The following is a 560667-nucleotide window of genomic DNA, read 5'->3' as shown; positions in this document are numbered from 1 at the left end:
AGGTTCTCCCAGCAAGTTCCTCTCCTTGAAGGACTGATGCGCTAGGGCAGTGAGTGGGCCCCAAATTGCTCCCTGACCACACGGGCAGTCCCTAAACAGGGATAGTGCAATCGTCATCCAAAAGTTTTAGTCCCAATGTCCCCAAGTCTCTTCCACATTTCACCTCAAGTGTTCTTCCAGTTAGAATTGCATTCATCTACAGGTACTCAAATCCCCTGAACAGTGGGGATTGTTTTTCTCAGCAAAATCATGAGGTAAGTAGCCTGAGCTGGTGTGGTAGCTGCAGGACACTGTTCTCCAGAGCATTTTGTAATGCCAAGGCATCCATGCCAGTGCTATAGCCTCCCTCCCACGTGCCAGCCATGGACAGAGGAGGAGGAAGCAACCAGAGGAAAGGGCAGGCCTCTTTACAGGAAAGCAAAGTTTCCCTGGAAATCCCTGGCAAGCACCTGCTCATATCTCTTTGGCCAGAACTGTGATATGTGGCCATACCTAGCTACAAAGGAGGCTGGGAACTGATTATCTAGTGGGCTATGTGGCCAGCAAAAGAAACCAGGGTTCTGTTAGTAAGAAAAGAGGGAGATGTGTTACGAGCTGAATTGTGCCCCTGCCCCCCGAAAAAAGATATTGGAGTTCTAATCCCTGGTACCTCAGAATGTGACTTTGTTTGGCGACAGGGCCCTTAACAGAGGTAATCAAGTTAAAGTGAGGTCATCAGGATGGGCCCTAATCCAGTATGACTGGCATCCCTATGAGAAGAGGAAATCTGGGCTGGGTGGTGTGGTTCATGTCTATAATCCCAGCACCTTGGGAGGCTGAGGCCGGTGGATCACCTGAGGTCAGGAGTTTGAGAACAGCATGGCCAACATGGTGAAAACCTGTGTCTACTAAAAATACAAAAATTAGCCAGGCGTGGTGGTGCACACCTTTATTCCCAGCTACTCAGGAGGCTGAAGCAGGAGAATTACTTGAACCCGGGAGGCAGAGGTTGAAGTGAGCCGAGATCATGCCACTGCACTGCAGCCTGGGCAACAGAGCGAGACTCCATCACACACACACAAAAAAGAGGAAAAAATCTGGCCAGGCATGGTGGCTCACACCTGTAATCACAGCACTTTGGGAGGCCGAGGCTGGAGGATCACTTGAGCCCAGGAGTTTGGGATGAGCCTGTGCAACCTAGGGAGACCTCATCTCTACCAAAAAAAATTTAAAAATTGGCCAGGCGCAGTGGCTCACGCCTGTAACCCCAGCACTTTGGGAGGCCAAGGCGGGCAGATCACAAGTTCAGGAGATCGAGACCATCCTGGCTAACACGGTGAAACCCCGTCTCTACTAAAAAAATACAAAAAAATTAGCCGGGCATGGTGGCAGGCACCTGTAGTCCCAGCTACTCGGGAGGCTGAGGCAGGAGAATGGCGTGAACCTGGGAGGCGGAGCTTGCAGTGAGCTGAGATGGCGCCACTGCACTCCAGCCTGGGCAACAGAGTGAGACTCCATCTCAAAAAAAAAAAAAAATTAAAAATTAGCTGGGCATGGTGACATGCACCTGTGTTCCCAGCTACTCAGGGGGCAGAGCTTGGCGGATTGCTTGAGCCCAGGAGGTCGAGGCTGCAGTGAGCCAGGAGAGAAATGGAACATATTCTCTCTCACAGGCCTCACAAGAAATCAACACTACTGATACTACCAGCCTCCAGAACTGTGAGACAATACATTCCTGTTTTTTATGCCACCCAATTTATGGTACTTTTTTCCTGCAGCCTAGGAAATTAATACAAGAGGGAAGACAAAAATTGGGTAGGCAACCTGCAGTCTCTGACACATCTATTTAAAAAAATAGGGTTTATAATCATTCTGAGCAAACTATCGCAAGGACAGAACACTGCATGTTCTCACTCATAGGTGGGAATTGAACAGTGAGAACACTTGGACACAGGGTGGGGAACACCACACACCGGGGCCTGTCATGGGGTGGGGAGAGGGGGGAGGGATAGCATTAGGAGATATACCTAATGTAAATGACGAGTTAATGGGTGCAGCCCACCAACATGGCACATGTATACATATGTAACAAACCTGCACATTGTGCACGTGTACCCTAGAACTTAAAGTATAATAAAAAAATAATGTTTATATTTAGAGCAGATTTAGGGTCACAGAAAAATGGAACAGAAACCATCAAGTTCCCACAGAGCCCCTGCCCATCCACACATACACACGGCCTCCCTCACTATGTACATTTATTACATTTGATAAACCTACATTGAGACATCATAATTATCCAGTACATAGCTAACATTCACTTGTGTGTGTGTGTGTGTGAGAGAGAGAGAGAAAGAGAGAGAGAGAGAGATTGACAGGGTCTCACTATGTCCCACAGGCTGGAGTGCAGTGGAACAATGTCAGCTCACTGCAACCTCTGCCTCCCGGGTTCAAGTGATTTTGCTGCCTCAGCCACCCAAGTAGCTGGGATTACAGGCGCCTGCCACCATGCCCGGCTAATTTTTGCATTTTTAGCAGAGACGGGGTTTCACCATGTTGGCCAGGCTGGTCTCAAACTCCCAACCTCAAGTGATCTGCCCGCCTGGGCCTCCCAAAGTGCTGGTATTACAGGCGTGAGCCACTGCATCTGGCCGAGAATTCTTATCTCAGGCAAGGTTAGTCTTTCTAATTATGACACAAAATGAGAGTCATGGAAAAGACTGCTAAGTTTCACTACATTAAAATTATTTTCATGCCAAAAACCATTAGAAGCAATGCCATTTGGCAAAAAACAAACTAGGAAAAAAAAATAAAACATCACTAACTTACCCAAAATATTCAGTATCCCTACAAAAGGCAAAAAAACAAAACCTGACAGAATGTGAACAGACAATTCAACAGAAAACAAAATGTAAACATTAAATATAAAAAGATGCTCAACCCTACTCATAAGATAAATGCCAGTTAAAACCACAGTGAGATATCATTTTTCACCTATTAATGTTCCTTCCAAATGTCAAAACCTTTGATAATAGACTGTGTTGTGAGTGTGTGAGGAATCAGGCATGCTTTTTATTACTAGTGCAACCTCTGAGGAGGGCGATTAGAAACCCAAATTGCAAACACAGATACCTTTCATCTAGCAATGTCACTTCTAGGAATTTTCCCTTTGTATATACTCACACATTTGAGAAATTACTTATGTAAAATGATATCCATTTTGGTAATGCTTGTAATAGCAAGACTGGAAACAACCTAAATGTTCATCAGTAGAGGGCTATCTAAATAATGGCCAACTAAAGGAATTCCATGAGACCTAAAAGAGAATGATGAAGCTTACATATTTTAACATGAATTCATCTCCAGGGTATACTGTTATGTGAAGAAACAGCAAATTCAGGGGCCAGGTGTGGTGGCTCGCACCTGTAATCCCAGCGTGGGAACTGGGGTGGGAGGCCAAGGTGAATGGATCACTTGAGCCCAGGAGTTCCAGAACAGCCTGGGTAAGATGGCAAAACCGTGGCTCTACAAAAAGTACAAAAAATTAGCTGGGTGTTGTGGCGTGCACCTGTAGTCCCAGCTACTTGGTAGGCTGAGGTAGGAAGATTGCTTTAGCACAGGAGGTGGAGGTTGCAGTGAGCTGAGATCACACCACTGCACTCCAGCCTAGGTTGCAGATTGAGACCCTGTCTCAAAACAAAAACAGAAACAAAAAAAATTCATGGTACTGGTTCCTTGTGATAAGAACTGAGGAGCTGGGAGAAAGAGTGGGAAGGAGAATTCACCATTTACTCTTTTGTGAATGGTTCAAGTATTGAACCATGTGAATGTATTTCCTATACAAAAATTTAACTTAAAAAAAGAAGTCCCATTACTGATCACATTTTATTGAAACATGGAACTCTCCATTTGCAGCAAGAAAAGATTAATAATGAGGAGCTGAGAAGTAATAAAATGGCTCCATATACTCTGTTAAGTTTATGGAATGAATAACCAAAACAAAAGTTGAATTGTTTTTGTAATTTAAAGAATGTTCTGGGACTCAAAAATATACAGAATCTTCTATAATTAAACTACTCAGAACAAGAAAAATACCAAAAAGCATTAGGATATACAACTTAAAAATTTTAAATGACAAGTTTCATCTGACTCAAAACACTCTGAAAAACATATATGTAAATAAATCACAAGAATCAAACTTTTGATAAAGGCAAATTAAAGCAATGTAATAATCTAAAAAATAAAACCAAAGCCTGATATTTTAAAAAAACATTTGGCCACATACATGAGTGCAACTAGCAGCTCTAGAAAAGAATACTGACTAGTTCATGCAATGAAATTCCTGACCTTGGTCTCTAACTCCTGGGGGTTTTAGTTCTGAAATATCTCAAATCTGTATTTTTCTGCCAGTGCTCCAGTTAAAGCTGTTTCTTCTAGGCTATTTCAGTAAGCTGACTGACCATGACTTCATCCCCTCACCCTTCCCATTGCCGCTGGAATTTATGGCATAAATCTAACGGTCTCACTACCTTGCAAAATGCTTTCATTAGTTACCCATTGCCTAAATAGTAAAGTTCAAATGTTTTTGTGTGGCTATCTTCTTTTTTTGCTCCCCTTCCCCCAAAATACCTTCTCCCCTAAATGTGGAAATTGCTTATTTTATCTTTTTTGGCCATTGGTCTTGGGTGGACACCTGGATCTTGCCAGGCCAATTAACAGTCTATGCTGGAAATTTCAACTTGAGACTGAGAGTTCATTTCTCTTTGAATGACTGCAGCATCCAAAAGTTCAGAAGTACTCAGTGGCCATGTTTTCTGCTAATTAAACTTAAAAAATGGAAAAATCTAGTTATAAAAGAAAGAGAAAATGCAGATGTGCAGAGAAGCTGGACCCAGAGTTAGGAAACTGTGTGCTCAATCCCAGCTCTTCTTTTAGTCCAGTCACATCCTTGTCTTCAAGTCCAGTGAGACAAGTCAGACTCCTTACATTAAAATCCCCCTTATAGGCTGGTTCAGACTGAGTTTCAGATACTGCACCCAAGCCAGTCCTAATCCCACTGCTTATGGCAACTTGGCAGTTTAACCAAAATCTACCTTGCTAGCTTCATTTCCGTGTTCTGACCACATCTCCATTCTATCACATACTCACACTGACCTAGCAGTCATTCCCCCCAAATTCAACTCCACTCTTGAGCCCTGCAGTGCATTCACCTGGGATGACTTTCTTCCCTCTCCTTTACATGGAGAATGCCTCACATTTACCCTGAGATGCTGCATAAATGCTTCCACTCATTGTGAAGCTTTTTGATTATCTACTGCTCCCATATCCAAGTCAAAAGACCACTCCATATTCTGTGCTCATTGTCCTTTGTATATGCTTCTTTGATTACACTGATCACAGTATATTGTAGAATTCCTATTTGTTCATATACTATTTTGTAAGTTCTTCAAGGACAGTGTCTATGTAGCTCCACTAACACAAATAGAGAACACATGACCCATACTTGATAAATGTTTGATAAATCAGGTTATTCCAACAAACCAAGTGCATTCGCCCTTGCCACACAGGCTGTAGCAAACGTGCTCCCAAAATACATGACGAACTTCTTAATATCTGATTAAGAAAGCAGTCCTTCATGAATAATGTCAATTTTGTGTTTGAACACAAGGGTAACTTATACGTAAAATAAACTGACCAGGGGAAGCAGAATCAACATCAGAGGCCCCCACATCCCTAATCCTATGGTGTCTAAATCAGTAACTGCAATCTTATACCTGAGACGTAGTTCGTTCTCTTTTCTCATACTTTCTATAGTTATTCATTCTGTTAAATGCTTTTACGTCTAAATACACATCAACTCCTCTTGCACCATTTGCTTTTTGCACTGAACTATTCTAAAACAAGCTGGATTACTAAAACACACAAATACAAAAGCTGTGTTATCAGCTAATTTTAATACTTTGTTGAGTTTTTTTCCTGAAGTGTTCTTTGACCTCAAATGTATACAAGAAAATAATTGTCCAATGGGTTGGGGGCTTTTTGTTGTTTTCAAAAGTGTATCATATATATAATATTATCTGGAAACCAGGAGGAAAAAAAGATTGTTTTATTTTATACTCTACCCAGTAACCAAACAAAGAAAATAAAACACAATTTCTTTGTGGCTAAGCTGGTTTATTGAACTTCATGGGGGAAATGTAACAGTGACACTATTCCACAACAAAATTACTTAGATTTCATGAGGAAACATGTATTTGCAATATACTTTCAATAATGCATTGTTATTAATAGCGAACTACATTAGATTCTGGGGTAGTTTCCTTTGGTGTTCTCAAATTAAGACTTTTCCAAAACATGTCTGATATTTTAATTATTTATTTTCAATTAAAGGTCATAGTTAAAATAAATTCTACAGATTTTTTAAATGTGTGATTTGTTCTTTAAAAATTAGTAATTAGTTGTTAGATAGCTATCATTTTGGAAGTGATTTTGCAACAGTGAAATGTTTTATAAATATTTTAAGATATTGAAAGCTTTAACCCCATTCAACTGGTATGTTTTTTAAAAATAAAAACATATATATAAAAAATTAAAACAAATTGTTACAAATGAGATACAAATATTTTAAAACTAATAAATATTACAGTTAAAAAATAAGTCCTTTCACAGAACTGTAAAGGATATTACTTAATTCCTTACAAAAAGAAATAAAGTTACTCTTTTTAAAACCATAATAATAGTAATAAAAAACCATAAATGTGCTTGGAAAGTCTATAAACTTTCTTCCCCCACTTTAGAAAATATTTTGAAAAGCGATAAACAGATTCCCTTCTTTAAAAAAATGTTGTTACACCCATCATAGTTACTACAGCTGTCATTGTTTTATTACAAAAATAGTTATAAATCAAGGTTAATTTCGATACAAGTAAAACAATTTTTAAATTCCAGCATGATTAAGAAAACATGATCTCCCTAAATGCAAATAAAGCCAATTTGAGCTCTAATACTTAAAATGGAATAATCACTTCCTATAATTATTATTTTCAGTTAGTTCATTTAATAGAATTACTTTGTCTTTATAGTTAAATTATCCAGGTAGGACCACCATGATGATTAAACAAAAATCTTAAACTAGATTAGATTACATTTTTAATTGATTTCCCATATTCTGAAAATACTGTAGTACAATAATCATTTGGCTTAATTTCCTCCAAAATTATTAAGGACAGCAATCTATCAAAATTAGTGAATGTGAACACTTCAGTTAAAGTCATGGCTTACATTCCATTTACGTAAATAGTTTAATATGTAAGCTTGCTATATTTTATGTGCAAAGACTTAAATTCAAAATAAAAGTATTTAGGTTAAAAAACTTCTTGAAATATTCTTTCCATCACTGAAGTTTAGACATTTTTCAATATCTAATTTATTTTTCATACTGAGGAGGGATAACTTGTGACCATAAAATTTAGACATCTTAAAAATTGATATGACACAATACTATTACAGAAATACATGTAGACTAATAGCAATTAGAGTTGTGCCTTCACACCTACAATCCAAATGGAAGTTGATTTGTTAACTTGGCATTTAGTCATTAAATTTATTGGAGTTGAAGGAAGAGCAAGAGATACCATATGGGATACACTGCTTGAAATTAGTAAAGGCTAAGAATAGGTCTCCTGTGTTAGCTAGAAGCTATGTTTACCTATTTTCCCCCAAGTTACAACTCTTCATGTGCTTTCAGTTAGTTTTTCACTGTTTAAATATACCAAAATAAAATATAAAGCACCTTATGTCACTTTATTTGCCTTAAAATCTGACTTATTTTTGCATATTTTAATAGGATTTAGTAAGAAAGCAACTCGGCTGGGTGCAGTGACTCACACCTGTAATCCCAGCACTTTGGGAAGCTGAGGCGGGTGGATCATGAGGTCAAGAGATCGAGACCATCCTGGCCAACATGGTGAAACCCCATCTATACTAAAAATACAAAAATCAGCTGGGTGTGGTAGTGCACGCCTGTAATCCCAGCTACTCGGGAGGCTGAGGCAGGAGAATCACTTGAACCTGGGAGGCGGAGGTTGCAGTGAGCCGAGATGACGCCACTGCACTCCAGCCTGGAGACAGAGCGAGACTCCATCTCAAAAAAAAAAAAAAAAAAAAAGAAAGAAAGAAACTCAAATAACTCTTTTAAAATAATAATGATTTTTGTAGATCTGATAAGTATTAATTAGAAAATCAAACATCTAGAACTCTTGGAAAAGTCATTCTTTATGGACTGGGAACCAGAAAACATTCTATGCCTTCTTATCCCACTGGAACTAAAGTCTTGGCTCTAAAACATACCAATAATAACAAAACTAAATATGTTAATAAAACAAAGAAAGGCCAGATGCAGTGGTGAGTACCTACAGTCCCAGTACTGGGGAGGCTGAGGTGGGAGGATTGCTTGAGCCCAGGAGCTCAAGGCCAGCCTGGACAACATAGCAAGACCCCGTCTCTATGAAAAAACAAAAAAAGTACTCTGGGGAGAGGCAAATACCAGTTTTTATCCTATTAAGAACACTTCCCATTCAAAGGACATACTATTAGGTGTGTCCTAAACCTTTAACATTTTTTTCCAATCCTAGGACAAAAGATTGAATGGTTACTGATTCCATCATGTTCTCATTTGAAGCTTCCTTCATTGGGCTCTAGATGGAGAGATGTTCAGATTCATCCTATCTTTGCTTCATTTTCAATCTCACCTGAAAACCAACTTTTCCTGTGTTGTCACAGTGACAAACTTAAGTAGATACAAAATACAAAAGCGTGACAATGACAAACAGCAAAGTGTCAAGATGACCCATTATAGTTGAGATTAAATCTTATGACTTAATACTGTCATACTTCAAAAGTATTTCTTTAGTCAAAATTAGATAATATAATAAAGACTGTTATTTAGCACCAGCACGTCATTGCAGGCTTTGGTTCAGGCTTCAGGATAATTCCATTATCAGGGGGCTGACTAAGCATTAATGGTTTGTGGCTCTTAAGCTTATGAGCCAAGGTCATAAATATAGCTTCCACATGGTCATTATCATTGGGGTTTTTAGCAGACGTTTCAAACAAAGGCATACTGTGTGTGTCAGCAAATTTTTGTGCCAAGTCTGTGGGTACCTGTATGGCACTTCTCAAGTCACATTTATTTCCAACAAGAATCCGTGGTATATCATTGGCTAGCAAATGTTGTTTGCATTCTTCTATCCAAGATGGTAGGCTATGAAAACTAGCCATGTTGGTCATATCATACACGAAGACAACAGCATGTACATTTCTGTAGTAGTGCTGAACCATGCTCTTTCTGAATCGTTCTTGTCCTGCTGTGTCCCATAGCTGGATCTAAAAATGGGAAGAAAAAGAGGAAAACTGAAAATCCCATTCCAATTATACATATCAAGAAATGTAATCATCTTGCATTGTCTTTATTATCTCTTCACTTAAAATATTTTGATTTCTCCCTTCCATAATGTCTTTTCAGTGTTACCTATGGGATCCAGACTTCATGATACCAGTTACCTCACAATTAAATTATAATACAAGTGTCGGAACTAATATTTCAATACAGGATTTTCTAAATTTCAGTAAATCCAATTTGTTTAAATAAAATTTACCTCAAAACTTTATTTTAAAATGTTAAGAGAAAAATATATCAGGTGTTAACATGTTAAGCATTTAATTCCTGTAAATTTGGTTACTATACACCCCTCTTTACCTTTCACTAGTCTAATTTAAAATATTAAACCTAGGAAAGATGTTGTTATGAGATCCAGCCTCCAAACAAACATATACATGTATGTGTATGTCTATGAAATCCAGGACCCCTTGAAAACTTAAGAAGGCTAGAAAAAAATCATGAATAAAAATGCTCAACATAGAATTAAAATGCTTAAAACTATAGATGTCAAAACTTACTACAAAGCTACAGTAATCAAGACTGTGTGAAACTGGCCTAAGATCAGATACAGAAATCAATGGAACAGAACTGTGGATCCAGAAGTGAACCCATATATCTATGGTCAACTGATTTTTAACAAGATTACCAAGAAAATTCAACAGCAGGAAAGATTAGTCATTTCAATAAATAGTGCTGGACAACATGCAAAAAATGAGGCTGGATCCCTATCTCACACCATATATAAAAACTTACTCAAAATGGATCAAAGACCTAAATTTAAGAGCTAAAACTTTAACTCTTCGTAACCTTGGATTAGGCAATGGTTTCTTAAGATACGATACCTAAAGTAAAAGCAATCAAAGGAAAAAATAAACTGGACTTCATCAAAATTAAAAATATTTGTGCAGCCAGATGCGGTAGCTCAGCACTCTGGGAGTCCAAGGCATCAGGGTCACTTGAACCCAGGAGTTTAAGACCAGCCTGAACAAACAAAATTGGAGGGTGGAGCAAGATGGCAGAATAGAAAGCTCTACCTATCATGTCCCCAACTGCCCCGCAAGGACACCAAGTTAATAACTAACTACACAGGAAAAAAAAAAAAAAAAAACTTCATAAGAACCAAAAATCAGGTGAGCACTCATAGTACCTAGTTTTAACTCATATTGCTGAAAGAGGAACTGAAGAGATAGAAAAAACAGTCCTGAATTGCCAACACCCACCCCCTGCACCCCGAGCAGCAGCGGTGTGGTACAGAGAGCCTCTCTGGGCACTGGGAAAAGGAGAACACAGCAAATGAAAGGCAATGAACTCAGTTCTGCCCTGTTAGAGCAAAAAGGAAAACCGGACCAAACTCAGCTGATGTCTACCCACAGAGGGAACACTTAACCCAGCCCCAGCCAGAGGGGAACCACCAATCCCAGCAGTCCAAACATGAGTTCCCACAAACCTTGCCCTCTGTGTCTCCAAGTAAACTTGAAAGGCAGTCTAGGCCACAAGCATTGCAACTCTGAGGCAACTCCGAGTGCTAAACTGGCCCAGAGACAGTGCGCTGGGGCAGACAGGAGACATACTGAGACTCCAGCTGGGACAGCCAAGGGAGTGCTGCCATCACCCCTCCCCTAACCCCAGGCTGCACAGCTCACAGCTCCAAAAAAGACCACTTCCCTCCATTTGAGGAGAGGAGAGGAGAGGAGAGGGAAGAGTGGGGAGGATGCTCTCTTGATCTTAGATACCAGCTCAGCCACAGCAGGATAGGACACTGGTCAGAGTTGTGAGGCCCTCATTCCAGGCCTTACCTCCTAGACGACATTTCTAGATACACCTTGGGCAGAAGGGAACCTGCTGCCTTGAAGGAAAAAATCCAGTCCTGGCAGCATTCATCACTGCTAACTGAAGAGCCTTCGGGCCCTGAAAAAACAGCTGGCATACCCAGGCACTACATTGACAGTCTTGGGTGAACCTCTGAGACTTGCTGACTGCAAGTGAGACTCAGCACATAATTAGCTGTGGTGGCTATAGGGCAAAACTCCTGCTTGAGAAAAGCAGAGGCAAAAGTAAAGGGGACTCTGTCTTGTACCTTTGGTACCAGCATGGCCACAGGGGGGCCTTTGGGGTCCCAGATTTCAGGACTTGACTCTTGGACAGCATTTTTGGACCTGCCCTGGGCCAGAGGGTACCCCACTACTCTGAAGGGTGAGGCCCAGGCCAGGCAGCATTTATGACAAGGGGGCTTAAGAGCCCCTGGGCCTTAAAGGAACATTGGTGGTAGTCTGGCAGTACTCCTCATGGCCTGGAGTGGCAATGGCTACAAGTGGGAAGCTCCTCTGTCTTTGGAAATGGGAGGGAAGAGTGGGAAGGACTGTGTCATGCAGTTTGAGTGCCAGCTCAGCCACAGTACAACAGAACACCAAGTAGACTTCTAAGATTTTTAACTCTAGTCCCTGACTCCTGGAAGGTACTTCTGGACCAACCCAAGGCTTAGGGAAACTTGCCACCCTGAAGAGAAGGACACAGGCCTGGCTGGCTTTGCCACCTGCTGATTGTAGAGTCCTAGGGCCTTGAGTAAACATAGGCGGTAGCCAGGGAGTAGTTACAGCAGGCCTTGGGTGAGACACACTGCTTTGCTGGCTTCAGGTCTAGTGCAGTCTAGACCTAGTGCAGAGGCAAAAGTAAAGGGGGCTTTGACCTAGTGCAGTCATAGTGGTGGTGGTCACAGGGGTGCTTGTGTCCCTCCACTCTCAGTATTAGGTTGCTCAGAACAGAGAGAGACAAAGAGAGACTCTGTATGTTTGGAAGAAAGTAAGGGAAGGAAGCACGCATCTCTGCCTGGTAGTACAGAGAATTCTCCTGGATCTTGTCTAAAACCATCAAGGTGGTAACTCTACGAGTCTGCAAGAACCACAGTGTTACTGGGCTTAGGGTAACCCCTAAGGCAGATACAGCTTAGATCACAACACTCAAGTCCTTTCAAATGTCTGAAAAGCCTTCCCAAGAAGGACAGCTACAAATAAGCCCAGACAGTGAAGACCACAATAAACACCTAATCCTTCAATGTCCATACACAGAAGAATATCTGTTAGCATCAACACCATCCAGGAAAACATGACTTCACCAAATGAACTAAACAAGGCAACAGGGACCAATCCTGGAGAAACACATATGTGACCTTTCAGAAGAGAATTCAAAATAGCTGTTTTAAAGAAACTCGAGATAACACAGAGAAGGAATTCAGAATACTACCAGATAAATTCAACAAAGAGATTCTTGAAGAATGCATCAGAGTCCTTTAACAGCAGAACTGATCAAGCAGAAGAAAGAATAAGCAAGCTTGAAGACAGGCTAACTGAAAATACACAGAGGAGATAAAAGAAAAAAGAATAAAAAACAAGGGAGCACGCCTACAGGATCTAGAAAATAGCCTCAAAAGGACAAATCTAAGAGCTGCTGGCTTTAAAGAGAAGGTAGAGAAAGAGACAGAGACAGAAAGTTTATTCAAAGGGATAATACAGAAAACTTCCCAAACCTAGAAGAAGGTATCAATATTCAAGTATAAGAAAGTTATAGAACACCAAACAGATTTAACCCAAAGAAGACTACCTGAAGGCATTTAATAATCAAACTCCCAAAGGTCAAGAATAAAGAAAGGATCCTAAAAGCAGCAAAAGAAAAGAAACAAATAACATACAATGGAGCTCCAATAGGTCTGGCAGCAGATGTTTCAATGGAAACCTTACAGGCCAGGAGAGAGTGGCATGATATATTTCCAAGTGCTGAAGAAAAAAACCTTTTATCCTAGAATGGTATATCTGGCAAAAATATCATTCAAACATGAAGGAGAAATAAAGACTTTCCCCAACAAAAGCTGAAGGGTTTGATCAATACCATACCTCTGCTACAAGAAATGCTGAAGGCAGCACTTCAATCAGAAAGAAAAGGACATTAACGAGCAATACATAATCACCCAAAGATACAAAATTCACTGGTAATAATAAGTACACAGAAAAATACAGAATATTATAACACTGTAACTGTGGTGTATAAACTACTCTTATTCTAAGTAGAAAGACTAAATGATGAACCAATCAAAAATAATAACTACGATGACTTTTCAAGACATAATCAATACAATAAGATATAAATAGAAACAAGAAAAAGTTAAAAAGTGGGGAGGATGAAGTTAAAGCATACAGTTTCTATTAGTTTTTTGTTTGTTTGTTTATGTAAAAAGAGTGTTAACTTGTTATCAGGTGATATGGTTTGGCTGTGTCCCCACCCAAATCTCATCTTGAATTCCCACGTGTTGTGGGAGGGACCCTGTGAGAGGTAACTGAATTATGGGGGCAGGTATTTCCCATGCTGTTCTCATGACAGTGAGTAAGTCTCAAGAGGTCTGATGGTTTTAAAAGGGGGAGTTTCCCTGCACAAGCTCTCTTCTCTTGTCTGCTGCCATGTGAGATATGCCTTTCACCTTCTGCCTTGATTGTAAGGCCTCCCCAGCCACAGAGAGAGAAACATCACATGTTCTCACTTATTTGTGGGATCTAAAAATCAAATCAATTCACCTCATGGACGTAGAGAGTTGAAAATGGTTACCAGAGGCTCGGGAAGGGTAGTGGGGCTTCGGGGTAGGGGAGATGGGGATGGTTAACGGGTACAAAAAAAAAAAAAACAGAAAGAATGAATAAGACCTACTATTTGATAGGCAATAGGGTGACTATAGTCAACAATAATTGTATATTTTTAAATAAATAATGTAATTGGCTTTTTTTTTTTGAGACAGGACATTGCTCTATTGCCCAGGCTGGAATGCAGCAGCACGATCTCAGCTCACTGCTGCCTCAACCTCCTGGGCTCAAGGAATCCTCCTGCCTCAGCCACCTGAGTAGCTGGGACTACAGGTGCAAGATAACATACCCGGCTAATTTGTTTATTTTTTTGTAGAGATGGGTTGTCACCATGTTGGCCAGGCTGGTCTGAACTCCTCAGCTCAAGCGATTTGCCTGCTTTCAGCCTCCCAAAGTGCTGGGATTACAGGCATGACCCACTGCACCTGGCCTGAATTGTCTGTAACTCAAAGGATAAATACTTGAGGGGATGAATACCCCATTCTCCATGATGTGCTTATTTCACATTGCATGCCTGCATCAAAACATATAATGTACCCCATAAATATATACACCTACTATGTATCCACAAAAACTTTTAAAAACTAAAAAAAATCAAAATGTTGTTCCATTAAAAAAAAAAAAAAAAAAAAGACCAGTCTGAACAACATAGGGAAACCCTGTCTCTTAAAAAAAAAAAAAAAAAAAAAAAAAAAAAGCGGCGGGGGGCGTGGTGGGGAAAGAGGTGCGCGGCGGAAGGCCAGGCACAGTGGCTCATCCCTGTAATTCCAGAACTTTGGGAGGCCAAAGCAGGTGGATCACATGAGTCCAGGAGTTCATAACCAGCCTGGCCAACATGGTGAAACCCCATCTCTACTAATAATACAAAAATTAGCCAGGTGTGGTGGCAGGTGCCCATAGTCCCAGCTACTTGGGAGGTTGAGGTGGGAAAATCACTTGAGCCTGGGAGACAGAGGCTGCAGTGAGCTGAGATCATGTCACTGCACTCTAGTCTGGGTGACAGAGCAAGACCCTGCCTCAAAAAAAAAAAAAAAAAAAAAAAAAGTTTGTGCTTCTAAGGACACTATCAAAGTGAAGAGACAACTCACAGAATGGGAGAAAATATCTGCAAATAAAATATATCTGAGGCCAGGCATGGTGGCTCACGCCTGTAATCCCAGCACTTTGGGAGGCCGAGGTGGGCAGATTATCTGAGCTCAGGAGTTCAAGACCAGCCTGGCCAACAGGGCAAAACCCCGTCTCTACCAAAGATACAAAAAATTAGCAGGGCATGGTGGCATGCACCTGTAGTCCCAGCTACTTGGGAGTCTGAGGCACGAGAATCGCTTGAACCCAGGAGGCAGAGGTTGCAGTGAGCTGAGATCATGCCACTGCACTCCAGCCTGGGTGACAGAACAAGACTATGTCTCAAAAAAAAAAAAGAAAAAAGAAAAGAAAAGACCCTTGAAATTCTATCTTTAGCATTTAGAAAGATATTTTGGTAATAAATTGGATGACCTATATAAAAGCTATCCAAGGGAACTAGAGCTGATTTTTTTCTCTTCTAATGACATTTTCTGTAACTCAGATGTTCAAGCATCACTTCATCAATGAAAAATGACTTATAATGTTTTAAGCAAATTATATTCACAAGATAAAAAATAAAAAGCACACGAAAAGGAAATATACCAAAATATTAGCAATGGTTGTCTCCAAGGTAATTTCTCCCTTTATTTCTACTTTTCTATTTTCCTTAACAAACATGCATGTCATTTATAAAAACAAAATTAAAAAAAGATGATTACGCAGAATTTAGACCCGCCCTCAAAGAACTGTGGATGTCCTCCACAAATGTAAGCGGTAATGATAAATGTTAACCCCAGGCCGGGTGCAATGACTCACACCTGTAATCCCAGCACTTAGGGAGCCTGAGGTGAGAGGATTACTTGAGCTCAGGAGTTTGAAACCAGCTTGGACAGCACAGTGAGACCCTGTCTCTACCAAAAGAGACCTTGTCTCTACCAGCTTGGGCAACACAGTGAGACCTTGTCTCTACTTTGTTCCTACCAGTGAGACCTTGTCTCTACTTTGTTCCTACCAGTGAGACCTCGTCTCTTAAAAAAAAAAAAGTGAGCTGGGAGTGGTGGCATGCACCTGTGCTTCCAGTTACTTGGGAGGCTGAGGTGGGAGGATCGCTTAAGCCCAGGAGATCAAGGCTGCAGTGAGCCATAATCGTGCCACTGCACTCCAGCCTGGGCAACAGAGTGAGACCTTGTCTCCAAAAAAACAAAAAAAAAAAAAAAAGAAGAAGAAGAAGTTTAATCCTAAGAAAACCCTTTGTTTTTAGATGAGACTGACTAAACAACATTCCTCTTCCCATTCCCTATTTAATAAATGGTGCTGGGAAAACTGGCCAGCCATATGTAGAAAGCTGAAACTGGATCCCTTCCTTACACCTTATACAAAAATTAATTCAAGATGGATTAAAGACTTAAATGTTAGACCTAAAACCATAAAAACGCTAGAAGAAAACGTAGGCAATACCATTCAGGACATAGGCATGGGCAAGGACTCCATGTCTAAAACACCAAAAGCAATGGCAACAAAAGCCAAAATAGACAAATGGAATCTAATTAAACTAAAGAGCTTCTGCACAGCAAAACAAACTACCATCAGAGTGAACAGGCAACCTACAGAATGAGAGAAAATTTTTGCAATCTACCCATCTGACAAAGGGCTAATATCCAGAATCTACAAAGAACTTAAACAAATTTACAAGAAAAAATCAAACAACCCCATCAAAAAGTGAGCAAAGGACATGAACAGACACTTCTCAAAAGAAGACATTTATGCAGCCAACAGACACATGAAAAAATGCTCATCATCACTGGCCATCAGAGAAATGCAAATCAAAACCACAATGAGATACCATCTCACACCAGTTAGAATGGCGATCACTAAAAAGTCAGGAAACAACAGGTGCTGGAGAGGATGTGGAGAAATAGGAACACTTTTACACTGTTGGTGGGACTGTAAACTACTTCAACCATTGTGGAAGACAGTGTGGCGATTCCTCAAGGATCTAGAACTAGAAATACCATTTGACCCAGCGATCTCATTACTGGGTATATACCCAAAGGATTATAAATCATGAGACTATAAAGACACATGCGCACGTATGTTTATTACAGCACTATTCACAACAGCAAAGACTTGGAACCAACCCAAATGTCCAACAATGATAGACTGTATTAAGAAAATGTGGCACATATACACCATGGAATACTATGCAGCCATAAAAAAGGATGAGTTCATGTCCTTTGTATCGACACGGATGAAGCTGGAAACCATCATTCTCAGCAAACTATCACAAGGACAGAAAACCAAACACCGCATGTTCTCACCCATAGGTGGGAATTGAACAATGAGAACACTTGGACACAGGGTGGAGAACATCACACACCAGGGCCTGTCATGGGGTTAGGGGAAGGGAGGGATAGCATTAGAAGAAATACCTAATGTAAATGATGAGTTAATGGGTGCAGCACACCAACATGGCACATGTATACATATGTAACAAACCTGCACATTGAATACCCTAGAACTTAAAGTATAAAAAAAAAAAAAAAAAAAAAAAAAACAGTATTCCTCTTCCCATCAATCCCGTTCAAAATTTTATGCTTTCTAATCATATCAAGTCTTCCAGAACACAGAGGTATGAAATTACCCCTTTTTTATTTTTATTTTTTGAGACGGGGTCTCACTCAGCCCCTCCAGGCTGGAATGCAGTGGCACAATCATGGATCATTGCAGCCTCCACCTACCAGGCTCAATCTTCCTGCCTCAGCCTCCTGAGTACCTGGGACCACAGGCGCGTGTCACCAGACCCAGCTAAGTTTTTACTTTTTGTAGAGACAGTGGGGGGGTGGTCACACTATGTTGCCCAGGCTGGTCCCAAACTCCTGGGGTCAAGTGATCCTCCCACCTTGGCCTTCCAAAGCTTTGGGATTATAGGCAAAAGCCATCATGCCCAGCCTGAAATAACTCTACACTTTACTGTAGAGCCATAAACGTAACTAATAATGAGGCATTTACAAAGGAATATCTAAAAAGAAGCTTCAAAATTTCTCTCATGGAATAACTAAATGATGGGAAGGCTTAGGGCTACTGCTGCCTGCTGCCTTCCAGGCCTGCACACTGAGATGAGAAGGCAAGGAGACAGGAAAGGAGCAGTGAGAGACCCAGCCAATACACGACAGGACAACTGATTAAAAACTGTTGACCATAAAAGGCTAGAGAAAACTTTGAAGGAGACAGACAGACAGACACTAGGCGAAAAGCAAAGCCTAGAAAACTCTTGAGGCTTAGCTATGAGTGGAATGGTTCATGATGTTTAAAAAAGAAGAGAAACTGATACTTTTGGACCCAAGGAAGTGAGACGCTTTCATCTGGTAAATGTTAAATTAGGAAATATTTTCAGAGAAATTTTTCCCAATTTAATACTTAAATATCTTAGGAAAAATGGCTAATATGTGCTCACAGCAATCTTATTGCCATTTTAAACATTATAAAGATAACATAATATATACTTGGCCAGGGGTGGTGGCTCACACCTGTCATCACAGCACTTTGGGAGGCCGAGGTGGGTGGATCACTTGAGGTCAGGAGTTCAAGACCAGCCTGGCCAACATGGTGAAACCCCGTCTCTACTAAAAATACAGAAAAATTAGCCAGGTGTGGTGGCACACGCCTTTAATAGGCTTGAACCTGGGAGGCAGAGGTTGCGGTTAGCTGACATCGCACCATTGCACTCCAACCTGGGCGACAGAGACTCCATCTCAAAAAGAAATTATTATTATCTTTTATGACAGGGTCTCACTCTTGCCAGGTTGGGGTACAGTGGCACAATCTTGGCTCACTGCAACCTCCACCTCCCATGCTCAAGTAATCCTCCCACTTCAGCCTCCTGAGTAGCTGCGACTACAGGAGTGTGTCACCACACCCAGTTAATTTTTGTGTTTTTTGTAGAGATGGGATTTCTCCATGTTACCCAGGCTGGTCTCGAATTCCTCGGCTCAACTGATCGGCCTCCCAAAGTGCTGAGATTACATGCATGAGCCATGGCACCTGGCCCAAATTCTTCATTTTAAAGGCAGTATTCCTTTCAAATAATCACAAAAATTTGTTACTTGTCTTCTTAGGAAGCTAAAATTTATTTATTTTAAAATTTTAACAGGGTTTAAGTGAACACAGACCAATACATGAAATGGCAGCACTCAGAATCAGTAGAGGTTGAGAGAGACTCCAGAAAGCTAAAATTTATTTCAAAGATTTGCCATTTGATTCTGTACACCAGACACACACATTTCTACTCCACATACAAAAAGCAAAGAGTTCTCTTGAGATGTCACTAATACCAGTTATGATGTTGTTTTACAACTTAAATTGTTAACAGAAGCTCTTATGTAGTTCTTATATAGATGGTCTTTTACATGAAATAATAAAAATGTGTTCTTTGAAAGAATAGGGGAAAAGGAAATTTAATAGTTAATCAGGGATGGAAAATTTGGATTAAAACCTTTAACATTTTAGGTCAAGCAAAAAGAGTATTAAATCAATTTAAAGTCAGATCATTTCTCATTTTGGATAATAAAACTACCAAAAGAGCTGTCATGGCCGGGCGCGGTGGCTCACGCCTGTAATCCCAGCACTTTGGGAGGCCGAGGCAGGCGGATCATGAGGTCAGGAGATCGAGACCATCCTGGCTAACACAGTGAAACCCCATCTCTACTAAAAATACAAAAAGTTAGCCGGGCGTGGTGGCAGGCACCTGTAGTCCCAGCTACTCGGCAGGCTGAGGCAGGAGAATGGCGTGAACCCGGGAGGCGGAGCTTGCAGTGAGCCCAGATTGTGCCACTGCACTCCAACCTGGGCGACAGAGCGAGACTCCGTCAAAAAAAAAAAAAAAAAAAAGAGCTGTCATCAACAACAAGAATCTACTATTAGTATTTAGCAGTAGCTAGGTTGCCATTTTTGTTAAAACTTGATATTGGAATTTAAACTAGAGATTCATGAAGTTTTATATAAAGGAATTATACGTATATATGAAATTTTTTTTTTTTTGAGATGGAGGCTTGCTCTGTCACCCAGGCTGGAGTGCAGTGGCACGAAGTCAGCTCATTGCAACCTCTGCCTCCCAGGTTCAAGCGATGACAGGCGTGAGCCACCATGCCTGGTCAAAATTTTTTTTAAATAAAGGATTTAATTACAGAATAATAATGGTGATAAGGAAGAGAGCAAGCAGTGAGAGAAAGCATTAGTTATCACCTTAGAGGAAAAAATACACACAATTTGGAACAGTAATCTTAGTTATCCATCCTCTTTCCCTATTCTTTCACTGCCTGTTTTTTTTCCCCACTACCATCTCTCTCCTGAAGGAATGAGCATTTACTCTTAAACTATTAATATTGATTTGGGGCTTAGCACATTCCATGTATACTCCAGGAACTCTGCTAAGTCCTTTACATGCCCTTATTTAATATATGCAACCCTATGTAATAATTACCCAATCTTCAGATGAGGAAACTGAGGTTTAAGTAATTCACCCAAGGCCACAAAACGAGTAAGTCTTAAGGCCAGAATTTAAACGTGGACTACCTGATTCTGTAGAGAATGCATGTTGTTTTCTCCAGCCTAACCCTCATTCTCCCTTCTATTAATAGCACCCTATTTTCCTTGGGAATCGGCCCTCCCCTGCTTTCCATTCACATGAACCACTGGCTCCCAGGGAGGGCATGTGACCTACGTCTGACCAATCAGAGGTTCGCACCCCCACACTCCCTGTCACTACCATAGTTTAGGAATGGGCATGTAGAGCTGCAGTTGGAACTGGCAGACAGAGAAATTTACTTCTAGGCTTTTTAGTTATATGAAAAAATAAATTCCCTTTCTGCTTAAACTAATTTGCTTAGAGTCCTCACACAGTCTCCAAAGCAAGAGATCTTGACCACTGATTCCAGAGAAGTAAGTAATTCTCTTCTCACCACCTCTGAATATACACACCAATGCTGCCTTCTTCGTCTTCGTAAGAAGTGACAGAAGAGAATCATAGGCTTCTGAAATCAGGCTAGAAAAACAACAGGAATTCTGACCTGGTTCCTGGGATCCTTCAGATAGTAGGAAAGCTTGGGTCTGTGAAAATGTATATTACTTACACCATGCCAGCCCCAGGACCAAACCCCAGCAATTCAAAGTCTTTTTCAGACCAGAAACTGCCCAAAAGTTTCTGAGCTAAGGGATCACAAGATTCTTCAGCATTCTTAGGATACCTGAACTGCGCATATTCTCATTCACTGAATTTCAATGCAAATCAAATCAAATCAAGAGAACCAGTTTGGTATCTCTCCAACCACCAATACCACATTTTAAGAAATAAAGTATCAATTTGATTCTGTTTTAAGGTAGGGTATAAGGTGACTTCATATAAAATATTTTTTGACTTATAAACATTAATTTACTTTTAATGAAGATCAACACAGAACAATAATTAGTAACCCAATTTATATTTTATATTTACACAGCATTCACTGAATGTCATCTTCATCATGCCATAAAAAAATTTAACAAAATTTCTACTATTCTCTCTAGGCATGTTAGCTACATTTTGTTCTATCCGTGCTTCCAAACTTCAACTTCATGTGCATAATTATTTCTCCTGTGTGCCAATCCGGTATTTGTAGCTGCCAATCAGTATTTCCATTTGAATATAGGATCATCTCAATAAACACATGACTAAATCATAATGTTACAGAGCCTGTCCAAATTCAATCTTCCACGTAGTCCCCCTTAGCTCCACTACCTACCTCCTGTCACCCAGACTCACAACCTCACTCATCTAGTCCTCTTCTTTCTCATCACCAACAGCCAGTTACTGAAGACTTTGGCTTTATCTTCAAAATACCTCTTCTATCACCCCTTTATTTTCCCTTATCACCTCAATTCTGGATTTCCAGAGTACCCTACCAACTGATCTCTCTGCCTCTATATATTCAACACTTTTCCCTGAGTACTTACTATGTGGTTTAAGAACTGAACTAGGCCGGACACGGTGGCTCACGCCTGTAATCCCAGCGCTTTGGGAGGCCGAGGCGGCAGATCACGAGGTCAGGAGTTTGAGACCAGCCTGGCCAACATGGTGAAACCCCGTCTCTACTAAAATACAAAAAATTAGCGGGGTGGGGTGGCAGGCGCCTGTAATCCCAGCTACTTGGGACGCTGAGGCAGGAGAATTGCTTGAAACCTGAAGGCGGAGGTTGCAGTGAGCTGAGACCATGCCACTGCACTCCAGCCTGGGCAACAGAGCAAGACTTTGTCTCAAAAGAAAAAAAAAAAAAAAGAACTGAACTAGACACTGAAAGAAGTCTATGGAATTACCAGACATGGATCCTGCCCTGAATAAAACTTAGTAAGGGAGGTAAGACAGGTATGTATGCAATGAGATAGAAATCATCTAAAGGTTCAGGTAAGGTGCTAAAAGAGTTCATAGAAGGAAGCTGACTGGAGGTGTGAGGAGACTCTTTTTTTGTTTTTAAGAGACAGGGTCTCATTCTCTTGCCCAGGCTGGAGAGCAATGGTGTGATCATGGCTTACTAGAGCCTCCAACTCCTGGGCTCAAGCAATCCTCCTGCCTTACCTCCTGAGCAGCGGGGACTGCAGGTACATGCCACCGTACTTGGCTGATTTTTTTAAATTTTTGGTAAAGATGGGGCTTCACTATGTTGCCCAGGCTGGTCTTGAATTCCTGGGCTCAAGTGATCTTTGGCCTCCCAAAGTGCCGGGATTACAGGTGTGAGTCACTGGAATCTGGCTGGCTGGAAGGTTTTTTTTTTTTTTTTTTGAGATGGGATTTGTTCTTAATAGAAACAACCCCATTAAGAAGAGGGCAAAGGACATGAACAGACACATTTCAAAAGAAGATATATCTGTGGCCAAAAAGCATATGAAAAAATGCTCAACATCACTAATCATGAGAGAAATGTAAATCAAAACCACAATGAGATACTATCTCACACCAGTCAGAAGGGCTATTATTAAAAAGTCAAAAAATAACATATGCTGGCAAAGTTGCAGAGAAAAGACAACACTTATACACTGCTGGTGGGAGTGTAAATTAGTTCATCCCTTGTGGAAAGTGGTGTGATTCCTCAAAGAGCTAAAAACAGAATTATCATTTGCTCCAGCAATCCCATTATTGGGTATACACTCAAAGGAACATAAATCATTCTGTCATAAAGACATCTACACATGTATGTTCATGACAGCACTATTTACAATAGCAAAGACATGGAATCAGCCTAAATGCCCATCAATGGTAGACAGGATAAAGACAATGTGGTATATACATACCATGTAACACTATGCAGCCACAAAAAGAACAAGATCATGTCCTTTGCAGCAACATGGAGCCGGAGGCTATTATCCTAAGCAAACTAATGCAGGAACAGAAAACCAAATACCGCACGGACACAAAGACAGGAACAACACACACTGGAGCCTCCTGAAGGGTGGAAGGTGGGAGGTGGAAGATCAGAAAAAATACCTATTGGGTACTATGCTTAATATGTGGGTGACAAAATATGTGGGTGACAAAATAATCTGTACACCAAACCCCTGTGACATGTTTAACTATACAATAAACCTGCACATGTACCCCTGAACCTAAAATAAACGTGTTAAAAAAAAAAGAGAGAGAGACAGAGACAGGGTCTGGCTCTGCTGGAGTGGCTCGATCATAGTGCTCTGTACCCTTGAACCTCCAGCAATGCTCCCACCTCAGCCTCAGGAGTAGCTGGGACTACAGGCACAAGCCACAACACCCAGCTGGAACTTTATAACATAATGGAGAATATAATATAAAGGGCACTTGAGTTAGGGGAGATAAATCTTGAAGTACAACATTAATCGGGCATTTTGGCAACAATGTACAAAATAGATTAATTGAGGACTGGGAGATCAGTTAAGCTGCTGTAACTGTTAAGCTGCTGCAACAGTTCAAAGAGAGGTTAAAAAAAGGACTTGAACTAGAATTTTGAAGACAAGACAGTTAATAGAAAGTGTGCAGGTGGAAAACCAATTGGACTCAGAGCAAAGAGAGGGGTGAGAGTACAAGGATAAGAAGGATTAAAGTAGTACAACCTAGGTGAATTTTGAATTTCATATGATTTTCATGTCATGAAATCTTGATATTTTCCCTAAACATTAAAAAATGTAAAAAATCATTCTTAGATTGTGGCCATGTAAAAACAGGCAAAAGACCATTTTTGGCCCTCAAGCATAGTTTGCTGACCCTTGTGCCGTATCATAATTCTCTGTGCTTATCAAAATGTCTTCTTTCCAGCAATTACTCATTAAATATTTGTTTTACCAGTGTGGGGAGAGGTCCTGATTATTTTCCTTTAGTTAATATTAACATTTTGCACTTAACATGGGAACATTTCATTTCTACCGCTACAAAAAAGTAAGCTACTAAAATGTTCAAGTAGGACCTGCTGACCTCTAATGGGAGGCCGGATTAAATACAACACCAGGCTTTAATGGGTTGGTGTGTCTGCCACTGGAAAATGATTGTGCTAAAGGAATACAATTAGTCATGAAGGGGATATACACACGAGGAAGGAGCATAAGGATTAGAGTTAGGAGTCTCAATTTAAAAGCCGAATGTATTTGTATTTAAGGAATTTAATTTTATAATTTTATTCGACTTCCAAAATTTTGCAAACAAGATTTTCCTCTTTCAACTACCTGCACATACTGCTTAGGAATGGATTAGCAGATATAGGCTTTCTTAAATTTCATAAAACATTTTAACGGATTCTGAAAGGGCACTGTTGTTAAGTCATGCTTTCTGAAAATTTTCTAGTCCATGATTATCAAAACATTTAACGCAATATCTCATTTTTATCAAAGAAATAATGTCTAGAATGGCATTTTACTAGTAAAGTAATAGAGCTTTCCAGCTTTGAGATGAAAAATTAGGAAAAATGTCATTTTAGATCAGGCTACAATTTTCCAAAGACGTAATATGAACATTTCAGCAGCACTCAAGATGTATTACAGGTTAACCAAAAAGCAGCAGAAGCAGCACATAGAATAAAGCTCTTTATATCACTTTTCAGTTTTCGAAAAAAAGGGCACTAAAAAAAATTAAGCTCTGTGGTTTTAAAAAATGCCCAACATAGCTATATCTTTTCCTACTATAGAAACCTCAGAACATGTCTGTAGTCATTTCAACCACAATAAAAATCTCTCTCAAGTCTCACCATTGGTGGCACAAATCAACGGCTAGGGCCTTAGAAGAAAAATGATCTCAGTATTCAAGTCCATATCAATGTAACAAGTTAGGCTAAAGTTCAGTAGAAATAATCTCCCCAAAAAATATCATCTCCTTGCTCTTCCCAACCAGAATTATCAACTCTGTGCTCCCAGATTCGTCATACCTGTGGTTCTGTCTTATTTATCACTGCCAGCACTCACCTCAGTAGTTAGGTAATTGACTTTATACACTGCACATGCTTTATATTTTTTCAATACTATTATCTCTTAAATTTGCACCTGATTCATCTGTTATCTTTAAGTATAAATGGCAACCCAGGAACAGATAAAGGGCCCTCAAATCCCAACTCCTCCCCCACCCTCATTCTCTCCACTTTTGAAAGAATTTCCTACTTCCGTTTTTGTTTTTGTTTTGTTTTTTAAATTTCTCTCCCCTTAGCTGTCTACCTATGCCCTCCACTATCTCTGCTTTCAACTTTGGGTGTACAACTGCAGAACTAATGGTGGCAAACAGGAAAAATAATGTTAAGCCACCAGGAAAGACAAAGAATCTTTTTAAAGGCACCAACTATGAACCAGGTGCTTCATATATGTCCTCATCTGATCCTCACAGCAGCCTGATAAGGTATCATGATCCCAGTTTTTCGGAAGAAAAATACAGACTCTGAGAGGTTAAAGAATCTGCCTAAGGTCCAGGGTGACCAACTATTTTGGTGTGCCCAATACAGGGGGTCCCCGGGATGTGAGACCCAGTTTTAAAACCTGGACAGTCTTGGGCAAAGTTGGTCACCCTAGTAAGGACACGCAGCCCATCCCTACCCTTTCGTAGGTTCAGATATGAATCCAGGTTAGTTGGGCTCCAAAGCCCACGTACTTCCCAGATTCCTGCTTCTCCCAATCTTAACTCCCTTGGAACTTCAGAAGCTCCATTATTTTTCACCCCAAAGGCTTCTGGGCCAAACCTAATTCTGGTGAAAAATGTTTAGCCTTTTATTCTATCTTTTCTTCTGCAAGTATACAAATCTTTCTAAATTCCCTAATACAAAGCAACTCCAAAACCACCACTGAGAGCTCATATGGGACATGAAATACTAATGTGAAAAATTAAAAGACAGAAGCACCAAAGAAAGGTTAATTTCTTTTAACCCAGCTTACTTCACCTCTACCATCATTAGCAGTATAACCCGTTGGGGTGGGGGGCGATGATTAGGGAACTGAAAAATAAATTGTTCTTGCCTCTAAGATACGAGGGTAGGAACGTCTAAAGCAAGCCTGTTCTCCCACCACTCCCCATCCCCACCAAGAGACTGAGATAAAGACGATCGCTGATTTAAAGCAGTAGTATAAGGCAAGGTGGTTCCACCTATGTTTTAAGGAGTGGCATCAACAGGTGGCATTTAGTGGTGGCTTGCTATGAAGGTGTGTCTAAGGTTTATACCATCAAGAGGCCTAAGCCTTGTCATTGATCCTCATTCCACTGTTAGATTCCAACCCCTCAGAACTTCAAACCTGCCCTGGGGCCTATACTACCTTCTCCACTATTACTGTCACTCAGTGTCCCCAGTCCCAGGGACCAAAAATAACGACTTAAAGGGAATAAAGAATTGGGCGTGTGTCTGAGGTGGCATCATGAGAAATGCTTTTGGCAACCTGAGTAGGAACTATCACATATAGAATGTTTCTGCAGGAAAATAGATTTTTCTAAAATCAGTATCATAAAGAAACTACTACAGCAAAACTGTATGCAAGAGAATACCTAAGTACTTCCTCAAAGGCAATAGGCTTTACTTCCACAACATCTAAGGCACTGCTCGAATGAATGTTTAATAACTATTACTGATTAAATGAATTTTCCATTCTCGCGCAATTTCACTGTTTTTCCTCCGTTCATATTTGACTGACTCCCAGCACACGACACACACAGTAAATGGGTCGGTAGATAAGCCCTACACTCCTGAACTCAAAGTGTGGTCCACGGACTAGCTGCACCTGCATCATCAGCGAGATTATTAAATCATAGCCTGCATTTTCAAAAACAAGATCCCCAGGTAAATCGCATGCACAATGAAGTCTGAGAAACGCTGCCTTAGAAGTTTGCAGTATTGCAATCCTTCCAATCCCCAACTCCAATCTCATCAGCGTGAGAAAAAAATGGAGCGCACACACACCGTGCACACGGCCAGCGACCAGCCCACGGTGGGGTTGGGACACCTGTCACCCTGTCCTCCCCAACAGTTCCCCATCCGCTCACCTTGATGCGCTCCCCATCAATCTCCACCGCTCGTTCTCGGAAATCCACCCCTATCGTGGCCTCGGTGCGGTCGGGGAAGCGGCCAGCGCAGAAGCGGTAGGTCAGGCATGTCTTGCCCACATTGGAGTCGCCGATCACGATTATCTTGAAGATGCGGGAGCGGGCAGGAGGCAAAAACCCTGAGGCCCCTGACACTGCCCCGCTGGACGAAAAGCTTGCCTCGAGCGACGACTCCATCTCCTCAGCCATTCCCCCGACCCGCCCCAAACTGAGGCGGAGGAAAGGAGACACAGAAAGGCTGAGAGATTACGCCACCGCAAGAGCGCGCGCCCAGCCGGCCAGTTCGGCTGCGCAACTTCCCAGGAGCCACCGCCCACCAGCCCCGAGCGCGCCTGCGCACCTTCCCGCCCCGCCCTTGCCCGCACAGGTGTGGCACCCGCCCGCCCCGCCGCACGGAGCCGCCTGCCCGCGGCCACACGCCAGGCGTCACTCGGGCTGGCGCCGGTCTACCTAGGCAGGCGTGGGACCTGTCGGGGGCTTCACGGCAGCGCGGAAGGCCAGCCTGCAGAGAGGCTGGGCCCAGCGCCCTGACTGACCCAGCCCCGCCACGTCCAAGGTTCCCGCCCTCTGGAGGAAGCCGCGCAATCACTCCGGGGGCGGGGAGAGACAGACAACTGAGAGGAAGGAGGTACCACGGGCACTCTCTCGCGAGAGGGCCGCAGAGCCGCCTTTGACGGGGGCGTGTACCTGGAGAGCAACGGTAAGGACGGAGCCGACGGCTCCGGCGTCGGGTCGGTTCCGGCATCGACGTATCGTTTGGTCGCCCCAGAGAGGAGACAGGTTTCTTCAGCTTGCCGCTGAGGATGTGGCATCGGCTGCGCTCACCGCCGCCGCCTCTGTGAACTGCGGGAGTTGGGACAGCGGCCAGGGCTAGATGGGTGGGACGCGAGTCCTCGCCGAAAGCTTGCCCTGTGCGGGGCGCACTTGGAGGCGAGCTCTGGGCCGTGGCGAGTTTTGCAGCCTAAGGTCTTGGCAGGCGCATTGCTGTGGGCTGCCGGAGAGCAGGCTGGAGTTCGAGACCGCCCACCGGAGAGCAGGCGAGAGTTCGAGGCCTAGGTACAGCGCATTTCGCTAGGCATCCCCAAGAATATCCGCGTGATCCTTGTGGCCAGAGTTTGTTGAGCTAATATCCCCAGCCCAAACAGTAGAGCACATCACATGTCGGCCACCTGGGAGCGTTGAACCTGGTAGTTACTAGGCGCCCCTGGTGGAAATAAAACTCATTATGCCCTAGTTATGTCTTAGTGCCTGGGTGACGATGATGTAGCGGTTAAAGATTAACTGAGCGCACTTAGAGGTTGTCTTTGTCTACCTAAGGAAAATATCAATAGATTAAACCCCCAACCTTAAAGAATCTCCGTGAATTTTTCTGAGGAAACGTGCAATATTGTCATACAAAAGGCCCCAAATATGCAAACATTGCTTTTTGTTAAAAGTTTGTTTTGTTTTGCAGTGACATCTGTTTGAGCAGATGAATATGCCATTGGGAAAGTCAAGGACTGTCGGAGAGGAGGACATGGCAGACCTTAACTAAAGTGAGGGGGACAGTAGAGCACTAAAAGTTCTAGGAAAGGAGATGAACTGCTTATTCCATCAGATGAAAATATAGTCAGAACAGATGAGTAGTAGAACTTAAACATGCCCGGAGTTGCCAGGAATTTGCAAAAGCCTTGATATAATTCCTGTTGCTGTAGAAAGACTTTCTACAGTCACTAATATATCAAGTTATGTTCACTAGAAAAAAAGTTTACTTAGTTTATAGAAATGGGCTGAAAAATCCTAATTACTTATCTGTGAGGTTATTTTCATGAAGGTTAATCATCCAGAAACTATTAGAGAGCCTCGGAATATATTTCTTCTAATCTGCTCTACCTATCCCATTCAAAGGAGGGAATCTGAAGATTTAAGGACAAAGAGCAGTTGAAAACTCAGAGCTGTGGTTAATGGGAGAATTTCAAGGATGGTGAAAAAAACTAACATCATTGCATCCCTGTTTTTTGTATTCTGGACTTTTTAGTTTAGCTCTTGGTAAACTACATCAGAAATTCTTTATGCTAACTCTAACACACATTTTGGGGTATTGCTAATTTAATCTTTGAATACTGTTTTTGCTGTTTCATGATTATATGTTATGTCCTACCAGCTAGATTGCCAACTCTTGACTACTGACTGGAAGTTTATTGTTTATTCAGCAAATAATGAATTAAGTCAGTGAAGTGAGAGATTTCGTGTGTAAGGATTGTTAACTTGAACATTTCACCAGTTACACACAGTTCAGCCCTACTTAAATTTTAAAAATCATTGTTGGCACTTGACATTGTTATGAGGAGTTTTGTATTTTCAACTTGTATTTTGAGAGTGTCCTCATGTGACTGAAGTATGTGCTACTCTTCTTAATTGAATAACCCCAGAATCTCCAGAATTGATAATTGGAGGAAATTCTACTGTTGGAAAGAATGGATGGATTATACAGCCCTGTTTTTTGACTGTTCATTTTGTCCTTGGAGTCACTACCACTTGGCCTCAAAGTGTGAACATGTAACCCTTTCCTTAATACTTTGCTACACAGCTGAGCAGAAACTGTAAATTTGGATCCTTTGTCAGTACAACTTAAAATGGAACAATTTCAATGGCTTAGGGTAAGATAAGTATGTAAAGATACTTTTGTAATAGAAGAAAAAACATTGGATATTAAAATCACACAGTAGTACCTGGGTGTGGTGGCTCATGCCTATAATCCCAACGCTTTGGGAGGCCAAGACAGGAGCACTGCTGGAGGCCAGGAATTTGAGACCAGCCTGGCCAACATGGTGAAACCTCGTCTCTACCAAAAAATACAAAAATCAGCCAGGTGTGGTGGCACATGCCTGTAATCCCGGATACTCGGGAGGCTGAGGTGGGAGAATCGCTTGAACCAGGGAGGTGGAGGTTGCAGTGAGCTGAAATCGCAAAACTGCACTCCAACCTGGGCAACAGAGTGAGACCTCCTGTCTCCAAAAAAAAAAAAAAAAAAAAAAAAAAGTGGGTGTGGTTGTGTACACCTCTACTTCCTGCTACTCAGGAGGCTGAGGCTGGAGGATCTCTTGAGCCCAGGAGTTCAAGTCTGCAGTGAGCTATAGTTGCACTGCTGCACTCCAGCCTGGGTAGCACAGCGAGACCCCCATCTCTAAAACATAAAAGTAAACAGGCTGGGTGCAGTGGCTTACACCTGTAATCCCAGCACTTTGGGAGGCCGAGGAGGGTGGATCATGAGGTCAAGAGTTGAGACCAGCCTGGCCAACGTGGCGAAACCCCATCTGTACTAAAAATACAAAAATTAGCCAGTCGTGGTGCCAGGTGCCTTTAATCCCAGCTATTCAGGAGGCTGAGACAGGAGAATCGCTTGAACCTGGGAGACAGAGGTTGCAGTGAGCCAAGATCATGCCATTGCACTTCAGCCTCGGGGACAAGAACAAGACTGTGTCTCAAAAAAAAAAAAAAAAGTAGAAAACAGAATAGCATAAGGATAATCTTATATACAAAATAAGACTACTCAATTTCTGAATTTTTTTTTTAACTAGATATGCCACCTCCTGATGACAGTGCCCATTTCGTAACTTGTCTTACTCAGAAACAGCTCTTAGATAATTTTACTCTTTAAGTTCAGGTCTGAGCACAGAGGACAAAGAATTCCCTTGATTGCCTATGAAAGAAAGGATTCTCAACCTTGGCACTATTGACATTTTAAGTCAGATAATTCTTTGTTGTGGAAGGTTATCCTGTGCATTGTAGGATGTTTATTTTATCAGCATCCCTGGCTTCTACCCAGTAAATCCCAGTAGCACCCCACCACCAACCAAAACTGTCTCAAAATGTTGCTAGATGCCCCTTGGGGACAAAAATCCTCTCCCTCCCTCCTCCTTGAATGCCACTGGCACTCCTTGAGCCTACAGAAGGGCTCTTCTCACAAGTTTGATACCCTGTACCTCCCAGTTGATAGTGGGAATTACTTCTCCTTTGAAGACACAATTCCAGTTACCCTGAGAAGTATGGCATTGGCCTTGCTGGCCTCCACCAAATTACTATATCACTGTGTTTGGTAACCCCAGACATCATACTAGGGCTTTAATTTCAGTATATAAATAGTAAATTAGTATCCTTGTATAGGTTAGCTTAATGAGTTTCAGAATTCTTCAAGTCATATCTTCATAGGTAGGATCACTGTGGAGTTAATGGCATTTGAACTATGTACTCAGTACTATGCTAGTGGTTGGTGCAAGGGGAAGATACAAAATAAGGTGTGATTTTAGCCCATGAGGAATTTATACTTTATCTGCAGAAGCAAATTAATATGGAACCGTTAGTGAACACCTGGATAAAACAGAATGCTAAATTTTACCCTAGAGGTGCTTGGCCTGGACTTCAAGAATTCTAAGTGAATTGAAGTATGTTCACAGTAAGAAAGGTTAAAAATGGCTCTGCCCACTTGTAGGCAGATGGGAAGCTAGGATGGCAGACTTGCCAATATTTGATATATGTAAAAAGTGCAATCATGGCCTCTGTTGTTTCCTCTTTTATCTCGTTCTCTTTATTAGTCCAGGTTCTCTAGAGGAATAGAACTAATAGGAGATATATATATATATATATATGGAGTTTATTAAGTAGTATTAACTCACATGATCACAAGGTCCCAGAATAGGCCATATGCAAGCTGAGGAGAAAGGAAGGCAGTCGAGTTTCAAAGCTGAAGAACATGGAGTCCAATGTTTGAGGACGGGAAGCATCCAACATGGGAGAAAGCTGTAGGCTGGGAGGCTAAGCCAGTCTAGTCTTTTCATGTTTTTCTGCCTGCTTTATATTCTGGTCGTGCTGGCAGCTGATTAGATGGTGCCCGCCCAGATTAAGGGTGGGTCTGCCTTTCCCAGCCCACTAACTCAAATGTTAATCTCCTTTGGTAACACTCTCACAGACACATTCAGGATCGATACTTTGCATCCTTTAATCCAATCAAGTTGACTGTATTAACCATCACAAGTCCACCACTTGTCAACTTAAACACATACATATCTCCTGAGATCATTCATAATCTTCAAATAAAGACAATAATAATGTCATAATTACACCTAATACAACTATCCTTTGTACAGCTGGAAACACACCAGTCCCCAACCCAAATGCTATTACATAAAGTTAACAATACTTAAATGCTGATATGAAGTAAATCTTAATGTCCCATGATAAAAGGAGGCTGGGCGCAGTGGCTCACGCCTGTAATCCCAGCACTTTGGGAGGCCGAGATGAGTAATGGCTTTTGACAGTAATAGAGGGTCTCAACCTGATTTTTCTTAAGTTTGCATAAGGCTTAGGAGAGGATAAAATAAGGCAGGATCTAGAGATTGGTGAGGAGAAACGGAAGTCCTCATTCTTGACAGCTCTCAGCACATGCAGCCCTCCCCACACACACAGTCACACTCACACACACTCACAACCAGATTCACATTCCTACCCATGCACACACTAACACACACTTGTGCACTTAAACTCGTGCACTTACACATTCACATTCATATACTCACATGCACACATTCAAAACACACACATACTCTACAAACACTCATGTTGCAAAAGGGGATTTGTAAGCTGAATGTTTAGAACTCAGAACACATATTTTCACAAAAATAATATTATGGTCGGGCGCTGTGGCTCACGCCTGTAATCCTAGCACTTTGGGAGGCTCAGCTGGGCGGATCACTTGAGATCAGGAGTTCAGGACCAGCCTGGCCAACATACTAAAAATACAGAAATTAGCCAGGCATGGTGGTGCATGCCTGTAATCCCAGCTACTCGGGAGGCTGAGGCAGGAGAATCACTTGAACCCAGGAGGCAAAGGTTGCAGTGAGCCGAGATCCTGCCACTGCACTCCAGACTGGGCAACAAGAGCAAGGCTCCATCTCAAAAAAAAAGGAAATAAAATGAAGATATTTTCTTAGTACAAGTGTATATATGCACAAACATGTTTTTAACAAAAGGAGGAAATACTCAGGACAATTACAATCCTCATTTCTGCAACTGTTCACTTGGTTGTAGCTGGTATGGATGACTAGCCTTCTACTACCCATTCTGTATTCCCTTTGCCTTCAGCAAGCACCTCAGCAGGTCGTGGTTTTTTTCCTGGTGGCGTAACCCAAACCTTCATTTCTGAAGGGTCTGGACCATTTGTAGTCCTTTCTGGACTGGGCTTTTATAGTTTCCCATTGACTTCAACCACAGGGCATGGTAATACTAAGAGACACCTTAATAGATCTCTGTATTCCATGCATACTCTTCCTTACCTCAGTTGTGGAATAGTAGACTGATTTCATCTTGATGGTCCAGGTCAATCACCCCAGCCAACACTGTAACTCCCTTCTTAGACTGTTGACTTAAAAGTAGTAGACTGGGCCGGGCGCGGTGGCTCACACCTGTAATCCCAGCACTTTGGGAGGCCGAGGCGGGCAGATCACGAGGTCAGGAGATCGAGACCATCCCAGCTAAAAACGGTGAAACCCCGTCTCTACTAAAAATACAAAAAATTAGCCGGGCGTAGTGGCGGGCGCCTGTAGTCCCAGCTACTTGGGAGGCTGAGGCAGGAGAATGGCGTGAACCCGGGAGGCGGAGCTTGCAGTGAGCCGAGATCCCACCACTGCACTCCAGCCTGGGCGACAGAGCGAGACTCTGTCTCAAAAAAAAAAAAAAAAAAAAAAAAAAGTAGTAGACTGATTTCATCTTGATAGTCCGGGTCAGTCACCCCAGCCAACACTGTAACTCCCTTCTTAGACTGTTGACTTAAAGGTAGGAGGAGCCCCAAGTGTCCAGGTGACAATCTTAACTTCCTGTTTAATGGAATTGCTGTTGTGTCTCCTGGTGGCAGTGTTCCTCCCTTTGAAACTAAGACCTCTAAGCCAGCAGAACGTAATGTCATGGGAACAGGAAGCAAAACTTTTGCTAGTGACTCTCTAAGGGTGATGATGAGTGGTGCCACTTCCACCCCTTGATTCCTGGACCTGTGAATCCTGGCTATGAGAGAAATAGTATCATATATTGGACGCTGATTCAGGGTATACATGGCCTTCTGGAGAACTTTGCCCCAGGCCTGCAAAGTGTTGTCACCTGGTTGATGTTGTAATTGTGACTTCAAAAGGCCATTCCGTTCTATCATTCCAGCTGCTTCAGGATGACGGGGGAACATGGTAAGACCAGTGAATTCCATGAGCATGAGCCCACTGTCACACTTCTTTAGCCATAAAGTGAGTGCCTTGGTCAGAGGCAATGCTGTGTGGAATACCATGACAGTGGATAAGACATTCTGTGAGTCCACAGATAGTAGTCTTGGCAGAAGCATTGCATGCAGGATAGGCAAACCGATATCTGGAATAAGTGTTTATTCCAGTGAGGACAAACCTCTACCCTTTACATGATAAAAGAGGTCCAATATCATCAACATGCCATCGGGTAGCTGGCTGGTTACCCCAAGGAATGGTGCCATTTCGAGGGCTCAGTGTTGGTCTCTGCTGCTGGCAAATTGGGCACTCTGCAGTGGCCGTAGCCAGGTCAGCCTTGGTGGGTGGAAGTCCATGTTCCCGAGCCCATATGTAACCTCCATCCCTGCCACCATGGCCACTTTGTTCGTGGGCCCATTGGGCAATGACAGGCGTAACTGGGGAAAGAGGCTGAGTATGCACAGAAGGGCTCATCCTATTCACTTGATTATTAAAATCCTTCTCTGCTGAGATCACCCATTGGTGAGCACTCACATGGGATACAAATATCTTCACAGTTTTTGACCACTCAGAGAGATACATCCACATATCTCTTTCCCAGATTTCTTTGTCACCAATTTTCCAATTATGCTTCTTCCATGTCCCTGACCATCCAGCCAAACCATTAGCTACAGCCCATGAATAAGTATATAATCGCACATCTGGCCATTTCTCCTTCCATACAAAGTGCACAACTAGGTGTACTGCTTAAAGTTCTGCCCACTGGGAAGATTTCCTTTCACTGCTGTCCTTCAGGGATGTCCTAGAAAGGGGCTGTAGTGCTACAGCTGTCCACTTTTGGGTAGTGCCTACATATCGTGCAGAATCATCCGTGAACCGGGCCCTAGTCTTTTCTTCCTCTGTCAGCTGATCATAGGGAACTCCCCATGAGGCCATCGGTGCAGGCTCGGGAGATAAGTCAGGGTGGCAGGAGTGGAGACCGTGGGCATTTGAGCCACTTCCTCATGTAACTTATTTGTGCCTTCAGGACCTGCTCGAGCCTGATCACGTATATACCACTTCCATTTGATGATGGAATGCTGCTGTGCATGACCCACTTTACGGCTAGATGGGTCAGAAGGCACCCAGTTAATGATAGTCAGTTCAGGTTGAATGGTGACTTGATGACACATAGTCAAACGTTCCGTTTCCGCCAAAGCCCAGTAACAGGCCAAAAGCTGTCTCTCAGAAGGAGAATAGTTATCTGCAGAAGATGTCAGGGCCTTGCTCCAAAATCCTAGAGGCCTCTACTGTGATTCACCTATGGGGGACTGCCAAAGGCTCCAAACAGCATCCCTTGAGGTGTCACTGACACCTCAAGCACCATTGGATCTGCTGGGTCATATGGCCCAAGTGGCAGAGCAGCTTGCACAGCAGTCTGGACATGTTGTAGAGCCTTCTCCTGGACCCCAGTCAAAACTGGCAGCCTTTCGGGTCACTCAGTAAATGGGCCAGAGTAACACACCGAAATGAGGAATGTGTTGCCTCCAAAATCCAAATGGGCCCACTAGGCGTTGTTCCTCTTTCTTGGTATAGGAGGGGCCAAATGCAGCAACTTATCCTTCACTTTAGAAGGAACATCTCGACAGGACCCACACTACTGGACCCCTAGAAATTTTACTGAGGTAGAAGGTCCCTGAATTTTAGTCAGATTTATTTTCCATCTTCTGTGTCACCAGTAAGTCCAGTGTATTTGCTACTTCTTGCTCACTGGATCCGATCAGCATAATGTCATCAATGTAATGGACCAGTGTGATACCTTGTGGAAGCAAAAAGAGATCAAGTTCTCTCCAAATAAGATTATGACACAGCCAGAGAGTTGATATACCACAGAGGTAGTACAGTAAAGGTATATTGCTGGCCTTGCCAGCTGAAGGCAGATTGCTTCTGGTGGGCCTTATGGACAGGAATGGAGAAAAAGGCATTTGCCAAGTCAATGGCTACATACCACGTACCAGGAGATGTGTTAATTTGCTCAAGCAGTGAAACCGCATCTGATACAGCAGCCACAATTGGAGTCACCACTTGGTTAAGCTTACATAATTGACTGTCATTCTCCAAGATCCATCTGTCTTTTGCAGAGGCCAAATGGGAGAGTTGAACAGGGATGTGGTGGGAATCACCACCCCTGTGTCTTTCAAGTCCTTGATGGTGGCACTAATTTCCGCAACCCCTCCAGGGATGTGATACTGTTTTTTATTTACTATTTTTCTAGGTAGAGGCAGCTCTAATGGCTTCCATTTGGCTTTTTCCACCATAATAGCCCTTACTCTACCAGTCAGGGAGCCAATGTGGGGGTTCTGCCAGCTGCTAAGTATGCCTGTGCCAATTATGCATTCTGGCACTGGGAAAATGACCACAGGATGAGTCCAGGGACCCACTGGACACACTGTCAGTTGGACCTGAGCTAAAACTTCATTAATTACTTGAACTTTATAAGCTCCTATGTTAACTAGAGGACCACAGTGACATTTTGGGTCCCCTAGAATCAACGTCAGCTCAGAGCCAGTGTCCAGTAGTCCCTGAAATGTCAGATCATTTCCCTTTCCCCAGTGCACAGTTTTACCCTGGTAAAAGGCTAGAGATCTTCTTGGGGGAGAATGAGAGAAAGATTAACAGCATAAATTGTCGGTAATATAGCGGGGTCCTTCCTCAAGGGGACTGGCCTCCCCTTCATTCAAGGGGTTTTGGGTCTATTTCCTGGACCCTCCCAGCTGGGATGAGTAGGTCTAAAGTGGCTAATCCACTCCACCATCCCAATATCCTTAAGCCTTTGGATCCCTTCCTCTACATTAAATTGAGAGAGATCAGGCATTTCCAGCTCGCTCATAGTGGGCCATTTTTTAATCCATATTTCAGCTAACCAAGCAAATAAACTATTAGAACCTTTTTTAACTCCCCGAGCTGCAACATTAAATGCAGAATCCCCACTTAGTGGGCCCAAATCAATAAATTCAGCCTGATCCAACTCTGTGTTCCTTCCACCATTGTCCCACACCCTTAATATCCATTCCCATGCCTGTTCTCCAGATTTCTGCTTATATAAATTATAAAACTCAAGCAGTTATTTTCGAGTATAGTGCACCTCCTCATGGGTCACACTCTGAACCTCACCTCTAGGGGCCTGCCGGGACTTTAGTCTTGTTATAGATCCAGAAGCAAACAAGGGTATTGGGGGTGGCTCCTGAGGAGAATCAACGTTATCTTGCCTGGCAGCTGCCTCAGGGGAGGCCATCACTGTTGCCTCAGGCAGTGTAGGGTTTATCTCCTCCGACAAAGGTAGAAAGGCTGATGACAGTGTGGGTCAGGGAGGGGATGTTGCCGCTACTTGCTACCCGGGATGGGGAAGCTGTTTCTTTTGGCAAAAAAAGTTCATCAGCGTTTACAAGCTCAGTGTCCCCATTCCAACTTACAGTGTCCCATTCTTTTCCAATCAATGCCCTCACTTTAACAGTAGACACCTGGCAAGGCTGTGCATGCACCTTTTGTTGCAGGTCAGCCACTTGCCTAATAAGAGCTTGTGTCTGTTTTTCCACAATTTCAGTTCTTTCTCTACAGGAGATAAGACTCTCACTTAGGACAGTCTTAGATTTGAGGCTCAGTATCTGCTTCTGGAGCGAGGAGTTAGAATCCCTTTGGATTCACTTTGTCCAGTGAACTTAGGAACAACCAACCAACTTAATTATGTTCCTTTGTTCTCCACATAGAGTCAAAGGTATTATGTATAGAGTCACTAAACTCCTTGCCTCTCACAAGTGGTGAATCAGGAGTGTCAAACGCATTTATTTTTCATAACTCTCTAAAAAGTTCATGCCAGGCCGGGCGCGGTGGCTCAAGCCTGTAATCGCAGCACTTTGGGAGGCCGAGGCAGGCGGATCACAAGGTCAGGAGATCGAGACCATCCTGGCTAACATGGTGAAACCCCATCTCTGCTAAAAATACAAAAAATTAGCCGGGCATGGTGGTGGGTGCCTGTGGTCCCAGCTACTCGGGAGGCTGAGGCAGGAGAATGGCGTGAACCCGGGAGGCAGAGCTTGCGGTGAGCCAAGACTGCGCCACTGCACTCCAGCCTGGGTGACAGAGCAAGACTCCGTCTCAAAAAAAAAAAAAGTTCATGCCAGCGACTATCAGTGTTCTCCATACTATTAGAGTCCTTAGCATTTTGGGGTCTAATCATATTAAGCAGCCAACTTCAGAAACCCCAAAACCAACAAAAGAACTCCATCCTTAATATTCTGTTCCTGTAGAATCACTCCTGGTACCAAAATCTGTATTAGGTTTCTCTAGAGGGAAAGAACTAATGGAATAGATATATATATTTATATATAAAGGAGAGTTTATTAAGTAGTTTTAACTCACACCATCACAAGGTCCCACAATAGGCCATCTGCAAGCTGCAAGAAAGGAAGCCAGTCCGAGTTCCTGAAGAACTTGGAGTCTGATGTTTGAGGACAGGAAGCATCCAGCATAGGAGAAAGGTATAGGCTGGGAGGCTAAGCCAGTCTAATCTTTTCACGTTTTTTCTGCCTGCTTTATATTCTGATCATGCTGGCAGCTGATTAGATGGTGCCCACCCAGATTAAGGGTGGGTCTGCCTTTCCCAGCCCACTGACTCAAATGTTAAACTCCTTTGGCAACACCCTCACAGACACACACAGGATCAATACTTTGCATCCTTCAATACAATCAAGTTGACACTCACTATTAACCATCACATTCTCTTTCTCCTCACCTTTAAATTGTTTGATTATATACCATTCTTTGTATTTGAAACCTCAGCAGGGAAGTAATAGACAATTTTTAAAAGAACCTAAGTAGTAATACAAGATTTAACAGCTATATTAAACTTTATAACTTGCAGATAGAGAAGTTGCCTTTAATGACCAGGAAACATTTATAAAAATTGATTTTTAAAATTACACCCAAAAAATCTCAATTTTAAGTTACACACTCTGTTAACAGCACTAAAAATAATTTTTTAGATAAAAAGATAAAAGGAAATTCATCTAATTGGAAGCTAAAGGGAAAAATGCCTTAAATCTGGGTCAAGGAGAAAATCGCAACCGTGATTGCAGATTTATAAACTATTTAGAAATTAATCACAATGAGAACAAAAAAAATAGAAACATGAGAGTTCAGCCAAAGTAGTATATAAAGTCACAATATTAGATGTTTAATATTAATCAATATAGAATGAATGAAAATGAAACAAATAGGAGAGGATTCTAGGAAAATGGCAGAATAGGAAGCACCAGAAATCTGTCTCCTCACCTAGACAAAAATTACACTGGCAGAGTCTGTCTTATGTACAGACAATCCCTGATTTACGACGGTTTCACTTATGATTTTTCAACTTTACAATAGTCCAAAAATGTTATAGATTTTAGTACGCTTCTCGACTTACAGTGAGGTTATGTCCCAGATAAACCCGTTGTAAGTTAAAAATAATATGTCAAAAGTGTGTTTTTGACTTAAGATATTTTCAGCTTGTGATGGATTTATCTGGGATATAATTCCGTCATAAATCAAGGAACCATCTGTATTTTAGAACTGTAGAATTTATTGAAACTTGCAGCTTCCAGAGGAAGACTTGGACAGTACATTGTGGTTAAATTTTGTCAATTTCTTTAAAAAAAAATTAGTGTAATAGACACTGTCATAGCCTGAGTCCCTTAGAAAATAAAGCCTAAGGCAAAATATATATGCTAATGCTTTGAAGAGGATTGCAGAAATGTCTCCAGTTCTCTGTTCCTCCCTATATTCATTCATTTGCAATGTGTCTCTGTAACTCCCCTCATTAAAGAGTGGAATCTATTTCCTCAACCCTGGAATCTGAGCTAGCCGTGTTATGAAGTTTTGCCCAATGGAATGTGGTGAAAGTGATCATGTAGTTGTTTTAAGCGTAACCTTTAAGAAGTCTTGCATGCTTCCACTTGCTTTTCTGGGATCCTGCTCAGCTGCTATAGAACAAACCTGGGCTAGCCTACTGGGAGATGAGATTATGTGGAGCAGCAGTGAGCCATCTGTCTTAGAATAGCCGACACTTAGCCAACCTAGCAACTGGGGGAAAATATGCGGGAATGAGTCCAACAGAGACCAGAAGAATTGCCCAGCGGAGCCCAGCCCAAATAGCCAATCTATAGCATTGTGACCCAAATAAATGCATGTTGTTTTAAGACCAAAAAAAGGAAAAGAGAGGTGGGGTGCAGTGGCTCATGCCTGTAATCCTAGCACTTTGGGAGGTTGAGGTGGATGGGTCACCTGAGGTCAGGAGTTCAAGACCAGCATGGCCAACATGGCAAAATCCGTCTCTACGAAAAATATAAAATTAGCCAGGCGTGGTGGTGAATGCCTGTAGTCCCAGCTACTCTGGAGGCTGAGGCAGGAGAACCACTTGAATCTGGGAGACGGAGGTTGCAGTGAGCCAAGATCACCTCACTGCACTCCAGCCTAGGTAACAGAGCGAGACTCTGTCTCAAAAAAAAAAAAAAATTGGTCAATTTCCAGTCTTGGCACAGCAGCAGCTAACCATCTCCTACCACTGAATCTCATGGCACGCAGCTGTGCACATGTTCCTAGAGTGGTTTGCACACAGCTTGTAGGAGCTAGGGGGGCAAAAAGTACATTGTCCTCAAAACGTTAGATCTGTGCTCTGATTCCTAACTGCCACTCGTGATCACAGAGGTGCAGAGAGTCATTAGCCATTGTTGCACTTCCATTGTTGCAAGCCCCTCACCTTCTGGTTGAAGTGACTTCCAGGAGAATTAAAGAGCTGGTGTTTCCCTCCCCACTCCCATTCATTTTTCTCATTTTCCCCTTTTGGGAGCCAGACATAAACACAATTGCATATATGAGAGAAATCAGAAAGTCATGGCACAGCCTAGGGGATGGTGCAGGCTCAGAAAAGACCTCTGAGAAGACCTTAGATTTATACTTCAGACTCATCTTAGGCAAAGAGGGCTTACAACAATCAAAAAAACAAAAATAATAAAAACAGTAACAAAAACAGCAAACCCTGGAGAAGAGGAAGAATCTGATTTCCAGAGTTAACACATTAGTAAATTCTAATGTCTGGTTTTCAACAAAAATATCACAAAGGATACAGAGAAACAGGAAAGTGTAACCCATTCAAATGAAACCTAAAGAGACTCAAAAAACAAAAGGAATTTAAAGTCAAGAAAATTATTTATGAACAAAATGGAAATATCAAAAACAGATAGAAAACCTAAAAGAAACCAAAAAGAAATTCTGGAGCTAAAAAGTACAATAACTGAAATTAAAAATTCACAAGAGGGATTCAAAGGCACATTGAACAGTTAGAAGAAAGAGTCAGAAAACTTGAAGAGAGGATAATGGAAATTATTGAGTCTGAGGAACAGAAAGAAAAGAGATTGAAGAAATGTGAAAGCAGTCTAAGGAACCTGTGCGATACCTCAACCAGATCAGCATACACATTGTGATAACTACAGAAGGAGAAGAGAGAGAAAAGGCTGGTGAGAATATTTGAAGAAATGATGACCAACAGCTTCCCATATTTGATGAAAAACATGAATATGAATATCTAAGAAGTTCAATAAACCAAGTAGGATGAACTCAAAGAAACACATACTGAGATACATTATAATCAAACTATCAGAAGAGAATTTTGAAAGCAGCAAAAGAGAAATGACTCTTCGCATACAAATGATCCTCAATAAGATTATCAGCAGATTTCTTATCAAAAACTTTGGAAGCCAGAAGACAATGAGCTAATATAGTCAAAGTGGTAAAAGAAAAAATTTAGTCTATCAATCAAGAATTCCATATCTGGCCAGGCACAGTGGCTCACGCCTGTAATCCCAGCACTTTGGGAGGCCGAGGCGGGCGGATCACGAGGTCAGGAGATCCAAACCATCATGGTTAACACAGTGAAACCCCATCTCTACTAAAAATACAAAAAATTAGCTGTGCGTGGTAGTGGGTGCCTGTAGTCCCAGCTACTCCAGGAGAATGGCATGAATCCAGGAGGCGGAGCTTGCAGTGAGCTAAGATTGCGCCACTGCCCCCCAGCCTGGGCAACAGTACGAAACTCTGTGTCAAAAAAAAAATAAAAGAATCCCATACCTGGCAAAAACTGTCCTTCGAAATTGAAGTAGAAGATAAGACTTTCCAGATAAACAAAAGTTGAGGGAGTTCATTACCACTAGACCTGCCCTACAAGAAATGCTAAATGAAGTCCTGCAAGTTGAAAGGACACTAGACAGTAACTGAACTTGTATAAAGAAATAAAGATAAGTAAAGGTAAATACATGGGAAATTATAAAAGCTAGTATTATTGTAACAATGGTATGTAACTCCACTTTTTGTTTACAACATGACTTGAGACCAATACATTAACAAAAACCAATGATTAGGCCAAAAGCTAGTGTTATTGTAACTTTGCTTTTGTTGGGAAAACTCCCTGCCAGGACTGAGAATTGCCCTCTACAAGTGGAGGCAAATTACTGATTTGCCATCAGACCAAAAAAAAAAGGCAGATGATTCCGGGTTGGCAGGTAGTCAAAGATTTATCCAGGGGAAATTTATAAGGCAGCCTTGGGCAGCAGCAAGACAAGGTAGATTTCAGTGCTTATAGTACATGCCTATCTAGTCTTTTATATCATGAAGAGGGAATGGAAGGGGCGGGGGAAGTCACTGATGGTGTGTTAAGCCGTCTGGTTGTTTTCTTAATCTGTTTACTCTTTGCTTACAGGAACTGTTTGGGTTTTGTAGAGTCTGGTCAACATTCCTAAGGAGAGGAGGGATGTTGCAGACAGCAGCAGTTATTTTAGCACTGGTATGCATTTTTAGGTCACTGCATGCTACAATGCACTTTGTGGTCACATACCCAGAAAACATTTTCACAACAGGTAACTCCACATCTTGTTTTCTACTTAATTTAAGGGACTAATAGATTTAGTTTGTTTTGGACACATGTTATATAGAGATGTAATTATGTGATATCAACAGCTGAAAGGGGTGGGGGACAGGGCAGTTAAGGAGCAGTTTTTGTATCTTTTTCAAATTAAGCTGCTATAAATTTATGTTAGAAGCTTCCTTATTTAGGATGTCAAATGTAATCCCATGATAACACAAAGAAAATAGCTAAAAGAAGATAAGAAAGGAAGTTAAAAGTTTCATTACAAAAATCAACTAAACATGAAAGAAGACAGATAAGAAATGAGGAACCAAAAAAAGCTGCAATATATATAGAAAATAGCAAAATGACAGAATTCCCTCATCAGTAATTATTTTAAATGTAAATGGGTTAAACTTCAGTGAAAAGACAGAGATTAGAAGAATGGGTTTTAAAAAACCATGATTCAAGACTCCTGTGCCACATAACATTTCAGTCAATGATGGAATGCACATAGGATGGTAATACAATGGTAAGATTATAATAACGTATTTTTACTATATATTTTCTATGTTTAGATATACAAACACCATTGGGTTATAGTTACCTACAGTATTTAGTATGGTAACATGCCGTAACAGCTTTGTAGCCTAGGAGCAATAGGCTATACCATACCATCTAGGTTTGTGTAAGTACCTTCTGTGATATTTACATGATGATGAAATTGCATAACAATGCATTTCTAAGAACATATACCCATACATAAATGATACATGACTGTATATGCTGTCTGTAAGAGACTTAAGATCCAAAGACAAAAACAGGTTAAAAGTGAAAGAATGGGAAAGGATATTCCATGAAACTAATTACCAAATATTAAGGATGGCGATACTAGTATACAACAAAATACACTTCAAAGCAAAAAAGATTACTAAAGACAAAGAAGGACATTATATACTAAAAAACGGTTCAGGATGAGCACGTTGGCTCAGGCATGTAATCGCAGCACTTTGGGAGACCAAGGTATGAGGGTGCCTTGAGACCAGGAGTTGGAGACAGCCTGGGCAACACAGTGAAACGCTGTCTCTACAGAAAATTAAAAAATTAGCTGAGCATGGTAGCATGTGCCTGTAGTCTCAGCTACTCAGGAGGCTGAGGCAGAAGGATAGCTTGAGCCAAAGCACTGGAGGCTGCAGTGAGCTATGATCACACCACTGCACTTCAGCCTGGGCGACAGAGCATGATCCTGTCTTAAAAAAATAAAAAACATAAAAGGTTCAATACAGCAAGAAGGTTTAACAGTTGTAAACATGTATGCTCCTAATGACAAACCATCAACATATATGAAACAAAAATTGACGTAATTGAAGGGAGAAGTACAATTCTACATTAATAGTTGGAGACTTTAATATCCCAATCTCAGTAGTGGATAGAACCATCAAAATCTAAGCAAGGAAATATAGGACTTTCACAACACAATAAACCAACTAGATCTAACAACCATATACAGAACACTCTACCCAACAATGAAATACACATTCTTCTCAAGTATACATAGGATAAATTCCAAGATAGGTCATAAATTAAGTCTGAATTGATTTTAAAAGACAGCAAAATATCTTCCCTGACCACAATGGGATGAACTTAGAAATCAAAAACAAAAAGAAAACTGGAAAATTTAAAAATCATAGAAATTAACACACTCTTAACCATTAGATCAAAAAAGAAACCACCCGGCATTGGTTGAAAATCACCCCCCGGCTTTGGCCATGGCAGCGGGTGAGATTCGGCGCCCAGAGCCTCCAGGGGCCTCAGCTCACCGCACGCTGACACATGTGCGGCGGTGAAACCCAGCCCCAACAGGCCCCGCGGCCTCTCCCTGGGTGCGGCCGCTCGCGTGGTCTGGCTCCTGACCCAGGCTGCCGACCCCTAACCCTGTTTTCTCTCCACAGGACACTGGTCTTCCCACACGTGAGACCGATGTCGCCAGGACCACGGGGTCGGGGGGACTCGGCTGTCCTCCGTCTTTCAAATAAAGCTGTTTGTCTAAAAAAAAAAAAAAAAAAAGAAACCACAAGACAAATAATAAAATACTTATAAAGACAAGTGAAAATGAAAACACAGCATACCAAAACTTATGAGACACAACAAAAGCAGTGCCAAGGGGGAAGTTTCTAGCTATAAATTCTTACATTAAAAAATAAGAGTCTGGTCTGAAGAAAGCAAAATTAAAAATTATTTAAAAAATAAGAAAAATATCAAATCACCAACCGGACTTTCCAATTTAAGGAACTGAAAAGGAAGAGCAAACTAAACCCAGAGCTAGCAGTAGAAAGGAAGTAGTAAAGATTAGAATAGATATAAATGAAATAGAGACTAGAAAAATAATATAGAAAAATCAAAATGAAACCAAAAGTTGGTTATTCAAAAATCAAAAAACTTTGCAAATCTCTAGCTAGATCTACTTATAACAAAGGAGACAAGTCAGAAATGAAAATGAAGACATTACTACCATTTCTACAGAAATGAAAAGAGTTATAGGGGAATACTGTCAGCAATTGTCTGCCAAGAAATTGGATAACCCAAGTGAAATGGAGAAATTCCTAGAAACACTAAACCTACCAGGCTAAACCATGAAGAAATAAAAAATATGAGTAGATTTGTAACTACTAAAGAGATTCAATCAGTAATCAAACATCTCCTGTCAAAGAAAAGCCCTAAACCTGATGGCTTCACTGATTAATTCTACCAAGCATTTAAAGAAGAACTGTATCAATCATTTCAGACTTCCCAAAAATTGAAGATGAGGGCATACCCTTAACACGTTCTATGAGGCCAGCATTAACCTAATACCAAAGCCAGTAAAGGTACTACAGGAAAACTACAGACCAGTATCCCTTATGAAGACTGATGCAAAAATCCTCAGAAAGGTACTTGCAAACAGAATTCAGCAGTATAGTTAAAGGATTATACAGTTTAAGTCATCACTTAATGTTGATAGGTACTTGGAAACTGTGACTTTAAGCAAATGATACATCAGGAAGCCAGTTTTGCCATAGGCTTGCCAGGCACACTGCCTCACACCTGTAATCCCAGCACTTTGGGAGGCTGAGATGGGAGGTTCACTTGAGCTCAGGAGTTCAAGACCAGCCTGGGCAATAGAGTGAGCCTCGTCTCTACCAAAAACAAAAAAAAAAGCCTGTAGTCCTAGCTACTTGGGAGGCTGAGGTGGAAGGATCACTTGAATCCGGGAGGTAGAGATTACGGTGAGCTGAGGTTGAGCCATTGTGCTCTAGCCTAGCCAACAGAGGAAGACTCTGTCTCAAAAAAAAAAAAAAAGGCTAATTTATATAAACAAGAATTAAGTTCCTACAGATGTTTTATAAACATCATCAAAGTTCTAAAGAAAGACCCAAAACATCTCCAGTTTTAAACATTGAAATAAATGCAAGCTACATGTACATTTAAAAAAAGATTAATAGAAACAAGTAAAATATTTACCTAATCTCTGGCAAATCTATGAGTGACAAGTGGTTGTAGTAATGGTGAGTTAAATCAAAGAGTAAATGCTTGCAAAGAGAAAATTGTAAAGAGCACACAGTTCATAAACAATAACAGGTCATGCCTATAATCCCAGTACTTTTGGGAGGCTGAGGCCAGAGGATCCCTTAAGCCCAGGACATTGAGACCAGCTTGGGCAACATAGTAAGACATCATCTCTACAAAAAAATTAAAAACACAAATGAGCTGAGCACGATGGTGCACACATGTAGTCCCAGCTACTCAGGAGGCTGCGGTGGGAGAACCACTTGAGTCCCAGAGGTCAAGGCTGCAGTGAGCCATTTTTGTGTCACTGCACTCCAACCGGGGTGCGAGTCTGTCTAAAAAAACAACAACAACAACAACAAAATGGAGGAGGCAGAGCAAGACAGCTAAATAGAAGCCTCCACCAATTGTGGAGGTGTCTCCTGACAGGGACACCAAATTTAACCACTATCTATATTAAAAAGCACCTTCATAAGAACCAAAAATCAGGTGAGCACTCATAGTACCTGGTTTTAACTTCATATGACTGAAAGAGACACTGAGGAGGGTAGGAAAGACAGTCTTAAATTGCTAACACCTCCCCTTCCCCAGCCCCCAGCAGTGGCCACGTGGCACACAGAGAGACTCTACAGTTGAAGGAGGGAGATCGCAGTGATTGTGGGACTGTGTTGGAATTTAGTGCTCCCATGTTGCAGTTGAGAGCAACACTGGGCAGAACTCAGCCAGCATCCTCAGAGGGAGCATTTAGACCAGCCCTAGCCAGAGGGAATTTGCCCATCCCAGAGGTCAGAACATGAGTTTCAGCAAGCTTTGCCACCATGGGCTAACATGCCCTACAGTCCTAAATAAACCTGAAAGACGGTCTAGGCCACAAGGACTGCATCTCCTAGAAAGTTCTTTTTTTTTTTTTTTTTTGGAGACAGAGTCTGGCTCTGTCACCCAGGCTGGAGTGCAGTGGCGCAATCTTGGCTCACTGCAACCTCCGCCTCCCAGGTTCAAGCAATTCTCTGCCTCAGCCTCCCGAGTAGCTGGGATTACAAGTGCCCACCACCATGCCCAGCTAATATTTGTATTTTTAGTAGAGATGGGATTTCACCATCTTGGCCAGGCTGGTCTTGAACTCCTGACCTCATGATCCACCTGCCTCGGCCTCCCAAAGTGCTCGGATTACAGGCCTGAGCCACCGCACCTGGCCTAGAAAGTTCTAATGCTGTGCTGGGCTCGTAACTAGTGGACTTGGGGGACACGTGAGCTAGTGAGACACCAGCCCAAACTTAAAAAACATATCAATATTCAGGCTGGGCACAGTGGCTTATGCCTGTAATCCCAGCACTTTGGGAGGCCAAGGCGGGCAGATTGCCTGAGCTCAGGAGTTCAAGACCAACCTGGCCAACATGGTGAAACCTCGTCTCTACTAAAAATACAAAAATTAGCCAGGTGTGATTGTGCACACCTGTAATCCCAGCTATTCGGGAGGCTGATACAGGAGAATCGCTTAAACCCGGGAGACAGAGGTTGCAGTGAGCCGAGATTGTGCCACTGCACTCCAGCCTGGGTGACAGAGTGAGGCTCTGTCTCAAAAAAAAAAAAAAATCAATCAATATTCAAGTACAAGGTGGTTATAGAACACTAAGCCCATTTAACCCAAAGAAGACTACCTCAAGGCATTTAATAATCAAACTCCCAAAGGTCAAAAATAAAAAAGGGATCCTAAAAGCAGCAAGAGAAAAGAAACAACATACAATGGAGGCCAGGCATGGTGGCTTACGCCTGTAATTGAGCACTTTGGGAGGCTGAGACCAAGTGGATCGCTTGAGGTCAGGAGTTCAGCCTGGCCAACGTGGCAAAACCCTGTCTCTACTAAAAATACAAAAATTAGCCGGGCATGGTGGTGTGTGCCTGTAATTCCAGCTACCCAGGAGGCTGAGGCATGAGAATCATTTGAACATGGGAGACAAAGGTTGCAGTGAGCCAAGATCGTGCCACTCCACCACAGTCTGGGTGACAAAGTGAGACTCTGTCTCAAAGAAAAGCAAACAAAAAAACCACATACAATGGAACTCCAATAGGTCTGGCAACAGACTTTTCAGTGGAAACCTTATAGGCCAGGAGAGAATGGCATGACATATTTTAGGTGCTGAAGGAAAAAAACTTTTACCTTCAAATAGTATACCCAGCAAAAATGTCCTTCAAACATGAAGGAGAAATACTTTCCCAGACAGACAAAAGCTGAGGGATTTCATCAACACCAGACCTGTCTTACAAGAAATGCCAAAAGGAGTTCAATCTGAAAGAAAACGATGTTAATGAGCAATAAGAAATCATCTGAAGGTACAAAACTCACTGGTAACAGTAAATAGAAAAATACAGAATATTGTAACTGTAATTGAGGTGTGTAAATGACTCATATCTTAAGTAGAACAATAAAAATGAATCGATCAGGCTGCGTGCAGTGGCTCACGCCTGTAATCCCAACACTTTAGGAGGTGGAGGTGGGTGGATCACCTGAGGTCAGGAGTTCCAGACCAGCCTGGCCAACATGGTGAAACCCGTCTCTACTAAAAATACAAAAAATTAGCCAGGTGTGGTGGCAGGCACCTGTAATCCCAGCTACTTGGGAGGCTGAGGCAGGAGAACTGCTTCAACCCAGGAGGCGGAGGTTGCAGTGAGCTGACATCACGCCCTGCACTCCAGCCTGGGCGACAGAGTGAGACTTCGCCTCAGAAAAAAATAAAAAATTAAATTAAAAAAGCCTGGGACCTGATGGCTTCACTGCCAAATTTTACCAAACATTTAAAGAAGAGCTATTACCAATCCTGCTCAAACTATTCCAAAAAATAGAGGAGGAGGGAATACTTCCAAACTCATTCTATGAGGCAAAATCAGACAAAGATGAATCAAAAGAAGAAAACTACAGGCCAATATCCCTGATGAACATTGATGCAAAAGTCTTCAATAAAATACTAGCAAACCATATTCAGCAACGCATTAAAAAAATCATTCATCACGATCAAGTGGGATTTATCCCTGGGATGCAAGGGGGTTTCAACAAATGCAAATCAGTCAGTGTGATAATGTGATAACATATCAACAGAATGAAGAACAAAAACCATATGGTCATTTCAATTGATGCTGAAAAATCTTTTTATAAAATTCAACATCCCTTCATGATAAAAACCCTCAAATAACTGGGTATAGATGGAACATAACATAATAAATGCCATATATGACAGACCCATAGCTAGTGTCATATTGAATGGGGAAAAACTGAAAACCTTCTAAGATCTGGAACACAACATGGATGCCCACTGTGACCACTGTTATTCAACACAGTACTGTATATCCTAGATAGAGCAATCACACAAGAGAAAGAAAAGGCTTCCAAATTGGAAAGGAAGAAGTCAAATTATTGTTGTTTGCTGATGATATGATTTTACATTTGGAAAAACCTAAAGATTCCACAAGAAGAGTATTAGGACTGATAAACAAATTCTGTAAAGTTGCAGGATACAAATAAACATACAAAAATAAGTAGCACCCTTTCCACAGCTTCCCATTCTTTAGAAACCAGGCTGCATATTCCCGGTGGTGGCACGCTGGATTCCAGGCTCTCGCATCCCCACCAGCCTCCCTGAAGGCAGACGGGTGGCCATGGAGACCCATCCAGACTCATGGTCTTCAGTGCATTACAGGGTGGGTGATGCCAGGGTGCCAGACGCCATGTTTGACCAGAACATTGGGAAGGTCATAGCCATGCTGGAGGTTCTTGTGAGGAGATGAATTGGTGAAGAGAGAGGCCAGGATGAAGATGCCTCCAGGAGTGGGCCAGTTTGGGACTGGCAGCTCCACCCGGGTTCTGCTCTCACTGCTGAGGGCAGAAGGGTTCACTGGTGAGACCCTTTGGGGGAAGACTGAGGAGGAGGCAAAGCAGCTTGCTGCTTCTATGTCAGCCAGACTGATGACATCTTGCTGCATCAAGATGTGGATCTGGTGGGCATCAGCATCTCCCCTCCACTCACCCAGCAGATACATGTCAAGGCTCTAGATTTGTTGTCTGTGTCTATGATTGTTTCTGCTGCAAGCTGGCCAGATGAGTTCCCCTCCTGAGCCTGTGTGAACAGACTCCATCTTGGTCTGATATGGTTTGGGTCTCTGTCCCCACCCACATCTCACCTTGAATGGTAATCCCCATAATCCACACGTGTTGAAGGAGGGACCCAATAGGAGGTGACTGGATCATGGGGGCTGTTTCTCCCATGCTGCTCTCATGATAGTGAGTGAATTCTCATGAGATCTGATGGTTTTATAAGCGTCTGGCATTTCCCCTGCTTGCACTTCTCTCTCCTGCCACCATGTAAAGAAGGTATCTATGACAAACCCACAGCCAATATCATACTGAATGGGCAAAAACTGGAAGCATTCCCTTTGAAAACTGGCACAAGACAGGGATGCCCTCTCTCACCACTCCTATTCAACATAGTGTTGGAAGTTCTGGCCAGGGCAATTAGGCAGGAGAAGGAAATAAAGGGTATTCAATTAGGAAAAGAGGAAGTCAAATTGTCCCTGTTTGCAGATGACATGATTGTATATCTAGAAAACCCCATTGTCTCAGCCCAAAATCTCCTTAAGCTGATAAGCAACTTCAGCAAAGTCTCAGGATACAAAATCAATGTGCAAAAATCACAAGCATTCCTATACACCAACAACAGACAAACAGAGAGCCAAATCATGAGTGAACTCCCATTCACAATTGCTTCAAAGAGAATAAAATACCTAGGAATCCAACTTACAAGGGATGTGAAGGACCTCTTCAAGGAGAACTACAAACCACTGCTCAAGGAAATAAAAGAGGATACAAACAAATGGAAGAACATTTCATGCTCATGGGTAGGAAGAATCAATATCGTGAAAATGGCCATACTGCCCAAGGTAATTTACAGATTCAATGCCATCCCCATCAAGCTACCAATGCCTTTCTTCACACAACTGGAAAAAACTACTTTAAAGTTCATATGGAACCAAAAAAGAGCCCGCATCGCCAAGTCAATCCTAAGCCAAAAGAATAAAGCTGGAGGCATCACACTACCTGACTTCAAACTATGCTACAAGGCTACAGTAACCAAAACAGCAAGGTACTGTTACCAAAACAGAGATATAGATCAATGGAACAGAACAGAGCCCTCAGAAATAATGCCGCATGTCTACAACTATCTGATCTTTGACAAACCTGAGAAAAACAAGCAATGGGGAAAGGATTCCCTATTTAATAAATGGTGCTGGGAAAACTGGCTAGCCATATGGAGAAAGCTGAAACTGGATCCCTTCCTTACACCTTATACAAAAATCAATTCAAGATGGATTAAAGACTTAAACGTTAGACCTAAAACCATAAAAACCCTAGAAGAAAACCTAGGCATTATCATTCAGGACATAGGCATGGGCAAGGACTTCATGTCCAAAACACCAAAAGCAATGGCAACCAAAGCCAAAATTGACAAATGGGATCTAATTAAACTAAAGAGCTTCTGCACAGCAAAAGAAACTACCATCAGAGTGAACAGGCAACCTACAACATGGGAGAAAATTTTCGCACCCTACTCATCTGACAAAGGGCTAATATCCAGAATCTACAATGAACTCAAACAAATTTACAAGAAAAAAACAAACAACCCCATCAAAAAGTGGGCAAAGGACATGAACAGACACTTCTCAAAAGAAGACATTTATGCAGCCAAAAAACACATGAAAAAATGCTCATCATCACTGGCCATCAGAGAAATGCAAATCAAAACCACTATGAGATATCATCTCACACCAGTTAGAATGGCAATCATTAAAAAGTCAGGAAACAACAGGTGCTGGAGAGGATGTGGAGAAATAGGAACACTTTTACACTGTTGGTGGGACTGTAAACTAGTTCAACCATTGTAGAAGTCAGTGTGGCGATTCCTCAGGGATCTAGAACTAGAAATACCATTTGACCCAGCCATCCCATTACTGGGTATATACCCAAATGACTATAAATCATGCTGCTATAAAGACACATGCACACGTATGTTTATTGCGGCATTATTCACAATAGCAAAGACTTGGAACCAACCCAAATGTCCAACAATGATAGACTGTATTAAGAAAATGTGGCACATATACACCATGGAATACTATGCAGCCATAAAAAATGATGAGTTCATGTCCTTTGTAGGGACATGGATGAAATTGGAAATCATCATTCTCAGTAAACTATCGCAAGAACAAAAAACCAAACACCGCATATTCTCACTCATAGGCGGGAATTGAACAATGAGATCACATGGACACATGAAGGGGAATATCACACTCTGGGGACTGTGGTGGGGTGGGGGGAGGGGGGAGGGATAGCATTGGGAGATATACCTAAGGCTAGATGACGAGTTAGTGGGTGCAGCGCACCAGCATGGCACATGTATACATATGTAACTAACCTGCACAATGTGCACATGTACCCTAAAACTTAAAGTATAATTAAAAAAAAAAAAGAAAGAAAATGTGGCACATATACACCATGGAATACTATGCAGCCATAAAAAATGATGAGTTCATGTCCTTTGTAGGGACATGGATGAAATTGGAAATCATCATTCTCAGTAAACTATCGCAAGAACAAAAAACCAAACACCGCATATTCTCACTCATAGGTGGGAATTGAACAATGAGATCACATGGACACAGGAAGGGGAACATCACACTCTGGGGACTGTTGTGGGGTGGGGGGAGGGGGGAGGGATAGCATTGGGAGATATACCTAATGCTAGATGACGAGTTAGTGGGTGCAGCGCACCAGGATGGCACATGTATACGTATGTAACTAACCTGCACGTTGTGCACATGTACCCTAAAACTTGAAGTATAATAATAAATAATAATAATAATAATAATAATTGGGAGGAAATAAAGTGGTTAAGAAGAGAAAAAAAAAAAAAGAAGGTCCTTGCTTCCCCTTCACCTTCTGGCCATGATTGTAAGTTTCCTGAGCCCTCTCCAGCCACGTGGAACTGTGAGTCAATTAAACTCTTTCCTTTATAAATTACCCAGTCTCGGCCAGGTGCGGTGGCTCAAGCCTGTAACCAGTACTTTGGGAGGCTGAGGCGGGTGGATCACGAGGTCAGGTGTTCAAGACCAGCCTGACCAATATGGTGAAACCCCATCTCTACTAAAAATACAAAAATTAGCCAGGCGTGGTGGTACACGCCTGTAGTCCCAGCTACTTGGGAGGCTAAGGCAGGAGAATTGCTTGAACTCGGGAGGAAGAGGTTGCAGTGAGCCAAGATCGACCACTGCATTCCAGCCTGGGTGACAGAGCGAGACTCCATCTTGAGAAAATAAATAAATTACCCAGTCTCGGGTATTTCTTTATAGCAGTGTGAGAATAGACTAATACACAGTCCATCAGGGTATTGGGAAGACTGTGGTTTGCAAGAACACAGCAACATCAGTGGATGCCTTTTGGATGGTGATGGCCTTGTGTTAACTGCCTGCAGCTGATGAACGTGGTGGGGAACATGCTGCATTTCCTACCTGCCTTTGTGTGCAGGTGAAGCAACCAGTCTCGAAGCACTACGCAGGAGTGATGATGATCTGCGACACCTGCATCTACTCAGGCAGCCTGCTGAGCCCCAGCCATAGCTGGATCTGTGACGAGCTCACGGGCAGCAGGGGTCTGACACAATGGGGACCTACATCGTGGACCTGCTGACCCACCCGACCTTCTGGAGAGATGAGAAGTTGCACACACTGTCAAGACATACATGAGGCAGAGTGCCACCATCTGTGGCATCCAGCATGTCACCATTGATGACTTCTGTTTCAAAAAAAAAAAAAAAAAACTACCTGCCGAAACAGGATTCAACACTGTGTAAAAGAAGGAAACAACTTCACAACATCAAGATACTAAGCAATGTAGCAGTTACAACTATACAATAAAAAATTACTAGACACATGAAGATTCAACAAAATATGATCCATACCAGAAGAAAAATCAGTCAATAGAATCAGAAATGACAGAGATCATGGAATTAGCACAAAAAAAACCATTAAAACAGCTATTACTAATATAATTAAGAATTTACAAGAAAATATGAACATAAGAAAAAATGAAGATATGAAAAACAATGAAATGCAGCTTTTAGACTTATGTAATGCAATATCTGAAAAAAATTTAAATCACTGTAGGAGCTTAAAGCAAATTTAATGTAGAAGAAAAGATTGATGACCTTGAAGACATAGCAATAGAAGCTATTCAAGCTGTAGCACACAGAGAAAAATACACCAAAAAGCCAAACTGCTATGAGTGTCTGCAGAAATAAACTTCAGTAGATGTGTAACTCCAAGGACTGTAGGTAGTGGAATTGACAGATATGAAAAGTATAGAATTTCTGTGTTCTGAATATTTTAAAAGGTAAAGGATGTTATAAAGATGAGCAAGAGATTACCAGGAATGGACAGACAGGTTGGAAGGTAGTTGGGAGATGGGGAGATGCTCTAGAAATATAAAATATAATTGTTAGAATAACAAAACTCAGTGGAAAGGTTAAAGAGCAAATTTGATACAGATGAAGAGAGAATTAATAAATGAAGCCACTGAGGTGGCTCATGCCTATAATCCCAGCACTTTGGGAGGCCGAGGTGAGACGATCACTTGAGGCTAGGAGTTCAAGACCAACCTGGACAACATGGTGAGACCCTGTCTCTACAAAAAAGTTTAAAAATTAGCTGGGCATGTTAGTGTATGCCTGTAGTCCTAGCTACTCAAAAGGCTAAAGCAGAGCATGACTTGAGCCCAGGAGTTTGAGGCTTCAGAGTGCTATGATTATGCCACTGTGCTCCAGCTTGGGCGACTGAGGGAGACCTTGTCTCTTAAAAAATAAATGAGAAGATATCTTTAAAAATTACCCAGGGTATACTAAGGAGAGACAAGGAAGTAAAAATATGAAAACAATATTAAGAGATGGAAGCTTGGATAAGAAAGTCACACATATGACTAATTGAAATCTCAGAAAGAAAGAAAAGAAGGAAAAAAGTAGAGGCAATACTCCCTGCCCCCTAATATTTTGTGAAATTGTTCAAACATACAGAAAAGTTGAAAGAATTACACAGTGAACTTTTACATTTACCAATTAATTCTAGAACATTTTGTTATATTTACTGTATCATATAGCTATCCACTTAACCATCCATCAATCCTATTTTTTATGCATTTCAGAGTAAGTTGTAGACATCACCACTAAACATTTTAGTATGTTCATCATTAGTATTCAGTATTGTTCTATAGCTTTTTTGTATTTAAAATGTACATACAATAAAATGCACAGATCTTAAGTACAATATTTGGTAAATTTTTACAAGTGCATATACCTGTGTAACACAAACTGTCAAAAAAAACCATATACTGCTCTTCAGAAAATTCCCTTATGCCCCTTGCTAGTCAATCCCTGCCCTTTACCTCCCACTGGTAAGAAGTGTTCTAATGAGAGGTATCATTTAGATAAATAGTGCTGTGATTTTTGCAGAAATGATGAAAAAAATGAATTAACAGATCTGGGAGTCACAAGATAATGAAAGCAGGATACATAAACAGAAATGTATAATGACATTGTATAAAGAACCTGCAGAATTTGTAAGATCTTACAAGCAGCTAGAAAGGGCAGATCACTTGCAAAAGAACAGCAGTGAAAATGACAGTGGATTTATTATCAGCATCAATGGAAACCAGAAGTTAATGGAATAATACCTTTCAAGTGCCAAAAGATAATGGTCAACTAGAATTATGTACTTGCCCAGACTACCTTTTAAGAAGAGTGAAATAGAGACATTTAAAGATAAGTGATAATTGAGAGTTTAGCTCAGAGATATGCACAAAACTCCTAAATGACATATAGTCATGCACTACATGACAAAGTTTTGGTCAATAACAGACCGCATATACAATGGTGGTCCCATAAGATTATATTGGCTGAGTATTGCTAATCCAAAAATCCAAAATCCAAAATACTCCAAAATTTGAAACTTTTTGAGTGCCAACATGATACTCAAAGGAAAGGTTCCTTGGAACATTTCTTTGGATTTTCAGGTTAGGGATGCTCAACACTAAGTATCATGCAAATATTCCAAAATAAAAAAAAAATTCAAAACCAAAATTTTCTTGTCCTAAGGATTTAGGATTAGGGATACGCAACCTGTAATACTGTATTTTTACTGGACCTTTTCTATGTTTAGATATACAAATACATACTCGTATTACAGTTGCCTATTCAGTACAGTAATATGCTATACAGGTTTGTAGCCTAGGAGCAAAAGGCTATGCCATATAGTCTAAATATGTAGTAGGCTATACCATCTAGGTTTGTGTAAGTACAGTCTGTGGTTTGCACAATGATGAAATCACGTAAGGACACATTTCACCTTTCTCAGAATGTATCCCATCATTAAGTGATGTGTGACTGTAGTTGAGAGATAGTATTTCACAGGAGTTAAGAATATGCACTTTGGAGACTCCATAGGTGTGAATCCCTATTCCACCATTTGCTAGCTGTGGAACACTGGACAAGTGAGTTAACACCTCTGTGCTTCAGTTTTTTTTCTCACTTGTAAAATTTTGACAATAATTGTATTCATGGAATTGTTATGAGGATTAAATGAACTAATATAAAATAAAGCACTTAGAACCAAACCTGGAATATAAGTGCTTTGTTAAGTCAGAGCTTAAAAAAAGGAAATTATCATAAAAGAATGGTCTGAAGTACAAAATAGAATGGTGAGTGAATAAAATGGTGAACAAGCTTGTCAGTCCAAACATCAGTCTAGAAAAATAAGGTCCGATTTGTGAAGTTTTGAACTAATGCCTCCAATAACAATAGCAAGTAGGCATTTGGGGGAGGGTCAATGTAATTAAAATTATTCTAAGATCATTACTTCGTTTCAAAGGAAAGTTAAGATATGTTTGCCTTTACATTTTGTTAAGTTAGACACTTATAAAATGCAGGGACAGTTGTTAAAAAAAAAAGGAATAAATACAGAGCTATGAATTCCAATTCAGTGGAGGAAAAATGGAATTTAAAAAATCTAACCATAAAGTCAGTTTTTTAAAAATGCAGAAACAGCCAGCGCCGTGGCTCACGCCTGTAATCCCAGCACTTTGGGAGGCTGAGACGGGCAGATCACGAGGTCAGGAGATCGAGACCATCCTGGCTAACACGGTGAAACCCCGTCTCTACTAAAAATACAAAAAATTAGCCAGACATGGTGGCGGGCGCCTGTAGTCCCAGCTACTTGGGAGGCTGAGGCAGGAGAATGGCATGAACCCGGGAGGCAGAGCTTGCAGTGAGCCGAGATCACGCCACTGCACTCCAGCCTGGGCGACAGAGCGAGACTCCGTCTCAAAAAAAAAAAAAAATGCAAAAACGTTGGGGCTATAAAAATAGTAGCTCAGAAAAAGCAAGGCAAATATAAACAAAAAAGATATATAAACAAATCCAACTATATCAAGAATCACAATAAACATAAATGTATGACATTTACCAATTAAAAGATAGAGTTTGTCAGACTGAAATGAAAAGAAAAATCTAGCTGTATGACATATACAAGAATCTGAAAACATACAGGCAAAACAGTAGAAGATAAGAGATAGAAAAACATATACCAGGCAGATCTTAATACAAAGAATTCACATACATACATTAATTTCAGAAAAAAGATTTTAAGACAAAAAAAGATTATTAGAATAAAAAGGTCATTACCTACTGATAAAAGGTTTTTTTCACCAGAAAAAAAACAGAAAAATTCTAATCCTGTTTGTAACTAATAAAATGGACTTAAGCTATATACAGCAAAAAATGTTAGAACTACAGGAGGTGGCAAATTTCTATGCAACTCTCTCAGTTCTTGATAGGTTAAACAAACAAAAACCAGTGCATTGGTCTAGGCCCTGGGAATACAGAAGTGAACAGGCAGACCATCACCTGCATGCTAGTGGGAAGATAAATTAACAAAAATATCAAATTTTGGATAATGATAAATGAATGAAGAAAAAATCAAATATAAAGGTAGAATCTAATGGGAAGAGGTGGTTATTTTATGAGGGTGGTTAAGGGAAGGCTTCCTTGAAGAGGTGGCATTTATGCGGACACATGAATTAGTTGAGGGAGCAAATGATGTGTATATATAGGGGAATATTTTTTCAGACAAAAGGAAAAGCAACTGGAAAGACCCTGAGGCAAACATGAGTTTCACATAATGCAAATATACATATTTAGCTTTTTGAATCTGCTTAGAATGTCTTTTCCCCCCATTTTAAGTAGAATGTAGAAACCTTACATATAGGTCTACTTAACCTGTACCCCTTACGTTAGAGTTGTCATGAATTACGTCTACATATGTTTAAAACCCCATTAGACAATGGTACAGTTATTTTCAACCATCAAATATATTTTTAAAGAACTTAGTACCTGTCAATGATAGACTAGATGTGGCACATATACACCATGGAACACTATGCAGCCATAAAAAAGGATGAGTTAATGTCCTTTGCAGGGACATGGATGAAGCTAGAAACCATCATTCTCAGCAAACTAACACAGGAACAGAAAACCAAACGCCACATGTTCTCACTCATAAGTGGGAGTTGAACAATGAGAACATATGGACACAGGGAGGGGAACATCACACACCGGGGCCTGTTGGGGGATGGGGTACTAGGGGAGGGATAGCATTAGGAGAAATACCTAATGTAGATGATGGGTTGATGGGTGCAGCAAACCACCATGGCACATATATACCTATGTAACCTGCACATTCTGCACATGTATCCTAGAACTTAAAGTATAATTTAAAAAACAAACAAAACTTAAGAGGAGAATAGGAGAATAGACTACTATTTTTACACAGATATTTACCATTTCTGGTGCTCTTCCTTCATTCCTGATGTTTTCAGGTTTCCTTCTGGTATCATTTCCCTCTGTCTGAAGAATTTTCTTTAGCAATTATTTTAGAACAGCTCTGCTAGAAATGAATTCTTTTAGTTTGTCTTCATATGAGAATGCCATTATTTCACCTGAATTCCTGATGGATATTTTCACTAGATGTAGTATTCTGTGTTGACACTTTCAGTGCTTTAAAATTATTGTGCCACTTCTGGCCGGGCGCGGTGGCTCATGCCTGTAATCCCAGCACTTTGGGAGGCCAAGGTGGGTGGATCATGAGGTCAGGAGATTGAGACCATCCTGGCTAACATGGTGAAACCCCGTCTCTAATAAAAATACAAAAAAATTAGCCGAGCGTGGTGGCAGGTGCCTGTAGTTCCAGCTAGTTGGGAGGCTGAGATAGGAGAATGGCATGAACCCAGGAGGCAGAGCTTGCAGTGAGCCTAGATCACACCACTGCACTCCAGTCTGGGCGACAGAGCAAGACTCCGTCTCAAAAAAAAAAAAAAATTATTGTGCCACTTCTGTGGTTTGCATGGATCCTGCTGAGAGATTTGCTGTGATTCAGATTGTTTGTGTGTAGGTAGTACTTTGAATTTCTCTAGCTACTTCCAAGATTTTTTTCTTTGTCTTCATTTTCAGCATTTTGATTGTGATGTGTTTGGGTATAAATTTATGTGTTAAACCTGTTTGGGGTTTGTTGAACTTCTTAAATCTGTAGATTTGTCTTTTGCCAAATTTGAGACCTTTTCTTCCATTATTCTAAATTTTTCAGCACCTTTTGTCATTATCCGAGAGGTCTCTGAGATTCTACTCATTGTTTTTTCAAATCTTTTTTCTCTCTGCTGTTCAGATTGGTTAATTTTTATTGATCTATTTACAAGTTCATTGACTCTGTCATGTTTACCTTGCTATTGAAACCATCCAGTGAATTTTTTTTAAATGTTGGCTATTGTATTTTTCTGTTCTAAAATATCCATTTGATTCTTCTTTATGTCTTCTATTTATTTGCTGATACTTTCTATTTTTTTCTTATTGGCTTCAAAAATGCTTGTGACTGCTTGTAGGAGAATTGTTATAACAAAGTCAAGAACTTTGGAGGGTCTGATATTTTACCTTACTTGCAAGTTAACAAGTTAGGCTGCCACAATTTCATGAATAGTGACAGAAGACACGAGACTCCTGGGTCAGAGACAAAGGACAGTTTATTACCCACACGAATAGCAGGAGGCAGAGTATCAGCATTTAACCCAGTTTTCTGAGCCTCAGTTCCCACACAGTGATGCTGTGAGGGCCTGGTGATACCTGTATATGTAGTGGGATTTATGAATGCTGTGGGAAACACCAGTCTTCAATAAAGGGCCAGCAAACCTGCCCAGCCTTGCCCTGGAGAGAGACATTATCTTTTTTTTTTCATCCTGGAAGGAAAAAAATCTGTCCTTGGTCCCAAAGGAAGACATTCTATCTTCCAAGGATGTTTGCTATACAAACAGCTAAAAAAGATAGTTCAGAGAAAAAGCTGTTAATGCCTTTGCCTAGAACACCTGTAGAAATGCAAGAGACCAATGGAGAATAGACTCCTAACAAATATTAGTAGTTGCTTTAAAGCCTTCATCAGACAATTTTATCATCTGTGTTATCTCAGCATTGTCCTTTTTTTTCCCTATATGAATTGAGATTTTCTTGTTGTTTTTTTTTTTGTTTGTTTGCTTTGTAATTTTGGACCGTATCATGGATATTTTGAATATTCTGTTTTGAGATGCTGGATCTTATTTAAATCCTATTAAGAATGTTGATATTTTTGTTTTAGCAGGCAATCAAGCTGGCTAGGTTCCTGCCACAAGTTCAGACTAGTCTTCTGTAGGTGAGAAAGCGCATAATGATATTAATATCCACCTCCCAAACCCCAGAGTGTGTTACATTCCAGGGTGATAAACCTAGAGGGGCCTTCTTCCTCTTCCCAGAGGAAATTCACTTACATTTCAAGATAATGAATAATTTCTCTCCTGAATGGGAGGAATGGGTAGGTCACCAGCAGCTTTGATAAAAGCTTGGAGGCTTCTAAATTTAAGATTCTTCTCCTGTGATGCAACCCACTGCACAGGAAACATCTGTTGCCTTACGGGAAATGGGGCATGGGGAAATGACACAAGGTGTTGTAAATGCTTTGTGCTTTCAGTAGCAAATCTTTTATGGCACCAGCCCAGCAGTCTGGTGTCTTCTGGCAGTATATGTATATGAAACTGTGGCAAGCTAACCTATTAGCTTGCAAGAAGGACAAACTCTAAGACACTTCACAGTTTCTGACTTAACAGGGGAGAGTGGCAGGATGTGAAGGTGAAGGAGCAGGCAGGGCAAATTACATAGCACCATCCATAGCTAAGGTAATAGATGAATTGTTAATGTTAAAAATAATGACAGCTGGCCGGTCACGGTGGCTCATGCCTGTAATCCCAGCACTTCAGGAGGCCGAGGCAGGCGGATCACGAGGTCAGGAGATCTAGACCACCCTGGCTAAAATGGTGAAACTCTGTCTCCACTAAAAATACAAAAAATTAGCCTGGCGTGGTGGCAGGCACCTGTAGTCTTAGCTACTCGGGAGGCTGAGGCAGGAGAATTGCTTGAACCCAGGAGGCGGAGCTTGCAGTGAGCCAAGATCGCGACACTGCACTCACTCCAGCCTGGGCAACGGAGCGAGACTCCATCTAAAAAAAAAAGAATAATGACAGCAGTAGCAGTGGAAAGGAAAACAAGACACTGCATGCTAAGCTCTTCTGCAATGAGGGTGAGAGACCAGGAAGACAGTAGACGACTGTAAAAAAAAAAAGGAGAATGGATGATATGGTCAAGGGAACTAGAATTTTCAAAGGAGAAAAAAGGTCTGGAATTGGCAGTGGGGAATAAGCAGGACACCTACCTCATCTCTAGGCTCCTTTGGTAAGTGGGTTGAGTAATTTTTAAAAGCAGACACAATTTGAGAGTATTGCAAGGAAAGCAATATTATTAGGAGATGGTTAGGTTTTGGTTAGAGTAAGAAAATGAAAGGAATGTTTAGAAAAGGTGTTAAGGATTAGGGGATTTGACTGATGACAATACAGTGGAAGGGTCAACACAGATTAAGAGGAGTGGGAGCCTGGGCACAGGGGCTCATGCCTGTAATCCCAGCACCTTGGGAGGTCGAGCCAGGCAGATCACCTGAGGTGAGGAGTTCGAGACCAGCCTGGCCAACATGGTGAAACCCTGTCTCTACTAAAACACAAAAATTAGCTGGGTGTGGTGGCTCATGCCTGTAATCCCAGCTACTTGGGAGGCTGAGGCAGGAGAATTGCTTGAATCCGGGAGGCAGAGTTTGCAGTGAGACAAGATCGCACCACTGCACTCCAGCATGGGTGACAGAGCAAGACTCCGTCTCAAAAAAAAAAAAAAAAAAAGGAATGGGAAATTAGGCTATATTAGAGCAAAGCATGATGGTGTTACAATTCTATACAATGGACTTTAAAAGATGCAAATAGGGAAATGAGGTATGATGGGGTTATTTCTATTTTTTTAAAAAAAGGTCTCATTATAGCCTCTTGGGATTGTTCTTTTAAGCAGTTTGTAGCGTGTTATTATAATCTCTTGGAATTGTTCTGTTAGGCAGTTTATAAAGCAGGTGGATATTGTGATGGGTCGGGGGTAGATTTACCAGGATCACATTCAGCTCTTTGTGCCTCTAAAATCCAGCTGGAGTTGTGACTGGGAAGAACTCTGGATGTGTTATTTAAATCCAGGAACACTGGGAATTTTAGAGGCTTTCTTTACAGTCTAAGTCTTTGGTGTTGCTGCCACTGGACAGGCAATCTCCAGGAGCTTGGAAATCCTGCTGTGACTGGGAAAGAGCATAGTGATATAAGTAAATATCTACCAGGAAAATCCAAGAAAAGCAACATCACTTTAGGTGTCTCCTCAAACTTCAGCTCATCAGAGGGGGCTTATTTTAATACATTATCTGAAAGAATATCTTTCCTGGTCACTTTCCATCCTCCTTTCTATGCTTTTCCCGACCACCACCTCCTTAGCACTTATCACCACCTGTCATATATTTCTCTGTTTAGTATTTCCTCTCTGTAGGATATAAAGACCTGGAGAACAGATTTATTACTGCTATTTCCAGGACCCAGAATAGCATTTGGCACATTGTACACACTCAATAAATATTTGTAGAGTGGATGGATAAACTGAAGAATATTAGAACCATTAAACAAGTCTAGTAATGTGACCAATTAAAAAATCAGTAATTCTGCTGGGCGTGGTGGCTCATGCCTGTAATCCCAGCACTTTGGGAGGCCGAGGTGGGCAGAACATCCGAGGTCGGGAGTTCAAGGCCAGCCTGGCAATCAAGGTGAAACCCCATCTCTACTAAAAATACAAAAATTGGTGTGGCATGTGCCTGTAATCCCAGCTACTTGGGAGGCTGAGGCAAGAGAATCACTTGAACTCGGGTGGCAAAGGTTGCAGTGACCCGACATTTTACCACTGCACTCCAGCCTGGGTGACAGAGTGAGACCCTGTCTCAAAAAAACAAAACAAAACAAAACAAAAAAAACAAAAAGGACAAAAAAACCCAGTAATGGTAATAAAAAATATAAAATATTCAGAAGTAAACTAAATGGTAAATAGTACTCAAATTTACCGACAGAGGAAATGGATGAATGGAGGAGAGTACCATGCTGCTGGATGGAAAGACATAATATTGTAATAATGCAAACTCTCTTCAAGTTAATCTATAAAATGGACACAATATCAGTCAAAATTCCAGTGGAATTTTTGGAGGAAAGGAAGGGGCAAATTTGACAAAATGATTGTAAATTTCACCATGAAGAATAAATGCTTCAGAATAGCCAATTCATATTTTGAAGAAAGGCATCGATAAGGGACCTTGCTCTATTAGACACAAAAACCTATATAGGAAAAGACAAATGGGTGGTATATATTAAAAGTTTTTTTTTTAAGTACATACCCTTTGCCCAGACATTCCACTTCTGGAAAATTTCCCTGAGAAATAACTAGATAGTATATGGCTAAGATATTTATTGAAACATTGTCTATAATGTTATAATGCCAATCCAATTAAAAACATTGATTGTTTGACAAGTAGAGGATGGTTTTAACCAAGTATGGTTTAAATAAATTCCTGTGGAATACCACAGAGCTCTTAAGCATGATGTAGAACTACATTAATTGATATGGAAGGTGATCGCCATATATTGTTATGTTTTTTAAAAAGCTGATTACAAAACAGATGTCTAATACTATCCACATTTTTGTAAAATAAAAATTGGCATATACCTGTGAAGAAAAAAACCTAGATGGAAGATTATATATCAAAATGTTAACAATAGTTCTGCATCTGTACACTGAAAAATGGTATGCTTTCCCCAAAATGGGATGGTACTTAAATTCCTCATTACTGCCACCTGGTGGCAACCAAGGGAGATTTCTAATTTCTTTTCTACCACCTTGAGTACAATGCACGTAACATCATAATTATATAAAGTTATAAAGAAATCTTCAGTATCACCTGGTTCTATCCATCATTTTGTAGCTGAAGAAATAAAGGGCAAAGACTTTAAGCCACTTGTCTGAAGTTGCACTGTTAGTGAAATTTAATAATAGTAGCAAACATTTGTTGAGCCGTTTTGCTAAGTACTTCAAATGGATTATATCATTTTATTGTCACAGGAGCCTATGAGGTTGGTCCTATTTTTACTCTCACTTATCCCTACTTACCAGATGAGGATCCTGAGGCTCAGAAAAAGTAAGCAACTTACCCAAGGCTGTATAGTTGGGATACAGCCAGTGATTCTGAGTTTTACCTCCCTCTCCTGAACCTTCTGTACTGTACCTTCTTAGCCCATTAATTGCCCCTGCCCCTTCCACTACGTACCCTTGCCCTTTCCTTGTCCGTTCCTTCAGTGTTTTGGTGACAACTCTTAGCATATGCCCAGTCTTTGTGTTATGTTTCTCATGGATGAAAAGACAGTATAGGCCAGGTGTGGTGGCTTATGCCTGTAATCCCAGCACTTTGGGAGGCTGAGGTGGGCAGATCACCTGAGGTCAGGAGTTCGAGGCCAGCCTGGCGAAACCATGTCTTTACTAAAGTAATCCCAACTACTTGGGAGGCTAAGGCATGAGAAACACTTGAAACTGGGAGGTGGAGGTTGCAGTGAGCCGAGATCACACCACTGCACTCCAGCCAGGGGATAGAGCGAGACTCTGTCTCAAAAAAAAAAAAAAAAAAAGGGAAGGATTGATTGATTTACTGAGAGAAGTATAAGGAAACAAAATGCCCCAAGACCCTTGTCCGGAAGGAAGGGAGGGAGGGAAAGGAAAGGAAAGGAAGGAAAGGAGGGAGGGAGCGAAAAGACAGTAAAGACAGTATGAACATTTACTGAGAGAAGTATAATTATCAGGGGAACCCGCCCCCAATATTTCAACGGAGGTTCTATTTTCCATAAGTGTTGGCCGGCTGAGAAATAAAGAGTACAAAGAGAGAAATTTTACAGCTTGGCCACCAGGGGTGACATCACATATCGGTAGGACCATGATGCCCACCCGAACCTCAAAACCAGCAAGTTTTTATTAAGGATTTCAAAAGGGGAGGGCGTGTATGAACAGGGAGTAGGTACAAAGATCACATGCTTCAAAGGGCAAAAAGCAGAACAAAGATCACATGCTTCTGAGGAAACAGGACAAGGGCAAAGCAGAACTCCTGATAAGGGTCTATGTTCAGCGGTGCATGTATTGTCTTGATAAACATCTTAAACAACAAAACACAGGTTCGAGAGCAGAGAACCGGTCTGACCAAAAATTTACCAGGATGGAGTTTCCCAATCCTAATAAGCCTGAGGGTACTGCAGGAGACCAGGGCATATTTCGTCATTATCTCAACCACATAAGACAGACACTCCCAGTGCAGCCATTTATAGACCTCCCCCCAGGAATGCATTCTTTTCCCAGGGTCTTAATATTAATATACCTTGCTAGGAAAAGAATTTAGCGATATCTCTCCTACTTGCATGTCTGTTTATAGGCTCTCTGCAAGAAGAAAAATATGGCTCTTTTTGCCTGACCCTGCAGGCAGTCAGACCTTATGGTTGTCTTCCCTTGTTCCCTAAAAATCGCTGTTATTCTATTCTTTTTCAAGGTGCACTGATTTCATATTGTTCAAACACACGTTTTACAATCAATTTGTACAGTTAACACAGTTATCACAGTGGTCCTGAGGTGATGTACATCCTCAGCTTACGAAGATAACAGAATTAAGAGATTAAAGTAAGACAGGCATAAGAAATTATAAAAGTATTATTTGGGAACTGATAAATGTCCATGAAATCTTCACAATTTATGTTCCTCTGCCACGGCTCCAGCCGGTCCCTCCATTTGGGGTCCCTGACTTCCCGCAACATATAAGGAAACAAAATACCCCCAGCTCCTTACCCCAGACCCTTGTCCAGATAGAAATTTAGACTTATTAATATATTGAATTGTTCAAGTGTCCATATACTAAGAATTACATCAGCGATGTGGAACTATGGATAGGCTTCCTTGGGTTCCTGGCTCCACACTATAACCACCGCCCCCCACCCCTTAAATTTCTGTATAGCAGACTTAAGAGTGAATATCACCATATGCAGTTGTTCATGTACTTCTTCCCCTTTCTCTTCTAGCTCTTGACAAAATTCTCAGGGAAAACTCTTCAGCTCTGGATGTCTCCCTTTTTGTGGATCAAACACAAAGGGCATCATTCTAAAATATATACAGAACCATAAAAGCCCCAAATAGCCAAAGCAACCCTGAGCAAAAAGAACAAGGCTGGAAGCATCACACTACCAGACTTCAAAATTTACTACAAAGCTCTAATACCTAAAATAACATGGTACTGGCATTAAAAAAAAAAAAAAAATAGGCACATAGACCACCAATGAAACAGTATAGAGAATCTAGATATACCAACTCATCTTTAACAAAGGTGCCAAGAACATACAATGAGGAAACGATGGTCTTTTCAATAAATGGTGTGGGGGAAAGCTAGATAACTATATGCAGAAGAATGAAACAAGATTCCTCTCTCTCGCTATACACAAAAATCAAATCAAAATGGATTAAAGGCTTAAATCTAAGACCTGAAACTACAAAACTAGAAGAACACACTGGAGAAGTGCTCCAGGACCTTGGTCTGGGAAAAGATTTTTTTGTTTAAGACCTCAAAAGCACAGACAACAAAGCAAAAACAGACAAATGAGATTACATTAAGCTAAAAAGTTTCTGCACAGCAAAGGAAACACTCAACAGAGTGGGGGAGACAACCCACAGAATGAGAGAAAACATTTTCAAACTATCCATCCGACAAGGGATTAATGACCAGAATAAAGAGACCAAACAATTTAAGCCAAAAACAAAACAAACAAACACACAAAAAAAACAAAAGCCAAATAATCTAAAAAGTGGGCAGGTTGGGTGGGGTGGCTCAAGCCTATAATCCCAGCACTTTGGGAGGCCAAGGCAGGCAGGTCAAGAGATCGAGACCATCCTGGCCAACATGGTGAAACCCCATCTCTACTGAAAATACAAAAAAAATTAGCCGGGTGTGGTGGCATGTGCCTGTAGTCCCAGCTACTTGGGAAGCTGAGGCAGTGAGAATCGCTTGAACCTGGGAGGCAGAGGTTGCAGTGAACCAAGATCACACAACTGCACTCCAGCCTGATGACAGAGCGAGACTCCATCTTGAAAAAAAAAAAAAAAAAAGTGGGCAAAAGATCCAAACAGACATTTCTCAAAGGAAGACATAAAAATGGCCAACAGGTATATGAAAAAATGCTCAACATTACTAATCATTAGAGAAATGCAAATTAAAACAACATGTTATTTCACCCCAGTTAAAATGGCTTGTATTAAGAAAACAGATAATAACAGATGCTAGTGAGGATGTGGAGAAAAGAGAACCCTCATACACTGTTGGTAGAAATGTAAACTAGTACAACCACTATGAAGAACAGTATGGAAGTTCTTCAAAAAACTAAAAATAGAATTACCATATGATCCAGCAATTCCACTACTGAATATGTATCCAAAAGAAAGGAAATCCGTATATCAAAAAGATATCTGCACTCCCATGTTTATTGCAGCATTGTTCACAATAGCCAAGATATGGAATTAACCTAAGTGCCCATCAATGGGTGAATGGATAAAGTGTGGTATGTATGCACAATGAAATATTAATCAGCCATAAAAAATAATGAAACCCTCTCATTTGCAGCAACATGGATGATACTGGCGACCACTATGTTAAATAAGCCAAGTACATAAAGACAAATATTGCATGTTGTCAGTCATACATGGGAGCTAAAAATGTGGATTTCATGATGACACAGAGTACATTGGTGGTTACCAGAAGCCAGAAAGGAGGGGATGGAGTAGGGGATGAAGGGGGAAAAAGGATATAAGTGTACTTATTACCACTGAACTGTACACTTAAAATGGTAAAGATGGTATGTTATGTATTACCTCAGTTTACAAAAGAAAAAACAAATGGCATCAACGTTAATAAGTGTAAAAGTTGTACTAGGGATAAATCCGCCATTTAAAAGGGAAATTAGAAATCTGAAATAATGAGTGCAGTTAGACTCTGAAACCCTTGAAGTCCCCAAAAGTCTCATTCAGAACTGGTCCCAAAATGAATACGTACTTTTGTATCATTGTCTAATTAAAGCTGCTTTTTTCAAGTATTAGTTTGCTTCAAAATTAATCTTTTTATTTGTACTATTATTATGAGTGTTATTTCCTATTCTTCAGGTATATTTTTTGGAGAACAGTGTTAGTGAAAAGAGCTTGACTGTTAGACAGTCTTGAGTTAAAATTCACGTTAGCTGTGACGAAGAAACTATTACATTAAATTTTAATTACTTAATTTTATTATCTACAATTAAGGATAATAATATCACCAAAGGTTGTGGAGAGGATTTAATGGGATGACACATAAAACTAGGACATAGAGGCATCTAGCAAATACACACTTCCTTCCCTTCTCCCTTGTTATATACTTATCCACACGGGCTAGGATTTCTTTGAAGGAACCATTTCTATCTTAGCCAGTGTTCTATCTGAGGTATTTGATGCTCTCTGCTTTTTTCTTTCACACCCCACTTTCAGTCTCTCAGTATGTACTGTGAGCTCTGCTTTCAGACTAGATTCGTAACTCAGTGATTTCCTACTCCTCCACAACCACCACCCTGGTCCAGGCCATCATCATTTTTCATCTGGACTACTGTAGTCACTTCCTAACTGGACTCCCAACTTCCACTCTTGCTGCTTGCCATTTATTGTTCACATAGCAGCCAAAGTTATTCTTTCATAAATTAGATCATGTCACTTCTCTGCTCAAAACCTTCCAAGAGCTCTCCACCACTTTTAGACTAAATATCTGAAGTCCTTACCAAATCCTACTAGATCTATGTGATTTGACCCCAGCCTATCATTCGGACTTCAGACCTCTCTCCTGCTACCTTACTGTGCTCCAGCAGCACTGGCCTCCTTGCTGTTCTTTTTTTTTTTTTTTTTTTTTTTTGAGATGGAGTTTTGCTCTTGTTGCCCAGGCTGGGGTGCAATGCTGTGATCTTGGCTCACTACAACTTCCGCCTTCCAGGTTCAAGCAATTCTCCTGCCTCAGCCACCCAAGTAACTGGGATTACAGGCGCCTGCCACCACACTCAGCCAATTTTTTGTATTTTTAGCAGAGATGAGGTTTCACCATGTTGGCCAGGCTGGTCTCGAACTCCTGACCTCAGGTGATCCTCCTGCCTTGGCCTCCCAAAGTGTTGGGATTACAGGCATGAGCCACCGCTCCCAGCCCTCCTTCCTGTTCTTTGATGGTGCCAAGCATACTCCTGCCTTGGGGCCTTTACATCTGCTGTTCCCTCTGCCTGGAATGCTCTTTCTAGATTTTTAATGCCTTACTTTCTCATTTTCTAACTCAGAGAGGCTGAACCTAGGTACCTCATTTTAAACAGATACCCCTGCAAGGGTTTCTTCCTCTCCTTATGCTTATTTTCCTCATAGCACTTACCCCACATTGATATTGAGATTTTTTTTCTTTCTTTTCTTTCTTTTTCTCTTTCTTTCTTTTTCTTTCTCTTTCCTTCCTTCCTTCCTTTCATTCTTTTCTTTTTCCTTCCTTCCTTCCATTCTTTTCTCTCTCCTTCCTTCCTTCTCCCTTCCCTCCCCTCCCCTCCCCTCATATAGGGGTCTCACTATGTTGCCCAGGCTCCTGGACTCAAGTGATCTTCCCACCTTAGCCTCCCAAGTAGCTGGGATTATAGGCACACACCAGCACACCTGACTCTATGTAGTCCCACCTGAAATGTAAGTTTCCCTCTGAAATACAGGTTCAATACTTTGTTTTGTTCACTTTGTATCATCAGCATTTACATCTGCCAGGCATTCAAAAATATTCGTTGAATAAGTAAGTGAGCAAACTTACCTGCTTCCACAGCCATCCTTTCCCCTCTCCCTAGAGATGTTTTTCTTCCTGTCTGAGATTATAATGTCTCCCCTGTGTCCTGCCTCCTCAGCATTCCTTAATATTGCCTATCTTCCACATTCAGTTCTCCCTGGCTACATTTTTTGTTTTCTGGCAAGCATACATCTCTCCCATCTTAAATTAAAACAAAAAAAGAGAAAGAAAATTCTCTCTGGGCATCCCCTGTCAGCTGCCAGTCTCTGTCTCTCCTGCTCTTAACAAACTTTTGAAATATTTATTTATACTCTTTGCATTGCCTCAATTCTCTTTCATTCAAGTTTCTCCAAACCCATAGAAACTGTTCACTCCTGCTTTAAACTTTCTTTCCTGAGCTCTTCCAAGATATTACTCTCTTATTGTTTTTTTAATCTTACTTCCCTGATTGCTACTTTTCCTGTCCCTCCCTCAAATTTTGTATATCACAGCGTTCTGATACAAGTTCTTCATGTTCTCCAGATTCTTCCTTGGCAATCTTACTACATCCATTGCTTTAGTTACCACCTAAACCTGGAAGCCCAGCTCAGATTTCTCTGTACTAAGCTCATGACTTATTTGACCTAGTGTCTACTTGATATCCACCTTGATTTCCACAAGCACCTCAAAATAAAGATGCCCTCTTCCATCTCCAAACTTGATTCTCCTCCAGTGTTACTTATTTTAGTGAGTGGTAGCATCATCCAGTTGCTCAAGTAGAAAACATGGATATTGTCCTTGATTTATCCTTCGCCTTCAGCCCCCTTCCCCCATTTAGCCAACCATTGGCTTCCATTAATTCTATTACAGTGAGAGAAATTGTATCCCCCCAGAAAGATATGTGAAAGTCCCAGCCCCCACTGCTTATGAATGTGATCTTACTTAGGGTCTTTGTAGATGTAATTCAGGATCTTGAGAGGTGATTATCCCGGATTAGGGAGGGCCCTAAATCCAATGACTGATGTCCTTAAACATGAAAGGAGAGGGAGATGTGAGACAAAGACACAGGGGAGAATGCCATGTGAAGATCCCTATAAGGCTGGAGAGAGAGATTGGAGTGATGCTGCTACAGGCCAAAGAACACCAAGAATTGCCAACCCCATTGACAGCCTGATTTCAGACTTCTGACCTCCAAAACTGTAAGAGAATAAATTCTGCTTTTTTAAGTCATGAGGTTTGTAGTAATCTGTTATGGTAGTCCCAGGAAACAAATTTTCTACCTTCTAAATAGCTCTGAAATCCATCTATGTTTCTCTACCAACACTGCTGCTAACTAGTTCAGATCATGATTAATCTTCTGCCTCATCTCCCTGCTACTAGTCTCAGCCCATCTTTCTAAAATGCATGAAATTCATTCCACTATTTAAAATCTGTTGAGTAGTTTGCCAGTGACTTGGATTAAGTCTAAATGCCTAGTATCATGGTTTATGGGACTTTATAATTTGGCTTCTGCCTACTTGTGTAGCCTTCTTTTCCCACTCACCCTCAATTCTGTTTTTTGTTTTGTTTTTTGTTTGTTTTTGAGACAGAGTTTCTATTGTTGCCCAGGCTGAAGTGCAATGGTGCGATCTCGGCTCACCAGATCAAGGTTCAAGCGCTTCTCCTCCCTCGGCCTCCCAGGTTCAAGCGTTTCTCCTGCCTCAGCCTCCCAAATAGCTGGGATTACAGGCGCATGCCACCACGCCCGGCTAATTTTGTATTTTTAGTAGAGACGGGGTTTCTCCATGTTAGTCAGGCTGGTCTCAAACTCCCGACCTCAGGTGATCCGCCCGCCTCAGCCTCCCAAAGTCTTGGGATTGCAGGCGTTAGCCACTGTGCCCGGCCCCCACTCACCCTCAATTCTATGCTACAGGCATAGTAATAATTTCTGATATTTCTCAGCATTTATTCTGTGCCAGCCACTATTCTAGGGGCTAAATTGCACAACAACCCTGTAAGATAGAAAACAGGTTTCTTTCAATGTCTCAGCCTTTCTTTCTCTCGCTTCCAGGATTTTGCACACGCTGTTCACACTGCTCTCTGCCTGAAACACTCTACTTTCTTTTCCCTTGCTCTTTGACCCTCTCTCAACTGGCTAATTCATACTAACACTTTAGGCCCCAGTTTATTCAATACTTCCTCCAAGAAGCGTTCCTCACTTCCTAAATCTGGGTATATGTGCCACCCTCACTGCCTATATTCCCATTACACCCTGAACTCCCCCATCAGAATACTGTTTACTGGTCTATACCTCACACTGTATTTTATGTTTTCTTTGGGGAAGGGGTGTATCTCTATTACCATTGTAACTCCATTCCCAGAATCGAGCACAATGCCTGGCATAGAAGAGATGCTCAATCACTATATGTTGAGTAAATGAAAAAACCTTAAACAAAGGTTGCTAATAGCATTATGTCTCTAATACCAGCCAGGGCAGAAAGAAATGCATCCCAGACCTACTTGCCAACTGTCCTCTTCCTCACAATTCTGATGCCTCTGCCTGGACCAGTCCTGAAACATCTTTTCATAGGAATTCCATGAGATCTCTAAGGCCAGTTAATCTTCAGTTCCCTATCATATTCAGCACTTCTCCAAATACAAGCCTCTACAGGTGGCTCTCCTTTCCCAGAGAGCTTTGCAAGCTCTCCCAAACCCTTCTGCTTACTTCTGCTCTCCTTTTTCCTGGGCTTTCTGGAACTCCAGCCTATTCAAAACAAACTCACCTGTATTTTCATCCTTTTTTTTTTTTTTTTTTGGAGACAGAGTCCCACTCTGTCGCCCAAACTGGAGTGCAGTGGCACCATCTCGGCTCACTGCAACTTCTGCCTCCCAGGTTCAAGCAATTCTCAGCTTCCCGAGTAGCTGGGACTACAGGTGTGCACCACCACACCTGGCTAATTTTTGTATTTTCAGTAGAGACGGGGTTTCGCCATGTTGGCCAGGCTTGTCTCGAACTCAAGCAATCCACCTGCCTCAGCCTCCCAAAGTGCTGGGATTATAGGCATGAGCCACTGTGCCTACCCATATTTTCACCCTTTTAACAGAATATTCTTTCCATCTCTGGCCTGAAATAGAAACCTGTTTTCCATTAGAAAAATTATCTTCTTACTTCTCTCTTGGGTGGAAGTTGTTAATTTGTCTCACCCTTGTAGAAAACCCTCTCCTTTCAAGCTTTTATTTTTTTTTTAATTATTTATTTATTTATTTGAGATGGAGTTTCACTCTTGTCGCCCAGGCTGGAGTGCAATGGCGTGATCTTGGCTCACTGCAACCTCCACCTCCTAGGTTCAAGCTGTTCTCCAGCCTCAGCCTCCCGAGTAGCTGGGATTACAAACACCTGCCGCCATGCCCGGCTAATTTTTATATTTTTAGTAGAGACGGGGTTTCGCTGTGTTGGCCAGGCTGGTCTCGAACTCCTGACCTCAGATGATCTGTCCACCTCGGCCTCCCAAAGTGCTGGGATTACAGGCGTGAGCCACCACACCCAGCCTCAAGCTTTCATTTTCAACCATCCATCTCTCTACTGCTTCTTACTGTCATCTACTAAGCTACTAGTTATTCTTCTCTCTGGTTTATGGTCCCATCATCATCTGAGATGACCTCACTGTCCATGTGAACAGCCCTAGTCTCCAATTCCTTGAATCCTCTCAATTTGATACCCTTTAACACATTCCACTTGGTCTATTCTATGGCTGTACCTGTTTGCCAACATTAGGTGGTTTGTCACAACTTTATTCTGTTCTTTGGTCTATTCTATAGCTAAATCTAAGTTTGTTACAAACCAGGTGGTTTATCACCTCTTAAATCCTAAATTTCAATCTCGTTCATTCCTTTAGCTCATCCATTTTCTTGCTAAAAGCCCTCCTCTGCCACTTCCTTATCCTAAATTTCAATCTTGTCCATTCCTTTAGCTCATCCATTTTCTTACTAAAAGCCCTCTTCTGCCACTTCCTTCCTTAAATCAGCCTAGATGCATGATCTAGGTTTCATGATCCAACTTTTCATAAACACCCTCAATCCTTTGTGCTCTTGTTCACCTGGCCCAAATTCGGCCTGGGTTTTACCATGATACTATGCTCCACTACATTCCAAGTTTGTGGCCTAAGTACTAGAATAGGTACTTTTGGTATGGTAGGGGCATATAAGATGAAAAAAATCATCCAATATAAAATGAATCCAGCCAGTATATAACAATATAATCATTTACTTCCTATCCCTGTACCTAGCCTTGTATAGGTAAAAATTCTCTCATCCTCTTATTTTTAATGTTGGTTAGGGGCTTTATGTAAAGCTTCTGTGGCTCCAAATGTATTGAAGTGTTCAATGGATATGCTCCTTTTGAAATCTTATCACTGTTCTCATGTAGGCTAAAAATGGAACTATCTATAACTTTCTTGCTTCTTACTGGTAGGTTTATTTACTCATGCAGCAAATATTTGAGTACCTACTATGTATTTGGCATACACTTTGCCCTTAAAGAGCTTATAACAATATAAAAATAAGACAAATACTCAAAAAAGTTTAAGATAATACTACATATGACTAAAAGAAAGATGGAATGTGTTATGAAAGATCAGAGAAGAAAGAACTTATATCCAGCTGAGAAAATCCTTAAAGAGTGGGCAGAATTTGCTCAGTTGACGAGAGGAAATAATATTTCAGCCAGAGTGAGAGATATAAGAAAAGGCTTTGCATAGGAAAGGATTAGGAATAACCCAGTTCTTGTTTGTTTACAGGTGGATGGAAAGCCGATTTCCAGTCTTTATGATAACGCCGATGTTCCACTTGGGAAAGATACTGTACAACAATGAAAGTAGCCCTTTCTTTTGTCTTTCAAAGAATGTATTTTTAACAAACAGCCTCTGTGTGATCCTTTTGACCACACAATTTGTAGAGTTAACGCTGAAATTTTCATTAGCAACAATGAAAGCACACACAGGCACAATATTAATATAGATTAATATCAGCCTATTTTGGTCAGAAAGGCTCATTTAAATGTTTAAGAGACAGAAGTCCCAAATTGTAGTAATTTCTTCCACTAGCAGGAGGAAGCTCAGAATTAGTTTTTCTACAACACTAGAGGAATACTACTCAAAAATAAAAAGGAATTAACCATTGATACATGCAACAACACAGATGAATCTCAAAGTAATTGTGCTGAAAGAAACCAGACCCAGAAAAAGATAAATTCTATATGATCTCATTTATATAAGACTCTAGGAAATGCAAACTAATCTACACATACAGAAAACTGAGGGCAGGTACTGAGAAGGGTAGGAGGGGGGCGTTACAGAGAGGCATGAGGAAACTTTTTGGGGTGATAGATATGTTTACTACTTTGATTGTAAGGATGAGGTCGCAACTCTGTGCGTGTCAGTGGTATATTTTAATATGAACGGCTTATTTTATGTAAATTCTACCCCTATAAAGCTGTTTTTTTTAAAAAAAAAAACTTCTCTTTGAGAGACATCACCTTTGTCTTTTAAACCATCTAATGTTGAATCTAAAAGTTCAGTGTAAAGTTTAATAAAATCAGAGTGTGTATGTGTCTTAATTTCCAGGACATATAATCATAGTGATTAAGCCAAAAGTGCTTATATGATTACCTATAAACTATCATAGTTAAATGACTAAATACCCTGCATAAGGTAAAATGATTATTTTATTCCTATAGATTGAAATTGCCCAACTTTTTATTAGAGAATAATAGATTAGAGGGCATGTTGGCTCATACCTGTAAGCCCAATGCTTTGGGAGGCTGAAGCGGGAGGATCCCTTGAGGCCAGGAGTTGAAGATCAGCTTGGGCAACATAGCAAGACCACATCTCTACAAAAAAATTTAAAATAAAATGTTTATCCAAGCATAGTGGCACTCACTCACCTGTAGTACTAGCTGCTGAGGAAGCTGAGGCCTGGAGTTCAAACTGCACAACGCTGCACTTCAACCTATGTGACAAAGTGAGATCCTATCTCTAAAATAATTAATTCAGTTTTTATAATTAGGGAACATTTAAATTCAGATTATAAGTAAAAAATGGAATAAACAGTCCTGTTACCTGATATGGTTTGGATCTCCATCCCTACCCAAATCTTATGTTGAAATGTAATCCCCAATGCTGGAGGTGGGGCCTGGTGGGAGATGATTGGATCATGGTGGTGGTTTCTCATGGTTTAACACCATCGTCCCCTGGTGCTGTCGCCGTGATGATGAATTCTCACGAGATCTGGTTGGTTTAAAAGTGTGTGGCACCTCCCCCTTCTCTCTTGCTCCTGCTCCTACCATGTGAGATGCCTTGGTCCCCCTTTGCCTTCCGCCATGATTCAGAGTTCTCTGAGGCCTCCCCAGAAGCAGATGCTGCCATGCTTTCTGTACAGCCTGCAGAACCGTAAGCCAATTAAACCTCTTTTCTTATACATTACCCAGTGTCAGATATTTCTTTATAGCAGTGTGAGAATGGATTAATACACTACGTCATGCAAAATGTAAAAACAGGCAACTCACTGAGAGTAAACCTAATCAACTTGTTCATTTAGATATAAACTGTAGAGACGACACTGCCATCTAGTTGTTGAATACTGAGTATACTGTTGAAACATTCTTGACAATGTTCTATTTCTCTTTTGTAGACTTACAAGGAACACACAGAAGCCCCTAACCAATTACATCTCCTTCCTAGGAGTGTGAATGTGACTGCCATAGTGCAGCCCATGCTGCCCCTGGTAATTATATGCCTCAACCCAAGCAGGTGATTATGTATCCTGTGACTACCTCATGCTCAAGGCTCTTCCATATTACACAAACACACACACTCATACTCAAAAGCAAAACAAAAATAAAACAATCTGCTTGATCCCTGCCCTATAGAGATTAGTCTAGTCAGGGAAACATACAACTAAGCATTCGAATACAGTGTAGTGGGTGCTACGAGAGCAGAAGTACAGAAAATATGTAAGCTCCAACAAGCACCAGCAGGAGTTAAAGGTTTAGGGAAAATTAGTGGGAAGTTTATCTAAAATGAAAGCAGTGGATAAGAGGAGATGAGATTCTGCAGTGTCCTGTAAGCTATTTTATTCTAGAAGCAGTGGAAAGCTTTGAACTTTTTGAAAGACCTTAAGCAAGGAAAGGAAGTAATTAGATTTGTATGTCAGAAATAATATTCTGGTTTTAGTATACAGAATGGATTAAAAGGAGGTAAGATTAGAGGCAGGGAGAGCTTGTTAATTTAAGCAAGAGTAATTTAAGCAAGAGATGATGGTACTAAGCTAGGATTATAAACATGGAAATGGAGAGAAGTTGGAGGGTTTGAAAGATGTTCTGCAGATATAATAAATATGACTTGCTGAAAGCCAACTGTGGAGAATTAGGAAGATGGAAACACCAAAGATGACTTCCATGTTTCTGACTTCACAACTGAGTGCATGGTGGTGTCCAAAAAGTGGAGGAGCAGGTTTTGAGATAATAAAATTCATTTTTACTCCTATTGAGCTGGAGGCACTCACGGTGTATCTAAGAACAAACATCTATTTGACAACTGAATATATGGTGTGATGCTCACTATAGAGATCTGGACGCTTCAGCACATACATTATCGCTGACACACTGGGGTAGACATAAGGCACGCTGAGTCTATTTCAGGAAATGTGCCTAGACTTAAAATAGATATGCACATAGAGTGGAAGGAAGAAGAGTAGAGAAAATTGAGAAGGAATAGTTAAGGAGGCTCCCTACCTTCTCACTCCACCTCAGGCCGGCAAGCAGAACTTACTGTTACCCCCTTGGGCTCCCACTGTTTTCCATCTATGCATCTACCAAGGCATCTGTTATGTCATTGAATATACTTATCTTTCTCTCTCCTTCTACTAAATTATAAGGATCTTAGGGCAAGGATCATGTCATATTCATATTTGGATTCCCAGGACTTAACAACAGTGCTTGGCAGATAGTTTTTCTTACGACTTTTATTTAATAACTAATGATAGAAAAAATTCATTGAGTACTTTCTGTGTTCTAGGCACTTTATATACAAGGTCTGTTATACTTGGGATATATTAAGACTCAGAAAATTTAAATGACTTGTCCAAGAAGCTTCCAGGATTCAGACCTGGCTCTGTATGAGTCCATGCTTTTTTTTCTACTGTATCATACTGTCTACAACAGACTGGTGAATGAAATCTATCTTTAACAAAAGAGGAAAAAAGGAATTGCATCTTATATAAGGCACAGATACTGATTCTTATGCTAAACACAGTGAAGTCCTGTAGAGAAAATCCTTGGGTTCTGTCTCCTGGGGTTACATGCCATGTATGCCAGAAAGTATAGCAAGTAAATGGCTGCATGTCCTAAACCATAAGGAAGTTCATACAGACTAAGCAAAATGCAACTAGTTACCATTTTGCACAGCAGCTCTTGGAAGGATCCAGCAGTTACCACTACACCATGGATCTAAGACACCCTCACAAAGATAGGCCAAACACGGCCTGCGACCTTCACCTTGTAAGTTTTGCTCAAAATAACTTGGCCAAAAGCTGAGAAACTTTAGTACCATCTAAACTTTTCATTCCAATTATGCTTGGTCACTGCTCAGAAGGCAGCTCCCTCTCATCCATCAGCTTCCTCTCAATTCTTGTCTCCAAACTGTGTACTGGATAGCATCCTGTCAACACACAATGCCCTCCCTCCAACCTTTCAAGTATGGGCTTTGGCAACCTATTCCACTATAAATAAATCCACCTATACACTCAGCGCTTATAAAACCTTTAATTCCTTTGAAGTTCATTCCATTCAATTTTGTCACCCTTCACCTTGCTTTGTCCCTAATACCTACATCATGTTATTCCTTTAAACCCCAAATTCATTTAATCATTTCCTAGGAGATTTCAACATTCATGTGGAATGTCGGTTGAACATCCAACCATCACAGTTCCAACGCCAGTTCAACCTCATTCCCTTGGTCACACTCCCCACTTTGTTATGGAGCGGTTCTGGTGATTTTCATACCCTTATGCTTCCATTCATATTACCCACAGTGCACCTGATCATTAACCTCATTGAGACCTCCATTCCTATAATGCCACCTCTTCTTCCAGTTTATTCTTGATCCCGCTTCCTTCTGTATCTGGCCTCAATCTCTTAAATTGGTCATATGACCTGCTCTAGTGCTTTTCTTTTTCTTTTTTTTCTTTTTTTTTGAGACAAGGTCTTGCTCTGTCGTCCAAGCTGGAGTGCAGTGGCCCGATCTTGGCTCACTGCAACCTTCACTTCCGGGGTTCAAGCCATCCTCCCATCTCAGCCTCCTGAGTAGCTGGGACTACAGGAGCTCACCACCACACTTGGCAAATTTTTGTGTTTTTTGTAGAGATGGAGTGTTGTCCAGGCTGGTCTCAAACTCTTGAGCTCAAGCAATCCTCTTGCCTCAGCCTTCCAAAGTGTTGGGATTACAGGCATAAGCCACCAAGGCTGGCCTCGTCAGTGCTTTCAATTACCCTCCATATTTTTCCATCCCTGGGTTATCTCTTCCAACTCACATTTCTATATCCTGCCTGGCACAAATGCTCTCAATTCTCTTCTATCCTTATCTTTCTCCTATATCCATTATCCAAATCACAATTCTGGATCAGTCCTATAATCTACCTGGCCCTGTAAGCCATTCAGATGAGATGCTAGAAACAATCACAAAATCACCATACTTTCATGATTTCCAAATTCAGTTCCATGGTTAACCCTGTTCATTACTGTTTTTGTGTTTCATCAGCTCTATTCCAAACCATCTCTATTCTCTTCAAGCCTCTAAACTAACCTTTTGCACCCTCCTACTTCATAAGTAATATCACCTATCACTTCCTACTTCACAAAAAATTTGGAGAACATCTAATATAAATCTCTCCTTTCACATCTACAAACTTATAACGATTCCCTTCCTTCTAGTTTTGAGAAAAGGTGTGAAGGTGTGTTTTCCTTTTTTTTTTTTTTTTTGAGATGGAGTCTCATTGTAGTGCAGTGGCACGATCTCGGCTCACTCCAGCCTCCACCTTCCGGGCTCAAGCAATTCTCCTGCTTCAGCCTCCCGAGTAGATGGGATTACAGGCGCCTGCCACCATGCCCGGCTAATTTGTGTGTGTGTGGTTTCGTTTGTTTTTTTGAGATGGAGTTTTGCTCTTGTTGCCCAGGCTGGAGTGCAATGGTGTGATCTTGGCTCACTGCAACCTCCGCCTCCTGGGTTCAAGCAATTCTGCCTCAGTCTCCCAAGTGACTGGGATTTCAGGCATGCACCACCACGCCCGGCTAATTTTGTATTTTTAGTAGAGATGGGGTTTCTCCATGTTGGTCAGGCTGGTCTCGAACTCCTGACCACAGGTGATGGGCCCGCCTCGGTCTCCCAAAGTGCTGGGATTACAGGCGTGAGCCACTGTGCCCAGCCCCTAAATCACCTAATTCTTTAATCTGAGCCCCAGTCTCATTTCTCAGATTCTGTTTATACTAGGCTACATAAAGCTCCTGAATACACTATTGTTTCACATACCTAAATTCAACATTCTCTGAAGCTCTTCCTAGCCTATCCAAACAGAGATGAGTGCTGACTCCCAGGAGTTTAGATATTGCTGTTGCATTCACTTCTTGTCTGTCTCCTTTAGGAGCTTGTGAAAAATGTGAGAGAAAGGACAATGTCATGTACCCCCAGTGTGAAGTATAGCACCTGGAGATAGCAGGCATTCAATAACTACTGGATGGATGGAGGCATTATGAAGTTTGCCAAGTTTGTTAACACTACTAAAGGTTTCAATGAATGTAAAAACAGTGGCAGATGGGTGGTTTTCTTGACTGTGGGAAAGGTAAAATAGTATAAAGTACTAGCAAGTATAAACACAGGCATACCTCATTTTATTGCATTTTGCTTTACTGTACTTTGCAGATACTGCATTTTTTACAAATTAAAGGTTTATGGCAACCCTCCAACAAACAAGTCTGTTAATGCCACCCCAAAGTCATGTGCTCATTTTGTGTCTCTGTGTCACATTTTGGTAATTCCTGCAATATTTCAAACTTTGTATTATTATTATTTCTGTTACAGTGATCTGTGGTCAGTGATCTTTGATGTTACTATTTTGACCGTTTGTGGGCACCACAAACTGTGCCCATATAACATCAGCGAACTTAATAAATGGTGTGTGTGTTCGGACTGCTCTACCAACCGGCCATCCCCCTATCTTTCTCCCTCTCCTCAAACCTCCTTATTCCCTGAGACACAATACTGAAATCAGGCCAATTAATCACCCTGCAATGGCCTCCCAGTGTTCAAGTTAAAAGAAGACTTGTACATCTCTCATTGTAAATCAAAAGCTAGAAATGGTTAAGCTTAATGAAGAGGCATGTCAAAAGCCAAGACAGGCTAAAAAAGCTAGGGTCTTGTGCCAAACCATTAATTCTTGAAGGAAATTAGAAGTGTTACTCCAGTAAACACCTAAGAAAACCTTATTGCTGATACGGAGAAAAAGTTTTAGTGGTCTGGATAGAAAATCAAACCAGCCACAACATTCCCTTAGGCCAAAGCCTAATCCAGAGCAAGGTTCTAAATTCAATTCTATGAAGACTGAGAGGTAAGGAAGCTACAGAAGTTTGAAGCTAGTAGAGGTTGGTTTATGAGGTTTAAAGAAAGAAGTCATCTCCATAAATAAAAGTGCAAGGTGAAGCAGAAAGTGCTGATGTAGAAGCTGCAGGAGTTTATCCAGATCCAGCTAAGACCATTGTTAAAGGTGGCTATACTCAGTAACAGATTTTCAATGTAGATGTAACAAGCCTTTTATTGGAAGAAGCCACCTTAGACTTTCACCGCTACAGAGAAGTCAGTGCCTGGCTTCAAATCTTCCAAGAACCGGCTGACTTGTTAAAAGCTAATGCTGCTGGTGACTTTATATTGAAGCCAATGCTCATTTGCCATTCTGAAAATCCTAGGGCCCTTAACAATTATGCTAAATCTACTCTGCCTGTACTCTATAAATGGGACAAAGCCTGGAAGACAGCACATCTGTTTACAGCATGATTTACTGAATATTTTAAGCCCACCATTGAGATCTACTGCACAAAAAGATTCCTTTCAAAATATTGCTGCTCATTAACAATCATCTCGTATCCCAAGAGCTCAGACGGAGATGGACAACGAGATTCATGCTGTTTTCAAGCCTGCTAACACAATGTCCACTCTATAGCCCATAGACCATGGAGCAATTTCAACTTTCAAGTCTTATGATTTAAGAAATACATGTTGTAAGGCTATTGCTGCCATAAATAGTGATTTCTCTGATGGATCTGTGCAAAGTAAATTGAAAACTTTCTGGAAAGGATTCACTATTCTAGATATCAATAAGAACATTCATGATTCATGGGATGAGGGCAAAATATCATTTACTGGAGTTTAGAAGTTGTTTCCTGTCCTCAGAGATGACTTTTAAGGGTTCAAGACTTCAATGGAGGAAGTAACTGCAGATGTGGTAGAAATTGCAAGATAACTAGAATTAGGCCAGGTGTGGTGGCTCAAGCCTATAATCCCAGCACTTTGGGAGGCTAAAGTGGGCAGATCGCTTGAGGCCAGGAGTTTGAGACCAGCCTGGAGTGAAACCCTGTCTCTACAAAAAATGCAAAAAATTAGCCAGGCATGGTGGCGTGTACCTGTAGTCCCAGCTACTCTAGAGGCTAAAGTGGGAGGATCACTTGGGCCCAAGAGGTAGAGGCTGCAGTGAGCTGTGATGGTGCCACTGCACTCCAGCCCGGGGGCAGAGCAAGACCCTATCTCAAAAAGAAAAAAGGCCAGACGTGGTGGCTCATGCCTGTAACTCCAGCACTTTGGGAGGCCAAGGCGGGAAGATCATTTGAGCTCAGAAGTTCAAGACCAACCTGGGCAACATGGCAAAATCCTGTCTCTACTAAAAATACAAAAATTAGCCAGGTGTAGTGGCACGCACCTGCAGTCTTAGTTCTTGGGAGGGTGAGGTGGGAGAATCACTAGAGCCCAGAAGGCGGAGGGTGCACTGAGCCAAGATCGTGCCACTTACTCCAGCCTGGGCAACAGAGCGAGACCCTGTCTCATTTAAAAAAATGAGAGAGAAAACTAGAATTAGAAGTGGAGCATGGACAGGCCTGGTGGCTCACACCTGTAGTCCCAGCACTTTGGGAGGCCGAGGTGGGCGGATCACTTTGAGGCCAGGAGTTTGAGACCAGCCTGGCCAACATGGCAAAACCCTATCTCTACTAAAAATACAAAAATTAGCCAGGCATGGTGGCACATGCCTGTAATCCCAGCTATTTGGGAGGCTGCGGCACGAGAATCGCTTGAACCTGGGAGGTGGAGGGTTGCAGTGAGCCAAGATTGCACCACTACAGCACTCTGTCTCCAAAAAAAAAAAAAAAAAAAAAAAAAAAAAAGAAGTGGAGCGTAAGGATGCGACTGAATTGCTGCAATCTCATGATGAAACTTTAGTAAAGAGTTACTTCTTACGATCAACAAAGAGTGGTTTCTTGAGATGAAATTTACTCTTGATGAAGATGCTGTGAACACTGTTGAAATAACAGAAAATTTAGAGTATTACATAAACTTAAAGCAGTGGCAGCGTTTGGGAGGACTGACTCTAATTTTGAAAGTTCTACTGCAGGTAAAAAGCTATCAAACAGCACCACATGCTAGAGATTCCTTCATAAAAGGAGGAGTCAATTAATGCAGCAAACTTTGTTGTTTTATATTAATTGCTACAGCCACCCCAACCTTTAGCAACCACCACCCTGATCAGTCAGCAGCCATTAACATAGAGACAAGACCCTCCACCAGCAAAAAGGTGACTTGCTGAAGGCTCACACAGTCATCAGCATTTCTTAGCAATAAAATATTTTTAAGGCCTGGTGCGGTGGCTCATGCCTGTAATCCCAGCACTTTGGGAGGCCGAGGCAGGTGGATCACCTGAGGTCGGGAGTTCGAGACCAGCCTGACCAACGTGGAAAAACCCCGTCACCACTAAAAATACAAAATTAGCCAGGTGTGGTGGCGCACACCTGTAATCCCGGCTACTCAGGAGGCTGAGGCGGGAGAATCGCTTGAACCTGGAAGGCAGAGGTTGCGTCGAGCTGAGATCACGCCATTGCACTCTAACCTGGGCAACAAGAGAAAACTCCGTCTCAAAAAAAAAAAAAAAACAAGGTATGTACAATGTTTTATTAGACATAATATGATCACACAATTAACAGACTATGATATAAGTATAACCATAACTTTTATATGCATTGGGAAACCAAAAAAATTGTATGACTTGCTTTAATGTGATATTCACTTTACTGCAACATTCACTTTATCGTAGTGGTCTGGAACTGAGCCTACAATATCTCCCAAGGTATGACTACTAAAAAATAAAAAAGACAAATTTGATCTGTTAGTATCTAGGAAAGAATTATAAAGTATTCCTGGCTGGGCATGGTGGCTCACGCCCATAATCTCAGCACTTTGGGATGCCAAGGCAGGTGGATCACCTGATGTCAGGAGTTTGAGACCAGCCTGGCCAACATGGTGAAACCCCGTCTCTACTAAAAATACAAAAATTAGCAGGGCGAGGTGGCAGGCACCTGTAGTCCCAACTACTTGGAAGACTGAGGTAGGAGAATCGCTTGAACCCGGGAGGCGGACAATCGCTTGAACCCAGGAGGCAGAGGTTGCAGTGAACGGAGATCGCACCACTGCATTCCAGCCCAGGTGAAAGAGCGAGACTCCGTCTTAAAAAAAAAAAAAAGTACTTCCCGAAACACTGGCCAAATGTGCTGCAGAAGACAAATAAGAATAATCAAGTATAACACTGACAAACAGAAAGGAACCTTTTATAAACATAATGACATTGTGCAGATGTTGTGGTAATCACTTTCTATACAGTATATTACTTATCCTTCCAACAGCTGTATGACCTATAAATTCTTAGTATCTTATCTAAGGGACCTGAGCCAGGATTTAAACCTAGTTCTGTCTGACCTAAAAGCTTTAACTACATTATACTACTGTTGTACCAAAGCACCAAGTATTTATACCAGATATTTAACAGCTAAGTCACAAGGATCAAAGAAAAGTAACTAAAGCATAAGGCAAGGCACCTATGTGAAGACAGACTAAAAAATGTAGACCTCCCAGTATGTAAAATTAGAGAAAACCATCAATGTCTATAAATTCAAGAATGGCGATCAACAGTATCAACATAGCCTAACTCATTATCAAATATTCTTTAACCAGTTAAGAAACAAACAAGATTGGACAGATTTGGGAGTTCTATCCAGAATGTTATTTCAACAAATCTCATAAGGTAAATTTTAGCTTGACATACGATTCTGTAGCAAATAAATCTCCTTTCCAGGTTCTACCCTATCAGGCCAACATGTTCGGCTTGAATTCTGTCTGTCCCAGAATTATGGATCCTTTCACATGTAAGATTTGTAATAGTAATTCATTCATTTATGGAAAATGCAGTCTTGTAGGGATAACAAGAGAATATGTATTTGGGGGTTAGGTATGTCTGTATTTTCAGAGTAGTATCTACCGCTGATCCTTATTTAAAAGCCTGCTGAGTCGTTGCCTTGCCCTAATACTTAAAAACTCAAGCATCTATTTATGGCAATTATTATTATTTTTTGAGACAGAGTTTCATTCCTGTTGCCCAGGCTGGACAGCATTGGCGCGATCTTGGCTCACTGCAACTTCCACCTCCCGGGTTCAAGCAATTCTCCTGCCTCAGCCTCCCCAGTAGCTGGGATTACAGGCATGCGCCACCACGCCCGGCTAATTTTGTATTTTTAGGAGAGACGGGGTTTCTCCATTTTGGTCAGGCTGGTCTCGAACTCCCGACCTCAGGTGATCAGCCCGCCTCGGCCTCCTAAAGTGTTGGGATTACAGGCGTGAGCCACCGCGCCTGGCCCCTCTGTCCTCTGATCTTTCTGAGGAGAAAAACCAATAGTATAAAGTATTTTTTAACAACTTCATCATCAGACAATAGCTCTCAATTTTAGATGTACCTTAGAATCACTGGGGAAGGGAGGAAAGGAAGTACAGGAGGGGAGGAAAAGAGAGGACAGAAAATAAAGAAGGAGGACCAATGCCTAGTCCTGATTGCAGATAATTTAAATCAGACATCTTTGCTAGTGAGCCTGGGCATTAATGTTTATTATCTACAGTTCACCTCAGATTCTAATACACAACCAATGTTAAATTTATGACTTAAAGGATTCAATTGCCTAGCCTCAGTAGAGATTAACTGTGGGCCACAGCTATTGGTTGTGATGGACACTGTGAGCCAAGTGTCTAGAAAGAACCATAGCCTATCCCTACCTTTTGTCTTCTCGTAATGATTAAAAGTGGAGACACTGGGCTATGAAAAACAGAGCCTTCTAGTAGTTGTGTATGTTACCAGTATCCTTATATTGTCCGAAAGAGGAAAAACTGAGTGACAATCCTTGTAGTAACTTAATTCCAACGGCATGATGTTACCTGGGTGGCTGGTTGCTCAAGACATAAAGGATGAGTAGATTCACTGCCAACCAATGCCACAATGAACAGGCAACTGAGAAAATTAGAGGATGGTCCTTCCAGGCATCCATTCACAGCCATTCCTCTGACAAACTATAGGAAAAAAGCAAAATTTAGATGTGAGCAATATATTCTTAGCATAAACAGACTAAAATGGATCGGTAGTATTTTGAAGGAATTCCTTAACAACAGAGAAGGACAAAAGAAGATGAATGGGAATATTCTACATCAACAGATAAAGGATAAAAAATTGTGGCTGTGGCAGGTGACCTAAAAGTTAAGTTTTTTTATAGCTATTATACAATCTGTATATACTGTCGTAGTCACTATACCTTTATACCACAATGTACCCAGTGTAAACCCTTAAGATATCATACATCACATTAAAAATAGATGAGTCTGAAACATTTAATTTCATATCGTAAATGGACATTTCTCTCAAATAAAAAGCATCCTGGCAGGTGAATGAGAAATCCGACATGAAATGGAATGCTTGAAATACCAAGTACGCTTTTTAACTAAAACTGTTTAAGTTATAAAAAGGTGTAAGTGAAGCAACTGGCTTATTCGTAGGTCCTTTTCTATGAACTCCCAAACAAATGTTAGTTGTACAATAATGCTAGTTAAATACGTTTCTAAATACTTTTATTGTTAATGCATAGTAAATGCATTAAGTCACTGAAGGAATGAATCAGTATTTAGTAATCCAGAGTTCAGAACTTGAAAGGAAAAGGAAGAATCTAAGAGACAGGTTTGTTATTATCTACTTCTTTAAATGGTTCCCTTTTCATTTTTAAAGATATCAAGTGACAGCATGATTACTTGAAGGCAAATAAGTAGTTCGAAAAGAGATGAGAAGTGGCAGCCCATTTAATTTTTCACTACTGAGGAAGAAATATCAGATAGCTTTGGAAGACCACTTTAGAAAGAAACCAGTTCCTATCCCATTTGTGATGAGGCATTAATCACTGGACAATGAACCTGGTAAATTTGCAGATCAAAGTAAACAAGCAGTACTTATAAAAGCCCAAAGTTGGGAAACCATGGTAGATTGGGAAGATAGCCATAGAATAAGAAGAGAGGCTTCTTGTTTTTGTTAGACAATGCATGGTAACTAAATCAGAAGATAAATGTATTAGCAGAAAGCAAGCCTTGGGATCCAGAACATACTCCAAAAATCCCTTCACTTCCTACCTTGTTTCTAATTGAGAGAGTAATTTGTACTTATTGAGATCTAGTTGAAGATTAAGCAACAGCAGAAACCTTTGTATCACAGAGAAAATTTTCCATCACATCTTCACCACTACCAACTTTTTTTCAGTTAGGAAGAATTATACCACTTTTATTAGATAATGCAGACCCTTAAACTAGGGACAAAGGCCTAATTTTTAAAATGTAAGAACCACAGTATAGTTTTGTTAGATTGCCAAGTAGCAACTTTACTTTCGGTACAAGCACCCTTGAATCAAAGTCTATATTTTGGTTTTGGCACATAGAATTTAAGACTACGAGTTAGTAAAAGTTCTAATTTATATAGTACCAGTTTTTTCTTTCTTCTGGTTACAATCCCAAGAGAGCATTGTTTCAAAGGCAACTGGATAAACTGAGGCACTAGAAACTTTTAGATCTTCTTTCCTATAATATGCTGCTCCCTCTCCCTATCTTCATAAAAGGGGGTGTGTCCTAAGCTGGGCATGGTAGGTTGTTCCTATAATCGCAGCTGTTCAGGAGGCTGAGGTGGGAGGATTGCTTGAAGCCAGGAGTTCACAATCAGCCTGGACAACATAGTGAGATCCCATCTCTATAACAAAACAGCAACAACAAAAGAGGAGGTGTGTCCTGATGGAGGCAGCAGGTTTGAATATAGTATATAACCAAGACAGTACATAAAAGATACTCTTCTGATTTATTAAAACAGCATTATTGGCTGGGTGCGGTGGCTCACACCTGTAATTCCAGCACCTTGGGAGGCCGAGGTGGGCGGATCACCTCAGGTCGGGAGTTAGAGACCAGCCTGATCAACATGGAGAAACCTCGTCTCTACTAAAAATACAAAATTAGCCGGACGTGGTGACGCATGCCTGTAGCCCCAGCTACCCAGGAGGCTGAGGTTGCGGTGAGCCGAGATCGCGCCATTGCACTCCAGCCTGGGCAGCAAGAGCAAAACTCCGTCTCAAAAACAAAACAAAACAAAAAACACCAGCATTATTTTCTCCAGAACCTCCTGTACATTACCAATATTTTAATTTCAACAACGATCTCAGATTGCATACTAAAAGGTAAAAGTGCAATTCAGTAATCTTTTCCAAAAATGTTTTATTGCTACAGGTTGAAATTTTTCAACCATCAAAATTAGAACAAAATTTAAGTTTCTGCTCACTATGGTGTAACACAGCCATTTCGTGGGACTTTGTTTTTAATGTAGGTTGGCAGTAGAGTTCAGCAAAGTTTAGATGATAGCAGAATGGTATCATGAAACTTTGTTTATAACTTAAAGAAGTGGGGCATTAGCTAGAATAGAAAGACCGCCTTCTATTTGAAAGGTCAGTCTTTCTTTGAAATCTCAAAGATTCATTTCAAAATTTAAGGCTTTAATTATCTGACACAAGTATATACCTATCTTGCAACAAAGTCCAATATTTTACATTACAGCTTTTCCCAAATACTATACATGGTAACTGAAATATTCTTAGAAATCATACAAGACTTCCCTGAACTTACCACAACCTACCTGAATCTGGACCACACTTTTTTTGATCTCTTCATAAAGTCACAGCTTTCATTTCACAGCTCTAATAGCAATACACCATGGAGTACAAACAACACTGTGAAAAACAAGGGCCTGATAAAGCCCACAGCAAAGCTATTCACTAATATTGGCATTACCTTTAGCCATGCTATTAGAGATCACACTTTATTTTTGTGCATAATAAATACGATACAGAAAAATGTTGAAAATATATGACTCAACTATCTAATTAAAGCTGAGTAAACTAACCTAGTCAGATTTTAGTTTTTCAACGAGAAATGACAAGAGTAGCTGAATATAAAGAAAAACAAAAAGAACTTTACTTTCCTATGTTAATACAGGTCAAGAGACCCTTTCTTCTCAAAAGGGTTGGTAACACCAGTTCTTAGCAATAAACATAAGGCACTTGTTTAGATTACAACATCACTCCATTTTTTCCACTTGTTTTTCTAACCCTGTTTTTCCCCCACAGTATCATTTGAAATTAATAGGATGAATGAGGCAAATATGAGACGATCCAGTTGATACTACTCAGAGCAAGATAGTACAGTACAGTGTTTCAGGGGTGATGTCTGGACATAAAATGAACCCAGTCAAGGTCCTCTGACACCAATGTATCCACTATCAAGTAAACCTGAAAGAAAATAAAAGATTTATTCAATAGTTCCAGTAAAATTGGGTTGGAATACAATACACATTAGGAATTTAGCTCCTCACGGGTGGCATCTGCATCTTAAGAGTTCTGAGTACTTATGAATATTCATTCTAAGACAATCTACATCATTTGAACATTGTCAAGACAAATAAATGAATTTCATTTCAATATACAGTAGAGTTTAAACAAAATTCACACATACACCCCCTATTATATGGCTGGTACCTCCTCCAAACACCTCATTAGTGGCAGAGGTAGGACTAGTGTTCTTTCCCAACAATAAGAACTTCAGTTGCCACTCATAGGAGTTGAAAAAAAGTTTTTGTTTTTTTGCCATCTGTTAAGATGTTCCTGAGACAGGGCCAGTTAATAAAACATAACAAAGCACTGGAGTTCGGTTTGTACTTCTCTTTACATCACTACTAAACTGTTAGACTGAGATGTGGAATGCAGGTCATGTACTATGAAAAGTTGATTGTAGCACAACTGTTCAATCAGTAAAAGGTCTTCGGCAAATTCCCTTTAGAGTATACTTTCTATAAACTACATGTTCCACAAAAAGGTCAATTATATATACAATTGATTTGTTTTACTTAATCTTATTTGCTCAGATCTTGCAAATGCAATGAGAATATTAAGCCTGAGGCTAGTTCTCAGTGTATAGGTTTAACAAATTAAGGCTCATTTTCCCAAATCAAAATAGTTTTTAGTTTTCCTTTTAAATTATGAATTACATTCATAGTACCTGCCACCAGCCTTGCCCTCAATGAAATCTTAATGCAGGAGCAGCATTCTACTTCATTATGGAATTTCCCTGACACCAGCACTTAGCCCCTTCTAAAAAGCTCCCATCTGCACTAGCCTTACAGCATATTACATTGCCTCTGGCTTGCACCTCTGTTTCCACCTGTGTATTTCACAGAAGCCCAACACAGATTAGTTGAAATATTCACACAACTGTTTTTCAAAACAATTTATTGCATCATATTTGGTACCTTATGTTTGACAACAAAAAGGAAATTACATCTGTAACTGCAAGAAAAAGAAGCTGGTCTGTTATTTGAAAAAAAAAAAAAAAAAAAAAATCTTGGGCCCTTTAAAAATTACAAAGTCTTGGGCTTGCCTGAAACAACTGAGCAAGAAATATATTCTTAGAAATGTAGGGCTTCAAGTATTACAAACCTGTGACACTGTGGAAAAATTCCAGAGGTATCTAAACTGCAGCACTTTTTTTTCTGCATATCGTGAACAAGGCCTGCTGAGGTTTTTAACTATTAGTCTTTTGATCAGTCATAGAATGGTAGTCAGGAGTTCTGCTCTTTAACTTCAAGCCATGGTAGATTTTCCTTTTTTCACTCTTGGGTGAAAAATTCATGCTTGCTAATTAGTTGGTGCCACATCACAGTGCATTTGGTTCTTGCATTACAGTTTTAACAAGTTTGGCCAAACAATGCTGAAAGGTTTGCATTGTTGTTTTAGTTCTTCAAGTTTTAGTTAAAATTGAGACTGTTACAACTGGTTCCTTCAGTTAAAAACTGTGGTACAAGAACACCAAACTGATCATGTACAGTGAATTTTGGAAACACAAGCGTATTGAACACCTTATAGGTTTCTTATAATTTTGCTTGGTATCTATATGTCCCAGTTTCTACAACATCAAGCATCTGTTGTAGGTTTCTCTGTAAATAGTGATTCACATTGCATACTTCCTATGGTCAGAATCAACCCCGTAACAAAATCAGTCAGATGCTAAAGCCCCAACAACTCTTTGTGCTCAGTGAAAGAATCCAGTGCTAAAACAGCATTTATGCTGTCTGAGATATAGTAAAATCTCACAAGACAAATTTAAAGTAATATTTCTGCCACACACCTGCTTTGTTAGCTGTAACAGCCTCCAGATTTTATATAAATTAGTTTAAAAACATGGGTGGGTGGGGAGGAATAGGATAAGGTATCTTTTTTAACCACTCAATTTTAGCAGCTTTAATTTTTTAAGAAACTGAACCTCTATCCTGTAATGTTAGATATTTTATATATACTTTTTCAGCAGGATAAAAAACGTAAAACACTATTTGAAGGCAAGAACATTTACTCCTCTCATTCTGTGTAAGTTAGAGCAATGCAGCAGGTGCGTGACAAAAATATTATATACTAGATATGGTCCAAAGTCATTCCATTTGCTTGTTTAGTGATGTTCAAATTTCATTGGCCAGTTCTTCAGCTTCTGCAGAACTATCTCCATTAACTGTGATCTTCATATCCTCTTCATATCCAGGAGGCATGAAAGCCAAAGCATAAGGGAAAAGCTTATGACAATTTGCTCTATAAATTTCAGCAGCTTCTTTACAGTCTCCTAGGCTACCATCATACAAGGCTTCCAATACCTCCATACATGTCTAAGGAAAGAAAAAAAGTCATGTTGTAACTGGTCAAAAAAAGGTTCTTACTGGGAATTTATTAGACATTTCAACAGCAAGAGATTTCTAAAATAAGAAATAAATACACATATTTAGCTATTTACTCCTGCATATGCATTCTATTAGAATGTTCTTCAAGGCCTAATTTAACCATTTCTCCAGAATTGCAGGATTTATACAAAAGGCTAAACAGGGATGACTGCAGAAACAGGAATGGGACTATGGTGAGGCAAGCAAGGTATATGGAGTGCTACATTTAAAAAGCCACTCACTCTCAGCAAGCGTATGACCTTAGGCAGCAATGTTACCTCAGCCTAGCCTGGCCCTGGGTATAAACATCTAGATTTACAATGCCAATACCAATTACTGCACATATGCCTTCTAATATTTTTGAAAGCTTAGAGCCAGCCAGCAAACTCAAACACTGTATTCAACATTGTGTTCAAATTAAAGAGCAACTTAAGGCACATCCAATAACTAAGCAGAAAAGAGTGTCTCAAACATGAAGTGATTATTTGCAAGAAAAATTAGTTCATGAAAATGAGTAATTCTTTCAACCAAACCCCTAAGTAAGTCTGCTTCTTATCTTTTTTGTTGATTCATGTTGATTTGCATTTCTCATGTTTGCTTTCTTAATATTTTCACTTAGAAAAGCTACTTAGTTTCCACATGCAAAAATCCCTACAAACTTTGCCAGGTTACAAAGCAACTTAAATCCAGGTTACAAAGGACCTAGATTAGAACTTTAAATCCAGGTTCTAATCTAAATGGTAAAACAAACAAGTCTAATTTTTCTTTCTTAAAGATACTGCCTTCATTTGCTATTAAATGAATATATTTATTAATAACTGTCTTTCAGCATATACATGTTTATCTGGCAAATTATAACATGAGGTAGCTATCCCTTTGTTTCTAGTTTAAACTACAGTATTTTACAATACACCCATATTAATTTTTATTTAACTTAATCTCATATTGTATTACAAGTTACAAAATAAGTATTTTTATTTAGCCCCTAGTAAATACATCTTTCTTTATTTTGAGATAGGGTCTTGCCCTGTTGTCCATACTGGAGTACAGCGTCACAATCACAGCCCACTGCAGCTCCAACCTTTCAGGCTCAAGTGTTCCTCATATCTCAGTCCCCCAAGTAGCTGGGAATACAGTGCCACCACATCTGACTGATTTTTTTTTTTAAGAGATGGGGTCTCACTATGTTGCCCTGGCTTGTCTCGAACTCATGAGCTGCAGTGATCTGCCCACTTTGGCCTGCCAAAGTGCTGGGAATATAGGCCATGAACCAAAACGCCTAGCCAAAATACATTTTAAACATGTTAGAATCTCCACTGAGACCACTGCTTGCTCAGAAATGCAGAGATATGAAATGAAATCCAAAAATGACGATGGAATGTATATGATTTTATTAAAACATATTTCTTAAAAAGTTATTCCAAGCTACAGATGTGAAACTAGTTACTGAATGCCAAGCAGCCTAAATAAATTTTAAGATAAGTTGTTTCTGACCCAGATTCATAATGATTTAAAAAACAGTGTGTATAAATACCCAATTATTTCTCTTGGTGAAAAAAGTAGTTAAGTATTCTTACAGAGAGATTATGAAAAACTCTTTACCTGGAGGTTTCTGTTAGTGAGAGATTCATCAAGTGTTGTTGCCAACTCTATAGCTCGCTTCTGACTAGAAGGATCTAAGTAATATACCATTTTGGCAGCTAAATGAGAGGGAAATAGGAAATTTATTTCAAGGTAAAACCAACATCTTATCCTCTACTTATTTAAATATAAAAGGCAAACAAGATATATATGCAGAGGGTGTGGCACTTTATTAGAAGAATGGGAACAGCTACTTGAGATACTGTTATTCAAAAAATAATAATGCTAAGGGGATTAGCTTAACCATCCAAAGAAAGAGAACAATAGAGGTATACCACATATATCTACCCAATAAAATAGAATGTATATGCAACACATGCACAGTAAAGGAGACTATGAAGAAACACAAGCATTCTAATAATACTTGTATTTTTGTGGTAGGACCATGATAGTCTTCTTTCTGAAATAAGCAGAATAATGTGGAGGTTGGGGGACTATCCTATCTCAACAGTGTGAGCCAAAATGCTGAATTCAGGATTCCACAAAGGTATACAAAGCTGCTGGGCTTAAGCCAAGTATTTGAAAAGTACTACCCACATGGTCCCATAAAGGTCAGATTTTGGCTCATTGGCACAGACCCTTGACTTAGATTTCTCACAAACTGTGAAGATAATTTCAGGTGTTTAGCACTGTCAACTCTGATACCTACATAAGAATGAGAAATGGAAGACGATGGTCCTATCTGAGTGAATTTTAAGAGCCCAATGATGAAAAAAGAAATAAAAGAAAGCTCTACCTTCATTTTATGATATACATTTAAGTTTAGTTACACCTGCTTCTTTGTAATGCCAATGCTGAACCAGAAGAGACCACTGACTTTGATTTGTAGTGATTATTTTGCCGTAAGAAATTAAAAAATGTATAGGAAGCGCATATATATATAATATATATTATATATATATATATATTATATATATATATGTTTGGTTTTGTTTTGATTTGAAACAGGGTATCATTATGTTGCCCAGACTGGCCTCAAATTCCTGGGCTCAAGTGATCCTTCTGCCTCAGCATCCTGAGTAGCTGGGACTACCGGTATGTGCCACTGTGCCCAGCTTAGGAAGCTTATTTAAGCTGCCTGTTTTCATACGATCACAATGTAACATATACACACTGCCTCTTCCATTCTAAAAACATGTACCTTATATTATTGTTGATTCATTAAAATTACTGAAGTTGTTTTAGAAGGCTAAGGATAAAATAAAGTGATTACCTGATAATCTGTGTGGCAATGAATCAGAATTCCTTTTCAGAAAAGTTTCATTAAAATTCTTTGGATTCGTTGCTCCAAAAAGACGATTCATTTCTTGTTTTAATACTGTTCTAACTGTATCAGATAAATCTTTACTTTCACACACTGCTGAATAAATTAAAAATAAAATCTTAGCAGTTGAATACTCTGATAAAGTTTACAAAAGTTTATTTTTGTTTGTGTTTGAGACAGGGTCTTGCTCTATCACCCAGGCTGGAGTACAGTGGCACAACCATGGCTCACTGTAGCCTCAACCTTCCAGGCTCATGCAATCCTCCCACTTCAGCCCCCCAGGTAGCTGGGACTTCAGGTGTGCACCACCACACCCAGCCTATAGGAGTTAAATTACCTAATGATGAGGCCAATGAAACATGGCAATTATATACAAAGACAAGATAAAACCTACTGATAATTTAACATTTGCAAAAAGAGCTTACCTATATAAACTGACTGACTGATTGAGACAGACAAGGTTTTACTGCCACCCAAGCTGGAGTACAGTGGCGCAATCATGGCTCACTGCAGCGTCAACCTCCCAGGCTTCAGTGATCCACCCACCTCAGCCTCCTGAGAAGCTGGGACCACAGGTGCAAGCTACCACGTCCAGCTAATTTTTCTATTTTTTTGTAGAGACAGGGTTTCGCCATGTTGCCCAGGCTGGTCTCCAACTCCTGGGCTCAAGAGATCTGTTCACCTTGGCCTCCCAAAGTGTTGGGATTACAGGCATGAGCCATCATGCCCAGCAATACACATTAAAAAGAATGTATGTCAGCAGAACAATCTAATGTTCTAAAGGCATTCAAATAATTTTATTAACACGAGATTCATTTCCAGAAAGGAACTGTAAGCAAAGGAGATGACAAAACAAGTAGTTTCACAGCCTTCTAAACCCCTAGAGCTGCCCCCTCAACCTTAAGGTCTGCAAAGCAGCAACTTGGGAATACCCACCTGGTAAATAGTATCACAGCCAACTATGTAGTGCTGAAGACAACAAATTTTCCTCACCCTCCCTATCTTCCTCTATACCCAAGTAAGGCACACGTTTCAATTAAAAACAAAAGAAAACATGGTTGATGTCATTGACCTTTATTTCAGAAACTATGTAAATTGAGCTATCACTGTATAATAAACTCCCAAGGACCACCAAAGCATTTTCCTATTAATAAATAGGCTGGGCACGGTGGCTCACACCTGTAATCCCAGCACTTTGGGAGGCCAAGGCGGGTGGATCACTTGAGGTCAGGAGTTCGAGACCAACCTGGCCAACATGGCGAAACCCCGTCTCTGCTAAAAATAAAAAAATTAGCCTGGCATGGTGGTGTGTGCCTGTGGTCCCAGCTACTCAGGAGGCTGAGGCAGGAGAACAGCTTGAACCTGGGAGGTGGAGGTTGCAGTGAGCCAAGATCATGCCACTGCATTCCAGCCTGGGTGACACAGTGAGACTCTGTCTCAAAATAAATACATAAATGAATGAATGCACTGTTGTCATCATATTCCCAGGCCTTGGGATTTAGAGATGATTCCTCTGGATTGAATCCAAGTTATACTTTGTTTCATTATCATTTTGGTATAAAGAGAGAGTCTGGAGCTTTGAAGCCAGTTAGACTTGGGTATGGATCCAGGCTTGGATAAGTCATAACCTCTCTGAACCTATTTCTTGATCTATAAAACTGGGGTGATATCTAATCTAAAAGATTTACAGTAAGGAAAAGCTACTGTGTAAAAGTGCTAATTATGTAATAGGTAGTCAATAAATCATAGTTACTATTTTTATCATAGTGTGAAAACATTACGTAGATTTTCCTTATGGCTGGGAACTATGGTGATGACTTTCAAATTTTCACTTTAATCAGGTATTTGTACTGCGACAAATACATATTCCATATCCATAACTTATGTGAAGCAAAAGTTTCACAGAACACTTACTGTGTGCAACATATGCTGATCTTTTCTACACTATTCTATTTTTATTTTGGGTTTTTGAGTGCTGGTAATGACCCACTATCCTGCTAATGGATCATTAATCTAAGTTTAAAAAATATAATGAACTCAGTAGGAAACATTTTCTAAGTGAAATATTCTATACATAATTATTAGCTGAATAATTCACTGACATGCTCTTTGTTGGTTAAATAGCATTTCTTCTATTATTCTATAAAACTGGGTGGTTCAAGTAAATGAGCTATAGTGAAATACTTTAGTTTAACCTCTACTATGGCTGTACTTTCAACTTGGTTTTGTCAATCTATCAATACTTGTTTTTCAGTGGAAAAGCAGGAATAGAGAGGAAACAGAAAAAAGTTATTAAAATAGGTTACAGCCAACTGCAATGACATTAATTATCTCAAAAAGAATGTATCTTCTGTACAATAAAAATTATTTACATAGGCCTTGCTGGTTTGCCTGAAATGCTTTCAGGATACTTTACATGTAAAAAATATCTGCATAGTTTGTATCATAGTTGATGAAGAGAGGGGTAGGCAAGGGGTTTTTATGGTTTTCATTATCTTTTTTTAACTTGTTTTAATCAGATTAAACAATCTCCCAGAAAAATTAAAACTGCTAAAAAAAACTCTACCAAAACTGAAGCAAATAACTTCACTAACAGCTGATTCCAAAAAGTTTGAGGCCTACTAATTTTCTCCTAAACTTTTCTGGATATTTTCCTGGAAATTACAGTTCCAGAAAACTAGAATTGTTAACCTCCAGGAAAATATCAATTACAAAAAGGATAAAAAAATTCTACTGCAGTAAAACCCAGAATGTCCTATGGAATTCTGTGTAATGAAATTTTATGTGTACCCTTAAGAAAAGGAGCAACATCATATGTCACAGATTATCAGATGTCCATTTACTGCTAAAGACTAGTGGGCAGGGGAGAAAAACTCTAAAAAGCCTTTGAATGTGGTAAAACTGACAAAAAACATCAAGGCCTCAGGAAAGTAGCAAATCCCCTACTAACTCAATTACCTTCCATGAAAGAGTAATAAGTCTTGAGAATCAAGGAAAAGTAATAACTGATGAGCGAGAAGGGGAATATAAAACCTTTTCTAAGGGGTTTTTGATTTGGGTCCTTTGACATCTTAAACTGGAATGTTTGGTTCATGCTATTAGCTTATTAACAGAATGAATAAATTAAGCAAGCACCAATGGTTAAAACACACAATGAAAAGGTGGCTGATTCTTAGCAAAAGGGATTGCACAGGGTTCTCAGGCTAGCTGGCATTGTTAATAATTTGGGTAAAAAATGTTCTTATTTTGTGTGAGGTAATGACTGTTCACTACTAGGTTATAGTACAACCGAGTAAGTGATTACAACTCAAAAACGGCAAAATAAATGAGAAAATTAAACAAAGCTTAAAAAAATAAAAAATTTAATAATTTAGTAAGTATTAAACAAGGTTTAATAAACAAATTAGATTATGAAAGAAGGTTGGAGGAGACATACATAAGTATAAAAAACATATCTGCAGATCAAAGAAAAATGAGTTTGTGCAAATGGGAGAGGAAAAAGACCTAAGTTTCACTGTAGATCAAGGCAGCCAAATAGTGCTAATTTTAAAAGCAGTTAGGAGAATATAAACATTTAAGAAAATAATAAGACAAATAGAATATATAAGCACCTATCTTTTACTTAGCACTGACCAGAAATGTAATTGTTTTAAGTCCTACAACTTTAAAATTTAAAATCATAAAAAACTTTAAAAGGGTATTAAATATATCATCCTCATAATAAGAAAAAGACAGTGCTCCTATATGGTAAATAACTGCATGCAGCATTTAGTAATAACATTGTTAGTATAACAACATATTCTAGAGATTTGGAGGGTGCCAGTAACCATGCTAAAATCCATATTCACTCAGCAAAGCTTCCGCAACTGATGAAATAGGTATGGAGGCACTGTTTTCCTCTATACTCTCCAGAAAGGTGTCTGTGAGGGTTTCTTTGTAAAGAAGCAGTTACAACAGTATATCTTAACATGACAAATGTATTCCTGAGAAATTACTTCTAAATTACATATTTTTTTAAAGTACCAAATATTTTAGTTAAAGAAACCCTTGGGGTATAACAAAGATGCCACTATTTGGATATCTGTATTTTCACATATGCCTTTATAGTACACCCGTTTTCAATAAAGGCAATGAAGCAGTCTACCCAACTTCTTAAAGGCTTTTTAAGAGACAGATCTTTACCAATGCAAATAATCACAACCTAATTTCATTGCCTAAAGTCAGTCAAAATTAGATCACTTTGTAAAGTGATGACGATTTCAGCTGAACACAAAGAGCAATGGGTATAGCCAGTATAGATACTCAGTAATTCTAACTAATTATTAATCATTCTAAGCCCATGTGTATTTTAATTTTCTGAAACCAACTGCTGAAAGAAAACACTCATGTTAATCAATCTACATACTGATTATAAGCAAATACATTTAAATATGTCACTTTTAATTTGTATTTCAAAAGAAAGTATCTAACTCAAAAGGATTTAGGTTATTTTACTACCTTTCAGGAAAATATGTATAAAGTATATAACAGTGTGTATGTTATTTTTGAAAATACTTCATTTTGAAAATACATATACTCCATCTTAACTGAGAATAAATTAAAACTATTATTTCTATCCTTAATTTTCTGACCCATGATTGCAAAGTTATTTTTCATACTCCCCCCCCCCAAAAAAACTAAAGAGAAACAAACTACTAAATACAGCAATTCTCTCCTTTACTTTCTACAATATGGTTACATTATTACTTTCATAATTTTTAAAAATTGAGGAAAAACACTTCTACAATTCAGTTTTTGTAACACAAATTAGTTTTTGGACAAGCGTAGTATAATTTAAGTCTAATCTTTCTGGAAAGTCAAAACGATGTTGTTGTTGTTTTTTTGAGACGGAGTCTCACTCTGTTGCCCAGGCTGGAGTGTAGTGGCGTGATCTCGGCTCACTGCAACCTCCGCCTTGCAAGTTCAAGCGATTCTCCTGCCTCACCCTCCTGAATAGCTGGGACTACAGGCATGTGCCACCATGGCCGGCTAATTTTTGTATTTTTTGGTAGAGACGGGGGTTCGCTATGTTAGCCAGGCTGGTCTCGAACTCCTGACCGCAAGTGATCCGCCCACCTCGGCTTCCTGAAATGCTGGGATTACAGGTGTGAGCCACTCCACCCAGCCAAAATGATGTTCTCAATTGGGACAATTTAGCATTTTTTTGGTGATTGGGATGCCTGATTTAATTTCCTCAGTTTTAAATGTATGGAGTTGGCAATGTGATAGTTAATAGTATTTCCAAATTCTATAGATTATTCTGTTAAAGGTTCTATTTCTCCCCCACCAGTCACTTAAAAATCCAAACAACAATACAACCTGACTACAGGAGTACTTTATTATAAATGTACAGTTCTTACAGTAGAAAGAACAATATGAAGATGTGGGCTCTAGTCACTGTTGCGTTACTAAGTTTCTATCTGTTACCTAGAATAAGTCATCTTTTAAGGTCTCAGATTTTTCCCACTATGAAATGAGAGACAATTACTGTAACATTCTACCTTTCAGGGTCTAAAATTCTGTAGTTCTACTTTACATTAAAACTAATATAAAACTGATCTGATTGTCAAAATATTTGAAGATACAGATAATTGTTTTAAAGTAACAAAAAATTTTATGACTCGAATTGTGCTAAGAAAACATAATTCATGCAAATTCAGATCTACAATACAGATAAATAAGGAGAAAACAGTCAATTTCAAAGAGATTCTTCAATTTCAAAACAATTTACTAAGAAGTTTTACATAACAAAATATGGTTCAAAATTTCAACTTACATGTAACTTTTTAGAAACAGAAACAAAGATGATTCTCAAATATCTGGACTGAATAATTCTATGTCAAAATCAGGTAATACTTGTATCCTTAAAATAAAAACCTTCATCATAAAGAAAAAAGCCCTGCTTTTCCCTTAGCTAATTTAGTATGTGACAGCTTTAAAATCATTTGGTTTATGATAAACTTGTACAGACCACTTATACCGTCACCATCAACCACTGTATCAAATACTTAAGTAATGGAAAACAAAAACATACCAGTATTAAAGAGACGAATCATACACTCATGAAGCCAGGGATGACTAGAATCAATAGCAAATGCCCTCTTTACTGATTGTAGCATCAAAAGAAACTTTTCTATAAAAAGAGAAAGTAAGATATATTTTGATCATTGGATAAGAGGCCTCCTTTGGAGGGCCAAGACTTCACAAATAGAAAAAGTAAATTTAGAGTCGATCACATCAGAACCACAAACATACGATTGAGGCAAACGATTTTCCTCAAATTTAGCAACATTAGTTAATATTTTTCACATAACATTAAGAAAAAACGTTTTGTGAAATGTAGAAAATTTAGGTGGCATTTAGCAATATTTAAACTAATGACATATAAGCAAAGAAAATCTGAAGTGCCTTCATTTCCTAACTTCCTTTATTTCAAAATAAAGCAACCTTTCCCACTACTTAGAAAATTTCATTGTGTATATTTGAAGGTATTCTTTTATTTTGTGACATGTGAAACAGCTTCCCTTCTGTTTGACTGTTCCTCTCCTGTCAATCTGTGACTCCTTTCTCCTCTAAAGGTAGAATAGTTACCAAGGTTATCTTTTCAGTCATTCTCTGATCTTTCCCTATGCTATCCCCACACCCATTCCCTGTATTTCCCAAGATTCAGTAGTATCTCCACCTGTTAAATGGAAATTTGCACTTGAATACTCAGTCCACTTCCAAGTTTTATCTATAACCAACCTCTTTGATAAGACTTTCCTAATTTGGTACCATTTTCCCAATGTCAAAGTTCAAAACCCCAGTCTCTTCTCCTAATGCTCTTTCCCTTGTCCCCAATACTAAAAAAGCCAAAAATACTGCCATGCCTTTGTCATTACCAATTTCGTACAACTGCAGTGGATTCCAAATGCTGGGGTCCTTTAGAGGTTAGGACACAGCCAAGAAGCAAACTGAATGGGGCTTTAGATTGCCCTTCCCTACTTTAAGCAGAGCAGCTTTTGAATTTTATACTTTGGGGTTCCATTTAAGAATTTTTTAAAAGTGGGAGTTGTATTAACTGTTAAAGTTTGAGAATTATTGGACTATTTATTAAACTTATTTTCCACGTTATAATAATTGTGGGAAGTAGAAAATACAGTAAATTATTTTAATCACTCAAAATCTATCGAGACAATCTGTTATCTTTTGATCTATTTCTTTCCAGCCACTTCTATATTATATACCTATGTAAATATATTAATAAAATTTCAATTTATAGGTAGTTCTGTGTCCTATTTTGGAATAATATAATATAGCAACTTTTCCCCAACATCATTTACTTTTGATAAACATGACCTTTTTTTTTTTGAGATGGAGTTTGATTCTTGTTTCCCAGGCTGGAGTGCAATGGCGTGATCTAGGCTCACCACAACCTCTGCCTCCCGGGTTCAAGCGATTCTCCTGCCTCAGCCTCCTGAGTAGCTGGGATTACAGGCATGTGCCACCACACCCGGCTAATTTTTTGTATTTTTAGTAGAGACGGGGTTTCTCCATGTTGGTCAGGCTGGTGTCAAACTCCCGACCTCAGGTGATCCACCTGCCTCGGCCTCCCAAAATGCTGGGATTACAGTCATGAGCCGCTGCGCCTGGCCAAACATGACTTTTTAAATGGATACTCATATAGAGAAGTACCATGTTATTCAATTTCCTTTAGTAGATATACTGTTTAGAGCAACAACCTTCTCTTTGATTTTATTAAACAGTTTCTCTTTCCTTTAATATGCATCACCTTTGTGACGAACTCTTTTTTCAATTAACCACTTGGAAAATATTAACTCAGTACTCTAAAATCTTATTATCTACTACATATATATTCTAAGCATTCTAAACCTGGAAACCAAGACCCTTCATTCATCTTTTACCTGCTCCAGGCAATTCAGACAACCTCAACATTATTTACACACTCCTATGTTTTCTTAACAGATACTCTTGCCTTCTATGTATCTTTTCCTTTAGAAATATAATCCATCCTTCAAGATCCAGGCTCAAAATTTTATCTTCTATTTATAACAATAGCTAATAATAGCTAACATTTATTTAATGCTTACTATATACCAGGTACTAGGTCTAAGCTCTGTGTATTAACTAATTTTATCCACATGATCAATTCTTTGAACCATATACATGGTAATTACATCTGACCTGAATCCTAGTTATGTTATGTACATCTATCATTGATTCTAATATCCTAAAAGAAGTGATTATATCATTATATCTCCCTACACATTCTGTTCATAGCAGGCATTTCTGTGAGAAAGCTGCGTTGGCATTTGCTAAATAATCGTACAGTGGTAAGGCTATCAGAGTTGGGTGACTATACCTAAGAAATACAGTGATCAGTTTTGTCAGGGCCACTGTACCCTAATTGCCTACCTTTCCTAAAGTAAATCTCAAAGGCAAAAAGATGAGTCTCTATCTTGTTCTTCACCAAGTTCTTCAACGGTGTTAAAAATTTAATAGCTTCTTCCAATGGAGTTTCAACCTAACAAAAATAAAAGATATTATACAAATGAAACTAAGGTTCTTGGGGAATGTGATTTTATTCTACTAAAAATTCTTATTTTTAAAAAATAAAATCACTTACCAGTCACCCAGAAAAACACTGTCATATTTTAACCTCCTATAACCTAAAAAAGGGGATTTTGAATTCTAGAATTCTTAACTGATTTTTAACCCTAGATACTTTATTATTGCTGGATAGAAACTATCCAAAAAGAAGGAAGTAGATAAAACAGAACCAGAGAAAGAAAGACAGAAAGAGAAACAGGTCAGATAGCCAAGGGGGAAGAAAGAAGAGATGTAAACTAGGACAGGAGAAGTACAAAGGAGACTACAGAGACCATGACAGAATGAGTGAATGTTCTTTATAATTCAAACAAAGTGAAGTATAATCAAGCTATTCAAAATACTACACTATCCATTCTGTCTTGCTTTGTTCTATAAATTCTACAGGAATTCGTATTTATTCAAATGACATATTAATGGTGAGGTGGCATTTTAAAATATTAATATTTATAGAACTGTGTTCCTACCAATTTTTATTAATTACATAAATGTCATAGTAATTATATACTTGCAATCATTACTAGGCAGGTATAATGCAATTGTGCTACTATTCTACTCCTGGACTGAATATTAAGACAAGACTATTCCCTGTCTTATCTCAGGTAGGGCTGGAGACCACCACCATATTTATCAGAAGGGCACTAAACATCTGGATTCTATATTTGCTTTCTCTCATCACAGAGGCAGTAACAATTTACCCTAATGGAAAATGAATTTGCCACATCTGGTCAACGTGCCTCTGTTAGTAGAGTAATTGTGATTTCACCAAAACAGCTTCTGGGCAAGAAAATTGTTTCACTGCATTTAAAAAAAGAAAAGAAAAGAAAAGAAAAGAAAAGCAGTGAAGTGAATTCTATGGGATTCACCACGTCCTAGTGTGTAAAGCAGAAGGCCTTACAGGACAATAAAATAACCCATTAAAAGCCCAGCTCCAGTGCCGGAATGTTTTCTTTTGAAGGATACATGTTCTAAACCAGAACCAGAAATTAATATATGGCTCTGCCACTCTAATAACTGTGGATTCAGGAACCAAGAGATAGAGGAGAAAATAAAGGCCCTCATAGGTACGACTTCCCCACACATTTGTACATATTTTACTTCTTGCTCCCATGACTCCATATTCTACTATATAGGAATTTCTGGTACAAGGGGAGAAACAGTTGTATCAGAGAAAGGCAGAGAACTGGAAACCAAACCTGCCACCTAGCTGTATCATGCCTTTCATGCCTCTAGGGTACAGTAGGGTACAGACTGAAATGAGGGTCAGTGTATTGACCAGGGTAATTTACTATCAGAGACATATGACTGCTATTACAAAGGGAAACAAGGACTATAGGGCAGGTAAATCAATACAAGTATTTATATTTAGTTAAATCAAGTACTCGAACTTGGAGAGAGGAAACAGAGAAATTAATTCTGTCTCCAACTTTAATAAACAAGAACATATTCCCCCAAAGGAGATCTGGGTTGGGTTTGATATTCTGATAGGTAGTCTCAGTCTCTGTTTACTTCTCATAGGTAAGACTTTGTCAGGGTAAATCTAAGTGTTTAAATATACGTAGATAACCACAAGAAATCTACACTCTATATTTACTCATACATCGTGCAGAACAAGGTTTTATATATACATGGAATCATGTAATCAGAAATGCAAGTCTAAAATCAGTATTTCAGGAAAAAAAAGTCAAAATATCCCTTGAAAATCCTTTAAGCTGAAGACAGGCAGATATAAAAATATAAATACTTTGTATTACGTGTATGAAAACCATGTTTTCAATACCAAACTGACAATCACCACAGCAAGATGTTCACACCAAGATAAGCACACAAGAACTGAAATGGACTGTGACAGTCATGCCTCCCATCTCATACTCAGTTGGGGTCCATTGTTCACTGAGGGAAATACTGGATAGAATTAACCATCATTATGCATATTATTCTTTGTCTCCCTTAAAGAAAAAAGTACATCCATCATGAAGAGTTGAGTTCACTTAGGTTAAATGCATGTAGGATGAGACTGCACTGCACTTAATGGGCAATTTAAGACACTTCCAAGGGCAATTTTAATCATATGCAATTTTTAAATTTATAAACTGACTTGAAATCTAATCCTCATATTAAGATATGTTGTAAAGGAGTATATGTCTCTAGCATAGCAACTCCCAGCACAGCAACAAAAAGTTTAAAATGATACAACTTTTTAAAGAAAGACTACTGTACTAAGGAATCATAGCCTTTGGAAGGAAAAGTATATATACAACAGGAAAAAAAATGCTAGGCTGGGCGCGGTGGCTCACACCTGTAATCCCAGCACTTTGGGAGGCTAAGGTGGGCATATCACTTCAAGTCAGGAGTTCAAGACCAGCCTGGCCAACATGGTGAAACTCCATCTCTACTAAAAATACAAAACAAAACAAATAGTGGGTGTGGTGGTATGTGCCTGTAATCCCAGCTACTGGGGAAGCTGAGGCAGGAGAATCGCTTGAACCTGGGAGGCGGAGTGTTGCAGTGAGCTGAGATCATGCTACTGCACTCCAGCCTGGGTGACAGAGTGAGATTCCATCTCAAAAAAAAAAAAGCAAACAAACAAACCAACAAAATGCTGAGTGAAGGCAAGGAGGAAGATAGGATGAGTGGTACAAAAGGGAATTCATAAATACCAACTAATGCCTCATGGTAAGTTGGAGAAACAAGTGATACAGCTTCTGCCAAGACCTGAGATTTATACTCAAGTTCACTGAATACTGACCTTACTAATTCCCATTTTCCTTTTCTCCTTCTTTACTGGAATTACTGCTAATTTATTAATACTTTGATTTTATTTTATATAGTCATGTGCTACATAATGATGTTTTGGTCAACAATGAACTGCGTAAGTGGTCCCATAAGATTAGAATGCCCTATTTTTAGGGCATTTTAGAAACACAACTACTTACCATGTATCACAATTGCCTATAGTATTCAGTATAGTAACATGCTATACAGGTTTGTAGCCTAGAAGCAATCAGCTATACCATAGAGCCTAAGTGTGTAGTAGACTTTACCATCTAGGTTTGTGTACATACACCCTATGATGTTCGCACAACAATAAAATCACCCAAGCCAGGTGTGGTAGCTCACACCTGTAATCCCAGCACTTTGGGAGGCTGAGGTGGGTGGATCCCTTGAGCCCAAGAGTTTGAGACCAGCCTGGGCAACATGGTAGAATCCCATTGCCATAAAAATAAATTAGCCAGGCGTGGTGGTGGGCACCCGTAGTGCCAGCTACTCTGGAGGCTGAGATGAGAGGATCACTTGAGGCCAGGAGGCAGAGGCTGCAGTGAGCCAAGATCATGCCACTGCACTCTAGCCTGGGTGACAGAGCAAGACCCTGTCTCAAAAGAAAACAAAAAAACAAAACAAAGCAAGAAAATCACCCAAGCATGCATTTGTCAGAATGTATCCCTGTTAAATGACACATGACTGAATATTATCCTGAACTAGTGACACTAAATTTGCCATTTACCACATAGAAGAAAGCTGAAATACAGAATCACCAAAAAAAGGGGGGGTTGAAGGGCGGGGGAGATACTATATACTGCAGAACCAGACTTGGCAGGCGGCCTTTAAAATAACCTACAAAGCCACTCCTAATTATGATGGCTTGGTATAATTTGATGTTGTTACCACATTTGGAAATCTTGGTAAGTATAGATGCTTTTAGACAGGGGCATCTTGGAGGAAGTTAGCTGAGGAAGAAAAAGGTCTTATGTACCTAACAGGTAAGAATAATATGTACTGAGGAGCAGCCCATGAAAAAGGGTACCTTGCACTAAGCTTCTTCCAAACAAAGCAGTCAGAAGCACCGTTTGTAGCCATTACTTTGTTCTCAGACTCTACAATCATGGCTACAAATAATTAGACCACAGGTTGTTATCTGGCTTGAAGGCAATTATGACACCCTGGACCCAAGGAAAACCTAACAGTCTTTAAGGAAACCTAGTACAAGAATTCTGCTCTGCAGGTGTACTCTTTATTAAACAGTAACTAAATAATCAAAAGAGATCCTCTCCTTAAGAAATACATGGGCCAGGCGCAGTGGCTCACGCCTGTAATCCCAGCACTTTGGGAGGCTGAGGCGGGAGGATCATGAGGTCAGGAGATGGAGACCATCCTAGCTAACACAGTGAAACCCCGTCTCTACTAAAAATACAAAAAAATTAGCCGGGCATGGTGGCGGGCGCCTGTAGTCCCAGCTACTTGGGAGGCTGAGGCAGGAGAATGGCGTGAACCTGGGAGGCGGAGCTTGCAGTGAGCCGAGATCGCGCCACTGCACTCCAGCCTGGGTAACAGAGCAAGACTCCACCTCAAACAAACAAACAAACAAAAGAGAAATACATGAAAACATGAAGAGTTATAATGAAAAATGTCATTAAGGAAAGTCATGGGATAAAGGGAAAAGTAAGTAGACAAAGTGATGATGGCAGCAGGCTGGCAGTGAAGGTGGTAAAAGTAGTAGTAATAAAGAAAGTGGGGGCATAAAGATGGAAGGTCTAAAGTTTAAGTTCTATGCCCTGAATGACTGAAATTCTCTGAGGCCTCAAAGGTCCATTTTCTGTGCTTTCTTGCTTCCCTGTGCAGTCTTCCAATAAATTCCCAACAATAAAAAGGTATTGTGTTTGTTCCTAGCAGGTATACAATTATTTGTAAAAACATGTCAATAAATCCTTGTAGAATCCAACTGGATTTTTCTATATTTCGTGTGTGTGTGTGTGTGTGTGTGTGTGTGTGTGTGTGTGTGTGTGCTACTTTTCTTTTTTTTTTTTTTAAGAGACAGAGTCTTGCTATGTCTCCCAGGCTGGAGTACAATGGCTATTCACAGGCATGATCATAGCTCACAGTGTACTGCAGCCTTGAACTCCTAGATTCAAGTGATCCTCCCACCTCAGCCTCCTATATAGTTGGAACTATAGGCACATGGCTATATTTCTCATAGCAATATCACTATGTCTACGTGATACTACTGTCCACCTGCTCTGGTGGACAGAATTCAAAACATATTCTCCAACTCTATTTGTTTGGCATTATAATTTTCCTTGGTTATAAAGCAGTCAGGGAAATGATTTTGAGCCTTTCCTTACTAGTGAGGCTAAAATTAAAGTCTGGGGCGACTGCTTCCTATATTGCTTTAACATAACAAATTATGCAATTATTTTCATACAAAGCAGGAAGATGTCTAGGGTCAAAAGAAAGGACAAAGGAATGTTATTAATCAAAATGGTTCATGTGACAATGAGTATCTTGGTTTCAGCTTAATGGTTAAAACCAGCAGGTCAGATTTTGGCCTAGGGAAAATATTTACAGCCTTAGGCTAGAAAAGAAATAATGTAAACTGACAACAGAGGTAAATGGGAGATACACGTATAGTCCTCAGTTTATAACAAACTCAATTTAGCCTAGACATAAAAACTTGCATGTTACCACTGTAACAGACATTAGATGCTTTACATATGTATTTTCTCCAGTCCTAAATAAGGATTTTCTTAGTTCCATTTTATAGATGAGAAAACCATCAGAGAGGTTAGACAAAGTGTCCAAGGGCACACAGTGAAAATATAAGAGCTAATATCTGGACCCAGATCTGAATGACTCAAAAGCCAAAATTTTTTCCACCATACTATACTATATGACTTTGGAACAGGATCATTATTTCAAGTTTTAAACATGAAACACGATCAGAAACAAAATATTAAAGAAAGAATACTAAAAAATAAAATAATTTTTGGCTCTAAAACCTATATCACATAAGGTTATATACTGTCAAATAAGACAGTATAAAAATGACAAGAGCTGGTCATAAAATGTCACTCAATTGTGCTAAACACTATTATTAAGTACCTTGGCCAGTTTCTCTGGAATAAGTTCTTCTTTTGGACCTCCTATCTCCTCATCATCATCATCCTTCTTCTTTTTCTGATTTCTCTGCTGCTTTTCTTTTTCTGCATTTTTTTTCTCTTCTTCTATCTGGGCTTTCTTTTGAGCTCTTCTTTGTTTATTACGTAGCTTCTTTAGCTCTTTGTCAGACATGTTTGCTGCAGGCAATAAGTTAATTAATAAAATTAACAAGCATGTTAATCAGATTAGTAATTTTAAGTATTATTTGATCCTACCAAACTTCCATTAAAAAATATTGCATGAGGCTGGGCATGGCGTCTCATGCCTATAATCCCAGCACTTTGGGAGGCCAAGGTGGGCAGATGACCTGAGGTCAGGAGTTCGAGACCAGCCTGGCCAACATGGTGAAACCCTGTCTCTACTAAAAATACAAAAATTAGCTGGGTGTGGTGGTATGCACCTGTAATCCCTGCTACTCAGGAGGCTGAGGTAGCATAATTGCTTGAACCCAGGAGGCAGAGGTTGCAGTGAACCAAGATCACACCACTACACTCCAGCCTAGGAAACAAGAGCGAAACTCTGTCTCAAAAAACAAATTTAAAAAAATATTACATGGTATGGATGTAAATGTCCCCATATGTATGTAGCCTTTTTTTTTTTTTTTTTTTTTGAGACGGAGTCTCACTCTGTCACCCATGCTGGAGTGCAGTGGCGAGATCTCAGCTTACTGCAACCTCTGCTTCCCAGGTTCAAGCAATTCTCCTGACTCAGCCTCCCAAGTAGCTGGGACTACAGGCATGTGCCACCACGTCCGGCTGATTTTTGTATTTTTAGTAGAGACGGGGTTTCACCATGTTGGTCAGGCTGGTCTCAAACTCCTGACCTCCTGATCCACCTGCCTCGGCCTCCCAAAGTGCTGGGATTACAGGCGTGAGTCACCGCACCCAGCAGTACCTAGCCTTTTAATGGTTCAACATCAGATAGCAAACAACGGAACCACTTCAGAAAACTTTCTTGAAACCATATGGGATATGCATGTAAACAAATGATCACAGCAAAACATACAAGTTAAACAGCAATATTAAACTATTTGCAATCTATGAATATAACAAGCTGTTGCATATCTCTATGGCTTCAGAGGACTATGCTCGCTTAGTTATGCCTTCTCTAACCTGGCCAAACAATTATTCATTCTGTCTGTGCTGCCACTATGGCTAATATATTTTGCTTGACACAATAGTTTGTTTATACAGCTGTCTCTCTTTTAAGCTATGAGCTCTTTGGTAAAGGAGATCCTGTCTAATTTGTAACCTTATTTTCAGGGCCTAGCAGCATGCCAAAACAGACAGACAACACTCAAATATTTGTTAACACAATAAATGAATAACTCTATAGTAAATTAAAAATTTAATATTGAAAATTAACAATATCCCTAGAAGTATAAACTATTGACTGTCTCAAAAGACTGGAAATCACTGACAAATATGCTATAATATAGTGAAATATTTATATTGTTTTGATTTCAAGGAACAAATTTGAAAGCTAAAGGCTCATCCAGTATTTATTTGGATAACATCTGTTAATATAGAGAAATGAAAAAAGTCATTCCAAAATACACTACCACTGTGGTGATTTCAAAATATGCCCACAAGTTCTTCCTTTAAAAAGGCAGGACCCCCCTCCACCCCCGCCACCTCAAACGTGGGCTATATTTAGTGACTCATGTGTAAGGAGTAACATGTACTATACACCAAGGTATGTAACATTAATATTAGGACATAAATGGACTATAGGTTCCTCCTTGCTTTCTCTTGGATCATTCAGAGGAAACCAGCTCCTGTCTTATGAGGAAACTCAATCTTATGGAAAGACCAATGTATGGCCAAGAACTGATGCCTCTGGCCATGAGAGTAAGCCATCATGGAAGGAGATCCTCCAAGCCAAGCTGATCCTTCAGATGCTCCAGCTGGCAACTTTTTAAATTTTAAAATATAAATAGAGACAGGGTCTCACTATGTTGACGAGGCTGGTCTCGAACTCCTAGACTCAAGCAACCACCCGCCTCAGCTTCCCAAAGCATTAGGACTACAGGCATGAACCACCGTGCCCAGCCAACATCTTGACTTCAGCTGCCTGAGAGACCCAGAGTCTTCAGAAACATACAGCTAAGTGACTTCTGAATTCTTGACACATAGTAACAGTCAGATAATAAACGGTTGCTATTTAAAGCTGCTATGTTTTTGAGTAATTTGTTTTGCAGCAATAGATAAACAACATAGATTTTGGTACCTGGACATGAGATACTGCTGTAACAAAAACCTAAAATGTGGGAATAACTTTGGAGCCAGGGAGTTGCAAAAGGTGGACAGACTTTGAGTAGGGCTTTAGTGGAAGTTTGAAGAGCCTTGGACTATTCATAGAAGTCTAGACTTTGAGGAGGCTGCAGATGAGCCCTTAAAATGAAGTGAAGGATATGTAATAGCCACAGAGTAGCAGAAAGTTTAGCAACAGTGTTATAAAATGTGTCAAATGGACTCAGTGAGCTAACTAACTAACTGAAGGGATTTTCAGGCAAAGTGCCCAGGAAAAATGTAAGAGGACAAAGAAACTAAAGAAAAGAGACAGGGGCTTGATGGTTTTGAAAACTCTCAGTCTCTCCAGAAATGGCTTGCTGGGCAAAGATCAAAAAATATGTCAAGAGGGAAGGCAAAGGGGCTTGGCATTACAATCTTTTGTTACTCAGAATATGGTGGTGCCTCACTATTTAGTCTGAAGAAAGGCTCTCTAAAAAATTTAAGAGTATGACTCACAGATTCTCTCAAACAATAAAACTTCTAAGAACTTAAGGGTGTTCTCCCCTCCATAGAAGCTCAAGTATACGTGGATTCCAATAAGACTCACAAAAGATTCATGATGTTTATTCTATGGGCAGAAATAGTAAATCTGGAAGGAAAAGAATGACAGCACAAAATGAAAAGAGGTCTTTAGACTCTCAATATTTTACTGGTCAGAATACTGAAAAACTACTCAGTTGCAAACAACTGTTAACTTCCAAAAGAAAAAAAGGGTAATTCAGAAAGTGGAACCAGGAACTCAGAGGGCAGGGCCAAGAGCCACAGAAAATTATTCCAGTCTTGGGTCCTCATCAAAGAACTATTAAGCCATGCCCCACTGGACTTGAGGATGGACGTGGTAACTCCTGTGTGTCTCCTAATAATGTCTACAGTGGTCATCCTATGCCTGTCTCATTTTATATTGGGTGTGTAGTTGATAAATAACTTGTAATTTTAGTTAACAGGATTTCATATTAAAAGAACTATAATTGAAATGTCACACTTAAGGTTAAAAATAAAAATAAAAAACTATACTCAAGGAGCTGCTTCAGCACCTGTACCTGATTTACATGACAAGATTCTGAACTTTAAGCTAATGTTACAATGGGATAGACTTCTGAAGGCCTTGAAATGGCTAACTATATTTTGCATATAAGAATAATGTAAGCTGGGCGTGGTGGCTCATGCCTGTAATCCCAGCACTTTGGGAGGCCAAGGCAAGAGGATCACTTCAGCTCAGGACTTTGAGAACAGCCTGGGCAACATAGCAAGACCCCACCTCTACAAAGGATTTTTAAATTAGTTGGGCATGGTGGCATGTGCCTGTAGTCCTACCTACGTGGCAGGCTGAGGTTGGGGGACTGGCTGAGCCCAGGAGTTTGAGGCTGCAATGAGCTATGACTGAGTCTCTGCACTCCAGCCTGGAAGACAGAGTGAGACCCTGTCTCAAAAATTTAAAAAAAAAAAAAAACCCAAAAATGATAATGTAAATAATTTGTAACCAAAATGCAGACCACGGCAGTTAAACTTATGTCTACAAATTCTTCAATTCTCCTCCCCTCAAATATAGGTTGTGCTTGGTGACTCTTTTCTGACCAATTAGAATGTGAAGGAAGTAATGGTGTGATGTCAGGAGAACAGAACATTAAAAAGGTGTTGCAGCTTCTTCCTTTCTCTGTCATCATTAGCTACCATGTCTTCAGAAACTTTAGAAACTATGGAGAGACTAAGAACTAAGGTCTCATGCCAACAGCCAGGTTGAGTAAGCCATCTAGGAAATGGATCCCTTCAGTCCTAGCCAAGCCTTCCAATGATGGCATGCCCATCCAAAATCTCAACTACAACTTCCTAAGAGACCCTGAGTCAGAGTCACTTAGACACTTCTGAATTCCTGACCCAAAAAAAGGGTTATTTTAAGCTGCTAAATTTAGGGATTAATTTATGATGCAGCAATAGATAACATAAAGCCAATGAAAACAAATGCATTATTTGTTTATCTTTCTCCTAGTGAAGAATCTCTTAATACTAAAAACAAAACGCAAAAAAAAAAAAAAATTCTAATAGAGACCAAAAAATTACATTCTGGAAACACAAAACTATAAATGGATGGCAACATAAGCACTGACCTTTTTAACAACTGGTAACATAAATGCTACCACTTGTAGCCTTGCTACATGATAGATATAATGCATACCTTATATTTTTTCTCTCTTTCTTTTTTTCTTTGAAACAGGGTCTCACTCTGTCGTCCAGGCTGGAGTGTAGTGGCAAACATGGTTCACTGCAGCTCTGACTTCCAGGGCTCAAAAGATCCTTCCACTCCTGCCTCCTGAGTAGCTAGAACTACAGGTGCTCACCACCATGCCTATTTTGTTTGGTTGGTTGGGGTTTTTTTTGTATTTGTAGAGACAGTTTCACCATGTTGCCCAGGCTGGTCTCGGACTCCTGGACTCAAACGATCCACCTGCCTTGGCCTCCAAAAGTGCTGGGATTACAGGTGTGTGCCACTGCACCCAGCCCATACCCCATACATTGTATTTCATTTGATGTCCTCAACAACCTCACGAATTAGAGTATAATATTATTTTATATACGAGAAAACTGAGGTTTCAGAGGAAAATAACTCAGAGTCATGGTAAAAGGCAGAGCAAGGATGTAAATCTACTTCACTTGGACTCCAAAGTCTAGGCTTCTTCTATGCTATACTAAACTCCAGATGATTAAAAAGACAAATGTAGGCCGCATGTGGTGGCTCACACCTGTAATCCCAGCACTTTGGGAGGCCAAGGTGGGTGGATCACCTGAGGTCAGGCGTTCGAGACCAGCCCGACCAACATGGAGAAACCCCGTCTCTACTAAAAATACAAAAATTAGCCAGAAGTGGTGGCAGGCGCCTGTAATCCCAGCTACTTGGGAGGCTGAGGCAGGACAATTGCTTGAAACCAGGAGGCAGAGGTTGCGGTGAGCCAAGATTGTACCATTGCACACCAGCCTGGGTGAAAAGAGCGAAACTCCATCTCAAAAATAAATAAATAAATATTAAAATTTATCATGAAGCATTATTAGTACTACCTCTATAGAAAAAAAGGCAGCAAATACACTTTTGTTCCTACTAATCACCACTGTTTCAGCAACTCTAACCATACCAGAAGACATAAGGGGGAAAGGTATAAATATTGAAAGAAATAAAACTACTGCCATTTACAGATTAACATACTGGCCTACATAGAAAATTTTCAAAAATCAACTGAAAAATGATTCAACCTAGTATCAGAAACTTTCTGGAAGACAAGCTAATTCTACCGTGTATGCATAAGCAAAAATCTGCATGTAAAAACACGAAAATTCTAAAGACACAGTGTTAGATTGAGAAAAATGGATCATAACAACAGAAACCTATCTGTGTACTGATGTCAATACCATGTAGTTTTAATCATATCTTTAATATATGTTAGACCAAGAAACCATGCCTATGACCTACTACATTATTTTTTTCAGAATTTATCATGATAAAGGTAGCATTTGAAATCAGCGAGGAATACAAAAACCTACTCAATAAATATTACAGAGGAAATAGCAGTCTATTTTGGGGAGGAAGGGAGGTGGAAAGCCACCCTCCACCTTACAACGTATATAAAAATTAACTCCAAATGTTTAAAGAGCCAAATCTAAAAAATTGCAAAGCAGAAGTATTAGAAGAAAAACACAGAAGATATTCATAAATATATTTTAAATTTTTAAGTAGAAAAAGCCTTTCTAAGCAAGACCTAGAAGCCACAAAAAAAGACTAAATATTAAAAATTAAAACTTGTATATAATGAAAGATACTCATCTTAAAGGATAAAACCTAAGTGAAAAAAAGAAAACATATAATCCACTCCATTAAAAATCTAGAAATTGGTCAAACATTGTGGCTTATGCCTGTAATCCCAACAATTTGGGAGACCAAGGCAGGAGAATCACTTGAGCCAAGGGGCTCAAGACAAGCCTGGGCAACATGGCAAGACCATGTCTCTACAAAAATAAATTAGCTGGGTGCAGTGGCACGCACCTGTAGTCCCAACTACTCAGGAGGCTGAGTTGAGAGGACTGCCTGAGCCCAGGAGCTCAAGGCTGCAGTGAGCTATGATCGCACTAGTGGACTCCAGACTGGGCAAAAGTATGAGATCCTGTCTCAAACAAAACAAAACAAACAAACAAATAAAATATATTAATTGTAAACTAGATATTTTGCCCAACATACAAAAATGTAAAAGAACAATAACCTTCAGAGCTGGCAATAATGTAAAATAAAAGAAAATCTCAATACCCATGTTGGTGGTAATAAAAACTGATGAACCTTTTATCCCAAATTCTCATATCCTTCAACCCACCGATTTCCACTTCTAATAATCCATGCTAAATAAATATGCACATAATTATGTACAAGGACATTTACTATAGTACTATAATGGTGAAAAAATTCACATAGATTCCTACAGTCACTAAAATGTTAACAGTGAAAATAATAATTATGATATGCAGACATGGAGCAATACTATTAAATGGGGTAAAAAGTCTAAGTTGCAGAACACTGAGTATGATATAAACCCAATTATGGACTAAAGAAAAACAAATCAAACAAGAAACCCTGCAAAGAACCATCCTGAAATGCATGTGTATATGTACACATAGAACTCTGGAAACTAGTTGTGCATAAAGGGAATTGATCCTTTCACAGGGATAATTGCTGGAATGAAGAATGGGTGGGAGAAAAGTGAAAGGGGATCTTCATATTTGCTAAGTATACTTCTGTATTAATAGTCTCAGCTTTGAAAAGTTAATTGTGTATTATTTGTATAATTTGAAGAAGAGAAGGAGGGAGGCAGAAGAATAGAAAGAAAAACAAAAGAAGCCAGAGGGTCATAGCTCTCAACTTTAACAGTAAATTGTCCAGCAGATTCTTCTTACTGGTGTTTTCTTCTAAGTTGAAGCAACACCAACAGGTAGAAAGAGATTCAAGTGATATCTGTACAAAGGCTTCAGTATGTGACCTTAGAAATTTCTAAACTGTCCTTAGGCAACAGGAAGTAAAACTTAACGACAAATTAGCAAAATAATTCAAAAGCTGTTTAGCAGGAAGAAGGATATAGAAAGTAGCCAATCATATCCTCAAAAAAGAAATAGGCTTAAAAGAAAAAAAAATTAAACACACTTTTTATGCCCCAATTCCTACAACATTTTTGCCATGAGTAAGGCACAAAATTCATATTTTTGTACGTATGAGATCACTCATTCTCAGGTTCTGTCCCAAATAACTGTCTAAGAAAGACTTCTCCCTAGTCATTCCGATACCCTACTATAAAAACGGTACATTAAAAATGAGTCAAATGATAAGTCACTGTGCAATTTTCCTAGCTTTATCCCAAGCTGGTTTTTAATGTTCAAGCAATATTCATTTTTAGTAGGTTAATTATAAATTACTATTAAAAAGAGGAATAGGCTGGGAATAGTGGCTCATGCCTGTAATCCCAGCACTTTAGGAGGCCAATCCCAGCACTCTGGGAGGCCGAGGTGGGCAGATCACTTGAGGTCAGGGGTTCGAGACCAGCCTGGACAACATGGTGAAACCCCGTCTCCACTAAAAACACAAAATTAGCCAGGCGTGGTGGTGGGCACCTGTAATCCCAGCTACTCAGAAGGCTGCGGCAGGAGAATCGCTTGAACCTGGGAGGTTGCAGTGATCCGAGATCATGCACTGCACTCCAGCATGGGAAACAGAGCGAGACTCCATCTCAAAAAAATAACTAGTAATACTAATAGCCAACACTAATGTAGAATTATAATACTAATTATACAATTAGCAATCTAGTACCTGTAAAATAGTTAGCAATTTATAATTTTGGGTAAACCAGATATTAAATGTAAAACTCATAACATGCAAACTTCTTAAATGCCAATGAATAACTGCAAATTAAATTCTTGTTTAACTTTGGAAGCATAAAAGTAAACATTTTTCTTTTGTTGTTTAGAGAACCTTGTATAATATCTTTCCTCGTGGTGCTCAAGACATGGAGCAATACTATTAAATGAAAAACATAATACACATAAATACACATAAACACATCAGAGCACAAGAAGAACTCTGAATATTATACCTGTATCAGCTTCGTGTTCTTTATTCTCATCTGTAAGGGGGTTGTCATGAAGCTTCAAATAGATCTCTATAGCAATTCTTGCTGCCTTGAAGTAAAATGGATGCTGTCGAAGTACATCTTCTAGTTTTAATAAGTCCACATATGATCTAAGGGTAATCTTCCTCATACAGTATGTATGAAAGTCAAACTGGTCATCAGTGATTTCTATAAAATGCTAACAAAATTATCTTTTTATTATTATACCGAAGTACAGCAATGGCTAAGAAAACTATAAAATCAAAGCATTGGAATACTTGTTACTTTGGCATGAAAAAAACTAGTAAAATTTTAAAAAAACAATTACAATTATTCAACAGGAATATTTTGCATTTCAAATAAGCAAATACAGTTAGCCATTGTCTAGCACAGGATATGGCATACTGCAGGCACAGAATCATTTGTTGAAAAAGGAAGCTTTAAAAATGTTTATTCATTATCCCTTCCTTAATTATACTTAAAGCTATTGTGACAACATCAAACATAATTTATTTACATAGTAGTGCAAGTAGACTCACATGTTAAACATTGAGTTTTTATATTTAGAATCATTTGCAAAGGATTATAAGATGTATTTGATAATTTTTTTTTGAGGATACAAATCTGAATCCTATGCAATGTGATGCTGGTATGTGGAAAAGAAATCAATTAGCAAGTAAGTCAAGCAATCAGGAACTTGATGCATTTCAACTAAGCTTTGGTATTCTATACTTGACAATATTGCAAATGTGAAATTAGTTATATAAACTATGTTTATCTGTGTAAAACACAAAAAAGAAAAACCAACCACTAGTCATGGAAATGAGTCAGACGTGAAGAGAATTAAGAAAACAATTTTATCAAACAGCATGAAATTAGATAAGCTACAGAAGAAATATTGTGAAAAGTCTTCCAACATTTATATCTTACCAAGGGTATATGGCATCATCAATAAATTCTACAATGAACAGGGTCCTAGGAGTACTTTAATCAGCTGTGTATGTACTACTAAAGCGGCAGCAGCAATTTGGAAGGTTCAAAAATCAATAAAAACATAGCCAAGATACAAATTTTCCATAAAGTTTTTTAAAAAAGAGTTCTTACCACAAGACAATAGAGACCCTGGCTGAAAATGCAGTCTATATTTCCAGTATGAAAACTGAAAAAAGTGAATACTGATTTTAAAAAGCACCTACTATGAATTATAAAGAAATAGAAGAGAAAAAAACTATGAAATTTGTCCAAAACCATCGACAGAATAAAACAAGAAAACTTTTATGTAGAAGGTACTTACTCTCTCAATCTCATGACATTTCTTAAGTGCTTCACCAAATTTATTCATTGCTTTATAAGCCTGGGCACATTCTGTTTGGAACCACATGCACTGCATTTCATTCAAATTCTCTACCGCTGATGTTCCTTCCTATACAGAAATCAAATATTTTCAAGATCACTTTTTATCATAGACATCATTCTACCACAGAATTTTAAAAAACAAAGATGTTAAGCTGATTGGGACTCTTTCAAAAAAATTTTTAAAACATTCTTAAAGAATAGTTAACATGGGAAAACAACTGATATTCTCTAACTACTAAAAATAATTTGTAGTTTCACAGGTGAAACTGTGAAACTTTTGAACACACACTGTGTGTTCAACACTGTGAAACTTTGAAACACAAATGTAGTTTCAAAGGTCTACATAATTGAGGGTAGGGATTAATACAAGAAAAAGAACACCACCACATAGCAGGTATTCAATAAATTTTAGTTCCCTTGACCCCTAAAAAATTTATCTGAACGTACATGAATATAAACCAGTTTAAAAGTCCATTGTACAACCCTCTAAATGGAAAATCCTTTATATCAATGTTGACTCCAGTATCTTCTGATACAGTGATTTAATTAAAATCTTGGCTATTACGGTGTCAAAAATATTAAAGACAAACTTTGAAAAATAAGCATGTTATACAAGTATGAACTGGCTCATGTCTTCTTTATTCATAATTAAGAACACTAGCTGTACAAACCCTTGTAAACTTTGAGCACATTTCTTCAGCTTCTTTAATCAGGTTGGCTTTTAGCATGTATTTTGCACATTTGGAGTTGATAAATCTGTCTGCTGTGTCCAAGGCCTGGGCCTCATCCATCCACCTTGCAGCTTCTTTAATATTTCCAGCATGCTTATAAGGTACAAAAGCAAAATAAACCAGTTAGCATGCTAAGTTTACTGTGCAGGTAATTCATTATCTGTTGATAAATAATTTAAAAACAAATGAAAGTAAAGGCATTCTTGTGACTCTTAGATGCTAATCAATATAAAGAAATGCATTCTTCCATAATATAAGTTCTGATTCCTTTTTCCAGCCTTCTAGAATGTAAGCTGTCTGACAGTAAAGATTTATTTTAATAGTTTTGTCTACTGTTAATATCGCCATTGCCCAAAACTGCCTGGCACATAGTAAAAATACTCAAAAATAATTGTTAAAGAATAAATAAGGCCGGGCGCTGTAGCTCATGCCTGTAATCCCAGCACTTTGGGAGGCCGAGCCGGGTGGATCACTGAGATCAGGAATTCGAGTCAAACTTGGCCAACATGGTGAAACCCCATCTCTACTAAAAATACAAAGTAAACCAAGGGTGGTGGCGCATGCCTGTAATCCCAGCTACTTGGAAGGCTGAGGCAGGAGAATCACTTTAACCCAGGAGGTGCAGGTTGCAGTGAGCTGAGATCATGCCACTGCACTCTAGCCTGGGTGACAGTAAGACTCCATGTCAATAAAAAATAAATAAATAATAACAGAAATCTTTTTTTTTTTTGAGATGGGAGTCTCACTCTGTCACCCAGACTAGAGTACAGTGGCACAATCTTGGCTCACTGCAACCTCCGCCTCCCGGGTTCAAGCAATTCTCCTGCCTCAGCCTCCCGAGTAGCTGGGCCTGCCACCACACTTGGCTAATTTTTGTATTTTTAGTAGAGATGGGGTTTCACCATATTGGCCAAGCTGGTCTTGAACTCCTGACCTTGTGATCTGCCCACTTTGGCCTCCAAAAGTGCTGGGATTACAGGCATGAGCCACAGCTCCCGGCCAATACTAGAAGTCAAAACATAATTAAATGTGAAAGTCATAAAAGGCATAGCCAAATCTGTACGCTAAAGGAACCATGGAAACATTACTGATTAGGACCATTAGTAGACATTCCCCAATGTTCCTCATTCTAAGTTACCTAACTAGTCCATCTGGCAAAGCTTCAAAACTAATGAGCCATAATCTAGTTTTAAAAAGTGCTTCCTGGCACATGTATACCTATGTAACAAACCTGCACGTTGTGCACATGTACCCTAGAACTTAAAGTATAATTTTTTTAAAAAATCTAAAAATAAAAAAATTAATAAAAAAAATAAATAAAAAATCAAAAGTGCTTCTTTAGCCAGGTGCAGGGGCTCATGCCTACAATCTGAGCACTTTGGGAGGCCAAAACAGGTGGATCACTTTAGGCCAGGAGTTCGAGACCAGCCTAGCCAACATGGCGAAACTCCATCTCTACAAATAATACAAAAATTAGCTGGGTATGGTGGTGCATGCCTATAATCCCAGCTACCACTCCGGAGGCTGAGGCATGAGAATTGCTTCAACCCGGAAGGCAGACATTGCAGGGAGCTGAGATCGCGCCACTGCACCCCAGCCTGGGTGATGCAGTGAGACTCTTTCTCTCTCTCAAAAAAAAAAAAACAAAAACAAAAACAAACAAAAAAACTTCTTAAATATTACTTAATTTCATTATTTTCTTGCTAAACAAATTACTGGTTTATTATCAGTCCCTCAAGAGCTTTCATTACTAAATTTTATTTGCAATATGACAGAGAAAAGCCAACTTTATTTTAAGATGATACTAAAATATATGACTAAAAATTCTCAAGCAAGGCCCAGGAGTTGAGAAGTCAAAAGAGATAACCTGTAGAATTCATAATAGAATCTTCACAGTTTCATCTCAATAACATTGCCAGATACTGATATGTTATCATACTCAAATTTTAATAGAAATACACATTTCACAGCAAATAAAATTTCTTTTGGATTACCTATATACTCTTACTCTCCAAACCCAAGAGAATTACCAGATACGTGTGAATACATATACATTAATGTATGTACGTATGTGTGTGTATACGGATATAGATAAATCACCAAATTAGCATGACCACAAGTCTCAAAGTAATTGGACTGAGAAATGTACTATACTTGTTACTTCATGTTTTTTGAGTTATCAAATGTCACTTTTCCTATATTTAGAATCTATAAAATACAGAGAAAAAGTTCATGACAAGTCTCATTACCTTATAAGAAAATAGAAAAAAAGATTTTTACCTTATAGATTTTAGCTTTCACGAGAAAGAGTTCTATTAATGTAGGTGTACTTTCAATAGCAGTATTTATGTACTCCAAAGCAATAGATGGCTGACCAATTTTGTCATAATGTTGTGCCAAGTAGTACTGGACCCAAAGTAATGTGGTTGGTGGTTCCTCCTTTCCATCATCTTAGGAGAAGAGGGAGAAGAAACCAAGATGAGGCATTACATATATTAAGAGCACCCCCCAAAATGGTCCCTATGTTTATTAACAAGGGAGGTACTATGAAAGGAGTTTATTTATGTATCTAGCTATAAAACTCCTCCTAAGTTTATAAGATCTTTGGAAAGGTCCATATTTTCTTTTCTGCATCCTTATAACCCCTAGCACAATCCCTTTCATATAATAACTTTATGAAACAAACATGGGAGATAAATAAGGTCTAACTACCTAGAAAGAAAACTGAAACAGGTAGGGGGGAGACAAGCTGTACTAGAACTATGAGAGCATACTGATCAGGATGTTATTTATAAAGGGGGAAGAAATTAAAAATGTTCTCTATTCATGTGAGGTTAAAAAAAAAAAAAGCCCTGGCTGCTTAATTGAGTTTCTAGCTAATGCACCAAACTGTTATAAAATATACTTGTAATGTGGTTATTTTGAATTTGGTGATTATATTCTTAATATATTTTAATATGCTGAATATGCAAAGATGCATAATTTAAGTCAAATAAAAACTATACCCCAAAAATGAGATGACAAGTAAAAAAATTTTTATATTTTAGTTCATGATTTAATTTTAATATACTGACAAGAAAATGTGTAAGTTAAATATACAACCCACACGTTAAAAAATTCTTTTTTAATACAAATTTCTAAAATCTGAGAACTGATACGTGCTTTCAAAGAAAGCAACAGATTGCTTTTTAAAAAATTTTTCCTAGTAAAAGCAGGATGGCTCAGTGGACAAATAATAGGAGTGGAACTCACCAACTCCCCATCTGACAGATCTGCAACAAAAGTGCTGCATATTCTTGGGCAAGTCATTGAACCTCTTCCACATTTGTAAAATATGTAGGAAAATGCTGATAATCAAAGGAACATTATGATGATTAACCAATGAAATCATGGAAAAAAGTACTATTAAATTAATCTGAGACCTAGAAACAATGACCAACCCAATAGCAATATGCACCCAGGGTCCCATACCGGGCTTTCCCACTACAGGAACCAGAACTCCTAGGAAAAACAATTGATTCCAGATCTGCAGTGGCAGCAATAAACTGGAATATCTTGTCTTATTAACACCCAAGAAGTTATCAACTACTACTATGGTATGTAAAGAATGGGACCATTTGAGATTTGTAATGTGGTTATTTTGAATTTGGTGATTATATTCTTAATATATTTTAATATGCTGAATATGCAACATCAAATATTTGATATAAAACATCAAATATGCTTAAATCCATGAATTCATAATACTTTTTAAAAACGTATTTGCTGTCTTTGAAGGATGCTATTGAACCAACAATTCATTATTTTGAAAACTGGTAAAGAAATTTTAAAAAGGAGGGAGTGGGGAGAAAAAATCCATTTATCATGCTTTTCCTATGTAAACTGAAACATTGTGTAAACAGGTAATAGAGGAAGAAAATTTTCTCTTTTAAAATAATAAAGAATAATAGAGTATCACCAGTTGGTAATTCTTAACAGTTGCTAACATATAAAACTAACACGTATGCCTACTAATAGAAGAATATGCCACCACCTGTAAGAATCTCACTCACTCCTCTGTTTAAAAAACAAAAGCAAAACCATCAAAACAATATTGAATCTCATCAAATCTCTAGTTGGACCTGTCCATTAGAAGATTCTGTCATGACAGAAGTGTCCTGTATTTTCCCTTTCCAACATGGTAGGCATTAGCTATATATAGCTATTGAGCAGCACTTAAAATGTGGCTACTGCAACCAAGGAATGGAATTTATTTTATTTAATTTTTTAAAATTTTAATTAGCCACTGTGCTACTGGCTATCATACTAGCAACAAACTTCTACACTGAACTACCAGTTTATAGGAAATTCAGAGAGCAAGGAATAATGTGTTAAGCAACACATGGGGTACAGTCAGCAAACTCTAGACTGGGAAAACTGAAAAAAAAAATAAAAAAATTTCTTCAACAAATAAATTGCAGGAAAAGGGATAGGACAGAAACCCAAAAGATAAAAAGAGTTTAAGAGACACATCAACCAAATTCAAAGTACACATCTTATCTGAATCTTCATTCCAACAAACTTCAAAAAAGGAAAGGCAAAAAAAAAATGGCATTTATAACATAACTGGAAATGTGAACATGGACTGAATAGTTATTATTAAGAAAGTATTAATTTTTGTCAGGCGTGGTGGCTCATGCCTATAATCCCAGGACTTTGGGAGGCCGAAGCAGGCGGATCACTTGAGGTCAGGAGTTCGAGACCAGCCTGGCCTGGCCAATATGGTGAGACCCCGTCTCTACCAAAAATACAAAAATTAGCCAGGCGTGGTGGCAGGCACCTGTCCCAGCTACTCGGGAGGCTGAGGCAGGAGAATCACTTGCACCTGGGAGGTGGAGGTTACAGTGAACTGAGATCATGCCACTGTACACCAGCCTGGATGACAGAGCAAGACTCCATCTCAAAAAATATATATATTAATTTTCAGGTATGAGAATGGTATTAGGTTATGTTTTAGGTTAAGTCCTTCTCTTTAGACATACTGAAATATCCATGGATAAAATGATGTGATGTTTGGATCTGCTTCAGAACAATATGGGAGTAGAGAAAAGTAGGAGAAGCTATAAATAAATTCAATTATGAATTAAAAATTATTGAAGCTGAGTGCTGGGTAAAGAGAGGATTATTATACTGTTGCATTTAGTTTTGTAGATGTTTTTAAAATTTTACATAACATTCTTTTCAATAAACTAATGCGAGGTGGGACACAGTGGCCCATGCCTATAATCTCAACACTTTAAGAGGCCAATGCAAGAGGATCACTTGAGCCCAGGAGTTTGAGACCAGCCTGGGCAACAAAGTGAGACCCTAAGTCTACAAAAAATCTAAAAATTAGCCTGGCATGATGGTGCATGTCTGTGGTCCCAGCTACACAGAGGACAGAGGCAGGAGGATCACTTGAGCCCAGGAGGTCGAAGCTGCAGTGAGCTGTGTTCACACCACTGCACTCCAGCCTGGGGAACAGAGCAAGATCATGTCTCAAAAAAAACCCAAAACACAAAAAACAAAGATAATGTAATTCTCTTCTAACCAAATATCATCACACAATGTGCAAATTAATGGATCTCCCTCTCAAAGAGAAAAAAATTTAATGCACTGTGCTTACTGCCTAAGTAATAATACTGACCTTCTGATTAAGAATTTCACAATGTATTAAAATTTTCAAGATGTTTTTAAAACATAAAACTTGAGGACTTACCATTGGGGTTAAATAACCGGCAGCTTTTTAGAGAGGTTTCATAACCTACTACTAACTCTTCTATGATTGCCACCTAGAGTACAAACACACAAACACACTTTAATAGAAAAAACACACATTTACTATTCTTATGCAAAATGTGTTATTTTCTACTAAAACACTAAATAAACACTCCAACACACACACCCTCCTTTATTAAAAATATCTTAACCTCTAGATACAAATTTTAAAATACATCATACTTTTGCACAGGTGTACATTAAGATGTAATTTTATAAAAACTTATTGGTTACTCCTTTTCAGCTGAACCAGAAATCAGGAAGAGTTGGACAAAGACAGGCAATATTGTGGATGATTTATATCTTGATTCTTTTAACAAAGTTTGTATAAATGAACACCCACAGTAAACATTTGCATTTAAGAATTAAATGCTATGTGAAAAGAGAAATTCTCTAAGTAGATGACAGTATTCAACTTTCAATTTCACAATCCAGGGTAAAACATTAGTAAAACTCAAAGAATACTCTGAGAGTTTGTTAGGTCCAGGAGAATGAGTGGCCATCCAGGTTCTGGTTTCTCTTGAGTCTTGACTATACTACTCGCTCCTGGCTTCCTGAGAGATCTCTGAGCATTTTTTATTTACTACTTCTGTTCTTTGTTTAATCCATGTTTAAGGGATTTCTATTACTATTATGGCTTTATTGAATGACCTCAACCTAACTGACTCAACAGACTAATATCAGCTCTTTCCAAAACCTCAATAAATTGTGAGGACTAAAGATTGCAGCTAGGTTATTCTGGTGCACCCATGTTCCCTCCTACAAGCTGAGCTACAAGCCTACTAAGACTGTTTTGTTTTCTCAAACATCTTTGAATCAGTTGCATTTATTATTCTAATGGCAGAATTCAGTATTGTGTAAACTTAAGATGTGAGAATGAAAATGACTGTTCCATAAGTTGAATACCAAGGAAAGACTAAAAAGATAAATTAGGTATTTTTAACCAGTTTAGATCTAAATCAAAATATCTTAAGTAGAAGAAAATCATAAAAATATAGGATTCTATACATAAGACCACTTCATAAACATCAAAGTCTGACTCTTTCAAAACTGGAAACAAAAGATCCTACTTGGCCAGGCATGGTGGCTCACATCTGTAATCCCAGCACTTTGGGAGGCCAAGATGGGTGGATTGCCTGAGGTCAGGAGTTCAAGACCAGCCTGGCCAACATGGTCAAACCCCATCTCCACTGAAAATACAAAAATTAGCCTGGTATGGTGGCACGTGCCTGTAATCGCAGCTACTTGGGAGGCTGAGGCAGGAGAATCGCTTGAACCCGGGAGGCAGAGGTTGCAGTGAGCTGAGATCACGCCATTGCACTCCAGCCTGGGCGACAAGAGTGAAACTCCGTCTCAAAAAAAAAAAAAAAAAAAAAAGATATTTTATGGATGTGATTTATGCAAGAAAAAACAAGTGAAACAGCAATCAAAAAAGCCCATACGTTGGGTCTCCAACAAAAGACCGGCAAATAAATGCACATTATGTAATTCTGGTTAAAGTGTTTCATATGTCTCATTTGCTCCATCTTTGACTCTTCAATGTAACTGATTTTTTAGAATCCAAACAATATGCCTTGATGACACTGTACTTATAACCAAAATAATCTAAAAATTAAAATTAAAATACCCTTGGCCAGGCACGGTGGCTCACGCTTGTAATCCCAGCACTTTGGGAGGCCGAGGTGGGCGGATCATTTGAGGTCAGGAGTTCAAGACCAGCCTGGCCAACACGGTGAAACCCTGTCTCTATTAAAAATACAAAAATTAGCCAGGCATGGTAGTACGCGCCTGTAATCCCAGCTAGTTGGGAGGCTGAGGCACAAGAATTGCTTGAACCCAGGAGGCAGAGGTTGCAGTGAGCTGAGGTCATGCCACTACACTCCAGCTTGGGTGACAGAGCAAGACTCAGTCTCAAAAGAAAAAAAAATAATTAAAATAACCTCTAAAGAAGCATTCTGAATATTATTAACATGTAGCTGAAAGAGTAAGCTGACTTATTAGAACATCAAAAAAACTCTTCTGACAGAACTTTTTGTCTACCAAATTTAAAAAGGAGAAAGAAGACTAAGCTAAAACTTAAGTTAAAAAAAAAACAAAAAACAAGCACACTCTGGCTTCTGACCATGAACAAGATGAAAGAAAATGGTGAAGAAATTATTACCTTATCAACTTTTTATAACCTACAGTGACTCATTAAAAGTTTATAGCAGAAAGGAAACAGAAAACAAGCAATAAGTTACTGGGCTAAAGAAAAAAAAGAGGATGAAATGGAAAAAAGAGGAATCAGAAGCATTTAAACTGCAAACTGGGAAGACTGACATGAGATTCACAAAACACGTACTACTGTGCAGAGATAATCAAGAATCAATAATTCCAAATACCGAGCAAAGAAATGGTAGCCAAAAGAAAGTATCATATTTCACTTTACCTTTTCTTTGTCTTTGTATAATGATCTTAAAGTATTGAAGACTGGTGGGCAACCCTTGCTGAAATTCATCCTTAGGAACTTATCCAAACATTCTTTAAACTTCTCACCTTGGAAGAGAAAAATCCTTTTCGCTTATATTTATCAAGTATTTACTTACATTTACCAAAGTATTTACTTACATTTACCAACTTACATTTAGCAGAGTTGTTAGACAACTCTAACAATGTATAGCTTAAACTTAATATGCATACTCATACTTAAAACCAAGAAAAGAAACTTTAAATCATAAAAGCATTTCTATTCCTTTGCAATTATTCTCACTTACCAGATAAAAAGTTTAACGGCAGCCTTCTTGGCACCAGTCCCCTGGGATATTTAGTCCAGGCTTCCTCATAAATTTTTAGCCGTTCTAACATATTAGCTGCAAACAAAGAAAAATTCTTTGTTATATATAATCATAAATTGTATATTTTTTCTGGAAAATTACGAACTTCTCAAAGTATATTAAAATTCTAATATTTAAAAGAAAATTGGAATTATTTGTAATCTTACATCTACTATTTCAACAATTATTTTAGACTATTTCTTTTCAATTTTTTTTATCTTAAGTACATAATTATCTTTATCCTGTTCTGCTTTAGGTAGGCTTTTAAAACCTGAGAACTTCTTTAGTTCTGAAAAAGCCTTGGTTATCATGTTTCCATATATTGCTTCTCCTACTATTCTCCTTAGCTTCTCCCCTCTAACTCCTCTCCTCTGATTTTGGCCATGGCCTCTCTTCCATTCAATTAAAATTTTTATTTTAGTAAGTAGGTTTTTCATTTCAGATTCCTAATTGGTACTTCTCCTAACTATTCATGTTTCATGGCAGCAATTACGTCTATCTTAGATTCCTCCATCATCTCTACTCTTCCTTTTGCAGACAGTGGTGATTACCATTCCTTGCTGGTGTTCCTAAATCAGTCTGAGAATCTTTGTTACAAAGTAATCTGCAAGAAGGTTTCTCTTGTATATTTCAATGGCTCACAACTAGCCTTGAAGGAAACAAATCAGATCACCTCTGCTGAGGATCCTGCCTATTTGTTTCTGGGCCTGTTCCCACAAGTGGACCCCACTTATGGGAGAGGATGACTGGGGGACCACGTCTGAATCCAAGTTTGAGTGACAGAAATTTAACCCCTCTTCCCACAAAGGAACAGTGATGCTCATTCAGCCTGGCTACATTTACGTGACCCTGGCAAGTCACTTCGATGCAGCCACAGCTTACCACAGAGCTTATTCTTGCTTTTAAGAATATATCTCCGTTTCTGTCAGTGGAAATTTCCTTTTATTTAAGAGGCAGTGTCTCACCATGTTGCCCATGCTGAGCTCAAACTCCTGGGCTCAAGCAATCCTCCCGCCCCAGCCTCCCAAAGTGCTGGGATCACAAGTGTGAGCCCCTACACCTGGCTTCCTTTCATGTTTTTGATGCTACTATGCATTTGTGAATTTTTTTCTAAAGTTGTCTCTAAAATTATTTTCTCAACCATTCTATAAATCTATAAAAGAGAGGTTTCAGAACATGCTCAATCTGTCATATTAAATAGAAGTTTGCAAATGTACTTTTGTATTCAGATTTTTTTTTTTGAGACACAGTCTCGCTCTGTTGCCCAGGGTGGAATGCAGTGGCACTATGCTGGCTCACTGCAACCTCTGCCTCCTGGGTTCAAGCAATTCTCGTGCCTCAGCCTCCGGAGTAGCTGAGACTACAAGGCACACATCACCATGCCAGGCTAATTTTTTGTATTTTAGTAGAGACAGGGTTTCACCATGTTGTCCAGGCTGGTCTCGAACTCCTGAGCTCAGGCAATCCATCCACCTCGGCCTCCCAAAGTGCTGGGATTACAGGCACGAGCCACTGCGCTTGGCCTGTATTCAGATTTCGAACCAATTCTTAACCACTATTATTCTAGTTGTGCTTTTCAATGAGTAAATAAAATATATATTAACAAAAGAAACAATAAAACTTAGTAAGTTTTAAACAATACTACCTGGCTTGAGTGCTTTTTCCAAGCCTTTGTAATAGGCCCAGTTTTCAGGATTTCTCTCTTGCAATCCTCTATAAACATCTGCAGCATCTTCCAAACGACATAGTTGCAACAGAAGTTCCCCTGATTAAAAACAGAAAAAAAAAAAATTTTAATATCTGAGAAAACCTTCCAATTAGAATTTTAACTTTTCCTCAAAATTTCTCTTAAAATCTCATTATAAATCAGTGCTGCTAAGTGGATGGACCTGGTTCCAGTTCCCTTAAGATCATTTACCAAGTTATGTTATGGTCTCCTTCCTTTTTTGAAGTTCACATTATTTAGAAATGCCATCCTCTTCACATCCTCAATTTATTCAGAAAATCTGTCCAATGCCCGGCCAGATTCTCACATTCACTCAACACACTGTCACCAAGCCATCTTCTACTCCTCAATTATTCCTGATATCATATGGAACAACTTCAGCATCAAAATTAATGACTCAATTCAATATCCTAACCTTATGATCCCTTAATCAGCTACAAAACAATTCTGCCATAGCAGCCCTTAATCTGGCTACATTAAAAACTATCTAGACTTTACCTTTTAATGTCTTCCAAGAAGCAATTAAGCATCCTATTTTAAGCTTAACTGTCTTTTCTTTCTGTCTCACTAATCCTACTATTCAACTTCAGAGAAAAAACTATCAACCTATCAGCAACTTGTCGACTCACTGTTGCCTTCCCTGGACTGCATGACCAATCACATCATCCCTGAATGATATTAGCAGCCCCAATTATCAAAAATCAATCTTAAAACCTAGGCTCTTTTGTTTACTAATTTTAAAGCCCAGATCATCCCAACTGTTTATTTGCTCCACATTTTCTTATGGAAGGAAACAAGCCAGATGAAGAGAGAGAGACAGTGGTTTCACTATTATATATGAGCTCCAAAGCCATATAAGCTTCAAATATTCAGGATTCCTTTTCTCTATCCTTAATGTGCTTCCCTTCATCCAAGGTATTATTTTTAAGCCACTACTTCACCCTTGCATCCTTCACTCTCTGTTATATCTTTCGCTCTCATTTGATAATAAAAATGAACACTTACTGAGTACTTACCATGTGCCAGTGACTTTTTTTTTTTTTTTTTTGTGATACAGTCTTGCTCTGTCACCCCAGCTGGAGTGCAGTGGTGCGATCGATCATGGCTCACTGCAGCCTCGACCTCCTAAAGCGATCCTACCACCTCAGCCTCCCTAGTAGCTGGAACTACAGGCATGTGCCACCATGCCTGGATAATTTTTGTATGTTTTGTAGAGATGGGTTTTCGCCATTTTGCCCAGGCTGGTCTTGAGCTCCTAGACTCAAGTGATCCACCCACCTTGGCCTCCCAAAGTGCTGGGATTATAGTCGTGAGTCACCGTGCCCGGCCACCAGTGACTTTTAAACGCTTCACATGCGTTAACTAATTCAATTCTCAGAACTCTATGAGATAGATTACTATTACTTTCATCACTTTAAAACTGAGAGGACTTAAGTAAACTTTCTTTTTTTTTTTTTTTTTTGAGACGGAGTCTCGCTCTGTCGCCCAGGCCGGACTGCGGACTGCAGTGGCGCAATCTCGGCTCACTGCAAGCTCCGCTTCCCGGGTTCACGCCATTCTCCTGCCTCAGCCTCCCGAGTAGCTGGGACTACAGGCGCCCGCCACCGCGCCCGGCTAATTTTTTGTATTTTTAGTAGAGACGGGGTTTCGCCTTGTTAGCCAGGATGGTCTCGATCTCCTGACCTCATGATCCACCCGCCTCGGCCTCCCAAAGTGCTGGGATTACAGGCGTGAGCCACCGCGCCCGGCCGACTTAAGTAAACTTTCTAAGAGTCTTGCAGATAGTGATGGAGTTAGGATTTGAATCCAAGCAATTTATCTGAAAGAGCACATATTCATTCATTCATTCTTTCTTTTTGAAGACAGGATCTCATTCTGTCACCCAGGCTGGAATGCAGTGGTGCAATCCTGGCTCACTGCAGCCTCAACCACTTGGGCGTAAGCAATCCTTCCACCTACGGCAGCCTCCTGAATAGCTGGGACTACAGATGTAAGCCAACACACCCAGCTAATTTTTTTATTTTTATTTTTTGTAGAGATGGGGTTTCCTTATGTTGCCCAGGCTGGTCTCGAACTCCTAGGCTCAAGTGATCCTCTGGTCTCAGCCTCCCAAAGTGCTGGGATTACAGACATGAGCCACCATGCCTTACAAGCCCATATTCTTAGTATCTGTACCAGCGGTTCTCAACCAGGGGCAGTTTTACCAACATTTAGCAATGTCTGAAGACATTTTGCTTGTCTCAGTAAGGGTGTTGAGTACTACTGGCATCTAAATAAGCTAGGAGCGCTACTAAACATCCTACAATGCACAGAAGAGATCTCCACCCTCAACAACTCAGGCCCAAAATGTCAACAGCGCCAAGGTTAACAAAGCCTGCACTATACTAACCAAAAGCCAACTTCATCAAAAACACTAAAAATAACCCATAGCTGAGTACGATGGTTCGCACCTGTAGTGGGAGGCTGGGGGTGGGGTTTGGGGGGAGGATCATTTGAGCCTTGTTCAAGTCCAGACTAGGCAACACAGCAAGACCTCACCTCTAAAATAAAAAATAAAAATAACCTGCACCTTTACTCCCCTCTACACTATACCCATCCTCGTTTCCTTCCCTCTATCTTCTACCTTTTCTGAGCAGAAGGAACTGGTGGTATAAGAATAAACAATAAAAAATTTTGCCTAGGCTGGGTGCGGTGGCTCACGCCTATAATCCCAGCACTTTGGGGGTCAGAAGATCAAGACCAGCCTGACCAATATGGAGAAAGCCTATGTCTACTGAAAATACAAAATTAGCCAGGCATGGTGGCACATGCCTATAATCCCACTACTCGGGAGGCTGAGGCAGAATCGCTTGAACCCGGGAGGTGGAGGTTGCGGCGAGCCAAGATCGCGCCACTGCACTCCAGCCTGAGAAACAAGAGTGAAACTCCATCTCAAAAAAAAAAAAATTTTTTTTTTGCCTAACTGTGCCCATTGATCCACTCTAAGAAGTTCCTGAGTGATCTTGACCATCTTATCTTCTCCCACCAACTATCCCTACCAGCAACACTGCCTTGAATTTCTAAAGATTGCTAGAATTTCCAAAGATTGATTCTACCCTCACTTCCCTTCTATTCTCTTTATACACCCTGTCCCATTACCTAACTCAAAGTAGGTATTCAATACATATTTTGTGGAATGAGCTGATAGCCTTATTTCTTATTTCATGTAGAAAACGGAAGCAATTAGAGGAAACTCCAAAATATGCATTACATCTACACATTTACTTGCCCGCCACTTACACACCACCACTACTTGTTGATGTGAACTATTCATGTTCTTACCTAAATTAATCCTTCACATGACATCAATCTACCACATGACATTCTCTCTACTGTATCAAATATTCTATCTCTATTGGATCACTCCCCAGTCAGCACAAATACACGCTATGAAAAACAAACAAACAAACAAAAACTTTTTGAGCCTGCATCCCATTTCACCTACCGGCACCCCATTTGTTTCATTTACAGCAAAACTCCTCAACTGAGTCATGTGTGCTTCTTATCTTCAGTTCCTCTACTCCCACTCCCTTTTTTTTTTGATACGGAGTCTTGCTCTGTTGCCCAGCCTGGAGTGCAGTGGCACAATCTCAGCTCACTGCAAGCTCCGCCTCCCAGGTTCACGCCGTTCTCCTGCCTCAGCCTCCCGAGTAGCTGGGACTACAGGCGCCTGCCACCACGCCTGGCTAATTTTTCTGTATTTTTAGTAGAGACGAGGTTTCACCAGATTAGCCAGGATGGTCTCGATCTCCTGACCTCGTGATCCACCTGCCTCGGCCTCCCAAAGTGCTGGGATTACAGGGTTGAGCCACCGCGCCCGGCCTCAGTCTCTTTTAAATAGACTTGATGTTTGGGCTTTTACCATCCTTCTTCCAGAAGCTCAGAAAGTGCTTTTGTTAAGGTCACCAATGACTTCTAAATTGCTAAAAATCCACTGGTCAGCTCTGAGTCCTTTATCTAACTTTACCTATCTGCCATTCTTCCTCATTAATGAAGTTATCAAAGGGATCAAATGAAATAATTTGTCATTTATTTCCATAAAGAAACTTGAGGCCCAAGCCTTGACTCTGTTCACAGAGCTATTTAGTGGCCAATGAGACAAGTTTTTTCCAGACTTGCCATCTTTCCAGCAAGTCAGAAATTTCCTTCCTTTGTGATTAACAGACTACTAAAGAATGACTACTTCAAATGAAAGAAGGTTGTCTTGGATCTGCAGTTCACAAGAGAGCTCCCTCCAGAAGTCTTAGAATTCCAGTTTTTCTTATCAGTACCATTATCCTCCGACAAAAGTTTATCTGGCAAACAATGGCTATACCTATTATGCACATGGATGTATATTATACTTTTTGTGTTCAACCTCAAGGTGAGCCAAGGGAATGTGAAACCAGCAAACTTCAGTTCCCTAGACTAGCAAGGACAAAGCAGCATTTCAGAAGGTAATTTTTTAAAAAATCACTTGTCCTTTCATTACTTGTTATTCTTCTTTTATTTTCTATAATCACGCCCTCAACTTCTAAAACTGTTAAGACTCATTTTTCTCAGCCCTCTGCTGAGTGGGATCTACCCCTCCTATCACAATCTACATATTATGAACCCAAATCTCTGGTCTCCCTTTCTTCCAGAACTCATATTCTTTCTGTGTCATCGAAGACATTCAGATTAACCATAAAGACTCTCAGAAATATCCTATATGTATTTTAGTAAAGACTGATTCATCAATATATATTATTAGCAATAAATCTGGCACATACTACATACACTATAGTTTATTAATAAACTGTTTCTAAGAAATGTCATCCTCTGTCTTATAAAACTAATTGTCTCTTGTGTTTTGATCAAATTCCATAATATTTTTAATACAAAGATACTTTATTTAAAGAATGTTATGAGTCATTTCATTCAACTACTTTTCATTGTTCACAATCAACTTTCTCCTCTATCTACAATATTGTTTAAATGTACATTTTCCCACATCATAAACTATTAAAAGTACACGAGTAAGAAATAGATTTCCTATCATCAAAAAGCTGAATTATATGAAACTGTCAGCAGCAACTAGATTTTTCAGCCTTGCTCTGTCATATTTCAATATTAGAATAAATGACAATTCTTTTAAAAATACCTTTGGTTTCTTCTACAGCAAGTTTATCACAAATCTGCTTTTCATAGGTACAAAGATGTTCCAAAGCTTCTCTATAGAGACCTGCTTCCCGAAGAACTTGATTCTGATATAAGAGTAGTTCACTATATTCATAATCCACCTTGTCAGGGGATGTCTGTATATGGATATAAGGAATACTGACAGTAAGAATTTTATTTTCATATCAGAAAATTGTTCACAATACTCAAAAACATGTAAGAAGTCAAAGGATAACATCCGGTTGATAAAACTAATTTTTAAAAAATTCTTAAGTATCTACAGAGCAACTGAGTAAATAATGACAATATTAGGATATAACAGGTTGAATAAAATAATAATCCATAAGTCCTTACACACAATAAATATGGGGAAGAAGGGAAAGCTCTTACTCAGGAGTAGAATGCCAAATAATAAACCTACAAGGAATGACTAGAGTTAAGAGAATCACCATTTTGCGACTATCATAGTAATACTGATTCAGGCAAGAATCATAATCAATGAATGCTAAAACTAGATGGTGAAAGTTTGATGAGCAATAGGCTATTCAGTCTCAAACTGCATATTAAACACAAAGAGAGAAAAATACGTTTACAACTGCAAATACAACTTTCACCATGTAATCAAATGGAACGAACTGATGGCATGTGCCTCTTGATGTAATGAACGCAGAAGGACCCAATATCATTTATATGGTTTCCTGCCAAAATTATAAAACTCTATCTAAGAATGAGGAACCATCAGAAAAATCCAAATTGAGGGACATCCTACAAAAGCACAGCCTTCTTCAGAAATGTCTATGTCATAAAATACAAAGGAAGTTTTCAAAACTGTTTCAGATTAAAAGAGGCTGAAGAGAAATGATAACTAAATGTAAGGTATGATTCTTAATTGGATCCTGCAATGAAATCAAATTGCTAGAAAGGCTATAACTAGGACAATTAGTAAATTCTGAATATGGGCTGGGGATTAATTAGATAACAGTCTATCAGTGTTAAATTTCCTAATTTTTATAATCTATCCCTATAATACTATCTAGAGAACTGAAAACTATACAGTTATTTTTAGAAAATACACACTAAAGCATTTAGGGGTAAAGGAGCATGATGTCTTGCAATTACTCTCAAACATTTAAGGAAGAAAATTAAAATAGATAAATAGATACACAAATTTTAAAGTAAATGCACCAAATATTAACAATTAGTTTAGTATGAATGAACCCCTATGTAGAGTTCTTTGTGCTATTCCTGCAACTTTTCTATAAGTTTGAAACTATTTCAAAATTAAAAGTAAGCCAGACTATGCACATTATTTTTTTAGTTATACTTAGGATCAGACTTAGTAAAATGGCTTCTAGTTATTACCTGTTGTGTTTTCCTAAATTCTTCTAAAATCTTTGCTGCCATTTCATAATCTTCTAATAAATGGTAAGCAATAGCATAACCAATCCATGATGCTCTCTGCGCAGGTCGAAGCTGAAGTAACTGATACCTCGTTTCCTTTAAAAGGAAAAAAATAAACACTTTTTCTTAGGCTTTTAGTAACAGCAAGTGCTCCTTTAAAAGATCTCCATATTAGGCCAGGCGCAGTGGCTCACGCCTGTAATCCCAGCACTTTGGGAGGCTAAGGCGGGTGGATCACGAGGTCAAGAGATCGAGACCATCCTGGCCAACATGGTGAAACCCCGTCTCTATCAAAAATACAAAAATTAACTGGGCATGGTGGTGCACGCCTGTGGTCCCAGCTACTCAGGAGGCTGAGGCGGGAGAATCACTTGAACCCGGGAGGCAGAGGTTGCAGCCTGGCAACAGAGCAAGACGCCGTCTCAAAAAAAAAAAAAAAAAACACACATTAATTTATCCCACAACCCCAAGCATTTTACAACACAATGATGGGAACAATAATAGAAAATACTTCAAACATCCATATTGTGTAGCTTTATGGAGGCAAAGAAATATTTGTTAAGAACATAATGAAGCCTCCAAGCTAATCTTAGAATTTTTTTAAAACTTAAGACCAGATTTAAGTTTTTAAAACTTAAGACCAAACTTAAGACCCTTCTTTATTTCTTGATCTGCTCAGTCCCAGAAAAGAGGCAGGATGGAAAGAACAGCACAAAGGAAAAATATTCAAAAATGTTTTTAAAAATTAAGTGTCCAACTACAGAGTTAACATACATAAAGAGGAAAGAATATGAAAGAGGAACTAAATAGATCTAACACTAATTTAAGGGTTAAAATCGAAGCTACAAAAATATATTAGAGTCAGTGGAGGTAGAAAGAAGAAACAAAACATTTGTTTTTGCCAGGTGCAGCAGCTCATGCCCGTAATCCTAGCACTTTGGGAGAATAAGGTGGGGTGGACTGCCTGAGCTCAGGAGTTCAAGACCAGCCTGAGCAACATGGTGAAACCTCATCTCTATTAGAATATAAAAAATGAGCTGGGCATGGTGGCACATGTCTGTAGCCCCAGCTACTCAGGAGGCTGAGGCATGAGAACTGCTTGAACCCAGGAGGTGGAAGCTGCAGTGAGCCAAGATCATGCCACTGCACTCCAGCCTGGGCAACAGAGTGAGACTCTAATGTCTCCAAGAAAAAAAAAATTTTTTTTTTGTTTTGCTTTCCAGAAAAATGTGGGAAGTAAATGTTAGAGTTACATGTCAATACTAGACAAAGGCATTGTTTATTTGAGGAGTACTGATTTTCTTTTTTTTTTTTTTTTTTTTTTTTTTGAGACAGAGTTTCGCTCTGTTACCCAGGCCGGAGTGCAGTGGCGTGATCTTGGCTCACTGCAAGCTCCACCTCCCGGGTTCAGGCCATTCTCCTGCCTCAGCCTCCTGAGTAGCTAGACTACAGGCACCTGCCACCACGCCTAGCTAATTTTTTGTATTTTTAGTAGAGATGGGGTTTCACTGTGTTAGGCAGGATGGTCTCGATCTCCTGACCTCATGATTCACCCACCTGGGCCTCCCAAAGTGCTGGGACTACAGGCGTGAGCCACCGCACCTGGCCTGATGTTAATTTTTATCAAATTAAGTCAACCCTACACAGTAGGCCAAATCTGCCTCACCATAAAATAATTTATTTTTAAAGATCTGATTATTCCAATCATAAACATAACCACTGTGGTAGGAGGAAAAAAAAATTCAATTAAATTATTTTCAAAATGAAATAAAAAATTTATGTATCTGAAAGTACTCAAAGTTGTACATATTTTCCCCTTAGAATTAAAAAAAAAAGTCTCTATTTTACTTACCCTGTAACCCTCAAGATCTCGCATTTGAATCTGTAGTAAGGAAAGGTCCCTTAAGATTTGAAGATTGTCTTTATCCCATTTTAGTGCATTTCTGTAACACTTAATGGCTTCATCATACTTCTTGTCTGACCTCTGAAGAAGGCCATAAACGTGCCAACCTAAAGAATTTAGTTAAGGGTACAACCTACAAGTCAAAAATTACTATTCCAAACGACCTCCCAAAAAACTTGGAGAACCACAGCCATTTATAAAACTACAAGCTTAAAAAGAAGGGGAAGGGGAGGGGGAGATTGATTTCAAAGATATAAAGCAGTTTAATACAGTGGAAAAGAGCACAGCTTTTGCAGCCAGAGAAAATTAGGTCTTGCCTACCTTATCAGCTCTGTAACCTTGGACAAATCAGTCTCATTAAGTTTCCTCATTACTAAAATGTAAACAAATAGTCTATGCAGCAAATCATACTACTGACAACTAAATGGGATAACATATATAAAGTGCTCACTGGCTGGCACAAAGTCAATATATATATATGTAAACAGTTACTATATTATTAATAGTAAAAGGAAAAAGAAGGAATGGGTCTTCATGGAATCCAGTTATGTAAAGTCATGAAGATTTTATTTTCTTGAACTAACAAGATTCTTAGGACAACCCTTAGTGTAATACAAAGTTTCTAAAACTCAGCCACATATAAAATAAAAACATTCATTCATTTAACCGTAATTATTAAAACTTCTTTCCCTTTTTTTGAGACAGGTATTGCTCTGTCACCCAGTCTGGAGTGTCGTGGTGTGGTCTTTGCTCACTGCAACCTCCACTCCCTGCACTCAAGTGATACTCCCACCTCAGCCTCCTGAGTAGCTGCGACTACAGGCACACACCAGCATGCCAGCTATTTTTTTCTATTTTTGGTAGAGATGGGATCTCGCCATGTTGCCCAAGATGGTCTCAAACTCCTGAGCCCAAGCAATACACCTGCCTTGGCCTCCCAAAGTGCGGGGATTACAGGCATAAGCTCCCAAACCCAGCCTAAAACTTCTTAATAACTAAGACGTAGGTCATCAAAATAGCCTCCTATATTAAAAGATCTTAAAGTCTAGTAAAGGACAGATAAATAAGCAAAATTAAAGTAGGTTGTAAAAACTGCTATCAAGGAGGAGAATATTCCACTTCCCAAATACAGCCCTTTTTCACTTTAGATCTTGATTACTGTACCAGCTACCCAACCCACCTATCTTCAGTCTGTCTTCTTTTATTCTCCTACCAAAGTAATTGGGTTTTGTTGTTTTTTGTTGTTGTTGTTGTTGTTTGTTTGTTTTTGAGATGGAGTCTCGCTCTGTCACCAGGCTAGAGTGCAGTGGCATGATCTCAGCTCACTGCAACCTCTGCCTCCCAGGTTCAAGCAACTCTCCTGCCTCAGCCTCCCAAGTAGCTGGGATTACAAGCGTCTGCCACCACGCCCAGCTATAATTTTTGTATTTTTAGTAGAGACAGGGTTTCACCATGTTGGCCAGGATGGTCTTGATCTCCTGATCTCGTGATCCGCCCGCCTCCTAATTATTGCGTTTTTTAAAAGAGATGGTCTCGCTCTATCACCTAGGCTGGAGTGCAGTGGCACACTCATAGCTCACTGTAGCCTCAAACTCCTGGGCTCAAACAATCCTTCTACCCCAGCCTCCAGAGCAGCTAGGACCACAGGCACATGCCACCACCACATGCAGTTAATTTTTTATTTTCCATAGAGACGAGGTCTCACTATGATGCCCAGGCTAGTCTTGAACTCCTAGCCTCAAGTGATCGCTGCCTCAGCCTCCCAAAGTGCTGGGATTATGGGCATGAGTCACTGTGGCTGGCCCAAAATAATCTTTTTAAAACACACTCAAAAGAAAAACGGAAGTCCACTTCCCTTTCCAGAAACTTATAACGTTTCTTTCTGAGATCAAGCTCAAACTTCAATCTGGCCAGGTACAGTGGCTCACACCTGTAATCCCAGCACTTTGGGAGGCAGTGGTAGGTGGATCACTTCAAGTCACGAGTTCGAGACCAGCCTGGCCAACACTGCAAAATCTCGTCTATACTAAAAATACAAAAAACACCCAGGTATGGTGGCATGCACCTGTATTCCCAGCTACTCGGGAGGCTGAGACAGGAGTATTACCTGAACCCAGGAGGTAGAGGTTGCAGTGAGCCAAGATCACACCACTGCACTCTAGCCTGGGTGACAGAGTGAAACTCCATCTCAAAAACAAACAAACAACAACCTTCAATCTAACAACTTTTAGGCCAGAGGTCCTCAACAGAGTCAATAAAATACAGAATGTTGGCCAGGCATGGTGGCTCACACCTGTAATCCCAGCACTTTCGAAGGCCAAGATGGGTGGATGGCTTGAGGTCAGGAGTTTGACACCAGCCTGGCCAACATGATGAAACCCTGTCTCTACTAAAAATACAAAAATTAGCCAGGCTTGGTGCTGTGCACCTGTAATGCCAGCTACTTGGGAGGCTGAGGCAGGAGAATCACTTGAAGCAGGGAGGCAGAGGTTGCAGTGAGCTGAGATCGTGCCATTGCACTCCAGCCTGGGCGACAAGATCAAAACTCCATCTAAAAAAAAGCACAAACAAACAAAAAAAAACCCCAGAATGTTTAGGATGGCATGCATGAACTAAAAACACATATTTAATATTACACATTTTTAAAGCAAGTCAAAATATTACAAATTTTATTTGAAAAATAATCTTGATTTCCGTAATACAAATGACAAAGTGCAACTGGATCAAATCCTCTCAGCCGTTTGGATCATGGTTTTATAAACTAGGAAACACTACCCATTAAAATCTAGCTCCCATTACCTATCTTTCCACTCCCTCCCATTTCTATCACTAATATCCTGTATTTCAGGACTTTACCTCTCTTAAATATTGCAACAGCCACACAACTGACTCTCATCTTCATCTCCTAAAAATCCCACCCTCAAAGAGTTTAACATTGCCAAATATTTAAAGAAAATTATGTCCATCAAGAGGAACTCAAATAAATCATAATAAAACATTGGCAGAACACTATACAATCATTAAAAATGATGGAAAGACATCTATCTATGACAGTCTTAATAGTTAAGCCTTTGCTTGTCTTTCTAGTCCTCTAGTCACTCTCAATTCACATACTTCTGCTTTACTGGATTAGTGACAATTACTTGAATAAACCATAACATCTTATGTAATACTCCTAAATGTTCTGTAAATGTTTCTAATCAGTATCTTCCTTCACCAGACTGTAAGTTCTTTGAGAGCAAAATCTGTTATCTTTTCTTTGTCTGTACTAAGCCAAGGGCCTGGTAAACATCTGAAAAATTGCTAATTGTTTCAGCACTTAAAATTGTGTCAGCCCACAAAGTTGGTATAGAAATATTTGCTAAAGTCTATCTTAAAAATAGCAACCCACAATTTTTTCTCTATCCTCCCTCAGACATTTCTATTTGCTCTTACTCTTCCTTAATAAACTATTTATCCAATATGGTACTTAGCATTATCAGGGGCTATGTTATATATCTCATCATTAAGTCTTTAAACCAACACAGTGAGGTGGGTATGATTATCCCCATTTTACACATGAAGAAACTGAGCTCTAAGATCACACAGAAAGAAGCTGAAATGGGTTTTGAACCTAAGTGAGGCACACTCTAAGCCTATACTCCAAAAGCTTGTGCTCTAAACCAGGGTATTATAATGCCGCTCTAATATTCCTTATTTTATATCCTTTTTCTTTTTGAGACCCACCACCTACCACTATCACATTGGTGATTAGTTTTCAACAAATGGGGTAGCGGAGTGCCACACAAATATTCAGACCCTAGCAATGCCCCCTTTTTAAGAGTGAGAAAAGCTTTCACAGATATTTTTAAAGGCAAGTTCCATTTATCTGTGAAATAAGAGAATGTTAAAACATGGTTAGGTATATAAAAATGTTCCCTGAATGAAGGCAGTTGCTGTTACCCTATTTAAAAAATAATTTCCTCTGTAATAGCACAATAAGAGAGATCTAAAACTTTGACTCTCAAATTGCTGCCTTAGCTCAAAACACCCCACTCAAACCTTAAATATATCTCAAAAAGGATACACACATGACTCTTCAAGTCATTTCTCAAACCTCTACGAACCAATTCATAAGCTTCTTCCTTTTTCCCCAAACAGTTCAATGTTAATCCTTTCATAGCCAAGGTTTCTATTTTCAAAAACAAAGAAGAAAAGGAACATTTTAAAAAAATAAATATTAAAAATAAATAACAACAGAACCATAATCTCAAAAACAAATGCTACACTGCCTTAAGAATTAAAAATGTCAAGGAGATTACTAAGATACTTTCCACTTTCTTGCAGATTTAAAACATTTTTAAAATTGGCAATCCAAGTAAACACAGATTTCCAGACTCTATTATTGGAAAGAGACTCTCCTTTTTTTTAAGATAAAAGATACAAAATGCATGCTATTTGACTAGAAAGATAATCTAGTAATTCATTCTTCAGGGGAATTCCATGGGATAACCTTACATATCTACTTCATTAAAATATAAAAACTTTATCTTGAAAATATACTTTATTTCTGTGAACCTAGGTTATATACGGGTTAAACTCATCAGTGATTTAAAAAATACACATAAATTTCCTACATTTTTTATTTTCCTAAATTTATTTTAAAATGATTATTTGAGATTACTATTAAATATACAAGAAAAAGATGTCAGAAATCTATCATTGGCAACCAAAAGATTAAAAGAGAGTTAAAAGAAATATTAAGTTTTCAGAAGAGGAAAACTAAACTCTAATTTTATATGTATCCTATGAAGCCTAAAGGAAGTGAAAACATTATTTGCCTAACTTTTTAATTTATTTGATTGATTTCTCTTTTAGACTAAAATTTAGACTTTAGAGAGAAATTAATTAGGCACAAAAGATAAGGATTAAAGATATAATCCTGAGGAAGAATCAACATGTACCGTTTAAAAATACTTTTGGCCAGGCACAGTGCCTCACACCTGTAATCTCAAGACTTCAGGAGGCCAAGGTGGGCAGATCACTTGAGGTCAGGAGTTCCAGATCAGCCTGGCCAACATGGTGAACCCCCGTCTCTACTAAAAATACAAAAATAGCCAGGTGTGGTGGGGGGCACCTGTAATGCCAGCTAGTTGGGAGGCTGAGGCACAAGAATTGCTTGAACCCAGGAGGCAGAGGTTGCAGTGAGCCAAAATTGCCCCATTGCACTCCAGCCTGGGCAACAGAGTGAGACTCCGTCTCAAAAAAAAAAAAAACTTTCAATGAAATTATGACAATTTATATGCAACCTGAATTCAGGTATGTTACAGTGGCAGGGCAGGGAGTTGGAGAATCACATTTTAGAAACAGTGAAATAGGCTGGGCGCAGTGGCTCACTGTAATTCCAGCACTTTGGGAGGCCGAGGTGGGTGGATCACCTGAGGTCAGGAGTTTGAGACCAGCCTGGCCAACATGGTGAGACCTCATCTCTACTAAAAATACAAAAATTAGCCTGGCATGGTGGCACACGCCTGTAATCCCAGCTACTTGGGAGGCTGAGGTAGGGGAGTCGCTTGAACCCAGGAGGTGGAAGCTGTAGTGAGCTGAGATTGCGCCACTGCACTCCAGCCTGGACAACACAATGAAACTCTATCTCAAAAAACAAGAAGAAAAAACAGTGAAATGATGTAGGGAAAACTGCATTTCAGAAATAATGAAATCTGATACTTTTCTGTATTGAACACATTATGAGTATGCCTACTTTAGAAATGAATATCAAACAACATAAAGCTCAGCTGGTCAGCAAAAATAATTTTTAATATGGAAAAAGAGAGATAAATTTATTTCTATTTACTTGTTTTTTTAAATATATGTTTTGTCATAATAAAGACAAGGTCCCGCTATGTTGCCCAGGCTGATCTTGAATTTCTGGCCTCAAGCAATCCTCCTGCCTCAGTCTCCCAAAGGGTTGGGATCATTAGGAGTGAGCCCCAGCACCCAGCAGAGAGATAAATTTAAATACTTTTATCTCCATTGTTTTCCATCTCCAAACAATTACAGTAAAAGAAAGTATAAAGTGAAACACAGTGAAAGAAAGTGAGATTATAAAGATAGGCCAAAAAAAAGGCAAGGAATCTAATGGAGAATTACTACTCTCCCCCTTCTCTTCAATACTAAGAGTGCATTATCAATAGTTACTGAACAGCCACGTTTCTTAACTGTACAAATCAGACCTGCCAAAACTTATTTTTCCTTTGCCTCCTCTCAAGTTTAGCCACACACTCTCCCCTTGCTCTACAAATATCTCACCATCCAATAATCTACCTTCACACAAGCAAAAGCCTATAAACTTTCAGAACATTACAATATACAAATCATGTCTTAAACATGACTTGGTCTTGAGAAACTGAAAAACATAAATAAAAAATATGATAGTTTATGAGCAAAGGACCAAATGGTCACTTTCTGAATAAGATTATAAAGCATACAATTTATACAGCTCAACCAAAGTTCTAAAGTAAATTTTAGCATTCTATCCTATTATTTCTCTTTTCCTACAGAGGTAATATTCAAACTAAGAATAAATCAGAACTCAAGTAAAATGTGTTATCATTTTCTTGATATTAAATTCAAAATTCAGTATTAAATTTCACTTTCTCACAGAAGTCAAAGATGAGAGGGTCTGTTCTCTCTGGAAAACAGTTAAGGCAGCTGGGAAGAATACAATCCAGTAAGAGAGGCCAGACAGGTATGTAGTAAAGCTTTATCTACTTGCACTTACCTCCATGCTCTGCAAATTTGGGATTAGAAAGTATTTGTTTACAGAATTTCAATCCATTTCTATACTGTTTATGTTCATAACACCTCTGTCAAAACAAAAAAGAAAAATTTAAGTTTAGCAAGGAATACAAACAACTTTAAATTCAACGCTAAATTTCTCTACTCTGTTAAATACAACAGAATGCTATTTCCATATGCTTCTAAATCTCGGTAAAATGCCAATAAAAAATACAAAAGGTTCAAATACAGGAAGTAAAAGACAAAGGAACAAAATATAGATTAGTAAAGTCCAACAACTGAGTGATGCAGAAAGAGAACAGAAAAATAAATGGTATAGAATTTCTTTTATTTATTTTTTTTTAAGACTGAGACTCACTCTGTCACCCAGGCAGGGCACAGTGGCGTGATGACAGCTCACAGCGACCATATCCACCTGGGCCCAAGGAATACTTCTATCTCAGCCTCCCAAGTAGCTGGGACTACAGGCACACGCCACCATACCTGGCTAATATTTTTATTTTTTGTAGAGACAGGGACTCACTATGTTGCCTAGGCTGGTCTCAGACTCCAAGATTCTCAAGCGATCTCAGGACTCACTCAAGCAATCCTCCCACCTCGGCCTCCCCAGGGGCTGGGATAACAGGCATGAGCCACTATGCCCAGCTAGTTTTCTAAAGAACATTTTCTTTTTACTGAAGAACGTTTTCTTTTTACTGAAGCTTTCAAGCTGAAAGGGCCAAAAAAAGTCCATGCAAAATACACGGAAAAAATACCCAGACTGTAACATATCATAGTGAAATCTCAAAGCCTGAAAATAAAAAAAAAAGGTCCTTAAAAACTTCCAGAGAGGGGAAAAAAACAAGTCACATAAAAAAGATCTATAATCAGAATAGCAATGCACTCTTATTTGAAAGTAAAAATGAAATACTGTTGAAATCTAGAAGACAAATATACGGCCTTCAAAAGTCAGAGTGAAAATTAAGTTTCAACTTATAATTCTGTACCAGCTGAGTCATCAATCAAGTACAGTCAGGCCCCATATCCATGGGTTCTACATGCGTAGATTCTGCTAACTACAGATAGAAAGTATTAGGAAAAAAAAAAACTGCATCTATACAAACTTACACTTTTCTCTTGTAATTAATGTCTAAGCAATACAGTATAACAACTATTTACACAGTATTTACATTGTATTAGGTATTATAAATAACCTAGAGATAATTTACAGTATACAAGAGGATGTGCATAGGTTATATGCAAATACTATGCCATTGTATATCAAGGACTTGAGCATCCCTGGATTTTGGTACCCAAGGGAGATCCTGGAACCAATCTCGCAAAATGTCATTTTGCTCCCATACATTAAGACTATATAAGAGGCCAGGCACGGTGGCTCATGCTTGTAATCCCAGCACTTTGGTAGGCCAAGGTGGGTGGATCATCTGAGGTCAGCAGTTCGAGACCAGCCTGGCCAACATGGTGAAACCCTGTCTCCACTAAAAATACAAAAATTAGCCAGGCCTGCTGGCGCCACCTGTAATCCCAGCTACTCAGGAGACTGAGGCAGGAGAATCATTTGAACCCAGCAGGCAGAGGTTGCAGTGAGCAGAGATCGCACCACCACACTCCAGCCTGGGCAACAGAGTGAGACTCCGTCTCAAAAAAAAAAAAAAAAAAAAAAAAAAAACATACAAACCAAAATACCAAGACTGTATAAGAGCAAAAAGACATTTTAAAGCTTTGCAAAAAGCTAAACTTTTGTGTCCATGTATTCTTCCTTAGGAAGCCATTAAAAGAAATTAGGATAAATTTTTTAAAAGGCACTATCGAGGGCCAGGCGTGGTGGCTCACATCTGTAATCCCAGCACTTTTGGAGGCCGAGGCGGGCAGATCACGAGGTCAGAAGTTCGAGACCAGCCAGGCCAACATGGTGAAACCCCGTTTCTACTAAAAATACAAAAATTAGCTGGGCATGGTGGCGGGCGCCTGTAATCCTAGCTGCTTGGGAAGCTGAGGCAGGAGAATCGTTTGAACCCGAGAGGCAGAGGTTGTAGTGAGCCGAGATTGCGCTACTGCACTCCAGCCTGGATGACAGTGTGAGACTGTATCTCAAAAACAAAAGCACTATAGGACTTAGTAAATAAGGAATATAATACAGAAAAAAGAACTAGAGAACAGCCACTCCAGAGTGGAGCAGAGTCAAAAGCTACTATGGAATAGGTTTCCAGCAAGAGCAAAAATCGAACTAGTGTGCTTGCTAACATGGAAAATGTTAATCATAAGCTCATGACAGAAATACAGGCACATTTGCAGGAAACGAGCAATAGGTCTACAGAAAACCAGTCAACTGCCTAAATAATAGGTATTAACTCCAGAAAAAACAAAAGCTTGTATAAGACTTGGATTTAGTACAAATTTGGCTCAATACTGAACAATATATGCATAGTTATAAAAATGTAAACATTCTGTACTAGTTTATAAAAAACCTGTGATATGGCCGGGCATGATAGCTCATGCTTGTAATCCCAGCACTTTGGGAGGCTGAGGTGAGCGGATCACTTAAGGTCAAGAGTTCGAGACCAGCCTGACCAACGTGGTGAAACTCTTTCTCTACTAAAAATACAAAAAAAAAAAAAAAAAAATTAGCCGGGCATGATGGCATGCAGGCGCCTGTAATCCCAGCTACTTGGGAGGCTGAGGCAGGAGAATCACTGGAAGCTGGGAGGCGGAGGCTGCAGTGAGCCAAGATGATGCCACTGCACTACAGCCTGGGCAACAGGGCCAGACTCTGTCTCAAAAAAAAAAAAGAAAGAAAGAAGAAAAAAAAACTTGTGATATAATTATGTTGAGGAATGAGGAAGATGAAAGTGGGCAAATGTGTGAATGAGTAAGTTCTGAGTCCTCATTTTCACAAACCAGAGGTCAACAAATATTTAAAAGCTATGTATCAAGAAGAAATAGTGATGTATTACTAAGCAACAAGAAGGCAAATACCAGACAAAATAAAGGGCTGAAGTTGCTTGATTCTGGAGGGGGAAAGCAAGGGGATGGGAGAAAATAGGGAACATTATTTCTTTCATCATAAATCTTTTAGTGCTAGCTGACTTTTAGACATCAACATATGCTTTCACATGAAAATTTATTTTTAAAGCATTGTATTTGTTACAGAAAAAAAAAGTGCTCTAAAAGATACAATTCGTGCCAGAATACATTGATATAAATTTTAAACAATTTTGCTCATAATTTTTGAGGCAATATATTTAAAATCTGGGAAAGAAGTTAATGCAAGTGATGACAAAAATCATGGTAGAAAATGTGTAGAAACAGAAAAATAAAAATGTAAAATTTCACATTTTAGCATGAAGAAATCAATTAAGTTCACACTACAGCAAACTAGAGTTGCTTTACAACCAACTATATACCCATCATCTCCACTTTGTTGTTGCTTTGAGACAGGATCTCACTCTGTGGCCCAGACTGGAGTACAGTGTCTCAATCACAGGCTCCAGCAATCCTCCTGCCTCAGCCTTCCAATGCTGTTGTTTTGCATCTGAAACCTAATATATCCAAATACAACTGATTTTTCTCGCCCAAAATGTATTCTGCACCAAGTCTTCACCATCCTGAAGATAGAGTTGATTCCCCCTCTTCAACTCAACCAGACGATTATGCAAAAAAAACCAATCATCTTTGGTGCTTCTCCTTCCCTTATACTTCTGTCCTCTGGTAGGTCCTATCAGACCCGGTTTCTTGGCAATAGCTTCCTAACTGGTTGAATATTTTCTTTGTCTCCCACAATCAACTATGCATTCAGCAGGCACAGTGATTTCAGGGATAAGAGGAGGAGAAAGCAGAAGCAGTTACTTGAGAGCTATCATTCATCATATGTAGCCAAAGAAACATAGTAAGACTAAGTAACTAAATTTAGTGTTCCCATTTACTTAGCAGAAAGCCTAAAAGTAGCTTGTTTTTCTTATAATAAGAAAGCACTAAAGGAAGCTATGATGTAAAGACTAACATAATTAAAAGGAATATTCTTGATTTCTTGCTGTTTATGAAAATTCATACCTATAAGGAAGAGGGTTAAGTGTCACTGTTCATAAAACCTTCAGCTTTCTGAAATTTTACATGTATAAAAATGTAGTTAGGTGACTTTCACTTTTGGCATGATGGAGTAGGTGAAGCTGAACTTTTTCTTTCATCATAAAGAAAACTGGACAAAATATATGAAATAACAGGTTCAACAGGTGGTGCTAACAGGTGGCGCAAGACTGTGAACCATGAGAACGGGAAACAAACATGATGAGCTCTAGTAATGCCACCACTTTACTCCTGGAGGCACTTCCTAGCTCACAGCACAGGAAGAAGGATCCCAAGCAAACTACAGGAGTCCACAGAGTTAACAAAGACTGATGTTCAACGAGGCTGAGGCACTCTGCAAGAGATGAAACCACCCTGAGAAAGAGATCCAAAAATCCACAGAAGATCCCCATGTGTCTGTTGTTGAAAACTGTTGAGTACTAAGTTTTGCATATGTAGGGTGAAACATAACAAGGCCAGACAAAGAATGATGAGGACGCATTAAGTTTAACAATTCTCACAGCCCACATGGTAGTAAGAGTTCCAACTTGCCAGAATGGAGTGTCAACGAACAGCTGTAGAATTCAGTAAATACTGCAAAAAGGTCATTCCTTAAGAGTAGACATACACTAGCCCTAGAGTATTACTTTAGACCCACCCTAACAAACCCTCAAAAAAAATCAGGTTGACAGACAAGCATCTTCACTGTGCACCACAACAAAGTCCAACACCACTCTTTAAAGACAGTTAAATTTAGTAAAATAATATAAAACCTATAATGTATAACATCCAATAGAAAATATCTAGACACCTAAGAGCAGGAAAACATGATCCATAACCAGGAGAAATTAAAAACGTGATGGAATTACGATAAAGAAGTTAAAACAACTATTATAAATGTGCTCAAAATTTAAGCAATGGATAAACAAATGAAGAGGAAAATGAAATATATTCGAAAAAAACAAATAGAATTTGTAAAGATGAAAATACAGTATTAAGGCTGGGCACAGTGGCTCATGCCTGTAATCTCAGCACTTTGGAAAGCCAAGATGGGCAGATCACTTGAGACCAGGAGTTTGAGACCAGCCTAGCCAACATGGCAAAACCTTGTCTCTACTAAAAATACAAAAAAAAAAAAAAAAATTAGCCAGGCATGGTGGCGCACACCTATAATCCCAGCTACTTGGGAGGCTGAGGCAGGATAATTGCTTGAACCTGGGAGGTGGAGGTTTCAGTGAGTTGAGTCAAGATCATACCACTGCACTCCAGCCTGGACAACAGAGCAAGACTCTGTCTGAGGAAAAAAAAAAAGAAGGCCGGGCACAGTGGCTCACGCCTGCAATCCCAACACGCTGGGAGGCAGAGGCAAGCGGATCACGAGATCAAGAGATTGAGACCATCCTGGCCAACATGGTGAAACCCCATCTCTACTAATATTACAAAAATTAGCTGGGTGTGGTGGCACGTGCCTGTAGTCCCAGCTACTCGGGAGGCTGAGGCAGGAGAATCACTTGAACCCGGGGGGTGGAGGTTACAGTGAGCCGAGATCACGCCACTGCACTCCAGCCTGGCGACAGAGTGAGACTCCATCTCAAAAAAAAAAAAAGAAAAGAAAGAAAAAGAAAAAGAAAAGGAAAAGGAAAAAAGAAAATACAGAATTTAACATGAAACCAGCCAGGTGTGGTGGCTCACGCCTGTAATCCCAGCACTTTGGAAGGCCACAGCAGGCAGATCACTTGAGGTGAGGAGTTCAAAACCAGTCTGGACAACATGGTGAAACCTCCGTCTCTACTGAAAATACAAAAGTTAGCCAGGCGTGGTGGCGGACACCTGTAATCCCAGCTACTTGGGAGGCTGAAGCAGGAGAACTGCTTGAACCTGGGAGGTGGAGATTGAAGTTAGCCAAGATCGTGCCACTGCACTCCAGCATGGGCAACAGAGCGAGACTCCATCTGAAAAAACTAATAAAATAAAATTTTAATTTCAATTTTTTTAAAATGGAACCTTTCCCAGATAAGAGTAAAGCAGATTTTATGACACTTCAGAAGAAGAAAAAAAAAATCAGTGGGCTAGAAGACAGACATAGCAACAGAAACCACCTCAATGAAAGAGAGAGAAAAGATAATGTAGAAAAATATAATTAGTGGAACTACAGTGACCTTTCTTCATAATAAAAAACATCTAAAAACACTGCAGATCTAAATGTGTAAGTTAAAATGAAAAAGCTTCTAGAACACCTGTAATCCTGGAACTTTGGGAGGCTGAGACGGGTGGATCACCTGAGGTCAGGAGTTCAAGACCAGCCTGGCCAACATGGCAAAACCCTGTCTCTACTAAAAATACAAAATTAGCGGGGTGTGGTGGTGCATGCCTGTAATGCTAGCTACTAGGGAGGCAGAGGCAGGAGAATCGCTTAAATCCGGGAGGCAGAGGTTACAGTGAGCTGAGATTGTGCCACTGCACTCCAGCCTGGGCAACAGAGTGAGACTCTGTCTCAAACAAAACAAAACAAAACGAAAACAAATACACATACTATCTGATCCAATCCTTCCAACCTAGGTGTACACACAGAAACGTATATTCACCATAAGATAGGAAAAAGAATGAGAATAAGATTTACTGGTCAGGCTGGGCGCAGTGGCTCACGCCTGTAATTCCAGCACTTTGGGAGGCCAAGGTGGGCAGATCACCTAAGGTCAAGAGTTCGAGACCAACCTGGCCAACATGGTGAAACCCCGTTTCTACTAAAAAATATTTTAAAAATTAGCTGGGCGTGGCAGCGCACGCCTGTAGTCCCAGCTACTTGGGAGGCTGAGGCATGAGAATCACTTGAACCCGGGAAACGGAGGTTGTGGTGAGCAGAAATTGCACCACTGTACTCCAGCCTGGGTGACAGAGCGAGACTCTGTCTCAAACAAACAAATAAACAAACAAAGATTTACTGGCCTGGCACGGTGGCTCATGTCTATAATTGCAACACTTTGGAAGGCCAAGGTAGGAGGATTGCTTGAGCCCAGGAGTTCAAGACCAGCCTGCATAACATAGTGAGACCTTGTCTCTACAAAAAAATCAAAAAATTAGCCAGGCATGGTGGTGTGTGCCTTTAGGCCCAACTACTCAGGAGGCTGAGGCAGGAGGATTCCTTGAGCCTAGGAGGTTGAGGCTGCAGTGAACTATGGTCACACCACTGCACCCCAGCCTGGGCAAGACACAGAGAGACTCTGTTTCAAAAAAAGGAAAAAATATTTATTAGTAACTGGTTAAAAAAAATTAAAACGACAAAAAGGACACCCAAAATTAATGACATACCTAAACTAAAAGTACTAACTTATAGTCTCTTTTAACTAAATAAGACTAAGTAAAAATTTATTTTAATTGACTTTGTATTAATGGCCTTTATGCCAAAGGCTTAAATTACCAAAACTAATACAGTAAATATGATATAAAAGGAAATCTAGGCCTCATCTGTTAAAAGTATAGAATTGATAAAGTATCATCACTGTGTAATAATCCTAGCATTACATTCCAAGGTAATTTTTATATAACAGAAACACTATGAACGGAAAAATTTACTTTGAGGAATTAACGAAGTAGTGAAAAGGGCCACCTTTGGAATCAAAGGCTCTGGTTTCAAACAGTGACTCTATACTTTAATTCTATAATCTTATGTAGTACTTTGCTGAGTATCAAAAAGAATCCTTAAATCATGGAGAGCAATCATGAGAAAAAGACATGTAAAACACTTAACAATAATAACAGCTAATATTTAATGAGCATTTACTGAGTCCCAGGCACTGTGCTAAGTGCTTTACAGGGAAAATTTATTTAATCTTAATGATATGAAGCAGGTAGTCTTACTATCTTCATTTTACACGAGATAACTGAGGTCCAGGAGGTTATATAATTTGGCCAAGGTCACACTGCTATTAAGTGATGGAAAAAGAATCTGAACCCAGACAATCCAGATACAGAACCATAACACCTAACCATTGTAACTACTTCCCTAACCTAGTGCCTAAAACATTTTACAAAAAAACATAAAACTGCTAACACAAGTAATGGCCATTGTAGAAAGCTTTAAAAAAATGAAAAAAGAAAATCAACCCATAATCTCATTGCAGACACAACTGCTATTAAACATTCTGATTTTAACAAGAAAGTTTTCATCCAAAACTTATGGAATAGTTTACTATTCTACAATACTTATGTGAACCTATACAAATATAATTCAAACTAGCATATAAAAACAGACAACGGCTGGGCATGGTGGCTCACACCTGTAATCCCAATACTTTGGGAGGCTGAGGTGAGAGGATCGCTTGAGGCAGGAGTTTGAGACCCACTGTCTCTACAAAAAAATTAAAAATTAGCTGGGCATGGTGGCATGCCTGTACTCCCTGCTACTCATGAACCTGAGATGGGAGGACGGCTTGAGCCCAGGAGTCCAAGGCTGCAGTGAGCCGTGATGGTAACACTGCACTCCAACCTGAGCGACAGAACAAAACACTGTCTCTTAAAAAATAAATAAAATTGATATTCTTACTTGACATGCACAATGTAACTTTATTTTACATAGCTGATTTTTAAAATATTCAGGATTCCAATTGGTATTTTTGGTGGTGTGACTGGAAACACCTTTATTTGTTTATCGTATGTTTTTCAAAGAGACTCCTCGGTAACATTTAATCAGCATGATAATCCCATAAGCACAAAAGGTTTAATCCTTATTGTAGAGGTAAAATTTAGAAAACAAGTAACTTACCCCAGATTACATACCTAACTAGTGGCAAAATTTAAGACTATAATTTAGGCTCTCTGACTCCTGGTTAAAAGCTCTTTCCATCACCTACAGAAATTTTATTAAATGTTAAAGGTTATTAAACCCAAAATTTTTATCTTTTAAAAGATCTTCTAATCAACAAATTCAACTGTTACATTGCTTACCCAGTCTTATAATCAAATGGACAATAAAAATGCCCAAAATAAAGTGAGAAGTGAACATACAAAATTAAACTAGATAATCCCCTCCAAATAACTGACAGGAAAATTAAAAACTAAACCCCCCGCCCCTTGAATGAGATATGTTTACATTACAGCAGTTAGCTTTTTACTTCATCATACTTAGAACAGTAACTGAGTTTTAGATCCTAATGATTATGTTCTCAATTAATGAAATTCAGCTATGTCCTTATTGAAATTATATTCAATGCCATTAATTCAATTATCTCCTGTCAATGTGAGCTGTAAAAATAATTCAGAATGGCAGGCCCCTCCAAATAACTACTACTAATTCATTTCTCCTCAACAAGAACCAACGTGCATTTAAGTAAATAGATCTCAATTTTTTTCACGAAATGCACTACTTCTATAATAGGTCACTTATTACAAAGGAGAATAGAAAGGAAAAAGTAACAAAAAATATCCAATTTGGATGTTGGCCAGGCTGGTCTTGAACTCCAACCTCTGGTGATCCCCCTGCCTCGGCCTCCTGAAGTGCTGGGATTACAGGCGTGAGCCACTGCGCCCGGCCCTAAACTAACTTTTTAGGGAACTTACTTTGCTTTTATTTACGGAAAGTGAAATGCAAAATACTACATATGGTATACTTTCAACATATGTTTTACATTCAATTCACTTAAAACAGGTTTTATAAAGTGACACAGTAGACAGACATTTTCAGTTCTCCACAGAAGAATCATTGCATTAAACAGAAATACAGGTCTACATTCCCTCATCTGAAACTCTTGTGTTTGGGGAGTTCTTGAAATTTCAAAACTGTGAATAAGGATTTCCCTTGCTATGGAAGAAATGCCAGAGTATCTATTTGTCCTCCTACCTGTAACACCTGCATATGTTAGTTCAAAATCTAACATAATACTTTCAAAAATACTAGAAGAATAATGCAGGCTATTGTTTTTCAACAGGAATTAACATTTAAAATTTTAACACTCTGCTATAGAAACAATGAAGCAAAGAAGCAAACCAGGATATAATTAAAACAAACTGGGCTGGACTCATGCCTGTAACTGCAGCACTTTGGGAGGTGGAGGTGGGCAGATTGCTTGAGCAGGAGTTCCAGACAACCCTGGGAAACATGGTGAAACCCTGTCTCTACAAAAAATACAAAAATTAGCTGGGCCTGGTGGTACATACCTGTAGTCTCAGCTACTGGGGAGGCTGAGGTGGGAGGATTGCATGAATCTGGGAGGACAAGGCTGCTGCACTATAGCCTGGGCAACAGCAAGACTTGCCTCAAAAAACAAGAGACTGAATTGTTCTAATAGATAATAAAGTCGCATGTGCTAAATTCTGGCACCATACACTCTGAGACTTCTGCTCCCAAATGTATAAGAATAACTGACACTAGATGAGGTTCCTGCCAACTATAAAACTGGAAAGTAAACATAAAATAGCTGTTTTCAGCTGTTGGACAAAAGCCAATACAGGACTACCGTTTCAGAAGAGAAGCAGGGTAAATCCCAAGAAAAATCCCTATTTGTCTCTAGAAGCATCTTCCAGACTGCAGAATAGGTGTAAGAGGTGTAGGGGTGTGGGTGGGGGACCTAAACAGAGCTTAGCAGTCTCACTGACCTGAGTAGATATGAGAATTAGAAACTGCTGGAATTTATGGGGCAGGGTGCTACAGAGAACTATATATAGAAGAGGCTTCAGAAATCTGCCACAGGAGTTGGACACGGTGGCTCACGCCTGTAATCCCAGCACTTTGGGAGGCTGAGGAGGGCAGATCACTTGAGGTCAGGAGTTCAAAACCAGTCTGGCCAACATGGCAAAACCCCGTCTCTACTAAAAATACAAAAATTAGCCAGACATAGTGGCACATGCCTGTAATCCTAGACCTTTGGGAGGCCAAGGCCAAGGTGCATCACCTGAGGTCAGGAGTTCGAGACCAGCCTGGCCAACATAGTGAAACCACATCTCTACTAAAAATACAACAATTAGCTGGGCATGGTGGCAGGCGCCTGTAATTCCAGCTCCTCAGGAGGCTGAGGCAGGAGAATCGCTTGAACCCAGGAGCTGGAGGTGACAGTGAGCCAAGATCATACCACTGCACTCCAGCCTGGGTGACAAGAGCAAAACTCTATCTCAAAAAAAAAAAAAAAAAAAAGAAAAGAAAAGAAAAAGAAATCTGCCACAGGAATCCTCCATCCTCCGTCAAATACTAAGCTGAGGCTGGGAGCGGTGGCTTATGCCTGCAATCCCAGCTATTGGGGAGGACAAGGTGGGCGGGTCACTTGAGGTCAGGAGTTCGAGACCAACCTGGCCAACACGGTGAAACCCATCTCTACTAAAAATAGGAAAATTAGCCAAGCATGGTGGTGCATGCCTGTAATCCCAGCTACTCGGGAGGCTAAGGCACAAGAATCGCTTGAACCCAGGAGGTGGAGGTTGCAGTGAGCCAAAATTGCCCTATTGCACTCCAGCCTGGGCAACAGAGCAAGACTCCGTCTCAAAAATAAAAAATACACACATATACACACTCACACAGAGTAGGCTGAACAGGTACACAGCAAAGGTCTATGAAAGCTGGGCAAAGAACAATTACCAAGTAGCATGAGCCTAACAACTACTGGTGCTCATGCATGGCTGGCAGACATTTGAATTCCAAGTATCAAGTTAAGAGACTACGTTAAAGACTGCAGAATTCAGCAGAGATCCAGAAAGCTCACACCTTAGGAATAAGATTAATCTAGACCCATGTATTAGTCCATTTTCATGCTGCTGATAAAGACATACCTGAGACTGGGCAATTTACAAAACAAAGAGGTTTATTGGACTTACAGTTCCATGAGGCTGGAGGAGCCTCACAATCATGGCAGAAGGTGAAAGGCATGCCTTATATAGCAGCAAACAAGAGAAGAGAGCTTGTGCAGGGAAACTCCCCTTTTTAAAACTGTCAGATCTCATGAAACTCATTCACTATCATGAGAACAGCACAGGAAAGACCCTCCCCCATGATTCAATTACCTCCTACCAGGTCCCTCCCACAACACGTGGGAATTCAAGATAAGATTTGGGTGGGGACACAGCCAAACCATATCAACCCATCTTTATTAAAACTTAAAAACAAGCCTCAAAAAGTATAAGCTGATAAACAAGCAAATTGTCTGCCAAAACAAAACTCTATTAAGAAAGGCAAGAGGATCCAGACATTAAATATCCTAGGATCCATACTATACAAAATTATGGGAGGAAAATTACTATAAATTCCAAGCAGGAAACTAACCCATGACCTACAGGAGAAAGAAATCAATAAAAAAAGAGTCAGAAATATTAATAACAATGACGTAAGTAGCTGAGACTTCAAAACAAGTTACTATTATGTAACACTAAAGGATTTAAAGCAAAACACAAAGGCAACAAAAAAACAAATGAGGGGGCCAGGCACGGTGGCTCACACCTGTAATCCCAGCACTTTGGGAGGCTGAGGCAGGCAGATCATGAGGTCAGGAGATCGAGACCATCCTGGCTAACACAGTGAAACCCCATCTCTACTAAAAATACAAAAAAAAAAAAAAAAAATTAGCCAGGCGTGGTGGCGGGTGCCTGTAGTCCCAGCTACTCGGGAGGCTGAGGCAGGAGAATGGCATGAATCCGGGAGGCGGAGCTTGCAGTGGGCAGAGATTTCACCACTGCACTCCAGCCTGGGCAACAAAGCGAGACTCCGTTTCAAAAAAAAAAAAAAAAAACAAATAAGGGCCAGGCACTGTGGCTCAAGTTTGTAATCCCAGTGCTTCTGGAGTCTGAGGCAGGAGGATCACTTGAGGACAGGAGTTTGAAACTAGTATGGGAAACACAGTGAGACCCAGATTCTCCACAAAAAAATAAGTAAAAGGCTATAAATTTTTTTTAAGAAGAAACAGAAAATCTCAATGAAGAAATGGAAACTATTTTTAAAATGGAAATGTTTAATAGAAGTCACCTTAAGAAATTAGAAAAAACAAGAGCAAATTTAACCCAACATAAGCAGAAGCAAATAATAAAAACAGAGTCGATTAAATAGAAAAAAATTAGAAATATTTGGCTTTGGCAAAAGAAAAAATACGAAAAAATAAGAAAAACAGAAGAAATTTGTGAAATCAAAAGCTGGTTCTTTGAGAAGATCAAAAAAAAAATGAATAAATCTCTAGCTAGACACAGTCACAAAAGTGCACAGCACAGAATAGCTTATTAAAGGCCCAGCTTTCTAGCCAGAGGATAAAAAGAAGGTGGCTGGGTGAGGTGGCTCCCACCAGTAACCTCAACACTTTGGGAGGCCCAGGCAGGAGGACTGCTTGAAGCTAGGAGTCAAGATCAGCCTGGGCAACATGATGAGTCTCAGTCTCAAAAAACACCAGGGAGGCCAGACGCAGAGGCTCACACCTGTAATCCCAACACTTTGGGTGGCCGAGGTGGGCGGATCACCTGAGGTCAGGAGTTCGAGACCAGCCTGCCCAACATGATGAAACCCCGTCTCTATTAAAAATACAAAAATTAGCCAGGCGTGGTGGCATGCGCCTGTAGTCCCAGCGGCTCAGGAGGCAGAGGCAGGAGAATCGCTTGAACCCAGGAGATGGAGGTTGCAGTGAGCCGAGATCATGCCACTGCACTCCAGCCTGGACGACAGAGTGAGACTCCGTGTCAAAACATAAATAAATAAGTAAATAAAAAACCCGGGGAAACATTCAGGAAGATCACAGAGAAAGAACTGGGAAAAGCAACACCACAAAGTTGTTTATGAATCCCTAGGTTTGCCCCCTAACCTATACATGCAAGAATATGACCCTACTCACAATATTAAAGACTTTGAAAACCGAACTAACAGATACTCCGTTCAGGCACCAGACTGGCTATGAAGTGGCACATACATGGAATAGACCCAAATAGGACTGCAAAGATGTTGAAAAATAAACTGACATTAGAACAACATCCCAAAGAGGAGTTGGGACTTGAAGCTTGAACCTAACCAAATCACTAAAACAAAATTATCAACATTTTCCACAGGATTTAAGTGAGATCCAGAGTCTAATAAAATAGTATGCAAAGAGGAAAATCTCAACTTGCCTGGGAAAAGAAACAGATACCAATGCAAAGATGAAAGAGATATCTAAGACTTTCTATTCAGTGCTATAAAAATGCTCAAGGAAGCAATAGTGAACACTCTGAAACAATTTTTTTAAGGAGAAAATACCTCACTGTATGGACTCAAGAGCAGAAAGAAGATAACAGATAACAGGAAAGTAGCAGTGTGCAATAAAATTTATCCAATCTGAAAAACACAAAGAAAGATGTTTAAAGAAACAGAGCTTTAGGAACCTGTTGGTAAGAGGAATCCCAGAAAGAGACATTCTCAGTCGCCAGGCACAGTGCATCAGCACCACAGCTGAGCTGAAACACCATATCATGAGATCATGGCATCTGAAACCCACAATATTAAGAAATAGAACTTGGCTGGGTGTGGTGGCTCACACCTGCAATCTCAGCACTTTGGGAGGCCAAGGTGGGCAGATTGCCTGAGCCCAGGAGTTCAAGACCAGCCTGGCAACATGGCAAAACCCATCTCTACTAAAAATACACAATTCTCCAGGCATGGTAGTGTACACCTGTAATCCCAGCCGCCCACGAGGCTGAGGTGGGAGGATCGCTTGAGCCTGGGAGGTTGAAGCTACAGTGAGCCATGACCATGTCACTACACTGCAGTGTTGGCAACAGCGAGTGCCTGTCTCAAAAAATAAATAAATAAAAGCAAAAATAAAATAAAAGAAATACAACTTTTGGCTGGGCGCGGTGGCTCACGCCTGTAATCCCAGCACTTTGGGAGGCCAAGGTGGGTGGATCACAAGGTCAGGAGTTCGAGACCAGCCTGGCCAACGTGTTGAAAACCCATCTCTACTAGAAATACAAAATTTAGCCAGGCTGGAGTGCAGTAGCATGATCTCGGCTCGCTGCAACCCCCGCCTCACGGGTTTAAACGACTGTCCTGCCTCAGCCTCCTGAACAGCTAGGATTACAGGCATGCGCCACCATGCCTGGTTAATTTTTGTATTTTCAGTAGAGACGGGGTTTCACCATGTTGGCCAGCCTGGCCTGGTCTCCAACTCCTGACCTCAGCTGGTCCACCAGCCTTGGCCTCCCAAAGTGCTGGGATGACAGGCGTAAGCCACAGCACCCGGCCTACAAAAATGTTTTTAGATATACTGATCCAAACTATCGCCCTGTAACTGGATAAGGGATTATAGCTCTGTAAGAATTCTGTTTTCTTTTATTCAAGCTAAACAGCTTTGTTCTTTTAGCTGTTACTTATATGAAAGTTTTAAGTTCCTTTTTTTTTTTTGAGATGGGGTCTGTCGCCTAGGCTGGAGTACAGTGGCGCGATCTTGGCTCACTGCAACCTCCACTTTCCGGGTTTAAGCAATTCTCTTGCCTCAGCCTCCCAAGTAGCTGGGATTACAGGCACATGCCACCACACCAGGCTAATTTCTGTATTTTTCGTAGAGACGGAGTTTCGCTGTGTTGGCCAGGCTGGTCTTGAACTCCTGACCTCAGGCAATCAGCACACCTCAGCCTCCGAAAGTGCTGGGATTACAGGTGTGAGCCACCATGCCCAGCCTCCTTTGACATTTTAGACCACTCTATGAAGTTGATATAATATTATTCCCATGTTTCTATGTTTTACTTATTTTTTTTATATTTAAGAAAACATGGAATATTTCATGAATTTACATGTCATCCTTGTGCAAGGGCCATGCTAATAATCTTCTTTGTATTGTTCCAATTTTAGTATATGTGCTGCCAAAGAAGCACCGTATATTTAAAAAACTAATAGGGTTTCAAAAAAACAAACGGGGGAACCGAAATGGAATTGCTAAATTTTTATTTTTCCAAATAAGCCATTAAAAAAAATTTTGGCGTTAGTATTTCACACACACACACAAAAAGCATCTTAATATTATAAAGGTAATAAATACTCAGTCTCAGAATAAAAAAGACAAGAAAGATCTGTAAGGAATTTTACACCAATATTTTTGTGGAGTACAAGCATTAGGGCGTCATTGGTCTTTATCTTTGGAAGTTTTGGACACAGAAGTGAAAATTACATATATGGTCTTACTAGCAAGCAAAATTGAGTGCAACAATCACCATCCACTTTCTGAATATTATACTCTTGTAAATGTATCATAAAATGTGCCAGATTTTATATTTCATTTACTTTGTAGCATGAAATTATGTCACTTGAAGAAAGAACATTAAAGTGGCATTTCAGATTCCTGCTTGATAAGAGTAGAAATCTGCAAAACAAGGATTACACACATGATTGACAGACAGCTATAAAATATAACCTCATAGTTATTTCCATGACAAATACTTCCAAGAGAGTTTGAAGAGAGAACAATGGGGTAAAACAGAAGTATAACCAATTATCCAATTATACAAAACCTGAATTGCAAATTATTTTAAAGCAAACACAAATATTTTCAAGCATAGCACATAAAAAACACAGATTAAGTCCCCTATAGGTTAATGGCCATCCTCTAATTTGGGTTTGTTTTGTTGTTTTTTCAAGACAGTGTCTTGCTCTGTCACCCAGGCTGGAGTGCAGTGGCATGATCTGGGCTCACTCTAACCTCCGCCTCCCGGGTTCAAGAGATTCTCCTGCCTCAGCCTTCCGAGTAGCTGGGATTGCAGGCATGTGCCACCATGCCCAGCTAATTTTTGTATTCTTAGTAGAGACGGGTTTCACCATGTTGGCCAGGCTGGTCTCGAACTCTTGACCTCGTGATCTACCCGCCTCGGCCGCCCAAAGTGCTGGGATTACAGGCGTCAGCCACCGCGCCCGGCCCACGATCCTCTAATTTCTACACCCTCCACAAATCCTCATAAAAACCATACAGGCCAAGAAAAAGAGCAAATAAAATCATCCATAGCTGACCCCACAGCATTATAAGGAGATGAAATGACTAAAAACTCCAATTTACGTATAAGAGCATAAACATTGAAGACCAGAAGCTTCAATGGGAACTGTCCAGAAGAGCAATATAGCAGAGTCCTAGTGGTAACCGAATTACATGTAATATGACTGAGGATTTACCATCAGGAGAGGGCCCCATCTGAGAGAAAGTACTGGCACATCTGATACATGACAGTGAGAGCAATGGCTACTGGGAAGTCAAAAATACACTTAGAAAGTATGTAAGATCAAAGGCAACAGTTTTAGCAAGGCACAGTTTCTGGGAGAGAAGGAGGTGTCATTTGGAGGGTTGATGATAAAGGAAAAAAAGGAAGTGACCAGAGCATAGATGGCCTACTAAAACAAGACAGAACTATGGCGGGGGGTGGGGGGAGGTGTTAATTTATTTTTAAAACTACATTTCACTGTGGCAACAAATCAGAATGCTCTTGAACTAAGAGACTGAGAAGGCCACCCTAACCCCATCACCAAAATAAGACAAAATAAGATAACAATATTGTTGGTACAATAAAATCTGGCACAAACAACCTGAACAGAAAAAAGGACTCAGCATTCATACCAAATTACTTATAAGGAATAAAAAGTAAAATACTTGGGCAGACGAAAACACATCAAAAACGCTTACAGAGAAAAGATGTAATATCACCATATCCATCGCAAATTTAAAGTAATTAAATAACAAATGCAGACATAAAAGAACACCTCAAATGAGAAACTCAAAATTTTAAACAGAGTAGACAAATAACAGGAACTTGTAAAACATGAACAAACTGAACTTAAATGAAGACTAAATTACAAAAGATGCCCTAGAGAGAACAGATATGATCTAAAGAGATAGAAAATAGGAATGCTTTCACATAAATGAAAAAGAAATAGATGTGAAAAGAATCAAAGAAAAGTCATACATATAGAAGAGACAGAACAGGTGGTAGATGTGAATCAAATATTTTATATCCAGCCAAGCTGTCCTTCAAATATCAAGGATATAGGAAACAATTTAAACATGTAAAAATTTAAGAAATTGTTTCACAAGCATTCCTGAGGAATCTACTAGATGATGAGCTTTATCCAAGAAGTGATTGAGAACTTCAAGAAAAGATCTGTAAATCTTTAACAATATTGTAGTACTAAATTTAAAACAAAGGTATTGACGAGGAAGAATAGTATGTAAAATGACATACTCTCACAAAGTAAATATAACTTCAAAAAATCACAGGAAAAGAGACAGAAAAAAAAGAAACTGGAATAAGACTTCACACGTAAGAAAATGAAACCAAATGGCTCTAATTTAAAGCTGATAAACCAAATAGAAGAAACCTAAATTTTTTTTTTTAAAAAAGAGAGAGACTAAGAGGATTTTTAAAGGTATAATATAAAGGTAACTAATGAAAATATAAACTCTCTTAAGTAAAAAATAAAAATAAAAAATAAGCAAATAAAAACATCAAACAGAATATAAGACCCAGAGTAAGTATAACATAAACCAAAGATGAGATCAATTCAGTGAAAAAGCTAAGGTTTAAAATAGACTACATCTACAAAAGAGCAAGTACTAATAATACACGTGCTTTACCATTGGGCATGCACTTGTATACGTATCTCACTACCTAATTTGGGAGGTAGTTTAGAAAAGTACTGCTTTTCTCTTTTACTCAGATTTGCCGAGTCGTTGTTGTTGTTGTTATTGTTGTTCTTGAGACGCGGTCTCACGCTGTCACTCAGGCTGGAGTGCAGTGGCATGAACACTGCTCACTGAAGCCTGGACCTGCCACGCTCAAGCAATCCCCCACCTCAGCCTGCCAAGTAGCGGGGATTACAGGCACGTACCACCACGCCTGGCTAATTTTTGTATTTTTGTACACATAGGGTTTTGCCATATTGCCCAGGCTGGCCTGGAACTCTTGGGCTCAAGTGATCCTCCCACCTCTGCCTCTCAAAGCACTGAGATTACAGGCGTGAGCCATCGTCCCTGGCCTATTTCCTGGGTTTTAAAATGTCACTTGGTCTCCCACAGAAATCTTTAAAATGAATTAGCCTCTATCAAAAGCTTCCCTAGGCCGAGGCAGAGCTTGCAGTGAGCCGGGATCGCGCCACTGCACTCCAGCCTGGGTGAAAGAGCGAGACTCCGTCTCAAAAACTAAACTAAACTAAACTAAACTAACCTAACCTAACCTAACCTAACCTAACCTAACCTAACCTAACCTAAACTAAACTGAACTGAACTGAACGCTTCTCTAGGCCGGGTGTGGTTGCTCATGCCTGTATTCCCAGCACTTTGGGAGGCCGAGGCAGGCGGATCACAATGTCAAGAGATTGAGACCATCGTGGCCAACATGGTGAAATCCCGTTTCTACTAAAAATACAAAAATTTGCTGGGCATGGTGGCACACGCCTGTAATCCCAGCTATTCAGGAGGCTGAGGCAGGAGAATTGTTTGAACCCGGGAGGCAGAGGTTGAGGTAAGCCAAGATCATGCGACTGCACTCCAGCCTGGTAACAGAGCGAGACTCCATCTCAACAAAAAAGCTTCCCTAACAAAGAAACAGTTGGAAGATGCTTAAGTCTCCTTGGTTTTCATTTAGTGGCAGTGGCAACCTAAGACGGCAAAGAATGTGGCACTATCTCAGGTATTAGATGCAAGACTAGGGCTCTTAGTAAACAGCCATACTTCAGAGTTAAGAACTACTCAAACACAGGATATATGATCTCTACAACTCTAAGTTAAATCATGTACAGGTAAATTCTGTTACATTGCTTGTTTTGAAAACACACATTGGCTCCAACACAATTCATGGGGAGCATTTTTAACATTTTAAATTTCATGTTTGCTTCTATGAATTTCATCTATTAGAAACTCTAGATGAACACAGAAAACAGCACCTAGCCAAAACAAGTCTCATAGGCATGCACAGCAGCACCCAGACACACACCTCAAACAACTACCTCAGATCCCCTTGTATGTTGTGAGCCACAATGAACCACACCCATCTACATCTGATGTTACAACTTACCATCAGATTTCAGATAACCTGACTTTCTCCACTTCACAATAATTTACAAACTGTAATCCTTCAGATGCCCACTTCTGCAAGCAAGCACTGTCTTTTTCAAGGTAAAGTGCAATATTTACATCATAGTATTATGTATTTGTTAACCATTTAACATATGTAAAACAGTACTACCATTTTAAGTTCTTATCTTTGTTTTTAATCTGTCACTAATAATGTTTTTTAATGTTGTGGTCAAACTCATTTTCCCCATAAGCCCTGTGGTTTTTATTGCGTGATTTTGCAAAGCGCAGCGACTTTTAGGAATCTCCATGTCCCGATACAGTGGAATTACCTGTATATAAAGCATTTAGAAATATACTGTAACAGGCCGGGCGCGGTGGCTCACACCTGTAATGCCAGCACTTTGGTAGGCCGAGGCGGGCAGATCACCTGAGGTCAGGAGTTAGAGGCCAGCCAATGGAGAAACCCTGTCTCTACTAAAATTACAAAATTAGCCGGGCATGGAGGCACATGCCTGTAACCCCAGCTACTCGGGAGGCTGAGGCAGGAGAATCACTTGAACCAGGGAGGCGGAGGTTGCAGTGAGCCAAGATCACGCGGCCACTACACTCCAGCTTCGGCAACAAAAGCGAAACTCCGTCTCAAAAAAAAAAAAAAGAAAGAAATATACTGTAACAATGTAGTCATTAAGTATTGGCTATACTTACAATTTCCTTAAGGGAGTGTCACAAAGTTTATATCAGCTAACATGTAAAAAGTCTAGCATAAAATCTGGCTCAAAATAGATACTAAATAAATACTGCTTTGCTTAATGTTCCCCTTCTTAAAAATTCTAACTTGGTCCTCAAACATTGATAATTAAAGGTAATCTTGTACTACCCAACAAGTTCTCTTTGAAAAATAGAGTAACATTTTAAGTGTAAGCCATTTTAGCCATTTTATTGTGAGAGGAAAAAAAAGTTTTTGAATTTGAACAGCAACCATGTGTAAAAGGAGACAACCAACCAAGGCCAGGCTTTTTTTCCCTAGGTCTACTGTTTTTAAAAGCAAACTTTCACTTCTCCTTTTATGTAATCAGATAAAACAACTCTTACAGATGCCACTCAGGAATGTTTACATAATCTCCTCTGTAATAAAATCAAATGGAATCTTTAAAATTAAAAATAATACTGGCTTCAAATAATATTATTTCCCCAAGGTGTTTCAGTAGAAATTTCACATTATTTCAACTGAAGATTTGTTCATATTATACTAACCAAAGAAAGTGCAGTAGAGCCCATCAGATAACAAAAACATCAACCTGTCCATCATTTAATTCTTACACTGCAATTTTTATTTTACTTTTTTTTTCCCCCCCAGACAAGGTCTCATTCTGTCACCCAGGCTGGAGTGCAGTGGCATGATGATAGCTCACTGCAGTCTTGAACTCCTAGGCTCAAGCGGTCCTCCACCTCAGCCTCCCAAGTAGCTAGGACTACAGGTTTGCACCACCACCACATCCAAGTAACTTTTTCATTTTTTACAGAGACAGAGCCTTGCTATGTTGCCCAGGCTGGTCTCAAACTCCCGACTTCAAGAGATTTTCCACATTGGCCTCCCAAAGCGATGGGATTACAAGCTATTTTACTTCTAAATAACAAGGAAAGAAAAGATTGCTTTAGTTAAAAGTGTAAGGGATTATTTTAATGCCATATTAAGTAGTGAACAATATAATTTCCTATCTTACCTAGGAGGAAAAAAACCACAGGCAACAAGTTAGACTAGTGTTCTTAAAGTTACAACTTTAATACAAGTTTGTACAGCATGTATCATAAAACAACTTAGATGTTTAAGCCTACAGCTGGCATTTCAGGGAAATTTCCAAAAGTCAAGAATACAACCACAGCATAAAATTCCTTCCACACCCTAACATTTACACTGAGAACTATTACTGAATTTAAGCCTCTTCACTCACCCTTCTTACTATCAGAATTGGCAACTGACATTCTTTTCAGAACTATTTCTCACTAAGAATCTTAAGTTTGTCTCCTCAACAGGATATTGCCTGTAAATAGAGAGCAAAATTGTATTTAGATATGAATGCTGATTGCTGGCTAAGCTCACTGTTATGTGACTTGTTCTCTCTTCCACATCAGCTTCCCAGCATACCAAGAATTAAACTTGATTTTTAAATTTTCTGAAAAACACAAAGCAACTCTAACACTACGATTACTTTCCCTCAAATTTTTTTTTTAAAGAGATAGAGTCTCGCTATGGTGCCCAGGCTGGAGTGCAGTAGCAATTCACAGGCGCAATAATCACAAACTATAGCCTTCAACTCCTGAGCTCAACCAATCTTGCTGCCTCAGACTCCTGAGTAACTGGCATGCACCCCTGCGCCCAGCTCTTCTAACATTTTATATTTTAAATTTTATAACAGGTCTATTTCTTAATATCATATATAGTGGTCATCAACCCTGACTTCGTGTCAGAATCGGTTGTAAAGCTTTATGAAATGACGTATGGCTGAGCCCTACTATCTGAAGATTCTAATACAGCAGCAGGCTCCTCACAACAAACTCATTTAATCCTGATACCATTTCTCCTCCAATGCCAAAACCAAAGAAACAATAACAAAATTTTCCTCTTATTATGCTTTTGTGATGAAAGGCTATATAAACAAATACTATAATTCATTTATAAATTAAACTTCAAAGTCTTACCATAATATAGGCTCTGCCCAATATCCTACAATTATTTCATACACTAATGTACTCTGTAATGCCAAAGCCCAGCTTAACTCCCTTCTCCAAAAATTTATGCAAGCACACAATCCAAAGATCTTTTTCTCTCTTGCCCTGTAATCACTATTTTCACACTCACTTCACATAACAAATATTTATTAAACATCTACTATGGTACATCATTTTAACCAATGTGAATAGAGCCATTAACAGACGTCCTTATCTTCATAAACCCTACATTTTAATTGTGGAAAACGTGATAAACATAAAAGTAAATGTATGTCAGAAGCTGATAAATGAGAATAAAGTAAGAAATAAGAAAATAAGGTGAGAAGGACTGACTGCTAGCCAAGGAAGGTCTCTAAATAACATTTAAAGGACACCTGTTTAGCCAGGCATGGTGGCATGTGCCTGTAGTCCCAGCTACCCAGAAGACTAAGGTGGGAGAATCGCTTGAACCCAGGAGACAGAGGTTGCAGTGAGCCGAGATCACACTACTGCACTCCAGCCCTCCAGCCTGGGCAACAGAGTAAGACTCTGTCTCAAAATTTTTTAAATTAGGCCAGGCATAATGGCTCACACCTGTAATTCCAGCATTTTGGGAGGCCGAGGCAGGTGGATCACCTGAGGCCTGGAGTTCAAGACCAGCCTGGCCAACATGGTGAAACCCCGCCTGTACTAAAAATACAAAAATTAGCCAGGTGTGGTAGGAGGCACCTGGAATCCCAGCTACTCAGGAAGCTGAGGCAGGAGAATCACTTGAACCCAGGAGGCAGAGGCTGAAGTAAACTAAAATTGTGCCACTGCATGCTAGGCTGAGTGACAGAGCAAAACCCTGTCTCAAAAAATAATAATAAAAATAAATTTAAAATTAAAAATAAAGGACATCTGAGCAGAAGTCCTAAAACAAATAAGAAAAATGAGTCACACAGGTATCTGGGGGAGAAAATTCTGAACAGTCCTTTGCATATGATCCTTTATACGACATAGCTTTTTATGTCCAAAAATGTTTTTTTTTTTTTTTTGAGACGGAGTCTCGCTCTGTCGCCCAGGCTGGAGTGCAGTGGCGGGATCTCGGCTCACTGCAAGCTCCGCCTCCTGGGTTCACGCCATTCTCCTGCCTCAGCCTCCCAAGTAGCTGGGACTACAGGCGCCCGCCACTACGCCCGGCTAATTTTTTGTATTTTTAGTAGAGACAGGGTTTCACCGTTTTAGCCAGGATGGTCTCGATCTCCTGACCTCGTGATCCGCCCGCCTCGGCCTCCCAAAGTGCTGGGATTACAGGCGTGAGCCACCGCGCCCGGCCCAAAAATGTTTTTATGAAGAAAGAAGATATATTTGAATCAATGCTCTGTCAGAACTTCATTGTCAGAAGCAGAAATATTAAAAGATATAAGACTGCACACTAAGGAGAGGGATCCCTTCAGTTGAGGCCAGCTGGACAGTATCTCTCCAGTCCCCCAATCACACCGAGCACCATGCCCGCCCCTCTGGAAACTGTTCATTAACCAGCGCTCCAATAGTTTGGATGGCAATTCTATTATCATCAAATAACTAGTTTGAGCCCCAATAATGACCCAGGACTGCAAGACTTTGACACATCTAAAAAATGGAACATTAAATTCAGTTCCCTTTTAAGCTTTAGTCTGCTTTTCTGAAAATATAGTGTTGTCCATCTACTACTATTGAAAACTGAACTGTGGTCACTCTGCACAAACAAGTATTTTTAACCCACTCTATTGACGCAAAAGAATTTTTAAAAAATATTTTTTAAAACATTTCAGGTTTCTAACACAATACAGAATTTTAAAAATATATGCTGTCAGTTTAAAACAAAAACATATATTTGTTCATTCATACTGCATCTCACTCCAGAAAGACAAAAATTAAAAAGTAAGCAAACAGGCCAGGCGCAGTAGCATGTACCATAATCTCAGCTACTTGGCAGGCTGAAGCAGGAGGATCACCTGAGCTCAGGACTAGCCTGGGCAACACAGTGAAATCCTGGACACACACACACACACACACACACACACACACACACACACACACTTAAAAAGCAAGCAAAGAATAAATTTACCACATTATTAAAAGATTTTCACTTCTCACTAGATTTTTTTTTTTTTTTTTGAGACGAAGTTTCACTCTTGTCCCCCAGGCTGGAGAGCAATGGCGCGATCTCGGCTCACTGCAACCTCCACCTCCTGGGTTCAAATAATTCTCCCGCCTCAGCCTCCCAAGTAGCTGGGATTACAGGTGCCTGCAACCACGCCCAGCTAAGTTTCGTATTTTTAGTAAAGACGGGGTTTCACCATGTTGGCCAGGCTGGTCTCTAACTCCTGACCTCAGGTGATCCACCCGCCTCAGCCTCCCAAAGTGCTGGGATTACAGGCGTGAGCCACTGTGCCCGGCCCTCACTCGATTTTTACAGAAAAATCATTTTGTAATTTTTATAATAATTATATACACATTATATACACATATATAAAATAGCAAAACTGCATTTTGTTTTCTGGTATACTTTTAAGGGATAATTTATCCGAGTTTAAATTTACGATTACCGGCAGGGTGCGGTGGCTCACGCCTGTAATCCCAGCACTTGGGAGAGGCTGAGGTGGGTGGATCACCCGAGGTAAGCAGTCTGAGACCAGCCTCGCCAACATGGCGAAACCCTGTCTGTACTAAAAATATAAAACTTAGCTGGGTGTGGTGGTGGACACCTGTAATCCCAGCTACTGGGGAGGCTGAGGCAGGAGAATCACTTGAACCTGGGAGGTGGAGGTTGCAGTGAGTCGGAGAGTGCAGTGAGCTGAGATCACGCCACTGTACTCCAGCCTGGACGACAAAAGTGAGACTCCATCTCAAAAAAATAAATAAACTTATGATTAACTACTAAGAGCTGAATGGGATTTCAGAACAGACCAAACTTTGTTTCCATTTTTTGATTTTTTGTTATATTCTAAATATATGAAGTACAAGCAAAAGTATATTAAAACCAATTTCAAAGTTACTGTCCACTCTTAGTTGCAAAACTGGAATTCTGTCACAAAGAAATTAATCAGTTAAACTTTCATGTGCATATGGACACCTACTTGCTAACAATTCCTAATCTAAATTTCATCAGCAACTGAAGCTAAACTAAGTATCATTAACTAGCAGAAACATTAACTTTCCCAAAGAAAATAAATCACATAAAATAATTTACCTATTATACAATGGGCCGGGCGCGGTGGTTCATGCCTGTAATCCTAGCACTTAGGGAGGCCAAGGCGGGCAGATCAGGAGGTCAGGAGATCGAGACCATCCTGGCTAACACGGTGAAACCCCGTCTCTACTAAAAATACAAAAAATTAGCTGGGTGTGGTGGCAGGTGCCTGTAGTCTCAGCTACTCAGGAGGCTGAGGCAGGAGAATGGCGTGAACCCGGGAGGCAGAGCATGCAATGAGCCGAGATTGCACCACTACACTCCAGCCTGGGCAACAGTGAGACTCCGTCTCAAAAAAATAATAATAATAATAATAATTTACTTATTATACAATGTATACAGCCACCTAATAAGTATTACTACTCCTTTGCCTAACAATTCCCTCACCCTCCTCCTACACCCCTCCCCTAAATAGTTAAACACTAGGCAGGTGTGATGTTAAGTGCCCTGAAAAGAAAAAAAGTTTTATTCCAGACTGTAACTAACACTAGCTGTTGACCTTAATCTCAGTCTGTTTGCTTAATAAAAATGTCCCCACCTTGAAAAGTTTTGAGAATTAAGAAAGGACTCTAAATAAAGCATGCTGTGTCCAAAACGGTAACCATTCACCACATGTGACTATTTGAATTTAAATTAAGATTAATTAAAAATTCATTTCCTCAGTTGCACTAGCCATATTTCAAGTGTGCAATAATTACATGTGGCCAGGCCAGGCACAGTAGCTCACATCTGTAATCCCAGCACTTTGGGAAGCCAAGGCAGGAGGACTGCTTGATCCCAGGAGTTCAAGACTAGCCTGGCCAACATGGCGAAACCCCGTCTCTACCAAAAATACAAAAATTAGCCAGGCGTGGTGGCACGCCTGTAGTCGCAGCTACTCGGGAGACTGAGCTAGGAGGATAGCTTGAGCCCGGGAGGTGGAGGCTGCAGTGAGCCGTGATCAAACCACTGCACTCCAGACTGTGTGATAGAGTTAGACCCTGTCTTAACAAAAACAACAAAAAACAAACCTACACATGGCCAATGGCTATCATATTAGAGCAGATAACAAATATTTCCATCATCACAGAAAATTCTACTGTGCAGTGCTATTCTAAAGCACCTAGAGCAGAGCCTGGCAAATGGTAGATTTCTCATTTTACCTGGCAAATAGTGACAAATCACAAACATAATCATCATGCTATTTTAACTTCTCTCACCACTTTTCTAGGAAAGAAAAATTCTGTCCTTTAACACTTACAACTAACAATTTAAATCATTCAGGCTAAAGTCCAAAACTACATTTATTGATGTACAATATTTTAACTATTCCCAACTTAGATTTTTCTTATAACTGACATTAACATTTGAAGAGCAAAAAAGAGAGAAGGAAGCAGCAGCAACAGCAACCAACCTACCAATACTTGATTGAAAGGCATTAGGATATGTCCATCTTTTCCAAGCAGGTTAAAATCTAAGGTGTGGATTTTGTTCTACTCTGGCAACCTCATTTTTCCTACCCTTAACCTAGATCCTAACAAAGTGGTATAAATATCTGGTAACCTCCTCAAACTTTTAGATAAACAAATAGCATCAACAGTAGGCAAAGGCCACAATTTTCTAATGACTTAATTTTCCAAATAAGTTAAAAGTTTGTAATTACAAACAAAACAAAACAAAACAAAACAAAAAAAAAACCAGACCAAAAAAAAAAAAACCAGCTTCTGGCAAACACAAGTCTTCCTTAAACTCTTACATAGGACCAGGTGCAGTGGCTCATGCCTGTAATCCCAGCACTTTGGGAGGCCGAGGCAGGCAGAACACTTGAGGTCACTAGTTCAAGACCAGCCTGGCCAACATGGTGAAACACCATCTCTACTAAAAATACAAAAAAAAAAATTAGCCGAGTGTGGTGGCAGGCGCCTGTAATCCCAGCTACTTGGGAGGCTGAGGCATGAACCCAGGAGGTGGAGGTTGCAGTGAGCCAAGATCACACCACTGCACTCCAGCCTGGGTGACAGAGCAAAACTGTCTCAAAAAACAAACAAAATAAAATAAACTCTTACATAGTATATGTCACATTAAATTCATCCCATCCTTTTTCTAGACAAATTATCAGCAAGAAACATTATGCAAGCATTTTGACTAACTTAGGACAATGCTTTAGTCAGAAAACAGAAGAGTAATATTGGAAAAAAGAGAAAAATATACAACAAAACTGAATTTTAGAGATCAACTAGACTAGATCAAGCCAGGCAAATCCACTGCAGAAACTCTAAAATTTTTGCAAACTTATGTGTAAAGCAGGTTTCCATTAAAAATTTAAGGAAAAAAATGTTTATTTTGAAATACAAACTAACTGTATTTCCTACTTAAGTTTATCATAACAAGTACAGTACAACTAACAAAGTAGCAGCTCAAAAGTTGAATGCTGCAGGAATGATTTAACAAGTTACCAAGCAGCCAGGAGCAGTGGCTCAGGCCTGTAATCCCAGCATTCTGGGAGGCCAAGGCGGGTGGATCACTTGAGGCTGGGAGTTTGAGACGAGCCTGAACAACATGGAGAAACCCCATCTCTACTAACAATACAAAATTAGCTAGGTGTGGTGGCACACGCCTGTAATCCCAGCTACTCAGGACGCTGAAGCAGAACTGCTTGAACCCGGGAGACAGAGGTTTCGGTGAGCCGAGATCATGCCATTGCCCTCCAGCCTGGGCAACAAAAGCGAAACTCCGTCTCAAAAAAAAAAAAAAACAACAAGTTACCAACCTAGCAACACTTGATTACATAGAGCACACACATCACATTATGTCCAACATTTCCTTTATCAGACCGGGCAAAAAAAAAAAAAATCTTAAAAGCACTAACTTACTATCAAATCTCAAGAAACAGAAGCAATTTCAAAAAATCAATACTATCCTTTTGGTCAGTAACACTTTCTTCATTCCTAATGTATGAGAACAATAAGGACATTTTAGCTCCTTTACTCTTCCTTCATTTAGTGACTTCCACATTTCTCTCACATATAACTTATCAATAGATCTTCAGCACTGTGATTTTGGCAATAAACTTACAGGTTTTTGCCCCACTAACACTACCACAAAAAAATTAAGATGTTTAATCAAAAATTGCTATTATATGGATGGTTAAACACACTGTGGTACATCCATATCATGGAATACTACTTGGCAATAAAAAGGAATAAACTATTAGCTGGATGTAGTAGCCCTGTAGTGATCCCCCCTACTCCGGAGGCTGAAGCGGGAGGACTGCTTGAGTCCAGTAGTTTGAGGTTACAGTGCCCTTTTGATAGAGCCTATAAATAGCCACTACACTCCAGCCTGGGCAACAGAGGAAGACTCTATCTCTAAACCCAAAAGAATGGCAAAATTATACAAATAGAGGACATGTACCGGTTGCTGGAGCCTGCAGCGAGAGGGGATGGGAGGGCGGTGGGAGAGATAATGGATGTGGTTCTAAAAGGGCAACAGAGGGGGGTACTTTGGACTGAAGGAACTTGTTCTGTAGCCTAATTGTAGTGGTGCAATCTATACATGGGATAACGCTGCATAGAAGTAAATACAGTCAGCTCTCATTATCCTTGGTGTCTGCATCCATAGGTAAAAACTATTTTTAAAAATACAATAAAAAATACAAATTTTTAAAATACAGTATAACTATATAACAGTAATATTGCATTAGGTATTATAAGTAATCTAGAGATATTTAAAGTATACATTCGCATAGGTTATATGCAAATACTACACCACTTTACATAAGGGACTCAAACACCTGCAAATTTTGGAATCTCGCGGGATCCTGAAATCAACCCCCGACAGATACCAAGGGATGACTGCACCCGCGTGCGCGAGCACTCACACGCGTGTACAAGTAAAGTGGGGAAATCTGAATAAGACTGGTGGATTGTATCAATGTTATAATAATGAACCATGGTTTTGCAAGGTATTAGTGTTGGGAAAACTGAGTAAAGTGCACTGTATTATTCCTTAAACTACGTGATTATTACAGTCTTCTCAAAATTAAAAGTTTGATTTATTTAAAAAGTGCTAACACTTGGCCGGGTGCGGTGGCTGACGCCTGTAATAGCAGCACTTCGGAAGGCCGAGGCGGGCGGATCACTAGGTCAGGAGATTGAGACCATCCTGGCTAACATGGTGAAACCCCGTCTCTACTAAAAAATACAAAAAATTAGCCAGGCGTGGTGGCGGGCACCTGTAGTCCCAGCTACTTGGGAGGCTAAGGCAGGAGAATGGCGTCAACCCAGGAGGCGGAGCTTGCAGTGAGCCGAGATCGCGCCACTGCATTCCAGCCTGGGCGACAGAGCGAGACTCCGTCTCAAACAAACAAACAAAAAAAAGTGCTAACACTTGAGAAAATCTCCATATGAACCAGATATTAGACAATATTAGAGAATGATTGTTATAAGTATACAAGACGATGTCCTTATTCTTAGGAGATGCTTGCTTAAGTATTTAGAGATGAAGTTTTTTGTTTTTGTTTTGAGACAGTCTTCCTCTGTTGCCAAGGCTGGAACTGCAACCTCCACCTCCCGGGTTCAAGCGATTCTTGTGCCTCAGCCACCCTAGTAGCTGGGACTACAGGCGAACACCACCATGCCTGACTAATTTTTGTATTTTCAGTAGAGACAGGATTTCACTACGTTGGCCAGCCTGGTCTCGAACTCCTGACCTCAAGTGATCCATCTGCCTCAGCCTCCCAAAGTGCTGGGATTACAGGCATGAGACACCGTGCCCAGCCTAGAGATAAATTTTACATCTACAACTTACTTTTATACAAATGTATATATACATATACATAGGGAGAGAGAAAGCATATATGGCAAATAAATATAAGTAAAGGTTTATGAGTGTTCCTTGTTCTCTCAACTTTTCAGTTTCATTTTTTTCAAAATAAAGAATTGTGAAAAAGAGATTAAAGATAAATTGCTATTCTAAACTTATGTTACAGTTCTACCTGCACACCAATTAGTCTTTTTAAGGGTTTAAAAGTAACTTTTTTCCTAAAACTATTTTACAGCTCCACCTACACTCTTAGTCTTAAAACAAAACAAAATTCCAGTAAGAATTTCAAGGTAACAGTTTTGCGACACTGCATGTGACTTTCTAATGTTTTTCAAAATGAATTCACTAAATCTGTAGGGCATATGGACACTTTTGTAAAATCAAAGTTAGTTCAAATGGATGATTATTCATTTCTAGAAAAACTGAATCCCCAGAGTTGTTCTACTTTTCAAACAGGTGAAATAAATTATAACTGCGGGGGAAAAGGCTAACACTTTCACACACACATCCCAAATTTTAAAAGTCTTAAATTTGGCAAATACAGTTAATTCTATCATAAGGAAACGTTTGCGTGAAAGGGGGAACCCACATACTAAATGCCAAACAAAAAATGTGCTACAATGTGTTAATTATAGCTCCAAGGCTACAGGACATATTTTACAATGTAAACAGTCCCTGCAAACATCAATGCATTTATGGTTTAAAAAAATACAAACTGCACACATTTGAACCGTAGGGAATAAGTCTGAGCTAGCGTCAACAAAATCCATCTCAAAAGTTCTTATATTCTCATTTCTCTGGTAAGTTTTTGCATGTGTTAATATACTTCAGTGTATAAGAAAAGTCTAGGTCTGCAACGTTTCAACTAAAGACTCAACTTTTTACTTCCTACCGAACCGCCCCCTCGCAATGGGCCCCACCTCCCGAGAAGAGTGACGGGGTGGGGCTGTTTCCCGCTCGGAAACTAAGAAATAAATGCCTCATCCCTACTCCAGAAACGAGAACAACGGAGGCAGAGGAGCTGAAGACTCCAGTATGCAACTGACTACAAGGAGGTAGTCGTTTGAAAAGCTTTCTTTCCTTCTCTGAACTCCTTCTTTCCCTCCTCTCAGGTCATTGGGTGACCCCGGGCCGGGCGGAGACAGGTGAATCCCAAGAGAGGAGGAAGAGGGAGGGACAGATGATGGAGGGAGAACCGCGTTTAGGCAATGAATGAGCCTGCTGCATCCGCACCACCTGTTCCTTCCAAGGGTGCCACCCCGACCTGCCAGCAGGGTTCCCACACCAACCGGGCCGCGACTCCTGCCGGTGTCGCCCACTTGCCCGCCAAAGGCCGGGCCTCTTCTCCCCCAGATCGGGGAGAATGAGAACCGGCAGTCTAGAAGCCGGGAGGTCGGGGCCTAGTCCGGAACCAGGGCCTCAAGCGTGGGGATGGAATGAAGAAGCCTGTGGTCCCTGGCGCGCGGGCCATAGTAGGAACCACAGAGAGGGAGCAAAGCAATGCATTCGGCCTGACGAGAGCTATGAAGGCGGGGTCCCGGGCGGGAGTGGCTCAGTGCCCGCCGGGCCGAGGTTAGGGGTGACAGGCCCGGTTACCGGCTAAATCCTCCCCACCGCTTGCCCGGAGCCTCACACTTACCAAGATCCGCTTGAAGAGCGCATTCTCCTTGGGCGGGAGGCTCACGGCCGGCATCGTTCCGGCTGCTCCCGCTGCTCCCGCCACCACCCGGCTCGGTCAGTCAGTTTGTCCGACCGCCGCCGCTGCCGTTCCGTAGCTGCTTCAGCCTTGAATATCTCGATCCGCCGCCACCACCAGGCCTCGGGTGTCGCCGCGTTGCCCTACCCGGACACCTCCTTTTTCCTCGTTGTCTTTTTTCCTTTCTCACTTAACGCTGCCGCCGCCTCCCCCACTACGGGTCTCCGTCGGCGGTTCACGTGGTAACTGAACAGACCGACAGAGGCAGCCAAAATGGCGGACGCGGAGGGTTTTCCCACCCGGGTCACGCTTCCTAACACGCAGGCGCGGTGACCTCCTTTCCCCACCTCCTCTGGGTTTCGGAGCTTGCCGGGAAACCTGGAGGCTGGCCTGCCTGTGGAGGCCGGGAGGGTCGGGGCAGGCCCCGCCCATCATTTCAGTGCGTGGTACCCTCGAAGCGCCCGCGGAGCTACGGGAGGCTAGGCAAGTACGGTTCAGACCGCCTCCTCATCAAAAACAGCCTCTCTGGCGCCTTCCTGCTAGATCGACCTTTCATTCCTTGGAAAGAGTCTCGCACACTGTGTGATCATCGTTTGAGCCCAAAGTGCTAAAATACAGGTGTAGGTGTTTGAGAAGCGCTGTAGTTGATTATGGACGAAATGCCTAATTTAAGGAGCAGAGGCGGAGTGGAAAATGAAAAAAGCTTCACCGCAGTGGAGACTTGTTAACAGCCCTGGGGAGAAAGGGGCTTAACAGAGTCTGGAAATCGTGAAAGAGCTTGACCGATGAAATGGGCCTGGCTGTCGTATCGGTAATTTGGTGAATGTTGCTTAAGATCAGCCTGGAAAGGTAGTTAGTCAGATCCGAAGTGACATATTTGCACTGCCAAAGGAGGCTCTGGAGGTTAAAGTATGTGTTTTAATTTCGTTGTTGAGGCCATATAATGCAGAGTTGACGGACCGACCTTATGAGTCACCTTGGAGCGGAGTAGTGGAGACTTAAAGACAGACTACCCTGGAGCTGGCTTCAAACTAGTTCTTAATATTGTGACTCGAACTCCCCATCCCCAGAAATTCTCAGATCTTAGAAGCCAAAGACTGGCAAGGATACTAGAGGGAACTACTCGAGTAGGCGAGGTCAGACTACATACCGAATAGGAGTCCTTCCAAAAATGTAAGTCATTTCATTAACAGCTGACCGTAAAACTTTTTCAAAGTGGCATTCCATTGATCTAAAAATTTTCAAGTTATATGAGCCACTTTTAACCTTTGGTTTTTGATTACCTCTTTCCAAATCCTGATTTCACTCTGTAGCATTCTTTGCATCATGAATTATTAAACAATATGTGCGTGTTTTTTACTGTTTTAAATTTATTTGCAAAGATATTTTAATTTTCAAACTTCTCTTAACTGTCCCTGAAAGGTGTGAGTTGAGATACATGTTTCCCAATATAAACTTGGGTTTTGTAGCTGCTATATTGATTGTCCTCGCCCTTCACCGGGGTCATAAATAAGGTTTTTAACAGTCAAATCCTGGAGTTTCCTTAAATTCTGTGATCTCTCTTCAAAAGTTTGAGAAAAATCATATATACAGGAAACTATGTTTCAGTTTGAAATATGGCCAGTATTTTAACCTTAACTTTATAAAACTAAGAACAAGCTTATAATTCATTTTTAAGCTGTTACTTAGTAATAACCTGCAAAATTCACTGCCCCAAGAGATCTTTCAACTGTCTGAACTATTGAAAGACAGAAAAAATAGTCTAAATGCAGTTGATAGTTTTAGCTTGGATTTCCAAATCTCTGGCTTCATATCCAAATTTCTGGCTTCATATCCAAAAATCCCTACAGCAATACTATTTGCTATAGTTCTCTAAATTTCTCCTGTAAAGAATATTCTATTTTCCTTCAGAGGAAGAAAATTTCTGGTCTTTGAAACAATCAGTAGCTTCCACCAGAACCTGAGTACCTGATTAGATGAGCCAGAAATAGAGTTTGGCAAATGTTACATTCTTTTTGGGTGATGACAAAGAAATGGCAATTTTAAAGGCTCGGCAAATACTAGTCTGATTCAACATTTAACTGATTCATTTGCTAGTTAAAATGCACCTACAGATAACAGTCTGACCACACAGTAGCCTGAATTGAATAAAAAAATATATATTTACTCTGATCACCACAATTTCACAAATAGAGATCCCATTTGAGTTATACTGTAAGTAACAGCCATGCTTTCAGAAAGTTAACATATCCAAGGCTATATGCTGCCGCTGCTGCTGCTGATGATAGTTAATTCATCTTACCCCATGTGCTTGCATGTCACTATGTTCCAAATGCTAACTCTAAAAAATATTAACCAAAAAGAAAGAAATAAAATCATTTACCTTGCAAACTTTAATTCTACAAAAGGGATATGTTGAGTGAAATTTCTCCATATATGTAAGATGTTCTCTATTGAGACTGTTACATCTTATTAAGTACTTGGATCTTATTTAAAAAAAAAAAAAAGGCTGGGCTTGGTGGCTCACACCTGTAATCCCAGCACTTTGGGAGGCTGAGGCGGGCGGATCACAAGGTCAGGAGTTCAAGACCAGCCTGACCAACATGGTGAAACCCCGTCTCTACTAAAAATACAAAAATTAGCCGGGTGTGGTGGTGCGTGCCTGTAACCCCAGCTATCCAGGAGGCTGAGGCAAGACAATCGCTTGAACCTGGGAGGTGGAGGTTGCAGTGAGCCAAGATCGCACCACTGCACTCCAGCCTGGACAACAGAGTGAGACTACATCTCAAAAAAAAAAACATAGGCCAGGCATAATGCCTCATACCTATAATCCCGACACTGGGAGGCTGAGGCAGGAAGATCGCTTGAGCCCAGAAGTTTGAGACCAACCTGGGCAACATAGTGAGACCCTGTCTCTACAAAAAAATTTTAAAATTTGCCAGGTGTGGTGCTGTGAGCCTGTAGTCCCAGCTACTTTGTGGGCTTGGGTGGGAAGATTCCTTCGGCCCCAGAGGTCGAGACTGCAGTGAGCTGTGATGACACCTCTGCTCTCCGGCCTGGGCAACAGAGCTGAGACCTTGTTCCAAAAAAAAAAAAAGAATATAAAAGAAATTCATGTATTTGTCACCTAGATTTAACAAATGTTAACAATTTGCTATTGCTTCTGGGTTTTTTTTGTGTGTGTGTATAGACAGGATTTCTCAATGTTGCCCAGGCTACTCTTGAACTCCTGGGCTTAAGCAATCCACCCACCGCAGCCTCCCAAAGTGCTGGGATTATAGATGTGAGCCCCAACGCCCGGCCTGCTGCTGAATCTTTTTTTTTTTTTTTTTTTTTGAGACAGAGTTTCGCTCTTGTCGCCCAGGCTAGAGTGCAATGGTGCGATCTCAGCTCACCGCAACTCTGCCTCCTGGGTTCAAGCGATTTTCCTGCCTCAGCCTCCCGAGTAGCTGGAATTACAGGCATGCACCACCATGCCCGGCTAATTTTGTATTTTTAGTAGAGACAGGGTTTCTCCATGTTGGTCAGGCTGGTCTTGAACTCCCGACCTCAGGTGATCCGCCCGCCTCGGCCTCCCAAAGTGCTGGGATTACAGGCGTGAGCCAGGGCGCCCAGCTGCTGAGTCTTAAAAAATAAAAACTTATAGATACATCTTGGTGTGTGGGGAGGTGGGAGGTTGTTGGTTTTTTTCTTTTGTTTTGTTTTTGTGACAGGGTCTCACTGTGTCACCGAGGCTGGAGTACAGTGGCAGAGTCTTGGCTTACTGTAGCCTCACCTCCCAGGTCCAAGCGATCTTCCAACCTCAGCCTCCCGAGTAGCTGGAACCACAGACATGCACCACCACACCCAGCTAATTTTTTAAAAAATCATTTTGTAGAGATAGTTATCTACCTATGTTGCACAGGCCAGTCTTGACCTCCTGGACTCAGGCAATCCATTTACCTTGTTCTCACAAAGTGCTAGGATTAGAGGCCTGAGCCACTGTGACTGGCCCAAGTCCTAAGTTTGATTCATAGTATTCTCATGCATGCTGTATCAATAAAAATAGGGATTTTTTGTTTTGTTTTTTGCATTTTATACTGTTTTTCAATTCTTGCTCTTTTTTTACCTTCCTTGGGAGATGTGATTTTTTCCCAGTGGAAAAATCTTGGACTGAAACTTTGCTTTTCTAGCTGCTAACTCAAATCCTCTCTCTTTTCACCTGGATCATAAATAAGATTTTAGTGTTCAAATTCTGAAGATGCTTACATGAATGTTATGAAGCAACTTCTAACAAAATATTATAGATATTAGTTCCTAGCTGGAATTACTTAATCAGGATTCTTTTCTAGATGCAGTTTCACATACAGCTGGGTACTCCAAGTGTACAGTTCCCATCAGCTCTAATATGGTGAGAAAAATGTGCTTATACTTCATCACTTTCCCAAAATACACACTAGTAAAAGGATACAAGGGCCAAAGCTCTGAAAAAGAACAAAGCAGTCTTTCTCAATAGCAGTACTGAAATTAGTAATTTGCTTACTGGTTCTGAATACTCTGACTAAAGATAGCATCTGTTTCAACTTGTTGGATACTAGCAAAAGCTTCATCAGGACAAGCTTCCAACGGATGGTGTAGAAAGGATATACAACTGACAGGTTGCTGAGTGGACAATAAGTGGCGAACCAACAACTGGCTCAGCACATTCATTGGGTAGTTTACTTACTTGAGCATGAGTCCAGGAGGCTCAAACTAGGTTACAAACTAAAGTGACTCACAATTTAGCAATCCATTTAGCCACCATTTGCATGTTAAAATGAGCCAGAAAACACAGTGCAATTAATTGACTTTTTGGTCAATAATTTTTGGTTAAAAAAGATCTTAAAATAACATTGCTAAAGAGAATATAGGAGATTTGCTAACATTTATTTTGGTTTTAAAATTAATGACATAAAGTTTAAAGGATTAGTTTTAAAGGGTCAAAATGTATTGTCTGTTACCTATAAATATTTTTACTGGTCTTTAGACATCAGATTGAACTGAATTGAATGTACAAAGATCTGGCTCAACTGTGCAAGATAAAACCTATTCCTCAGAACGATGTCTTTAATAGGCAAAACCAAATAAATTGTTTACTACTACCAGACACTTGTTTAAGCTTCTCAGCAACCCTATAGGTTTTATGTTACAGATGTAAAACTTAGGTATAGAGAGGTTAAGTAATTTGCCTAGAAATCATAGAGCTAAAAAGTGGTGAGCAGAATGGCTTTGAACGCTGATTCTACAGCTTATGGTCTAGGGTGGTCCAAGTCTGTTAGGTGGGCTAATGAGGATCACTAGATCTGGAGTCAGAAGACCTCAAACTGTATCCCACCTCTGCCATCTGTGTGATCTTAAGCCTACCTAAGGCACTAATTCTACTTCACAGGTTTGTGAGGCTTCAGTATGATCGTGAGTGTAAGTGGTAAGTGTTAAGAGATCTTTTCAACTGTAAAATATAATATGTCACCTTGGATGAGTAGCTGTCTTCTTTAAGCTTCATCTGTAAATTGAGGCTTATAACCACGGCATGATATGTGCTCGTTTTGAAGATGAAATAAGACAATGAATGTAAACCATATGATACATTAATGCACCGTGCCTGGACCACAGAATTCAATCCAAATGCTAGTTATTATTCAGCACGACACTTTTCTTTCTTCTGGCTCATGTAGGAAAATTTTAATAAACCTCTTGATGAATAGCCGTAGAGATGGGGTGAAAAACCCCCAGAGGACAGAGAATAGGTAAACTCTTTTTTCTTTTAATTATTTTCTTCCTAATTCCACTGTATAGACAGAAGGCTGAGGCCGGGGTGCTAGAGAACCTTGCCGTGCTGGAATTCACGTTGACGCCCCCACGGAGCTCTGCTGCAGAGCCCTCGAGTCCCGCACTTCCGGCCGCCAGGTGGCGCTGGTTCTGTTGCCAACTCGGAGAGACTGAGCTGGGCCACGCAAGATGGCGCCGTCCGCCTTGCTGCGTCCCCTTTCCCGGCTGCTGGCCCCCGCCAGGCTCCCGAGCGGCCGTGAGTATCCTCCTCGTGCAGGCCGACTCGACCCTCAGATTACCCCTCCTAAGGCGGACCCAGCCCACGGGTGCAGGAGGCGGCAGCGGCCCGGGTTCGTCCTGCAGTGACCTTCGCCGGCAGACGACCCAAGGCCCAGCCCACGCCTGTCCCCTACGCAGGGCTCTCTGCTCCCCATCACCCGCCTCTAGCACTTATCCAAGTTCAACCTGACCACTCTTGGCCTTTGTAAATGGACTTTGGGTCCTTGCCTTCCCCACCTCTGTACGTTAGGTCCCGTAAACCGGGAGAGGAGACACCCTCCCCGGGGCGCCCCTTACATGACCACTCCCGAGTCGTCTGAGGGTCCGCAAGCCCTTAAACGAGGCTTTGAAAGCCTCGGACAGGACAGGTGCGTCCTGTCTAACTCGCCAGTGGCCCTGGGCGAGGTACTTGATCTCTTTGAACCTCTATTTCCTTGGCTGTTTAAGTGGGAGATGGGGGAGTTGAAGGGAGAATTAAATGCGATAATACGCACGTAAATGTTAGGGTTTTTTCCCTACAAGGCAGTAAGTTACAAATTTACAGACCCTCTTCCCCTTTCAGCTTCAGTGCGATCAAAGTTCTACGTGCGAGAGCCGCCGAATGCCAAACCTGACTGGCTGAAAGTTGGGTTCACCTTGGGCACCACTGTCTTCTTGTGGATCTATGTAAGTACTTTACTCCCGGATGTCGTGAGACTACACCAGCGTGGTAAGGGAATGACATAACATTGCGAGATTGAATGGTGCTGTTATATGTTGTATGGCAGTGAAACTCTCATAACAGTAGGATATTTATATAATCGCTGATACGTATTTTTCCATAAGAGAAATCCCAAGGACTAAAAAGAAATTAAGATTTCAGCAACATTGAAAAAGTATGATGGGACTAAAATTTCTGTTATTGTTCCTTAACATGGTTTTGTAAGGAATGGCAGTTTTACTAAATAGTAATTATACTTTTTTTTTTTTTTTTTGAGATGGAGTCTCACTCTGTCTCCCAGGCTGGAGTGCAGTGGCGTGATCTCGGCTCACTGAAAGCTCTGCCTCGCGGGTTCACGCCATTCTCCTGCCTCAGCCTCCCAAGTAGCTAGGACTACAGGCGCCCGCCACCACGCCCGGCTAATTTTTGTATTGTTGGTAGAGACGGGGTTTCACCGTATTAGCCAGGATGGTCTCGATCTCCTGACCTATTGATCCGCCCGCCTCGGCCTCCCAAAGTGTTCTGATTACAGGCGTGAGCCACCACGCCCGGCAATAGTAATTATACTTTATTTCTTAATGAGAATTGAGGCTAATTGGAGTTTTATGAAGGTACCTTTTTCAGATGCTGTAAGGACAAACCAGCAGTGTGCAAGTTGTACAAATTGAATCCCAGTAGACTTCCATTAGGTTTTAATCAATGTTTGTATAAATACATTGTTGGAAATTGTACATAGTGTGTAGCGACCTTTTTAAAAAAATTTTCAGGCCGGACGTGGTGGCTCACACCTGTAATCCCAGCACTTTGGGAGGCCAAGGTGGGCGGATCACGAGGTCAAGAGATCCAGACCATCCTGGCTAACACAGTGAAACCTCGTCTCTACCAAAAATACAAAAAAAATTAGCCAGGTGTAGCGAAGGGCGCCTGTAGTCCCAGCTGTTCAGGAGGCTGAGACAGCAGAATGGTGTGAACCCGGGAGGTGGAGCTTGCAGTGAGCCGAGATCGTGCTACCGCACTCCAGCCTGGGAGATACAGCGAGACTCTGTCTCAAAAAAAAAAAAAAAAAAAAAAAAAAAAATTCACACCACATGCTTTACACATAAACTTGCGTTTAATCATTTCAACAACACTACGTGGCACCTACTATTGTTGACCCGTTACAGATAAGAAACACTTGGAGAAACTAGTTTGCTGAACCCAGTTCTCCTGACTTCAGAGGCCACACTATCCTAGAAAAGACTGTGAAACACTGCCTCTGTTGGGATAAAATTTCTTTTTAAAGTTAAAGTATCTGCTATATTAATATTTAAAATTTTGTTTTTTATCTAATGGGTTTGGGACTTCCTCCACTGTCCCCCAGCTCTAAGATATTTTAAATTTTCTTGTTGAAGTGGTTCAGATTTTTGACTTGGAAAGGGGTGAGAGATTTTGAGTCACTTACAACTTAATAGTAACTCATCTTTTTGAATAATGTTGCTTATAATGAATTTTATACATTCTTAATTTAAGGTTTTCTCTAACAAGAAGCTTAATTACTGCTGAGAGCACTAGTGATTGAACTTGGATCTTTGATTGCCATGAATGTCATCGTATATAAGCCATTTTTCCAGTTGCATATTCTGTCAGACAGTGGTCCTAAAAATGTGACTGTCCTCCATGACATCTAATTAATACACATACAGTTTCGTGATGGGGTTGGTCATTCAATCAAGGTATCCTACTTCTAAGATTAGAAGCATAACACGCACCCACCAACCAGCCTGGATCCCATTTAATAACCAAGTTGTGCTGTATCATATTGATTTACCCCTTCATGATAAGCCATTTCATTACGTTTATTACCCACCAAATGAGGTAAAATTTTTGGCAGTAGTTTAATTTAAATTTTTGGCCAGGTGCGGTGGCTCATGCCTGTAATCCCAACACTTTGGGAGGCCGAGGCGGGTGGATCACCTGAGCTCAGAGTTCGAGACCAGCCTGGCCAACATGGTGAAACCCCATCTCTACTAAAGATACAAAAATTAGCCAGGCGTGGTGGCAGGCGCCTGTAATCCCAGCTATTCAGGAGGTTGAGGCAGGAGAATCGCTTGAACCCAGAAGAAGGAGGTTGCAGTGAGCCAAGATCACGCCATTCCACTCCAGCCTGGGGTGGAGCAAAACTCCGTCTCTAAATAAATAAATAAATATATATATATATATTTAAGGGCTCCCTTCTCAAATTTAGGATGTCACATTGTGGTGAGCAAGTTTATACCATTCCTGGTTTTTGAACTTTTGGATCTCTTAGCCTTTTATTTCTAACTAGAATAGTTGTTTATTTTTTCTATCCTTATTCCTTTACAAAATATAAGTATCCAGGAAGATTACATTTCTAATTTTAACTGTTTAACTCTTTGTAGCTCATCAAACAACACAATGAAGATATTTTAGAGTACAAAAGAAGAAATGGGCTGGAATAAACTTTTGAAACACTAATGTAGTAAGTATACAAGCTTATTGGATGAATAGATTATGCAAATTAACTTGACCTCTTTTTTAAATACTGAAAAACAAGCTTGTTGTTTGTTTTGTATTAGGTTTATACATTTTAGCACCCATATTTCTGTCTGTGACAAATTTATAAATTTGTAATACCTTGCCTCAAGCAGTTGGTTTTGTTTTGGGGGGGATGGGGTTTTTTTTGTTTGTTGTTTGTTTGTTTGTAGACCTGTTGGCCAGGCTGGTCTCACTCCTTGCCTCAGCTTCTGAAAATGTTGGAATTATAGGTATGAGCCACTTTGCTAGCCTCAAGAATCTTTTAGCGTAATCATTTTTAATCATTAGTCTTTGACTCTGTTCAAAGAAAGGTATGTTTAAGAATGAAACCAAAATCTGCCAGGCGCGGTGGCTCACGCCTGTAATCCCAGCACTTTGGGAGGCCGAGGCGGGTGGATCACAAGGTCAGGAGATCAAGACCATCCTGGCTAACACAGTGAAACACCGTCTCTACCAAAAATACAAAAAAATTAGCCAGGTGTTGTGGCGGGCGCCTGTAGTCTCAGCTACTCGCGAGGCTGAGGCAGGAGAATGGCGTGAACCCGGGAGGCAGAGTTTGCAGTGAGCCAAGATCGTGCCACTGCACTCCAGCCTGGGTGACAGAGTGAGACTCCTTCTCAAAAAAAAAAAAAGAATGAACCCAAAATCATATTATTTTCTTAAATCTGATAGTGCTTTACACTTTGCTTTCATAGCACTTATGACAAATTATTATTCTTCGTGTGTGTATTTCTTAATGTCTGTTTGGTATCTTGTACACTTGAGTGTGAATTCCATGAGAACAGAAACCTATTTTATTAATTATCCTTTATTCAGCAACTTGCTCATCTGGTCCATTTAGGAGTTTAATATTTGTAGAAGTGATGAATGTATAACGGCAATCGATTCTTTTTATTTTATTTTATTTTTTGAGACGGAGCCACCAGGCTGGAGTGCAGTGGCACAATCTTGGCTCACTGCAACCTCCGCCTCCCAGGTTCAAGCAATTCTCCTGCCTCAGCCTCTCGAGTAGCTGGGACTACAGGTGCGCGCTACCACGCCCAGCTAATTTTTGTATTTTTGATAGAGACGGGCTTTTCCCATGTTGGCCAGGATGGTCTCCATCTCTTGACCTCGTGATCTGCCCGCCTCGGCCTCCCAAAGTGCTGGGATTACAGGCGTGAGCCACTGCGCCTGGCCAGAGCAATCAATTTTTAAATTTTTTTCTGCATGACTATTTCATTATGATTGTCAACTCAACTAATACCCAGTTGGACAGTTCCTGGTAAAAAACCTAGTTATGAACAAGATAGTTTATTCTGCATGGTCTGTGATTTAAAAGAGAAAGTTTATTATATATATATATATAAAATATATACATCTGGCTGGGCGCAGTGGCTCACGCCTGTAATCCTAACACTTTGAGAGGCTGAGGCGAGTGGATCACTTAAGGCAAGGAGTTAGAGACCAGCCTGGCCAACGTGGCGAAACCCCATCAGTACTAAAAATACACAAAAAATAGCTAGGCATGGTGGTGCGCGCCCGTAGTCCCAGCTACTTTGGGAGGCTGAGGCACGATAATTGCTTTAACCCAAGAGGCAGAGGCTGGGAGGTTGCATTGAGCCAATATTGGGCTACTGCACTCCAGCCAGCCTGGGCAACAGAACAAGACTCTGTCTCAAAAATAAATGAATGAATAAATAATATATTCATCTATAGATATGTATCAAATATATATAAGTATACCATATACAGTGTACATATATATATATATATATGGTGTATTTCTGAAAACCTTTTTTAAAAATCCTATATTAATCCTTTTATAAGTGAACAGTCACTTAAAAATCTCAGCTTTCATAATTGGGTTGATTAAGTAACTTATATCTGCTGTATAATAAACATAGCGATCACAGACTATCCTTTTTTTCCATATTTTATAACTCTGAAACTGAGCTCTTTACTGTTGATTATCCAAATCTTTTGCCTTTTTTCTATTAGCACCCTGCCCATTTCACTACTCTAATCAGCCAATCAAGAGATAAAATGAGTCTGGGCTTGGTGGCTCATGCCTGTAATCTCAGTACTTTGGGAGGCCTAGGCAGCGGGATAGCATATGCCCAGGAGTTTGGGCAACATAGTGACTTTGTCTCTACCAAAAAAAAAAAAAAAAAAAAGAGGTAAAAATGAAATAGGCATTGAAATACAAACCAGATGGCTTTTGCTGTTCTTTCATAGTTAAGGCAAAATATTTTTTGTTAAAATTAAATAAAATAAGGTATTGGTACTCTTTGTGGGTCTTTTCTAGACTTTTTCTGATGTTCTAAGGTGAATTCAGAGTAGTTTAATTTTAATATTATTTCTGCTGGTTAATGCTACAGTTTTTTTTTTCTTCATTATAGGTATGCTCCGTATAGTGATTGTAGCTGTTCCTCTGGATTCACCATCTGTTGAGTTGTAAATGTGAGAGAAAAAGTTATATGTGAATATATATCAAGCCAGCATTTGTATTTTGCATCATTAAATAAAAAGAAATAAAAATACTTCTGTATTCTTCAGATAAAGCATATTGTGACAACTTGTAGAAAATGTTAATTCTAAGGTACATTAATAGAAGTATTTCAATATGGAAGGTACCACCTGATAACAAGGTCAGTGGTAATTAAGGACACTTTGGTAAGAAAAGTTGTTGTGAACATAGATTCAAAAATCAGGGCTGGCTGGGCGCGGTGGCTCAACGCCTGTAATCCCAGCACTTTGGGAGGCCGAGGCAGGCAGATCACCTGAGGTTGGGAGTTCAAGACCAGCCTGACCAACATGGAGAAACCCCATCTCTACTAAAAATAAAAAAATTAGCCGGGCATGGTGGCACATGCCTGTAATCCCAGCTACTCAGGAGGCTGAGGCAGGAGAATCACTTGAACCTGGGAGGCAGAGGTTGTGGTGAGCCGATATCGTGCCATTGCGCTCCAGCCTGGGCAACAAGAGTGAAACTCTGTGTTAAAAAAAAAGAAAATCAGGGCTGAAGGATTTACTCTTGTTATCACCTCTTAATTTCTGATCAGAACATTTATTTAGTATATCAGGAAGGCAGAACTACCTTGTTACTCAGAAAACATAGGATCACAAAGATTGTTTTCTCTAGAGGAGTCATTTTGGTAAGTTAGAAAGGAAGGATGAATCCTGTTACCAGAGTGTTTTCTGACTCCTTTAATTTGAATGATTTTCATTTGGGCGACTACTTTTACACACTGTTATGGCAACACAAAATTTGTTGTCTTTTTTTTTTTGCTAATATGACTTTAAGTCTATGATTTAGCAAACTCTAGCTCTTTTTTTTTTTTTTTTTTTTTTTTTTTTTTGAGACGGAGTCTTGCTCTGTCGCCCAGGCTGGAGTGCAGTGGCGTGATCTCAGCTCACTGCAAGCTCCGCCTCCCGGGTTCATGCCATTCTCCTGCCTTAGCCTCTCCGAGTAGCTGGGACTACAGGCGCCCACCACCACGCCCTGCTAATTTTTTGTATTTTTAGTAGAGACGGGGTTTCACCATGGTCTCAATCTCCTGACCTCATGAGTAGCTGGGATTACAGGTGTGTGCCACCACACCCGTCTAATTTTTTTTATTTTTAGTAGAGACGAGGTTTTACCGTGTTGGTCAGGCTGGTCTCGAACTCCTGACCTCGTGATCTGCCCGCCTCAGCCTCCCAAAGTGCGGGGATTACAGGAGTGAGCTGCTGTGCCTGGCAATTTTTTAAAGTTTTTGTACATGTGGGGTCTTGCTATGATGCCCAGGCTGGTCTCAAACTCCTGGGCTCAAGCAATCTGCCTGCCTCTGCCTCCCAGAGTTCTGGGGTTATAGGTGTGAGCCACCATTCCGGCAAAGCCCTTTCTTGTGAATCACTTAAAACTTGTTTCAGTTGCCACTTCATTAATTTGTAATTTAAACATTTATCTCGAATTATGTAGTTGGGCCCAATGTAATCACAAGGTCCCTATAAGTGGGAGAGGGAGGCACAAAAATGTGTCAGAGTGATGTGATGTGAGTGACAAAGAGTCTTCTTTGCCATTGCTTCTTTGAAGATGAAGCTAACAGCCAAAGTACATCAAGAAAACGAATCCCCCCCTAGAGCCTGCAAAGTGGAACACAGCCCTGCTTGATTTTAGCCCACCTTTGTCAGATTTCTCACCTACAAAACTGTTAAGATAATACATTTGTGTTGTTACAATAGATAGGTTTGTTATAGCAACAATATGAAGCTAATATGATTTGTCACATAGTAACAGAGTAAGAGTTCAAGTATCAACTACCAATTCAGGGCACTTTTCACTAAAACACTTAAAAATTCACATCTCTAAAGGGAACAGAAAACTAAGACACTTGAAATTTTGGAAACTTACAGCCTCAGTAGGTGGAAATAAAGTACACCTTTAATAAACAGAACTTAGTGTACATTGGGCTTTGAGAATATAGCTACTTTGTGTTGTGTGGACCTTCCTCTAATTTTTTTTCTTTTTTTTTTTTGAGACAGTGTCTCGTTCTGTCGCCCAGGCCGGAGTGCAGTGGCGCAGTCTCGGTTCACTGCAACCTCTGCCTCCCAGGTTCACGCCATTCTCCTGCCTCAGCCTCCCGAGTAGCTGGGACTACAGGCACCTGCCACCACGCCCGGCTAATTTTTTGTATTTTTAGTAGAGACGGGGTTTCACCGTGTTAGCCAGGATGGTCACAATTTCCTGACCTCATGATCCACCCACCTCGGCCTCCCAAAGTGCTGGGATTACAGGCGTTAGCCACCGTGCCCGGCCTTTTTTTTTTCTCTTTTCCTTGTCTTCGCACAACTGATGATGGACCTTCCTCTTGATTATGCCCCTTTAACTCCAGGGAGCCATTCATGGAGGACCAGGGCTGTCCAAAAGAACTTTCCAACGATGGGAATGTTCTGTCTGTGCTGTCTAGTACAGTAGCCACTAGCCTCTTGTGGCTAATAAGCATTTGGAATGTGATTAGTGTGACTAACTGTTTAGTATTATTTAATTTTAATTAATTTTTTTTTCCTGGAGACAGAGTCTTGCTCTGTCACCCAGGCTAGAGTGCAGTGGCGTGATCTCAGCTCACTGCAACCTCCATCTCCTGGGTTCAAGGAATTCTACCTCAGCCTCCCGAGTAGCTAGGATTACAGGCACCCACCACCATGCCCAGCTAATTTTTGCATTTGTAATAGAGAGGGGGTTCCACCACGTTGGCCAGGCTAGTCTCAAACTCCTGACCTCAGGTGATCTGCCTGCCTCAGCCTCCCAAAGTGCTGGGATTACAGGCGTGAACCACCGTGCCTGGCCTTAATTAATTTTAAATATATATTTGTTAATACATTTAAGAAAAAATGTTTTGTAGAGACAAGGTCTCACTATCCTGCCCAGGCTGGTTCTCACACTCCTGGACTCAAGCAGTCCTCCTGCCACGGCCTCTGAAAGTGCTGGGATGAACAAACCTGAACCACCGCTCCAGCCTAACTTTAATTAATTTAACTAGCTAGATGGGGCTGGTGGCTGCTGTACTGAACAGCACTATTTAGAATTGTGCCACATAGTGGCGCTGGTAAAAATGCTTCCTAAATTAAATAATTGAAACCTAACTCAAACTATGATTTTTTTAAAAAAATTGTGAAGATAGGCCGGGCGCAGTGGCTTACACCTGTAATCCCAGCACTTTGGGAAACTGAAGTGGGTGGATTACCTGAGGTCAGGAGTTTGAGGCCAACCTGACCACCATGACAAAACCCCGTCTCTACTAAAAATACGAAAATAAGCCGGGCGTGGTGGCCAGCACCTGTAATGCCAGCTATTTGGGAGGCTGAGACATGAAAATAGCTTGAACCTGGGAGGTGGAGGTTGCAGTGAGCCGAGATCAAGCCATTGCACTCCACCCTGGGCGACAGAGCGAGACTACGTCTCAAAAAAAAAATATATGAGGATAGAGTGACTCACAGACCCCAAGAATAGGAGTGGACCTGAGCCCAGGAACAATTGAAGCCTGGGACCCAAATGTCATTAAGATTCTTGCTCTTGACTCAGCTATCTGTGAGTCTGCCTTATCTTCTTGGCACATGGACCTTCTCTTCCTCAATCCACATTGTAAAGAGAAATCCACAGCAAATGGTTCCTGAGTTACTTCTCAATTCAAGAGAGTAGCTGGACTGAGCAAGAATCATTCTGATTCTTCCCCAAAGGAATTTAGAGTTGCCTGTGGTCAAGGGATGATTCTTTCAGTAATGAAAGAGTTTCCAGGCCAGGCGCAGTGGCTCACACCAGTAATCCCAGCACTTTGGGAGGCCGAGACAGGTGGATCACGAGGTCAGAAGATCAAGACCATCCTGGCTAACACGGTGAAGACTAAAAATATTGTATATGAATACTAAGAATACTAAAAATACACGGTCTATACTAAAAATACAAAAATTTAGCCAGGCGTGGTGGTACTCACCTGTAATCCCAGCTATTCAGGAGGCTGAGGCAGAAGAATTGCTTGAACCCAGGAGGCGGAGGTTGCAGTGAGCCAAGATTATACCACTGCACTCCAGCCTGGGCAACATAGCAAGACTCCATCTCAAAAAAAAAGTTCCCATATAAAGGAAGATGCAGACAAAATCATATGTCGAGTATAGTCAAATAGTTTAATAATCAAAATCAGGTAGACCTTTCTTCAAGATTTAGGTAGTCACACTTGAAATTATTAAGTTGCCTTGGAAAAACAGGCTGTATAATCTAAGTTTCTGATATAAGAAGTTGTGGGTTGAATTGTTTCCCCAAAAAGGATATGTTAAGATCCCAACTCGTAGTACCTCAAAAAGTGGACTTAATTGAAAATAGGGTAATTGCAGATGTAATTTGCATTACATACTGGAGTAGAGTGAACCCTTAATCCAGTATGACTAGTATATTTAAGAGAAGAGACACATAGGAGAAGATGGCCATGTGATGACAGAGGCAGAGACTGGCTGAATCTACAGCCAGGGATTGCCAGCAAACAATAGAAGCTAGAAAAGGCAAAGAAGGATTCTCCATTAACTTAAAAATCACAAGATCTACAAGTTTGGAAATGGAAACTTTATTTCTTGTAAAGGGTTACAGCCTACAAGGTGGCCATCCTACAGACTGGAAAATATAGCCTCCAGCAGAGCCCAGAGACAGGCACTTTGGAGGAGAAGGGATTGGGGTAGGAGCTTTATGCTGAACAGTTGGCTAAGCATTCATATTCAACAGGTTACAGGAGGAGCTATGAATATTCACAAAGGTCCTTGTTTTAGCCTGTTCTCACATTGCTATAAAGAGCTACGTGTTGGTCAGGCATGGTGACTCACACCTATAATCCCAGCACTTTGGGAGGCCGAGGCAGGTGGATCACCTGAGGTTGGGAGTTCAAGACCAGCCTGACCAACATGGAGAAACCCTGTTTCTACTAAAAATACAGAATTAGCCGGACATGGTGAAGCACGCCTGTAATCCCAAGTACTTGGGAGGCTGAGGCAGGAGAATCACTTGAACCTGGGAGGCGGGGGTTACATTGAGCTGAGATCACGCCATTGCACTTCAGCCTGGGAAACGAGTGAAATTCCGTCTTAAAAAAAAAAAAAAGAGCTACCTGTGACTGGGTGATTTATAAAGAAAAGAGGTTTAATCTGCTCATGGTTTTGAAGGCTATACAGACTTCTGCTTCAGAGACGACTCAGGAAACTTAACAATTATGGTGGAAGGCAAAGGGGAAGCAAGCACTTCTTCACATGGCCAGCAGGAGAGAGGGTGAGCGAAGGGAAAAGTTCTACACACTTTCAAACATCCAGATCTTGTGAGAACTCACTATCATGAGAACAGCAAGGGGGGAACCCACCCCCATGATCCAATCACCTCCCACCAGGTCCCTTCCCCAACATTGGAAATTACAATTCAACATGAGATTTGGGTGGGAACACAGAGCCAAATGATATTAGTCCTGATGCATGTGTATTGACCAAACATGCATGTAACATACAACTTATGTTCGCTTTGGAGTGGAGACTTAACATTTAAATGTATTATAATTAGGCCCTATATGTCAAAAATCTTTTTAGGATATGAAGGACTCAAGTGTTCAGCATCTGTAAACAGGCCAGAGCCAGTTCCTGGTAGGTGGTCTTTTTTTTTTTCCTCCCCAAAGAAACATGGCCTTGCAGTGCAGTGGCACAATCAGGTCATTGCATCCTTGAACTCCTGGGCTCAAGTGATACAGGTGGGTGCTACCACACCCAGCCATTTTCTTTTCTTTTTTTGTTTTTAGTAGAGATGGAATCTCAACATCTTGCCCAGGCTGGGCTTGAACTCTTGGGCTCAAGTGATCCTCCTGCCTTGGCCTCCCAAAGTGCTGGGATTACAGGCATGAGCCACCACACCAGCCCAGTGGTCTTATCAGGAGAAAGTTACTGAAATCAGTCTCTCGTCCAATCAAAGCTGTAGCTATAGCTTGTGGAACGGGGTCAGTTAGTGTCTAGTGATGAGCGACAATTGTTTTAATATTCCTTATCTGGAGGCCAGTGCTTGTTTAGCTGCTAGAGAAAAAGAAAAACCTGTGGCAGTTAGAAATAGTTTATTCTTTAAGTGTAGGAGTGAGTGACTTAACCCTTGCCTAGCATGGCCTTAAACTTCCATTTATAATTTGGTATCTTATTGCCACAAAGTCTATTCTGTCAGTTTTAGGATCTCTATTTTAACATTTATGCTGGCCAGTTATTGTATCTAAAGTGCAAAAGGGAGCGGGTGTAACAAGAGTTGTCTGACCTCCCATCCCATCATGGCCAGGAACTCAGTTTTTAAGATTTTTCTGGGGTCCCCTTGGCCAAGAGGAGGTCTATTCAGTTGGCAGGGAGCTCAGGATTTTATTTTTAGTTTACATCCCCTATAGGTTTCAGAGAGGAAATGGCCCTGCCAACATCTTCATTTGAGACTTCTATCCTCCAGAAAACTGTTAGAGAATAAATTGTTTTAAATAACATCCAAGTTTGTATCCTTAGGAAAATAATACAGAAGTGTTAGGAAATCTGATGTTTATTTTGTCACAGAAGAGATAGTTAATAGATGGAGATAGTACTGAATGACTTTCAAGAATAGTCAGTCTGGGCACAGTGGCTCACGCCTGTAATCCCAGCACTTTGGGAGGCTGAGGTGGGCAGATCACAAGGTCAGGAGTTTGAGACCAATCTGGCCAATGTGGTGAAACCCCGTCTCTACTAAAAATACAAAAATTAGCCAGTTGTGGTGGCACACACCTGTAGTCCCAGTTACTAGGTATGCCGAGGCAGGAACATCGCTTGAACCAGGAGGCAGAGGTTGCAGTGAGCCGAGATCGCACCACTGCACTCCAGCCTGGGCGACAGAGCAAGACTCCATCTCAAAAAAAAAAAAAAAAAAGTTGAGAATTGACCATCTTGATTATCTTTTCTCCTTCACTTTAAGTAGTTTAAACCATGAAAAATATGCTTATCAGGACTTTCTTAACTGCTTGCCAATTTATCCTCCTAGTTGCTCCTCTAAATTGTTTAAGTGTGTGTCAGTATTTATCTCTCAAAACATATAGGCAATAGCCTAAGAATTGAGTGCTCAGAAAAACTTAGCTGATATTTCTGTGAAATCCAGGAAACCACTCAGACTTTGAAAATTTCTTTTATTTATATAGCTGTTAAGCCTTGAAAGTATAATTAATGTTGCCAGTAGAGGACCTTTATAATAATGTTTTCAAGACTAATATAATCCTTGTCAATAATCACAGTTAGATGGAGGTCATCTAAGGTAAGCCGAGTTATCTCTGACCCTAAATTCTTGTTTTTCCAACCAAACGAAGAAAAATTTCAAGGATGTGCTCAAGGGCAGCATTACGAACAGTATGATTAATAGTTAGGAAACTATTGGCTGAGCCTTACAGAGTCTTCCATAGCAAAGATGTGTTAAATTTATCTGGGGTTTGGAAGAAACAGTCTGCTCTGGAGTGAATTTGACAACTCGAGGGCATGTCCTCTCTTGGAAAATGTTTCATCAAGATTTGAAAAGAATTTGCCATCAAAACGGAAAGCCACAGGAGCAGCTGAGTAGATAGAAATTCCCTTCAACTTGAAAGGCATGAGCTTTTAACTAAGGAAAATAATCTGGAGAAATGGAACTATTTATCTCACAGTTCTTTTATATCCCAGCTGGTATGGCCATATTCAACCTAGAGAGCATGATAACCTCCCACTGGACCGTACCATCTAATAAGAGATGGTGGGATATAATGAATCCGGCCATGTGCCACACTGAAAGGCAGCAGAGTGTAGCAGGAGAGCCTTGAGCTTCACCTTAGGCTGGAAGTCAGAATCTAGCACTGCCTCCTCCAACTAGCTGAGCACATTTTATATCCTTTATTTTTTTTACTTTATTTTTTACATTTCATATCTAATGTGCCTTTTTTTTTTCTTTCTGAAAAAGAAACAGATGAGGTTTTGCCATATTTGCCAGGCTGGACTTGAACTCCCTAGCACGAGCAATCCTTCTGCCTCCACCTCCCAAAGTGCTGTGAGCCACTGTGTGTGATTTTTTTTTTTTTTTTTTTTTTTTTTGAGACAGGGTCTCACTCTGTCACCCAGGCTGGAGTGCAGTGGCAAGATCTCAGCTCACTGCAGTCTTGACCTCCTGAGCTCAATCAGTTCTCCCACCTCAGCCTCTGGAGTAGCTGGGACTGCAGGCATGTACCACCACACCCATCTATGTTGTAAACTTTTTTTTTTTTTGAGACTGAGTCTCGCTCTGTCACCCTAGTGATTAAACTAGTTAACTCTCTTTCTGAGTATCAAAAAACCAATCTGATCATTGGCTTGTACTCTTCTTATGAGAATATGTTAAATATAATTATAATTAGGTTCAGGACTATAACTTCTGAGAAACGTCTATTTACATAGCAAATGAACAAATATTGTGCCTGTTACATGCCAATAGAACTTTAAGCTAGAAGTATTATGTTCATGTCCTTTTTGTTTTTTAATTCATGACCACCAGTAAATCCCTGGACATTCCCACCCACCACCTGGTGGTGGCATTTGCTAAAGGGAATAATTGCCACCTCCCTCAGAGGGTTGCAGTGAAAATTAAAAGAGATAATAGATGTGAAAGTGCTTTATAATCTTTCAAGTGCCAAACACACATAAGGGATTATTATAGTAGGAAATGGTGTCTTCCAAAGAGTAATCATTTAGACAATGTTATAAACGTAATAAATTATTGGTTTCCATATTCAAACCATGACAAGTTCTTGTAGCCACGATGAGACGGAAAACTAATAATTTAGTATTTTTAGTTGATGTGTTTTTTTGTTTTGTTTGTTTTGTTTTGTTTTTGGGGTTTTTGTTTTGTTTTGTTTTGCTTTTGAGACAGGGTCTTGCTCTGTCACCCAGGCTTGAATGTAGTGGCATGATCTCGGCTCACTGCGACCTCCGCCTCCCGGGTTCAAGCGATTCTCCTGCCTTAGCGTCCCGAGTAGCTGGGATTACAGGCCCGCGCCACCACTCCCGGCTAATTTTTTGTATTTTTAGTAGAAACGGGGTTTCACCATGTTGCCCAGGCTGCTCTCCAACTCCTGACCTCAAGTGATCCGCCTGCCTCGGCCTCCCAAAGTGCTGGGATTATAAACGTGAGCCACTGTGCCCGGCCGCTGATGTGGAAATATTAATTTCACATCCCATAGAGGAATATACAGTGTTTTTGATATTTTAAAGTCGTTTTAACAGTGAGCTGTCTAGAAATTCAACCATTGTCTGCAGATTTTCTTACGATTCTGAGCATCACCCAGTGCGCTAATGGAAGGCTGAGGCTACCCCTTCGCTCTTCTCATTTTTAAGAAACTTCCAGCTATCCTTCCCTCTCCTAGGAAAGCTAACGGAATGCAGGAGATAAAATGGTTTCAGATTACATCCAGCGTGATAAACTGTGTCCTTGTCTTAATCTCGTCCAATTCCCAAAACATTTCCAGCTTGCTGTGAGGAGTTACATTCAGTGGTACAGAATGAGCCAGGCAGGCGACGGCGACTTGTAGGTTCCCCATCCCTTTTCTGAGATGCCGCGGTCAGCTCTAGAGACCTCAGGGATAGCAACAGAGCTGGAGATGGGTTAGGGGAGGATGGTGAGGACTACAAAGGTCTCCCCACCTCCCGGGGGCCGCGGAGGCGGGGCTGGATGAAGGTCGACGTGCCTCCTCCGGGCGGGGCGCTGCCAGGCTCTCAGCCTCTCTGTGGAAGGGCAGCCTGCGCCTGGGTACCGAGGCTGCTGCGCGGCGGACAGCGGGCGCGATGTATCTCCGCAGGGCGGTCTCCAAGACTCTGGCGCTGCCGCTGAGGGCGCCCCCCAACCCCGCGCCGCTCGGAAAGGACGGTGAGTAAGGAGGTCTAGCCCGGAGAGGAGGACGGGCGCCTCGGGTGCAGATTTCGCCCGCGCCAGGGAACCGGCCGGCACCCAGTTGGCCAAACCCGACCCAGAGCAGCAGAAGCCTGGATTGGAGGTCGAGGAGACTGGGGGAGACTCCCGGGAAGACGTCCCGAAGCTCCTGCAGACTTTGGAAGTAGGGAACTTTTCCAGGGTGCCTCAGAGTCCAGATTATCTGGGTTCGCATCCTGATCTTGGACAAATGGCTTAACCTGTTTCCTCATCTATAAAATGAGGGCGATGATGGTTTTCCTTTTTAATGAGTTAATGTATGGTTAAAAGCACTTAAAAACGTGCCTGGCTGACAAAGTCGCAGCTTACCACTTTTATTGTTAGAGGCACCATTCGCTCTCCAATCTCCTGAGGAAGCAGAGGAACGGTGGGAAGGTGGACGCCGATCAGCGAGCGGGCCCGGCAAGCGCTGGGAGGCAGTGAGGCAGGGCCCGCTCAGTGGACGCTGGGCGAATGTTCGTGGGGTAAATAAACCTAACCCTTGGCAGGGTCTCAGCAGCCTGAACCCCGCGAGCGCCTGGCTCTGAGATCCACAACCCCCAAAAAGGAAGCGGCCTTCGGGACACTTTCCTTTGAGGTTGCACGTCGTCCTGCAACTGCTTGGCTCTGTAGTCCAAATATCGACACCTTTGGTTCTGAGGATACGCGAGAAAAAGCAGAATACTCAGCAATTAACTAAAGGGGGAGTTGCAGTGTGAACTGGAGGCTTATTAAATAAAAACGGACATATAGGAAAGCGCTTCGTATAGTGCTGGGAACATAGTAGGTGCTTAATAGGTGTGAGCAAGGAAGATTGTTTTTCTTCTGGGACCAGGCTTGCGCTCCAGGGCGGTTCTGCCCCAGCCGCTTTTCCCTAGTCCCCATCCGTCACCCCTCTCTCTTCCACTCACGACTGGGGGACGGCTCTTAGACAATATCGTGAAGGGTTCTTAATGCTCTCTTCACTTAGCCTCACTTTCTGAGCCTTCCGAGATAATTTTACCCCAGAGGGTGGATTCCAGCAGGAGAGAAAGATGTGCGCGGAGAATTCCATGGGCCGATTTTTTTTTCACGTTGATTAGGCCTCTGTTGGTGGTGGTGGGAGGGAAGGACGGAGGTCTAACTAACTCGCTTTATTTTTCTTGTAAAATGCTGGTGGAAGGAAGTTATCCCTCAAGTATCAGAAATAAGACATCTTCGTTTTCCTAGATCTTTATTGCCTTTATTTTTCTAGATCTTTATACCAAATGATATAGAGCTTTTAAATATATATATACACTGATGAAGTAGGGAGAAGCCATTTATTTTAAACTTCGGAAGATAACGGGACTGTTCTGTTGAGAACGGGGAGAAAGATTAGTCCTCTGACCGTGGCCTTTCGTTTTATCTGTCTGCGTTCCCCACCGACATCATGCGCGCGTGCACGCACACACAAACACACACACACACACGCGCACCTTTTTTTTGTAGCTGCAGAAATTCCAAATAATTTTCTTCCCAATTTGCGGCAAAATAGAAGTAGTTTAAAAATTTTAAATACGTATCTAGCAATGCTGCTTGTAAAGGTACTGGTCTTTCTCTGATTTTCATCTAACTATTTTTGCAGCACTTAAAATGTATTTAAGAACTATTATTGATTGGAAACAAATTTGTCTTCAGTCGTGGACATTACTTAACCTTTTGTTCATACTTTCTACTTTGATGAAAAATAATTTTTTTCAGTTTTATTGAAGGAAAAATTTTTAACTGTGTCTCATCACATTTTGTTCTCTCCTTTTTGCTTTTAAAAGGGTAATTTTATTTTTTTGAGACAGAGTTTCACTCTTGTTGCTCAGGCTGGAGTGCAATGGCGTGATCTCGGCTCACCACAACCTCCGCCTCCCGGATCCAAGTGATTCTCCTGCCTCAGCCTCCGGAGTAGCTGGGATTACAGGCACGGGCCACCACACCCAGCTAATTTTGCATTTTTAGTAGAGATGGGGTTTCTCCATGTTGGTCAGGCTGGTCTTGAACTCCCAACCTAAGGTGATCCACCTACCTCGGCCTCCCAAAGTGCTGGGATTACAGGTGTGAGCCACCGAGCCCAGCCTTAAAAGGGTAACTTTTTAATGAATAAATAATTTAGATTTATAATAGATAATTGGGGAAAAACAGGTAAAATAAAAAATGGAATTCACCTGTAATCCTACCACTCAGTGAACACAACTAATTACGTTTTAGTATATTTAGTTTTCCAGACCTTTTTTTTCCCCTCATTCCTTCCTTGTGCACATTATTTCCACAAATCTTGGATAGTCCCAGAGTATTTTGCTATGACTTTTCACCTAATACATTGTAAATATTTTCTCATGTAAGTAAATATTGTTCTGCAAAAGTTATGTCTATTTGTTTCACATTGTATGAATGTGCTAAAATTTGTCTAATTAATCCTTATTGAAAAATTTCTCATTTCATTGTCTTTTTAAGTAACTTGTCCATCATTGTATTTGTATTTAAGTCTACTTAAATCTCTGGTAATTTTAGTTCTATTTAAAAAATATTTCTGATATTTTTGTCTGTTTGAGAAATATGAAGGCTATATATTCCCTATTTGATCACAGATGTACTTTTAAGCCATCAGAAGTCCCACCACAAGTCAAAGCGATAACCTCTTCTCATAGCCTTTGGGGCACATTAGAAGGAAAAAAATTTTTTTCCAAGAAACGGCCATTTATATCCAAACTAAGAACATAAACAGGAAATCGTTGTGATTTTGCTACTATGAAGGTTTGTAAGCATGCCTTAAGATTCGCCCTGTGCAAATCATAGCTTTCCACTAGTCCCTGCACCCCTATACTTTATGTTAGGCCACATCAAATTGCAGGTTGGACATGCTTAATCCAAAAATCTAAAACACAAAATGTTCCAAAATTAGAAACTTTCTGAGCACTGACATGATGCCACAAGTAGAAAATTTCACATGTAAGTACTTAACACAAACTTTGTTTCAAGCACAAAATTATTCAAAATATTGTATGAAATTACCTTCAGGCTATGTGTGTAAGGTGTATACGAAACATAAATGAATTTTTTGTTTAGACTTCAGTCCCATCCCCAAGATATCTCATTATGTGTATGCATATATTCCAAAATAAAGAATATCCAAAACCCAAAACACTTCTGGTCCCAAGCATTTTATTTTATTTTAATTATTTTTTTGGAACAGAACCTTTCTCTGTTGCCCAGGCTGGAGAGCAGTGGTACAATCACAGCTCACTGCAGGACTCAAGTGATCCTCCTGCCTCAGCCTCCCAAAGTAGCTGGGACTACAGGCACATACCACCACTCTCAGCTAATATTATAAAATTTTTTTGTAGAGATGGGGTTCACCACATTGCCCAGGCTGGTCTTGAAATCCTGGGCTCAAGTGATCCTCCCACCTCTGCCTCCCAAAATGTTGGGATTACAGGCATAAGCTACTGCACCCACTGCTAGCATTTTAGATAAGGGATATTCATCCTGTACTTTGTACCTTCTGGGTCACGAATCTCTCATGCTTTTATACGTTACACCTTCTGCCTCCAGTGCCATTCCTCTTTCCCTTATTTTCCTTCAAAACTCAGGTCTCTTCTATTATGACAACTACCTTGGCCAGCTAGTTGAGTTTTACTCTGCCTGTAGCTTGGCTTAACACTTATTACATTTGTCATACTGTATCACAATTATTTGTATGTTCATACCCTCCTTCTAGACTGTGAATGGCTTGAGACTAGGGACCTTATCTGTCTTGTTCACGGTTATATTCTTAATGCTTCTAACAATTCCAAATACGTAGTAGATGCTCAGCTGTGTTAGTTGAAAGAATACATAAATGTGTTTATGTCTTTATTTTTAAAATAAAGAATTTGAGTTGTATATACTTTAAGCTCCTTCCGACTTTAAGTTTATTGTAAAAATTTCAATTCCAGGGCATTATAGGATATGCAAATGTTAGTACTACAAAATAAATGTTTAAATATAATAATATAGTACCTTTATCTGTTTCTATTAGTTTATACAGAATTGTACTTCTATTTCAGATACAACCTTTCTGCAACATTTGGCTTAAAAACGTTTTATCTGCCCATATTTGCTTTATAAGAGAAAAATTGAGATTTCTTTCTATACCTACATGTGTATTATAGATTTATAGAAATATGATGGATTTCAACATAAATGCTTGATTTAACATATAAATACAAATTGTATTACATTTTAGGTATAAACATACTGAATTCATTTTTTAAAAAATAATATTTTCACTGAATCCTGTAGTGGAGTACATATAGTACATGGCTTTCTCTTGCTAATGTGCACTTCATTTGGCTGTTAAAATTTTTTAGTGCTTTTGTCATTTCTCCTTACCCACACCTGCACCCCTTCCAAGAAGGCATGATGCTCAGCATCAAGATGACAGGTTTCATGAGTGTTTATCAAATTAGATTGGGAGACTGTCAAGTGGAATTATTACCCAGCCTCGTAATACTGTATTCCCTTAAGCTAAAATCACTTGATGTTAATAGATTCTAGGTTCACTGAGTAGAAAAATTTTGAAAGATGTAATTATTTAAAATAGTTTTGCTCAACTAGTGAAGCTAACTGTGTTTAAACATTTTTTTCCTAGCATCTCTGCGCCGGATGTCATCTAACAGATTCCCTGGATCATCTGGATCAAATATGATTTATTATCTGGTTGTAGGCGTCACAGTCAGTGCTGGTGGATATTATGTAAGTGATTATATAACCACAGTGCTCAAGAATTCATGTATTTTACAACTCATGGTAAAGCTCAAAGCAACGTCAAGATCAGGACATGAGATTAATTAAATATACAACATAGCAATAGATTTAAGTGTCATTAAGCATACACATCTGAAAAATAGGTGGCAATCATTAGAAATACAGGGTTTTCATAAGAATATATTAGCTAGACTATTATGAAGGTTTTTCTTTTTTAGTTTATTTTTAAGTTTTATTTCATTCGAACCTCAGCTTTCTAAATTATGAAGATTTTTGTATTTGTAAAGTCAGCATTTCTTAATACCATTAATATGGATGATTTTCAGTAAAAATAATTTTATTATAAATGCTAATAGTGATAGCTGATACTTGAGTGTTTATCATATGCCAGACTCCTGGATCATTTAATAATTACAACAAGTCTACAAGGTAGGCACTATTATTAACATTTTAAAAGAATTATTTTGAAAGATTAACTTAAAAATTAATATAGGAGCTGGGTGCAGTGGCTCACGCCTGTAATCCCAGCACTTTGGGAGGCTGAGGCAGGTGGATCACCTAAGGTCAGGAGTTCGAGGCCTGCCTGGCCAACATGAGGAAACCCCATCTCTACTAAAAATGCAGAAATTAGCCAGCATGGTGGTGTGTGCCTGTAATCCCAGCTACTTGGGAGGCTGAAGCAAGAGAATCTCTTGAACCTAGGAGGCTGAGGTTGCAGTGAGCCAAGATCACATCATGGCACTCCAGTGTGGGCAACAGAGTGAGACTCTGTTTCCAAAAAAAATTTAAAAAAATTAATATAACTATTAAAAAAATTAATAGATCTTTTTTTAGAGCAGTTTTAGGTTTACAAAATAATGAGCAGAAAGTACAGAAACTTCCATATAACCCCTCACACCCCCTCCTCCTTTCCCCTATTAAAATCTTGCACTGATGTGGAACATTTGTTAAAACTGACAAGCCAATATTGATATATTATTATTAACTAAAGTCCAGGGTTTACATTAGGATCCACTCTTTGCGTTGTATGTTCTGTTTTTACAAATATATTACAATATCATCCAGAATAAATTATAGTATCATACAGAGTCGTTTCATCACCCTAAAAATCCCTCTACTCCACCTACTCATTTCTCCCTCTCTCCTCCCAATCTTTTTACTGTCTCCATAATTTTTGTTAGTTTTAAATTTTCACACAGTTTTATTATTTGAAAAATTCATATTTGTTCATAAGTTTCTAAAAAATGCAACATAGACATATATAAAGTGAAAAGCATATTTTCCTTCCCAGTCCCCATGTCCATTCCCTCCAGGTAAACCCTGTAAGACAAAGGTTTTAATAGTGAGATTTTGGGACTAAAATGACAGACATTTTTTAGTTAAGTAAGTTAAGACTTGAGTCATTCACCATTTTGTCATAAACTTTCTAAATCAAAATATAATCTTTATTAAGAATAAAAGTAGGCCAGTCATGGTGGCTCACGCCTGTAATCTCAGCACTTTGGGAGGTCAAGGTGGGCAGATCACCTGAGGTCAGGAGTTCAAGACCAGCCTGGCCAACATGGTGAAGCCTCATCTGTGCTAAAATACAAAAATGAGCCAGGCATGGTGGCAGGTGCCTGTAATCATAGCTACTCAGGAGGCTGAGGCAGGAGAATCACTTGAACCCAGGAGGTGGAGGTCGCAGTGAGCTGAGATTGTGCCACTGCACTCCAGGCTGGGTGAGAGAGCCAGACTCTGTCTCAAAAAAAAAAAAAAAAAAAAAAGAATAAAAGTAATGCGGTGGCTCATGCCTGTAATCCCAGCACTTTGGGAGGCTTGAGTCCGGGAGTTTGAGACCAGTCTGGGGAACACAGTGAGACCTCATTTCTACAATAAAAAATAAAAAAATTAGCCCAGCGTGGTGGTGTGTGCCTGTGGTCCTAGGTACTTGGGAGGCTTTGATGGGAGGATCGCTTGAGCCTGGGAAGTTAAGGCTGCAGTGAGCTGAGATTGCACCACTGCACTCAAGCCTGGTCAACAGAACAAGACCCTGTCTCAAAAAAAATAATAATAAATAAAAAAGAATAAAAGTAGAGCCTGTAGTGGTGGCTTACGCCTATAATCCCAGCACGTTGGAGGCCAAGGCAGGAGAATTGCTTGCAGGAGTTTGAGACCTGCCTGGCCAACATAGCGGGACCCCATCTCTACAAAAAATGTAAAGAATAAAAGTAGAATAAGCAGAAATTCTTTGTAAACTCTAAGAGTACACAGTCACTATATTTTGGTTTGGACCTACGGAAATATGAATAAAGCCGGGCCGGTGGCTCACACCTGTAAACCCAGTACTTTGGGAGGCCAAGGTGGGTGGATCACGAGTTCAGGAGTTCAAGACCAGCCTGGTCAAGAAATGGTGAAACCCCATTTCTACTAAAAATACAAAAATTAGCCGGGCGTGGTGGCGGGCACCTGTAATCCCAGCTACTCTGGAGGCTGAGGCAGAGAATTGCTTGAACCGGGGAGGCGGAGGTTGCAGTGAGCCAAGATTGCACCACTGCACTCAGCCTGGGTGACAGAGTGAGACTCCGTCTCAAAAAAAAAAAAAAAAAAAGAAATATGAATAAAGAGATGTTTAGTCATAACTAGAAGCAGTTTCATAGGACTATGTAAGATGGCCAAACCAAACCAAACCAAAATACATATTCTAATCCTCAGAATTTTTTTTTTTTTTTTTTTGGGAGGGGACAGAGTCTCGCTCTCGTCCAGGCTGGAGTGCAGTGATGCAATCTCGGCTCACTGCAAGCTCCACCTCCCGGGTTCACGCCATTCTCCTGCCTCAGCCTCCTGAGTAGCTGGGACTACAGGTGCCCACTACCACGCCCAGCTAATTTTTTTTTGTATTTTTAGTAGAGACGGGGTTTCACTGTGTTAGCCAGTATGGTCTTGATCTCCTGACCTCGTGATCTTCCTGCCTCGGCCTCCCAAAGTGCTGGGATTACAGGCATAAGCCACCAAGCCCGGCCTAGAAATTTTTTTAAGGCTAGTCATAATCTTCAGAATTTTGAGAGCCTCAAGGAGTCAGGAAACTGCAAACTTGTCACTTATATTGTTGTCCTCTACTAATCTGCCAGCTTTCACTTGTGCCCAGATTCCTTTGTTCTGTCATCTTTCTACTGTTTAATGTTGAATTCATGGCTCAAACCCACTCTAGTTGAGGTGTAGGCCACCAAAAAAAAAAAACAGAGATTGAGACTAGGCCATGTGATAGGCTGGGAAGCTAGAAGGATGAATTTCATTTGGACATCACTATACCCCTGATTATATTAATATGTACCAGTGCCAAAAACAAACTTTGCCAGACTGCTAACTCACTGGTTGCAAAAGGAATCTTAAACTAAAAGGTTATACATTTATAAACCAGCCATCCCTGAGAACCCTTTCTGGCCTTGTTCTCTCACAGTAGGGATGGAAGTTGTTCCCTTCCATTTCTAAGTTTATGTGATTTTAATCTCAAATGTTGGAAGCCTTAATTGCCAGGAATCTTAGGCTACTTTCAGGAGGAAATGCTGAATGTAAGGCACTCCAAAACCTGTATACTTGTTCTCCCCTTCCATTTCATGTCCTGTACTAAAATAATCTCTATATTAGATTTTTATGAATTGACCCCACAGATGCTTAGTAGCCAAAAGCAGTTTTCCATTTGCAATCAAAATCCTCGACTATTAGGGGTCATTGGAATCTGAAAGAGGCCCAGATCACTCCAGTTTTTTTGAGGGTCTGGGTATCTCTTGTCCCCCAGGCTGGAGTGCGATGGCGCAATCTCATCTCACTGCAACCTCCGCCTCCCGGGTTCAAGCGATTCTCCTGCCTCGGCCCCCTGAGCAGCTGGGATTACAGGCGCCTGCCACCACGCCTGGCTAATTTTTGTATTTTTAGTAGAGATGAGGTTTCACCATGTTGGCCAGGCTGGTCTCGAACTCCTGACCTCAGGTGATCCACCCGCCTCGGCCTCCCAAAGTGCTGAGATTACAGATGTGAGCCACCATGCCCGGCCTGGTCTGGTATATCTTAAAAAGTAGTACCAGACTGGCTTATAAAAATTGTAGTATATTTTAAATGCTTATACTTAATAAATACTTAATATCATTTGTAAATAACTGCCAAAGTCTAAATTTGAGACCCTCTCTTTTAATAGGCCTTTATTCTACTCTGTGCTCGACTGTGCTGGATTTGGAAAACCTAGATTCTTTGGGCCACACATTAGGGTGAATTATTCTAGTATTGTATCTCTTCAATTCTCCCTAAAGTTAGTCTTTTTTCTTGCCTTGTGTTTTAGCCCCTTGAGCAATGAGACTAATGTCCCTTGGAATGTTGTTCCTGGAATGATCCTTTCAGGGATGTGAACTTGTGTACTGGTTCGGTTTGTGTACTGAGAACTGGGGATACTGACTTATCATATTGGTCCTACAAGGTGTCAGGAACACACACCCTACTCGGAAAATATTCCTTGCTTTTATACAGAAAATGTTGATTATCATTCCCGTTGATCATATTTGCTCTGTATGTTTCAAAGCCAAATGATTCAAGTCTGAGTTCACTAAACCCCGGGAAGTTTGCTATAAAAGGGTCACTTTACATCACTTCTACCCGACATTATAGATTTTCTTTTCTTTTTTTTTTTTTTTTTTTCAGACGCGGTCTCGCTCTGTCGCCCAGGCTGGAGTGCAGTGGTACGATCTCTGCTCACTGCAAGCTCCACCTCCTGGGTTCACGCCATTCTCCTGCCTCAGCCTCCCGAGTAGTTGGGACTACAGGCGCCCGCCACCACTCCTGGCTAATTTTTTGTACTTTTTGTAGAGATGGGGTTTCACCATGTTAGCCAGGATGGTCTCCATCTCCTGACCTCATGATCCGCCTGCCTCGGCCTCCCAAAGTGCTGCGATTACAGGCTTGACCCAGATTTTCTTTTCTTTTCTTTCTTTCTTTTTTTTTTTTTTTTGAGACGGAGTTTCCCTCCTTTCCCAGGCTGGAATGCAATGGTGCGATCTCGGCTCACTGCAACCTCTGCCTACAGGGTTCAAGTGATTCTCCTGCCTCAGCCTCCCGAGTAGCTGGGATTACAGGCATGCGCCACCACGCCCGGCTAATTTTGTATTTTTAGTAGAGACCAGATTTCTCATGTTGGTCAGGCTGGTCTCAAACTCCCGACCTCAGGTGATCCGCTGGCCTCAGCCTCCCAAAGTGCTGGGATTACAGGTGTGGACCATTGCACCCGGCCCCGACATTACAGACATTCTATTTTCACAGCATAATTTTTACACTGTAAAATTGTTTGTAATTAAGTAGTACAATTTTTAAATAAGGTACTTGGTTTCTGATGGTTAAAAATTTAGAAGACACTATATATAAATAAATTTTAGAAATCTATCATCTTACCATTAAAAGTTAAACCACTACCAACATTTTCTTAAAAGCTAAATTAATACAAACAATAGTAACTGAATAATGAGATTTTCATTTTTTATATCATTTTCTAATATGAATACAGGCCAAAGAAGACTACTTAAATATAAAATGAAAGGAAGCCTGCACATTTTGTCTGTGATTAAAATAGCTTTCTTCCCAATACTGTTTCTTTCTTTCTTTTTTCTTTTTTTTTTTTTTTTTGAGATGGAGTCTTGCTCTGTCGCCCAGGGTGGAGTGCAATGGCATGATCTCGGCTCACTGCAACCTCCACCTCCTGGGTTCAAGCAATTCTCCCACCTCAGCCTTCTGAGTAGCTAGGGCTACAGGCGAGCACCACCACCATGCCTGGCTGTTTTTGTATTTTTAGTAGAGATGGGGTTTCACCATGTTGGCCAGACTGGTCTCGAACTCCTGACTTCAGGTGATCCACCCACCTCAGCCTCCCAAAGTGCTGGGATTACAGGCATGAGCCACCGCACCCGGCCTGATTCCAGTTTTTGACTATTACAAATAAAGGTACCATGAACATTTGTGTACAGGTTTTCATGTGAACCTAGATTTCCATTTCTCAAGGATAAATGCTAGAAAATATTTGTATATGCCTGTCAGGATATTCTGGTTGTAGCATAATTCATTTTTTTCTTCCTTGTTTTTAGTTATCTTTGGCTAAGATAGTGCATCTATTTCCTTCCCTTTTTAAAAAGTTTTATTTTAGGTTAAGGTGTACATGTGCAGGTTTGTTAATAGGTAAATTATGTGTCATGGGGGTTTGATGTATAGATTGATTTGTCACCCAGGTAATAAGTATGGTACCCAATAGGTAGTTTTTCTCTCCTCATCCCCTGTCTCACCTTTCTTCCTTTTTAAAGCATTCTATTTAATAACAAAGATTTCCAAAAGGGAAGTAAAAGAGTAAGTGGTGTGCACTGATTTCTCTTCTTTGCTACACTGGGATTATGGTTTAAACTTCTAATGGTGATTACAGGGAGACTTGAGTGTACCTTTGGATGTGGCGTGACAAATCTTAAAGCTCAAGAAATAAACCTAAGCATACATTTACTTTCAGGCTTACAAGACAGTCACATCAGACCAAGCCAAACACACAGAACATAAAACAAATTTGAAAGAAAAAACAAAAGCAGAGATACATCCATTTCAAGGTAAATGAATTTCTTAATTTTTTATTTTTATTTATTTTTTGAGGCACTAATTTCCATCCACTTAGTCTAGCAATGAACACTATTTGCTTTTGGCTTCTTTCCTAGCTTAATCCAGAATGACTCTAGGTATAAGTTCATTTAGAAAGGAAAAGTTCAACTGAAACCTGAAGAACACTGTTACACCTTTTGGATGAATGCATTTGACAAATGAATGTTTTACATTTATATTGCTGACCAGTGACTTTTGACTCCTTTGTGTGGTAATATTATTTTCCCCTGCTCAGGCATCCACCCATGCAGGCATGAGCTTTCATTTTTCTCATTATCTAAAAATAATAATATAACAAATTATCTTTCAGTTTTGGCTAAGACCACCTGTGTGCCTTTGTGCAAACAAGGTACATTTGACATAATAGAATCAGTTGTGTATAATGAGTCCTTCAGTTGATAAAATGGTGACCATGGGAACAGAAACTTTATATTTTCACTCTTTCCTTCCTTCCTACACTTCTTTTTCCCACCCTCCCTTCCTTCCCCCTTCCTTTCCCCCTTCCCTCCACGGGCTCTCCCTCTGTCAACCAGGCTGGAGTGCAGTGGTGCAATCATAGCCTACTGCAGCCTTGAACTCCTGGGCTCCAGCAATCTTCCCATCACAGCCTCTCAAGCAACTAGGACTACAAGCATGCACCGCTACACCCAGCAAATTTATTTTTTATGTTTTGCAGAGACAGGGTCTCACTATGTTGCCCAGGCTGGTCTTGATCTCCTGGCCTCATGTGATCCCTCCTGCCTCAGCCTCCCAAAGTGCTGGGATTACAGGCATATGCCACTATGCCTAGCCACTTCTTGCTTTAAACCATACTTTTTTCCAAGCTATTATTATCAATTACTATGATCACTATTTAGGGATAGAGATATTAGGGGCTTATGAATCAGTTTTAACCTGTCATGACAATAATAAGAAACAGAATATCATCAATACATATTATTGAATATAATCATGCGGTTGTTTATAATACTAATAAGCATTTGCATAGAACTTTTTATTTTAATCCCCTTTTCATATACAGTATTTTAATTAATCTTTACAATAACCCTGTGCAGTAGATATTATCAATACCCTATTTTACAGATGACAAAAATGAGATTGAGAGAGGATTAGTGATTTCTGAGTCACCAGCTAGGAACTTGGCTACTCTTCCATGCTGTCTCATATGAAAGGTGAATAGGATAGCTACTTATTTTTGTATTCTTCATATTTGCCTAAGTAATATATTCAAGTGTGTTTTTTTTTAAGTTCAAAGAGTTTACAGAAAAGCAGATCCCCCATTTTCCCTCCAAGAGGCAACCAATAGAACCAGTTTCTTGGAATCCTCCTGGAGAGTTTTTGCAAATACAATTATCTAGGCATACAACTTACCCCCCTCCTGCTCCAACCTCATTTTGCCCTAACAATAGTAGCAGACTGTATACATTGTTCTTTTTTTGCTGTTTCACTTGAGAGTCTACCTTGAAGACTGTTACACATCAGTGCATGTAGTTCTGTCTTAGGTGTTTAAACGACCGCAGTGTTTCATTGCCTTCCCACGATCTTTAAATTAATACCTTGCTTAATGACTAATTCTTAAAGGTGAAAAGGAGAATGTTGCGGAAACTGAGAAAGCAAGTTCAGAAGCCCCAGAAGAACTTATAGTGGAAGCTGAGGTGGTAGATGCTGAAGAAAGTCCCAGTGCTACAGTTGTGGTCATAAAAGAGGCATCTGCCTGTCCAGGTCACGTGGAGGCTGCTCCGGAGACCACAGCAGTCAGTGCTGAAACCGGGCCAGAGGTCACAGATGCAGCGGCGAGGGAAACCACGGAAGTAAACCCTGAAACAACCCCAGAGGTTACAAATGCTGCCCTGGATGAAGCTGTCACCATCGATAATGATAAAGATACAACAAAGAACGAAACCTCTGATGAATATGCTGAACTAGAAGAAGAAAATTCTCCAGCTGAGTCAGAGTCCTCTGCTGGAGATGATTTACAGGAGGAAGCCAGTGTTGGCTCTGAGGCTGCTTCGGCTCAAGGCTAATCTCCAGCCGGTAGACATTTCAGCAACAAATGCCATAGGGTGTCTGATAAGTGCTTTTGTGTTTTTAGTACACTTAGTTTAAAAAAAAAAAGACTTATTTTCTAGAAAACGTTAATGGGTCTTGAAGATTTTTGGCATCCACTGATAGATTTTAGGACTGAGAGACTTGAGATTGTACATTTCTTACTACTCTTCTACTGTCTGAGATCAGAATATGACATTGCAGTAAAGAGCTTAAATAGTTTCATCTTTGGTTTTTTTTTCTAGACACTTTTCTTTTATCCCAGTCATCTCTGAATTTACATTTTATATTAAAGAAATTGAGCTATCCATACAACCTGTATTTACTTTAATTTCACTATGCTTTCAGCTTACTTTATTGTATGATATGTAGGTCTAAAATATAGTTTGAGTCAAATAAAATTAGAAAAGCTTTGGTGCTTCTACTTTTTTCACTAATATTTGCATGTACAAATAATACATATTAACATACAGGTACATAACATCACATGAGAAATGTAGGCTTTCGTAATATTATTGAAGAAAGAGCATATAATCTATGGAGAACCCTGCATGTAACAATATGTATGCCCTCTCCCATCTATAGTACTTACACAGGGGACTATGTAGATATTTTCTGTTTCAGTTCAGTTCAAACAATATTTATTGAAGATTAGCACTTTGTGCCAGGAATCTTTCATTCATTCACGTGTTCAACAAATATTAGCTGAGCACTTACAACATAATAGGTATTGTTTTAAGTGCTCCCGGTTTATATTCTAGAGTGGAACCAGGTAAGAAGACAAATGAGAAAATGATATAGTGTGTTAGGTACTGATAAGTGCTAAGGATAAAAGTAACGAAAATAAAAGGATTGTAAGTGTTAGTCTGAGGTGGAAGTTGTAATTTTAGATAGGATGGCCAAAAGAGGCCTTACTAGGAAGGTGTCTTTTGCGTAGAAACCTGAAAGATATATAAGGGACCATCTAATGGTAGGAGTTAGGGGAATCAGCCAGGTAAGGGAACAGAAAAGGGCAAAGGATCTAAAACAGGATCCTGCTGGGAATTTGAGGAATTGCGAGGTGGCCAGTGTGGCTAAAGTGGAGTGAAAAAGAGGGAGAGTAGCCAGAGATGGTCTCAGAGAGAAAGGGAGTGGGTAGGCAGGGTGGGCTAGATCATGCAGGGTCATGTAAGGTTTTGGCTATGGAGTAAGTTGGGAAATTGTAGTGGACACTGCCGATGCTCTGCCTAGATCCCCTTAATTGGACCCCTTAACTGGGTACATTTATCCCCAGCTGCTATGAGTGTTACACCCCACACCCCACCCTCACCATAGGCAGTTCACAACCAATGACTGACTGCCATAGTATTACAAAAGATGGCACCAACTCTGCAGTACAATTGAATAGTTCATGCTCCAGCCCACCCCAAGGAGCAGATTGAAGCTGGTCTCCAGCCGAGATGACTTCCCTGCTTAGCTCTTCCCCCTGCCCTTTTCTGCTTTCCTCCCTCCATTCTCCGGGGAATACTCTTCTCATAAAAGACTGGCCAAAGAATCCCTGTTTCTAAGGAATATCACTTTAGATCATTGGTACTGCATGTGATCCTACGAAGCAGGCTCTAAGAATAGGATTCTGGAGTTGTTATCATTCTTCAGCTAGAGGGCAATGAGACCTTGCCCACACATACAAATGCATTTTCCTCCATTTTCTACTAAAAATAACAGAAACATACTCAAAAGGGATTAAATGACAAAGATCATTATTACATAACTAGATAGATTGTTATTATATAACTAGATATCCAGGGTTGGCTTATTTCGTGGCTCAGTCATCAAGACCTTGGTTGTATCTGTTGTCCTGCTCTACCAAGAATGTTTTGGGCAAGGCACAGTGGCTCACACCTGTATTCCCGGCACTTTGAGAGGCCAAGGCAGGAGGATCACTTGAACCCAAGAGTTTGAGACCAGCCTGGGCAGCCTGGTCTCTACAAAAAAATTAAAAAATTAGCCAAGTGTGGTGACAACTGCCTGTGGTCCCAGCTACATGGGAAGCTGAGGCAGGAGGATCACTTGAGCCCAGGAAGTCGAGGCTGCAGTGAGTCATGTTCATGCCACTGCACTCCAGCCTAGGCGACAGAGCAAGACCCTGTGTCAATAAAAATAGAATGTTTTGGCTTTATCCTTCTCATAATCATAGGATGAATCGCCACAATTCTAGGTATTTTACAGAGTCTACTAGGAGTGTTTCAAAAAAAAAAAAAAAAAAACACAGGCCAGGCAAGGTGGCTCACGCCTGTAATCCCAGCATTTTGGGAGGCAAAGGTGGGCGGATCACCTAAGATCAGGAGATCGAGACCATCCTGGCCAACATGGTGAAACCCCGTCTCTAGTAAAATACAAAAAATTAACCAGGCGTGGTGGTGCGCACCTGTAGTCCCAGCTACCCAGGAGGCTGAGGCAGGGGAATCGCTTGAACCCAGGAGGCAGAGATTGAAGTGAGCCGAGATTGTGCCACTGCACTCCAGCCTGGCGACAGAGCGAGACTCCGTCTCAAAAAATAAAAATAAAAAAAAAATAAAAAAAGAGTTTCCTCATCTTAAAAAAACTTCATACTTTTTTATTCTAATGTTTTATTGTATAAAATTTCAAACACAAGTAGTGAGAATAGTATAATGAATCCTCATGTGCACTACACCCAGATTTACCAATTATCAACTCGTGGCAAATCTTGTATTCATATTCCTATCCATTACCTTTGACCACCACGACTGAGGGCCCACCTACAGCTAACACTAATTTGAGACATGTGAGTAAGGTTATAAAGTCAAATCTATGATACTGGATATATGTCTGTAAAATAATAATAATTGTTTACTATTGTTAATTATCTAGTCAATGATCAAATTTTCCTCAACTGCTTCATAAAGGATTTCCCTCTCCCTTCAGTTTGTTTCTTAAGTCAGAATCCAATTAAAGTCCACAAATAGGTGGCCGGGCATTGTGGCTCACGCCTGTAATCTCAATACTTTAGGAAGCCGAGGCAGGCAGATCACCTGAGGTCAGGAGTTCAAGACCAGCCTGGCCAACATGGAGAAACCCCATCTCTACAAAAATACAAAAATTAGCCAGACGTGATGGCGGGTGCCTGTAATCCCAGCTACTTGGGAGGCTGAGGCCGGAGAATTGCTTGAACCTGGGAGGCGGAAGTTGCAGTGAGCCGAAATCACGCCATTGCACTCCAGCCTGGGCAACAGAGTGAGACTCCATCTCAAAAAAAAAAAAAAGTCCACAAATGGTAAATACATCTTTAAGTCTCTTTTTCTACAGGTTGCTCCTCCATCTCTCTTCTACTTTTCTTTGCAATTTATGGTTTCAATAAAGTGACTAATTTGATCTGTAGAATTTTTCACTCTGGACTTCGCTTATTGCAACCACATGTGTTTGTCTTCTTTTAACATGTTCCTCTCCCCCATACTGCCTATAAATTGGTATTTAGATTTAGAGATTTGATCAAAATCCTATTTATTTATTTATTTTAGGGACAAGATCTTGTTCTGTTGCCCAGGCCAGAGTGCAGTGGCACTATCATAGCTCGCTGCAGCCTCCAACTCCTGGGCTCAAGCAATCCTCCAACCTCAGCCTCCCAAGTGGCTGGGACTACAAGCACATGCTAATTTTTAAAATTTTTTTATAGAGACAAGGTCTCTCTATGTTGCCCAGGCTGGTCTTGAATTCCTGGTCTCAAGTGATCCTCCCACCTCAGCCTCTCAAAGTGCTGGGATTACAGGGGTGAGCCACTGTGCCTGGCTTTGGCAGGAATTATTTGTAGTTCATGTTCATACATCCATCAGCAGGTGCATAATATTTGGTGCTTTTCTCTTCATTATGTTAGAAGCCATTGATTCATTATTTTATTAGGAGTTGTTAAATAGTGATACCCTTTCTCTATATTCTTTCCATCTGTTCCTTCCACTTTCCAATACAGAATCATTTTGGCTTATCGTTCTTTCCATTTTTTAATATAAACTAGATATATGTATTTATATATACCATATAGCATATATAGTATATATGTTATATATAGCATATATATAGCTTATACAAAGAAAAAATGGAAAGAACGATAGGCCAAAATCCTTCTTTCTTAGCTATATATATAGACAGAGAGCTTATATATATATATATAAGAATATATATATTTTAAGAATTTCTTATATATATAAGAATTTACTCACAAATTCTTCCCATCCTTTATATATATAATATATATAAACTATATATATTACATATATTATTATTTTTCTTAAATAAACAGTAATTTACTATACGCATACATTTTTCTACCTTGCTTTTTGCATTCAAGTATATGCCTGGAGATTACTCTAAATTATAGATAATAATATTTCTCATTGCTTTTCATGGTTGCATAGAACTACGTTGTGTGGGTACCATGGATTGTTTATTCAACCAGTCTCCTACTGATGAACATTTGACTTGTTTCTAGTATTTGCTATTACAAATAGTGCTGCAATGTATAGCTTCATGCATATATATTTTTGCCACTGTATCATTGGGATAGATTTCTGAAAGAGGGATTACTAGGTCAAATACATTTGTAATTTTGCTGCTATTACCAAAGTCCTTTCATAGGAGAACTACCGTTTTACATTCCCAAAACAACAATGTATGTGAATGCCTGTTTCCTGTTTTACACGCAGTAACAGCAATGTATGTGAGTGCCCTAACATTTGGGTTTTTGCTCATGTGACAAACGAAAAATACCTCAGTGCAGTTAAAATTTGCATTTCTCTTATTAAGAGGGAGGTCGGGGCCGGGCGCGGTGGCTCATGCCTGTAATCGCAGCACTTTGGGAGGCTGAGGCGGGCGGATCACGAGGTCAGGAGATCGACACCATCCTGGCTAACATGGTGAAATCCCATTTCTACTAAAAAATACAAAAAATTAGCTGGGCGTGGTGGCGGGCGCCTGTAATCCCAGTTACTGGGGAGGCTGAGGCAGGAGAATGGCGTGATCCCAGGGGGCAGAGCTTGCAGTAAGCCGAGATCGCGCCACTGCACTCCAGCCTAGGCTACAGAGCGAGACTCCGTCTCAAAAAAAAAAAAAAAAAAAAAAATAGTGAGGTAGGGCTGGACCCCGTGGCTCACTCCTGTAATCCCAGAACTCTGGGAGGCTGAGGTTGCAAATCGCTTGAGCCCAGGAGTTGGAGACCAGTCTGGGCAACATGGTGAAACCCTGTCTCTACAAAAAATACAAAACATTAGCAGGGTATGATGGTGTGCGCCTGTAGTCCCAGCTACTCAGGAGGCTGAGGTGGGAGGATTGCTTAAGCCTGGGAGGTCAAGGCTTCAGTGAGTCATGATTACACCACTGCACTCCAGCCTGAGTGACAGAGTAAGTCCTTGTCTCACACACACACACACACACACACACACACACACACAAGTGAGGTTGGATATTAAAAAAAATTGTCTTTTTTTTTTTTTTTTTAAGATGGAGTCTCGCTCTGTCACCCAGGCTGGAGTGCAGTGGCGTGATCTTGATTCACTGAAACCTCCTCCCCCCAGGTTCAAGGGATTCTCCTGCCTCAGCCTCCTGAGTAGCTGAGACTACAGGCGCCTGCCACCATACTCGGCTAATTTTTTTTTTTTTTTTTTTGAAACGGAGTCTTGCTCTCTCTCCCAGGCTGGAGTGCAGTGGCTCAATCTCGGCTCACTGCAAGCTCCGCTTCCTGGGTTCACGCCATTCCCCTGCCTCAGCCTCCCGAGTAGCTGGGACTACAGGCGCCCGCCACCACGCCCGGCTAATTTTTTTGTATTTTTAGTAGAGACGGGGTTTCACCATGTTAGCCAGGATGGTCTGGATCTCCTGACCTCGTGATCCGCCCGCCTCGGCCCCCAAAGTGCTGGGATTACAGGCGTGAGCCACCGCGCCCAGCCAGTCAGCTAATTTTTTGTATTTTTAGTAGAGACTGAGTTTCACTGTGTTACCCAGAATGGTCTCAATCTCCTGACCTTGTGATCCACCTGCCTCAGCCTCCCAAAGTGCTGGGATTACAGGTGTGAGCCACCGCGCCCGGCCAAAAAAAATTTTTTAACATACTTTTTTTTTTGTAGCTACAGGGTGTGACTATTTTCCCTAGGCTGGTCTCGAACTGCTGGCCTCAAGAGATCCTCCCGCCTCAGCCTCCCAAAGTGCTGGGATTACAGGCATGAGCTACCACACCTGGACTTTTTTTTTATGATTAGGGACCATAAAAACATTTTTTTTAATGGTAAGGACTCTATGCATTTCTTTTTCTGCAATCTGTCTGTTTACATCTCAGTGCATTTTCCTGTAGTGTGTCAGTCCTTCCTTCTTCTGTTTTTTAGAAGCTCTTTCTATGCTAGGGACATTAAACTTTAGTCTGTGATATAAATTACAAATATTCTTCCAAGTTTGTGATTTATCTTTTTATTTTACTTATGGTATGTTTGTAGTATAAGATATTTTTATTTCAGTGTAATCAAATTGATCAATCTTTTTATGTATTGTTTCTGAATTTTGAGCCATTGTTAACATAGTAGATTGAAAAAAAATAGTCACTAATTCTTCCCACCTTTTTGTATACACTCCTGTTAATTGTGACTTTAGGTCAGGCATAGTGGCTGACACCTGTAGTTACAGCACTTTGGGAGGCCAAGGCAGGAGGATCACTTGAGCCCAGGATCTTGAGACCAAGCTGAGCAATATAGCAAGACCCTGTCTCTACTTAGAATTTTTTTTTACTTAAAAAAATTTTTTTAAAATAAAAAAGAAATGTGGCTTTACATCTCTTCCCATCAAAAGATAGAGACTGTTTCTTCATTCCCTTGAATTTGGGCTGGCCTTGTACTTTGTTTTGACCAACAGAATGCTATGGAAGTGACTTTCTGAGCTCTCACCCTTTTGAAATCCTGATACTACCATGTGAAGAAGCCTGAGCTACCCTTCATGAGAAAGAGAGATCATATGGAGAGAGGTGCCCCATCTACAGCTAACACTAAACCCAGATGTGTAAGTGAGGCCATCCCAGACCATCGAGCTCCAGCCACGATGCCACATGACTGCAGTTATATGAATGACCCCAGGGGAGACCAGAAAAGAACTACCCAGCTGAACACAGACCAAATTGATGACCCGCTAAATTGTGAGCAAATAAGATGGTTGTGTTCTAAGCCATGAAGTTGGGGTAGTTTGTTAAGTAGCAATATGTAGTTAAAATACTTAGGAAATAGGGCAGGCTCAGTGGCTCATGCCTGTAATCCCAGCACTTTGGGAGGCCGAGGCAGGTGGATCACCTGAGGTCAAGAGTTTGAGACCAGCCTGGCCAACATGGTGAAACCCTGTCTTTACTAAAAATACAAAAATTAGCTGGGCGTGGTGGTGGGCACCTATAATCCCAGCTACTCAGGAGGCTGAGGCAGGAGAATCACTTGAACCTGAGAGGTGGAGGTTGCAGTGAGCCCAGATCATGCCATCGCATTTCAGCATTCCAGCCTGGCTGACAAAAGAGAAATTCTGTCTCAAAAAAAAAAAAAAAAAGAAAGAAAGAAAGAAAAGAAAAAGAAAAAAATGCTTAGGAAATAAAACAATTTTGAATATGACGCACTTTTTTTTTTTTTTTTTTTTTAGATTTAGTATCATTGCTTTTCACATTCCTCAATGGGAATAAAGAAAGAACTAGCTGTGCCTAACAGAAACAGATTTTGTCTGGCTTAGCCTTGTGGCCGGCCAATTGGTACCTTTTCTAAATTCTTTTCAGAGCTGCTAAATGCTGAAATGTGACTGCATATAGAAGAATTTTTTTTTTCATTTTAAAATTCAGTATTATTTTAATGCTGAGGCAGGAGGATCACTCAAGGCCAGGAGTTCAAGACTAGCCTGGGCAATGTAGCAAGACCTCATCTCTACAAAAAATTTAAAAATTAGCTAGGCATGATGGCATGCGCCTGTAGTTCCAGCTACTCAGGGGGCTGAGGTGGGAGAATCACTTGAACCCAGAAGTTGGAGGCTGCAGTGACCTATGGTAGCACCAATGCACTCCAGCCTGGGCAATAGAGCAAGACCCTGTCTCAAAATAAAATAAGATAAAATAAAATGACGCTTTGAAACAGCAGCTATCAAATCCAAAAGCAGCCTATGTTTTATTGATCTTTTTTGAGTTTAACAACCAGAATAATGAAGGTTTAACAACAGTATTCCATAAAAAGCATTTTTACTCTTATACCATTGACTGATCTTATTTATTTATTTTTTTTTTTTGAGATGGAGTCTGGCTCTGTCGGCCAGATTAGAGTGCAGTGGCATGATCTTGGCTCACTGCAACTTCTGCCTCCTGGACTTAAGTGATTCTCTTGCCTCAGCCTCCCAGAGTGCTGGGATTAGAGGCATGAGCCACAGCACCTGGCCTGACTGATCTTAATATAAAAAAAGTACTATATATTGAAGAAGTCAAAGTGAGATAGAGTGTGAGGTATAGAATATGAAATGATTGCAAAAGATAAAAATTGACACAGAAGCCTGGGTGCGGTGGCTCACGCCTGTAATCCCAGCATTTTGAGAGGCCAAGGCAGATGGATCACTTGAGGTCAGGAGTTCCAGACCAGCCTGGCCAACATGGTGAAACCCCGTCTCTACTAAAAATTCAAAAATTAGCCCAGTGTGGTGGTGCACGCCTCTAATCCCAGCTACTCGGGAGGCTGAGACAGGAGAACTGCTTGAACTCGGGTGGCGGAGGTTGCAGTGAGCTGGGATTGTGCCACTGCACGGCAGCCCAGGCAACAGAGTGAGACTCCATCTCAAAAAAATAAAAAAATAAAAAATTAATTAATTGATTTAAAAAACAGGCACAGAATCAAATAATTCAGTTACTTCTCTTTGATGTAGACAAGAGATATAAAGGAAGCCTAAATTAGAAAATCTAACACATTTTCCAAACACTGACATGACCATAAAATTTAAATATTAATGTATTAATGGCTGGGCATGGTGGCTAATGCCTGTAATACAAGTGGCTTTGGAAGGCTGAGGTGGGAGGATTGCTTGAGGCCAGGAGTTCAAGACCAGCTTGGGCAACAAAGAAAGATCCTATCTTTACAAAAAAAAAAAAATTGCTGAGTGTGGTGGCACACACCTGTAGTCCCAGCTACTCAGGAGGCTGAGTCAGGAGGATCACTTGAGCCTGAGGATTCAAGTCTACAGAGAGTCGATCACACCACTTTACTCTGGCCTGGGCAACAGAGCAAGATCCTGTCTCAAATAAATAGATAAATAAATAAATATTACCTTAATTGTGAAAAAATATATGGAGCAGTCTTTAACAACGGAGCTGAGATAACTATTTTTGTCCATTTTTTAAAGTGTGAATTTTCTATTACAAAGTACAGTATACTCCACAGCCAGTTTTTGAGAGTTCAAGCTGGATTCAGGGGAGATTACGTTCTGAATGTGTTAGTGGTTTTGGTGCCAACTATTTGTCCTGTCAGATAGCATTCATTGACTAGAAACAACACTGTCTAGTATAATAAAACATATTGTATAATGTTTTTCTCCAGTGAATAGAATCACTAAAAGAATTTCTAGAAAAAAATTATTTTATTTAGCTTTTAGAGTAAGATTTTAGTGAACAAGTTGGAAGAATTATGAAAGTTAAATATTATTTGAATTTCACACATGGATATATAATTTCAAATAATCATTGCTCAATTTAATAATTAAACTAATAAAAAACTCATTTTCTGACATTATTTCTTATGGATAGTGATTTCCAGGGGAAAAAATGGATTAAGGGTATATTAGCAGCTCACTTCGGCAGCACATATACTAAAATTGTAATGATACAAAGATTAGCATGGTCCCTGCAGGAGGATGACATGCAAATTCGTGAAGTGTTCTATGTTTTTAAAAACAAATTAAAAAAGAATTAAATTAGCTTTTCCCTTTATCAAGTGGCATGACGATGAGAAGATTGTGGGCATTACTACTTCCCCTTTAGGAATGAGAATTCTTCACATATCAGAAATGCTTTCATTCAGAACTAGGAAAAGGAATGTTCCTTTGCAGTAGAAGATTCTATGAAGATTGTGGTTATATCTATAATGTCTCAAATAGAAAACAAATAGAATGAAAAATTAAACCAAGTTTTAAAATTAATTTTAAGATTAGATGGTAATTAATTAAATTCACAATGCAGTGATTTTATTGTTATTAAGATGTCCAGAATAACAGTTGTTATAAAGTCACAATGCAGATATTTTAGTCATATAGAACCTTCAATAAAGAAAATATGTCACATTTTTCAAAAGAACTAAAGGACCAGCGAAGTATGCTGAGCATTTTCAATTTTACTTCTACCACATCTCTCACTCCTTCCCATTCTCTGCATCTCCAGATTGTTACCTTAGTTCACTTCTTCATACCTGTAAACTCTAAGCGAATCTCCCTACTGTTAAGTTCACAGAATTACTTACCTTCTAAAATGGTAAGTTGATCGTGTTAACTCCCAGCTAAAACTTCACTAGCCTACTATAATCTGATTGAAGACATTTAATTTGTTATATCCTGCCGGGCACACCTGTAATCACAGCACTTTGGGAGGCCGAGGCAGACAGATCACCTGAGGTCAGGAGTTTGAGACCAGCCTGGCCAACGTGGCGAAACCCTGTCTCTACTAAAAATACAAAAATTAGCCGGGCATGGTGGTTCATGCTTGTAATATGCTTGAACCTGGGAGGTGGAGGTTGCAGCGAGCCGAGGTTGCACCATTGCACTCTAGCCTGGGCAACAAGAGCAAAACTCTGTCTCAAAAAAAAAAATTGTTATGTCTTTACAGTCAAAATTCTTATAGTATGACACTGAAGGCAGCCTATGCTTGTTCATTCCACAATCCATACCTGTTTAATCTCTCTCCATACTTATTTTCTGTCCTTACTCTTATTTTCCTGCAGCCTCCAGCTACCTTCCCTCCCCTATAGATCCAGACATCCTAAATGATTTAACAGCATTATTCCTTGAACTTGCCATCCTGTTTGTGCCTCAAAGACCTTACATAGGTAGTTCACTCCATCTAAAAAGACACTGTCCATCCCTCAACCAACCCAACTCCTTTCTAATTACTCAACTAAACATCACCTGCTTTGTAAAGTCTTTCCTTGCCTGACTGAGCTGACCCGATGACACCTTTCTTTGTGCTATCCTGTCCCTTTACTATTGCATTCCTCATTCTGATTTGCAATTATTTGTGTATATTTTAGAATTCCTCACTAGAATGAAAGTTGCCTGAAAACAAAAGCTACATTAGGGCCTTCAATAAATGTTTGCTGAATGAAATTGTGAGACTTGTGGAACTGTGGCCTGTTTTATAGAGCTGAATCCTATGAATCTGCTGGTATTTGGCCATTTCTAACCTACCAAAACAGCCATTTCACAGGGTTCAACCTAACTATTTTCCAAAAGGTAAATCTTGGCCGGGTGCAGTGGCTCACTCTTGTAATCCTAGCACTTTGGGAAGCCAAGGTGGGTGGATTACCTGAGGTCAGGAGTTCGAGACCAGCCTGGCCAACATGGTGAAGCCCCGTCTCTACTAAAAATACAAGGTGGTGGGTACCTGTGATCCCAGCTACCGGGGAGGCTGAGGCGGGAGAATTGCTTGAACTGGGTAGGCAGAGGTTGCAGTGAGCTGGGATCACACCACTGCACTCCAGCCTGGGTGACAGAGCAAGATATATATATAGATATATGTGTGTGTGTGTGTGTGTGTGTGTGTGTGTGTGTATATATATATGCCTATTGTTTGTTTCTCAGTACAAAGTCCAATTGTTATGCTGAATGGAATGTTCATTCCATTTGTACTTTTTTTTTTTTTTGCTGGGGGTATTGGCAGGGAGGTGGGGAAGGAGCATTCTATTTATTGATATCTTGCTCAGGTTTCCATCTAGACTGTTGTCCTTCAAATCTTTGTTAACAAACTAGAGAGGCCAAATGTAGGACTGGGGTTCAGCAGCGCTCTGGGAAGCCTTTTGAGCTTTGGAACAAGCATCATCTCATTAATCAGTTTACATGAGAACTGTAGCTGCAGGCAGATTCCAGTGCAATTACATGTGCCACCTCACATTATTTTAGCTTCACTGTTCATGAAGAGATTGTTTCCCAAGTATTCAAACCTGACTCTTCATATAAGAGTGACTAAATTTCTCCTAAGCTGAAAGTTGACAAATACTCAATATCTTTATATTATTCCTTTAAACCTGCTCAGGAATCAAGTCAGTGTAATAAAGTTGATATGAGAGCTCCTAAAACCACTGTCCTTAAATATACTGCTTGTGAGCTTGTGAGCTGAGGAGGGGAGGCAGATTTGAGCCCATCTTCTGTCTCCTTGCTCAGCTGTCTTGCAATAAAACTTTCTCTCTAAAATAATTAAAATAAAATACATGAATAGAGTTGATATGAGAGCTTATATAAGTTCTTGCAAAGAATTTTCTTATCCAATCATATCTCATTTCAAAAGACTTATTCAGGAAAACAACGGTAATGAAGCAGGGTCCCAGGACCATCTTAACTCCCTTTTACCTGTTGGCTATTTGTTTGCAGTAATATTTCCTGCTTCTCCCTACAGTTCAATTTCCTGTTTCCTCACAACTCAGTATTAATTGGAGGCAGATGTTCTCATATTTTTGTCAGCACACACAGTTGGCCTTCATCTGGACTGTCTGCAATTTCTTCGCATGAATGAATTTTTCGTCTAGTCAAGTTCCCATAGTTTAAAGTCTAATATAAATATAGGGCTAAAATATATACCATTAAAAGCTGAAGAAGCCAGGGATGGTGGCTCATGCCTGTAATCCCAGCACTTTGGGAGGCCGAGGTGGGCAGATCACCTGAGGTCAGGAGTTCAGGACCAGCCTGACCAACATGGAGAAAGCCGGTCTCTACTAAAAATACAAAATTAGCTGGGCATGGTGGCAGGCACCTGTAATGCCAGCTACCCGAGAGGCTGAGGCAGGAGAATCACTTGAACCCGGGAGGCAGAGATTGCAGTGAGCTGAGGTCACACCATTGCACTCCAGCCTGGGCCACAAGAGCGAAACTCCATCTCAAAAGAAAAAAAAACAAAAAACAAACAAATAAAACTGAAGGAAAGGGTGTGTGTAGGGGGGTGACTTACCCTACTAAATATAAAGACTTATAAAGCTATTAAGAATTAAGATAGTTGGTAGAGAAAAAATAGCTAATAGAAAAGAATATGGAACTGAGATAAATGCTTATACATATATGTAAATTAGTATATGACTGGTTACAAACCAGAGAGGAAATGATGGGCTCTTCAGTAAGTGATGTGGAAACTACTGGGTACCCATATGGAAAAATAAAATAAAGTTAGCCTCTTACCTCATAATATAAGCAGAAAAAATTGCAAATGAATTAACAATTAAAAAATGAAAATAAAAATTCCAAAATTTTTTAAAGAAAATACTTTTGTGACTTCAGATAAGGAGGGATATCTCAAGGCACAAAATTACAAAACAGAAGGAACCAATTGATAAACTGGAGTATGCTAATATGAACAATTTTTTTTTTTTTTTGAGACGGAGTTTCGCTCTTGTTGCCCAGGCTGGAGTGCAATGGTGTGATCTCTGCTTACTGCAACCTCCGCCTCCCAGGTTCAAGAAATTCTCCTGCCTCAGCCTCCCTAGTAGCTGGGATTATAGGCACGCACCACCAAGCCCAGCTAATTTTGTATTTTTAGTAGAGACGGGGTTTCTCCATGTTGGTCAGGCTGGTCTCGAACTCCCAACCTCAGGTGATCTGCTCGCCTTGGCCTCCCAAAGTGCTGGGATTACAGGTAAACAACTTTTATCCAACAAAAGTCACCATAATGAAAGTGAAAAAATAAGCCATAGGTAGAAGATATATGCAAGATATAAAACTAGCAAGGACTAGGACTAAGATTCAGAATATTTGAACAATTTCTACCAATGGACAAGAAAAAGAGAAACACTCTAAATAGAAATTCACAAAGAATAAGAATTCATAGAAGAAGAATCTGAATAGCTAATACATATATATGAAAAGATATTCAACTTTACTGGTAACCAGGGCAATGCAAACAAAAAATATGCAATATTTAATATTAATAATAATGTAATATGTAATATGTAAACATTTTATACCCATCATCTTTACAAAAATTTCAAAAATCTAACAATGCCAAGCAATGCATTTGTATATATAGTGCTTATTGGTAGAGCTGATTTGAAAAGGAATTTGACAATATCTAGTAAAGATGAAGATACTCATACCCTATGACCTAACATTTCATTTTTAGGTGTGTACCCTACAGAAACTCTGACATGTGCTCAAGATGATAAGTACCAGAACAGTACCAAAAACATTGTAATAGCAAAAAAATTAGAAATGACCTAAATTAGGCTGGGCACAGTGGCGCACACCTGTAATCCCAGCACTTTGGGAGGCCGAGGCAGGCGGATCACCTGAGGTTGGGAGTTCGAGACCAGCCTGACCAACATGGAGAAACCTTGTCTCTACTGAAAATACAAAGTTAGCCGGGCGTGGTGGCGCGTGCCTGTAATCCCAGCTACCCGGGAGGCTGAGGCAGGAGAACTGCTTGAACCTGGGAGGCAGGGTTGCAGTGAGCCGAGATCGTGCCATTGCACTCCAGCCTGGGCAACAAGAGTGAAACTCCGTCTCAAAAAAAAAAAAAAGACCTAAATTAATATTAATAGAAAATGGAGAAATAATTTATGGTTTGTTGATACAACTATGTCCTGGAAAAGTCAGATTCTACATGGATTTTTGTGTGTTTAAGTCATTTATTTTTCTAGGAAGTCAACTTACTTAAAAAGAATACCCTTATATATTACATAAGGTTTATATATTAATTGTACATCTAAATTAACAAGAAAAAGTTTAATGTTTTACACTAAACTTTTGGTTTAATTATAACATTACTAAGAAAAATCAACCTCCTAGATCAAACATAGTCTATAATTTTTTTTCTATGATTTTTTTTTTCTTCTTGTACCCAGGACAGTGCTGACACATAGTTTATAATTTAAACTTAGAGTAAACAAACTTTCTATAGCAATCATTATAACAAATGTAATTACCTGTAATAAAAAATTATTCTTGTTGAAGCTACTAAAATAAAACTTTTGAGGTTACAGAGAATTTGTTTTTTGCCATTTTTAATAAATAGGCTTAGAAAAGAAATTTTCTATTGCTGAGATAGAATAACCATATAGATTTCACTTAAATTTTGTGGTAACTGGTATGCAAATATAATATTCAGCCTTGTCTTTTTCTAAACAAAAGATAATTGTTAATCTTGTGTTTGACACTCTAAAAATTTCATTTCAATGGCTTCTTAACATTTTTCATTGTGTCATTGAAATGTAGGACCTACAATTTCATTTTTGTTTTAGCTTCACTATTTCTGAAAAATCATTTCCCAGGTATTTTTTTTCTTTTCTTTTGAGATGGAGTCTCCCTCTGTGATGCAGGCTGGAGTGCAGTGGCACTCTGCAGTGGCTCACTGCAACCTCCACCTCCTTATTTCCCAAGCATTTAAACTTGACTCTTCATGTCAGAGTGACTTAGTTTTCTACTTACTGATTATAACAATAATGAATCCAAAAATTGGAGGTTTATATATTTTTATTTTTGTAAGCAGAAAATCAGTAGGAAAAAAAGAAAGAATGGGAATACTATATATCAGTGAAAACAGAAGAAATAGAAGAACTACATTTATCAACATGGATAAATCTCAAAAATATAACGTTGAATGGAAAAAACAAATTGTAAAAGGATATGTAGAGTATGATGCTATATACTTAAAAATAAGAAAAATGTTATCTGTTGTTTGTAGATACCTATATGTATTATAAAAGTATAAAAATATGAAGCGAGGGCTGGGCGTGGTGGCTCATGCCTGTAATCCCAGCACTTTAGGAGGCTGAGGCGGGTGGATCACAAGGTCAGGAGATCGAGACCATCCTGGCTAACACGGTGAAACCCCGTCTCTACTAAAAATACAAAAAATTAGCCAGGCATGGTGGCGGGCGCCTGTAGTCCCAGCTACTCAGGACGCTGAGGCAGGAGAATGGTGTGAACCTGGGAGGCGGAGCTTGCATTGAGCCGAGATCGTGTCACTGCACTCCAGCCTGGGCGACAGAGCAAGACTCCGACTCAGAAAAAAAAAAAAAAAAAAAAAATGAAGGGAGATGATATGTATTTTAGGATAGCAGTTACCTCTGAGGAGGAAGGGAGAGAGGGGAATGAGATGGGGAGGAATACAGGAAACTTTACCTGTATTTTTATTGTATTATTTGTTTTGAAGGATGTGAAGCAAAAAAATGGCAAAATGTTAGGATACTTTCAAGCAAGGTGGTATGTACATGTGTATTTATTATACTATATCTTTTTCTGTATGTCTGAAATATTTTGAAATAAAAATGTTAGATAAAAGTAAGATAGGCCAGGCGCGGTGGCTGATGCCTGTAATCCCAGCACTTTGGGATGCCAAGGCAGGCAGATCACCTGAGGTCAGGAGTTTGAGACCAGCCTGGCCAACATGGTGAAACCCAGTCTCTACTAAAAATACAAAATTAGCTGGGCATGGTGGCAGGTGCCTGTAATCCCAGCTACTCAGCAGGCTGAGGCAGGAGAATTGCTTGAATCCAAGAGGCGGAGGTTGAGTGAGCCGAGAACACGCCATTGCACTCCAGCCTGGGCGACGAGAGTGAAACTTTGTCTCAAAAAAAAAAAAAAAATGTGAGATAAAGCTGGGGATGATGGCTCATGACTGTAATCATGCCACTGCACTCCATCCTAGGCAAGGGAGTGAGACTCTGTCTCAGAAAAAAAACATGAAAAAGAAAGAAAAGAAAAGAAAAAGGCAGGAGTGCAGTGGCTCACGCCTGTAATCCCAGCACTTTGGGAGGCCGAGGCAGGTGGATAGCCTGAGCCCAGGAGTTCAAGAGCAGCCTGGACGACAGAATGAGACCCGTCTCTCTTTTTTTTTTTATTCTGAGGCAAGTCCCACTCTCTTGCCCAGGCTGGAGTGCAGTAGTGTGACCTCGGCTCACTGCAACCTCCGTCCCCCAGGTTCAAGTGATTCTCCTGCCTTAGCCTCCCAAGTAGCTGGGATCACAGGTGCCCACCATCATGCCCAGCTAATTTTTGTATTTTTTAGTAGAGACGGGGTTTCACCATGTTGGCCAGAATGGTCACAAACTCCTGACTTCAAGTGATTCACCCACCTCGGGCTCCCAAAGTGCTGGGATTACAGGCATAAGCCACCATGCCCGACCTCTATTTTTTTTAATTAAAAAAAAAGTGGTATGACTTCACAGTTTTCTGTTTAACATGGCACTTTATCATTTTTTCAAAAACTAGAATAATATTTGGCTAACTGGTCCTTTCAAAATAGAATAAACATACATTTGGCATATTTGAAATAGAAACAAATACATTTGGCAACACTATTGAGAACTTGTAAGCCTGGGTTTTACTCTCCTTCAGCACTAAACTAACTGTATGGCCTTGAACAAATCATATATCCTCTCTAACCTGTAAAATGAGAAAGTTGAACTAGAATGTCTTCGGAGTTTCCTTCCGACTCTAAAAAGTTGAGATTACCACTGTACCTGTGAGAATGGATGGAAGAAAGAATTTGTGCTGTTATTAACGGACCTATTCTGAGGCTAAATAGCTGCTAGGAGACTTGGAAACCCATGTTCGCCGTGAAGGCAGACACTGCCTATGATGTAAAAACTGTAATGCTGCAATGCCTATAAATCCTACCAAAGAGTAAGGCAGATCATGAAATTCATCTTTTAGGAATGCTGAGTCTTATTTTCTGCCCCCTGCCCCTATAGTTAATAACTAAATTATATTGTTGTTTTTCTTCTCTGAACTTCTCATAGCTCTTCTGCCATAAACAGAAGATTACACTTACTTATCAATCTGGCTGATTCTAAATGGTTTATTTTCTTAAGGATCTTAAAATCCTTCTCTCAAATGCCACTTCTATGGTCTATTAGGCCTCAAAAATTCTATAGCACCCTTCTAAATAAAGTTAAAGATATTGACTGCAGGCTCCAGCACTTTCCACCAGTTAGTTCTGTCTTAATGGCCTTCATTACCAATCGTGTCTTTGCTGATTTACAGTCTATAAGTCCATCAGGTACTTTTGTTTCCTTATTTTTCATAAATCATTTCCACAGTCTCCATTTCCTTTCTGCCTCTTGGCCTTTTCAGAAGATGTTCCTAATATTTGCAAACAAATTACTTTCTCCCTTTAATTATCTCTGTTCTTCCTTTCAGCATTATCCCAAGAGAAATAAAATAAACTTGCATTATATATTTATCATTTATCATCATATATCATGCTATGTATTTGTTGATTTGATCTTTGCCAGTTTATTAGAGCTTGGTGTCACATGCTGTTACATAAATTGTTGCAATTAAAACTGGGAAACATGTTCCTCTCTGCACTTGGCTCCCTTCTTCGTGGAGATGTGATTAGCAGGTTAGAGGATGATAGAAATCAGGCCAGGCTTGGGAATTAGAAACCGGTGTGTTCTAGTTATCTCTGTTTTGTTTCAGGAACAAAACCCACAGTCCCTACTCTAAGACTTCTATAAAATGTATGCATGAGTCAAAGAAGAAGCCACTAAGGAGTAAGTGGTTGGTGCAGCACAAGCTCATTAGTACTACTAGAAAAACATTTCAAACGTAATGCCTGACTTGTGGATAAATAGTATAAATAAGGTATCACTCCTTATCTGAGTCTCTGGGTTACAATCTACATAAGGACACAAAATATTCCGAACAATTGGGTTCAGCATAAAAAATAAACAAATAAATAAATAAATAAAGGACCCAAAATATCTTATTAGCCTTTCTCCATAGCATACAGAACAGTGCCAGAACACATAAGCACACAGTGATGATTAAGAAAATGTTTTAGGCCAGGCATGGTGGCTCATGCATGTAATCCCAGCACTTTGGGAGGCTGAAGCAAGAGGATCACTTAGCCCATGAGCTTGAGACCAGCCTGGGCAACATAGTGAGATCCTGTTTCTACAAAAAAAAAAAAAAAAAAAATTAGTCAGGCATGGTGGAATGTGCCTGTGGTCTCAGCTACTTGGGAGCCTAAGGCAGGAAGATTGCTTGAGCCCAGGAGGTTGAATCTGCCATAAGCTGTAATCACACCACTGTACTCCAGCCTGGGTGACAGAGAGAGACCCTATCTCTAAAAAAAAAAAAAGAAAATGTTATATATTAGTTATTTACTTACAATATTTACCCATATGGACTTCAAAAGGTATTGGTAGTAACTTGCAATAAATCACAGGATATAGGAAAATGTAAAACCAAGTAGAAGGAGGAGGCAATTATAGATTTGTGAGTAATTTTTTTTTTTTTTTTTTTTTTTGGAGAAGGAGTCTTGCTCTGTCGCCCAGGCTGGAGTGCAATGGCGCAATCTCAGCTCACTGCAACCTCTGCCTCCTGGGTTCAAGTGATTCTCCTGCCTCAGCCTCCTGAGTAGCTGGGATTACAGGCGCCTGCCACTAGGCCCGGCTAATTTTTTTGTATTTTTAGTAGAGACACAGGGTTTCACCATGTTGCCCAGGCTGGTCTCGAACTCCTGACCTCAGGTGATCCACCTGCTTCGGCCTCCCAAAGTGCTGGGATTACAGGCATGAGCCACTGCGCCGGGCCACATGAGTAATTTTATTAAATATAAACTCCTCTATTGCTTTAAACCTTCCACTCTAAGTGAACCACTCACTATGCTGATTTCAGTTGTAATTTTAGTTTTAAGGAAGCACAAATATTATATTTCTTTAACATGGAAAAGAAACACAGTAATGAGAATTCATTCAACTAAGATCAGAATGAGTCCCAGTTACTACATTTTAAAATCTTAGGATTTAATAAAAGTCATAGGGAGATAGAGAGTATCCTTTTCTGCCTCTGCATGAGTCCCAGAGATTCTGTAAGAGACCCAGAAAATACAAACAAATGACATTTTCAGGAAGGCGTTTCTGGTTCCCTGTTGCATCCTCTGCATCTAGAAAAGATAAAACCAGCTAGGCACTTCCCCAGTCGCTACAGACTCAGAAGAGGAGCTGCAAGTGACAGCCAAAGCATTCCCCATGGCCAGACAATGAGACAAGGAGAAGCAGCTGGCTATCCCCCTCCTTTGGACTGTTGGGACACAGGAGATCAGAGAAGGGCCGGGTATATTCCCAGATACCAATAGTAATAACCCAGTGAAAGGGGCAGCCAAATATGATAGCATAATAGTGGAATAACAGCTGTTTTTTCTCTCTTTGGGCTTTAAATAATTAGACATTACTTGCTTTTTTTCCCCTTTGGCAAGTTTATTTTATTTTATTTTCCCTTTTTTTAAGAGATGATCTTGCTCTCTTGCCCAGGCTGGAGTGCAGTGGCGTGATTATAGCTCACTTCAGCCTCAAACTGCTGGGCTCAAGTGATCCTCCCACCTCAGACTTTGGAGTGGCTACGACTGCAGACATGCACCACCAGGCCCAGCTAATTTTTTAATTTTTTATAGAGATAGGGTCTCACTATGTTACCCAGGCTGGTCTCAAACTGCTGGCCTCAAGTGATCATCCTGTCTCTGCCTCTCAAAGCACTGAGGTTCCAGGTGTGACCCACCATGCCTGGCTCCCTTTGGCAACTTTTAATTTTTGAAAAATTCCATTCTTCTGAATAGTTTGAAAATATTTGCTTTTCTTCCAGGCATTTTCTTGAAGTAATTTCCTGTTTTACTTTCAGAAATGTAAAATATGTGACGGGGATAAAGAAAGATCTGCCTGATTTTAGGACATATAATACTTATATAAGGCCCTATCTAAAGTATCCCAAGAGAGGTGTATATTTGTCATCTTTTATAATTGATTTAAAAAGATTGAACTAAAAAGTAAAAATCTGTCACTTGCTTGCCTTGCGATTAATGTGGGAAAGGTTCCGGTTCTGTGTTGAGGTTGCTGGGCTATAGGGTCAAAAACTGGCCTGTCATCCCCTCTAGGATTTGTTCCTTGTTCTGTGATTTGCTGAGTGATCAAAGACCGATGATTATATGGCTCTGCATCTGTATTTCTGTTAAATGGAAATTTAAAAACAATTTTTTTCTTAGACGCAAGCGTTGCAGATTTGAGGCTAGATCCTCACATTTTGTGGTCAAGAGGGAATTAGGAACGTGCCATCCCGAACCTGGAAGAGAAAGAAAAAGTACAGAGCAGTCGGTACCTGGTTATAATTTCTGTCAGTCATTTTCACAGCCACACAGCAAGAACCCGTGCTGAAAATAGAAATAAAGATGATTGTCCTCATCTGAGATTTTTCTAAGCATAAAAAAAGAGGCATCATTACTTCTTAGTATCCTCCTGGAAAGAAGAAACTGAAAGAAAAGTGAACACTGCTTCTCAGTTTTTTCCTCTTAAAGATCACTGGAAAATTTTGTAGCATCAAAGCTTATTGCAGATAGAGCTATCTAAGCTACTTTTATTTGATCAAATTAATTCACTACTTTTCTTTTCTTTTTGAGATGGAGTTTCGCTCTTGTTGCTCAGGCTGGAGTGCAATGGCGCGATCTCGGCTCACTGCAACCTCCGCCTCCTGGGTTCAAGTGATTCTCCTGCCTCAGCCTCCCGAGTAGCTGGGATTACAGGCGCCTGCCACCACACCCAGCTAATTTTGTATTTTTAGTAGAGACGGAGTTTCACCATATTGGTCAGGCTGGTTTCGAACTCCTGACCTCAGGTGATCCGCCCGCCTCAGCCTCCCAAAGTGCTGGAGTTACAGGCATAAGCCATCACAGCCGGCCAATTCACTACTTTTCAAGACTCTGAATAACATTTCTTAGTGTATATTTGTTGAGCTGCCTACTATAGTAATTGCATTTTACTAGGTGCATGAATAGACTGAGAAGCTTACCTTCTGGGCAGAGGGAAAGACAAACAAAATATGCCATGTAATGTGTTAACTACACAGAAATTTGAAAGATGCTATGGGGGCTTATAGGAGAAGTGGGGAAGTGAATTATGCTCAAAGAGGGCTCCTGGCTAAGGAGAAAATCTTACCTGAGTTTTGAAGGATAAGCAGGGGTAGCCAAATGGAGAGGTGGGGACTTAGACTGATCTAAGATAAGTGGGATTCTAGGTAAAGGGAGCAGTCAGGGTGAATATTCGAAGTCTAAGATCTTCGGGGTCTGCAGGTGATTCTTGTGGACACTACTACAATTATTTTATTTTATTTTATTTGAGACAAAGCCTCACTCTGTCGCCCAGGCTGAGTGCTGTGGCGCAATCACAGCTCACTGCAGCCTCGCTCTCCTGTGCTCAAGCGATCCTCCTACCCTTAGCCTCACAAGACTGAAGGTGAGTGCCACCTCACCCAGCTAATTTTAATTTTTGTAGAGACAGGGTCTTGCGATGTTTGAAAGGCCGGTCTTGAACTCCCGGGCCCAAACAATCCTCCTGCCTTGGCCTCCCAAGGTGTTAGGATTACAAGCATGTGCCACTGCGCCCTGCCTACTATTTTAATTGGAGTTTCATGGCTGAGCACAGTGGCTCAGACCTGTAATCCCAGCAATTTGAGAAGCCATGGAACTGCCATGGAAACTGCTTTAACTGAAATTTTGGTTCACAGCCTTCATTGGATTATCTATTGGGGCAAGCTCGTATTGCCTGGAGGATTGCCTAGAATTTGAGGCTGCAGTGAGTCACTGCACTCTAGCCTGGGTGACAGTGAGACCCATATCTAAAAAAACAAACAAAAAATTAGAGTTTCTGGTTACTGGAGAGTTTCTGCTGGTTGAGTTTCAGTGCTATCTAGAGCTCTAACCCTTTTGAACATAACAACAATGAATCACAGCGTATGGACATGTTTGGACTGGTACATTGCCTTATTGGTCCTATTACAGTTACTGCTGCCTAATGCCTAAAGCATGTCCATGCTTTCACATGAACTAGATTTTTTTTTAAATGTAGATATTATGTAATCAGAACACCAGTACCTGGAGGCAACTCTTATGCCATTAATAAAGTATTTTATTGACTGCTCTTAGTCTCAGCTAACCCATCTGGATTACATTGTACTACTTTTCAATCATGGAAAGTTGCCTTTTTTTTTTTTTTGAGATAGAGTCTCTCTCTGTCGCCAGGCTGGAGTGCAGTGGCGCGATCTCGGCTCACTGCTACCTCCACCTCCCGGGTTCAAGTGATTCTCCTGCCTCAGCCTCCCAAGTAGCTGGGATTACAGGCACATGTCACCATGCTAATTGTTGTTACTTTTAGTAGAGATGGGGTTTCACTATGTTGGCCAGGCCGGTCTCGAGCACCTGACCTCGTGATCTGCCCACCCTGGCCTCCCAAAGTGCTGGGATTACAGGCATGAGCCACCACATCCGGCCCTAAGAGAAGAAAATTTTTAATGTCATTATTATAAAGGCTATTTCCTGACACCTGTCTCCCAAAAAACAACACAAGCAAACAAAGAGAAAAAGCAACTCTAAGCAGGATTACAGCTGTGTTTCTGGACCACACAAAGTGATTATTTCTGTTTCTGAAACTCAGCATATGGTCTGTCTAGAACTCTCTCTATTTGTATGTGGAAAGGTCGCTCTTTTGGACAGGAGTCATGGCTCTAGATTGGCACACATGGAGCAGGAGGATCAGTGAAATCACTCCTGGTCATCAGTGGGGTGACAGAACACCCTCACTCTTGACTTTCTAGATGAGTTAGTGTAAAGTTTTCCTTTTATGGGTAACTCCTTCTAGTCTCATTGATCACTGACTTCCAGATCTTGCCTGCCCTGCCCTGTGGCCCCCGGGGGCTCTGCCTCCCTGCCAGGAGAGCTGCTGGGATGCTGAAACCCAGAGAAAACCACAGGTCAAGGGCTTGGCTGGGTTCCCACTCATACATTCATCCTCTCATTCATTCATCATTCCACAAGTATTTATTGAGTGCCTTCTACATGTCAGGCACTTTTATAAGCAGACACCAAAATAGACTAAAATCTTCGTTTTCAACAGTCTTCTTCTATTCTAAGGTACATTTCCATTAGCCCTGGTAAGGCAGGAAAATAGGGTCTGGAGGCAGGGAACATAAGGCAGATTCACACTTGAGCTATGATAGGAAATATCCTCTCCATAGGGCGAAGGCCAAGTAAATGACTTTGTAACTGTACTTCATCCTCTCCATTTACATAGGGCGTACCCAAGTAGAGGGTATTTCAACTCCCAAATATTCTGCAACAGGGACTTTGAGACTCTATGCTCAGGCCCGCTCCCACACCATGGAGCGTACTTTCGTTTTCAATAAAACCCTTCATTCCTTCCTTTCCTTGCTTGTGCGTTTTGTCCAATTCTTTGTTCAGGAAGCCAAGAACCGGGACACTCTCCACCATTAATATTTCGGCGAATCAGACAGGAAGAAGAGGTAAGCCGAAAAGTTTGGGATTCATTTTACTCCCTTTCCTTTCCGCTCCATACAGGGGCGCGCTCTCTCTTTTCCTTTCCAACTGGGGACCCTTGGTGGGCGGCGTCTAAACATGGAAACAGCTGCAGATTTCTGGCCGTGGTTCGTGAAACTGAAGGGTTTCCATGTTGAGGATGGCCTAACTGCCATCTCATGTTTCGCTTAGGGGAACAGGGTCTTTTTACAGTTAGCTTAAGGAATCTGGGTGTTTTTCTTTCTTTTTTTTTTTCCTTTCTTTCTTTTCAGTCTTTCAGCGGCTGTTTATAATTGCACTGTCCAGAAGGGGGAAGGAGATCTAGGCGATCCCTGATCCCTGCAGCTCAGAGCAAACTCGCGCGTGTTTCAGGGGACTTAAACTTTCTTTTCTTATGCTAAGTTCTTCCCTTACGTACTCAACTGGCTAAAGACAAAAAGCCCACCTGGCATCCTGTTCTCATTAGAGTTCATGGCTATTATAAGACTCATACTAGGAGGTAGGCCTTGGAGGGGAAAACCTGCACGTGGTACCAGTGCCCACCCAAGGTCAGAGACATCTGACACTCTAAGATTGGACCCCACAGGAGGATGCTCCGTGGGTCCTGTGGACCTCAACCTGCTCAAAGGGGATGCTCTTAGCAGAGGCTCTGAGGTCTAGTACTAAATCCTCCTTAGAATTTTCTCTCGCAATTGCAATGCTGTCTGGCCCAAACATTGTTTGGAATCTGGAGTTTACTGTCTAAAGGGAAAGTGGAATGGCATTGCATGTATCCAGGCTTTTGTGCTGCGGTTCTAAGCTGGGAGCCTGGTTAATGTGTGACACGCTACTTTGGTAGGGTTTGGCCCCAGTGCTCTTTGGAGTCTGGGAAGGTTTGGTCTTTAAAAATCAAGCTGCCATGGAAACTGCTTTAACTGAAATTTTGGTTCACAGCCTTCACTGGATTATCTATTGGGGCAAGCTGGTATTGCTATCTCATGGCTAAGGTTCCAAGCTACTGGATCTTCATTTATGTGTGTGTATGCATGTCTAGATGTGTTTATTTGTATGTACACTTATTGTTATATGTTGTGTCTACCAAAATTGGCTTATAAGTAAAAAAGCACTTATAAATTAAGTAAATAGGTCTAAGCAATTTTCAAGTTCACATGATTTAAAGTATAACTTTAGGCCGGGCGCGGTGGTTCATGCCTGTAATCCCAGCACTTTGGGAGGCCGAGGCGGGCGGATCACGAGGTCAAGAGATCGAGACCATCCTGGCTAACACGGTGAAACCCCGTCTCTACTAAAAGTACAAAAAAAAATTAGCTGGGCATGGTGGCGTGCAACTGTGTCCGAGCTGCTGGGGAGGCTGAGGCAGGAGAATGGCGTGAACCCGAGAGGCGGAGCTGGCAGTGAGCCGAGATGGCACCACTGCACTCCAGCCTGGGTGACAGAGCAAGACTCCGTCTCAAAATAAATAAATAAATAAATAAATAAATAAATAAATAAATAAATAAATAAAGTATAACTTTAATAAACAAGCTAGCTTTAAAATTATTGGTGGAATAAAAACAGAAATGCCTTCAGAATTGTCAGCATACATTTTGTCTGAATTTTATGTTTGTCTTTGCTAGGTATTTTAAAATGTCAGTGTTAATTCAAGCTGGGAGCTGCTAGGGGCGAGCCTGCCTCCCGCTCTATTCAAAGTCTCACTGAGATAAATGTATATCTGATTGCTTCCTTGGGAAGGGCTAATCAGGAACTCAGGAGAATGCAACTGTTTGCCTCCCACCTACCTGTGATCTGAAAGCCTCCAAGCTCCCTCCTCACCTCAGAGTCCAAACCAATGTTCATTTTACATATGTTGATTGATGTCTCATGTCTCCTCTGTTAACAGTAAAAAATAAAGTACAGTGAATGGGATAAATGTTTTAGGTAGACATTTTGTGTGAATTAAAATCTTTTTTTTGAGATGGAGTCTCACTCTGTCACCAGGCTGGAGTGCAGTGTCATGCTCTCGGCTCACCGCAACCTCCAACTCCCTGGTTCAAGCGATTCTCTTGTCTCAGCCTCCTAAGTAGCTGGGATTATAGGCACACACCACCACGCCCGGCTGATTTTTGTATTTTTAGTAGAGACTGGGTTTCACCATGTTGGCCAGGATGGTCTCGATCTCCTGACCTCGTGATCGGCCCGCCTCAGCCTCCCAAAGTGCTGGGATTACAGGTGTGAGCCACCGTGCCCCGCCCATAAATTAAAATCTTAAAGTTATTTTTGATGCTTGTGGAAAGTAAAAAGTTTCCTCTTCAAAGTTCCCCTTCTTGTTAAAGCATAAATCATAAGTGTTAGAAATAATAGTTTCTTTTAAAGACTAACTTTCTTCAAGCATCGTTGCTTTGTGCTAATAACTCTTGTTAAGCCCTATCTTATGTAACTGTTGGACATGCTCACAGTCACGTTCCAGCTCACAGCCTATGCCCCTTCCTTATTTGGAAATGTTATTGCTTCCTTAAACCTTTCGTAAGCAACTTCTTTGTTCTTCCCTGCACTTACCTATTTAGAAAAGTTTTAGCTATTAGCAAATCGGGTATCAGTTTGAGTGTGAGGTCCCGCTCCAGTCAATGGATGCAGGGCACAGCAGTAAGGTCGACCCAAATGCATAAGGGATAAATATACCTGCTTTTCCTTTGTTCATGTATGCTCTCGCCATTGTTCCATCTGTGACTGAGTACCCTTTCTGCAGAAAGTAAAGATTGCCTTGCTGAGAGATCTTTTGTCTCTCTGCTGACTTTTCTTTGTGGCACTGATTATCTATTTCTAACATATTTCATATTTCTAACAATGCTTATTTAATATATGAGTCATTTCCAATTAAGAAAGGGTTGTAATATAGGAATATGTTTCTGAAATTGTGGAATTGTTCTTATCTGTAAATGTCCATATCTGATAGTTCAGGATTTCTTGCTTTTTAGGGTTTCACTAAAGTTTTAGGCTAATAAGGATAAAAATTCTAGTTAACACGTAATTCTGTATGTAAAATGTGCCAGAATCAGTTATTAGTGGAAAAATAATAATTTTGTCTAATTCAGAAGTTATCTAAAAGTTAGTTCAAATTACAGATTTGCAAAGGTTATTTATGAAACAGTGTAGTAAGAAGCCATTAAGTAGGGGAGAAAGATGTGGAAAAAGTTTAAATAATAAAATATTCTTTAAAACCTGATAAAAAATTGGAGACATTTGGCTATTTAACATTTTCATAGTTAAAGCTCTTAGTCTTGATTAAAGTAAAATAAGAAGTATTGTAAAAAATGCATTGGCAGTTTGGCAATTTTTTTTTCTTTTATTTGAGACGGAGTTCTGCTCTTGTTACCCAAGCTGGAGTGCAATGGCGTGATCTCACTGCAACCTCTGCCTCCCAGGTTCAAGTGATTCCCCTGCCTCAGCCTCCCGAGTAGCTAGGATTACAGGCACTCGCTACCAAGCCCAGCTAATTTTTTGTATTTTAAGTAGAAACAAGGTTTCACCATGTTAGCCAGGCTGGTCTCGAACTCCTGACCTCAGGTGATTCGCCCGCCTCTGCCTCTCAAAGTGCTGGGATTACAGGCGTGAGCCTGTAACCATGCCCGGCCGCCAATTCTTTTTTTAATATAGTTAAGCATGAAACTGGATTTAGTGTAAAGCCAAATTTCACATACATGCTTGCATTGCTTCACACTATGTTTACTGGTTTGTGTGGATAGTGCCTAGAATACTTATTGGTCATGTGCCTAAAGTGGATTTTTTGATTGCACAGAATGTATAAAATATTGGTGAATATAGGGATATTGAATTGTGTATCAGGAGCAAAATATTCATTATGTGGGTTTTTTGGGGCCCTAGGTAACACCGTAACCACTAAGGTAAATTGAGTAGGAAAATTTAGGGTGGTTTCCTGTTTGTTTTTACTTCTTCTTTTTTTTTTTTTTTTGAGACAGAGTCTCGCACTGTCACCCTGGCTGGAGTACAGTGGCGCGATCTTGCCTCACTGCAACCTCTGCCTCCCAGGTTCAAGCGATTCTCCTGCCTCAGCCTCTCAAGTAGCTAGGATTACAGGTGCCCACCACCATGCCCAGTTAATTTTTTTTTTTGTATTTTTAGTAGAGATGGGGTTTCATTATGTTGGCCAGGCTAGTCTCAAACTCCTGACCTCATGATCCGCCCGCCTCAGCCTCCCAAAGTGCTAGGATTACAGGTATGAGCCACCGCGCCCAGCCTATTCGTTTGCTGCTTATTCACCTCTGACTGGTTGTGTATCAATATATATAAAACCATGATGCTTTTTAGTTTCTAGTAGAAGGCTTTCCTTTGGTTCTGTGAATAGTTATTTTGTTTCCTATGCATTTCTAGCAAGTCATCATTAGTTCCATTTATCTGGAATTCCCAAGCTTCCTTTGTCGGGCCTGCAGGAATTAATGGAGCACACCAGCTTTCTATCCTTAAACTAAAGTTTTGGATTTTAGGCTTCCTGATATTTTAAGTTTGTTGAGTATACTCTCACAAATAGAATTTAACTCTTTTTTTAGTTTCTCCAAAATTTGTAAACTATCTATGAATATTCTTAATTCATAGCAATGTGTCTCTTTGCATACGGTCAAGCAGGGTCTCCTGGGCTGCTCAGGGAGAGAGAACCCAGAAACCTGGCATGCCGGCAAAAGGGTAAGAATTTCTTACCAGTCAGTCTCTCTCTGGTCTCTTTCTCTCTGTGCAAACTGGTTAAATATAAAGTAAAATTCACTGTTTATCTCCTGTGTAAAGTTTTAAATTAATTGGTTTAATAAGAAGAAGAGCTTAAATCAAATATTTTGTCAGAAAACTAGAAAGTATAATGCCTTTTAGTTCACATGACTTTAGCAATCTTTGGGAAATAAAGATGGTTTTAAAGATTATTGGTAAAATACAATATCTTCACAATGTAAACATGTGGTCTAAGTTATATTCAAATATTAGGTTTGCTAAATGCTTTAAGTTCATAAATTGCTTCTTTGGCTTTTGAAAATTGTTTAACTTGCCTGCTTTCCAGCTAGGTAAGGCCTGGGGATGTGTGGAGTTGGCCACGCTCCTAGCTATGCTGAAAATAGTCAAATCTTACCAGAACATAACTTACCAGGTTTTACATTAAAGTTAAAATTGCTAAGAGTTGCCACTGTAACATGCAATTAAGACTACTAGAAACAGTTTTACAGGCTGGGCGCGGTGGCTCACGCCTGTAATCCCAGCACTTTGGGAGGCCGAGGCGGGCAGATCACGAGGTCAGGAGATCGAGACCATCCTGGCTAACACGGTGAAACCCCGTCTCTACTAAAAATACAAAAAAATTAGCCGGGCGTGGTGGCGGGCGCCTGTAGTCTCAGCTACTCAGGAGGCTGAGGCAGGAGAATAGCGTGACCCGGGAGGCGGAGCTTGCAGTGAGCCGAGATCGCGCCACTGCACTCCAGCCTGGGCAACAGAGCGAGACTCCGTCTCAAAAAAAAAGAAACAGTTTTACCTGCAAGATGTGTAAGAACAGTTGAATGTGGCTTTTTTTTTTTGTAAAAGGTTATAAAAGATTTTTACTAGTTTAAAATTTCTGAGTCATTTTGGCAAAATAAATAATTTCTGGTAATCTGGAATTCTAAAATCAAACTTCAGTTTCAAAGTTGTCTTTCCTAATCCCTGACTTTTTGGATGGATAAGAGGGTCCTGAAAACATTCAGAAAAGAGGTAAACAGGATTTTCTGACATGTTAGGTACATGGGATTGCCAAAATGATGTTCAGTCTTCTTTAGGTTTTATTTTTGTGAATATTACTAATATATGTTCCAAAATTATATGGGATTTCTAAAGTAGTATGTGCTATTAATTATAATTATGGTTATTAAATTGTTATTGTAAACCACAGAAATAACCAAATTTCCTTGTATAAAGCTACTAACCCGAGTAGAACAAAAATTAATTAAATACCAAGAAAATACTGTCAGATTTTCATATTAAACCAGCTGATACTGAAATTGTTTAAAACATTTTATAACCAAAGCTTGGTTCCATATTCCTGGGAAGATAAAGTTTCACGTACATTTGGTCACCTGGTGGGCCATTTAAACATTTTATAAAGGGATTTCATTCAATTGTTATTTTCAATGTATGTTTTCTGGTTTTATAAAAGCTTTCCCATGCAAGAGGGCTGATGTTATAACAGTAGACTATTATGCTGCAGTGTGTTTTCACCAGGTGAAAAAAAAGCTTTTTTATGGTTTGGATCTTCTGGAAACATCAGAGAAAGACTGTCCTTGTCATCCACACTACAACAAAACTTCAGAACCTTGGGCTTTGGGTTTATGGTCTCACAACTGAGAAGGGTCCCGGGTCCCTCCACACTTTTGGAACTGTGCATCCATTGGAACCCTTGAGGTAAAGCTGACCAGGGAAATGTTTCCCGAGAAGCAGATGGCATCCTTGATATGAACAGTTTTTCCCTAATTCACAGATTAAGACTTCTACTGTCATGAAACTCTTATCTTTGAATATTTTTTCTTATGCCTCTATGAACAATAGAAGTAGAAAAGGGGTCTGTTATGTGCATTAATGTGGTGTACTTTTATTGTGAAGGAGTTTGCAGCCAGCCTTATACATGGATACCCTTGTACTTTGATAGATAAAAGATGAAGGCCCAATGTAGGTAAGAAACTTTAATGATACATACGTTGCCTCATAATCAGTCAAAAATAAAACATTTATTCATTCCTCTTAACCCATATCATGGGTTAAAGAAAACACTGCCAGGAGGCCTTCACTCTTCTAAAAGGGCATCATTTGTTAGGTCCTTTTTCTGTGGTTTAAAGTAAAAGAAGCAACGATTAGAAATACATCCCTCAGGCCGGGTGCGGTGGCTCATGCCTGTAATCCTAGCACTTTGCGAGACCGAGGCAGTGCAGATCCCAGCACTTTGAGAGGCTGAGGTCAGGACTTAAAGACCAGCCTGACCAATATGGTGAAACCCCGTTTGTACTAAAAATACAAAAATTAGCCGGGCGTGGTGGTGGGTGCCTGTAATCCCAGCTACTTGGGAGGCTGAGGCAGGAGAATCACTTGAACTGGGAAGGCAGAGGTTGCAGTGAGCCAAGATTATTGTGCCACTGCACTCCAGCCTGGGCAGTAGAGTGAGACTCTGTCTCAAAAAAAAAAAAAAAGAAAAAAAAAAGAAATGTATCCCTCATGATAGGCTCTATAGCAAACTCTACTGTAAAGGCTACAGTTACACAACAAACTTTAAATTCTTTTGTGAAAGTAGAATTGGCTGAACAAGGAAGTATCTGCAGCTGCTGGCACTTTTGGCCTATGGAGAAATACATCAAATGAAGATTATAAAAATTCAGTGGTAGGGGATTAACAAAGAGACTGCCTAGTTAAGTGAGTAAACTCTTTAGCTCATTCTTTGATCTATTTGATTTTAGGAGGTTTGGTTTTTGGGGGACCTTGGGTAAGGAGCATACTCCAAACTCTTGCTTTTATCCTCCCAATAGTCATAATAATAGTCTCCCTGGTGAGCTGTTTTCTCTCAAAGGTTTTAAATGCTGCATGCAGCTGTCTCTAGGATGTCATATGGTCTCTTTTCAACTGGAGTAACTGGAGCTGAAAGAAATGTGCAACCATGAGGACACTGTAACCTACAAATGACATGCTGCGACCGGAAACACAAAATGATGGTAACTGAGAGTGGCACTAAGGCCTTAACTTTTGGTCACATTCTTCACTTAGGTGAGAAGGAGGAATTTTTTAAACAAAATTCTGGGAGGCCATCGTTTTGGACTAAGCTCATGCACTAGGCCCCAACAGACCAAACCAAAATAAAGTTGGTTGTGCTAAGACTTTAAGGAAACACATGAATCCTAGAACAGATCAGGTTTTGTCTTTTCTTCTGCAAATCTCTGTAACAAACATTCTTGACAGCATGGGTATCTACCCCTTGAGGTTCCCATTAAATCTTTTAACCAAATTCATTTCCTCTTGCCTAGAGACCATCAAGTTCCAGATGATCATGCAACAAAGGTTCCAGCCAGTTCCAGGTGAAGACACCACCCCTGGTCATCAGGAAGCTACCCTGTCTCTACTAGACAGAACAGGGCGAGAGTTCTGTGATCCCCAATAGGTAGGGACTATGCCCCAAGTCAGCATGAAGAACTTACAGAAAAAAGACCGCCGGTCCCTCTGCTTCCTATAAAGATTTATGAGGATCACATCTCTTAGTGGGGAGTTGAGGCAGGAAAACAAGATCTGGAGGCAGGGAACATAAGGCCCATTCACACTTCAGCTATGATAGGAAATATCCTCTCCGTAGAGCGTGGGCCAAGTAGAAGACTTTGTAACTTTATTTCATCCTCTCCATTTACATAGGATGTACCCCAAGTAGAGGGTATTTCAACTCCCAAAAATTCTGTAACGGGGCCCTTGAGCCCCTATGCTCGGGCCTGCTCCCACACTGTGTAGTGTACTTTCATTTTCAATAAATCCTTCATTTCGTCCGTGTTTTGTGCACTTTGCCCAGTTCTTTGTTCAAGATGCCAAGAACATGGACAATCTCCTTCCTTTTTTTTCTTACTTTTTTTTTTTTTTGAGATGGAGTCTCGCTCTGTCACCCAGGCTGGAATGCAGTGGACCAATCTCGGCTCACTGCAAGCTCCGCCTCCCGGGTTCACGCCATCCTCCTGCCTCAGCCTCCGGAGTAGCTAAGACTACAGGCGCCCGCCACCACGCCTGGCTAATTTTTTGTATTTTTAGTACAGACGGGGTTTCACTGTGTTAGCCAGGATGGTCTCAAACTCCTGACCTTGTGATCCGCCCGCCTCGGCCTCCCAAAGTGCTGGGATTACAGGCGTGAGCCACCGTGCCGGGCACCCTCCTTCCTTAACACTGGTGCCCTGCTCTTTGTTTCTAGGGCAACTGAAACAGGTCTCTGCCAATGCAGCTGGGGCTCAGTGTTTCTTCCAGGTACTTGCTCCAGTGTCACTCTCAGAAGTGGCTTTCTCAGTACAGCACTTCAAACTCTTCAAATACAGACATTTTCTTCAAGACGTTGTATAGTATCTAAGTAGGGAGAAATTTCTAGTTCAACTACACATTGCACCTCAAGGTAACATCTGCCTTCAATGATTCAGGTCCTGCAGAAAGCTCTGGGTCATCCATTCAGATAGCTCCGCCCTTATAGTAAATTTCCTGTTGGGTATTTCACCCCTACTCCACCCCCATTATCATTTTAACTGTCTTATTCCTACCAGGCTCTCTACGGCCGCATTTGTCATCAGATATGTGCTGATGAACTTGAATCTTAAAGATCCCAATTTCTAATCTCATGAATTTTTTTCCCTCCCATCCTATATAAATTTGTAGATGCAAATGAAAATGAGAAAAGAAATACCTGGCTGGGTGCAGTGGCTCACGCCTGCAATCCCAGCACTTTGAGAGGCCCAGGTGGGTGAATCACTTGAGCCCAGGAACTCGAGACCAGCCTGGGCAATATGGCAAAACCCCATCTCTACAAGAAATGCAAAAACTTAACTGGGCGTGTTGGCACGCACCTGTAGTCCCAGCTACTCCAGAAGCTGAGGTGGGAGGATCGCTTGAGCTTGGGAGGTTGAGGCTACAGTGAGCTGTGATCAGACCACTGCACTCCAGCTTGGGCAACAGAGTGAGATCCTGTCTCAGAAAAAAAAAAAAAGAAGAAGGAAAGAAATGCCCTCCAGCTTCACTAGACCACATTCAAGATTAAAGGCCAGTAGATGTTACTTCTTTTTGTTTAAGTGTCTAAACCACAGGTCTTTCTTGAGCTAAAAAAAAAAAAAAAAAAGGTCCTATTGTTGGATGGGCAGGTGGCTCACACCTGTGAGGCCGAGGCTGGGGGATCCCTTTGAGCTCAGGAATTCGAGACCAGCCTGGGCAACATGGTGAAACCCAGTTTCTACTAAAAATACAAAAATTAGCCATGTGTGGTGGTGCATGCCTGTAGTCCCAGCTACTCTGGAGGCTGAGGCACAAGAATCGCTTGAACCTGTGAGGTGCAGGTTGCAGTGAGCTGAGATCTCACCACTGCACTCCAGCCTGGGTGACAGATCAATACTCCCCCTCAAAAACAAACAAAAAAAAGTTCTGTTATCTATGAAATACCATAAATATTGTGCTAAAGTTGACTTTTTAAAAATGATGCAGGCCAGGCGCGGTGGCTCATGCCTGTAATCCCAGCACTTTGGGAGGCCGAGGCAGGCAGATCACGAGGTCAGGAGATCTAGACCATCCTGGCCAACATGGTGAAACCCTGTCTCTACTAAAAATACAAAAAAATTAGCTGGGCCTGGTGGCGTGCGCCTGTAATCCCAGCTACTCAGGAGGCTGAGGCAGGAGAATCGCTTGAACCAGGGAGTCGGAGGTTGTAGTGAGCCGAGATCGCGCCACTGCACTCCAGCCTGGCAACAGAGAGACACTCTGTCTCAAAAATAAAAAACAAAAAATAAATAAAAATGATACAAGGCAAGACTCCGTCTCAAAAAAAATTCAAGGCTGGGTGTGGTAGCTCATGCCTGTAATCCCAATACTTTGGGAGGTCAAGGTAGGCAGATCACTTAAGCCTAAGAGTTCGAGACCAGCCTGGGCAACATAATGAAAACCCGTACAAAAAATACAAAAATTAACTGGGCTTTGTGGTGGGCACCTGTAATCCCAGCTGCTGGGGAGGCTAAGGTGGGAGGATTGCTTGAGCCTGGGAAGTTGAGGCTGCAGTGAGCCATGATTGCGCCACTGCACTCCAGCCTGGGCGACAGAGCGAGACTGTTTCAAACAAAAAAGAAAACAAAAACCTTCAGATGTTTCCTGGCCTTTTATTTTATATTAAACCCATTCAGTTTTTGTTGGAAAAGTAATATATAATCATTTTTAAATTGGCAAATGTACTCACTTCAGCAGCACAAACACTAAAATCGGAATGATACAGAGAAGATTAGCATGAATGACATGCAAATTCGTGAAGCCTTCCGTATTTTCCTGTAGCACTGTAGGATGACTATAGTTAATAGTTATATATTATACAGTTTCAAGTAGCTAGCTGGAGGGTATTGAATGTTCCAACACAAAGAAATCTTAAGTGTTTGAGATGAAATGCTAACTACGCTGATCTGATCGCTATACACATATGTGTCACAACATCACTATGTATCCCGTAAGTATGTAATTATTATGTGTCAATTTAAAAATTTAAAAGTAAAAAAATACATAAAATTGGAAAAGAAAGAAACCTAGAAAGACAAAAAATACAAGCCATATTCTACCATCCAAAGGTAATACTTATAAATGTCATTGCATTTTACACATCTTAACTTCCCATCTATTAAAAATTAGTTTTTATTACATTTTTAAATTTTTCATTATCGTCAAAATAATCATGTAGAAAGACATATAGTATAAAAATTTTCCCAGTTTCCTCCACAGCAGCATTTCTGAGTTAGTCACTGTTATCCCTCTAGACAGTTTTATGTGTCTATTAAACATATTTTCAAACTTTTTGAATAAATAGGTTTTTGTTTGACTCAAAAAATAATACGTTTCTTGTTTTTTTGTGTATTTTTGAGACGGAGTTTTACTCTTGTTGCCCAGGCTGTAGTGCAATGGTGCAATCTCGGCTCACTGCAACCTCTGCCTCCCGGGTTCAAGCAATTCTCCTGCCTCAGCCTCCCAAGTAGCTGGGACTACAGGTGCCCGCCACCACGCCCAGCTAATTTTTTGTATTTTTAGTAGAGACGGGATTTCTCCATGTTGAGGCTGGTCTCGAACTCCTGACCTCAGGTGATCCACCTGCCTCGGCCTCCCAAAGTGCTGGGATTACAGGTGTGAGCCACCATGCCCGGCACATTTCTTGTTTTTTAACAACTTTGTTGAGGCTTATTTTACATATTATATATAATTCACTGTTTCAAGTGTACAATTCAATAATTTTTAGTACATTTATTCTATTTTACATGTGTAGCCATCACCATGTCAGTTTAGAATATTTTCGTCACTCAGTAAGATCCCTCATACACATTTACTGTGAACCCCTGTTCTCTTGAGCCTCTACCCTAGACAATTACTAATCTTTTTTTTGTCTTTATAGATTTGTCTTTTCTGGACATTTCATATAAATGGAATCATACAGTATAGATTTCTTGTCTGCCTTCTTTCCCTCAGCATAATCCATTTATTTCTAAAAAAGAAACTAGAGAAAAATGTTTATGGATGCTTAATAAATTTATCTGAAATGATCTCTCACAAGCAAAAAATACAAAAGAACTTTTATATTCTGGTATAGGGAAAGAACTAAAACCAGTTATCAACTATCGTGAATCTGTGGACGAGATTTAAATTCTTTGACATTCCACTCTTCCCCCTAGTGGCCAGGACAAAAAGAGTACTGTATATTGTGTTTGTTAGAAAGCATCCCAGATTCTCAAGTGCTAAGTGAGAGGTATTTTACACTTGGAGTTTTTATAAGAAAGATATTTCCTTTCTGTTTATTGGAGGCCTTTTTTTTATAAGGCAAATTTGTTGGGAGGCATAATTAATCATTCTCTGTGATTCTTCCCACTGCTGAATCCACCAGCCTCTCCTTAAAGAGGGATTTAGAATAGTGGTTAAGAGCCCGGGTGCGCTGGCTCACGCCTGTAATCCCAGCACTTTGGGAGGCTGAGGTGGGCAGATCACCTGAGGTCGGGAGATCGAGACCAGCCTGACCAACATGGAGAAACCCCATCTCTACTAAAAATACAAAATTAGCCGGGCGTGGTGGTGCATGCCTGTAATCCCAGCTACTCGGTAGGCTGAGGCAGGAGAATTGCTTGAATCTGGGAGGCGGAGGTTGCAGTGAGCCGAGATTGTGCCATTGCACTCCAGCCTAGGCAACAAGAGCGAAACTCTGTCTCAAAAAAAAAAAAAAAAGAAAAAAGAATAGTAGTTAAGAGCTCAAGGTATGGTACCAACTTGCCCACATTCAAATGTTAATTCTATTACTTGCTAGTTACGGGACCTTACTCAGCAGGTATGCCTCTTCTTTTTGTTTTTGGTTTTTTGTTTTTGTCTTTTTTTTTTTTTGAGATAGAGTCTTGCTCTGTTGCCCAGGCTGGAGTGCAGTGGCACTATCTTGGCTCACTGCAACCTCCGCCTCCTGGGTTCAAGAAATACTCCTGCCTCAGCCTCCTGAGTAGCTGGGACTACAGGCGCCGTCCACCACGTCCGGCTAATTTTTGTATTTTTAGTAGACATGGCCTTTCACCATATTGGCCAGGCTGGTCTCGAAGTCCTGACCTTGTGATCCTCCCGCCTCAGCCTCCCAAAGTGCTGGGATTACAGGCATGAGCCACCGCGCCCGGCCTTAAGTGTCTTCTTCTTTTGTAAGATGAGGATGATTATAATAGCTGTTTTATGGGGTTGTTGTGAGCATTAAATACATTAAGATACATGGAACTCCTAGAATAGTACCACTGAAGCATACTGTCATTCAGCAACCTGAGTATTAAAAAAAAAAAAAGTATTTTAAAAACACAAACCAGAATTTGTTTCTGCTTAAAACTAATGTTTTGGCCAGGTGTGGTGGCTGACACTTGTAATCCCAGCACTTTGGGTAGCTGAGGTGGGAGAATCTCTTGAACTCAGGAATTCAAGTCCAGCCTGGACATGCAGTGAGATCACTATACTACAAAAAATAAAAAAATTAACCTGACATGGTGGCACACAACGTTAGTCCCAGCTACATGGTAGGCTAAGGTGGAAGGATTTCTTGAGCCTGGGAGTTTGAGGCTGCAGTGAGCCATGATGGCACCACTGCACTCTAGCCTGGGCAACAGAGCAAGACCCTGTCTCAAAAAATAAAAAACAAAAACTAGGGTTTTGTGTGAGTGGGTTATTCAGATGCTGTGTGTGATGGGTGCTGAAAGACTTTCTACTCAAAAATAGCTCCTTCCTAGGCAACTATTGAAGCTTGACAGTCTGCTTTTCCAGAGCCAGCCCTGTAACCACTGCCTCCCCAATTCTGGAGACAGCCCTCAGCAATAACCTATTTTTACCCACAGGTGGTGTCTGAGATTAATTGGACTGGCAGCCCTGTACTTCCACTACTTCCGCATTCCTGTGCTAGCTTTGGGACCCTAGTACCCACCCTCTAAGTTTCATCCTTCTCATAACCTTCTGTGCTTGCACAGGTTGTATGTCCCTAGACTTTCACTGCAGTGTCTGCTTTAGGCACCAGGATCCTCTACAGGAAGTAGAATCTTTCCTGACTACAAACTTATTGGATGTGGCTATTCATTATATGTTTAAGTTTTGCCACTTTTCTTTCCCTGGGGTTGGACTGAGTCTTCATCACATATAATTGATCTGGGTCCTATTGGAGCTAGACAGACCACCCAATACTGCCATTTACCTAACTCTGAATAACATCTTCCTGCCAGGAGACGCCTGCTGATATGCCCTGCCTGCCAGACTAGAATTCCTTGGGTATTGTGGGGGCTTATGCCCCCTCAATTTAGACATACGTGATTGGGCAAATTCCATGGTGCAGATTTTATTTTGCCACAAAAACATATAATAGGTCTATTTCCTCTCCTAGCCCTGTCCCTCCATAAGTGTTCACACATGGTAAACTGACCAGGAAAGGCTCTAATCCTCCATCCCTTACCCCAAGAGGGCTGCAAGTCAGGTAAGCAGCTCAAGAATTCAAATATGCCGGGTACAGTGGCTCATGCCTGTAATCCCAGCACTTTGGGAGGCCAAGGCAGGTGGATCATGAGGTCAGGAGTTCGAGACCAGCCTGACCAACATGGTGAAACCTCGTCTCTACTAAAAATACAAAAAAAAATTAGCCGGGCATGGTGGCAGGGGCCTGTAGTCCCAGCTACTCGGGAGGCCGAGGCAGGAGAATCACTTGAACCCAGGAGGCGGAGGTTGCAGTGAGCTGAGATCACGCCACTGCACTCCAGCCTGGGTGAAAGCGAGATTCCGTCTCAAAAAAAAAAAAAAAAAATTCAAACATATGCCCACATACTATTTATCTATATATGTGTAAAATGTAAACCAAGTTAACAGACTGTTTAATAAAATCTATCCTCTTTCCATGGAAAATATACCTTCAGAGCAATAAAACTGAAATGTATATAAAGCTGTGGTTTTTCATACAAACAGAAATTGGCAAATTTTTTTTTCTTTTTTGAGACAGAGTTTCGCTCTTGTTGCCCAGGCTGGAGTGCAATGGCATGATCTCAGCTCACTGCAAACTCTGCCTACCGGGTTCAAGCAATTCTGCCTCAGCCTCCCGAGTAGCTGGGATTACAGGCTAATTTTGTATTTTTAGTAGAGATGGGGTTTCTCCATGTTGGCCAGGCTGGTCTTGAAGCCCTGACCTCAAGTGATCTGCCTGCCTTGGCCTCCCAAAGTGCTGGGATTATAGGCGTGAGCCACTGCACCTGGCCAAAATTGGCAAATTATTAGATGACTGAATTTAGTTATTATTGCACATTTGCCATCTAATTGTTATTGTCTGGATAGTCTATTAATAAGTGATATAATGAAGACCATAATAATTCATAAATTTTTATGAATTTATTTCATGAGGTTCATTTCAGCGAATCACCAATTATTTTTTATTATTTTATTTAGAGCCAGGGTCTTGCTCTGTCACCCAAGCTGGAGTGCAGTGGCACAATCATAGCTCACTGACTGTAGCCTCAAACTCCTGTGCTCAAGCAATCCTCCTGCCTCAGCTTGCTGAGAAGCAGAGACTACAGTCAAATGCCAACATACCCAGGTAATTTTTTTTTTTTGAGATGGAATCTCACTCTGTCACCCAGGCTGGAGTGCAGTGGCATGATCTTGGCTCACTGCAACCTCCACCTCCCAAGTTCAAGCGATTCTCCTGCCTCAGCATCTCGAATAGCTGAGATTACAGGCACGTGCCACCACACCCGGCTAATTTTTTATATTTTTAGTAGAGACAGGGTTTCACCATGTTGGCCAGGCTGGTCTCGAACTCCTGACCTTGTGATCCACCAGCCTCGGCCTCCCAAAGTGCTGGGATTACAGGCGTGAGCCACCACGCCCAGCCAATATTTTGTATTTTTTATAGAGATGGGGTCTCTCTGTGTTGCCTAGACAGGTCTTGAACTCCTGGCCTCAAGCAGTCCTCCTGCCTCAGCCTTCCAAGGTGTTAGGATTACAGGCATGAGTCACTGTGCCCAGCCAATTATGTTGTTATAATCAAGATTTTAACAAAATTTGTATGTTAATGATAACCATGATCTAAAAGATTCAAAACTAATGTTGGGCACAGTGGCTCATGCCTGTAATCCCAGCACTTTGGGAGGCTGAGACGGGTGGATCACCTGAGGTCAGGAGATCGAGACCAGCCTGGCCAATGTGGTGAAACTCCATTTCTACTAAAAATACAAAAATAAGCCAGGCATGGTGGCGGGCTCCTGTAATCCCAGCTACTCGGGAGGCTGAGGCATGAGAATCACTTGAACCCGAGAGGCAGAGGTTGCAGTGAGCCAAGATCGTGCCACTGTACTCTACCCTGGGCGACAGAGCAAGACCCTGTTTCTAAAAAAAAGAAAAAAAAAAGATTCAAAATAAAATGTAACTGCATTCAAAGTATACAAAATTTGAGTACATTTGAATCAACAATTATAAATTAAATATACAAATACAGCTTGAGGTTGAGTGCATTTGGGTACAGGCAATCTCACACCTGTAATCACAGCACTTTGGGAGGATGAGGCGGGATGATCACTTGAGCCCAGGAATGATATAATAAAGATAATAATAATTCATATATTTTGTATATTTGTTTTCTGGTGTTCATTTGAGCAAATCATCAATTATTTATTATCATTATTGTTGTTGTTTTAGAGTCAGAGTCTTGATCTGTCACTCAGGCTGGAGTGCAGTGGCACAATCATAGCTCATTGCACCCTCAAACTCCAGGGCTCAAGCAATCCTCCTACCTCAGCCTCTAGAGTGCCAGAGACTATGGTCCATGCACTAGGCCCAGCTAATATTTTGTATTATTGTGTTCAATATCTATTTTCCCATATAAAAAATTGATGTCAGGCCAGGCATGGTGGCGTGCACCTATAGTCTCAGCTACTTGGTAGGCTGAAGACGGAGGATCACTTGAGGCCAGGAATTTGAGGCTGTAGTGCATTATTATGATTGCACTTGTGAATAGTCACTGCATTCCAGGCTGGGCAATATAGCAAGACCTCATCTCTAAAAAGATTTTTTTTAATTGTTGTCATGGTTAATATTGTATCTAAACCTATGCAATAGCTGGCTACGATGGTTAACACTGAGTGTCAACTTGATTGGATTGAAGGATGCAGAGTATTGCTTCTGGGTGTGTCTGTAAGGGTGTTGCCAAAGGAGATTAACATTGAGTCAGTGGACTGGGAGAGGCGGACCCTCCCTCAATCTGGGTGGGCACCATCTAATCAGCTGCCAGCACAGCTAGGATAAAGCAGGCAAAATTTGGAAGGACTTGACTTGCTGAGTCTTCCGGCCTTCATCTTTCTCCCACGCTGGATGCTTCCTGCCTTCATCTTTCTCCCACGCTGGATGCTTCCTGCCCTTGAACATCAGACTACAAGTTCTTCAGCTTTTGGCCTCTTGGACTTACACCAGTGGTTTTCCAGGGGCCTTTAGCTGCAGACTGAAGGCGGCATTGTTGGCTTCCTTACTTTTGAGGTTTCGGGACTCTGACTTCCTTGCTGCTCAGCTTGCAGGTGGCCTATTGTGAGACTTCATCTTGTGATCATGAGTCAATAATAACTCCTTAATAAACTCCCCTTCATATATACATCTATCCTATTAGTTCTGTGCCTGCAGAGAACCCTGACTAATACACCAGCTTCTAAGATGGCTTCCAATTGTCCTTGCCTCCTGGTATTCATACCATTGTATAGTCTACTGCCACACTGATTCAGGGCTGTTCTGTATGACCAATAGAATATGGTGGAAAAGATGCTGCATGACTTCCAAATCAAGATAATAGAATTCATTGAAGCTTCTCTCTTAATCTGGGATTGCCTGCTCTGGGGGAAGCTGGCAAGCATGAAATGAGAACATTCAAGCAGCTCAAGAAGAGAGGCCCACATGCAGAGGAACTGAGGCTTCCTGCCAACAGCCAGCACCAACTTGCCAGATATGACAGTGAGTCATTTTGGAAGTAGATTTTCCAGCCTCAGTCAAACTTTCAGATAACTATAGACTTAGTTGACATCTGACTACAACCTCATGAGACATCTAAAACCAGAATATTGCAGCCAAACGACTCCTGAATTTCTGATGATCAGAAATGGTGAGAGATGATAAATGATTATCGATGTTTTAAGACACTAGGTTACAGGATAATTTTGTCATGCAGCATTAGATAATGAACATAACTCACACATATTCATATATAAGAGTAAAATGAATTTTTTTCGTTGCAAAATGTTTCTCAGCTGCCATTGCAACTACTGCAAATAAAACACCAATTCATGAATAGCTCCAGAGCCACACATTGAAACATGAGTAAAAGCAGGACAAATACATTTTTATTCTATTGTGAACCAATGCTTTTTTAGTGAAAGAATTTACTGCATTCATGCTGTTGAGAAAAAAAAAATCTGAAAGGTAAATTAATTTGTCTTTTCTTTTACTTAAGAACTTTTGTTACTCAAATCCTCCCCACAGCACAGAGCATCATCTCTCTCCAATGTCAGCAGCAGCACCCCATAAATCTGTCAGCATTCTTTTTTTTTTTTTTTTTTTTTTGAGACGGAGTCTTTCTCTTGCCAGGCTGGAGTGCAGTGGCGTGATCTCGGCTCACTGCAACCTCCACCTCCTGAGTTCAAGTGACTCTCCTGCCTCAGCCTCCTGAGTAGCTGGGACTACAGGCGTGCACCACCATGCCCATCTAATTTTTGTATTTTTAGTAGAGAGAGGGTTTCACCATGTTGGCCAGGATGGTCTCGATCTCCTGACGTCGTGACCCGCCTGCCTTGGCCTCCCAAAGTGTTGGGATAACAGGCGTGAACCACCGCACCCGGCCAATCTGTCAGCATGTAGAGGCAGTTGTGTTGTTTCAAGCACATGGCACAAGAGATGCAGAATGGGGACAGAATGGGCCCTGGGGCCTGAACACTGTTGGTCAGAAGAATGGATATTTAGGGCCTGGGTTCTAGTGCACTGAACACTGGATCCCAAGTGCCAGAGGCACTCGTGTGTTCTTTAACAAATACACGTGCCTTTGTGATATGTGAGGTTGTCTAAAGTGCAGGGCCCAGGGCAGAGGCCACCACTCACCTGGGCCTAAAGCTGGTACTGCAAGTGGACTCATTGTCCAGGTTCTGTGAAAAAAAGAATAATAGAGTGAAGAAGATAAACAGGATTGGCTGTATTGAGGAAATCAATGTTTTCATATGCCCTGAGCAGCAATTATTAGCCTTGACATTGACTGTTGCATACCATTTGGGGAACAGAGAAATCTCCTTTCCCCTGACTCCATGTCTAATCTTCCTGGCCTTTCTCCACCTCGTTCACTTACTGGTCCCTAAAGGAGCAGCAAAGGATTTGAATGGAGAGTTTGGGAGAAGGAGCTGAGCACGCTCAGGTTCTTCCTCCTTTTCTCTTTGAGTATTGCCTGTCTGCAGGGTACACAATCTGCTCTGCTTTTCCATGAGGTTGTCCACTACTGCCTGCAATGAGGCAGGTAAGTTCGATTCACGGGTGAGATGATAGGTAGCCCACTTGGCTAACACACCTAATCAACATCCTTCGACTGCTTTTCACAGCAGTAGAGGTGATAGTTTTTGCTCTCCTGTTGCCTTACTCTTTCACGTCTCTCTCAGTTGGTTCCATATATGGACATGAAACAGGGATATCATTCATTGGGCCCTCTAAATCCTAGCATGCAAGGTGGATGAGGTTCACGAGGGCATATGGTTTGAATATTGTACTTCTTTCATAGATGGGGCCACGTTTGGGCACAACCTTTAACTAATTCTCCATAACACAATTTAAACCATGGTTTCACTGGAGGCTCAGGGAGGGAGTGGAAAACAGAAAATAACTTGTAACTATGGCTCAAGTCCAGATATTCCCTGGGAGTCTCTGGCCAAGTTAGCTCTCTGCCTGGCTCTTGCACCATTATAATTAGTCTGAAGCAGCTCGCGCTGTCCCCGCAAACCTACTTTGCCATTGCAATCTCTAGCATCTCTGCCTCAGAATCTAGACCCTCCCAACCAGCCAGACCATTCTGAGTGCCATGGAGAGGAGGAAGACCATCTCTCCTCTGAGCCACAGCTCACCTCTCCAAATCCTCAATTATTGTCCTGGAACTGACCTCTTTCCAAATTGAGTGACAGTGGGAACATATTTTTCTTTCAGAGAAAAATTCATTGCCATATATAAGTGTGAATTCTGGCCCTATAGTTGTTTTGTTTTTTTGTTTGTCTGTTTTTTGTTTGTTTGTTTTTTGTTTTGTTTCTTTTTTTGAGACGAGGTGTTGCTCTGTCACCCAGGCTGGAGGGCAGTAGCACAATCTCGGCTCACTGCAACCCCTGCCTCTCAGGTTCAAGTGATTCTCCTGCCTCAGCCTCCCGAGTAGCTGGGATTACAGGCACCCACCACCACACCTGGCTAATTTTTGTATTTTTAGTAGAAGCAGGGTTTCACCATGTTGGCCAGGCTGGTCTCGAACTCCTGGCCTCAGGTGATCTACCCATCTTGGCCTCCTAAAGTGCTGGGATTACAGGCATGAGCCACCACACCCAGCCCCTGTGGTTCAGCTTACAATGCAGTGTGAAAGTGCATTTTTCAAAAGTCTGGGCTATGTAGTGTTAAATAACATCATGGATGAAAAAACATTTGATAATCCACAGGGAACTGTATCAAGCCTCGTCTAGTTCCTTTCTTTCCCTTTCTTTCTGCTTGAAGACTTTAGGCCTAAATGTTTTCTTTTTTTCGGTGTTTTTTTTATTTTTTGAGACACAGTCTCGCTGTCACCCGGGCTGGAGTGCAGTGGCGTGATCTCGGCTCACTGCAACCTCCACCACCTGGGTTCAAGTGATTCTCCTGCCTCAGCCTCCTGAGCAGCTGGGATTACAGGTGCCCACCACCACACCCGTCTAATTTTTGTATTTTTAGTAGAGGCAGGGTTTCACCATGTTGGTCATGCTAGTCTTGAACTCTCAACCTCAGGTGATCTGCCTGCCTGGGCCTCCCAAAGTACTGAGATTACAGGCGTGAGCCACCGCACCTGGCCTTTTTTTTTTTTTTTTCCAAAGACAGGATCTTGCTCTCTCACCCGGGGTTAAGTGCAGTGGTGCAATCATGGCTCATTGCAGCCTCAACCTCCTGCCTCAACCTCCTGAGTAGCTGAGACCATAGGCACATGCCACCACACCTGGCTAATTTTTCTTAAAAAGTGGTTTTTTTTTTTTTTGGCCAGGCACGGTGCCTCACGCCTGTAATCCTAGCATAAAATCCCAGCCAAGGCTGACGGATCAAGAGGTCAGGAGACTGAGACCATCCTGTTGCTCAGGCTGGTCTCAAGCTCCTGACCTCAAGTGATCCTCCCACTTTAGCCTCCCAAAATGCTGAGATTACAGGTGTGAGCCAGCACCTACCCACAGATGGCTATCTTATTGTATACTCACATGGTGGAGAGCAGAGAAAGAGGATGTTTTCATGTGTCTTCCTCTAAGGGGACTAATACCACTCATTAGGGTTATGACCTAATTACTTCCCAAAGTTTCCATCTCCAAATACCATCACATGAGGGATTAGGGTTTTAACATACAAATTTTGGGGAGACACAAACTTTCAGTCATTAGCAATCAGATATCCTTGACCAGATATTCCTAAGCTCATTATTTACCAGGTGTGTAAACAGGCCTATGGAAATCAGAAAATGAGACAGGAATGAAAGAGGTTTATTGGTAAATTTAGTCTGTGAGAGATAAAAGAGGTAGTAAGCAGGATGGGGCAGAGAGAGACTTGGGACATTGCAGATTTGACAAAGTCTCAGTCAGTTCAGCAGGGAGCTCCACAGCAAAGATTGTTAGAAGAGGCCAGCTTTGGGCAGAAATGACCAGTCCTACTTACCCTTGCCATGCACGATTATTGTCTGGGGCTGCCCATGAAAAGCATGGCCTCAAATTGAAAGCTGAGGTGAATAAGCTCACTCACTCACTTCCTTCCTTCCTTCCTTCCTTCCTTCCTTCCTTCCTTCCTTCCTTCCTTCCTTCCTTCCTTCCTTCCTTCCTTCCTTTCTCTCTCTCTCTCTCTTTCTCTTTCTTTCTTTCTTGACACAGAGTTTCACTCTGTTGCACAGGCTGGAGTTCAGTGTCATTATCTTGGCCCACTGCCATCCCCACCCCCCGGGTTCAAGTGAGTCTCCTGCCTCAGCCTCCCAAGTAGCTGAGATTCTCCATATTGCCCAGGCTGGTCTTGAACTCCTGACTTCAAGTGATCTTCCTGCCTCGGCCTCCCAAGGCCTCCCAAGTGGCATGAGCTACTGTGCCGAACCCAGCATCACTCTTAAAATACACACCTAGGCCAAGCGCAGTGGCTCACACCTGTAATCCCAGCACTTTGGGAGGCCAAGGCAGGCAGATCACCTGAGCTCAGGAGTTTGAGACCAGCCTGGCCAACATGGCGAAACCCTGTCTCTACTAAAAATACAAAAATTAGCCAGGCATGGTAGTAGGTGCCTATAGATAGACCCAGCTACTCTGGAGGCTGAGGCACAAAAATCACTTGAACCTGGAAAGCAGGGATTGCAGTGAGCCCAGATACAGCCTGGGCAATAGAATGAAACTCCGACTCCGAACAAAAAAAAGATATACATCTAAGCTGTTGACATCATCTTCAAGGTCCTGAGGATCACTCCCATCTCCCTCTTCAGCCTAAGTTCATTCCCTTCACTCAACTGTGATCGAACACAGTGGTCTTCCTTCTATTCCTAGAAAACGTCCCTTGTTTCTCCCTTTCACAGGGTTTTGTATATGCATTTGCCTCGGCCTGGGGACTTTTTCGAATCCATTCTATGTCTGAGAAATTCTGCATGACCCAGGTTGGTGTGTGTTTGCTTGTTTTTCCTTATTTAACATAGTCTAAATTTCCATCAATTAATGCAATTCTTCTTTTTAAAAATTAAGCAAAATAGCTGAGTGCAGTGGTTCATGCCTGTAATCTCAGCACTTTGGGAGGCCAAGGCAGGCAGATCATGAGGTCAGGAGTTCGAGACCAGCCTGGCCAACATAGTGAAACCCCGTCTCTACTAAAAATACAAAAAAATTAGCCAGGTGTGGTGGCGGGTGCCTATAATCCCAGCTATTTGGGAGGCCGAGGCAAGGAGAATCGCTTGAACCTGGGAGGCAGAGGTTAAAGTGAGCTGAGATTGCACCACTGCACTCCAGCCGGGGTGACAGTGTGAGACTCCGTCTAAAAAAAAAAAAAAAGAAAAAAAAATTAAGCAAAATATAGGTCAGAGGGCAGAGCTTTTATTAAAATAAAATTTTAGGCTGGGCGCAGTGGCTCATGCCTGTAATCCCAGCACTTTGGGAGGCTGAAGGCAGGTCACGAGGTCAGGAGATCTAGACCATCCTGGCCAACATGGTGAAACCCCGTCTCCACCAAAATACAAAAAATTAGCTAGGTGTGGTGGCATGCACCTGTAATCCCAGCTACTTGGGAGGCCAAGGCAGGAGAATAGCTTGAACCCGGGAGGTGGAGGTTGCAGTAAGCCGAGATCACTCCACTGCACTCCAGCCTGGCGACAGAGCGAGACTCTGTCTCAAAAAAATAAAAAATTAAAAAAGTAAAAATTTAAAACATATACAAAGTATAAATAGGCATCTAAAATACTGAAGGAAAATATTATCACACAAGTCACACATAGAAAAAGTTGGAGACTGGGTGCGTTGGCTCACTTGTGTAATCCCAGTACTTTGGGAGGCTGAGGTGGGTGGATCACTTGAGGTCAGGGGTTCAAGACCAGCCTGGCCAACATGGTGAAACCCTGCCTCTACTAAAAATACAAAAATTAGCTGGGTGTGGTGGTGGGTGCCTGTAATCCCAGCTACTCGGGAGGCTGAGGCAGGAGAATTGCTTGAAGCTGGGAGGCGGAAGTTTCAGTGAGCCGAGATCGCGCCACTGCACTCCAGCCTGGATGACAGAGCAAGATTCCATCTCGAAAAAAATAAAAAATAAAAATAGAAATTTACCTTCGGAGCCTGTTTCATGAAAAAGTTAAAAAAAAAAATCTTTCCTCACAGTTCTAGAGCCTGGAAGTCTGAGACCAGGATGCCAGCATGATGGTCAGGCTCTGGTGAGCGCTTCTTCCTGGCTTCCAGTTGGCTGCCTTCTCACTATGTCTTCACATCGCACAGAGCGAGAAAGAGAGAGATCTCTTCCTCTTAGAAAGCCATTCTTTTCCGATTAGGAACCTACCGTTATGACCTCATTTACCCTTAATTATCTCCTAAAAACCCTATTTCCAGATACAGTCCCATAAGGATTAAGGCTTCTCCATATGAATTTGGGAGGAGACACAAGTCAGTTCATAGCAGGAACCATGAAAAAAATCATTAATACATAATATTCTGTGAAAAAAAAGCAGAATACAAATTGATAAAATTGGACTCTAATTTCTGGCAGTACAACTAACTGTATATCCTGAAAAACTTTTTCCTATAAAACATCTAGAAAATATAATGAATGAGGTGGAGTTTTTTGGGTTTGTTTGTTTGCTTGTTTGTTTTTTGAGAGAAGGTCTTTCTCTGTCATCTAGGCTGGAGTGCAGTGGCGTGAACACGGCTGACTGCAGCCTCAATCTACTGGGCTCAAGTGATCCTCTTTCCTCAACCTCCTGAGTAGCTGGGACCAGACATGTACCACCATGTGCCACCACGCCTGGCTAATGTTTTTTTTTTTTTTTTGTATTTTTAGTAGAGACGGGGTTTCACCGTGTTAGCCAGGATGGTCTTGATCTCCTGACCTCGTGATCCACCCACCTCGGCCTCCCAAAGGGCTGGGATTAACAGGCATGAGCCACCGCACCTGGCTGATGCCTGGCTAATGTTTTTAAATTTTTTGTAGAGATGGGGTTTTGCCATGTTGCCCAGGTGGTCCTGAACTCCTGGGCTCAAGCAATCCTCCCTCCTTGACCTCCCAAAGTGTTGGGATTACAGATGTGCGCCACTGCATTCAGCCAAATGTTCTTTTAAATATGTAGCTGAACTTTTGCAAAAGAAAGAAATATCTGTAAGGGAAAGGAGGTGGCAAGAGAAAGAAGAGTGAGAACATTAATAATTGAAAATTGTTATTATTGGCCGGGTGCGGTGGCTCATGCCTGTAATCCCAGCATTTTGGGAGGCCAAGGCAGGCAGATCACCTGAGGTCAGGAGTTCAAGACTAGCCTGACCAACATGGAGAAACCCCATCTCTACTTAGAAATACAAAATTAGGCCAGGCATGGTGGCTCATGCCTGTAATCCCAGCCCTTTGGGAGGCGGAGGCAGGCGGATCACGAGGTCAGGAGATAGAGACCATCTTGGCCAACATGGTGGTGAAACCCCGCCTCTACTAAAAAAATACAAAAAATTAGCTGGGTGTGGTGGCGCATGCCTGTAATCCCAGCTACTTGGGCGGCTGAGGCAGGGGAATCGCTTGAACCCGGGAGGTGGAGGTTGTGGTGAGCCGAGATTGCACCATTGCACTCCAGCCTGGGCCACAAGAGCGAAACTCTGTCTCAAAAAAAAAAAGAAAAAGAAAAAGAAAATTGCTATTATTAACAATTTGAATTGTAAATAATAATTGAAAAATTAAATGACGTGTATACAGGTGTTCTTTAAACTATTCTTTGACTTTGCTGTGGGCTTGAAAATTTTCAAATAAAAAAATCAAAGTAAAACAGCAACAAAAATGACAACAATATAAACCTCAAATTCTGAACACAATATCACATAAGACAGGAGGAGGATGAAGGGGTGGCCAAGTTAATGAATTTCAAGGCCCTATATTCTGCAAAAGGGGTAGTGATAACTACTTTTTGTAGACAGAAATAGAGAAGCTATACATATTTTCTTTTTAAAAATTTCATGCTTTCATCTGAGATATTTTCAGTTTCTAAGTGTGACTTCATAATTTTTAATGTCTTGTTAGTCCCAAAGACATTAGACGTGCTTATACAAATATTTCTAAAAGTGGTAAAAAATATATTCAGAAAGATGTTTATCTCAGCATTGCTTATAGTAGCTTCACAAATTGTAAATGACCTAATTGAGGACTGGCTAAGTGAATTATGATACATATATTTAGAGTTATTCTGTGAAATCATGAATAATGATATTTCTTCATATTTATTGACTTAGAAAAATTTCATGCTTGTGATTGAGTAAAATAGGTTACAGAATGCATATATGAGCTCTTTATATAAAATCATTTTACTATATCTGTAATTATGACCATGGTTGTCTCCGGGTAATAATACTCCAGGTGATTTTTACTTTGTACTTTATACTTTTCTGTATTTAGATTGGTTTAAATGGGCATGTTTCATTAAAAAAATTAAAGCTATGCTTAAATATAAATGCTAAAAAAATTCAAGGTTTTTTTGTTCTTTCTATTTCCCCCTGGGCTCTATCCATTAGCAAAGAAGTCTATGAAATCATTGCACCTGGAAGCAAAGGGCAAGCAAGGAAAGAGCAGACCATGGTTGTACTTTTTCCTCTTTTGTAAGCAGTTGAGCTCCTGCAATCTGTAGTAGGACTTTAGTATATACGCAAAAAAAATCTGTTGTTTTCTTCTTGTCTGGTAGTTTGGAAGATGTGGTCTATTGCTGCCTGACAAGGAGATACACAGAGAAAGGGGTCATCATTTCCCTGGTTGATTTGAGTAAAAAAAAGATTCCCTAGGGCTCAGCTACCACTAGGGATTAGAAAAGCAGCTGTGATCAAATAAGTACCCAAAGGCTATGGAACTTAATATCAAAGAATTCTTCTCAATCCCAGTACTCAAGATGACTTCTCCCTTCACATTTTTTTAACATTCCACCCAATTCATCTACCAGAATACTTTTTAGTTCCTTTCTCAGCAACTCATTTTCATTTTCTCTAAACCTTGCACTAGGGCACTGCTTCCATTAGGTTTTAGAAAAGTATGTAAGTGCACAGGTAAGCTTTTTCCTAGTTATGAGGCATGGGTACCTCCCAGGCTCAAAGACAAACCAAAGTTCTTAATGTTATGTAACCCACAGGCAAGGAAATGAATCTGAGAGTCTCTAAAGTATTTAATATTGAAATGTTTATCCTGACCCAAGTCACTTAGCCAAGCCTCCTATTTGTACAGTTATGAACATTTGTCCTTGGAGGTCCTCAAAATCCATTTTCAAAATAATCTAGATTTTTAAAATGTTAAAATCTTTGTTGAGAGTACAGGATAGCCACTCTCAAACACTGTTAAAGGGAGTATAAATTTGTATAATCTTTCTGAAAGACAATTTGATAAAAGGTATTGCTATGAACTGAATTGTGTCCCCCTACCACCCCTCACAAATTCATATGTTGAAGCCCTAACCCCAGTGCGACTATATTTGGAGACAGGGCCTTCAAAGAGGTAAATAAGGTTAGATGAGGTCAGAAGGTGGGGCCCTAATCTGATGGGACTGGTGTCCTTGAAAGAAGAGGAAGAGAAACCTGAGCTCTGCTTCTTCCCATGCACCCAGAGGCAAGGCCATATGAGGACACGCCAAGCAGGCAGACGTGTAAGAGCCAATAAGAGAGCCTTCACCAGAACCCGGCTTTTTGGTTAGAGCGTGCTCTGAATGCAGGACCTTGGTCTGTGTTCACAGTAATGAAGCGGATCTCAGAGTGGCCAACAGTGGCCCATGAGGCAGCCGAACACCTGCAGATCCAGGCTCTCTCTAATTCCTAACTATGAGGACTGTTTCTAATGTATTTGTTTCTTCATTTTTTCCATCCCCCAAATAGAAATATCTTGTCAAAAATGATTTTTAAAACAGTATATATGCACCCTATAAACAATTAGAATAATGCAAAAGTATGTGAACTAAAAAGACTGTCTGCTCCTGTCTACTCTCTGTTTCAGTATTCTTACATAAAAATGATACATCCTGGCTGGGTGCAGTGGCTCACGCCTGTAATCCGAAATTTGGGAGGCCGAGGTGGGCGGATCACTTGAGGTCAGGAGTTCAAGACCAGCCCAGCCAACATGGTGAAACCCCGTCTCTACTAAAAATGCAAAAATTAGCCAGGCGTGTTGGTGGGTGCCTATAATCCCAGCTACTCAGGAGGATGAGGCAGGAGAATTACTTAAACCCGGGGCGTGGAGGTTGCAGTGAGCCGAGATCGCGCCACTGCACTCCAGCCTGGGCAACAGAGTGAAACTCTGTCTAAAAAAAAAAAAAAAAAAAAAAGATACAGCCTATCCATAGTGTGGAATAACATGGGTCTTCACTCAATAACATATATTAGATGGCTTTCAATGTCCAACGTGTACTGGGTGTCTAAAAAGTTGGGAAATCTGGGATAAATTTATTTTATTTTAAAAATTGTGGTAAAATATTCATAACCTAAACTGTGCCATTGTAGCCATTTTTAGGCAAACAGTTCATTAAGTACATTCATAATGTGCAATCATCACTCCTAAGATAAACTTATTTTTAGACAGCAGATAATTTACATTTTCGAATAATATTCTCAATATATTTTTTCAACCTCCAGATACCATTTCAGGTAAAGGACCTTTACATTTAAAGCAATGGGTCCAAATGTTAATCGGAACAAACCAAAATAAATATACTATTTTCCTTGTATTTCCAAGGCTTGTGGACACTGTAGTGCTCGAGGCAGTCAGGAGGTGGAGAGAAGTGAACAGGGTTTCTGTAGTCTTAGCTCAAATACATAATGAATAATGAATATGTATATTGAATAATGAATAATGTATATGTAACTTTGGGCAAGTTAAGCTCTCTGTGTTCTATTATTGCTTGATTCTTCTTTCACCCTACATTGTAGTGATCTCCAGAGAGCTTTACTCTTTTCTTTACCCTGGTAAACACAGTTTTATAAGTTGTTTAAACAGAGACTTGCCTATGTGATAGAATTTAACAGATAGCAAAAGAACTACCCATGCAAACCAACTTTTGTAATAACCTGCCATGTTGCATGGCATTCCAACTTGACATCACTCCTCTTCAGAACCGGCCTCATGGGTGTGCAACCTGTGTGGCTGCACATGTCCCCATGCTTAGATGGGCCCTGTACTTGGTTTAGTGTTCTGCTGTTGCCATCTTAAAATACTTTTTTTTTTTTTTTGAGACAGTGTCTGGCTCTGTCACCCAGGATGGAGTGCAGTGGCATGATCTCGGCTCACTGCAACCTCTGCCTCCCGGGTTTAAGCGATTCTCCTGCCTCTGCCTCCTGAGTAGCTGGGACTACAGGTACCCGCCACCACACCCGGCTAATTTTTTTTTTTTTTTTGTATTTTTAGTAGACATGGAGTTTCACTGTGTTAGCCAGGATGGTCTCGATCTCCTGACCTTATGATCCGCCCGCCTCGGCCTCTCAAAGTGCTGGGATTACAGGCGTGAGCCACCGTGCTCGGCCAGCATCTTAAAATTCTTAATAATTTTTGAGTTAGTACACAAGGGGCCCTGCATTTCATTTTGCCTTAGGTGCCATAAATTATGTAGCCAGTCTTTTGGGTGAAAGCATTGTCTTCAGAAGGGTCTTTTTTTTTTTTTTTTTTTTTTTGAGAAAGAGTCTCGATTTGTCACCCAGGCTGGAGTGCAATGGTGTGATCTTGGCTCACTGCAACCTCCACCTCCCGGGTTCAAGCGATTCTCCTGCCTCAGCCTCCCAAGTAGCTGGGATTACAGGTGCCTGCTACCACACCTGGCTAATTGTTTTTTATTTTTAGTAGAGACCGAGTTTCGCCATGTTGGCCAGGCTGGTCTGAAACTCCTGACCTCAGGTGATCCACCCGCCTTGGCCTCCCAAAGTGCTGGGATTACAGGTGTAAGCCACCGCACCGGGTCCAGAAGGGCCTTATTTTAAGAGCAAACAATTTACCTGGAAAACATACCGTATTAATAATATACCAGTTAACACATTCGCATTTTATCACATTAATTAATGTGTTAATTAGTTAATTAAGAAATCAGCACTCTGAAGGATTGAAGCATAGAACCTCTGAATTTTTTTTTTTTTTTTTTTGAGATGGAGTCTTATGCCACCCAGGCTGGAGTGCAATGGCGCAATCTCCGGTTCACTGCAACCTCCGACCTCCAGGTTCAAGTGATTCTCCTGCCTCAGCCTCCTAAGTAGTTGGGATTACAGGCATGTGCCACCACGCCCGGCTAATTTTTGTGTTTTTGGTAGAGACAGGGTTTTGCCATGTTGGCCAGGTTGGTCTGGAACTCCTGACTTCAGGTGATCTGCCCACCTTGGCCTCTCAAAGTGCTGGGATTACAGGCGTGAGCCACTGCGCCCAGCCAAACCTCTGATTTTTGATGTGGAAAACCATCCTGACTAGGTTCACAACATGAATACTACCTGCCTCCCAGGGTCTCTGAGAGCATGGGTGGGAGGAGGTTAATGAAGTGCACTGAACACCAGAGGACTTGACATATTTTTGTTCAATGTCAGTACAAATAAAATGGGTGAATAAATGAATAAATCAATAAATGTTAGGTGCTAAGGGGAAGAATGGGGAAAACACAAGACTCAAATTTATGTGTGTGTGCGTGTGTGTGTATGTATGTATATATATATTCTATAAGGTATAGGCATACAAATTTAGAGCTCCATCCTAAAGTAGAAACTAAATGATTGCTTCCTATCTGAGCTACTTTGGCTTATGGTATGCACTATAAGAAAAGCCATGCCCTGGGTTGGGCGTGATGGCTCACACCTGTAATCCCAACACTTTGGGAGGCTGAGATGGGTAGATCACTTGAGGTCAGGAGTTTGAGACCAGCCTGTTCAACATGGTGAAACCCCGTCTCTAATTAAAAAAAAAAAAAAATTAGCTGGGCATGGTGGCACATGCCTATAATCCCAGCTACTTGGGAGGCTGAGGCAGGAGAATTGCTTGAACCCGGGAGGTGGAGGTTGCAGTGAGTGAGATCATGCCATTGCACTCCAGCCTGGGCAACAGAGTGAAACTCATGTCTCAAAAAAAAAAAAAAAAAGAAAGAAAAGAAAAAAAGAAAAACCATCCCCACTCTCCTAGTCACAGCAAATGGGATTAAGGACTGAAGCACAGGCTGAAGGCAGTAGCATAAAGCATGATGAGGGCCAGCTGGCTTTGCAGCACTCTGGCAGGCACTCTTGTCCAAGGATGATACTCTGCAATAAATGATGACAAGTCCACTCAAATAAAACATCTCTTTTGGGAAATATAAATACTAGATATACCAAGAAGAAGATGAATAGTTTTAGATAAGATTGCTGTTATGAATAAAGATCCTGGTTCCTGTAGTACCTTTTGCACAATCTCATGAAATATAATGCAGCTGGATGAGGCAATTTCCAGAGCTACCTGCCTTTCTTGAAACCCCAAATCCTTATATATCCTTGCAATACACTCTGTCATTGATGATAACCCATGTGTGTGTTCCTTCAATCTTAAACAAGCTAGCTAATTCAGAACACACTAATAATATTGCTATAACAAAAAATTTTACAGCCAGGCAGGCGTGGTACCTCACGCCTGTAATCCCAGCACTTTGGAAAGCCAGAGGTGGGCAGATTGCTTGAGCTCATGAGTTCGAGACAAGTCTGGGCAACATGTGAAACTCCATCTTTGCAAAAAATACAAAAACTAGCCAGGTGTGGTGGCGCACGCCTATAGTCCCAGCTACTTGGGGGGCTGAGGTAGAGGGATCATTTGAGCCTGGGAGGTTGAGGCTGCAGTGAGCCATGATCATGCCACCGCACTTGAGCCTGGGTGACAGAGCAAGACACTGTCTCAAAAACCAACAACAAAAATCCAAAACAACAAAAAACAAATCTTACATAGACCAGGTGAAAGCAACCCCAATGTGCATTAATGGATGAATGGATAAATAAAATGTGGTATATATATATACAATGGAATATTATTCAGCCTTCAAAAGGGAGAAAATTATGTCACATGTTACAACATGGATAAGTCTTGAGGACACTATGCTAGGAAAAATAAGCCAGTTACAAAAAGACAATTGGTGTATGATTCCACTTATATGAGGTATATAGAGTAGTAAAATTCATAGACGCAGAAAGTAGAGGGTGGCTGCCAGAGGCTGGGGGGAGGAGGGAATGGGGAGTTACTGTTTAATGGGTATAGAGTTTCAGTTTCGTAAGTTAAATAAGTTCTGAATATCTGTTGTACAACAGTGTGAACCTACTTAGCCCTACTGAACTGATTAACACTTAAAGTGGTTAGGATGGTAAATTTTATATTATCTTTTTTTTTTACCACAATTTAAAACATTTAAATTATTTACATTTATATTTATTTTATTTTATTTTTTGAGACTGGGTCTTGCTCTGTTCCCCAGGCTGGAGGGCAATGATGGGATCATGGCTCACTGCAACCTTGATCTCTTGGGCTCAAATAATCCTTCCACCTCAGCCTCCCAGGTAGCTGGGACCACAAGCTTGAGCCACTGTGCCTGGCTAATTTTTTAAAAATTTTTTTGTAGAGAGAGAGTCTCACTGTGTTGCCCAGGCTGGTCTTGAACTACTGGGCTCAAGTGATCTTCCTGCCTCAGCCTCCCAAAGTGCTGGATTTACAGGTGTGAGCCACTATGCCTGACTGCTTTCTTATGAAATTGTGGCTTTTACCAAAATATACACTTTAAGATTGCTAAAATGATGTTAACCATTATGTACTATACTTAACTACTTTCACAGTGGTAGAGCTCCCGACACTTTTGGAGGATGAAGCAGGAAGATTGCTTGAGGACAGTAGTTCAAGACAAGCCTGGGCAACATAGTGGGACCTTGTCTCTACCAAAAAAAAAAAAAAAAAAAAAAAAAACCAAGTATGATGGTGCACCCCTGTAGTCCCAGCTACTTGGGAGGTTGAGGATGGAGGATTGCTTGAGCCCAGAAGGTGGAAGCAAAGCTGCAGTGAGCCCTGATCATGCTACTGTGTGACAAAGTGAGACTCTGTTAAAAAAAAAAAAAAAGAAAGCAAACTTATCTCTTAACCATGAGAATCCTATTGTGAAAACTGTCAGAATCAAAATGGAGTCACTTTTGTTAAAAGAAAGAAAGAAAACAACAACAACCAAAAAAAAAAAAAAAAACAAAAAAAAAACCCAAAAAACCAAACCCTGACAAATAGCGCTAGGGAAGGCCGTGAAGGAAGTGTTTTCTCATGAATAAATGCTGGATGACAGAAACTATTACAAAAGACTCTGCAAAAACCACAATCTTGCACAAAGGCCATCATGCAGATGTTCTGTGAGGACATCTGCTCAGCAACTGCCTGTCCAACCTTGGATTGACGTCACCCTTGTTATTGATCTTTGTAGCCAAGGATAATTATCTCAAAACAATTATGTAATCCTTCTCATGTTTTCTTTAAAAACCTTTGTCTTTCTTTATGTGATGGTTAATATTAGGTGTCAACTTGACTGGATTGAGAGATGCCTAGATGGCTGGTGAAGCATTATTTCTGAAGGGTGTTTTCAGAGGAGATTGACATGTGAGTCAGTGGACTGTGAGAGGGTGATGCACACCCACCCACCCACCCTCAATGTGGGTGGGCACCATCCAATCTGCTGCCAGCGCGGCTAGAGCAAAGCAGGCGGGAGAAGGGATGTTCAGCTTGCTGAGCTCTCTCTCTCTCTCTCTCTCTCTCATTCTCCTTTCGCATGCCAGATACTTGCTTCCTTTCCTCCTGCCTTTGGACATCAGACTCCAGGATCTTCGCCTTTAGACTCTGGGACTTGCACCAGTGGCGTTCAGGGGCTCTTGGGCCTTTGGCCTCAGCCTGAGAGCTGCACTCTTGGCTTCCCTAGTTTTGAGGCTTTCAGACTTGGACTGAGCCACATTACCAGCTTTTCTCTTTCCCCAGCTTACAGAGGGCCTATTGTGGCCTATTGTGGGACTTTGCCTTTTAATTGTGTGAGCCAATTCTCCCTAATAAACTCCTGTTTTTACATACATATATCCTATTGGTTCTGCCCGTCTGGAGAACCCTAATACACTTTACTTTCCATGAATATGCATATTGTTTACTATGGCATGCATATTCCCACTGCAATGTCCTATTCCTGAATAAATATTTTCTTTTAGAGAGCCTCTCTCTGTTTATATATTTAGGTTGACATTATCTATAGGAATTACCACTTTTTGGGTATAAGACATAACCAAGACACCTTGGTTCCACTGTTGACAACATAGTTAAATTTGGTCAAGTGTCAAGGACACTTTACAAACTGAAACCTGTAAAGTGATGACTAATTTACCTTCACTTCTCACAGTGCGGATTGTCAGTTCTGGGAGTCTGCTTTGTCCATTTGAGTTTGGGTCATGGAGGACAGAAGTGAAGTCAAAGGCATGCTGAGGAAGGAACTCTGAGTGGCCATTCACAGTGTGTCCTTGACAGCACTTCCGTTCTCTATTTTATGAGTGTCTCTGCCCCACATGCTTCTGAACTAGCATTTTTACCCCTTCCCACCCAGTTATAGTCCGGTTAGAAGGAAATATGTTTTCCTCTGTTCCCCTCCACCACTGCAGCAAATAAAGAGAGGAGGCAATGGGAGTGTCATCAAAAAGACATGGTACAAATTTAAACAAGCATTCTCTTGTCAGAACAACTTTAAAAAATTTCAACATTGGTGTAACAAGATAGGTAGTATACCCTGTTTCAGGAGAAAGCAAGCAAACTTGGTTTTGTTGACCTATAAAAGACTGTTGACAGTCACTAAATCAGAAATATTAGGAATTTAAAAGATATTGGAAAATGAGACAAATCTTTTTCTTTTTTTTTTTTTTGAAACGGAGTCTCATTCTGTCACTCAGGCTGGAGTGCAGTGGCGCGATCTTGGCGCACTCCAACCTCCGCCTCCTGGGTTCAAGCAATTCTCCTGCCTCAGCCTCCCATGTAGCTGGGACTACAGGCACACGCTGCCATGCCCAGCTAATTTTTTGTATTTTAGTAGAGACAGGGTTTCACCATGTTGCCCAGGCTGGTCTCGAACTCCTGAGCTCAGGCAATCCGCCCACCTCGGCCTCCCAAAGTGCTAGGATTACAGGCGTGAGCCACCACGCCTGGCTGAGACAAATCTAATTTTCAGACATGCTGTTGTCAGGGTAATACAAATGAAGTCCTTTTGAATTCTACTAGGTTTGTTCCCAACAGTTTAAAGCTATTTCAGGCTGCTTGAGAATAACTTGCCTAGGTGTGTACTGAAAGATTTAAACAGAAGAGGGGCACCAAGTCAGAGAGCTTCAAACACCATGCTCACCAGAGGGAGGGGAGAGGGAGAGAGAAGATGGCATGAAGGGGAGGGAGAGGGAGAAAACTGAAGCAGAAGGATAGAGGGACAATTGGTGGATGAGAATTTATAATGAAACCCAATTGCAATTTGAAAAGGAAAACTGTAAGTCAGGAAGGAAGTGAATATTTGTGTGATTTCTCTTTCCATGCTGGAAAGCAACTGGGATTTGGTGCATAAGGTAGAATTTGTGAATGATGTTGCAAAGGAGGGGTGGACTTGAGAGGACTGAAAGAGGTAGACTGCATACTAAATATAAGTGCCAAGTGTAAACAAAGGAAAGAAGTAACTGAAAAGGTCCTTTCTGTGTTTCTTTTCTTTTATTCTTTTTTTTTTTTTTTTGAGATGGAGTCTTGCTCTGTCACCTAGGCTGGAGTGCAGTGGTGTGATCTCTGCTCAGTACAACCTCCACCTCCCGGGTTCAAGCGATTCTCCTGCCTCAGCCTCCTGAGTAGCTGGGATTACAGGCATGCATCACCACCTCCGGCTAATTTTTGTATTTTTTAGTAGAGACGGGGTTTCACCGTGTTGGCCAGGCTGCTCTGGAACTCCTGACCTCAAGTGATCCACCTGCCTTGGCCTCCCCAAAGTGCTGGGATTACAGGCATGAGCCACTGTGCCCAGCTCTGTGTTTCATTTTCTAAAGAAATGGACAAAAAGGCTGGACTATGAAGAAGCAAATAGTTTTTGTCTTACTGACATTTCCTTCCATTTTAATTTTTTTAACATGAAAGTCTTTCAATAAATTTTATAAAATTCTATTCTAGAAGGAAAAATATCATAGTTTATGCTTTTTTTCTACATTGGAAAATTACTTTTCAAATATTGTAGGTAAATTATTGGGAGGAGGGTCAGGAATTTAGTTTTTCCTGGTTAAATCAATAAAGTAAAACTTCATAACATGATAGAGCAAATTTTAGGGTCATACAGTTCAAAACAAATATTTCAATATCCCACTGTAAGAATAATTTCTTGATTTTTACATCTGAGATTTTCCTTCTCCAAGAGAACTGCCCACACTCTTCCCCACTGCAGGACATTTGAACAAGGGCTAAGCTCTTCCTGCTGTAAGAAAGCCTGTTCAGAGCAGCACTGTCCAGCAGAAATGGAGTGCCAACTCTGTGGGTAATTTTTAATGTTTTAGTAGTCACATTTTTAATTATTTATTTATTTATTTATTTTTTGAGATGGAGTCTCACACTGTCACCGAGGCTGGAGTGCAACAGCACAATCTCGGCTCACTGCAACCTCCACTTCCCAGGTTCAAGCGATTCTCCTGCCTCAGCCTCCCAAGTAGCTGGGATTACAGGTGCCTGCCACCACGCCCAGTTAATTTTTTGTATTTTTAGTAGAGATGGGATTTCACTATGTTGGCTAGGCTGGTCTCGAACTCCTGACCTCGTGATCAGCCTGCTTTGGCCTCCCAAAGTGCTGGGATTACAGGCATGAACCACCGCACCCTGCCTACATTTTTTAAAAAGTAAAAAGAAAGAGATGAAATTAATTTTTCAAGTATATTTTACTTTACTCAGTAATTCAAAATATTACCTGATATCAAGTCATCAATGAACAGTTATTAATAACCTATTTTACCTTCTTTTTTTAGTACTAAGTCTTTGAAATAAGGAGTATTTTACTCTTATAGCACATCTCAATTTGGACAAGCTACATTAAAAGTGCTCAAAAGCCACATATGGCTAAGTTGCTAGTGGACATCATACATCCAGAACGTATTTTTTGGTCATGGAAAAATACGCAACCAATCAGTTAAGCGGCAAATTTAATAATGTGTCTAAAATGCACAGCCATCTAATTTAAATAAGCCCAATTCTATGTTAACTTTTAAAATAATTTATTAACAGTTACTAAAATTACTGAATATCCTTTTCACTCCAAATGTTTACAGATTCCTTCCCCAGCCACCCACCTTTGGATATAAGAATAAGAAAGGAAAGTTTCAATGTGAAAGTAATTTTATTTTCATTTTCAACAAAATCATTAAACTACTTTTGATATATGTATCTGGGGATCAGGGAAGTCATTTGCACACTGTCTTTAGTAATTGCAAAGACAATATTCAAAAGCACTAAGGGTAAAAATCTGAGAGGCTGGTGTCTGAGGAATAGCAGTTGTTTTATAGCCTTAAAACAGAAGTACAGGAAAAAAATTTTAAGTGATTTACATTACTTTTGTAAATATTGAAATTATATTTTATAGTGACAATGCTATTATGCACATTTTTCCATACAGATCAACATAATGTTGCAATTTTTCTTTTAACTGCTACAGTTTCTCTATTCCAATAACTTAGTAGCATAGCTTCAAAATGCATTTAAAATTATTTTTTCCTTTCTCTCTAGTCTCAAGATGTAACCTTGAAGAAAACTATGGAAATTTTTTTTCCTTAGTCTTAAAATATAGCCATGAAGGCTGGGCGCAGTGGCTCATGCCTGCAATCCCAGCACTTTGGGAGGCTGAGTCGGGTGGATCACTTGAGGCCAGGACTTCAAGACCAGCCTGGCCAACATAATGAAAACCCGTTTCTGCTAAAAATACAAAAATTAGCCAGATGTGGTGGTGCACGTCTGTAATCCCAGCTACTCTGGAGGCTGAGGCATGAGAATTGCTTGAGCCTGGGAGGCCGAGGTTGCAGTAAGCTGAGATCGCGCCACTGCGCTGCAGCCTGGGTGACAGAGCAAGACTCTATATCAAAAAAGACAAAAGAAAAAAGCCAGGAGCAGTGGCTCATGCCTGTAATCCCAGCACTTTGGGAGGCTAAGGCAGGAGCATCATTCGAGGTCAGGAGTTCAAGACCAGCCTGGCCTACATAAAACCCTGTCTCTACTAAAAATACAAAAATAAGCCAGGAATGGTGGCACACTCCTGTAATCCCAGCTACTCAGGAGGCCGAGGCAGGAGAATCACTTGAACCCGGGAAGGGGAGGTTGTATTGAGTGGAAATCACAACACTGCATTCCAGCATGGGTGATAGAACAAGACTCTGTCTCAAAAAAAAAACTATATATATATATATATATATATATATCCATTAAGTGTACTTTAAGTTCCATGTTTCTCCTTTTGCCAGCATACACTCCCTTACACTGTGTACACTTATCTAACTATATGCTTGTTAAGAAATTCCAGGGGCTAATTTTAAAATGAACCCAGCATGGAAGCCCAGCTGCAGAATTTGCTCCCACTTAAAGACTGCCTCAAAATGGGTAATCTACAGTCTGGCCACATGGAGATGGCACCAGCGCATGCTCCAGGTAGACCACAACTCAGGACAGCTGTTAGAACAAGATATGCAGATCTGTATCCTGTGTTACTCTCGGATGTTTCCCATATAAAGGCTTGCCTTTTTAATCCCTTCCCTCAGCCTAACACTTGAAATGGTCATTTGGAGGCATCAGCCTTGCCATTTCTCATCTACTAGCATTTGGATAATAAAGCTGCTCTCCTTTCACTACATCTTTTTTTTTTTTTTTTTTTTTGAGACTGAGTTACCCTCTTGTTGCCCAGGCTGGAGTGCAATGGCGCCATCTCGGCTCACCACAACCTCCGCTTCCCAGGTTCAAGCAATTCTCCTGCCTCAGCCTCCCAAGTAGCCGGGATTACAGGCATGCACCACCATGCTCGGCTAATTTTTTTTTGTATTTTGAGTAGAGATGGGGTTTCTCCATGTTGAGGCTGGTCTCGAACTCCTGACTTCAGGTGATCCGCCCACCTTGGCCTCCCAAAGTGCTGGGATTACAGGCGTGAGCCACCTCGCCCGGCCTCCTTTCACTACATCTTACTTCTCATGTATTGACTTACAAGTGGTGAGCAACCGACTTGCATTTGGTTACATTCTTCTCTTCTTAAATAAATAAATACAAATGAGGCTACAATAGTCAGAGTTTTAAAATTTGGCACCAATAATCCGGTTGACCTTTTTTTTTTTATAAATCCAATTCTATTTTTAATTTTAACTACAATTTTATGCTTAGAATTGAATGAATTATTATTATTTTTTGAGATGGAGTCTCACTCTGTCACCCAGGCTGGAGTGCAGTGCACAATCTCAGCTCACTGCTACCGCCGCCTCCTGGGTTCCAGTGATTCCCCCGCCTCAGCCTCCTGAGTAGCTAGGATTACAGGTGCCCACCACCACACCCAGCTAATATTTGTGTTTTTAGTAGAGACAGGGTTTTGCCATGTTGGCCAGGCTGGTCTCAAACCCCTGACCTCAGGTGATCTGCCTGTCTCAGCCTCCCACAGTGCTAGGATTACAGGTGTGAGCCAATGTGCCTGGCCAAATTGAATGAATTATATGTGAATAATGTAGTAGTCAACTTTATTTGAAAAACAACATATTTTCTGAGTTGTATAAACTTAACTTTCATAAAATTTTAACATTTTTGAATTGTATGTAGTAAGTTTTGCCATCTCATGATGCTCTATGCAGGATGCTATGATTTATGAATCCATTGACCCTAACATTCTAAATAAGAAATTACTCAACATGCTTGTTTCCATTCCCCTCCCTCCACCCTAATCCTTTAGTTTGGACAGATACTTCTCTAATAGCAGGAATCTCTGGGTTAAATATGGTCCAGCACCCCTTCAGCTGGTTGCTCTGGCTTGAAATGAACTCATTGAACTTACATCTAAAAACCAAAGGGGTCAATCTAGAAAGAAATAATTGACTGTACTGTTCATCTGCTTGCCTCTGCTGCCACCTTAACATATCTCTTTTTTTTCAAGATGCTCTTTTGATAATAGCTATTTCATGGATTTGCTTTTTTTTGGTCAATATTCATACTGACCAACAATTTTTTAAATTTGTTACTTCATAAAAATAAAGAAAGAACACGAAGGAATTTCCTTGATAAAAAGAAGGATTTCCTATTTTTCTTTTAGAAGTTTCTTTAGGCCGGATGCAGTGGCTCATGCTTATAATCCCAGCACTTCGCAAGGCTGAGGATTGTTTGAGCCTAGGGGTTCCAGAGCAGCCTGGGCAACAGACTGAGACTCCATTTGAACAAAGGAAATTTTAAAAATAAATAAATAAATAAATAAAATAGAAGTTTATTTGCCCTGTACTTCAATCTGCCTAAAATCTTGCATACAATAAAATAATGTGTTGTTAAAAAAGTCAAGTTAAGATGCCCATCATTGTAAAAGATAACAAGTCATTGTTTCCTTTTTTTGGGCCCATCTTTTCTTCCTTTCTTCTTTCCTTCACTTTTTTCCTTTGCTTTTCTAATCTCCACTTAATTTAAATGCCACTGGATTCAGTAATGTCCAAGCAGTCTCTGAAAAGTTTGGGGCTCAAAAAGTCACCATACGTAAACTGCAGCAACTGTAACCTATCTATAAATTTGTGATTCTTCCCATTGAACTAGGATATCTGTAGACATTTAGAACCTTCATTGTATCCTCTACAAAACTCTCTCCAAGGTTGAATGGTTTAAGTGAGTCTACAAAATACATGCTATCCCTCTCCAGAAAGAAGTGGTCTACGCTCTCAGTGTAGTTTTCCATTTTCCCCTTTTGGACATTCCTTTTGAAGTAATGCTTATTTTTTTCTCCACCATTGTATATGTTGGTGCATTGAGAATATTCAGATTTATTGTTTATTTGTAGGTTGTAATGAAGTAAGGAAATTCATCCATCCTGACCATGAATTGACATGACATAAAGATTCTGGAGCTGGGACAAGAATACGGGTGGCCACATAGTGGCTAGACAAGGAAGTTTTGAAACTGTATGTATGGGATAAAGCGTATGTCTATGAGTGTGGGTGATGGCGGAGGGCGGTGTGCAGCCAAGGAACAAACTTTATTGAACATTTTTTTCCCTCTCTACATTTTTCTTTTCTTCTAGAAACAGCACTCCTGTTTTTGTTGAGAATTGATCCACTCTCACTCTATCCACAAGGTCCATGTGAGGATGTGGGTCTGAGGACTGTAACATCTCTTTTTAAACTTCAAGACTAGTCAAGTGTAGTAGTGAGAAGGAGGGAGAGAGGAGAACAAGAAGTTCGATCTATAACTGCCTCTGAACAATCAGTTGAGATATTAATAACTCACCAGCTTTGGACCAGCCAAGGCTTAACATCTCTTATGTAGCAAGCTAGGTTGAGAGAAAAAAACTGAAGCTATCAAGAGAAGCAGAGAACAATGCGGAGGGAGCAACCTGAAAATGAAAGGTTTTATTACAGTTGTCCTTGCCTGTCCCGTGGTTTGGTTTGTTTTTTTTCTTTTTAGAGACACGGTCTCAACTCTGTCACCCAGGCTGGAGTACAGTGACATAATAACAGCTCACTGCAAATTTGGTTCTTTTTTCTGTTCTTTTTTTTTTCTTTTTTTTTTTTTTTTTTGAGATGGAGTTTGCTTTGTCGCCTAGGCTGGAGTGCAGTGGCACAATCTCGGCTCACTGCAACCTCCACCTCCCAAGTTCAAGTGATTCTCGTGCCTCAGCCTCCCAAGTAGCTGGGACTACAGGCGTGTGCCACCACGCCTGGCTAATTTTTTGTATTTTTAGTAGACATGGGGTTTCACCATGTTAGCCAGGATGGTCTCAATCTCCTGACCTCATGATCTGCCCGCCTCGGCCTCCCAGTGTTGGGATTACAGGCATGAGCCACCGCATCCAGGCTGTTTGGTTCTTTAAAGTAAAAAAAATTCAATGACTCTTGTTAAAGGCAGACTTTATTCAAACCATCACCCTACATGTAGGGACTACTGCAATGCGATTTTTCAGTAGGGTACAGAGATTGAATTCAACTTCCAGTACAGCAAGGACAAGTAGAAATTTATAGCCAAGGAGAAGGGCGGGGGTCAGTGGGTTGAAAATCACTAAGAGGAAACATCAAGGGCAAGGGGGATTTTGGCTAAACTGACCTAACAGGATTCTTGCTGAAGACAGACCAGGGTGATCAGACATCCCTTGCAGGATGCTGAAAGATGAGGAACCCAATATGATATAGAAGTATCAGATATCCAGGGTGGGGGGTTCTTGCTTAACAGACTTAGCACAGTTCTTGCTAAAACTAGATTTCATAAGGAAGTACACAGATGAGCCTAGGAGAAGGTCCAGGAGTTTGAGGATTGGTCAAATAAATAATCTTTGTCAGGTTATGTGAGCCAATAAATTTACATCTTTGACTAAGCTGGCTCAAACTAATTTTTGTCACATGCCAGTAAGAATCCTGATAATTCAACGGGTAAAGTGAAAAATCTTCCTCCTTTTTTCTTTTTTTCCCCTAAAAGTGTAAGTGCCCAATAGGTTCTCCTTGCCTGCTGCCCAGATAGAGCCTATTTATTTATTTTGAAACGGAGTCTTGCCCTGTCACCCAGGCTGGAGTGCAATGCCATGATCTTGGCTCACTGCAATCTCTGCCTCCCAGGTTCAAACAATTCTCCTGCCTCAGCCTCCCAAGTAGCTGGGATTACAGGTGCCTGTCACCATGCCCAGCTAATTTTTTTTTTTAGTAGAGACTGGGTTTTACCATGTTGGCCAGGCTGGTCTCGAACTCGTGACCTCATAATCTGCCCACCTTGGCCTCCCAAAGTGCTGGGATTACAGGCATGAGCCACTGTGCCTGGCTGAGCCAATTTATGAAGACAGGGAAGTTTTAATAGAGAAAGAGTTTCATGTATGCAGAACCCACTAAACAGGAGACCAGAGTTTTATTACTCAGATCAGTCTCCTGCAAAATTTGGAGACTGAGTTTTTAAAGAATAATTTGGTGGGTAGGGGGTTAGGGAGTGGGAAGTGCTGATTGGTTGGGTTGGGGATGAAATCATAGGGGGTCAAAGCGGGTTCTTGCTGTCTTCCATTCCTGGGTGGGATCACTGAACTGGCTGAGTCAGATTACTGGTCTGGGTGGCACCAGCTGGTGCATTAAATGATGCAGACTTTGAAAAATATCTCAAACACTAATCTTAGTTCTTTCAATAGTTAGGCAATCCCTAGGAGCAACTGGAGAGGTTAGGAATCTTGTAGCTTCTGGCTGCATGACTCCTAAACCATAATTTCTAATCTTGTGGCTAATTTGTTAGTCTTACAAAGGTGTTCTGGTCCCCAGACAAGATGGGGGCTTGGTATGGGAAAGGGTTGTTATCATCTTTGTTTCAAAGTTAAACTATAAACTAAACTCCTCCTGCAGTTAGCTCAGTCTATGCTCAGGAATGAACAAGGGCAGTCTGGAGCTGTTAAAGGAAAGATGGAGTTGGTTAGATCTCTTTCATTGTCATCCCTTTTTCACTGTTATAATTTTTACAAAGGTGATTTCAAAGGTGCAATCACAGTTCTATTACCTTCATCACTAATTAATTTTCAATATACACTCTTCACACTGGGATACTATTGTGAGTGATCTCTGCATTAGGGAGGCTAGGGATTAATTTACTTTATAATTTTATTTTTCATTGTTTATTTCTTTTTTATTAGAAACGGGTCTCTCCATGTTGCCCAGACTGGTCTTAAGCTCCTGGGCTCAAGCAATCCTCCTGCCTCAACCTCCCAAAGTGCTGGGATTATAGGCATGAGCCATTGCACCTGGCCTACTTTATGATTTTAAGAGACATAGCTCGGCTGGGCGCAGTGGCTCACACCTGTAATCCCAGCACTTTGGGAGGCTGAGGCAGGTGGATCACCTGAGGTTAGGGGTTCAAGACCAGCCTGACCAACATGGAGAAACCCCATCTCTACTAAAAATACAAAATTAGCTGGGCATGGTGGTGCATGCCTGTAATCCCAGCTACTCGGGAGGCTGAGGCAGGAGAATTGCTTGAACCTGGGAGGCGGAGGATGCAGTGAGCCAAGATCACGCCATTGCACTCCAGCCTGGGCAACAAGAGTGAAACTCTGTCTCAAAAAAAAAAAAAAGAAGACATAGTTCATTCTCTTGCATTTAAAAACTTTTTCAAAATGGACATGTGTATTAGTCCATTTTCATATTGCTGATAAAGACACACCCGAGACTGGGCAATTTACAAAAGAAAGAGGTTTAATTGGACTTACAGTTCCACGTGACTGGGGAAGCCTCGCAATCATGGTGGAAGGCAAGGAAGAGCAAGTCACATCTTCCATGGATGGCAGCAGGCAAAGAGAGAGAGCTTGTGTAGGGGAATTCCTCTTTTTAAAACCATCAGATCTTGAGAAACTTATTCACTATCATGAGAACAGCATGGGAAAGACTTGCCCCCATGATTCAATTACCTCCTAATGGGTCTCTCTCACAACACGTGGGAATTCAGGATGAGATTTGGGTGGGGACACAGCCAAACCATATCACCATATGTTACTTTTATAATGAGAAAAAAGACTAACCTTATTTTTTTTAAAAAAATATATCTCCAGATAAGAAAGGACAAAATTTGTATTTTTGTTTGACAACCTTAAATTTTAGATAGTATGAAAGGGAAATAAAATCTTGGCTCTCCCAAATTCTCTATGCCAAAAGGAATGTTAAGCTTGAGAACTTAGTTATGCAAAACAACAACAGCAATAACAACGACAACAACAACATAAAAACCTGCCTTCCTTTTTGTTCCCACCACAGATAGAAGGTCACATATGTCCCCAGGAGGACTCCCTCACCAATTGCTTCCAAGGAAATTCCTTGTGGGCCCCAAAATCTTTCAGAATACGTACCTCCCCTACAAACTAACCCTAAAACAGAGCTCTGTTAAGTCTCACCCTGACAATGTAAATTAACAGCTTATCTTCATAGGTACAGCACAAAGACAAGACTAGAAATCATCCCACTGCCTACCCTGAGACAAATGCATATTTGGCTTCTTCCTCTACTCTGTTTATGTTATGTAAAATGTAGATTTACTGAGCAGAGATGAATGCATAATTGACTGTTCCTCTACTCCCTCCTTTCACGTGTAAAACATGGATTCAGTGAGCGCTATTCAAAGCCTTACAAGAATATGAAGAGTCACCTCATTGTCTGCCCTTTCCACTTTTTTCCCTTCTTCCCCTCCTGCTCACTTTTTCCCCATTAAATACTGAAGTTCTCAAAACCCTCTTTGGAAAAAGCACAGGCCACGAGTACTACTGAACTTCTGTTTCTTCTTCCCAGGAACATTCTCAACCCTGGCAGAATAAACCTCTAAATCAATTGAGATCTGTCTCAGACACTTTTTGGTTTACATTAGGATACAAGGGGCCTGTCATGGTGGCTCATGCCTATAATCTCAGCACTTTGGGAGGCCGAGGTAAGATGATTGCTTGAGCCCAGGAGTTTGAGACCAGCCTGGGCAATATAGTGAGACCTTGTTTCTACAAAAAATACAAAAATTAGCCAGGTGTGACAGCATGCACCCATAGTCCCAACTACTCAGGAGGCTGAAGTGGGAGGATCACTTGGGCCCGGGAGGTCAAGGCTGCAGTGAGCCATGATCGTACCACTGTACTCCAGCCTGGGGAACAGACGGAGATCCTGTGTCCAAAAAAAGAATTGATAGAAAAGTCACTCAGGTATCCATGAATATACATTTCATTTCTTTATGAACTTGTAAAAGTTAAAATCAATGCATTTCAATATTTGGGTGGAGAAAGGTGATTTTACAATAATTTTTTTTAAATATAAAAAGAAGTCTTTTTTTTTTTTTTTTTTTTTGAGACAGAATCTCGCTCTGTCACCCAGGCTGGAGTGCAGTGGTGCAATCTTGGCTCACTGCAAGCTCCGCCTCCTGGGTTCACACCATTCTCCTGCCTCAGTCTCCTGAGTAGCTGGGACTACAGGCACCCACCACCACACCCAGCTAATTTTTTGTATTTTTAGTAGAGACGGGGTTTCACTGTGTTAGCCAGGATGGTCTTGATCTCCTGACCTCATGATTTACCCGCCTCAGCCTCCCAAAGTGCTGGGATTACAGGCGTGAGCCACCATGCCTGGCCAAAAAGAAGTCTTTTAATTTAAAAGAGTATGGGCTGGGCGTGGTGGCTCACCCTTTAATCCTAGCACTTTGGGAGGCGGAGGCAGGTGGATCACTTGAGGTCAGGAGTTGGAGACCAGCCTGGCCAACATGGTGAAACATTGTCTCTACTAAAAATACAAAAATTAGCCGGGCATGGTGGCATGCATCTGTAATCCCAGCTACTCGGGAGGCTGAGGCAGGAGAATTGCTGGAACCTGGGAGGTGGAGGTTGCAGCGAGCCAAGATCGTGCCACTGCACTCCAGCCTGAGTGACAGAGCAAGACTCTGTCTCAAAAAAAAAAAGGATGTAAGCTTACATTCTGAGAAAAATAAAAAGATTAAAATAAAAAAAAGCATAAGTAAGCAGCCCTGGATACCTCCACAAAATAACAGAAAAGTATAACAGCGAGACTGCATTTGGATATAATTCTATAAGCCACAGGTTCCCAAGCCTCATAGGTTGGCTACTAATTTTTTTTTCTTTTTTAGACGGGGTCTTGCTCTGTTACCAGGCTAGAGTGCAGTGGCGTGATCATTGCTCACTGCAGCCTCGAATTTCAGGGCTCAAGCTATCCTCCCACCTCAGCCTCCTGAGTATCTGGGACTACAGGTGTGAACCACCACACTCGACTACAAAATTTTTTAAACTTTTAAATAATGCAATTGATCCTCTCTCAAGCAAAATACATTTGAAAGGAGGCTGTAGTGAGTAGCAATGATTTGGAGGCTCTTTTGAAGTGAGGTGGATTCTTCTGGCTCTCTCGCAGAGGATGGTGGGATTACCTGAATGAGAGGACACACAAACCTCTAGCAGGGAACGCTGGGCAGCTCTTTGGACAAGTGGGTTCCCAGATCCATCTGTAAGAGATTTACATTTGCTGTACCACCAAGAGTTCAAAACACAAATTGGAATCTTCCTTTTTCCAGCTTGCATCTTCTAATGCATCTCAGTATAGTTAAAATGACCAGATTCCCCTGAAAAACATCTTGGACAAGGCCGGGCCAAGTTCCTTCCACCTTTGCGAGGAACCCCTGCACTTGTCCTCCCCTTGCCACTCTCTGGCCTCAGTGTAAAGGGCAGGATGGAAGGGGAAGCTCCTGGTCCTCTGAGGCCCAGGATGCCAGGGAACAGGTGTTCATTTGGTGGCAGCCACACTGGTGCCTACTGGCTTCTAATCTCCTGCATGCCCGTTTCGTGTCCCTAGGGACCTGCAGCTCTTCCAGCCCCCACTGTCACCACCAGCCCAGTGCCAGCTATCCATGTGGCCTACAACACATTTTTGAGTTACTCCTATGTACCAGACATTATTTGAGTCACTGCTGGACACAAAGTTGTAAAAAGTAATGCTGCTGTCCTCAGGAAAGTTGCAATAGAGAGGACACAATAGAGGCCTTCCTAATAATAATGACCAACCCTTATAGAGCATTTACTTTGTGATAGGAACTGATCTAAGTTATTCTCAGTCAATCCTTTACAAGTATATGAAAAAGGAACTATTATTATCCCCATTTTATAGATGAGGACATAGGACAAGTAATAATAGCTAATATTTATAGAGCACCCATATAAGCCAGGACACTATTCTAAGTGCTTTTTAAATATTAACTTGGCCAGGCACAGTGGCTCACGCCTGTAATCCCAGCACTTTGGGAGGCTGAGGTGGGCAGATCGCCTAAGATCAGGAGTTTGAGACCAGCCTGGCCAACATGGTGAAACCCTGTCTCTACTAAAAATATAAAAAATTAGCTGGGCGTGGTGGTGGGTGCCTGTAATCCCAGCTACTCGGGAGGCTGAGGCACTCCAGCCTGGGCAACAAGAATGAAACTCCATCTCAGATAAATCACTAAATAAATAAATAAAATAAATATTAACTCATTTAGTTTTCATTAAAAACCTAGAAGGTAAGAATATTATTTTACAGATTAATTTAATCTTTACAACAAGCTTATTCGTTTGGCCTTATTGTTGTTCCTTTTTGTAAGCATAAATGGAGATTAAAAAAATATGTGATTAAATAACTTGGCCAAGGTTATGCAACTTTTTTTTTTTTTTGAGACGGAGTCTTACTCGGTCGCCCAGCTGGGGTGCAGTGCTGTGATCTCACTCACTGCAAGCTGTGTCTCCTGGGTTCATGCCATTCTCCTGCCTCAGCCTCCCGAGTAGCTGGGACTATAGGCGCCTGCCACCATGCCTGGCTAATTTTTTGTATTTTTAATAGAGACGGGGTTTCACCATGTTATCCAGGATGGTCTCGATCTCCTGACCTCGTGATTTGCCTGCCTTGGCCTCCCAAAGTGCTGAGATTACAGGTGTGAACCACCGCGCCCGGCCAGTTATGCAACTTTTAAAAGGCCTGAAACCTAATACAATTTAAGGAGGCCCTCTTTAAAAAAAAGAAAAAAAAGAAAAAGAGAAACTACAGTGTCATGGATGAAGTAAGAACCAAAAGCTATAGTGAATCAAAGGAGGGCAAAAATCAAACTTAGTTTGGAGGGTGGGAGGTGTGTCAGAAAATCAGGAAAAGCTTCATGGTGGAGATATATTTGGATGTATAAAAGCTTCATGGTGGAGATAATATTTGAGATGAACCCTGAAGAATATGCAGCTCTGACAGAACAAGAGAGGGAATTTTGTGTAGAAGAAGTATCCTGAGCAAAGGCATATGGGTGGGAAAGTTCAGGCATGATCCGTTTGTAGCCATTTGTGACTGGTGCCCAGACTCCGCCAAGAAAAGTGGTGGGAAGTAAGCCTGGAAAGATAGACATGGGGCTATTGTACAGAGGCCTTCAATGCCAGGATGAGGAGTTTGTACTCAGAGATTCTGAGTAGTAACATCATCACATCTATGCTTTAGGAAGATTAATCTGGACAGCATATATAAAGCAAATTGGAATTGGACACAGAATTAAGCCTACCTGTTACAGGGCTAATGCAGTAATCTGTGAAAAATATAACAGAGCCTTGTTTGAGACACTTTGGTTTGCAAAAAATGGAAACCAACTTGATGTAGCCTATGCTAAAAAGGGAGAGTAGGCCGGGCGCGGTGGCTCACGCCTGTAATCCCAGCACTTTGGGAGGCCGGGGCTGGCGGATCACGAGGTCAGGAAATCGAGACTATCCTGGCTAACTCGGTGAAACCCCGTCTTTACTAAAAATACAAAAAAATTAGCCAGGCGTGGTGGCGGGTGCCTGTAGTCCCAGCTCCTTGGGAGGCTGAGGCAGGAGAATGGCGTGAACCCGAGAGGCGGAGCTTGCAGTGAGCCGAGATCGCGCCACTGCACTCCAGCCTGGGCGACAGAGCGAGACTCTGTCTCAAAAACAAACAAACAAACAAACAAAAAAATTTAGCTGGGTGTGCTGGTGAGTGCCTGTAGTCCTAGCTTCTTGGGAGGCTGAGGTGGGAGGATCACTTGAGCCCAGGAAGTTGGGGCTGAGGTGAGCCATGGCACCACTGCACTCCCATCTGGGTACAGAGCAAGACTATATCTAAAAAAAAAAAAAAAAAAAAAAAAAAGTGTTATTTTTGGTGATTTATTTCCCATTCTAAATAAATATTCTATTTGTACCCATAATTTTCTATTTATTTAAAAAAGAGGGCCTCCCTCAAATTGTATTAAGTTTCAGGCCTTATAAGAGGTGGACTCCCCCCAGCCATTAGAATGATCTGGGTCCGGAAAGCTGCCAGGAACCTACACACTTCTCTCTGCTCTCTAATGTCTGAGTCTCCTTGTGGCAAAGCCACAGCAGAAGGGCTTTTCCTGCTTCTCAGTTTCCATACGGCAGACTGTGATTCTCTCACAACTACCAGCATACAAAATTCCAGAGACATTAAGAGACTGTAGATGGCCTGTTGGTCCCAGTTCCAAATTCTGGAAAGAACAGGTATGATAGGCCCAGCTTAGATGAGGTACACCTTGCTGATTCAATCATTCGGCTATAGCCAAAGAGAGCAATGTCACATGGCAGAAGTATGGCTGCTGGGGCAGAGCCAGGGCCTGGTGGTCAGAGAATGAGGCTGGAGTGAAAGCGTGTGAGAACAGAAGGAATTGGTAGGGAGCCTCAGAACTGATGAGATTAGACTGGGGAGTAAAGCAAGAATGTTAAACAGGAGCAGAACCCTTTTATGGCCCAGTATGGGGGTAGAAGTGATAATCAAAGTGAGGGTCACAGTGGTAGTAGGTAAATCAGTTACTTGAAATTTGCTTTCTTGGGTTAATCCTTGGAGGCTTTGAGTTATATTTATTAAGTGAGGCTATATTTCCTTATAGCATTTCAAGCTCATTTATTGTCTTTTAAGATATTTTTAAAGAGATGTTTTACCTCGTTATAGCTGGTTAAGAAGATTTTTCAGACCTGGCATGGTGGTTTATGCCTGTAATCCCAGTACTTTGGGAGGCTGAGATGGGAGGATGGCTTGAGCTCACGAGTTTGAGACCACCCTGGGCAACATAGTGAGACCCTAACATCTCTATAAAAAATAAATAAATAAAATGTTATAAAGGAGATTTTTCATATGCTACCCTTTTAATGCTATCATTTCAGACTGATGTTAACTTTGTAAGTTCTAAAGCTTAAAAAAATAAAATGTTTGTTTCAGACTGATGTGAACTTTGTAAATTCTAAAGCTTAAAAAAAAAAAGTTTGTTACCTGGTAGACTAAATGGCCTTAAGCCCTGGTAAATATATGTATGTTTATTGTAATCTGTCTTCTCTTTTTTTCCTCTAATCACATCTTCAAAATGTTTATCCTACAAAAATAAAAACAGCTAGAATGCCTGGAATATACAAAAAAGTCCTGCTTTTTTGTCTTACTTTTTCATCCTTTCACTCCATTCATTTCATCCCAAAAATCTGATTCTAGAAAACAGGATCACTGTAAAGATGTTGCAGTGGGAAGAGAATTCCACAAATTCAGTCACTTATATCACAGTCCGTGATACTACTTCTTAATCTCATTTCAAGGTATCTAGACCATTTAGACCAAAACCTTCTGTGTCGTCTGAAAACTCTACACTCAAAAAGCTCAGTGCTGGCCGGGCATGGTGGCTCAATGCCTGTAATCTCAGCACTTTGGGAGGCCAAGGTGGGTGGAGCACGAGGTCAAGAAATCGAGACCATCCTGGCCAGCATGGTGAAACCTGTCTCTACTAAAAATACAAAAATTAGCTGGGCGTGGTGGTGCGTGCCTGTAGTCCCAGCTACTCGGGAGACTGAGGCAGGAGAATCGCTTGAACCTGGGAGGCGGAGGTTGCAGTGAGCAGAGATCGTGCCACTGCACTCCAGCCTGGGGATAGAGCAAGACTCCGTCTCAAAAAGAAAAAAAAAAAAAAAAAGCTCAGGGCTATTCACTTGGTGCTGATAACCACATGTGCATCTTCTGTAAAACTTTTTCCGTTGCTGTTCTCAGCATACTGGCATTTGGGAGTTCAGTATATTAGGGCCTGAGAGGCACTAAATAGTTTATCTAATCTGGATATTCGGGACTGATGTTATAGGCACACCCTAATATCTAGTTCCTGCCTAATTTAACAAGTATTACATTAATGATTGAAGGGCTCTTTGGGCTAATGATAAATAAAAAATATTAAAGACTGAAATTTTTAATACACAATATAAAAATAATTAAATTTTCTATCACATAAATATTAGAAAAATACCAAAATTGGTTAATAGTAAATGTCAACTACCATATAAAAATACACAAGACATCCTGAGGAAAAACTGAAAAGCAAAATAATTTTGAACATACAGACACGGCTAGCTATAGTCAAAATTATAAAGTAGGCTGGGTGTGGTGTCTCATGCCTGTAATCCCAGCACTTTGGGAATCCGAGGCAGGAGGATCCCTTGAGTCCAGGAGTTCAAGACCAGTCTGGGCAACATAGTGAGAACCCTGTCTCCATAAAAAATAAAAAATTAGCTAGGGATGGTGGCATGCACCTGCAGTTCCAGCTACTTGGGAGGCTGAGGTGGGAGGATTGCTTGAGCACAGGAGATCCAGGCTGCAGTGAGTCATGATCGTACCACTGAACTCCAGCCTGGGTGGCAGAGTGAGACTCTATCAACAAAACCAAACCAGAAAACCCCCAAGTTATAAAGTAGATAATTGTCCACATTCAAGTCCACTGTTGGCTAATGAATTTTAGCTCTTTCCTATTTTCCTTAGTTTCCTAATTTCCCCAATCTCTCCCTGCCTCACTAGATCCAAGCCTGCCTCTGTCAATCTATACTTGACTTCCTCTCTTCCCCTCAGCTTCACTAGTTTGCTTGCCTCCTGCCCTGACTCAGCAAGTTAATTAAAGAGAGCCCGTTATTGCTAAATCCCTTCCTCTAGGCTCAAGGGCATCACCTAAGACCTTCCTCTTTCCCACTTCTCACTTCAGTGACCTCAAAAAGGGAGCCTGTGAAAATAAGAAAAACTGGATTCAAATTCCATTTCTGCTCAGCTGTATTAGGCAGAGGTATTATCTATCCTTAGGAGAGCACACTATAGGGAGAGGCTGGCCTGACACCCTGGGGATGATAATGAGGAGGAGGAGGAGGAGGAGGAGGAGGCTGGGCAGACTGTTAAGAACTTGCAGCCTGGAGTCAGCTAGTTTCCCCTGCTCACTTACTGGTGATTCTGGGAAAAGTCAGTTTCTTTTTCTTTCTTTTTTCTTTCTTTTTTTTTGAGATGGTGTCTCGCTCTTTCGCCCAGGCTGGAGTGCAGTGCTGCGATCCAGCTGCGATCCACAGAACAGCTGGGATTACAGGCCCGTGCCACCACACCCGGCTAATTTTTGTATTTTTAGTAAAGACAAGGTTTCACCATGTTGGCCAGGCTGGTCTTGAACTCCTGACCTCAAGTGATCTGCCTGCCTCAGCCTCCCAAAGTGCTAGGATTACAGGCAAGAGCCACCGTGCCCGGCCATGAGCCACTATGCCCAGCCAGGTCAGTTTCATAATCTAAAATATGATAATACTATAGTATCTTCCTGATTGGGTGATTGTGAGGATTAAAAGAAAGTGCATGGCCCGGCGCAGTGGCTCATGCCTGTAATCCCAGCACTTTGGGAGGCTGAGGCGCGTGGATCACAAGGTCAGGAGATCCAGACCACCCTGGCTAACACGGTGAAACCCTGTCTCTACTAAAAATACAAAATATTAGCCGGGCGTGGTGGCAGGCGGGCGCCTGTAGTCCCAGCTACTCAGGAGGCTGAGGCAGGAGAATGGCGTGAACCTGGGAGGTGTAGCTTTCAGTGAGCCAAGATAGCGCCACTGCACTCCAGCCTGGGTGACAGAGTGAGACTCTGTCTCAAAAAAAAAAAAAAAAAAGAAAAAGAAAGGGCACCACCGGACTCGGTGGCTTACGCCTGTAATCCCAGCACTTTGTGAGGCAGAGGCGGGAGGATCACCTGAAGTTGGGAGTTCGAGACCAGCCTGACCAACATGAAGAAACCCCGTCTCTACTAAAAAATACAGATTAGCCGGGCGTGGTGGCACATGTCTGTAATCCCAGTGACTCGGGAGGCTGAGACGGGGCATCGCTTGAACCTGGGAGGCAGAGGTTGCAGTGAGCTGAGATCACACCACTGCGCTTCAGCCTGGGCAACAAGAGCAAAACTCCGTCTCAAAAAAAAAAAAAAAAAAGAAAGTGCACCTATTAAGAAGATGCTAAATTTCAAAAGTATTTCATTGGTATTTAGGCCTCTGACCACATATAAGTATAGATATTATCAATTACTATACCTATTCATTTTTTATTTTTATTTCATTTATTTTTTTGAGACAGAGTTTCATTCTTGTTGCCCAGGCTGGAGTGCAACAGTGTGATCTCTCGGCTCACTGCAACCTCCGCCTCCCGGGTTCAAGCGATTCTCCTGTCTCGCCCTCCCGAGTAGCTGGGATTACAGGCATGCGACATCACGCCCAGCTAATCTTTGTATTTTTAGTAGAGGCAGGGTTTCACTATGTTAGTCAGGCTGGTCTCAAATTCCTGACCTCAGGTGATCCACCTGACTCGGCCTCCCAAAGTGCTGGGATTACAGGTGTGAGCCACCACGCCCAACCTATACCTATTCATGAGCTCTTATATATTAATTTTAACCATAAACCTATTTTCATTTCCCATTTTCCTTTCTATTATGGGAGTTTCCAGTCTGTATGTGGATTTACAGTATTTTTAAACTCTCCTCTCCTCTTCCCATTTATTCCATCCTTTTCTTTCTTTCTTTCTTTTCTTTTTTTTAGATGGAGCTCTGTCACCCAGGCTGGAGTGCATGGTGCGATCTCTGCTCACTGCAGCCTCCACCTCCTGGTTCAAGCAATTCTCCTGCCTCAGCCTCCCGAGTAGCTGGGATTATAGGCGTCCACCACCATGCCCGGCTAATTTTTGTATTTTTAGTAGAGACGAGCTTTCACCATGTTGGCCAGGCTGATCTCGAACTCCTGACCTCAGGTGATCCACCTTCCTCGGCCTCCCAAAGTGCTGGAATTACAGGTGTGTGCTACTGCACCCAGCCCCTTTCCTTTCTTTCTTTTTTTTCTTTTTGAGACAGGGTCTCACTCCGTCACCCAGACTGGAGTGCAGTGGCGTGATCTTGGCTCATGACAACCTCCACCTCCCAGGCTCAAGTGATTCTCCTGCCTCACCTGGGATTACAGGTGCGTACCACTACCGCCTGGCTAATTTTTGTGTATATATATACACATATATGTGTGTGTATATATATATATATATATATTTTTTTTTTTTTTTGAGATGGAGTCTCACTCTGTCTCCAGGCTGGAGTGCAGTGGCACGATCTCGGCTCATTGCAACCTCTGCCTCCTGGGTTCAAGTGATTCTCGTGCCTCAGCCTCCCAAGTAGCTGGGATTACAGGCATCTGCACCATACCCAGCTAATTTTTTTAGTAGAGATGGGGTTTCACCATGTTAGCCAGGATGATCTCCATCTCCTGACCTCGTGATCTGCCTGCCTTGGCCTCCCAAAGTGCTGGGATTACAGGCGTGAGCCACTGTGCCTGGCCTAATTTTTGTATTTTTAGTAGAGACAGGGTTTCACCATGTTGGCCAGACTGGTCTTGAACTCCTGACCTCAAATGATCCACCCGCCTTGGCTTCCCAAAGTGTTGGTATTACAGGTGTGAGCCACTGCGCCTGGCCTTCTTTTCTATTTTAATTAGAAAATTTTTTTTGATACAGGGTCTTTCTCCGTTGGCCACGCTGGAATGCAGTGGCACGATCATGGCTCACTGCAGCCTCCACTTCCTGACTCAGGTGATTCTCTCTTCTCAGCCTTCTGAGTACCTGCAACTACAGGTGCATGCCACCACACTGGCTAATTTTTGTATTTTTTGTAGAGATGGGTTTCGCCATGTTGCCCAGGCTGGTCTCGAACTCCTAGGCAAAGCAATCCACCCACCTCAACCTTCCAAAGTACTGAGATTATAGGCGTGAGCCACCATGCCCAGCCTTCCATCCTCTACTTTCTGGTATTCACATTTTAAAATATTTGTTTATGGGAGGCCAGGTGAGGTGGCTCATGCCTGTAATCCCAGCACTTTGGGAGGCTGAGGTGGGCGGATCACTTGAGGTCAGGAGTTCATAACCAATCTGGCCAACATGGCAAAACCCCGCTTCTACTAAAAAAAAAAAAAAAAAAAAGCTGGGCGTGGTGGTATGTGCCTGTAATCCCAGCTACTCAGGAGGCTGAGGTGGGAGAATTGCTTGAATCTAAGAGGCAGAAGTTGCAGTGAGCTGAGATCATGCCACTGCACTCTAGCCTGGGTGACAGAGCAAGACTCTGTCTGAATTTAAAAAAAAAAAATTATTTATGGGGAGTTGTCTCACTATGTTGCCCAGACTGGAGAGCACTTTAGCACTGGTCATTCACAGGTGTGATCCCACTACTGATCAGCATGGGAGTTTTGACCTGCTCTGTTTCTGACCTAGGTTGGTTCACTCCTCCTTAGGTAACCTGGTGGTCCCCTGCTCCTGGGAGGTCACCATATTGATGCTGAACTTAGTGTAGACACCTCTTGGGCATAGCACACTATAGCCCAGAACTCCTGGGCATAAGCGATCCTACTCCTCAGCCTCCTGAGTAGCTGAGCTTACAGGTGGGCCTCCACCGCCTGGCTGGTATTCACATTTTAATCATGGTCCTTCTATGACCCTTTTACCCTCCATATTGATTGGTTTCTTGTCCTGGCTTTAAATTTCTCTCTCTCTCTCTTTTGCTAAGTAGTCAGTGTCACCAGCAGATATGGAAAGTCTACTCAAACTTAATGTGGCAGACAAGAAGGGAAGCAGGGAGAGCAGGATACAGAAGCCACAGGCTGGAGTAGAGGGAATTAGTTGGCATCTACTAGTGAAGGGAATGTCTGGAGAGTGGGATATAAGGAACATGGTCAGAAGCACCCAAGCACTTTGGCAGTGCCTGGCATGTTAGGCAGAACATAAAGGCCAAACACACCTGGCATGGTGGCTCATGCCTGTACTTTGGGAGGCCAAGGTGGGAAGATCACTTGAGCCCAGGAGTTCAGGATCAGCCTGGGCAACATGGCAAAACCCTGTCTCTACAAAAAATACAAAAATTAGTTGGGCATGGTGGCAGGCACCTGTGGTCCCAGCTACTTGGGAGACTGAGGTGAGAGGATCACCTGAGGCCGGGAAGCCGAGGGTGCGGTGAACTGTGATTGCACCACTGCACTGCAGCCTGGGTGACAGACAGACCCTTCTCAAGGGAAAAAAAAAAAAGCCAAACAGGTGAGTCAGAATAAGAGGTGACAGCAGCCCCCTATAAATTTGGGGGAATAGGACAAGAGGTGAAACAGAGAGCAATGCTTTTCATTCTCTATGTTTGGACATGAACAGTTGGAACAGGACTGCCCTACATGTGTCCAAAAAACACTTTAGGCTGGGTGCCATACTTCACACCTGTAATCCCAGCACTTTGGGAGGATGAGGCAGGAAGATTTTTTGAAGCCATGAGTTTGACTACCAGCCTGGGCAACGTGGCAAGATCCTGTCTCTAAAATAAATAAATACATACATACATACAAATTAGCTGGGCATGATGACCTGTAGTCTCAGCCACTCTGGAGGGTGAAGCCAGTGCACTCCAGCATGGGCAACAGAGATAGGCCCTATCTAAAAAAAAAAAAAAAAAAAAGAAAGAAAAAGAAAAGAAAATGAAAACAGTATTTTAATAATATGCTGTATTAGTGGTTAAGAGTACAGGTTCTGGAGATGGATTCAATATCCAACCCTGCCACCTACTGTATAACTTTGAACAAGTGACTTAACCTCTCTTAGTTTCAGCATCAACTATGAAATGGTGATAATACTCACAAGATGAATAAACACAGAAAACCTAGCAGTATATGAATAGAGGTCAATATTATTGTGTTACTGTCATTATTATTTACTCTTATTAAAATAATGCTACCTACAGTAGTTAGCTGACAAACAGGAAAAACCCCCAGAAAAGAAAGCAAATAAATAATGGGAAAGCCTTTTGGTTTTTCTTTTTTTTAGGGTGATCTGAAAGTGAATGGAAAGACACATTTCTATTAACTCATTTTAACTTAGAAGCATGGGAGAGTCAGGGTTAAATGCCTTTATTTATTTATTAATTTTTTTTTTTTTTTGAGACCGAGTTTCTCTCTGTCGCCCAGGCTGAAGTACAATGGCACGATCTTGGCTCACTGCAACCTCTGCCTCCCGGGTTCAAGCAATTCTCTTGCCTCAGCTGCCCGAGTAACTGGGATTACAGGCACCCGCCACCGTGCCTGGCTAATTTTTGTATTTTTAGTAGAGGCGGAGTTTCATCACGTTGGCCAGACTGGTCTCAAACTCTTGACCTCAGGTGATCCGCCTGCCTCCGCCTCCCAAAGTGCTGGGATTACAGGTGTGAGCCACTGCACCCGGCCAGTTAAATGCCTTTAAAAATTATGCGGCACAAATATGAAAGTTTGTTTCAAGTAGTTTCCCACGGAAGATATTTATATTTGTGCTTTAATGAGCTAATATAGCATTTATCCTGAATTTTATTAAGTAAACTATTCAGAAACTGTAAAGATTAATCTGATTGGCCAGGCGCGGTGACTCACGCCTGTAATCCCAGCACTTTGGGATGCCGAGGCAGGCAGATCACGAGGTCAGGAGTTCGAGACCAGCCTGGCCAACATAGTGAAACCCCGTCTCTACTAAAAATACAAAAATTATCCAGGCGTGGAGGCAGGCACCTTAATCCCAGCTACTCGGGAGACTGAGGCAGGAGAACTGCTTGAACTCAGGAGGCAGAGGTTGCAGTTAGCCGAGATTGTGCCACTGCACTCCAGCCTGGGTGACAAGAGCAAAGCTCTGTCTGGAAAAAAAAAATTAACATGATCTTAAATCACTAATAAAATGTCTTGATGTTCATTTAATTTTGACTTTTAAACTTATAATAAAGATATGAAAGTGAAATCTGCTAACAAAAGTTGGTTTTAACATAAAAAACATTAAAAATTCTAACTAGAATAAAGTGTAATTCATCTTAAACATTTCAAATATTTTAATAAAGCAATAAAATATTCTTTAAAAGTAATTAATTTGTAGACAGAATTAATAGAATTCTTCCAACTAAAGCACTATTTTAAAGAGAAGGTTGCTTTTAAAATATATCAAGAACTGAAATTATGAAATGGTTTTAAGTACTTATTTTACTAGAAAACATTACAGGATGAAGTTATAGGTGCAACTCATGAGGATTTAACTTCCTTCTATATTCAAAAGTTTATACTTTCTGCTTATTTATCTGATTGCATTTGATGGTACAAATTTCTATTTATTTTTTGGATGCTTCAAATTTCATCCTCAAAATTACTTCATTGGATTCTGGAAACTTAACCCACGCCCTCCAAATTATTTTGGGTTTGGTTATTCTAAGGCAGCCCTCTTATAACTTATTTAATATACAATGTTTAAAAGATTCTGATTTCTAAAAGGCAAAACAATACCTAAAACAAAAAGTGAGTTTGGGGGACTAGATTACTTTGCAGACCCATAGCATGGGAGAGGTATGAATAATCTTTGTATGGTGGGTTGGATATAGTTGTTCACAAATAAGATAGGTTAACAACAGAATATTGCTGTTGGATAGCTGTCCAGAACTTCTCTTTCCTTAAGGAGAGGCAAAGAAGAGATTTTTCTGGCTGTTCTTGTAAAATCTACCTAGTAGTTGTCAACCAGGGACTCTGTTGACCTGTGACGAGGGAATCTGTTTAAAGATTGGGTCAGTCACTCAAAATTCACTACTGAGTGAATGCCCTTGTGGCTGCCAGCTTCCAACATGGCCCTCAATGATCCTCATCTCCTGGTATGAATGTCCTTGTGTAGTACTCTCCCACACTGAATTAGGATCAATCTGTGTGACCAAGAGAATACAACAGAAGTGATGGTATGTGACTCCAGAAGTTAGGTCAGAAAAGGCAGCATAGCTTCCACTATATTCTCTTGGACTTGGAATGTCATAAGGGACAATTACCTCATTTAATCAAACATAACTCGTACTTCCAAGGATTTGCCTGAGAATGTGAAGTTGAAAGGTTGGGAGAGGGAAATGACTTACTGGCCACTACTCAGAATTTTGTCTTCTCTTCTGTTCCTCATGTTGATTGTCACTGCCACCCCCATACTGAGCCCTAAAGTGTCATCCTACCATTTAATATTCTGATATAAAAGCAGGAAAATCTCTTCCTTTGGTTAGTCTATTATACTGAAGGCAGAATGAAATTTTATTTGTTTTATTTTGTTTATTTATTTTTGAGACAGGATCTCACTCTGTCACCCAGGCTGCAGTGGGGTGGTGAGAGCACAGCACGCTGCAACCTCAAACTCCTGGGCTCATGTGATCCTTCTGCCTCAGCCTCCCCAGTAGCTGGGACTACATATCCATACCACCACACCTGGCTAACTTTATTTTATTTTCTTTGTAGAGATGGGGTCTCAAACTATGTGATCCTCCTGCCCATGCTGGTCTTGAACTTCTGGGCTCAATGATCCTCCCACCTTGGCCTCTCAAAGTGCTGGGATTACAGATGTAGCCACAGCACCCAGCCAAGGATGAAATAATTTTAAAAAAAATCACTTTCCTATATATTGAAGAAAACAAAGGGAGAAATAACACAGAGAAAAGAAGTATAAAAGCATTATACCTAATATGCATATAATCATTTATATTTAGTATATAAATATATGTATATGTATATACATGCACAGAAAAAGGCCTAGAAGCTTAAAGGCTAAATTTTCATTTATGGTTATCTGTGGAAAAGTAGAGGTAGGGGATGGCTGCGTAAGTGTGAAGGGTAAGTGAGAAGTGGGAAGGGAAATGGAGAGGGAAGGTGAACTTGGGTTTTAAAAAGTTTATTTTGAATTATTTGAAAATTGATGATGAGAATGTATTAATGAATCATTGTATAATTAAAAAATAAACTATAATAAAAATAATTAAATAAAATATAAAAATAATTAAAAAATAAACTATATAACATAAAAAACTATATAACATAAAAAACAGCAAAAGCAATCCAGTTACAACAGAGATTTCCTATTCCATGATCATTAGCTTGCTACTAGGACTACTGGTCACACTAGACTTTTCCTTCTGACCCCTGTTCTCTAGAATGCTTTACTGTAAACCAGGGGTGTCCAATCTTTTGGCTTTCCAGGGCCACACTGGAAGAATTATTATCTTGGGCCACACATTAAATACACTAACACTAATGATAGCTGATGAGCTTAAAAAAAAAATCGCAAAAAAGTATTTTAAGAAAGTTTACAAATTTGTGTTGGGCTGCATTCAAAGCGGTCCAGGGCCGCATGCAGCCTGCAGGCCCTGGGTTGGACAAGCTTGCTGTAAAATTTCTGGGTTCCTTACTCCGCTGGCCTCCATAAGGGATGTGTTTAAGAACCATAGCCAAAGAGCTGCCTGAGACACACCAAGTTAGGCACCTTGCAGGCCAATATGAAGGAAGCAGATTGCTCTTTCTGCTGTTGTTTCAGTCAGCTATCACAACACTAATTCCAGGAACCAACTACTCCAAAACACTATTACTCCAAAACGCTATTACTCCAAAACACGGCTTGAAACAACAATCCTTTATTCTCTAGGTTGCTGACCCCAAGCTGGGACTGGCTTCAGACCTGCTTCATATTTCTTTGACCAGCAAACTAGCCAGGTATGTTCTTCACATTGTGAAAAACAAGAGTGCCAGAGAGGGAAGGAGAAACATGAAATACCTCTTGAGGCCAGGCTCAGAACTGTCACACTCACTTCTGCCTATCTTCCTTTGACCAAAAGCAAATGGACTGATCTAAGCTCAACATGAACAGGATGGAGAAACATCCTATCTCTACTGAGAGGAACTACAAAGCCGTATTTCAAATGGCATGCATGCATGGAGTAGTGAAAAATTGGGAACAATAATGTTATCTACCACTGTTATCCACCTGGGACTTTCCAGCTTACTGCCAATCGGCAGTGGGAGAGAATTTCTTCTCAACGTGGCTGACAACAGAAATTATGTGACTTGGCAGGTGATATCTGTCCCTAACAACAGGAATCAGTCTTTGTCTTTGCCGGCTCCTTAGTATGCTATGTTATGTTATGAAGATGCAATATTATTGATTATTAATTAATTCCTTACAAATATCAAATTGGGCAATGGTTCCCATAAGTGATAAGTTATTTACAAGAAGTGAGATAAAAAGACTCCCTTAGAAAGGGTGCTCTGTTTGCAGAATCCTGTTTATTGTGTATTAAAGATTTGAATGTTACCAAATTGTTACAAATTCTTTAGTTCAAAAGGGTGTCAACAGTCCCATGATTTAGAACTCAGGAATCCAGAAAACTTTGTCAAGAGTTAAGAGGATCTTTGATTAACAGTCACGGTCTCCAGGTTTCCTCTGTGTTCAAGAGTAAAAATTTCTTAAATAAGAATAAGAGCCCTCGGACTTGCTTTTTTTTGAGACGGAGTTTCGCTCTCGTTGCCCAGGCTAGAGTGCAATGGTGCGATCTGGGCTCACTGCAACCTCCGCCTCTCGGGTTCAAGCGATTCTCCTGCCTCAGCCTCCCGAGTAGCTGGAATTACAGGCACACACCACCACACCCGGCTAATTTTTTGTATTTTTAGTAGAGACGGGGTTTCACCGTGTTAGCCAGGATGGTCTTGAACTTCTGACCTCAGGTGATCCGCCCGCCTCGGCCTTCTAGAGTGCTGGGATTACAGGAGTGAGCCACCGCGCCCGGCCTTTTTTTTTTTTTTTTTTTTTTTTTGAGAAGGAGTCTTGCTCTGTCGCCCAGGCTGGAGTGTAGTGTTGCGATCTCGGCTCACTGCAACCTCTACCTCCGGGGTTCAAGCGATTCTCCTGCCTCCCGAGGAGCTGGGACTACAGGCGTGTGCCACCACGCCCAGCTAATTTTTGTATTTTTAGTGGAGACGGGGTTTCACCATGTTAGGCAGGCTGGTCTCGAACTCCTGACCTCAGGCAATCCACCCTCCAGGGCCTCCCAAAGTGCTGGGATTACAGGCGTGAGCCACTGCGCCCGGCCCAGAGTTGCTTTTTAAGAAAGGAAGAGAAGACTCACCCCCAAGAAAATAGAGGCAACAGCAGTATTAACAAAAGAAAGAGATCATTACATTCTTAGGCTCTTCAGGGATTTAAATCTGGAGCCTCCTGCAGCTTTCTGACATTTGAGCCTTACTCTAGGGTGATTTCCACGGTTCCCACGTCCCTTTCAAGAGAACAGCTATCACTTATATTCCTCAGTGTTTCTTCTTTGCTCCAGACTGGTTGTGAAGCCGTAAAAAGGGTAACGCTGGAGCCCAGAAATCAGCTGGTGAATACCGCGCCAGGTGCCAGGTCCATCGCGGCGAGGCTGCAGGAGCCCTGGAGGGGAGCAAAAGGAGCCCCGCGCGCACCGGACAGGCTGTGCTCTTTGTTAAAGAAACAAATACAGAAAACGCCGCGGCGGGGAATGGTGGTGGTGAAGAAATAGACTGAGGCGTTTGTATGCATTAACTGTGCCTACAAAGCCCATTAAAGAGACGCTCCTACACAGGGCAACCCACGGCACCGTGTCATTGGCTTTTGTGCACTTGAAGGCGCGTGAGAGTGCCCCGCTCGAAGGCTCCCCTTTGTGTGAAAGTGTGGAAACCAGAAGCGTGCAGCCACTGCTGGGTTTTCGTTTTCGAATTCGCAGGCACTTGGGCCAAAATACTCCCACACCAGAACACTCTCTCATTCTCGCACCAACAACACTCAGACTTGAGTTACTTCTCCGTTGCGGACCGCGCAAGGAGCGACAATGGCTAGGTGCGAGTGCCCGCAGCTCCCCGGGCAGCTCCAAGGGGCCGCCCGCCGCGCTCCGCAGCTGCGCGCTGGGCCCAGCCACCCGACAGCCAGCAAACGCCGGCACCAACCGCCGCGCGGCCGGGCTGTTGGGCGGGTGGTAATTTCTGGGAATGGGGCGGGGTCGCGGGTGTACTACGCCCGGCTTTTGCTAGCGGGGAGGAGGAGCTGGCGGCGCCGAGGGGCGCGAGGCTGGCGGGGCGGTGCGCCACGTGCGTCACCGGCCGGGGCGGGGCCGGCGTCGCGCTCCTGCCCGAACCCCCACCTTTCACTAAGCCAAGGCTGAGGAGTGGGAACTGGAAAGACCGGGCTAGGAGTTTTTGCAAAACCTCGCCCCCCTGTAACTGTCAGACTGCCCGACTGTGGGGCCGTCTCCGGAGAAGGGCGAGAGTCCTGAGTTGGGGATGCGGTGACGGCGGGGCCTGCGGGGGCCCTGAGTGGCGAGGGTGTGTGCGTGCGGTCCCGGCCGGCGGGGGAAAGCCGGCGGGCGCTGCAGGTGCACGCGCGGCCCCATCGGCCTCACACGCCTGCCCCGTGCGGCAGAGCCCCCTGCACCAATCCGGGGCTGGAGTGGAGAGCGAGATCGGGGAGCCCTGGGCAAGGAGCCGGACAAGTGACGAGCGTCTTTACCTGGGAAGGCGGGTTTGGGAGAAGTTGGGCGAGGAGAAGAGGGCGGGATTCAAGACAGCAAAAGAAGCAGGTTCGGCGGGCTGGTGGGGGCCCGAGGGCGGCGGGGCCCCGCGGGGTATAAATAGCCGGCCCGCGTTTGACAGGCGCTGCGGTGACTGGCGGTGCCGCCCCCGCCCCCCCGCCGCGTGGGGAGGGGAGGAGCACTCTGAGCTGGCGGGGAGGGGGAGGCGGACTCCAGTGTCCTGGTGGAGGCGGCAGGAGGCCGAGGGGGAGGAGCCGAGGCGGGGGGTGGAGGGAGGGGGCCGGGAGCGGAGCGGGGCGGGGGCAACCATTGCTCCCAGCGCCAAGCTCTGTGTCGCCGCCGTCGCCTAGGCGGTTGGGGGTCGGTGGGGCGGCGCGGGCGGGGGTCGCTGCGCGGGGCGGCGAGCCTCTGTTTTGTCTCCTTCTCTCCCTGTGGAGCGGCTCGGGCTGCTGGGGAGGCCCCGGCTCCCTCCGGACGCTCGGCCAACGGCGGCGGCTAGTCCGCGGCCCTGCTGAGAGGGAAAAGGACGCCGCGGTCTTCCCAGGCGTCGCGGAGAGCAGGTAAGAGCGCGGGCAGCCGAGGCTGGTGAGAGGGAGCGCGAAGGGCGCGGCGATAAAGCCTGGCTGTCCCGACTGCCGCCGCCTCCCTCCGCGCCCCCGCCCCGCGCTTGTGTTGTTTGCTTCGGGGTTTGCGGAGGGGTTTTCCGGCGGCTGCGGCGGTGACACCGGCCGGGGGCTGGGGGAAGGGGGCTGAGTGTCCCCAGGCAACGGTCGCGGAGCGGGACTTGGAGAAAGGGGAAGGCGCGCTGCGCGCCTGCCCGCGGGGAGCGCGGGGCGCGGGGCAGGGCTGAGGGAAGAGGTTACAGACCCCGGCGGGGGGGATGGGCCGAGCGCAGCTGGTCTCTCCGTGTTTACATCTCTGCGCGAGTCACCTCTGCCGAGAAGCGGACTGAACTGACCCGCCTCATCCCGCGGGGAGGCCAGGGCGGGGGTCCGGCTCCGGAGGAAGCGCGTCCTGGGAGGGTTTGTGTAGGGCGGGAGTCTGCGGCCGGCGCCGGGGCTGGGCGGCGAGCTCGGGGCGGGACCTGGGAGGCTCCGGCCGCTCTGGGTGGCGGGCAGGCGGGGGGGGGCGCTGGACACCAGTTTCCTTCCCTGTCGTGCCTTATCGCCGCCGCTTACCTTTCCTTCCCGGCGCTGCTAGCTTGCACGACAGGTTGTACTCGGCAGTTCTTTTATTCTCGCTCTCCACGCCGGCACCGTGCTGCCATCTCCCCCTATTCCCCGGGAGGTAGGGAGGCTTTGCTCGGATCGGAATCTGTTTCTTAAGCAAAACAAAAACGGGCTCGTAACAGGCACGTCCAGTGACCGCCTTCTGGATCCTCGCGAAGCTGGTCCTCAGGGACCGCGCGACGGGATGGTCTAGGGGCGCGGAAGGAGGACAGGGAGGGCTCTGCCAGGGCTGGATGCTGACTCTACCCCAGGAGCTTTGTGATCAGGGTAGCCGAGCCCTCTCTTCTGCTCCATTTGGGCATTTTTATTCCATGTCCATAAAGGACTCAAAAAATATTCCGTGACACCAAGAATAATCCAGATCGCACAGTTTCTAATCTTTTTCCCTCTGCCAGCATCCTGGATGGACTCTTTCTAGGAGGCAGATTCGCTGCAGAATAGCCTTTAAGTTTAGTACTTCATTAAATGAGGAAGAGGGGGACACGTCATTGTAAAACTGTTAAAAATTCCCCCCTTTCTTGTGTTCATGAACATTTACTTCAGCTTAATGGTTTAAATTGTAATCCGGTGATGAGAGAATAGTAATCGTGTGTTTGATAATCAGATTTGTTTTCCTTTTTATCTGTGATTCTCTATCCTGAAGTAAATTATGCACTTTCTTTGGTGCCAGAATCACGGAAGGATGTATGCTTTACTAAGAAAGGATTGGATATTTGTGTTTCAGAGTTTCTTCAAAAGGTAGAATGACTTATATAGGACTGGAAACCATTAAATTACATTTAAGGGAATTTAGGAATAATAAAACTTTTTATAGAGCATTACAGTTTACAGAGTACATTCATGTAAATATTATTGAGACGATATCTAGTAGTTAAACACATGAAATAGAAAATTGGAATATCCTGGGCATTTGAAGTTTGAATATTTATGTCAACCTATTTTTAAGTTTAGTGATTTAACTCATTGGATTTATCATTGCCTTTCATTTCAGACATAAATACTCATTTACAAAATAGTCAGCTTGAGTATGGTTGGAAAGAATTTGTAACTTTGGGATTTTTCTGTCCTAAGTAAACAGATTGGTACCTGTGGCCTGTAGGGTCTGCTAATGTTAGTGGCTTTACCTGCTCATGTTGTATACCATTTTTGGAGGAGTAACAGCTTCACGATGATATAATTCACATACTAGTCAGTTCAGTTTAAAGTGTACAGTTTGGTGGGTTTATTAATTTTTTAAAAAATTACTCCATTTTGCAGGTGAACAATTCAGTGGTTTTTACTACAATTGTCCATCGGTATCTGTTGGGGATTTGTTCTAGGGCCTTCCTCAGACACCAGAATCTATGGATGCTCAGGTCCCTAAAATAAAATGGCATAGTTGCTGGGTGCAGTGGCTTGTGCCTGTAATCCCAGTTATTCAGGAGGCTGAGGTGGGAGGATCTCTTGAGGCCAGAGTTTGGACACCAACCTGGGTGACAGAGCAAAATCCTGTCTCCTAGGAAAAATGAATAAAACTGACATAGTATTTGCATATAAACTCTGCATATTCTCTTGTATGCTTTAAATCATCTCCACATCACTCATACTACCTAATACAATGTGGATGCTATGTAAATAGTTGTTATACTGTGTATTGTTTAGGGAATAATGACCAGAAAAAAGTCTGTACATGTTCATTTACAGACATAATTTTTTTTTGAGTAGTTTCTGTACCTCATTGATTGAATCCATGTATTCAGAACTCATGGATATGGAGGGCCGACTGTATATTCAGAGTTGTGCAGCCATCACTATACTCAATTTTACAGCATTTTAATCATCCCCCAAAAGAGCCCCATATCCATTAACAGTCGCTTTTCATTTTCCCTCAGCACTCCCAGTCCTATGCAACCACTGATCGACTTTCTATCATTATAGATTAGACTGTTGTGGACATTTTATGTAAATGAAACCATAAATGCGGTCTTTTGTGACTGGCTTCTTTCGTTTAGCATAATGCTTTCAAAGTATATCCATGTTGTAATATGTGTCAGTACTTCATTTCTTTTTTTTTTAAAATCTATTTTCTTTCTTTCTTTTTTTTTTTTTTTTAAGATGGAGTCTCGCTCTGTCGCCTAGGCTGGAGTGCAGTGGTGTGATCTGGCTCACTGCAACCTCTGCCACCCGGTTCAAGCGATTCTCCTGCCACAGGCGCATGCCACAACACCTGGCTAATTTTTTTTTTTTTTTTGTATTTTTAGTAGAGATGGGGTTTCACCGTGTTAGCCAGGATGGTCTCGATCTCCTGACCTCGTGATCCGCCCGCCTTGGCCTCCCAAAGTGCTGGGATTACAGGGGTGAGCCACCGCGTCCGGCTAATCTATTTTCTTTTTTATAGAGATGGGGTTTCACCATATTACCCAGGGTAGTCTTGAACTCCTGGGCTTGAGCAATCCTCTCTCTTTGGCCTCTCAAAGTGCTGGGATTTCAGGCTTGAGCCACTGCACCTGATCCTTTTTAATTAAAAAAATTTTTTATAGTCTTTTTTTTTTTTTTTTTTTGAGACGGAGTCTCGCTGTGTTGCCCAGGCTGGAGTGCAGTGGCACGATCTCAGCTCATTGCAACCTCCGCCTCTCGGGTTCAAGCGATTCTCTTGCCTCAGCCTCCCAAGTAGCTGGGACTACGGGCGCGTGCCACCACGCCCGGCTAATTTTTTGTATTTTTAGTAGAGATGGGATTTCACTGTGTTAGCCAGGATGGTCTTGATCTCCTGACCTCATGATCCGCCTGCCTCGGCCTCCCAAAGTGCTGGGATTACAGGTGTGAGCCACTGCACCCACCCTGTAATCATTTTTTTTATTGATGAGTAATATTCTATTTATGGACATATTACATTTTATTTATCTGTGCATCAGTTGATGGACATTTAAGTTTCTATTTTTTTGGGCTATTATGCTGCTATGAATATTCATGTTTTTGTGTAGATGTGTTGTCATTTCTTTGGGTATGTACACTTTTTAATAAATTAGCTTTTGACTTACCTGATACCAAAAAAATTATCCATTTTGAGTATATAATTCAATAATTTTTAGTAAATATATAGATCGTGAAACTATCTATCACCTTGAGCTAGTTTTCGAACATTTCCATTGCCTCCAAAATTCCCTCCAGCCTGTTTGCAGTTAACCCTTATTCCCACCCCCAGCCTCAGGCAATCACTGATTGGTTTTGTCTTAATCCATTTGCTTTTACTGGATATTTTGTATAAGTGGAATTGTACAATATGTAGTCTTTTGTATCTGGCTTCTTTCACTTAGCATAATGTTTTTGGGATTCATTCATATTGTAGCGTTTATCAGTTTTTTGTCCCTTTTTACTTTGGAATAGTATTTCTTTGTATAGGTATATGATAGCCCCCCCCCCCCCCCCCCCCCCCGTTATCTGTGTGGGATACATTCCAAGACCCCCAGTGGATGCCTGAAATCTCAGGTAGTATTGAACCATATATTATTTTTTTCTGTATCTGTATACCTAGGATAAAGTTTAACTTGTTAATCAGACATAATAAGAGATTAAAAACAATACAATAGAATAGTTACAACAATATGCTATTCACAATTTCATAGAAGATTTCTTACTGTAGGTGTTAGCAAACAGCATAAAGTTTTTTTCTTGTTAAATTGAGAACTTTCACTTTTTCACTTAAAATAAGTATTTTACAGCTTCTTTTTGGCATATCCAGTTGTCATCCTCATTACTCTTGAGTGTTTGAGCCATTGTTAAGTAAAATAAGGGTTACTAGCACTAAGATACTAGTTGATCTGATAGCTGAGATGGCCACTAAGTGACTAATGAGCAGGTAGTGTAGACAGCGTGAATATGGTGGATAAAGGGATGATTCATGGCCGAGGCAGAGGGGCATGGTATGAGGTTTCATCATGCTGCTCAGAATGGCACTCAATTTAAAACGTAGATTATTTCTGAAATTTTCCATTTATCATTTTCAGACCATGTTTGACTGTGGGTAACTGAAACTGCAAAGTAAAGCTGTAGGTAAGGGGAGATTACTGTAACACACTTTAGCTGTTGACCAGTATATATAGGTGTTTCGATTATTTCCAGTTGTTGACTCTTTAAATAATACTCAAACATTTGAGTACAAGTCTTTATGTGGACATATGGTTTTGTTTCTCTTGGTTAGCTATCTAGGAGTAGAATTACAGCATCATACGTTTAGCTTTTTAGGACACTGCCAAACTGTTTTCCCAAAGTGGCCATAACGTCTTATATTGCTAACAGCAATGTTTGAGAGTTCTAGTTTTCTTCACATCTTTGCCAACACTTATTATTGTATTTCTTTTTTAATTATAGCTGTTCTAATGGATATGAATTTGTTTGTTTTTGAGTCACTCTGTCGCCCAGGCTGGAGTGCAGTAGTGCAATCTCAGCTCACTGCAACCTCTCTCTCCTGGGTTCAAGCAATTCTTCTGCCTCAGCCTCCCGAGTAGCTGGGATTACAGCCGAGCACAACTATGCCCAGCTGATTTTTTGTCTTTTTAGTGGAGACGGGGTTTCACCATGTTGCCCAGGCTGGTCTCGAATCCTGAGCTCAGGCAGTCCTCCTGCCTTGGCCTCCCAAAGTGCTAGGATTACAGGCGTGAGCCACCATGCCCGGCCTGATTTTGTTAATTTGTTGTGTTTTTTTTTTTGTTTTTTTCTCTGTGTACTGTTTAGTGGAGTCATTGTGATTTTAATTTTAATTTTCCTTATGACTCATAGTATTGAGCATCTTTTCATGTATCTTTTTTCTTAACCCATTTATGCCCGAAGTTGCAATTTTTTTTTGTGAAAAAGCAGACCTTGGCGATGACCTTGAGCAGTAGGATATTAATAATTCCCACAAGCTTAGCATTCCAAAAATGGAACACTTGGCATAAATGGGCTGGCTGGAGTGCAGTGGTGCGACCAGAGCTCACTGTAGCCTTGACCTCCTGGGCTCAAGCAGTCCCCCTACCTCAGCCTCCTGAGTAGTTGGGAATGGGGAATGCAGGTGCATACCACCATGCCCGGTTAATTTTTTATTTTTATTTTTTGTAGCGATGGGGGTCTCACTGCATTGCCCAGGCTACTCTTGAACCCCTGGGCTCAAGCAATCCTCCTGCGTTGGCCTGCCAAAGTGCTGGGATTACAAGCATGAGCCACCGTGTCTGACCCATCTTTTTTGATGACATCACTATTCAGATCTTTTGCTCCTTTTAAAATTGGGTTGTTTGGGCTGGGTGCGGTGGCTCATGCCTGTAACCCCAGCACTTTGGGAGGCTGAGGTGGGTGGATCACCTGAGGTCAGGAGTTCGAGACCAGCCTGGTCAGCATGGTAAAACCCTGTCTCTACTAAAAATACAAAAATTAGCCGGAGGTGGTGGCGCATGCCTGTAATCTCAGCTACTCAGAAGGCTGAGGTAGGAGAACTGCATAAACCTGGGAGGCGGAGGTTGCAGTGAGCTGAGATTGCAACACTGCACTGCAGCCTGGGCAACAGAGCAAGGCTCTGTCTCAAAAAAATATAATATAATATAATTAATATAATATAATATAATATAATGTAATGTAATATAATTGGGTTGTTTGACTTATTGAGTTATAAGAAGTTTTTTTTTTTAGAAATATATTCTGGATGTAAGTTTTTTAGTAGATACATGATCTGCCAATATTTCTTTACAGTCTGTTGCTGGTCTTTTCATTGCTTAAAAAATTGGTGGCTGGGCGTGGTGGCTCACACCTGTAATCCCAGCACTTTGGGACACTGAGGCTGGTGGATCATGAGGTCAGGCATTCGAGACCAGCCTGGCCAACATGGTGAAACCCCATCTCTACTAAAAATACAAAAATTAGCCGGGTGTGGTGGTGTGCACCTGTAGCCCCAGCTACTTAGGAGGCTGAGACAGAGAATCGCTTGAACCCGGGAGGCAGAGATTGCAGTGAGCCGAGATCGCACCACTGCACTCCAGCCTGGGCAACAGAGCGAGACTCTGTCTCAAAAAAAAAAAAAAAAAAAAAAAGGCGATTAAGATCTTTTAAAGTGTAATTAGTTTAAATTTTGATGAAGTGTGGTTTCTAAATTTTTTCTTTTATAGATTATACTTTTGTTGTCTTATGTAAGAACTCTGCCTAATCCAAGATCTTGAGATTTTTCTGCTTTCTAGAAGTTTTATAGTTTTAACTCTAACAGTTAGATTTTATCATCTATTTTGAATTAATTTCTGTGTATGGTGAGAAATAAGGTTCTAAATTCATCTTTTACATACAGATGGTTCTGTCAACCTAAGTAAAAGACAGTCCCTCTGAAAGAAAGCAGTATTTATTCAGGAATGGGCATTATAATGGGAATATGCATACCGTAGTAAACTATGTGCATATTCAGGGAGGTAAAGGAAGACATAGCTTTTTTTTTTTTTTTTTTTAAGACAAGAGTCTCGCTCTGTCGCGCAGGCTGGAGTGCAGTGGCGAGATCTCAGTTTATGGCAAGCTCCGCCTCCCGGGTTCACGCCATTCTCCTGCCTCAGCCTCCCGAGTAGCTGGGACTATAGGCGCCCGCCACCATGCCCAGCTAATTTTTTGTATTTTTAGTAGAGACAGGGTTTCACCGTGTTAGCCAGGATGGTCTCGATCTCCTGACCTCGTGATCCTCCCACCTGGGCCTCCCAAAGTGCTGGGATTACAGGCATGAGCCACCGCGCCCGGCCAAGACAGATTTTTAAAGGAAAAATGAGGAAGATTACATCATTGTTTTAAATCAATTATGTTTGGCTATAAAGATCAGTGACAAGAGTGATGCCAGTCTGAGGTTGGACATGAAGTTACTGGGCAGATGTCCTTGCAGAAGTATTTTTTTGTGTAAGGTTGCAGTTGCCTTTGTGCAGGGTTGTGGCCTTTATGAGTTTTTTTGTGATAGTTTTTTTTTTTTTTTTTTTTAAATGTAGTCCCGCTCTGTAGCCCAGGTTGGAGTGCAGTGGTGCGATCTCGGCTTGCCGCAACCTCTGCCTCCCGGGTTCAAGTGATTCTCCTGCCTCAACTTTCCACGTACCTGGGACTACAGGCCTGCGCCACCATGCCTGGCTAATTTTTGTATTTTTAGTAGGAATGGGGTTTCACCATTTTGGCCAGGTTGGTCTTAAACTCCTGACCTCAAGTGATCTGCCTGCCCTGGCCTCCCAAAGTGCTGGGATTACAAGCGTGATCTGCCTGTCTCGGCCTCCCAAAGTGCTGGGATTACTGGCGTGAGCCACCATGCCCGGGCAATAGTTATTTTTTTTTAATCAGGTATTCATGCATGAGAACCCTCCTTTCATGGCCTTCCCTGGCTCCATTTGTCAGGGCTTTTAACACAAATGACTCAATTTTAATTCTAACAACTTTCACTTTTCCCCCTTTTGATCAAAATCTTTCTTTGGACCCAGGCACAGTGGCTCATGCCTGTAATCCTGGCGCTTTGGGAGGCAGAGGCAGGAGGATTGCTTGAGCCCAGGAGTTTGAGACCCACCTGGGCAACATGGTGAGACCCTGTCTCTAAAAAAACAAATAAAACAAAAGGGATCTTTCTTTGGAAGCATCACTGATCAATCATCTTGTAGTTAGGTTTTAATTATCTTTAGGTGCCAGGATGGACCTGTCCTGGGTTGTTGGTATGGTCCCATGTTGGAGGGAGTGCTTGTCAAACTAGGAGTCAGTGTCAGGACCCTTTCAGTCACATTTGAGCACACAAGGGAAGTTTGGAGGGAGTGATTCTCAGGCTAAGTCTGCCGGGAATCCATTATTAAGATCAGTTTTTGTCTGTTCCTTAAATGTAGGCTATCATCTCAGGGTTTAGGGCCAGCCCAGTATAATTCTGTTGGGTCAGTATAATTCTGTACTACTACAGAAATGTAACAAATAACATGTACAAAGTTTAAAAAGGAAAATACAAAGTAAAATTAATAGTAATATAATACCAGTTTACATAATGGTTTTGAGCCATGAAGCTAGACCTAAAGGCAGTCAGTTGAAGAAACCAAGTGACCATGGAGAACTAGATGAGACCTGTTGTAACCATGTGATCTGTTTTCTTATTTTGCGTATGAGTCTCAACTTCCTCAAAGGAATTTATCCAGGTAAATCATGTAGTATTAGTAATAGCACAGACATTTCTTTACTTAACCAATAGCTAATGCAGAGCATTGTTATCATTCGGCATTCCATAACTGGGTTGAATTAAAGCAGAGTGTGAATAATTTTTTTAGGGATGTTGCCAGAGTCACCCACTAGGTGGACTGAAGGATCTCTTAGGTCAAGTTCTGTCAAGTTACCAGCAGAAGCTACTGATTGTGAAATTTCAGTTACAACATTATCTTGCCAAGTGAAAAAGCTACGCCTTAAGAGGGGTAAGAGTCTCCCCTTGTTCAATTATCTTGGGAAAACCTGTCTACAGTGCGGAACCATCGACTTCTCATCCTGGTTTGCAGTTTGAATGTCTCTGGTTAAGGCATTGGGCAGTTTGGTGAACTTTTCTGTGTGGCTCAGACTTCGAGTACCAGACTTGTCCCTTAAAATTCATCGAGTTTCAGCTTATAGGGCTTCAGGAACAGAGCAATTTCTGTTTTAATAATTCTGTGGAAGAAAGTTGGATTGGAGGAACCTAGAAGAATTTAGGATCTAGGCCAGTTTGCAGGTAGATAATAAAAACTCAAATACAGTGTACAGGGCTACAGTCTAATAATAGATACAGTAGTTTTTCTTTAGAAGCATAACTTTTTATAGTCATCCCAGTTTCTACCAATCAGAATAAGACAAATTTGTTTATAAAATAGTTTTATTAGTTTTTTGTCTGATTATTTACATAAATGCAGCAAGAATAGCTGTTGACCACAAAGAAATCTCAGATTTATAAACCCTTCAAGACTAGGAAGCCAAACCAAGGGAGACATTAGATTTCACCTACAGCCTTAAGGTTCCTGGGCTGGCCAAGAAGTGACAGATTATATTCTCTCACTGTAGGAATGGGAACACCTGAACCCAGACATTGTGTGCACATTCTTAAATAAGATATTCCAGTCAAAGTCTTGGTAATATAACTAACGTTTCTAATTGTATCCTGTTATAAAGAGAGCAAACTTTTATGAACTTATGCCAACAACCCTATATTATCATAAAAATAAGAATACTCATGAATAGTTTCTGAATTTTACTTAACCAATATCTAATGCAGAGGGATCAAGTAGGGAGAAAAAGTAAATGCTTTCACTTTTGTTGAGATAAGTATTATCTTACCAAATTACTGTAAATGATTGATACTTTAAGAGAAAAATTTTCTTAAATCTGGAAAACTGAACATTTAAGTAAAGAACCAACAGTGTTTCAAATAAAAGTCATAAAAACATCATTGATTATTTAATCTCTTATTTTATTTTATTTTTTTGAGACGGAGTCTCACACTCTCGCCCAGGCTGGAGTGCAGTGGCACCATCTCGGCTCACTGCAAGCTCTGCCTCCTGGGTTCACGCCATTCTCCTGCCTCAGCCTCCTGAGTAGCTGGGATTACAGGTGCCCACCACCACGCCCAGCTAATTTTTTGTATTTTTAGTAGAGATGGGGTTTCACTATGTTAGCCAGGATGGTCTCGATCTCCTGACCTTGTGATCCGCCCACCTCGGCCTCCCAAAGTACTGGGATTACAGGCGTGAGCCACCGTGCCCGGCCTAATCTCATATTTTGTGTTGCTTAATCTTAATTAGCAGTTTTTCTAACTAATCAGTTTCTTCATTAGAATTCTGGAAAATTTTTAGTCCATTGAGCTTAAAGTTATTAGAAATGTATATTTAAGCGTACAAATCTTTTCCATGAACCTGATTGCAGATATTTTTATTTTTATTTATTTTTAAATTTTACTTATTTATTTTTTGAGACAGTTTGACTCTGTCACCCAGGCTGGAGTACAGTGGCCTGATGTCGGCTTACTGCAACCTCCACTTCCTGGGTTCAAGTGATTCTTCTGTCTCAGCTTCCCAAGCAGCTGGGATTACAGGTGCACACTACTACCTTGGCTAATTTTTGTATTTTTAGTAGAGACTAAAGACTAAAATTAGTAAAGACCAGAGACTAAAGACTAAAATTTTTTATTTTTAGTAGCCATATTGGCCAGGCTGGTCTCGAACACCTGACCTCAGGTGATCCGCCCGTCTCGGCCTTCCAAAGTGCTGGGATTACAGGCGTGAGCCACCATGCCCAGCCTGTTTTTAGAGAAGAATCAAAACTGTGAATGATGAAGATTTAGAATAGCCATGGTTAAAAATCTGATGAAGTTTATTATAATCAGCAATTGACAAAGAAATTCAGTTATTTTTGTGGCATGTAATATATACTAGAATTATGACTGATGACATATTAGATTTCTAAGAGTTTTATATACTTTTGGAATATTCATATTAATATCATATCAATAAATGTAACTGCAAGAAGATCTAGAATCACTTATTTGTCAGTGCTTTCCATATAATTCAGCATATCAAGCCTGATTTAGTTCAGTGTCTCTGTTTCAGAAATCTTTGAGAAGGTCCAGTGCCTTGTGGAACATCCTAAAGTTAGTTTGAGGTCAAGAAAGACTTATTTATTTTTTATTTTTTTAAGACGGAGTGTTGCTCTGTTGCCCAGGCTGGAGTGCAGTGGTGCGATCTCAGCTTACTGTAACCTCTGCCTCTGGGATTCAAGTGGTTCTCCTGCCTCAGCCTCCCGGGTAGCTGGGATTACAGGCGTGAGCCGTTGTGCCTGGCCTAATTTTGTATTTTAAGTAGAGATGGGGTTTCTCCATGTTGGTCAGGTTGGTCTCGAACTCTGACCTCAGGTGATCCATCCACCTCGGCCTCCCAGAGTGCTGGGATTACAGGCATGAGCCACCGCTCCAAGCCAAAAGACTTAATTTAGAACTTGATCCTGGGGAAGTTTACCAAAGATGTCAAAAGGTTTAAAACACCTGATCAAAACAGAATCATAGGTCATTGTGAAATAATAGTCATTAATTTAACCACAGTAATAATCAAAAGATTTCAAAAGCAATACAGAAAGTTACATGGATGGGAAACAAACAAACAAAAACCCCAAACCCTTAACCCTTCTAAAGCCCAGTTTTCCTAAGTAACCAAAAACCCTAATAAAGACAGCATGAAATACAGGGATTATCTTCATAAGATGCAGTCTTTGTTTCTTGGGCCAGTTAACAAAAAGGCAAAGAAAACTTCCTGCAATGAGATTGCTTCTGCTAATGGGAAACCCATTTAGATAATCTGGAAGTTGGACCTGATGAAAAATTACTTGACACAGGAAGAGTGTGTGTCCAAGGTTATGAGCGTACACCATATTATAGAGAAATGTAAACAGGAAAACTAGTACCTTGAGCAGGAAATACATGGCTCTTAGTAAAATCATGGGAAATTCTGGGTTAAGTGGAGCAATTCAGACACATCAGTAAAAGCCAATACAGAACTGCTGTAAACTGTAAAGCTGCAGTTCAGAAGATGTTTAAAAACTTAAAGAAACAGATTTCTGAAATAAACATAAAAACCTCTTGCAATTTTTACTAAGAACAGATCAAGACTTCAAGAAAAGCTTGTTCTAACACAGGGGACCAAAATTTTAGATATTTGTTGTTGTTTTGAGCCAGGGTCTCATTCTGTCACCTAGGCTAGAGTGCAGTGGCATAGTCTTGGCTCACGGCAATCTCTACTTCCCAGGTTCAAGTGATTCTCCTGACTGAGCCTCCAGAGTAGCTGGGACTACAGGTGCATGCCACCACGCCCACCTAATTTTTGTATTTTTTAGTAGAGATGGTGTTTCTCCATGTTGTCCAGGCTGGTCTCGAACTCCTGACCTCAGGTGATCCACCCGCCTCCGCCTCCCAAAGTGCTGGGACTACAGGCGTGAGCCACCGTGCCTGACCAAAGCTAAACTTTTAGAAAGACTTGTAACTAATTTTCTTTTATTTATAGCCAACTTAATCGTATGAAAAAATCTTCCTTCCTTCCTCCCTCCCTTCCTTCTTTTCTTCCTTCCTTCTCTATCTCTTTCCCTCCCTCCCTCCTCCCCGCTTTCTCTTTCTTTTCATCTCCCTCTCTTTCTTTCTTTCTTTTCCTTCTTTCTTTCTTTCTCTCTCTTCTTTCTCTTTCTCTCTCTCCCTTCCTCCCTCTTTCTCTCTCTCCCTCTCTCCCTCCCTCTTTCTCTCTCACCCCCACTCTTTCTCTCTCACCCCTGCCTCCCTTCCTTCTCTTTCTCTTTCTCTTGCCCTTGCCCCTTTCCTTTCCTTCTTTCTTTCCTTTCCTTTCCTTTCTTTCTTTTCTCTTTCTCACCCCTCCCTCTGTCTCTCCCTCCCTCCTTCCTTCCTACTTCCTTTTTTTTTGATAGAGGGACTCATTCTGTCTCCACTGCGATCATACCTCACTGTAGGCTTAACTTGGCGGGCTCAAGTGATCCTCCCATCTCAGCCTCCTGAGTAGCTGAGACTACAGGCACATGCCAGTGTGTCTGGCTAGTTTTTGTATTTTTTGTAGAGACGGGGTTTCATTGTGTTGAACAGGCTGGTCTTGAACTCCTGGGCTCAAGTGGTCTGGCTGCTTCGGCCTCCCAAAGTGCTGGGATTACAGCCATGAGCCTCTGTGTCTGGCCCACACACAAAATTTCTTTAATAAATTCATCCTTCACAAACTTTCCACAGCTTAATCAGATCTTCCACAACATTCTTGGTCCTTTAGCTTTGTCCTATACTTTCTCTTTCTTAAATAACCTGTCATTTTACTTTAGGACACAGTTTACTTTCTTTTTTCCTTATCATTGTGAAAAGTTATTCTCCTTTTAACCCTCTTTGCCAAAATTACATCCTTATAACTTTCTTTATATTTCTCTCTCCTGCTTACTGAGTCCTTTTTATATTATTTCCTTCCTAAATATTACTTTTCAAAATAACCTTAAATAACCTCTGAATTTACAGTTATTCTTTTTTCTCAATGAATAATACATTCTTATGCTTTTCTCATAATTTTTCTCATCAAAGCCACATGATGTTTTTTGTTACACTTCATATACAGAATTATATACATTAGTTAGAATTTCTAACTTAGTAATCTTGATTTTTAATGAAAACCTAGGAAGCAAGAAATTTTGAACTATCATATATCAGTATTTTATATATTTTTTTATTTTTTGAGTTAGGGTCTCTCACTGTTGCCCAGCCTAGAGTGCAGTGGCATGATCATAGCGTACTATAACTTGAACTCTGGGGTCAAGGGATCCTCCTGTCTTAGCCCCTGGAGTAGCTGGGATTACAGGAGCATGCTACCATGCCTGGCTAGTGTAAAATTTTTTTTGTAGAGACAGAGTCTTGCCGTGTTGCTCAGGCTGGTCTTGGACTCCTGGCCTTAAGTAATCCTCCTGTTTCAGCCTTTGAAAGTGCTGGGATTGCAGGTGTGAGCCACTATGCCTAGACTTTTAAATATTTTTTACAAACATTCTCCGTAACATAATTTTGTGTGTATTAATAGACTGAAATATATTCAGTCTTTCTATAAGATTTAACAAGGCAAGAACAAATGTATTTATGTTCAGCAATTGGTGTTTCAGTATTTTTCCTTATTTGGAAACGATCTGGACATTTAATGAGTATTTATCACTTAATTTAACATAATTTTAATATTTCAAATTATGTGAAAAGTTCATTTATAAACATTTATTCCATTTGTATTTACATTATTTATTTATTTATTTATTTCTGAGACGGAGTCTTGCTTTGTTGCCCAGGCTGGAATGCAGTGGCACCATTTTGGCTCACTGCAACCTCCACTTCCCGGGTTCAAGCAGTTCTCCTTCCTCAACCTCCGGAGTAGCTGGGATTACAGGCACCCATCACCACACCAGCTATTTTTTGTATGTTTAGTAGAGACGGGGTTTCACCGTGTTGGCCAGGCTGGTCTCAAACTGGCTGGTCTTGAACTCCTGACCTTGTGATCTGCCCTCCTCGGCCTCCCAAAGTGCTGGGATTTCAGGCGTGAGCCACCGTGCCTGGCCCATAATTTGTTATTTTTTTAATTTTTATTATTTTTTTGAGACAGAGTTTTGCTCTTATTGCCCAGGCTGGAGTGCAATGGCACGATCTCAGCTCACCACAGGATTCCAGGCATGCTCCACCATGCCCAGCTAATTTTGTTTTTGAGACGGAGTCTCGCTCTGTCGCCCCAGCTAGAGTGCAGTGGCGCAATCTCAGCTCACTGCAACCTCCGCCTCCCGGGTTCAAGCGATTCTCCTGCCTCAGCCTCTTGAGTAGCTGGGACTACAGGCGTCCACCACCACACCCAGCTAATTTATTGTAATTTTAGTAGAGTTAGGGTTTCACCGTGTTAGCCAGGATGATCTCGATCTCCTGACCTTGTGATCCACCCGTCTTGGCCTCCCAAAGTGCTGGGATTACACTGCGCCTGGCCTAATTTTGTATTTTTAGTAGAGACGGGGTTTCTCCATGTTGGGCAGGCTGGTCTTGAACTCCTGACCTCAGGTGATTCGCCCGTCTCAGCCTCCCAAAGTGCTGGGTTTACAGGCCTGAGCCACCGCGCCCGGCCTACTCAGAGTTTTTTTTTTTTTTTTTTTTTTTTTTTAAACAGTTTTACGTAGACTATTTGTGAGAACTGAGATATTAGACAAAGCTAGTCGTCATTCAGGTTACTTTCCTGTTCGCCCTTTTCATAGCCTAAGAATATCAGATGTTAACCTAAAAAAGAACCTTAAAGTTAAATGTATGGAGATTTTGTTGATAACTCAGAAGATACAGCTGTTTTCATTAAATCAACACTATTAAATTAGTCTTATCAAAGAGCTTCACAAATAAAAGACTATTCTGTTTTTAGGCTGGTTTTATAGTTTTATAACCTGTGTCAATCATGACACCCTAAAACATTTAGCAGAAACAAATTCTAACTAGTAAAACCAGGCAAAAATGTATGCTAACAGTTCTGAAGATGTTCCTATTTTTATTTCATCAATAAATTTAAAACCAGCTTATTTATCAAAGATTTACTTAAATTATGTGAATTAAAAAGGCATTTGGGTTGATTCCTATATATTTTAACAATTTATGTAAGCACTCACTTATCTAAACCAATCTGAATAGAATTCCTCAAGGAATTTCTGGCTGTATACACAATACGCAACATAATATATGTACATAGGTATAAAACACTCCTAAACATATCTAGGCACACGTGTGTGTATACACACATGGAGACACACACAGAGAGATCTTACTGCATTCATTTTAGAATTTTATTTTTCTTTTATTTATTTATTTTGAGATGGAGTCTCACTCTGTTGCCGAAGCTGGACTGCAGTGGCACTGTCTCAGCTCACTGCAACCTCCACCTCCCGGGTTCAAGACATTCTTCTGTCTCAGCTTCTGGAGCAGCTGGGATTACAGGTGTGAGCCACTATGCCCGGCTAATTTTTGTATTTTTAGTAGAGTCGGGGTTTCAGCATGTTGACCAGGCTTGTCTCAAACTCCCGATCTCAAGTGATCCACCCGCCTCGGCCTCCCAAAATACTAGAATTACAGGTGTGAGCCACCACCCCTGGCCAATATGATAAAATATTTTAAATCTCCCGTATATTTTGTGAGTGAAAGACAGGGTCAGTGTTTCTTCCACTGACCCTTTTTCAAGATCATTCCTGATAATTATGGTTTTATTGTCCTCTAAAAGTTGCTGTGGGGTTGAAATTTATGTTTTGAGTTGTTTTACCTTGTCTATAACTTTCTGTAATCTTCCTCATCACTACCATCGACTGATCTTTAGGTCATGAAGTCTTGTCATCATACAGGATTACATATTACTTGTACTATGGTCTCCATGAAATAGTTTCTATTATTATTATTCACTTTTTACACATGACTCTGAGATCTGGAGAAGATAAATAACTTGCTGTGCAGAAAAGAGTTAACATAGTAGGTCTGAGATAGCTATTCTTAGAAAGGTCTGCTTGCAAGATTGGCCATTGGCTGGCATCTGAGAACTTGGCTCTCACAGTGTTCCCAGTAACTGACTACAGGCGCCCACCACCACGCCCAGCTAATTTTTTGTACTTTTAGTAGAGACAGGGTTTCACCGTGTTAGCCAGGATGGTCTCAATCTCCTGACCTCGTGATCTGCCCGCCTTGGCCTCCCAAAGTGCTGGGATTACAGGCGTGAGCCACTGCGCCTGGCCTGCAGGCTATGCTATAGTATCTTCCACATCTATCATTGAGGCTACCGCTCCGCCCCCCTCCACTACCTCTCAGTAAGCCAAAGTCATTGCCTTAACTTGAGCCCTCACTCTTGCAAAGGGACTACACGCGTCAATATTTATACTGACTCTAAATACGCCTTCCATATCTTGCACCACCATGCTGTTATATGGGCAGAAAGAGGATTCCTCACTACACAAGGGTCCTCTTTCATTAATGCCACTTTAATAAAAACTCTTCTCAAGGCTGCTTTATTTCCAAAGGAAGCTGGAGTCATTCACTGCAAAGGCCATCAAAAGGCATCAGATCTCATCGCTCAGGTCAAGGCTTACGCTGATAAGGTAGCTAAAAAAGCAGCCATCAAAAGGCATCAGATCCCATCATTTCAGGACAATGCTTATGCTGATAAGGTAGCTAAAAAAGCAGCCATCAAAAGGCATCAGATCCCATGGCTCAGGACAATGCTTATGCTGATAAGGTAGCTAAAAAAGCAGCTAGAGTTCCAACTTCTATCCCTCAGGGCAGTTTTTCTCCTTCTCATCTGGCCACTCCCACCTACTCCTCCATTGAAACTTCACCTATCAATCTCTTCCCACACAAGGCAAATGGTTCTTGGACCAAGGATCTCCTTCCAGCCTCACAGGCCCATTCTATTCTGTCATCATTTCATAACCTCTTCCATGTAGGTTACAAGCTGCTAGCCCATCTCTTAAAACGTCTCATTTCCTTTCTGTCGTGGAAATCTATCCTCAAGGAAATCATTGTTCAGTGTTCCATCTGCTATTCTACTACTCCTCAGGAATTTCTTAGGCCCCTTCCCTTCCCTACACATCAAGCTCGGGGGTTTGCCCCTGCCCAGGACTGGCAAATTGACTTTACTCACATGCCTCTTGGTCTAGGTGGACACTTTCACTGGATGGATAGAGACCTTTCCCACAGGGTCTGAGAAGGCCACCATGGTCATTTCTTCCCTTCTGTCAGACATAATTCCTCGGTTTGGCCTTCCCACCTCTCTGCAGTCCGATAACGGACCGGCCTTTATTAGTCAAATCACCCAAGCAGTTTCTCAGGCTCTTGGTATTCAGTGAAACTTTTGTACCTCTTACGGTCCTCAATCTTCAGGAAAGGTGAAACGACTAATTGTCTTTTAAAAACACACCTCACCAAGCTCAGCCTCCAACTTAAAAAAAAGGACTCTGTCAAGAATAGAGCCCAAAGACTTGCCAACCAAGCAAGTAATTACGCTAAACCCCCTTGGACTCCCTTGGAAACTCTCTAATTAGATGTCCTGAGTCCTCCCAATTCTTAGTCCTTTAATACCTGCTTTTTTCCTTCTCTTATTCCGTTTAGTTTTTCAATTCATACAAAACCGTATCCAGGCCATCACCAATAGTTCTGTACAATAAATGTTTCCATCACCAATCATTCTATATGACAAATGTTCCCTTTAACAACCCCACAATATCGCCCCTTACCACAAAATCTTCTTTCAGCTTAATCTCTCCCACTCTAGGTTCCCACGTCGCCCCTAATCCCGCTTGAAGCAGCCCTGAGAAACATTGCCCACTATCTCTCCATACCACCTCCAAAAATTTTCGCTGCCCCAACACTTTACCACTATTTTGTTTTATGTTATTTTTCTTATTAATATAAGAAGACAGGAATGTCAGGCCTCTGAGTCCAAGCTAAGCCATCATATCTCCTGTGACCTGCACGTATACATCCAGATGGCCTGAAGTAACTGAAGAATCACAAAAGAAGTGAAAATGGCCTGTTCCTGCCTTAATCGATGACATTACCTTGTGAAGTTCCTTCTTCTGGCTCATCCTGGCTCAAAAGCTCCCCCACTGAGCACCTGGTGACCCCCACCCCTGCCCGCCAGAGAACTACCGCCTTTGACTGTAATTTTCCATTACCTACCCAAATCCTATAAAACGTTCCCACCCCTATCTCCCTTCTCTGACTCTTTCTTCGGACTCAGCCCGCCTGCACCCAGGTGAAATAAACAGCCTTGTTGCTCACACAAAGCCTGTTTGGTGGTCTCTTCACACGGATGCGAGTTAAAGTTTTAACCTGTATTTCTATCCAGAGTATATTTAGAATCTTCTGATCCGTAGTCAGACGCGTTATCCATTGCGCCACTGGCCCCGAGTTTATCCAGAGTATATTTAGATGATACTTTGCTGTTCAATTTTCACCATCATAAAACAGGTTGAACAAATCGTCGTTGATTAGGTTATGCCTGGGAACCTGACTAGTCTAGTTCTTTGGTTGAAGATTTCTAGAAGTGTCAAAACGTGCCTGATAAAGGAAGCATCAAAATATCTCCAAAGCCCTGGGTACTGTGGCTCATGCCTGTAATTCCAGCACTTTGGGAGGCTGAGATGGGAGGATTGCTTGAAGCCAGGAGTTTCAGACCTGCCTGGGCAACAAATGAGACCCTATCTCTGCAAAAAATGAAAAAAACCTTAGTTGGGTTTGGTGGCATGTGCCTATAGTCCTAGCTACTCAGGAGCCTGAGGCAGGAGGATTGCTTGAGCCCAGGAGGTTGAGGCTGCAGTGAGCTGTAATGTGATGCCACTGCACTCCAGCCTGGTTGACAGAGTGAGACCCAGTATAAAAAAAAAAAATTATACAGAATTTTGATGATGTCACAAGTTATCTAAGTTCATTTCTTACCTCCGTGTGTGTGTATAAGAGAGAGAGATTAATGATATTTTAGTCAGTGATGGATCAGATACACAACAGTAGTCCTGTAAGATTATAATACCTTAGTTTTACTGTACCTTTTCTATATTCAAATATGTTTAGATACACAAATACTTTCCATTGTGTTAGAGTTGTCTATAGTATTCAGTATAGTAACATGCTGTACAGGTTTGGAGACTGGGAGCAATAAGCCATATTGTGTAGCCTAGGTGTGTAGGCAGGCTACACCATCTATGTCTGTGTAAGTACGCTCTATAAGGTTTGCACAATGACAAAATCCTTATGTCCAAAATTGCCTAAGGACCTAAGGATGCCTTTCTTAGGATATATTTCTGCCATTAAGCAATGCATCACTGTATGTGTATAGTACATAAGAATATATGTGTAAGATTAAGGCTGGGTGTGGTGGCTCATGCCTGAAATCCCAGCGCTTTGGGAGGCTGAAGAGGGTGGATCATTTGAGGTCAGGAGTTCGAGACCAGCCTGGCCAACATGGTGAAACCCCATCTCTACTAAAAATACAAAAATTAGCTGGGCATGGTATGTGCCTGTAATCCCAGCTACTTGGGAAGCTGAGGCAGAATTGCTTTAACACGTGAGGTGGAGGTTGCAGTGAGCTGAGATGGCACCACTGCACTCCAGCCTGGGTGATGGAGTGAGACTCTGTCTTTAACAACAACAGCAACAACAACAACAACAACAACAAAACAACAAATATATATATATATATCTATGAATGAACATGTATGTTAATTGGATTACTCAGTGTCAAGGCCGTGAATATTTAAGCTGTTATTAGTCATGGTATGAGACCATGTGTATACCACACAAGAATATATGTATAAGTTTGGCCGGGCATGGTGGCTAACGCCTGTAATCCCAGCACTTTGGGAGGCCAAGGTGGGTGGATCACGAGGTCAGGAGATTGAGACCATCCTGGCTAACACGGTGAAACCCAGTCTCTACTAAAAATACAAAAACAAAATTAGCCAGGCATGGTGGCGGGTGCCTGTAGTCCCAGCTACTCGGGAGGCTGAGGCAGGAGAATGGCGTGAACCCGGGAGGCGGAGCTTGCGGTGAGCTGAGATCGCGCCACTGCACTCCAGCCTGAGCAACAGAGCGAGACTCCGTCCCCCGACGACTCCCCCGCCAAAAAAAAAAGAATATATGTATAAAATTAATAACATGTTAACTGGATAACTCAGTGTCAAGGCCATGAGTAAATAAGGATTTTGAGATATTGTTAGTTATGGTATGAGACTCTTGAAATGAAAAGTTATTTTTATGATTGGCAAGTTATATCACTTTCCAATTAGCCTCTTCAATTTTTTCTTGTAAAATGAGCTGTAAGTTCTCTTCCAGATTAAAGAGCTTTCTTGCAACTTTTCTTATCCTGTTAATTTCTAGCATCATTTTTAAACATCTGGATTAATTATTTATTCCTAAAGTAAGTCTCATGATATGAGTGCTTGTTGCCAAAATTATTTATCTTCAGTTCTGGCTTATGAGCCTAAATTGTTAAAAACTATATAGTCCTTACACTTGGTTTTCCTCAAAACGACCTCATTCTCATTTTCAAAAGCGAATTCTTTCTTTAAACAATTCATTAGTTTACTTTCTATCCTTGTAAAATGCTGTGTTAATGTTTGTCTTAACAAATAAGAATGACATCTAAATTTTTCATGAGTTGTAATTAGATTATATTGCTTTTATCTTTTTCATTATTATTATTTATTATTATTATTTGTAGAGATGCAGTCTCACTATGTTGTCCAGGTTAGTCTCGAACTCCTGGACTCAAGTGATCCTCTTGCCTTGGCCTCCCCAAAGTCTTGGCCCTACAGGTGTGATACACCATCCTGGCCTTCTTAATTATTGTTTTCCGAGATGGGGACTTGCTGAATTGCTCAGGCTGGAGTGCAAGGGCTGTTCTGAGGCATGATTCCACTACTGATCAGCATAAGAGTTTTGACCTGCTCAGTTTCTGACCTGAGCTGGTTTACCTCTTCTTAGGCGACCTGGTGATCCCCCTCTCCTTGGAGGTCACCATACTGATGGTGAACTTTGTGTTGATATATGATTGGCGTAGTGAACTACAGCTTAGAACTCCTGGACTCAAGCAATCCTCCTGCCTCAGTATCTGTAGTAGCTGAGACTGCATGGGTGTGCCACCACATCTGGTACTATATTCTCATCTGAAGCTTTAGCAGTGTAATACAGCTCTGATGCTGCCCCTATACCATGTGAACCAAGAAGTATCTGAGACAGGTCTCAATCAATTTAGAAAGTTTATTTTGCCCAGATGAAGGATGCACATCTGGGAGGTAGGTTTGTGCCTTTCTCCGAAGATGATTTTGAGAGCTTCAATATTTGAAGGGGAAAGAGGAAGAAATTTTTAAAAGGTGTGGGTAGATAAGAGACAAGCAGTTGTATTCTTTTGAGTCTTTGATCAGCCTTTCACTGAATACACAATATACCTGTGAGAGGGGAGTAGAGGAATAGCCACTTAAGCCTTGTCTAGCTCAGCGAATCTGCATTTTTACATCAGAGGAAAAGTCACATGTGCATTGGTGTCAGGTTAGCAGAGGGATGACTTAGAACTCTTTTGTCCTGCACTCATGAAGATAAGCTATCAAAATACATTATCAGGGTAAAGTTCAACATAACCATTTTAGTGTAAAGATCTTGAGGCCCACAAGGAATTTCCTAGTAGGCAAATTGTGAGGGAAGTATGTAGCTTTTTTTTTTTTTTAATTGTTGTAGCTATCTTATTTGGGAATAAAATGGGAGGCAAGTTTGCCTGACACAGTTGCCAGCTTAGTTTTTCCTTTTGGCTTAGTGATTTGGAGGTCCTGAGATTTATTTTCCCTTTCACAACTAATATCTTAGGGTCTTGTATTATTAAAAAGATAATAACAGATCAAATGACATTCATTTAATGCTTATAGTGTGTCAGGTAGTTTATGTAAAGAATGAAAAGAACTAGATACGTCTACTTCTCAGAGTTGTTTTATACTATCTTATGGATAAGAAAATTTAAGTTAAAGGAGATTAAGTAACTGCCCAACATCAGGTAATTACTCAGCATTAAAGCCAAAACATAAAAAATATTTATTGAGCACCTATTGTGTTCTGAAGATACAGTGGCCGATAGACTTTTAACTCTTAAATCATACTAGCTCTTCAGTATTGTAACACAAAGAAAATGACTGAGGCAAGTTTGAATTTAGAGGTTTATTTTGCCAAGGTTGAGGATGTACCCAGGCAAAAGGAACACAAAAATCACAGAACAGCTGTGACATGTGCTTTTTCCAAAGAGGGTTTTGAGGGCTTCAACCTTTAAAGGGGAAAAAGGGGACAGTAGGGAAAGGGGAAAGAAAAAATAAAGAGGGGGAGAGTATGGTCACATTCCTGTGAGCTCACTAAATCCACATGTTGCATGTGAAAAGGAGGGGGTAGACTGAAAGTCAACTATGCATTCTTCTGGCACTCTATGAATCTGCATTTTACATAAGATAAAGTAAACAGAGGAATCAGTCAAGTATGCCTTTGTTTTGGGTGAGTGGAGGAATGACTTCTAGTCTTGTGTTTGTCCTGTACCTGTGAAGATAAGCTTTTAATTTATATTGTCAGGGTGAAATTAAACAGAATTCTGTTTTAGGGTAAAGATCTTGGGCCCAGAAGGCATTTACCTGTGAGCAAATTGTGAAAGAGGCCCCCTGGTGAGGTATCTGGCCTTTTATCTTTGCAGCTATCTATTTAGGAACAAAGTGGGAGGCAGTTTTGCGTGACTCAGTTTCTAAGCTTAACTTTTCCCTTTGGGATAGTGAGTTTGGAGGTCCCAAGATTTTTTTCCCTTTATTTATTTATTTATTTATTTATTTTTATTTTTTGAGACAGGGTCTCCCTCTGTTACTCAGGCTGGAGTGCAGTGGCACAATCTCAGCTCACAGCAACCTCTGCCTCCCAGGCTCAAGCGATCCTCCCACCTCAGCCTCCTGAGTAGCTGGGACTACAGACGTGTGCCACCGTGTCTGACTAATTTTTGTATTTTTAGTAGAGATGGGGTCTCCCCATGTTGCCCACGCTGGCCTTGAATTCTTGGGGTCAAGCAATCTGCCTTCCTTGACCTCCTAAAGTGCTGGGATTACAGGCGTGAGCCACTGTGCCTGGCCTTTTCTTCTCATTTTATTATCCTTTCATAGTATATAGAGTATTGTCAAAATAGTCTTTATGTAATAAAGGGGATAATTATGCCTATTTTACAGGGCTGTTGTAAGGATGGAAAGAATGCACAAAACTGCTTGTTTCAATAACTACAAAAATGTATGAGACTTTTGAGGCAGGAGAATGGCAGTGAGCAGAGATTGCACCACTGCACTTCAGCCTGGGCGACAGACCAAGACTCTGTCTCAAAAAAAAAAAAAAAAAAAAAAGTATGACACTATTGTTATTGATGCTGTATTTATATTAATATTACAACTATATATATATATATAAAATTCCTGTTGGACTTGATAATTTCAAAAGGGAAACAGGACAACTAAAATGTGAATTAGAAGTACTTAAAGCATTGATTTCATTATTAAAAATATTTAATTTCATCAGTTAAATGACTAAGGGTAATGGAGCTTTTTCATTGATCCTGTAGGCAGGAACCAGCTGTGAATTAAACTATACATAAGTGTAAATTACAAGGCTCTGCCTGGTGGCTCACACCTGTAATCCCAGCACTTTGGCTGGCTGAGGCAGGAGAATTGTTTGGGCCCAGGAGTTCAAGACCAACCTGGGCAACATAGGGAGACCCCATCTCTATAGAATAAAAAAAATTAGCTGGGCATGGTGGTGTATGCCTGTGGTCCCAGCTACTTGTGCAGAGGTGGGAGGATCACTTGAGCTTGGGAGGTTAAGGCTGCAGTGAGCCGTGATTGAGCCATTGCATTCCAGCCTGGGCAACAGAGTGAGATCCCATTTCAAAAAAAAAAAAATGGTGTAGACTACAAATTACAATTCTTCTCATTCAGTGTCACGATAATACTGTTAATATTTGAATACAGATGTCTCCTTAATTCTAATTTTGTACATTGTCCTTTTTAAAGTCAAGTTTACTGAAGTTTAATTTACATGTAGTAAAATTCACTCTTATATTTTTATGAGTGGCAAATTTATACTATTTTGCAGTCACCACCACAATGAAGATAATACAATATTTCTTTCACCCCAGAGAGTTTCCTTGTACCCTTTTGAGATTAAATCCTTCCAACTGATTTATTTTCTATTTCTATAATTTTATCTTTTCTTGAATGTCATATAAATAGAGTCACCCTTTCTGTTTCTGATCTGTTAGGTGTTTCAGATATGATTGGTGTAATAGCAAGTAAGATAATTGACCCTCATGCTGATACAGCTTGCTCACAAATTAGGACTTGTATTAAGAAGCAGTTAAATCAGAAAAAAGGACAACCTGTTGGAAAATTATAAAAAGAGAATTTGTCAAAGGGTTAGTAAATAGTATTTAATTTTCATATTTTTATGACAAACTATTCAGTTTTCATGACAAACTTTGAAGAACCTATTCACGTGATCAGTTTTCACATATTGGGTGGGAAATTAATAAAATCAGTACCCTTTTTAACCTCCTCTTTGGACCCTAGTTATATAAAATTAGGTACTTTTAAATCCTTGATTCATGACACAAATAATAGCTCAAGGATGGCAGTTGCCTATTTTTAATAATATAACAAACACATATGAATCCATCATTCTGCGTGAGAACTAGAACCTTGACAAGAACTCGCATCAGATTTACCCATGTGGGCCTTAATATAAAACAGAATTTGCATTGCCTATGTTTCTTATTAATTAGTAGGAATCCCCCAATCCCCACCTTTTTGGGGGTGGGAGAGGCAAATAACTTTTGCCAGTCTCTTGATTTTCAGCCTTGTTTTGGTTTATGTTGTTATAAACCAAACAATAAAATTTAAACAGTTTTGATATAGTCAAAACTAATTCTTTGCTTTTTGCTTTCGGTGTCTCATCTAATAATTTTTTCTTAATTGTGAGTTCATGAAGATATTCTATATTTTCTTCTGATTTTTAGGAATATTTCATATATTTAGGTCTCTTCTGTATCTGTAATTTATTTTGTGATTGATGAGAGGCAGTAATTAAAAATTTTAAATCTTGTATGGCTGATCATTTGTACCAGCACAATTTATTAAATAGCTCTCTTTTTCTTTCTTTCTTTCTTTCTTTCTTTCTTTCTTTCTTTCTTTCTTTCTTTCTTTCTTTCTTTTTTTTTTTTGAGATGGAGCCTCGTTCCGTCACCTAAGCTGGAGTGCAGTGGTGCGATCTCGGCTCACTGCAAGCTCGCCTCCCGGGTTCACGCCATTCTCCTGCCTCAGTCTCCTGAGTAGCTGGGACTACAGGCGCCCGCCACCAAGCCCGGCTAATTTTTTTGTGTTTTATTTAGTAGAGACGGGTTTCACCGTGTTAGCGAGGATGGTCTCAATCTCCTGACCTTGTGATCCACACGCCTCAGCCTCCCAAAGTGCTGGGATTACAGGCATGAGCCACCACACCCAGCTAGCTCTCTTTTTCATTGATTTTAATTTACCTCTTTCCTGTATTAAGTTTTCAATTTGCATGGGTCTTTTTCTGGCCTCTATATTGTGTTCCATTGGTATATTTGAGTATATCTACACCATTACCTTATTGCCTAGTTAGTATAGACTACAGCAGTTCTTGAGGAGGGTCTTGGCTGACTTTTGCCCTTTGCTCATTCACATATTTTTTTTTTTTTTTTTTTTGAGACAGGGTCTCACTCTGTCACCCAGGGAGGACTACACTGGTGTGATCACGGCTTACTGCAGCCTCAATCTCCTGGGCTCAAGTGGTTCTCCCACCTCAGCCGGGACTACAGGTGTGCACCACCATGCCCAGCTAATTTTTTTTTTTTTTGAGATGCAGTTTTGCTGTTGTTGCCCAGGCTGGAATGCAGTGGTGTGATCTCGGCTTACTGCAACCTCTGCCACCCGGGTTCAAGCAATTCTCTTGCCTCAGCCTCCTGAGTAGCTGGGATTACAGGCACCTGCCACCATGCTGGGCTAATTTTTTGTATTTTTAGTAGAGACATTTTGTATTTTTATTAGTATTTTTAGGGGTTTTGCCATGTTGGCCAGGCTGGTCTCGAATGCCTGACCTCAGGTGAGCCACCTGCTTCGGCCTCCCAAAGTATTGGGATTACAGGCGTGAGCCACTGTGCCTGGCCACGCCCAGCTAATTTTTATATTTTTTATAGAGATGGGGTTTCACCATGTTGCCCAGACTGGGCTCAAGCTCCTGGCCTGAAATGATCCACCCACCTCGGCCTTCGTAAGTGCTGTGACTAGAGGTGTGAGCTACTGTGCCTGACCCACATAGATTGTTTACTATCTTTGTCAAGATTTTTCTAAAACCCTCTTGGGATTTTTAACTGGAAATACATTGAATTTTTTGATAGATTAATTTGGTGAGAATTGACATCCTTAAGACAGTGAGTATACCTACCTATGAACATGGTATTTGCCCATGTAGAATTTTTTTCAAGGAATTTTATGATTTTCTTTATAAAAATCATATACACCCTTTCGGTTAGATTTATTCTTAGGTTTGTAGTTTTTATGGTTATGGTAAATGACACTGTTTAGTTTTTTATTTTTATTTGTATTTTTTTGAGACGGAGTCTTGCTCTGTCGCCCAGGCTGGAGTGCAGTGGTGCAATCTTGGCTCACTGCAACCTCTGCCTCCTGGATTCAAGTGATTTGCCTGCCTCAGCCTCTCAAGTAGCTGGGACCACAAGCTCATGCCACCACGCCTAGCTATAGCATTTTTGTATTTTTAGTGGAGGTGGGGTTTCACCATGTTGGCCAGGCTGGTCTCAAACTCCTGACCTCACAATCCACCTGCCTCGGCATCCCAAAGTGATGGGATTACAGGCGTGAGCCACCATGCCCAGAGATAAATGATATTCTTTTAAAAAATTATACTCTGTTGCTGGCCTATAGAAAAACAGCTGATTTTCATCTATTGATTTATGTCCAGAGACTTAGCAAACCCTCTTTTTTCTTCTAATATCTGAAGACTATTTTAAATTTCCTATGAGTATATTTTACGTGATACATCATTTCTTCCTTTCCAATTCCTATGCCGTTTATTTGCTTTTCTTACCGAATTGGTTAGGATTGTCAGTACAAGTGTTGAATTAAGGTGGTAATTGTAGGTAAATGTGTTTGTTCTCAATACTGGGAGAAAGTTTAAAATATCTTGTTTTTGAGTCTTGGTTGAATTTTTTTCTTAAATTTTAAAAGGATGTTGAATTTTATGAAGACATTTGTACCGCATCTACCAAAATGATGTATTAGTTACCTATTGCTGCATAACAAATTACCTAAACATTTTGTTGGTGAGGATATGAAGAACTGGGTATCTTCAAATGCTGCTGGTAGGAATGTGAAATGGTGTAGCCACTTTGGAAAAGCTTGTCATTTCCTCAAAATGTTAAACATACAGTTACTGTGTTCTAGCACTTCTTCTCCTGGCTATATATGCGAAAGAAATGAAAACATTCATATAGAACATATGTCTTGTACATGAATTTTCAGAATAGCATTCACAATGGTAAAAAAAAAAAAGTAGAAACATCTCAAATGTGCATCGGTGGATGAATAGAGAAATGTGATATGTCTATACAATAGGATATTACTCAGCAATAAAAAGAAATTAAATACTAACAGATGTTACATGTAAATGAAAGGAACCTTGAAAACTTTATTGTAAGTGAAAGAAGCCAGTCACAAAAGACCACATAGTAGGCTGGGTATGATGGCTCAGGCCTGCAATCACAGCACTTTGGGAGGCCAAGGCAGGAGGAGCCCAGGTGTTCACTTGAGCCCAGGAATTTGAGATCAGCCTGGGCAACATAATGAAGCCCTGTCTCTACAAAAAAAAAAAAAAAAAAAAAAAAAAAAAAATTAGCCAGGTATGACTTCACCTGTCTGTAGTCCTAGCTACTGTAGAGGCCCTGAGGTAGGAGGATCACTTGAGCCCAGGAGGTCAAGGCTGCAGTGGGCAGCCTTGTCTCCCCACCCCCCCAAAAAAATCACATATTATATAATTATATTCATATGAAATGGCCAGAACAGACAGCTCTCTGGAGATAGAAAGTACATTAATTTTTTTTTTTTTTTAAGGTACAGGGTCTTGGCTGGGCACGGTGGCTCATGCCTGTAATCCCTGCATTTTGGGAGGCTGAGGCAGGCGGATCACCTGAAGTCAAGAGTTTGCGACCAGCCTGATCAACATGGAGAAACCCTGTCTCTACTAAAAATACAAAATTAGCTGGGCCTGGTGGCGCATGCCTGTAATCCCAGCTACTCGGGAGGCTGAGACAGGAGAATCGCTTGAACCTGGGAGGCGGAGGTTGCGGTGAGCCGAGATCGTGCCATTGCACTCCAGCCTGGGCAACAAGAGTGAAACTCCATCTCAGGAAAAAAAAAAAAAAAAAAAAAATCTCTGGCTGGGTGCCGTGGCTGACGCCTGTAATCCCAGCACTTTGGGAGGCCGAGGCAGGTAACTCATGAGGTCAGGAGTTCAAGACCAGCCTGGTCAAGATGGTGAAACCCCGTCTCTACTAAAAATACAAAAAAAAATTAGCTGGGCGCAGTGGCAGGTGCCTGTAATCCCAGCTACTTGGGAGGCTGAGGCAAGAGAATGGCTTGAAGCCAGGGGAAGGAGGTTGCCGTGAGCCGAGATCGCGCCACTGCTCTCCAGCCTAGGCGACAGAGTGAGACACTGTCTTAACAAAAAAAAATCTCCATACTGTTTTGCATAGAGGTTGCACTAATTTACATTTCCACTAGCAGTGCATAAGTGTTCCCTTTTCACCAAGTCCATGCCAATATCTATTGTCTTTTGTCTTAATAATGGCCATTCTTGCAGGAGTAAGATGGTGTGTCATTGTGGTTTTAATTTGCATTTCCCTGAATGATTAGTGATATTGAGCACTTTTTCATTTATGTGTTGGCCAGTTGTATATCTTCTTTTGAGAAATGTTTGTTCATGTCATTTTCCCACTTTTTCATGAGATTATTTTTTTTCTTGCTGATTTGTTTGAGCTCCCTGTGGATTCTGGACGTTGGTCCTTTGTTGGATGCATAGTTGGCGAATATTTTCTCCCATTCTGTGGGTTGTCTCTTTACTCTGATGATGATGCTGATTATTATTTTTTGCTGTACAGAAGCCTTTTAGTTTAATTAGGTCCCATTTATTTATTTTTGTTTTAGTTGCATTTGCTTTTGGGGTCTTAGTCATGAATTCTTTGCCTAGGCCAATGTCCAGAAGAATTTTTTTCTAGGTTATCTTCTAGGACTTTTATGGTTTTAGGTCTTATATTTAAATCTTTGATCTATCTTGAGTTGATGTTTGTATAAGATGAGAGACAGGGATCCAGTTTCATTTTTCTACTTGTGGCTAGCCAGTTTTCTCAGCACCATTTATTAAATAAATAGGGTGTCCTTTCCCCAATTTATGTTTTTCATGCTTTGTTGAAGAGAGTTGGTTGTGGATATTTGGTTTTATTTCTGGATTCTTTAATCTGTTCCATTGGTCAATGTGTCTATTTTTATACCAGTACCATGCTGTTTTGTTAACTATAGCCTGGTATAATTTGAAGTCCAATAATGTGATGCCTTCAGATTTGTTGTTTTTGTTTAGGATTGCTTTGGCTATTCAGCCTCTTTTTTGGTTTCATAGGAATTTTAGGATTTTCTTTCTCTAAATCTGTGAAAAAGGATGTTGCTGTTTTGATCAGATTTGTATTGAATCTGTAGATTGCTTTAGATGGTATGGTCATTTTCATGATATTGATTCTTCCAATCCATGAGCATGGGATGTGTTTCCATTTGTTTGTGTTATCTATGGTTTCTTTCATCAGTGTTTGTAGTTCTTCTTGTAGAGATCTTTCACCCCCTTGGTTAAGTATATTCCTAGGTATTTTATATATATTTTTGCAGCTGTTATAAAATGGATTGAGTTCTTAATTTGATTCTCAGCTTGGTCGTTGTTGTATAGCAGTGCTACTGGATTTGTGTTCATTGACTTTGTAACCTAAGATTTTACTAAATTCACTTATCAAATCTAATAGTCTTTGGAGGAATCTTCAGCATTTTGTAGGTATACGATCATATCATCAGCAAACAGCGATAGTTTGACTTCCTGTTTTCCAATTTGGATGCCCTTTATTTCTTTCTCATGCCTGATTGCTCTGGCCAGGACTTAAAGTACTATGTTGAAAAGAAGTGATTAAAGTGAGCATCCTTGTCTTATTCCAGTTCTCAGGGGGAATGCTTGCAACTTTTTCCCATTCAGTATGCTTTGTCGTATATGACTTTTATTATTTTGAGATAATTCCCTTCTGTGCCTTGTTTTTTGGGTGTTTTTATCATAAAGGGATACTTGATTTTATTGAATGTTTTTTCTGCATCTATTGAAACAATCATGTGGTTTTTGTTTTTAATTGTTTATGTGATATATCACATTTGTTGACTTGCATATGTTAAACCATCCCTGCATTCCTGGGATTAAACCCACTTGATCATGGTGTATTATCTTTTTGATGTGCCATTTGATTTGGTTAGCTAGTATTTTGTTGAGGATTTTTACATCTATGTTCATCAGGGATATTGGTCTGTAGTTTTCTTTCTTTTTGTTACATCCTTTCCTGGCTTTGGTATCAGGGTGATACTGACTTCATAGAATGAAGAAGAACAGGTTGCTTCCTTGATGTGGTGCTGTCCCCCTTGCCCTAGGAGTAGGAGTCCCTGAGAGCCAGACTACTGTGAGTACTGCTGCTCCTCTGGGTCTAGCTGCCCAGTGGGGTTACCACATTCCAGGCTGATTCTGGGGAATGTCTGCAAGGGATCCAGTGATGTTATCTGTCCTCAAGTCTCCCAGCAATGTGTACCAGCACCAGCTCTCATAGGGGTAACAGGGGAATGACATACGTTGTGAGATTCCTTGGTTGTAAATAGCCGTAGTGCGTTGGCTTTCTTAAATGCTGGTTGTAGTATTAATAAACTGGTCATGTGGACAGACTCAGGACATCCTGGTTAGCCAGGGTACTGCAGACAGTGCTGATAACTGGGTCATGCATAAGTTTTCTCCTTCTTGGGTGCAATGTTATTTTACCTGTAGTTGCTGTAGTAAACTGTGTCTGTTGGCCTCCAGCCAGGAGGTGGTGCTTGCAAAAGAGTGCCAGCTGTGGTTGAAGTGGTGGGATATGTGCTTGTCTTATGTTACCCATGGGAGGTATTTTGGTTTATCAGATGATGGGTGAGGCCATAGGGCTCCCCAAAGTTTCTGTCTTTTGTGTTAACCTACCAGGGCAGGTGGAGGGTCAAAGCCAGGTGGGGGGCTTGGTCAGGCAGGCCTGCTCTTTGGCTCTGCATGTGTGGTGTAAGCACAGATCCATGTTGGGCTTTTGGAGCCATTCCCTGGCCACTGGGGTAATGTTCCAGGAAAAAGCTTAGCTGCCTCTGCTTCACAGAAGAGTTCATGCAGGGAGTGGGGAGTAGCAGGTGGGAGTAAGTCTCATCCAGCTCCTACACACTTGGCAAGGCAAGTCTCTCACTCAGAGTGTTCACTAGCAGCAGCTAGCTAAATTCCAAGCTGTTTACATACAGGAACCTCAGCTTTCAGGCCACGCCCCTTTTCATCCACTGGCAATGCCAGAGCACCCAACTTCTGTGTCTGTGGTTACAGCTTACTTCCCAGTCATCCGCCCAGTTCAGCCAAGGCAGTTCATCCCCACTTGAGATTATATTTTGAATTTCAAATTGGGAGCTTCTTTCAACCTGCAACCACTGCCTCAGTTGGTTGGCAGAACTTTGTGAACTCTCCTGTGACACAGAATCAGGAATAGCTTCCCTTGGTTTGCGTTGGAGACCGGGAATACGCACAAGGCTCTTCCCGCCCCTGGTGCTTCTTGTATATTCTCCACTGCTCCCTATATTAGTTTTAGCACTGGGTGGGGTTAAGGCCTTCCTCTGTGGGCCGGATTTCTAGTTTTCATAGTGGGGGTGTATACTCTGGAGGTAATCTCTCTCCCTCTCACACTCTGGGGACTTACAGTTTTTTACCTGGCTCATGGTGTAGACTGCAGCCTGCCCCTTCTTTCAAAGGATCTGTGGTTTCCGTTTTTCCATTAAGTTCCTGCATTGCTTCTTTGAAAAAAGTTCACAGTTTGAGTCTTTACCCACTATTTTTTCTTTCCAAGTGGAAGAGGCATGCCAATACTACCTCCAATCTGCCATCTTGAGGAGGGTGGGAATTTTTTTTTTAATTAAAATTTAAATTTTTGTAGGCTGATTTTGTGGCAAGGATCAGGCTAAGGTGTATTTAAGGTCTTCTCAGGTCTTTTCTGAGCCTGGGCATGTGTGGTCACTTTCCACATTTTTTCATATATATAGTTTTTGAATGTTCTAGTCTTTATTTTAGTTTATTTTTTATTTTGAGGCAGAGTCTTGCTCTGTTGCCCGGGCTGGATTGCAGTGGCTCGATCTTGGCTCACTGCAACCTCCGCCTCCCGAGCTCGAGCTCCTGCCTCAGCCTCCCGAGTAACTGGGATTACAGGCGCCTGCCACCACGCTGGGCTATTTTTTGTATTTTTAGTAGAGACGGGGTTTCACTGTGTTGGCCAGGCTGGCCTTGAACTCCTAACCTCAAGTGATCTTGGCCCACCTTGGCCTCCCAAAGTGCAGGGATTACAGATGTGAGCCACTGTGCCCAGCCAAATGTCCTGGTCTTTAATGTGTGGCTCTCAAAAGGGGAAAAAGAGTAAAATGGGGTTTGCTGGCCTTTTAAGTCCCCTAGAAGTGACTTCAGCCAGAGGGGGAGAAGCTTGCAACAGTGAAGGGAGGCATAACAATAATATCTACTCATTTCTTTGTGTGCTCCTCTGTGATCAGAAGCAATAATCAGTGATCAGAGCACAGATCTCTGATATTTGGAAAATAGTCCTTTTTGCTTACCATGGCCCTCACAAGTTGCATGCAGACTGTTCCAGGAACACATGCACAGCTGTCTACCCTCGAGTTGGGGGATGGGTGGTAGCTGATACTGTGCTGAGAGCTAGAATGACCGAAATTAACCACAGTTTATTGTTCAAGCCTTCCCTTGGAGGTTGTAAGCCTTTAGCCAGGGTTCCAAAATAGTTACATTAGGTAGATTCTGCCAGTGCAATTGTCTAGATAGGGATACAGATTCCTGGTGCATCCTACTCCATCATCTGAGAATCCTCCAGCCTGGATTCATTCTTGACTTCTTTCTTTCTCTCATAGCAGTCAATCCACATCAATTTTGCTTGCAAATGTCATCCTTTTATCTGCAAAATACATCTAAAGATTGATCACTTTTTTTTTTTTTTGAGACAAGGTCTCACTCTGTCGCCCAAACTGGAGTGCAGTAGAGAGATCTTGGATCACTGCAGCTTCAACCTGCCCAGCGTCCCGAGTAGCTGGGACAAAGGGGTGTGCCATCATGCTTGGCTATGATCACTTTTTCACTACCTCCAGAACTACCACTCTGGTCCCAGCCTGTATCACTTCTCATCTCATTATGGGTTTGTGCAAAAGTAGTTTGCATTACATTAAAAGTAATGGCAAAACTGCAATTACTTTTGCACAACATATATTATTGCAGCCTGCTAACTGACCCCCGTTTCTGCTGTTGTCCCCTTGTCTGTTCTCAACCCAGCATCTGAATGATCCTTATAATAATCAGATCATCTTTTTGTGTAAAACCTTTCTTCTCTCTGAAGTCAAAGTCCTTACAGGGGACCTACTTGGCTCCCTTCCCTTACCTTTCTGTCCTCTTCTTCAACTATTCTTTCTTCCTCTTGCTCACTTCACTTCAGCTGTATTGGGTCCCCTTGCCGGTCCTTTAACTAGTCAGGCATACATCCTCTTGAGGGTGTTGAATTTCTTTTGACTAGAAGGCTCTTGTGCCAGGCATTGCCACAACTCACTTCTACTTTTGGGTTTTTACTCATATGTCACTTTTTTAGTGAGTCCTTATCTGACCACTCAATCTGAATTGGCAGCTCTCCCTGCCAAATAATCCCTATCTCTTTGGTTAATTTAACTCCTTAGCCTTCATCACCATCTACAGGTATGGTGTACTATTTTATTTTTTTCTCTCTCCTCTGCAGTGTAAGATCCATAAAAACAGGGACTTTGCCTTTATTCACTACTGGACCCGGGCACCTAAAATTGTGCTATCATATAATAGTGCTCATTTAGTGTTTGTGTGATTGAATTAATGAATGGAGTGCTTGGGTTATCCTGGCATCAGTGCTTAGTATTTATGTATACCTTATCTAATTTCAATGAAGTAGAGGCAATAAAACATCTAGTAGACAAATCTGGAAGAGAGAGTTGAGTGAAGCTGTAGGAGTAGATTTCATAGCTTAGAAAGAGTGTAAAGAATCTGAAGAGAAAAGGACTAGGGATGGGATCCTGGAAACACCCGCCTGTAAGGGTTGACCAGAGAGCAGCACTGTCCTAAGACTTCACCAACTGGCAACAAAAGACCTGTGCTTTAAAGGTCCTCATATGGCCTTCCTCCAGCAGCTACAACCCTACCCATAGAGTGAAGACTTTGTGGGGGGCCAAGGTGACTAGACTAGTCTACCTGGTCTCTTTCTAGATCAGTCTTTGAATATTTGATCCTAGAATTTCCTGCCCATGTGTCCCTTCACAACTGTCTTCTCTGATTCTTTCCTCTCTTGACTGTACAACACATATGGGATCCCCTGTGTTTAAGGGATGGCCAAGGAGCAGCTGTTTGCAGTCATGTGACCAGAGCTTGGACCTGTAGGCTTTATATATGTGTGCATATGAAGTCCTTCGTATAAAGTGGAGCTAAAAGTGGGAAGAGAAAAGGAGTTGGCTGCAGACAAGGGGAAGGGGTATGGATTTTCCTTCCTATGTCCCTACGTAACATGAAGGGAACCTGAGAACTCAAAAATAGAACTTGGCCTTTCAGGTTATTATTAGTCAAGATAGAAGGATGGAATAATAATTTAACAGCTTGATTTAGAACTTTTAAAAATATTTAGACACATGGTATGTAGGCTTCCATTTGTATTCTTGTCCCAGGCCCCTTGAAAATGAGGGTTGAGCCTGCAAGGGGGAATTGAAAGGGAGTAGCCAGAGAGGGAAAAGATAAATTCAAGGTAGAGTTTCAAGAAGGGAGTGATTAACAGTGTCAGATGCTTCAGAGGCAGCAAGTCCTATGAAGACAGAAATGTATCCATTGGATTCTACAAGCAGAATTTAGTAAAAGTTTCAGTTGAGTGGGGATGGATGCCAAACTTTGATAGAAGGAGGAGTGCTTGAGAAATTAGAAAGTGGAGACAAGAGTATAAAATATAAAAGATTTCTTATCTAGAAACTTACCTGAGAAAGGAAGGAACTGGAGCAGTAGCTGGAAGGGTATGCAGGATAATGGAAGAGGACTTTTCCTTTTTTTTTTTTTTTGAGACAGGGTCTTGCTCTGTCACCCAGGCTTGAGTGCAGTGGCAGGATCACAGCTCACTGTGGCCTCAACCTCCTGGGCTCAAGCGGTCCTCCCACCTCAGCCTACCAAGTAGCTGGGACTACAGGTTTGCACTACCAGGCCCAGCTAAGTTTTTTATTTTTTGTAGAGACAGGGGTTTCCCTATGTTGGCCAGGCTGGTGTGGAGCTCCTGGGCTCAAGTGATCTTCTGCCTTCCTCTCCCAAAGTGTTGGGATTACAGGCCTGAGCCACCTTGCCCAGCCAACTTTTCTACTTTTAAGATGAGAGGATCTTGCAAATGCTTATATGTTGAGGGAAAGAAGTCCAATGGTAGTATGAGAAGGTTAAGGAAAAAGGGAATAATTGATGGAACAAGGCCTACGATCAAGTGCTTAAGTCAATACATTAGCCTTTGAAAGAAGGCGGACTATTTGAGGAGGCTTGGGAGTTAGAAGTAGGGCTTGGGATGTTTGGATGGGTGCTGATGCTAAGTTGGTGGGGTGACATAGCAGGAACATGTCTAATAGTGACTCAGGAGGCTGAGGTGGCAGAATCACCTGAGGCCAGGAGTTCCAGATCAGACTGGGTAACATAGCAATATCTTATATTTAAAAATAAAAGTAAAAAGTAAGAAATACTGACCTGAGCATGGTGGCATATGCCTATAGTCCCAGCTCCTCAGGAGGTTGAGGCAGAAGGATAGCTTGAGCCCAGGAATTTGAGGCTGCAGTGAGCCGTGATCTCACCACTGCGATCCAGCCTTGGTGACAAGAGTGAGACCCCAACTCTAAAAAATTTTTTTTCCTTAAACATTGTTTTATAGTAGTTTTTTGGGCTAGTCCTATTTTTCAAACTTGATTTTATACTCCTGGGGAGCAGGGGTTATACCTGTAGCCACTTACTAAGAACCTGTTATTAGAACTTGCCCAATGGAGAAAAAAAAAAGAACCTGTTTGAAATGCAGCCCATAATATGGAGCATAGGCTTCATACGTTGATTCTGTCCTCACTCAATATTTGTTATGTAGTGGTGAATTAAAATTTTAAGTTTGATAAAAACTTCTGATTTCTCAAAAACCTAGAAATAATTTATTATATTCCTTATGTGAATGTGCGACATATGGCTTTGGAAGTGATTTGTTTTATTAAGTATTTACTATCTCAATCACATCTGTTTGAGCATAGTGCTTTTTAATATAATTATATTAATATTATCTTTTTTCCCCTCCCGCTGGCAGTTCCAAAGAACTACTGGTTCAGATTTTAGCTCTTCCCAAGTTGTGAAAATAGTGAAGGATGCTTAGACTACTTAACATACAAACTGTAAGTAAAATTTATTTCTGCTATTATTATATATATTGGGAATAGTACCTTATATGGTGATAGTATGATGGGACTGTGGAATTTTATTATTTTTTCTTCTTAAGATACAAAGACTTTCTGTTCCATTTTATGTTTATAAGATCAAAAGGGAGGCTAATAGTACTGATCAGTAAGATGAAATTTCTGCTTTTTTTCAGGTATTTCATTCTATTCTAGAAGTTTCTGGAAATTCTTTATTATTTTATTTCCATATCTGTATATTGCCAGCAGGCAAACATAATACAAGGGCATAATATTAATGGAATGATTTATGGGAACTATATACTTTCTCTTCAGATATGCTTGATTTTTCTGCATTCTTTTTGACATGAAAAAATTCTGTTAGTAATAAATCTCTGTACTTCCTCTGTATGAAAATTTTTGTATACATGAAATCAAAAAAATTTTTTAGGAGTAATTTAATTCATAAATTCAGATCATATAGGAAGGGGAAAAAATGTGAGAGGTTAAGAAATTACTTGAAACCATTTGCTATATTGCATCTTGAACTAATATCAAAACAATTGAGGAAAGTATGATAGAACTAATATCAAAAAATTGAGGAAAGTATGATAAAATAATATTGAAGGCATTCCAAGTGGTAACTACTTTATTTTTAAACTACTTTATTTGAAAATATAAGCAATTCAAATAAATCTCTCTTACATACAGTTCCTGTATTCAAAGTGTGAATACAAAATGAGATTGCTGCCATAAGCAAAAGACAGTTCTGATTGTTCAGACAAACCAGATGAGGCAAAGAAGAAGAATGAAATATTTAAGGATCAATAATCTTTTGATTTGTTAAATAGGCAAATAGTTTTAAAAGTTTTCTCAGTCTGGCACATTTTATATATTAAATGAATAAGAGATCTTTAACATTTATAGAAACTAACATATTTCAGGAATAAAACAGCATCTTTATAAAGGGAGAAAGTTATAACTTTTTTTTTTTTTTGAGGTGGAATCTCACTCTGTCGCCAGGCTGGAGTGCAGTGGCGCCATCTTGGCTTACTGCAACCTCCACCTCCTGGGTTCAAGTGATTCTCCTGCCTCAGCCTCCCGAGTAGCTGGGACTACAGGCACGCTTCACCATGCCCAGCTAATTTTTGTATTTTTAGTAAAGGTGGGGTTTCACCATGTTGGCCAGGGTGGTCTCGATCTCTTGACCTCGTGATCCGCCTGCCTCGGCCTCCCAAAGTGCTGGAATATACAGGCGTGAGCCACCGCACCTGGCACAGTTATATTTATCTCCTAGAATATGAATATCATAATACTACCTATGTACAATTGCTTGTTAAGAACTTAATTCAGTATGTTCATGAACTTGATTACTAACTCTTAAGAAGCAGAATGTTCATTACTGCCCTCTTTTGACACGGGGATGTTAAGCCTGTCTTCTTTTTCTTAGTTAAGTGTTAAAATTAGATTGCACAATAAGTTATGCTTTATTTATGTCCTTCCTGTAATTTTTAAAATAACTTTTCAAATTCTTCCTCTTTTTAGGCTTTCTGGTTAATCATCTTTAGAAGACTGGATTTCTGGATATCTACTCCACTCCATCTCTATTGACTTTTAAAACATGATAATGCAAACCTATAACACTGGCAACCATCAGTGAACCTTTAATTTCATTGATTAATAGCGTTTGAAGCTTCCTCAGGGAATAACAATGACATCAGCAGTGGTTGACAGTGGAGGTACTATTTTGGAGCTTTCCAGCAATGGAGTAGAAAATCAAGAGGTTAGGCATTCAATGAATTACATTTCTATTTTCTTCATAGAAATTTGTGCATGAACTAATTTTGAAATTAATAGGAAACATATTTGAGAGTAAAAATGTACAAAGCATGAAATTATACATGTACATGTCGTGTATCCTTATATAATTTAGGTAATAGAAGGTCAAGGAAGGTATTGCAGGGCTTACGTGAATTGTTGGAACATACATATATTAGAATGAACTTGGAGGGAGGAAAGGAATGGAAAGAACACTATAGTATTAGTTGAGAGTTAAATTTAAATCCCTCATAAAACCCATTGTCTTGGATTATACTGTAGGTATATACTATGCCCAAATACCTAAATTAGATTCATTCTAAGTTAGAATTTTGTATGTGCTTTACTTATTATCTTTGTTTCTTGATTATTTTATATCTAAATCGGTGTGGAGATCCATTGTATTTTAATCTCATTTAAACACGAATTTAGATAATTAGTAAGTCAGAAAATGAATTCAGATTTTGAAATTTTATGCGTGTAGGATTTTGAATCATTAGCATATTTGGTTATTTTGTTATTGATAACATTGAAGAATTAGATGAGAATAAAAAAATAACAGTAGTAGAAATACCGGGGCTTCTAGGTCCTGGCTTCTGTTCTTAGCATTCAGTAAAGAGTGAATATTGGGGCCAGTCGCGGTGGCTCACGCCTGTAATCCCAGCACTTTGGGAGGCCCAGGTGGGCGGATCACCAGGTCAGGCATTTGAGACCATCCTGGCTAACATGGCGAAACCCTGCCTCTACTAAAAATACAAAAAAATTAGCCAGGCGTGGTGGCGGGCGCCTGTAGTCCCAGCTACTCGGGAGGCTGAGGCAGGAGAATGGTGTGAACCCGAGAGGCGGAGCTTGCAGTGAGCCGAGATCATGCCACTGCACTCCAGCCTGTGCGACAGAGCGAGACTCCGTCTCAAAAAAAAAAAAAAAAAAGAGTGAATATTGGAAGGGATCTAATTATAATTCAATAGCCGTCATAATAATGGACAATATTTGTTCAGAGCTGAGGTGGGAAAATGGAGAGTTTTCTATATTAAAAAAAAATCTGTTTTCTCTATTTTCTTTGAAAGATGCTGCATTACTCGTGCTTCCTACCAGTATAACGGTATAATGGCATGTTTGAGAAACAAGTTAGGACATCAGTCTGTGCGTTCTGTAGTCTGGATTCTTTTTTTTTTGCTCCTTGGTGTCTGCTCATTTTTCTAAGATCCGGATCAGCTATGGGCAAATTCACTGGGAATAGGATAAAGTGAAGGTCTTCTTTTTCTTTTCTCAGTGGACTCAAAAACTCTTAAGTGTTTCTTTTGTATTCAAATCCAAAACAGGTACAAAGTCCATTAAGAGAAGCCACAGCTGCAGAACATACTTTCTTCCCATCGTCAATGTCTTATTTCTTCCCTCAAGATTCACTTTCTGTATGATCACCTCCAGGAATGACTCACCGAAGACATTAGGGATTGGGGAACTGCCATCCCCTCCTAGATTACCCAGACCAAATACTGCTTTTTCCTCAAATGCTTTCTCCTGCCATATAGTTTTGCTCTGTTTTAACCTTATGAGGGGAGCCACCAAAAACAATAGGCAGAATATCTTTACCTTGTGTGGATTAAAAGGTATCATTAATATGGGGAAAATGAGGACAACAGTTTGTTTCTGGAATACTCCTTATATTTTTCTTCCTTTACATGGAACTTCAGTGTTCACGGCCAGGAGAACTTATTATCGTGGAAGAAAGAATCTCATAAATGAAATGACTTTACCAAATTATTATTGACTAGTGATTTATGTGGTAGTCTTATAGGGTGATCACATTTTATAAAGGAAGTCAGAAGAAGACTATATCCTTAATGAGCATGTCAGGTAGTGTGGCCCCAGAGTAGGGCAAACTATTCTGGGGAGTTTTTTGTTTATGCTACGTAAGTGGCCACTTATTTTCATTCATTTTTTCCTTTGACTAATATTAATTCACCACTTAACTATCTATGAAGTACTTTTCTAGGCACTGGGGATAAATATTTCAGAAATGTTATGAAAAATAATTCAGGACTGGAGCTGGATAGAGAAGTTAGTAGGGAGTACTTCAATTAGGGCAGCCAAGGAAGGCTTCACCAAAGTGGTGACATTTTAGTTTAGAGCTAAATGAGGTGAGGGGTGGGGCAATATAAATATCTAGGGGAAGAGAATTGCAGGAAGAGAGAAAAGCCACTAATACTGGAAACATGGTTTGATTTTACAAAGGGAGATTTGAGAATGGTGGTATTTGAAAGATAGATTTTTGTCTTAGGAGCAGTTTTTCAGGAATGTTTCATTCATATATACACACACACACACACACACACACACACACACACACACACACATATATATAGTAGTATATGTATAATAGAATATATATTCTAAAATGTAGAATGGGATGAAAACTGACCTGTCAAAATTTTGTAATCAGAGTCCCAGAACCTGAAGAAAAAATAAATATTTAAAAAGTGGTAGGTATCTGGAGTTTTATTATCACTATTTTTAGGCTTTCTTTGTAATGTTTCCCCTGATTATAAAAGTAATACATTTAATACAATTAGGATTATTCTATTTCTGAAAATGATGTCCCAAAATAGTAAACTATAATGAGTATAGTTGCAAAAATTATTTTTCAAAATAGTAATAAATATATAAAATGTAGTCATATATTTAAAAATTCAAAGTACCAAATATGACTTAAATATATAGGAATAATTTAATACTAAGAGAAGTATTGGGCCTAGTGTGGTGGCTCATACCTGTAACCCCTACACTTTGGGAGGCCAAGGCAGGATGATCACTTGAGGACAGGAGTTCAAGACCAGCCTAAGCCACCCAGGAGACCCCCATTTCTATATTGGGGAGACTAAGGCAGGTGGATTTCTTGAGCTCAGGACTTCAAGACCAGCCTGGGCACCATGGCAAAACCCTGTCTCAAAATAAAATAAAATAAAATAAAATAAATAAAATAAAATAAAATAAAATAAAATAAAATAAATATAACATAAAATAAAATAACATAAAATAAAACAATACAATACAATACAATACAATAAATACTAGCCAGGCATGGTAGCATGCACCTGGAGTCCCAGGTACTTGGGAGGCTGAAGTGGGAGGATTGCTTGAGCCTGGGAGGTAGAGGTTGCAGTGAGCCATAATGGTGCCACTGCACTCCAGCCTGGGTGACAAACAAACAAAAACAATGAAAACACAAAAAAGCAAAACCAAAAAACTAACAGTCAAATCTAGCAGTGTATAAATGGTAGAATGCCATAATCAATTTTTTTTTTAATCCCAGGAAGGTAAGTTTAATGAATCAAGTGATTCACCATATCAACAGGAGTGAAAGAGAAAAATTAGGTGATTATATCAGCAGTTACAGAAAACCCATTTGCCAAAAATTAACACCTATTCATTATACAAACTTTCTAAACTAGCAATAAAGGGCAATTTTCTCAGCCTGGTAAAGTGAATCTGTGAAAAACCCACAGCCAACATCATACTTAATGGTTGAGAGCAAGGCAAGGTTGTCTGCCCTAACCACCTTTATTCAACATTGCACTGGCAACATTACTACAAGGCAGCAAGAAAAATAAAAGACTCACACGTTTGAGAAGTAGTAAAACTGTCTTTATTTCTAGATGATATAACTGTGTACCTAGAAATGCCTAAGAAATCCACACTATTAGAACTAATAAATTTAGAATAGCCAGAGGATATGAGGTGAGTGTATACAAAGCAATTATTTATATATACTAGCAATATACAATTGGAAACTGAAGCAGTACTATTCAATAGAGCATCAAAAAGCAGGTGGGTGCACTGGCACGTGCATATAGTCCCAGCTACACTAAAGGCTGAGGTGAGGGGCTTACTTGAGCCCAGGAGTTCAGGTGCAGCTCAGGCAACATAGTGAACCCCGTATCTTAAAAAAAAAAAAAAAGGTAGGGAAAAGTTTAATGAAATATATAAAAGACTTCTATACAGTGAACTATAAATACTGTTGAGACACATTAAAGACCTGAATAGAGAGATGTACCAAGTTTATGGATTGGAAGACATACTGTGGTTAAGAACAGAGTTGAAGGCCTTACACATCTGATTTAAAGACTTTCTATAAAGCTGCACTAATTGAGGCAGTGTGGTTATTGGTGTGCCAACAGACATGTAGATCAATGGAACGTTAAATACATGTAAAAATGCTCAATATTATTAACTATCAGGGAAATGTAAATTAAAACCACAAGGCGATCCTACTAAATAAACAGAATGAGGAAAATTGATGAGAGTGATACCACATGTTGGAAAGGATAAGGAGCAGCTAAACCTCTCCTTATCCTTATTGCTTATAAGAATGTAGGCTGGGCGTGGTGGCTCACGCCTGTAATCCCAGCATTTTCGGAAGCCGAGGCGGGCGGATCACGAGGTCAGGAGATTGAGAACATCCTGGCTATCGCAGTGAAACCCCGTCTGTACTAAAAATACAAAAAATTAGCCGGGCATGGTGGCGGGTGCCTGTAGTCCCAGCTACTTGGGAGGGTGAGGCAGGAGTGGAGTGAACCCGGGAGGCTGAGCTTGCAGTGAGCCGAGATTGGGGGAGGCGGAGCTTACAGTGAGCAGAGATTGCGCCACTGCACTCCAGCCTGGGGACAGAGCAAGACTTCGTCTCTCCCTCACCCCCACCAAAAAAAAAAATTACATATTTTATATATATATATATATATATATATATATATATGTAAAGTAATATAACCACTTTGGAAAATTGAGTACTTGCAAAATTAAATGTACAATTGCCATGTGATCTGATAATTTGACTCTTAGGTAAATATGTAATGGAACGGAAAGGAAGGGGAGGAAAGACCAGGATGTTCATAGGAGCATTACCGCCATATGAAGACAGGCAAATGGATAAGCAATTGACATATCTACAATAGAATTTTCAGCAATGAAGGGAGATGAAGTATTGATACATGCAGCAATATGTATAAATATCAGCAGTAAAGAAGTTGGACACAAAAGAGAACTGTTGATTTCAATGTAAAATTTGAGAAAAGGCAGATCTATAGGGATAGAAATCTATAGGGATAGATCAGTGGTTGCCTAGGTCTGCGTGTATGTGTGTGTGTGCATGCACATGTGGTGGGGATTGACGGGTAAAGTTAGGTATGAGGGAACTTTCTGGGGTGATGGAAATGTTCTATTTCTTGACTGTGATGGTAGTTACAGGGATGTTTACATTTGTGAAAATTCATAAGAAAAATAAAAAGATTTTCATCTGGTGAGGCATATTCTTCCACAAGTTTTATATTTTGCAAATGGATTCCTTTTTAAAGTTGTCAAATTACCTGTTACTGGCTTTATTTATTTTATTTTTTTGGTTTTTGTACCAATTGTTATTTTTAAATGAAAAAAGTATTTTGATATTTCTTAATTACCAGGATCATTGTAAAAAACAATAAACTCAGACATACTGAGAAAATGAAAATCCATCTTTTGTCTGCTCACCTCTCTTTCACCAGGTTAATAATTTGAGGTGTATTTTTTCCAGACTTTTAAATGTATATGCTAAATAAATATATAAATGGAATCAGACAACAGTACTATTCTATGGCTCATTTTCCTCCTCCTTCCACCCCCTCTTGTTTGTATCATGGATATTTTTCCATGCCAGTATATAGCTCTAACTGCCTTAATTGCTTAATTGATATTGAATAGTCTCTCATTGTATGGATGTTTGTTAGTATGGGTGTATGTTTTCTATCTCTTTTTTTTTTTTTTGGCATTATGAACATCTAGCTTAGGGGACTTGTCTTAAAACTGGGTTTGCATAGCAAGTGCACCATTATTTATTCTAGTGACGTATTTATTTGGAGTGGTTTCTGGGGTTAAACCATGAGAGGTAGGGGAGATGAGTCCTCCCTAAAGCCTGCCAAACGGCATTTTTCAGTTTTGATAAGATTTTTTAAGGTAACCTTACTCTACCTCGAAAGAGAAAATGTGGAACAAATTTATGTACTTTTCACATACTCCTGAATTTTATTATCTTTCTATATATTCCTAAAGTACATTGAGAAAAGGATTACAATACCACTGCTTTCAGCCATTTCATTGTACTTGTCTTTGGAAACTTCTGATACCTGGAGAGCAATGACTGAGTGCATATAAAAGCACTTTCTAGGTAAACACTGCAGCATTGCACTTGTCTTGCCTCTTTAAACTAAGAATCTCTCTCCTTAAATGGAAGTTTTTGAGATCACTGTTAATACTTACAGTAGGGTTGCCAGATAAAATACAGGATGTCTAGTTAAATTTGAATTTCAGATAAACAACAAATGACTTTTTACTTTAAGTATGTCCCAAATATTGCATGGGACATTCTTACAGTTATTATTCAGTGTTTCTCTGAAATTCAAATTTAACTGGGTATCCTGTATTTTTTTATTTGCACCCTAGCTTGTAGGGAATTAGACAGCTTGTGCCAAGACCCATGGTGACTTGAGCAAAGTAATGCTAAGTAAAATAACCTTGTACATGTGTTATTTTTTGCTATTTTATTTTTAAGCAAAGACTCCTGGTTTCTTCTCTTCCATCCCCTTTCTCCCATAAAAATAGCTACTCTTCTACACAGTACAAGGCAATAATTATCTGAATAGCTGCATGCAGTGTCCTCTGGTCTGTATCATATGGCAGAAAAAAGGCTCATGAAGTTACTTGCCTCCATAGATGAGCAAATGTTGAACTTATAAATACCTGTTAATATTAAAATTTGTTGACTTTATTATTCTTTGAGCCAAGCTACAAATATCTGTACTTAAATGCCACTTTAGTTTATATGAAGCATGTGTTATTAAGGAGGATATAAAAATTGACTACGATATAACTCTTGCTCTCAAATATCCTACTAACCAGTCAAGGAGTTGTATATGTAAACACATAATTATAATATGGGACAATGAACAGTGGTAATATTAGGCAAACAACTTGTTCTATAAATACGTAGGATAGAAAAATTAATTCAGATTGGAGGATTATAGAAGATTCCCTGGAACTTGATGAAAAGCCTTCAGTAGATGAAAAGGATTTGGACAGATGTGAAGGCTACAAAATAACATGAGCAAAAGTCTTGGAAATGTTCACATTTAGGAATTAGAAGCAATGCCACTAATCAATTTATGTTAAGTAATGTAGGGAAATAAGATATAAAGGTGGTATATTAGTTTCTTGGGGTTGCTGTAACAAAGTACTGTAAACTAGGTTGCTTAAACAACAGAAATTTATTGTGTTACAGTTCTGGAGGTCAGAATTTAGGAATCAAGGTGTTGATAGATTTTTTTTTTATTGTTGTTTGTTTTTTTTTGAGGGCTAGGAGGGAGAATCTCTTTAATGCCTCTCTCCTAGCTTCTGGTAGCCTCAGGCACTCCTTGGCTTGTAGATGGTGTTCTCCCTGTGTCTTTCCATGGTTTTCCTTCCCATTTGTGTGTCTCAGAGTCCAAATTTCCCTTTTGTAAGGACATAGTCAGATTGGGTGAGGGCTCATCTTAATTATCTTGTCTTAACTTGATCATCTGCAAAGACCTTATTTCCAGATAAGGTCACATTCACAGAAGCTAGGGGTTAAAACTTCATCTTTTTGGGGGACACAATTCAGCCCATGACAGGTGGGTTGGGGTTATATTTCAGAGTGTTAAAGCCATTGTTTAATTTGTTAAACTTTCCTTTTAGACCAAAGGGGAGTCATTAATGCTTTTTATGCAAGGAAGTAACACAAACAGTTCTGATTGTGATGTGAAAAGGTGCCCTCTAAAGTTGAGGGCAAATAGTAGATTTGAAGACTATTTCTATTGTTAAAATATAATATCAGCTGTCACTAATTGAATAACTTACTCTGTGCTTTGTACTTATACTATGCTAAGAACTTTGTGCATATAAAGTCATGGGACTTTAAAGGACAGAAATATTAAAATCTCTTTTTTAAATATGAAGAAACCAAGATTTAAAGAACACAGAATGGGGAAACAGGGACAGATGTAGATAATTTGTGCCATTTAGACATGTTAAGCTTGAAGTGTTGACTGAGTATTCCTGTAGTGATGTTAAAGTTGGTAGTTTAAAATTTGGTTTTGGAATTCAGAAGATGAGTCAGAGTAGAGGACAAATACTTAGTCATTATCAGCATAGAGGTGCTATTTGAAACCATAAGAATGGGTGGGCTTACTTGAGAAGGTAGTATAGGGCAAAAAGAAAGGAGACACTGAGGATAGAACCTCACTAAGTTGGCTAGACTTGAGTCTATGGAGATGAAAGAAGAGTCAGAGGAGACGCTTGAAAGTAGAGTGGTAGGCCGGGGGTAGTCGCTCATGCCTGTCATCCCAGCACTTTGGGAGGCTGAGGCGGGCGGATCACCTGAGGTCAGGAGTTTGAGACTAGCCTGACCACCATGAAGAAACCCTGTCTCTACTAAAAATACAAAATTAGCTGGACATGGTGGCACATGCCTGTAATCCCAGCTACTCAGGGGGCTGAGGCAGGAGAATCACTTGAACCTGGGAGGCAGAGGTTGCGGTGTGTCAAGATTGCGCCATTGCACTCCAGCCTGGGCAACGAGCGAAACTCCATTTCAAAAAAGAAAGTAGAGTGGTAGAGAAAGTTGGAAGAATGAATTTTTTAAATGAGGGTAATAATAAATGTATGAGTCTGCGGGGAGGCAGTAGAGATTGAAAACTGAAATAGAATTTGGTCGTTATTAACATTTTGAGGCTGGGTATGGTGGCCCATGCTTGTAATGCCAGCACTTTGGGAGGCTGAGGCAAGTGGATTGCTCGAGTCCAGGAGTTCAAGACCAGCCTGGGCAACATGGTGAAACCCTGTCTCTACCAAAAATACACAAATTAGCTGGGAGTGGTGGCACATGCCTGTAGTCCCAGCTACTCAGGAGGCTGAGGTGGGAGGATGGTTTGAGCCTGGGAGGCAGAGGTTGCGGTGAGCCATGATTGTGCCACTGCACTCCAACCTGGGCGACAGAGCTAGACCCTGTCTCAAAAAAAAAAAAAAAGCAAAAAAATATTTTTAGAGAATAGCTTCAGTGAGGTGGTGGAACATAGATTACAAGGAATATATAGATAAGTCAAGGAGTTAGACTATTTTTTTGAGAAATGTATACAAGTATACGTCTCGATCGATCAGTTAAAGTTCAGTTAAAGAACTTCTTTAATTGGACTTGTTGCCTTTTAACTTCAGTTAAAGATCAGTTAAAAGTTCAGTTAAAAGAAATGAGAGTTTAATATTTTTCTTTTTTTTTTTAATTTTTGAGACTTGTTCTCAGTTGCCAGGCTGGAGTGCAAAGGCATGATTATGGCTCACTGCAGCCTTCACCTACTGGGTTCAAGCAATCCTCTTGCCTCAGCCTCCCAAGTAGCTAGGACTATAGGCAAGAGCCACAACGCCCGGCTGATATTTATTTTTTATTTTTTCTAGAGATAGGGTCTCCCTATGTTGCCCAGGCTGGTCTTGAACTCCTGGGCTCAAGCAGTCCTCCTGCCTTGGCCTCCCAAAGTTTTGGGATTACAGGTGTGAGCCGCTGAACCTGGTCTGAATTTTTTTTTTTTTTTTTTTGAGACCGAGTCTCATTCTGTCAGCCAGGCTGGAATGCAGTGGTGTGATCCTGTCTCACTGCAACCTTTGCCTCCCGGGTTCAAGCAATTCTCATGCCTCAGCCTCCCAAGTAGCTGGGATTACAGGCGCATGCAACCATGCCTGGCTAATTTTCGTATTTTTAGTAGGGATGGGGTTTTACTGTATTGGCCAGGTTGGTCTCGAACACCTGACCTCAGGTGATCTGCCCACCTCAGCCTCCAAAAGTGCTGGGATTACAGGCATGAACCCTGAATTTTTTAATGCAAAATGATTTTAGCTTTTTTATGGTCAAAGAGAAGGAATCACTGAAATATTAAAACCCGGCTGGGCGCTGTTTCCAGAGGTGCTATTGTTTTGACTTATGTATTATAATTTCTTTACTTTTCTTTATAGTTTTGCCACCTATGAAAATAGTCCTAAACAATATTTTATTTTGAAAAAATAGTTTACCAAGCTAATTGAGTTAGGAAAGGGCAATATTATCATAGATAGATGAAGGCTTCCAGGAGAAGATAGCTGAATAGTCAGGTTCACTGAGTGTCATGAGCTTGTCTTCAAGTAGTCAGTGAGCAATGCCATGAGTTTTTAGAAATGTAAGGCACATCCTGCTCTGGTATCTGGCAGTGCTACAGTATGGTATGGGCTGGGTATTGCATATTTGTTCAGGAGGTATATGGTCACATGAAGAACGCTGTTCTGTATCTTTTATTTTAAGCCCATGGTAATCTTCCTCCAACACATAGTAGATCAAAGCAGAACACATCTGGGGGGTGAAATGTGTTCTTAGCTGATCCAGGCAGCAGGGCAGGTGGAGTGAGTAGGTACATGAAGGTAAGCCAAATGTCAATAAAAATCTAGAACAGACTGATCTGGACATTCTGTCCTTAGGAACAAGGTCAATGGTTATCGTAGTAATGACAGTTCATCATGCTATCTCAGGAGTCACACTGCTATATTTTGGACTGGTTGCCCTTTAAATCTGGTGCATAGCTAGCATCGTGGAATCTCTCTTCACAGTCTTCCTGAAGATTCCCATTGTTTCTCTCCTATGTTGATCTCTTCTATCCTGTATTTGCAATAGTTCTCTTTTTTAAAAAATTCACTCTCTCTTATTGATGGGATACATTCTCCAGTATCTTCTTGAGAAAGGAAACATGAAAGGTAAATGTTTGAGATCTTTCATGTCTGAGAAGATACCTTTATTCTACTTCTATAAGATGATTTGACTGGGTGAAGAATCCTAGATTGGAAGTAATTTTTCTTCATAATTTTGAAGAAATTGCTCAACTGTCATCTTCCTTCTAGTATGACTGTTGAGAAGACTGAAGTCTGTGTCCTGATTCTTTGTAGTAACCTGTGTTTTCTTTCTAGAAGCTTGTAGAATCTTTTCTGTTCCCAATATTATGATATTTCACAGTGATATGCCTCAATGTATGTGTTCCTTAATTTTTTGTACTAGACACTTGGTGGGTCCTTTCAAATGGGTGGCTTATATCCTTCAGTCTTAGAAAATTTTATTGATTTACTTCTTTCTTGTTGATTTCTTTCCAAACCTTTTTTTTTTTTCCTTTCTATTTCTTGTTTTTTCCTTATGATTTATTTTTTTGGAACTCTGTTATTCAGATAGTGGACCTCCTGGACTGGTTGGTCATCTAATATTGCCATCTTTTCTCTCCTGTTTTCTATTGCTTTATCTTTTTTCCTCTGGTTCCTGGAGATTGCCTCAATTTTATCTTCCAAGCCTGTATTCATTTCAGCTATTGTATCTTTAATTTCCAAAAATTCTTTTACTTGTATTTTAAAATGTTCTTTACTGAATTGTGATCTGTTCTTACTTTATAATATCTTCTCTGTGTGTGGAATATGAATATTTGGCTTTTTGTTCATGACTAAAAGTGATGGACTAAAAAGCTAGTTGGACACTCCATTTTGGGTAGAGTATGATGCTAACAACTGTGCCTATTATGCCTCAAAGATGCTATTGTTGTTCCTCTCTGGAAAGTAACCTGTCTTCTGCTGAGGTGGAGGAGGTCTGGTTGCTTAGCATCATGAAGGAGAGAGAAGGTCTAGGAATCAAAAGTGCATGTAATTGGTGTTGCTTTCTGTAGATTCTCTACACTGTACAGTGTGTTGTTTCTCAGATTTTTTTTTTTTTTTTTTTTTTGCTGCCAGACTGATTTGGCTTTGCTGGGTCTGCTAACCCACTCCATACTCATCCAGACACTTTCAGTCTTCCAGGATTTTGTTGTTCTTACCTCTTCTTGTTTGTTGCTCTCACCTCTTGTCCTTGTGGGTTTAGGTATAAAAGAGTCTTTTACTGTTGTTTTAGTCAGCTTTCATAATTAAGTGAAATTATATGCATGTTTTTAATCTGCCAACTTAATCCTAAAGCACAGATTATTTAAAATGTTTAATCTATGTCTTACCTCTTGAGACTTGAAAGGATTATTAAAGTTAGCCCTTTTCATCTCTTGTTTTGGCTTTTACATTCATATTTATAATATTTGAAACTCATTATGTGGACTGCTCGAGACTGTATTAGTTCAAGGATTTATAAGTGAATTCAGAATTTGTAAATACAAAGGTTGATTGTTCTTTAAATTTGCTCTTATAGGAAAGTGAAAAGGTTTCTGAATATCCAGCAGTGATTGTGGAGCCAGTTCCAAGTGCCAGATTAGAGCAGGGCTATGCAGCCCAGGTTCTGGTTTATGATGATGAGACTTATATGATGCAAGATGTGGCAGAAGAACAAGAAGTTGAGACCGAGAATGTGGAAACAGGTAGACATCTCATAAAATGTTCATTATTTATAACTTTCTCATTTTGTAAGCTTCAACAATACTATTGCCAGATGAAAAATATACTGAAAAACCTTTTTAATGCTATTTAGTATAGCTTGGAAACCAGTGAAACATCTATGTTTAAGGGAATTTGTGTAGATATAAAACTTCTATTGTATAATTCTATGAGGTGTAACAGTCTCATATCATGGACTCTATGCACAAAATTACAGCTTCACATAATGATAAAGTTATTTTATTATTTTTTTTCTGAGAGTATAAATCCTAGCTGTTATTTATACAAGTCAATAGGCTAGTATTATGAGGACAGCTTTTTAAATTAAAAAAAATGGTATTCTATCATTGTCTAATTGATTATGAGTTTCTTTGAGTTAATATTGATGGAGCAATAAGATTTCTTTTCATTAATATCAGAAGCATCATTGTAGTGTTCTATCAGTTTCCTCTTTGCTTTTTGTCGTCTTAGAGATCTTAGTATTTCAGTCTATTTCTGGTGAGATAGCTATATGTTTAATTGGAGATTAGTATCTATAATTCTTAGAGAAATCTTTTAGTTTTTGCCATTGATTATGAAGAAAATAGAGTATTTTATCAGAAGGATTGTAGTGACTCTTACATAATAATAAACATGCAAATGTATCATCTTTAGCTGTTAATGGAGAAAAAGAATCATTATACTTGTTGTTTAATCCTAGTAAAAATTCTTTACTATTTTGATACATTTTTATAAATGTAGGAAACTTTCATGATTAAAATTTTGAGTATGTGATGTATTTCTTCTTATGAGGTCCAGTAGTACCCCTTAGGGCTACTAGCCTCTTCCAGCATAAAACTGTTCTTCCTCTAATTTTATTTTTTGTGGAGCTAAGGGATTGAAAGTTACCTTGCTTTTCAGAGCACTGATGATTGCAGTGCTAGCAAACCTCAGGTATAATGGAAAATTCATTTATCAAAATAGGCAGCCAAGCTGGGTGTGGTGGTGTGCATCTGTACTCCCAGCTACTTGGGAGACTGGGGCAGGTGGCTCGCTCAAGGTCAGGAGCTCAAGTTCAGCCTGGGCAACATAGCAAGACCCCATTTCTAAACAAATAAACAAAAAACCAGGCATCCAAGGACTTCATATGGGCTTCGTGACTGTAGTCTGGAGTGGTATCTGATTTACAGTATATAGTGCATATCTTTTTATGAGAGTTTGGAGAATTTTCCAGTCTGAAGCTAGAAGTATAGTGGCAGAGTTGAATTTTCTTCTTGAGGAAAAGGATAGGTAGAACAGTTAAAAGTATTTTGTAGGATGATGTTTTGGATTATATATTGTAACTGATTTTATTACAAGAGCATAACTAAACAGAACACTAATAGCAGAAGAAAAAAGTATGGTAGCTTAAGTTGAATGGAAAAAAGTAGAACCTGTTTGAAATTTCTGGATGGTGTTTTGGTCAAAAAATAAGGAAAACTATGATTTTGATAGCAAGTTGGAAACTTTAAAAAAGATAAAAACTATAGCACCAAATTTGCATAAGTTAGTAAATTAGGATGTTTATCACATTAAAATACCAGAGCAGATTGGTTGAATCTTATTATTGGTATAATTGACTGTAAATGTTTTATTAATTTAGATTAATTCAAGTAAAACCAATTCAGAATAGGAAGCGAATGTAATCTACTTAAGGGATTTTATTTTCTTAGTCTTCTTGAACTCTGAGGGTAATGATATCATTTGCTGGGCAGAGATATTAGTGATTGTGAAAAGGAGGATATGGGAAGTCTAGGTAAAATAAGTTACTTTTGTGATTTGTTTTTTTTGTAAGTGGTTTTTGAATATTTGATAATTTTAAAATTTACTTCAACACAAAAAGAAAATGTAAGCATATTACTTATATCATTCTAAAATGGTATAAAAGCACCTCAAAAATTCATTGTACATGTTCCATCCTGGCTCACGGATTTTTTTTTTTTTTTTGAGACAGAGTCTCGCTCTGTCGCCAGGCTGAAGTGCAGTGGTGCAATCTCGGCTCACTGTAACCCCTGCCTCCCGGGTTCAAATGATTCTCCTGCCTCAGCCTCCCCAGTAGCTGGGACTACAGGTGCACACCACCACGCCCAGCTAATTTTTGTATTTTTTAGTAGAGACAGGGTTTCACCATGTTGGCCAGGATGGTCTCGATTTCTTGACTTCGTGATCTGCCCGCCTCGGCCTCCCAAAGTGCTGGGATTATAGGCACAAGCCAGCGTGCCCAGCCTGGCTCATGGATTTTAATGTAACTTTATAAAGATTGTTAATATTCATAGATTAGTTTTCAAGTCAGCTAATCTGAGCTTAATATTGTTTCTATTAAGAATCAGGCCGAGCGTGGTAGCTCACACCTGTGATCCCAGCACTTTGGGAGGCCGAGGTGGGTGGATCACGAAGTCAAGAGATCGAGACCATCCTGGCTAACACGGCGAAATCCCATCTCTACTAAAAATACAAAAAATTAGCTGGGCGTGGTGGCATGCGTCTGTAGTCCCAGATACTTGGGAGGCTGAGGCAGGAGACTCGCTTGAACTCAGGAGGTGGAGGTTGTGGTGAACCAAGATAGTGCTACTGCACTCCAGGCTGGGGGACATAGCGAGACTCTGTCTCAAACAAAACAAAACAAAACAAAAACTAAAAAAAGAATCAAATGCATTTTTAAATGAGTTAAAATCTGAATAAGTTTTCATTCTTCTGATATCTAGGGCATATACAAATGAATAAAGATTGGTATGCATATTTCCTTTTAGGTAGTGAATTAGGATTAGGTTCATTTCTTATAATGTAAAATTGAAACTCAGATTACAGATACATGTAGGTTTTAAAGAAGAAGCTGACTGGGAAGAAAAGGAATGCTTATAAGATGGCAGATTTTATTTGGTGAATTGGGGGAATTGAGATCTGTATAGAATACTTCCCTGTGTATGTCTAGGAAAACTTCACAGAATGCTCCTACATTATAATTTAGATTATGTCAGTCTAAAAGATGTTATATTTATTGGCTTGTTCTGACAGTTCTCTGCATGTTCTCATTGGAGTGTTTTTACCCTTTTATTCCTAAATACCCATATGTATGTGTCCATATCATAAACAGTGTTCTATTGTCATTTGTGTTGGAGTACTAAAATCATATTATGATTTGCATGTAGCCATCTTTATTATTTTGCATATAAAAGAATTTCTCTTTTGTTAGTAGGAATTACGAGCTGTTTGTTTCTCCTTTTTGTAGATTAACAGTCTACGTTTCCCTCACAGAGGTTATGTGTAATACTGATGTTCTCTTAAATTGTATAGGAGAAACCAATTCTATTTTGAAACTTTAAAAATAGGCATATTCATCTAAACATATAGTAAATTGCTTGTGATAACAATGGCAGATTAGTAATTATAAAGAGACTTTGAGGAAGAGTGATGAAATATAGGTGAAGGGTGGTCTTGACTCTGGCAGGTATAACATATCTTCCCCAGTGGCTGCAGACTCCATCAGTTCTAGGGGCCTGCTGGATAGACTGGTATGGTGAATGAGGGGAGGGAAGGAGTTTTTTGGATTCACTACAGGAGTTTGAAAGTACAGTTTTTATGTTCACTTTAAAAAATTATAAAAATTATATATAATATAAATTTAAAAGGTTGTTACAAATTACCATTTAACAAGCACCACGTTTATACCAATGAACTCAATAATAAATAAGTGTTGATAGAAATCTTTTAAGACCAGACTAGGCTGGGCATGGTGGTTCACACCTGTAATCCCAGCACTTTCGGAGGCCAAGGCGGGTGAATCACGAGGTCAGGAGATCGAGACCATCCTGGCTAACACGGTGAAACCCCGTCTCTACTAAAAATACAAAAAATTAGCCGGGCGTGGTAGCGGGCGCCTGTAGTCCCAGCTACTCGGGAGGCTGAGGCAGGAGAATGGCGTGAACCCGGGAGGCGGAGCTTGCAGTGAGCCGAGATCGCGCCACTGCACTCCAGCCTGGGCGACAGAGCAAGACTCCGTCTCAAAAAAAAAAAAAAAAAAAAAAAAAAAAAAATCTGTGTTATATTCAAAATACAAAGCAGTCAATAGCCAAATGAGCGTTATTTACAAATTCAAAGGAATTTTCTGAAGAGGGAAGTTCAATTTACAGGATTAGGGAATGTTTTAGAGAAAGTAAAGGACACATGATAGGATCTAGGTGGACAAATAGGAGGTAGGTGAAATGCATTGTAAACTGAGGGAAATATAATTAATAAATGGGTAGACTATTGAAATTCAATACTTGTTCAGAAGATCTTGAGTAAATAAGACATTGGCAGGAGATTTCATTAAGTGCTATGACTAGGTTGTGAATTAAATCTCAAGAGTTAGTAATTAGGCTCATAAGGAAGCAGAAAGATTTGGAAGGTTTTAAGTAGGAAATACTAGGGGGCCAGTACCTTGGGAGGCAGAGGCAGAGGTGGGAGGATCTCTTGAGGCCAGGAATTCAAGACCAGCCTGGGCAACATAGTGAGACTCCATCTCTTAAAAAAAAAATTTAAAAATTAGCTGGGTATGGTGGCGTGCACCTGTAGTCCTAGCTACTTGAGAGTCTGAGGCCAGAGAATCCTTTGAGATTAGAGTTTGAGGTTACAGGTGAGCTATGATTGTAGTACCACTGCGCTCCAGCCCGAGTGACAGAGTGAGCCATGTCTCTAAAAAGAAAGTACCATGCAATTAGTATTTCAGTTGGATATAGGATTAATTGTAGGGGGAAAGATGAGACAGGAAGACTAGCTATTGTAGTATGAGTTGAAGGATGGCTTGAGAAATATTAAAACAAGGTAGTAGCAACAGGAACAGAAAGGGCTTGTATAAACCATATTACTATATATTATCTTACATGACATATAAGGGGAGAGGCACAGTTAGGTAAAATATTCTGCTTTTTGACGCTTGTTCATGGTGATGGTAGCACATATGATTTGAGGAAGGCAAGACTGATGAAGCAGATAAGTTTGGTAATAGTCATGATGATTTTGAGTTGAAGCAGAACTTTAAAGATGAATATTTAGGTATTTAAAGATGCACAAATGTGGCCGAGTGCAGTGGCTCATGCCTGTAATCCCAGCACTTTGGGAGGCCAAGGCAGGCGGATCACTTAAGGTCAGAAGTTCGAGAGCAGCCTGCCCAATGTGGTGAAACCCCATCTCTACTAAAAATACAAAAATTAGCTGGGTGTGGTGGTGCACGCCTGTAATCCCAGCTACTCAGGAGGCTGAGGCAAGAGAATTGCCTGAACCGGGAGGTGGAGGTTGCAGTGAGCTGAGATCATGCCACTGCACTCCAGCCTGGGCAACAGAAACTCCATCTCAAAAACAAACAATCAGATAAACAAAAAAGATGCACAAATGTGTAGTCAAGATCCCATCACAAAAGAGATGGCATGCTAAAATTAGGATAATTTAAGGAATGTTTTAATAAAGGGCTAGTTACAAACATGTAGGCAAATATAAGGTACCCGTAAGAGACAGGGCAGTACTGCAGACCTAGCAATAATTGCTGTTTCTGTCCTTTGGCTCATGGGCCAAGGGGAAGGAAGGGTGACCAGAATCCTGAAGAATAGAGCCCTGAACAGGGAGTCACCTTGGGAGATTCTGAAACCTTTGATCAAAGGACACAGCTAGCTGGAGGGCAATACCTCTTCCCAATAATATCCTGCTAAGGTACGCCATTGACCAAACTCAGTCTGAAGCCATAGGAATCCCGTTGATGAAGTCAGTCTCCAGGGACAGAGAGCAAGGTGAAGAAGGGTGGAGAATAAATCTGGAGGGGCAAATGGAAGATATCTAGTACAACTAAAGCTTAGTAAAGAAAGGTCAGGGAGAAACTGATTTGGGAATCATCCTCATTTAAAGCCGTGGAAATAAATTTCCGAGGGGAAACGTATTTCATAGATTTTTCCCAAGGAAGGAGATACGTAAATTCTATATTTGTCTCTCTGTGATGGAGAACAAAGGACATAGAATTAAGGAATTAACCTTAGAGAATGTTTACATTTTAAAGAGTGGAGAAGAATCAAAGAGTAGTCAAATATGATAGAAAATCCTGGGCGACTATTTCTGAGTTTTGTTTTGTTTTGTTTTTTTGCCCTTTAAGTAGCTCTCTTTAGTAGGAAAGGGAAGAATATTGACTTGGGTTAGTTAGTTCTGATTTTCAAATTTCCCCTTTATCACTTACTTGGCAGTATTTAACCTTTTCAGAGTGTTTCACTGTCAGAAAATAGGAATTCAGGGTTGTGAAGATTACATAAAATAAATACATAAAGCACAGTGCTTGTGACAGAGTTTCTTTAACTTCATTAGCACCTTCCCTGTGACTTCAAGTATAGACAGGACTTTTATACATTAGAATGGAATATTTGTTTAACTTTGTTTATGTCTCTTGTTTTCTCCTTCCTTTTGCTTCCACTTAAAAAAAAAAAAACAAATGCTTTATACCTTCAGTTTATACTTTTTCCTTGTCATTCCTTCCTTGATTATTGTGCTCTGGCATCTCCATTTATCATTCTACTGAAGCTCTTTATCAGATTTCGGTGGCCACTCTTCTGTCAAATTCAGTGACCCATAGAATCATCCAGAAGTAATCCTTCATAATCTGGCTGCCTTATCTGCTGAAACACTGTATTCTCCTAGTTATTTTTCTTGTTGACCTTTGCATGGATTGTACTATTTATGCTTCTGAGTGTTTGCTCAAAGACAGTTTCCTCCTATCTATAATGTGCTCAGGTAGGTATTAGCCATCTTTTAAGGCCCAACTACATGAAGATTTCCACAATGATTGTGGTCTACAATAAACATCCCCTTACCTGATCTGTTATACCATCTGGATATAGGTACTTTCTTGTATTATTTTATTATTTTTATCTATTATTGCTTATATTATTTTTGTTGTATATACTCCTATTGTTTTCCCAGTGAGTGTATAAGCACCTTGAAGACGGAGACCATACTTTTTTCTTTTGTTAAATATACTGTTGAACATATAATAACTAGCTGGAAAATACAAATGGAAACAGATTGAGTTCTGAGTTAGTATTGTAGTATAATCAAGAACCATCTATGTAAAGTCATACTTAAGTCTCATTTTAAAAATCACAGTTGGTATCCATCATTCTTGCTTATATCTAATAATTTGATTTTTCTTTTTTTTTTTTTGAGGTGGAATCTCACTCTGTCACCCAGGCTGGAGTGCGGTGGTGTGATCTCGGCTCACTGCAACCTCCGCCTCCCGGGTTCAAGTGATTCTCCTGCCTCAGCCTCCCAAGTGGCTGGGACTACAGGTGTGTGCCACTATGCCCAGCTAATTTTTGTATTTTTAGTAGAGACGGGGTTTTACCATGTTGGTTGGCCAGGATGGTCTTGATCTCTTGACCTTGTGATCTGCCTGCTTCGGCCTCCCAAAGTGCTGGGATTACAGGCGTGAGCCACTGTGCCCGGCTCACTCTCTTGCCTAGGCTAGAGTGCAGTGGCACTGCAACCTCTGCCTCTTGGGTTCAAGCAATTCTTGTGCCTCAGTCTCCTCAGTAGCTGGGATTACAGGCACTCACCACACCTATGTGGCTAATTTTTGTGTTTTTGATAGAGACGGGGTTTCTCCTTGTTGTACAGGCTGATCTCGAACTCCTGGCCTCATGCGATCTGCCTGCCTCAGCCTCCCAAAGTGCTGGGATTACAGGCCTGATTTTTTTCTTAAAAGCAATACATGCTTAATGGAAAAAATTGGAAAGTATTGCAAAGAATAAGCAAACTGAAAATCATCACCCCTAATCTTACCAACAAGGAGACAATGATTGTTGCTTTTTAAAAAAACATTTCCTTTTAGTCTTTTAAAAAATGCATTTTAATCGTAAAATATTATATAATACAAGCAGACTGATTAATCTTTGCTAATTTTAATAAACATTGGCTGTCAAGTGGTCTGGTTGGTAGCTTCCTACTTCTGTCTTCTGACCACTGGGGACAGGACTTTGCTCCTTAACCACGTATCAAGACATTAACATTTAGTCTTATTAGTTAATTATCAAGAAAACTTAAACCATTTTTAGTGATCAACAAAATTGTGTTTAAACATTAGTTGAAAAGATGGATGATGATGAGAATTTTTATATAATTCAACGAGAAAGCAGTGCTTTTTAAAAATAAAAATGAAAGTTTAGGTTTTTAAAATGCAGTTTAAAAAATAAAACCAGATTTCCTTCATGAAAAATAAGATAAGGAGCCAAATTTCTTTCTTGAAGAATCTCAGGACTAATTTGACTTCATGATGAGCTGTCATAACTTTTGTATTTGTTATACCATCAGAAATCCTCCCTGTGGCACAAAAGGACTCCTTTAATTAGAAAATATTGTTGCCACAGGGAGGTAGAAGATCGACATGAAAAACTGGGGATCTGAAAACGAGCCCCTATCCTAGGATTACCTGAAGGTGAAACAGATTGAGCCAGAAGGAAGACAATGCTGGTAGGTTGGTTTTTAATTTATTAAGAATGTTTGTAATTTTATATTTCATTAAAATTATTTCATCTACCTTTACCATATTTTTGTTTAAAGGGTGACAATGATTCCTCCTTAAGGAAGGAGAAGTAATACGATAATATTTTTCCTCCAAGATAGTTTGCTGAATTATCCCTTGCCATATTCTTAATATTTGTTTCTTTTTATAGATAAAGCTCTGGGGCTATTTCATGCCTCTACTTCCTTGGAAGCTACTATTGACTGAACGTCTTTAAGTCATTTTTTTTTTTTGTCATTTCTGTTGGTTTTGCTTCTAATCTACATCTTTTCCTAAATTTTTAATAAGTGTTTTTTTCCCCCAATTATTTATTTTCTTGAGGTTAGCCTAGCCCTAAGTTTTCTAAAATGGTAAAATGTGAATCTTAAGTTCATTTAGCTTTTACTCTAGAATTGTTTGAATTGTAATTGTACTGTGATTTAGATCAGACAGTATTATTAGATAAAAGATTTTAATACTTTAATAACTATCAGCCAGGTATAGTGGCTCAAGCCTGTAATCCCAGCACTTTGGGAAGCCGAGGTCAGGAGTCCAAGACCAGCCTGGCCAACTTGGCAAAACCCCATCTGTACTAAAAAATACAAGAAATTAGCCAGGCGTGGTGGTGGACGCCTGTAATCCCAGCAACTGGGGAGGCTGAGGCAAGAGAATCGCTTGAACCCAGGAGGTGGAGGTTGCAGTGAACTGAGATGGCGCCACTGCACTCCAGCCTGGACAACAGACAGACTCCGTCTCAAAAAACAAAACAAAACAAAACAAAAACAACAACAAAAAACTATTCCATTTAGCCTGAGATGCTATCAATGGTAAGAAACATTATTTTTATACCACTAAAGGAAAAAATGCTGCCAAATATAAACTTTTAAGAGACTATCAACTTTAAGATAGGTACTGATTTCAGAGATGTCAAATGTGAAAAAATGTGTATCTTGGGATTAATGAAATATGATTTGCAATTATGAATCTTTCCTGAAACTCTCATTTACTGGGAATTAAACATTAAAATATGAGGCCTGTGAAAAATGGAGGTGAGTTGTGGTATAGAAATCCATGTCAGGGGGCGCGGCCAGGCCAGGCCCGGGGGCTCCGCATGCTGCAGCTGCCCTCGGGCACCCCCGCCGCTGCCCTCGCCGCGGCGAGCTAACCCCAGCCAGCCGGGGGCGTCCCGGAGGCGGTGGCGCAGGGAGGGGCCCGATGCGCGCACGTGGCCCCGGCGGCCGCCATGGCGGACAGCGGCACCGCGGGGGGCGCGGCGTTGGCGACCCCGGCCCCCGGGCCGGGCAGTGGCGGCCCAGGACCACGCGTCTACTTTCAGAGCCCCCCCCGGGACCGCAGGAGAGGGCCCGGGCGGCGCGGACGATGAGGGCCCAGTGAGGCGCCAAGGGAAGGTCACCGTCAAGTATGACCGCAAGGAGCTACGGAAGCGCCTCAACCTAGAGGAGTGGATCCTGGAGCAGCTCACGCGCCTCTACGACTGCCAGGAAGAGGAGATCCCAGAACTGGAGATTGACGTGGATGAGCTCCTGGACATGGAGAGTGACGATGCCCGGGCTGCCACGGTCAAGGAGCTGCTGGTTGACTGTTACAAACCCACAGAGGCCTTCATTTCTGGTCTGCTGGACAAGATCCGGGGCATGCAGAAGCTGAGCACACCCCAGAAGAAGTGAGGGTCCCCGACCCAGGAGAACGGTGGTTCCCACAGGACAATCGCTGCCCCCCAACCTCGTAGCAACAGCAATACCGGGGGACCCTGCGGCCAGGCCTGGTGCCATGAGCAGGGCTCCTCGTGCCCCTGGCCCAGGGGTCTCTTCCCCTGCCCCCTCAGTTTTCCACTTTTGGGTTTTTTTATTGTTATTAAACTGATGGGACTTTTTGTGTTTTTATATTGACTCCGTGGCGCGGGCCCTTTAATAAAGCTAGGATACGCCTTTGGTGCAAAAAAAAAAAAAAAAAAGAAAGAAAAAAAAAATCCATGTCAGTGCTGAGCATGCTCCTAAATTGTGTGTGTGTGTGTGTGTGTGTGTGTGTGTGTGTGAGACTGAAGTCTCGCTCTGTTGCCAGGCTGGAGTGCAGTGGCGCGATCTCAGCTCACTGCAACCTCCCGGGTTCAAGCGATTCTCCTGCCTCAGCCTCCTGAGTAACTGAGATTACAGGCGCGCACCACCACACCTGGCTAATTTTTGTATTTTTAGTAGAGATGGGGTTTCACCATGTTGGCCAGAATGGTCTCGATCTCCTGACCTCATGATCTGCCTGCCTTGGCCTCCCAAAGTGCTGGGATTACAGGCGTGAGCAACCATGCCCCGGCCTCTAAATTCTTTGATGTCTTTTAAGAGAGGACATTTAAGTAAAAAAATCATATAACCATATTGTTTAAAATTATACAAAATAACCATAAGGTATCAAATTATGGAGTATATAGAAAAAGAAAATCTATTTTAATATGACATATTTACTTCAATAGAGTGTTATCCTAATTGAATATCACTTAATTAGTATAACTTTGAGATCTAAAAAGAAAATGAAATGAAGCTTCTGCTTTTTAAGCTGTCATTTAAAAACAGGATCCTTTAAGGGCTCGTTAAAATAGCACGATTTTTAGTGCACTTGAATATATGTTTTACAGATTATTAATTATGTGAAGGAGAAAATAGTGGCCAAAAGCAAAGACCTACTCTGTCAATTAATAAAGCAGAAATGAAAAGGAATGATTTTATTTACTTTTAATTTTTTTTTTTTTTTGAGACATGGTCTTTCTCTGTTGTCCAGGCTGGAGTGTAGTGGCGCAGTCTTGGCTCACTGCAACCTCTGCCTCCCGGGTTCAAGCGATTCTCCTGCCTCAGCATCCTGAGTAGCTGGGATTACAGGTGCCCACCACCAGGCCTGGCTGATTTTTGTATTTTTAGTAGAGACGGGCTTTCACCATGTTGGCCAGGCTGGTCTCAAACTCCTGACATCAAGTGACTCGATCTGTCCTCCTTGGTCTCCCAAGGTACTGGGATTACAGGCATGAGCCATTGCGCTCGGCCAATTTTTTTTTGAGACAGGGTCTCTGTCACCAAGACTGGAGTGCAGTGGCACGATCTTGGCTCACTGCAAACTCTGCCTCCCAGATTCAAGTGATTCTCCTGTCTCAGCCTCCCTAGTAGTTGGGATTACAGGCACCCACCACCGCGCCCTCCCAGAGTGCTGGGATTACAGGCGTGAGCCACTGCACTCAGCCAATTTTATTTTATTTTGAGACAGGGTCTCTCTTTGTCACCCAGGCTGGAGTGCAGTGGTATGATCATGGCTCACTGGAGCCTTGACTGTCCCGGCTGTAGTGCTCCTCCCACCTTAGCCTCCCTAGTAGCTGGGACTACAGGCAAATGCCACGACACTCAGCTAACTTTTTTATTATTTGCAGAGACAAGATCTCAGTATGTTGCCCAGGCTGGTCTCATACTACTGGGCTCAAGCAATTCTCCCACCTTGGCCTCCCACAGTGCTGGGATTATAGGCATGAGCTACCTTGCCTAGATGAAAAGGAATGATTTTAGATGATGTTTGTATACCAAGAAACATCTGTTTTATGTAAAAGGAAAGAAAAGTATATCTAGACGATAGATCATTAAAAGATATTTGTTTGACTTTGGAAACTAGTAGCCATTCATTCCTTTGTATTCAGAGAGACTTAAAAAATTTTTTTTATTTATCTTTTTTGATACGGAGTCTTGTTCCGTCACTCAGGCTGGAGTGCAGTGGTGCAATTCTGGCTCCCTGAAACTTCCGCCTCCTGGTTCAAGTGATTCAGAGAGACTTTTTAAAGAAACACTAGTTAACTTTTAATTTTGCTATACATCTCCGAGAAACACCCAAGAATGATCAATAAATACTAAAAAAATTAAAAAAAAATTTTTGCTATACAACAGTGTATCTAAATAATACAGTTTTATTAATTCAGACTGAGGAGAAGGCTAACTGTGGATTATATAGAATTTTAAATGAGTAGCAAACAAGGTTACAAGTGTTGCCAAGTAGAGATAGTTTTTAAGATTTTCTTAGATGTACAAATACGAATGCTTTAACACATATCCCTAGGCAAATCCATACCTCCATTCAGCCATCTGTCAGTGCTTACTGAGGACCTGCAATGTCCCAGCCTCAGAGCTGAATATCTTGTGGTAAACAAGACCCTCTCTTTGCCCTCACCAGGCTTTCAGCTATGTGTAGAAGATGAACAATTTATTAAACATGTTATTATGATAAAATGTGATGAGAATTATGATAGGATTAATTAAAAGTTTATGGGAGTAAACAGCAGGAGAATGCCTTCCTGAGGATGTGACATCTGAAGTAATTATTCAGGCAGAGAATAGCAAGGTTGAAAGTCTGGAGGAAGAAAAACAAGGCTATCTGAGTTGCTGAAAGAGATTCAGTAGGGCTAGATATGAATTATGAGAAAGAAAGGGGATTAAAATGAGGTGTAAGAGGCAAAATAGAAAAAAATCTTATTGCTGAGGGCTTTTAAAGCTTTGTATCTGTTTCTTGGATCAGATAAGTCTAAAGGGCAGTGAGGAGCCTTTTAAAAGTTTTGAGCAGTTTTGAAAAATACAAATTTAGTTTTTTTCAAAATAGTAAGTGCTGTAAATGAAAAAAGGAATAGGACAGTCAAAGAATTACTTAAAGTCTGAACTCCTTGGTTTCTCATTCATAGCTCCCTGATATCTAGCTAACTGTTCTTTTTCACCTTCCACTAAGTTGTCTACCTCTCCAGATTTGGGGTATAGGTGTGCTCATTGCCTACACTAAGTTAAAAGTAGTAGAGATTAAAATAGTTGCTCAGCCAGCCTTTCTTTTTGGAGTTAACAAGGTAGATGCTTTGTACGGTGTTGTTTCAGGAGGAGGAATCATTGTCTCTTATCCATTGTCCATGCCCATTTGTATAAACTTTTGGGTTTTTCCAGGACCTGGGCGAGACTCAAAACAGCGAGTCCTGATTGAATGCCATGCCTATTTGTTGAATTTGTTAGGTATTTATCTAGGCTGGTGGCCTTTAAGTCAATTGTGTAATAGGAATATTATTTTATATTGAGACCTTGTCTGTACAAAAAAAAAAAAAAAAAGGTTGGTATGGTGGCATGGACCTGTAGTCCCAGCTACTCCTTGCAGTCCCAGGAGTTCAAGGTTGCATTGAGCTGTGATGGCGCCACTGCTCCAGCCTGGGCAAACAAGCAAGACCCTGTCTCCAAAAAAAAAAAGTATATCATTTTGATCATTTGGACTAGACAGCGTAAGTTAATATATTTCTTTTGGTCTTGATGTCTTTGAGGACTAACTTGTAAGTAAAAGTTATCTTGAAACTCTATCTGTATTTTCAGCGCTGCATACAAACAACTGCTGGTTTTTATTTCCACTGGCATCATCGACAGTGTTCTAGGCCTTAGGTGTCATAGTAGATACCATAAAGAGAATTATATACAGAAGAGCTATGATTTGAGCCTTTGCAACTAAATATATATCAAAGGGCTTTATAATGGATTTTTTTTCTTTTTAAAAAATGTAATACACAATATTTAGAATATTCTAAAAAACTGAAAAATTCAACTAATAAGTATGTACTACTAAAATTAATAAAATATTGGCAGCAGTGTTAATTTAAATACATCTTATGTTCCCGAATTTAATTTTCCCCTTTCCTTCTTCCTTAAGATAATTACTATCCTGTTTATTAATGATATAATGGAATATTTACAATAGAAGTATGGAAGATTCCGGATATGTGTGTTTTTTAATTGCCAAAAAGAAGTGATCTTTTAGTTTAACAACAATTGTTTTGGAGTAGGTTGGCCTATTAGTGACAAGTTCTCATTTTTATAGGGATTTAGATAAAGATTCAAATCATAGCTCCTAAGCAGTGCAGTTGTTTAAGATGGAATGAGAGGTTGTGAGTATCTTTACAACTGGAGATTTTAAAGCAAGAACTAGAATGCCACTTAGGGATATTGTAAAGAGAATTCAAGTGTCAGGTAGGTGTTCAAACCAGATTTCTTTATAATTTTCAATTCTGAGATGCTGTTTTTTAATAACTTCATTCTGTAAAAGCATGAAAAAATATGATTGTCTATGATATGGTTGTCAGTTCAGTCTCCGGATTAGAAAGGTGTTTCATGAAACAAAGATTAGTTTTTTTTTAGTACCCAGGTTTTATCTTTAGTTAGTTTTATTCCATGGCCATTCTCAAACATTTTGTCCCTGGATAGCTGCCTTACAGATGTCTGTCTTTGGTCACAACAGGAACTGGGCAAGAAAATGTGACGTAAGCCCATCATATTGTTTTGGGGGAAGGACCAGGACCCCAGAGCATGTGCTCTGCTATGGTCAGCAGCTTTATCTTATTTTGCCACTTTAAGAGTCTTAATCTTGTTATTGTGATTAGGTAGTTTTTTCTTCTTTTACACCAATAGCACAGACATAGCTTTGAGTGTAAATTTCTTAAAAGTTTTTCTGATTAGTTGATATGGCTAGTACTTAGAAGATGCTTACATCAAAAAATAGCGTTCTTTTTCAAAGCGATTTCTAATATACAATATTAATTATAACACAAAAATATTTTTTAACGTTTCTTTTTATTTTAGATTCAGGGGGTACATGTGCAGGTTTGTTACGAGAGTATACTGCATGATGCTGAGGTTTGGGCTTCTATTGATCCCATCACCCAGATAGTGAACACAGTACACGTGGGAAGTTTTAAAAATATCCTTGCTCCTTTCTCCCTCCCTCTGTTCCTCCCTCCCTCCTTTTGGAATCCCCAGTGACTGTTATTCCCATCTTTATGTATTTTGTGAACCCAAAATTTAGCTCCCACTTGTAAGTGTGATATTTGGGTTTTTGTCTGTGCGTTAGCCTCCGGCTGTTCCATGTTGCTACAAAGGACACGATTTCATTCCTTTTTATGGCTGTGAAAAATGGGTTTTTCATTAAATAAGTTTAGAAAATGCTGGGTGAAGGAAAATTAAACAGATTTATTTACAGGAAGACTTCTCAGATGTTTTAATATGCAAATGTGATTCTAAAGAAGAGGTATCTCTTTTAAGAGATTATCTCTTAAGACTAAATGTCTTATAGAACAGCCTTATACCTTTAGAGCAGGACCACCTGGCTTGTTAGTACTACTTTGGCACAGTCATAAATAGCCAAGGGACTAAAATTCTCATTTAATAAACTGTATTATATTTAGCCTTTTACCTCATTAAGTCTGCTGCTTCTTAATGCTGCTCGTCTCATGCCGTGGTAGTGCATTTTTCTCAACTAGGTTTTAATTTTTTAATTTTGTAAATCAGACAGTTAAATACTGTGGGTTAGGAGTACTGGCCAGACCCCAAGTTGTCTTACATTAGTGACCAGAAATAATTGTTGGACCAAGAAACTAAAATGTTGTTAGCTTTACTTTTTGAAATTATTGAAGCATCTTCCTGAAAAAAAAAATAAAGTTAGATTTATACCAGCAGGTTATTTGTGGCAATGATGCTTGTTTACTATGCTCTCCTTAAGGTATATGAGGGCTTTTTCAGGGAGATAACATAGTATCTTTGGCAGAAGATACTTTCCATGATGTTTTTCTTTAAATAAAGAAGAGTTGCTATGATGCCTCCTCATTCGATCATTGCATCAGAGTTACTCTTAACAGTTCTAGACACGGGGCAGGAAGCATACTTATTTGGGCCCCGGATCTTAAAATGTTCAGATGTGTGAGTTTGAAGGTTGTTCTGTTCCCCTCGTTTGAGAGTCTTCTGTGACCTTCCTTAACAACCAGTTCTTCGATTCTTTTATTTTTTTTTCTACCCACGGACATTTACCTGTTTAATAAAGACAAGTCTGTTCTCAGAGCAGGGTATGTTTTGTTGCCTTCTTATCCATTAACCACCTCCCCACAACCCTAGTCTGCTATTTTGAGTGTGCTTTTTAGTCATTCTGTGGCATTTTTAGAAAGCACAGAATTTTTTTTTTTTTTAGAATATGAATGGATTTTAGGGTAATCTAGTCCACCTCTTCAAAAGAGCTAGTTAGCAATGGAGCAGGTCCAGAAACCCTGGTCTCCTGATTGCTAGGATGGGACTGTTTCTGTTCTAGAGTGCTGCTTTGGGGCCTGAGAGATTCTGTAGTTTTTGTTTTTTAATAAGCTTCCATAACATAGTTATTAATAAAATGTTCTGAATTTCCATTTTGCTACCATAAATCAAAAGAGAATTGTGTCTCCCTTCTATCGTTAATTTAATCTGTATAACCTTGAGGAAGCCACTTACTTTCTGTTAGTACGAGTTTCCTCATCTGCAAAATGAAGAATACAGTAGTTATCTCTCACTGTTCTGAAAACTAATAATAAGGTATTCCCAGTGTTAAGCATGGTGCCTGGCATGAAGAAAGCTCAATACATTCTTCATACTGCTGCTAGTATAAGTTTTCTAAAATGTACTTTGTCATTTCTTTTTTAAAAAATTTAATGACAGCCTATCATCGACAAATTGATTGTCATTTTCTTTCATAAAGCCCTTGTATTAATTATCATGACATTCTGGATAAAATCAAATGCCTTAAAGATACACATTCTCACCTTTTCAGTTTTAGCTCTTACCATGCCTTTTTTTTTTTCTCTTCTCCTGGCTCTCTAGCTTCCACAACTTGGTAAGGTTTACACTTTGCCTAAAAACTCAGCCCCTCTGTTTTTATCTGTGATCAGACATTTCTCTAGGAAGGATTTCTTGATCTTTCCGGTATTTATCAGTTTTATCATGTGGTGCTATCCCATACTTGTGAGAGTTGTTATGTTATATTTGGTATGTGTATCATATTACCTTTCCAACATTCACATGTTTCTAAATCTAGAATACCCAAATGTTTAGTACAAGAAGATTAAGGGAGTTACTAATAGAAGTCTGTTTAGCTATTGAGAGGTGCTTTTTTTTGATTCCCCTAAAATGTGAAAATTCCCTGATTGCATGGTAAAGATGCCTCTCTGTCTCTTTTAACTATAGTTATTAGCTGTTGATTGTTATTACCCTTGGTGTTGTGTTTTAGTTTGATTTTTTTGTATTTTTAAAATTGGTTTATAATCGTACATATTTTGGGGTACGTATGATATTTTGATACATATATATAATGTGTGATGATAAAGTCAGAGTAATTGGGATATCCATCACCTCAAACATTTATTGTTTTGTTTTAACAAGAGGTTTTTAACACAAATATGTTTCAAGGAGGTGGTAGTAGTGGTGAAGAGGGTAGTTGTCTGTGAATGTCTATTTATAAAGAGGCCTATCACTCAGAGGGGGTCAACAGAACTTTTAATAGCTCTTACCTGTTAAATTTTGTAAGGTTTTCCTTTGTTTTTTTCCTTTTTTAAATTCAGTGGTCAGTTCTTAGATTGTAAGGTTTTTCAACCTTTTTGTGTCATGAACCTTTTTGGCCATAGGGTGAAGCCCATGAACTTTCTCTCGGAGCATTGTTTTAAAATATAAAGTAAAATATCTAGGATTAAAAAGGAACCATATATATTGAAATATAGTTATCAAGGCTGGGCATGGTGGCACACGCCTGTAATCCCAGCACTTTGGGAGGCCGAAGCAGGTGAAACACCTGAGGTCAGGAGTTTGCAACCAGCCTGAGTAACGTGGTGAAACCCCTTCTCTGCTAAATACAAAAAAAAAATAGCCAGGCATGGTGGCGCATGCCTGTAATCTGAGCCGCTTGGGAGGCTGAGACAGGAGAATCACTTGTACCTGGCAGGCGGAGGTTGCAGTGAGCCGAGATCAAGCCATTGCACTCCAGCCTGGGCAACAAGAGCGAAACTCTATCTCAAAAAAAAAAAAAAAAAAAAGAAATATAGTTATCAAACTATTTTAAATTGTGATATATATCAATGCATGTGTTTCTGTATTAATATATTAAATAATGAGATCTAGTGACAGATATAATTTACTGCTATAATTTCAAAGTAGTGACAACCATAAATTATATAGAGCGAGACCCTGTCTCAAAGAAAAAAAAAACCGTAATATGATATGAAAATATCTGTGATTTATATTGGTCATGAAGTCACAGATACTACTAAAACAACTGTGGTTTGTGCTTTTATTTAAAACGAAAGAGCTAAATTTTAGTTAGAAGCTAAAAAACTATTGTTCCCAGGTCTCACCCATGTATTATTTTAACTGTCATCTACCTTTTTTTTCATCATCCTTTCTTCCTCTATGTTCTGCCCTACTTCCATTCTCTTTTCTCTAATAATCCATACTAGGGATCTGAAAGCCAGTTTAAATATGTCACATTTTAAGTACAGTTTTATGATCCCTGCTGTATTCTTTTTTTAAAGGAAAAAAAGCCTCTCAGTCATGTAGTGGTAATTTTTCATATTCGTTAATGGAGTGAGAATTTAATTTCTTTGGCTGAACATTTAATATATTTCTTTAAATGTTTATTAAATATTTTAATGACCTCTTTGTTGGTTTAAGATCCCTTCTATCTCCATGACAAAAATTTCCATGGCCAATGGTTCTTAAACTTAAGCATACATAAGAATTATCAGAAGGGCTTGTTAAAATACAGATTGTTGGACCCATCCCCAGGACTTCTGATTCAGTGGATCTGTGGTAGAACTGGAGAATTTGCATTTCTAACAAGTCCCTAGGTGATAAGGCTGCTGTTGGCCAGGGATCGTTATTATTTTGAGGCAGGGTTTTACTCTGTTGCCCAAGATGGAGTGCAGTGGTGTCATTATACCTCACTGCTACCTTGAACTCCTGGGATTAAGCAGTCCTCCCACCTCAGCCTCCCAAGTAGCTGGGACTACAGGTGTGAGCCACCACACTCAGCAATTTTTTTATCATTTCTTTTTTGGTAGGGATGGAATCTCTGTATGTTGCCCAGGGTGGTCTCAAACTCCTGGCCTCAAGTGATCCTCCCACATTGGCCTCCCAAAGTGCTGAGATTACAGGCATGAGCCACAGTGCCTGGCCAGGATCATTTTTTGACAATCATTATCCCTAGAGTGTTGGAAATGACAGCACAGAAAGGGAGTTTCTGCCATTGTTAAAATTCAGTTAACTCTGTAGTTTCTTACTATATTATACCCATCATAAAAAATTGTTTTGGGGAGTAAAAGGATGGTAAAGTCCTTTCAGGTGTATGAAATAGTGTAACACATCATTACTATTCATCATTAAGCATTCATTGAGCACCTAGTAAATGCAAGGCATTATTTTAAGGCACGGGGCTACAATGTAGACAAGAAAGGCAAAGTCTCTACATTTATGGTACTTAGAATCTAGTGGACAAAACATGTAAGTTTGCACTACAGTAAAATTACTTTGTCACAAATCAAATTATATAACTTGAAATTGTTCTTTAAAGTAAATATATGGAATTAAGCTAAAATAATAAACTCATGAATTATTCTTTTCAAGCAGTTAAAGCAGTGGATAGTTTTTTTCCTCTCCCTTTCCATATGACAGTTATTAGGTACAATTGAGATAGTTAATTGGTAATCTTAACATTTATCATGTACACATTACCTATATTACTGCCATGGCTCCTAGAAAGTGAACAATTCGTTGTTGAATAACACATGCTTTCTAGCCTCAAAGAAGCTTACTAAGTTGCGAAAAATGAGCATTCAGGCAAATAATAGTATTATAGAGTAGATAGGGTTGGGGAAAGGTGAGGGAAAGAATTGCCAAGTATGGTAGTGAATTCAAATGTTCCAGATTACATTATTGCTATTGTGGTAGGTCCCATTTAAATGTCATCATGAGAGTTGACAGTGAAGGCCTCTGGTTAGAGGCAGAGGAACAAGTCAAATGGAATTAAGTATTCCTAAATCTCATTATTTTTAATTTTTTATGTGTGTAACAATACCATAAAAAATCAGAAAGATTTTCCTGTCCTCATTGATGGAAAAATCAGGGAACAATGCTAAGAACTCAGCCTGTTTGCAGTAATTGGTTATGATTTGGGAGTGGAATTAGGAGGTGAAGTAGGACTAACTATGACTTTTTAAATTTTTTACATTCCTATATTTTTTCTTTTCTTTTCTTTTTTTTTTTTTTTTTTTGAGACAGAGTCTCACTGTGTCTTCCAGGCTGGGGTGCAGTGGCACGATCTCAGCTCACGGCAACCTCGCCTTTCGGGCTCAAGTTATTCTCCTGCCTCAGCCTCCTGAGTAGCTGGGACTACAGGTGGGCACCACCACGCCTGGCTAATTTTTGTGTTTTTAATAGAGACAGGGTTTCACCATGTTGACCAGGGTGGTCTCGAACTCCTGACCTCAAGTGATCTGCCCACCTCGGCCTCCCAAAATGCTGGGATTACAGGCATGAGCCACCGTGCCCAGCCAACATTCCTGTATATTTTTTTCATTGAGTATATCAAGAGACAAATGTAGCTTTATAGCCTTTATTTTCATTAGAATAACAGTTTTTTGTTGTTGTTTGTTTTTGTTTTTAAATGAAAGAAGTCCTATGCTGTTTTCTCCTGGTTTAAAGTCAGTGTTTGGTCATAATTGGGTGTTTGATTTCTTTTCACTTTGTAAATATGCCAAAATATATACACTACTTGAAGGGAATGAGCAATTACTTTTTTTATTTAACTAAAATACTTTTCATATGTTTTATATTAAACTGGGTGGTGATAATATGCAATTATTTTTCAGGACTTAAGAATATCTTTAAACAATTATTTGTTAGTGAGTAGAAAAGCAAACTCTTTGTCTCACTATGCTCTCAACAGTTAACACAGAAGACCTCTGGGACATCTGATTACCATGAAGTGTGTGGGATTTCTCCCGACCAATAAACTAGTCAGTCAGTTCTGTAGTGGACACCAGCTGGGTGTCCTCTAATTCAATTCAGTTCTGACACTGTCTACTTGGAGATAGCATCAGATCCTCTGAGAAACACATTTACCAGTTTATCATAAAGGATATTTAAAGGATACAGATGAAGAAATGCATAGGGCGTGAAGTATTGGGGAAGGGTCATGGAGGTCCCATGCCCTTGCTGGGCATGCCACACTCCAGGAACCTCCACATGTTCAGCTATCAGGAAAGTCTCTGAACTCATTCGTTTTGGGTTTTTATGGAAGCTTGATTAAGTAGGCATGATTGATTAAGTCATTGGCTATTGGTGGTTGACTTAACCTTCAGCCCTGTTTCCCGAGGCCCAGAGGTTGGGAGTGGGGCTGAAAGTCCCAACCCTATAATCCTGCCTTGGTCTTTCTGGTGACTAGCCCCCATCCTGAAGATACCTAGGGGCTGCCAGCCATTACTCAATCTTTAGCACACAAAAGAACACTTACTACTTTGGAGATTCCAAGGATTTTAGGACTTGTATGCCAGGAAATGGGGAGCAAGACTAAATATATATATTTCACACATATTTCACAATATCACAGCTAGAACTTGGGAGATTTTCTTATCAGTAGATGAACTTGCAAAAGATCATGAGAAAGTTTTACATCAAAAAGAAAAGGTTAGCCTGGGCAATATGGCAAAACCCCATCTGTACAAAAAATACAAAAATTAGTCGGGCATAGTGGCAGGTGCCTGAAGTCCCAGCCACTTGGAGGCTGAGGTGGGCAGATTGCTTGCACTTGGTAGGTCAAGGCTGCAGTGAGCTGTGATCCTGACACTGCATTCTGACAGAGCGAGACCCTGTCTCAGGGGGGAAAAAAAAAAACATTTATGTCTCCGATCTAGTTAGCAAAAAGATACTTCTTTTTTTTGGAGATGGAGTCTTGCTCTGTCGCCCAGGCTGGAGTGCAGTGGCATGATCTCAGCTCACTGCAACCTCCGCCTCCTGGGTTCAAGCAATTCTGCTGCCTCAGCCTCCCGAGTAGCTGGGATTACAGGTGCCCGCCACCACGCCTGGCTAATTTTTTTATTTTTAGTAGAGATGGGGTTTCACCATCTCGGCCAGGCTGGTCTAAAACTCCTGACCTCAGATGATCCGCTTGCCTCAGCCTCCCAAAGTGCTGGGAATTCTGGCGTGAGCCAGCATGCCCGGCCGATACTTCCTTTTTTTTTTGAGACGGAGTCTCCCTCTGTCTCCCAGGCTGGAGTGCAGTGGTGCTATCTCCGCTCACTGCAACCTCCGCCTCCTGGGTTCAAACAATTCTCCTGCCTCAGCCTCCCGAGTAGCTGGGACTACAGGCGCCCGCCACCACCCACCACGCCCGGCTAATTTTTTGTATTTTTTTTTTTTTTTTCGTAGAGACCGGGTTTCACTGTGTTAGCCAGGATGGTCTCGATGTCTTGACCTCGTGATCCACCCACCTCGGCCTCCCAAAGTGCTGGGATGACAGGCGTGAGCCACTGCGCCCGGCCCTGATACTTCTTATATATGGTGTTTGACAAGTCTTTCAGGAAAATCTGAATTTTTTTCCCCATATGACCTTTTTTCTGATGTGTAATAGTTGGAAAATAAAGGCAGGATTTAGAATAATTACTGAGAATGAAAAACTTCTTTTGAAGAGGAAACCAAGAACTTGGTTCAAGAGGAGAAAGAAATTAAAAGGTGGTAATTTCTTTTTGAGACATTTACTTTCTTGAATAAACTTGACATCCCCCCCTTTTTTTTTTTTATCTTTTTCTTTAGGGACATTGGTCTATAGTTAGTATCTAGGTTTACAACATTAAGCTTTTTTCATTTTGTTTGGAAAAACAAGGCTGGCAGAATTACATTTGTTTTTAATTCCATTGCTAATATTACATACTTAGGAGGCTATCAGGTGCAAGTTATTTACTTGAGACAAGAAGCACTGATTATTTTGGCTAGGCTTCATCTGAAGGCCTATGTTCTGGGAAGGGAGGCCTCCATAAAAAAGGAAGAACCTTTAGTGACCTTTATCCTTGGGAATAAAAGTAAAGATCAGAAGCCAGTGCATTCAGTTTACCGTCTTACAAAAGGAGTCAAGTATTGTATAGGTCAGAGACCACTATTGTAAGATCATATAAATCCTGTGTCTAATTTTGTTATCCTCTGTTTCTCCATAATAATTAGTACCAAGCACTTTACAAAAAGAATCCCCATATATTTGTTTTTGGAGGCCACAAGAAATGGGAAGGGCTAATGAGAGACTGCAGTTAATTCTGCAGCTAGTCTTAGGGAAAACAGAACTCCAAAAAATAGAAGAGCTGAAAGGAGAAGAAAGCAGACTGAATTCTTGTGCTTATCAAAGGAAGAACAAAAGAATAAGGAGTTGTCCTGGATCTGAGACCATTAGTGGGGTTACCTGAGATGACCTGTGATGTGTGTGGCACTGTGTTTTTTTTATGTGAACTAGAGCAAGAAATTAGATATGGCCCCTCCTGTAAAGAAACTCACTCATTTGTGGGGAAAATATATAAGGAAACAACTCTTCATAACCTAAGGTTTAATAATATTAGTGTTATAATAGTGAAGGAGACAGATCTTAGCTATTCTGATGGGAAGTTTACATTTTAGTTGAGTTTGGGAGGATAAATAAAATTTCATTGGGAAGAAAAGAATTTTCTAGTTGAGAAGTCATTTATTTATACCTTTTCCTACCTTCTCCCAGTCCATTACCAAATCATGTTAATTTTGCCTCCAAAGTATATCTCGAGTCTTCCTATCTTCATTGCTACTAGGCTAGTTCACTCTGTAGTTTTTTTACATGAGCTATGTTGATGGCCTTTGGCCTTCTAATCAGCCTGTTTTCATTATTGCCTCCTCCTCCTACCCCCAGCAATCTATGCTCACCATAGTAGCCAAAGTGATTTAAAATATAAATTTGTAAGTGGAATAGTGATACTCCCTCCCTAAAATCTTTCAGTGGATTCTAATTGCACTTAAGATAAAATTCAGAGTATTTTTAAATTGTTTTCACTTAATTTTTATTTTTTTTCTGTATTTCAATGGATGCAGTTAAAAAAATGTTTTTTTTAAAGAGTTATGGTCTTGTTATGATGCCCAAGCTGGAGTACAGTGGTTATGCACAGGTGCAGTCCCACTACTCATCAGGACAGGAGTTTTGACTTGCTCTGTTTCCAGGCTGGTCTGGTTCACCTCTCCTTAGGCAACCTTGTGGTCCCTCACGTTTATGCCGAACTTAGTGCAGATACCCAATTGACTTAGTGCACTATAGCCCAGCATTTCTGGACTCAGGCGATCCTTCTGCCTCAGCCTCCCAAGTAGTTGGGATCACGGGCATGTGCTGCTGCGCCTGGCAGGAGTTTTTAATATGGTCTTTAAGACACTGAATAATTTGGCTTCTCACATTCATCTAGAAACAATAACAATAATAGCAACCCCCCAAAAAGGAAAAAAAAAGACAGCTCTAACATTTAAAGTTTCTTTACTATGTTGCCAGGAATTGTTTTTAGGGTTTTACATATTAACATTACATATTTCACACTCTCAACCCTAGGCCGAATAACTTTTCCAAGGCTAGATAGCTATTTAAGTGGTGGAAGCAAGGATTTAACCCAGAGCCCAAGCTCAAGCATTGTACTCTGATGCATTATATAATATCCCTTCCCCTCACAATACAAATTATTGTAATCACAGTGCTCCTTTCATCCTTCCATTAATCCAAACTCTTGACCTCCACAGGGTGTTCACGCATGCCATTTTCTGTCTGGAGTAGATTATTTTCTAGTTTTCAATTTCTAACTCCTGGTTGTCCTTTAGATTATAGTTTAAATGTCACTTTCTCACAGAGAAAGAGGCCTTGGCTGATATTCTTAAATCTCAATTAGGACTGTTCTGTTATTTTTTATCATAGCCCTCCATTATTTAATGTGTTTTGTTTTTAGCACCTACAACTTGTCATGCATTCAGTTCCCACCATTAGGTAGTAAATACCTTCCAAGAAGTTCAAATCACATAAAATCTGGCATTAATGTGAGGTTAATGAAATGGCCTGGGTCAGTCTGGGTATAGGAGGAAGAGGTGTGTGTATGAAATGGGTTCCAGAATTCAGACTAAGGTATCCAAAATCAGTCTAAGGTCCAGCTGTGGTTTGGTGCCACCTGGTGGTAGTTGTGTACTTCTGTGACTGCTTTTTGAGGATAGGATGGAAGACGGGAGCCAATTATCAGTTGACTTACCTGAATTCATGTATTTAGGAAGTTTTACTTGACTATATTTATATTTGTGCTCGTTTGCTTAATGTTTCCACACTGTGCTCCATAAAGTCAGAGACTGTATCCATTGTGCTTACTGGAATTGCTCAGGGCCAGGAACCCAGTAGGTTTTCAATAAAATATTTGTTTATTAATGAGAACACATCATGAACCAGAAAGGATTGCCAAGAACTTTGTATTTTATTTAGACACTGCCCGTCAATGTAGTTTACTGCTCGTTAGTGTAGTTTAACTAGAGTTTAGGCTATATAGACAGGTATGGTTGAGAGATAAGGCTAGACAGGTAAAGGTACAGTGGGACCAGATTGTGATGGCCCTTGAATAAAATAGTGAGGAACTGTATGAAACATTATTTGGAAAAGATGAGAAGTGAAAAGAGGGACATTTATTTTAAACATCCAGAACATAGAAGACGTAGCTTTCAAAATACTAACTTTGGGATAGGTTAGGGAATAAACTAAACTTGACCAATTTAACAAAAGGCAACAAAGGAGAATAAAATGATGGAATAGAAATAATAAATCAAGATAGTAGAAGTAAGTACAAAATATATCAGAAATTATATTAAAGTTATCTATTGTGATCACAAGACAAGAACCTGTGTTATTTATAATAGATGCATAAAGCAAAATTAAATGAATGGAAACAGCTAATATATAACAGATAAACCAAAATTAAGTTTTAAAAATATCGGCCGGGCACGGTGGCTCATGCCTGTAATCCCAGCACTTTGGGAGGCCGAGGCGGGTGGATCACGAGGTCAGGAGTTCAAGAGCAGCCTGGCCAAGATGGTGAAACCCCATCTCTACCAAAAATACAAAAAATTAGCCGGGCGCGGTGGCAGGCGCCTGTAGTCCCAGCTACTCAGGAGGCTGAGGAAGGAGAATCATTTGAACCTGGAGGGTGGAGGTTGCAGTGAGCCGAGATCGTGCCACTGCACTCCAGCCTGGGTGACAGAGTGAAGCTCTGTCTCAAAAAAAAAAAAAAAAAGTTTTAAAAATAGAGAAATCTGTTTACCAGAAAAGTACTAATCAAAGGGAGCTGGTATAATAAAATAGAATTTAGGGTGAACATTTTTCATTGGGACAGAGAGATACTCTTTATACTGCTAAAAGGAACAATCTAGAAAACAAAATCATCATAAACTTACATGCATCTAGCAACACAGCCTTGAAATACCACTTAAAACAAAAATTTTTAGGAAAACTAGACATATCTACAAAATAGTGGGACATCTTTGTCAAAGTGTAAAAAAGCATATATGAAATTAAAAATAGTATCAAAGAATTCAACTACAAAGGGCTTAACAAACTTCGTAAATTGGAGATATATAGGACATTGTACCTAACCTAATAGAAACTTAAACATTTTTTAGTTATGTATGTCAGTTTTTAACCATGTTCCATAGAGGAATGTTAACAATGTCTAGAAAATCAGTGTCATACAAAATACGTTATTTCAGCCAGGCATGGCAGCTCATGCCGGTAATCCTAGTGCTTTGGGAGGCTGAGGCAGGAGGATCACTTGAAGCCAGGCAAGACCATATAGTGAGACTCTGTCTCTGCAAAAAATAAATTAGCTGGGCATGGTGGCACTCACCTATAGGCCACATTGTACTCCAGCCTGGGTGACAGCTAGACCTTCTCTCTAAAAAGAAAATCAAACAAAATATTTTGTCATGATGTAAGAATATTAGAAAACAATGAAAAAGACAATCAAAATAATAATATTGGAAACTAAAAATTAGTGGATCAAAAAAGAAATGAAAATGTTAAAATACTTATAGCTAAATAACATTGAAAGCATTGCATATTTTTTTTTCTTTACTTTTTTTTTTTTTTTTGAGACAGAGTCTTGCTCCGTCACCCAGGCTGGAGTGCAGTGGCATGATCTTGGCTCATTGAAACCTCTGCCTTCTGGGTTCAAGTGATTCTCCTGCCTCAGCCTCCCGAGTAGCTGGGATTACGGGCATATGCTACCATACCCGGCTAATTTTTGTATTTTTAGTAGAGACGGGGTTTCACCCATATTTGCCAGGCTGGTCTTAAACTCCTGACCTCAAGTGATCTGCCCGCCTTGGCCTCCCAAAGTGCCACCGCGTCTGGCCGAAAATATTGCACATTAAAACTTGGAATGTAGCTGGGTGTGGGTGCACACCTGTAATCCCACTTGGGAGGCTGAGATGGGAGAACCACCTGAGCCCGGGAGTTCAAGGCTGCAGTGAGCCATGATTGTGCCACTGTACTCTCCAGCCTCTGCGACAGAGGCTACAAACAAACAAAAAAACCAAAAACTTGGAATTTCGCTTAAGCAGAACTCACTATGAAATATAATAGCTTTGAATGTATTTACTGGAAAATAAGAAAGATTGATATAATGAGCATATACCTAAATCTACATGTTAATATAGGACCAACAGAATAAATCCAAGTAAAGTAGAGGTAAGTTAAAAATAAAGATGAAAGTCAATAAATAGAAAATAAAACAGTACTAGATTATTAATAAAACCAGAAACTAATAAAATGGAAGAACCTCTGTAAAGACAGATTAAAGAAAAATGAGCACTCTGAAGAACAAAAATATGGCCAACGGAATAAAAAGTTTAAAAACCATGAAAGAATACTATGAAAAACCTGTTGCCAAGGAATTTAAAAACCTGTGAAAGGATAATGTTAAAATTTTATAGTTTAGGCCAAGCACTGTTGCTTACACCTGTAATCCTAGCACTTTGGGAGGCTGAGGTGGGCAGATTGCTTGAGTCCAGGAGTTCGAGACCAGCCTGCAACATGGTGAGACCTCCTGGCTACAAAGAATTAAAAAAAAAAAAAAAAAAAGCTTGGTATGGTGGTGTACACCTGTAGTCTCAGCCACCCAGGAAGCTGAGGCAGGAGAATCGCTTGAACCTGGGAGGTGGAGGTTGCAGTGAGTCGAGATCACACCACTACACTAGAGCCTAGGCAGAGTGAGAGCCTGTCTCAAAAAACAAAACTAATTTATAAGTGACTCAAGAAGAAATAGAAAGCCCAGACAAATTAATAACCATTCAATTTCTTTAATCTTACATATGCATCTTCCTTATATACACATTTAAATAAAGTCCATTATAACGTGGAAGTATTAAAAAAAAAGTCCATCAGACCCAGATTTATTACTAAAATTTCAGAGGATACATAATGCTTGTCATATATAAACTATCACAAAAGAATAGTAAAAGAGGGAAAGCTTTCCAACTCATTTTATGAAGTTAGTATAACCTTAACCTTGAAACTTATCCAATATAATAACAGAATTTTTTTTTTGGGTCAAACTCATATATGCGCATAGCTACAAATGTTCTTTTTTTGTATGTATGACAGAGTCTTGTTCTGTTGCCCAGGCTGGAGTGCAGTGGCGTGATCTCGGCTCACTGCAACCTCCACCTCCCGGGTTTAAGCGATTCTCCTGCCTCAGCCTCCCGAGTAGCTGGGATTACGGGCATATGCCACCACACCTGGCTAATTTTTGTATTTTTAGTAGAGACGGGGTTTCACTGTTTCTACAGGCGTGTGCCACCGTGCCCAGCTAATTTTTGTACTTCAGTAGAGATGGGGTTTCACCATGTTGGCCAGGCTGATCTTGAACTCCTGACCTCAAGTGATCCACCCGCCTTGGCCTCCCAAAGTGCTGGGATTACAGGCATGAGCCACTGTGCCTGGCCAATCATAGCTACAAATATTCTAAATAAAGAATAGCAAATGAAATCCATCATTGATTTAAAAATACATAATGACTAAATTCATAATAGGAAGGCAAAGATGGCTATATATTAAAAAGTTAATTATTGTAGTAGCCATGTGACTAGATTAAAGGAGAATACTCATGTAATCATCTGTATAGATTTAAAAAAAATTTGTTAAAATTTAAAATCTGCTGAGGATAAAATACTCTTAATCTGGATTGGAACCTGATAAAGAGTATATATTAAAAATCTATAGCAGGCTGGCACAGTGGCTCATGCCTGTAATCCCAGCACTTTGGGAGGCTGAGGTGGGCAGATCAGTTGAGGTCAGGAGTTTGATACCAGCCTGGCCAACATGGCGAAACTCTGTCTCTATTGAAAATACAAAAATTAGCTGGGCGTGATGTTGCATACCTGTAATCCCAGCTACTTGGGAGGCTGAGGTGCGAGAATTGCTTGAATCTGGGAGGTGGAGGTTGCAGTGAGCTGAGATTGTGCCACTGCACTCTAGCCTGGGCAACAGAATGAGACTCTGTCTCAAAAAAAAAAAAAAAAATCTATAGCAAATATCATGCTTAATGGAGAAAGAAGATGCCAGCTATCAACTTTACTAACTAGAATTATTATTGGAGGTCCTAGCCAATGCAATGAGACGGGGAAAAAAAGGCATAAAGATCAGAAGAGAAGAAACAAAATTGTTATTATTTACAGATGACTTAATTAACACATAAAATTTAAGAGATGATCCAGATAAACTGTTAACATTGTTAAGAAGTTTCATCAGGTTTGCCGTATGCAAGAGCAATAATCAATAAGAAAATGAAACAAAAAAGATCCCATTGATAATAGTAAAAAAACAAAAACAAAACAAAACACCCTTTACTAGGGACCTAAAAATAACTCTAAGATATATAAAGATAAATAAATAAATCTAAAATTAGATGCCTATTTCATATCTCCTCATTTTACTCATTTTTTAAAATGACATTACTTTAATCTTTTTTACACAAGTCTTATCTTTCTCCCTCAGAAATAAGCATCACATTTAAATTGATTAATGTATATTTTCTTAGTTTGTTGAGGTTGTATGTCCTGTTGTATATAATTAAAATTTATATAAATGGTGTTATGTATCTTACTCTGTTTCCTACTTTTTTAAAGTAAGCACTGTTCCTAATATCCTTGCATGTTGCTTTGTATATATCTTATTTGTTGCTCAAACTGCTGCAGAGTACCCCTTTTAAACATCCACCACGTTACCTTTCTACTTACTCAGTAATAAATAACCTTCAGTTCCTACTTTTATCCTCGTGCTGCAAACCACTCCAAAATTTATTGACTTGAAACAAGAACCAGTTATTGTTTCCCTCAGACTTACGGGCTGGTTATGTGGCTCTGCTGTGATGGCTTTGGTCCTGTATCTATGGTCATCTGTGGATCAGCTGGGAACTAACTGGTCTAGGAGGGCCTTAGCTAGGACAACTCAGCCCTCCTTTTGTCTTTCCAGTTATCTTATTTCTTTTTCGTTTCTTAAGATGTTAGTTGCCGGGCGTGGTGGCTCACGCCTGTAATCCCAGCACTTTGGGAGGCCGAGGTGGTGGATCACCTGAGGTTGGGAGGTTGAGACCAGCCTGACCAACATGGAGAAACCCCGTCTCTACTAAAAATACAAAAAATTAGCCAGGCATGGTGGCACATGCCCGTAATCCCAGCTACTCAGGAGGCTGAGGCAGAAGAATCGCTCGAACCCGAGAGGCGGAGGTTGCAGTGAGCGGAGATCACGCCATTGCACTCCAGCCTGGGCAATGAGTTAAACTCCGTCTCAAAAAAAAAAAAAAAAAAAAAGATGTTAGTCAAGAACTCCAGTATTATGTGAAAGTGATATTTTAAAAAGAGTAGTAATATTAATGGCCATCCCTGTTTTGTTCCTAATCTTGAAGGGAATGTATCTGAAGTTTCAACTTGAAATTGTTATAGGCTTTAGTATATAATGTATACCACGTTAAGCAATTGTCTTCTATTCCTTTTGTGTTAATTATGAGTCCTATCAAGTGCTTTTTTGGCATTTGATAAGTCATTTTTCTCTTTTACTCTATTAATATGGTCAGTTGATGGATTTTCAGATGTTGAAGTCTTGTCGTTTGAGGATAAATGTTACTCATCATTTTGCTTCGCGTTGCTTTAAGTTAAGGAGTCTTGGAATCTATTCATAAGTGAAGTGGAACCATAATTTTACTTTCCTGTCTTTATCTGCTTTTGGAATCGAGATTACACTAGACTCATAAAATAATCCAGGTAGCTTTCACTGATTTTTCTCTTCTATCTTCTGCAAACAGCTTGCATAAGTTAAGAATTAATTTTGAAATTTGCTAGAATTTGCATAAAAAATATTCAAGCCTGGGTTTTTGTTGGTTTGTTTGTTTGTTTTTTGTGGAGGGAAGGTTTTGTATTATGTTTTAATTTCTTCAGTATTTACTGGCCGGGCGCGGTGGCTCACGCCTGTAATCCCAGCACTTTGGGAGGCCGAGGTGGGCGGATCACGAGGTCAGGAGATCGAAACCATCCTGGCTAACACGGTGAAACCCCGTCTCTACTAAAAATACAAAAAATTAGCCGGGCGTGGTGGCAGGCGCCTGTAGTCCCAGCTACTCAGAAGGCTGAGCCAGGAGGATGGCGTGAACCCGGGAGGCGGAGCTTGCAGTGAGCCGAGATTGCGCCACTGCACTCCAACCTGGGCGACAGAGCGAGACTCTTTCTCAAAAAAAAAAAAAAAAAATTATTTACTATTCTATTCAATTTTGTATGTGTATGCGTATGCCTACTGGGAATTTTATATACTTCTAGTAGTTTATATGTTTCATTCAGATGTCAGCTTTAGTAGCATATAATTGTTCATAATACTATTTTTTAATTATTATTATTTTTATTTATTTATTTATTTTTGAGACGGAGTCTCTCTGTCGCCCAGGCTGTAGTGCAGTGGCGTGATCTGGGCTCACTGCAAGCTCCGCCTCCCAGGTTCACGCCATTCTTCTGCCTCAGCCTCCCGAGTAGCTGGGACTACAGGCGGCCACCGCCATGTCTGGCTAAGTTTTTGTATTTTTTAGTAGAGACGTGGTTTCACCCTGTTAGCCAGGATGGTCTCGATCCAGGATGGGGTTTCATCACGTTGCCCAGGCTGGTCTCAAGCTCCTGACCTCAGCTGATCCACCCGCCTCCGCCTCTCAAAGTGGTGGGATTAGAGGTGTGAGCCACCGCGCCCGGCCCTATGTTATGTTATGTTATGTTATGTTATGTTATGTTATGTTATGTTATGTTATGTTATGTATGTTATGTTATGTTATGTTATGTTATGTTATGTTATGTTACGTTATGATTTCTGAGATGGAGTGTCACTCTGTTGCCCAGGCTGGAGTACAGTGGCATGATCTCGGCTTACTTCAACCTCTGCCTCCCGGGTTCAAAAGATTCTCCTGCCTCTGCCTCCCAAATAGCTGGGATTAAGTCGCCTGCCACCACGCCCAGCTAATTTTTGTATTTTTAGTAGAGACGAGGTTTCACCATGTTTGCCAGGCTGGTCTTGAACTCCTGACCTCGGGTGATCCAACCGCCTCGCCCTCCCAAAGTGCTGGGATTACAGGGGTGAGCCACCACACCCGGCCTATTTTATTATTTTTAAATATCAATTGTATCTGTGGTTATTTCCCCCTTTTTGTTCCATGTTTATATATATATATGTATATATATAGTGTATATATGTATATATGTAGTGTATATATGTATATATATGTGTGTATATATATGTGTATATATATGTGTGTATATATATTCTCTATATATAAATAATATGTATATTCTATTTTCTTGACAACCTTTGCCAAAGTGTGTTTATTTTATTAATCTTTTCAATGTCATCTTCTGGTTTTGTGAATCTTCTGTATTTTTGAAAAGTATTATTTTCTGGCTAGGTACAGTGGCTCATGCCTGTAGTCCCAACACTGTGGGAGGCCAAGATGGGAGGATCGGTTGTATCCAGCAATTCGAGACCATCCTGGGCAAGTAATCCTCCCACCTCTACAAAAAAATAAAAAATAGCCGGGTGCAATGGTACACACCTGGAGTCCCAGCTACTTGGGAGGCTGAAGTGAGAGGTTCACTTGAGCCCAGGAGGTTGAGGCTGCACTGAGTTGTGATAGCAGCGCTGCACTCAGCCTGGGCAACAGAGTGAGACCCTGTCTCAAAAAAAATTACTATTTTCTATTTCATTTTTCTTGCTTTTTATTATTTATTCCTTCTAGTTTCTTTAGGTTTGCTATGTTGCTTTTTCCATCTGTGAATCAAATGCTGAGCTTGTTTATTTTTAAACCTTTTATTTCTTTACTAAGTACTGTTTTAATTAAATCACACAGTTTGACATGTTGCATTTTTTATTGTAATTCGTTTCTAGATATTTCTTAGTTTCTTTATGATTTCCTTTTTATTCCAAGGGTTCTTTAACATATACTATAAGAAGGTCGGGTGAGGTGGCTCACGCCTTTAATCCCAATATTTTGGGAGGCCGAGCCAGGCGGATCACGAGGTCAGATCGAGACCATCCTGGCTAACATGGTGAAAACCTGTCTCTACTAGAAGTACAAAAAATTAGCCGGGCATGGTGGCGGGCATCTGTAGTCCCAGCTACTTGGGAGGCTGAGGCAGGAGAATGGCGTGAACCCGGAAGGTGGAGCTTGCAGTGAGCCCAGATTGCGCCACTGCACTCCAGCCTGGGCGACAGAGTGAGACTCCATCTCAAAACAAAACAAAACAAAACAAAACAAAACAAAACAAACCATATACTATAAGGGAAAACATTAATTTGACTACATCAAAACTGGATGTTTTTCCCAGCACTTTGGGAGGCAGGCGGATCACTTGAGGCTGGGAGTTTGAGACCAGCCTGGCCAACGTGGCAAAATCCCAGCTCCACTAAAAATACAAAAATTAACTGGGTATGGTGGCATGTGCTTGTAATCCCAGCTACTCGGGTGGCAGAGGCACGAGAATCGTTTGAGCCTGGGAGGCGGAGGTTGCATTGAGCCAAGATGATACCACTATACTCCCGCATGGATGACAGAGCCAGACCCTGTCTCAAGAATAAAAAAGGCAAACAGCAGGCTGGCAGAAGATACTTGCAAGATAAATCTGAATTGTTATTTAGAATATATTAACATTCTATAGATCAATAAGACAAAAAATGCCTTTATAGAAAAATGGCCAAGGACATGAATAGTCTATTCACAGGGGAAATGTTAATGGCCAGTAAGTATTTGAAAAAATATTTATCCTTAATACTTAAATACATGCATATTAATACAACAATGAAAAATTTTTTGTTACTCAACACATGGCAGAAATTTAAAAAGTCAGCTTATATCTTGAATTGACAAGCATGTGAGAAAAATCGTAACTCTGCCAAACCACTGGACTTGCATAGCCACTTTGGACAGAATTACATCAAATTAAAATTGTACTGATAAGCTGGGTGTGGTGGTGTGTGCCTATAGTCTTAGCTACTCAGGAGACAAATGGGAGGATATCTTGAGACCAGGAGTTCAAGACTACCTTGGGCAAGATGGCTGGACCCTTGTCTCTAAAATTATTTTAAAAAATTAGCCAGGCATGGAATATGACTGTAGTCCTAGCTAACTTAAGAGGCTGAGGTGGAGGGTCTCTTGAGCCCAGAAGTTCAAGGCTGCAGTGAATTATGGTCATGCCACTATTCTCTAGCCTCAGTGACAGAGTGAGACCCATACCAAAAAGCAAAAGACAAAATACTTTATGACCTAGAAACTGTTTGTTGGTATATGATGTGGAAAGACTCTAGCATACATGTTTAAGAAAATGTAATTTTTTTTGCAGAAATATTTCTAAAAGTGAGAAATGGAAACTATTTGCTAATGTGATGAATAACTTTATTAGATAATGTGATGAATAACTTAGATAATGTGATGAATAAAATGGGGTAAATGCATACACTGGAATACTTTGTAGCATTTAAAAAGAATAGCTATATTTACGTATACTGACATGGATAGAATGTAAATCTTGAATGATTAAAAAATACATTTTAGAATGGCATATATAGTTTAATGACATTTATGTACCTAGAGCATGTAAAATAATACTGTATGTCATTCAGGGATACATACACAAACACATACGTATGTAAATATATACACATGTGAAAGTATAAAAAGTAGAATGGAAGAATATACACCAAACTCATGATAGCAGTTTCTCTGGGGGTTGTATTCAAAAATGCTATCTTCATCTGTTATATGTTATTTCTTGGGGGAAAACAATTTTACAGCATAAATGAGTAGTTGCAGGTTCTGGTTGAGAAGGGGATATGACTATGTTACATTATTTTTAGCAATTCCTGTGTGGTTTAAATCCCCCTAAAAATGTGTGAGATGGGTTCTTAAACTAGGAACATAGATGACTAAGATTTCTAACCTGGTAAGATGATGGTTATTGATAAATAAATGAAATCTGTAGATAAAGGATCTTTAGGTATCAGTTGGTTATTCAAGTAGAGATGTTTATTATACAATTGGAAATTAGGACCTATATATTTTTTAAAAAGTAAATCAAGACTTGATATGCTGATTTTTGAATCAGTATAGAAATAGTATTGAAAGTCCTTGGCCAGGCACGGCGGCTCACGCCTGTAATCCCAGCACTTTGGGAGGCCGAGGTGGGCAGATCACCTGAGGTCAGGAGTTGGAGACCAGCTGAATAACATGGAGAAACCCTGTCTCTACTAAATCTACAAGATTAGCTGGGTGTGGTGGTGCATTCCTGTAATCCCAGCTACTCTGGAGGCTGAGGTAGGAGACTCGCTTGAACCTGGGAGGCGCAGGTTGCGGTGAGCCAAGATCACGCCATTGCACTCCAGCCTGGGCAACAAGAGTGAAACTCTGTCTCAGAAAAAAGAAAAAAGAAAAAAAAAAAGTCCTAGGTGGGGGACTTTTATCCCCCTAGTGGGGGGATAATACCATTCTGGAGAGAGTGGAGAATGGAGAGAGAAGGTGAGGCTAAGGATCATACTTTAGGCAAACAGTCACATTTAACGGTTGTGTAGAAGTGGGTGAAGACAACTGAAAAGAAATAGGAAGAAACAAAAGTCAGACAGTTTACTATCATGAAAATCAAACGAAGGGAAGGATTTCAATAAAGGGGTAGTCAACAATATTTGGAGAAGTAGTAAGATGGAGACTGAGAAGAGGTCACTGGATTTGGCAATTAAAAACTCAGTATTGACATTTGAAGAATTTTTCAGTGGGTAGAGTTCAGAAAGTATTGTAAGAAAGGAAGAAATTGGTTAATCTAAATATTCCTTTTGGAATTAAATGAGATTTGACTAGTATATTTTCAGTTAAAATTTTTATTGTAATTTTTTTTTTTTTTTTTTTTTTAGACAGAGTCTTGTTCTGCTCCCAGGCTGGAGTGCAGTGGCGTGATCTCAGCTCACTGCAACCTTCCTCTCCTGGGTTGAAATGATTCTCCTGCCTCAGTCTCCCAAGTAGCTGGGACTACAGGCATGCGCCACCACACCCAGCTAATTTTTGTATTTTTAGTAGAGACGGGCTGTCACCACCTTGGCCAGGCTGGTCTCAAATTCCCAACCTCAGGTGATCCACCCACCTAGGCTCCCCAAAGTGCTGGGATTACAGGCGTGAGCCACTGTGACCAGCCTAAAATTTTTCATAAACACGCTAAACAAGAATTATATATGGGTCCTTGTAAAGTTTCACAAGAATTGCAAATTTTTTTTCCCAGTGTATTCAAGATACTACATATTCTTTGATGATAATAAACAACTCAAACCCTTGAAATGAGTTGTCATAAATGTCGTTTAAACTATAGAGATCATTAACTATTCTAACTCATGTACATTTGGGTGCTTAATAGATGCTATTTTAAAAAGTTGTTTGTGGCCTGGCGTGGTGACTCACGCCTGTAATTCCAGCATTTTGGGAGGCCGGGGAGGGCGGATCACGAGGTCAGGATATCGAGACCATCCTGGCTAACACGGTCAAACCCCATCTCTACTAAAAATACAAAAAATTAGCCGGGCGTGGAGGCGGGCGCCTGTAGTCCCAGCTACTCGGGAGGCTGAGGCAGGAGAATGGCATGAACCCGGGAGGCGGAGCTTGCAGTGAGCCGAGATCGCGCCACTGTACTCCAGCCTGGGCAACAGAGCGAGACTCTGTCTCAAAACAAAAACAAAAACAAAAACAAAAAAACGTGTTTGTCTAACACCCATTAGAAGAGACTAGCTGCAGGGCTGGGCACAGCAGATCATGCCTGTAATCCCAACACTTTGGGATGCCAAGGACGGAGGATTGCTTGAGGCAAGGAGTTGATGACCAGCCTTGATAACATAGCGAGACCCTGTTTCTATAAATGAATGAATTACTGAATTAATTAATGACTAGCTGCAATACTTAGCTGACAGTCTTCTAAGAGTAGCTGCTAATAATTGGACAGAATGGTTTGTCTAGTATAAATCATAAAGTGAAGAATCAACAAGTCTCAAGGAGAGCCTGGCCCAGGGATAAGTTAAAATGCAAAAAACATGAACCTAAGTCAGATCACACCTAAGCTAAGTATGTATCAAAAACAGTAAATACTGGACCCTTGTCAGAAGATTTTCATGGTTCATGCCTCAAAATGAATGCTATTGTACATATGACAGAAGGACTTACAATAAAATTACTTTTAGGAGTTATGATCCTCCTAACTCCTAAAAGGAATCTAAAATTAGCCATAGTCCTTTTCCTCTGAAAAAATAAACATTTCATTAACAAAAATTTGCCTCTTTGAACCCCTATTAAAAATTTATGCCTTATGAAGGCTTTTATAATTATAAATAATTTAACATCCTTGGGTGGTAATTATACCCACTGTATATACACCCTATTATTTAATTTCATATATAAGCAGTCTTGTGTATCATATTGTCTCTAAGACTTTCACCCTTGGTGGGTGGGGAGTTCTATATGAATTGAGAAGGGTTAATTTCTTCCTTTTGTTATATAATTTAGTGCTACCAGCTTAATAAGCACCTATAACAGAAACTTGCTTAAAGTAAGTACTGGATAATAATTTGTTGAATAAGTGAATTAGTTTATGACGGTTCGAAGATCTTCATTTTAATAATATTTTATAAAACCTGACTATTAAATAAATCAGTAACATAAAAAGCTCAAATAGACATTTAAGCAGTAGTATAAAATATATGAAATAATTCATCTTTTTTCTTTGTACATCTGTAGACTGCACTTCTGTAACTATTGTCTATTTTCTGATGTTGACAGACCAAGCTTTACTTGGTGCTCCTAAACTATATGATTCCAGCTTGTTGTGCTTCACAGACATATTTTTCTTACGGTTTTCTTGACCCTGTTTTTTCCCTAAACATGCTCAAGGTACCAACTTTGAATTTCATTGTTTAGTTGTATGAGAAAAACTTGACAGCTTGGCCTCTTCCTATTCTCTCATTCACTTCTCAAAACTTTTTTCTTCCATTTTTCTCTTTTAACTTCCCATTGCTTTACCTTTGACATTAAAAAAAATCAACCATTTTGCAGTTTATCATACTATAAATATAATAGTAGTAAAATGGATTTAACTTTTTTTATAACTTCTAAATTTTATAGAAGACTGTTTTGTAAGAGTTTTGACCTTGAAGTAACAAGACACTTTGTAACCTTTGTTAAGTAACTTCTTGGGGCCTCAGTTTCCCAATGTGTAAAGTGAAGGAGTGGACTAACTGTGGTTCTCTAATAACTAGCTGGAGTGCAGTGGTGCGATCACAGCTCACTGCAACCCGAAACTCCTGGGCTCAAGAAAATGGCCTGCCTTAGACTTGAGTCGCTAGGTGCACAGGCCCACCACAATGCCCAGCTAAGGATGATGCTTACTTTAAATTGATTGGCAATAAAATATAAAAGCTACCATGTCCCATACATGGCAGGTTTACCTAATTCAAGAAAGAGATCCTTATTTAAAGAGGAGTTGTACTTTGGAAATAGCATGTAGGTTCTTTTTTTGGGAGAGTGAGGATCATGGTGATAGGGGTAGGGTAAAAGGACCAAGAGAATAAATGAATATTAGGAGAAATGAGAAAAAATAGTCATGGGCTATGTAAATCCATTCTGATGCTGCACTCATGTTGGGCAAGCTTTTATAAGATGATATCGCATTAATATTACCACTGAAAACATTTTTTTCTCTACACAGTTCAGTCAATTCGGATCATAAAAATTGTCACCTTGTTATTTTAAATTTGTAATGCCAGATCTTTTTGTTTATTCAGCAAATACTTATTGAGCACTTACTCTGTAGGAGGCACTGTTCCTTTATGTAAGTTTTGTGTGCAGACAACTTTAGCATAACCCTTTGTTTCAAACAATTTATGTATTATTAAATTCTGAAACCAGGGAAGCATTTTAATGAAGCGTTATTCGTCATTATATTGGTTTGATTTCCTGTGTTCAGTAAATTTATAGTCATTAAATTGGCGATTTATCTCCCTTGTCCATTGTATTTTAATATGTATTTGTAATTAGGTTAGTTTTCAGCAAGAATTACTTTTTTTTGAAGTAAATGACAATATAAATTTGTTTCCAAGTGAGCCAAACAGAAATGAAAGGGTACATGAATTTCATGATTAGCATATTGGGGGAGTCTCATCTCCAGAGGTTGGTGTGTTCTGTTTACTAAATACCCGTTTAATGTGCTCTTTGACACTTCTGTTAAGGGAAAAGGACGAAGTTGGTCTCAGAAAGTAGTTGGAAACTCCTTATTTTCCAAGTAATGCTTTCAGAATATGTTCTAGGTATGACTTTGTTGGTGTTCCTGTCTTAAAAGTGCAGATGTTTCAAGTGAACTGGTTACATGTTGCATAAGGTTTGAAAAAGCCAAAAGAAGTTAAATAGCCACCTTTATTTACAGCTGCAGGACTAGGTATTAGATTGCTTCCAGGAAGAAAATATGATTAATGGCTCTTTTCCAGAGGGGGGACAATTGCAGACTTTTCTTCCGCAGAGCGTGAAATGTGCCTCTTCCTGCCGAGGGGCTGTGTCCTCGCGCGGCTCCCGGAGCCGTTTCCCAGCCTCAGGTGTCTCTCGCCGCAGGCTGCGGCCGCTCTCTGGAGCAAGCGTCCGGGACTTCCTGTTTGGGCGCGGGGCGGAAGGATCGCGTTGCCAGCTGCGGCGGCCGCCACAGCCACAGCCGCCGCCGCCGCCGCCGCCGCCCCTGCCCCTGCCGCCCCTGCCCCTGCCGTTAGGTGGTGGGGTTTCTCAGCCCGGCGGCGGGAGGCGGGCCGGCCTCGGCTTCCTGTCGGAGGACGCGCAAGGATCCGGGCGTCGGAGTGTGTGCGAGTGCGTGAGTGTGTGTCGGTCGCACGGCGTGTGTCTCCGGCCGCGGGTTCCGCCTCCTCCCCTGCCGCCGCTGCTCACGGTGTAAGTCAATGTGAAGCAGCAGCTCCAGCCCCGGGATAAACATGGCGACGTCTCTGCATGAGGGACCCACGAACCAGCTGGATCTGCTCATCCGGGCCGGTAAGGACAGGGGAACTTTTCTCCCGTGCATCGGTGCAGCAGGAGAGGGGGTGCACAGAAGGCGGGGTGACTCCCCTGTAGCAGTCTGTGCTGGGGGTACAGTGTCCACCTCACAGTCACTGGGGCGGCTGGGGGAAAGGGGGGAGTGAATGAAGTAATGGAGGCGACGAATCAGGAAGTGATCACCTTGGAGAGTAACCTGCCTCGAATCCGGCGCTGTCGCTTCAGGGTGGGTTCGGCGAGCAGCAGCAGCAGCTGCCGGGCTGAGCGCTGGCAGCGGGTGCTGGAGAACGGAGCCGCGGTTAAGTTGGGCACTCGGGGGCGGACGAGTTGTGCGCTTCACCCCAGTTGCTGAGGAACCAGGAAGTGAGTGAGGCTGTTGTCTCTCGGCTGCGCCTGCCACGCTGTCTGGCCGGAGAGGCCGCTGCTGCCCGCGTTCGGGGGCGGCGGGCTTCTCCGGCGAACGCTCGCCACCCCCGCTCGGTTCTCCCTTCAGACTTCGTCCACAATTCCATGACTTCCGCATGGACCAGGCAGCCAGGGGCGATGTCCGGTGGACCGATACCCGCCAAAAAAAAATGCTCTGACCCTCCCTCCTCCGCACATTCCCACCTTATGCAGTCTCAGGAGTAACGGTCCTGGACAGGGTCACTTAATAATGTTGAGTAACCGGGATGATGTTTCAGGGGCCCGCCTCCCTTTGCTCATTTAACGGGTGGCTGCGAAGAAACTAGGTTTATGCCCCTTCCCTCGTGGGTTGTTTTTTTAGGGGGAGAATGGGAAGAACACGGAATATATTTGTACCCCTGACCTGGAGGGTTGCGGCGTCAGAGAAGAACATTTATTTTTGTAAACAGTGGGTGAATGTTAAGGAGCGAGGCGGGAGGGAGGGAGTCTTGGCCCTAGGGAAGTCTCAGCACGGAATTGCCCCCTTCCCCTCTACCCCCCCCCAAACCTCCCACCACAGCGGAAGCGCCTCGGAAAGGACAGAACGGACGGGATTGACAGGCCTCTGGTTCCAATCTGCTCTCTGAGGTGTTCCAAATTAGAACGTTGATTTCTGGGGGCGGGACTACGGGCCCGCGCTGGGCCAATGAAGATTGGGCGGGAGTGAAGCTGACAATGTACGCATGGAATTGGAGGGAAGAGGAGTGTAAACACGGAAGTGGCCGCAGGGGTGGGGGATGTGCGGCGCCACTGCTGCAGCGGAAGGGCACGGACTTAAGTTACATAGAAAAAGCAGCTTTGCTTAATAGCAGACAGCGCAGTGAGGGCCCTGGATCGATGTAGCACTGCTTGAATACTGTTTACTTACTGTAATAGTAAGCATACATGTTCCTCTTCCCGGTTCCTATTTCATATTGCCATGGATGGGAAGTGGACGATGAGAAATACTCAGGGAACAGTAATTCTGTAAAAGATCTTAACAGTCTTCCATCCATTGTTTTTAGGTAAGGGACTTGAAATTAGTAGTTTGCTTGGCAAAACTCTGTGACTCAGTTCGATGGGGGAAATCATGAACACATGTATCAAAATTTAACGGAAGCGCTCTAGGTTCAAAGTCTGAAATAATATGTATGTATTGAGTACAACACAGTGGTGACCAGTCTTTTATTCTATAAAATGTAAAAATATGTGTTTCAGAGGTTCCAAAGGAAAATGCAGTTTACTGAGTAGTGATTAAAACACATCTGTTTGACAGTTGCTTTCTGGTCAGAACAAGAACTTAAGTTTAGTAAGAGAGCACAATGAGAACTTGATTCCTTTGTATATATTGTCCATTACTACAATATGAATTAAGGGATGGAATTTTTGGCTTTATATTATTGGTACTAACGATACGTGAAGTTGTTGGGTCAATGATATTTCTGTGAATATTGAATATGTACAGTTCAAGAGATGTTGTTTCCAGTGGCTGCGAACACACGGAAAGAACCTTAGAATGCCTTTGCATCAAAACTTTGAAAAATACTGTAAAGGTAGGAGGGCTTCACTTTGCCATTGGAAACTATTTTTTCGTAAGCTTTTGGAATTACCGGTGAAACTGAATATGGCCTGTAGGTATTCTCCTTGGAGTATATATGTGTGTATATAAAAGACTGTCTTTGGTTTGAAAAGACAAAAGTTTTGTCTTTTGATAAGGGGTTTTAAAAAGTGCTGTTTTCCAGCTCTACTGCATTTCTGTACTATATACGAATCTTAAAGTTTATGATAATAATGTTCTGTAAAGAATATGTTTTACATACAGTTATTTTCAAGTTATGTCACCAATTATGTTCATGTAATCTGAAGCTCCCTTACAAGCCTTATTTTAGAAGGAAACTTGAGAGAGGTTTGCTCTTTTACCCAAGGTTTATTCAGTGTGTTAAAAGTTAGGGAGGAAAGATGGCCCAGAAGATTAGGAATCATGATTCTAAATTTTTATTGCTGCCAATTTTCAATAGCATTGGTAGGATAATGTTTCTAAAGTTTGTATTTGTGTAATGGACAGAATACCTTTTTATCTCCTTGAGGGAGGTCATCAGGTGTGACAGAGAATTCTTCCTCACAAAGATTTTACAGTCTGGGGAGACAGGTGAAAATCTATATAATGTATAAATGTAAAAAATAGTTCCAGTGATTGCTATAATGGGTTGATGATTAGTGTAGAATGATATTTATACAACTTCTAGAGGAGATAAGCTTTAGGTTAATATTTTCAGCATAACATGTTTCTAAGCAAGTATATAACACTTAATATTATCACTGTCGCTACATGTTAAGGTACATGTTAAGCTCGAATATACTTTTGCTTTTCTTCCTTTTGAGGTGTTAAGTATCACATGTGCATTCCTTTAGCTATAAACATTTATGCTGCCAGAGGAGTTTGAGTAAAGGATGAAATAAATAAGCTTATTTATTAAAACTCACTGTCATTTTACAAAGTATGTTTGTAGTAAAGACTCGACGTACTTTAAAATTTCATGGACAATATGATGTATGAGAACGAGCCTTGACCCTGAAGAGTTGAGGATCTATATCTAGCTGTCACTAAACTAGCTAGTGACTTAACATCTTTAGGGCTTCATTTTTCTCTAAGAAGACAGGGTTGACTAGATGATTGCTAATGACTTTTAAAGCTCTAAAATAAGTGGCTTGGAAATACTTAATGGAAAGGTAGGGCTTCTCCTTGGGTTTTTTTTTTTTTTTCTAATATTACACCATGTGAATGAATATGTCTATAAGTTCGTTATGTAATTGGTAGGTTAACTTCTTTTATCCAGTCTTTGAAAATAAAAATGTGTGCCAAATTGGAACTTGAGGCTCTTTATATGTTTAAGTCTGTAATATAGTCTAATTAATAATTTAGGCTCATTTCTAGTGTATATAGCTTAATATAGGAAAAACAAATGTCTAGCATTGTTACTTTCCTAATATTTATGTTAAAGTATTGTGTATGAACAGTCTGGATTTTCTGGAAGATTTCTGCCTTATTCTCAAGTATACCTTTCTTGACTTTTTCCTTTATTTGTCTTTTCTTATTTTATTTTATTTTTACATTTGCGAAATAAGGTAATCAGAAGTTTTGGTCAACAATGCAGTTATTAAATGAAGGTGAAATTTTTCTGGAAATTTAGCCTAAATATTTTCACTGACAGAAAACAAATCTATTTTATTAAAGTTCATTATGAAATTGAAAATCTCATTTCTGATTTACTATAAATTGGAATATGTAGTCTCAATCTTGAAAAGATCAAATTGAAAAAAAATTAGCAGTATGAAAAGAAGTTAAAAGCAGTATGTGAATAGATACATTAAAATGAAACTCAAGGAATGACACTAGTTTTCTTTTTAAAAAGCTCATTTGAAAATGAATTTAAGAAATTACCCTTCACAATTCATTGCAGCATTGGTACTAAAATTCATGTAAAAACTGAGTTACATGGTCACATCAGTCAGTGTGTAAATAGCCAATCAGAATCATTCAACATAAAACTATTTTAGAAACAAATTTGGTTGGTGGAGAAGGGCAGGCAGCAGAATGTTCTTGATAACTATTTAAAATAATTCCTCATGTTTGATAATTGTTTAAAATGATTCCTTGTGTCATCTATAGCAAAATGTTCAAAAGGATGCAAAGAAATGCTTAAGAAGAGCTTTTTAAAAACCATTTATCTGTGAGTAGACAAATACTGTTTTACTTACAGAATCATAATTTTTATTTTTTTTACATTTATTTTATTTTTTGAGATGGAGTCTCCCTCTGTCGCCCAGCCTGGAGTGCAGTGGCACAATCTTGGCTCACTTCTGCCTCCCAGGTTCAAGTGATTCTCCCACTTCAGCCTCCCAAGTAGCTGGGATTACAGGCGTGAGCCACCACTCCTGGCTAATTTTTGTATTTTTAGTAGAAATGGGGTTTTACCATGTTGGCCAGGCTGGTCTTGAAATCCTGACCTCAGGTGATCCACCTGCCTTGGCCTCCCAAAGTGCTGAGATTATAGGTGTGAGCCACAGCTCCTAGGCTAGAATCATAATTTGTCATCTACACCCTGATGTTTATGTTTAGAAGCTAAAACTTATATAAGCATGGGGATAGAATTTGGTTGTTATTAATTACAGTTGATGAATTACAGCTGCGCTTCTCAAAAACCAAACTCTCTGACCCGGATTCTGGGAGTCCCAAGAGCCTTTCACAGGATCTGTAAAGACAAAACTGTTTTGAAAATAATACTGGGACATTATTTGCCTTGTCACTTTCAAAAGTGTACAGAGGAGTTAGGAGCTATGTATAGATGGGTTATTCCAATAGATTGAAAGAGGAAGGAGAATTCAGCTGCCTTCTATTGAATCAAGTATAATAAGATTTGCAAAAATGTAAAAAACAAAGCTACTTACTTTTTGTTTTTTATTTTAAGTTATTTTTGGCCAGGCATGGTGATTTATGCCTGTAATCCCAGCACTTTGGGAGGCCAAGGCAGGAGGATCTCTTGAGTCTGGGAGTTTGAGACCAGCCTGGACAACATAGTGAGACCCTCGTCTCTAAAAAAAAAAATCAAAAAATTAGCTGGGTGTGCTGATGCGTGCCTGTGGTCTCATCTACTTGAGACGCTGAGGTAGGAGGATCACACCCCAGGAGATCTAAGCTACAGTGAACCATGATCATGCCACTGCATTCCAACCTGAGCAACAAAGCGAGACCTTGTCTCAAAAAACAGTTATTTTTCATAAAAAATGTTATTTATGGTTGCAGTAATGGGTGTATTATTTTAAATGAATTAATAATTTTGAAGTTTTCTTTGTAATTTCAAATATGATAAATACAGATAAAATCTCGAGGTCTTCAGTATTTTGAGTGTAAAAGTGTCCTCAGATAAAAAAGGTCGGAGGATAGCTGAATTACAGTGTTGTTTAGGTCTGTACTGTATGGTAGCCACTAGCCGCATGTATCTGAGTACTTAAAATGTAGCTAAGAAACTCAATTTTTAATTTTAATTAATTTAAACTTAATTTCTGGCTGATCTCATCTTGCAGAGGGCAGTTCGCTCTCCCCCTCCGAGAGTGTAAAAAAAAAAAAAAAAGAATTGCCATTCTTTTTCCTTTTTATACTTTATAATGCAAGTATATTGATTAAAAGGTCAAGGGGGAAAAGGTGAAGATGGAGTATTCCAGACCTTTAATTACCTTTTCCCCCTTTTTATTGCCTTCATTTGTATTCTTCATTTACCTATTACTGGTATAGCTTTGGGGCATTAGAGGATAAGTAGTGGTAAATCGGGTGCTGCAGTTGACTGAAGACCTTGTACTATTAGTTTATAGTGTTGCTTATAGGAGAATACCACTATCACCTAATGAAGTGTTTTCTAATTTTTTTTCACTGCTCTCAAACTAAATTGCTACTAAATTTTATTTTTGACTTGAGAACATTTTTATGAACTAGATCCATTGCCAGCATTCTTTTATGCAAAGCTGAGAGGTATGCCTCTTGTCAGACTTAATTACCAAGTTTGGTATTTTGTAACAGCTGTTGAGTGAGTCTGGAATAGTCTTCAGTACCATACAAACACCGGTTGATTAGAAAGATAGAAATGGAACAAGAAGATATTTACCAATATTAAATGAAGGTACAAGCAAATATTATTTTTGGTACTGTAATAAAAAGTAAAACAGTTCTTGAAATTTATTTCAAGGGGGATTGACCAGCAATAGCCACTACCAGTGGTAACTAGAAAATGATACCTGTCAGACTACTTTTAGCTTCATTGTTTCTATTTTTAAAATGAGTTATTTATTTTTCCTTCTATAAATTTCATAGATGTAGAAAGATACCAGTAAGTCAAGTTTTAAGTAAGATAAGGAATTCTACTTTTCAGCTCTTGCTTGTAGCTTGCTTACTTTGATTGCACAACACTGTTAAATTCATGCTTATTCTTAAATGTGCAAAATTATAGTTTAAATTTTATTTGAATTATTGATCTGAACAAAATAGTATTTTTTTTTTAATTACAGACACAAGTAGGAGAAATATTTCTTAAATTTCTGTTAAAAGTTACTTGACTTATGTAAACAAAAATAAAAAGATAGTGCTCACTTTTACAAAATGTGTTAAGTTTTGGAAACTGGCATTAGTACATTATTGTAAATTGATCTGAGAACAGCCTCTTAGATTTTTGTATTTTGCATTATTTTAGTTAGTAAATAAAAATGATGAGATAAAATTAGTAAGCAGTAAAAAAGTAATCAGTGTTCCTCTTAACATGCTTGTAACTTACAAAGTAAGTTTATTTTACATTTTTATTTAGTTTTGAAATATCTTCCATTTAATGCTCTCTGAACTGTAGATTGAGTGTTCTAAAATCTGAAACTGAGCACTGATGTGACACTCGAAGTGCTCATTAAAGCATTTTGGATTTTTAGATTTGGGATGTTCCACTGGAAATATATAGTGCAGATATATATTTTTTTAAATTCGAAATCTGAAACACTTCTGGTCCTAAGCATTTTGGATAAGGCATGCCCAACCTATAGTAGTATAAGCTTCATGAGGCCAGAAATCTGTTCACACTTGTGTCAGGTTTATAGCACAGGGTCTGGGCACATGGTAAATGTCAGCAACGATTTGTCAGTTGTACGTAGAGTATTAGATCTTCTGGCTGATAACTTCATAGGTAATTTATGCATATTTTATGTTGTCATCGTAAATTTAAAGTATGAATGAGTAAATTTTCTAAGTATGTATTTTACTCTGTAAATATAAAATATTTCTGAGATATAATATGTTGAATTTTAGGGGGGAAGGGGAAGTTGAGGTCAGAAATATGTGCAAGAATTACACCTTGAAGAAGTAATTTCCATTGACATAACAATTTTAATAACACAAAATCATGGTTTTGAAAATGTGCCTCAAACTATGTAAGAATTCAGGGCACGTAATATGTAACTGTTAGGCAAATTTCATTTTGTTTATAACTTGAAACATTAAAAAAACTGGTAAAATTCTCTTGCTGTATTATTATTGAATACTTGAAGCTCTGATTTTAATATGGTAAAGTTTTAGGGTGTGTCTTAATACAATTACATAAGGAATTAGTTTGCCCAGGATAGTTTATTAATAGCACCTAAGACAAGAGCTAAATTGCAACACAAGCAGACTTTAAAGAGAATGCTTGCTAGAATAAATTTTAAAAACTGGAGAATTGAAGGTTTTTTTTTTTTCTTAGTGTATGTGAGTATTGTAGGGAGGCACTTTGAAAACAATAATTGAGAATGATAATATGTCTTATACTTAATAATGCTAAGTTTTCTTAAAGTTGAGCTACACAGGCTGATTGAATCCTTTGCTTCAGTGAAGCTGCAGATAAGAGTAAGCAGGGTCACCTAAAGATAGATTTACTTAGAGGTTTGGCTGCCTCTCTGGAACCATTTAGCTTTGAACAGATTTCCATAAATGGAAAGAGCAACTGGAGAGACCCAGTACCTTGTGGATGATGTGCAACAGGTGGTAAAACAGTCATTGGATTTTTAAAATAAATGCTTTCCAAATGACTGTTGTTTAAGACTGAGGCTTTAGCATTTAGGGAACTTTGAGATGAACTGGATTTTTTCCCCCAATTAAAAGTTTCCTGGAAACAATTTTAAAAGATTCATATCGTTAGTGTATAGTGCTTATGAATTTGTAATATGACTTTATGAAATTTGTATAAACATTTACTTTTAGTTCCTTTAGGGGACATCTTAAAAAAAATCTGTCAAGTTAGAGACTCTTAAATATTCATGTTTCAGAACGTCTTACTAAGTTAACTGTTCAACATTTTAAGTCAGGATGTGAAATTAATATATTATTAAGATAATAAAATTTGTTCTTGAATTGCTGATTTTCTTGTAAGGTCAGTGGGTTGTCCTTAATTCAGTACATAAAATAAATACCTGCCTGGCGTGATGGCTCATGCCTGTAATCCCAGCACTTTGAGAGGCCGAGGCGGGTGTATCACCTGAGGTCAGGAGTTCAAAACCAGCCTGGCCAACATGGTGAAACCCCGTCTCTACTAAAATACAAAAATTAATCCGGTATGGTGGCATGTGCCTGTAATCCCAGCTACTCAGGAGGCTGAGGCAGAAGAATCGCTTGAACCTGAGAGGTGGAGGTTGCAGTGAGCTAGATCATGCCACTGCACTCCAGCCTGGGCAACAGAGCGAGACTCCGTCTCAAAAAAAATAAAAATAAAAATCCGCATGTCTGCTCCATGAAAAGTCTATGTTGGGAACCATGGCATATGTAAAGATGGGTTAAGCTAGCCCCCCAGACCTCAAGAAGTTTATAATCTTACAGGAATGATAAGAAATTATCATATTCTTGCTCTATGAGAGAGATTAAGTTGCTTACCTCAGGTAACAGAAATAAGTGGCAGAGACTGGAACCCAAGCTGTTGGACCTGAAAGCCCAAACCACTGACTGCTGTACACATTGTTTTACAAGTAACATAATCAGCAAAGCATAAAGGAAGTGCTAGAAGAGGAGAGATACAAAGCGTGGTAGAATTTGAAGGCCTCATGGGAAGAATAAACTCTAAGAAAAAGTCTTAGGTTAAAACCCACTGAGGCTCTGAAGAGAGCGAGGTTAATTATAAAGAAAGTTCTCAAGTACTCTGGCAGTAAATATAATGCATGTTGTTATCCATCTTTAGTCACCTCTGCCTGGAGAGTACAGTTGTCCCTCAGTATACCTGGGGTATTGGTTCCAGGATGTCTCCTCCACCTGGCAGATACCAAAATCCTAGAATGCTCAGTCAAGTCCCTTATACAAAATGCTGTAGTATTTACACTGTATTTTTAATTGTTGTATTTTTTTTATTGCCTCCCCCTCCCCTGCAATATTTTCTTTTTGTTTTTTTTTTTTGAGACAGTGTCTCACTCTGTCGCCCAGGCTGGAGTGCAATGGTGTGATCTTGGCTCACTGCAACCTCCGCCTCCCAGGTTCAAGCGATTCTCCTGCCTCAGCCTCCTGAGTAGCTGGGACTACAGGTGCCCGCCACCACGCCCGGCTAATTTTTATGTTTTTGATAGAGATGGAGTTTCACCATGTTTGTCAGGATGGTCTCGATCTCTTGACCTCGTGATCCGCACGCCTTGGCCTCTCAAAGTGCTTACAGGTGTGAGCCACCACACCCGGCCCCCCTGCAATATTTTCAATCTGAGGTTGTTTGACTCTGCTGATGCGGAACCCTTGGACACGGAGGGCTTACTCTACTCAGTCATTCAAGAGGGTCTGTAAGAATTGAATTAATTGATTAAATTAGCGCAGCATGGTTCTGTTAGGTGCCCTGGCTTTAATGGCAATACATCAAAATATATAATTGCCCTCACAGGGTTTTTAATCTACAACCAGCCTCTCCCTGACCCTTCCTCCCTTCCCACAAGTTAGTATTGGCCTAAAATTGATGCAGGGTTCAAATTTCAAGGATCTTTCTTTGTTTTCCTTTGAGTAAGATTCAGAAACTTCTCAGTAATTTCTTTTGTTGTTGTTGTTTTGAGACAGAGTCTCACTCTGTCGCCCAGGCTGGAGCGCAGTGGTGCGATCTCAGCTCACTGCAACCTCTACCTCCTGGGTTCAAGCGATTCTCCAGCCTCAGCCTCTTGAGTAGCTGGGATTACAGGCATGTGCCACCACGCTCAGCTAATTTTTCTATTTTTTGGTAGAGACGGGGTTTCACCATGTTGGTCAGGCTGGTCTTCAACTCCTGACCAAGGTCTACCCTCCTTGGCCTCCCAGAGTGCTGGGATTACAGGCATGAACCACCATGCCTGGCCAACTTCTCAGTAATTTCTAATCAATGTCATTGGTTACTTCATAATCAATATTCATTTTATATCAGTATTCATTTTATAAAATGTAGATATTAGCTTTTTAAAAATTATTTCTGTAATTTATATAGACGAATAGATATCAATGGCTTAGAGTTAGTCATGTTATTTTATATTTATTTATTTTTCATTTCTCTTTCAGGAGTGAATATGTTTATTTCTTAGTAATATGTTTTAGTCATGTGTTTAGTGTATTTTTAATTGAGTAGAACTTATTTTTCCTCCAGTGGAAGCATCAGTTCACAGCAGTAATGCACACTGTACAGATAAGACAATTGAAGCTGCTGAAGCCCTGCTTCATATGGAATCTCCTACCTGCTTGAGGGATTCAAGAAGTCCTGGTATGTAAACTGTTCATTCTTATGTTAAACGTGTCATACTACTTCATATGTCTAAAATAAAGTTTTTTGTTTTTTTAATCCAATGGAATTGTTGGGAATTCTCAAAGGTACATTACACATGAATACATGACAGCAGTAATTGAACTTTATTTGTCAAGGCCTCCAAGTCTTAAATACTTAATTTTCATAACAAATGATACAGAAAATACCCACTATAGATAGACAAATATTTATTAAATAGCTATTTGTACTGTCATGTCTATTTCCTTAACTCTGGGCAAGTTATAAGCCTTCATAGTCCTTCAGAGTATGATAGATGGGAGCAGTTGCCTGTTAGGACCACTTTCAATCCTTTATTCAATGATAAATAGGCAGTAACTCCAGAGAACCACACATGGTAGAGAGACAAGGGAGCTTTTGACATTTTTTTCACACATCCTTCAGTGTGAGTTTTTATTTTTTTGTGGTCCCTCTTAGTCTTTAAGAAAAACTTTGATAGTCATTTTGTCCAATCCTGATTTGTCCTAATTTTAATTTAATGCCCAAATGTTAATTTGACTTGATACAAAAATACTGGCTCACCTTCTCATTGGGATTCACAATAAGAGCAACCATACTTCTTAATTTGAATAGAATCCTGTGTATTACTCAGAGATATGAGAATAAATTTGTAGCATTTTTGGTCAGTCTATTAATCTAAGATAGTATGTATTAATTGTATCTCTTAATTGAAATAGAAATGTCATATCTTGGTTATTTGTGCACATTAGAAGGAAGCCAGAGCAACATTACTGTATGTACTAGAATACCAGATAACAATTTGTACCTACTGTTTTAGTGACTAAAACATCAGGACTGTTACATTAAATAAAACTTTAAATACCGAAAGGTAATATTTCTTGTCTGTAATGAGCAAGTTTTCCTTTTCATATTCTAAAATGAACTATAGGTGCTTATGTTTTACTGAGTACATATTTATAAATCTTTCACATTTTGAGCCACATGCATATATTACCTGTTAAAAAATAATGACGGATATGTGGATGGAAAGTAATTATTAACTAACTCACTATTATACTATTATTTTCAAATGTTTTCACAACTCTTAGAATAATTTAGAATTTTTCTACAATTAGTTTGAAAGTATAAGTGTGAAAGAGTGGAGTGACTACTCATGATCCTTGCCTTACCCAGAGGATTAACATTTTTCCTTTAAGTTGATTTTCCATGCATTTATTTTCCTTATGTAGTTTAAATCATATCGAATATTCAGCAAATTAACTTCTTCAGTATTAAGCTCTTATCCTGCTTTGATTAATTCTTAACACACCTCGCCTCTTCTAAATATTGAACTGTCCACATAAGAAACATTGATGGGGGTGGGAAATTTTAATTTTTCAACTTTTTTTTATAGTGGAAGTGTTTGTTCCTCCTTGTGTATCAACTCCAGAATTCATCCATGCTGCTATGAGGCCAGATGTCATTACAGAAACTGTAGTGGAGGTGTCAACTGAAGAGTCTGAACCCATGGATACCTCTCCTATTCCAACATCACCAGATAGCCATGAACCAATGAAAAAGAAAAAAGGTAGAGTATATTTATACATTTCTGAGAAGGCAGGTGAAAATTTTTCTCTTATCTTTTTCCTCATCAAGGGACATAGAAAGTAGTATATGCTGTAGATTTAAGATTGATGTTATCTTAACCAGATATTCTCAAAGAATCAACATTGAGATTTTAAATTTAGTATTTTAACGTACTCATACTGTTTAAAGGAGTTAGTATGTAAGGCTTGAGGATAATTGCCTGACAATGATATTTAACAGGTGTTCGACACACAGAAGGCAGATCAGAGATTCCCTGCACCTTGTCTTACTCCATCTTCTCCTTGTTGATCCTTTTATGGGTACTTGGTTACTTAAAAAAACACACACACACACGCACAACATTTTATTCTTTATTTTACAAAGTCTTGTCTTCCCTTGCTTTCATGGATATTTTTTAAAAAGCCAGGCACGCCTTTAGTCCCAGCTGCTCAGGAGGTGAGAGGATTTCGTGAGCGCAGGAGTTTGAGGCCAACCTGGGCAACATAGCAAGACCCTATCTCAAAAAACCTAAATAAACAGTGATATATATATGATATATATCATATTCATATATAGTCATACTAAATATATATATCATTTATATCATACTATATACAATATTCACATTTATTATATATCATGCTATTTTTACCTTATACCTTCTGCTTTGAAACACTAAGATTGCTGATAGAGACTTCTGATTGACCTAAACTCACCAGTGGGTAAAGAGCATTTCCACTTACTATTTGACTTCTGCTGAAATTTCTGCTCCCCCCATCCCACTACCACATTTTCAACATCATGAGGAAATGGGCAGTAAGTGGGTCTTTTTCTGTTGAAATCAAAGGTAAAATTGGAAAGACATGACATTCTAAGTAATTAGGTATTCATCTAATTCTCCTTTCTTCTCTAACTCTTCACATTTTAGAGTAAAATGCAAAAATAAAGGTGGGTTTGAAATAATGGTATTTTCTTTTCTTCATTAAATATAGTGTTTCAGATTGCCACAGTGTGTACCATTCTGTGGTCATTGTTGTAAGGGAGATGAGAATAAGACAGTGTCTTCCCACTTGTAATACATGTAGATTATATGCATCTCAAGAGAGGTATACATGAGAGAATTTAGGAGGAAGAGTTACTTCCTGATGTAAGCATTTAAAAACAAAAGGCATACATATAAATAGCCTTATTTACCCACTGCCTGCTATAGCACTTGGCTGGTTGCATCCAATGAGAGCTGTCACAAAATACTTAGGAAATGTTTGTTTAGATTTAATACCAGGCATGATGGCTCACGTCTGTAATCCCAGCACTTTGGGGGTCTGAGGTGGGTGGATCACTTGAGGTCAGGAGTTCAAGACCAGCCTGGTCAACATGATGAAACCCTGTCTCTACTAAAAATACAAAACTTAGCCAGCCGTGGTGTTGCATGCCTGTAGTCCCAGCTTTTCGGGAGGCTGAGGCAGGAGAATCGCTTGAACCCGAGAGGTGGAGGTTGTAGTGAGCCGAGATTGCACCAGTGTACTCCAGCCTGGGTGACAGAGTAAGACTCTGTCTCAAAAAAAAAAACACCACATTTAAAAGAAGATGGAAAACACCATGAAAAACAGGGGCCATGTAGGGAGCCAGGATGTGATATGATATAATCCAGGAAATACTTTGCCAATTTAATACAATTTTATTTATTTCTGTGAAAGCTCTTAGTGACCATTTAAAAATTACAAGGCTGGGTGTGGTGGCTCAGGCCTGTAATTCCAGCACTTTGGGAGGCTGAGGCAGGAGGATTGCTTGAGCTCAGGAGTTCAAGACCAGCCTGGGCCAACATAGTGAGACCTCATCTCGAGGAATAAAAAAAAAAATTAGCCAGGTATGGTGGCACATGCCTGTAGTCCTAGCTACTCGGGAGGCTGAGGCAGGAGGATCACTTAAGCCTGGGAGGCTACAATGAGCCATAATCGTGCCACTGCATTCCAGCCTGGGCGACAGAGTGAGACCCTGTCTCAAAGAAAAAAAAAAAATACATGTAACCATTCTGTCTGTACTTACTACCATAAGGGAGACAATGAAGAATAAGAGTATCGTTATTTATATTTTTGTGGTTAAGTACATTTGGGATATACAAACTTAGATAGGTTCTTTTTTAATAGCAGTACTTCTTTTTATTTTGAGAGCCTTTAATATACTAATGTGCATTGTGGATCTTGCTGTCTTCCAAGAGAAGATAGCATATGGTGTTCTAAAAGTTAATATGACTATAGAACCCATTTTCCTATGGAGGAAATTTATCAAGGAACATGACTTTGGACGTGCCGCTTTATGAGAAAATATATTAAGCCTTTTTGCACTAACTTTTCTACTAAGTTGGGCTTTTGTGCTAGAATTTAGGAGATGCTGAAGATGTTAGTTTTATTACTGTCTGATTCATATGTATAAATATTATTTACATTGAGTAATTAAGCTGTATTCTAACAGAGACCAGTGAACTTTCTGTTTTACTTTTTGTTAAAACAGACTTCTGATTACAATTACCAGAATTCTAAAGTATATCTGTGCATTTTGAAATACAGATGTTAAGATGCTTTAATTAGCTCTTTATATAATTAATCTAATGCTTCCTAATGAAGAATAGAGTGACATCAGAAATCTCAGATGTAGAACAGTCACCAAATCAGTAATAATATATTTGATCCTAAAATATGGCCGGGTGCTGTGGCTCGTGTCTGTAATCCCAGCACTTTGGGAGGCTGAGGCGGGCAGATTTCCTGATCTCAGGAGTTCAAGACCAGCCTGGGCAACATGGTAAAACCCATCTCTACAAAAAATACAAAAATTAGCTGGACGTGGTGGTGCACACCTGTAGTCCCAGCTACTTAGGGGGCTGAGGTGGGAGGATTGCTTGAGCCCAGGCTGTAGGGAGCTGTGTTCGCGTCACTGCGCTCCAGTCTGGGTGACAGAGTGAGACTCCATCTCTTAAAAAAAAAAAAAGTGTATGTATTTATGTGTGTGTATATATATGTATTTGATTTTAAAATACAACATACTTAAGTATTCCCAATTTATTTCTTGAGTCTGCCTCTCACCTGCCAGTGTTCATTTGTGCTCAGGATTGAATATAACTAATTTCAGGCTTAATCCTCTTTCGTGTAGAAAAGTATATAGCCCTTACTTTTTCTATTCATTGTGGATGCTAGTCTGTCTGAGAGAGCCTTATGGCAAAAATGAGGAGGAACAAAAGGGAAGGACACAAACCTTTATTAGACATATGAAATCACTTGGAAGTTTTTTTTAGCCTTGTGATGTATCTGCATGTGGAAGTGGGGAAATTGAAACACTTATGCTTGAATTCTGGTGAATTAACTGATCCAGAGCAGTAGAGAGTGTTTGATATTTTTTACTTTTCCTCATTTGAGTTCAAAGGGCTTTGCAAATTATCAGATCTTCTGCAATAAGTTGCTAAAGCTGTTTCTCACCATCCTGTAGAACAGAAAACAAATTAAGTTTTTACTAGGATTTGTTTCTATTGCTACACTAATATAAAAGATTGGCAAGGCCGGGTACAGTGGCTCACGCCTGTAATCCCAGCACTTTGGGAGGCCGAGGCGGACGGATCACGAGGTCAGGAGATCGAGACCATCTGGCTAATACGGTGAAACCCCGTCTCTACTAAAAATACAAAAAATTGACTGGGTGTGGTAGCAGGCGCCTGTAGTCCCAACTACTTGGGAGGCTGAGACAGGAGAATTGCTTGAACCCGGGAGGCAGAGGTTGCAGTGAGCGGAGATCGTGCACTCCAGCCTGGGCGACAGAGCAAGACTCTGTCTCAAAAAAAAAAAAGATTGGCAAATCAAGGCTCTGACCAATGTATATGGCAATCGAGGCTCTGCCAATGTGTATGACAGAGATTACTACTAACTGCTGTAATCTAAAATACAAAAGTGTTTGTAATACTCCTTTTAGAAGCAGCTTTTCATAGAGTATATTCATCTACAAATTAGTATCCATTTAAATGAATAATGTGTAATCAGAAAGTCTGCTAATCGTGCCTCTCATATTTTTCTTGTTTTCAACGTATGGTTTCAATATCTTATTTTTTCAGTTGGCCGTAAACCAAAGACCCAGCAATCACCAATTTCCAATGGGTCTCCTGAGTTAGGTATAAAGAAGAAACCAAGAGAAGGAAAAGGTAATTTGGGGAGGGTTGCTTTGGAAGTGAGATGATTTTTTTTCAGTTAGGTGACATTTTTGTATTTGTAAGAAAACTATTTCTAGTACATGCACATATGAGAATACTGTCGCTGGTAATAGTTCTTAATAAGGGATGTATCAGCATCACGTGGGGAGCTTTTTCAAAATATCTGTGCCCAGTTCCTACACCACAGAGATTCTGTAACCATAGTTGTATCATGGGGGATATAGGGACTTGGAAAAAGTCCAAAGGATGTCTGATACATATCCTCCTTAAGAACCATTGACTTACAGGATAATAGCACCCATCCTCATATATAGCTACCCATAATTCAAAGGGGTTTACAACTAAACCTTGTTTCTAATAATTTCTTTCTTTTCTTATTTTTGTGAGACAGTGTCTTGCTCTGTTGCCCAGGCTGGTGTGTGGTGGTGTGATCATGGCACATTGCAGCCTTGACCTCCTGGTCTTAAGTAATCTTTCCGCCTCAGCCTTCTGAGTTGCTGGGACCACAGGCACATGCCACCATGCCTGGCTAATTTCTTTCTTTCTTTTTTTTTTTTTAATTTTTTGTATAGATGAGGTCTCACTGTCATTCAGGCAGGTCTTAAACTCCTAGGCTCAAGTGATCCTTCTGCCTCAGCCTCTGAAAGTGCTGGGACTATAGGCATGAGCCACTGCAACTAGCCTGATACATAACTTCTTAACTGTTTAGAAGAATTCAAGGTGAGCTAAATTTAATTTTCCAATCAATAAATGTCAGTCACATCAGTCACAATTCAGAACAAAACCATGTTTTTGCTTATTTATTGACTTATTTTTACAGACAGGGCTAGAATGCAGTGGCATGACCATACCTCACTGCAGCCTTGCGCTACTGTGCTTGTAGCCTCCCAAGTAGCTGGGACTACACGCACACACCACCGCACCCAGCTAATTTGTTTTTTTTTTTTTTAAGAGATGGGGGTCTTGTGCTTTGTTGCCCAGGCGGATCTCGAATTCCTAGCTTCAAGAGATCCTCCGGCCTCACACTCCCAGAGTGCTGAGATTATAAGCGTGAGCCACTGCCCCTTGCCTATTTTTGCTTTAGAATTTGTGTATCCTGATTAAAAATGAAAACAGCACCAAACCTCCCCCATTCTGTGCTTTCCTAATTTGTGGAGTAAGATGATTTCAAGTAACATTTCTTTTTAAAATTATTTTTATTATCTTTTTTTTTTAATTTTAAAATCTTTTGTAGAAACAGAGTGCCCCTGTTTTGCCCAGGCTTGTCCCAAACCCCTCGCCTCAAGCGATCCTCCCATCTTGGCCTCCCAAAGTGTTGGGATTATAGACATGAGCCACCGTACCTGGCCTTTAATTTTCTTGTCACTCAGATTCTGACAGATAAAGTATCATTTCAGTAGTGGTTTTAGATGTGTTCTGTCTGCCCATCTGATAACCGAAAATTTATCACTTTCATGAATAAGTGTTTTCAGACCAATATTCAATAGTTGGATAAATTTTACATTAATATATTTAAATTTATTCTGTCCTTATCAGGTGGTTTGATTTAATAATTTTAAATAATTAAAACAGAAATTAAGTCTAGTTTAAAAAAAATTGTCTCCAGTAAGCCTACCAAGAAATTTGGTATTTCATTAGGTCAAAAAAAAAAAAAAAAAAAAAAAAGGTGACATTGAACACATTCAGGAACTGGTGACCCAATTTGGGAGAGGCTTAGGATACTTTTCTTATTTCCTTGTTTGTCTTTGGTTGTTGTACACTTCTAACATCTTAGGTTTCTTCTTTTAGTTTATATTGAAAACTTTAAAAGTTAACATAGTATGTATTAGAAAATTAAACTGTAAATATACAGTTATTACTGTTGTCTTTTTAAATAATTCTTATCCTCAGTGGTATCACTTATACTTGAATATCTTTTGCTTAACGCTGGAGAAAAACTGTGACCAGTTTTTACCAATTAAAATCACATCTCATTACAATTTCAGTCTTGTATTAAATTTGAGGCAGTGTGTTATAATGTAATTAATTGAAGCTGTTACAGTCAAACCTGTATTCAAAGTCCAGCCAGTGTTTTTTCTTCTGTAAAATTGTGATAATAGTCATAGGCAAATTCCTTATTACCTGGTAAAGAAAGCTTCTCTTTCTGAATCCTGTTTTCCCTAAAACCAGAAATATAATTTTTAATAATTTTTTTCTATAGAGACAGGGTCTCACTCTGTCACCTAGGCTGGAATACAGTGACAGGATCATAACTCATTGCAGCCTCAGCCTCCCAGGCTAAAGTATTCTTCTGCCTCAGCCTCCCAAGTAGCTGGGACCACAGGCACATACCACCGTGTCTGGCTAATTTTAAAATTTTTTGTAGAGACGGGTCCCCCTATGTTGCCTAGGCTATTCTCATACTCCTAGGCTCAAGTGATCCTTCAGCCTTGGCCTCCTTAGAATTGTTCATTTTAACTTGGGGATGGCAACATGGGTGCAGTGAGTGTTTAAAGATAATATGAGGGATTTTGATGAGTTTAATTCAAAACATGGAAACATTCAGATATCTTATGTACAGGGCATTGTCTATGTTATACAAACATTTCTTCCAGAGTAAAATCTTTGCTCACATTTACTACTATGTGAACAAAATAAAAATGCAAAAAAAAGAAAATAACTGAAGATTATACATGGTTTGTTTTAATAGTTTTTAGGTAGTGATGCTGGTGTAATAGGGTCCTAGAGATACAAATGTAACTTTGTAAAGTTAAAAGTCATTTTTTTTGTTTTGTTTTGTTTTGTTTTGTTTTTTGAGGTGGAGTTTCGCTCTTGTTGCCCAGGCTGGAGTGCAATGGCATGATCTCAGTTCACTGCAACCTCTGCCTCCCGGGTTCAAGCGATTCTCCTGCCTCAGCCTCCTGAGTAGCTGGGATTACAGACATGTGGCACCACGCCCGGCTAATTTTTATATTTTTAGTAGAGATGGGGTTTCTCCATGTCGGTCAGGTTGGTCTCAAACTCCCGACCTCAGGTGATCCGCCCGCCACGGCCTCCCAAAGTGCTGGGATTACACACATGAGCCAACACGCCCGGCCGAAGGTCAGCTTTTTCAGGTCAGTAGATGCATAATGGGTTGAACTCTGTGTTATTAATGAATTTACTGGATTTTCAGAGAAAGCCACAATGAAAGTGAAATGCCAGAGACAAAACATCAGTACTTTGACTGAAGGTGTTGGGGTAGTGCTGGCTTGTTTTGGAAGCTTCCCACATAGCCTGTATCTTAGAACTGGATTTAAGGATAGTAAACGAATAGTGCATGGAATCCTACAGATGACCTATCTTTTTCGTCTCAGGACTCTTTTCTGTTCTTTTTTTCTTGAGACGGAGTCTCGTTCTGTCGCTCAGGCAGTGCGGTGCAGTGCAGTGGCGTGATCTCTGCTCACTGCAACATCCGCCTCCTGGGTTCAAGGGATTCTCCTGCCTCTGCCTTGCGAGTAGCTGGGATTACAGGCACCCGCCATCATGCCTGGCTAATTTTTGTATTTTTGTAGAGATAGGGTTTTACCATGTTGGCCAGGCTGGTCATGAACTCCTGACCTCAGGTGATCCACCCACCTTGGCCTCCCAAAATGCTGGGATTACAGGCGTGAGCCACCTCGTCCAGCCTTCTGTTCTTCTATTAATAAGAACCTTGGCACCTAGAGGTTATGAAGGGAATAAAATAAAAACAATCTGAAAAGCGTCTTCTAATGACCGCTGCCTACTACTCTCTCCTCCATAATAAGGGAGAAAAAAGTGTGATACTTTCTTCCTTTTGGGATTAAGTTTTTTTTTTTTACTTGCCCAGATTCCTTTTTGTTCTTTTATGCACATCCTAGCCATCTTCCAAGACTTCATGATGGCCTCCCAGTCCACTTTATTTTCACTCTTGGAATCCCACAGACATATTTTCTAGATTATTTGGAATATAATTAATTATGCATTGCTTTGTGATAGATCTTATATTGTTTCAAATTGTTATTTATTTCTTGCATTGTTGTTTAACTTGTCATCTACTTTCTTTCCCCTTCTCAACTAAATTATAAATTCCTTGAGGCAGGGACCAGGTTTTAAATTCATCTCCTTAAGCATGGTATGCGATGAATAAGCATTTTATTCTGCAGAAATATTCTAATATTTCCTCATTTTAAAATTTTACTAGTAGTGTGATCCAGAGCTAATGTTACAGTTAACATTTGATGAATACTTGACTAATTTTAAGGAATTACCATATTTTTCCATTTTAGGACCTCAGAATTTAAGATATAAGTATATATAATGAAATCCTTTAAACATTATCTTCCGTCTATTGGGTGTAATCAGTAGAAAGCGATTAGAAAATTTTTTTAAATCTGTTTTTAGAGGCAGTAATGTTCTTTTTTCTTTCTTTTTTCCTGTGACAGGGTTTCACTCTGTCGCCCAGGCTGGAGTGCAGTGGTGCGATCTCAGCTCACTGTAACCTCTGCTTCCTGGGTTCAAGCGATTCTCATGCCTCAGCCTCCCAAGTAACTGGGATTACAGGTGCACGCCACCATGCGCAGCTAAATTTTATATTTTTAGTAGAGATGGGGTTTCACCATGTTGGCCAGGCTGGTCTCGAACTCCTGACCTCACGTGATATGCCCGCCTCCTGGCCTCCCAAAGTGCTGGGATTACAGGTGTGAGCCACCACACCCCGCCAACAGTAATGTTCTTTGCTATCAAGTCTTAATTGACTGGTAGTACAGAGGAAAATGATAAGAAAATCCTTAAAGGGTTGAGGGTAGTTTGCACTTAATAATACATATACCTCAGAGTTCATGCCTGTAGGTGAATCAAAGAAAAGTAAGTTTCTTACAAAAAGACCCTAGGTCTGATGCCTAAAAGTTTTACACATTTCGTTGTATTTTGCTTGTGTATCCAATAAAATTACTAAGTCCCTTTTGGTGAATTTTGATCATGGAATTTAGGCTTATCATATGATAAAGGTGTAAATAAATTTATTCAGTTTAAATCTGTATAAACTAATAAATTTGATTCTGTTTAATTCAGGTTAACTTTGCCTAAGCAATTATGCCTTTGCCTTTACTGAACTCAAAATCTAGGATAGTGTGATATGTAATAGTATAAAAGCCAGAACCTGTATTTTAGCATCATAACTGTAAGCATACATAGGGGATACCATTTTTTTAAAAGTAGAAACAGGCCGGACACAGTGGCTCACGCCTGTAATCCCAGCATTTTGGGAGGCTGAGGCAGGCGGATCACCTGAGGTCAGGAGTTCAAGACCAGCCTGGCCAACATGGTGAAACCCTGTCTCTACCAAAAATACAAAAATTAGCCGGGTGTGGTGGAATGTGCCTGTAATCCCAGCTACTCGGGAGGCCGAGGCAGGAGAATTGCTTGAACCTGGGAGGTGGAGGTTGCAGTGAGCCAAGATTGTGCCACTGCACTCCAGCCTGGGCGACAGAGCAAGACTCCGTCTCCAAAAAAAAAAAAAGTAGAAACAAGTATATTCAGGATTTTTATGATACAATGAAGGACACTTTATTTGCTTTTAATTATGTATTTAATTATGTTAATGAATTTTAATCAATGTCTGTCATTGTTTTTAAAGGAAACACAACCTATTTGTGGGAGTTTCTTTTAGATCTACTTCAAGATAAAAATACTTGTCCCAGGTATATTAAATGGACTCAGAGAGAAAAAGGCATATTCAAGCTGGTGGATTCAAAGGCTGTCTCTAAGCTTTGGGGAAAGCATAAGAACAAACCAGACATGAACTATGAAACCATGGGACGAGCTTTGAGGTAAAAACTCAAATGAGCTAGTATTCAAACAAAATTTATGTATTTCTTTATATGTCTATTAGCTGTTTAAAGAGAAGCTGAAAATCCTTTACAACTTTTAACTTTGGGGGATATTCTAGAGGAGCTTCTTAGATTTGGAAGTAGGTGGGGAGATAGGAGTTTGGTCTACGTGCTTATAATTTTAACATAATTGGAAAATTCATTTTTGCAGAAAATGTGCTTTTGTACTTAGGAGTGTTTCTTAATAGAAATTATGAAGTTGTAGGCTTAAAAAAAAATTAAACCTAAACAAATTATGGTTCCTAAAGTTAGTTTGTTTTTTAGTTTTTAGGGGTTTGTTATAAATGGATTTATGTTGATAGGAAAATTTATCTTAAGTTTTATCAGTTTGGCTGGGCATGGTGGCTCACGCCTATAATGCCAGAACTGTGGGAGGCTGAGTTGGGTGGATCACTTGAGGTCAGGAGTTTAAGACCAGCCTGGCCAACATGGGGAAATCCTGTCTCTACTAAAAATACAAAAATTAGCCGGGTCTGGTGGCGCTCGCCTGTAATCCCAGCTATTCGGGAGGCTGAGGTAAGAGAATCGCTTGAACCCAGGAAGCGGAGGTTGCAGTGAGCCAAGATTGTGCCATTGCACTGCAGCCTGGGTGACAGAGCGAGACTCTCAAAAAAAAAAAAAAAAAAATTATCAGTTTGATAAACCCACAAAATTCTTTCATTGTAAAGTACATGGCTTCTTCTAATTAAGGGTGTTTTTAAGTGAACACATTGTTTATGTGACAGTATTCACATATCTCTACTAAGTAAGTGTGGCTTAGGTAATTTTTCCAGTAATATCAGTTTGTTGTTACAACCTATGTAAATCAGAAAATAATTTCTACCATTGTCAGTATAGTAAAATAGTCAACGGTAAGGTAAATTATTTCTTTTAAGAAAAAGAATGAACTTTCAGCCAGTTTATAGACCTTAAGTTTGTAGGACCTTGGCCCCAGGTTCCAACTTGATTCCTACTCTAAATTTGTAACCTTTTGAGCAATCTAGGCAGTAAGAGTTTGTTTTTTTCTCATCTGTTATTAGAGATAAGGGAATGTTTCTGTTAGTATCCACTGTATGTGGTCTTTTTGGCGGGGGTGGAGTGGGGTGAAGAAATAATATACTTGATTCATTTGGTACATTTTCCCCTTACAGATACTACTACCAAAGGGGAATTCTTGCAAAGGTTGAAGGACAGAGGCTTGTATATCAGTTCAAGGATATGCCGAAAAACATAGTGGTCATAGATGATGACAAAAGTGAAACCTGTAATGAAGATTTAGCAGGAACTACTGATGAAAAATCATTAGAACGAGTGTCACTGTCTGCAGAAAGTCTCCTGAAAGCAGCATCCTCTGTTCGCAGTGGAAAAAATTCATCCCCTATAAACTGCTCCAGAGCAGAGAAGGGTGTAGCTAGAGTTGTGAATATCACTTCCCCTGGGCACGATGCTTCATCCAGGTCTCCTACTACCACTGCATCTGTGTCAGCAACAGCAGCTCCAAGGTAAGTGAAGCAAACCATTAGTTACAATGTATTTACTTTTTAAAAAAGTCTCCGTGGTGAAAACAAAATGTCCTTTTGCTTAATATTAGTGTTCTAAGAACCCAGTGTTGTCAGGACTTTGAAAAGTGCTTGATGTTTTAATTATATTTTTTATTGTTGTTAAAGTAGATGTCTTGCTGGGTTCAGTGGTTCACGCCTATAATCATAGCCCTTTGGGAGTCCAAGACAGGAGGATTGCTTGAGGACAGGAGGTCAACACAAGCTTTGGCAACGTAGTGAGACCTCCTCTCTATAAAATAAAAATAAAAAATTGCTGAGCATGGTGGCACACACCTGTAGTCCTAACTACTGAGGAAGCTAAGGCAGGAGAGTCACTTGAGCTTAGGAGTTGGAGGTTGTAGTGAGCTAAGATTGCACCACTATACTCCAGCCTAGGTGACAGACTGAGACCTTATCTCCAAAAAAAAAAAAAAAGTAGATGTCTTAAATAACCTGAATTGGTTTTTATGGTTTTATAGATGGAGCTTAATGTAGGCTTTAGTTTTTAAAATATATCATGGTATGTTTGTGTCAAACATCAGGGATTGCCAGTACCTCTGTAAAATTTGGGAGCACTAATTTTACACATTTTGGATTTGTATTAATCTTTTACTCAGGAGACCTATTTTCTCAGTTGGCATTAAATATAATCAGCTTTTTTCTTTCTAATGTACTAGGACAGTTCGTGTGGCAATGCAGGTACCTGTTGTAATGACATCATTGGGTCAGAAAATTTCAACTGTGGCAGTTCAGTCAGTTAATGCAGGTGCACCATTAATAACCAGCACTAGTCCAACAACAGCGACCTCTCCAAAGGTAGTCATTCAGACAATCCCTACTGTGATGCCAGCTTCTACTGAAAATGGAGACAAAATCACCATGCAGCCTGCCAAAATTATTACCATCCCAGCTACACAGCTTGCACAGTGTCAACTGCAGACAAAGTCAAATCTGACTGGATCAGGAAGCATTAACATTGTTGGAACCCCATTGGCTGTGAGAGCACTTACCCCTGTTTCAATAGCCCATGGTACACCTGTAATGAGACTATCAATGCCTACTCAGCAGGCATCTGGCCAGACTCCTCCTCGAGTTATCAGTGCAGTCATAAAGGGGCCAGAGGTTAAATCGGAAGCAGTGGCAAAAAAGCAAGAACATGATGTGAAAACTTTGCAGCTAGTAGAAGAAAAACCAGCAGATGGAAATAAGACAGTGACCCACGTAGTGGTTGTCAGTGCGCCTTCAGCTATTGCCCTTCCTGTAACTATGAAAACAGAAGGACTAGTGACATGTGAGAAATAAAATAGCAGCTCCACCATGGACTTCAGGCTGTTAGTGGCAGTACTGACATAAACATTTGCAAGGGAAGTCATCAAGAAAAGTCAAAGAAGACTTTAAAACATTTTTAATGCATATACAAAAACAATCAGACTTACTGGAAATAAATTACCTATCCCATGTTTCAGTGGGAAATGAACTACATATTGAGATGCTGACAGAAAACTGCCTCTTACAGTAGGAAACAACTGAACCCATCAATAAGAAAAAGGATCGAAAGGGACCAAGCAGCTCACTACGATATCAAGTTACACTAAGACTTGGAACACTAACATTCTGTAAGAGGTTATATAGTTTTCAGTGGGAGGGGTTGGGATGGGTAATCTCATTGTTACATATAGCAATTTTTGATGCATTTTATATGCATACCAGCAATTATTACTGTGTTCGCACAGTTCTCACTTAACTGGTGCTATGTGAAGACTCTGCTAATATAGGTATTTTAGAATGTGAATTGAAGAATGGATCCCAAAAACTTCAGAAAGAGGATAGCAAAAAAAGATCTAGTGCGATTTTATATATATATATATATATATATACATACATATATATATATCATATAGCTTAAGCTGATTTAAAACAAAGGCCTTAGACTAATTTTCGATTTTCTTTCTTGAAATAAGCTAATGGCTTGTTTGTGTAAAGCTTTTTTATTAAAAGAAAAATTTTAAAAATCTTGTACCTAGCACAGTATTGTTATAGAATATACATGTAACATTTTATATGGTAGTTTAAGTCTGTCAGTTTCTTAATTGTGGACAAATTAACAGTTGGCTCTGGCCTTTTGCTGTAACATGCCTGTGTCACTCACTTAGCCTTGGCATTTGTGCAGACATACCATTTTCAGTTCTGCTGTCACTTGGAAGTTCAGGCTCAGCATGAATTTTTGGCAGGTAGCTCTAATACCTGGAGTTTTCTTTGTTTTTTTTTCTTTTTTTTAGTTGAAGTTTATGAGGGAAATACCAGTGTTCAGTTTTGAACTATAATAGTTTGTATATTCAACATTTGAAGTATATTCTATTTTGTTGTACTCTTGTTTCAAAGTGTATTCAAGTAGGTTTTCTGAAATATAGAAATGAAATTTATCTTCTGTTTTGGTCTCTGGTGATATTTTAAACAATATTTAAAAGTCAGTATAGAAGTGTTTTAGTTAGGAAGTGATAAAACATCTCTCTTCTCCTTCCCAACTACTGCATGAAGAAATTCTACTTCCATTATATTAATATTTGGCAAATATCTGCATGTTGCCAGTTTCTTTCTAATTATGATGAACTATAATGTTCTGCTTAACGTAATGAATTTAGTATTTTAGTTGGCTGCACTTAAAGAATTTATATTTGTAAAACACTTTAAACCATTTGTTTCACAATCAGACCTTTTGTGGATTAAAAAGAACAATTACTCTTCTAGCCCTTTTACAGATTAGGAAGTTAAGGTATCTGAAGGATTACATAAACTATGTAATTTTACTACTGTCTGTCACTCCATATCTTAATGCTCTTTCTACTACAAAGAAAAGTTATCTATTTTTACATGTTTTAGAAATGTAGATGAACTCATACATAATATTTTTTGTCTTTTAATTGATCACATACTACTTAGGTCAGAAATTGTTTATAACAGTTCCCTTTGTAATCTTTTAAACTTTTCCATAAATATATTGATGATACTTTTATACAAAAGCTCAAAGAAAAACTCACTTGATTATTTTCCCATTTGGGAGTTACTCTCAAATTCTGTCTCCTTTTAAAACATTTCCAAAATATTTCAGCTTTGAAAATCAATATTAAGTGCTTTGGCACTTAATTGTATTATCTTGTTTATTGCACTGTGACTTCATTTGTTTGTCATGTCTTCCATAATACTCATTTAGAGCAACGATTATATTTTATGCCATACCTACCCCTCTCCCCAAGTGCTGAGCATATTAGACACTCAGGTCAGACATTTATTGATTTTGGGAACATTTGCTGAGAATATAAGTCACATGCTTAAATACTTTGCTTCTATGCTGGATTCTTAATCGGTTCTAACAGGGTTAAACCAGGGCTATCTAGCTACCTCTGCTACTCTACTGGAAATTTTTTTCTCTTTGAGAATAAGCACATCTAAAGTCTAGACTTGGAGCCAGGTGCGGTGGCTCACGCCTGTAATCCCAGAACTTTGGGAGCCAAGGTGGGTGGATTGCTTGAGGCCAAGAGTTTGAGACCAGCCTGGCCAACATGGTGAAACCCCGTCTCTACTAAAAATACAAAAATTATCCGGGAGTGGTGGTGCAATGTTTGTAATCCCAGCTCCTCAGGAGTCTGAGGCACAAGAATCTCTTGAATCTGGGAGGTGGAGGTTGCAGTGAGCCAAGATGATGCCACTGCACTCCCTTCAGCCTGGGTGACAGCGAGATTCTGTCTCAAAAAAAAAGTCTAGACTTGGAAACATACATGTTGACAGTATATACTGATCAGAATGTTGCAGATTGAAATTAATGATGTGCCTCACCCCCATCCTTCCTGCCCTTTTAATGCTATGGCTTTTAATCTCAGCCCTTCCAAACTATAAATCAATATAATTTATAGTTGCTTTTTTGTGTCCAGTGTATTAGAGGGAAAAAACCCCACATAACCTTGGCTTGATGCTACTACATTTTCCAGCCTCACTAGATCTTTAAATTATGATCAGTAGTCTATCAATTTATTCTTTAGGCCACTTTCCAGCATCAATTCCAGCCTTCACCACCCTTGTCACCAGATAACCAGTATACCTCTACAGAGAACATGGTCATGAGCTGTGAATTCTCTCCATTCCTGGACCCCTTGTTACAGATGATTTAGTTACTCCAACATCCATCCTTACCACCTGTCTCAGGAAGGAGGTGCCCTTCCTCCTGTGCCCAGCATCTCCCTTTCACACCTACTTGGTCTCCTTGCTCCAACAATTAATAGCCTATCTTTCTGTCCCTTCTTTTTCTTCAAATAGCCTGCAGTCTGAATTCTTGCTTAGAAACAGTTCTCCATGAGATCTCCAGTAACCCAACTGTCAAATTAAACGGACACTTTGGTTCACTTAATCTCATGGCCTACTTCTCAAAACTTACTTGGTTTCCCATGTTTACTTCCTGCCTAACCAACTTGTTTTTTCTTTGTTCTTTCTGCCTATGGGCTTCTTTCTTCTTTTCCTCATAGAATTGTTGTCAGGATTAAATGAGTTAATATATTAAGGATTTGTAACTAGTGTCTGGCACATAGAAAACACTCTTATTAGACGTTTACTATTATTTCACTAACATAATTGTTAGATAATCTCACCCATGCCTATGGTTTTTACTACCAAATCTATTGTTAAAGCCTAGACTTTTATGCTGTCATTTTTTTTCTCTGTTGGAATGCTTCATGAAATTGCGTGTCATCCTTGTGCAGGGGCTGTGTTAATCTGTGTATCGTTCCAGTATTAGGATATGTGCTGCTGAAGCAGGCACTACTGTATCTTAGGTGGGTTTATCTAATTGCCACTGGCTGTTTCTTCCTGAGTATCCATTTGAGCTCTCTTCCCTCCAAAATCTGTTTCTCTTAGCCCAATAAATAATACCAGCAACCCATTACTCATACTAGAAGCAACCTGGGGGCCATCCTAGATACTTTACCTCCTCTAATCATTAACCAAATTTCTACTCATAGTACCTTCTAAATACTTTCTTTTCCATCCTCCCTGTCTTTGTCTCACCAAGTCTCTCTCTAATCCATTCTCCAGGCTACCAGTTGAGAGCTTTCTAAATGCAGCTTTCATCACTCATGAACCTTTGTGATTGCTTCAGATTCTTCAATGGCATCTCTTGCTAAAAAGATATGCCTAAGCATAGCAATTAAAGTCCTTTGATCTGGGCTCCTCCTGTCTCCCCAAGCCTCATTCTCTTGCTACTCCTCTTTTAGACTTACTTGGGCTATATTTCATTTTTTCCCAAATATTCTAGGCATTCATACCTCATGAGTCATCCATTGATGGCTTCTTTCTGGACAACTCGTTCCTCCTTCACCTACATTGGAGTTCAGTTTTATTTACTGAGATATGAGGTGACAGACATCAAAATAAAAGTTTCTGAAATAGGTGTGGAAACCATTCAGGTTGGGGAGTGATCTGTGAGTTAGCTCAGAACTTAAAGAGTAGAAAGAGTAAAGTATATAAAGATAGGTTGGGGGAGAAGAAAAAGAATCAGCAACGGATGTCAAGGACTATTCATAGAGAATAAACAGGACAGATAAGGTAACATTTCAGGATATGGTGGCAACATTAAGTGGAGAAAGGCAAAGCAAATCAGGCTAAAGAAAAAGCCACTGAGCTTAACACTGACAATGAGAGGGCAGTTCCAGTGAGGTGTGGTGGTGAAGCCAGAATGTAAGGGATGGGGCACTTGGTACATTACTTAGTGGCCTGTCTGACACCGCATACACGCAGGAGTGTACATTTCTGATCACATTAACAAGTCATGTGTAATTACTAAGACAAACTAAAGAAAATTTTGGCCTTGGAGTTATTTATAAGGTCTCTTATGATCCTTTTGCTTTTAAGTCTCCTATCCTACTTTTATGAGGGTACTACAGAGCACTTTATTTTTGGCAGGCAAGAGTAACCCTTTAGTTCCACAGCTATCAAAGCAACTTTCCCTTTTATTGTAGCTTTTAACCATTCAAAGTACTGCAAGTCTTCAGTGGTTGTGATTCATCTAGTCTTCAGCCCCTTTGTTACAATCACTGTCCCCCATAATTAAAACATACTCTGTAGGAACTCAGTACACTGTGATGCCAGCCCTAATGGTAGAATAAGATACTGCTCACCCTTTACAAGGGCACTGATTTGCCTCCTATCTGTGTCACACCTCCAAACCTTTGAAACACTCACGTGCAGCAGGGAGACTTATTTGAGCACCCATAACTATCTTTCTGAACACTGCAACTCAGTAGTAATGCTTTGGGTTCAAGACTAAAAAACAATACATCACAGCTTCCAAAGGGAAAATATAATACAAGTAAAACATTGCTTGGCCATGCGTGTGGCTCATGCCTGTAATCCCAGCACTTTGGCAGGCCAAGGCGGGTGGATCATGAGTTCAGGAGATTGAGACCATCCTGGCTAACACAGTGAAAGCCCATCTCTACTAAAAATACAAAAAATTAGCAGGGTGTGGTGGCGCATGCCTATAATCCCAGCTACTCAGGAGGCTGAGGCAGGAGAATTACTTGAACCTGAGAGACAGAGGTTGCAATGAGCCGAGATGGCGTCACTGCACTCCAGCCTGGGCGACAGAGCGAGACTCTGTCTCAAAAAAAACCCAAAAAACCATAATTGCTTAATGCAAAATACTGCATATCAAAGACAAAACAAAGCTGTGAATTATAAATAGGCTGTAAACTAACAGCAGAGTTAACTTTCTCCCAAGATAATTGTTCACATCCATTGCACTGTAGAATCTTTATTTTTTGAGACAGAGTCTCTCTCTGTCACCCAGGCTGGAGTGCACTGGCGCCATCTTGGCTCACTGCAACCTCCGCCTCCTGGGTTCAAATGATTCTCCTGCTTCAGCCTCCTGAGTAGCTGGGATTACAGGCATGCACAACCATGCCTGGCTAATTTTTTATATTTTCAGTAGAGACGGGGTTTCACCATGTTGGCCAGGCTGGTCTCAAACTCCTGATCTCAGGTGATCCACCTGCCTCAGCTTCCCAAAGTGCTGGCATTATAGGCGTGAGCCATCACACCCGGCCTGCACTGTCTTAACTTTGAGAAACTTGTCTATTTCAGGTAAGTGATACTGTCACTGCCCAAAAAGGAAAAATACTAATCTATATAATCTGTAAATTATTTCTGAATTGTAGGACATTAATTCACTTGAATCCCGTGGTTACTTTGCCTCACATTAGAAATAGCTGGGAAGCTTTTCATAAGCCTGTGTCTTAGCTCCTACTCCATACCAATTAAGTCAGTGTTTGGGAAAGGGAGCCAGGCATCTTTATTTTTAAAATATCTCTAGGTGATTTCATTGTGCAGCAACATTTTAGAACCACTGCCTTATAGTTACAATAAAGAAAGCGTTAACATTTAGGGTTCTGTGTTCCAACCCAAGTGTTCCAAAAATGGAAAAAGGTAGTTTGAGATATAGTATTACAAATAGCTTTTTTAAAACCTACATACTGTGTATTTTATCGATTCTAAAGCCTTTTTCTTATATTTAACATGTCTTTAATTAGGATGACTTTGTAAGAGTCTTATGAAACAGTACACCAAGTTAATGTGCCTTGTCTCTTCAAAGAAATTACTCTGGAAAGCTATATGCTAATTCTAATAATGTTACCATTCAAAATACTTTTAAATGGCTTTTTAGAGGAGAATCTAAATTTTACATATATTTAACAGAGACAAATTTCCTGTTGAAGATTTTAGTTTTAAAAAGAGCTGTGTCATTTGAAGTTAATGTGATGTGAATCAAGCTAGGTAATGTCGTACTTGGTTCAAATGGAGATGTGGCTATGAGATTGACACAAGTTTTCTTAAGAGCTTCATCAAACATATGGAAGCAGTTCCAAAAAGTTTCCCAAATATTTTTGGGCAGTGGCAGCAGTAACTCAGAGTTTTAAAATTCAAATCAGAATTTTAAGAAACCTTAGAGATTATTCCTTTATTACAAATGAAGAACCTAAGGTTCAGGAAAACTTTTGACGCATCAGTTGGTTCAGATAGTCAGTGGCAGAACTGCAAAGAACTCGCCCTCTGACTCCCAGTTGAGTTTTAGCCTGAACCCCCATTCACTCCCATCCAAAAACAAGTGGGGGTGGGGGTTGCAGGGAGGGAAACAAGTTTCCCACAAACTGAATTTTAAAATATTGCAGAATTTTGCTGGGTGTTCTCTGCAGGTTTACCAGTCTGTGGAAACCAGAATCAGATGTCAGACATACATGTTCCTTATGTGCAGTCTTCCACCATCTTCCTTTTTTTTTTTTGGAGACAGTCTAGCTCTGTCATCCAGGCTGGAATGTAGTGGCACGATCTCAGCTCACTGCAACCTGTGCCTCCCAGGTTCAAGCAATAATACTCCCATCTCATCCCCTGGAATAGCTAGGATTAGGCGCCTGCCAACATGCCTGGCTAATTTTTGTGTTTTTAGTAGAGACAGGGTTTTGCCATATTGGCCAGGCTGGTCTTGAACTCCTGACCTCAGGTGATCCACCCACCTCGGCCTCCCAAAGTGCTGAGATTACAGGCGTGAGCCACCATGCCCGGCCCATTTCCACTTGTATGGTTTCCATTCCTGTATACAAGTTGTCTGGATCTTGAAGCCTGAACCTGTTTAATGTGGCAAGATATTTAATAAGTATCCTGCTTTATTGCTACAAGAGTTTCAGATAGTTTACATATATGAATAAATTGCTGGGCGTGGTGGCTCACGCCTGTAATCCCAGCACCTTGGGAGGCCGAGGTGGGCAGATCACTTGAGGTCAGGAGTTCGAGACCAGCCTGACCAACATGGAGAAACCCCGTCTCTACTAAAAACAGAAAAAAAATTAGCCAGGCATGGTGGCGCATGCCTGCAATCCCAGCTACTCGGGAGGCTGAGGCAGGAGAATTGCTTGAACCTGGGAGGCGGAGGTTGCGGTGAGCCGGAATTGCGCCATTGCACTCCAGCCTCGGCAACAAAAGCAAAACTCCGTCTCAAAAAAAAAAAAAAAAAAAAAAAAGCCGGGCGCGGTAGCTCAGCTCAAGCCTGTAATCCCAGCACTTTGGGAGGCCGAGGCGGGCAGATCACGTGGTCAGGAGATCAAGACCATCCTGGCTAACACGGTGAAACCCCCGTCTCTACTAAAAATACAAAAAAATTAGCCGGGCGTGGTGGCTGGCGCCTGTAGTCCCAGCTACTCGGGAGGCTGAGGCAGGAGAATGGCGTGAACCCGGGAGGAGGAGCTTGCAGTGAGCCAAGATCGCGCCACTGCAGTCCAGCCCGGGCGACAGAGCGAGACTCCGTCTCAAAAAAAAAAAAAAAAAAAGAATAAATGGAAGTCAACAAAAACAGGTACAAGAAATTTCAGTGAAGAAAAAAGGAATTTTAAATAAATTAACAAAAGAAAACTAATAGAATATATGCTGTAAAGTGTTACACAGTCATTAAAATGCAGCTATATACTGGCTTTGAATATATTGGCAGCCAATAAAGATAAATTAACCAGTTGAGATTCATACAGTCCAAGTTTACCAGATGCTTAGGAGACGCAAAGCTTTGCCTAGCATTCTGTCAAGAAAGGTTTTGCTGTCTGTGTGACTAATCTTACATGAATGTTTTCCCAGAATTGAGTTTTCCAAAGAAATATGGGAACAAGGGGCTGGAGTTGTGGGTATTCTGTTTTGTCATTCAAAGGCAGATCTTTCTACATTACAAATCAAAGTACAACTGACAACCTCTCGAAATTGAAGAACCTAAGCACTAGCCCACAACCTCACATCTGCCTAGAGGAACAACTGGGTAGAAAAGACCAACCAACCAATCTTTTGCCCTTCAGTCAGCCCTTCTGCCTATTTTGGGCTTAAATTTCTATAAACACTTAGTTCTGCCCTTTCAAATTGAAGGGTTATTCTCTTTGGTGAAAAAATTAGGAGTGGGTTGTTACGACATGAAATACAGAGGGCCCTTCCCTTTTTTGTTTTGAAACTTAGCCATTATTATTGTGTGACTTACAATATGTATTTTAAAATTTATATTATTTTACAGATCTCACAAATCTATGAGGTTGAGAGGGCAGATATACTCTATGGATGAGAAAACTTAGGCTCTACTCGTTCAGGGTCACACTGGTGACAGCTAAGTCTTTTCAGTTACAGCCTGTGCCCTTTGACATGTTGCTTTTTTCCTCTCCCCTTATTGTACATGCCCTAGTTCCAGGCCTTTGCCATTCTGGTGTTTGACCATGGCTCACAAATCTCTTGCTAATATCTATCCACTCCAGGTAAAAAGTCTGCCTGTCCTATATTTTTATACATGTCATTTTAAAGAAAGAGTTGATTAGAGCTCCTTATGCATGCACATTCATTTCTTGGATGTCTTTCCTTTTTTAAAACTGAAATCATGTTTTAGTTTTCTCTCTTTTTAGAATTTAATTCTTGGGAATCTTTCAAGTCTAACACACATGATAAATAATGCATATATATGTAACTATATGCAACATTCCCTTCATTATAAATCTTGACTGTTTTAAAAAATGGTTTGAATACAGAATATTTGCATCAGTTTTTTCCTTTAATTTGAAATACTAGAGTAGCTGTTCTTATTGCTTCCTTTAAAAACTACGATTGAAGTACACAAACAGTATCAAATGTTCTACTTTGGGCAAAACTAGACTTTACTGTATCAGAAAACTGGAAATCCAGGCCGGGTGTGGTGGCTCACGCCTGTAATTCCAGCTACTAGGGAGGCTGAGGCAGGAGAATCACTTGAACCTGGGAGGCGGAGGTCGCAGTGAGCTGACATCGCACCTCTGCACTCCAGCCCAGGCAACAGAGTGAGACTCCATCTTAAAAAAAAAAAAAAAAAAAAAAACCCACTGGAAATCCATTATATTCCAGTATTCAGCCACCATATCCTGCTTCTAGTCTAACACTGTATGTATGATAGTTCATGTGTATTTGACTTACATGTTTGACCATTTGACCATGTTTAACAAATCTCTTGCTACACTGCAATGTCTATTCTCCCCGTTTGTGTTCACTCAAAGCCAAAGAAATGGTGGTGGGGAAGAAGCAAGCACTTTGGAATCCAGACAGACCTGAGTTTGAATCCTGACTCAGCTACTATTTATTTGCTATCACTTTGCTCAAATTATTTGACCTTTTGAGCCCCCGTCTATAGTTTAGTTTTAAGATCGTATGTAAAGCTCTTGGAGTCAAAGGAACTCAAATGTTAATTTCATCATATGTATACACCATAATGCCTTATTTAAATAAACAATCCAGTCAGTCGTTACTACCACCATGTACTACGGTATCTACTGAAATGTGGCATGAAGGAAACCAAAACTCATGCCATTCCTACTCCCTCTTCAAATTTGCAATTTACCTTCTGAGACTCTGACAAAACAGTGTATGGGAAAATAGAAAAATAAAAACCAGAAACAATAGTATATAGGGTATAATAGGAAAAGCAGAATGAAAGGTACATATGGATGGAATAAGGGATCTATGCAAGGAACATGCAACTTAGGGTGGGGCACAGTGGCTCATGGCTGTAATCCCAGCACTTTGGGAGGTGGAGGTAGGAGGATCACTTGAACCCAGGAGTTTGGGACCAGCCTGGGCAATGTGATGAAACCCCATCTCTACAAAAAAGTAAAAAATTTTAGCTGGGCATGGTTTCACGTGCCTGTGGTCCCAGCAGCTCGGGAGACTGAGGTGGGAGGATCACTGGAGCCCGTGGGGTAGACTACAGTGAGCCATGATCACACCACTGCACTGCAGCCTGGGTGACAGAGCAATACCGTATCTCAAAAGAAAAGAAAAAAGCAACCTATTAAGATTTATATACTACTAAAAAATTATTAGAAGGCTCACATATGACTTTAAAAAAATTTTCTTTTTCAGTTCCTGATAATGCATCAGTGAAGGATCCAATCTCCTGCAGTGATAACTAGAAAGGATAACTCGAGAGTTTCACTGGATTTTTTCCAGTCCCCTTAACTCATAGTAACATACCAATCATATGTTGGTGTTTCCAAAACTGATTTCGTCTGGTGGCATGCCCATGCACCCATATGCCCACCCTCAACTCATACCCTGTTAATTTTGTTGGTAGACAACACTTGAAACTCAGACATTATTTTGGCCTTCATTCTTATCCAGATTTATTTATTTAAGGCTGCCATGGTTTCTCTTCCGGTTGAAGTATTTTGGGGTAGGTAAACAATGTACCTGCAATAATGAGTATTCTAATCAGTATTGTTCTCAACAACATATGACTAGCAATTAGTCATGCTAAAATCTGAACCAATTCTACATTTGGTAGATGTTCCCGTGCTTGTCATTCTTTCCAGTAGCCCCAAAATTCTGTGCATACTATGTTACTTCTGAAAACCTCATTTGTTTTAAAAGTGGTTCTATTAAAGAATGAGTGATCCATTTCAGTGGACGTTGTTGCAGCTACAGATCTATGTACGTTCACTTTTACAGTGAAGGCTCCATGTGTGAATGGATATATGTGGGTCATTATGATAAAACAGTATTAAAGGAGAAAATCTACTCCCAGATTCTTTTTGGACTACAAAGACATTAAAAGCACTAGGTTTAAAAGACCATTTATTAATCTTATGTATTTACAACTCACAAATTAAAATATCTATTACCAATAAGTTATTTTGTTTGGAAGAGGCTTTACCTGTAATTTTTACTTTTATTTCTGATGGAAGAGAATTCCAGGTTTTTTTGAGATGGAGTTTCACTCTTGTTGCCCAGGCTAGAGCGCAATGGTGCAGTCTGGGTTCACTGCAACCTCTACCTCCCAGGTTCAAGCGATTCTCCTGTTTCAGCCTCCCAAGTAGCTGGGATTACAGACACCTGCCACCATGCCCAGCTAATTTTTGTATTTTTAGTAGAGACGAGGTTTCACCATGTTGGCCAGGCTGGTTTCGAACTCCTGACCACAGTTGATCCGCCCACCTTGGCCTCCGAAAGTGCTGGGATTACAAGCATGAGCCACCACACCCGACCCAGGTTATCTAACTTTTTACATTCTTCTTTCTAGATATTTTGAATGACAGTATCTGGCTATCTTAGGAAATTTCAATGAAAGCCCATTAACAGGCTTTCTAGAAAGTTTCCTATCTCTGAAAAGAAGGTCCTACTGACTCTCTTGGCCACTGCCACATACAGCTTCTAAATAACCTATTGTGAATAGCACATTCCAATACAAATAATGATGACATCGAGTGACTAATATCAAACGCATACCAATATTATTCCAATGGTAAAGTTTAAATATAACAGCAATAATGAAAACTAATTGGTTAAATAATTGAAAACTAATTGGAATCTCTTCAAGAAACACAATAAGGCCGGGCGCTGTGGCTCACGCCTGTAATCCCAGCACTTTGGGAGGCCAAGGCGGGCAGATCACCAGGTCAGGAGATCGAGACTGAGACCATCCTGACTAACATGGTGAAACCCCGTCTCTACTAAAAATACAAAAAATTAGCCGGGCGTGGTGGCAGGCGCCTGTAGTCCCAGCTACTTGGGAGGCTGAGGCAGGAGAATGGTGTGAACCTGGGAGGCAGAGCTTGCAGTGAGCCGAGACTACACCACTGCACTCCAGCCTGGGCAACAGAGTGAGACTCTGTCTCCAAAAAAAAAAAAAAGAAACACAATAATGGAACATAGAGGCAGGACAAGGATTATTTTTGAAGAATGTATCAAAGAAATCTGACATTTAAATAACAAAAGCCCCTCCAGGCTAAATAGTTCCTTTGTACTCATTTTGTTATAGCCCAAATGAAAATATTTTAAAGCTTTATGAAAATCACCATAAATTACTTTCTCTATAACTTCTCTTGCATGGTTCTAAAATGTTCATAATGCTATAATTTACTTAATTTTATATGAAGATATAAAAAATAAATACTGCCATGCATTTTGTTGACATTTTAAAAACCCACAAATAAATAACTTAAAATGCTGTTTAGAGAAATTGCTCCTACATACTATTATGGAAGATTCAAGCAACAAGTCTAAGTTTTTATAGCATCCTCAAATTGAAAAAGCTTCAAAATAACCGAATTTATTATTATTTTAGAAATAGAGATGGGGTCTCGTGCCATGTTGCCCAGGCTGGACTCGAACTCCTGGGTTCAAGTGATTCTCCCACCTTGGCGTCCCAATGTGTTGGTATTACAGGCATGAGCAGCCACCACACCTGACCAAAACAAGCCAATTTAATGCCCTTAAATGATCAAAATGTAATATTAAGGAAAAGAAAACAACACAAGCCAAAATTGGAGTGCAAACGCCTTTTTCACCATAGGTTTTAATTGAAAAAGGGACTAAAGGGAGTCTTTTCCAAGGGCATGCTGGAAACGCAGAAAATGAAATGATAGAAACTTCCCATGTTTCTATCCTTCCTCTGGCATTGTCTTATCCTATTTGTTTCCTGAAACATTCCCTGTTAAGACTCTTGTGATTCAAGGTCAGGAGATCGAGACCATCCTGGCTAACACGGTGAAACCCCGTCTCTACTAAAAATACAAAAAATTAGCTGGGCGTGGTGACGGGCGCCTGTTGTCCCAGTTGCTCTGGAGGCTGAGGCAGGAGAATGCCATGAACCCGGGAGGCGGATCTTGCAGTGAGCCGAGATCAGGCCACTGTACTCCAGCCTAGGCAACAGAGCGAGACTCTGTCTCAAAAAAAAAAAAAAAAAAAAAAAAATAGACTCCTGTGATTAAAAAGACAAAAGCAAGTATTTATGAAAGTCCATCAGATTCCTCAGTAAAGCTGAAGTCACACACTAGAGACAGGTGGTCTGAAGGATAATTGAAGGAAGGTAACCTGTTGGGTCCAATCTGTTCTTCAGTGAGCAGATCGAGAGCTGACCTTACATTTAGAGCATGTTTAGAATACCAGATGTAATCCAGGGTGTGCCTGCACTCCCCTGAGGTCCGGATCTTCCAGGTAGTGTATGGGGGTTCTGACTGCCCATCAGCACTCAGCAGCTTGTAGGCGCTGTTCAGGTTGAGGCTGGAGGAAGCAAAGTGTTTGTAGACCTCTTCTGTTGGCTCTGCATTGAAGTCCCCACACACAATAAGGGGAATCTTGGCTCCTTGGGTGATGTTTTGCAGGTTCTGAAGGAGGTCACAGCCTTGAGCTGATCGAAACCGCTCCCAGCCAGTGCGTGCTTTTAGATGGGTAACAGCGATGCAGAACTGTCGGCCTGACTCCTTGCACTCCAGGGTCTGTGCAATGGCCACCTGGTTGGTTTTCAATGTCATGGCTGTCAGCCTAATATTGGCACTGTTGACTAGCTTGAATCGGTTTTGAAGAAAAAATAAGGCACAACCATCTGGTCCATTGTTGTGTTCTACATCTAGACAAGGTGACCAGGGTTTGGGGAAAAACGTGCCTTGATAGCCTAGTCTACTGAGGAGTGGCTGGAAGGTGTCAAAATAGTGGTCCACCTCTTGGAGGCACAATATATCAGGCTGGTAGGCCAGGATTTCTTCCAGGATGAGACATTTCCTTTCTTCCCATTTGAGTGCTTCAACAGGGCACTGTACAAAGTTGTCTTTGCCTTCTCCAAGAGCTGAAAAGAAAAAGCTAGTCAGTTGTCAGCTCTTACAAAACCGTGACTTCAAAGTACCCAGGAGGTTTGGCATCACTCAAGACCCTCAGAATGCTTCCTCTGCTTTAAATGCTTGGAGTGGCTCTCTGTCCAAACTGTATTACCCCATCCAAACTAAATCACCTCTCACTATGTGGATGAAGCAAACAACAGATCTTTTGTTTCGAAATGATTTCATGTTAACTATATTCCAGGATATTAAGATCTTACTTAAGGAAACTGCTTTGCAGTGCCAGGGATCTAAGCTATATAAAATGAAATAAATGCCAATTTTCTTTTAAAATTTTTTTGGTTTTTTTAAACACCAAATATTTAACACCAAGTATTAGTTTTAACCCTGACTATTATGGACACTACTCAGAATGAATGGAACTTATTTTAAATAGGCAGCTTTTCCTACTTAGGGAAAAAGAATCAAAGATTGGTAAGTCACGGAATCTCCCCTTATTTTCCAGGAAAAAAAAAAATCAGGCCCTTGTTTTTCTTAAAATCTCAACTGCTTACATAAAAGGCAATGCTACATAGAGTTGATTGACACATCTGTTTTTTAATTTGGCAGACCCAGGAAAGAAGTCCTTACTACTGTAACAAAGTGTATATATATATATATATATATATACATATTTTTTTGAGACAGTGTCTCACTCTGTTGCCCAGGCTGGAGTGCAGTGGCTCAATCTCAGCTCACTGCAACCTCGATCTTGTTGCCCAGGCTGCAGTGCAATGGCGCAATCTCAGCTCACTGCAACCACCACTTTCTGGGTTCAAGCGATTCTCCTGCCTCAGCCTCCCGAGTAGCTGGGATTACAGGCATGCGCCACCACACCCGGCTAATTTTGTATTTTTAGTAGAAACGGGGTTTCTCCATGTTGGTCAGGCTGGTCTCGAACTCCTGACCACAGGTGATCCACCCACCTCGGCCTCCCAAAGTGCTGGGATTACAGGTGTGAGCCACTGCACCTGACTTGGTTTTTACAATTAAAGCAAGTAACTCGTGGTTTATTCTTTACACCTTCCATGTTTGTAGACTATCCAAGAACAATTAAAGTGTCTTTTTTCTTTCTAAAAAAAAAAAAAAAGTGAAAACCAGATGATTCCCTGTCTTAACCTCTTCTAGGAGCTCTCCATGCTGCTGCAGTCACCTCCATCTGCCCACACCTCTTCCTTCCACATAAAACAGTGCACTGTGGATGTGCAGAAGCAGAAAGGCAGTCACAGCAAACTTGACTGCAGAGGCACAAAAGCATCCAGCATACCTTGGGCGAGGATGTTCCATTGCATAACCCTGATAGGTGGGTGGGTACTAGGGCAATCTGTCCTCAGATCCACAAAATCCCTCTGGAACCGGGGAGGTCGGGTGTGCAGGACGGCCCTGCATTCCTCAAGAAGCTCTTTAGGATCAATGGGCTCCAGATGCTCTGGGTCAGGTGACACCAAATACTCTGGGTGCTGGGAGGCAGCGCTGCTGTTCAGTGTCTTGGCGAGAGCACTATAGAGTCTGCTTGTACCGGTTCCCATGGAACACACTACGGAAAAGGAAATCACAGTTACACACTCAGCTCCTTTTCCTGACTTCTCGCCCAGCACAACTGTAAGATAAACATTTACTGTCCACCGAAACCAGGAGCTCAATTGTTGCCATAATAGTGTATAAAGCCATTTCTTTTTTCTTTTTTTTTTTTTTTGAGATGGAGTTTCGCTCTTGTTGCCCAGGCTGGAGTGCAATGGCACAATCTCGGCTCACCGCAACCTCCACCCCCAGGTTCAAGCAATTCTCCTGCCTCAGCCTCCCAAGTAGCTGGGATTACAGGCATGCACCTCTACCCGCTGCTAATTTTGTATTTTCAGTAGAGATGGGGTTTCCCCATGTTGGTCAGGCTAGTCTGGAACTCCCGACCTCAGGTGATCTGCCCGCCTCGGCCTCCCAAAGTGCTGGGATTACAAGCATGAGCCACCACGCCCGGCGTATAAAGCCATTTCTACAGAGGCAGAATAAAGGAGTTTCCAGGTTCCAGCTTTCTACTAGGACAGTTAATTTAAGTACTACCGTTAAAACTAGCCTCTGATTAACAATGAAAACTCATCCTTTTAAGGAAGAAATACTTTGATCTTGATGGCCTCTTCTAACCTAGGATTTGTCTTTGTAATTTATAAAACCAGTCTTAAAAAAAGAGCAAGGCTTAACAAAATCTACATTCCTTTTTCTATATATCTTAAGAACCTCAAGACTAGGCTGGGCATGGTGGCTCACACCTGTAATCCCAGTACTTTGGGAGGCTGAGGCAGGTGGATCACTTGAGGTCAGGAGTTCGAGACCAGCCTGGCCAACATGGAGAAACCCTGCCTCTACCAAAAACATAAAAAATTAGCCGGGTGTGGTGGTGTGCGCCTGTAATCCCAGCTACTCAGGAGGCTGAGGCAGGCGAATTGCTTGAACCAGGGAGATGGTGGTTGCAGTGAGCTGAGGTGACTCTATTGAGCTCCAGCCTGGGTGACACAGCGAGACTCAAAAAAAAAAAAAAAAAAAAGATCTTAAAGACTAGTTTGTAAAAAGTGAAATGTTAGAAAGCCCATGTTAATGTTAATCCTGGGTGAGAGATTAGGTAATAGCAGGCTGCTTGCTACGCTGGTCATCTCATCTATACAGATCCCTCTGTTGGGGAAAGTAATGGCTAGATTCTTTCCCATTTCTCCTAGATGTTAAGTGTAAATCAAGGCTTGGGCTTTCTGTAGTAGAACTCTGAACTTCACTGAGTGGTATACTCTATAATCTTGTATCAATTGCTGGATTTCTTAAAATCCAGAAAAGGGGCTGAGGCCAGAAGGGCTTAGAGTAAGCTGATTTTGTTCAGCTAACTTCCATCCAGGGCACTACCTTCTCATGAGTTGCCCACATTTCCTGGGATCCTAGAAAGACAAAGAACAAGGAAAAATGCAGGAAGCACCAGTTACTTTGTCTTCCCGAGTTAATTTTTAGTGTTTTGCTTTTTATAATTCATTAAGGAGAACAGAGCATAATCTTCAACTAATTAGCATTATGTGGCAGTTCACTTGAAAGCAGTTGATTGCTCTTTTAGAGGTCAACTATGTTTTATTTTCATTATAGTATAAATTAGGGGCACATTTTACTGGGAGTAACATCCAAGATTCTCTGTATGATAAATGCTGGTACCAGGCAATCTGGATTTCCCTCTCTTGAGAGATACAAAGTTTTCTTTATAAAACATAAACATTTTATAAATGTAAACATTATATAAAGTTTTCTTTATAAAATTTGGCAGGCTTATCAATCACATCTCAAACTAGCAGTCAATCAAATTCACTGTGGCAGGTTACAAAGGAAATTCAATTATTTACCACCAAATGTCCTTGAACATTAAGGTCAATGAGGATGCAAGCATGCTTTTTTTGTTCCTTCCTGTCTACTCAAAGTAGTTTTTCCCTCCAGTAAGAAAGCTAGACTACAGCAAATGAACACATACTAATTTTCCCAACAAACATAGCAGGTGTGTGTGCATCTGCAAGCAAGCATGCTCTCCCACAAATACACACATATACAACTGTTTCCAAACTGATTTCAATAATTTCATTTTAATTGATAAATACATGAGTACATGGGTCCAAAGGAAGAAATTTTCTTCATGGCTGGCAGTACAAGTTTTGAAAGTCTTTCTTCTTGTACTTTTTTTTTTTACTTCCTGTAGGTTTTTTGGGGAAAACAAACAAAAAACAGCCAAACATCCAAGTGTGGTCTCCTGATCAGCAATATCAGCATCACCTGGGATTGTGATCCCCAAATTGTGAGCTAACGTGTCCCAGGGAACCACAGCAAACTCACAGGGACACCATGGTATATTTTATATTTTAAATGTGAAATAAACAGTGACGTTTGACACCTGTCAGGCTCTGGGCTTGATGTAGAGCTCAGTTTCAATAGGACTGCCCTACATTCCTTTTGATGACATTTTATCTTTGCCAAGCTGAGTTTTAGGGTGGTTATATGAAAAAACTACCATGCAAAAATGAATGTGCAGAAGGAAGGATGTCCAATGGGAGTCAAACGTTTGAGGAGTACGTGAAATCAGAAAAGCAATCCTGAACCACACTTCCTTCTAAAAATTTAGAAAAATCAATTTCACATGAAGAGAATAAAGAATAGAACAATATCAGACAGTGAAAGCATGCCAGAAATGTGCCCAGGAAGCAAATCAAACTGCATCCTATTGCAGAGTGAGCTAAGTCTTTAAGAAAATGATACAAGGCTGGGCGCGGTGTCTCAAGCCTGTAATCCCAGCACTTTGGGAGGCCGAGGCGGGCGCATCATGAGGTCAGAAGATCGAGACCATCTTGGCTAACACAGTGAAACCCCGTCTCTACTAAAAAATACAAAAAAAAAAAAATTAGCTGGGCATGGTGGCGGGCGCCTGTAGTCCCAGCTGCTTCGGAGGCTGAGGCAGGAGGCTCCCGGGAGGCGGAGCTTGCAGTGAGCCGAGATCGCGCCACTGCACTCCAGCCTGGGCGACAGACCGAGACTCCGTCTCAAAAAAAAAAAAAAAAGAAAATGATACAAGAGGCCGGACGCGGTGGCTCATGCCTGTAATCCCAGCACTTTGGGAGGCTGAGGCGGGCGGATCACCTGAGGTCAGGAGTTCAACATCAGCCTGGCCTACGTAGCAAAGCCCCGTCTCTACTAAAAAGGCAAAAATTAGCCAGGCATGGTGTTGGGCGCCTGTAATCCCAGCTACTCGCGAGGGTGAGGCAGGAGAATCGCTTGAACTCGGGAGGAGGAGGTTGCAGGAAGCCGAGATGGCGCCATTCCACTCCAGCCTGGCAATAGAGCGATACTCCATCTCAAAACAAAACAAAACAAAAAGATACAAGACATGAAAGAATAACCTAAATCAGAATTAGAAAATTCAGAAATTAGACACCAAAAAGAATTAGCAATAAAAATTAAAAAGAAATGAGAAAAAGATCAGAGTCAAACCTAAGGATTGCTTTTTTTAAAAAAAAATAAAAGGGAGAAAGTGACAAATACTAAAAATGAGCAAAGACCCAAAATATGAGTAATAGCAGTTCTTATAGATGAAGACCAACGAAAGGGAACAAAAGAAATCAAGAAAACTTAAAAAAAAATACTTAAAAAGTAGATATTGAAAAAAAGACATTGCAAACTTGAGAGTATCAACCCAGAATGACCAACACCAAGTGGTCTAGTAAAAAAAAAAATCAGATTGTCATCAGACTTCAACTGCAATGTTTTATGTGAGAAGAAAATGAAGTAACATATTTAAAATACATAAAGTGTAAGCCAAGGATTTTATATCCAGCAAAACTGGAATATTGTCTCCATGAGCCCCTTATGAGGAATCTACTAAAGCAAGGATTGGCAGTCCTCAAGCTAAGAATGGCTTTTTTTTTTTTTTTTTGAAATGGAGTCTTCACTGTGTTGCCCAGGCTGGTCTCAAACTCCTGAGCTCAAGCAATCCTCCCATCTCAGCCATCTCAGTGCTGGGATTACAGGCATGAGCCACCACACCCAACAAGCTAAGAATGGCTTTTACATTTAAAAAATGTGTTGTTAAGTACACACACACTCACGAATACATTAACAGGACCATTTTTGGCCCACAGAGCCTAAATATTTAATATGTAGCCTTCTTCAAAAAAAAATTTGCCATATCTAGAACTAGAGAACAAGCTTCAGACCAAAACAACCAGAAACACTGGTGTAAGAACTGGAGCAAAGCACTAAACACAGAGCTACTTAGCAAATCAATTCTAAAGAAGACTTTCAGGGAGAATTCAATATGTAATGGCTATATGGCCCAACAGTGAACATGAAGATGTAGTACACCAAAAAAGGAGGGGGCAGGATGAGAAAAGCATCTTCAATTTAAAAATTTTAAACTTTTTTCATAAGTTTCATAGTAGCAATCATAATTAGTAATTATGTCTAAGTGATCATAATTAGTAGTGGTGGTACTGGCACTGCAACTCTGAGACTGCTGTGTATATATGAGATGAATCAAATGGGATAGTCTATCATTCCCTGTTGTCTTTTAGGGGGATCTAGTTTTTGCGATGCATTTAATAGGCTATTCATTCACTACAATTCTCAAGGAAAACATTCTTGTTAAAGCCAGTTCATTTTGGACTAATAGCAGATTATCAAATCTGGTCATCTACCTTATTTGGCCTGAGATCCTCTTGGTGGTTTTCAACAAATTCACCCTCAGAAGACAAAGCTTTTGAGATGCAGGATATACTGCAGCGTGACCAAATTCTAAGGCCTCAAAAGAGAATTCTAGTCCCAGTTCTATGACTATTTAGCTGTGCCACAACTCTCTAGACCTGCTTACCTAACTTTTTAAAATTTATTTATTTATTTATTTATTTATTTGAGACAGTCTCACTCTGTCACCAGGCTGGAATGCAGTGGCGTGATCTCGGCTCACTGCAACCTCCACCTCCCAGGCTCAAGCGACTCTCCTTCCTCAGCCTCCCGAGGAGTTGGGACTACAGGTTTGTTCTACCACGCCTGGCTAATTTTTGTATTTTTAGTACAGACAGTTTCACCATGTTGGCCAGGCTGGTCACAAACACCTGACCTCAAGTGATCCACCCACCTTGGCCTCCCAAAGTGCTGGGAATTATAGGCGTGAGCCACCACATCCAGCCTTTTTTTTTTTTTTCCCCAAAGGGCCTGTTTTTTGTAAGGGCCTCACTCTGTTACCAGGCTGGAGTGCAGTGGTATGATCATAACCCACTGTAGCCTCAAACTCCTGGGATCAAGCCATCCTCCCACCTCAGCCTCCTGAGTAGCTGAGACTACCGGTGCACACCACCGTACCAGCCAAGATCTGCTTACTTCTCTTTAAAATGAGGGCTTACGTGGTCTTAATTTCTCCAAGATCAGGTGGAAAAGGCATCTGGGTTAGAACGGGGGAAACTTTTCAAATCTATGTTCCTCATATAACAGCTCTACTGTTTGCAGTAGAGACACATATCTTCCTATTAATAAAACTTGGGCCAGGCGTGGTGGCTCACACCTGTAATCCTAGCATTTTCGGAGGCTGAGGCAGGAGGTTCCCTGGAGTCCAGGAGTTCGAGACCAGCCTGGGCAACATAGTGAGACCCTGTCTCTACAAAAATAAAAAAATAGTAATTATTAAAAAAGGATGTTTCATTCAGAATTTCTATACTCATATTTGAAAAACAATGAATAATTCTTGTCAGGTGTGATAACACTACTCATGTATGGAATAATACACTGCAATTTGCCTTTCAAGTTTTATTGGCATAGCCCTTTTGTACTTGTTTCACTGTAGATGAGCACGTCTGAGAAAGATATCATTGGGCTACATTTTGAATAAGAGACTAGGTAGAGGGGAATCATTAGGAAGTGTTTACTATAGTCTTGTCTCTGTCCCCTTAGACCTTACAGGAAACCCAAAGATATTCCCCAAGGTGGACTGGTGCAACACTGACTGCCAGAGTATTTAACCACAACATGACATAGGACAAGCCCTCTAATACTAAAGTACCTGGGAAACATTAGTCTGTTGCATAATGAGCATGAAGTTAGGACAGAGATACAGATGGTCCTGAAAGGCATTTCCACTTATCCACCCTCGTTCTAGACAGCTTACTGATGGACTCCCCTGTGCCAGGCTGTTCTGTGCTCCCTGCAATTTTACTCACCTTCTTTGCACTTTACTCTCTTAAACAGTGGGACCATCACTGGCAACACTCTAATCTTCTTAATTTAATCCAATCCCATAGTCCTTGGGATAATCTCTCTGCTGTATGTTAATTTTACATTTATTTCTCTATTCTCTGAGTTTTGTTAAGTCACTGAGTTATGCCAATGTAGTTTTATTGAGTTATGCCAATAAAATATGTGCTGATATTTCCCCTAAAAAAATTGGCAAGTATTTGGGGAAAGATTAATACTCATGAATTCATGAGAGAAAAACTGGGTGCTAACTATGCAGAATCACTAGGGTATAATAAGGGTTAAAACAATCAGGATGGATAAGAGTAACCAGAAAAGGACTTCGAAAAAATAGGATTTAGATATGAAGCTCTAATTTGTGACTATACCACTTGGTCCATCATGGGTAGCCACTCTCATCTTCTGCCCCATTCAAACCACAGACACATACGACTGTTCATTCATTTTTTGTCAAATCTTTGAGTTGGAGCCAGGCACAGTGGCTCACACTTATAATTCCAGCTACTCAGGAGGCTGAGGCAGGAGGCTCAATTGAGGCCAGGAGTTTGAGGCCAGCCTGGGCAAAATAGCAAGACTCTGTCTCTCTAGAGAAAAAAATTAAATATCTCTCTAGGAAAAAAAAGGTTTTAGTGCCTACCGTGTACCAGACACTACCCTGGAGATACATCACTGAGCAAAACAGATGAGTATCTGCCCTCATGGAGCTTCTGTTCTTTCTAGTGGGGAGAGACAAACAAGACCCTATATACAAACATATATATGTGTGTGTGTAGTCTGTCATATATGGAAAAGTGCTTTGGAGAAAAATAAACGGAAAAGGTAGAATAGGGAATGCTTGTGGGCAGGGAGCTATTATTGGATATGCGATGCTTAAGGAGGCCTCGCCAAAAGATGGAATTTGAGCAGAGACCGGGAGGTGGTAAGGAAATAGCCTCACTGGAGACTGATAAAACATTCCAAGCAGAGGGAACAGCAAGTGCAAAATCCCTGAGGAACATGCGTGGCAAGCTTGATAAACAGAGGGGATTATGGTGGTGTGAACAGTCTGAATAAAAGGAGATGAGGTCAGAGAAAAAGCAGTGAGAGGGAGCAGATCGGGTAGGGCCTTGCTGGTCTATCTAGACTTTGGCCTTTATCAGAGATGGGAAGCAGCTGGAGAATTCTACTCAAGAGGAGAATCTGATTGACATTTTGAAAATATCACTGGCTGATATATTTAAACTACACTATACTACAGGGACATAAGGGCAGACAGGAGGAAACTCATTTGAGGAAATGTACAATAATCTAGGCAAGAGACAGCAGGGGTGAACTGGGGGGCAGCAGTGAAAGTGGTTGGATTCTCAATCAATCTAAAGTTGGATCCAACAAGTTTTGATAACTTGGATGTGATTTGTGACAAACAGCAGTCAAAAAGGAGCCTTGAGGCTGGGTGTGGTGGCTCATGCCTGTAATCAAAACACTTTGGGAGGCCAAGGCAGGAGGATCGCTTAGGGTCAGGAGTTTGAGACCAGCCTGGGCAACACTGGGAGCCCCTATCTCTACAACAAAACAAAACAGAACAAAAACAAATTAACCAGGTGTAGTGGTGTGCACTGGTAGTCCCAGCTATTCGGGAGGCTGAACTGGGTTGCCTGAGCCCAGGAGATTGAGGCTGCAGTGAGCTGTGATCATGCCACTGCACTCCAGCCTGGGTGACAGCAAGACCCTATCTATCTCTTTAAAAAAAAAATGTCCACAGTTTCCAGCTGAGCGACCAGAAGGATGGAGGTGCCAACTACAGTGGTTAGGAAGACTTGACAGGGTTTACAGAAAATAGGAGTTCAACAATTAGATGACTGACATTCAGAAGAGAGTTACAAACTGGAAACAAACATTGGGAGATGTTAATGCACAGAAAAGACTGAATTGAGTTAGAGAGAAAGGAGATCAAAAGATTGAGATCTGGGAAATCTGCAAAAACAACATGAAATGACATGGCCAGAGAAGTAGGAGAACATGAGCCGGGCACAGTGGCTCACGCCTGTAATCCCAGCACTCTGGGAGGCTGAGGTGGGCAGATCACTTGAGCCAAGGAGTTTGAGATCAGCCTAAGCAACATGATGAACATAAAAACACAAAAATTAGCTGGGTGTGGTGGCGCATGCCTGTAGTCCCAGCTTCTTGAGGGGCTGAGGAGGGAGGATCACTTGAGCCCAGGTGTTTGAAGCTGCAGTGAACTGTGAGACACGCCACTGCACTCCAGCCTGGGTGACATAGCAAGACCCTTTCACCACCACCACCACAACAACACCACAGCAAACAAACCAGGGCTAGGGAATTAATAACAAAGTAAATACTAGATAGACTTTACGTATTATTTTTATACTTATAGCACAGTGCCAAGGCTTACTAAGAACCACCTAGGGACTATAATGTAGTAAGTCTATTTATTTAAATTTGTAAACTAAAGAAGACTGAAGACTGAGGGGCACCTTTCTCTTCTCACTTTATTATGGTTTGAATGCATGTCCCCCAAAGTTCATGTATTAGAAACTTGATCCCCAAAGCAGCAGTGTTGGGAGTTGGGCAATGGGAGGTGTTTGGGTCATGAGGGCATGGCTCTCATCAATGGATTAATACCAATAAGGTGGGGGGTGGGGAGACACAGTGCTGTTCCAGGGGTGGGTTCCTTATAAAAGGGCGAGTTCAGCCCTCTCTTGACCTTCCATCTTTGGCCATGGCATGACACAGCAACAAGGCCCTTACCAGATGCCAGCCCTTTGACTGGACTTCCCAGCCTCCTGAACTTTAACTATATTTTCAGTTCTCATCACAATCCTAGGAAGCAGATACGCTTATTATGCCAATTTCAAACGTGCTATAATCCTAGCATGTTGGGAGGCTGAGGTGGGTGGATCATTTAAATCCAGGAGTTTGAGAGTAGCCTGGGCAACACAGAGAGATCCGTATCTAGATGTAATTAAAAAAAGAAAAAATTAGCTGGGCATGGTGGCATGTGCCTGTGGCTAGGGCAGGAGGATCACCTAAGCCTGGGAGGTGGAAGTTGCAGTGAACCATGACTGCACCACTGCACCCCAGCTCTCAAAAAAAAAACAAAATGAGAGAATAACTGAGTTAACAAGTCTCATTGTTTCTCACCTACTTTAAAAAACAACTTTACATTCCCCCTTTTTTTTTTTTGGAGACAGGGTCTCACTCCATTGCCCAGGCTGGAGTTGGAGCACAATGGTGCCATCATAGCTCACTGCATCCTCTAACTTCTGGACTCAGGCAATCCTCCTGCCTCAGCCTAAGCAGCTGGGATGATGGGAATATGCCACCACCCTGGCTAATTAAAAGAATTTTTTTTTTGTAGAGACAGGGGTCTCACTTTGTTTCCAGGCTAGTCTTGAACTCCTGGCTTCAAGCAATCCTCTCAGCTCAGCCTCTCAAAGTGCTGGGATTACAGGCATTAGCCACCATACCCCACCTAACATTCAACTTTTTTTTTTTTTGAGATGGAGTCTCACTCTGTTGCCCAGGCTGGAGTGCAAAGGCACACTCTCAGCTCACTGCAACCTCCGCCCCCCCGGGTTCAAGCAATTCTCCTGCCTCAGCCTCCTGAGTAGCTGGTATTATGTCACACACCACCACACCTGTCTAATTTTTATATGTTTAGTAGAGACAGGGTTTTACCACGTTGGCTAGGCTGGTCTTGAACTCCTGACCTCAAGTGATCCACCCACCTTGGCCTCCCAAAGTACTGGGATTACAGGTGTGAGCCACTGCACTTGGCCACACTTACTTTTTTTTTGGAGATGGAGTCTCGCTCTGTTCCTCAGCCTGGAGTGCAGTGGCGCGATGTTGGCTCACTGCAGCCTCCGCCCCCCAGGGTCAAGCAATTCCCCTGCCTCAGCCTCCCAAGTAGCTGGGACTACAGGTGCACGCCGCCACCCTCGGCTAATTCACATTCACTTTTTAATTTTCGAGTATCAATCATTAAAAAAAATTCCTTTCATACATAAATACATGTTGATTTCCAGGATTTCAAACCATCTACTTAAGTTTTATGCCTTAATAGGAGTTGCTATTCAGGACTTTAAAAAGATTTTCGAACCTTCACAATAGCTCAATATTCAAAGCTTATTTCCTAAGGCTAAACAGCACAAATAATTTACCCATGTGGCAATTAAGATACTGAAAAGTACCAAATCTTGACAAAACCTCTGCTGAACTCTATTTGGCACTCAAATTGGCTTCAGGTCTAATTTTATGTGTTTGGAAATTTTGGATTTGATTCCACCCATATTTGGCTTCTGCTCACAATTCATTTTTCACAAACACAGTAATTCTCATTTTATTTTTTTATTAAATTTTTTTTTAAAAAAGTAGAGACGAGATCTCACTAAGCGTCCCAGGCTGGCTTCAAACTCCTGGCCTTCAGTGATCTTTCTACCTCAGCCTCCCTAGGTGTTGGGACTGGGCATGAGTCACGGCAATGGGCCAGCCATAACTCTCAATGCAACACACAAGTTACAGAATTCATATAGTTAACAGGCACATTAAATAGCTTTATCTCTTCTGCCTAGTGTCCATTTAGCAACATCACCCCATCCCCCTGCCACTGACTAATTCTATAAGCACATTTTTACATACATTTAAAACTGGATGTCTTAATTCCTTGTACCACTATTGCTAAGCCCTCACTGCTATTTTACTGTATAAGAATATAACTCTTCTTACTTTTATAAACAGCCTTTGAAGAACTGCCAGAGAATTCAGATTATTTAGATTTCTGAAACACAGTAGCAAGTATGTAAACTCCCATTTGGCAATACCTTTACTTTCCTAAAAACCACAAGTGGGAGGCTGGGCGTGGTAGCTCACCCCTGTAATCCCAGCACTTTGGGAGGCCAAGGTGGGTGGATCACCTGAAGTTAGGAGTTCGAGACGAGCCTGAACAACATGGTGAAACCCTATCTCTACTAAAAATACAAAAATTAGCCGGGCGTGGTGGCGGGCGCCTGTACTCCCAGCTACTTGGGAGGCTGAGGCAGGAGAATCTCTTGAACCTGGAAGGCAGAGGTTGCAGTGAGCTGAGGTCATGCCACTGCACTCCAGCCTGGGCAACAAGAGTGAGACTCCCTCTAAAACAAAACAAAACAAAACCCACAAGTGGGCTAATCACAAATATATTTGAATATATGTACACCCTTAATACTACCAATTACTACACACTACTAAAGCAATCTAGGCAGATCACAATTCAAGTTCCTAAGAATGCGACCATAAGGAAAATGGTCGGGCTGCAATGAAACACCTTCACATCAATAATTAGAATGCTGGATGACAACCCCAACAGTCGAGACCCAAACTGACTTGGCCCACCATTCCAAGCACTCCTAATAGCACTAAGGAATCACTCAGGGCAGGCCGGGCGTGGTGGCTCACACCTGTAAACCCAGCACTTTGGGAGGCCAAGACAGGTGGATCACGAGGTCAGGAGATCGAGACCATCCTGGCCAACATGGTGAAACCCCGTCTCTACTAAAAATACAAAAAATTAGCCAGGCATGGTGGTGGGTGCCTGTTGTCCCAGCTACTCAGGAGGCTGAGGCAGGAGAATGGCGTGAACCCCAGAGGCAGAGCCTGCCGTAAGCTGAGATCGCGCCACTGCACTCCAGCTTGGGCAACAGAGCGAGACTCCATCTCAAAAAAAAAAAAAGAAAGCAGTCACTCAGGGCCGACCACTCTCCACAGCTCCACACAGGTTTCCTTCCTCTAGCTGCCCACCAATTGCCTGTTCTAGGCTTTGCCCAAACCATTCAGCGTCTAATTACTTCTCTCACAGTTTGCGTTTAGTATCTTGAAACGGTGGCCTGGCAAAAACGCTGATTAAAAACCAAGCAAAAGCCAGGATTATCTTGAGTACGCACCTGGGAAGCTATGGAAGCTGATCAACCTCCGCCCGAGGAAACCTAGAAGCACACACAACACACAAAAACTAAGCCATCAATGGCACAAGAAGGCATCTCTGAAACAGCAATCCAATGCTGCCATCTACTGGCCATGCGTGTTGAACACCTCACAAAAACTAAGCTAATTTAGCAGCTGATTTTCATTAGCCTTCTTAGAGTAGGTTCCAGAATACCTGGCCATCTTCAATACAAACGAGAATTCACACAAGATAACCACCAACATAAAGCAGCCTGGATGTTGGATATACAATATATTTATTTAATATATATTGAAGGAATCAATAAAGATTCATAGCAACCAGGCTTAGCTCTATGGATCAACCAATGGCTCTCCTTTTCTTATACCTGGCCCATTTCTCCTACTTAGGGTACCCTTGGATATTTGCACCACAATCTCTGTCCTTTACTCATGAGACTTTAAGCCTCCCAAGGGCAGGGACTGTTTCCCTTATTTACCATTTCCCCCAGGATCCAGCCCAGTGCTTTAAACAATGTTAATAAAAGATGGCAAGTGACAGCAAAGTACCAAGAAATTCTGTCAAACACTGATGGAGGACCACCTTTTATTGGTGGAGCATTTTATGGTATACCAAGCATTTTTACTTGCTGTAACCAGTTACCTGCTCAAGAACCTGTTGGCCATTATTTACACCACTTTATAGATAAGAACACTAAGGTTCAAAAGTGTAATGAGGTCCTAAGTCACCATTAAACGTAACTCTAGGCCAGGCGCGGTGGCTCACGCCTGTAGTCTCAGCACTTTGAGAGGGCAAGGCAGGTGGATCACCTGAGGTCAGTAGACCAGCCTGGCCAACAACCCTGTCTCTACTAAAAATACAAAAAAATTAGCTGGGCGTGGTGGCAGCCCTGTAATCCCAGCTACTCAGTAGGCTGAGGCATGAGAATCGCTTGAACCTGGAAGGCAGAGGTTGCAGTGAGCCAAGATTGCACCACTACACTCCAGCCTGGGTGACAGAGCAAGATTGTCTCAAAAAGAAAAAAAGTAACTCTTTCTAAATTTTTGTGAAACTGTGGTGTGCGCACCCATCAGCTAGAAAATCAAAACTCAAACAATGTGACACGTCCCCTGAAGGTCCATCTGGCAAATGAATGCAGCCACCTTCAAATTTTGCATGATGTGGGCTTATATGACATGAATTTCCAGATCCTAGAGACTGGATTCTAAGTGCCAATTTAGGCAGAAGGATCGCTTGAGCCCAGGAACTCGAGACCCGCCTGGGCAATGTAGTGAGACCCCATCTCTTATATTAAATTTAAAATAAAAATAAAAATAAACTAAGTGCCAAGTTAAGAAGGTATTACTTTCTGGCAGGAGTCAAATATTTTAGTTAGTGACCGACCAGTCTCCAAGTCTGTTATTGAGTGCCACTGACTGAATATGACAGGCCTGCCTCGAGTACTGAGCCTCATAGCTAAAGCCTCAGCTCTCTCCAGGAAGTTCGGCCTGCGGTTCCGCAGAGGCAAGAAAGTCTTAAAGCAAGGACTCAAGTTAGGCTGCCTGAATCCAAATCCTGGCTCCACTGTTTACTAATAGGATCCTGAATAACTTATTTACCTCTCTGCTTCTTCATTATCTTCTTCATATAGGTAAGTGTAATCTATTTTATTTGGTTACTGTGAGGATTAATTTAGTTAAACAAGAGGTACTTGGCACATCCTAAGTGATTAGCTAAATGTTAGCTATTCTGTTTCATTCTGTAAAACTCACTTTTTTCCTAGGCATAAAGAGAAGGCTATTATTCAGCTGGGCGTGGTGGCTCACGCCTGTAATCCCAGCACTTTGGGAGGCCAAGGTGGGTGGATCACTTGAGGTCAGGAGTTTGAGACCAGCCTGACCAACATGGTGAAACCACGTCTCTATTAAAAATACAAAAATTAGCTGGATGTGGTGGTGGGTGCCTGTAATCTCAGCTACTCGGGAGGCTGAGACAGGAGAATTGCTTGAACCTGGGAGGAGGTTGCAGTGAGCCGAGATCACGCCACTGCACTCCAGCCTGGGCGACAGAGCAAGACTCAGTCTCAAAACAAAACAAAACAAAACAAAAAGAGAAGGCTATTATTAACATTCGAGATAATGTGCCAGACTGCTTCCATGTATTTTCATTATTCTGTCCCAAATCTGGTGAAGTGGGTATCTGCACAGCTTTCTCTAGATTGAACAACTAGTAAGGGGGCTGGCCCTGGAGAAAGTTACCTGCACCTTGGACTGCTGCTCGTCAGCATCTCCAGCTGTGCTGATACTGCCTCAGGGCAACAGCGATGCAGCTGTCCTGCCTAGCCCCAGGCGCACACAGCAGCCCATTCTTCAGGCCAGAAAGAAACAGAGGTCGAGTTGCACCTCCTCCATCTGTCGACGTCACTGTCGTCACAGCACACACACACTGCCACAGCACAGAGTGTACAAAGCAGTGCCACGACCCGCTTGGCATTACCAGAGATATCAAGTGAAGGTCAGAACTCTCAACCTAACGTGTCTAAAAATACAAGCACCTAGACTGAGTGTGACAATCCAAACAACCTCTCTTTGCCAGGTGGCAGTCACAGACCAGACAAGAAAGCTGAAGCGTCATCCAGACAAGACTGAACCATACCTTCAGCCAGGACAGACTCATATGGAAAAGCTCTCTAAAGAGAAGGGAATCCCCTCCATGATAAATGCTTAGTTTAACATGTTCGACTGGTGCTCAATTGTCTATTGGCTGACAAATCATTTCCACAAGCTGGGCTTTTCTAGCACAATCCTCTGAAATAAAAATGTGAAAAAGCAAAACCTAAAAATCTGGTGATCTCCCATCACTAACATTTCTGGGACACTTGGAAAAATGACGTGTTTTTACAGTGTGAGTGGAAATATGAAACTATAAGGCGCCTTCTGCTGACTGTACAGAGTCCTCTCTAGATCAGGGATCTACCGACTGTGACCCATGAGCTAACTCTGGCAGCATCCTGTCTTTGTGCTGCCTGCAAGCTAAGAAAGGCTTTTATATTTTTAAATGGTAGGGGGAGGGGGGGAACCTTAAGAACAGTAATATTTCATGACATGTGAAAATGATATGAAATTCAAATTTTAATGTTCATAAATAGGCCAGGCGCGTTGGCTCAAGCCTGTAATCCCAGCACTTTGGGAGGCCGAGGCGGGCGGATCACGAGGTCAGGAGATCGAGATCATCCTGGCTAACACAGTGAAATGCTGTCTCTACTAAAAATACAAAAATTAGCCGGGCTTAGTGGTGGGCGCCTGTAGTCCCAGCTACTCGGGAGGCTGAGGCAGGAGAATGGAGTGAACCCGGGAGGCGGAGCTTGCAGTGAGCCAAGATTGCGCCACTGCACTCCAGCCTGGGCGACAGAGCCAGACTCGGTCTCAAAAAAAAAAGTCCATAAATAAAGTTTACATATTGTCTATAGCTGCTTTCACACTACAACAGCAGAGTTGAGTAGCTGCGACAGATATATGGCCCAGAAAGCCTAAAATATTTACTAGCTGGCTCTTTATGGAAAAAGTTTGCCAACCTCTGCTCTAGATATATTAAAATGAGCCTTTAGCCAGGCATGGTGGCATGCACCTGTGGTCCCAGCTACTTGGGAGGCTGGGGCAGGAGGATTGCGTGAGCCCAGGAGGCTGAGCCTGCAGTGAGCTGGCTCTGCGCCACTGCACTCCAGTCTGGGTGACAGAGGAAGACCCTGTCTCAAAAAAAAAAAGAGGCCGGGCGCGGTGGCTCACGCCTGTAATCCCAGCACTTTGGGAGGCCGAGGCGGGCGGATCACGAGGTCAGGAGATCGAGACCATCCTGGCTAACACGGTGAAACCCCGTCACTACTAAAAAAAAAATACAAAAAATTAGCCGGGCGTGGTAGCGGGCGCCTGTAGTCCCAGCTACTCGGGAGGCTGAGGCAGGAGAATGGCGTGAACCCGGGAGGCGAAGCTTGCAGTGAGCCGAGATCGCGCCACTGCACTCCAGCCTGGGCGACAGAGCGAGACTCCGTCTCAAAAAAAAAAAAAAAAAAAAAAAAAAAAAAAGAAAAAAAAAAGGCCAGGGATGGTGGCTCACACCTGTAATTCCAACACTTTGGGAGGCTGAGGCGAGCAGATCACCTGAGGTCAGGAATTCAAGACCAGCCTGGCCAACATGGCAAAAACCCCATCTCTACTAAAAATACAAAAATTAGTTGGGTGTGACGGTGGGCACCTGTAATCCCAGATACTTGGGAGGCTGAGGCAGGAGAATAACTTGAACCCAGCAGGTGGAGTTTGCAGTGAGCCGAGATCGTGCCACTGCACTCCAACCTGGGTGACAAGAGTGAAACTCTGTCTCAAAAAAAAAAAAAAGAAGTATGAAAAATTTTTAAATAATGAGCCAAACATGGTGACACATACCTATAGTCTCAGCTACTCGGGAGGCTGAGGCAGGAAGATCCCTTAAACCCAGGGGTTTGAGTTCAGCCTGGGCTATATAAAGAGACCCCCATCCCTAAAAGAATTGGCCAGGGGCGGTGGCTCATGCCTGTAATCCCAGCACTTTGGGAGGCTGGGATGGGTGGATCACCAGAGGTCAGGAGTTCGAGACCAGCCTGACTAACATGGTGAAACCCCGTCTCTACCAAAAACACAAAATTAGCTGGGCGTGGTAGCGCATGCCTGTAATCCCTGCTACTTGGGAGGCTAAGGCAGGAGAATCACTTGAACCCAGGAGGCAGAGGTTGCAGTCAGCAGAGATTGCGCCACTGCACTCCAGCCTGGGTGACAGAGCAAGACTCATCTAAAAAAATAAATAAAAAATAAAATTGTATAGTCCATTTGGAAGGCAGCTATGCTCACCACTAGTCTATTTGTATATATATCATAAAACCAATAAAAGATGTTTAGTCACTTAAAAAGGAGGGGAAACAATTTTCATATACAAATTCCCAGTGCATTGCTTGAATAGTTAAGGCACATATTAAAAAAAGAATATGTTGCATATCATTGGGCAGGTTGGTTCTAGGCCAAGACAGCAAAGTAGAAAATACATTTACTTTCTCTCCTTCCTAAGATCTTGAAGAAATAAAGTGCCTATATTTAAATTTTTTTTTTTTTTTTGAGACGGAGTCTCGCTCTGTTGCCTAGTCTGGAGTGCAATGGCGCCATCTCGGCTCACTGAAACCTCTGCCTCCCAGGTTCAAGCAATTCTCCTCCCTCAGCTTTCTGAGTCGCTGATGGGATTACAGGCACCCGCCACCACGCATGGCTAATTTTTGTATTTTTAGTAGAGACAGGGTTTCACTATGCTGGCCAGGTTGGTCTGGAACTCCCAATCTGCCCGCCTTGGCCTCCCAAAGTGCTGGGATTACAGGCGTGAGCCACCGCGCCTGGCCTCTTTAAAATTTTTTAAAGAATGCATCAATAACATTGGAAAACAAGAAGGGATGCATGACATCAATGGAGCAAATATTTGGAGGAATTCCAAGAAGACAGAAACAAGTTTGAATTAACAGAGAAACCAGAAGGAAAGGGCAGTACAAGTTACCAAAGGTAAATGTGGTTTTCCCAAGAGCACCTTGAAGAAACTCCAAGCTGAATCAAGAAATAGAAAGGGCAGGAGAAGCTGAGGGGGTAACTGTTAGGGCAATTCGTTCAAGAATGAAAGTGAACGGTGGCACTAGTTACATGTGTCCCCTCTCTCACAGACAAAGCCGGGAAGGGTGGCTTTTGGTTGCTCCATAGAACCAAAGAATACCCCAAAGAAAATGGGTGATAGCCTTAGAATGGCTTGCAAAGGTGAATGGACCTGAAAGAGAAGCAGACCAGATCAGGAGCTAACTCTGAAACTCAAGGATGGTTTTAAAAAGCGGGGAAGGGGTTGGACTGAAGAATATAGAAGGAAACCCTCCTTTCTTTGACAAAGGCGGTAGTTACCAGCCTGCTCCCTCTCACGCATTCAACAAGGAAGCCTGGCTGCCCGTTCTCCAGATTACCTTCCCACTCAGAACATGCAAAACTGGCTGGGCGCGGTGGCTCACACCTGTAATGCCAGTATTCTGGGATGCCGGGGTGGGCCGATCACTTGAGCTCAGCAGTTTGGGACCAGCCTGGCCAACACGGGGAAAACCTGTCTCTACTAAAAATACAGTAACTGTTGTATTACTGGGCCAGGCATGATGGTGCATGCCTGTGGTCCCAGCTACTTGGGAGGCTGAGGTGGGAGGAGTGCTTGAACCAGGTTGATGGAGGCTGCAGTGAGCTGAGATCACGCCACAGCACTCCAGCCTGAGTGACAGAGCGAGACCCCATCTCAAAAAACAAACAAACAAATAAAACAACATGCAAAACTCCCTTCCTCTCCAGGAAAGAGGCCTAAAGGAGAAACAGGCACACACACATCTTGATATATTTAAAGTACGAGAGACATTATAGACACAAAACAGGTTTCTATGAAAAAAGGAGCAATTAAACAACTAGAAATGTCTAGGAATTTAAAATGACTGCAGAACAAAAATTTTCAGAAAATCTCATGCAACAGAGAAGAGATAAAAACACTAAAATATGAATGGAGGCCTGGCTAGGTGCCTCATGCTTGTAATCCAGTACTTTGGGAGGCAGAAGCAGATGGACTGCTTGAGCCCAGGAGTTTGAGACCAGTCTGAGCTGAGACCCGTGTCTCTACAAAAAAATAAAAGTAGGTAGGCATGGTGGAGCACACCTATAGTCCCAGCTACTTCAGAGGCTGAAGTGGGAGGATCACTTCAGCCCAGGAGTTGGAGGTTACAGTGAGCTATGATCACACCAGTGCACTCCAGCCTGGGTGACAAAGTGGAGACTCTGTCTCTAAAATAATTTAAAAAAAAAAAAAAAAAAAAAGGATGAATAGACACGGAGGATAGATCCATATGGCCAACAATCTAACAGGAGTTCAAGAACATGAGAACAAGAGACAATACAGTAGACAACCGATACAAACTTTTAATGTGCTAAGGCATGTCTTTAGATTGGATGGGCGCATCAGATGCTGAGACATTCAACCTGATGGATCTTTTGAATACCAAAGATAAGGAAATCTTGTAAGCTTCTACAGATAATCAATACTCACAATGGTCTTTAAAAGTTCAGAGGCAAGGCCGGGCATGGTGCCTGTAATCCCAGCACTTTGAGAGGCCGAGGCGGGTGTATCACCTGAGGTCAGGAGTTCGAGAACAGCCTGACCAACATGGCAAAACCCCGTCTCTACTAAAAATACAAAAAATTAGCAGGGCATGGTGGCAGGGGCCTGTAATCCCCAGCTACTCGGGAGGCTGAGGCAGGAGAATCGCTTGAACCCGGGAGACGGAGGTTGCAGTGAGCTGACATCGCGCCATCGTACTCCAGCTTGAGGAACAGAGCAAGACTCCATCTCAAAAAAATAAAATATTAAACTAATTCTAGAACTAAGTCTCAGAGAGTCTATTTGACCTACAAGATTTGAAAGATAAACATTTTCCTTCAGCAGACCTTCAATGATAATTAGCATCCATAAAAGCAAAACACACAAGAGGAAATAGAAAAGTATTATATCCCAGGTATTATTAGAATCTGCAGTGTAACTTACTTTGCACCCTGTACTAGACAAGATATTTGCAGTCACAAGCATATTTGCAGATCGGCAAACAGAGCTGTTTAAGTACTGGAACCTCAGAGTTGGAGGAAAGATAGAAAAGGGAAAGGAAGACAGCTAGAAAGGATGCATCAAGACCAAGGAATTTCCCAGATATCCTTCCGGAACAATTCTTATTGTCACTTTGGATGCATCATAACTTCTTTTTTTTTTTTGAGATGGAGTCTTGCTGTGTTGCCCAGGCTGTAGTACAGTGGTACGATCTCAGCTAGCTGCAACCTCCACCTCCCTGGTTCAAGCAATTCTCCTGCCTCAGCCTCCCGAATAGCTGGGATTACAGGCACACACCACCAACACCCGGCTAATTTTTACATTTTTCATAAAGATGGGGTTTTTGCCATGCTGCCCAGGCTGGTCTCGAACTCCTAACCTCAAGTGATTCCCCCCACCTCCTTGGCCTCCCAAAGTGCTGGGATTACAGGCATGAGCCACGGTACCCGGGCAGCATCGTAACTTCTAAGCACTTATTTTCATGGACTTGCCAAGAGCTCAAGAGCAGCCTGGGCAACACAGTGAGACCCTGTCTCTACAATAAATAAAATAAATATTTTCCTTTCTGCACAACTCTCCACAATCCAACAGTGGTCTCTAACTTTTGGACAGGAGAATCACATCACTGAGAGACTTAGAATAGGCTTCTAAGCATTTAGTAAAACGAGCCTCCTCACAGGTGTCCGCCTGTGTTGTCAATATGTGGCTGTTGTCTACCCGGAGCCTATGTCAGAATCAGCAGATGCTCAGGCCCCACTTGGAGATATTAAAATCCAGAAGATCTGAATGGGACCCACGCATTTTTTTATATACTGGAAGGAGAAAAAAATTGTTATAAGGACATTCAAATTGGATGGTACCAATTTTGTTTAGCCTTCTTTCCCCTGGGCACTGTTGCCCACATACCTGACACTGAATTCTTGCTAAGTATTAATATATGATTCAAGTGTTGCTTTGAGGCCACATAGATACAGAGGACAGCTAAGGTTTTCACTTGAGGTCTCACTCCCTCCGTGGGAAGGCTGATTTTCTCCCATTCTAAGAATAACAATAAATAAAAAGTATCTTAGCTGCTTTCCGTGGAAGTCCAAACAGGTTTACTATGAGGCTAAACGCCCAGGCACACTGTCCTTCAAATTTCTAATTATCTACTGAAGTATAACCACCACTTAAGTGGCTATCAAAGCCCTATAAACTCTAATTAGTGGCCGGGCGTGGTGGCTCACACCTGTAATCCCAGCACTCTGGGAGGCCAAGGCGGGTGTATCACCTGAGGTCAGGAGTTCGAGAGGAGCCTGACCAACATGGTGAAACCCTGTCTCTACTAAATACAAAAAAATTAGCCGGGCATGGTGGCGCATGCCTGTAGTCCCAGCTACTTGGGAGGCTGAGGCAGGAGAATTGCTTGAACCCGGGAGGCACAGGTTGCAGTGAGCCAAGATTGCGCCACTGCACTCCAGCCTGGGCAACAAGAGCAAAACTGTCTAAAAAAAAAAAAAACCAGAAAAACTGTAATTAGTCACCAGTGACTCCTGACAGCAAATACAGACGCTGTATCTCCCTTCCTAACTCCAAGAAGCCAGAACACAATTACCTCACTTTTCTTTTAGTAAACATCATAGAAACCTCATTTTACTCTAAGTTGTGACTTAGAGTGACTACATGGATACACTCCCATTACAACCTCAGTCTCAAGTTTCCTCTCACTGAACTTTCATTAATATGCAAATTTCTTCCCTTTTTTTTTTCTTTGAGAGTAGCTGGGATTACAGGTGCGTGCCACCACGCCCAGCTCATTTTGTATTTTTAGTAGAAATGGGGTTTCTCCATGTTGGTCAGGCTGGTCTCGAACTCCCGACCTCAGGTGATCCGCCTGCCTTGGCCTCCCAAAGTGCTGGGATTACAGGCTTGAGCCACTGTGCCCGGCCCTGGAATTTCTTCCCTTTCTTAAAAGCTGCTTTTGGCGGGGCGTGATGGCTCATGCCTGTAATCTCAGCACTTTTGGATGGCTGAGGCGGGAGGATTGCTTGAGCCCAGGATTTCGAGACCAGCCTGGGCAACACGGCAAAACCCGTCTCGACAAAATATACAATTTTTTAAAGCTGCTTTTTTCGGGGGTCAATGTTCTTTCTCAGGGGTCTCTTGAACTGCCTTAGGCCCCAAGCTCAAAGATCCTTTTTTTTTTTTTTTTTTTGAGACAGAGTATTGCTCCTACTGTCGCCCAGGCTGGAGTGCAATGGCGCAATCTCGGCTCACTGATACCTCCGCCTCCTGGGTTCAAGTGATTCTCCTGCCTCAGTTTCCGAAGCAGCTGGGATGTACAGGTGTGCACCACCACACTTGGCTATTTTTTTTCTAATGTAAGTAGAGACAGGGTTTCACCATGTTGCCCAGGCTGGTCTTGAATGCCTCAGTTCAAGTGATCCGCACCTCGGCCTCCCAAAGTGCTGGGATTACAGGCGTGAACCACTGTGCCCGGCCAGACCAAAGGTCTTAAGGCTCTTCCAGAATCCTCTCCAGAGCTTCTCAAGCTTTCCAGGAATAAGTACCTTTGGGGAAAGGAGGGGCAGAGCTCATAAATACTCCCTAATCTTTTTGGAAGAATCCCCTGAGGCACTTGTTAAATATGCACTCCACCGGGCTTCTCCACAGGAAACTGATCAAGCAGAGGGCTGAAAGGCCAGAAATCTGCATTTTAACAACTGTCCCAAATGATTCTGCCTCTACCCCTTTTCCTAAGATGCTTGCCACAGCTCCTGCATGCGAGCGCCACCTTCTTCCAGGCATTGTGTGTGTGGTCTTCTCTGCCTGCCCCCACCACCCCGCAAACTGTCCCCTTCCAAAACACCCTCCTTTTTCACCTATTAGAAGCAAAGCATTTCTTGACAAATTCAGCCACACTGATTTCTTTCTTCTCAACTCCCACTGCAATTAGTCATGTCACCTTTTACATGTACTATTCAATAAAGCTTGTGGATAAATTGCTATCAATTGATCTTATTCATTTGTTCTAGGTAAAGTCTAGTGTTGAGACAGCAAGCAAGGTTAAATGATTTACAAATGTTAAGTGTGTGGAATGTGAATCTGGAGCCATGGTTATTAACCCCAAAGAACCCCAGTTCACCATGTTTAAACTGTTGCCATTGAATGCTAACAGAAAAATCATACATTAGTTTTCCCACAAGGAAAGCAATTTATTCCATAGCAGCTTGATAATGACAAGCTTTCCCGTTTCTTCTCTCTCATAAGCAGTTTACTCACATAGTTAAAGGACATATTAAATAAAGCTGCCTTCTCAAATGAGCTGGTGGCATTTGCCTATAAATTGTACCATGAAAAAAAGCAAATGTTCTAATGGTAGAGAACAGTAGTTCAGCCAGCTCTTCATTCTCTGAGGAGGAGGGATGTGGAGGATAGCATTTATAAATCCACAGATGACTTCCAACTGCGTTTCATCCAGTACAGTAACTGTGGCAACTGCTACTTCTTAGGGGGGCTGCTATCCTTGAGAAAAGAAAGCCAAACACCGAGATCATCCCTAGGGTCACCTTTTAATTCTAACAACCTGGAATCTGATAACTCCAAAGGGACTGTACTTATCTTCCCAATAACTACCAATTGCCAAGGGGCATAAGTTATGCAGGAACTGATTAGCAAATGTGGACAGCTGTCGGGACTCACTACTCCCCACCACAAGGCTCAGGAGTGGAGAGGAGCTTTTGGCCCCTTCAATGTCTCTCTCACATATGGGTGCCAGATGTCCAAATTTGAGGGCATAGAAGAACAATCTGGAGTTATTCTTTTTGTCATTTCATTTGGTTATGTGGAATCCAGGGCCCATCATGAATGACTCAGACTTAATAGGTCTACAGTAGGATCCAAGAATCTGCATTTTAAAAAAGCACTTCATAGGCTGGGCGCAGTGGCTCACACCTGTAATCCCAGCACTTTGGAAGGCCAAAGCAGGTGGATCACCAGAGCTGGGGAGTTTGAGACGAGCCCGGGCAACACGTTGAAATCCTGTCTCTACTAAATACAAAAATTAGCCCGGCACAGTGGCGTGTGCCTGTAGTCACAGCTGCTCAGGAGGCTGAGACAGGAGAACTGCTTGAGCCTGGGAGGTGGAGGTTGCAGTGAGCAGAGGTGGCGCCACTACACTCCATCCTGGGCAACAGTGCGAGAGAACCTTGTCTCAAAAAAAATAAAAATAAAAATTAAAATTAAAAAGCACTTAGTGCTGGGTCTGAGGCTCTTTGGAAAACAATGTCCATTTTTGCAAAGTGCCTCTTCTCTCACCCTTCCTCATCTGTGTGTGTCTCATGCCTTTCTGCATTTACTCCTGCTTTTTCCAAACAAAACGCTTTATAGTAATCTCTTCCAATCCTAACCATGCTTCAAGAGCCAGCTGAAATGCCACCCATTTCTAGAAGCCCAAAAGGGACTTCCTGCTTTCCTGCACCCTTGTGCCATTTCCAAGTCAAGAGAATAAAAGGTGTTTCATTTCATTAAACAGCCATTTCATTGTGCAAATCTCATCTCTTACTGGGCAGTAAACTCCTTAGGGACTGACTAAAGCTCATGTTTTTAACTCCCATAATAAAGCACCTACATTGTGTGAGACATTCTGTAAAGATCTGGAATGAGTGAACAAGCAATGAATGAATCAATGCAGGCATGTTTCTTCCAACAAGCTGCTGAAGCTAAAAATGCATGAACAGGAAAATTGTCTAGACTTTATAGTAACTGCCTACAAAAGTTTAAGTACCATAAAGTCCTTCAATTTCCTTATCTGTAAAACTAGGGGGTTTCAGGGGATTTCTTAAAAGAAGTTCATTAAACACTTTCTTGGGTCAAAAGCCCAACATTCCAATCTGACCTGATATTATTACTCAGATAACAGTAATTACTCAGATAACACAGCCATCTATGTTTTACACAAGCTAACAGTATTCCCATGAGGAGGTACCTACTAACCCTGCCTCTGAGACTTTGAGGGAATTTAAGATATAAGCTGGTACAGAAGACATCACCTGGTTTTCTTTTACTTTTCCTACCTCAAACCTCTAACAATGTTGTTCTTAAAATTTCCAGCAAGAAAAAAGTTATCAGGCAATATACTCATTCTGGCAGTTATTTCACAATGTACCACATTCCTACGAAATTGGGGGTGGGGGTGGGGAATCTAACTGTCAAGTTCACTCTAAGGAACAATATAGTTCAGAATCTCCAGCAACCAATTCAACATCCTAATTTTAAAATGACTAAGTTGGGCATGGTGGCTTCCACCTGCAAATCTCAACTGCTCCAGAGTCTGAGGATAACTCGAGGCCAGGAGTTTGATACTAGATTGGGAAATACCTAAATATCTGCCAACAATGCGAATAGTTTAAAGTCTTGGCTTCAATCACATTCCAGATGACCATTTTTAAAATATATACATTTTTTAAAATTTTTATTAATTTTGTTTTGAGACGGAGTTTTACTCTTGTCACCCAGGCTGGAGTGCAATGGTGCGATCTCGGCTCACTGCAACACTCCGCCTCCCAGGTTCAAGTGATTCTCCTGCCTCAGCCTCCAGAGTAGCTGGGATTACAGGCGAGTGCCACCACGCCCAAGCCCATTGGCCAGGATGGTCACGAACTCCTGACCTCGGGTGATCTACCCGCCTCCGCCTCCCACAGTGCTGGATTACAGGCGTGAGCCACCGCGCCCGGCCTATTTTTTTAAATTTTATAGGCCGGGGGGGCGGTGGCTCACGCCTGTAATCCCAGCACTTTGGGAGGCCAAAGCGGGAGGTTCACCTGAGCTAGGGAGTTCGAGGCCAGCCTGACCAACATGGAGAAACCCCATCTCTACTAAAAATACAAAAATCAGCCTGGCGCGGTGGCGCATGCCTGTAATCCCAGCTTCTCGGGAGGTTGAGGCAGGAGAATCGCTTGAACCCGGGAGGCAGAGGTTGCGGTGAGCCGAGATCGCGCCATTGCACTCCAGCCTGGGAAATAAGAGCAAAACTCCGTCTCAAAAAAAAAAAAAAAAAAAGTTATGTATTGCCTAGTTTTGAAAGAAAAAATTTATCAATTTTTAAAGTATAATTAATTTGTATGTAATTTGTGGCCATGGTAATGTGTGCCCAGGCAGAAACAGAGGTAGCAAAAAAGGAAAACTCAGGGTAGTTATTATGATGTATGAAAACAGCTCTTGGTGAAACTAAGGCCTCACTTTTACAAGATCTTAGATACACAGGACAAAAAATGATGTTAACTATAAAGAGTGGAAGCCTCCAAAAAAAAAAAATCCAAAGAAACGTAAAATGGCCGAGCGCGGTGGCTCACGCCTGTGATCCCAGCACTCTGGGAGGCTGAGGCGGGTGGATCACGAGGTCAGGAGTTCAAGACCAGCCTGGCCAAAATGGTGAAACCCCCGTCTCTACTAAATATACAAAAGTTAGCTAGGCGTGGTGACTGGCGCCTGTAATCCCAGCTACTCGGGAGGCTGAGGCAGGAGAATCGCTTGAACCCGGGAGCGGGAGGTTGCGGTAAGCCGATATCGTGCCACTGGACTCCAGCCTGGGTGACACAGTGAGACTCCATCTCAAAAAAAAAAAAAAAAAAAAAAAAAAAAAACAACGTAAAACGAATCAATGTGTTATTATCACGACTTAAAAAAAAAACTTAATATCTAGACCATGAAAGCTATATAAGCAAATAAGCATCATTTAGATTTTTTTTTCCATAAAAATTTCCGTTAAGTCGTGCAATAAAAAATGTAACCAACATAGTAACTCGCGGCCTCGGAAGGGGGAAATTTAACGGTCAAGAACAAGAAATTCTGAAAGCATGGCCTCTAAGGGTCAAGCGGGAACCTGAATACAGTCTCCCAGTTCTTACTAGCTTTGATGCAAGCCCCAGGCAAGTCGGGGAACAGGGAAAGAGGAAAAAGGGAACGCAGAAGGTTGCTCCGGTAAAGGACCCACTTTCAGGCCAGACTCCACGACCGGCAGCCCCGGGCTTCTCATTCATTCCGCGCGGTCTCCAGGTGGCGGCCGCGCGTTGGCGGCCGTGGCGTTCTCCGCCCGGAACTGGGGTGCACTCACCTGTTCGGGAACACGACCTCGCGGCGCCCGAGGCCGCCGAGGCCGCCGCCAGCAGCCGGGGGGATGCGGGCCTGGGAACAGCAGCCGGCGGGGACAACGGGCGGCGCAGCCCTGGGGCGGGCAGGCGGCGCAGGCCGGGCGCGTCCCTCTGCAGCAGGGCCGAGCAGAGCCGCCGCGGACTATGAAACATGCCGGGCGCCGCCGCCACCACGGCCCCTCGCGCGCCCGAGGAGCGGAGCCCGGCTGGGGCCGAGGGCACCGAGTCGAGCCGACTGTCCGGGCAGTGTGGGCGGATGCTCCCAGGCTCCTTCTCGCGCGGCGCAGGTTCTGGGGAAATCCCGGGCAGCAGAGCCGGAGAGGGAGGTGCAACACCGCTGCGTCGGCACCGTCTGCTGTGAGACCTGGCGAGACCTGCAGGGCGCCCGGCGAGCGCTGCGCGCTGACAAAGCGGGCGCTACCAAGCGGGAGCTGGAGGGGAATCCGCGGGACCCGGCCACTGCGCGGCCACGCCAGGCTCCCTCGACCCGGCGTAATCCTGTTTTAAAAGGAAGCGGGGCTTAGGCTGATTTATAGATAGAATCCGCAGGCGGTCTAAAATAAGAGGTATCCGTTGGAGCTGTTCTGAAGAAAAAAGCGTCCCCTTCCGCTGGCCAGCATGGAAGCGCCCACAGGCTGGGAATCCCGAGACAGTTCCAGGGCTGTGGCCCAGGGGACACGTGTCTGTCAGAGTGGCAGACGGCCTACGTGTGTGCCTGCGCGGGTCTGTGTGGATACAGCAAAAGGCGTCCGCCTCCGACCCCCTCGGCAGTGTGTGATGCGTTAAACGATATTAAGCACAATAAAGCACCGCCTGTGGGCGAGGCGACGATGATTAAAACAGCGTTCTTTTCCTCAAAAGTGTTATACTTAGGCAAAGGGAGCAGAAGGTGGCAAGGGAAGTCAGACCAGAAAGCTCTACAAGGTAGAATGAGATTATTGCCACAAGATGCCAAAGATTGGCTATAGAGATGACAACAGGCCCGGGCTCTCTAGAAGGTTCATTAGAAGGATTGGCATTTGAGTTGGCCTATGACGTGGAGGTCTAGAATTTACCCACGTGAAACTTTGGAGGGGGTGGTGGTGAGTTATAAATGAAAAAAGTAAATAAGGGTGTATTTGGGGAAACAACTCTTAGTCATGTAAGATGGAAGCTAAGGAGTAAGAGGACAGATGCGTGGATAGGTTGTAGTGTGGAAGGAAGGGGATTATAGTAGGCTTAATTCGGTGGATAGCTGCGAGCCGTTGACGTTTTGTAAGCTGAGCAAAGACATGGTCAGGGCTGTGCTTTAATTGGAAATCACATGTCTCTGGTTCATGAAAAGGCAGAAAGGAAATCAGCTGAGATAACAGATACTGTAGACCCGCACCAGGTTACTGTTACTGGAAAAGAAAGGATGGAAGAAACATCTCAGACAGGCTGGGCAGGAAATGATGACTAATCAGGAATAGAAATGGGATGAGGGGGAGGGAAAACCCAAGACTGGATTTTTCTCTGAATGATTCATGAGTTAGAAATGTATTCTATTGGTTTTCCCATGATTTTGCTGATTCCCCTGTGTTGTGGAATTGCAAGCTTTTCATCACAAGAATATTCTAAATATTTTTCAGACCTAGGTTACATATCTAACACCTGTGGATAGAGGGTGTGGACAGATCAGCTGGCACAAGTTGATTACAACTTCTGGCAGACAAGCTCCTTGGAAGTCATTAAAGCCTCAGTTTCAGTTTCCTTATCTATAAAACATAGAATCATACCTTAGTCATTAGGTGAAATAAAAAATGATAATAAGCTACTCTGGGCACACTGTCTATCGAGTAGTCCTGCTCCACAAGGAGCAGTACTTGTAAAAAGAATTTTTTTAAAAAGGTGATAATAAAATTAGCCTATGAAAAGTGTTTTGCAAATATAGCAAAATGTTGATTTTGAATCTAGGTAGTGGGTATATATGGGTATAGGGACCATGGGAAAAATGTTCCCTTTGCCCTCTGAAGTTTGCTGAAAAATCAACTCACAAAAGGCAGATTAATGGGAGAAAAGGCATATGCATTTATTAACATGTACATGGGGAGAATCACAGAGTGATTACACACCCCCAACGGGGTTCAGAAGCTTGTCTACCATCCTGGCCAACAGACTTGGGGAGAGGGGAGCAGAGGCATTCTGTTGAGGAGATGACTAGGGAAAGTGAATGGATCAGGGCACAGGGATGAACTTGCACATTATCTTGTGAAAGGGTCTGTTCAGGTGGTTACATTTTTGGTCTTACAAGGAGGGGAAGAAAAAACAATTGTTCCTTTTGGTGGGTTCGGATTGTAGCCAGATAAAGGAACTTCAACTTCATCCTGTGCTTTGGGAGAGATGGTGCTGGGCAGTGAGGTCAGAGAGACCTTGAGGCTTCCATTCAGCCGGTCAAAGCCCCATATTTTGGGCTATCAGTTTCTGAGTCCCGACACAAGTGTTCACTTACAATTATTTTTCCCCCATATATTTGGAGATTTTCATAATAAAATGTTGGGGAAAAGTGCTTTGAAAAATGAAAAAATAACTGTTCAAATATAAACTGTCACTATTTAAAGAGATTCAAAGAGCATGCTATCCTGAAAGTGCATCATATTATTTATTTTTTTTTTATTTATTTATTTGAGATGGAGTCTGTCGCTCTGTTGCCCAGGCTGGAGTACAGTGGCGTCATCTTGGCTCCCTGCAACCTCCGCCTCCCGGGTTCCAGCCATTCTCCTGCCTCAGCCTCTGGAGTAGCTCTGACTACAGGCGCACACCACCACGCCTGGCTAATTTTTGTATTTTTTAGTAGAGACAAGGTTTCATCATATTGTCCAGGCTGGTCTCAAACTCCTGACCTCAGGTGATCCCCTCGCCTCAGTCTCCCAAAGTGCTGGGATTACAGGCATGAGCCACCACGCTCGGCCTGAATCATATTTTTTATAATATATTAAACACTAAGCAATCAGAAAGATAGAAATTAAAACTTATTCCCTTGAAAATTTATTCAGTAAACATTTGTTGAATACACATTATGTGCCAGGCTCTATATTAGAGCATACAAAAATAAATTGAACAAAATCTATTGACAGTTTAGGGGGTAAGACATTGTATAAACAAAAATACTTGTAATTATCTGCTAATAAGTACAGAATCACTTATGGACAAAGTATTGTGGGACCAGAGAAGAGGAAATGTTACTGGAAAGGGGTCCCAATCCAGACCCCAAAAGAGGGTTCTTGAATATTACACAAGAAAGAATTCAGGACGAGCTCATAAAGTGAAACCAAATTTATTAGAGAAGTAAAGAAATAAAAGAATGGTTACTCCATAGGCAGAGCAGCACTGAGGGCTGCTTATGGCTTTTTCTTTTTCTTTTTTTTTTTTTTAATTGAGATGAAGTCTCGCTCTGTCACCCAGGCTGGAGTGCAACGGCACGATCTCGGCTCACTGCAACCTCCACCTCCCAGGTTCAAGTGATTCTCCTGCTGAGCCCACAGAGTAGCTGGGATTACAGATGCGTGCCACCTCACCCAGGTAATTTTTTTATTTCTATTTTTAGTAGAGATGGGGTTTCGCCATGTAGGCCAGGCTGGTCTCAAACTCATGATCTCAAGTGATCCACCTGCCTCCCAAAGTGCTGGGATTACAGGCGTGAGCCACTGCGCCCGGCCTTGTTGGCTATTTTTATGGCTATTTCTTGATTACATGCTAACTAGGGAGAGGGTTATTCGTGAATTTTCCAGGAAAGGGGCAAGGATTTCCCAGGACTGAGGATTTCTCTGCCTTTTAGACTATATAGGGTAACTTCTGGATGTTGCTGTGCCATTTATAAACTGTCACGGCACTGGTGGGAGTGTCTTTTATCATGTTAATGCATTATAATTAGCGTACAATAAACAGTGAGAACAACTAGAGGTCACCTTCATCACCATCTTGGTTGTTGTGGGTTTTGGCTGGTTTCTTTTTTTTTTTGAGATGGAGTCTCGCTCTGTCACCCAGGCTGGAGTGCAATGGCACGGTCTCGGCTCACTGTAACCTCCGCCTCCCGGGTTCCAGCAATTCTCCTGCCTCAGCCTCCCGAGTAGTTAGGCCTACAGGCGCATAGTAGTCCTACGCGCCTGGCTAAATTTGTATTTTTTTTTAGTAGAGACTGGGTTTCTCCATGTTGGCCAGGCTGGTCTTGAACTCCTGGCCTCCCGAGTAGTTAGGACTACAGGCGCGTAGTAGTCCAACACACCTGGCTAAATTTGTATTTTTTTTTAGTAGAGACTGGGTTTCTCCATGTTGGCCAGGCTGGTCTTGAACTCCTGGCCTCGTGATCCGTCTGCTGAGCCAATGCGCCCGGCCGGCTGGTTTCTTTTTCACATCCTGTTTCATCCGCTGAGTCTTTATGATCTATATCTTGTGCTGACCTCCTATCTCATCCTGTGACTAGGAATCCCTAACCTCCTGGCAATGCAGCCCAGTAGGTCTCAGCCTCTATTCAACATAGAGTTGCTCTGGCTCCAACACCTCTGACAGAAATAACTAATTGCCTAGAGAAGTCAGGAGAGGCGTTTTGAACAAAGTGACTACCAAGTGGAAAGGTATCACAGAGGATATCCACAGAGAAGAGAACACTAAGGCGAGGAAAGAAGGCGTGTTCCAGGAACAGCAAGTGCTGCAATCTGATAAGGGTTGAGTGCGGGATGTCCATAGGGAGTGGCCGCAGGTGAGGTGGAAGCTGTGGGCAAGAACCCAAGGTGACGGGTTTGAGAGGAGTTTGGACTTTCATCCTAGAGACCCAGTGAAAGGCTAAACAGACAGTTTGCATTTTTGAAGGATCATTGGATCTTTCTGCCAGCAGTGTTGAAAATGGGTAAGGACGGTGAAGATGAGGAAGAGTATATACAGGTTCAGAATCTCTGGAGATGGGGTAGGGTATGTAATGGTTGTTTGTTTATTTATTTATTTATTTATTTTTGAAGACGGAGTTTCACTCTTGTTGCCCTGGCTGGAGTGCAATGGCATGATCTCGGCTCACTGCAACCTCCGCCTCCCCGGTTCAAGCGATTCTCCTGCCTCAGCCTCCCAAGTAGCTGGGACTACAGACGTGCGCCACCACACCCAGCTAATTTTTTGTATTTTTAGTAGGGACGGGGTTTCACCATCTTGGCCAGGCTGGTCTCGAACTCCTGACCTCATGATCCACCCACCTCAGCCTCCCAAAGTGCTGGGATTACAGGCGTGAGCCACCGTGCCCGGCTGGTTGTTTGTTTATTATTTAATTTTTTGAGAGGTCTCACTTTGTAATCTAGGCTGGAGTGCAGTGGTGCGATGATAGTTCACTGTAACCTCAAACCCCTGGGCTCAAACGATTCTCCTGTCTCAGCCTCCCAAGCAGCTGGGACTACAGGCATGCACCATCATGCCCAAGTGATTTTTAAAATTTTGTGTAGAGATGGGGTCTTGCTGTGTTGCCCAGGCTGGTCTCAAACTCCTGGCCTCCAGCGATCATCCCACCTTTGCCTCCCAAAGCACTAGGATTACAGGTGTGAACCACCACGCTGGGCTTGTATGTTTTCTGGTTAACATTACACAGGTTGTTCTAATGCACATCCCTCTTCCTCCCTCGATGCCACCTCCCAGATAAATAAACTGGGGGCAGGATGGTGGAAAGGAGATGGATTTAAGAACTGCAAAGGAGACAGAAACCATAGGGTTGAGTGACATTGAATCTCGGGGCTGAGGCAGGAGATAATGGAATCTAGTGATGACTTTGGTAACTGATGGATAATGGAACCAAATGGGGATAACAAGTGGAGATGCTGCTCTCAGGGGAAGATAGTGAGTTGATATGTGAACATATAATTGTGATGTGTCCATGGAACATACAGGTGGAGTCACTTTGTAAACAATTGAAACTATGGGCCCGGCATGGTAGCTTATGCCTGTAATCCCAGCACTTTGGGAGATGAGGCTCAAGGATTACTTGAGGCCTGGAGTTTGAGACTAGCATGGGCAACATAGTGAGACCCTGTCTCAAAAAAAAAATTAGCCCAGTGTGGTGATGTGTGCCTGTAGCCCCAGCTACTCAGGAGGCTGAGGCAGGAAGATCCTTTGAGCCCAGGAGTTCCAGGCTGCAGTGAGCTACAATCATGCCATTGCACTCCAGCCTGGGTGACAGTGCCAGAACCAGTCTAATAAATAAACAAACAAACCAAACAAACAAACGAACAGACAAATACATAAGTAAAGAAGAATAAACCATTGCCCTAAAGTTCATAGCAGGGTCAGAGCCCAATTCTGTTGGGAGTTCAGTAATTGAAGCCATGACTAATGAGTTGACCCAGAAAAAGGTCTTTTAAGTGAAATAGAAAAAACCTTAGGGATAAAAATCCTATGAAACTTGTACCTTTAAGGAGTTGGCAGGAGGGAAAGAGACTTGAGACTTGGCCGGAGGAGAACAAGGAGTGATTGGTGTCTTGAGAGTACGAAAGGAAAATAAACTTGGGACCCTAGTTCACTCTGCCAAAAGAAAAAAATTAAGCTGAAAGCTAAGTCATGCAAGAAACTGGCTTGCTTTTGTTCCTAGGCAGATAGCTACTGATAAAAGGTTAAATATCTCCACAGGTAGCTACTGTATATTCACCTTATTTTTATTTATTTATTTATTTTATTTTTTTTTTGAGACAGAGTCTTGCTCTGTCACCCAGGCTGGAGTGCAGTGGCACGATCTCGGCTCACTGCAACCTCCACCTCCTAGGTTCAAGTGATTTTCCTGCCTCAGCCTCCCGAGTAGCTGGGATTACAGGAAACTGTCACCACACCTGGGTAATTTTGTATTTTCAGTAGAGATGGGGTTTCTCCATGTTGGTCAGGCTGGTCTCGAACTCCTGACCTCAGGTGATCCACCTGCCTCGGCCTTCCAAAGTGCTGGGATTGCAGGCATGAGCCACCACCCCAGGCCTCATCTTATGTAAAGTGCCCATTTACTGAGTGTGAGATGAATACATAATTGACCATTCCCCTCCCTGCTCCTTTTCTTTTGCAACGTGTAGATTATTGTACCCTCCCTCTGTCCCCTGCAGCCCACATTTCCCCTTTAAATATTGAAGCCTTCAAAATCATCTTTGGAGAAAGGCACAGGCCACCGACTATTTCTTTGATTCTGTTTTTATTTCTTTTGGATGTCCTTAACCTTGGCAAGATAAATTGATTGATAGCTGTCTCAGATACTTTTTGGTTTATAGGAGTAAGGAAACAACTTCTAGAAGGGTGTAACAGTGATGAATTATCCCAAGAGGTCAAGATGGGGACTGAATCCCTTGGATTTTGTCATTTATTTATTTATTGAGACAGAATCCGCTTTGTTGCCCAGGCTGGAGTGCAGAGACCTGATCTCGGCTCACTGCAGTCTCTGCCTCCCAGGCTCAAGTAATTCTCATGCCTCAGCCTCCTGAGTAGCTGATTTTTTTTTGTATTTTTAGTAGAGACAGGGTTTCGCCATGTTGTCTAGGCTGGTCACGAACTCCCAGCTTCAGGTGATCCATCCACCTTGGTATCCCAAAGTGCTGGGATTACAGGTATGAGCCACCATGCCTGGCTGGAAGGCCATTTTTTTTTTTTTTTTGAGACAGAGTTTCGCTCTTGTCGCCCAGGCTGTAGTGCAATGATGCAATCTCGGCTCACCACAACCTCCGCCTCCCAGGTTCAAACAATTGTCCTGCCTCAGCCTCTGAGTAACTGGGATTACAGGGATGTGCCACCACACCCAGCTAATTTTGTATTTTTAGTAGAGAGAGAGTTTCTCCACTTTGGTCAGGCTGGTCTCAAGCTCCTGACTTCAGGTGATCCGCCTGCCTCAGCCTCCCAAAGTGCTGGGCTTGCAGGTGTGAGCCACCACGCCCAGCCCTGAAGGCCATTTCAACCTCAGTATGAAATAGTTCCAGGTAGGGGCCCTGGTGGTGGAAATCAGACTGCATTGGTTAATGAGGTGGGAAGGAAGGACACCAATCAAAGAACAATGAGAGAAAGAACTAGGTAGTTTTCTTTTCTCTTAAGATTGAAGCAACCTTATAATCGTCGGAAGGGTTTGTCCTGCCTGCTGCACAGACAAAACCAATTTACTGGACGGCATTGTAGTAGAGCTTTTACTTGACACAAAGCCAGCCCATGAGGCTCAACTAAAGCTAATACTCAAATCAGTTTCCCTGAAGGCTCAGAGGTTCGGGTTTTTATGGACAATTTGTTGGGTGGGGCTAGGGAATGAGTGCTACTGACTGGTTGAGGATGAGATCATAGGGATGTGGAAAACAAGCCTCCTGCACTGAGTCCAGCTCTTATAGGGCCAAAGGATCAGTTGAGTCATGAGTCATGAGTCCAGGTGGGGTCAGTCTGAAAAAAATCTTTAAAAACCAATCTTAGTTTCCACAATAGTGATGTTATCTATGGAAGTCACAAATCTTGTGATCTCTGGCCACATGATTCCTGGGCAGTAAGAGATTATAGAAACTACTCCTGCATTTTAGCAGAACTCAGGTCCCTCCAATAATCCTATTTTTGTGGACTTCACAACAGTAATCCTAGCATTTTGTGAGGCTGAGGTGGGTGGATCACCTGAGGTCAGGAGTTCAAGACCACCCTGGCCAATATGGTGAAACCCTATCTCTACTACAAATACAAAAATTAGCCGGGAGTGGTGGCATTCACCTGTAATCCCAGCTACTCAAGGAGGCTGAGGCAGGAGAATCACATGAACTCAGGAGGTGGAGGCTGCAGTGAGCCGAGATTGTGCCACTGCACTCCAGCCTGGGCAATGGAGCAAGACTCTATCTCAAAAAAAAAAAAACAAAAAAAAAACCAAAGTCTTGCAAAGGCTGCTTTTGGTCCCTAAGCAAGGAGGGTGTTAGTTTTAGGGCGGGACTGTTATCATCCTTGCTTTCAAGTTAAATTATAAACTAAATTCTTCCCAAGGTTAGCTAGGCCTATGCACAGAAATGACCAAGGACAGCTTGGAGGTCTGAAGCAAGATGGACTCAACTATGTCAGATTTCTCTTATTGTCATAATTTTGCAAAGGCAATTTCAACCTCAAAATATTTATAAGTTGAGGAGAAGGAGCTAATAAACAGAAAAGGTATAGTTATTCTACTAATATTACAATTTTCAGCTTATTGCAGTGAGCTATTATCAGCTACTGCACTCCAGCCTGGGCGACTGAGTGAGATCTTGTCTCAAAAAAAGGAGGAGGATGGGGGGGTGGGGGTACAGGAAAAAATGAAAATTATAAACAGACATTATATGGATTGTTTTTTCTTCTCTTTTAATCTCAGCCCCTGGATTGTGATTTAATAGCTTTATTGACCATACAACTCACCCATTTAGAGTTTACAATTTAATAATGCTTAACATATTGGAAGAGTTCATAAGGACAGTTTTAAAACATTTTCATCACCCTAAAAAGAAACCCTATAGACATTAGGAGCCACTCTTTATTTCTTCCCAAACCCCCATGCCTGGGCAACCATAAATCTACTTTTTGACTCTATATACTTACCTTTTTTTTTTTTTTTTTTTTGAGACGTGGTCTTGCTCTGTTACCAGGCTGGAGTGCAGTGGTACGGTCTTGGCTCACTGCCACCTCCGCCTCCCTGGTTCAGGTGATTCACCCACTTCATATATTGTATGAATATACTATGTGTTTTTTTTTTTTGTTTTTTTTGTTTTTTTTTTCTGACAGAGTCTTGCTCTGTCGCCCAGGCTGGAGTGCAGTGGTGCTATCTCAGCTCACTGCAAGCTCCACCTCCCAGGTTCACGCCATCCTCCTGCCTCAGCCTCCTGAGTAGCTGGGACTACAGGCGCCCATCACCACGCCGGGCTAATTTTTTGTATTTTTAGTAGAGACAGGGTTTCACCATGTTAGCCAGGGTGGTCTCGATTTTCTGACCTCATGATCCACCTGCCTCGGCCTCCCAAAGTGCTGGGATTACAGGCATGATCCACCCCGCCTGGCCACCATGTGGTCTTTATCCATTAATCAGTTGATGAACATCTGAATTATTTCTATTTTTTGGCTATTATGAATAAAGCTGCCATAAACATTTGCATACAATTTTTTTTTTTTTGAGACGGAGCCTTGTTGTGTCACCCAGGCTGGAGTGCAGTGGTGCGGTCTTGGCTCACTGCCACCTCTGCCTCCCTGGCTCAGGTGATTCACCCACTTCAGCCTCCTGAGCAGCTGGAACTACAGGTGCCCGCCACCATGCCTGACTACTTTTTGCATTTTTCGTAGAAATGGGGTTTTACCATGTTGGCCAGGCTGGTCTCAAACTCCTGACCTCAGGTGATCCACCTGCCTCAGCCTCCCAAAGTGCTGGGATTAAAAGCGTGAGCCACCGTGCCTGTCCGCATACAAATTTTTGTGTAGTAATATGTTTTCATTTCCCTTGGGTGTATACAGGAGTGGAATTGCTGGGTCACATAGGAACTTTTTGTTTGGCTTTCTGAGAAACTGTTTTCCAACACAGCTATACCATTTTACATTCCTATCAACAGTATAGGAGGGTTCCCATTTCTCCCCTGCTCACCAGCACTTGTTATTATCAGTCTATTTGTTTATGGTCATCTTAGTTAGTGGATATGAAATGGTATCTCACTGTGCTTTTGATTTGCATTTCTCTAATGACTAGAGATGTCATCTTAAAAAAATGTTTTTCTTGGCCGGGCACAGTGGCTCACGCCTGTAATCCCAGCACTTGGGAGGCCGAGGTGGGCAGATTACGAGGTCAGCAGTTCAAGACCAGCATGGCCAACATGGTGAAACCCCATCTCTACTAAAAATACAAAAATTAGCCGGGCATGGTGACGGGCCCCTGTAATCCCAGCTACTCTGGAGGCTGAGGCAGGAGAATCGCTTGAACCCGGGAGGCGGAGGTTGCAGTGAGCCGAGACCACGCCATCGCACTCCAGCCTGGGCAACAGAGCAAGACTCCGTCTCAAAAAAAAAGAACAGTTTTTCTTTTGTATAGGTGAGGTCTTCCTACATTGACAAAACTGGTCTTGAACTCCTGGCCTGAAGCAATCCTCCTGCCTCGGCCTCCCAAAGTGCTGGGATTACAGGAGTGAGCCACCACGCCCGGCCTTTTTTTGTTTTTTGTTTTTTATTTTAAACTCAGCTCTTGTGATCATGTTTTTTGTTTGTTTGTTTTTTTCTTTGAGACGGAGTTTTGCTCTGTCACCCAGGCTGGAGTGCAGTGGCATGATTTTGCCTCACTGCAACCTTCACCTCCCAGGTTCAAGCAATTCTCCTGCGTCAGCCTCCGGAGTAGCTGGGATTACAGGCGTGCGCCACCATGCCCAGCTAATTTGAGTATTTTTAGTACAGACGGGGTTTCACCATGTTTGCCAGGCTGGTCCCAAACTCCTGACCTCAGGTGATCCACCCGCCTCCGCCTCCCAGAGTGCTGGGATTACAGGCGTGAGCCACCGTGCCCCGGCAGCTGGTAATTATGTTTTTACATGCATTTGTCTTTTCTTTCCAGGTTAAAGCAATGTGTTCCTCATTCCAGCCTTTATCTACCAAGCTGCCTGTCATTAATTCTAAGACTCATGTTTGTTTGTTTTCACATTTTAACATCTTGTAAATTAAAATGGTCTCTTAAATTAAACAAAATTTTAGAATTACATTCATCAAAGGTACAAATTATAGCTAGTCATTTTCTAATTCTTTTTCAAGATCTACTTTTCTTGACCTAATAATGACTAGGAAATTTGTGATTTCCCTGCCCTGTGCTGACCAGCCTAGGCTGTGTTAGTAACAGGCTCATGATAGAACCTGTTCTATGACAGTTCTTTAACTTTCAGGACGTTCTCACAGGTTTTTAACCTAGTGTCTAAATATTCTGTCCTCCAGTGTAGCAAGCGTGGTGGCCCCAGTCTTACTTTTTTGTTTGGTTTAAACATCATCAGGGCTGGTGCAGTGGCTCATGCCTGTAATCGCAGCACTTTGGGAGGCTGAGGTGGGTGCATCACCTGAGGTCAGGAGTTTGAGACCAGCCTGACTAACATGGTGAAACCCCATCTCTACGAAAAAGGAAAACATTAGCTGGGAGTGGTGACAGGCACCTGTAATCCCAGCTACTGGGAGGCTGAGGCAGGAGAATCACTTGATCCTGGGAGGCAGAGGTTGCAGTGAGCCGGGATCACGCCACTGCACTCCAGCCTGGGTGACAGACAGAGACCCTGTCTCAAAATAAATAAATAAATAAATAAATAAATAAATAAATAAATAAATAAATAAATAAAAATCATCATTTTGTAAGAGACCACGCTCTTAGAAAATGAAGTTCCTTGTGTCTAAGATTTCAGATCCCTGTTCCCTCCTTTTTGCTGTTCAGTCACCTAGCAAACTGTGTTAGTGTTAGGGCAAACTAACCACCCTGATTTTTGTTGATATTAGAGAGTCAGGCTCTGACCTACTTGTCCATGTAAATAATAGCCAATGTATCATGTATCTCATTATAATCAAATGTTGATACACCTTGATGATACTATATATATATGTATATCTGTAAACAAGGAAATATGGGCTGGGTGTGGTGGCTCAAGCCTGTAATCCCAGCACTTTGGGAGGCCCAGGCGGGCGGATAACCTGAGGTCGGGAGTTCAAGGCCAGCCTAACCAACATGGAGAAACCCCGTCTCTACTAAAAATACAAAAATTAGCCAGGCATGGTGGTGCATGACTGTAATCCTGGCTACTTGGGAGGCTGAGGCAGGAGAATGGCTTGAACTTGGGAGGCGGAGGTTGCAGTGAGCCGAGATCACGCCATTGCACTCCAGCCTGGGCAACAAGAGCAAAACTCGATCAAGAGATCGAGATCATCCTGGCCAACATGGTGAAATCCCGTCTCTACTAAAAATACAAAAATTACCTGGGCATGGTCGTGCGCCTATAGTCCCAGCTACTCGGGAGGCTGAGGCAGGAGAATCGCTTGAACCAGGAAGTTGGAGGTTGCAGTGAGCTGAGATTGCACCACTGCACTCCAGCCTGGTGACAGAGCAAGACTCTGTCTCAAAAAAAAGAAAAAGGAAATATGTTTTTCATGTATATCTCTAAATTGACTCATTTGCATACCCATCTATCAGATGTCTAGAACCAATTTGATAGTCCTCCAAATTGTGTTCTTAAACTTTTCATTAGCTGATAAAATAATTGTAGGGAGCAAACACTAAAATTGCTAGTAATTCTACTAAGGTTTTATTTAAAATTGAACCACAACCTTCAAGCAGACACCATAATAGGATCACATCAGTGACATGAAGCTGCACAATTAAGAGGTTCACCCTTGAATGATCTAGCTCAGAGAACTTTGTCTGGAAGGTTAGCACCAAAGGAACTGCTAGGCTGTACATGTAGCCATGAGTTAAAACTGTGTGGCTTTAGGGTGACATAGAATTATTTACATTGGAATTGAGACCCTTTCTTGCAAATCAGCAAATATTCTTAAACCTGTATGAACGGACTGGAAAACTAAATTTTCTAGTAGTAATAATATTATTACATAGCAGCTCCATCCCAATAGGATCATTGGCCTTTTTCAAACTTTAACAGCATCAGGGCCGGGCACGGTGGCTCACACCTGTAATCCCACCTCTTTGGGAGGCTGAGGCAGGTGGATCACCTGAAGTCAGGAGTTTGAAACCAGCCTGATCAATTTGGTGAAATCCCATCTCTACTAAAATTAACAAAAATTAGCTGGGCGTGGTGCCGTGTGCCTGTAGTCCCAACTACTCAGGAGGCTGAGGCAGGAGAATCACTTGAACCTGGGAGGCGGAGGTTGTAGTGAGCTGAGATCATGTCACTGGACTCCAGCCTGGTGACAGTGCAAGACTCTGTCTAAAAAAAAAAACAAAAAACAAACAAACAAAAAAAATGCATCAGGGCCAGGCATGGTGGCTCAGACTTGTAATTCCAGCACTTTGGGAGGCTGAGGTGGGTGGATCACCTGAGGTCAGAAGTTTGATACCAGCCTGACCAACATGGCAAAACCCCATCTGTAATAAAAATACAAAATTAGCCGAGCGTGGTGGCAGTTGCCTGTAATCCCAGCTACTTGAGAGGCCGAGGCAGGAAAATTGCTTGAACCCAGGAGGCGGAGGTTGCAGTGAGCCGAGATTGTGCTATTGTACTCCAGCTTGGGCCACAAGAGTGAAACTCCGTCTCAAAAAAAAAAAAAAGAAAAGAAATCAGAATATTTCTGTTTAAAATATGATTTTTTAAATCAATTAGAAGGCTCTAAAATCAATACTAAGTCAGAAGTAAATACAGTTGAGGCTTAGACGGCTGTCGGTTCCAAATACAGTAAACTCTGCAATTGATAATAAGATCAGAAAATCATGAGGCCAGAGAATACACTGGAGACAATGCAGGCCATGAGGGGCTTCTCAAGCTGGGTTAGTCCACAGGAACTGACACATTGTAAAATTTATTTCAAGTTTCCTATTTCATCATAAAAATTAGTGCAACTTTTTTTTTTTATGTGGAGTCTTGCTCTGTCACCCAGGCTGGAGTGCAATGGTATAATCACCTAGGCTGGAGTGCAATGGCGCAATCTTGGCTCACTGCAACCTCCTTCTCCCGGGTTCAAGCGATTCTCCTGCCTCAGCCTCTGGAGTAGCTGGGATTACAGGCATGCACCACCACGCCCGGCTAATTTTTATATTTTTAGTAGAGATGGGGTTTCACCATGTTGGCCAGGCTGGTCTCGAACTCCTGACCTTAGGTGATCCGCCTGCCTCGGCCTCCCAAAGTGCTGGGATTACAGGCATAAGCCACCGTACACAGCTTCCTTTTTTTTTTTTTTTTTTTTTTTTTGAGACAGAGTCTTGCTCTGTTGCCCAGGCTAGAGTGCAGTGGCACGATCTTGGCTCACCACAACCTCCGCCTCCCAGGTTCAAGCGAGTCTCCTGCCTCAGCCTCCTGTGTAGCTGGGACTACAGGCACCCGCCACCATGCCCAGCTAATTTTTGTATTTTTAGTAGAGGTGGGGTTTTACCATATTGGCTAGGCTGGTCTCGAACTCGTGACCTCAAATGATCCACCCACCTCAGCCTCCCAAAGGGCTGGGATTACAGGCATGAGCCACTGTGCCCGGGCAAATTGGTGCAATTTTGGCCTTCTACATCATGACATATCTATGTTCATTTTAAATAAAATTATTTTATTCCCAATTCTTGGAGTAAAATGTGTATTTATTGTGTAGCTTCAAAGCATCTCCTGCCATATTACATTGTTTTTTTCTTTTTTAAGACAGAGGGTTTCGCTTTTTCACTCAGGCTGGAGTTTAGTGGCATGATCATGGCTCACTGCAGCTTCGAGCCCCTGGGTTCAAGTGATTCTCCTGCCTCAGCCTTCTGAGCCACTAGGACTATGGGCACATGCTGCCACACCTGGCTAATTTTATTATTATTTTTGTTATTTTTTGTAAAGATGGGGATCTCCCTATGTTGCCCAGCCTGGTTTCCAACTCCTGGCCTCCAGTGATCCTCTCACCTTGGCTCCCCAAAGAGCTGGGATTACAGGCATAAGCCACTGTGCCTGGCCAATTAAAAAAAAAAATCTCACCCCATCTCCCTACCACTCCATCTCCACCTCATCCTCAAGGCTCAAGCGATGACCTTGCCTCAGCCTCTGGAGTAGCTGGGATTATAGGCATGCACCACTACTGTCGGGCTAATTTTTTGTATTTTTAGTAGAAATGAGGTTTCACCATGTTGGCCAGGCTGGCCTTGAACTCCTGACCTCAAATGATTCACCCACCTTGGCCTCTCAAAGTGCTAGGATTACAGGCGTGAGCCACCGTGTCTGGCCCAAAGGTGCTTCACTTTCTTAACAGATCTTGCTGAATGGCCCTAACAGTGAGTTACATCCAAAACTTCATCTGGTGATTCCCAAAGGTTGCCTAGCTCCAGTACAGATTCTTCTGATAGTCATTTGAACCATCGAAGTCACCTCTGTGGAGCCATGTGGGGACTAGTCCGTTAGGGGTCCAAAGTGGTCCTGGGAAGTTGTAAGGGAGGAGGAGCTGGGCTTCCTGTGAATTCTGCAGGGCTGGCTGGGATTATTGCCATGATACTTGACTGAACTACTGTTCAGCCTGGGCTCTTGACCACCAAGTTCAAGATGACCTGCTCTCTCAGATGTCTGAAAGTTTCTTAGTAACCATGGAGTGTCAGTTCCCTGTTGTGGGCAAAAAGCTCTGAAAGTTTTACTTTAGGAAGCCAGGAGGAAACCTTGTGATGCAACTTTCCCAAAGGGGGAAATGCATAAATGGGTTCCATGAGTACGAGGCCACAGCATCTTCTACAAAGGACTCACAGTTTTCAAGAGTGCCACTAGGTCTTCTTCCAGCTGGCGACACCTGCAAAGACGACACGACCCGAACTCCTGGTTTGGCGCTTTGTGAAGCTCTGCTAGCCACTGTTTTCTCTGTAAGGTAGGCTCTCAGCCCTTCAGCCTTCTTAGGAGTGTTTTGCTGTCTCCTGAAGAGCAGTGTCCTCCCATCTTCAACAGTTATCTCCAAAGGGAAGCAACAATGATTCCCAAAACCGGGAGCACATTAACATCACTGGGGATATCATCCAAGACGGAGGTCCCTGGTCCACTCATGGAGGTGCGAGAGGTTTGTGGTAGAACCCAGGAACCTGCATTTTAACAGGCAGCCTCCATGGTCGTGGCCCAGTGCTGCAGGCCTCACACTCCAAGGATTACTGTCACGAAGACGCCACTTATCTGCTCACAGACATCCTTGGGAGCTAATGAACAGGCTGAAATGGAGTGAACCTAACAGGAATAGCTAAGCAGCACATAGAATATTAAATGTCTGTCTTTCTACTATCACTTTTAACTAATGCTTCTTCAGGAATCTCTTAAAATAATACCAGATCTGGCCGGGCACGGTGGCTCACACCTATAATCCCAGAACTTTGGGAGGCCGAGGCAGGCAGATCACCTGAGGTCAGGAGTTTGAGACCAGCCTGACCAACATGGTGAAACCCCATCTCTACTAAAACTACAAAAATTAGCTGGGTGTGGTGGCGCATGCCTTTAATCCCAGCTACTTGGGAAGCTGAGGCAGGAGAATTGCTTGAACCAGGGAGGCAGAGGTTGCAGTGAGCTGAGATTGCGTCACTGCACTCCAGCCTGGGTGGGTAACAGAGTGAAACTCAAACAAACAAGGCCGGGCGCGGTGGCTCACGCCTGTAATCCCAGCACTTTGGGAGGCCGAGACGGACGGATCACGAGGTCAGGAGATCAAGACGATCCTGGCTAAGACGGTGAAACCCCATCTCTACTAAAAATACAAAAAAATTAGCCGGGCGTGGTGGCAGGCGCCTGTAGTCCCAGCTACTTGGGAGGCTGAGGCAGGAGAATGGCGTGAACCCGGAAGGCGGAGCTTGCAGTGAGCCGAGATCGCGCCACTGCACTCCAGCCTGGGCGAGAGGGCGAGACTCTGTCTCAACAAACAAACAAACAAACAAACAAACAAAACCAAAATACAGATCTAGTAAATTGGCAACAAAAGGCTGCCAATTTGTTACGCTGTAAGCCAGTTTATTTGAACCACACATCTACTCCAGTATCCTCTATTTCAATTTCAGGTATGCTTTCCCCATTTACAAACATTAATTTAAAAAACCTTAAGGCTGGGTGCAGTGACTCATGCCTGTAATCCTAGCACTTTGGGAGGCCAAGGTGGATAGATCGCTTGAGCCCAGGTATTTGAGACCAGTCTGGACAACATGGTGAAACCCCATTTCTTTTTTTTTTTTTTTTTTTTTGAGGCAGAGTCTCGCTCTGTTGCCCAGGCTGGAGTACAGTGGCGCGATCTCGGCTCACTGCAAGCTCCGCCTCCCGGGTTCATGCCATTCTCCTGCCTCAGCCTCCCGAGTAGCTGGGACTACAGGCGCCCGCCTCCACGCCCGGCTAATTTTTTGTATTTTTAGTAGAGATGGGGTTTCACCATGTTAGCCAGGATGGTCTCGATATCCTGACCTCGTGATCCGCCTGCCTCGGCCTCCCAAAGTGGTGGGATTACAGGCGTGAGCCACCACGCCCGGTGGTGAAACCCCATTTCTACAAAAAAAAAAACAAAAAACAAAAAACAATAATTAGCTGGGCGTAGTGGCACGCACGTGTAGTCCCAGGTACTCAGGAGGCTGAGGTGGGAGGATCACCTGAGTTTCGGAGGTCAAGGCTAAAGTGAGCCGTAAGTGGCACCACTGTACTCCAGCCTGGGCAACAGAGTGAGTGTCTCAAAAACAAACAAAACAAAACAACGACAATCCCAAAAAACCTTAAGGCAAGAATTTCTGTTGGAAGCGACAACCCCAAGTCACCACAATGCTGCCTTTCCAAGACTAAGGCTCAGATTCTAGTTAAAGTCTTCGTTTAGGGGATCCTCAACATCAGTAAGGCAGTATCTTAACTAGAGAGGTGATCATGGACTGCCCAATCAGATCAATTAAATAGAAGCCCTAACAGGGAGCAAGGGGAGGGCTGGAGAGCAGAAAGTTTTATTTCTATATACTTTGAAAATGACAACCAGTCATGAGGGGAAAGTCCAATTACCAAAGCCAAATTTTCAAGAGTATATGTCTGCCATCCAGGAAGACCCTTGATTCCTGATCATTTCTTTTTTTTTTTTTTTTTTTTTTTTTGAGTTGGAGTCTCATTCTGTCACCCAGGATGGAGTGCAGTGGCGCGATCTCGGCTCACTGCAACCTCTGCCTCCCTGGTTTAAATGATTCTCCTACCTCTGCCTCCCAAGTAGCTGGGATTACAGGCGCCCGCCACCACGCCCGGCTAATTTTTTTGTGTTTTTAGTAGAGAAGGGGTTTCACTGTGTTAGCCAGGATGGTCTTGATCTCCTGACCTCATGATCCGCCTGCCTCGGTCTGCCAAAGTGCTGGGATTACAGGCATGAGCCATCGTGCCCAGCCAGATTCCTGATCATTTCAATTTGCCAAATGAGCAGCCTTAAACTGTCATACCTCGCAATTCAGTGATCTCAAAATTTGCCTCCATTTGTAAGTGCACAGTTCTCTGAGTTTTCACAAATATATATACTTATGCAATCACCACAACAATACAGATAAGAACATTTCCATCACCATAAAAAGTTCCCTCCCGGCCAGGCATGGTGGCTCACGCCTGTAATCCCAGCACTTTCGCAGGCTGAGGTGGGAGAATCACTTGAGGTCAGGAGTTTGAGACAAGCCTGACCAACATGGCAAAACCTCACCTCTACTAAAAATACAAAAATTAGCTGGGGATGATGGTGCATGCCTGTAATCCCAGCTACTTGGGAGGCTGAGGCAGGAGAATCACTTGAACCCAGGAGGCGGAGGTTGCAGTGAGCCGAGATCGTGGCACTGCACTCCATTCCGGGCGACAGAGCAAGACCCTGTCTAATATATATATATATATATATATATATATATATATATATATATATATATATATATATGTATGTAAAGAAAAAAAAAACTTACCAAATTGTTTTTCAAGTGGTTGTCAACCAGGAAGACAGAGAGTCTCATTCTGAGAAGGCAAGCTAGAGGTTTGTTTTTTAAGTAAAATTATGTTCTCTTATTATTTTAAAAAATTGATCTAAATAATAGATGAGTACAGTCTCACTTTAAGACATTCAATCATTCAAAAAAGAGAGAAAAAACCATCCTCACTTCCAGCACCCCACCTCCTGGGTAACTTACAGCTTCCTTGGAAGGAGCTTGTCTAGAACAACTGGGGAGAAGCTACCGCTGGCTGTAGTGCCTGGGTCAACAGGCTAGAAGGAAGAGCAGGAGGGGACTGCACGGGAGCCAGCTGGGCGTGTCACAGTTCCTATTGGTGTGCTCGCTATGAAAGGATTTCTTTTCGGCATTTGGGAATAATTATGTTTAAAGAAGGTTATTTAAAAACAGATATTCTTTCCCCTAGAGTGTACAGTGTTTGATACACACAGGTGGATTCTTGCTTCTCGTGTGCATTTTTCTAGACTCCATTCAAACCATGTCTCTGAGTACAACTCAAAAGAGGTTTATGCTTTACATCTCTACATTCCAGTTACATCTTCCTGAGGATAGAGCCTACATAGAAGTTCAGCAAATATCTGGTCTTTTCCACACCTGGGAAGATGTGGGTATAGGCCACTATGTGTTTTCCTTTCAAAATGGTAAGTTCATCTTGATTTTTTTTATCTGTTTTGGGGGTAGGACAGAGACACTCTTCTAGCACATTGACTATTTGTCTTTTTCTTTAAGAATGAACCTTAGATTATAAATTCTAGGATTGCAAGGTACTGGTTTTTCCACAAGTTCGTATGTATTGGGAAGCTCAGTTTTATGGACAATTATGCTGATTTGGGGTGGAGGGTATAGGGGTCATTCCACAAACACTCATGTTGCTCACTTAGCACATTCCAGGCACAGTGCTAGATGCTGGGGATGCAATACACAAGACAGACAAAGGTGTCTGTATGGAACTTACATTCTAATTGAGGGAGGAGAGACAGACAATAATCCAAAAAAATAAAAATAAACACGATAGATATAGAGTGTGGTCAGTGCTGTGAAGGAAGTAAATAAGACAATGTGATAGAGAGCGAGTGATATTTGAATTGGAACTGGAGGGTGAGAATGAGCCTACCTTTAGGAAGAGCTGGAGCTGGGAAAGCATTTGGTGACATTCCCTAGGACAGAAAGGGGAGTCAGTGTGGCAGGAGCCAGGTCACAGCTGTCATAGGAGTTTGGATTTCATTCTAAAAGCAATGGAAAGTCATTGGAGGGTAAGCAACACAGGAATGACTACACCTGATTTGTGTTTTTAAATATAAAGCAAATCAAGAAACATAAAATATGAAACATAAAACATTTGGCATGTGGGTGGAGAATGGGTTGTAAGGGGAGGTGGTCAGAATGGAATTGGACTCTGCTATCTCCTCAGCGACCTCTTACCTGAAGACCGTGGGTACCAGGCAAATAGCAGGAGCAGAAGACTCCACTTCCAACCCCCTTTCCATACCCCTAAGAATCCTTTCTTCCTGAGTCCCAGCACTGTAAGGAAGGTTCTGTGTATATGTGAAGAGAGCAGAGGTTCCACAGGAGAACTTGGGCATCAGAGCCCCCAAAGCAAGGGCAAGGTCTTCTCTTAGTCCTTTTCCAGACTTTTCCACAATTCAACTGTGGTTCCCTAGACTATTGGAAGGTCCTAGTTGCATGTGATGACTCAATGATCTGGCCACAGGACCTGTGTCACCAAGCCAGGTAGTCAGTCTCTAACAGAAGCTGGGGAAATATTAGTAGGTGTTAATGAAAATGACAGTCAATAATGAAATGTGATCAAATTACTGAATAACGTTACCGAAAAACATCAGCAAGTGGCAGGAAGAGGACCTCTAAGCCTTTTGAACTAGAACCGAAGCATAAAAGGAACTTTAAAAGCCATCAATCCCAGCACTTCGGGAGGCCGAGGCAGTCAGATCACCTGAGGCCAGGAGTTCAATACCAGCCTGACCAACATGGAGAAACTCTGTCTCTACTAAAACTACAAAATTAGCCAGGCGTGGTGGTGCATGCCTGTAATCCCAGATACTCGGGAGCTGAGGCAGGAGAATCACTTGAACCCGGGAGATGGAGGCTTCAGTAAGTTGAGATCACGCCGTTGCACTCCAGCCTGGGCAACAAAGAGTGAAACTCTGTCTCAAAAAAAAAAAAAAAAAAAGCCATCATCCCAGAAGATTTGATAAATTATTTTGTCTCAAACATAGTTTGATATATAAATGAACTTACATGTAGTATCATTATTTTTGGAAGTAAATTTGTGGCATATAAGCAAAGTATTTAAGATGAGGATATCATTTATTTATGTTTCTCTAATGTACCCGTTACTTATTAAGTTTATTGATGATATTATTTATTATTTTATACATCTCAAAATAAAACAAGGATAGATTTAAATTTTTAAGAAGCTCATATTTCTTAGTGTATGGAACATGAAAGTGGAATATTGGCCACGCTTTCTTTAATCTCATTTTTTTTCTTTTAAGGAGAGTAGACTGAGAGTCAATTCTTCTGTCATAAACTAATGAAGTCAAAGTTCTTGTTTGTATGCAAAAATATCTATATCTATCTTCCCCAACTGGGTTTAAAAAACTATGGTAAAATATATAAAACATAAAATTTACCTTTTTAACAACTTTTAAGTGTACAGTTAGTGGCATTAAATATATTCACATTGTCATGCAATCCATCATCACCCATCCATCCCCAACTAGGTTTTTATTTTATTCTTTTATATCAAGGATATAAGAATACTTTTCAGTAAAATTAGAAAACATGAGGGCTGGGCTTGGTGGCTCATGCCTGTAATCCTAGCAGTTTGGGAGGCCAAGGCAGGAGGATCACTTTAGCCCAGGAGTTCAAGACCAGCCTGGGCAACATAGTGAGACCTTGTCTCTACAAAAACAACAACAAAAAATTAGAAAAACATGAAACTACTTAAGCTGCCATGGTTTTTAGGAAAGGTATTAAAGCTGGATCTTATTTTCCAATAAGAGGGTTTCTTTAAGAGGGTTTCTTTTTTTTTTTTTTTTTTTTGAGACAAAATCTCACTCTGTTGCCCAGGCTAGAGTGCAGTGGCATCATCTCAGCTCAATGCAACCTCTGCCTCCCAGGTTCAAGCGATTCTGCTGCCTCAGCCTGCCGAGTGGCTGGGACTACTGATGCGCACCACCATGCCCGGCTAATTTTTGTGTTTTTAGTAGAGATAGAGTTTCACTATATTGGCCAGGCTGGTCTTGAACTCCTGACCTCATGATCCTCCTGCCTCAGCCTCCCAAAGTGTTTTAATTACAGGCATGAGCCACCATGCCTGGCCAAGAGGGCTTCTTAAATCAGCCCTCTATAGCTGCGATCCCCAACCTGTTTGGCACCAGGGACTGGTTTAATGGAAGACAATTTTTCCACGGACGGGGTGGGGGAATGGTTTGGGGATGAGACTGTTCCAACTCAGATCATCAGGCATTAGATTCTCATAAGGAGTATGCAACCTAGATCCCTTGCACATGCAGTTCACAATAGGGTTTGTGCTCCTATGAGAATCTAATGCTGCCACTGATCTGACAGGAGGCAGAGATCAGGCGGTAATGCTTAGTTGCCCATGCTCACCTCCTGCTGTGCCGCCTGGTTCCTAACAGGCCACAGACTGTATGGGTCTGCAGCCTGGGGGTTGGGGACATCCTCTCTAGAGTGCCTAATGAAACCTTCTGCTTCTAGGTAGTGCTTGAAGAGGAAACACAAATGACAAGACAAAAGAAAACAAAAAAACCCCATAAACACATCAATCTCATAAGTAATCAAAGAAAAGCAAAACAACAACTACAGTATTACCAAAAAAACCTGATTATTTTTCACAAATTATTTTGGCAAGGAGGGGAAAAAAAGTACAGTGTTTGCAAGGTGATGATAGGGTAATATATTTTTGTGGAATGTAGTTTGATCATATGTATCAGAGTTTTTCCTTCTCCTCCTCCTCCTCCTCCACCTCCTCCTCCTCCTTCTTCCTCCTCCTCCTCCCTCTTCTTCCTCTTCTTCTTCTCCTTCATCTCCTCCTCCCCTTCTTCCCCTTCTTTTCTTCTTCTTCTTTCTTCTTCTTTTTCCTACATAATATATCTATGTAACATTGATCAGAATTTTCAATGAACGTACCAGTAATCTTTCTCTTAGGAAATAATTCTAAAGAGTTAGCTACACATCTGTAGCTAAATGAACAAGGATATTCACCCACAGTGTTGTTTATATAAAAGACTAGAAACAACTTAGCCATTTGACAATCAACATCAGATAGGGTTAAGTAAATTATAATATATTCACACAATGGAATATCTTGTGGTCATCATAAATGATGGTGTAGACCTACACTGACATAGATTTGTCGAATGAAAGGGATGGTTACAGATGAACATGTATAATATGATCCTATTTATATAAAATACATATCTATGTATACATTCATGTATTTGTGTGGGTGGATAGATGGATGTCTGAAAGGTTCTTCACTAGAATGTTAACATCTTTGATTGGTTAGATTTACTTCCTTTTATGGGAAATATTCTATATTATATATATATTTTTCTATGGGTATGTTCTATTTTTTACTGTAATGAAAACAATAAAGCTCTTTTCCATCTGGGAACAAAAATTAAATAGATCAGCATATTTAAAAATGAGTAGGATAAATAGACAATACAAGGCACAACTCCACACACATAAATTTTACAACTTAGATGAAATGACCATTTCTCAAAAACACAACTATCACAATTCAGATAATTTGAATACTCCTATAATTATTATTTTATTTTTATTTATTTATTTTTAAATTATATTTATTTTATTTATTTATTTTTTGAGATGGAGTCTCGCTCTGTCACCCAGGCTGGAGTGCAGTGGTGTGATCTCAGCTCACTGCAACCTCCACCTCCCGGGTTCAAGCAGTTTCTGCCTCAGCCTCCCGAGTAGCTGGGATTACAGGCACTAGCCACCACATCTGGCTAATTTTTGTATTTTTAATAGAGACAGGGTTTCACCATCTTGGCCAGGCTGGTCTTGAACTCCTGACCTCGTGATCCTCCTGCCTCGGACTCCCAAAGTGCTGGGATTACAGGCGTGAGCCACCGCTCCCAGCCTAGAATCATAATTTGAGATGGAGTTTCGCTCTTTCGCTTAGGCTGGAGTGAATTGGTGTGATCTCGGCTCATTGCAACCTCTACTCCCTGGGCTCAAGCGATTCTCCTACCTCAGCCTCTTGATAGCTGAGATTATAGGTGCCTGCCACCACATCCGGCTAATTTTTGTATTTTTAGTACAGATGGGGTTTCGCCATGTTGGCCAGGCTGGTCTTAATCTCCTGACCTCAGGTAATCCACCCACCTTGGCCTCCCAAAGTGCTAGGATTACAGGCGTGAGCCACTGCGCCCAGCCCTTTAATTATTAAATCAACTGAGTCATAATTTTAAAACCAAAATTAAATAAAAAATTTCTTATAAAGAAATTTCTAAGTCTGGATAACTTCATTGGGAAATTCTACCAAACATTTAAAGAAGTAACACCAATTTTATGCAATTTCTGTCAGAAAATAGAAGAGGAAACACTTCTCACACCTCACACCAAAATCAAAGACAATACCCAAAAGAAAACCACAGACCAACATCCCCCATGCATATAGATGCAAAATTTCTTAACAAAATATTAGCAAACAGAATTAGACAATTTACAAAAATAATTACATGCCATGACCAAATGAGATTTATTCCAGAGATGCAAGGCTAGTTCAATATTTCAAATTAATCAAATATAATCTATTATATTAACATCCTAAAGAAGAAAAATCACATAATTTTTTTTTTTTTGGAGATGGAGTCTCTGTTGCCTAGCCTGGAGTGCAGTGGTGCAATCTAGGCTCACTGCAACCTCCACCTCCTGGGTTCAAGCGATTCTCCTGCCTCAGCCTCCTGAGTAGCTGGGATTACAGGCATGCACCACCATGCCTGGCTAATTTTTGTATTTTTAGTAGAGACAGGGTTTCACCACGTTGGTAAGGCCAGTCTCAAACTCCTGACCTCAAGTGATCAGCCCACCTTGGCCTCCCAAAGTGCAGGGATTACAGGCGTGAGCCACTGCATCTGGCCACATAAGTATATTGATGGAGAAAGAACAATTGACAAAATTTAGCACCCATTTGTGATAAAAACACTCAGAAAAATAGGACTAGAGAAGGACTTCTTCAATTTGATAAAGAATATTTACAAAAAGACTACAGCTGGCTGGGCATGGTGGCTCAAGCCTATAACCTTAGCACTTTGGGAGGCCGAGATGGGCAGATCATTTGAGCTCAGGAGTTCAAGACCAGCCTGGCCAACTTTGTGAATCCCCACCTTTACTAAAAATACAAGAATTAGCTGAGCGTGGTGGTGCATGCCTGTAGTCCCAGATACTTGGGAGGTTGAGGCAGGAGAATCGCTTGAACCCTGGAGGCAGAGGTTGCAGTGAGCTGAGATTGTGCTATTGCACTCCAGCCTGGGTGACAGGGTGAGACTCTCTCAAAAAAACAAAAAACTACAGCCAACATATTTAATGGTGAAAACTGCATGCTTTACACCTTTAGTTTGCTGGGGTTGCTATAACGAAGTACCACAGACTGGTTGGCTTAAGCAACAGAAATTTATTTTCTCACAGTTCTGGAGGCTGGAAGGCCAAGATCAAAGTGTCAGTGGGGTTGGTGTCCTCTGAGGCCTCTCTCCTTGACTTGTAGATGGCTGCCTTCTCCCTGTGTCTTCCCGTGGTCTTCCCTTTATGAGTCTGTGTTCTAATCTCTTCTTTTATTTATTTTTATTTTTTATTTTTTTGAGGCAGAGTCTCCCTCTGTCCCCAGGCTGGAGTGCAATGGTGTGATCTCGGCTCACTGCAAGCTCCACCTCCTGGGTTCACACCATGCTCCTGCCTCAGCCTCCTGAGTAGCTGGGACTACAGGCAGCACCACGCCTGGCTAATTTTTTGTATTTTTAGTAGAGACGGGGTTTCATCGTGTTAGCCAGGATGGTCTAATCATTTCTCATAAGGACCCCAGCCATATTAAATTAGGGCCCACCTTAGTGACCTTATCTTAATTTGATTACCTTTTAAAGACCTCATGTATTAGTCTGTTTTCACACTGTTACAAAGAAATATCTGAGACAGGGTAATTTATAAAGAAAATAGTTTTGTTGTTGTTGTTCTTTTTTCTCTTTTTTAAAAAAGCCAGTCAAATTTAGTAGTGGAGGGGATTGTATACCAACTTTAGTGACACTAATGTAGAAAACAGGTTTAATTGGCTCACGGTTCTGTAGGCTGTACAGGAAGCATGGCAGCTTCTGCTTCTGGGGAGGCCTCAGTAGGCTTCCAATCATGGTGGAAGGCAAAGCAGGAGCAAGCATCTTACGTGGCCTGAGCAGGAGGGAGACAGACAGGAGTGAGGTGCCACACACTTTTAAACAACCAGATCTCACAACAATTCACTCACTCACTCACTCACTCACTCACTATTATGAGAATGATAGCACCAAGGGGATGGTGCTAGCCCATTCATGAGAACTCCACCCACATGATCCAATCATTTCCCACCAGGCCCCACCGCCAGCAATGGGGATTACAATTTGACATGAGATTTGGTGGGGACACAGATTCAAATCATATCACCCTATCTCCAGATACAGTCATATTTTGAGGTAAAGGGGATTATAGCTTCAACATATGAATTTGGGCAGAGGGGTAGGAGGGAAACATTTTAGCCCATAATACCCTCTAAGATCAGGAATGAAGCGAAGATACCCACTCTCACTCAGTCTTGATCCAGTTATAATTTTGGAAGTTCTAGCCAAGGCAATAAGGCAAGTAAAGGAAATAAAAGGCACACCAATGCAAAGGAGGAAATAAAACTGTTCCTATTTGCAGATAATATGATATTCTTGGTAGAAAATCCCAAAGAATCGACAAAAAGAAATCCTAGAGCTAATAAGTGAGCTCAGCAAGGTCACAAGATGCAAAATAAACATACAAAATCAATTGGATTTCTGTATACCAACAATAAACATGTAGATGCTGGAATTAAAAATATAATACCAGGCTGGGCATGGAAATCCCAGCACTTTGGGAGGCGGAGGTAGGCAGCCATGGGCTCAGGAGTTTAAAACCAAAATTAGCTGGGTGTGGTGACACACTCCTGTGGACCTAGCTACTAGGGGAAGTCGGGGAGGAGGCTGAGATGGGAGGATTGTTTGAGCCCAGATGGCTGAGGCTGCAGTGAGCTGTGATCATGCCATTGCACTCCAGCCTGGGCGACAATACCAATTAAAAAAATTTTTTTTTTAATTTTTTGACAGCGTCTCACTCTGTCGCCCAGGCTGGAGTGCAGTGGCACAATCTTGGCTCACTGCAATCTCTGCCTCCCGGGTTCAAGTGATTCTCCTGCCTTAGCCTCCTGAGTAGCTGGGACTACAGGCACACGCCACCATGCCCAGCTAATTTTTGTATTTTTAGTACAGACGGGGTTTCACCATGCTGGCCAGGCTGGTCTCGATCTGCTGACCTTGTGATCCGCCCACCTCAGACTCCCAAAGTGCTGGGATTACAGGTGTGAACCACTGTGCCTGGACAACAATACCATTTATAGTCACTAAAAACAGAAAAGGCTGGGCGTGGTGTTTCACGCCTGTAATCCCAACACTTTGGGAGGCCAAGGCGGGAGGATCACTTGAGGTCAGGAGTTCAAGACCACCCCGGCCAACAAGGCAAAACCTTGTCTCTACTAAAAAAACAAAAATTAGCCAGGCATGGTGGCTCACGCCTGTAATTCCAGCTACTCAGGAGGCTGAGGCAGGAGAATCACTTGAACCTGGGAGGCAGGGGTTGCAGTGAGCTGAGACTGTGCCACTGCTCTCCAGCACGGGTGATGGAGTGAGACTCTGTCTCAAACAAACAAACAACCCAGAAAAAAATAAAAATAAAAAAAAAACTGTAAATCTAACAGAATATGTACAACACTTGTATGCTGAAAACCACACGATGCTAAAGAAAGAAATCAAAGCAGATCTAAATAAATGGAAAGGCATACAGCATTCATGGATTGAAAGACTCAGCATAACAAAAATGATAATTCTTCCCAAATTGATATGTAGGCTTAATGCAATTCCTATAAAAATTCCAACAATTCCTTGTAGATACAGAGAAGTGTATTTAAAAATTTATCAGGAAAGGCAAAAGAACTAGAATAGCTAAAACATTTTTGCAAAAGAAGAATAAAGTAGGATAAATCAGTCTACCCTATTTCAAGGCTTAAATAGCTATAGTAATCGCAACTGTGTGGTATTAGCAGAGGGATAGAAAATAGATTAAAGGAACAAAATAAAGAACTCAAAAATAGACCAATGTTAATATGCCCAACTGATTAAAAAAAATTTTTTTTTAATAGAGATAGGGTCTCGTGGCCGGGCGCAGTGACTCACACCTGTAATCCCAGTACTTTGGGAGGCCAAGGTGGTTGGATGACCTGAGGTCAGGAGTTCGAGACCAGCCTGGCCAACATGGTGAAACCCCATCTCCACTGAAAATACAAAAATTAGCGGGCACGGTGGCGGGAGCCTGTAATCCCAGCTAGTTGGGAGATTGACACAGGGGAATCGCTTGAACCCTGGAGGCAGAGATTGCAGTGAGCTGAGATTACGCCATTGCACTCCAGCCTGGGCGACAAGAGCAAAATTCTGTCTCAAAAAAAAAAAAAAAAAAAAAAAAAGCCTGGCGTGGTGGCTCATGCCTGTTATCCCAGCACTTTGGGAGGCTGAGGCGGGTGGATCACGAGGTCAGGAGATTGAGACCATCCTGGCTAACATGGTGAAACCCCGTCTCTACTAAAAAAACACAAAAAATTAGCCGGGTGTGGTCTCGGGCACCTGTAGTCCCAGCTACTCGGGAAGCTGAGGCGGGAGAATGGCGTGAACCTGGGAGGCGGAACTTGCAGTGAGCCAAGATCACGCCACTGCACTCCAGCCTGGGCGACAGAACAAAACTCCATCTCAAAAAAAAAAAAAAAAGAGATAGGGTCTCCCTATATTGTCCAGGCTGGTCTTGAACTACTGGGCTCAAGATATCCTCCTGCTTTGGCCTCCTAAAGTTCTGGGATCACAGGCATGAGCCAACTGATTTTTGACAAAGATACAAAAGCAACTCAATGGAGGATAGGTAGCCTTTTCAACAAAGGGTGCTAGAGCAAGTGGACGTGCATTGACCAAAAAAAGTACCATGACATAATGACCTAATTCTTTTTTTTTTTTTTTTTTGAGACAGGGTCTTGTTCTGCTACCCAGGCCAGAATGCAATAGCACCATCATAGCTCACTGCAGCCTCACACTCCTGGGCTCAAGAGATCCTCCCACCTCAGCCTCCCAAGTAACTGGAACTACAGGTGCATGCCACAATGCTTGGCTAATCCTGGCTAATTAAAAAAATTTTTTTTTGTAATGATGAGGTCTCACTATGTTTCCCAGCCTCTAATTCTTTTTTTCTTTTTTTCTTTTTTTTTTTTTTTGAGATGGAGTTTCGCTCTTGTTGCCCAGGCTGGAGTTCAATGGCACAATCTTGGTTCACTGCAACCTCTGCCTCCTGGGTTCAAGTGATTCTCCTGCCTCAGCCTCCCGAGTAGCTGGGATTTACAGGCATGTGCCACCATGCCTGGCTAGTTTTGTATTTTTAGTAGAGAGGAGGTTTTTCCATGTTGGTCAGGCTGGTCTTGAACTCCCAATCTCAGGTGATCCACCCACCTTGGCCTCCCAAAGTGCTGGGATTACAGGCGTGGGCCTGTAATATATATAGGCGTGGGCCTATAAATTATAATTCTTATAATTTATATAAAAATAAACTCAAAATGGATCACAAACTTAAATATAAAATGTAAAACTGTAATACTTTCAGAAAAAATAAGAGAAAATCTTCAGGATCTAGGATTAGGTAAGGAATTCTTAGATTTGACGGTAAAAGCACATTTTTGGGAGGAAAGTTGATAAATTGGACTTGGTCTAAATTAAAACTATTGTTCTGCAAATGACATAAGAGGATAAAAAGATAAGCTCAGAGTGGGAGAAAATATTTGCAAACCATATATTCTACAAAGGACTAGCATCTAGACTATAAAAAGAACTCTGAAAACTCAATACTAAAAAGAACAATTCACTTAAAACACGGAGCTGGGCACAGTGGCTCATGCCTATAATCCTAGCAGTTGGGAGGCCGAGGCAGGAGGATTGCTTGAGGCCAGGAGTTCTAGAGCAGCCTGGGCAACAAAGCAAGACTCTGTCTCTACAAAAATAAAAAAATTAGCCAGGTGTGGTGGTGCTCACCTGTAGTCCTAGCTACTTGGGGAGGATATGCTTCTTGAACCCAGGAGGTCAAGGCTGCAGTGAGCCATGATCACACTACAGCACTCCAGCCTGAGCAACAGAGCAAGTCTCTGTCTCAAAAAAAAAAAAAAAAAAAAGAATATGGGCAAAAGACATGAAGAGACATTTTACCAAAAAAGATGTACAGGTAGAAAATAAGCACATGAAAAGATGCTCAGCAGCATTAACTATTAGTGAAATGCAAATTAAAATCACAATGAGATCTCACTATATACCTATCAGAATGGCTAAAATTAATATTGGCAACAACAAATGTTGACAAGGATGGGGACAAACTGGATCCACTCATTCATTGTTGGTGACATTTAAAATGTTACAGCCACTTTAGAAAACAGTTTGTCAGTTGTCTGTAAAACTAAATATGCAACTACCTTACAACTCAGTAATTGTACTGCTGGGTATTGATCCTAGAAATGAAGACTTATGTACAAAAATCTGTACGTAAATATTTTTAGCAGTTTTATTAGTAAATAGCTAAGAACTTGAGACAACCCAGATGAACTCTAATTGTCATCATTTACCCTTTGGAGGTCATCTGGGTTGTTTCAAGTTGATACATTCATACTATGGGATTCTACTTAGCAATAGAAAGAGAACTATTGTACACAAAGCCACTGGATTTATCGCCAGAAAATTAAATTCTAAAAGGTTATATATTGTATGATTCCATTTTTATAACATCCTGTGCTAATAAAATTATAGAAGTGGACAGATGAATGATTGTGAAGGAAACCAAAATATTTCTCCCCCAAATATTGAGGATTGTTACATTAAAGGCATTGAAAGTGCCAGGGAACACTCTGCCTCAGCCTCTTTTGCCTGATGGTGAGACATATATCCTTCCTTACTGGAGACAGCACTTGTGTATTGGCACAGAGAAGGGGCCAGCAGACACCAGAGGAATCTGGGAAAGACTTTACTGTCTTCCCACATTTTCCCACCTTTTAAACCCCTAGAACTCCAGCTTGGGCAACAGAGCAGGACCTTGTCTCTACAAAAAAATAAAAAAAAAAAAATGAGAAGGGTGTGGTGGCACATGCCTCTAGTCCTAGCTACTCTGGAGGCTGAGATGGGAGGATTGCTTGAGGCCAAGAGGTTGAGGCTGCAGTGAGCTATGATGGCGCCAATGCCTCCAAACTGGGCAACAGAGAGAAACCCTGTCATAAATAGATAAAATGAATAACTGACTAGAACTGCTGTCTCCCTTGTCCTGTCATTATGTAAGATTTATGGTTCTTTGTTAAAATGCTACTTAAGCAAGGTCCCTAAGCCACTGCCTTGAGAGAGAAATTCTTTATTATTATTTTTCTACGAGACAAGAGTTTCGCTCTTGTCCCCCAGGCTGGAGTATAGCCTTGTGATCTTGGCTCACTGCAACCTCCGCCTTCTGGGTTCAAGCGATTCTCCTGCCTCAGCCTCCCCAGTAGCTGGGACAACAGGTGCCCACACACACACCTGGCTAATTTTTGTATTTTTAGTAGAGGTGGGGTTTTACCACGTTGGCCAGGGTGGTCTCGAACTCCTGACCTCATGTGACCCACCCACCTCAGCCTCCCAAAGTGCTGGGATTACAGGTGTGAGCCACTGCACCCGGCCCAGAGAGAGAAATACTTTTGAACAAGGGCCTTTCCCTCATGATGGGTAGATACAGCACACATTGAACTTCTGCTTTTCTGTTCTTTTATTTTTTGTTTTCTTTTCTTTTGAGATGGAGTTTCACTCTTGTTACCCAGGCTGGAGTGCAAATGGCGTGATCTCGGCTCACTGCAACCTCTGCCTCCCGGGTTCAAGTGATTCTCTCACCTCAGCCTCCTGAGTAGCTGGGATTACAGGCATGTGCCACCATGCGCGGCTAATTTTTGTATTTTCAGTAGAGACGGGGTTTCACCATGTTGGCCAGGCTGGTCTGGAACTCCTGACCTCAGGTGATCCACTCACCTCAGCTTCCCAAAGTGCTGGAATTACAGGCATGAGCCACTGCACCCTGTCTTCTGTTCTTTTTTTGTTTTGTTTTGTTTTTGTTTTTTGAGACAAGTCTCATTCCGATGATTGATCAGGCTGGAATGCAGTGGCACGATTTCAACTCACTACAGTTTTGATCTCCCCAGGCTCAGGTGATTCTCAGCCCCCCAGGTAGCTGGGACTACAGGTGCACATCACCCCGCCCAACTAAGTTTTGTATTTTTAGTAGAGATGGGGCTTCGCCATATTGGCCAGCCTGGTCTGGAATCCCTAGGCTCAAGCAATCTGCCTGCCTCTGGCCTCCCAACATGCTGGGATTATAGGTGCGAGTCACCGTGCCCGGCCTATTTTTCTTCTGTTAATCTGATTTTTATTTTTAGGAGAGTGTCTCAACTATGAACCTATAAAGGGAAAGAAAAGAAATTATATTTTCTTACCTACAATTGCTAGGGGTTAAGGAGGGGGAGAAGGTGGGAGGGAAGTAGACGATGCTATAAAGGACCACCGTTAGGAATTCTTGTGGTGATGGAGCTGTTCTGTGTCTTGACTGTTCATTGTCAATATTCTGGTTGTGATATTGTAGTATCATTCTGCAAGATGTTACCATTGGGGAAAGTGTGCAAAGGGTATAGGAAATCTCTTTGTAGCATTTCTTGCAACTCCATATAAATCAATAATAATGTCAAAGGAAAAAGTTCAGTTAAAAAAGACAAAATCTGCTTGCTTTGTTCTCTGGCTCCCTTTCTTGGTGTCTGTCTTGGCCTGTTAGAGGGATCTGTTTCTTTTTCCGAGCCCCAGGAACTGTGTCAGTTTACCAGAAAATGTCTCTGGCAACTTTTCTCAATATGTCAAAGGGGCCTGCCCTTTGCCAGGCTGGATGGGAAATAGCACAAACATTTCCTTAGCAGATTTCCGTGATATTAAATGGCTAAAGTTGGCAACAGGGACATTCGTGAATTACATCATGATTTCCCATGGAAGTGTCTATGAGAAGAAAATTAGAATTTAGAACTCTCAGTTATGTTCTCCAAAGACTGGGAGGAAGCAAGTGGGGAAGAGGTCAGTAAACAACTCTAAGTGGATTGGCAGCATTTTGCAATCGTACTGTGACTTCATCCTCTCCTGCTCCTGCCCCTACTGGCAGATACATTTGAATTCAGATGGTGGCCTCTAAGAAATCCTTCTTTTAAATTCACTTTTGGTTTGTTCTCTGTAATCCTTGTCATTTTTTTCTATCAGTCCTTGAGTTTTTGAAGTTAACAAATATGTGTATATTTGTTAACTAAAATATATATATATTTATTATATATGCTGAACTGTCACTTTCACTTGGATGGCATGTAAATTCTCAATTAATATATTTATGTATCACCCGAGCCTGAAGAGGTCAAATACGTATATGTAATTACATATATATAATGTAATTGTTAACTTTAAAAATCCAAAAGTGAGACAACAAAAAAATCTACATTTTTTTTTTTTTTTTTTTTTGAGACGGAATCTCACACTGTTGCCTGGGCTGGAATGCAGTGGCATGATCTCGGCTCACTGCAACTTCTGCCTCCCAGGTTCAAGCGATTCTCCTGCCTCAGCCTCCCAAGTAGCTGGGATTACAGGCGCCTGCCACCATGGCTGGCTAATTTTTTATTTTTTATTTTTAGTAGAGACGGGTTTTCACCATGTTGGCTAGGCTGATCTCGAACGCCTGACCTCATGATCCACCTGCATCAGCCTCCCAAAGTGCTGGGATTACAGGCGTGAGCCACTGCACCTGACAAAATCTACATGTTATATATGCTGAACTGTCACTTTCACTTGGATGGCACGTAAATTCTCAATTAACATATTTATGTATTAAAGGCCAGGTATAGTGGCTCATGCCTGTAATCCTAGCACTTTGGGAGGCCAAGGAAGGAGGAGGCCAAGGAAGGAGGATCACTCGAGCCCAGGAATTCAAGGGTGCAGTGAACCATGATCATTCTACTGCACTACAGCCTGGGCAACAGAGCAAGACTCTGTTTTGAAAATTTCTATCTCTATCTATATCTCTTTATCTGTCTATCTATCTCTCTATCTATCTATCATCTATCTATCTGGCTATCATCTATCTATGTGTGTAATAAATAAAAATTTTAAATGGAAAAATTAATATATTAATTGCATTCTCTAGGATGGCAAAATATGAGTTTTAAAGTAAATTTTGGCCAGGTGTGGTGGCTCATGCCTGTAATCCCAGCATTTTGGGAGGCCGAGGCGGGTGGATCATGAGGTCAGGAGTTTGAGACCACCCTGGCCAACATGGTGAAACCCCGTCTCTACTAAAAATGCAAAAATTAGCCAGCTATGGTGGTGCCCGCCTGTAATCCCAGCTACTTAGGAGGCTGAGGCAGGAGAATCACTTCAACCCGGAAGGTGGAGTTTGCAGTGAGCCGAGATCATGCCACTGCACTCTGACCTGGGTGACCAAGCAAGACTCCATCTCAAAAAACAAACAAAAAAAATTAAGTTTCTAGCTTAGGGAAATGTTAACAAACTGCCTTAAAGTTTTAAATGGTCTCTTTGATGAGAAAGAGTGTCTATGGCCAAATTTTCTCCACTGATTTGCTTATGTTACTTATTCTGATATCATGTACATCATAGAATTTCAGCACCAAAATCAACCTATGTTAGTTGGTGTTAGTTTACAAATAAGGAAAGTGAGTTCTAGAGTGATGAATTTAGTTTACAAATAAGGAAGGTGAGTCCTAGAGTGATTAATTTGCTCAAAAATGCACAGAGAAAACATTAGGATTAGAACCCAGATCAATTGAACCTAGTCCAGTCCTCTTTCTACCTTGGCATGTTGCTGTGGGAAGAACACATGGACAGTAGTCCAGGTTCATACCTCTGTAAATGGGGAGACAGCCTAGCCTAGCGTTTTAAGATCACACACTCTGAAATCACCTGGCTGCACCTCCAGGATATGTGACTTGCAACAAATTATTAAGTCCTCGATGCCTGTTTCCTCTTTGTAAACTGGGGATAATAATAATAATTTCCTCATCTAAAAAATTGGGGGCCAGGCATGGTGGCTCATACCTGTAATCCCAGATACTTGAGAGGCTGGGGCAGGAGGATCGCTTGAACCCAGGAGGTCGAGGCTGCAGGGAGCTATGAATATGCCTGGGCATATTCCTGATGACTCTGCCAAGATTTGCAAGTCATGAAGTGACCTTGGCTGGGATTTTCAGTGACAGTGCATAGGCCATTTCCAGAAAACCTTGCTCTTAAGTATAGCTGTTGAATGAATGGGTGCAAGAGGAGGTTCTCTTCTCCTCTGAGCCAGGATAAAGGCTTGACCTTGCTATTCCTCTATTACTATAGGCACTGACATTCTGCTGTTTTCTCTGAATTTAGCAATGGTCCAAACTTCAGACTGAGTTCTGTTCCCCTTCATATTTTATTTTTGTTATGTTTATTTTTAATCTTTTCAGAGACAGGGTCTTGCTGTCACCCAGGCTGGAGTGCGGTGGCAGCATTGTTACCAGAAAGGGGTCCCGATCCAGACCCCAAGAGAGGGTTCATGGATCTCATGCAAGAAATAACTCAAGGCAAGTCTGCAGTGCAAAGAAAAAGCAAGTTTACTAAGAAAGTAAAGTGGTGAGAGAACAGCTACTCTGTAGGCAAAGTAGGGCGTTCCCTAAAGTAAGGGGAGGAAAACGTCCACCTCAGGTAAAATACTCATATATATATATGATAAAAAAAGATCATGGGGAGACGTGCTCTGATATAAGGGTTTGTGATAAAGGATTAATTTTCTTAATTACTATATTTTGCAAGAATCAACATTATCTTTAAAGCAAAATTTGGGCCAGGCATGGTGGCTCACGCCTGTAATCCCAGCACTTTGGGGGCCGAGGCAGGTGGATCACGAGGTCAAGAGATCGAGATCAGCCTGACCAACATGGTGAAACCTGTCTCTACTAAAAATACAAAAAATTAGCCGGGCGTGGTGGTGCCTGCCTGTAATCCCAGCTACTCGGGAGGCTGAGGCAGGAAAATAGCTTGAACCCAGGAGCAGAGCTTGCAGTGAGCTGAGATCATGCCACTGCACTCCAGCCTGGGCGACAGAATGAGACTCCGTCTCAAAAAAAAAATTAAAATAACATAAAATAAATAAAGCAAAATTCGGAATGCCTTTGTTCTGAAGATATCAAGATATCAGGACACTCTCAAGTCTGGGTCTGTTTAGTAAATGTTATCAATCTGTTCCCTTAACTGTAAATACCTAGAGGCTAGGAATACCTAACTTTCTGGGAATGCAGCCCAGCAAGTCCCAGCCTCATTTTCCTAGTCCTCACTCAAGACGGAGTTGCTCTGGTTTGAACACCACTGACACCATCATAGCAAACCTGAACTCCTGGGCTCAAGCAATCCTTCTGCCTCAGCCTCCTGAGTAGCTGGGAATACGGGCTCATGTGACCACACCCAGCTAACTTGTTAAAATTTTCTTTCATAGAGAGGGGGTCTCACTATCATGCCCTGGCTTCTGTTTCACTTTAATGCACACGGACCTGGGGTCACTGGAAGACTCATTTGGTAGGCTGTACTGGGGATTATTTAGATGAGCCACCAAGAAGGCTTCTGGAAAAGAATTTGTCTCAAGATTAAAGGGCGTCAAGGCACCCAAGCATAATCCAAGCCTTTGCTTCAGGATTGGATGGGGAGTTCTTTTTTTTTCTTTTTTGCCAACCCCAGTCTTGAGCTCTAGGAAGCAGGGACTGGGAGTAAAAACCAAAAGAACTATTTGATTAAAATCTCTGTGATTGGAACCCAGATACCATATCTGACAACACAAAGGTGGCTTTTAAGCGCACAGAGGCCTCAGCAGCTCATTGCTGCAGGGAGCCGCACCCCAGAGGGAGGAAATGTGAGATGTCTTAGAGAGCTGAGAGGGCTCAGGTTTGCCCATGGGAGGCATACGCTGGGACTCCTAGAACCCTGGATGGGTGGGGGTCTGGAATTGTGTTCGAAGGACCCACAGCAGCAGGTGGGGTAGATTCAAAGGGATAGTTTTGATATTAATACACCAATCCCATTTCTACCCCCAGGTTGGTATGATGTGCTTTTAGAATACCCCTTATCTCTAGAGACATAATTTATGAACTCTTAATCTGATGGAGGATATATTAGACAGATGTTAATTAAACAATCTCAAAAATATGTTACTTCAAGCTGTGATAAATCCCATGAAGGAGAAATACAGGGTGTCCTGCTGGTATAGAGAGGGGAATCTGATTTGGCCCGGGGTATGTGTGAGAGAGAATAATAAAGAAAGGGCTTCCTGGGGATGTGATGTTTGCACTGGGGAGGAGAGGATGCAAAGGTCCTGAAGCGGATGTGACCAGGTCAAATAAATGACAAACTGAGGAGGGGAGGGAAGCAGAACTCATGAGATGTTTCTTCTCTGATTTGCATTTTTAAATGGAGAGTTGCATTTGTGAAAGCAGAAGTTAGTGCTCGAAGGGTCCGTCTTGCACAGTTGGTCAGCTCTGTTTTTCAACACATGTGGAGTGGGAGGGGCACAGTATCCAATAACTAGGACTCTAATTATGTCTCAGTCACCAACCACGCGTAGGATTTTAAGCAGATTTCTTTTTCTTTTTCTCTTTGAGATGGAGTCTTGTTCTGTCGCTCCGGCTGGAGTGCAGTGGCACGATCTCGGCTCACTGCAACTTCTGCCTCCCGGGTTCAAGCGATTCTCCGGCCTCAGGCTCCCAAGTAGCTGGGATTATAGGTGCCCACCACCACGCTGCGCTGATTTTTTGTATTTTCAGTAGAGACAGGCTTTCACCATGTTGGCCAGCCGGTTTTGAACTCCTGACCTCAAGTGATCTGCCTGCCTCGGCCTCCCAATGTGCTGGGATTACAGGTGTGAGCCACTGTGCCCAGCTGAGATTTTGTCTTTATTTTATTTATTTTTTTGAGACAGAATTTTGCTTTTGTTGCCCAGGCTGGAGTGCAATGATGCGATCTCAGCTCACTGCAAACTCTGCCTCCTGGGTTCAAGCGATTCTCCTGCCTCAGCCTCCCGAGTAGCTGGGATTACAGGCATGCACCATCACACCCAGCTAATTTTGTATTTTTAGTAGAGACAGGGTTTCACCATGTTGGTCAGGCTGATCTCGAACTCCTGACCTCATATAATCCACACACCTCAGCCTCCCAAAGTGCTGGGATTACAGGCATGAGCCACCCTGCCCTGCCCAGCTGAGATTTTATAACCTCCATTTTTCTACCTGTAGAAAAGGGCAGAGTATTGGGTGGAGTCCTCCAGATGATCTCTACCATTCCTTCCAATGCTTAAAAAAAAATCTAAGAGTAGATTTTAAAGAGCCCTCTGTTATTTCATTGTTAGAGAATGTGTTTGTTCACTTGTTAACTCCTCACAAGTGCCCAATCTTTCCTGTTCACTCTCAGAGTAGGCCTTAGGAGAATAGAGTTTATTTTGCTATTATGTGAAGTCTTATTATTTTATTTGACACATACTGTCTTTCATTTACTCAACACCTGGGCCAGGTGCTGAATAGTCAAAGGAGAAAAGGATCTGTTGGTGCTTTCCTCCCTCCTAGTCCACTGTCAACTTAGAAGACACACATGGAATTGGATTTTTGCAATAGAAAGTAATAAATGCTTTGCTAAAGATATATAGACAGTGTTAAGAGAGAATATAGGAAGGCCACATAATCCATATATGAGTAGTATAATGGGTTACACTTGGAGATATAAAAAAGCGGGCAGGAGGCCTCAATCCCAGCACTTTGGGAGACCGAGGTGGGCGGATCACCTGAGGTCAGGAGTTCAAGACCAGCCTGGCCAACATGGTGAAACTCCATCTCTACTAAAAATGCAAAAATCAGCTGGGGGTGGTGGCGGGCACCTGTAATCCCAGCTACTCAGGAGGCTGAGGCAGGAGAATGGCTTGAACCTGGGAGGCAGAGGTTGCAGTGAGCCAAGATAGTGCCTCTGCACTCCAGCCTGGGTGACAAAGTGAGATATCGCCTCAAAAAAAAAAAAAAAAAAAAAAAAAAAAAGTAAGCAGGTAAAACATGGTAGAAACATGGTAGATACTTAATAAATGGATGTGACTGAGTGAATAAATTGTTGGCCAAAAAAAAAAAAAAAAAAAAAAAAGAAGCCAAATTCTGTAAAATATTTGAAGAGATTTATTCTGAGCTAAAGGTGAGGACCATGACCTGTGTGACACAGTCCCAGGAGGTCATGAGAACATGTGCCCAGAGTGGTTGGGTTACAGTGTAATTCTATACATTTTAGGAAGACAGATGTTACAGCCAGAGACATAAATCAATACATGTCAGGTTTACATTGGTTCAGCCCAGAAAGGTGAGACACCTTGGGGCGGGCGGGGGTGAGGTAGGGGCGGGGGGGGGGGCGCTGGGCGTGGCTTCCAGGTCATAGGTGGATTCAAAGATTTCCTGATTGACAATTGGTTGAAAGAGTTAAGTTTTGCCTAAAGAGTTGAAATCAACAGAGATAAATGTTTGGAGTTAAGATAAGAGAGGTTGTGGAAGCCAAGATTCTTTTTTTTTTTTTTTTTTTTTGATAGAGACAGAGTCTCACTATGTTGCCTAAGCTGGTTTCGAACCCCGGGCTCAAGTGATCCTCCCGCCTCAGCTTCCCAAAGTGCTGGGATTACAGATGTGAGCCACCAGGTGGCCAACATTCTTGTTATGTAGATGAAGCCTCCAGGTAGCAGGCTGCAGAGAGAATAGATGGTAAATGTCTCTCATCATACCTTAAAAAGTGCCAGACTCTTAGTTGAATCTCTTTTGGATCAGAGGAAGACCTGGAAAGGGAAGGGAATTCTCTACCGAATATACATTTTCCCCACAAGAGAGGACTATGCAGGGCTATTTCAAAATATGTCAAAGAAATATATTTTGGGGCAAAATACTTTGATTTCTCTCAGGGCCTAGTATCTGTCATACAATGCTATACGAGAGGCACGTTGGAATTTGGTATCTTATTGCTACAGAGTCTGTTTATTAATGGCAGAGTTTTAACAATTTATTTATTTCCAACTTTTATTTTAGGTTCAGGGGGTACATATGCAGGTTATATGAGTGAACTGCGTCAGTCTTAAGATCTCTTCTGTTTTTTTTTTTTTTTTTTCTTTTGAGACAGAGTCTCACTCTGTCGCCAGGCTGGAGTGCAGTGGCACAATCTTGGCTCACTGCAACCTCCACCTCCCGGGGTCAAGCGATTCTCCTGCCTCAGCCTCCTGAGTAGCTGGGACTACAGGCGTGTGCCACCACGCCCAGCTAATTTTTGTATTTTTAATAGACAGGGTTTCATCATGTTGGCCAGGATGGTCTGGATGTCTTGACCTCGTGATCCGCCTGCCTCGGCCTACCAAAGTGCTGGGATTACAGGCGTGAGCCACCACACCCAGCCTAAAATCTCTATTTTAATGTTAATGCTGGTCAGTTGTGCCTGAATTCCAAAGGTAGGAGAGTATAATGAGGTATGTCCGCCTCCCGCTTCCCACCATAGCCTGAATTAGTTTTTCAGCTTTCTGTAGAATCCCTTTGGCTGAGAGGAAGGGTCCATTCAGCCAGCTGGGGGGCTTAGAATTTTATTTTTGGTTTACGAAATGAATCATATTGCTGTTATTCTAACTTTGAATTGCTAGATGGCTGATGCCAAGACCCTTATTATTGTTCTTTCATGTCATAGAAGAAGAACATTAATAATGGTTGCAATTGTTATGATTGTAAGAACAACGAGGCACTGTATACATTCACATGGGTAATGTTTACTTGCACTACATTTTTTTCCCTTAACTTTTTATTAGGTGTTTGTGTTTACCATTAATCTTTCCTCCCAGAGACTAGAAAGACTGCCCTTAGCCATTTTCATCTTATTGTATTAAATCTTAGAAAGGAATGAGTTCCTTGTATATAACACGAGACAGATAGGAGACTAAAACCTGGGGTAGAGAAATTCAATAAAAGTTTCCTCCCGGAGGATGGGAACCCTAGAGGGAGGTGATATGAATCTGTGAAATGATGCAGTCATGACTGAGCTAAGGAGATAGCAAGGTTGAAGGTTTGGAGTTTTTCTGTCTCTCTTTAATTTGCACTCAACACTTGCTATAGTAACAAATGGGATTGGAAGCCCTAAGTGCAAATCATCAACCTCAGAAGAAAAATGTTACTTTTATGCTGTCCATTAAAACATTTACCTGCTCCATATGCTCCAGCACTTACCCGAGAAAGAGGAATTTGCCCAATGAAAATTGAGAGCACGTTTCTGAAAAATTGTTTTCCATACATCTTGCAAATCACTGTGCTCAAATATGCTAGGTTGTAGCCAGACTGACCTCTGGGGAGCGATTATCAGGGAAATAACCATGAACAGCAATAAGATCGTGCACCGATCTGACTAGCAACACCAGGATGTGACCTTTTTGTGCAGGACGCATTCATGTGGGCCCGCCTGAATTGCCAGGAGCACTGTAATTAATGGGGCACCAGAGAACAGCTTATTCTCTACGAGCTGCTAATTAGTCCTCCTGGAGACACATATCCCGAATCACATCCAGGGTGTCATGTTCCAACTACTGCTTGCTGAGCTGAATTAGATAAGTTTGTGGGGGGCCATGAGGACTAAAATCTCAATATCACACAGCTGCAGTCCTTTCATTTTCTCCCAAAGTGGCCCCACCTAAGGGAAACTATGGTGATTGGGAAATACCTACAATTTCTACTTCCTTTTTGGAAGGATTCATGATTTCATTTGCAATCTCATGAGTATCAAATATACTAAATGTTTTAAACTCACAGATTGCTTTGCTTCCTTTTTACCTGTATGATGTTTTGATCAGTTGGCATGGCATGGAGAACAGTAACTACCACCCACAGTCAGGAGAGGTGGAAACCTACCTGTGGGGCTGCCACGCAGGGCTGTGCAAGTTGTGCCCTGCTCAAGGATGCAAGCTGACGGGAAAATGGGGCCTGAAATCCAGCTCACTGTTGCCCAGCATGTGTCTTTGTGCACATCAGAACCCAGCCAGTCTGACTGTAGAATTCTTAACTACACACCATATGGACTTTAAAACTAATAGCTGACTGAGCTTTCATATCCTGGAAACCAGCTTTATCATCTACCAGCTCTCAGTCACTGAAGACTTAGGAAGTGAAGGTTGAAGCAAACTTTTTAAAACCGAAAATTGATGTACATACTAGGATATTGTCTGTGATTGGTTTTTGCTGAAGAAAGAATCATTCACCCCAGTACACCATTCAATATGAAGGTCGATCAGTAATAGATGTGGTTATTTATTCACAATCTCAGCAATACAGTTAACTTTTGATTAAAGGCATAGAGTTTGACTGCTAGTTGGCAAATTATAAAAGTCAGTACTATAAGCAAACATATTTGGTAGACCAGAAATGGAGGCCAAGTGTGGTGGCTCGTACCTGTAATCCCAGTACTTTGGCAGGCTGAGGTGGGAGGATTGCTTGAGGCCCGGAGTTTGAGACCAGCCTGGGCAACATAGCAAGACCCTGTCTCTACACAAATTAAAAAATATATATATATATAGACATGGTAGCACATAACCGTAGTCTCTGCTACTTGAGAAGTTGAGTCAGGATAATCTCCTGAGACCAGGAGCTTGGGGCTGCAATGAGCTATGATCTTGCCACTGCACCTCAGCCTGGGTGACAAAGCAAGACCCTGTCTCAAAAAGAAAAAAAAAAAAAAAAGAAACGTTGATGTATCTTTCAGGGAAACCATGAAGGTCTGGTTCACCTGATTAAAGGTTGTGTGGTAACTGAGGCTTAACATCATTATACACAATTCTGCTGAATCAGTCTTCTCAAACGAATGCTGTGCCCTTGGAAACATGGTTGGCTTTAGAAGCAAAGCCATGGCCTCAGCTTTTTCCAGCTGAGGAAACATCAGCATATCAACTTTATTATTTTTTTTGAGACAAGGTCTTGCTCTGTGGTCTTGCTCTGTGGCACCATCATAGCTTACTACAGCTTCCGACTCTTGGGCTCAAGCGATCCTCCTGCCTCAGGTTCCCAAGTGTCTGGGATTACAGGCACACACCACCACGCCAGGCCAATTTTTAATTTTTTTGTAGATATGGGGTCTTGCTATATTGCCCAGGCTCATCTTGAAGTCCTAGCCTCAAGCGATTCTCCTGCCTTGGCCTCCCCAACAACATATCAACTTCCAACCTTCAATTTTCTCATCTGTAAAATGCTTTCTTCTCATGATTATTAGAATTAAATAAAATAAGTAAAGCATCTAGCAAAGAGCCTGGAACATCATAGGTTCCCAGCAAATGTTAGTCCTCTCACCCCCAATCTTAAAAATCTTCAATTATTTCTATATTAGTTTCCTAGGGCTGCCATGATAAAATCCCACACATTGGGTGGCTTCAAACAACAGAGTTATTCTCTTACAGTTCTAGAGGCTGGAAGCCCAAAATCAAGGTGTTGGCAAAGCCATGCTTCCTCCGAAGTCTCCCGGGGAGAATCTTTCCCTGCCTCTTTCACCTCTTCCAGCCTCAGGTGATGCTTGGCTTGTGGCAGCAAACCACCTTCACACCTCAGCTTTCCCTTTGTGTGTGTGTGTTCACCTGGTATTCTTCTCCCTGAGTGTCTCTCTGTCCAAGTTACTCTCTTCTTATAATGACACCAGTTAGGTCAGGTGCAGTGGCTTACACCTGTAATCCCAGCACTTTGGGAGGCTGAGGCGGGTGGATCACAAGGTCAGGAGTTCAAGACCAGCCTGGCCAAGATAGTGAAACCCCGTCTCTACTAAAACTACAAAAATTAGCCAGGAGAAGTGGAAGGTGCTTGTAGTCCCAGCTACTCAGGAAGCTGAGGCAGGAGAATCGCTTGAACTTGGGTGGCGGCAGAGTTTGTAGTGAGCTGAGATCACACCACTGCACTCCAGCCTGGGCAACAGAGTGAGACTCCGTCTCAAAAAAAAAAAAAAAAAAAAGACACCAGTTATATTGGATTAAAGCCCATCCTAATGGTCTCATGTTAACTTGATTACATCTGCAAAGATTTAATTTCCAAATAAGATCACATTCACAGGGTGTCAATATATTTTTTGGGGTGTCAAACATATTTTTTTGGGGATGCTAGTCAAACCCTTAACGTTTCCCATTGTCTGTAGGAAAACAATAATTAATGGTTGTATGGTGACTTTAGAGTTTACAGAGGGCTTTTATTATCTCTGCCCAGGGAGACAGGACTTTATGTTTTTTTTGTAAAGGGGGGGATTTACCATTTAAACTAGTTGGTGTTTTTTTTTTTTTTTTTTTTTTTTTTTTTTTTTTTTTAATAGGAACTGAAGATATAAATTTAGGTTTGGTGCAAAATTCTCTTGTTTTGGAAAAAAATCACCAGAAGATACCATTTTTTTACTTTTTCATGTTGCAACATAGTTTTCATAATTTTCAGTCAGTAGATGATCTAGTCAATGTGCCACTATTTATTTCCTGGTTGTTGAATAGTCAGAAATCCCTGAAGAGGAATGTCTTGATTGAATCAAGAATTCAACGGACGTATAACTATACAATACTGAACTGGTCTTCCCAAATTGACATGGCATTTTTGTGTACTGGAAACAAAGTAGGTTCTAGAGTCAGATAGACTGGGAGTCATGTCTCAGTACCAGGTCTTTCCAGCTGTGTCAATTTGGCATATTAAAAAAGAGTTGTAGGCTGGGCACGGTGGCTCATGCCTGTAATCCCAGCACGCTGGGAGGCCGAGGTGGGCAGATCACAAGGTCAGAAGTTCGAGACCAGCCTGGCCAATATGGTGAAACCCCATCTCTACTAAAAATACAAAAATTAGGTGGGCATGGTGGTGGGCGCCTGTAGTCCCAGCTACTCAGGAGGCCGAGGCAGGAGAATTGCTTGAACCTGGGAGGCAGAGGTTGCAGTCAACCAAGATCATGCCATTGCACTCCAGCCTGGGCGACAGAGCGAGGCTCCATCTCAAAAAAAAAAAAAAAAAAAAAGAGTTGTAGAACGATATATAAAATAAGCATATGTTTATAGTCACATGAAAAACTATTTATATCTGCTCAGGAAAGGATCTGGAAGGATCCTTAACACAAAAACTGCTAAGATGAGTAAGAATTCATCTGGAAACTGATGCGGGGGAGAGAAGGACATTCATATTTTATACAGGTACATTTGTATTAAAATTTTCTTTCAACAAGTGTGCACTTTTTCTAGTTTTTAAAGAACCAATTTAGATTAGGCGTGGTGGCTCACGCCTGTAATCCCAGCACTTTGGGAGGCTGAGGCAGGTGGATCATTTGAGATCAGGAGTTTGAGACGAGCCTGGCCATCATGGTGAAACCCTGTCTCTACTAAAAATACAAAAATTAGCCAGGCATGGTGGCACATGCCTGTAGTCCCAGCTACTTGGGACGCTGAGGCAGGAGAATTGTTTGAACCCAGGAGGTGGAGGTTGCAGTGAGCCAAGACTGTGCCACTGCATTATGGCCCGGGGAACAGAGCAAGACTCTGTCTCAAAAAAAAAAAAAAAAAAAAAAAAGAACCAATTTGAAACAAATCAAAAGCTTCTGCAATTATATAGGCGTAGGGGGAAGAAAGGCACCTATTTTATTTTATTTTATATATTTTATTTTACTTTGAGATGGAGTCTCGCTCTGTTGCCCAGGCTGGAGTGCAGTGGCGAGATCTCAGCTTACTGCAACCTCTGCCTCCTGGGTTCGAGTGATTCTCTTGCCTCAGCCTCCCAAGTAGCTGGGATTACAGGTGCCTGCCACCATGCCTGGCTAATTTTTGTACTTTTAGTAGAGATGGGGTTTCACCATGTTGGCCAGGATGGTCTTGAACTCCTGACCTCAAATGATCCTTCCGACTCGGCCTCCCAGTGTGTTGGGATTACAGGCATGAGCCACCATTCCTGGCCAGCACCCATTTTAAAGGCAGGTACTTTGAAAGTTGGGAATTTAAACAATTTACCTATACCATTTTCTCTCTATTGTTTGCTAATTGGAAAAGATAATTATAGAGAAAAGATTATTTGAAAAGAGAAGTAAAAATGAGGAACTTTTGTTCTTATTGTCTCTGGTTATAATTTTTTTGGAAACCCATTAATATCTTATTCAGATAGCGGAGACTCGTTCTTCGTCTTCCTTTTTAGGGAAAGAAAACAGTAGAAGAAACTTTGAAAAGATGCATACTTTAATTAGAATTGCTGAAAAAATATTTGAGATTTTTGCTGTGGTAGTTAATGTTTTAACAGGCTTTACTTTTCAGCTGAAACCTGATTTTGCATTGCAAGCAAATGTTCTCATTTTTTTAGATGAAAGTTGCCTTTAGTAATGATTCCTCAATTATTTTCTCTCTTTTTTTCTCAATGATTTTTTTCTACACTTTGGTTTTGAACTTATTTCAAAATCTCTCAACAACTGATTTCACAGGCTCTGTAAAAAAAAAATTACAAAAAGTAAAACAACCCTCAACACGTTCTGTTTTTTCAGAGAATCCATAGCTCAGGATCACATACCATGTCTTAACTTTAATGTCTGCTTTTGAAAAAAGAGTGTATGCTGGCTTTCAAAGACGCAGATTCTTCCATTTTACTCATCACCATTGTAACAAATACTTATTAAAGAACTAGCTTCCTACCAGCAAAGGTGTTAAAAGAGACAAATAAAATAAAAAACAGAAAAACAAAAGAAAAACTAGGAAGTTAGCAATATACCTGGGAAGTGAAATAACTTAAAACAAATGTAATTCCCTATTTCATTTACTTCAACACCTTTTTATTTTATTAAAAAAACTCTTTAAAAGCAACTTTATTTTTTATATTTAAATAATTTCAACTTTTATTTTAGATTCAGGTGGTACATGTGCAGATTTGTTACCTGGGTATGTTGTGTGATGCTGAGGTTTGGGGTAGGACTGATCCTGTCACTTAGGTGCTGAGCATGGTACCCAGTAGTTATTCAACCCTTGCCCCCACCTCCCTCCTCCCTCCAGTAGTCCCCAGTGTCTATGGTTGCCATCTTTATGTCCATTAGTACCCATTCTTTAGCTCCCACTTGTGAGAACATGTGGTTTAGTATCATTTTAATATTATTGTTCATTTAATTTCCAATTGGCTTATAGAGGGTCTGGGTGTGGTGGCTCACGCCTATAATCTCAGCACTTCAGGAGGCTGAGGCTGGAGGATCACTGAGGCTAGGAGTTCAAGACCAATTGGCTTATAGAAAAGGTCTTTATGCGAGACTATTCTTTTTTGATTTATATTTCTTGAAAGGTTACAAAAAGTTTTCACAAATAACTAGGCCTGAAAAAATGGTTTGTTTAATAAATTATGTATTAATACAAATTATTAGGATATATTTTCAGCAAATATAGGAAGTTTCATAATCAGTTACTGACAGATTGAAACATACCAGTTCATGTTATTTGAATACTTGACAGAAAAAAACCTGATGTGATCCTGATGAGTTAAAACAAGAACTAAGTTCAGGTTGAAAGGTCATTGGGACTATTTCGAAACAATTCCTACGTCACTAGTGAGAATACAAAGATGGTTTAGATGACCTTATGTACATATACAGTCATACATTAATTTGTGTAATGGTTCTTGTGGCTGCCAGTTCTCGTTATTCTTTAACACCTTCTTCACCATCAGCATTATTTGAAAATAACTTATTAATCACACAACTCTACATGGTAGTACACATGGAAGATACAAAGATGACTCCATACTCATGAACACAAATTGTGGCTGCTGTTAAAACATTTGACATTGTGCCTTCTGTGAATGAGGTTAGCATAAACATGGCATCTTTCTGCTTATAGATAGAAATATGAGACCCTGATGATTCTCTGTTGCTTCAGCGGACTGAGGATTGATTGGCTGTAACAAATTTTGTGACTCTTGCTAAGCAAGCCCAGAACCTGGCACATTGAGAGCCACTTAAGAAATGCGTTCTGCATTACAAGATAACCTACAACTGAATGCAAATGAAAAGCATCATGGAAACAAGAGTCTCAAAAAAAGTAAATTTAATGCCGGGGCCATATGCTACAATACCAATTTGCGTACTTATTTTCTAGAAAGAAACAAAACAAAAACATATTCTTCTGTGTTACTTACATGGCTTTGGATATTGAAAAAGCAGAATAATTAGATTTTCATTTTTAAATCTTCCTAAATAATGCAGAATAAAAATGTCATTTCGTTTTTGCTTTTTAGAAGATGGTTCATACTGAAAAATATCATTTCTTTCGTATCAGAAATTTGAGACACATCGAAAAATTGAGAAATATAACTTTTAGAGAAACAATAAAATTTGGACATTAGGAAATCCAATAATGCAATTCACATGTTAATAAATTGAAAGAGCTCAAATGATGATCTCATTAGATGTTGAAAAAGCACTCAATAGAATTCAACGTACATTCTTTATTTGAAAAGAAACTATTAACAAGCTTTGATAAGGGCAGAAGCCACTGTAGATATAATGATGAAACATCAGAAGATTTCTATTGAAGATGGGAGCAGGACAGGGATTCCACCATCATCATGTTAGGGATTTTTGTTTCATATTGTTTTCAGAAGCATATTCCAAATGAATTAGAAATTCAAATATTCTGTAATCCCAGTACTTTGGGAGGCTGAGACGGGCAGATCACCTGAGGTCAGGGGTTCAAGACCAGACTGGCCAATGTGGTGAAACCCCATCTTTACTAAAAATACAAAAAAATTAGCCAAGTGTGGCAGCAGACACCTGTAATCTCAGCTACTTGGGAGGCTGAGGCAGGAGAATCGCTTGAACCCGGGAGGCAGAGGTTGCAGTGAGCTGAGGTCACGCCACCACACTCTAGCCTGGGTGACAGAACGAGACTCTGTCTCCAAAAAAAAAAAAAAAAAATTTCAAACGTTAAAAACTTTCCATGAAGGCACTAGAAGGTAGTATAGGAGAAGTGTTTTTGTTTGTTTGTTTTTTTGTTTGTTTTGTTTCGTTTGTTTGTTTTTTGAGATGGAGTTTCACTCTTGTTGCCCAGGCTGGAGTGCAATGGCGCGATCTTGGCTCACCGCAACCTCCGCCTCCCAGGTTCAAGCGATTCTCCTTCCTCAGCCTCCCGAGTAGCTGAGCTGGGATTACAGGCACGCGCCAACACGCCTGGCTAATTTTGTATTTTTGGTAGAGCTGGGTTTCTCCATGTTGGTCAGGCTGGTCTTGAACTCCCGACCTCAGGTGATCCGCCCGCCTCTGCCTCCCAAAGTGCTGGGATTACAGGCGTGAGCCATCGTGCCCGGCCTGTTTTTTTTTATTTTTTAAACGAACTTGGGGGTAAAGATGGCCTTTCAAAAAAGTCTGAAACCACAAAAACCATGAAGAAAAGATGGACAGATCTGTCCTCATAACTATTTTAAAAACTTCCATTTAATGAATGATGCATAATTAAAGCTACGTGTCAAATAGCAGAGAGAGGAAGTGTTTTCACAGAACCATATGAGAACCATAATATTTAAAGGGATTCAAATTGCAAGAAAAAGTAAGTCAAAAGAAAAGGGCAAACTTAAGGCAATTTACAGAAAAAGAAATATAAATGGCTGAGAAACATCTGAAAATTATTTAATCTCACAACTAGGGAAATACGAATAAATACAATAATAATATGCTACCTTCATTCTCCAAAATAAAGTAAAAATATAATCTCACATTCAGCTGATGGAAGTGTTCGTTGTTGTAACCCTTTGTGGAGAGCACTTTGGGAATATCTCTCAAAACAGTAATGCTCAGGCTGGATGTGGTTGCTCACGCCTGTAATCTCAGTGCTTTGGGAGGCCATGGTGGGAGGATTGCTTGAGGCCAGGAGTTCAAGGCCAGTCTGGGCAACATAGCAAGACCTCGTCTCTACAAAAAATAGAAAAAATTAGCCTGGCATGGTAGTGTATGCCTATTCAGGTCCCAGTTATTCAGGAGGCTGAGGTGGGAGGATCGCTTGAGCTTGGGAAGTCAAGGCTGCAGTGAGCTGTGTTACTGCACTCCAGCCTGGGTGACAGAGTAAGATGCTGTTTAAATAAAATAAAAGTAAAAATAAAAATAAAAATAAAATACAACAGTAACGCTCACACGCATTGATTCAGCAACATATGTATAATGCACATGGATATTTATTACAGCAGAGTCGGCATTAAAGAAAATCTGAAAATAGCCGAACTGTGAAAACTAAAAACAGCTACCAAACACTTATGGTTCAGTGATAACTCTACATCTGCAAAGGAGAGTCAGGCAGTGCTGGATGTATTGACACAGAAGATGTTTCTGACTTAATATTAAGCAAGTTTCAGAACAATATGTTTAATACAATCCAACATATGTAATAAAAACATAAAAGATTTATAGCACCTATATGTGTAAATAGATACAGATATATAGAAAAAGTCTGGAGGGGTCCACTGTGAACAGCTAATCATTGCTTCCCATAGAAAGTATGATGTGCTTATGAACGTGACATGTTTTCAGAAAAAAAAAAGTATATTGTGGTGAGTCTCAACCCTATCGGGCCTGAGGAGAGATGAACCGAGATTTTGACTTTTGTACCCTGTATACCTCTGTACTGTTAGAATTTTTAGACAATAAATGTACATTTGTTGTATAAAAAATTAATTATAAAAAGAGAGAAATGTAATTCATATAATGTATAGAGCATTGTTGTTTTTCTTTTTTTTTTTTTGAAATGGTGTCTCACTCTGGCCCCAAGCTGGAGTGCAGTGGCGCGATCTCAGCTCACTGTAAGCTCCGCCTCCCGGGTTCACGCCATTCTCCTGCCTCAGCCTCCCGAGTAGCTGGGACTACAGGCGCCCACCACCGCACCCGGCTAATTGTTTGTATTTTTAGTAGAGACGGGGTTTCACTGTGTTAGCCAGGATGGTCTCGATCTCCTGACCTGGTGATCTGCCCGCCTCGGCCTCCCAAAGTGCTGGGATTACAGGCGTGAGCCACTGTGCCCCGCCGAGCATTGTTGTTTTTCATAAGCAGACATTAGAATGCAGCCAATGTATATGAAATGATTTAGAATTTTTATCCATCAGTCTAAAAAAAATAGTTTTCATCATAGGTGGGAGAATTATTTTTTCATTGATAAAATATTTACTTTCATTAATGTCAGTTAACTTCATTTGCTATTTCTCTCCTTGGAAAAGTTGCCTGCTGGGCCTTCAACCCTGGCTCCTGAGAAAGGAATCTGAGTATAGGCAGAACTCAACTAAATGCAAGTTTCTTTTATCGGAAACTTAGTGTTAAAAGAAAAACGTGTAGAGATATTGCTAGCTGGTTGAAGTCTGTTGTAGAGTATGATGGGTTATTATGAAATTTCAAACACCAGAGGTAGATTTCTCCCTCCCATCCCATCATTTCCTCCCTCCTGATGTGATTCTGATGAGTGAAAACAAGAACTAAGTTCAAGTTGAAAGGTCATTAGGAATATTTAGACAATTCCTACGTCACTAGTGAGGACCCTTTCCCTTCCCTCCCCTCCCCTCCCCTCCCCTCCCCTCCCCTCCCCGTCACTTCCTTCTTGTGACGATTAATTTTATGTGTCAACTTGACTGGGCTAGGGCATGCTCATATAGCTGGTTAATGTTATTTCTGGGTATTTCTGTGATGGTGCTTCTGGAAGAGAGTGGAATTTGAATCAGGAAACACAGTAAAAAAGATCACCGTCATCAGTGTGGGTGGGCATCATCCAATCTGTTGAGAACCCAAATAGAACAAAAAGGTGGAGGAAGGGCTAATTTGCAATCCGCTTGAGGTGGGACACCTGTCTTCTCCTGCCCTCAGACATCAGTGCTCCTGGTTGTTGGGCCTTTGGGGCTGGACTGGAACTACACCACTGGCTTTCCTGGGCCTCCAGCTTGTAGATTGTAGATCACGGGACTTTTCAGCCTCCATAATCACGTAAGCTTATCCCTCATAATAAATCTCTTGCTATGTATCTGTGTACAGTTGATCTTTGAGCAACAAAGGTTTGAACTGATGGATCCACTTATAAGTGGATTTTCTTCTGCCTCTGCACCCCTGGAGCAACAAGACCAATCCCTCTTCTTCCTCCTCAGCCTACTCAACATGAAGATGAGGATGAAGACCTTTTTATTCTTTTCTTTTTTTTTTTGAGACAGAGTCTCACTCTGTCACCCAGGCTGGAGTGCAGTGGTGCAATCTTGGCTCACTGCAACCTCCACCTCCTGGGTTCAAGCGATTCTCCTGCCTCAGCCTCCTGAGTAGCTGGGATTACAGGCACCCACCACCATGCATGACTAATTTTTTGTATTTTTAGTAGAGACGGGGTTTCACCATCTTGGCCAGGCTTGGTCTTGAACTCCTGACCTCGTGATCTACCTGCCTTGGCCTCCCAAAGTGCTGGGATTACAGGCGTGAGCCACTGCGCTCGGCCGAGGATGAAGACCTTTATGATGATCCAGTTCCGCTTAATGAATAGTAAATATATTTTATCTTCCTCATGATTTTTTTTTTTTTTTGAGATGGAGTCTTGCTCTGTCGCCCAGGCTGGAGTGCAGTGGTGCGATCTCAGCTCACTGCAAGCTCCAGCTCCCGGGTTACACCATTCTCCTGCCCCAGCCTCCTGAGTAGCTGGGACTGCAGGCGCCTGCCACCTCGCCCGGCTAATTTTTTGTATTTTTAGTAGAGACGAGGTTTCACCGTGTTAGCCAGGATGGTCTCGATCTCCTGACCTCATGATCTGCCTGCCTCGGCCTCCCAAAGTGCTGGGATTACAGGCGTGAGCCATGGCACCCGGCCTCCTCATGATTTTTAAAATAACATTTTCTTTTCTCTAGCTATCTTTATTGTAAGAATTCAGTAAATAATACATGTAACATACAAAATATGTGTTAATTGATTGTTTATGTTATCAGTAAGGCTTCTGGTCAACAGTAGACTATTCGTAGTTAAATTTTTGGAGAGTCAAAAGTTATATGTGGATTTTCGACTGTGGAGGGGTCGATAACTCCAGCCCCCACTTTTTTCAAGGGTCAATTGTATATCCTATTGGTCTGTTTCTTTGGAGAATCCTGACTAGTATACTTCCTTTCTCTCTTTTTAATATTTTTGGTCTTGGGCTCCTTGAAGAAGAAAAGGCAGGGAAATTAAAGTGATGCAACTGAGATCCACATGTGCAAGGTCAGAGGTCAGTCTCACAGTGTACTTGCATTTTCTTGAATTTCTATTACCCTTAGGTGCACTGTAATAACCTCAACCAGTCTTGAGGCAGCCAGCCAGGAGGTAAAGGGAAGAAGTTGGGACAAGGTACTGGGAAAGCACCCGGCTAAAGGAAGAGCCCAGTGGGTGTATCCAGATGATCAAAGTGTAAGATTCAGAATGGGGAGGGATAGTGGAGCTGGCACATTGCAATAGAAGACCAAGAAAACTGATATCTGGCAACAGAGGAGTTGCAGAGCTATGACCCTAAGTGGTCCAGACAGCTTTGATAATAGCCTCACTGAAAAGCTAACAGTTTAGGGGTGCCGTGGAGGATAGGGCCATCTGATGTTGGCAGATATCAAAACCTCAACTGAACAGATTTGGTTTTAGGACAGAATAATGAGAGTCTCTATGGGGAAATGGGGGAAGGGCCTCATCTCCATGCCTACACCTTCCAGGCAGAATAGGCACCGGGGGAAACTGAAACAGATGTATGGATGTCCAGAACTTTTATTGAGCATACCAGAACTGGGTAGCAAAAATTAATCCCCACCCACCAGCTGTAACCTGAGCTTATCCATGTGTAGCCTGCTTTGGACAAGACTGGTAAAGCTTACTCTTGCGAGGGACCGGGGTCATGGTTGAGAAAGGTTGGGAGGGGCATACCTGTTGTCTGGGGTCTCCTCCAAAGCAGAGACCAAGCATGTTTTGTTGCCAGACGTCCCACGCCTATGTCCATTCCCCAGAAAGATTCTTTTCTGAGAACATTTAAAAATAGCCATGTTGAATGATTTTTCCAGAAGATGTGTTAGTTCATCAGCATGAAAGAATTCAGAAACAAGAGGAGGAGGGGATCTGCCTCTTCTGATTGAACAGAACACTTTCCAGTTTATGCCATGCTTTGTACCATAAGAGTTAAATCCTTACTTTCTTAAGGCAGGTAGTTCACTGCTTCTTATGTCAAGTTACTTGTTACCTCTTATGTTTCTTTGTAGGTTACAAGTTCCCAATAACAGAAAGACAGGCCATCATCTTGTGTTCCTCAGAATGTTTTGTTCTATAACACTGGAACATTAATCTCTTTCCTAACTCAAGCTTTATAACACCTCTCTCTCAGTATGGCTGTTCCCCTGGCACCCTATTTCCCATACATATAGGATTCTGGGAGTGAGGTTATTACTCTTAGCAGAATCCATTTATAATCATACAGTGCTGGCAGGGATGCTGAAATATTGTTAGAACAATATTGAGATATAAATCTTGCTCCCTCCATTGTCAAGTCTTCAGAACAGGTCTATCATTTGCTATTGCTTAACTACCCATTGATGACTTTCGGTATTGATCATAGGTCAGTTAGTTGGTTTTGGCTAACTCAGCATTTTTAGTACTGTACGTGACTTTGGTTGCCATCACATTGACTCCTAGGGGAGGAGATGTTCTGGAATCTGAAGATACAAGACGTTTATTATAACTGTCTCTTATCTTTGCTTTGGCTGTATTTAAAAAAACTTGTTTGTTTTGTTTCACATGACATCATCTTAACCTAGGGCTTGCAAAATGTTGCTTTTTTTCTTTCCTTCTGGTTGTCATTTATTTCTCAGGTGTTCCTGCATAAAACCCTAAGCAACAATAACAACAAACCCTCTTGATAGTTCTAATTTTACACACATTTCTAAAGCATTGAGCTTCAGCCGTTGCTCTGACAGTTACTGGTTTTGAGATCCTGGGATCCCTCCTTAAGGAATCTTTGTCTCAATCAACAGGGGAAAAGAGTTCTAGCAGAAGATGCTTGATTGGGCAAAATTTTTCTGCTTCCATATGGGATGCTTCTGATTTATCCAGGTTTCTTTTTTTTTTTTTTTTTTTTTTTTGAGACAGAGTCTTGTTCTGTCACCCAGGCTGGAGTTCAGTGGCGTGGTCATGGCTCATTGCAGCCTCAACCTCCCAGGTTCAAGCGATTCTCCCACCTCAGCCCCTCAGAGTAGTTGAGAATAGAGGCATATGCCACCACACCCAGCTCATTTTTTAAATTTTTTGTAGAGATGGGTTCTCACTATGTTGCCCAGGCTAGTCTTAAACTCCTGGCCTCAAGTGATCCTCTTGTTTTGGCCTCCCAAAGTGCTGAGGTACAGCTGTGAGCCACCGTGCCTGGCCCAATTTACCTAGACTTAAGAGAGAGAGACATGTTTGGTTTTTTTTACCATGAAAGTGTAGGAGGCACAGGGCAGCCTGAATGTGGGCTGAGTCGACTTGCTCCATGGCCAAATCTGCTTTCTTGAGAAGAGCAGATGGCTCTGGCACATACCTACTTCCTTTTCAGCTTTGAAAATCACAAGAAAGGCTGAGTCAAGTTAGGGTGAAGGCTGCACTGGCTGAATGAAATTCAGAGTTACACTGGGTGAGAAGCCAGTTTCAAAAACGAATGAACAAATGAACAGCAAGATTCATCAAAGAGCCTGTAAAAGAATAGGTCAGAAACAGAAACATTCAGATTAACTGAATCTAGTTAACATACATCTTGCAATTCCACTCCTCACTATACACCCACGAGAAATGAAAACCTATATCCACACAAAACTATGGATGCCTATAGCAGCATTATTCATAATAGCTCAAAAGTGGAAATAACTAGAATGACTAATGAATGGATAAGTGAAATGTGGTATGTCCATACACTGGAATATTATTATTCAGCCTTGAAAGGAATGAAGTACTGATATATAACACGGAAAACCTTGAAAACCTCATGCTAAGTGTAAGAAGTCAGGCACAAAAGACTGCACACTATATGATTCCATTTATATGAAATACCCAGGAAAGGCCATAGAGACAGAAAATAGATTAGTGGCTGCTTAGGACTGGAGGGTTAGGGGAGAATGGGAGAAGACTGGTAATGGGTATGAGGTTTCTTTTATGAAAATGTTCTAAAATTAAATTATGGTGACATTTGTATAACTACATGAATATACTAAAAAGCAATGAATTCTATACTCTAAATGTGTAACTGTATGGCATAGGAATTACATCTCAATACATTTGTTTTTATTTTTAAAGAAAGAAACAGCACGTTTGAAAGGGACCAGTGAAGACATAGCATTGGCGATGGACATTTTGCTCTAACCACTCTCTTCCTGGTGTGGCAATGAGGAAGCCGCACCTCCAACCCCATTTCCTTTCTGGCAATTTTTCCTGCCCACCACCCTCAAACTGATCTTCCTAAAGTCCTGTGTTTCTTGCATCAGAACTGTTACTCACAACTATTGATTCCCACTGCCTCAAGGATTCTTGGTCTCAAACCCACCTTTCCAGCCTGTTTTCCTCCCTGAATCCTCTGTTCCAAGTAGCTTGTCCCCTTACCTTCTGCCAAGCACTCCATGCATTCCTCTTTGCTCACACCATTCACCCAGCTTGGAATACTACCCTCCTATCCTTCACTTTTTCTATCCTTCAAAAGTAAACCAGTACAAAGCCCACCCTTTTCCACTTTTCACTATATGTATATATGTGTGTGTATATATATATATATATACATACACACACATATATGTATATATATTCCCCATGTGGATGTAAGGGTCACACATTTTCTTTTGTGTATATTCTTTTCCCCCTCCCATTACTTGCATGCATTTATTTTGGGGGTACAGTCAGATCTGGGAATATCTATTGTTCTGGGACCCTATTCTGGGGCTTGGTTAGGGATGAGTGGAGCTCCCCAACTCACCACACAATCAAATGATAACTTCCACAACATGAAAGAGCTAGGGATGACTAGAAATTACAGTTTTAAAAAATATTTTTTTCCTATTGTTAAAAGAAATATATTTATGTACAGAACATTGAGAAATAGAGGAGAGTATAAAGAAGAAAATTAAAGCTGTCCTTAAATTTCCCGCCCAATGATAGCCAACATTACCATTTTCTTTTCTTTTCTTTTGAGATGGAGTCTTGCTCTGTTGCCGAGACTGGAGTGACCTTGGCTCACCACAACGTCCATCTCCTGGGTTCAAGCGATTCTCCTGCCTCAGCCTCCCAAGTAACTGGGATCACAGGCATGCGCCACCATGCCCAGCTAATCTTTATATTTTTAGTAGAGACGGGGTTTCATTATGTTGGCCAGGCTGGTCTCAAACTCCTGACCTCGTGATTTGCCCGCCTCGGCCTCCCAAAGTGCTGGGATTACAGGCGTGAGCCACTGCACCTGGCCAACATTACCGTTTTCTTGTATAACATTGTACACGTACACACACACACACACACACACACACACACACACAGTAGCAGTTTTAAAATGCAGAAGCACAGAAATATAATATTTTTCAAAATTGAATTCCACTTGCTCATCAGCTCTCATTTCTGCTGACGGAGGAAAAAACATTGTCTTTGGTCAAATATTCACTCAGATTTAGGGATCTCCTGGTCCTTTTCTCTTGCCTTCATTCTCTTTCTTCGTTTCTTCTTACGCTAACCTATCCTGATTGGTGGAATGATGGTCTTCACAAAGCACACATTTCATCAGGATGTACCCTTCTTCCACCCACTGCTCCCCTCCATGCCCACTCTCCCCGCCAGGTTAAAGACCTTTGCTCTGCAGAAAAAGTACTAATTCCTTAGCAAGCCTCATGCACAGCCTAGCCCTGTGATCTCTCTTGCACCCCATCCCTTGCTACTCTTACTAATGCATTCTGCCCTCTAGCCACCAGAATACTTGCTTTCTTCTGGAGGTAGCAAAGCTTTCAAGCCTTTTGCTCACACTGTTTCTTCTGCATAGAACACCTTTGGCAACTTTCTTCACCAAGCAAATATCTTTTTTAATGTCCAGTTTTAATGTAACCTTCTCTGGGTAGTCTTGACTCACTTATACTGAAATAATCCTTCCCTTAATGTGCTCCCTCAGCACCTTGTGCATAAATACCTCTATTACTGAACTGATTACGCTGTATTAGGATTTGTGGGTATGTCTCCTCCTCTGGAAAGTGAATTTATCCAGGCTTACTCTTACTCATTTTTTTTTTCTTTTCACTCTCCAAAGTGGAATATTACACTCAGAACACTGAAGGTGCTGAAAGATAGTTGAAAATAAAAAGCTATGATATCTCTCAATACAGGCCAGGTGAGGTGGCTCACGGCTGTAATCCCAGCACTTTGGGAGGCCAAGGTGAGTGGATCACTTGAGGTCAGGAGTTTGAGACCAGCCTGACCAACATGGTGAAACCCCGTCTCTACTAAAAAAATTAGCTGGGCGTAGAGGTGCATGCCTATAATCCCAGCTACTTGGGAGGCTGAGGCAGGAGAATTGCTTGAACCTGGGAGGCTGAGGTTGCAGTGAGCCGAGACTGTGCCATTGCCCTCCAGCCTGGGCAACAAGAGCAAAACTGTGTCTCAAAACAAACAAACAAACAAACAAACAAACAAACAAAACCAGCCTGGTCAATGGTTAACATGGCGAAAACCCGTCTCTACTAAAAAATACAAAAATTAGCTGGGCATGGTGACATGTGCCTGTAATCCCAGCTACTCGGGAGGCTGAGGCAGGGAGAATTGCTTGAATCCGGGAGGCAGAGGTAACAGTGGGCTGAGATTGCGCTACTGCACTCCAGCCTGGGCGACAGGGTTAGACTCTGTCTCAAAAAAAAAAAAAAAAAATACACACACACACACACACACACACACACACACACACATATCCCAATACATATGTATTGGTTGATTAAGGAATATGCAGAAAGAAATGTGGGATGCCCAGGTGAGAAAATGTAGACTGTGTTATTTGTTAGCGGAAGCTATTCATAAGCTGGCAATGAAAAGATAACTGTCCGTTTGTGATTCCTCATTGAACTCTGAATCCTCATGTAGATGAGACTGACAAGGGACCTCTATGCACCTTCTAGAGAATGTGCTTTTCAAGTGACTTTTTACATGACTTTTCAAATGGTTACAAGCATTTATGTTAAAATAAAAAAAGTTCAAATCAAATTGATGGAAGAATGGAAAAACAAAATATGGCATATACAAAGGAATATTGTCCAGCCTTAAAAAGGAAGGAAATTCTGATGGATGCTACAACTACGGATGAACCTTGAGACACCATAAACTCGTCACAAAAAGACAGCTAGTACAGCATGTGATTCCATTCATAGCGAGGACCTAGAGTAGTCAAATTTGTAAGTCAGAAAGTATAACGGAGTAGTGGCTTCCAGGGGCCGAGAAAGGGAAAATGGAGAATGACTTTTTAAATGGGTACAGAGTTTCAGTTTTACACAGTGAAAATATTCTGGAGATGGATAGTAAAGATTATTGTACAATAATGTGAATGTACTTAATACCACTGTACACTTAAAAATGGTCAAGTTGGTAAATTTTATATGCTTTTTGGCACAATTTACAACAAAAAATAAAAAAGTAAGAACACACAACCCGTTGTTTTACTTACTATTATTATTATTTTTTGAGACGGGGCCTCGCTCTTGTCAGCCAGGCTGGAGAGCAGTGGTGTGATCATAGCTCACTGCAGCCTGGATCTCTCTGGCTCAAGCCATGCTCCTGCCTCAGCCTCCCAAATAACTGAGACTACAGGCACATGCCACCATGCTTGGCTAATTTTTTTGATGTTTAGTAGAGACGAGGTCTCGCTATGTTGCCAGGGCTGGTCTCAAACTCTTAAGCTCCAGTGATTCTCCCACCTTGGCCTCCCAAAGTGTTGGGATTACAGGTATGAGCCACTGCACCCAGCCCCATTGTTTTGTTTGCTACAGGGGAGAGTCCAGGTTTTGTGGGGCCTGAAGCTTATGGAATTTGGAGTTCCTTTTATAGAAAAAATACAAACAGAAAATTAGGTAAGGAAGCACATATTTATTTGGAATGAGAATAGAAGAAATTGTGTAAGTAAGGGGACCTGAGCATGAATTTCCTTAGCTTTGAGGATAATCTGCTTCTGCTGATCATGAAAATTTTATATTTTATCCTGGTGCTACTGTATGCCTTGCAAATATGACAGCCGGGCTGCACTGCGAAAGGTTGTTACTGTGTGCCCTACAAGGAGGGTTGTAGGATCCGCCACCTGTCTTGTACTCATCAATAGCTAGATGTGGAGTAGATTCAAGTGAATGGAATAACTAGCTTTCTCTTTATTTCCCTGAGACAAGTAATTGAGCCTTCTGTCCAGTCTAGACCCATTTTATCTGTTACCTCACACTGTGTAAATCTTCAGTAAATATAACTGGGCTATTCTTTGTGTGTGAAGTTAATGCATTTATACATGTGCCTTTGGGTGTTTTTCTAGCAGGATTGGTGTGTTTAAATTGCTTGTCAGTCTTTTGGCTCTAGGGTAGGAACAACAAGCACAAACATAAAAATCAAAAAGAATTGCCTTTCAGTAAATGTCCTTTCTGGAGAAAAAGCAGTGCGGGATGGGTAGGATAATTAACAAGCTCCCTCTGGAAGCCAGAGACTTATGCTGTTTGCCTTTGGGACTGATAATGTCTCAAGGTTTATCCATGTTTTAGCTTGTGTCAGAATTTTCTTCCTTGACCAGTGCTGGCCACCATCCCCTTCGTGAGTTCCTGTGGTCATGTCAATGGCTGGATGGTGATGGGGACTGAAGAGCAGAACAACACCCTGGGAGTCAGCTATTACCAGATTGGCTGGATTCACTTTCAGTTGTAAAAAATTCCCTGGCAAATGGACAAAGTCAAAAGTGCAGAAGGGGAATTCTTCCTGGGGAGTTTCTGGGAAGAAAAACATTCATTTTTCCTTACAAAGTCTTAATTGTAGAACTTTCCCCTTCTTCTGACTCATATATAATTGCAATAGCAGATCGGAACTTCAAAATGTTTGTGGGTTACATTTATTCTCAGGCTGTCTTTAAACCACAAGACATAATTTTGAAATATTAAGAACAGTCATGATGTAATTTTTATATTTAACCCCAGAAATGTTATTTGAGAAGAAATAGAGTGGTTGAGGAGTAAAGAACTATTTCAAGCACCAGATTTCTTAAATTATTTCTGGTTTCAGCTACTGTGGGTTGTAAATAAATAAATCCCTCAACTAATGAATAATAGGGCTATAAGACTGGGCTCTAGAAAAGAAATTACGGACTGGGCACGGTGGCTCACGCCTGTAATCCCAGCACTTTGGGAGGCCAAGGCAGGCGGATCATCTGAGGTCAGGAGATCAAGACCAGCTTTGCCAACTTGACGAAACTCCATCTCTACTAAAAAACACAAAAATAAGCTGGGCATGGTCATGGGCGCCTGTAATCCCAGCTACTCTGGAGGCTGAAACAGGAGAATCGCTTGAACCCAGGAGGCAGAGGTTGCAGTGAGCCAAGATTGCACCACTGCACTCCAGCCTGGGCAACAGAGCAAAACTCCGTCTCAAAAAAAACAAAAACAAAAACAAAAACAAAAACTGAAAAGAAATTACGGCTTCACCCAGTTATAGAAGCAATGAAGCCATGTGTGTACATTGGAGGAACAGCTTTTTGTTTTTTTTTTGTTTGTTTGTTTGTTTTTTGAGACAGAGTCTCGCTCTGTCACCCTGGCTGGAGTGCAGTGGCATGATTTTGGCTCACTGCAACCTCTGCCTCCTGGGTTCAAGCAATTCTCCTGTCTCAAGCCTCCCTAGTAGCTGGAATTACAGGTGCCCACCACCACGCCCAGCTGATTTTTTGTATTTTTAGTAGAGACAGGGTTTCACTATGTTGGCCAGGCTGGTCTTGAACTCCTGACCTCGTGATCTGCCTGCCTTGGCCTCCCAAAGTGCTGGGATTACAGGTGTGAGCCATTGCACCCACCTGAGATGAAGTTTTGCCATGTTAGCCAGGCTGGTCTTGAACCCCTGGCCTCAAGTGATCTGCCCGCCTTAGCCTCCCAAAGTGCTAGGAGTACAGGTGTGAACCACCTTGCCCGGTCACAGAAACATTTTTATCTACAGAAAAGAATGAAAACAACAACAACAACAAAGAAAAATGTTCTGTGATTCTACTACCCAGAAATAATCTCTGTAAACTTTTAGGTTAATGTTTATGTGTATTTACGTTCAGTGTCTGACATAGATAATAATTTTTACATAAAAACATATAATTTGAAAATTTAGAGAATATGCCAAATAGTAGACCCTCTGCATTCAAAAATGTAACATTCAGAGGTGTGAATATTTTTAGCAATGTGGAAGGTCTGTGACATGTAGAAACACAGTTTTGCTGACAGGCTGGTGGGCAGGACTGAGTCACCTGGCTGGTGAGTCAGGTAGTGGCTGCCATCTCAGTTTGGCTTTGCTGAATTCTAGCTGCCATCTCAATTTGGCTTTGCTGAATTCTAGAGGGGAAGAACTCTAATTGATGATTTGTGACCAAGTGTGCTTAGTGCCTCCCAACATTCCTTCTTCCCTTCTTCATTGGTATGACATGTTGTTGCCCAACTGAAAAAATACATTCCTAAATTCTTTTGTAGGTAAATATGTGACTTAATTTTGGCCGATGAGACCTAAACAGAAGTATCACAGCTCCTGGAGAAATGTTCTTTTTCCATTTCTTCTGGGTGGAATATAGTTGCAATAGCTGGAGCTCAGCGCCCACCTTGGATCTTGAGGATGAGCATATAACATAGGGAGGGCCGACTGTGAGCTGAAAGGATACTGGTCCCTGACAATTTTGTGGAGCCACCATACCAGTCCTGGGATGCCTATTCCTAGATTTCTTTTACATGAAAGAGAAATACATTTCTATCTTATTTAAGCCACTGTAAAAAAATTTTGTTTTGGTCCTTATATTTAGCTAAACTTAATCCTAACTAATATAGGCTTGCTTGTGCTATCATCTATCTAACGTGGGAAGTTGTTGACTCACCTGTGGGAAAACTAGGGCAAAGTGATGTCATTGTGGAAGATGGAGCCAGGAGGCATCCTGGCCTTGGTTTAATGTGTATTCATGTCTGTTCTTGCCATGTGCTGTCTTCTAAGACTGAGGTCCTGTGGACACCTGTAAGCACAGCTCTAAAGCTGGGCCTTACTCTGTGTCATTAGGGTGGGTTGAGATTGGGGTGAAATCCTCCTGCCTCATGGGGAAGGCCTGTATTGGCCAGGAGGAGTAGCAGTGAAGGACAACTAGAAGAGGAAGGAATCCACACAGGTATTTCCTCTAAGGTAGCTGTTTTTAAAGTATGTCTGGGGACACTTGGGATTCCCCAAGACTCCTTCACAGAGACCATTGGGTCAAAATTATTTTCTTTCTTTTTTTTTTTTTTTTGAGACAGAGTCTCACTCTATCACCCAGGCTGGAGTGCATTGGTGCAATCTCAGCTCATTGCAACCTCCACCACCCAGGTTCAAGTGATTAGCCTGCCTCAGCCTCCTGAGTAGCTGGGATTACAGACACGTGCCACCACTCCCAGCTAATTTTTGTATTTTTAGTAGAGACGGGGTTTTGCCATGTTGGCCAGGCTGGTCTCAAACTCCTGACCTTAAGTGATCTACCTGCCTCAGCCTCCCAAGGTGCTGAAATTACGGGTGTGAGCCACCGTGCCTGGCCAAAATTATTTTTGTAATAATACTAACACATTACTTACCTTCCCCCAAAATTTTGAGAACTGCTATTCTACTTCTACCTTAAAAAGAGGTCATTTCAAACACACTGACACACACCACCTGCTAAGAACAGCAGCTGAAGATAGTTGTTACATCAGCAGGTTGGGAATGATTCTGTCTAATGACTCTCTTACTAGGCTCTGTAATCCCTGGGGAAGGAGGAACCAAGAACCTGAAGGGAAGGGGAAAGAGTTCCAAACCTGGGGAGGTAGATGTTATGGGCTGAATTTTGCCCCCACCAAATTCATATATTGAATTCCTAATCTCTAGTACATTAGAATGTGACTTTATTTAGAGATAGGGCCTTTAAAAAGGTAATTAAGTTAAAATGAGATTATTAGGGTGGGCCCCAGTTCAGTATGACCAGTGTCCTTATAAGAGATTAGAGGGCCAGGTGCAGTGGCTCACGGGCTGGGCACAGTGGCTCATACCTGTAATCCCAGCACTTTGGGAGGCCAAAGTGGGCAGATCACGAGGTCAGGAGTTTGAGACCAGCCTGGCCAGCATGGTGAAACCCCATCTCTATTAAAAATACAAAAAAAATTTAGCCGGGCATGGTGGCACACGCCTGTAGTCCCAGCTAGTCAGGAGGCTGAGGCAGGAGAATTGTTTGAACCTGGCAGGCGGAGGTTGCAGTGAGCCGAGATTGCGCCACTGCACTCCAGCCTGGGCGACAGAGCGAGACTCCATCTCAAAAAAAAAAAAAAAAAAAAAAAGAGATTAGGGCACAGACGTATATATAGAGAGAACAATGTGAAGACACGGGGAGAGGGCCGCTGTCTGGAAGCCAAGGAGAGAGGCTCAGAAGAAACCAGCCCTGCTGACGCGTTGATCTTGGACTTCTAGCATGCAGCCTGTGGCATTTTGTTATGGCAGCACTAGAAAGTATGGTGGTTTTTTCCCTAACACCCTGCAGAGAGCTGGAGGGGAGAGGAAGAAGGTAGGTCTGCTCGTTAGAGAATTTTTCCACTTTCTATGGCTTTCCACCCACTCTGGCTGTTTTACTTGAGTGACTCTGATGGCTGCGACTCCTTATTTGGAATATTTACATTATCAGTTCCCTAGGGTTTGAAAAAAGTTCTGTAAAGTTAAATGGAGAAACTTTAAAGCAGTCATTTAAAGTGAGTGAATAGGGCCCTAAGAGGGAATCTTCTCCAACTCCTTCATTTTACAGACGCCAGGTGTGGTTGCTCCAGGCTGCAGCCAGGGTAGCTGGCTAGAGTATTGCTTCCCAGTGACGAAGTGCGCAGAGCCCCTGCCCTCGGGTGCTTCCCACCTATCTGGATGTTTGTAAGGCTTTGTAGGCCAAAGGATGGCTATGTCTAGGGTAGGAGAGGAAGCAAGAACCCTAGGTGTACTTTTTTCTGTCTGTCCCCTCTTTTCTTCTCACATTCCCTCCAGATTAGAAGAAGTGAGCTCCTTTATGTCTTATCCTTTCCTACAAGAAGCATCACAGCTGAGTTTGGGTGATCAACTATTCCAGTTTGCCCAGGACTGAGCTCAGTGCTAAAACTGAATAGTCCTGGCTGGGCACGGTGGCTCATGCCTATAATTCCAGCACTTTGGGAGGCCAAGGCGGGCGGATCATGAGGTCAGGGGTTTGAGACCAGCCTGGCCAACATGGTGAAACCCCGTCTCTACTAAAAATACAAAAATTAGCTGGGTGTGGTGGCACATGCCTGTAGTCCCAGCTACTCAGGAGGCTGAGGCAGGAGAATCGCTTGAACCTGGGAGGTGGAGGTTGCAGTGAGCCCAGACTGTGGCATTGCACTCCAGCATGGCCAACAAAGCAAGACTCCATCTCAAACAAAACAAAACAAGCAAGAAAACTGAACAGTCCTGGGCAAACTGGGACAAAGTTGTCACCCTAGGCCTAGCTATCCTAACCCAGTGGGTTTTATTCTTCATACATTGAGAGGAACTCTGTGAAATGAGTCTGGTCCTGTGGACTTGGTTTTATGTGATGCTATAGACATTTAGGAAATCTCTTCAGCTCAGCAGAGCTCAGATAGGGGAATTACTATTTCTCTAAGGGGCATTTGGGGAAGATTGTGAGTGCTGTTTATTGCAACCATAACTGGAGTGTGCTACTGACATTAAGTGAGGTGAAGCACTGCCCATGGCAGTCCTCATAAGGAATAATTGTCCCACTTAAAATGCCAGTGGTGACCCATTGAGAAACTATGCGGGACTGCCTAACCCTGTTTTTCAAGCTCCGAGTCTTGCTAAAGAAGTCAAATCTCCATTCTGTCCTTCTCTGGGGCCCCTAGCCTCAGTGATGTCTCCTGGGAGGTAAGAAGCTTCTAGAGAGTGTTATTTAAAGGAGAAAATTACATGCAGAGGTTTAATATTTGTGAAATGTTATCACTTACAAAACAAAGGCCTCAGACTCTCTGTGATCAGTGAAAAAGGGCTCTGCAGCAAGAAGTAGACTTCTTAGAGAGGAGAAGAGTATGGGACAAGAGTGTTGTAGAATAGAGTGTCCTGAAAAGTAAGATGGAGCATAAAGCAGAATGAGTCTCCTCGCCATAGAGGCCAATGCATCTATGAGAAGAAACAAGAGATCAAGTCCAGAAACTTCTGTACATCCTTTACAGGTCAATGCATAACTATGCATATAGTTCTCGTAACAGAGCAGACCCATTTGTTATCGTCATAAAATTCCAACTGAAAGAAAACATTCAGGCATTGTAATATAAATTTATCTTGGATGGAACAAATTTAGCATCAACATTCTGAAGCTCAGAGTGAGCAAAATGGCTAATCACTCCTGATAAAATGCTGTCTTCATGAGGCTTTTCTGGCCCTGCTGCTGGAGGTAAGAGCCCTTGTAACAGAGCCAGCTCAAAACAATTTCTGGTTTACATAGAGGCTCTTTCTTTGTTATATGTAATAGTCAATTTTCTTTTCTTTCTTTCTTTCTTTTTTTTTTTTTTTTTTGAGACAGGGTCTCCCTCTGTCGCCCAGGCTGGGGTGCAGTGGTGCAATCTTGGCTCACTGCAACATCCGCCTCCTGGGTTCAAGTGATTCTCCTGCCTCAGCCTCCTGAGTAGCTGGGATTACAGATGCCCACCACCATAGCCCAGCTAATTTTTGTATTTTTTAGTAGAAATGGGGTTTCACCATGTTGGTCAGGCTGGTCTCGAACTCCTGACCTTACGTGATCCACCTGCCTTGGCTTCCCAAAGTGCTGGGATGACAGGCGTGAGCTACCGTGCCAGGCCTATATTAGTCCATTTTTATACTGCTATGTAGAAATACCCAAGACTGGGTAATTTATAAAGAAAAAGAAGTTTAATGGACTCACAATTCCACATGGCTGGGGAGGCCTCACAGTCATGGCAGAAGGCAAAGGAGGATCAAAGACATGTCTTACATGGCGGCTGGCAAGAGAGTTGTGCAAGGGAACTGCCGTTTATAAAACCATCAGATCTCGTGAGACTTATTCAGTATCATGTAGGGATTATGGGAGCTACAATTCAAGATGAAATTTGGGTGGGGACACAGCCAAACCATATCACTATAACAAAATTGTTATAATATTCAGTTTTTTTGGAATGTATTCATCCATAAGCTCTCCAATATTTATTTATTTATTTTTTAGAGTCAGGGTCTGGTTCTGTCACATAGGCTGGAGTGCAGTGGTGCAATCATACCTCACTGCAGCTTTGAACTTCTGGGCTCAAGTGATTCTCCTGCCTTAGCTTCCTAAGTACCTAGGACTACAGGCGTGTGCCACCATGCCCAGCTAATTTTTGTATTTTGTTTTGTAGTCTCAGGGTTTTGCTATGTTGCCCAGGCTTGTCTTGAACTTCTGGCTTTAAGTGATCCTCCCACCTCAGCTTCCCAAAGTGCTGGATTACAGGATTGGGCCACTGTTTCTGCCCCCATATTTAACAAATGTGTAGCAGGTCATGTACATAGGCTCACTTAACATCTAGTGCAACCCCCTTCTAGCCTGTCTTCCTTTATAATAGAAGCAGAAAAGCTAAAAATATTTCCCAGACTCTTTTGTAACTAGGGTTCTAGTTTCCACCAAGCATGACCAAATGTCTGGTTTCCCTTGAGCAGTCTGGTTTATGCCTGTTGTCCTGGCATAATTATTGAAAGGGTTTCTCCTTCATGCTCATAGTCACCAAAGGGACTTAGAGTGGTGCTGATGATTGGCTGTTTTGGCAAGTCTGCAGGCATTAGTTCTTCCAGGGCAGGTGGCAGAGTTTCTGATGTGTTACAGGTGATGATTGGCATGGCAATGGTGACAATGCTGTTTCTGCTGGACTAGTCACATGGAATGGTTGGGCATTTTTCTGGGATGCTTTGTTTCTGGCTGTGAAGCATCTAAACCTATTCCCCTGGTCTTCCTGAAAAGTCTATAAGCTTCCCAGTATATTTACCTTATTCCATCGATTCTAAGATGTACATTTCCCCCACTTTTACATTCCTGAAATTGGGATGCTTCTTATAATTCATGACATATTGTAATTTAATTAGCAATAATATATCTTTCTTAATGGATTATAAAACAATGATGTGCCTTAACAAATAATGACATCTTAGCTTCAATGAAAAACAGTAATAAATGCCTTATTGCTTGTCTTTATCTGCTTGGGCTGCTGTAACAAAATGCTATAGACTGGGTGGCCTAAACAATATAAATTAATTTTTTCATAGTTCTGGAGGCTGGAAGTCCCAGACCAAGGTTCCAGCTGATTCTGTTTGGCTGAGGACTCTCTTCCTGGCTTGTAGATAGCTGCCTTGTCACTGTGTCCTCATGTGGCCTTTCCTCAGTGTGCGTGTGTGTAGAGAGAGAGAGAATCTAAGAGTGTTGTCTCTTCTTATGAGGGTGCTCATCCTATAGGAACAGGGCCCCACCCTTATGACCTCATGTAACCTAATTACTTCCTTGGGGCCCCATCTCCAAATACAGACACACTGAGGATTAAGGCTTCAACATATAAATTTTGGGGGATGCAAACATTTAGTGCATAACACTGATTAGATCATAATCAAGTAGATTATATTGTTTGCAGGTGAATATCCTGAACCATATAGAATGTTAAAAAAAAAAAGGAACTTAACATGGCTGGGATAAAGAAACTTACAAAAGTTTCCTAGATCACTTATCCTTTTTAAAATTCTATCTGGTTTTCAAAAAGATATTGTACAAATGGAGACTTTCTGATAGAGAATATGAAATATTTCACAATACCTAACAGTCCCATAAAAACCCGTATTACTTGTTCATTTCTAGGGTGGCCTTAGTTTTTCTCTGTCATTCACCTTTCACTCTCTTGCTATATCTGAATTCCTCCCCTCATTTCCCTTCTTAAGTCATAAAAGAAACTTTTACAAGATACAATTGTTATGCAGCACTGTATTGCATTTTTTTTTAATACTGTTTACCACAAGGTGGTCCAGGACTGAGCAGATTTATGTAAATCAGGTAGTTCCCCTGCGATATTTCTATAACATAATGATTATCATCATCAAAATTACTGAAGTGTGTATGTGATAACTATGATAAATGTCTGTCAGCACGTCTTACTGTTCTTCTGACACGTTTCTTACATTTGATTCTTTCCATTTCCCCAGTACTGTCCTATCTGGCATTTCACTATCTCTCATCTGGATAATTGCAACATTCTCTGAGTCTAGGCTTGCCTTCACCTTCTCCACCTATTCTCTTCACAGAGACCACAGGTATCTCAGGCATCTTAGGAGCTGTGAGGCTTGGGAGTTGTGGATGAGCAGAAGCAGGGCCATAGGTGCTTCTGGTAAGAGGTATTAGACATTTTCCCTACCTGGGTATTCATTCATATTCATTGCTTTGCACAGGAGCTGGGAAAATTCCCACAAGAAAAAACAAAACAAAACATTGAACTCTGTTCAGCTTTGGGATCCACAAACATATTGGATGTATTTGTGAAGAAGTTCTGACATAAACCAGATTGTAGGAGGAACAATGGTTATTTCTCTCCTCTCCTTCCCTCTTTCTCTCTCTGTGAATTAGAATTCATCATAGGCAATTTGGCACAATGGACAAACCTGATATCCAGGTCTAAGTATTTGATAGGGATGATGGTTCTACTTACAAGTTTTACCTGGTTACATGTATAAGACTTGTGGGGAAAAAGCTGAGTGTATCGGGGTAAAACTAGGCCATTGTAATAAAGAGGTGCATAATAATCAAGTGGCTTAAAGCAATAAGAAGTTTCTTTCTTTGTTAACCACAGTCTAGGGCAAGCTTTGCTCTGTGAAGTCATTCAAGTGTTCAGGGGCCTATTATTCTCTACCATCCCCTAAATCCTGGGTTCTAATGACATGTTTGAAACTGAGTCACAATCAATTGGTATTCTAGTTTGAGGGAAGATGAAAGTGCATGGGGAAATACATGTGCAATATTCTAAGGTCCAGGGCTGGAAGTGGCATATATCACTATGCCCATGTGCCATTGGTGAGAAGTCATATGGTTTAATCTATCTTCAGAAAGTGTTGAGAAATGTAGTCCCTAGCCAGGTGCCTGCATGCCCAGCTATCACTCTTTTATGATAGCACTTAGACAGAATGGATTTTGGGAGACAATTAGCCCTCGCTGATATGTTGAGTATTTGTGAATATATAGGATTATAATATGTTGGAACCCAGATGATTTTGACAGGTCCCTCTTCAAAGGGCATCTTCTGGTTCCAGCATGGAGGATTGGGGTGGTGGATCTCTCAATACGGAGTCTTCTCTTGAGGGTTATGCATGCGGTTCTGGACCACCAGTCATGGTGACAGTAAGCTACCATCAGGATTGATTTAAAAACTCACAGGAACACCTCTGGGGGATTCCAGAAAATATACATGAGGAGGAAGCCAGGGAAAGGACTGGACTTCCTGTTACTCAAGCACTGAGTACTGAGAGCATCAAGACTCAGGCTCGTTATTCAAATGTGGAGCACTTATACTAGGCCTGCGCATTCCAAATATTCATAGATTGGATTACTTTGTTTTAATTTAAAAAAAAAATCTTTCTGTCTCTTTTTGCTGCCTAAATAAAGTGCAAGCTTTTTTTTTTTTTTTACATTCAAGGCTCCTCACTGGCTGAGTCCAGCCAACCCTTGAGATCTAAGCTTTCCTCACCACCTTCCATGCTCTGGCTACACGGTGTTACTTACCCCTCCCCAGGCGTGACAGGTGGTTTCATGCCTCTGTGCCTTTGCTCTTACTGTTTCTCCTGCCTGGGATGCCTTTCCTGTCCTGGGTTAGTCTTACTCATCCTTCAAGGCTTATATTGATAATCGTGATCATTGTAATGATGACAGCTGATAGTTAAGCACTGGTTACATGCCTGGCGTTGTTCTAAGCACTTTACATGGCTTATCTCTTTTAACTTCCGCAATAGATGTGAGATAGGTACTGTTATCCTCACTTCCTATTGAAGAAATAAGCATATGAGGGAGTCACTTAGGAAGTGAGTGTCAGAGCCAGAATTTGAACCCAGGATGCTGACTCCTGAGTTGAGGTCTTGACCAATGTTACATGAAGCTTCTCCAACCCTGACTCCACCCCTGCAGCAAATTAATCTTTTCTGTGCTTCCATGAACTCAAACTGAGTGAAAGAGAATAATATTTCACCTTTGGTGTCTGCTTGTTAGCATACTCTAATAGTAGATGTTAACGTGTGGTGGTTAGTTTGATGTGTCAGTGTGGCTAGCCTATAGTACTTGGTTATTCAATCCAACACTAATGTTGGTTTTGCTATGAAGGTATTTTGTAGATGTGATTAGCATCTATAATCAGTGGACTTTAAGTAAAGGATATTATCCTTGATAATCTGAATGGTGATTTAATCAGTTGAAGAGCAAAACTGAAATTCCCCTGAGGACAGCAGAGTTTCCAGCCTGCTGGCCTGCCCCATGGCTTTTGGACTTGCCTGGTTAGTCCCCACATTTTCATAAAAAGAGTCCTTGTAATAAATTTCTCTCTCCCTCTTTACTGGTTTCATTTCTCTGGTAGAACCCTGGCTGATACAGTTGTACTCAATGACATAAGCTGGTGTATAAGGTGTTAATGTCCTTGTTTTTTGTTTTTGTTTTTTGAGACAAAGTCTCACTCTGTCACCTGGGCTGGAGTGCAGTGGCGAGATCTTGGCTCACTGTAACCTCCACCTCCCAGGTGGAGCACAAGCAATTCTTGTGCCTCAGCCTCCCAAGTAGCTGGGGTTACAGATGCGTGCCACCACACCTGCCTAATTTTTGTATTGTTAGTAGAGATGGGGTTTCGCTACGTTGACCAGGCTGATCTCAAACTCCTGACCTCAAGTGATCCTCCCGCCTCAGTCTCCCAAAGTGCTGGGATTACAGGCGTGAGCCACCGCACCCAGCCCCTAGTTTATTTATTAGGTTCTAAGTCTACTCTTGACCTCCTCCAGCATACATTTAAGGAATTTTCAGAATTCCCAAAGTGTTGAATACGATTGCATTTGAACAAGCTCCAGGTTTTCTCCTGGATCACATACCCTACAAGAATCAGAGGGTTATCTTGCATTATCCTTAAAATCCCAAACAAACTGTCATGTCAACAGAATTGGATTTATTAGGTTGATGCAGAATTAGACTGAAAGCAAGGGCAAAAACTGCAAATACTTTTGTACCGACATAATATATGAAACTAATGAAGCTTATGCTTTAGGGCCCCTCTCTTACATGCTTACCAATGTGTTCACATGGCCATCTGTTTTCATGAAGTTTTCAATAGTAAAATATTGTGAAGAAGTAAGAAGTGAATTTGGAAAAATGCTTTTGAGTGATAATTTATTGAATATTACTACTTTTGAAAAATTATTTACTCGATTTGGACATACATGAAGGGTATCTTCTTTAGTTACCTTTATAATTTTTATTAAAGAAAGGAGAAAACTGGCCGGGCACAGTGGCTCATGCCTGTAATCCCAGCTCTTTGGGAGGCTGAGGTGGGTGGATCACCTGAGATCCAGAGTTTGAGAGCAGCCTGGCCAACATGGTGAAACCCCGTCTCTATTAAAAATACAAAAATTATCTGGGCATGGTTGCACACACCTGTAGTCCCAGCTACTTGGGAGGCTGAGGCTGGAGAATCATTTGAACTTGGGAGACGGAGGTTGCAGTGATCTGAGATGGCACCACTGTGCTCCAGCCTGAGTGACAGACTCTGTCTCCAAAAAAAAAAAAAAAAGAAGAAGAAGAAAATTATGAGAAAAAAATGAATGAAATGTGAGGCAAAAGTGATTAAGAGAAAAATCAATGGAAATTTTCTGATATTGAGAAGTTAATTGTAATAAAATGTTTTAGATAATGCCTAAAGTGGCCATCCATGGAGAGGAAGAAGTAATTTTGAGTAGAAATAATGAATAAGGTCTACTATTATTTGATAAAATGTCTGATGAAGAGGAGTGTATCACACTAGGAAAAGATTTACATTTCTTGCTTATTTGATAAAACACTGATATTGATGAAGATATTATAAAATTCATAATGTCATTATTGTGAAGATATTGATGACAATATTGAGCAATTATTATTATTATATAATTATTATTATTTTTGGAGACAAGATCTCCCTCTGTCGCTCAGGCTGGAGTGCAGTGGCACGAACTCGGCTCACTGCAACCTCTGCCTTCTGGGTTCAAGCGATTCTCCTGCCTCAGCCTCCTAGCTGGGACTACAGGTGCCTGCCACCACGCCTGGCTAATTTTTTGTATTTTAGTAGAGACGAGGTTTCACCATGTTGCCCAGGGTGATCTCGAACTCCCAGCTCAGGCAGTCCACCCATTTTGGTCTCCCAAAGTGCTGGGATTTACAGGCATGTACCACTGCGCCCAGCTGATGAGCAAATTATTTAATGAAATACCAATTAATATTTAAGATTAGCCATTGCCCAAGAACACTTGAAATATCCTGAAATTTTATATCTCATTTTTAAAAGAAACTTGAGATTTTTAAAAATTTGACAACAATCCTAAATTTTATATGGTATCAATAATGTGTTGTGAAGCTAAAAGAAACCTTTCTAAACTATCAATAAAAACATATTTTGATGAGTCATGATGGAGGAAAGACTGAACTATCTATTCTTTCTATAGAAAGTGATTTTTCTAAATCTCATTAAGAGGCAAAGGATATGTACCCCCAAAATGCAGTAAAGAACATATCGTAGAAGTGTGTCAGGCAACTAATTAGTAAAAATACAAGTTTTTATTCTAATTTTTGTGATGTTTATGGTATTCAATAGCTTTAAGAAATTGTATAATTTGTGAGGATTTCGTATTTGGTTCTAAAGAGATATTTACCATTGTAAAATTCTTTTTTTTCTCTTTTTTTTTTTGAGGTGGAGTTTTGCTCTTGTTGCCCAGGCTGGTGTGCAATGGCACGATCTCGGCTCACTGCAACCTGCGTCTCCCGGGTTCAAGTGATTCTCCTGCCTCAGGCTCCTGAGTAGCTGGGATTACATTCATGTGCCACCACGCCTGCTAATTTTGTATTTTTTTAGTAGAGATGGGATTTCTCCATGTTGGTCTCAAACTCCCGACCTCAGGTGATCCGCCTGCCTTGGCCTCCCAAAGTGCTGGGATTACAGGCGTGAGCCACTGCGCCCGGCCCAAAATTCTTTTTCTTATAGAGGACCCAATGTCGTATGAGCGCCAGGATCCTCAAAACCTAGATTTCAACTTTCACTAATAATTCTCTTCTTATTTGTTGTCTTTTTCTCTCTAAGAACCAGGGACTTGATGTCTGGGATTTCAGAGCATATGATGACATGTAGAGAGCCACAAGGTCAAACCTCACAGCAGGCTTAATTTAAATTTGTCTCAGTAAACTGAGAAATTATTACATATCCTGAATCATAGGAGCTGCTTGAGTGTAACTGATACCTCAAATGTTAAATTAGCGAATTCCAGGAATTTAGCATAAAGCTTTATCCTTAGGGAGAGTTACCTGATATCCACTGGAAAAGTAGCTCAGTGCTAGCTTCAGACTTTAGGATCTTCCAAGTGCCCTTATGTTGTGATTGGATGCTGGCTTTCAAATGTCCCATTCCATTGCGTCATAGAATAAAGGGCCTTCTGTCCTTTGGAACCGGGAAATACAAGTCAAATAGATTTGATGGGGCCCTGTCATTTTTCAGTTGGTCAATAATTCTTGGCTCCCCTACCATATCCAGTGATGGCTTACTGAGAACAGGGAACGATTTTTAATGATGTAATCCTGAGTTAAGCAAGCAGCTATGGCGTGGTGATTGATGTGTATCTATTTAGAAAGATTTTTGCCTCATAGCTAGAACAGGTAAGGTCAAAGATGGTCATCTCCCCTATGAGGAAAGGCTCAAGTTCCTTCTGCAGTCGAATAGCTTTTTCTTTAAATCTGGAAGAGGAATTGGGAGTGGGGAAAACTTCTCTGCATAATGCTCACTCAGAGATGGATGTTAACAAGGGATGCCTGGGCTCTGCCATGACCTTGACAGTGTTCTGGCTGGCCTTATTTTGGTTCTCATAGGTGACTGTACACCAGCATTTCCGCTTGGCTTCATGCTCCCTTGGTGGGTTCTGTGGATGAGAGAATATAGGCATGAATTCTTGATAACAGCTGTGACACAGCACCAAGGACCCTGCAGAAATTCCTGTGTTGGCATTTGAAGGTCCACCAATCAACATCATATTTTACTTCTCTCCTATATTTATCCTGCATTTGAGTCAGAATGTACTATTTCTGACTCAATAAAAGGAGAGTAGCACTCAGATGATCTTTTCCTGATTTGTGATTTTACTCATGCTGTTTCCTTTACCTGGAGTGCCCTTTCTTCCTATTGCACATGTCAAAAATTTTATCCAGGGGCTGGGCGCGGTGGCGCATGCCTGTAATCCCAGCACTTTGGGAGGCTGAGGCGGGCAGATCACGAGGTCAGGAGATCGAGACCATCCTGCTAACACAGTGAAACGCCGTCTCTACTAAAAATACAAAAAATTAGCTGGACGTTGTGGCGGGCGCCTGTAGTCCCAGCTACTCGGGAGGCTGAGGCAGGAGAATGGTGTGAACCTGGTAGGCAGAGCTTGCAGTGAGCTGAGATCGCACCACTGCACTCCAGCCTGGGCAACAGAGCGAGACTCCCTCTCAAAAAAAAAAAAAAATATTTATCCATATTCGATTCATCTACACCAAGTAGTTCCTGATCCTTCTACATGATTGCCTCCTCTCTTTGGGAGTCCTCTTTAGCACTTTATTTCTGTTTTGATGAAGGGACTTGCCTTGTTCCATCTGTTGTCACCACAGCACGGACATTGCTCATGTTAGGCACCTGCGTCTGTTAAATCGGCAGTGACTATTTCCTCCTGAATCAGGTTTGAACTGTCTACCTGCAAAGCCTGAAAAAATCCCCATGATGACAAGCTACTAGAGTTCAGGGGCAGCTGATCATCCCTGATCCCTTCCACTTTAACTTTAAAGTGAAAATTACTTTTCTGACCTCAGGGAGAAACCATATTTCATCTCTTAGGTGTTATGACCCCACCTTGTCCTCACACAAATTACTTTTAGGACTATAGGCTTCTTTAGACAAAGTGTACCTTAAAACATCCACAGTTCTCTAAATATCTAAAGAGAAAACAATCTTTCTCATAATTTCAAACACTCATGAAACTTCCATGATAGCAACCTTGCATTTCCATCTGGCAATTATTATACTAGAAGGGAAGCATTTAGGAGTCATAGTTATAAACCTAGGTCTTCTGCCCTCACCCAACTTTCGTGTTTCAAGTTCTTTTTCAACACACTAGATGTCACTCTCTACCCACCGAATTTCAGAGCTAAGCACTGTGGTGAGTTAATTAGAAAAGAAAGCTATTTGGAAAAGGGTTCGTAAGTAGCTGCAAAACATATTTTCAATTACTTCCAAATAGAACATTTTCCCCCACAGTTTGCAAGAGGCGTTCATTATTTCTTTGGTAAAAAGAAACCCTTCAAAACTCGTTAAAGGAAAGAGGAGTAAAGTCAGTAGTAGTCTTTTCTCTCTCCAGCCTTGTGGCATGGTGATTTAGACAGGTGTGGAGCTGTGCTGAAATATAGTTTGCCTCTGAAATTATTTCCTCAGCAAAGGACAGAGCCTCAGGAGGGGGCTGGCATTTAAAGCTGTTCCCAGAGATGCAGGGAAATCCCACATCCAGCCCTCTCAACAATACCTCAGAAAGGACCCTTTGCGTATAAAGGAAGCATTGATGACTTAAATTTCATTTTCTTGATTTAACAGGCATTTTCAATCATGAAACATACATGCGAACCTTCTAATTGGATTGCCAAGGTGAAAGAAAACTAAAGAAATACCAGTGCAGAAAGGAAGTTCTTTATTTTCAGGTTGCTCAAGCTAAAACAATAAGCAGCATTTCATGGATGACTGGCATGTCGCCTTTTACTCCTCAAGGCAGACTCAAGAGTTTTCCCAGAAACAGAGGACGAGGCAAGTTAGTGTGGTATTACTTTATTTAAATTCTGTCTTGATTTTTACGCCACAGATGCCCCCTAAGTGACAAAACTTCTTTACAATTTAAAAACTTTAAAGGGAAGTAGGGATCATTTTAGTGGTTCACTGTGATATTGTTCTACGTGGCTTTGGTAAACCCTGGGGCATATGAATTGGCCAGGAATTCCAGAACTGCTTTTCATTTTAAGTAATTTAAACCTTTTTTTTTTTTTTTTTTTTTTTTTTTTTTTTGAGACAGAATTTTGCTCTTGTTGCCCAGGCTGGAATGCAATGGCGTGATCTTGGCTCACCACAACTTCTGCTTCCCAGGTTCAAGCGATTCTCCTGCCTCAGTCTTCTGAATAGCTGGGATTACAGGCATGTGCCACCATGCCTGGCTAATTTTGTATTTTTAGTAGAGACGGGGTTTCTCCACATTGGTCAGGCTGTTCTCAAACTCCCGACCTCAGGTGATCCGCCCACCTCGGCCTTCCAAAGTGCTGGGATTACAGGCAGGAGCCACTGCACCCAGGCTGTAATTTAAACTTTTAAGATACAAATTGAAGGCAAATCTCATCCCTAACCTTACTAAAACAATAATATCCTCAAAATGACAATAGATAACATGACAGTTTAAAGTATGGGCCTGACATTTCAGGTGTGAATGGAATTGTTTTCTACTTCCTAAAAATCTGCGGGTGCTGTGGCTTGGATCTTTGTTCCCTCCAAACCTCGCGTTGAAATGTGACCCCCACTGTTGGAGGTGGAGCCTAATGGGAGGTGTTTGGGTCATGGGGTGGGTCTCTCATGAATAGAGTAATGCCCTCCCGTGGGAGGGAGTTCTCCCTCTATTAGTTCTTGAGACAGCTCGTTGTTAAAAAGAGCCTGGCACGCCCCACCCCATTTTCATCCTTTCTCTCTATGTGATCTCTGCACATGCCAGCTCCCCTTTGTCCTCCGCTATGAGTGGAAGCAGCCTGAGGCCCTCACCAGATGCAAATGCCCAATCTTGAGCTTTCTAGCCATCAGAATCGTGAACCAAATAAACTTCCTTTTCTTTATAACTTACCCAGCCTCAGAGATGCCCTTATAGCAACACGAAATGAACTAAGACAGTGGGTCAGTTATGCTTGTAACAAGAACTCATGTAGCAAAGATAAATTCAAATAACCTTGGGGTCTGCTTTGCACCTATGTGTGTGTACATACAAATAAAAATTGTGAGGTTTTACAAGAAATTATGCCTACTGCATTTTAGATCATTATATATGCTTTGAATTTAGGAGAATACTCAAATATGTTTTAGTCTTTGGTGAAGCTGAATCACTTGTGGCTACCCCTTAATCATTATTTTAAAATTATAATTTGACATTATTTAGCTGGTATTAGAATGTGATATGCTCAATTTTTATGTGTGTGTATGTATGTGATGACGTTTTGAAACAAGTTTTGGTCTACTTATACAGGTCTCAGTGAGACTAAGTTTGAATTACAGCTAAAGCTTTTTCTTCTCAAATGACAACTTTACATATATGGAGAGTCCTCAAAGCAGGAGAGAGATATAAAAAAGAAATTGAATTCATTCATTCAACAAGCTTCTAGAGGGCACTTACTATCTCTTAATAAGAACTTCTCCCATTACAAAAGTAGCACACATACATTGTAAGAATTTGGAAAATACAGATGGGCACACAGAAGAGTATACACCCCACCCATAATTCCATCCTCCAGAGATTTCAACATTTATGTTTTGGTGACTTATTAATGCTTGATTGATATATTTCTAGTTCTGATCTCTATCTGTCTATTTATCTAAGCTATAACTTGCAATCATGTTGTGCATATGCATATTATAAACTCCTTGTCTCCTATTTTTCTTTGTAATTAAATATTCTTCTGCAACACTATTTTTAATGGCTGCAAGGTGTTTTGTTATTCGGAAAATTTAAAAAACTAAGTTCCAATGGTTAAACAATCTTGTAGCTATCACTTTTGTATATTTATGATTAGTTTTTAGGATACAAATTATAAGTGGAATTTTTAGGTTAAAGGATGAGAACGTGGTTGCTCTATGTTGCAGATTACCTTCTTATCTTTTAAAGGTCAATTTGCCTTTATTTCTACTAGCAGTGCACAAACATTCCTGGATCTTCTCACTGTTGCCTTAGAAATCTTTTTATAGTGACTTCTGATGCTTTCCTTGTCTGCTTAGTAAAATGCAAACAGGTTTGTTTAACATCAGCCTTAAGATAAATGCCTTAGCACGTTAGTAAAGGAATTTTTATATTAGGTTAAAAGAAGAGCAAATAAACAATAAAAAGTAATAGTATTGCATCTCTGACTCTGCATTTATTCCAACAAGTACAGCTTATTTTTAATTACTGGTGATAAATACTTCATAGTCTACTAATAAACGTCCTGCAGTATATTTTGAAAAAGGCAATAAACGCTTTGTCAGGTGAGAATTCACTATAGTTCTTGGCCTCTAAATCTCTGTTGAAAAGAAGGATAAAACTGCCAGTTTTGCTGGTAAGAATTATTGGAAAGACTGATAAGCAAGTAAGACTTAGCAAGGTTCTGAAATAATTACTGCCATCAGGACAAAATTGGGAAAATAAACCTGCACATTCATGTAGTACTAATATTAGGTCAAGTCAGTGCTTTTTCTTTTTAAACATCAAACATAGTGCTTGGGAGATAAATGAAAAAGTTAAGAATAAATTAGTTTAGGAAGAAACCCCTGGTTGGGGTTGAATTTGCTGAATAGATTAGGGATGAACTTGTATTTTCTCTGTGGTGGGGGGAATTTGAAATACTGTTTTTAGTATAGTTAGCAAAATTGGGGCAAAAAGATTCAACTCAGAAAATATGCAGTTCTAAGTTATGATCCTTATTGGTGCTGACTTTAGAGATACTACTGGGAATCAGGAAGAAATTACTTTTTATTCATTTTGTGAAACGTTCTTACTCTTCTTATTTTCCTAGCACATATTAAAACTTTCAAAATAGAAATAGATTTTTTTTCTGATTTAGAAAAAGGTTATACACTCATTGTAAAAAAAATTACATAGCACAGAAAAGTATAAAGAAAGTAAAAATCACTAAAAGTAACACTACCCAGCAATAACTACTATCAATATTTGAGGAACATCTTTTCAGACAGCTGACACTGTTCTCTCAACAGATGCAGAATTTTATGCAAACGTGTTTGTCTTACATATATTGTTCAGTAACCTCTTTTCTTTTTTTCAGAAATATATGTTGTGGCCACATTTTGAGGTCAATATGTATAGATTACGGCATTAACCTTTTCTGTTTTTGAGATGGAGTCTCACTTTGTCACCCAGGCTGGAGTGCAGTGGTGCAAACATGGCTCACTGGAGCCTGGACCTCCCGGGGTCAAGCCATCTTCCCTTCTCATCCCCTCAAGTAACTGGGACCACAGGCGTGTGCCACCTTGCCTGGCTGTTTTCTGTTTTTTTGTAGAGATAGTTTTACCATGTTGCCCAGGCTGGTCTTGAATTCCTGAGCTCAAGAGATCTGCCTGCTTTGACCTCCCAAAGTGCTGAGATTACGAGCTTGGGGCATGCCCCTGGCCAACATCATCATTTTTAATGGTCACTTAATATTCATTGTACAGATGTGCAGTAAATGTTTTTTTCTTTTTTTTTTTTTTTGAGATGGAGTCTCGCTCTGTCGCCCAGGCTGGAGTGCAGTGGTGCGATCTCGGCTCACTGCGACCTCTGCCTCCTGGGTTCCAGCAATTCTCCTGCCTCAGCCTCCCAAGTAGCTGGGACTACAGGTGCCCACCACCACGCCCGGCTAATTTTTTGTATTTTTAGTAGAGACGGGGTTTCACCATGTTAGCCAGGATGGTCTTGATCTCCTGACCTCGTGATCTGCCCATCTTGGCCTCCCAAAGTGCTGGGATTACAGGCATGAGCCACCGTGCCCGGTCAATGTGCAGTAAATGATTTTATCTTAATGTGATTTTTTAAAACAAATTATCAGAAAGACATGCTCTGAAATGTTTTTTTCCTAAACATTGCAGAAGGCATGAAGTGAAAAGTCATCTCATTTATTCATTCTTGTCCCCAATTAATTCTACCTCCCAAAGGTAACTTTATGATCTCCCTAGGATGAGACAGGACTAGTAAAAAAAAAAAAATGTACACACATATTTTCCCAGATGCGATCATTTTATCTTCTATAATTTGCTTTAAAAAGTTTTACACTGTATTGTGTACATTTTCCAGGTCAGTGGATATAAAGTGAATTTCATGCGCATCCGTGTGAAGAGACCACCAAACAGGCTTTGTGTGAGCAATAAAGCTGTTTATTTCACCTGGGTGCAGGTGGGCTGAGTCCGAAAAGAGAGTCAGCGAAGGGAGATGGGGTGGGGCTGTTTTATAGGATTTGGGTAGGTAAAGGAAAAAGGGGGGTTGTTCTCTGGTGGGCAGGAGTGGGGGGTCACAAGGAACTCAGTGGGGGAGCTTTTGAGCCAGGATGAGCCAGGAGAAGGAATTTCACAAGACAATGTCATCAGTTAAAGCAGGAACAGGCCATTTTCACTTCTTTTGTGGTGGAATGTCATCAGTTAAGGCAGGAACTGGTCATCTGGATGTGTACGTGCAGGTCACAGGGGATATGATGGCTTAGCTTGGGCTCAGAGGCCTGACATTCCTGTCTTCTTATATTAATAAGAAAAATAAAATGAAATAGTGGTAAAGTGTTTGGACAGCGAAAATTTTGGGGGATGGTATGGAGAGATAATGGGCGATGTTTCTCAGGGCTACTTCGAGCAGGATTAGGGGTGGCGTGGGAACCTAGAGTGGGAGAGATTAAGCTGAAGGGAGATCTTGTGGTAAGGGGTGATATTGTGGGGTTGTTAGAAGAAACACTTGTCATGTAGAATTATTGGTGATGGCCTGGATACGGTTTTGTATGAATTGAAAAAGTAAATGGAATAAGAGGAGAAAAGCAGGTATTAAAGGACTAAGAATTGGGAGGACCTAGGACATATAATTAGAGTGCCTTAGGAGATTCATCATAGTCCTGCCAGCAAAAATTATTTATTTACTTCAAGAGTTAAGAGCGGTGGTTTGGGGATAACACCAGGAGATATCAGCTGTGCTGGCTTGGAGAAACAGTGTAAACTGGCAGTGTAAACAAGAGCAGGGCATGTATGAGTAGTTGAGAACGGTGAATAGAAGTAGGACTAGACAGAAGACAGTAGGGATGACAAGTTTTTGGGGCACAGTCCAAGTTGGTCTAGTGTCTGGAATGAGACTGGGGCCTAATAAAAAGGAGCTCAAGTGGGCTGTACCTTGTAGCATTCCGAGGACAGGCCTTAATTCTGAGAAGCGAAAGTGGTAAAAGTATTGTCCAGTCCTTTTTAAGTTGGTGGCTGAGCTTGGTGAGGTGTGTTTTTAAAAGACCATTAGTCTGTTCTACTTTTCCTGAAGACTGAGGACTGTAAGGGATATAAAGGTTTCACTGAATACTAACACCTGAAAAACTGCTTGGCTGATTTGACTAATAAAGGCTGATCTGTTATCAGACTGTATAGAGGTGGGAAGGCTAAACTGAGGAATTATGTCTGACAGAAGGGAAGAAATGACTGTGGTGGCCTTCTCAGACCCTGTAGGAAAGGACTCTACCTATCCAGTGTAAGTGTCTACCTAGACTAAGAGGTATTTTAGTTATCTGACTCGGGGCATGTTGAGTAAAGCTAATTTGCCAGTCCTGGGTGGGGGCAAATCCTCGAGCTTGAAGTGTAGGGAAGGGAGGGGGGCCTGAATAATCCTTGAGGAGTAGTAGAATAGCAGATGGAACACTGAGAAGTTATTTCCTTGAGGATAGATTTCCACGATGGAAAGGAAATGAGAGGTTTTAAGAGGCGGGCTAGTGACTTGTACTATAGCATAGCCTGCCTTTGCTGGTGTGTGGCGATTAGGCCTGGTGGAACTGCCATCAATAAACTAAGTGCGATCAGGGTGAGAAACAGGGAAGAAGGAAATGCGGGGAAATGGGGTGAACGTCAGGTGGATCAGAGAGATGCAGTCATGAGGGCCAGGTGTGGTATCAGGAATAATGTGGGAGGCCGGATTGAAGTCCCGGCCAGGAACAATGGTAATTGTGGAACTTAACAAAGAGTGAGTACAGCTGAAGGAGCTGGGGAGCAGAAAGTATATGCGTCAGGTATGAGGAAGAAAATAGATTTTGGAAGTTATGAGAAATGTAGAGAGTAAGTTGAGCATAGTTTGTGATTTTGAGGGCCTCTAAAAGTATTAGGGCGGCAGCAGCCGCTGCACTGAGATATGATGGCTAGGCTAAAACAGTAAGGTCAAGTTGTTTGGACAGAAAGGCTACAGGGTGCAGTCCTGGCTCTTGTGTAAGAATTCTGACCGCACTAACTGTGCCTAGGAAGGAAAGGAGTTGTTGTTTTGTAAGGGATTGAGGTTTGGGCGATTAGTCGGACACGATCAGCAGGCAGAGCACATGTGTTTTTATGAGAATTATGCCGAGATAGGTAACAGATGAGGATGAAATTTGGGCTTGACTGAAGTAATGGGGGCTGTCTGTGAAGCCTTGCGGCAGTACAGCCCAGGTAATTTGCTGAGCCTAATGGGCGTCAGGGTCAGTCCAAGTGAAAGCAAAGAGAGGCTGGGATAAAGGGTGCAGAGGAATAGTAAAGAAAGCATATTTGAGATCCAGAACAGAATAATGGGTTGTAGAGGGAGGTATTGAGGATAGGAGAGTATATGGGTTTGGCACCACGGGGTGGATAGGCAAAACAATTTGGTTGATAAGGCGCAGATCCTGAAGTAACCTGTAAGTCTTGTCTGGTTCTAGGACAGGTAAAATGGGGGAATTGTAAGGAGAGTTTATAGGCTTTAAAAGGCCATGCTGTAGCAGGTGATTGATAATAGGCTTTAATCCTTTTAAAGCATGCTGTGGGATGGGATATTGGCATTGAGCGGGGTAGGGGTGATTAGGTTTTAATGAGATGGTAAGGGGTGCATGATGGGTCACCAAGGAGGGAGTAGAGGTATCTTATACTTGTGGGTTAAAGTTGGGGGATACAAGAGGAGGACGCAAAGGAGGCTTTGGATTGGGAAGAAGGGCGGCAATGAGATGCAGCTGTAGTCCAGGAATAGTCAGGGAAGCAGATAATTTAGTTAAAGTGTCTCGGCCTAATAAGGGAACTGGGCAGGTGGGGATAACTAAAAAGGAGTGCTTAAAAGAGTGTTGTCTAAGTTGGCACCAGAGTTGGGGAGTTTTAAGAGGTTTAGAAGCCTGGCTGTCAATACCCACAACAGTTATGGAGGCAAGGGAAACCGGCCCTTGAAAATAAGGTAATGTGGAGTGAGTAGCCTCCGTATTAAGAAGGGGAAGTACTTACCCTCCACTGTGAGAGTTACCCAAAGCTCGGCGTCCGTGATGATCTAGGGGGCTTCTGAGGTGATCAGGCAGCGTCAGTCTTCAGCTGCTAAGCCAAGAAGATCTGGGAAGGAGTCAGAGAGCCTTGGGCCAGAGTTCCAGGGGCTCTGGGAGTGGCTGCCAGGTGAGTTGGACAGTCCAATTTCCAGTGGGGTCCTGCACAGATGGGAAGCGGCTTAGGAGGAATCCTGGGCTGCAGGCATTCCTTGGCCTGGTGGCCAGATTTCTGGCACTTGTAGCAAGCTACTGGGGGAGGAGGTTCTGGAGGAACGCCTGGCTGCTGCGGTTCAGGTGTTTGGAAGTTCTTGTGTGCTGGAGATGTGGCTGGGGTTTGTCTCACAGTGGAGGCAAGGAATTGCAACTGTTTTCTATTATTGTACACCTTGAAGGTGAGGCTAATTAAATCCTGTTGTGGGGTTTGAGGGCCGGAATTTAATTTTTGGAGTTTTATTTAATGTCAGGAGCAGATTGGGTAATAAAACGTATTTTGAGAATAAGACGGCCTTTTGACCTTTTAGGGTCTAGGGCTGTAAACTGTCTCAGGGTTGTTGCCAAAGGAGTCATGAACTGGGCTGGATTTTTATATTTGATGAAAAAGAGCCTAAACGCTATCTGATTTGGGATAAAGAAAAAGGAGCATTAACCTTGACTATGCCTTTAGCTCCAGCCACCTTTTTAAGAGTAAATTGCTGGGCAGGTCGGGGGGTGGCTAGTCAAATGAAACTGTAAGCCGGACCGGGTATGAGGAGGGGAGGTGATAAAAGGATTATAGGGTGGAGGAGCAGAGGCTGAGGAAGAATTGGGACCTAGCTCCGCCTGGCGAGGAGCAGCCTGGGGAGGAGGGGAGGTCAGATGGGTCTGTAGAAAAGGAAGATTAGAAAGACTCAGCGATGCTTGGGGTTGGGACTGAGGGGGGCAGGTGGGAGGGAAAGAAGGAAGATTTGGGACGAGTTGCATTGGGCACAGAGACTAGGAAGGGACCGATGTGTAAAAGAATGCCTGGACGTCAGGCACCTCAGACTGTTTGCCTACTTTACGATAAGAATTATTTAGATCTTGCAGGATGGAAAAATTCAAAGTGCCGTTTTCTGGCTATTTGGAACTACTGTCGAGTTTGTATTGGGGTCAAGTGGCAATGCAGAAGAAAATAAGATGCTTAGATTTTAGGTCAAGTGAGAGTTGAAGCGGTTTTAAGTTCTTAAGAACACAGGCTAAGGGAAAAGAAGGAGGAATGGAGGGTGGAAGGTTGCCCATAGTGAAGGAGGCAAGCCCAGAGAAAAGAGAGTAGAGACACGGGGGGAAGGGGTTCAGGGGTTCTTACCCTCCAGAAAAGTGGGAAAGGGGTCGGGGCACAGAAATACGAGGTCAGGGCATGGACATAAGGGATTGGGGTGCAGAGAATATAAGAGGTTGGGGTGCGGAAATAAGGGATCAGGGCAAAGAGATATAAGGGGTCGGGGCATGGAAATAAGGGATTGGGGCACAGAGATAAGAGGTCGGGGTGCAGAAATAAGGGATTGGGACACAGAGATATGAGGTTGGGGTACTTGCCCCTCCCCCAGAAAAGCAGGACTTGCTGCTAAGGGTGAAGGAGAAGGGGTTGGGGGTTTCTTGCCCCCCCAGAAAGGTGGAGAAGGGGTAGAGACACGGAGAGAAGGGGTTGGGGTACTTGCCCCTTCCCCAGAAAAGCGGGACTTGCCGCTAAGGGTGAAGGACCAAGGCAGGTGTCCCTGCGTGGTCTGACACCTCTGAAACCTGGGTGAATAATCAGAGAGGCGTCCCTGCAATGATTAAACACCAAGGGAAGGCTGCCTTCCCTAGTCCGTGACCGGCACCGGAGTTTTGGGTCCACAGATAAAACCTGTCTCCTTTGTCTCTGCCAGAAAATGAAAGGAATTGAAATTAAGAGAAGGGAGAGATTGAAGAGTGGAAAGGAGAAAGTGGTTGAGGGATAGTGAGAGAGGTTGGAGAAGAGAGTAAGAAGAGGCCGCTTACCTGATTTAAAATTGGTGAGATGTTTCTTGGGCTGGTTGGTCTGAGGACCTGAGGTCGTAGGTGGATCTTTCTCACCAAGCAAAGAACAGGAGGACAGAGGATTGATCTCCCAAGGGAGGTCCCCCGATCCGAGTCACGGCACCAAATTTCATGCACGTCTGTGTGAAAAGACCACCAAGCAGGATTTGTGTGAGCAATAAAGCTGTTTACTTCACCTGGGTGCAGGTGGGCTGAGTCCGAAAAGAGAGTCAGTGAAGGGAGATAGGGGTGGGGCCGTTTTATAGGATTTGGGTAGGTAAAGGAAAAAGGGGGGTTCTCTGGCGGGCAGGAGTGGGGGGTCACAAGGTACTCAGTGGGGGAGCTTTTGAGCCAGGATGAGCCAGGAGAAGGAATTTCACAAGACAATGTCATCAGTTAAAGCAGGAACAGGCCATTTTCACTTCTTTTGTGGTGGAATGTCATCAGTTAAGGCAGGAACTGGTCATCTGGATGTGTACGTGCAGGTCACAGGGGATATGATGGCTTAGCTTGGGCTCAGAGGCCTGACAGTGATCTAATTCTTTTTTAACAACTGCAAACATAGATGTACTGTGATTGATTTAACGTATACCCTATTGTCTTAGTCTGTTTGGGCTGCTATAATAAAATATTATAAACTGGATAGTCTATAAACAATATAAATGTATTTATTTATTTCCCACACTTCTGGAGGCTGGGAAGTCCAAGATCAAGACACTCACAAATTTGGTATCTGGTGAGGACCCACTTTCTGGTTTGCGGATGATATCTTCTCATTGTGTCCTCACATGGTGGAAGAAGTGAGGGGTCTCTCTCAGGCCTTTTTTATAAGGGCACTAAGCCCATTCACAAGGGCTCTATCCTCATAGTCTGATCACCTCCCAAAGGCTCCACCTCCTAATATCATCACCTTGGGGGTCAGAATTTCAACATGAATGCTGAGAGGAAACAAACATTCAGACCACAGCACCTATGGATCAACATTGAGGTTATTTCAATTTTTAGATATGCTAAACAATGCTATAGTGAACAGCCTTGCATATTCATCTTTATAAATGTCCCTATGTCTCTTTAGCAGTTTCCTGGCAATGTTATTGCTGAGTCATTTCATATTTTGATCAGTGTAGTCAAGCTCTTTTCCAGTTGCTTTCCACTTTAGGTTTGTACTGGGTGCTGATATTTTCATTTTCATCTTTTCTAAACTTCTGAGTAGAAAATTTTTGATCACTGTTGTTTTTATTTGTATTTCTTTAATTATTAGCAAAGTTAAAAACATTTTATAATGTTTAATGTTGGTCATTTGAAGTTCTCTTGTAATGTGCGTATTAGTGCCCTAAACCTGTTTTTTATTGGAACGTTTATCTTTTTCTTATTGTTTTGTAAGAGTTTTTAAAATGACCAATAAACACTGTACTTTTTCCAGTCTATGTAAAAATCTGACTTAATATGACACACTCTACCAACAAATCACTACCTTTGGCTTAACTGATGAGAAAGGAAAATGAACTATGGGTTGCCCCATCTTTCCCTTTCCTTCTATGTCCTTTTCAGTGTGGTTGGCTAATATAGCGATGTAACATGAGTGAGAAAGAATATGGTAGGGTTCCTTGGTTGTTCTTTTTGCTTAAACAGTATTGATTCTTTCAAGCTAAACTGGTTCAAAGGGAAAGCACGGCCTCTTGGCTGGGTTGTGGGGTAGGGGGTCACCTATCACTGAGTTACACTGAACTTTCATGCATCATGGGTCCACCAGAATTCTCTGCATGGGACATCACAGGTGGTATATGTGAATGGGAGGCAAGGAATGGTGTTACTGCGCATGCACACATATTGTATCTCCTCTGCTCACGCTCATTCTCCTTTGTCCCATGAGACTTCACTTATAAAACACAAGTTCAAAGATAAAATTATTAGGAATTTTAAGATGGCAACAATGGAGTATGAAATCAAGTGCAGGGCCTTCTGAGTGAGGGCCTGTGGGACTGTGTAGGTTGTAGCCCGGGAAGCTGGTTCTGTGGAGATACCATACGAATTCTTGCTGGTAGCTGGGCCTGGGCCATGATTTAGGGATCAGACCACTGGGGAGAAAAGAAAGGGACTCTGACTCTGCCAGCTGGTGTGAAAAAGGATCTGAGCTCTTTGTAGTTAACCCGCAATAGTCTTCTATCTCCCTAATAACATGGCCCCCTCTGCAAGCCAGCTCCTTTCTCTATACATGTGCATACATTTCCAGCTGGCTAGGACATTTAATTTAACCCATTTTTGCTCATAGCTTCAATGAAGGGTGTGGGTGTGGGCTGCATGTCAAATGCCCTAGCTTGCTCCCCATAAGGATAGTCCTGAGCTCCATACCCATAGCCCATCTCTTCTCTCATACGTAAATGCCCTGATAAAGGGGAAAACTTGGAGCATTTCATAAGTACACTTACAAAATAACTTTTCTTCCTGAAAGCATGTTTGCTTTCTGGCTGAGCAGTTGCCTTTATTCTACCCTGGATACAAGTGCATTCCAATGACTGGTGAGGGACCCTTTAGATAAGTTTGTAAAATGCTTGAAGACGCTCCCAGAAAAAAGACACCATCCAAGCATAAGGCTCTGTAATCACTTCTTTGGAAGTCTGCATTTTCCAAACATTTACCAAACATTCTTCCCCGGTGACTTGCAGATCAGCATGGTTTATTATAAGCAAGGCCATACATGGCTTCTCATATTCTCCTCACTGGTCTGTCGAGGATCTTAGTCTTACTGACTTTCCAATCAGAACAAAACCATCCATAAATAAACAAAGCTAAGAAAGCTAAGAAACAAAGCTAAGAAACAAAGACTGAGGTGAGGGAGATTTGAGTATTTTTTTTTCCTCTACCAACAAGTGAAGAATTGAACACCTTAATCCATCTGATCTCCCAGGTGGAAGCCACAAATCTTTTTTTTTGTTTTGCTCAGCATATTGGCACAGTGAGAAATTCATTTTATACTCTCTGGCATCTCTCTTGTAAACTCACCAAGTCTCAATAAGTTCACAAAGAAGGCAGAGACAAATAACCCTAGAATGCAGGTGATTGTTTATTTATGTATTTTCCTTGTTACATACCCACCTATACCCAAGGCCTTTGCAGAAGAGCTTAATAAATGTAATAGTAACTGACATTCATCACACACTGAGCTGCTCTTTCCATTTCCTGTGTCCTTAATAGATCCCTACAGAGGGTAGGGAAGAAAGCTTAGGCTATTGTCAGACGATTGTGTTACTTCTCTCTCTCCAAACTCATCAAAAATTCTTTTGCTGCTGTCTGAGTGAAATGTATTTTTGAAGAGATGACATGGGTATCGTTTGTAGATATCTTTACCAACATTTGGCCACCATTTTCCTTGACCTCACATCATTCTAATGTATTCCCAACATTTGCCATTCTCCCAAGAGCGCCTTAAACGTCAGAGGAAGGAGGCACAGGACATAATAACATCTTCTTGCACTTAGGATCATTGCTCAGGAAATTTTAAAGCACTTACCAGTGTAAGCGCCCTCCATTTCTCTGATAAAAATAATGAAAAGTGCTTGGGTTTATGATGATGGGCCTCTGTAAATTCTGATGATGGTGGACACATACATTTATAGAAAGAAAGTTTCTCTGTATAAGGTAACATTTCCAGGTCCTTCCTGCTGGGAGACTTGCTTATTCTCCCCCTTCTACTTCCTCTTCTACTCCTCTTCCTCCCCCACCTCCTTCTTTTTTCTTTTTTTTTTTTTTTTTGAGACAGGGTCTCACTCTGTTGCCCAGGCTGGAGTGGAGTGGTGTGATCGTGGCTCACTGCAACCTCGACCTCTCTGGGCTCAGGCGATCCTCCCATCTCAACCCACCTGCATAGCTGGGACTACTGGCACATGCCACCACACTCTGCCAATTTTTGTATTTTTTGTAGAGAAAGGGTTTTGCTGTGTTGTCCAGGCTGGTCTTGAACTCCTGGGCTCAAGTGACCTGTCTACCTTGGCCTCCAAAAGTGCTAGAATCTCCTTTTTTTCTTTTTATTTTCTTTCTTTTTCCCTTTAGTTTTGAGAGAGAGTCTCACTCTGTCGCCCAGGCTGGAGTGCAGTGGTGTAATCTCGGCTCACTGCAACCTCCATCTCCCTGGTTCAAGCAATTCTTGTGCTCCAGCCTCTCAAGCTCACACCATGCCTCGCTAATTTTTGTATTTTTAGTAGAGACAGGGTTTTGCCATTTTGGCCAGGCTAGTCTTGAACTTCTGGCCTCAAGTGATCCTCCTGCCTCCAAAAGTGCTGAGATTACAGGCATGAGCCACCATGCCCGCCTCCTTTTTTCTTACATTGCTTTGAAGAAATAAAAATCTTTTTCAAATTGATTACTTTGATTATTCAATTTGCTTCGATGTGACCTCTGATCATAGGTTGTATAACAGTGGTGTAGTCTTTGCAGTGTTTGGAAGGTCTCAATGACAACCCCCGTTCCTTGGGTTTAGACAATAGTCAGCATTCAGATTTATTCACTCCTTTTTTTTTTTTTTTTTTTGAGACAGAGTCCTGCTCTGTCACCCAGACTGGAGTGCAGTGATGCAATCTTGGCTCACTGCAACCTATGACTCCTGGGTTCAGACGATTCTCTTGCCTCAGCCTCCCGAGTAGCTGGGATTACAGGCGCCCACCACCACTCCCAGCTAATTTTTTTGTATTTTTAGTAGAGACGGCGTTTCACTATATTGGCCAGGTTGGTCTCAAACCCCTGACCTTGTGATTTGCCCACCTCGGCCTCCCAAAGTGCTGGGATTACAGGTGTGAGCCATTGTGCCTGAGCTTATTCACTCCTTTCAAAATGGTCAATTAGTTTCCAGATACAAATGAAAATGAGAGCTGATCTGGCATGGGGTGGGAGGAAGCTTTTAGGCTCAACTGGGTCTTCCAGGAAATCTCCTCTCCTCATTTCTTTCCTCCTCACCCCTTAAACTGGGTAGAGACTCCTCTTAGCTGCTTCCATAATACCCCTACACATATCTCAATCATTGCACTCACACCTTTTTTTTTCCTTTTGGCTGTATTACCTGGTGTTACAAGGGCACTTATTAATCTTTGTTAACCAAAGTTTAATGGCCAGACTAAAATATTTCAATTGCAGTGATTTTCTAAGATTATAATTCAGAGTCGTAAGAATTTCCAAATTAGTAATAAAGCTTCTTTATATACTATTAGTACATTTCTTATTCTATTAGCAGAAACATAGAAAGTAATATCAGTGAGGACATCCACTGTGGGAAGCAATTCGATCAAAAAATCAGGGAGTGCAAACCCGAGTGTCTGCTTTGGTCACTTAGAGAGTGTACACTTGCTCATTGCAGATATTGGAAAGTAAATGGGGGACAATTTGAGGGAATCACTGGGTCCAGAGAATAATTTCTGATTTCTCTTGTCTGTCCCCTTTTACGTTAGGCTCTGTTATTTTTTAAATGTCTGGATTCTGGATGATAAGGTTAGAATTGGTGCTGATTTTATCACCGGGATGATGTATCCTTTAGATTTTCCTTTCTATTTTAGGGTTTTATGATTAAGATGAATTTCAAAACTTAAGCAAATATTAAATTCAGAATAATCAGTCTGGGCTCCTATGAAGTCCTATGTGTGTTCTCTCCCTGTGGTACGGATGGCCTGTCTCTCCAGGCACCTTCCTGGCCTCTGCTTGGCATTCTTCCCATGGGCATCTCCATGGGCATGTCCTTGCACTGCACATTTCAATTTCTGGGAGGATGCCCATCTCTGGGTGCTCTGATGTGCACCTGGTTTTCATGCCTTTCCTAAATGCTCCCCCAGCCCCATCAGTCTCATGGCGGATACTGCCTGAAAGGGCCTATCTGGCTCAACCCTCATGTTGTTATTACTTTCTTTCCAAAAAGACCTATTGAGCATCTACTATATGCCAGATTTTGGACCAGGAAATGGGGACACAACAGAGAAAAACATAGACTCAAGCTTCTGGACTTTCAAGATTCTCAAATTTTTATAGCTTTTGCTGAAGAGAAACTAAGATCTATTCAGCTTTAAAAAAAATGTTTTTAAATTTTTTTATTTTTCGAGATGGGGTCTCGCTCTGTCACCCAGGCTGGAGCACAGTGGCACGATCTTGGCTCACTGCAGCCTCTGCCTCCGGGTTCAAGTAATTCTCCTGCCTCAGCCTCCTGAGTAGCTGGGATTACAGGGGTGCACCACCACACCCGGCTAATTTTTGCATTTTTAGTAGAGACAGGGTTTCACCATGTTGGCCAGGCTTCCATTCAGCTTTAAGATGACATCTTTTTTTCTAGCATGATTTCCTTTGTGAATCCACAGGGGAAAAATAGGAAATTAAAATGCACAACTGTAAAAAAAAATCATAAACTTTTCTTTCTTTCTATTTTTTTTTTTTTTTTTTTTTTGAGACAGAGTCTCACTCTGTTGCCCAGGCTGGAGTGCAGTGGCACGATCTCGGCTCACAGCAACCTATGCCTCTCAGATTCAAGCAATCCTCCTGCCTCAGCCCCCCTAGTAGCTGGGATTACAGGCACGCGCCACGATGCCCAGCTAATTTTTGTATTTTTACTATAGACAGGGTTTTGCCATGTTGGCCAGGCTGGTCTCGAACTCCTGACCTCAGGTGATCCACCCACCTCAGCCTCCCAAAGCACTGAGATTACAGGTGTGAGCCACCATGCCTGACCAAATCATGAACATTTTGAGCCTCTTTTATCACCTGTAAAATTATGGCAACATTCAAAATACCTAGACTTATCAATTTAAACTTTTAATGTACCATTATTCTAAATGAAATGATTAATTACATGACTTTGTATGAAAAGAAAAATAATTGTGGTTCTTTCCTACCCCGAACACCTTCCACTAAAGTAAACTTCATGTGTGCCACACAGCCACGTATAACACCAGCTATTTTAGTGCCAATAACAAATAATTAGTTTGATTATATAGATTGTTAATGTGTTATATA

At 41.0% G+C, this 560667-nt stretch overlaps 6 protein-coding genes, 4 long non-coding RNA genes, 1 other non-coding gene and 8 pseudogenes across 43 annotated transcripts in view, besides 40 other annotated features; 11 read left to right on the top strand and 8 right to left on the bottom strand.

Moving 5' to 3' along the window:
- RAB33B (RAB33B, member RAS oncogene family) lies at positions 5440-43673 on the bottom strand. 2 transcript variants are annotated; one of them, XM_011532299.2, is made up of 3 exons: positions 28352-43673; positions 27605-27872; positions 5440-9363 (listed from the first exon to the last, which is right to left on the bottom strand). In XM_011532299.2, the coding sequence occupies exons 1-3, from the start codon at positions 28474-28476 to the stop codon at positions 8923-8925; spliced, it is 834 nt and encodes a 277-aa protein (XP_011530601.1). In that variant the 5' UTR covers positions 28477-43673; the 3' UTR covers positions 5440-8922. The 2 variants fall into 2 exon arrangements, with proteins under 2 accessions (XP_011530601.1, NP_112586.1); NM_031296.3 differs by lacking the exon at positions 28352-43673 and having other exon boundaries at positions 27605-27928.
- Positions 10597-10736: a silencer, noted in NCBI's record as "silent region_15701". NCBI's record gives its function as "represses an Ori minimal core promoter by ATAC-STARR-seq in GM12878 lymphoblastoid cells {active_cell/tissue: GM12878}" and the evidence as "EXISTENCE:reporter gene assay evidence [ECO:0000049][PMID:35858748]".
- Positions 27631-27680: an enhancer, noted in NCBI's record as "active region_21925". NCBI's record gives its function as "activates an Ori minimal core promoter by ATAC-STARR-seq in GM12878 lymphoblastoid cells {active_cell/tissue: GM12878}" and the evidence as "EXISTENCE:reporter gene assay evidence [ECO:0000049][PMID:35858748]".
- Positions 27901-28230: a silencer, noted in NCBI's record as "silent region_15700". NCBI's record gives its function as "represses an Ori minimal core promoter by ATAC-STARR-seq in GM12878 lymphoblastoid cells {active_cell/tissue: GM12878}" and the evidence as "EXISTENCE:reporter gene assay evidence [ECO:0000049][PMID:35858748]".
- RAB33B-AS1 (RAB33B antisense RNA 1) lies at positions 28008-30374 on the top strand. 2 transcript variants are annotated; one of them, NR_159963.1, is made up of 2 exons: positions 28008-28364; positions 29118-30374. It is a non-coding gene; the product is annotated as an RAB33B antisense RNA 1 (long non-coding RNA). The 2 variants fall into 2 exon arrangements; NR_159964.1 differs by having other exon boundaries at positions 28008-30374.
- Positions 28301-28640: an enhancer, noted in NCBI's record as "active region_21924". NCBI's record gives its function as "activates an Ori minimal core promoter by ATAC-STARR-seq in GM12878 lymphoblastoid cells {active_cell/tissue: GM12878}" and the evidence as "EXISTENCE:reporter gene assay evidence [ECO:0000049][PMID:35858748]".
- Positions 43674-45554: 1881 nt separating the features above from the next.
- LOC124900188 (small nucleolar RNA ACA64) lies at positions 45555-45681 on the top strand. The gene has a single exon (XR_007058554.1). It is a non-coding gene; the product is annotated as a small nucleolar RNA ACA64 (small nucleolar RNA).
- LOC100421868 (Gfo/Idh/MocA-like oxidoreductase domain containing 2 pseudogene) lies at positions 50966-55206 on the top strand (annotated as a pseudogene).
- On the bottom strand, positions 90665-180544 carry NAA15 (N-alpha-acetyltransferase 15, NatA auxiliary subunit). 2 transcript variants are annotated; one of them, NM_057175.5, is made up of 20 exons: positions 180218-180544; positions 147791-147875; positions 145097-145201; positions 140980-141137; positions 139089-139223; positions 137710-137863; positions 132468-132587; positions 130763-130858; positions 130438-130544; positions 127951-128023; positions 124494-124663; positions 122154-122306; positions 121421-121549; positions 120112-120325; positions 111645-111838; positions 105576-105684; positions 103195-103293; positions 97071-97217; positions 95819-95916; positions 90665-94165 (listed from the first exon to the last, which is right to left on the bottom strand). In NM_057175.5, exons 1-20 carry the CDS (start codon positions 180269-180271, stop codon positions 93965-93967), a joined length of 2601 nt encoding a protein of 866 aa, NP_476516.1. In that variant the 5' UTR covers positions 180272-180544; the 3' UTR covers positions 90665-93964. The 2 variants fall into 2 exon arrangements, with proteins under 2 accessions (NP_476516.1, NP_001397771.1); NM_001410842.1 differs by having other exon boundaries at positions 97071-97214.
- Positions 97530-97692: a silencer, noted in NCBI's record as "fragment chr4:140305511-140305673 (GRCh37/hg19 assembly coordinates)". NCBI's record gives its function as "represses an EF-1alpha promoter that drives an FKBP-Casp9 reporter gene in an ReSE screen in K562 erythroleukemia cells {active_cell/tissue: K562}" and the evidence as "EXISTENCE:reporter gene assay evidence [ECO:0000049][PMID:32094911]".
- Positions 163563-163671, bottom strand: RNU6-1214P (RNA, U6 small nuclear 1214, pseudogene; annotated as a pseudogene).
- NDUFC1 (NADH:ubiquinone oxidoreductase subunit C1) lies at positions 179498-192132 on the top strand. Of its 7 annotated transcripts, none has more exons than NM_001184988.1 (6): positions 179498-179633; positions 185682-185717; positions 186089-186317; positions 186903-187006; positions 189440-189519; positions 191957-192132. In NM_001184988.1, the coding sequence occupies exons 3-5, from the start codon at positions 186251-186253 to the stop codon at positions 189497-189499; spliced, it is 231 nt and encodes a 76-aa protein (NP_001171917.1). In that variant the 5' UTR covers positions 179498-179633; positions 185682-185717; positions 186089-186250; the 3' UTR covers positions 189500-189519; positions 191957-192132. The 7 variants fall into 7 exon arrangements, with proteins under 7 accessions (NP_001171917.1, NP_001171919.1, NP_001171916.1 ...); NM_001184989.2 differs by lacking the exon at positions 185682-185717 and adding an exon at positions 184606-184664 and having other exon boundaries at positions 179572-179633; positions 191957-192118; NM_001184986.1 differs by lacking the exons at positions 179498-179633; positions 185682-185717 and adding exons at positions 180839-181447; positions 184606-184664.
- Positions 180494-180553: an enhancer, noted in NCBI's record as "active region_21923". NCBI's record gives its function as "activates an Ori minimal core promoter by ATAC-STARR-seq in GM12878 lymphoblastoid cells {active_cell/tissue: GM12878}" and the evidence as "EXISTENCE:reporter gene assay evidence [ECO:0000049][PMID:35858748]".
- Positions 181034-181153: an enhancer, noted in NCBI's record as "active region_21922". NCBI's record gives its function as "activates an Ori minimal core promoter by ATAC-STARR-seq in GM12878 lymphoblastoid cells {active_cell/tissue: GM12878}" and the evidence as "EXISTENCE:reporter gene assay evidence [ECO:0000049][PMID:35858748]".
- Positions 185895-186458: an enhancer, noted in NCBI's record as "H3K27ac hESC enhancer chr4:140216745-140217308 (GRCh37/hg19 assembly coordinates)". NCBI's record gives its function as "activates a minimal SCP1, AML or CMV promoter by ChIP-STARR-seq in naive H9 embryonic stem cells {active_cell/tissue: H9 hESC(naive)}" and the evidence as "EXISTENCE:reporter gene assay evidence [ECO:0000049][PMID:30033119]".
- Positions 201824-215884, top strand: MGARP (mitochondria localized glutamic acid rich protein). Its single transcript, NM_032623.4, has 4 exons — positions 201824-201972; positions 206657-206760; positions 213284-213377; positions 215008-215884. Exons 1-4 carry the CDS (start codon positions 201891-201893, stop codon positions 215448-215450), a joined length of 723 nt encoding a protein of 240 aa, NP_116012.2. The 5' UTR covers positions 201824-201890; the 3' UTR covers positions 215451-215884.
- Positions 201860-202069: an enhancer, noted in NCBI's record as "active region_21921". NCBI's record gives its function as "activates an Ori minimal core promoter by ATAC-STARR-seq in GM12878 lymphoblastoid cells {active_cell/tissue: GM12878}" and the evidence as "EXISTENCE:reporter gene assay evidence [ECO:0000049][PMID:35858748]".
- Positions 214703-215902: an enhancer, noted in NCBI's record as "CDK7 strongly-dependent group 2 enhancer chr4:140187301-140188500 (GRCh37/hg19 assembly coordinates)". NCBI's record gives its function as "activates an origin of replication core promoter dependent on BRD2, BRD4, P300/CBP, MED14 and CDK7 cofactors, with strong dependence on CDK7, by STARR-seq in HCT116 cells {active_cell/tissue: HCT116}" and the evidence as "EXISTENCE:reporter gene assay evidence [ECO:0000049][PMID:35650434]".
- Positions 214795-214894: a silencer, noted in NCBI's record as "silent region_15699". NCBI's record gives its function as "represses an Ori minimal core promoter by ATAC-STARR-seq in GM12878 lymphoblastoid cells {active_cell/tissue: GM12878}" and the evidence as "EXISTENCE:reporter gene assay evidence [ECO:0000049][PMID:35858748]".
- Positions 215035-215364: an enhancer, noted in NCBI's record as "active region_21920". NCBI's record gives its function as "activates an Ori minimal core promoter by ATAC-STARR-seq in GM12878 lymphoblastoid cells {active_cell/tissue: GM12878}" and the evidence as "EXISTENCE:reporter gene assay evidence [ECO:0000049][PMID:35858748]".
- On the top strand, positions 225289-225392 carry RNU6-1074P (RNA, U6 small nuclear 1074, pseudogene; annotated as a pseudogene).
- On the bottom strand, positions 236217-305894 carry LOC105379412 (uncharacterized). The gene is made up of 4 exons (XR_007058273.1): positions 305701-305894; positions 259346-259389; positions 241774-241864; positions 236217-236754 (listed from the first exon to the last, which is right to left on the bottom strand). It is a non-coding gene; the product is annotated as an uncharacterized LOC105379412 (long non-coding RNA).
- RNU6-506P (RNA, U6 small nuclear 506, pseudogene) lies at positions 250930-251023 on the top strand (annotated as a pseudogene).
- RN7SL311P (RNA, 7SL, cytoplasmic 311, pseudogene) lies at positions 296303-296608 on the bottom strand (annotated as a pseudogene).
- Positions 297697-297806: a silencer, noted in NCBI's record as "silent region_15698". NCBI's record gives its function as "represses an Ori minimal core promoter by ATAC-STARR-seq in GM12878 lymphoblastoid cells {active_cell/tissue: GM12878}" and the evidence as "EXISTENCE:reporter gene assay evidence [ECO:0000049][PMID:35858748]".
- Positions 303370-303494: a transcriptional cis regulatory region, noted in NCBI's record as "candidate enhancer chr4.2840 targeted for multiplex CRISPR interference". NCBI's record gives its function as "positively regulates MGARP gene expression with high confidence in K562 cells {active_cell/tissue: K562}" and the evidence as "EXISTENCE:mutant phenotype evidence [ECO:0000015][PMID:30612741]".
- Positions 303861-304240: a silencer, noted in NCBI's record as "silent region_15697". NCBI's record gives its function as "represses an Ori minimal core promoter by ATAC-STARR-seq in GM12878 lymphoblastoid cells {active_cell/tissue: GM12878}" and the evidence as "EXISTENCE:reporter gene assay evidence [ECO:0000049][PMID:35858748]".
- ELF2 (E74 like ETS transcription factor 2) lies at positions 304134-424829 on the top strand. Of its 24 annotated transcripts, none has more exons than XM_047449733.1 (11): positions 304831-305082; positions 314007-314147; positions 342552-342636; positions 344182-344419; positions 356720-356885; positions 408482-408595; positions 410010-410183; positions 414279-414365; positions 419992-420184; positions 421375-421725; positions 422442-424829. In XM_047449733.1, exons 4-11 carry the CDS (start codon positions 344348-344350, stop codon positions 423064-423066), a joined length of 1782 nt encoding a protein of 593 aa, XP_047305689.1. In that variant the 5' UTR covers positions 304831-305082; positions 314007-314147; positions 342552-342636; positions 344182-344347; the 3' UTR covers positions 423067-424829. The 24 variants fall into 24 exon arrangements, with proteins under 24 accessions (XP_047305696.1, XP_047305693.1, XP_047305697.1 ...); NM_001371337.1 differs by lacking the exon at positions 314007-314147 and adding an exon at positions 365242-365400 and having other exon boundaries at positions 410046-410183; positions 422442-424824; NM_001371324.1 differs by having other exon boundaries at positions 410046-410183; positions 422442-424824.
- Positions 304251-305210: a silencer, noted in NCBI's record as "silent region_15696". NCBI's record gives its function as "represses an Ori minimal core promoter by ATAC-STARR-seq in GM12878 lymphoblastoid cells {active_cell/tissue: GM12878}" and the evidence as "EXISTENCE:reporter gene assay evidence [ECO:0000049][PMID:35858748]".
- Positions 305811-305860: an enhancer, noted in NCBI's record as "active region_21919". NCBI's record gives its function as "activates an Ori minimal core promoter by ATAC-STARR-seq in GM12878 lymphoblastoid cells {active_cell/tissue: GM12878}" and the evidence as "EXISTENCE:reporter gene assay evidence [ECO:0000049][PMID:35858748]".
- Positions 317496-318127: an enhancer, noted in NCBI's record as "H3K27ac-H3K4me1 hESC enhancer chr4:140085076-140085707 (GRCh37/hg19 assembly coordinates)". NCBI's record gives its function as "activates a minimal SCP1, AML or CMV promoter by ChIP-STARR-seq in naive H9 embryonic stem cells {active_cell/tissue: H9 hESC(naive)}" and the evidence as "EXISTENCE:reporter gene assay evidence [ECO:0000049][PMID:30033119]".
- Positions 318128-318760: an enhancer, noted in NCBI's record as "H3K27ac-H3K4me1 hESC enhancer chr4:140084443-140085075 (GRCh37/hg19 assembly coordinates)". NCBI's record gives its function as "activates a minimal SCP1, AML or CMV promoter by ChIP-STARR-seq in naive H9 embryonic stem cells {active_cell/tissue: H9 hESC(naive)}" and the evidence as "EXISTENCE:reporter gene assay evidence [ECO:0000049][PMID:30033119]".
- Positions 319405-320022: an enhancer, noted in NCBI's record as "H3K27ac-H3K4me1 hESC enhancer chr4:140083181-140083798 (GRCh37/hg19 assembly coordinates)". NCBI's record gives its function as "activates a minimal SCP1, AML or CMV promoter by ChIP-STARR-seq in naive H9 embryonic stem cells {active_cell/tissue: H9 hESC(naive)}" and the evidence as "EXISTENCE:reporter gene assay evidence [ECO:0000049][PMID:30033119]".
- Positions 321895-322476: an enhancer, noted in NCBI's record as "OCT4-NANOG-H3K27ac hESC enhancer chr4:140080727-140081308 (GRCh37/hg19 assembly coordinates)". NCBI's record gives its function as "activates a minimal SCP1, AML or CMV promoter by ChIP-STARR-seq in naive and primed H9 embryonic stem cells {active_cell/tissue: H9 hESC(naive and primed)}" and the evidence as "EXISTENCE:reporter gene assay evidence [ECO:0000049][PMID:30033119]".
- Positions 322477-323060: an enhancer, noted in NCBI's record as "OCT4-NANOG-H3K27ac-H3K4me1 hESC enhancer chr4:140080143-140080726 (GRCh37/hg19 assembly coordinates)". NCBI's record gives its function as "activates a minimal SCP1, AML or CMV promoter by ChIP-STARR-seq in naive and primed H9 embryonic stem cells {active_cell/tissue: H9 hESC(naive and primed)}" and the evidence as "EXISTENCE:reporter gene assay evidence [ECO:0000049][PMID:30033119]".
- Positions 325975-326557: an enhancer, noted in NCBI's record as "H3K27ac-H3K4me1 hESC enhancer chr4:140076646-140077228 (GRCh37/hg19 assembly coordinates)". NCBI's record gives its function as "activates a minimal SCP1, AML or CMV promoter by ChIP-STARR-seq in naive H9 embryonic stem cells {active_cell/tissue: H9 hESC(naive)}" and the evidence as "EXISTENCE:reporter gene assay evidence [ECO:0000049][PMID:30033119]".
- Positions 326558-327140: an enhancer, noted in NCBI's record as "NANOG-H3K27ac-H3K4me1 hESC enhancer chr4:140076063-140076645 (GRCh37/hg19 assembly coordinates)". NCBI's record gives its function as "activates a minimal SCP1, AML or CMV promoter by ChIP-STARR-seq in naive H9 embryonic stem cells {active_cell/tissue: H9 hESC(naive)}" and the evidence as "EXISTENCE:reporter gene assay evidence [ECO:0000049][PMID:30033119]".
- Positions 329472-330055: an enhancer, noted in NCBI's record as "H3K27ac hESC enhancer chr4:140073148-140073731 (GRCh37/hg19 assembly coordinates)". NCBI's record gives its function as "activates a minimal SCP1, AML or CMV promoter by ChIP-STARR-seq in primed H9 embryonic stem cells {active_cell/tissue: H9 hESC(primed)}" and the evidence as "EXISTENCE:reporter gene assay evidence [ECO:0000049][PMID:30033119]".
- PPP1R14BP3 (protein phosphatase 1 regulatory inhibitor subunit 14B pseudogene 3) lies at positions 366510-367316 on the top strand (annotated as a pseudogene).
- RN7SL382P (RNA, 7SL, cytoplasmic 382, pseudogene) lies at positions 381391-381672 on the bottom strand (annotated as a pseudogene).
- Positions 382320-382614: a silencer, noted in NCBI's record as "tiled region #15356; HepG2 Repressive DNase unmatched - State 12:CtcfO, and K562 Repressive DNase unmatched - State 12:CtcfO". NCBI's record gives its function as "represses a minimal TATA promoter and a strong SV40 promoter by Sharpr-MPRA in HepG2 and K562 cells {active_cell/tissue: HepG2 | K562}" and the evidence as "EXISTENCE:reporter gene assay evidence [ECO:0000049][PMID:27701403]".
- Positions 382381-382440: a silencer, noted in NCBI's record as "silent region_15695". NCBI's record gives its function as "represses an Ori minimal core promoter by ATAC-STARR-seq in GM12878 lymphoblastoid cells {active_cell/tissue: GM12878}" and the evidence as "EXISTENCE:reporter gene assay evidence [ECO:0000049][PMID:35858748]".
- Positions 397487-397616: a silencer, noted in NCBI's record as "silent region_15694". NCBI's record gives its function as "represses an Ori minimal core promoter by ATAC-STARR-seq in GM12878 lymphoblastoid cells {active_cell/tissue: GM12878}" and the evidence as "EXISTENCE:reporter gene assay evidence [ECO:0000049][PMID:35858748]".
- Positions 397847-398236: an enhancer, noted in NCBI's record as "active region_21918". NCBI's record gives its function as "activates an Ori minimal core promoter by ATAC-STARR-seq in GM12878 lymphoblastoid cells {active_cell/tissue: GM12878}" and the evidence as "EXISTENCE:reporter gene assay evidence [ECO:0000049][PMID:35858748]".
- RNU6-531P (RNA, U6 small nuclear 531, pseudogene) lies at positions 426471-426574 on the bottom strand (annotated as a pseudogene).
- On the bottom strand, positions 436110-466268 carry NOCT (nocturnin). Its single transcript, NM_012118.4, has 3 exons — positions 465878-466268; positions 438706-438975; positions 436110-437410 (listed from the first exon to the last, which is right to left on the bottom strand). Exons 1-3 carry the CDS (start codon positions 466065-466067, stop codon positions 436575-436577), a joined length of 1296 nt encoding a protein of 431 aa, NP_036250.2. The 5' UTR covers positions 466068-466268; the 3' UTR covers positions 436110-436574.
- On the top strand, positions 449129-453946 carry LOC124900780 (uncharacterized). Its single transcript, XR_007058274.1, has 2 exons — positions 449129-452755; positions 453700-453946. It is a non-coding gene; the product is annotated as an uncharacterized LOC124900780 (long non-coding RNA).
- Positions 450472-451296: an enhancer, noted in NCBI's record as "H3K4me1 hESC enhancer chr4:139951907-139952731 (GRCh37/hg19 assembly coordinates)". NCBI's record gives its function as "activates a minimal SCP1, AML or CMV promoter by ChIP-STARR-seq in primed H9 embryonic stem cells {active_cell/tissue: H9 hESC(primed)}" and the evidence as "EXISTENCE:reporter gene assay evidence [ECO:0000049][PMID:30033119]".
- Positions 453499-453999: an enhancer, noted in NCBI's record as "H3K4me1 hESC enhancer chr4:139949204-139949704 (GRCh37/hg19 assembly coordinates)". NCBI's record gives its function as "activates a minimal SCP1, AML or CMV promoter by ChIP-STARR-seq in naive H9 embryonic stem cells {active_cell/tissue: H9 hESC(naive)}" and the evidence as "EXISTENCE:reporter gene assay evidence [ECO:0000049][PMID:30033119]".
- Positions 465829-466128: a silencer, noted in NCBI's record as "silent region_15693". NCBI's record gives its function as "represses an Ori minimal core promoter by ATAC-STARR-seq in GM12878 lymphoblastoid cells {active_cell/tissue: GM12878}" and the evidence as "EXISTENCE:reporter gene assay evidence [ECO:0000049][PMID:35858748]".
- Positions 466269-466618: an enhancer, noted in NCBI's record as "active region_21917". NCBI's record gives its function as "activates an Ori minimal core promoter by ATAC-STARR-seq in GM12878 lymphoblastoid cells {active_cell/tissue: GM12878}" and the evidence as "EXISTENCE:reporter gene assay evidence [ECO:0000049][PMID:35858748]".
- Positions 466651-467572: an enhancer, noted in NCBI's record as "H3K27ac hESC enhancer chr4:139935631-139936552 (GRCh37/hg19 assembly coordinates)". NCBI's record gives its function as "activates a minimal SCP1, AML or CMV promoter by ChIP-STARR-seq in primed H9 embryonic stem cells {active_cell/tissue: H9 hESC(primed)}" and the evidence as "EXISTENCE:reporter gene assay evidence [ECO:0000049][PMID:30033119]".
- Positions 466651-467908: a biological region, named in NCBI's record as "P300/CBP strongly-dependent group 1 enhancer GRCh37_chr4:139935295-139936494".
- Positions 466709-467908: an enhancer, noted in NCBI's record as "P300/CBP strongly-dependent group 1 enhancer chr4:139935295-139936494 (GRCh37/hg19 assembly coordinates)". NCBI's record gives its function as "activates an origin of replication core promoter dependent on BRD2, BRD4, P300/CBP, MED14 and CDK7 cofactors, with strong dependence on P300/CBP, by STARR-seq in HCT116 cells {active_cell/tissue: HCT116}" and the evidence as "EXISTENCE:reporter gene assay evidence [ECO:0000049][PMID:35650434]".
- LOC105377448 (uncharacterized) overlaps positions 469403-560667 on the top strand; it is a 192690-nt gene continuing 101425 nt past the window's right edge. The window contains exons 1-2 of the long non-coding RNA NR_133945.1: positions 469403-469454; positions 486029-486137. This is a non-coding gene — a long non-coding RNA (uncharacterized LOC105377448). The remainder of the gene's footprint in view (positions 469455-486028; positions 486138-560667) is intronic.
- Positions 498613-498672: an enhancer, noted in NCBI's record as "active region_21916". NCBI's record gives its function as "activates an Ori minimal core promoter by ATAC-STARR-seq in GM12878 lymphoblastoid cells {active_cell/tissue: GM12878}" and the evidence as "EXISTENCE:reporter gene assay evidence [ECO:0000049][PMID:35858748]".
- Positions 498683-498732: an enhancer, noted in NCBI's record as "active region_21915". NCBI's record gives its function as "activates an Ori minimal core promoter by ATAC-STARR-seq in GM12878 lymphoblastoid cells {active_cell/tissue: GM12878}" and the evidence as "EXISTENCE:reporter gene assay evidence [ECO:0000049][PMID:35858748]".
- Positions 504003-504824: an enhancer, noted in NCBI's record as "H3K27ac-H3K4me1 hESC enhancer chr4:139898379-139899200 (GRCh37/hg19 assembly coordinates)". NCBI's record gives its function as "activates a minimal SCP1, AML or CMV promoter by ChIP-STARR-seq in naive H9 embryonic stem cells {active_cell/tissue: H9 hESC(naive)}" and the evidence as "EXISTENCE:reporter gene assay evidence [ECO:0000049][PMID:30033119]".
- Positions 548533-549087: an enhancer, noted in NCBI's record as "OCT4-NANOG hESC enhancer chr4:139854116-139854670 (GRCh37/hg19 assembly coordinates)". NCBI's record gives its function as "activates a minimal SCP1, AML or CMV promoter by ChIP-STARR-seq in primed H9 embryonic stem cells {active_cell/tissue: H9 hESC(primed)}" and the evidence as "EXISTENCE:reporter gene assay evidence [ECO:0000049][PMID:30033119]".

This window comes from Homo sapiens, chromosome 4, assembly GCF_000001405.40.
Source record: "Homo sapiens chromosome 4, GRCh38.p14 Primary Assembly".
NCBI lineage: Eukaryota > Metazoa > Chordata > Mammalia > Primates > Hominidae > Homo > Homo sapiens.
The sequence above is the reverse complement of the archived record's forward strand: the minus strand, read 5'-3'. Positions and strand labels throughout refer to the sequence as shown.

Coding starts and splice junctions, on each gene's coding strand:
- RAB33B (XM_011532299.2), bottom strand. CDS start 28,476: ATGCCACATCCTCAGCGGCAAGCTGAAGAAACCTGTCTCCTCTCTGGG. Junction 27,873..28,351: donor TCCTTACCGTTGCTCTCCAG/GTACACGCCCCC, acceptor CCTCCGCCTCAG/TTTGGGGCGGGTCGGGGGAA. Junction 9,364..27,604: donor TTGATGGGGAGCGCATCAAG/GTGAGCGGATGG, acceptor TCCCATTTTTAG/ATCCAGCTATGGGACACAGC.
- NAA15 (NM_057175.5), bottom strand. CDS start 180,271: ATGCCGGCCGTGAGCCTCCCGCCCAAGGAGAATGCGCTCTTCAAGCGG. Junction 97,218..103,194: donor GATTCGTCTCTTTAATACTG/GTATGTTTTTGT, acceptor TAATTTATTCAG/CAGTGTGTGAAAGTAAAGAT. Junction 95,917..97,070: donor ATTGCCACACAGATTATCAG/GTAATCACTTTA, acceptor CCTCTCATTTAG/CTGCCAAAATGGTATATTAC.
- NDUFC1 (NM_001184990.1), top strand. CDS start 186,251: ATGGCGCCGTCCGCCTTGCTGCGTCCCCTTTCCCGGCTGCTGGCCCCC. Junction 186,318..186,902: donor CGCCAGGCTCCCGAGCGGCC/GTGAGTATCCTC, acceptor TTCCCCTTTCAG/CTTCAGTGCGATCAAAGTTC. Junction 187,007..189,439: donor CTGTCTTCTTGTGGATCTAT/GTAAGTACTTTA, acceptor AACTCTTTGTAG/CTCATCAAACAACACAATGA.
- MGARP (NM_032623.4), top strand. CDS start 201,891: ATGTATCTCCGCAGGGCGGTCTCCAAGACTCTGGCGCTGCCGCTGAGG. Junction 201,973..206,656: donor CGCGCCGCTCGGAAAGGACG/GTGAGTAAGGAG, acceptor TTTTTTTCCTAG/CATCTCTGCGCCGGATGTCA. Junction 213,378..215,007: donor AGAGATACATCCATTTCAAG/GTAAATGAATTT, acceptor TAATTCTTAAAG/GTGAAAAGGAGAATGTTGCG.
- ELF2 (XM_047449737.1), top strand. CDS start 344,348: ATGACATCAGCAGTGGTTGACAGTGGAGGTACTATTTTGGAGCTTTCC. Junction 410,184..414,278: donor ACCAATGAAAAAGAAAAAAG/GTAGAGTATATT, acceptor TTATTTTTTCAG/TTGGCCGTAAACCAAAGACC. Junction 420,185..421,374: donor ACCATGGGACGAGCTTTGAG/GTAAAAACTCAA, acceptor TTCCCCTTACAG/ATACTACTACCAAAGGGGAA.
- NOCT (NM_012118.4), bottom strand. CDS start 466,067: ATGTTTCATAGTCCGCGGCGGCTCTGCTCGGCCCTGCTGCAGAGGGAC. Junction 438,976..465,877: donor GAGGTCGTGTTCCCGAACAG/GTGAGTGCACCC, acceptor CCTTTTCCGTAG/TGTGTTCCATGGGAACCGGT. Junction 437,411..438,705: donor ATGGAACATCCTCGCCCAAG/GTATGCTGGATG, acceptor TTTTCTTTTCAG/CTCTTGGAGAAGGCAAAGAC.